At 42.8% G+C, this 575,324-nt stretch overlaps 9 protein-coding genes, 5 long non-coding RNA genes, 2 other non-coding genes and 1 pseudogene across 131 annotated transcripts; 9 read left to right on the forward strand and 8 right to left on the reverse strand.

Annotated features, from left to right (window-relative positions):
* The first annotated feature begins 9,164 nt into the window (after nucleotides 1-9,164).
* Nucleotides 9,165-327,356, forward strand: EIF4G3 (eukaryotic translation initiation factor 4 gamma 3). Of its 50 annotated transcripts, none has more exons than XM_070246634.1 (38): nucleotides 9,588-9,759; nucleotides 10,111-10,294; nucleotides 90,113-90,188; nucleotides 128,612-128,740; nucleotides 147,558-147,698; nucleotides 163,363-163,458; nucleotides 164,820-164,933; nucleotides 168,390-168,422; nucleotides 178,940-179,119; nucleotides 179,694-179,808; nucleotides 185,984-186,081; nucleotides 188,828-188,950; nucleotides 199,241-199,346; nucleotides 205,723-206,562; nucleotides 239,898-239,986; nucleotides 245,272-245,518; nucleotides 247,787-247,920; nucleotides 249,564-249,683; nucleotides 250,060-250,170; nucleotides 255,770-255,940; nucleotides 262,176-262,373; nucleotides 276,099-276,245; nucleotides 276,688-276,924; nucleotides 277,948-278,052; nucleotides 279,453-279,585; nucleotides 282,740-282,834; nucleotides 285,599-285,692; nucleotides 286,946-287,063; nucleotides 288,684-288,904; nucleotides 291,074-291,192; nucleotides 295,298-295,470; nucleotides 306,115-306,240; nucleotides 308,107-308,188; nucleotides 310,021-310,119; nucleotides 317,159-317,305; nucleotides 321,884-321,965; nucleotides 324,046-324,192; nucleotides 326,335-327,356. In XM_070246634.1, exons 6-38 carry the CDS (start codon nucleotides 163,429-163,431, stop codon nucleotides 326,514-326,516), a joined length of 5,016 nt encoding a protein of 1,671 aa, XP_070102735.1. In that variant the 5' UTR covers nucleotides 9,588-9,759; nucleotides 10,111-10,294; nucleotides 90,113-90,188; nucleotides 128,612-128,740; nucleotides 147,558-147,698; nucleotides 163,363-163,428; the 3' UTR covers nucleotides 326,517-327,356. The 50 variants fall into 50 exon arrangements, 49 of the variants coding, with proteins under 49 accessions (XP_070102787.1, XP_070102830.1, XP_070102790.1 ...); XM_070246659.1 differs by lacking the exon at nucleotides 250,060-250,170 and adding an exon at nucleotides 178,025-178,045 and having other exon boundaries at nucleotides 9,595-9,759; XM_070246647.1 differs by lacking the exons at nucleotides 147,558-147,698; nucleotides 250,060-250,170 and adding an exon at nucleotides 178,025-178,045 and having other exon boundaries at nucleotides 9,525-9,759; nucleotides 199,238-199,346.
* LOC100071759 (dihydrofolate reductase pseudogene) lies at nucleotides 42,498-43,087 on the reverse strand (annotated as a pseudogene).
* LOC111772633 (U6 spliceosomal RNA) lies at nucleotides 52,605-52,711 on the reverse strand. Its single transcript, XR_002806637.1, has one exon. It is a non-coding gene; the product is annotated as a U6 spliceosomal RNA (small nuclear RNA).
* Nucleotides 230,915-233,188, reverse strand: LOC138923215 (uncharacterized). Its single transcript, XR_011436533.1, has 3 exons — nucleotides 233,120-233,188; nucleotides 232,616-232,677; nucleotides 230,915-231,042 (listed from the first exon to the last, which is right to left on the reverse strand). It is a non-coding gene; the product is annotated as an uncharacterized lncRNA (long non-coding RNA).
* Nucleotides 327,357-339,867: 12,511 nt separating the features above from the next.
* HP1BP3 (heterochromatin protein 1 binding protein 3) lies at nucleotides 339,868-374,276 on the forward strand. Of its 40 annotated transcripts, none has more exons than XM_070260794.1 (14): nucleotides 340,203-341,030; nucleotides 341,343-341,481; nucleotides 345,151-345,346; nucleotides 345,783-345,882; nucleotides 348,549-348,702; nucleotides 349,988-350,147; nucleotides 352,530-352,673; nucleotides 354,503-354,583; nucleotides 355,436-355,590; nucleotides 364,037-364,127; nucleotides 368,349-368,508; nucleotides 370,368-370,479; nucleotides 371,904-372,017; nucleotides 372,472-374,276. In XM_070260794.1, exons 3-14 carry the CDS (start codon nucleotides 345,251-345,253, stop codon nucleotides 372,764-372,766), a joined length of 1,662 nt encoding a protein of 553 aa, XP_070116895.1. In that variant the 5' UTR covers nucleotides 340,203-341,030; nucleotides 341,343-341,481; nucleotides 345,151-345,250; the 3' UTR covers nucleotides 372,767-374,276. The 40 variants fall into 40 exon arrangements, 35 of the variants coding, with proteins under 35 accessions (XP_023491341.1, XP_070116899.1, XP_023491346.1 ...); XM_070260807.1 differs by having other exon boundaries at nucleotides 340,536-341,063; nucleotides 345,151-345,341; nucleotides 345,786-345,882; XM_070260804.1 differs by having other exon boundaries at nucleotides 340,544-341,030; nucleotides 345,151-345,341.
* Nucleotides 374,277-381,344: 7,068 nt separating this feature from the next.
* SH2D5 (SH2 domain containing 5) lies at nucleotides 381,345-394,390 on the forward strand. 19 transcript variants are annotated; one of them, XR_011432720.1, is made up of 11 exons: nucleotides 381,345-381,470; nucleotides 386,291-386,422; nucleotides 386,778-386,861; nucleotides 387,331-387,405; nucleotides 388,246-388,341; nucleotides 388,437-388,583; nucleotides 389,860-390,155; nucleotides 390,271-390,445; nucleotides 390,837-390,945; nucleotides 391,393-391,552; nucleotides 392,208-394,390. XR_011432720.1 is itself a non-coding variant. In XM_070251892.1 (11 exons), the coding sequence occupies exons 1-11, from the start codon at nucleotides 381,411-381,413 to the stop codon at nucleotides 392,409-392,411; spliced, it is 1,488 nt and encodes a 495-aa protein (XP_070107993.1). In that variant the 5' UTR covers nucleotides 381,345-381,410; the 3' UTR covers nucleotides 392,412-394,390. The 19 variants fall into 19 exon arrangements, 18 of the variants coding, with proteins under 18 accessions (XP_070107993.1, XP_070107984.1, XP_070107991.1 ...); XM_070251892.1 differs by having other exon boundaries at nucleotides 389,860-390,108; nucleotides 390,274-390,445; XM_070251883.1 differs by having other exon boundaries at nucleotides 381,352-381,470; nucleotides 389,860-390,108.
* A 1,263-nt stretch (nucleotides 394,391-395,653) lies between these two features.
* On the forward strand, nucleotides 395,654-442,199 carry KIF17 (kinesin family member 17). 8 transcript variants are annotated; one of them, XM_070252003.1, is made up of 15 exons: nucleotides 395,658-395,751; nucleotides 395,825-396,091; nucleotides 402,698-402,844; nucleotides 403,843-403,944; nucleotides 408,943-409,132; nucleotides 411,999-412,451; nucleotides 416,495-416,601; nucleotides 420,565-420,712; nucleotides 422,249-422,805; nucleotides 425,471-425,682; nucleotides 428,139-428,370; nucleotides 437,099-437,357; nucleotides 438,513-438,580; nucleotides 440,417-440,537; nucleotides 441,443-442,199. In XM_070252003.1, the coding sequence occupies exons 2-15, from the start codon at nucleotides 395,861-395,863 to the stop codon at nucleotides 441,619-441,621; spliced, it is 3,006 nt and encodes a 1,001-aa protein (XP_070108104.1). In that variant the 5' UTR covers nucleotides 395,658-395,751; nucleotides 395,825-395,860; the 3' UTR covers nucleotides 441,622-442,199. The 8 variants fall into 8 exon arrangements, with proteins under 8 accessions (XP_005607443.3, XP_023491354.2, XP_023491352.2 ...); XM_005607386.4 differs by having other exon boundaries at nucleotides 395,654-396,091; nucleotides 438,510-438,580; nucleotides 440,420-440,537; XM_023635584.2 differs by having other exon boundaries at nucleotides 395,655-396,091; nucleotides 438,510-438,580.
* Nucleotides 439,526-443,692, reverse strand: LOC102148467 (uncharacterized). Its single transcript, XR_002806290.2, has 3 exons — nucleotides 443,407-443,692; nucleotides 441,793-441,884; nucleotides 439,526-439,718 (listed from the first exon to the last, which is right to left on the reverse strand). It is a non-coding gene; the product is annotated as an uncharacterized lncRNA (long non-coding RNA).
* A 407-nt stretch (nucleotides 443,693-444,099) lies between these two features.
* DDOST (dolichyl-diphosphooligosaccharide--protein glycosyltransferase non-catalytic subunit) lies at nucleotides 444,100-452,229 on the forward strand. The gene is made up of 11 exons (XM_005607389.4): nucleotides 444,100-444,555; nucleotides 444,766-444,876; nucleotides 447,653-447,739; nucleotides 449,022-449,125; nucleotides 449,263-449,357; nucleotides 449,647-449,740; nucleotides 450,016-450,164; nucleotides 450,605-450,752; nucleotides 451,355-451,475; nucleotides 451,600-451,706; nucleotides 451,798-452,229. Exons 1-11 carry the CDS (start codon nucleotides 444,402-444,404, stop codon nucleotides 451,945-451,947), a joined length of 1,320 nt encoding a protein of 439 aa, XP_005607446.2. The 5' UTR covers nucleotides 444,100-444,401; the 3' UTR covers nucleotides 451,948-452,229.
* Nucleotides 452,230-453,483: 1,254 nt separating this feature from the next.
* PINK1 (PTEN induced kinase 1) lies at nucleotides 453,484-468,408 on the reverse strand. Of its 2 annotated transcripts, XM_014737247.3 has the most exons (8): nucleotides 467,898-468,408; nucleotides 462,446-462,733; nucleotides 460,877-460,977; nucleotides 457,710-457,892; nucleotides 457,009-457,172; nucleotides 455,929-456,056; nucleotides 455,338-455,574; nucleotides 453,484-454,187 (listed from the first exon to the last, which is right to left on the reverse strand). In XM_014737247.3, the coding sequence occupies exons 1-8, from the start codon at nucleotides 468,294-468,296 to the stop codon at nucleotides 453,930-453,932; spliced, it is 1,758 nt and encodes a 585-aa protein (XP_014592733.3). In that variant the 5' UTR covers nucleotides 468,297-468,408; the 3' UTR covers nucleotides 453,484-453,929. The 2 variants fall into 2 exon arrangements, with proteins under 2 accessions (XP_014592733.3, XP_023491356.2); XM_023635588.2 differs by lacking the exon at nucleotides 457,710-457,892 and having other exon boundaries at nucleotides 467,898-468,406.
* Nucleotides 459,681-459,819, reverse strand: MIR9060 (microRNA mir-9060). Its single transcript, NR_128083.1, has one exon. It is a non-coding gene; the product is annotated as a microRNA mir-9060 (primary transcript).
* Nucleotides 468,409-478,910: 10,502 nt separating the features above from the next.
* On the reverse strand, nucleotides 478,911-500,083 carry CDA (cytidine deaminase). Of its 2 annotated transcripts, XR_011432747.1 has the most exons (5): nucleotides 499,698-500,041; nucleotides 487,576-487,687; nucleotides 482,828-482,885; nucleotides 481,466-481,669; nucleotides 478,911-479,427 (listed from the first exon to the last, which is right to left on the reverse strand). XR_011432747.1 is itself a non-coding variant. In XM_001504335.6 (4 exons), exons 1-4 carry the CDS (start codon nucleotides 499,849-499,851, stop codon nucleotides 479,314-479,316), a joined length of 438 nt encoding a protein of 145 aa, XP_001504385.3. In that variant the 5' UTR covers nucleotides 499,852-500,083; the 3' UTR covers nucleotides 478,911-479,313. The 2 variants fall into 2 exon arrangements, 1 of the variants encoding a protein (XP_001504385.3); XM_001504335.6 differs by lacking the exon at nucleotides 481,466-481,669 and having other exon boundaries at nucleotides 499,698-500,083.
* Nucleotides 487,753-491,889, forward strand: LOC102148657 (uncharacterized). Its single transcript, XR_011432748.1, has 3 exons — nucleotides 487,753-488,010; nucleotides 488,803-489,873; nucleotides 490,376-491,889. It is a non-coding gene; the product is annotated as an uncharacterized lncRNA (long non-coding RNA).
* Nucleotides 500,084-512,068: 11,985 nt separating the features above from the next.
* On the forward strand, nucleotides 512,069-517,560 carry LOC138919991 (uncharacterized). The gene is made up of 2 exons (XR_011430575.1): nucleotides 512,069-512,350; nucleotides 516,157-517,560. It is a non-coding gene; the product is annotated as an uncharacterized lncRNA (long non-coding RNA).
* Nucleotides 517,561-524,350: 6,790 nt separating this feature from the next.
* Nucleotides 524,351-526,890, reverse strand: FAM43B (family with sequence similarity 43 member B). Its single transcript, XM_023635590.2, has one exon. It carries the CDS (start codon nucleotides 526,415-526,417, stop codon nucleotides 525,431-525,433), a length of 987 nt encoding a protein of 328 aa, XP_023491358.1. The 5' UTR covers nucleotides 526,418-526,890; the 3' UTR covers nucleotides 524,351-525,430.
* A 7,960-nt stretch (nucleotides 526,891-534,850) lies between these two features.
* Nucleotides 534,851-543,709, forward strand: LOC138920840 (uncharacterized). The gene is made up of 3 exons (XR_011432750.1): nucleotides 534,851-534,967; nucleotides 535,446-535,529; nucleotides 542,195-543,709. It is a non-coding gene; the product is annotated as an uncharacterized lncRNA (long non-coding RNA).
* Nucleotides 543,710-555,444: 11,735 nt separating this feature from the next.
* Nucleotides 555,445-563,209, forward strand: MUL1 (mitochondrial E3 ubiquitin protein ligase 1). Its single transcript, XM_001504339.5, has 4 exons — nucleotides 555,445-555,778; nucleotides 559,272-559,359; nucleotides 559,794-559,914; nucleotides 561,169-563,209. The coding sequence occupies exons 1-4, from the start codon at nucleotides 555,449-555,451 to the stop codon at nucleotides 561,896-561,898; spliced, it is 1,269 nt and encodes a 422-aa protein (XP_001504389.2). The 5' UTR covers nucleotides 555,445-555,448; the 3' UTR covers nucleotides 561,899-563,209.
* The last annotated feature ends 12,115 nt before the right edge of the window (nucleotides 563,210-575,324 follow it).

A 575,324-nucleotide genomic window follows, 5' to 3' on the forward strand; every position in this document is an offset into this window, starting at 1 on the left:
TTAGCCTGCATATGGGGGAGAACCAAGCATCTTCTTCAACTTCTCTATTCTAGTGGAAGAAAAGGCGTGCAAGAAGGGTGGGGGGAAAAAGCATGATTGCCAAATTTGGGAAACTGAAAAATGTTCATCTGCAGAATTAATTCTAAATTGCTGCTATTTTCATTCGCATGCTGGTGGGAAAGGCAGAGCATAGCAACGCGCCTCAGCCTCTTCCCAGGTGTCTGGAGTGCCAGCAGGCCAGGCCAAGCCAAGCGAGCAGGCTGGCTCCCATGGAGATCATCAGAGCCAGCCTGGTGCTTGGCACCAGCTGTGGGCATCTGGAAATCCAGCTTCCTCTTCTAGTCATTAGATAGGGGGGAATTCAGAATCCAAGATTTTCCCAGGGAAGCAAACTTGGCAGGATGATTAAATAGCATCAGGCTTGACAAGGGCCAGGGGAAGGCTGGGCCACCCAGGGTGGAAGAATGTGGTTTCCAGATTCAAGATGGGCTATGTGGGGGATTGTGTGAAGTCCCTTGGTTTAGAGAGTGCTGGAGGCCTGCGAGGCGGGTAATAGAGACCTTTCACAGCGCCAGGCCCAGGGGCAGCGCAGGCTGATCTCAGTAACAGGGCAGCTTAGCAGATTTGGTGCGTAGGGGGTTCTGCTAATAAGGCCTGGCGTCAGCGAGGTCAAAGGCTGCCTTGCCTCCAGGCCCAGCAGCCACCTCCTGAACGTGTTGGGTGATTAGCCAGACACGGGAGGAAGGAAGCCCCTGTTACGGTTCACCTCCCATGTGCAGGCAGTATCAGTGCTCAGAGCCCCATCGGGGTGTTATGAGGACTGAATGAGTTAATACACGTCAAGAGCTTTGCCCAGGGCCTGGCACATAGTGAGTGCTCAGTGAAAGTTAGTTATTGTTGTGTTTATCAGCCACGTCTACTAATGGTTGGTTTATGCCTGCCAGCTTATTTAATCCTCACGACAGCTCTAGGAAGTAGGAATTAACAGGTTAAAAAAAAAGTTTGGGGGACTGGTCCCATGGCCTAGTGGTCAAGTTTGTGAGCCCCGTTTTGGTGGCCCAGGGTTTCGCCAGTTCGGTTCCTGCGCGTGGACATGGCCCCACTCATGAGGCCACGCTGAGGCGGCGTCCCACATAGCACAACCAGAGGCACTCACAACTAGGACATACAGCTAGGTACTGGGGGGCTTTGGGGAGAAGGAGAAGAAGGAAAAAAAGAGATTGGCAACACACGTTAGCTCAGGTGCCAGTCTTTAAAAAAGTTTGTTTTTTACAGCTGGAAACTGAGGGACATTGGGTTTGTGTCCCTTGCTCAAAGGCACATAGTTAAAAGTGGCAAGAGCTGGAAAGAACTTCTACCACTCAATAAGAATAAAAACCAAACAACCCAATTCAAAAATGGGCAAAGGACTTGAATAGACATTTCTCTAAAGAGGGTATCAAATGGTCAATAAGCCACATGAAAAGATGCTCAACATCATCATCATTAGGGAAATACAAATCAAACCCACAAAGCAATTCCACTTCACGCCCTTAGGGTGGCTACTCCAAAAAAAGAAAGTAAGTAACAAGTCTTGGTGAGTATGTGGAGAAATCGAAACCCTTGTGTATCGCTGGTGAGGATGCAAAATGGTGCAGCCATTGTGGAAACATTATGGCAATTCTGTAAAAAATTAAGTGCAGAATTATCATATGATCCAGCAATTCCACTTCTAAGTACTTACCTCAAAGAATTGACAGCAGGAACTCGAGTAGACACCTGTACACCCACGTTCGCAGCATTGTTATTCACAATAGCCAAAAGGTGGAAACAACTCAAATGTCCACTAATATATGAATGAATAAACAAAATGTGGTATATCCATTCAATGGATTATTATTCAGCCTTGAAAAGGAATTACATTCTGATACATGCTACAAGATAGATGAGCCTTGAAAACATTATAAGTGAAATAAGCCAGAGACAAAAGGACAAGTAGTGTATGATTCCATTGATAGGAGGTGCCTAGAGTAGTAAAGTTCATAGAGACAGAAAGTAGAATGGAGGCTGCCGAGAGCCAGAGCGAGGGGAGAATGGGGACTTATTATTTAATGAGTACAGAGTTTCAGTCGGGATGTTGAAAAAGTTCTGGAGATGCACAGGGTAATAACTGTACAACAATGTGAATGCCACTGAATGTGAATGCCACTTAATGCCACTGAATTGTATACTTAAAAATGGTTAGGGGCCAGCCTGGTGGTGCAGTGGTTAAGTTCGCACATTCCACTTCTTGGTGGCCCGATGTTCGCCTCTGGTTTGGATCCTGGGCGTGGACATGGCACTGCTTGGCAAAAGCCATGCTGTGGTAGGCATCCCACGTATAAAATGGAGGAAGGTGGGCATGGACGTTAGCCCAGGGCCAGTCTTCCTCAGCAAAAAAGAGGAAGATTGGCAGTAGTTAGTTCAGGGCTAATCTGCCTCAAAAAAAAAAAAAGGTTAAAGTGGTGAATTTTATGTTGTATATACCTTACAACAACAAAAAAAATGCAAGAAAAAAAGTGGCAGAGTTGGGAACAGAACTCAGGTCTATTTGTCCCTAGGGTCCCCCCTCTGGATCCACTTTCCCCTTTCTAGGAAAACGCCCTCCACCTTTGTTCAAAACTGACCACCAGAGAAAAAAGCGGTGTCTTGATGATGATGGACACACACAGATGGAATTAATTCTATTTTCCAAATAAGGAATTTGCAAGTGATGGTCAGCTCGAAGGACAGGCTAATCCTGCCCCAGTTGGGTCAGAGAATGGAATGCTGAGGACTCAGGACATGGTAACTGTGCTCCGTCCTCTCCATTCTCCCTCCCACTCCTATGACCTGTGCACCCATAACATTCATCATTTTGTGTTCCGTCAGTCAACAAACATTCACTGGGCACTCCAATGTGTGTTTTTTCAAAACCACAGAGCAATTCTCAGACACCAGCTGGGTATCCTACAATTTAACTCAATTCTGACACTATCTACCTGGAGATAGCATCAGATCCCACAGATCGGAGGTTCCCAAGACCCCCTCCTTGGGTTTGATTAATTTGCTAGAGTGGCTCATTGAACTCAGAGAAACATTTTACTTACTAGATCACCAGTTTATTATAAAAGCATATAACTTAGAAACAGCCAAATGGAAGAGATGTGTGAGGCAAGGTCTGGGGAAGAGGAGTGGAGATTCTATATCTTCTCCCAGCAGGCCACTCTCTCAGTACCTCCACGTGTTCACCAACCTGGAAGCTCTCAAAATCCCATCCTTTTCTTTTTCTTTTTCTTTTTTTTTTTGGTGAGGAAGACTCACTCTGAGCTAACATCTGTGCCAATCTTCTTCTATTTTGTATGTGGGTCTCTGCCACAACATGGCTTGACAAGTGGTGTAGGTCCACCCCCAGGATTCGAACTTGCAAACCCAGGCTGCTGAAGTGGAGTGTGCCAGACTTAACCACTACACTGTGGGGCTAGTTCCCCCATCCTTTTGTTTTTTTTTATGGGGGCTTCATTAAATACATACTTGGGGTACGATTGATTAAATCACTCCTGGAGGTCAGGGCTGGGACTGAAAGTTCTAACCCTCTAATTAATCACACAGTTGGTTCTCCTGGCAACCAATATCCCCTCCTTAGGCGACCTAGGGGCTTTCCAAAAGTCACCTCATCAACATAAATGAAACCTTTATCGCTCTCATCACTTAGAAAATTCCAAGCATTTTAGGAGCTCTATGCCAGGAACAGGACTAAGACCAAATACACATTTCTTCTGTAAATCACAGGATTGGGCCAGCCCCGTGGCCGAGTGGTTAAGTTGGAGTGCTCTGCTTCAGTGGCCCGCAGTTTCACTGGTTTGGATCCTGGGCGTGGACCTGGCACCATTCATCAATCTTTTTAAAAAAGCACAGGATCACAAGCGTGTAATACCTCTCAGGCACTATTCTAGGACCTGGAGATACAGCAATGAACAAAACAGACAAAATTCTTACTCTCCTAGGGCTAACATTCTAAAGGGGAGGAATAGATCACAAACTCATGAATACGCAAATACGTCACTTGTCAGACAGTGATAAGTGCAATGAAGGAAATTAAAGTAGGCTAGGGTATGCTGGGGTCAGGGGTGGGTTGCTAATTTATATGGGGTGGTCAGGGAAGGCCTCTCTGATAAGGTGGCATTTGAGCAGAGACACGAAGAAAGTGAGGGAATGAGTAGTGCATATATCCCAAGGACAGGAAACAGAAAGTGCAAAGGCGCTGAGGTGGGAGTGTGCTCGGTATAAAGGAATATCAAGAAGGCCAGTGCACCAAAGAAAGAGAATAGTAAGAGAGAAGCTCAGAGAGGTAAAGGTGGGTGTGGGAGATGGAGATCATGTAAGGCCTTGTAGGTCATTGAACAGGCTCTGGCTTTTGCTCCAACTGAGAAGGAAAGATGGTGGAGAGCTCTGAGCACAGAAGTGACATAATCTTAACTTTTTAGTGTAATTAACTATGGGGATTGCTTGTAGGTCCAGTTACCAATCTCTTTTCCTCTCCAGGAGCCCAGCACAGTGCCTGGCACATAGCTGTCACTCAGTAAAAGCCTGTTAAATGAATTCTGAAGATTGGCTGTGACTCCAGAGGCCTGCAGGTGAGGAAAGGCCAATGCTTGAAGTGCGAAAAGACCAGGGGGGGTGGCATCCTACTTCTTATGAGGAGATGATATCAGAAAGTGAGAAACACCTTGTCCTAGCAGTGAAGAGAGGTCGTGAGTTTCAGTCCTGATTCTGCTGCTCACTTCCTGTATGACCTTGAGAAAGTCCTTTCTTTCTTTTTTTTCTGTTGAGGAAGATTTGCCCTGAGCTAACATCTGTGCCAATCTTCCTCTATTTTGTAGGTGGGTTGCTACCACAGCGTGGCCGCTGCCAAGTCGCATAGGTCCTTGTCTGGGAACCAAACCTGGGCCACTGAAGTGGAGGGCACCAAACTTAACCACTAGGCCACAGGGCTGGCCCCAAGAAAGTCCTTTCTTATATCTGGGCCTAATTCCTAAAACCAGGATACTGGGTAAAGGAATCCCTAAGGCATCTTCAGTCTTCACTAGACTCTATAAAATACTTAAAAAAATTGTGGTAAAATACAAATAACATAAAATTTACCATCGTAATCCCTCTTGCATGCTGGTGAAGCTGAACTATCTGCAGCCACAGTGGCTGGTGAGGGCTGGGGTCACCTCCAGGAGTAGCTGAGAAATGCAAGGCCATTACACACACTGGGCAAAAGGGCAGGATGACTTGGCTCCAGAAGTGAGAATGGCAGCAAGTCAGAGAAGCTGCCACTTCGCCCTGGAGGCAACGGGGAAGGAATTAAGCTTTGTTGAGGTGCCTACTATGCCCTAGGCCCTGGGGATGCTAAGACAAGCTCCTTTACGTCTTGCTTTAATCTTTTAGAGGCACACCTCTTGTCTTCATTTTGCAAATGGCCCAGAGAGGTTAGGAATCTTGCTTAAGGTTGATCAGCTAGTCTGTAAGGTTAGAACCCAGATCTGTCTTAAAGTCTCCTACCTTTGAAAGGAACTGCCACCCTCACATGCTACCCTACCACTGGGCCCTATGACGTTTGGAAGGGCCTGCTGGCACAGCTCTTTACTGAAGATTATTCGTGGCCGATTATGAACATGCTTGCAGTACAAAATACTGTATTTCTTTGCTCTTCCCATTGGAGACTTCTTCCATCCACGTCTACTTCAGATGATGGGTGCACTTCACTTTCTTCTTCCTTGGTCTTTCTTCTTTTCTTTCTTTATTTTTTTTGAGGAAGATTAGCCCTGAGCTAACTGCTGCCAATCCTCCTCTTTTTGCTGAGGAAGACTGGCCTTGAGCTAACGTCCATGCCCATCTTCCTCCACTTTATATGTGGGACGCCTACCACAGCATGGCTTGCCACGTGGTGCCATGTCTGCACCCGGGATATGAAGCGGTGAACCCCGGGCCACTGAGAAGCAGAATGTGTGCACTTAACCACTGTGTCAGCCCCCGTTTTTTTTCTTTTAAACTGTCTTGGCTTCCCATCTCTCTGTCTTCACTGCCTGGGGTCTAGATCTTGGGCGGCCAAGGTCCATCCTAGCTCTTCCTCATCAAGCCTTGGTGGACGTTCGCATGTCTCAGAGTGGAGCACCCAGTAATACACAAACCTCACCGCGGCTGCTCAAGACAGCTTCTGTTGGCATAACATGGCTTGCCTTTATGCTGAAGGGCCAGTCCCTGCCAGGAGGAAAAATGAAGGCGAGAAAGAACTCCACTTTGCAAGATCGTTTTTGAAAGTTTTCAATTAAGAAATTAAGGGGTCCCCTGAGCCCAGTCTCCAGTTTACTGAGAGAAACACAGCAGTGGCCCCACGTGAAAATAAGCAATGCAGCATCCCCCAGTCATGAGAAGCCTGAACCAAGCCTTCACCTGTCTGCTGGCTCTCGGAGCGCAGAGGGAGAGGAATAATTACTCCGGGGGGGAACGCAGGGTCCTCTGCGTGGTGGGAGGTCAGAGACAGCACCCCCCCGTGGGCTGGCGTTGCCTGCTCCAGGATGCTCTCCTCCGTCTCGCTCCCTGTGCAGTGAGGCCCAGCCTGGGCTCTGTGGCACCCAGGACTTCTCCTCTGGCAATTCACAATCATTCTGTCCTTCAGCTAGTTTCACATCCTATTTATTGAGTGCTAGATATCACGGATCTTTCAAAAGATTAAGTAATGTTCCTGTGTAAATGAATAGTAACAGCTAAAATGTATCCAACAAGTATCATGAGCCAGGGACTCGGCTAAGGCCTTTGTATTTGTTGTCTTATTTCTCATGATAGGAGGTAGAGTCTCCATTTTACAGATGAGAAAGCCAAGGCTTGCAGAGGTTAAGTGACTTCTCCAAGGTCACACAGCTAATACATGATAGGGCAGAGAATCAAACTCAGGTAATTCCTATGGCTCTACTCTCTAATTGCTCAACACTGAGAGTGCCCTGAGAGCTAAGCATCCACTGCCTTGGGAGTCTAGAGGAGGGTGTCTAACTCAGTGTGGGGAGTGAGGGAAGGCTGCTTGGAGGAGGTGAGGCCTGAGCCAAGCCTTGAAGCAGGAACAGGGATTAGCCAACTGACTAAGAGGGGAGAGGGTGGTTTGGGGTTATGGGTAGTCGGAGCAGTTTGTACACAGGCCCCAGGGCGAGAAGGAGCATGGCTTTGCTTGCAGTAGATTAAGGTGGCTGCAGCTCTGGACTTGAGGTGGGTGTGGCAGGAGGAAAGTGGAGCCAGATCCTGCAGGATCTTGAATTTAGACTGGATCCTGAAGGCAACAGGGGAGCCATGGAGGGCTCTCAGCCAGCAAGTTCACAAAGTCAGCTTTGCTTGTTGACAGTGCCTCTGACCACACAGTAGGGAAGTCGCTATGTTGAAGGCAACATGGCAGATCAGACCTGGAGTCAGATGCCTTGGGTTTGAAAGCCAGCATTTCCACTGACAAGTCACACAAGTTGCTTCTTCACATCTTAGAGCCTCAGTTTCTGCATTTGTAAATGGGATATAACAATACTTTGCAGAGTTGTTGAGGGGAGTAAGAATCAACGTAAGCAAAATGTTTAGGGGAGTTGTAGCCTGACACATAGTAGGTGTTCAATAAATATTAGTTGCCCTGTGTGAGAAGGGAGGTCTTGAGCTGGGCCATGCCTTTCCAAGAAAGGAGACAGCTCTACCTTTTCGACTTGGCTCCCTATAAGCCTCCCTGCATTGATTGCCTGGGGCCAGAATCTTAGCAGGGACTTGTACATTATTTTGCCCAAGGTCTTATCCGTTTTAGGAGAGATAATGCTCATAAAGTGCTTAGCAAAGACCAGGCACACAGTAATCGCCTGATGCTTGTAGCTATTATTAAGTCAGAAATGAAACTAACTCAGAAAAGAACAACAATTAAGCAATTATCAGTCTGTTATCACCCTTGTGTAAGTGAGAAGCCAAATTCTTTCCTGGGAGCAGATTTTGATTGGGATAAGGAAGTCTGAGATCTCCGGACAGAGAAGAAGAATCTGAGGAACTGAAGAACCACATGGGAATCTTTCCTGGAGCCAGTCATGCCTGGAGAAGAGCAAAAAATGCAACCCTAAGAAATCAAATCCAAGGTATTACAAATCCAAACGGTTTAGGATCCCAGAGTATGAACTAGCTCCTGTCCTCCAGCCTGGACACGGGGACGAGGCTTCCTTTTCAGCGCTAGGAACTGCGGACCCGTGGTGAGGCGTTGTGGTATCACCTTCTTCCAGATGCTCCTTTATCCCAGAGGGAGCCAGGGACCGTCAAGAATGAAGCACCCACTATGTGTAGAACTTTATGTGAATTAAAAAAAGGCAGGCAGCGTGAAGCAGTATGGCGGGAGTCAGAACCGGATTCTAATTTTGACGCTGCCAACTCCACACTCCACGTGACCTTGGGAAAGTCTCTGGTCCGTTTTGAGCCTCAATCTTCTCAGCTCTTCTGTTGCCTGATGGTATTGAGCCTCCCCAAGCCTCAGTTTCTTCACTGGTAAGATGGGTCCCACCTACTTCACAGGACTGTGTGAAATAGTGACCACGAAGTGCTCAGTGCCCGATGACCATTGTTGATGACCATTGTTACCGGGATGGCCACGCGATCTCTTCCTTTCCACTCAGTGCTCAGGGTGCCTAGGACAAAACCCCTGCTGGGGGCAGGGTGTGAGGGAGGGGCTGGGGTGGGCTTGGTCGGTCCAGCTGGGCAGAAAAAGCCGTTATCCACAAGTGTTACCCCAGCATAGGCGTAGGCCACTGGGGAGCTGACCACTGGCTGGTCAACGGGTGCTCCAGTCTTGGGGCGGACCTTGGAAGAACCGGTGCACAGAGCCCAGTCAAGGCCGATTAGATAAGGCGAGTTGGATCAGGTCCCCACGCAACGTGGGAGGCGGGAGGGGCAAGGTTCATCCAGACGGAGGGGGAATTCAGACCCAAGCTTGGCTCTGTCCTTTCCCGGCTGGGTGACCTTGGGCCAGTCACTTTCCTTCCCCCAGCCTCAGTGTGCTCCCGCCGTGGGCGCCTCATTCCACTTACCTCCTGAGGATAGGAGGGCGCGGTGTCGACACAATGGACGTGAGCTGCGTCGCCAGGGCCCGGCGAGCGCTCTTTATTATGCCAACAGGCGCACGCGGCGGGTTCCCGCCCGGCCGCTGCACGCTGCCTAAGCGGTTCCGTCCACCGTGCCCGAGGCTGCTCGCCTCACCGCCTCCCGCCCCTGCGGACAGGGCTCTGCGGACCGCAGGCTCCGGGGCGTCACCATTGTTCTTCCAGGCCGGGCGGCAAGGGAGGGCTCTCGCAGACCAGTCCTCGCCTTTGCTCTCTCCCTCCGCCCCGCGCCCCCGCCGCGGCGAGCCTGGGAGAACCCCCTCGCCGATCTTTCCCGAGGAAGCGAGTCAGCCCCGGAGCGCTCCCGAACGGCGGCCGAAGACGACCCCGAGTGTTTCCGAAGAATCCCGACCGCTCGCAGTCTCCGGAAAGAGCCGAAGAGGCTTCCCACCCTCGTCCACCCGAGCCACTCCGAAAAGGCCCGAAGTTTTCCGAGCGGCCGTCCTGCCGGACTGCTGGAGGCGGCCACAGCGCCATGTTGGATGCTCTGCTCGTTGAGTGAAGAAAATCCGCCGGCATCGCCTGAGCCCCGCTACCGAGAAGGGCGCCGCTTCCCCCGGGGAGGGGGATAAAGATCCCCCGCCGCCGGCCCATGAGGATATTGCCGTGAAAGGTCCGGTCTCTCCGCCTCCTGCCCCCGCCGGGTCCGGCCCCCCCCCCGGGGTCGCGTTGTCACGGAGACCGGCAGCCGGTGGTGCTGGCCCGCGGGGCGGCTGCTGCTGCCGGAGGCGGCGGCGGCGGCGGCGGCGGCGGCGGCGGGCGTGTGTGACCGGCCCCGGCCCCCTCCTCCTCCTCCTCCCAGCCTCCCCCCGGCCCCCCGCTCCCGCCGCCTCCCCGGGTCTGCCCCCATCCCGCCCCCCCGCTGCCCCCGGCCCCTGCACCCCGGCGCGCCCGGTCCCGCTCTGGGGGGGTTGGTGGCTTCGCTTTGCCATGAGTTTACCGCAGAAACCGGCTCTGAAATCAGGCTCAGCGGCTGCAGCAGGAACCGGACCCGGCACCGGAGCGGCGGCGGCGGCGGCAGCGGTCCCGCCTCCTCACCCGGCGGCAGCAGCAGCGGCAGCGGCGGCGGCGGCGGCGGCAGCGGCAGCGGCAGCGGCGGCCCCTCCTCACCCGAACATCAGGGCCCTCCAGACCCCGGCGCCCCAACAGTATCCTTTTCACCTTCCTGCCCGCCCGTCGGCCCCTCGCCGCAGTCCAGGGGGCTGTGGCCCCTCCGGGGACCCTCCTGCCGGCCGCCCCAGTCCAGCCAGGGAAGGGGCCGCTCCCCGAGCCGCCGCCCCGGGCTCGGCCGGAGCTTTTCGGGTGCCCGGCGGCAGCCCTGCGGGGACCCCGGGACCCTCTGCAGTACCGTGAAAGCCAGCTCCCCTCGGCGTCGCTTCTGCCGCCTCCCCCCTAGGGCTGGGGGTCCCTTCCCTCTTCTCGCTTCTCCTCCCCTAACTCCCCCTCCCCCCTTAAGGGCAGAATTTGCTGGTGCCTGGGACCCAGCCTGCGGCGAAGGCTTTTCTCTGATTGTTGTGAGGACGACACCCTCCTCCTCCTCCGCCTTCACCTCCCCCTGCAGCGGGGCACGGGGGGGCTTCCTTCCCTGGTGGTGGTTATTAATACATAATAAACTTGATGGGTAAATTTCCCGTTTGAAACTAATCGGCTCGTTTCGGAGGTAAGTGGGATTTTAAATCTACGGTGAGGATTTGCAGAAGGCACTCCCTCTGGCTGATGTTTTTTAGCGATTGGGAGAGTTGTGATGTGGTTTGTGGTGGAACGCGATCTGAGGAGGAAATGTTACACCGGACGCTTCCCTGTCTTTGACCTTTTTTAAAGGAAGAGGAAGTTAACTGACATTACCCATCACCCCCAAAAGTCTCGCTTCTTGGAAGGCTTGTGTTACGCCGAGTGTTTTTAAAGGGCTTTAATTTGCTCTTCCATAGGCCTTGTGTCTGGAGGTCCCAGCGCTTCTGGAGGCAAGTGTAGTATTGAATGTGTCTAATCTCATGTTATTTGCTCGATTGTAGAATTTTTTTGGACAGCTTTGATCGAAAACACTTGGTGCGAAGGTATTTTAAGTGAAAAACTAGCCGGGGAAGGTAGAACGTTGATTTCATGAATGCCACGGAGATTTAGAAAGGTGTTACCTACCTGAGAATAACATTTCATCATGTGCCACCCCCATCCGCTCTGTTTGTGTAAATCAATAAATCATCACTGGATGTTAGACGTGTTGTGTTTTTGTATTTGTGTCATCCTGTGTTTGACTTTTAGAGAGTAGGGTGTTTGAGCAAATAAGCTAACTGCTGTGAGGTCCGCAGATTATTTCACAGTCTAGTTTGATTCTCGTCTGTATCGATTACTTTGAGAAGGGAAAGATCTCTGAGTCATTTCAGGGCATCGTTTTGGTTTCTGTCAAGTATCATTTTCTCTGTTCTTTAAATATTATTAGTCCACATTTTTTCAACCCAGGCAGTGTGGCGCAGAGTGGAGATAAATTCCATTCCAGTGTGATGTGTGTACTGATTTCATAATGTTTTTATCCTGCCTGATTCTGTTCCATTAAGAATTGTTCACGGATGAGAATGCTTGGTGGTACCTTAGTGTTGTTTATGGAAAACCTGGTTAGTTTTGCTCAATATTCCTCATTGCTTTATTACGGGGGAAGAAGGTTGGCTGATTTCTCTACTTGAGGTAGGAGTTCAGTGTCGGAGTTCGTAAAGATATTTTCAGTTAATGCTTTATGAGTTTAAATTCCTTCCTAATTTCTGTCTTTTTTTTAATTTGATTGCCCATATTTGGTTAGGGCTGTAAGTTTCTATACTGTGCCACCAAGTATATTATTCATTACCTGCATCTTTGAGCTGTTTTGGCAATTAAACAAATGAAAGGAAGCCTATAGTATGTGTTGTTGAGGTACAAAGTAATAAGTAAGGAAGGCAGTGCTGAATATGACACTGCTTGGTGAATTTGGTGGCGATATTTGGACACACAGCTATGACTTAAGTTGTTTCACGTGTGCTTTTTCTCAATGCATTTCACAAAGGAAGGACTTATAAAAGCTCTGAGTTGGTTGCAACATAAAAGTAGTTACTAATACTGTAACAGTTATTAAAGGGGATAAATTTAAGATGTAATTTCCAATGGAGATTAAATTTTCCAATTAAATCTATTTGTAGTAATACAGCATACTCGGTTTTCTGTGGCTTTAAGTTTTTACTTTCCCTCATGTCATCGAAGCTAAAATTAATTTTCTTCTTGATGTATTTCACAACTCTGTTATCTTCTCTTTGCTTTACACACCGAAGGGTTACAATTGCCAAAATCTAAAAGCCTGTATAGTAAATGAAGTATAGGTTACAGATTTTGTTAGGACATATCAATGGTGAAATTGCTAGCATTGGTAATGGGGAATTGGTTAAAAATGGATTGACAGAGAGCAAATCTGCTTTTCTACCCTGAGGGTGTGTAGGAATTTGTATTTCTTTGATGAATGCGGTCATTGTGTGATAAGTTGATATGCGTTGAAGCATCGAGACTGGAGTGCAAAGCTGGAGTTGCTCTTTCTAAGCCTTGATTAAATCTCTGGTTCCTCAAAATATACAGGTGCAGTTCTGTTTCTATTGAATTAATAAATTCAGATAGTATTTTGAATTTGTAAAAATACTTGGAGATTCCCGTGACAAGGCGTCCTTCATTTGTACTTAGTGTTCAAGTGACAAATCAGAAATGAAGGGAAATGTTAGTGATAATGGATCTTCATATAAACTGGAAGCTGCTTGCGTAGGCATCAGTATTGCATGGCAGGCCCATAAGTCCATTTCAGGTAGAGGCCTTTGACTACAAGGAGGCAAGGGAGGGGGCCTGGTAGAGGGTGGGCAGGGATGGTGGGGGATGCAAGAAAGGGTAAACCCTGGTATGAAAAATGCCACTGGCGAGGGAGAAGTATGCTTAGAGCTTTCATAACATATTCCAATATGGACGGTTTATGAAATTGGCACTTCAGAATATTTGCCTTGAGATACGGTCACCCCACCTTCTCAGTTTGAGGTTCCAAGAAGCTCTGTTGAGAATCTTGAGTGATTCTTAACCTTTTCTGGGTAGCAAACAACTTTGACATTTTGATGAAAGCTTATAGACCCTCTCCACAGAAAACTGCCCATGCACAAAATCTTCCTTACATTTTCAGGGGTTTCTTGGCCTGCCATTAAAAGCCTAGTCCTTTAGCTGGAAATTGTTGACCCTTCAGATAATTAAGGATAAATGAGTTTTGAATTCAGGTGCCCAAATAGTTCTGACTTAAACAGAATAATTTTGCAGTCTGTTATGAATACACAGTGTTCTCTCTATTTATATGGAAAGACTTCAGGGTGTAATTTCCCTTAGGGCTGCTGACATTTCTAGGGAGTCTAGTTACTGTTTTGGGGCAGCCAGTTTAGTTAAAATCAGGGCAGTGGGCTTTTTGAAGGAACTGAATTTGATAAAAGGCCTGTGACAATCGGAAAATGACCTGTGCCCTCAGCTGTTTTGTCTTACCTATGACATGTATTAAAAACAAATATTCCCGTTGTTGTTTTCTTTTGTTACTGTGATTGTCCTTTTTCTGTTTTCCGTGTTGATTTTGAGTTTTTTTCTTTTTTACAGAATTTTTGTTTTTCCTTTTTCTCCCCAAAGCCCCCCTGGTACATAGTTGTGTATTTTAGTTGTGGGTCCTTCCAGTTGTGGCATGTGGGACGCCACCTTAGCATGGCCTGATGAGTGGTGCCATGTCTGCGCCCAGGATCCGAAGCGGTGAGACCCTGGGCCGCTGAAGCGGAGCGTGCAAATTTAACCACTCAGCCACAGGGCCGCCCCCCCTGATTTTCAGGGGTTTTTTTTTGAGGAAAATTAGCCCTGAGCTAACATCTGCCAGTCCTCTTCTTTTGCTGAGGAAGATTGGCCCTGAGCTAACATCCATGCCCATCTTCCTCTACTGTATATGTGGGATGCCTACCACAGCATGGCGTGCCAAGCGGTGCTATGTCCGCACCTGGGATCCGAACCGGCAAACCCCGGGCTGCCGAAGCAGAACGAGGACACTTAACCGCTGTGCCACCGGGCTGGCCCCTGATTTTCAGTTTTATAGAGTGAAGCCAGTCATGTTTGCTTTCTTCTTTTTTGCCTTTTTACCAAAGGTAAATCTGAATAATGCTGTTAATAGTATTCATTTATTGAGTACCTCCTGTTCTAGGAGCCATGTATTCATGATTTCATTTAATTCTCAAGAGAACTCTAATGAGGTAGGTACTGTCTCTGTGTTACAGATGAGTAAGCTAAAGTGCAGAGAAGTTAAGTAATCTTCCCAAGGTTGTCCATCTAGTAATTGGTGGTCTGCAGTTCAGACTGTGGTATGACTGACTCCAAAGCCTGTGAATGTCCTTTCTGCTATGCCACACTACTTCTTACCAAGTCTGCATGTGGGAGTGGGAGGAGGGCTGCTCTCATATTTGATAGCTAGGGGTAGGTCTGTGTATAGTCAAGGAGCTCTGTGGAGTAATCTAGAATGTAGTGATAGTGTACCTTATTCTAACTCGTAGCCACATACTGCTAGACAGGTATGTTATCTTTACCTTGTTGAGCCTTAAAGCAGAGGAATAGGCCTACCACATTTGATTCAGTGCATGTTTCTGCTTGTTCAGAAGTTAGCAAGGCCTCTAGCAAAATACCATTATAGCTAGCAAGTATAACTCGAGCTCATGTAGTGGCCAGCAGTTTCTGCTCGAAAGCGCCACCATCAACAAAGATGGATCTGTGCCCCTAGAGGGCAGATCCTCTTTTAGGAAGGAGAGAGGGAGACTGATGCAAGATGGAGGTAAAGAAGAAAGTAAGTTACTCAGATGCTGGATCACATTGGCACTTACCTCTGCTTCTGCTGTTCCCTGTCCTAGGCTTACAGGTCTTAAAGTGAGGTATTTTCGGTCAAACTCTGAGAATTTAAACCACCTAAAGACTGATATGTTGCTTTTCCACATTGAGGTTTCTGATAAGATTTTTTACAAAAAGATCTAAAAAATGTTTGAGGGGCCAGACCAGTGGCGCAGAGGTTAAGTTTGCACGTTCTGCTTTTTAGTGGCCCGGGGTTCTCCCGTTTGGATCCCGGGTGTGGACATGGCACCACTTGGCAAGCCATGCTGTCGTAGGCGTCCCACACATAAAGTAGAGGAAGATGGACACGGATGTGAGCTCAGGGCCAGTCTTCCTCAGCAAGAAGAGGAGGATTGGTGGCAGATATTAGCTCAGGGCTAATTTTCCTCCAAAAAAAAAAAAGAAGAGTTTGAAAACTGCGTTTGAAATCATAATAGGGTTATCACATTTTGGCCATTTATATTGGGACTTCAATATGAGTGGCAAATTTTAAAATTTATTTGTTCACTTATTTAGCACCAACTGTGTGCCAGACTTCAGTGTTAGATCAAGGGTTGAAAAGCTAAGATAAAATCTTTGCTCTCAAAGAACTTGGTCCGAACTGGCAAAAGGACAGAATACCATGAGCCAAGTATAGACTGTTCCTGACTTACCATGGTTTGACTTAAGATTTTTCGACTTTACAATAATGTGATGATAATATGCATTCAGGGGAAAATGTACCTCGAATTTTGAGTTTTGATCTTTTCCTGGGCTAGCACCCGAGGTGCGATACTTTTGTGATGCTGGGCAGTGGCAGCGAGCTGCAGCTCCCGGTCAGCCAGGCAACCCTGAGGGTGAACAACTGATACACTGAGAACCATCTGTACCCAGGCAGCCTTTATGGTATTCACTTTGAGTACAGTATTCAGTAAGTTACGTGAGATATGCATCACTTTATTATAAAATAGGTTTCGTGTTAGATGATTTTGCCTAACTGTGGGCTAATGTAAGTGTTTCACACACGTTTAAGGTAGACTAGGCTAAGCTGTGATGTTTGGTAGGTTAGCGGTATTAAAAGCATTTTTGTTGTAAGATATTTTCAATTTACAGTGGGTTTATTGGGACATAATGCCATCATAAGTTGAGGAAGATCTGTAAGATGATAACTCTGCTGTAGGAGCCTAGTCTGGGGGAGGGAGGAGTTAGGGCCTCCTAGGAGAAGTTGACATCTGAGCTAAATTAGAAGGATGAGTAAGAATCACCTTAGCTTTATATGGCTTTCTCCTTCTGCCAGCTGACTTTTCCCCATTTTACTAAATGGATTTCAGTCACATTTCAGTTTTTTAGCAGGAGTAGATTACTAGAGGAGATAGTAGAGAACTGGTAATCAAAACACAATTGCTGTAGGTTCAGAGTATCTTCTGCATCCTAATCTGAGGAATTAGACTATGAGAAGATACATGTCAGATCTGATATCTGTGTTTGGTTGTTCCTGGTCTCCTTCCCACTCATCTCATAACAGCCCCCTGCCCTTCTGACATTAGACTTTGCATTGGAAACAGTACCTTCTAGCCTTAAAATATAAGCAGGTTTAGTTTGGTGTATTGAGAAGTGTACCTGATTTGGAGAAAAAACAAAAATCTGGATTTGAGTTTGGCTCTTCCATTTAATAGATGTATCTTGGACTAGTCACGTAACTGCTCTGGGCATCAGTTTCCTGTTCTCTAAAATGAAGATGTTAGACTATTTTATTAAGTGACACTCTTGAATTATCAGGTCCTGTGATCCTGAGGATTATGGTTTGAGGTTTGTTTTGTTCTTGCAAGTAGATGGGAAGGATTTTACTAATGATTTCTTAGTCTGTATGATGGTCAGTGACATGTTTCTGTGGTGACTTATTGATAGTAGAAGCATGTTAACATGGATCAGAGGGAAGGCAACTTGCTCGTATAAGAAGCCTCTGGTTTTGGCTTATTAATGTTGGATTAGCCAAACAGACTGAAACGCCTCTGTGACTTTAGTAGTGAGGACTGTATAGTCTCTCATGGGATGGCTTGAGACTGTCCGATAGGCTTGCCTTGGTCAGATGCTGGCTCATTCTGAGTGACGATAAAGTTAGTGCATTATGAGGTGTGAGGGAAAGTAAGTTCTGGAATAAACGGTGATGAGACAATCTATTTTTATTTTAGGAATAATATTTTGAGCTAATATAATAGGAAACTAACTATGTTCTGATTATTAGCCAGGCACATGACTTCAAGCTATGTATAAATTGCAGCTGAGATTTATATTGATGAAATATTACAGGATCCCAAGCTACCTCTGAATTCTCAAATGTCTCCTAGTTCTTTGGCTTGCTGCCAACCAGGAGTTTTTCACTCTTCTGTAGCCTCAGCTGAAATTTGAGATAGTTTAAACTATTTTAAGTACATTTGAAATTTGTCAGTTTTTATGACCTTTGTTAACTAGTAGTTTTATACTTTTTCAAGCTCAGTGTGTAGTGTTCCCTGACACTTATGAGGCATTAAATTTTATCAATAGAATGTAAGCTCCATGAAGGCAGAGATTTTTGTGAGTTTTGTTTACTATTGAATTGCCGGCACCTAGAACAGTGCTTGGGAGATAGTAGGAAGTCTGTAAATATTTGTTGAATGAAATCTTGATTAAATTAGAGTCTGGGAATCAGTTTTAAGATAAGTTTTAAGGCTAATATAGATGGCATCACAACTCACTTTTAGCACTCAAGGCTGCCCTAAAACTGTTTTGCAGTGATATGTAATTGAATTGAAAATAGTTCCATAATTTCCTTTAAGATGGAATAGCACTGACCCAGTTTACAAAGCCACTTAAAGTGGCTGAGTTGCATTTGAAGTATAGATACTGAGGATTAGGGTTGGTATAAAGGCTAAAGATGAAAAACATTTATAGTTAAATGTTAGTATTAAAAAATTTGTGTTATGATAAGAGTGACACGTAACCAAATCAGGAAATTTAAAAAATACAGAAAAGTAAAAAATCATCCATAATGTTAGTACGTAGAGATAGCTGCTGTGAATGTTTTGGTGTATTTCTTTCCTGTCCTTTTTTCTATGGATTTTAATTTTGATGGACTTAAATTCTGTCCTCTTTTTTGTAAAGTAACTTAAGGTGAAATTACATATTAAGTTTTATATCTTGCTTATTTTGTTACCTAGCGATCTGCCCACAAAAACTACTTTTTAAATAGTTTTATTCCTCAATTTGGAATGAACTATTTTTGTTTCTCTGGAAAGAGTTTCTTGATCTTCTTTCACCTTTGACTTGTAGCTCAGAAGTGATGACTGCATGTTAGAAAGAGAAGAGCTCAAACCTTTTTCGATCAGTGAGACATTTTTCAGTTATTGTGCCTGTAATGTTTTGTATTATTTACAACATTAAACCCGGTGTAACTTCACAGATTCCCCCCTCGGAGTTGTGTACATTTTTTAAATTATCCGTTTGAATCTATCTTCATCCATATATTCAAGCATACTAAATTAAAAAAAAGACGACAGGCGGCCAGGGTGGTATTTGTTAATTATGAGTTGTATACACGTGTGATTTCTCCGTGATTCCTTCGCTTGATGTTCAGGAAGTGTTGGTATTATACAGAGTGATTGAAGGAAGAATGAAGAGACCATAAGGGATTCACGTGGGTTTAGGGAAACGGGTTTGAAGTATGGAAACAAACAGAATTTTGGATGACAAAGGGGAGGGAAACTAGGTGGAAGTAGAAAGTAAGTACAGCCAGTTTGGGGCCAGAGTACAGTGTTTTTACGTTGAGAATGGGAAGGACTGAACCTTGAAGATAGAATGGAGGAGTGTGAGAAAGAGTGAGTGAGATAAGTCCTGACTCTTTTTCTGGGTCCTTGAAAATAGCATATAAGAAACAATTTGAACTGAAAGATGACTTTAAAAAAAATTTGAAAGTTTAAGACTATATAGTCAGGATTTGGATGGGTAGAGGGGAGTGCGTTGTGGTGTGTGGGTGATCAGAATGAACAAAGATTTGGGCTTGAAATAAGCGTGGTGTTTGCTAGGTTGTATGGATCTTGGTTCATTGTGCCTGGAGTGGAGGATTCTTGTGGTAGAATACTCAAGATAATGGATCCAGATTCTAGAGGGCTTTGAGTGTAAGAGAAGGTTAGACTTCACTTGTGTGAAACCATTACTTTTTTTTTAAACAGCTTTATTATAATTTGCGTACCATACAAGCCACTCATTTAGAGTGTACAATTCAGGGGCTTTGAGTATATTCACAGAATTATGGAACCATCACCACAATCAATCTTAGAACATTTTCATCACTCCCTGAAGAAACCCATTAGACTCCGTTTCCCTCAATTTCTCTCTGCCCTAGGCAAGTACTAATCTACTTTCTGCCTCTATAAATTTGCCTAATCTGGACATTTCATATAAATGGAATAACATAATATGTGGTCTTTTGTGACTGGTTTCTCTCACTTTGCATAATGTTTTCAACATTCATGTTGAAACATGTAACATGTTTCAGTACTACTACTTTTTTTTTTGAGGAAGATTAGCCCTGAGCTAACTACTGCCAATCCTCCTTTTTTTGCTGAGGAAGACTGGCCCTGAGCTAACATCCATGCCCACCTTCCTCCATTTTATACATGGGTTGCCTACCACAGCATGGCTTTTGCCAAGCAGTGCCATGTCGGTGCCCGGGATCCAAACCGGCGGCGAACCCCAGGCCACCAAGAAGCGGAATGTGCAAACTTAACTGCTGCGCCATCGGGCCGGCCCCTCAGTACTATTTTTTTTTTTCTTAATTGTTGAATAATATTCCAAGGACCATATTTTCTTTATTCATTCCTCAGTTGAATAAAGTACTGGGTTGGTGGACATTTGGGTTGTTTCAAGTTTTGGCTGTCGTGAATAACGATTCTGTGAACGTTTTGTGTGGACGTATGTTTTCATTTATCTTGGGTGTATACCTGGGAGTACAGTTGCTAGGTTTTCTCAGGTAGCTCCATGTTTAACGTTTTGAGGAACTGCCAAACTGTTTTCCAAAGTGACCGCACCGTTTTACGTTCCTGCCGGCAATGTTTGAGGTTCCCTTGCTTGTTGTTATCTGCCTTTGATTATAGGCCATCCTGGTGGGTGTGAAGTAGTATCTCATTGTGGCTTTGATTTGCTTTTGCTTCATGGCTAATGATGTTGAGCATCTCTTCATGTGCTTATTGGCCATTCGTCTTTGGAGAAATGTCTGTTCACATCCTTTGCCCAGTTTTTAATTGGGTTGTCTTTTTATTATTGAGTTGTAAGAGTTCTTTGTATATTCTAGATACAAGTCCCTTAGCAGGTAAAGCATTTGCAGATGTTTTCTCCCATTCAGTGGGTTGTCTTTCACTTTGTTGATAGTTCCTTTGAAGCACAAAAGTTTTCAATTTTGATGAAGTTCAATTTATCGATTTTTCTTTTGTTACTTGTGCTTCTGTATTTTGTCTAAGAAGGCTTTGCCTAACCCAAGGTCACTGAGATTTACTCCTTTGTTTTGTTCTAAGAGTTTTATAATTTCAGCTCTTACATTTTGGTCTTTGATCTGTTTTGAGTTAATTTATGTGTGTGAGGTGAAGTAGGGGTCCAAGTTTATTCTTTAGCATCGCTGGGCATCCAGTTATTTCAGTACCATTTGTTGAAAAGACTATTCTTTCCGTATTGGATTGTCTTTGTACCTTGTCAAAAATCAACTGCATATCTTTTGTTTTTGTTTTTTGTTTGTTGGGAAACTGACATGATGAAGACAGTATTTTTGAAGATTTATTTGGTTGAGGTGTGCAAGTTGAAATAAGGACCAAGAAAGATTAGGAGAGTAGGAATGGCATCACAGAACTACATGTAAAGTGTATAATTCATTAAGCACTTGAGATTTAGTGAGGTGTGCTATTTATAAAATATGGTCTATTGAATGAATGAACTTTGACCATTCCACATTTTGTATATGCCTAGAAAACAGAAGAACTACGCAAAGGAGATTTTTCCTGCTTCTGTTATTAAGGTAAATTCTTATTAGGCAGTGATAGCTTTGTAAAACATAAAGCATGGGCATCAGGCTATTTTGCTGTCCTGTGAAGAACTGAAATTGTGAGTAAGTTACAGATTCTTGGGTTATTGTATTTCACATAGAATGTTAGTTCTGTCCTAAAACTTTTATATAATTTTCAAGTTAAATTTGATTTTTTGAATTTGTTAGATCATACCCTCAGGCTATTCTAGTGTATGTATTACTGTGAAGAAACAAAACTGGGGAAATATGGGTTCTTTTTGCTCTTCAGGAAAAGACCACATTAAAGAAGAGGAAATTTATAACCTTTCAGGTCTAATAAAAACAGAGTTTATTTGCTTTGGATGAAGATTTTCCACACACAAAAACATCTCTTCAGTGACTAGAAATATTGCAGTTTGGGAATGGGGTTGCTGATTTTTTAAGATTACATCTAGTTCTTAAGTTTTATAAATTATTATGCATATCTTTAGCTTAGTTCTTAACAAAATATGCAAAGGAAGTAGGTCTTAATTAACCTATGTAGAATTTTAATGACATCAAGTACCTGATTAATATTGTTGAGTCTTTGAGGCTAATGTATCATATTTACCTGATACTCTCAATATTAGGTTGTTGATCTTTTCAGAAATATTAGAATTTGGAACCAGTCCAGCTTTCTGAGGTAACTTTTGTTTCAAAAGCAGACAGCAGAGTACTTGACCTTAGCTTATTACCTTTTATGTTGTGACTAGGAGAGTGTACTTGAATGTGGTACATTTTAGGCAAGGCGGTGAAAGCTGAATGCTGCGCTGGAAAGTCAGTGATTTCATTCTTGACCTTCTTTTAAAAAGCATAATTGAGGGGCTGGCCCCGTGGCCGAGTGGTTAAGTTCCCGCGCTCCGCTGCAGACGGCCCAGTGTTTCGTTGGTTCGAATCCTGGGCGCGGACATGGCACTGCTCATCAGACCACGCTGAGGCAGCGTCCCACATGCCACAACTAGAAGAACCCACCACGAAGAATACACAACTATGTACCGGGGGGCTTTGGGGAGAAAAAGGAAAAAATAAAATCTTTAAAAAAAAATAAAAAAAAAATAAAAAGCATAATTGAAAATCCAAGCATATAAGTATGCATTAGCTTATTTTCCCTTTGCATAGTCTACTTTGGGGATCTCCTGGTTCAACTCTCTGGCCCCCTTCCCCAGGGGCGTTTGTTCCAGAGGCTGAGGGAGTTAAGGGTGGCTTGCTTAAACATCACGTTTATACCAACTCACACTGTTTTGAGATCTTTAATAACGCTGACCACTTTGACTTATTAGTAGGGTAAGCACTTTGACCTACTAGTAGGGTGACCAGAAGTCCCCTTTCTCCTATAATGGTCCTGGATTGGATGGTAAATTGTGTGGTCACTCTACCTAGTAACTGTTATATAGCTTAGAAAATTAGAAGTCTTTATGCTGTTTCTAAATATGTTACTAAAATGCTTTGTGAGGCAGCAAAACATTTTGTATCCCTTTGTCGAATAATTTGTATTTGATCTTGTAGTTACAAAAGTCTTTGACATTAGCATGTGAACTAAATAGGAGCAAGTATTGTCAGCCCTCTTAAGAAAAAGCCAACTGTATTTGAAATAATTTTAGACTTAGAGAAACCTTGCCAAAACAGTAGGAAGAGTTCCCTTATATCCCTCACCTTATTCCCCTAAAGATAGCATCTTCTATAACCGTAGTACAATTATCATGAACAAGAAATTGACATTGATACAGTATTATCAACTCAACTACAGAGCTTATTAGAATTTTCACCCATTTTTCCACTGTCCTTTTTCTGTTCCAGGATCCCACATTGCATTTAGTTACTATTTCTCTTTAGTGTCCTCTGGTATGTAATCATTCCTGAGTCCTTCCTTATCTTTCATGACCTTGATGCCTTTGAAAATTACTGATCAGTTATTTTATAGAATGTTTCTCAGTTTGAATTTGATGTTTTTCTCATCATCAAAGTAAGGTTATAAATTTTGAAAATGCATTCCTTAGCGCATTATTTCAAGAAGTTTATGGTGTTGAAATTGTAATGATTACGTTGGTTAAATTGGTGTCTGCAGGTCTTTCTACAGTAGAGTTACTGTCTTTCCCTTTGGGTTCATAAATATCTTGTGGGAGACTGTAAATAATATTTCTCCTCAAACTTTGGCCTACTAATTTTAGCAACTAGTAGATCTTATAGACATTTATTAAGTTTCTGGTTGCCTCATTGAGACTTTTTATTTCTCTCTTTCCTTCTACATTTTTTAATTGTAATTCTGCTGTAAGGAAGAGGTCTCTCTTCTCCATTTATTAATTTATTCTGTTATTTATTTATATCATCATGGACTCATGGATATGTATTTTATTCTATGAGTTAAAATCCAGTACTATTGGGGCCAGCCCTGTGGCCGAGTGGTTGGGTTTGCGCGCTCTGCTTCGGCGGCCCAGGGTTTCGCTGGTTCGCATCCTGGGTGCGGACCTGGCACCGCTCATCAGGCCACGCTGAGGTGGCGTCCCACACGCCACAACCAGAGGCACTCACAACTAGAATATATAACTATGTACTGGGGGCTTTGGGGAGAATTAATAAAAAAAAAAGATTGGCAACAGTTGTTAGCTCAGGTGCCTGTCTTTTAAAAAAAAAAATCCAGTACTATCGTTGTTTGTTTTATTGCTCACATCGCTCCAGCTTTGGCTATTGAGTTCCTTCACTTGGCTCCTGTGCTCTCTCAACAAACCACCACCTTTTTTCTCTTTTTTTTAAGCATTTCTTTACTTTGGCACCACAAGATGTTCTAGGTTCATCTTGTGTGTTCATTTCCCCAGTCCTGGGATCAACCATTTCTTCAAGAAATCCTGATTCTTTTTGTTGGAAAATGGTGTTAGTGACCAAGATCTAGGCCTACGCGTGCTCATTATTACTACAATGTCACTGCTTCTGGGCCCTTTCAGCAGACAGAGCTAGGAAATACATGTATGTATACTAACAGCACTTATATACACACACCTGTATTTCTCTATGTATCTGTATGTGTGTTAAAAACCATAAGTTTATATTGATAGGTCCGATTCCACTGGAATGCCACCCAGTTTGTTTTAACTTTCCCCTTTTTCTTATTTTAACTTTCTCCAACAGTGAGAAACCTGGCTCTCATTAGCTACAATCTGTTTACTTATTTAATTATAGTATACACATAAAATAGTTTGAGAATTGCTAACCCTATTCCTCTACTCTTGATTTCAATTATTTATTTATTTAATTAATTTTTTTTGAAAGATTTTATTTTTTCCTTTTTCTCCCCAAAGCCCCCCGGTACATAGTTGTGTATTCTTCGTTGTGGGTCCTTCTAGTTGTGGCATGTGGAATGCCGCCTCAGCGTGGTTTGATGAGCAGTGCCATGTCCGCGCCCAGGATTCGAACCAACGAAACACTGGGCCGCCTGCAGCGGAGCGCGCGAACTTAACCACTCGGCCACGGGGCCAGCCCCCTTTAATTATTTATTTTATAGATATGTGAAACATTACTATGGTTCTAAGAGTCAGTTATATAAAAAAAAATATACTCAGAGAAGTCTTACTCCCATCACTCCTACCCAGTTCCTATTTCCCCCTTCTTTCCCACCTAGGCCTGTAGGTAACTGATCTCTTTTTTTTTTTTTTTTTAAGATTTTATTTGTCCTCCCCAAAGGCCCCCAGTACATAGTTGTGTACTCTTAGTTGTGGGTCCTTCTAGTTGTGGCGTGGTAACTGATTTCTTTTATTTCTGTTTATCCTTTTTGTATTTCTTTTGCACAAATGAGTAGATTCCTGTACACTTTCTTTTATTTTTTTGGTGAGGAAGATTGGCCCTGAGCTAACATCCATTGCCAATCTTCCTCTTTTTGCTTGAGGAAGATTATCCCTGAGCTAACATCTGTGCTAGTCATCCTTTATTTTGTATGTGGGACACCGCCACAGCATGGCTTGATGAGCAGTGTGTAGGTCTGTGCCTGAGATCTGAACCTTTGAACCCTGGGCTGCTGAATCGAAGTGTGTGAATTTAACCCCTATGCCAATGTTCTGGAGCCATTTGTACTTTTAAAATAACAACCCCTTTCTTCAATTAACCACATATTTATCAAACACAGAGTCTAGGTACAAAAAGTAAGTCTACCAATGTGGACTTTTTAGTGAAATTGAAGGCTTTGGTCTGTTCATAGCAGCACCATGTGTGAAAATTAGTGTCAATGATGAGGACAACCTTATCCTTAAGGATAAACCTTACGGTTTGTGAGGAACCTTCAGTTGGCCACATAGCCTTCAGAAACATACTCCTGGTCACTCTTTCTAATTTTTCTCAGAATTTTTGGAGAGAAGATGTATTCCAGAATCATATTTATGAAAGTAGCATAGCTGCTATTCAGCTGAAGGTTCAGTTGAATGGAAAAGACAACTGGTAATGGTAAGGTTAGGATGCTCAAGGGAAAAGGAAAGAACTAATGGAATCTTGAGAAAAGAGTAAGAGAAGTAGAAAAGGGAAAAGAAATAGTGGTCATTGTTTTGATAACACAGGTTGAGCTAATAGTGCCTGGTGCTTAGTGGACACACAATAATTATTTATTAAATGACCAAAGGAGCATTTATTAATAACAGTATGTGCTCACTGAGGAAGGAGTTACAAAAGAAATCTGAAACATGGTCTCTGCCTCTTAGGCACTCTAGTCAAACAAAGAATTTAATGTGCTCTCTAAATGAAAGTAGGAGGTCAGAGCCTGAAAGGTCAGTGAGGACTGGAGGAATAGGAAGTAGGATTTGGGTAGTAAGGGGAAGATTATTTACAGTTGAGGGAAAATATATTTACAGTAGTTAGGAAATGGTACACGGTGTGTTTAGGGTAGTCAGAGGACCTGCTTGGCTATAATGGAAAGTAGTGAATGTGCAGTGTATGTGACAGTTTTGGAAACATTTGGGTATCTAGCTAAATAATCTGTATTTTTATCTTGTAACAAGCGGAAGTTTTTGAAGACCGAGGCCCTACTAACATGTTTGGTCATAGAGGAAGATGGAGATTTTGCTGGATGGATTGAGATAGACAGGAAGCGTGGAGACTATATACTAGCCCCATTGAAGGTTTTACTGGTGCACATCCTGTTTAGAGGGAAATGAAAAGGATGATCATATCATGAAAGCTATCAAGGGGAGAAAGAGCGAGATTTGAATATCCTTGGAAAGAAAGAAAAGAGTTAAAACTGACTTCAAGGCTTTGAGTTTGGAAAATGATGCTGTCATTGATGGAGTAAGAAAGATGTAGGATTTAATTTTATATCATGTTTTGAGAAAGTGGGCAGATAAATTCAGTTTAGGACATGTTGGATTTGAAATGAATGGAATGTCTTATTCATTTAACAAATGGCAATAACTAGACATGTGGAAATAGGGAGATGGAAGTCAGATGAGCAGAAAGGCCTGGAAAAACAAATCTGAAAATGTAAGCGTAACAGAGAGACTGAAGAGAAAAGCAGAAGTTCCTAGTCGTCCAGTGTCTGATGACTTGAGGAAGATGACGAAACTACACAAAAGAGGAAGAAGGTGCTGAGAGGAAAGAGGAAAGAGAACCAAGAAAGCACACAGTCTTTTTAAGCTTTCCAGATTAGTTTCCCACTGAGCGTTAGTTTGGGAAAGTGACATTTAATACTTGACAAGTAGCCTTTTGATTTAAACTTTGAACCATATCTCCTATTTAGTTCAGCTAGGAATTTGAAGTATTGGGTTAATTTGCTTTCAAAATGAAAAGGAAGGTTATTTAGGTGTAATGCCTAGGTGAGCCACTGGATATAAAATAGAAAGCGATTAGAGGGTGTTTTGCAGTTCAGTCTTTCATTGGAAATCACAGCTTTGAGAAATATATTTGGAGGGGCTTCTTCTTATGACAGAAGGATTCTTAAAGATGGAACACTTGGTTCTGAGAAGTGAAACTGAGTTGAAAATACTCAAAACCAGAACAAGAGAAGGTAATTCTGTTGAGTTTCAGGTGGTTTGGCCTCTCTGGCTCTCTCAAAAAAGATTAGGAATTCATACTTTCTCCTTTTTGTTTTCAGTTCCTTTCTTTGTGCTTTGAATAGTTAACAGTGTTGTGATTTTTTTTTTAATGCCTGTATTTGTTTTTCTTATTGTAAGCTCCTTCTCTTGTGTCTGAGCATGTATCACATTGGTAGTCTATGGAGAGACCTGGGTTATTGCAATCAGAGGCACATTCCTAGTGGCAAGAATGGGTTTTGAATGTTCTTTTAGGCACTTACATTAGTTCTGCTTTGAGAAAAGAGATTGTTTACTGTGCTTTAGGAATTGCTAGCTAAATCTGACGTTTCTTAACCCTTAACTAAGAAAAATGGGGTTTGCTGACAATAGGTTGTTTTACAGGCCTGTGAAACCCAACAGCATGTTCAGCAGTGTAAACAATGGCAGCTGTCTTTTGCTGGCTTCTCTGTTGTTCGAAGTGTAATGAAACTGCTTCTCACAAATGGCTTCACCTGCTGACTCATCTTCCAGCCCCTAAACAGCCGTAGTATCCAGCATTATTTAATGCTGGGATTGAGAATAAAAAGAACCAGTCTTAGAATGTGAGGGTTGGAAAGGTTCATGGAAATCCTTTATTCAGCCCCTTCTCTGAGGGCCTCAGCTGTCAAAAAGAAATGTCACCGTGGCACATATCATAGTTGAGAGTTAGAAGAATTAGTGATACTGCTATTCAGAGTGCCATTAGAATCTTCTGAACGAACGAGGACTTTTTTCTGTCTAGAAATCCTTGAGATGTACTTTTTAGCTTTCCTTCAAAAATAACACATTATTCTAAAAGTGGCTGTAAGTGACTGGTACAGGGGCAGCATACATTTAATACCTGCTGTATACTGCAGGAGGACTGTGGGAAGAAATAGAAGGAAAGAGTGGTGTTGTCCCTGAAATTTTTCCAGTCTAATTAGAAAACAGATATGGGAAAGGAGCGGAAAACATTTAGGAGTCACCGTATTAACGAGTGTGTAATCTGATTCACCTGAGACTGACATTGTGAAGAAGGCTTATATAAATTTATGTGAGCTCTTAGAGCAGTGGTTTAGATTTTTGATGCAAAAAAGTCTCTCGCTGAAATGAAAACTCCCCATAGATTTTAATTCTGTAGATAAGAAACTCCGCTCCAGGAAACTAATACATGTGTTCTAGAGACAACGCAGTTAAAACCGTTGAGTGAAAACGGCAGTTCTCAGATTGTTTGAATCTCAAGATTCCTTTATACTTTTAAAAATTATTGAGGACTTCAGAGAGCTTTTGTTATGTGGGCTGTATCTGTTGATATTTACAGTATTAAATATCAAAACAAAAAATTTAAAAATATTTATTTATTAAAAAATAACAATGAAACCCATTATATGTTAAGTTAAACAGTTTAAAAATGAAAAGTAACTGTTTTCCAAAACAAAAAATTAGTGAGAAGAGTGGCATTATTATCTATTTTTGCAAATCTTATTTTTAATTTTATTGAGGTCATAATGGTTTATAACACTGTGTAATTTCAGATGTACTTTGTTATTTATCAATTTCTGTATAGACTACATTGTGCTCACCCCCTGGTAGTTTCATTTTTATCTGTCACTGTATATATGTGCCCCTTTACCCCTTTTGCCCACCCCCAACTCCCTTCCTCTCTCGTAACCACTAATCTGTTCTCTTTATCCATGTGTGTGTTTGTCTTCCACATATGAGTGAAATCATGAGCTGTTTGTCTTTCTCAGTCTGGCTTATTTCGATTAACATACCCTCCAGGTCCACCCATGTTGCTGCAAATGGGATGACTTGTCATTTTATGGCTGGGAGCATTCCATTGTATATATACACCACATTTTCTTTATCCACTCATCAGTTGATGGGCACTTGGGTTGCTTCCAGTCTTGGCTATTGTGAACAATGCTGTAATGAATATAGGGGTGCATAAGTCTCTTTGAATTGTTGCTATCAAGTTTTTTGGATAGATACTCAGTAGTGGGGTAGCTGGATCGTATAGTACTTCTATTTTTAATTTTTTGAGAAATCTCCATACTGTTTCCCATAGTGGCTGCATAGTTTGCATTCCCACCAGCAGTGTCTGGCTTAGGAGAAGATAACTAGATTCTTAGATCTGCTTTTGCATTCATTCTCCTGCACATTGTTGTGTTTGAAGAAAATCTGGTTTCACTCACATATGTGGTAGGGAAAGGGCAGAGTATTTTACTGTCTTTCTCAGATAATTATGGATATTCTTTCTTACTAGAGCAAAACTTGACAGTTGGTAGTTTCTGAAAGGTTAGTTTCAATTTGGAACTTGAAATCACGTCCATGAACTTTTCATGCACTTAAGTCTATTGGTCTCTATTGCACTTTTTTTTTCATTGAGGTATTATTGACTTAGATTACTTTCAGATATACAACATAATGATTCCGTATTTGTATATACTGTGAAATGATCACCGCAATAAGTCTAGTTAACATTTGTCACCATACATAGTTACAGAGTTTTTTTGGGGGCTGGCCCCGTGGCCAAGTGGTTAAGTTTGTGCACTCTGCTTTGGTTGCCCAGGGTTTCTCCTGTTTCGATCCTGGGCGCAGACCTAGCACTGCTCATCAAGTGATGCTGAGGCGGCATCCCACATAGCAGAGCCATGAAGGACCTGCAACTAGGATATGTAACTATGCACTGGGGGCCTTTGGGAAGAAGAAGAAAAAGAAGATTGGCAACAGATGTTAGCTCAGGTGCCAATCTTTAAGAAGAAAATTTTTTTCTCTTGAGGAGAACTTTTAAGATCTACTTGTTTAGTAACTTTAAAATATGCAGTACAGTGTTTTTAACTATAGTCACCATGCTGTACATTACATCTCATGACTTTTTTTTTTTTTTAAGATTTTTTTTTTTTTTTCCTTTTTCTCCCCCAAAGCCCCCCGGTACATAGTTGTGCATTCTTCGTTGTGGGTTCTTCTAGTTGTGGCATGTGGGACGCCGCCTCAGCGTGGTCCGATGAGCAGTGCCATGTCCGCGCCCAGGATTCGAACCAACGAAACACTGGGCCGCCTGCAGCGGAGCGCGTGAACTTAACCACTCGGCCACGGGGCCAGCCCCATGACTTTTTTTTTTTTTGAGGAAGATTAGCCCTAAGCTAACATCTGCCACCAATCCTCCTCTTTTTGCTGAGGAAGACTGGCCCTGAGCTAACGTTCATGCCCATCTTCCTCTGCTTTATACATGGGACACCTACCACAGCATGGCTTGCCAAGCGATGCCATGTCTGCACTGGGGATCTGAACTGGCGAACCCCAGGCCGCCGAAGCGGAACGTGCACACTTAACCACTGCGCCACTGGGCCGGCCCCTCATGACTTAATAATAACTAGAAGTTTGTACCTTTTGACCCGTTTCACCCACTCCCCATGTATTGTACTTTGAATGGATCTTTTTTTTGTTTTTGAGGAAGATTAGCTCTGAACTAACTACTGCCAGTTCTCCTCTTTTTTTGCGGAGGAAGCCTGGCTCTGAGCTAACATCCGTGCCCATCTTCCTCTACTTTATATATGGGACGCCTACCACAGCATGGTGTGCCAAGTGGTGCCATGTCCAAACCAGTGAACCCTGGGCCGCCGAGAAGCAGAACGTGCGAACTTCACCGGTACACCACCAGGCCGGCCCCAGAATGGATCTTTTACCATTTTACCATGATTTTATAACATCACGTGTTGGTCATTTGGAAAATAATGGTTCACTAAATTATGCAGTTATTCAAATATTGATATATTTTATTATACAGTATTATAAAATCATATTAGTTAATATCACTACTGATTTCATAAGAAAAGTCTTTTGGGAAGCTCTTAAGTGCATGGTGGTAGATAACTGGCTCAACTGTGATTTGTGAAGGCTGGAAGGGTAAATGAAGTTGCATTAGATCCAGTCTTTAGGGGCTGGCCCTGTGGCCAAGTAATTAAGTTTGTGCGCTCCGTTTTGGCGGCCCAGGGTTTCGCCAGTTCAGATCCTGGGCGTGAACAGGCACCACTCATCAGGCCACGCTGAGGCAGCGTCCCACATGCCACAACTAGAAGGACCCACAACTAAAAATATACAACTATGTACTGGGGGCTTTGGGGAGAAAAAGGAAAAACAAAAATCTAAAAAAAATGAAATCAGTCTTTGGATTGGAGGGAAATGGATTTCATTTTCATCAAGAAGCTCCATGTTGAAGGCCCTGAAAAGGGGGCATTTTATTGTCCTGGTTCCTTTGCCTACACTTAGCAGGTTTGACTATTCCATCTAAGGGGTTCAGAACCAGAAATAGTTGGTCTTTTCAAATAGCTTTGTTAATCCAAAGGCGTTTCTGTGATGGACTGTGTAGGTGTGCTTTGGACTGTGGTTGCTCTTTGTGAGGGCTTGGTTCCTTGTCAGTTATGGATCTGGGAATGTTTAGAACCTCTTCCAAACCGTTTTCTTTTAAATTAATTAATTTTTTTGAAGAAGATTAGCCCTGAGCTAACATCTGCTGCCAGTCCTCCTCTTTTTGCAGAGAAAGACTGGCCCTGAGCTAATATCTGTGCCCATCTTCCTCTACTTTATATGTGGGGCGCCTATCACAGCATGGCTTACCAAGCAGTGCCATGTCCGTACCCAGGATCCAAACTGGTGAACCCTGGGCCGCCAAAGCAGAAATGTGGACTTAACCACTGCACCACTGGGCTGGGCCCCAAACATTTTAAAGATTTTATTTTTACTTTTTCTCCCCAAAGCTCCCCGGTACATAGTTGTATATTCTAGTTGTGGGTCCTTCTAGTTGTGGCATGTGGGATGCTGCCTCATCATGGCTTGAGCACCGGTGCCATGTCTGCGCCCAGGATCCAAACCAGCGAAAAGAAACCCTGGGCTGTGAAACAGAGTGCGTGAACTTCACCACTCGGCCACGGGGCCGGCCCCTCTTCCAAACCTTTTAATCTCCCCATCTTCCAATCTAAATATGAACTTTAAAAATGTTCTGTTGGGGCTGGCCTGGTGGTGTGCTGGTTAAGTTCAGCTTCGGTGGACTGAGGTTTGCAGATTCGGATCCCAGGCATGGACCTATGCACCACTCATCAAGCCATGCTGTGGTAGTGTCATGTACAAAAAAAATAGACGATTGGCACAGATGTTAGCTCAGGGACAATCTTTCTCACCAAAAAAAAAAAAAAAAAAACAAAAAAACTATTAAGAGTGCTGGACCCATTTTACCTCGTGCAATAGCTTTCACTTCTTCCCCAGGCTCTGCTACTGCCTTTCTTTGTTTGAACTTCAGTGTGTTTTACTAAACCAATATCTTGGGTAAGACAGACACTTAAAATAAATAAATCTCTTTTTCCAAGTGGGATGGATGAGACAGTTTTTCCTAGGATTTTACTTCTTGTGCCCCTAGGTGACGTAAGAGAAACTAGACTGTTATATTACATTTTGTTAATATTCTAAGGCAGTGTTTCAGCATATAAACATGGATTACTGTGAAATCAGCCCTTTTTTAAAAAAAACACCATCTACTTTTACAGAGTTGTACTTTGAAAGTTGTTCAGATAAAATTCTGATTGTTGGCATGTCATCATGTATAATGGCAAACTTGTGAAACGTGCTAAATGCCTAGTAATAGGGTTTTGGGCAAATTATGGCCTGTAAATGCATTGAAGTACTATATAACCTTTAAAAATGTTGTAAAACATTTATTGACATAAAAAAAGTCCACATTTATTCTGTGCAAGCTAGTTAAAAATAGCATGTATGGTCAAACTTTATTTTTAAAAATATATAGAAAACGGTTATGCAACAGTGTTCGTAGTTTTCTCTCTGGGTGCTGGTGAGATTGGGTGATTTTCATCTTCTTTCTATGCTACGTGATTTTTTGGTTACATTAACCATGTATTACTTTTATAATCAGAAAATAAAGCTGTTTCTATTTTGTAAAATGAAACTAAGCGAAAATGTGACTCCCTGCAAGTTCCTCATTCAGCAAAGACAAAAAATACTTTAAGAGAGTGGAGAGGATTTAAAGTACATTTGTAGATTTTCAGCAGGGAATCAAGAGAGAGAAATGGCATTTTGGGGCGTTAACTATTAGTTAAGTAAAAACGTAACTGATTATGAATTGTATTCCCCAAGCATTCTGATTAAATTAATCTTTGTTTTACCCATAACATCAGTACTGGTGCCAGTCTCCCCAAATTTGTTTTCATGACACCAAGAGAAATGATTTATAGTACTTTACAATATGCGTCATTAAAAAAAGCCTTATTTTTAACGATGTGGTCAGTTAGTGTAGCATTTTTTATGATGCCTGTTAGTAGTTACAGAGTTTCCTTTTTAAAGTCCTTTGCCATCTTGTCCTTGCTGTCCTGGCTTTCATCTGGGGCTGCAGCAGGGCTGAGCCAAAAAATGGCTGCTGCTGCAGCATGGGCGGGCATAGTATGGGACTTGACTGCTGTGGTTCCTGTGACGATGTAGGAGGACAAGCCTGAGGAGTGTGCCCTAGGTCAGGATTCTCTTAAAGGTTGTTGCCACGAGGATTGGGCTTTTCTTGTGTAAGAGTTACGCTATTGCAGATTCTGCTCTCAGGAGGGAATGCCACTGTGTATTGAGATTTACAGCCTTAGCAGGGAAACCAGCCATTCTCTGCAGGGGTAAGAAATTTTAGCATGTACTCTGATTCGCTGAGCAGGATTGCTCCCTGCTCAGTTTTCAGAAAGCGGCAAGGCTTACCTGTCTGTATCATTTGATAACAGAGATGTCTCCAGAACAACAGTGGTTTTTCTGGCTTGGTGGGTGAATTTACTAAATGGGTAGGATTTCCCTCAGGGACGGAAAGGTTTGGCTTATAGTGGAGGATTAAAAACATCTGCCTGTGTGTGTAGCTTATGTGAAGAGTACTGTGCCACATCAGAAGTAAGCCTAATTTGTTAGGGTGAGAGATGGGGAGTAGTTTGAGTGGAGAATTGAAGTTGCTGCTCAGGCCACTCCCTAGTGTGAATGCACTGCCATTTGGAGGGGGCGTTAGTGTCTGAGTTTCTGTCCTGCCTGTGATTTGAGATGATCATGATGTAGGAACAGTAGGATCTGCTGCTTAGCAACCAGTAAGATATGGTATATCTGGATGGGCAGTAACACACTGCTTCATTCATTTCTCTTTTAATATGATGAAGAGAAAAGGCTTTTCTGCTTAAAAAAAAAAAAGACTCCCTTTCCCAGAAAAGCCATTTGCGATTATTGTAAAAAAACACAGGAGAAAAGAAAAAAAACAATCACTTACAATTCCACCACCCATTGATAACTGTTGTTAGCATTTTGATATATTTCTTTGAAGGAATTTTTGTTTACATATATACATATTTATGTATACATGTGTTGGCGTAAACATACTTATGTACACATACTCATATTTGCATAGGTGCAAATCATGCTGTAAATAATTATTTTTTATTTTAACATATTGATATATTCTCATGTCAGTAAATATTTTGAGGGCTTCTTTAATGGTTTTATAATATTTCTGTGTATGGCTATACCACATTATACTTAAAACACAGCCTTTATTACTGGATTATTTAACAATTTTGCTATTAAAGAAATGCTGAGGGGCTGGCTCTGTGGCCGAGTGGTTAAGTTCGTGCGCTCCGCTTCGGTGGCCCAGGGTTTCACCGGTTCGGATCCTGGGCGTGGACATGGCACCGCTCATCAAGCCATGCTGAGGAGGCATCTCACATGCCACAACTAGAAGGCCCACAACTAAATATATACAACTATGTACCGGGGGTCTTTGGGGAGGAAAAGTAAAATCTTAAAAAAAAAATGCTCAGACTAATATCTTTGCGTATAATGTTTTTTAATATGTCATATGCTTCCTTAATAAAGTAAAAACTACTGGATAGCCGGTGTGAACATTAGTATCATAGATGCATATTGCTATACATACATACATAAAGATTCTATTTTTTCTTCTCCCCAAAGCCCCCCAGTACACAGCTGTATATTTTTAGTTGTGGGTCCTTCTAGTTGTGGCATGTGGGATGCCGCCTCAACATGGCCTGACGAGTGGTGCCATGTCCATGCCCAGGATCTGAACCGGCCAAACCCTGGCCTACTGAAGCGGAGTGCGCAAACCTAATCACTGAGCTATGGGGCCGGCCCCTTACCGGCATTAAATATTCTAGTTTTTCAATTTTGTTAATTTGATAGGTGAAAATCATATACAATTTTAATTTGCATTACTTTTATTACTTATAAGATGTAGTCCCCCCCATGTTTATTAGTTTTTATTTCCCATTTTGATAATTATCTGTTTATATCCTAGACCCATGTATTTATTGACGTCTTAGTTTAGGTTCAAAACTTAGCAGAATACATGTATCATAAAGAATACAGATTCACAATTTTGTGCTATCTGTATAAACTTATACCTCTATATTACATATTTAAATATGAAAAGCCCTCTTCACTTCCAGTCCCATCACTAGAGGCTATCACAGCTGACAGTTGAGCATGTCCATTCTTACAGATCTTTTTGTATGCATTTACAAGTTGCTAGAGAGACAGAAAGGGGAAGACGGGTACGGAGGGAGAAGGAGAGAGATGGAGGTTTTCCGAGGATGGACTTTGGAGCTGGTCTCTGGTTTGTATCCTAACTACTGGAAATGTGAAGTGTGATCTTGGGGGATTTAGAGTTCCGTAGATCATAGTCCTGGCTCTCATGGTTTAGTGGCTGTGTACCTTGGGAAAGTGATGTAACGTTTTTGTGCCCCAGTGTCCTCATATGTAGAAAGGGGTAATTATAAACTCTGGTGCCTTAGGCTATTGTGAGGATTAAATGAGTCAATACATATAATATGCTTAAAATAGTACATGGCACTTTATAAGTTTATATAGTAATATAGTAATAGTTATTACTATTATTGTTATTATATGGTTTTCTTTTTTTTTTGGTGAGAAAGATTGGCCTTGAGCTAACATCTGTTGCCAGTCTTCCTCTTTTTGCTTGAGGAAGATTGTCCCTCAGCTAACATCTGTGTCAGTCTTCTTCTAGTTTGTATGTGGTACACTGCCACAGCACGGCTTGAGGAGCAGTGTGTAGGTCTGCACCTGGCATCCAAACTTGTGATCCCTGGGCTGCTGAGACAGAGTGCGCAAACTTAACCACTATGCCAGTGGGCCAGTCCCTATATGTATGATTTTAGAAAGAGTATAAGTAGGATTATACTGCACATGCTTACTGACTGCTTTTTCATGTAAATCTTTGTCATGTTGATACATATAATGTAGACTATTCTGTAGTCTAGTTTTAGCATCATTTATTTAACTCCTGCTATTGATGGATATTTGTATAGTTTCTAGGGTTCTTTTTTTTGGTATTAAAATCTGTAGTGCATATCCTTGTATATATGTGTGAGTATTTTAATAGGATAGAGTCCTATAGAATTGCTGGATTGAAGGGTATGTAAATAAAAAAAATAAAAATCTGGCAATTATTTTTTTAATATCCAAGAACTTTTGTTTTCCCTCCTTTTTGGTCTTTTTGGGGGGGGGGGTAGCAATTGTATCTTATTTTATGACTTGAATCCTTCCAGAGGTGCTAATTAGAAGTTTTTAAAAATCTTTTTCTGTTCCCTGCACCCTCTCCCTCTGTCAGCGTTGGTTCTGTTTTCATTTCGGTTCTTTACTTTCTTAGCGTCTGTCCCTTGGTAGTTTCCATTCATATTTATGAATGAGGGATGAGGTGAATCAGTGGAGTTGGTTGGCAGATGGATTCCTTGCAGTTGGGTAACAGGCCTGAATTGAATGTTGTCTTCAGGTTTTGTGGGTGGGGCATGACATCAAGGACACATTACTGTATTTGTGCCTTTATTTTCTCTTGGAATAATTTTTTAAAGGAAAGTATTGCTAATAGAAGTAGAAATCATTTCTGTTAAGATAAATCATGTTTGGGCCGGCTCTGTGGCTGAGTGGTTGAGTTTGCGCACTCCGCTGCGGCGGCCCAGGGTTCAGATCCTGGGCGCGGACATGGCACCACTCGTCATACCACGTTGAGGCGGTGTCCCACATCCCACAACTAGAAGGACCTGCAACTAGGATATACAACTGTGTACGGGGGGGTTTGGGGAGATAAAGCAGAAAAAAAAAAAAAAAGATTGGCAACAGTAAAAACAAGAAAAAAAGATAAATCATGTTAAGTTTGCAATATGATCAGCTTTTTATATATTTGCATACTATCTATGTTTTGTGGAATTTCTCATGCCCAGTTTTTCCAAATATATTTCACTTATGATTTTGGACCTGTATCATGTTCTCACAAATAGATATTGTAAAGTGGAAATGGTAAAATTTCTAAAAATAACCATCTCTCTTGGGAATTTACTAGCTTTAGAAGAACTGAGGTTTATTTTTGCATTATCATTATTGCGTTGATAGTAGTAATAGTTTCTGGACTTTCTTGTTCAAGTGAAAAACTCCTTGTGACTATGAATTTTCCTCATATTCAAGACACTGGATGACACCTGTCATCCTCATCTAATAGATTATTTTAATGTATTATTTTAAAGATAAAATCACCTTTCTGATTTGTGTATGTAACTGTTAAAACCTTATGTTTTCCTTTCATATACTTTCAGAATTTTGTGACACTGGCTAGGTTTTGACATAGAGACCTGCATGTAATCAGATTTTAGCTATAGTACTGAAAACCAAATAATTGAATCATTTCAGTAAGACCTTATCATTCAAACTTGAACATTTATATTTCTCTCAAGTGACATCACAATATATATTTATAATTTTGTTTCAGACAAATTAAATTTGATAAAATATGAGGCATAAAATACTTACTGGATACTTTAACAGATGTTGGTCAGGAATACTTAAAAGAAAGAGCACAACTTGAGAGCTGAATAAACCTAGGTTCTGGTTCTGTCACTTGTAATCATGTGATCTTTGGCAGGTCTCTTAATCTATTTTTTTTTGGTGAGGAAGATTGGGCCTGAGCTAACATCTGTTACCAATCTTCCTCTTCTTTTTTTTCTTCCCCAAAGCCCCAGTACATAGTTGTATATCCTAGTTGCAAGTCCTTCTAGTTCTTCTGTGTGAGACACCACCACGGCATGGCTTGATGAGCGGTGTGTTGGTCCATGCCCAGGATCTGAACCAGTGAACCCCAGGCTCCTGAAGCAGCGTGTGGGAACTTAACCAGTATGCCGCTGCGCTGGCCCTAATCTAATGTTTTTGAGCCCCCTTCTTTCCTTATCTGTAAGAGGGGGCTGATGATACCTCACAAGTTGTTCTCTAGATTAAATGAGATCCTCTCTACAAAATACCAATTGTACTATCTGGCACATAGTTGATACTCAAAAAATAATGCTATTATTAGTGTAGCCAATAGAAAACAAAAATCAGGGGCTGGCCTGGTGGCGCAGCAGTTAAGTTTGCGTGCTCTGCTTTGGCGGCCCAGTGTTCGCTAGTTCAGATCCTGTGTTCGGACCTACTCATTGCTTCTCAAGCTACACTGTGGCAGGTGTCCCACATATAAAGTAGAGGAAGATGGGCATGGATGTTAGCTCAGGGCGAATCTTCCTCAGCAAAAAGAGGAGGATTGGTGGCAGATGTTAGCTCAGGGCCGATCTTCCTAAAAAAAAATGTTAAAAAAAAAAAAAACCAAAAATCATTTTCTGAAGACTTAAACTATTTAACAGATTACAATGCTTATCAGTACTTGTTTAAGCTCCTTTAGTGTTCTCCTGTGTTGATAGCTGTACCCAAGATTTGCAGTTTGAGAATCCTATATTTCAAGGCACAGGAAATAAAAGGATTGTGAGAAAGAAGCCTGGTCCAATACAAATGCCCCTTGATAGATATTTTGAAAAGCTGCAACCCACTCTTTGTCTTCTAATGGTTTGTTTATTTTAACCTGTTTTATTTCATCAAAATTCGTGCCCTGAGACAAGATATTTTGCTTTATACTGATTAGGCCCAAATGAATCTCAGTTTCGTTTTAAAATTTGTCTATCAAGTATACCAAGTAACCCAGTATACCAAGGTGCTTTTGTTTCTTGAGTGTCTTATGCTATTTCATTTATAAAAATGATTGAAGCAGATACTATAATTATTGTGAGGAGGGGTATTATCTCCAAAAGATAGCTCATAGACATTTGGAGCTCTGGAATACCAGAACCATCTCTCAAACAAGAACTTGCTTCATTTTGTTGTTTAGTTGCTATCTTAAAAATATTTTCTATGTTTAGTAAATGTTTGGTATAATCAGTTTTATTTATTTTATGCTAAAAGAGCAATAGGTGTCTTATTGTACATTACAGAAATACATTAGTAAGTGACATTCCTTGTAGTTTCATTTCTCCTCCGTTAACCATTTGATATCTTTCTCTAGATTATTTTATATGCCTGTTTTAACTAAAATTGGGTCACAGGATATATGCTGTTTTATAGTGTTTTTTTCCCTTAATACCTTGGAATAGTTTTGTGTGTCAGTAATACATATCTCTCCAAATTTTTTGAAAGGACTAGACTTCCTTAGTATGAATGTCCCTTAACTTATTTTTTCTTATATTAATACGTATTAAAAATTTTGAGTATTATACACAATATGCTTCTTTGTTTTGGATGGGGGGAAGATTAGCCCTGAGCTAACATCTGCTGCCAATCCTTCTCTTTTTGCTGAGAAAGACTGGCCCTGAGCTCACATCTGTGCCCTACTTCCTCTACTTATATGTGGAATGCCTACCACAGCATGGCTTGCCAGGCGGTGCCATGTCTGCACCCAGGATCCCAACCAGTGAACCCCAGGCCGCTGAAGGGGAACATGGGAACTTAACTGCTGCACCACTGGGCTGGCCCCCACAGTATGTTTCTTTCACTTAGCAATTTAAGGTATTTTTCTGTCAGTACTTCATTCTTTTTAACTATTGCAGAATGTTAAATTTTATAGGCATTGCTTAGTTGTTTCTTTATTGAGTGACATTTGGGCTGTTTCCATGTTTTTTTTTTTAAAGATTTTTTTATTTTTCCTTTTTCTTTCCAAAGTCCTCCGGTACATAGTTTTTTATTTTTAGTTGTGGGTCCTTCTAGTTGTGGCATGTGGACGCCTCAGCATGGCTTGATGAGTGGTGCCACGTTCATGCCCAGGATCTGAACCAGGAAACCCTGGGCTGCTGAAGCGGAGTGCGAGAACTCAACCACTCAGCCACAGGGCCGGTCTCTCATGTTTTTTTTAATTGACATCATAATAGTTTATAACATTGTGAAATTTTAGTGTACATTATTATTTGTCAGTCACCATGTAAGTGCCCCCCTTCATCCCATGTGCCCACCCCCCAAACCCCTTCCCCTTGGTAACCACTAAATTGTTCTCTTTGTCTGTGTGTTTGATCATCTTCCACATATGAGTGAAATCATACTGTGTTTGTCTTTCTCAGTCTGGCTTATTTTGCTTAATGTAATACCCTCTGGGTCCATCCATGTTGTTGCAAATGGGACAATTTTGTCTTTTTTTATGGCTGAGTAGTATTCCATTGTGTCTGTATACACCACATCTTCTTTATCTACTCATCAGTTGATGGGCACTTGGGTTGCTTCCATGTCTTGGCTATTGTGAATAATGCTGCAGTGAACATAGAGGTGCATAAATCTCTTTGAATTGTTACTTTCAGGTTATTTGTTTATCCCCCCGGTAGTGGGATAGCTGGGTCATATGGTATTTCTGTTTTTAATTTTTTGAGGAATCTCCATACTGTTTTCCCTGGTGGGTGCACCACTTTGCATTCCCACCAGCGGTGTATGAAGATCCTCTTTTCTCCACACCCTCTCCAACATTTGTTATTTTTTATTTTGGTGATTATAGCCATTCTAATGGGTGTAAGGTGATATCTAAGTGAATTGCATTTCCCTGATAATTAGTGATGTTTAACAGTTTTTCATGTGCCTATTGGCCTTCTGTATATCTTTGGAAAAATATCTGTTCATGACCTCTGGCCATGTTTGTTTTTTTGTTGTTCAGTTGTGTGAGTTCTTTACATATTATGGTGATTGATCCCTTGTTGGATATATGATTTGCAAATATTTTCTCCCAGTTGGTGGGTTGTCTTTTCGTTTTGATCCTGGTTTCCCTTGCCTTGTGGAAGCTCTTTCACCTGATGAAGTCCTGCTTGTTTATTTTTTCTTCTGTTTCCCTGTTTCCAAGTTTTAAAAAAATGGTTCAACAAGTATTCTTGAGTCCATGTCTCTGTTCAGAATTAATTTCCAGAAGTGAAACTTCTGAGTCCAAACCCAGAATATTTTGAACTTTAATTGATTTTGCTAACTTACTCTCTAAAAAGTTATTCCAGTTTACAGGGCAGAAACTGCTATTTCTTTGGATGCCTAATAATTTAAATCTTTGCTAACAGCATGGGTAAAACGTTTTCATTTTCCTTTTTTTAATTCTTTGAAGTTTAGTTTCTAACTTAGTAATTTTGTTTTCTCAATATCTATTCTCAATTCATTACCTCTTTGAAGTTTTAATTTTAGCTATATGCTTGTTAGTAGATTACTCCTTTTTGTAATGAGTCGCATTTTTTTTTTTTGAGAAAGATTAGCCTGAGCTAACATCTACTGCCAATCCTCCTCTTTTTGCTGAAGAAGATTGGCCCTGAGCTAACATCTGTACCCATCTTCCTCTACTTTGTATGTGGGACGCCTGCCACAGCCTGGCTTGACAAGCAATGCTTAGGTCCGCACCTGTTATCTGAACCGGCAGACCCTGGGCTGCTGAAGCGAAACGTGGGAACTTAACCACTGTCACCAGGCTGGCCCAGAAACAGTTTTTAAAGGTCTCAGACCTTCTCTCTTAACCATCAAAAAGGTAATCTCCTACCTGCCTCTTTACTATCCCTACGGAATATACTGGAGTTGTCAACTGACTGATTCCCTGTCTGGTGAACAGAACTTTTTTCAGAAATGCGATATGCATAGAGTAATTCATAGTCCCTATTTTGATCTAATTTTCTTTTAATATCTGAGTTATAGCTCTTCTGTTTCTAACCCGTTTCTGACCTTTGGACTCATCTGTCTGGCTCCTATCTCTACAGGCCACGCTTTCAACTCATGCTGCCAGGAGACTCTCCTGGATTTTCCTGGACTCTCTTGGGCTGTCTTGGTAGATATGCTGCCCTAGGCAAGTGCCAGGGACTTAGGGACTTAATCCTGACCGTTGATGGCCATTCAACTGTATAGCAAGAAATGTTTCACCAGTGGTATCCGATATGGCTGGTTAAGATTAGTGGGGGATAAAAACACATTGTTTAGAAAGAATTATCAATAGATTTAAAGTCACTAAATCTTTTTTTCTAATGTTACAATATATAATTTTTTGGAGGGAAGGGGAGAACAAAATAATCAGAAAACACCTTCACATTAATCATTCTTTTCATATACTTCAAATTTGTACTTAAGGCCTTTCTCCTCCTGGACATCAGAAAGAACACCTGGATATTCTGGGAGAAGTTTTTCTCCAAATCAGTTTCTGGAAAAAATGTGTCACTTTCAAATTCCTGCATGATACTTGTCACAAATAGTCTAAGATGGCCTGGCTTGTTCCTTGCTTCCTTATAAACAGAACTGCCTCCCACTATCCAAACCATGTCCATTTTATTTGTTAATTCTGGTTGTGCAGTAAGTGTTAGGGCATCATCCAAACTTTTGGGAAGAAAATGAGCTCCTTGTGGACGTTACTTGAGTTCTCTACTGAGAACTAAATTATTTCTGTCCTTTAAAGGTCGAATCTTTTCAGGAATGGAGAACGGGGTCTTCCTACCCATAATCACCAAATTCTGTTTACCTTCTAATGAAGAGGTTGTGGTCATTCTTTGGAACTACGAATTCAACTACTTGAATTCGTTCCTGAGTGTGGGCCGAGGCAGGTCGCCCTTCTTGCCCATGCCCATATTCTGGGACACGACGACAACTTAGTTTAGCGGACAAACCATGACAGTGGCAGCAAACATTTCCAAGCTCACTCGAAACACTCCTTAACTAACTTTTAATCAGTTCCTTCTAATCTATTGGTTATTTCCATTTTCTTCTATTATGAATGATGCTGCACTAAACATTCTTTATACAAATATTTTTTGAATTTGAATAGGTGTTTCTTGGGATAAATTATAGAAGTAGATTAAAAGATGAAGAGAAATATGTTAAAAATAGACCAAGGTTATGAACATTAAATGTTAGCTATTGTGTGGGTTTTAAATGGTTTGGTTCGTGGTTCCATTTAGAATTTTTCTTCTGTCTTACCTTTTACTTTATATTATTTTGCTTTATTAAACATGTTCTAATTAGCCACTTTAAATCCTTTTCATAACAAAGGGGGAGAAATAAATAGAATGCCATTAGTTATAAAATGAAGCCAGCATTTTTTTCTTAAACCACAATTTTCCTATTTGGCTAAGGAAATAATATATTTAAATATTGAATTATATAGCTAACTTAGTCTTTTTTTCCCTTTCTTGTTGGCTGAATAAGTTTTTCATGTTTCCTGTTTTCAGCAAACTTAATCAATTTAAAATTTTATTGCAAAAGAAGGGAGCCTTTTAAAAATATATGTAGATGGAGCTACTGATAAGAAAAGCTTTGAGTATATTTCAGGTGGTAGCTAGTGAATGCCTGACTTCACTCCTAAATTGAATAGAATTTAGTCCTTTGGAATAGAGTATGCAAATTTAGTAAGATTCATACTTGTTGAAATGGAGCTCATTGGAAAGAATCTGGTTGACTGACTTTGTGCCTCATGTGTACTGATTGTCTTAGTTCCTAACAAGTGTCTGATGCACAAATATAGGTGGAATTAAAGGATTTTGGAATTATTAGGGCAGATTACCAGATGTGAGTCATGCATTTCCCTGATCTTCTGTTAATAACTGTGAACTCCTTGAGGGCAAAACTTATCTTCTTTATCTATGATGACAATTAGCAAATCACTGATGATATGGTAATTTTCTTTAAAGTGTGTCTTTATTCCTGACATTTGTTGTTGTTGTGTACTGATAGTAAATATTGGAAATATTCATAGGAAAGTAATCTAGAGTCTGCATATTGCATTGTCTTAAAAGTTTATGTCATTACGTCGTAGCTTTTAAAGATAAATATTGTTTCGAAACCTTGTATTTACTGTAAGAAATTTAGACAACACAGGAACATACAAAATAGAAAGTGCACTGTAGCATCTTGGTAAGCGTAATCTTAATCTTTTTTTTCTTTTGGTATTAAAAAAAAGAAACCAAACTTACAACTGTGCATACAGAAAGGAATGTTTTTTCTTAAGTAGAAATGGGATTGTACTATTCAAACACACGCTGTTTTGCAGCTGTCCTTTTTCCTTGTGTGTCATAGACATCCTTCTATAACCTTATACAGAAAAAGCAGCAATTTGGTACGCGGTTAAGATCCCTGCTGTCAAAGTGGACTGTTGGGGATGAGTCTCACCTTTCCACTTACATAGTGTCATCTTGGGCAGACTACTTTGCTGCTTTGTACTTTGATTTTCTCTTGGAAAATGGGAATAATTGTTCCTAGGACTATTTGAGAGTCAATGTTAACAGGTAAAGTGCACATTTGGCACATAATATTTACCTTAATCATTGTAAGCAGTAATGATTATAATACAGCTATTCCTCATTTAAAAAAATGTGTATTCTATAATACGGAATAACACATCTACTAAACCATTCTCAAATTGATGGGCAGGTGATTGTACTTTAAAGTACCTTATTTTTACCCTGGATGATTTTAAAGTGTTGTTTGGTTTTTGTTTTAGTGATGCTAACTTTTTTCCTTAGTTCTTTAGCTGAAGAGCTTAAGTGAAGCATCAAAAGTTTCATAAAACAAGGAAGTAATTAACCATCTTTCAGGCCTAACCCTGAATATGGCTGCTTTTCTCAGATCCTATTTTGTGCAGTTTGTAAATTTTTCTCATTTTCAAATGGTAGTCTTCATGTCATCCATTGCTAAAAACTACTGTCTGTTATTTTTATCTTTTTATAACCTGCTGCATAAATAATTCTGCCTAGACTATCAGGACCTTGAATTTTAGTGAAAGGAAGAACATTTTATTGTTTCTCCTCTGCTGTTATTTTAGTTTGTTTCCATATTTGCAATTGGAAAATCAGTTTGATAACTATTTTGTCGTTGTGTTTGTTACCCATAGATGTCTAGAGAACATTATACTTTCCTCACAGAGACACATTGTGATACACTTCTGAGAGAAGCCAGTCTAAAACAGATTGAGAGAGTGTGTTTTAACAGTGTGAGAAACATTACATTTAGTCATTGAACAAAGTTAGTTAACATTTTCATTAGACTTGAGAGATCCAAGTAAATAATCTTTTGCTTTTTTAAATTGAAGAAAATGCTACCCTTAATTAGCATAAGTTTAAGAATGTGGTAAAACTAGGATAGTACTCAGTTTTGGCTGCTTAATGGAATTGGTTTTGCAATTAAAAAAATATACAGACATCTTCTGAATCAGATTTCAGAGTTAGGATTTCAGATGTGCAACTAAAGTTGAGACTCCTGGCCTAGAAAACTGGCATAGTCAATTGTGAGTTAATTAGGTCATGCATCTTATATAAGGGACGTTAAATTAGTGTGTGCGTAATTATTTGGACAGTGCTTTTTCTGAGAGCTCTGAGTACCAGCATGATGCTTGTTGTTGGATTTGGAGTCTATTGCTTGTTAAGATTCTTGAGTTACAGTGACGAAGAAATGAATGATTCCTTTACTTCTCAGTAAAAATGTCCTTTAAGTTTCTTTTCTAGATTAATACTAAAATAGGGTTTGGCACATGACTGGAGGAAGATGTTCTTTCCTTTTGAAATAGGTTGGTTCTGGGACCTGGTAAAGTTGAAGTGCAAACCAGGCCTTTTGTACCTAACATCCTCTTAGGACTTGGAATATTTTATTACCAGTATCTAATTAGTCAAATTGACAAACTAATAGGCACCAACAGCCTTTATCTGTTTTCTTTCCCGTTATGAAGTGAACTTTCTGTTTTTTAATTTTTCCTTTTCTCCCAAAGTCCCCCGGTACATAGTTGTGTATTTTTAGTTGTGGGTCCTTCTAGTTGTGGCATGTGGGATGCTGCCTCAGCGTGGTTTGATGAGTGGTGCCATGTCCACGCCCGGGATTCAAACTGGCGAAACCCTGGGCTGCCGAAGCAGTGTGTGCGAACTTCACCGCTCTGCCACGGGGCCAGCCCCTGAAGTGAACTTTCTTAATTCAGCAGAGTTTATTGCACGTAGGGCTTTGTGCAAGCCCTGAGCAAATGAGTAAGGTATAGTCCTGACCGTATTGTTATGATTGAGTATTATTAGGATTACCATAAGCCTGCCTACTGTTTTAAAAAAAACGTGTGCTACAGAAGTGAATGTGTTAACATATTATTTAGTGTATAATGGAGAGACCCCTTGATTTTAATCTGAATTCTTCCATTAACTAGTATGTTACCAGATCCTGAGCATTGAGGCACACAGAGGTGTCATGGGTGCAAGGTTCTGTCTTTTGAGCATGCCCTCTGTTGGTCAAGTGCACCTTGTGATCCAAGAGGACTCCTCCAGCTCTAGCCTATAAGTTTGCATTCCAGTTAGCAAGAAGGAGAAGGGAGAGGACAAAGAGCCACTTCTTCTCTTCAAGGGCGCTTGCCGGAAGATTCATATACTACTTTTACTTTTATTGAGGAAAGACAGGAGAAACAGAAATTGTGGGGCAACTAGCAGCCTCTGCCACAGGGAGTTTTTATGAGGATATGCCCAGCACAATGATGGACTCGTGGTGTGTGCTTAGTCAATGGTAATTTATAGTATTTTAAAATTCAGTTCTTTCAGTACTTATTATTTACCTGGTTCTTTGCTCCACTGTATACGCTCTGGAGCTTAAAGAGAGGGTGACAACTATACCTGTTAAGATAAACGGCCTCTTTCTAAATTTGCTTTCATCTTTTCGAACACAGAGATACTTGCATGAGACAGTTAAACAGCAATTCATTAAAACTGAAACAAAAGAAGTCTTGTTACATATTTGCTAGCTGTTGAAAAGGAAGATAGTGAATGAAGTAGGTTTCTTAAGATGTACTCTGGGCTAAATTCTTGTAGCAGCCCACACACCCACATGTAAAAGAATTTTCGGCAGTATGATTGAGTCATAACCCAAATAACAGAATTATATTTTAGTAGTATATTATATTCAACTTTAAGGTATTCAGTAATTCACCAGTAAAATCTTTGTTAGATGTGTCAAAGGATGGTAAAATCCCTAGTAATGAACTCAAAAAACTGTGGAAATGAACGTAGAGTGAATCTGAATCTTTTTTTTTTTTTTAAAGATGGCACCTGAGCTAACAATTGTTGCCAATCTTCCCTTTTTTTAAATTCAAAAAATTTTTTTTCTGCTTTTTCTCCCCAAATACCCCCAATACATACTTGTATATTTTAGTTGTGGCATGTGGGACACTGCCTCAACATGGCCTGATGAGCGGTGCCATGTCCGCGCCCAGGATCTGAACTGGTGAAACCCTGGGCCACCAAAGTGGAGCGCGAACCCAACCACTCAGCCACAGGGCTGGCTGTTTGAATTTTTATGTTAATATTTTTGAAATAGAGTTTTCCATTATTTAATATGGCTGAGTAGATATGAGTATTGGAATGAATTATAGAAATAAACATGATGGAAGATAAAAATATATATAGGAAAAGGAAATATTTTTATGGTGCTACCGTTAATTTGTTTCCTTTCCCTTTTTGTATTATCATAAAAGTTCTTGTATCATTTGACATAGTTCATTGAAAGAAGATTCAGCTCTGGATTTGGTATTTTTGTTTTCCTAGTGGAGCACATTTAAAAGCTTTCTTGTATCTTTAGATAGAAGAAGCTAGTTATATAAAATCTTAAAGGAGGGATTTCTGCCCTTTGAAAAACAAAATTCATCATTTACCTAGGAATTTGAGGCTGAGGACACCTCAAGCTATGCAAGTATTATGTCAAAGCAATATATTTGTCAGTCTTTCTGTGTTTTAATAATATCTTAGGATTGAATTTGCTTTTGCTCGTGGTGAAGTAATAATAAGGACTTAAAACTGTCCTTTTCATTCTATATTTTTATTTATAAGTCATGAAGATGAAAATCTCTTAAGAAGTAGGAACACTCCTCCATTGGTTTTCATTCAAGTAAACATTTTCAGGATAGCAGGAGTGATTTTATTTTTATTAGAGAAGCGAATTATTTTTCTCCCTGTAGTTTCACTTTCAATGTTTATGTTCTAACCTTGTCATTGGAATTATATTTCCATTGAAAACAATTAGTAAATATTTCTTCTTTCAGTTTTAGTTACCTATATTTGTGGCTTAATTGAAATCTATTCTTACTAGTAGAAATAAATAGATCCTGACTATGGGAATAACGTATGTGATTATGTTATGGAAAGAAAGAGTAAACTGCCGATGAAGCATTTAAGTAACGTATTAGGGTTTGTAAGGAAAAACTTAGCGTCTTTACACAAGACAAAGTTTTGGTGTCTAACTTTGGAGAGTTTCTTGACCTTTTCCTGGTGCTTATCATTCCCTTTTAAATGTAGACTATTTTGATATTTTGGATAATATGCCATAATTCTGTGAAAAACGTAAAACTTTCCTGGTTTTCTGTGCAGCTGTTTTTCTTTTCCCTTACCTGCTTGGTCTGTTCTTCTCTCTTGGGCTATTTTACTTCTCTGTGCTCAGTCTCTTCTGTAAACTTGATTAATTAGACTAAATTAACACCAAGTCCTTTTTGACCTTTTAATTTTGTTAGCCTATGATTAGAGCAGAAATAGTTCCATAAACTTTTCATCTTCTTAAAAATAGGCAGCAGCCCTTTTGTTATTAGGGCTTTCTTTTAGGCACAATAGGGAATTATGTGGGAGAAAACCTTAGCAATAAAGAATTATCAGAAAAGTTTGAGGGGACCGGCCCCATGGCCGAGTGGTTAAGTTCGCACTCCGCTGCAGCAGCCTAGGGTTTCGCTGGTTCGGATCCTGGGCGTGGACATGGCACTACTCATCAGGCAACGTTGAGGCGGCGTTCCACGTGCCACAACTAGAAACACCCACAACTAAAATATACCACTATGTACTGGGGGGATTTGGGGAGAAAAAGCAGAAAGAAGAAAAAAAAAGTTTGAAATATAGTTGATATTAGAGACAGTCTTGCAGAAGAACTCCTTTCCTTGGTATTGTTTATTGTTGGGATTGGTGCACATTTTAGCATTTTTCTTCCTACCTTTCCTCTCTCAGAATAATAATCCTGGTAGAAAAAGTATGAATTAGTAGGCTATTCAGGCGCCTCCAGAATCAGGGAACACCTCAGATGCTCAGTGTCCAGTAGAACTTCCTGTGATGATGAAAACAGTCTGTGTCTGCTCTGTTGAATGTGGCAGCCGCTAGCCATATGTGGTGATGAGCACTTGAAATGTGGTGAGTGTGATTGAGGAACTAAATTTTTAAATTTTAATTTTAATTAAATTTGTATTTAAATAGCTACACATGGCTAGTAGGTGCCATGTTGGACAGCATAGCTCCAGATTATTCATTCGACCAGCACATATTTTTTTGAGCACTCAGTGATATGCCCAGCATTGTGTTGGAGGCCGGAGATACTAGGATCTGGCAGTATAGTGAGGGAGAAAGACAGATAGTTAAAGAGATAAATGTAATGCAGTGTGATAGTTGCTGTATTAAAGAAAAGCACAGGGCTCTACAGGAGCATAGACACCGGTTCTTACCTAATCCAGGCTGGGGGGGATCACATTGGGGGTGCTCTTCTGTTAAAAGAAGTCTGGTGTCAAATATTCTCTTATATTGTACACGGGCAGTGAACTTGAGTCAATCCTTGTTCCAACATCACCAAGGTATATGGAACCACTTGGCTGTTACCTGTTATTTTTAAGTGTTTGGGGTCAGCACTAGTGTTTTTCTGCTTTAGCTGAACCTTGTATAGAAAGTGGTAGGTCTTCATTCATTTGTGATGCGATTAACTTTATTTCTCTTGTGAAAATCTGTAGAACAGAACTGTAAATCACCAAGGCTGCAGTTTGGCTAAAGTGGTTACTTTTAAGTGGGGGCAGTTTAGGACAGTTTCTACGGCCATGTCTTACCCTCAAATAACATTTTGTTTGTGTTATAAAGTCCTGGCAAGGAGACTGCCTTGGTTCTGTGATTCTTGACCATATATAGTGCGGAGATCCTTGGGGTAAAATGTCCAGGGCTTTGGGATTTTTACATATGAATATTGAGTAGAAGAGTAACAGTTCTTACAGCTTCTTTAGGACTGACCTTTAAGTTCTTCTAGATAGGAGGGAATGCCCAGTCAGTTCTTAGGGCTCCTTGATGTCAAGGTCCATTTATAGTCCCTTTGGTTTGATCTATTCAGAACCTTCTCAGCCATGTAAAAATCTCCTTGGCTTGGGAAAGGAAGGCCTTAGGAATTCTTTCTTTTGTGCAGAGTGAATTTGTGCAGTTTTTGCTCTTCACTCTGGTCCTCATTTTCCTTGAGGTCACTCTTGAGGAACTCAGGTCAGTGTGATTCATGTACCTAATGAATTCATTTTCACAGCTTCTCTTTAGACATTGAAGAGTAAGAACTTTGATTTTTAGCCCCAGGGGACAGATTCTTAAGTATGCGTTTTCAACTAATTTAAGTGGATTGCATTCTTCAGTAAATACCTTGTTTTTAGGATGTTTTGAAGTTTATTTCTCTGTAATGCTTATAAAAAAGAGCTTGGGTTTTGATGTTGTATGTTTTTTTTTTTTTTTTTTTAAACCTATGGGTGATTTTTTTTTTTAATTTTATTTTTTCCTTTCCCCCCCAAAGCCTGCCAAGCAGTGCATAGGTCCACACCCAGGATCTGAACTGGTGAACCCCGGGCTGCTGAAGTGGAATGTGCAAACTTAACTGCTGCGCCACTGGGCTGGCCCCAATCATAATAATTTTAAAAATCCCTGTCAGATAGTTCCAGCATCTGAGTCATCCCTGAGTCTACTTGTATTGATTGATTTTTTTCTCTTTTCTATAGGTGTTTTCTTTTTTGTGCATTTCTCATATTTTTGATTAAGTATTGAGCTTTGTCTGTAGAACAACAGTAGAGACTGAGGTAAATAGTATTTATGCTTGGAAATGGACACGCCCCTTCTTCTGTTGGGCCCTTAATGTGGAGTGTTGAGTTAAACTAGTCATGAGTTGAGCTAGTTTGGGATTTTATTGTTATCGTTACCTTCAGTGCACCACCTGCTTCAAATTCTTGTAGTGGTGTCTAATGTTACCCCCAGTAGTAGAATGCTGTTGCTTACTACTTGGTGTTAGGATTTTGGTGGAGGCAGTTATCCTGGCCCAGCCTCAGTCTTTTGCAGACCCTGTCCACCTGGGCCGCATAAATGGGGCTTTGTCATTGTTCTCTCTCCTCCTTTCTGTGTCAGCCCATGTTTGCCTTGTATTTGTGGTTGTTCATGGAAAGGTTTTCCTGCCCCTTGCTCAGCATTAGGAGACTTCTGCTTGGTGTATCAGTGTGGGATCCTAGGCCCAAGACAGTTTTCTACCCCTCTCTACGGGAATAGAGGGATTTGCTTATCTCTCTATCCTGGCAACAGTAGACGTTTTACAATGTCCTCGGAGAGAAAGGGTTTGTTGCTCCTTCTCCAGTGGCCTAAGACCTTTGCTTCCTGGAAAAAACACATCTGGGGAATCAGGTCGGGCTTTGTGCCTGCTCCCAGAAATGGGATCAGCAGTTGCTGATCACCTCCTGCACACACTCGTACCACTGAGTGGGACTCTGTGTTTTTTGCCATGATCCCAGTCTTTCTCATGAACACCCTATGGAGGCCTGTAGAAAAGAGCTTGCAAGTGAGTGCAGACTCCCATTGTGTCTGGGGCACCCAGTTGGGAAACTGGTATGCTAATCCACACTTAGCTTTTAGGCATTTATTAAATTCAGCAGATTTTCTTTTTCAAGTTGAATAAATTTGATGTGTAACATCTTGTAAGTTTAAGGTTTTTTTTTTTTTTTTTTTGAGGAAGATTAGCCCTCAGCTAACTACTGCCAGTCCTCCTCTTTTTGCTGAGGAAGCCTGACCCTGAGCTAACATCCGTGCCCTTCTTCCTCTGTTTTATATGTGGGACTCCTACCACAGCATGGCTGCCAAGCGATGCCATGTCCGCACCTGGGATCTGAACCAGTGAACCCCCGGCAGCCGAGAGGTGGAACGTGGGACCTTAACTGCTGTGCCACCGGGCCGGCCTCAAGTTTAAGGTGTTACAGTGTGTTACTTTGATACATTTATATATTGTATATGATTGCTGGTGTAGTGATGTTTATCACATTACATAATTGTGGTACAATATTGTGCATATTCATTATACTGTGTGTTAGATCTCTATGGCTTATTTACTACTCATTACAATTTTGTACCCTTAAACACCATCACTCTTAAAAAATATGGAAGATTCACAAATTTGTGTGTTGTCATTGCATAGTGGTCATGTTAATTTTCTCTGTATTGTTCCAACTTTAGTAAATGTGCTGCTGAAGCAAGCACTAGCAGATTTTCTTTATACTTACTGTATTATAATTGCCTCTTTCTCTTGTGATCTACTGTTTGTGTTCTGTCCTTTTTTGGAGAGCCTTGTCCCCGTTTTGGAATTCATGTCTTTGGTTTTCTTGCAACTTTGCAATCTCTGGTGAGCTTTAGAAAAGTTATGGTGTTTTAGATTATCTGGTGTTTTCTTCTTTTAGAGTGTATGCCATGTTCTTTGTAGCTTTCTATATTCTAAGCAGAAACAGAAATCATTTTAATAGTAATCTTTAGACTTAATGAATCTGTGCTAAACTTCTTCCAGGAAGGATTCAAGTGGTTTACAAGAATACTTGAATAAATACTAGGTGAAAAAACTAGATAAGGAAATCAAAACAAAGGGAAAATAAGGATAGGGATTAAAAACAAACAGGTAGAGCATGAGTATGTTATATAGAAATGAATTCCAAAGACACTGAATGGTTATTGGATGTGGGTTGCACATTTGGATCTGAACTTCATCATGACCAAAGTAAAGTTACATAATTCACAGTGCTCAAACTTTTAATATTAATTTATGTTCATGGGTACCTTTTAAGTGTAGGAAGAAATATTTTTTACTTTTACTGGCAGATCTTGTGGAGTGAATTATGTAACATCTAAGACATCTATTTTTAATATCAATACTTGCTTTCTTCATTGTATTCTTTCTTTAGTGTATTTCTACGTACTTTTCTCACATTCTCTGCTGGAGGAGCTGAGTAATTTCACGAATATTAGTGCCTGCTAGTGCAAGCTGTAGATGCTAGCTATAATGCAAATGGTTTATGAGATAGTTGCTGTTTGAATCTCAAGTCTTCAAGATATATTATTGCTAGTAAGCCTGGATGGCCTTATGCATAGGTAGGGTTAAGGCATTCATTCATTTGTTTGTTTATTCAGTGAACACATATGGCATATCTGCTATGTACCAGGCATTGTATTAAGAGCCAGGGACAGAGCAGTGAATAAACACAAGCCCTGTTTTCACAAAACCTATATTTTAACAGGGGTAGAAAGATGGTATCAAACATGTAAAGTCACATGGTAATAAGTGCTATACAGACAAATAATGCAGGATACAGAGAAGCTGGAGAGAGTTGTTATTTTACATAGGGTGGTCAAGGAAGTCTTTTTTTAAGGGGAGGTTTAAACAAAGAGATGAAGGAAGTGGAGTTTTAAGTTGTGGGATATCTAATATCTGTGGAGAGAGTGTCTCAGGCAGGAAAGTGGTAGGTGCAAGATCTCTGAGGTCGTCCCATGTACACATATTTGAGGTAGATAAAGGAGGCCATGTAGTTCAAGATGAGAAGTTAGGGGCAAGTTCATGTAGGCCCCTGTAGGAAATGGTCAGGAGTTTGGATTTTATTCTGAGATGGAAGGCCATTGGATGGTTTAGAGCAGAGAAATGATATTTATGTGACTTTTGTAAGAATTTCTCTAATTTTACATATACCTACCACCTAGATTCTGTAATTAACATCTTATTATATTGCTTTATCTGTCTCATTCTGTCTGTAGATACCAGGAAGACCCTGTTTTCTTTTAAAATAGTTGCTCAGTTTCCTAGACAATATTTAAATTTTACTTTTATAACATTTTTCTTTGAGCTTAAGGGATCTATTCATGTGGTAAAATAGGAATACTTCCAGAAATATCAAACTATTTTTGGTCATTTATTTATTAAGGTGTATATATATCTATTTTTTTAAATTGCTTTTTCTCCCCAAATCCCCCCAGTACATAGTTGTAAATTTTAGTTGTGGGTCCTTTTAGTTGTGGCATGTGCGATGCTGCCTCAACATGGCCTGTTGAGCAGTGCCATGTCCGTGCCCAGGATCCGAACCGGCGAAACCCCGGGCCACTGAAGTGGAGCTCACGAACTTAACTACTCGGCCACGGGACCCCTATTAAGGTATATTAATTGTGGTTGAGATTTAGTCTTTTGCTATTTTAAGTGATGCTAAAGATACTTGATGCCTATGAAGGAAGGAGGGGGAATGCCACTAAGTGGGGCAAAGTAGGTTAGAATACAGAAGTGAGAGTTCTGAGGGCAAACTCAACTACTTCATCAGTTGTCCTAGAGCCATTTCTGTTAATGTGTTAACTTTAATTCCTGACGCCTTTGTTTTTCCCTTATCTTGATGTAGTTTTTATTTATTTAAGTGCTCTTCAGCTTCAGAATCAATACTTTATACAAATACAGTGTAGTATTGTGGTTGAGTATGGACTATGGAACCAGAATGCTTAGATTTGAATCCCAGCCTTGGGATTTTTTTCTTTTTTTTTTGCCTTTTCTGTGCCTCAGTTACATCATCTTGAAATGATACAAAACATTGGAACTTTCCTCCTAGGTCTGTTGTAAATGCATTAATGTGCATAGAGCAGGGTCTGGCATAGTTAGTGCATAATAATGTTAGATATTCTATTATATGGAATTGTAACCATAAGATTTTCCTTTTAAGGGTCCTTTGTCATTGACAAAATGAGATCAGTGTTTGAACAGTTTCAATAGTGTTTAAACATTGTTTCTAGGACTTCTTTAGTAAATATAATTGGATTAGTTATTCAAGCATAAGTTATCTCTACATACCCAATATCAGACCAATTTCAAGGAGATGTTAGCGCTTAGAATTTTAATCATCACTAGTTTTATTTCAAAATAGAAAAATGAACCAGGCACGTCTTGATCTTCTGGAAGTTAGCACGCTCCATCAAAATCAATCAGCTGTTGACAAAGGTCGCTGTGAAACAAAAACAAATAATAGGCTAATGGAGCATCTTAATTAAAACTCCCGTTTTAGTTTTGTCATATTAATCTGACTTTTGCAAATTACTCAGATGTGTTAACGTGTTATATACTATTCTATGTTAATGTTAGAGCTTTGATACCATTAAATAAACTTTTAGTTAGAGCTGTAATTATCAGAAGTTTTTACTTTCCAAGAGCTCAGTTCTCCAGGCACGGACTGTCATGTTATCTTGTTTTATGCTAAGGTGACCACATTATTTATCATACTGTCTAATAGTGTCTCCTCTTTTAAAAGTCTGTTCTTTGTAGCTCTTAAGCTGCATATGGATAAGCCAGATTTGATCTTTTACATATTAGCATTGTAATGGGTACACAGTTATTGAGAACTCAGTGGCTTTAAATGGATATATAATTAAACTAAATTTCTTGCACCCCTTCATATTTGTAGCAGCTGATACTGCCTTGGTACATTTTTTGGTAATATGTGCCACTTTGGACATGGACGTGTGGAACTTGTTTCCTAACCTGGATGACTTGAAACAGTTAATTGATGTGGAGGTAATTTTAGATCTACTTGGTCTTAAAGGACAAGGCCAGAAAACACTGTAGTAACAGAAAATCATGACTGAAATATTATCCTCTTCTCTTTTTTTGCTTAGTGATTGAGAAAAGGAGCTCCTTAGTGCGTGTTTTCACAAAAATGAAGGTCTTTTAGTTTGACTAGTTTAAAATGGTTAGTCTTCATCTTATTCAAAGAATTATACTATTTAACAGTATACTTTGTTGGTAGGCCAAAATGAATGTCATTTTATGCTTCCTTTAAGAAAGACTGTACAGAAAAATTTGAACGCCAACATACTGAAATCTTAATCAATCTTGAGTATGACAGCTTGAGATGATTTAAAAATTCCGAAGAATCTGTTCCTACTGTAGGCAGTCAAGCCTTCCTCTCTGTATGTGCCTCAGTGAATTGGCCTTCTATAGAAGCAAAATAAAGCCTACCCTAGGGCCAGCCTGGTGGCACAGAGGTTAAGTTTGCATGTTCCGCTTCTTGGTGGCCTGGTGTTTGCCAGTTTGGATCCTGGGTGCAGACATGGCACTGCTTGGCAAAAGCCATGCTGTGGTAGGCGTCCCATGTATAAAATGGAGGAAGATGGGCATGGATGTTAGCTCAGGGCCAGTCTTCCTCAGCAAAAAGAGGAAGATTGGCAGTAGTTAGCTCAGGGCTGATCTTCCTCAAAAAAAAAAAAAAAACCTACCCTATAAATTTCCATAGTAGGGTATCACTTTTGCTGGCTTTCTGGTGTTTGAAGCCACTAGTGCTGATGTAACAAGCAATAGCACATCTTTTCTACAGGTTCTTGGAATGCAGTTTCACTGTGTGCTCGATGAAATTTATTGAAAGCTCTGTAATACACCTTGAGTTTGAGGATGAGATATATCATATTTGAATATTTAAGGAGGAGAATATATTTCCAATCCTTGAACTGATCCCTAGACCATGATAAAGCTAACTGTGTGTACCACAGCATTTCTATCTCCTAAATGCCTTCACTGTATTAGCGTTTAATGCATGCTCTTTGTCATCACTGAAATTATAGTATTTCTGTATTTTTCATGGGACCCTTGTGGCAGAAATTTGCTTGATCATAATCTAGGAAAGAAGTTTCTTTTGCAGATACATTTGTTTTCTGCAGTTGAAAATAAAAAACTGTCTGATGTAATGTGTCTCCCTCCCTGTTTTTACTTTAGTGCTAGTAAGTTTTAAGCCAAATTTTTGGCACAAATGCTCTGATCTACTTCAGTATAGGTACTGAAGGCATCAGTTCCTTCTTTTTTTTCCCTTAAGTGTCTTGTCTTGTGTGATTTAAGTCCACCACGTCTCAGAGTCTTTGTGGACTAGGGCAGATAAAGAGAATTGCAGCATGTCCTTTGAGACTAGATAGATGTCTTATAACCTTCAAATATTTTGATAATTTTACCATTAGGAGAGAAGGAGGAGGATTGTGAAGACATCTCAAAAGAGAAAAGCCTGACCATCAAATGGAACAGCAGTTTCTAGAGGATTTTATTTTTAATTGGGTTTGGGTTATATTACTCTCATATTTACATCCATATTTCCTACTGTGCCGTTTTGCCTTCATAGACATGATTTTGCCTTATAAATCTCTAGCCTCCAAAATCATCATGATTCAGTTCTTGTGTGAGTCTGAATTAGTAGTTATTTGAAACTCAGCATTGCTCCTGGTGTACATACAGTTACACATCATTCACATGTGTAGTGCAAACTGGCAGACTAAGCCCCCAGCTGATGTGTTAAATGCACTGGAAAGAAGTTTTTCACACATTTAAGTTGTGTTATTTTCTTGCGTGAAAGTGCTCGATATTATGGCGTGGACTGTAGTAATTGAATCACAGCTGAACTTGAATTAGCCCAAACTGAAAAATATCTATTGTCTGACATGGCAGGAAATTTCTTCTGTCTCTATGTGCTAATTGCTGAAAGTATTGAAACATTAGGTGTGTGAAAGCATATTAAATAATGAAATGTTTATTTAGAAAGCAGCATGTTTAAATTTGTAACTCATTTTCCACCTAATTTATGACATTCAAAAAAGATAATCCTCCTTTCACCTTGTATTTCATAACTGATAATAAATCAACAGGGAAATAAGTTACTTGCTTTCAGTTAGTTATTTAGTTTTTTTTTCCCCCAATATATGGGAGGATAGAAATTATTTGGCCTCTTAAAAATGTTTACATTTTGTTTTTATTTAGCAATTACAATTTATTCTTTGGTATAAAGAGTTTTCATATGAAATAATAGAAGAGATACTATGTTATGAGCTTATCTAAACTCCTTTATCCTTTCAAATTGAAATATAGCTTTGTGTAAGCTTCTCTCCAGTCTTTAAGTTCACTGTTTATAAATACATGAATTCATTACAGGGGGGAAATAGAGGATGGTGGCCACATGATTGGCTACTGGAACTGGAGCTCAGGTGACTTGGGTTGAATTTCTACTCAGACCCTCACTAGCTGTGTGACCTTGGGAAAGCCACCTAACCTGTGTTCCTCCGTTTCCTAATCTGTAAAATGGGTTTAATAATAGCACCTATTTCACAAAGTTGTTTTGAGTTTTAAATGACAAGTGCATGTATATGCTTAGCATGGAGCCCAGAGAGTGCTCAGTGGTGCCTGCTATTATTATTGTGTTGAATTTCATCATTCTTCCCCCAACGCCCTGCCAGTGTTGAGAGGCTCTTTTCTCCAGTGCAGCACCTCTCTCCTTATCTTCAGCATCTCCCTTCAGTCCAGTTGCAGATTGAGGTGGAGCAATTAGCCTTTGGTTTTTATAGCAAAAGCACATGTTCTTATTGAGCTTCAGATTTTAGAATGAAACTTTCCCCCACTTTTTTATGCTACTCACCTAATTCTTAGCTGGGGCGTTGAAGTAGGACTTTGAAGTGATGGAGTAGTTATCAGTGATCACTTAAGTATTAGGAATATCTAGAAGATCCCTGGGGTATCCAACTAGAACACTCCTATTGTTACTCATCTGTGTGACAGATTAAAGGATGGGCCCAATAATTTATAAATTCTACTTAGGTTACTGTGTCTTCTCTCTTATATATAGAGGAAGTGAAATAAGATTCTTTAAAGGTAAACAAAACTTAAATATATACATTATTTAGTTATGTATGTATAGTTGGTATATACAGTTGATCTTAGAAAAGGGAGGCTTGAAGGTAAGAGTAGTCATGAAATACTTTGTCAGAGAGGAAGGATTTACACTTGGTCTTGAGGAATGCTTAGGATTTAGTTGAGTATGGAGGAGCTAGGTGGTGAGGATGAGGCAAAGGTGTAGAAGAGAAAATATGATATATTTAGAGAGCACTGAAGGAATAACAGTGAAACACCCCCAAAGCTAACATTTATTGAGCGCTGTCTCTGTGCTAGCCACTGTGTAAGGGATTAACTCATTTAATCTTCACAGCAGCTCCATTTTGCATATGAGGGTTGGAAACTTGGCCAGGGTGGCCAACTTGTGGAGCCATAATGCTGCCTCCTAATTTTGTTATAATGGAAGAATTGTATTTGTGCATAGATGAAGTTTATCTGTTGCTGTGTAACAAACCACCCCAAAACAATTGTAAGTGAACGTCACAATAAATTTTCACATACTGAAATCACCAGTATCGAATATTGAAACCATAGCATATTACCAGTACCACAGAAGACCCGTAGGTTCCCTTCCAGTCAGTCTGTGCTCCTGCTGACCTACTTCTAACAACATAGATTATTTTTGTCAGTTTTTGAACTTTATATGTATGTAATCACATAGAATTTTCCTTTTTGTGTCTGGTTTCTTTTATTCAACATTGTGAGATTCATACCAGTTGTATGTAGTTGTAGTTCATTCTCATTGCTATACTGGTTTCTTTTTTTAAGAAAATTGATTTAATTGAAACTTAAAAAAAAAGTTTGAAAGTGTTTTAGCATAATAGAAATATAAATGGACAAACTTTTTTAGAGAAAGAGAGAGGCATTGAAAATGTTTATGTGTAAGGTTCTAAGCTTATATAATTAAAAACTAATTTATGGATGCTAAAGAATATACTATTTTAAAGGGCAAGTTATTTTTCTGAGCTTATTGTTGACATAATCTGAAATGTTAAAATTCCAGTCATATAATTATGGTCAATATCTATTCAAAATAAGTAAGTTGTCTTTTCCATTTTTCTCTTTAAAAACAAGCAATAAGGAATCTTATGAAGATGGAAGATGAACTTTTTGAAGTGGTACAGGTGGATAAGTAGGCTCAGTGATGATCTTGAGTTGAGGTGGGAAATCCTGGAGTGAGATTTAAATTAACTTTGTCCTAAGAGCCAGACGAAGAAGGACGACGTGGTCATTGTATATGCTGTAAGTCAGTGATTCTCAACTGGCTTGCTCTAGGTTGCACAGAACTGCCTATTTAAAAGTGGTTTGTAAAAAAATTTTTTTTTCTTTACCACAGATGTTTGTGGGTGGTGCCAAACTTTAGAGTAATGGAGTTGATGCCTTTGGTGATCTTTGCTAAGAAATGGGAAATGAAAGTAACCATGGATGGGATTTATTATTTTAAAAATGTATGTGGCTGGGAAATCAGTGGTAGAGAGCACAGCAAAGGAAAGGAAACTTCACAGTATCTCCTGCCCTCTGATTTCTACATAAGACGTTTTACATATTCTTGGAGCTTTTGGTTTCCTCTCTGTAGTTCTTCCTCTATTTCTCAGCAGTACGGATGATCTCACTGACTTAGCTGAGGAGAGCAAAGCAGTGGGAATGTAAGATGAGGAAATGTGTCCTCATTCCACTTCCTGTTTCTTTATGAAAATATTTCTATGTTTGTATCTTCACTCAGCTTCCTTTGGAAGTCTTCATTTCTGTTATAAATTCCCGGTCACCTTCTTTTGGTTCTGTTTCCATTCCCTTGCATATTTCTCAAGTTTCCTGCTCCCTTATTTACTGGCCTTCTCCCTCACATGCACATTCTTGACTTGGCTGCTGAATCCTTCCCTTGTGCCCGTAACTTGTTCAGAACTTTTCTGTGCTAAAGGTTCCTGTCTTGAACTGCTGTTATTTGAGCCGTTATTTCACTGGTTTTGTTTGTTTTGTTTTCCTTTTTTAACTACAAAATTGCTGATATTGGTCTCTTTGTTTCCAAGTTCCTCATCACTCATTCAAATACCTTAACTCTGTACCATTTGGCTGCTGCTCTGGTTTTTCTTTAGTTGTTCTTAACCTTGACTGCAACTTGGAATTATTTGGAAGGAGTTGAAAACCTGAATATCACTTCCACATTTAGTTCTGATTTAGTTCTAGAGTGCAGCCTGAGCCTTGAGGTTTTTATAAGCTCTTTAGGTGATTCTAATGTGTAGCCAAGGTTGAGAACCAATACCTTGATTGAAATCACTAGACATCAAATTTATTCCCTTATCAAGTCAGTTCTTAGAACCTGAATAAGTGTATTCCTGGGACTGGCCCCACGGGGAAGAACCCTTCTGTGTTTCTTGTGAGTCTCAGGTGAGAAGAGAATTAGTGATTTGAAGGTCTTTTGACCCCAGTGGTCCTTCTCTTGCATTCTTTGTATTCCACTGGGTAGCTGGCTAGATAAATGTCTGTTCTACTGACCCAGCTGTCCTACCAGCTGTGCAAGTCCCAGCGTCTTGGGCTGGAGGGAATAGGAAGCCCATTTTATTCTTGGGCACAAACTAAATTCTCTAGTATAGCTTTTATCAGTAGTAAAGCTGACGTTTTTATTCCTTGTCGACATCTCTTTCTTGTTTAGAACTTTGAAGGGACAGGAGTGTGATTACATTGGTTCTCTCAAATTCCAACGCATGCTACTACTTCATCCTTTTTATCCTCCCTGAGTTGAACGAGACAGAGTCACTAGAAGAACTTGGGACACTTACAGCCTAGGACAGGGCTTGTCTTACAGGGCTTACTGCTTGGAGTAGAGGAAACAAAAACATCCTGTGCGTGCACAGTGACCCTGTTTCAGATCCACTAATGTGAAAGAATGGCAGCAGCGTCCATTCTTTGTGCTAAGACGGATGTAGGGGCAAGAGAGCGTGATCCCCTGTATAGTTTCTCAGATTTGGTCTTTGGTTCATGTTTTCTTCCCTATACTTCTCCAAGATTTCATCTGTTGCTGAAACCTTAAACCTTATCTCTAACATGACAACAAATGCATACTGTTTGTTCACCTGGACGTTTGCCTGATTGCCTGCTTCATGTTTTCTCTTGGAACATTCCGCAACTACCTTAGACTCAACAGAGAGATAGTGTTCACACATAAGCATCAGCAAAACCTGGGTTATAATCTTGACTTTGCCATTGACTTACTTTGTGGCCTTGTTTGGTGACTTTCCCCATTTCACTTTTCTCATATGTGGAGGAGCGTGGTGGAATTAGAGTCCTTTCTAGTCCTGACATCCTGACTGTCTCATCTTGTGTGGACCTTGTGTGTATTTGCACTACCCATCCAGTCACAATATGCAGTCATAGAATATTCCAGGTACATTGTTGTCCCTGTGTTTGTGTTTCCCTTACTTAGAATGCCTCTTGGTCTTTCTCAGTCTTAGCCTTCCTCTGCAATCCATTTCAATCCTTTCTTGCTTGTGGGATGGTTCCTGATCATCCCAGTCCATAAATATTTGTTTTCTGAATTCTTATTGAGTCATTGACATCACTGATTGGCATTCCTTGAAAAACTTCTGGAATGGTTATTTGTTATATACATATATTATTTAACCACATCGTAAGCTCTTTGAAGGTCAGACTTTTAGTGGTTAATGTCCTGTACAGATGGGCATTTAGTATTTTCCTTTCACCTTTTGTATCCTAGTTGCCTATAACATGCTTTCCCATAATAGGCATTCACTATTAAGCCTTTACAGATTACTTTGTGGTCACCTTTGATAGTATTTAGAATAGATACTGTCACATTTCAACCTGAGATTGAGATTTGATAGCCTCTAAATGGAAAAACCTCTATTTTCCCCTCAAAATGTAATTAGTCTGAATATTTTGCTTGCAGATTACTTTGTGACTCTTTTTACATCATTTACTTACAAAAATATCTGCGCCCTCATTTTTAAAAAACTTTTGTGATTTTTAATTGTTTAGTATTTGAGTTTGTGAAGATTAAAGTCATAGGGTGAAAATGACATTTACTGAGATATTGACATACTGTTAACTGGTTTTATATAAGCTCCAGGAGGTGGGGACTTTGTGTTGTTAATCACTCATCTCCTTTTGCGAAGAATGATGTCTCGCATGAAGTAGGCTCTTTAATAGATGTTTGTTGAATGATTTCAATGAGTGCGTGAATGAATGTCTTATAGAACTGAGAGTATTTATGCTCTTTTTTGTAGCTCTTCATTGCTTTTGAGCTTTATATAAGCTGAAGAATGTCTTATTGTATCTGTTTCTCATTCCTTGATGTGGGAAGACCAAATGAGTATTGGATTTCAACCCACAGAACCCAAAATTTGGCTTTTGTCATCTTTTCTGATGGTGTGATGGATGGGGCTGAAGGTCAGATAGGGTAGGCTGGGATGGTGGTTCCAATGGGATTGTCAGTTAAAGGGGGTTGGCAACCAGCAAGATTGAAGGGATAGGGCCAAAATGGAGGTGGGAGGAGGTAATGTCATGGAACTAGGAAAGCCAGGAACGTATAGTAGAGTGGGCAGGTGACAGTTGGTCTGAAGGAGCTTTGATGAGATATGGATAACCTGCAGTGACGTTTTTTCTGGACTTTGTAACAGACTTGAAAGATCAGATCAGGATCTGTCGAAGGAGTAACATTTTTCTTTTTACAGTGGAGCCACAATTAGAGTACACACCAAGAAGGAAACATTAAGGAAGAGGAATATGTCTCTGTTTATTTTGACCCTAGTGTTAGAATTGTGTTTTAGAGTTCATCTCAACAGTTTTTCAAACTTTCAAGTTTTATTTTTGTCTTCTAGCTATACATAAACTCCCCTGAGAAACAAAATATTTCTTCTGTATGGTTTTTGTATCTTTTTTTAAAAGGGAGTTCCAGTCTTTGCCACATCTTGGATATCATTTGTATGAAAGGATGATTGTAGTTGATTCTTCTAGCATGGGTAGAAATTAATTTTCCTTCAATTTTGTAGGCTTTCTATGGTGCTCTTTGCCTTTAGGAAGTTCTTCCTTGACTGCTGCGTGCCACACAGTGTAGTCCTGAAGATGTACAAATAATGATCAATCACTTTTGAAAATCAGCATGGTGCTTTAGACTAATGATAAGCTGCATAGGACCAAAGGTAGCTCAGGCCATTATTAGGAAAATTCCATACTTTCTCAGTTTCATTAGTGGTACAGAGTTGAAATCAAACAGTTAATTCTTAGGACTGGAAGGAAATAAAATTAACTTGTTAATAGTGATTATCACTGGCTTGTGGTTGAATGATTTTTAATTTCTTCTTTTAGTCTTGTATTTTAAAAGTTTCAACAAGCGTATATATTTTGTAATGAAGTTATTTTTGAAATATAGTAATGAATACTAGCAAAATGCATGATTTAGTAAGTAAAAGGTAGTAATTTTATGTACACTACGTTAACTTTTTAAGAAAATGTGTACATAGGAGAAAAGACTGGAAGAAAATAGATAAAAATGCTAGGAGTGGCCTAGGGAAATAGAATTGTGGGTAGTTTTAAAATTTCCTATTTTACAAAGTATTGGTAATGTGAAAACTGACATTTTGGCTTACAATATGAAAATTGTGTCAGTGGTTTACTTGACAAAATTGACAACAATTCAAGAAGCTTAGTTAATTCTCACAATTTGTCACCATAGTGGATCCTTCCCATTTTCTCTCTGGTTATGAAACATAGATGATGCGTAGGGTAGGGGAGTAGGAGAAGGTAAGATTGATTGCTGCTGCTTCGTTGGGTTCTGGACAGATAAGCGTGCTATCTGTAAACAGCAGCAGGAGTAGGGAAGTGCTTTAGCTGTCAGTAGTAGAGTTGTGGTAGATTATGGCCGTGTTTGAGGGTGGGACGTTTCAGGAGGACATGATTAGCAGACAGTAAGACCTTTTGTCACTTAGTACAGTCTGGGTGTGAGTTACAGATGTGTGCGTCATCCCTGTAAAGATGGCAAGCTGAAGCACAGTAAGTGCTAATTGCATTCAGAGTTAAAGAATTTTGATACATGAACAGTGAGGGAAGGAACTCTTGCTCACAAACTGTTATTTTCATCAAAATCTTCATGCATCACTATTCCTCTTAATAGTGACAGCTTAAAGGTTGGAAGGCAATGAAATGGTTTGTAATGGCTAATATACACAGTGTGTTATAGTTAGGATCCATTGTAAAGGAAGGTGAAGGTTTCCCCTCCCAACTTGTTGGGTTGAAGTAAAAGTCGTTTCATAAGGCCAAATGAAAAAGTAGAAGTGTGCTCAGGTGGTATTTTTGATATTTTAATTTATGTCAAATATTGAGTCCAAAGCTAAGTTTTCACATTTCTTGAAAGCTAGCTGTATCATAGCATATGTGTGCATTCATAAATTGAGGAAATGGAATGTATGTTTATATGTATGTGTACATTTTTCAATTATATTAGGAACTCTGCTTTGTTGGTAATTTTTGTTTGAAATATTGTATAGGAATTGTTTACATTTATTATAATGTATGAAATCTCTCCTTTAAAATACTGGTACTACTACTACTAATATTAGTAATAATAATTGCTATTATTTGTTGAATATCTACCAGGTGCCAGGCTTGTTAAGAATACCATTTTACAAATTAGAAAACTAAGGTTGGTTGTGGATGTGGGATTCTGGCTCAAGCCTGCTTTTAAATTTATACTATTGCTTTTATACTGAGATGTATTTTGGGTCATATGAGTTGTTGAAATTCGTATTTATTAGCATAGTCTTCCCGCCCAATGTTGAATTTCAGATCTGTGAGGTCATATTTTCTGAAGACTGCATATGCAGTGCATTAGACTTTGGTTGTTGGATATTTTTGTCAGGACTTGGAGTTGGAGTGCTATTGTTAGTTTATGATTTGACCTAATTTTACTTATAAAGGAGTGATTACCGGATTGTAACAGATTTAATAAGATGTAACTGCAAGGAAATGGGGAAAATGAAGATGGGCTGCACTGAGAAATAGTTATAAAGATTAATAGATTATATAGCTCATCAAAAGTGACAGTGTCATTTATCTAGAATGTTGTATTTTAATTGGCTCCATTGTGTGAAAGTAAATGCTAAAAATTATTTTTGCAGATGGAATAGTAGACCAAATAGTTCTGTTAACACTTGGTACATTTATTTTCTCTATTTCATAACTTTTCTCTCATCTAACAATCTTCTTCATTTTGTTTTCATAATTGTGAATGACCCATATTTAGAAATTTCTTTCTCTTAAACCTATAGTGACCTGATATTTTAGATAATTTTGAAACAATCACAATGATTAATTTAGAAGCAATTTGTAAGAACTCTTAAAAATGATAGTGTATGTATATGTGTAGAAAACTTCTGGAAAGATGCATAGGAAACTTGACAATGGTTACCGTTAGGAGAAAAAGATTGGATGATGGAGGGTGCTTTCTACCTTATATCCTTCTATACTGGTACTTTCTTCTTTATATGGTCTGTACCATTTGAATTTTTTTTAAACAGTGATCAAATGATCTTAAAAAACTTAATTATAGTTGATAGGGCGTTTACAGACCTAAAGGCTGTGTTTATACCTGTGGTTTTCTTTTTCCTATTTTCAAGGTACATAATATTTTCTTGTTCCTTTTATTTGCCGAATAAACTTAGCTGCCATTCTTTGTTTTTACTATATCCCTTTATTCTCACTGAAATACCATTTTATTTCAGAAGTCAGTGTGGTTTCCAGAAAATTATTAGAGGCCCTTAGGGACTAGTAGATGATTTATTCATTTGCATATCATGACCCAGTAAAAATGAGGTTGCAAACTGTACATGAATTTGGCTTTTTATTCTCTACTGTCATTATACAGGAAATTTAGCCATGTGACCTTCAGCATGTGACTTAATTTCTCTGGGTCTTTTTTTCCCGTTCGTTTAGTTAGACATTCATTTTTATGAGATTATCTTCCAGGACGTTTCCAAATTTCAGTTTTACAGTTTCATACCCATTTCAACTCAAGACAGAATTCGGTAATTCTTAAAGTAGTATTAGAATTTCTAGTTCAAAACCTCCATAGCCTTGAGAATAAACTTTATTAAAATGCATTTGCAATCTGGTTTGTTTCATAAGTGAAATCTAACGTAGTGCTATATAGTCAGCTGTATGCGTATAAAATCTTAGTCATGAAGTGGGATTTTGAAATGAAAATTTTTAGTAATGAAGACATATTAACTTTATCTGTGTGTATTTCTTAAGCAAATTGACATTTCTATTTTTAATCTTAATACTGGAGAATGACCCTTTTCTTTGTTTAGAACCTCAAAGGAAATGGTGTCTTATGCCAACTGTAGCTTCACAGATCGTTATACAATGGGTTATCAATCAAATTTAATTAAACTATGACAGCTTCTTTCACTGACTTTCTTTCAGTTGGTTAAGTTATGACAGTGAGGAAAATGCTTATGATCCACACCCTGAGGGTTTACTGTTTTCAAAGCAAGTATAGTGCACTGAAATGTGAGGTCTCTATTGTGAGCCTGTGTTAAACATTGAACTGTTGGCTTCAATAGAGAACCCACCTCCTTTGGTTACTTGGTCTTTTGAAAAACATTGGAACAAAAAAATGAAATGTTTTTCTTAATTTAAACTTTGCTGATGTCTCCACAAGCAAATGGGACAGGATTATCATGGCTGGAGTCCAAATTAGAAGCCAAAATACTTTATTTCCTTTGTAGTTTTCTGAATGAACTAGATTGAAAGGGTCAATGTGAAATAAAAATGCAATTCCTGAAACTTTGTTTAATAGTAAAATGAGATGTCGTATAAGCAGGGAGTGTGAGTCCTTTTTGCTGGTCTGTGTTAATAGACAAAGACTGGGTAGCTGCATGCTTGGACAGCTTTTCTGTGTCCTTGCAATTTTCATCTTTATTGTAGCCAAGCAGCTGAGGAGATATCCCCATCCTCCCTCTTCTCCTGCCTGCCTCCCACCCCCCCTTTTTTAAAACTATATACTGGGATATTCAATGGCCTTGCATTGACCAGAAAGACAAAGAGTGCTTTCATACTCGGGGTTTAGCCACAGCCGGTGTGCTGGGCCTTTGTTAGGGCTTGCACTAGCCTTTTCTCTTTCAGCATCCCCAATCTCATTGTTCATATTTTGCAGCAGCAACAGTATCATTTTTAGAATTTTACTTCCTTACTTAAAAATAAGCAGTTGCAAAAGAAAAAGCCAATTTATTTTAATGAAAAATGCAAAGAAAAGCAAAGCTTAATTTCCTTTTGTGTTTTTTTTGGTAAAGAAAGTGCATTGCTGCAGTTAAGTTGCCATAGTACAAGACTTGATCTTGTTGAAATTATTCTGAAAAGTACAGTCAAAACGAACTTTATTTCCTTTTTGTATGGCTGTGTGTCATCTAGCTCATTGTTGGTACTTGATATTCATTCATGAAATAGAGACAAGAATCTTTTTCACCAGTGTTAGTTTTTAATGTTTTATTAGGTAATATGAGGTGGAGAATTTAGACAGTTACGTGGTTATTCAAAGAATGTCTTTTGCCTCAGTTAATAGGCAAAAGTAATAGTGTTGCCTTTGTCCTACATTTTGCTTGTATAGAAGTAAACCATCAAGATGAAATAAGCAAAAGTTATTTTAAAAAGCATGTTACATTTGGATATGTAAACTATCAGAGCTGGACTATATTTTACAATTTTATTTTTAATTCAATTTCTAATTTACTCAAGAATTCCCTGTTGTGATTTTTTTCTTTACACAGATGATTCATGTTTTAGAGAACTATTTTATGCATATAGAAAATTATAGAACAAACACTAGTGCACATACCACCCAGCTTTTTTGTATTTGTGTTCTTGAGAGATTTTTGGAGGATTTACTTGTTGACTGAAACATCATTATGTGGCACATGACTTTATACTAAATTTTTAGATGCTAAAGCTCGGTTGTCACATGTTCTAAGAAGCGAATATAATATGCAAAATGGTGAAAGCTTATTCACAGTTATGTTATATAAATATTTCTTTGAAATCTGAGGGAAATTTTCTCTTATTTTGTCACTGGTTCAGCTGCTCTTGGTGTATGTACCTCATTTTAACCTTTACATTAGAAAGAGGAATTGCTCTTAGAGATCTTAATGTTACCTATGGTTTATTGTATGCCTACCATATACCAAGCACTGGGTTAAATGCCTTAAAGAAATCCTCTAATTTAAACTGTATGTCAACTCTCTGAAGTAGGTACTATTATTGTCCGTATTTCCTGGTGAAGACACGTATGCTTAGAGGTGTTAAATGTAATTACCCCAGAAATCACACACGTACTAAGTGGAAGAACTGGAATGCTAAAATAAAATTTGTACTTTAGATCACTGATGTGAGTAAACTGTCTCTTGGGGCCGGCCCCGTGGCAGAGTGGTTAAGTTCACGTGCTCCACTTTGGCGGCCCAGGGTTTCTCCAGTTCGGATCCTGGGTGCGGACGTGGCACCGCTCATCAGGCCACGCTGAGGTGACGTCCCACATAGCACAATTAGAAGAACCTACAACTAAAAATATACAACTATGTACCAGGGTGCTTTGGGGAGAAAAAGGAAAAATAAAATCTTTAAGGAAAAAAAACCCTGTCCTTTGAGTTCAGTGTTTTTAGAACTGCTGTAACCTCTTTGATGCAGTCTGAAATTGTTTCAGTTAAGTTCTGGGCCTGAAGTTGAAGTTTATGCAAGTCCTTTGAAACCCAGGTGTTGGCTGGAGTTATTGGTTCAGTTTATAGATTAAAGGGCTTGTGTGGGATGTGTTTAATTCAACTCAGAGCTCTTGGACTGAGCTGATGCCACTGGCTTCGTCTGTCTCAGTTGCTGTGCCATTCCAGACAGAGATCTCATGAGGCTGGTCCTTAACTACTTAAACCTGAGGCTAGAGAAAAGGAAAAGAGGGTTGGGAGAAAGGAAGAACAAGAAGTCTTTGTTTTTCCAGTGATTTGAACTACACTGATGAGTGAGGGTCCTCTTGGAAGGGCCCAGAGTGTAAGATCCTAAGGAGGAGGTGAAGAAGTACATGAGCATGGTTGAGGCCCAGGTGGAGTGGCTCCGTGGGGAAATAGTAGAGAAGGCTACCATTGCTACATTTATTTTAGAATTGTGCTAAACATGGGCTAACAGAGTGTACTCCAACATACATACTAGTTTGTTCTTCTTTTCAGAAAGAACATTAATGAGTAATCATATTTCATTTCTCAGATGCACAGTAGTTCTCTTGTCAGTGAATGAAAAGCCCTTTAGATTTTTCTCATGACCTCATTTGATGACCATTTTTGCATTAATTTAGCATAACTACATTTATGGGGTTTTCTGGTGCCCTTACTCACTTGGAGCATTGTGCTTCTGGTCTGCTTACCTAGGTTTACTCTGCTCTAGGAATTTTATTCTGGATATTAGTGGCGTTGAGATTCTGCTCCTGGCATCAAGGGGCCCTGTGAGAGAGAGTATGGTTTTCTTAGAGTAGCATACTATTTAGGAGGCAGAGGTCAAAACTGTTTCAATAATTGCTCTAAGATATTTTTTGCCTTTTTTGCTTTATTGACATTTTTCCCTGATGGTGCAAAAATCCATGGTAGGTCAAACTGCTGGCACCTTAGCGTGAATCCAGGTGGATCAACTGTACTAGTGATGATGCTGTTCTTCACTAACAGGAATCCCCTAAAAAAGCACCAGTTTCACTTAAAACCTTTGATAAAACAATAAAACTTAATTCATTTTATTGACTCGAGTATACGCTTTTTTAATATTCTGTGTGATCGAATGGGAGGTATGCATAAAGCCCTTCCATCACATAATTGTCCGATAACGGTTTTAATGAAAACCACTTGTGTGACTTGCAGGCGGAACTAACAGTGCTTTTCGTGTAACACCATTTTTACTTGAAAGAATGATAAACTATAATTATTCAGACTTAGATATTTAGCAGATGTATTTTCAAAAATAAACAAGTCTGCCTGTCACTTCAAGGAAAACTGTTGCCAATAATAAAATTACAGGTTTCAAGTGAAAATTAGAATATTGGAAACTTGTTTCTGCCACTATGAATTTGACAGCTTCCCAATACGTAAGAGACTTTTCTGATGAGATAAGCGGTGATGTTAACAGATTTGATATTTAATATTATGCAATGAAATGTGTCCACATCTGGAAAATCTATATAACTTAATGCACCAATATTTTCCAGATGATCAGTTCATGATGTTACATACGTGTATGCATAGGTGAAAAGTATGCATAGGTGAAAGATACATTTCAAATGCAATATAGAACAATTGATTTTGATGTAACTGTATGTAAAGTTAATTGATATGGTTTCAGATTCCAGATTGTACCTAACCTTTGAAAATTACCACTTGTCACATTTTGGTGTAATAGCAGAAAAGAATATGCACAATTATCAGGAAAGGCTATTAACATACTCCTCCCTTTTTCAACCACACATCTCTGTGAGACCAGATTTTCTTCATAGACTTCAAAATAACATTTTGCAATAGATTGAACCTAGAAGCACATATAAGATTCCAGCTGGTCTTCTATTAAACTAGGAAGTTAGGAAGTAGAGGGATCAAGATTCAAAGTCAGGCCTTGCTTTTCCTAAAAGTCGTTGTTCTCTTTCCATTTTATCTTCTTCCTCCCAAGCAATAGGAGTAGATAAGGAAAAATAAGAGAATCAGCTTTATTTCTCTGCCCAGTTTTTTTCCCCCCGATTCCCTTTTCTTTGCACACCTGCGGAGTCTTTCCCTGCTGAACTTGGGTCATCTGAGTTGTTGGTGTCTCTCTTGACTGACCGATGTGTAGTGCCTGCAGCTGGGTAGGCTGACTGGAAGAGAGGCAGGGTATTAGCATTTAGGTACTTGGATTTGATGTTTGAAGCAATACCTGTTCTCTTTTGGGAGATGGTTGGGCTGACTTGAGTGCCCTGTCCTTTGTTCCAGTCTTCACATGAGAAATGATCCTTTTGGTCATTCAGGCCAAGATTTATTTTAACAGAATAATCTCTACCCTAAAAGCCTTTTTCTGGCAAAAAGAGAAGCAGGCAGCTTTGGATTCTAACTAGCTTTGGAACAAATTTGCTTGTATGAATTCTTCAAGTAGGAATTCTTACTAGTCTTTTGTCTAGTTGGAGAAAGGATGTTAACATAGGGAATAATGAGAAAGTGTCTGAACAGTGTTCTCGCATATAAGGTACCATTTATTGAACACCTATTATGTACTAAGTTCTTTATAAGGATTATTTATTTCACTTAATCCTTACAGTAGTTCTTTGAGGTATTACTTCCTTTCTCTTTTTGCAAATAATAGATAGGATAACTGAGGCTAAGTGAAAGGAAGCAAGTACATCTCTTAGAACAAAGTAGGGAAGCCAGGACTTTAATGCAGATAGTAGTTGGGAGTTGAAAGGATTTAGATTAGTGGAGGGAAGAAGAGAAAGCATTCCAGGCATTGGGAGTTACAAGATTAAACAGTGAAGACTGGTGTGTGTTATTTAGGAGAGGCTTCATTTTAGGGAGTGGGAAATAAAGTTTAAGTAGGAGAGATCCCAGGTAGTGGTGGTAATCAAATCACAGGATTTGGACTCGGAGATAAAAAACAGTTGGGCAGCCATGTCTTGTTCATTGGTGACCACTGTGTTGTTCAGAAAGATTGATCTGATGATAGTGTACTGTCTGAATTGAACAGGAAGAGACTCTAGTCAGGAAAATGCAGGCAGCTGCTGCAAGTAGTGAATGAGGATCTGAATTGAGGTAGTCGCCTTGGCCTTGGGAAGGGAAAGATGAGAATGGCTTCTAGAAAAAAGTGATAAAGAGAGGAAATTGAATGAATTTATAAGCTGAAGTTGTATACTAATAATTAGCTTGCGCATTAGTTAATGATTGCACTGCTGCTGCAGAGGTAGTATAGATTGACTCATTTTAGCTGGTAGGGTTTTTTTCTTGAATAAAAAAATGTTTTATGCAGTAGAGTTTATTGATATATAACATTGACTTTTAGATAGAATAATTATATGCATCTCTGCAGAGGTTATTGATAAGAATGTAACTGGTATGGCACTGTAACACAAAAATAGGAATATAACTGGTATGATACTGTAACAAAAAAAATTTATTCCTGTGATTTTCTTTTTTTTTCTTTTTGAGGAAGATTAACCTTGAGCTAACATCTGCTGCCAATCTTCCTCTTCTTGCTGAGGAAGACTGGCCCTGAGCTAACGTCTGTGCCCATCCTCCTCCATTTTATATGTGGGACGCCTACCATAGCATGGCTTGATAAGCAGTGTGTAGGTCTGTGCCTAGGTTCTGAACCGGTGAACCCTGGGCTGCTGAAGCGGAGTGTGTGAACTTAACTGCTGCGCCACTGGGCTGGCCCCTCAGGAATAAATTTTAACGGAGAACCAGGTTATAGAGTTTTAACTCTGGTTTTATTGTTTCCTAGTTATGTAACCTAGGACAAGCTGAATTTCAACATTTAGCTTTATATAATTAACATTTTTGAGGCCTATCATGTATTTAGAATTGTAATTAGAAATGTAAACAACTTTATTTTTTTAATAGATGGAGAAAACAGTATTTGTTTAATATTTAATATAAATACGCTATTTAGTGTAGTTAAATAGTTGCAGGCAGTAAATCTTGAGCCTCTAGATTGCTGTTTTCCTAAGATTTTTGTTGATATTTGATTAGCACAGCTAGAAAGTATCCAGAATCCTTAATTGACTCAGTCATACAGCTTAGAGGGAGGCCAGCTCTACGTTAGCCTGACTTGGAATTGTGTTGGTCCGGAACCTTGATGTAAACAGCAGGGGATGCTGAAAGAGATACAGAACAGGGAGGCAGACCAGGAGCAGCTTTTGTGAATTAAATATTCACATGTGCTGGGATTGTTTGATTTGAAGCCTTATGCAAGTTTAGAATTTCTCTGTACCTATCCATGCTTGAATGTTAAGTACCAAAATATACCAGAACTAATTTGAAGTTACTTTTTATTAAAATGTCACTTGATCTTTTATGCTAAAATCGACTATTTGTGGATAAAGAAAAATGACTCTCTTAAATTCAAGGAGTCAGAATTTGGATATTCATCCTGGATTTATGTGTAATTAACACTAGTCATTGAAAGCGTGTCAGATAACAAAGGAGCTCATTTGATTTGGGAACATTGTCATTAGATAAGAGCAGAGTATTGGTATGTTTTGTATTGTATTTCCAGTTGTTGTCTCCCTTGCTCTTTTTGTTATTTTTCAGTTTTCCAAATATTTGTACCTTTCTGATCTTAGTGCTCAAATTTATTTTAAAATCACTTTATTAGCCTACCATCTTTGAAAAATGACGTCTGATTGTTTCACAAATTTTTTTGGAAGACTCTTAAATTTAAACATGTGACACTGGATACATGGTGATTACATTGGCCTGGAATTTATGCAAGAAAGTCATCTTGGCTACACCCATTCTACATAAGAACATAAAATCTACTGAAAACCTTTCTATTAGTTTATTATAACATGCTTGCCTTTCAGAATTTTATGTTGAAAAGAAATGCTGCTGACTGTTTTAAGAAAGAAAACATCTTTCTGGGAATTGGGCGTGTCTAGAATGAGAAAGGAAAACATTGCCTGTAGTTATTTCCATACCTCAGAATCACCAAATAAAAGAACACTGACTTCACATGGGTCTATCTTGTAAGAGATTACGTTTAGAGTTGCAGTAAGTTTGTAGGATTTTGTTTCTTTGTCAGGACATTTTTATTGAATATTGAAAGTAGTTGATAATGATGTAATGACAACTTTGTATTCTCTTTGTTGGTATTATTTTAACAAAAATCTAAAGATAATCCATGTTTTTTGCTTTGTGATTAAAAACAGACTTATGTCATCTTATTTGTTCATTAAGTATGGCTGGGGGGGTTCTGTTCTCTTGGGTGGCTCTGAGTGCTGTGAGATGGACTTGTAGAATGCTTTGCAGCTCTTGCTGTGAATTTGCTAGTAGATGGAGTGATTATAAAATGTTTCAGTGTACTTTGATATTATTAAGAAATGATGACTACAGAAGGAAGGAAGGAAGAGAATTACATTTTCTGAGCAGTAGTGGTTGGTATTTTATATTGCCATGTATATTCATCAGATCATTTTCTTTCGGGGAAAAATTAGATTTACTTAAATTTTAAGTGGGCGTGGGACTTTGGAGATGAGTTTTGCTAATAAAAGTGTTGGTTTCCCCCATAAGTCTCCTTGATAGCTGACATGTTGGGAACAAGTATCTTCAGTAATCTGACTTCTGGCATGTGACATTTGGGTGAATTAATTTGGCTAATTACACTAGTTCAGATATAAATAAGAAAAGCAGTTTTCTCTGTCTGACTCTCTTCCATGTAAAGTACTTTAAGCTGAGAACTAAGTTGATCTGATAAGCTGCTCACTTTAGGGAGAACAGTTGTCGGAATTCACAAGTTTCATAGCAGAGAGAAATTCTTTGAAGAGGTGAATAAATGTTCTGTAAATGCTCACTGTGCAAAGTGGCAAAGATCAATCAGTATCTTTCAGAATTTTGTCAGTTAGGGAGCAGATTGCATTCTTTTCAGCTTCTCTCTTCATCTCTCACGATATTTGTCAGATGCTCCCAAAGATCTACTTTTCCTCACCGCATCTTTCATTCTGGCTTTTCTAAGCTCTGAAGAATGAAGTAGGAGAGTTCTTGGTGATGTTAGCGAATTGGTAGGAATCTGGGAGACCTGAAATGCCTTGTCATCTGAATAGTCCAGAGAAAGGAAAATCACGATCAGAAACAGATAGCAGGAACAGAAATATTGCCTACTACCTGCCAAGCATATCACAAGCTTTATTTTGGTAAATCTTTCCAGCATTCCCATAGAGTATAGATGAGGAAACAGATTTGAGGAGATTATTTTCCCCAAGATAATCTAGCTAGTAAATGAAGAAGTTGGGATTCAGATTCTGGTCTTTGAGAGCTCCAAAGTCCATGCCTTTCTTAGTATGTCACTTGTTTGTCAGGACATAGGGATGTGCAACACAGTCTAAAAGTAACCCAAATAGTTAATTTTGTCCCCAAATATATCTTGTGTTACATTTAATGACAGATTAAGGAGTTTATTGCCTATAAAGTTAAATTTTCATTACCTGACTTAGTGGGAGCCTGAAAGCTCTTGCCCTGAAGCTTTATTCTAGAAAGATAGTAAGATTGATTCGAAGTGCCAGCCTTAGGCAAAGCAGTTATATTTTATTCTTCCTGTATTTGTGTTTTATGCTTTTTCTAGTTTGAGAGAAAAAGTCAAATGTTTTGGCATAGATGGATGTAGACAGTAAGAAAGAAGCAAAAATGTATACTAGCTATGGTAGTGAATAATATTTTGTAAAAGTTACTCTAAAATCTGTGCTGGATTATATCATTTGGATCTTCAAATAAGGGTCCCGTACAGAGAATTGAGTGGATTTTTGAATGTGAATAGACCTGCTTCGTCATCAAATTATCATTTTAAGAAATTTAAAAATAGATATATATATAGGTTATTATTATGCTTGTGATACCTTTATGTTTTACTTCAAAGTTTCTACTTTAAAATTTGTTATGGTCTGAAATGGGCCATACACTTCCATTTCAGTGTTGTGTTAATTCTTAAAATTAGTATTATTTCCTGGAGGAGTTTTTACATGCAAATTCCCCCCTGCTCCTTATATTAAAAACTGGGAACTATAGGGGCCGCCCAATGGCGCAGTGGTTAAGGGCTTAAGCCCTTAAGGTTAAGGGGTTAAGGGTTAAGCAGCCCAGGGTTTGTAGGTTTGGATCCCGGGTGTGGACATGGCACTGCTTGGCAAGCCATGCTGTGGCAGGCATCCCACATATAAAGTAGAGGAAGATGGGCATGGATGTTTGCTCAGGGCCAGTCTTCCTCAGCAAAAAGAGGAGGATTGGCAGCAGATGTTAGCTCAGGGCTAATCTTCCTCAAAAAACAAAACAAAACAAAAAAACACCACACAGACAACTGGGAACTATATAACTGATATTTCTCTTTTCACTCTAGCCATCAGGAAGCTCAGAGCCAAATTAATGGCCTAAGTTTTGCAATATAGTGAGAGCTTTAGCCTGCTATAAGTCTTTGTCATATTTGCTTATTTACTTTCATTTAAATATTATATTATCTACATAAGTTTTTTTTAATAAGCTACCTCAAATCCGTGGTGGAATAAAGCAAGGCCTAAATAAATAATGGAAAAACAAACTCCACCATGACCAGAGCTGGAACAGAATAAGAGAATAAAAACCTTGCAGGTGTTTTTTTTTCTTTTAAAGATTGGCATCTGGACTAATGTCTGTTGACCATCTTTTTTTTCTTCTTCTCCCCAAAGCCCCCCAGTACATAGTTGTTTATTCTAGCTGTAGGACTCTTTGGTTGTGCTGCGTGGGACGCTGCCTCTCAGCATGGCTTAATGAGCGGTGCCATGTCCATGCCCAGGATCCGAACCTGCAAAAACCCTGAGCTGCTGAAGTCGAGTGTGCAAACTTAACCACTCAGCCATGGGGCCGGTCCCCACCCTTGCAGTTTTTTGGTTTTTTTTTTTTTTTTTTTTTGGAGGAAGATCAGCCTTGAGCTAACTGCTGGCCATCCTCCTCTTTTTGCTGAGGAAGACTGGCCCTGAGCTATCATCCATGCCCATCTTCCTCTACTTTATATGTGGGACGCCTACCACAGCATGGCCTGACAAGCAGTGCCGTGTCCGCACCCGAGATCCGAACCAGTGAACCCCAGGCTACTGAAGCAGAACGTGCGAACTTAACTGCTGTGCCACCGGCCCAGCCCCCACCCTTGCAGTTTTAAAAAAAAGATAAAAATTTGTTTCTTTAATATATTTATGAATTTACATTTGTACTTGTATTTAAGCTTTCATATTCATAAATTCATAATAAAATGAAATATTCGCCGTAATAAACTTTGGACTGTAATAGAGTAATAAAATTGACAGCCAGTTATATCAACCTTTTTCTGCTTCCTCCACTCTCCAGTAATCTCCAGTAATGACCAGTGAAATAAAGATAGAAGTAGTTATATGTATTTATATGGGTGTTAAACTAGATAATATGTATGTGTAAACTATGAAATCATTTTCTGAATAATAGAGTTGATTGTCCATCTGTTCTATATACCTAGGGTTATTTTAGACCTAAGTCATGGTTATTACCTAAGAGAGAGTTTCTTAAATAGCAGGTGGTCAGATTTTCTTTGTTCTTTCTCCTAGGATTGCATCTCTTTACATGATGCTCTATGTGATTAAATAATAGGAATGCCTGAGCCATGTTTTTATATTTGTGGGGAGAAGTAAAATTATTCTCGTGTTTTGTGACTTTTAATTAGAAGTTTTATACTCTTGGGATTTGGTGTTTGGCCTGGGTGGCGGCTTTGATTTGCCTTATTCATTTGCTCTTTTTATCTGCCTTTAAGGATTGTGTTAACTTTTTCTCTACATATCTATCTACCTACTTTAGGAGTCAAAGTGAACCTTGACACTTAAGACCTAAGTCTGAGAAACGCAAATAACTTGTAACTTTATGTAACTAAATAAAATTGAGCATAAGTCAGCTTTTATCCAATTCCCTTTCCTCTGCAGTAGGAAAATATTGATCAGTCCCCTCTTCCTTAAAAAAAAAAATCCTTATAATTTCTATGTATAGTTGTAATAATACTTACACTAGTGGTATCACTTGTTTCATTAATAAAACTTCATACATTTGAGAAACCCGATTAAGCGTGTAGCTCTCCTGTGGAGTACTCTGCTCTGGAGCCTCAGAACTCAGATTATCTCTTACCACCATGGTAGCTAACAGTAATTCAGATTTGCCGTATGCCAGACACTGTTAAATGCCTTAAATGTATTATTTCAATTCTAGGAGATAGTTTCCATTTATTCATATATGTATGTAGATTTTTAATGCTGAGGGGAGTCTTGAAGCACGTTGGCGGGAGTATAGCAGCCTGTTTGGTCTGAAACTTTTCATTCTCAGGGCTTTCTGGAGAGCTTGCAAGTTAGTTACCTTTGTCCTGGTGTGTCAGCAGCTGCAGTGTAAAGAGAGTGTTACGGATGCAATATTCACTTCCCTGATTAGTGATGTGGTCCTTGGCTACCCCCGCACAGCTGCCTCTTTTGGTTTTCTTCCTACCTCAGTGGCCACTTCTGGGCAAGGTCCTTATTGCTCCTTTGTCTCACTCAGGGCTGTGGTCATTTGCCTTTTTTCTTTTTCTTGAATTTAAATACTATTTTTATGTTGATGACTTTCAAGTTTTTGTGTCTATCGATCAGATTTTTAGCCTGAATTGCATACTTCTATATTCACTTTGTGTATTTACATCTCCTCCTGGATTTCCAGTAGGCATTTCAGACTTCTTCATTTCTTCTTCACCCCCACTTCAACTTGTTCCTTCCGGTTTTGGTAAATACTAGTATTGCTCTCTACCTAGCTGCTCAGGATAAAACATTTGTAAGCCATTCTTTGATTATTCCTTTCCTTCAGCCCTCTGCTCTTATGCTATAGCAAATCCGTTTGATTTTGCTGTTTAAACTCGGCCTTTTCTCTCCATTTATTGTAGTATCGCACTCTCTTCCAGGCCACAGTCATTTCTTTTTTAGACAACTGCTGTAGTCTCTGAATTAATCTTCTTTTATTTCCTCTCCTACCTTTCTCCAATTCATTTTTTGTAAATAGAGTAGTCTTTAAAGAATACTGTTCAATGTCGTACCCCCCCCTTTAATGTCTGCCATTGTTGTCCATTCATCTTAGATTTCATATTGTTTACCAATCCCCACACAGCTTTGAATGATGTAGCTCTGCTTAAGTTTCCAAACTGTGATTATCACTCCCTACATACTGCTCCCTTCGCTCTAGTCTCCTGATATTTGAACACAGCCCTTTACCACCTCTGACCTTTGTGTTTGATCCCTCCCTTCTGGGAATGCTTTTTCCCTTGCTCTTTGTAGGGTGGATTATTTGCATCCTTCAGATCTCAATTTAGATGTTATCTCTTCTGCCTTATCTGGTATGGTATTCACCTCTCATGCTATTCTGTTTATTTTCCTCATGCCATATTCATCATTTCAATTACCTGATTTGGTTACTGAGTTTTGGTCTGTCTGCCCCCAGTAGAAGGTAAGCACCTTTGTCTATCTTATTTACTACTTTGTAGCTACTCATAAAATGTTTGAAAAGAATGAATGAATGAGGTTACTAGTTTATAAGCCAACTCCTTGCATTTATCCTTTTAGTATCACTTTCCTGGCCATGTTTATATCATATCACTTCTAATTTGGGGGCCAGAAGAGGGAGTTAACAGGGAATGAATGTCTAGTGTCAGGCATTATGCAGAGAGTATTTGGTCCAATGACTTTGTTAATCCTCAGAGCAGTTTATGAATGTGTTACTGTTACCATTTTACAATTGAGGAAGCTGCTTAGAGGTTAACTATGACTACACACAGTGTACTAAGGGCTAAAGCTAGGAACGGAACCCAAGATTGTCTGACTCCACAGCCTCTGAAACACAAAATGTTAGGGAATTCTGTGGAGAAGCTGCTCATAGGCAGGGAAGTAGGATTTTGGTCTCTTAAAGGGGAGATGGGTCTTATTTCCTTTTTGTTTTCAGCCTTTCTCTATTGTAAGTCTGTCTTTAGAGTCACCATTCACTCATCCTCTAGATGAAATGAAATGAATCACATTCACCATTTTCTTGAGTTCTTTATAACTTTTCTATAGTCCTCTTAAAACAGGGTTTTAAAAAGTTGAGGCATAGTTAGTGAGCAGGGAGGATTCCACATTACTTTTTGGTTGCCTCCTTGAGGTAGAGGATTTACCACGTGGGGATGATGTGGGAGATTGTGTACCCCTTTCTTAGGGATGTATGCTGAAAATGGTTGCAGTACATGCAGGTCTAGATGATCACCATTGTCTGCATCAGCTTACCGCTGCACCATGTGGATGAAAAGACGATCCTCACTCTTTCCACCTCAAAAAGGGGTTACAAAATCAGAAAGAGCTAGATTTGTTGATAGAATCCCCAAACAATTTGTACAGATTAGTAATGCCAAACCTACAGGAATCAAGAAAATCTCCTCTAGCTCTTCTATAGTCAGAGTTCTTTTGTTATTTATTGTAGAATTTAATTTTTTTCATTGTGGTAACATATCCATAACCTAAAATTTACCATTTTAAACATTTTTAATTCATCTTCCCCAACTTGTCATGGTTCTTTGCTAAATTCTACTGCTGGAATTTCAGAAAGTTGCAGTTATGCTCTCATGTTCATAGTACATTTCTGAAATGCTCTGCCAATTCAGGTAAATATCAAGGCCTTGAAAATTTTCCAGAGCTCAGAGTTACACCCATAAAAACTTGTAGCCAGTAGTAGAATATCCAGCAAAGGTTGACTTATGTGAATGGCTAGCTCTTTCAGTTCTTTTTTTGAAGGATATGTTTTAAAATCTGTCAAATGTGTGTTCCCCACCTGTTGTTACCTGGATCTGTATCCAGAAGAATCTGGTATAGCAGCATATTTTATTATTTGGTTATTATCCAAGGTCATTTGAGTGATTCAGATGTAGGACACAAATGAAATTGCTAACTCCACTTTATCATTAATGAAATTTCTTCAAGGTGGGCGTTTTTTGAAGGAAAAGGGCTACTTTGTTGCCTTCTGCCTTTGGTTTATCATAATGGATTAATTGTAAAATCTGAATTGGATGTTAGTAAACACTATTAAATGTTAGTCTTTCTTAGAATTAAAAACGTTTGAGAACTAAAAACTAGGTTTGAAATTTGTGAGTATATCGTTCTTTCTTCATGTGTATATCATTTTGTCTCACAGAAAGTCTTACATTTTTGTTGTGGGTAGAAGTATTAACAGCATGGTCGGCAGCCATTTTCTTTGGCAATATAGTTCTTTTTTTTTTCTTTTTTAGATACTCTAAGCAGAGTATGTTTCTGCATAAACTTAAATGTGACTATCAATTTGCCGTATGTGCTGAGTTGTGTTCTGAGTTAGAGGAAAACCAGAGCCAGAAGAAGGGTTTTTCTTTTTTGTAAGTTTTATTTTTTATTTATTTTTTGTTTTGAGGAAGATCAGCCCTGAGCTAACCACTGCTAATCCTCCTCTTTTTGCTGAGGAAGACTGGTCCTGAGCTAACATCTGTGCCCATCTTCCTCTATTTTGTATGTGGGACGCCTACCACAGCATGGCTTGCCAAGCAGTGCCATGTCCGCACCCGGGATCCGAACCAGCGAACCCTGGGCCGCTGAAGCGGAACCTGCAAACTTAACCACTGCGCCACCGGGCCGGTCCCAGAAGAAAGGTTTTTCTGACTAAGCACTTTGAGACTAATGTTTCTGGATTTGTAAAAATGCATTATGATGGTTCCTAGTTGTTTACATTCAAATGGTGATTTCCAGAGACTTTTAGAGACTCCATGGGAAAGAAGGTATAGGTTTGCAGTTCCAAAATCCAAAGAGCTTGGAAAGCTCATTTTTTTCTGGTAAATTGGCAGAAACTCTGGACAGAAAGAAGTTTGAATATTCATAAGTTTTGTAGTAGAGATATTAATATGTTTAATTAAAGGGTGCTGCCTTATATCCTGCTGGGGGTGTTTTATAATATACAGAATAACGACTATATTAACTTTCTAACATTGGAAAAATTCTGAATTCCAATATATGGGATTTTGGACCTGAATTAACAGCCCAAAATTAAATTGAATTGAAACAAGATTAAAATTGGCTAGTTTTATTTCCCTGCGCTATCAGTGGGAAAAGATGAACAGAGCAATGGAGAAAATTTTGTTTTCCTCAGAACACTGGAATCTGTTTCTAACACATTCTGGTATAGGCTCCAAAGTTAAAGCATGAGTAGATATGTTGTAGCATTTAGGTTTGAGAATACAGTTTCTGTTTTGCTTTTGTCCATGCACAGTTACTGAAGTTGTGACCTCTGAGATTTCTGTAGTTGTTGGGTAGGGTCATTCAGGATGTTCTGCTTTGTGGAACATTTTACATGCTTGATGTCAACACTTGGTCACCTTAAACCCTAGTTCAGTCCTGTCTGTTTCATCTTTCATAATAACATGCATTGATCTTATCAGTGTAGTTTTATACTTGAGTTTGAGATGGGCTCTCTCTTTGGTGCCACCCGGGTAAGTAGAAGTTAGCTGAGGTTGACCAGCTGACGTCTCCATTCTAGAATTTGATCATACAGTCCCTAGTAGGACATCTAGCCCTTTTATGAAGCTTTTCCCAGTGTAGGAAAGGGTTAATTTTTTAAAAAAACTATTCTGATAAAATATACATACCATCAATTTCCTCATTTAAAGTGTTCAATGCCGTTGTTTTTTGTGCATTCATAGCTATGTGCCACCATTACCACAGTCAATTTTAGAACATTTTCATGACCTCCAAAAGTAACCCCATACCTCTTAGCTGTCAGCTCCCTCTCTCTCCATTCCGCCTAGTCCTAAGCAACCACTAGTCTTTCTGTTCTATTTCTTTCTGTTCAGCCTATTCTGAACATTTTGTAAAAATCAAATCGTATAATACGTGGTCTTATGTCACTGACTTCCTTCATGTAGCATGTTTTCGGTGTTTATCCATGTTGTAGCGTGTATTAGTACTTCATTTCTTTTTATTGCCGAATAAAATTCCATTGTATCCATATACCACGTTTTACATATGGTTCTATTCATCAGTTGATGGACAATTGAGTTGTTTCCACCTTTGGTTGTTATGAATAATGCTGCATATATATAAATACTCATGTACGGGTTTTGTGAGGACATATATTTTCATTTCTCTTGGGTATATACCTAAGAGTGAAATTGCTGGGTCATATGGTAACTCAATGTTTAAACTTTTGAGGAACTGTCAGACTGTTTTTCAAAGTGGCTGCACTATTTCACATTCCTGCCAGCGGCGTGTAAGGATTCCGATTTCTCCACATCCTTGCCAATACTCGCTTTTTGATTATCCATCCTAGTGCGTATGAAGTAGTATCTCATTGTGCTTTTGATTTGGCTTTTGACTAATTATATGGAGCATGTTTTCATGTGCACTTTTGGCCATTTGTATTTCTTCTTTGGAGAAATTTCTATTCAGATCCTTTGCCCATTTAAAGAATTGAGTTATTTTTGTTTTTATTATTGAGCTGTTAAGAGTTCTTTATATATTCTAGACACAAGTCTCTTATCAGACAGGATTGAAGCATATGCTCCCCACTCTGTGGGGTTGTCTTTTCAGTTTCTTGACGGTGTTACTTTTGTTGAAGTTCAGTTGATCTATTTTTTTCTTTTGTTACTTGTGCTTTTGGTGTCATATACTAACAATCCATTGCAAAATATGAGGTTGTGGATTTATCCCTATGTTTACTTCTAGATGTTTCTAGTTTTAGCCTCTACATTTCGGTTCTTGATCCATTTTGAGTTAGTTTTTGTATATGCTGTGAGGTAAGCATCCAACATTATTCTTTTGCACGTGTCTAGCCAGTTGTCCCAGCAGGAGAGGGTTAATTTTTAAATTCACTTTCTATAACTAGTCAGTTAATCAGTTTCTGTATGGAGCAGATCTCAAAAATAGAATTTTAGACTCTTAAAATGTTGTTTTAAAAGCATCCTGAATTAATCTGGATCATTTTTTTTTCTTCTCCCCAAAGACCCCCAGTACCTAGTTGTATATTCTAGTTGTAGTTCCTTCTAGTTATGCTATGTGGGACGCCACCTCAGCATGGCCTGATGAGTGGTGCCACGTGTGCGCCCAGGATCTGAACTGGTGAAACCCTGGGCCGCTGAAGCGGAGCGTGCAAACTTAACCAATTGGCCACAGGGCTGGCCCCTGGATAATTTTCTGTATAATAAACAGTGACATAGAATTTTCTTTTTTAAGAATTAAAAATTATGTAGACCATATTTTTTCAGTTTTGACTAGTGCATTTCCTTTTTAAAACTAGGTTAAATTTTCTTTTATCGGGGTTATTTTCAAAATATGCTGGTTTATTTAAATTGGATTTCTTTAATTTTTGAAAGACATATCCCTTAGGGGTCAGAACTAATGTTAAAGGGTATATAGCTATTTCCAAAGCACCTGTATTTGAAACAATGCTTTTGAGAAATCATGCGGAGTATCTTTGTGAAATAGGGTATAGTTTAGAAATTTTGCCCTTATTCTTATATGTTATATAGTACAAGTTTTCTTCCTTTTTCATTATCAAAACAAGCAAAGAAGGAGAAGGTGGAGAAAGCATAAATTGACTGATATTACCATATTGCTTTAAAACTTAAGTAAGAAATGATGCAGAAAAAGATCGTTTTCATTTATTTATTTTCATCTCCTGAAATCAGTTTGCTTGTGTCTTCTCTAAAGCAGTAGTTGTGCAATGGGATTTGTACCTTTGCTTTCCCTTTCATTGAGGCAATGATAACTTGAGACTATCACTATCACTTTATGCTGAGTATCAGGATAGCAGCTTTTCTTGTAGTGGAGTGGGGCAAAGTTTGGCAACATTCATTTGGGAGTTGTAAAGGAATGTTAGTTTTTCAGCAAACTGGAGGAAGAGTTCTGTTGATTTTCATTACTTGTTTTCTGATTTGTCAAAATCTACTTTTTGAGGAGATACTGATTATGAGTCAAACCCAGGGTCAGATACAATTGCCATAGATCAAGGAGCTTCATCCCAATGAGAGTTCATCATTCATGAAATTTCGGTAAACATCTACTTAAAAAATTATTGATCCCCTCTTACCTTCATGGTTTAAGTAGGAAACATTCAAATTATGATCTAATCTCCTGGTAGATTCTTGGATTTCTCTGATGAAATTTGGTCTCTGAAATTTTTTATCTGCTTAATTGACGTTTAATGTGGAGGGTATGTAGTGAGTACTTAAATAATCAATTTAGGGTCTATTGTGCTTTAATACTGTTTAGCTGTCACATTTTATTTATTTCTGAAAATTATCTTTTGTTAATTTTCTATTAGAAAAAGAAAGTGAGGAATTAGAAAGTTTTTGCATTTATATTTCTGCTTAGTCTTAATTGAATTATTACATACCATCTGTCTAATCTTGCTAATGATTTTGCTTTTATTTCGTAATGATATCATTTAAATCATAGCAATTTGAACCACAGAAGTGTCAAGTGGGTATGCTACTGTATTTACAAGACAAAACAGCGTGTTCTGGAGTACTGCACATGCATATTACACAGCTCGTTGAATGAATTAGAATTTTAAGTGGTACTATGAGAAGCTGTTTATTTGTTACCTAGAGCTCAAAGGGAAATAAGCGTCTAGTGATTTATGCTGAAGATACAGACCTTGGTGAAAGCTGGTACTAAGCTTAATGGCAGGCAGAATTAGAAGGAAGTAGGTGATAGTCTAAGAGCTTTTCATACATGTCATTTCTTTGAATTCACCTGTTTCTGGAGAAAATGTCTAGCAGTGCCTATCTCATACTGATTTATCCAAGCTTTTTTACTGGAAAGGAGGGCTAACCAGCCTGGTTGCAGATTACTAAAATATCAAGTTATTTATTTAATTGAGATATAATTCACATACCATAAAACTCACACTTTTCAAGTGTACACTTCAGTGGTTTTTGGAATATTTATGAAGATGTGCAACCATCACCTCTAGGAATTAAAGGAGAAAGTTGCTCCCTAAAGTAAGCTCCCTGATTTCATGTATTACCTGCCCAGCCTATAGTAGGGAGTGTTCATTTGCCATTGGGCGCATGATTCAGCTTGGGCCAAGAATTTGGGACTTTTTAAGGAAGTTTTAGAGTGACACTCCATTGACTGTTTTATGAGGTGAACTACTAATTTAGTTCTGTCCAGTAGATGGGGCAACCATATTTTTGATCAGGTTGTGATACAGTTTTTTTAACTGTGCTATAAAGTATTCTGCCCTTGGATGCATTAATGTAATAGGAAGAGCATGGTCTTCAGAATACAGAGAGACCTGGCCTGGCCACTTAACTTACAGCCTGTTAACTTGGGCAAATTGCTTCATCTTGCTGAGCCTCAGTTTACAGGAGATAGTATAAAATGGTTTGGTGAAGACAGCGTGATTAGGCTTGCAGTGCACTTTAGTTTCAGATCTCCTGACTTCTGTTTTCAGTTTCCTTTGTATAGAGCTATGTTTTTGTTTTGAAATAATTATTTTTTATCCAAAGGTTTTTTAAGAAACAGTTAATTTATCAGTCCATAATATTCTCTTGGTAATTTACAGAGAATGAAATAAATGAAATCAACATTCTTTGTCTGTGGCCAAGGAAAAAAAATGTTTGTTACTGGACTATTGGCCAAATATATGATTGTCTCTTTAGAAATCTTGTATTATAGTAATATTGTTAGGTAATAAAGTAACTAACCAAAATTAGGAGCCCTAACTTTCCCTTGTAAGGTTAAGTGATGTGGCTCAGCTTTTGGGGCATGGTACTGATAACTTATTTGAGAACTTAATCTTGCACAGTGAGAATCAGCCCTAGTTAGAAAAAGCAGTAACAGTTGACTTTGCAGAAGAAAGAATGGCCTCATATTTTCCACCACTCATGTGACCACAATGCATAACTATAATTAAAAGAAAGTTTTATTTCAGCCAAGGGTAATCTTCATTTGAAAGAAGTGACAAGCTAATATGAATGACTTTTGTCCTGTAACTTGTTAGGCGTATGTTTTCTGCATTGCAAACATCTATAATTTGTTTGGATGAAGCAGTTCCTTTATGAAATGTGTTTCTCAGTGCGGTGTTTTAAGTCAGTTCTTTGTGTGAAGGGGACAATGGCAACACATTGAAAGCCGTTGGTGTCTGAGGTTACTAGTTGAAGAACTGCCTAGAGACTGGTACAGTGTTACTAATTTTCAGTGAATAAAGCATAGGTTTTTTTGGTTTTGTTTTCCCTCTCCCACCTCAAGTAAACTGTTGCTACTTGAATATAAAGAATTTTACTTTTGGGGCCTGCCCTGTGACCAAGTGGTTAAGTTCTGTGCTCTGCTTCAGCGGCCCAGGGTTTTTCTGGTTTGGATCCTGGGCGTGGACCTGTAACAGCAAAAAGGGGCTTGTTCTGCTCGCCACAATCCAGTGCCAATCAACTGCAAACAAACCGGTGGTTGAGAAAGGCAAGTGTATACGATTAGCCAGCAGAACCAGAAGATGGTGGACTAGTGTCCCTACATTATCTCTTTCTTCTGTCCTTCGTGATGGGTGCCAATGCCGAGTTTTTCTTTCTGGAGGTTGTCATGTTCCTGGGGAACTCAGGGAACAAAGTTGTCTTATCACAGCTGGGAGATATACGGAAGCAAGAGTCATAGAACTAGCAGCTCATGTATTTTGTAAAAGCAAGAGGTGCCTAAGCATCTAGGTTATGTGCAGGCTAGAATGGATGCACATTTACTAGTGAGTCAGGGTCATGGTTACAATATGGCTTCTGTCCCTAAGATGGCTGCCCTCGTGTTAACTTAGGATCTAGCTGTTACAGACTTAGCGCTGCTCATCAGGCCAGGCTTGGGCAGCGTCCCACAGAGCAGAACCAGAAAGACCTGCACCTGGAATATGCAACTATGTACTGGGGGAGCTTTGGAGAGAAGGAAAAAAGGTTGGCAACAGATGTTAGCTCAGGTGGCAATCTTTAAAAAAAAAAAGAATTTTACTTTTAATGATTCAGACTTTTGCAACTTGTGGTTGTTTATATAAAATTATTATTTGCAGCTGTCACTTTGTCTTCCATACTGTTTCACTGAATTAGGAAGGAACCTGATGTAAGAGAGAGAAAATATTTGTTAGGTTGAAGGAAGGATTCTGTCTCATTTTGGGATTACTACATTTATAGCATTCTTTTTTGTTTTTTAAAGATTGGCACCTGAGCTAACAATTGTTGCCAATCTTTTTTTTTTCTTGCTTTTTCTCCCCAAATCCCCCATGTTCATAGTTGTATATTTTAGTTGTGAATGCCTCTGGTTGTGGCATGTGGGACACTGCCTCAGCGTGGCCTGATGAGGAGTGCCATGTCCATGCCCAGGCTCTGAATTGGCAAAACCCTGGGCCGCTAAAGCGAGCGCGCAAACTTAACCACTGGGCCACGGGGCCAGCCCCCTATAGCATTCTTTGAAAAATATGTTTAAATTGTGCAAATAATTTATACTTTTTGTAGAAAACGCACTTAATGCAGTTAAGTAATCCTACCATCCAGAGATAATTGCTGTTAATCTTTTGATGCCAGTCTTGTGGTTGTCATTCTTAAAGAGGTAAAATATCACCTTACCAGGTAGAGGAGCTTACATCTTTCAGTTTTCAGGCTGAATAAAATGATAGACTATTGTCTTTTAACAGAATGTCCTGACAACGTGCTGAAATATTTCAAACTAAATTATGCTGGAGAACCTGTTTTTAAAAATGAGGAGTTGGTGCGCGGATACAGGCAAAAGTAGCAGCTAAAATAGAAAAACAAGGAAACAATTGTATTCACCATTCCTGTGTAGTTAGCAGAACAGACTGGGCCTTTGTCGGTAGTTTCTACATTGATGAATTAGTCTTTACTTCCTGAATATCCTTCTTAAAATTCTTAGGCTTTTTCTCTAGAAAGTAAAGGTGGTCTATTCTCATGGGTGCAAAGTTTGGAGGTTTGTTGTGTAATTTTATTTGTTTTGAGTTTCCATGGAATGTTTATCATGGGAATCACTTTTGGAGAGGTTGATCTAATCACATTAGGAAATTGGAAATGCTTTGTTTTCCAGTTTCTGTGGAGAAGTGAGTTGGGTGACACTAGTTGGGTGACATAGCTTGGGTAGTGGACAGAATTTGGTGGTGGTAATTTTCTCTTACTGCTAAAGCAATCCATTTTTGAGTTCTCTTATCCTTAACTCGCTCTTCTAGAATTCCCAGAGGACCTGTGCAGCAGCCTCTTGAGGATCGAATCTTCACTCCTACTGTGTCGGCAGTGTACAGCACGGTGAGTACCTCGAGGTTGTTTGTCATATTGTCTCTCTGGTTTTGCTCATAAGCCTTTGATATTACAGGCATTGTTTGATCAGCACGTGATAGGTTTTTGGCAAAAAGTTCAATAAAATCCCGAATAAAGTTAGATGTATGTAATATGATAAGGTGAGTAGGCCTTTTCCCCATCATCTTAATTTAAGAAATGGAGATGAAAAAAACATAGTAAGATAGATAGGCTTCTACACCTGTCTTCTTTCTCCTCTTTCCATACATATGCCCCTCTGGCCTTGTATCATGATTTCTTTTAGGACACTGGGTTTTAATTTTTTTGGATATTTTTTCTTAAAATTTTATTTTAAAAAGTTATTGTACTTTTCCCCCTCTCTGATTACATACAAAAAATGCAGAAAGTTTGGAAAAGGGAATGTTGGTTTTAATGGGAGAAAATTTAATTTTTTATGTTAAATGATTGATTCAAATTCATAAATGAAGGGAAGTTTAAAAGTTAAGAGGATGAAGGTAAGAAAATTAGAAGCGGATCTCACTTTGTCTTACAGTGAGCTTAAGGGAATTTAGAGGAGTCAGACACATCTCTTTAATATTTCAGTTCATCATTACCGTTTATTCCTAGGAATAGACAGGGTGCTTTAGAGGAACTCACAGTGTGGTGAGAGGTGAGCAAAAAGATAATTGTAATCTAAAGTGATATGATAAAGCAATGATTCTTATCCTTTTGGAGTATTAATTACTTTTAGGACCTGAAAATAGTCACAATAGTTTCTCCTCAAAAAAGAGCATATACCTAGTGTTGACGTATAATTTCGGAATTTTACAGATGTCCATCAGGCCATTTGTAGGCCCCAGGTTAAGAACATTTGTTTGGAGATGTGAATGTGCTATTATATGGGAAAGGAAAAAATAGTTTCATTAGGAAGTGACACTAAGCTGGAAATACAGAAGTTCTCTAGGCAGGGAAGGGAAGAAAAGGCTAGGAAGTGAAGATTCAGAGGTATGGTTAATGAAATGGCCAGGAGTCAGTCCCATCTGGAATGTGTGCTAGGTTTTGTAGCAGAAGCAGAGACGAGATAGATGGGTTTTGGAGGTTTTAAGGTTGTCCTAAAGAGAGAGAACTTTATCATGCAGGTAATGGGTAGGAGGATTATTTTTCCTGGTTTGCCTGAAACAAGTCTGTTTACTCCTAGTGTAGGTCAACTAAACACCTGTCAATTACTTTTTGAGTCCCCTTTAACTCTTAAAATGTATCCAGTTAATTTATCTGGTCACCCTAGTAATTGGGAACCTTCAATTTACATTGAAAAATAACTTTTAACTTTTTTCTGGCACCAACTTCTAGGCCAGAGTTATGTTTTTCTTTTTTTGTTTTAATAGTACTGAGCTTAAGGGCAGCATAGTTTTTGTCAGGAATAACTCTTAAAATATAATTTTTTTCTAATTGTAACAGTTACCTTCATCATTGAATTACTATTTTCAAAATTAAGATAGGTAAAAGAAGAAAACGAAAATTTCTAGTAATCTTGAGTGATTTCTAGAGGCACCTGCTACAACCATTTTTTGGTATGGTTTTTGTCGTTTTTCTTTGTTGTAGGCTCTGTATAAGATACTTTATTCTAATTTGACACTTATAGTATTAGCACTTCTTATGTTACTCGAAAACATTTCTTAAATAGTAAATCGTATATTGTGTTGTTAAAAGAATTTAATATTCACTCAACATTTGACAGATATTTCTTAATCTTTTAATGTGTGTCAGATACTGTTGTAGGTGTTGGGAATATAGTAATAAGTAAGCCAGATACTCGGTCCTTATGGAGCTTACCTTTTTGTGAGATAGAAAGATAGTAAACAAATAATATATGTAATATAGTATGGGGTAGTAATAAATTCCTTGATGAAAATGAGGCATGATAAAGGGATAGAGAATGACTGGATGTCCTATTTTAGCTAGGGCTCTCAGGTAATTTCTATCTGAAAAAGTGGCATTTAAGTAGAAACCTAAGAAGTGAGGGAATGAGCCTGCAGATTTCTAGGGAAAGAGCATTTATGGTAGAAAAACAGCAGTGTGAAGGCTTAGAGATAGCAACATGCTTAATGTAGTCTTAGAATTGCAAGGAAGCCAGTGCAGCTGGAGTAGAGAGAGGTTGGAGACAGAATTCAGAAAAGTATCTGGAGCATCAGATTATGGGGGAAATCATAGACCATGGTAAAGATTTTGGATTTTAATGTAGATGTGATGGAAAGCCATTGGACACTTAAGAGCAGTAGATCTGAATTTCCCACTGCGGCCTCTATAGAGAGAGTAGATTGTGTTGAGGGCAGTTGGTTGTGGTAGTGAAGCGGAAGCAAGGAGACCAGTTAAGAGGTTACTGTAGTGATAACAGCAAAAGATGATGGTGGCTTGCCCTAAGGTGATAGCAGTAAAAGAGATGAGTGGTGGGATTTGGTATATATTTTGAGAGTAGAGTCAGTAGGATGTGATGATAGCTTGGATGTGGGATGTGAGAGAGAGAAGAGTAAAGGATGATATCATGGATCTTGGCTTGAGCGACTGAGTGAACATGGTACTATTTATGGAGATGAACACTGGGTGAAAACAGAGTTTTTGTTGAGAAAAATTAATACATGTAAACATTATTTTGGTGAAGAGTTAAGCATTAGGTTGTTTCCAGTTTTTCCTATTAGAAATAACTAATTTGAATTTAAAACCTTTTATGTCTTTTGTATTACTTTTGTAGAATAACTAGCTAGAAATGCAATTACTGAGTTAAACTGTAGGCATTTTATTAAGATGCCCTATAACTGAGGACATGTGACTTTGTGAACTTAGTAGTTTGGAGAGGAGATCATCAAAATCGTCTCCTCTGATGATCTCCTGGCAGCACAGTGCCTGCTACGCAGTTTACATGAAATGTTTTGAATCTAAGTTTTTCAATTTATTTTTGAGTTAGACCAAATTTGACTTGTACTATTTAAAGCTACTGCCAGGGCCTGACCCGGTGGTGCAGTGGTTAAGCGCGCACATTCCGCTTCAGCAGCCCAGGGTCTGCCAGTTCGGATCCCGGGTGTGGACATGGCACTGCTTGGCATGCCATGCTGTGGTAGGCATCCCACATATAAAGTAGAGGAAGATGGGCACGGATGTTAGTTCAGGGCCAGTCTTCCTTAGCAAAAAGAGGAGGATTGGCAGCGGATGTTAGCTCAGGGCTAATCTTCCTTTAAAAAAAAAAAAGCTGCTGCCATATATGTAGTCCTTCAGTCAATTAAAAAAGTAGGTGTGTCAGTGATATATCGTGCCTATTCTGGAAGGACAAAGGACTTTAGATAGTAATAAATTACCTAAAGCATGATAATTTCCAGTTTTTGATCAGTTGTTTCCGTTCTTAGTAATATAAGTCTCGGCCCCACTTTCACAATGTTGTGCACGTTAGCTGAATGAGCAGGACAGTGATTGACCAGGTGCTTGGACATTTTTAGTTCCCCTTTTTCTCAGCCCCAAGATTATGTATTGGTCATTATTCCTCTAGTGTCTAGGTCCATTAGCATAAATTCTGTGTCATAAAATAAAGGCTAATCCTCAGTTCACCTCTTCCTGCCTCAGCATATGGTGCCCATATGTCACTTTAATTGAATTGGTTGAATTCCTTGAAAGGCAGAGAGACTCTTGGCCAGTCTTTAAAAAATTGTGCAGTCAAAGATTTTACTTCTTTCTGTCTGGTATGTAGGCTTTCTGCCCTTATGTCACCTGTCTTAGATGGGTTCCCTGGTGATGATCAAAGCAATATCAGGAGGAGGGCTCACGTTTTATAACTCCTTCATGTTACATATTGAGCCTGGTTATTATCTATTTATTTATTTTAGCCTGGTTTATATAAATTTCTCCTTGCAACCTCTGTCGGGGATGAGAGGGATGCTTTTGTCATTATTCCTCATTAACCATAATTACATTAGAATGTTTGATCATAGAACAAAAAAAGAATAAAGCCAGTGGTTTTTAAACTCTATTAATAGCAGTATACATTATATAGCAGACAGAAAAGGCAAAACTAAAGAGACATGAGCTAATTTGAAATGTATTCATTGATAACTCTCTTATTGTTGTGCTTCTCAAACACAGAGTATGAAATTTTACCGTGTTGTATATTTTTGGCTTACATATTTTATTTAGAGAAGTTAGATTTTATTACTATTTTTAATATAATTATGGAGATAACCTTAATAAAAAATTTTCTGGAATAATGACTTTACTACAAGAAGCAGTAATTTATATTCTGGGGGAATGGAAGTGTTGTCTTATTAACTACTTATGAAAAATTTCTGTAAATAAATTATTTAATTTGAATAAATTACTCCTTATACCATAACATTTCATGATCCTTTTTTGCCAGCTAATACTTTATAAAGTCTTGCTTCTGTCATCCTATAGCTCTTTGTCATCTAACTAGAAAATCCTGCTTTTATGTCTTTTCCCAAGTTGCTGATAAGTATTGAGTAGGCCGATGTGTCAGTGGAGACCCCTGCACAGAGACAAAATTTAGCATGGGTTCATCAGCTCTCCTTAAGCAATGGTGTCCAGCCAGATGTAAATCTACTTAATTGTCCTATAATCCAGCAGAGAATAACAATCCATTTTTCCCCCAATGATAAATACACCAGTGGAACTGATGATTTGCTTTTTTCTACTTTATTTTTAAAAACAGTTTTTTGGGGGGCTGGCCCGGTGGTGCAGCAGTTAAGTGCGCATGTTCTGCTTCCGCGGCCCGAGGTTCGCCGGTTCGGATCCCGGGTGCAGACGTGGCACTGCTTGGCAAGCCATGCTGTGGCAGGCGTCCCATGTATACAGTAGAGGAAGATGAGCACCGGTGTTAGCTCAGGGCCAGTCTTCCTCAGCAAAAAGAGGAGGATTGGCAGCAGTTAGCTCAGGGCTAATCTTCCTCAAAAAAAACCAACAACAACAAAAACAGCTTTTTGAAGTATATTTGATATACAGTATATATAGTACCTATGATTTGAATAAAGTGTGTTATTTAAAGTGCATAATTTGGTAAATTTTAACATGTGTATATCCATGAAAATCTTCATCATAATCAAGAAAATTAACATGCACCATTCCCAAAAGTTTCCTCATGCTTCTTTGTAATCTTTCTTTTCAACCTTCCACCCACCATTGGTCTGCTTTCTGTCATTGGATTTATTTACATTTTCTAGACTTTTATATAAAAATCATAATAGGACAAGGAGTTGTTCAGTAGGTACTTTGTTTTCTTATTCTTTTTGTACTCAGGTTAATTGTTTTGAGATTAATGCTTGTTGCATTTATCAGTAGTTTGTTCTTAGAAGACAAAGTAAACGTTAGGCTTAAGATATAGAGCTGTTGTAATCACGTTTCGTATATTATTTTCTCCCCCTAACAATAGAGTTTGGTTTTCATTAAACAGTGTAAATCATAATGATTATACAATTTGGTAATTTTCTTTTTTCTTTTTTTTTTGATGAGGAAGATTGTCCCTGAGCTAACATCTGTTCCAGTCTTTGTCTATTTTGTATGTCGCTTGCCACGACAACATGGCATGATGAGTGGTGTAGGTCTGTGCTTGGGATCCAAACCCACAATCCCTGGGCCACTCGAACTTAACCACTGGCACCAGTGGGCTAGCCTCATGTAGGTTTCTTTTTTAATACAACATCATATTGTAAATAATTTCCCATGTTATTACTAACATTTATAAACATTATATTAACAGTTTAAGTAGCATGTCATTGAAGTAAGCCATAATTTACATAATAAGTAAATTTACAAGCGAGGTTTTGACTTAAAGATTGTCTCTTCTTCTTCTTCTTTTTTTTTTTAATGATTTTTGGTGAGGATAATTGGCCCTGAGCTAACGTCTGTTCGCCAATCTTCCTCCTTTTTTTGTTCTTTACCTCTCCAAAGTCCCGGTACATAGTTGTATATCCTTGTTGTAAGTCATTCTAGTTCTTCTGTGTGGGATGCCGCCACAGCATGGCTTGATGAGCGGTGTGTAGGTCCATGCCCAGGATCTGAACCAGTGAACCCCGGGCTGCTGAAGCGAAGTGTGTGAACTTAATCACTCGGCTGTGGGGCTTGCCCCAGATTCCCTCTTATTTATTTTCATTTTTTTTTTTTTAAGATTTTATTTTTCCTTTTTCTCTCCAAAGCCCCCTGGTACTTAGTTGTATACTTTTAGTTGTGGGTCCTTCTAGTTGTGGCATTTGGGATGCCACCCCAGCATGGCTCAATGAGCAGTCTCATGTCTGTGCCTAGGATCTGAACTGATGAAATGCTGGGCTGCTGAAGCAGAGCATGGGAACTTAACCACTCGGCCATGGGGCCAGCCCCTATGTTCAATTTTAAGTAAGTGTGATATATACATATACAGATATGAAATATATATTCATACATATATGTGTGTATATATATTTTTCTCTATTTAAATAGGATTACTTTAGGCTAAGATTCTCAACAGCAGCCTTACTAGGTTAAAATGCACACACTTTAAAGATACTTAATATTTTTTACATTGTACACTTATGGCAGCTTACATTGCTGCTAGCTGCATAGGAGTGTGTCCATTTCATTGTGTCTTGATAGTTTTAGGTCTTCCCATTTTCAAACATCTTTGCTGATTTGATAGGTCAAAGGTGCTGTTTCACAGTTCACAAAAGAGGAAACTAGTAGGTTAAGTGACTGTGGAACAATGTTTAACATTGATAAAATAATGATGTCATATTTTGTTTATTAAATTAGCAAAGGTTTAATTATGTACTCATTTCTCAGTTGTAGGAACATAATAATTAGGAATTTTTAGTACTTTTTTCTTAGCCTTTTAATTTTTTTTCCTGTTTAATATTTTTGAATTATTGGGTACAGGAAAAGAATGAAATTTTCCTGTTTGTTGTGGTAGAAAGGATTTGGTTGTAAGAAGATTTTAGTTTTAAAATTATTATTGTCACTTTTCTCCAGTAACATTGCTGAATGATATTTGACTATAGCTAGAAATCCAGATTTTTGTATTTGCCATTTAAATAAAAGAGAAAAATCGGATTTAGCTATTTTCTGTTTTTTTCTTGTGGCAAAATACATATAACATAAAATTTGCCATCTTAGTCATTTTTAAGTGCACAGTTAAGTGGCACTAAATACATTCATTTTGTTGTGCAGCCACCTTCACGATCCTCCCCCAGAACTCCTTTCATCTTAGAAAACTGAAACTCTGTACCTTTTAAACAACTCCTCATTTTCCCAAACCCTCGGTCCCTGGAATCCATCACTTTGTTTCATGTCTTCCTGTTTTTGACTACTGTAAGTACCTCATATATGTGGCATCATACAGTATTAGTCTTTTTGTGACTGGCTTATTTCACTTAGCATAATGTCCTCAGTGTTCATCCATGTTGTCATGTGTGTCAGAATTTCCTTTCTTTTTAAGGCCAAATAATATTCCACTGTGTGTCTACAGCAGATTTTGCTTATCCATTCTTCATCGATGGACCTTTTGGCTGCTTCCACATTTTAGTTACTGTGAATAATGCTGGTATGAACATGGGTGTACAGATATCTCTTTGAGATCCGGCTTTCTGTTATTTTGGGTGTATGCCCAGAAGTGGAATTGCTGGATCATATGGTAATTCTATTTTTAGTTTTTTGAGGAATCACCATTTTGTTTCACAGTGGCTGTACCATTTTACACTCCCACCAACAGTGCACAAATGTTCCACTTTCTCCACATCCTCTCCAAGACTTGTATTTTCTTTTTTTTTGGTAGTAGCCATTCTAATGGGTGTGAGGTGGTATTTTCATTGTAGTTTGGCTTTGCGTTTCTGTAATGATTAGTGGTGTTGAGCATCTTTTCCTGTGGTTCTTGGCATTCATGTATCTTCCTTGGAGAAATGTCTATTCACGTTCTTTGCCCAGTTTTGAATCGACTTGTTTATTTTCTTTTGTTATTGAGTTTTAGGAGTTCTCTATATATTTTGAATATGAATCCCTTATCAGATAGATGGTTTGCAAATATTTTCTCCCATTCTGTGGGTTGCCTTTTACTCTGTTGATAGTATCTTTTTTGATGCACAAAACTTTTTCATTTTCATAAGGTACAAGTTAATCTGTTTTTTCTTTTGTTACCAGTTCCTTTGGTATCAAACCCAAGAAATGGTTGCCAAATCCAGTGCCATGAAGGTTTCTCCTGTGTTATCTTATTAGAGTTTTATTGTTTTAGGTCTTATATTTAGGTCCTTGATCCATTTTAAGTTAATTTTTGTATATTTGTTAAGTAATTCTTTTGCGTGTGTACATCCGGTTTTCCTAGCACCATTTGTTGAAAAGACTGTCTTTTTCCCATTGAATGGTCTTGACACCCTAGTTGAAAATCATTTGACCATATATGCAAGTGTTTGGTTCTGGGCTTTCTGTCCTATCCTGTTGGTCCGTATGTCTGTCTTTATGCAAATACTGCACTGTTTTGATCAGCGTAGCTTTGTAGTAAGTTTTGACATCAGGAAGTGTGAGTGATTACTGTGCCCCAGGCACTGTGCTAAGTGCTGTACATACATTATACTGTTTAATCCTTACAGCAGTCTTCATTTACAAATAAGGAAATGGGGCTTAGAGAAGTTATGTAATTTGAATACAGGTCTATTTGACTTTACAGCTCATGTAAAGTACTACATTTTACTGTGTGGGAAGCTACCTTTTTGTTGAACTCTCAACAAATATGGTAAAAAGCAATATTCAACTTTTTTGGGATCAGGACTCGATTATCTGATGAAAGCTTACGGATCTACGTTGCAGAACAGTGAATGTAAAAGCAACATACAGCCTTCTACTGCAGTTAAGAGAGTCCAAAGATCCTTTGAACCTGTCTAAAGAATCCTCACTGATAAGATTTCTTGCTCTAGTCCAGACCCACTTTCCCTTGTGGGGCTGCTGTGTTGCACTCTGGTCCTAATTCTCGGTATAGAGAGATAGCTCAATTGTTACTTTATACATTGTGTGTTAAAAGGACAGATATCTTATTAACATTTTATCTACCCTTCCATCTTGAAGTACCTTCTTTTAGCATTATATATGTGTGGAGCTCACATATATCTTGGTTAGTAAAAATTGTGGGTCTTGGGGCCGGCCCCGTGGCCGAGTGGTTAAGTTTGCGTGCTCCGCTGTGGTGGCCCAGTGTTTCGCCGGTTCACATCCTGGGTGTGGACATGGCACCGCTCGTCAGGCCATGCTGAGGCAGCATCCCACATGTCATAACTAGAAGGACCCACAAGTAAGAATATACAACTATGTACCAGGGGCTTTGGGGACAAAAAGGAAAAGATAAAATCTTAAAAAATTGTGGATCTGCAAGTGGGATTTATACCAGGGACACAGGGATGGTTCAACATCCGCAAGTCAATCAACATGATACACTACATCAGCAAAATGAAAAACAAAAACCACATGATCATCTCAATAGATGCAGAGAAAGCATTTGACAAGATCCAACACCCATTTATGATAAAAACCCTCAATAAAATGGGTATAGAAGGAAAGTACCTCAACATAATAAAGGCCATATGTGACAGACCCACAGCCAACATCATACTCAATGGACAAAAACTGAAAGCCATCCCTCTGAGGACAGGAACAAGACAAGGGTGCCCACTTTCACCACTCCTATTCAACATAGTCCTGGAGGTGTTGGCCAGAGCAATTCGGCAGGAAAAAGAAATAAAAGGAATCCGAATAGATAATGAAGAAGTAAAACTCTCGCTGTTTGCAGACGACATGATCTTATATATAGAAAACCCCAAAGAATCCATAGAAAAACTATTAGAAATAATCAACAACTACAGCAAAGTAGCAGGGTATAAAATCAACATACATAAATCAGTAGCATTTCTATACACTAACAATGAACTAACAGAAAAAGAACTCAAGAACTCAATCCCATTCACAATCGCAACGAAAAGAATAAAATACCTTGGGATAAACTTAACCAAGGAAGTGAAGGATCTATACAATGAAAACTACAAGACTTTCTTGAAAGAAATTGACGACGACATAAAGAGATGGAAAGACATTCCATGCACATGGATTGGAAGAATAAACATAGTTAAAATGTCCATACTACCTAAAGCCATCTACAGATTCAATGCTATCCCAATCAGAATCCCAAGAACATTCTTCACAGAAATTGAACAAAGAATCCTAAAATTCATATGGGGCAACAAAAGACCGCGAATTGCTAAAGCAATCCTGAGCAAGAAAAACAAAGCCGGCGGAATCACAATCCCCGATTTCAAAACGTACTACAAAGCTACAGTGATCAAAACAGCATGGTACTGGTACAAAAACAGGTCCACAGATCAATGGAACAGAATTGAAAGCCCAGAGATAAAACCACACATCTATGGACAGCTAATCTTCGACAAAGGAGCAGAGGGCCTACAATGGAGAAAAGAAAGTCTCTTCAACAAATGGTGCTTGGAAAACTGGACACCCACATGCAAAAGATTGAAAATTGACCATTCTTTTTCACCACACACCAAAATAAACTCAAAATGGATCAAAGACCTAAAGGTTAGGCCTGAAACAATAAGTCTTCTAGAAGAGAATATAGGCAGTACACTCTTTGACATCAGTTTCAAAAGAATCTTTTCGGACACTATAACTCCTCAGTTGAGGGAAACAATAGAATAAACAAATGGGACTTCATCAGACTAAAGAGCTTCTTCAAGGCAAGGGAAAACAGGATTGAAACAAAAAAACAGCTCACTAATTGGGAAAAAATATTTACGAGCACTTATCTGACAAAGGGCTAATCTCCATAATATACAAAGAACTCACACGGCTTAACAACAAAAAAACAAACAACCCGATCAAAAAGTGGGCAGAGGACATGAACAGACATTTCTCAAAAGAAGATATGAATATAGCCAATAGACACATGAAAAGATGTTCATCATCGCTAATCATCAGGGAAATGCAAATCAAAACTACACTAAGATATCACCTTACACCTGTTAGATTGGCAAAAACATCCAAAACCAAGAGCGACAAATGTTGGAGAGGTTGTGGAGAAAAAGGAACCCCATACACTGTTGGTGGGAATGCAAACTGGTACAGCCACTATGGAAAACAGTGTGGAGATTTCTCAAAAAGTTAAAAATAGAAGTACCCTATGACCCAGCCATCCCGTTACTGGGTATCTATCCTAAGAACCTGAAATCAGAAATCCCAAGAGTCCCTTGCACCCCTCTGTTCATCGCAGCATTATTTACAATAGCCAAGACGTGGAACCAACCTACATGCCCAGAAACTGATGATTGGATAAAGAAGATATGGTATATATACACAATGGAATACTACTCAGCCATAAAAAAAGACAAAATTGGCCCATTCGCAGCAACGTGGATGGACCTCGAGGGTATAGTTAAGCGAAATAAGCCAGTCAGAGAAAGACGAACTCTATATGACTCCACTCATAGGTGGAAGTTAATATATTGACAAGGAGATCTGATTGGTGGTTACCAGGGAAAAGGGGGTGTGGGGGAGGGCACAAAAGGGGAAGTGGTGTACCCACAACATGACTAACAAAAATGTACAACTGAAATCTCACAAGGTTGTAATCTATCATAACATTAATAAAAAACAATAAAAATAAAATAGAGTAATTAGTGAAAAAAAATTGTGGATCTGTTTTTCTGCTTATCTTGGTATCTGCTCAATAATGACATTTATGAAAGTTGTGCTTCCTTGTTGGTAATATTTAATATGGATTTTCTTATTAAATGTTAAATCATATACCCAATTACAATATTGTTTAATATATATTTACTTCATTTTTGTCTTTTAAAAGGATTAGCCTTAAAGATATAAAGGATATTCTGTTGTTAAATGTGAACTATAAATGGCTTTTGAATTTCTCAGATAAGAAAATAGTGGAAACAATAATCAAGTCCTTTAATGTTAGAGAACTTTGAATATGTGTTTCTTTAAACTCTGGGATATTCCCTTCAGGGCCGTTTTTACAAAGTATTATATGTACCATTGTTGAAAACAAACCAGCTGATAGGGACCAATTTAAAATAAAATCAGTCATAGGAAATTGGACTGTCATAAGTAATTATGTGGTAAATGGAATTGTAATTATTTTAAGGAAAAAGAAACAACATTATTATTTCAAGATGTGGATTTATTATTGCTGGGGAGTTGGTGGCATGAATTGAGAGATCATTTTTTACTGTAAGCTTTGATAGACTTGGAAGCATTGAACTTCCATCTCATACAGTTCCCTTTTTATCTTTTAAAAGCACATTTCTGGCTGTCAAGGGAATCTTCCACGCAGGAGATTGTGAAGGATTAGCATCTCTGTCCCTTGTGTCCTTCTGTGGTTACTCAGTTGCTATACAGAATGCAGAATGTTCAATAGAAGAATGTTTAATTTCTTTAGCTGTTACCTTTGCCTATGTTGTTAATGTTTAGATTTGTAGTAGTGTATTCTTATTCTTTATTCAATAAGCATTTATTTAGTAACTTTTAGAAAAAATTCAGAACACTTAATTAGGATGATGTATGAAGTATTTATTTCAAACTTTTAAAGGCCAATTCAGAGTGCTTTCTTTTGGTGAAGATGTTTATAGAAAATGAAAGAGGTATAATAGTAAAATGTACGACTAAAGATTATTGCATGCTGACTGATAGTCAGCAGGGTTGGGTGGGAAGCTTTCTGGAAGAGGTCTTAATCTCATAAAAGTCTTTCTGAAAGTTGATCAAACATTTTATAAGAAGTGCTAATTATTCCCCAGAAGAAGCTAATAAATTACATCATAAAAAATGTTTGACCAAGACCGGTTTGGGGCAGATTTCTGTCTTCATTCCTTTCACGTGTTGGGCTGGCTAGGTTCTCTGGGAGAAAAAGTAGTAGGAGAGAAGAGGTTTCCCTTACTTTGTGTCTTTGTTTACACTTTGGCTGGAAAGACAAGATGTATTCACGAAAATTGGTGAGTAGTTAAACAAATTAGAGGAAAGAAATTATTTAACATTTCAGTGGAAGTGAAGAAAGCCCAAACCAAACTAACACCAAAGAAAAGCAAGCTCCTCAGAACTTCACGAAGCAGAGATTGTATCAGCACAGCAAACCCCATGTGCTTTCCCCTCAAGGGTTTTTTCCAAATGATAGCTTGTTTATCCATCAAACAATTTTTTGAGCATCTGCTTGCAAGGCATTGTGCATAGCATAAGAGATACAGTACTCTCTGCCCTGAAGATACCTAACGTCTAATGGGAAAGCTGAATGTGATCAGCGGTTTAAGTGCAGTGTGATAAATGCTGATAGAGGTAGGCAGAGAATGTCTTGTAATTCTTAGAAGTGTGGAGCAGCAGCATGAAACCCAGCCAGGGAGACAGGGTGTTGAGAAATTTATATCTTATGATGTGAGATTTGGGTTGAGTTTCTAAGGATAGGGAGAAAGTGTGCAGGTGAAAAAGGTATATTTGTGTGATTGGAGAACTAAAAATAAATATATCAGAATATTGGTATTGAGTTTTGAAGCCCTCCTAGGATGATGAGAAAGAGTGAATTGCAAAAGAGTAAAATTGCAGCTTCAGACTGGGTTGTTACTAGTAGCTAGAAGTTATAGCTAACCACATGACAGCAAATGTAGATACAGAAAATATACAGACTCTTTAAGGGCTCATTGACTTGATAAGACTTCATAAGTCCTAAGTATACTTTTGCGTAAAATTTGATGTTCATAATGATGAATTTGTGTGACCAAGAAAAAATTTAGATTAATTCAATGTAACAGTGCCAGAGATTTCCATCCAAAATAGTTACAAGAGAAAAAGAGGTTTTGTTAATTTAAACAGATTTATTTCTAGCTATCTGGAAAAATCTGGCATTTTAGAATGAATGACTTATTCCCCAGTGGTTCCCAGAAACTGAGGTTGTATCATAACCTAGAATAAGATATTTTTTAAATGTGATGGGAATGCAAGGTAAAGGAGAGAGCAGAAGAGGTTGGTTAAGTCAAGAAAGTGATTTTTACTTATATTGGGAAGAAAGCAAATTTTAGGGATGAAGATATTTATAAATGACAGTGTTCCTTTGTACCATCACACTCGGAAATCATATAGCATAGCCATATATACGTCCAGTAGTCTGTCTGCTAATTTGTGTTATAGCTTGGTGGACTAAGTAAAGCAGGCATAACATGCAGGTGCTGTGAATGTTAGTGAAAACTTGTCATGGTTGCATTTAGGTCAGTGGTTCTGAAACTTTAGGTACATCAGCATCACCTGGTGGGGCCCCCACAAGAGTTATGAAATCAGTGAGTCTGGGATGGGGCCTGTGAATTTGCATTTTCAGCAAGTTCACAGGTGATGCTGATGCAAATGGTACAGTGACCAGACTTTGGGAACCACGGCTTTAGGCTTAGTGTAGTTCCTGCCCTTTCATAAAACGAAAGTAAAAATAGGAATCATTTGAACCCAAAACTGTTTGACTTACATTTATTTGCGTAATACTAGGATTTTTAAATTATTGTTATTTTATTGACTTCATATTGGCTTATAAGATTGTATAATTTCAGGTGTACATTATTATATATAAGTTTCTGAATAGACTGCATCATGCTCACCACCAATAGTGTAGTTTTTGTCTGTCACCGTACTTATGTACCCCTTTACCCCATTTTGCCCTGCACCTTGCCCATCCTCTTCCCCTCTGGGAACCACTAATCTGTTCTCTTTGTCGATGTATTTTTTTTATCTTCAACATAATCATGCAGTGTTTGTCTTTCTCTGTCTGGCTTATTTTGCTTAACATAATACCCTCAAGGTCTATCCATGTTGTTGCAAATGGGACAATTTTGTCTTTTTTTAATGACTGAGTAGTAGTCCATTATATGTATATACTACATCTTCTTTTTTTTTTTTGAGGAAGATTAGCCCTGAGCTAACTACTGCCAATCCTCCTCTTTTTGCTGAGGGAGACCGGCCTGAGCTAACATCCATGCCCGTCTTCCTCTGCTTTATATGTGGGACGCCTACCACAGCATGGGTTTTGCCAAGTGGTGCCATGTCCGCACCCAGGATCCGAACTGGGAAACCCCACTCCACTGAGAATCAGAATGTGCAAACTTAACTGCTGCACCACCCGGCCCCGCTCCGTCATCTGGTCAGCCCCTACATCTTCTTTATCCATTCATCATTCGGGTACTTGGGTTGCTTCCATGTCTTGGGTATTGTGAATAGTGCTGCAATGAACTAGGGGTGGGTAGATCTCTTTGTGTTGTTGATTTCATGTTCTTTGCATAAATACCCAGTAGTGGGATAGCTGGATCGTATGGTATTTCTATTTTTAGTTTTTTTAGAAATCTCCATACTGTCTTCCATAGTGGCTGCACCTGTTTGCATTCCCACCAGCAGTGTATGACGGTTCCCTTTTCTCCACATCCTCTCCAACACTTACTATTTCTCGTCTTGTTAATTATAGCCATTCTGACAGGTGTGAAGTGATAGCTCGTTGTAGTTTTGATTTGAATTTCCCTAGTAATTAGTGATGTTGAACATCTTTTCATGTGCCTGTTGGTCATCTGTGTATATTCTTTGGAAAAGTGTCTGTTTGTATCCTCTGCCCACTTTTTGATCCGATTGTTTGTTTTTTTGCTGTTGAGTTGTAAGAGTTCTTTATTTTGGAAATTAGCCCCTTCTTGGGTATATGATTTGCAAGTATTTTCTCCGAGTTGTTGGGTTATCTTTTTGTTTTGTTCATGGTTTCTGTTGCCTTGCAGAAGCTTTTTAGTCTGATGTAGTCTCATTTGTTTATTTTTTCTTTTGTTTCGCTTGGCTGAGTAAACATGGTATTTGAAAAGATGCTGCTAAGACTGATGTCAGAGAGTGTACTGCGTATGTTTTCTTCTAGGAGTTTTTTGGTTTCAGGTGTTACGTTCAAGTCTTTAATCTTTCTTGAGTTGATTTTTGTGTATGGTGTAAGATAATGGTCTACTTTCATTCTTTTGTATGTGGCTGTCCAGTTTTCCCAACACCATTTATTTATTTATTTATTTATTTACTTTTAAGATTGGCACCTGAGCTAACAACTGTTGCCAGTCTTTTGTTAAGATTGGCACCTGAGCTAACAACTGTTGCCAATCTTTTTTTTCTATTTCTTTCTACTTTTTCTCCCCAAATACCCCCAGTACATAGTTGTATATATTTTAGTTGTGGGTCCTTCTAGTTGTGGCACGTGGGATGCCACCTCAATGTGGCCTGATGAGTGGTGCCATGTCCACGCCCAGGATCCGAACCAGCGAAACCCTAGGCTGCCGTAGCTGAGCACGTGAACTTAACCACTCGGCCATGGGGCCAGCTCCCCCAACACCATTTATTAAAGAGTCTTTCCTTTCTCCATTGTGTGATCTTGGCTCCATTGTCCAAGATTAGCTGTCCATAGATGTGTGGTTTTTATTTCTGGGCTTTCCGTTGATCTGTGTATGTCTTTTTGTGCTTGTACCTTGCTGTTTTGATTACTATAGCTTTATAGTATATTTTGAAGTCAAGAATTGTGATGCCTCCACGTTTGTTCTTTTTTCTCAGGATTGCTTTCTGTTTGGGGTCTTTCTTGTTCCATATACATTTTAGGATTCTTTGTTCTATTTCGGTGAAGAATGCCGTGGGGATTCTGATTGGGGTTGCAGTGAATCTATAGATTATTTTGGGTAATACGGACATGTTAACTATGTTTATTCTCCCAATCCATGAGCATGGCATATCTTTCCATTTCTTTATGTCTTCTTTGATTTCTTTAAGTAACGTCTTACAGTTTTCGGTGTATAGATCTTTCACCTCCATGGTTAAATTTATTCCTAAATATTTTATTGTTTTTGTTGCGATTGTAAGTGGGATTGTATTCTTGAGTTCTCTTGCTGCTAGGTCATTATTAATGTATAGAAATGCAGCTGATTTTTGTAAGTTGGTTTTGTACCCTGCAACTTTGCTGTAGTTGTTGATTATTTCTAGTATTTTTCTGGTGGATTCTTCAGAGTTTTCTACATGTAGAATCATGTCCTCTGCAAACAGCAAGAGTTTTACTTCTTCCTTTCCAATTTGGATCCCTTGTATTTCTTTTTCTTTTTTAAAGATTTTATTTTTTTCCTTTTTCTCCCCAAAGCCCCCCAGTACATAGTTGTATATTCTTCGTTGTGGGTCCTTCTAGTTGTGGCATGTGGTACGCTGCCTCAGTGTGGTTTGATGAGCAGTGCCATGTCCGTGCCCAGGATTCGAACCAACGAAACCCTGGGCCGCCTGCAGTGGAGCACGTGAATTTAACCACTTGGCCACGGGGCCACCCGCTCTTTTTCTTGCCTAATTTCTCTGACCAAAACCTCCAGTACTGTGTTGAAAAGGAGTAGGGAGAGTGGGCACCCTTCTTTCTCTGTTCCCAGAGGCATGGCTTTCAGTTTTTCACTGTTTAGTATGATGTTGGCTGTGGTTTTGTCATATATGGCTTTTATTATGTTGAGGTACTTTCCTTCTATACACATTTTATTGAGTTTTTATTATAAATTGATGTTGGATCTTGTCACATGCTTTCTCTGCATCTGTTGAGATGATCATGTGATTTTTATTCCTAATTTTGTTAATGTGGTGTATCACATTGATTGATTTGTGGATGTTGAACCATCCCTATGTCCCTTGTATAAATCCCACTTGATCATGGTGTATGATTCTTTTAATGTTTTGCTATATTTGATTTGCCAATATTTTGTTGAGGAATTTTGCATCTGTGTTCATCAGCAATGTTGGCCTGTAATTTTCCTTCTTTGTGTTGTCCTTGTCTGGTTTTGTTATCAGGGTGGTGTTGGCCTCAGAACGAGTTAGGAAGCATTCCATCTTCTTCAATTTTTTGGAGTAGCTAGAGTGGGATAGGTATTAAATCTTCTTTGAATATTCTTTGAATTTTTGAGAGAAGGTGTCTGGTCCTGGACTTTTGTGTTTTGGGAGGTTTTTAAATTTACTGTTTCAGTGTTTTTACTTGTGATTGATCTATTTAGATTCTCTATTTCTTCTTTATTATTTATTTATTTACTAGGTCTTTTTTTTTCCTGCTTTTTCTCCCCAAATACCCCCAGTACATAGTTGTATATTTTAGTTGTGGGTCCCTCTAGGTATGGCATGTGGGATGCCGCCTCAGCATGGCCTAATGAGCAGTGTGCCCTGTCCATGCCCAGGATCTGAACCGGTGAAACCCTGGGCCACCAAAGCTGAGTGCGTGAACTTAACCACTGGGCCATTGGGCTGGCCCCTCTATTTCTTTTCTTTTTTTTTTTTTTTTAAAGATTTTATTTTTCCTTTTTCTCCCAAAGCCCCTCGGTAAATAGTTGTGTATTTCTAGCTGTGGGTCCTTCTAGTTGTGTTATGTGGGATGCCGCCTCAGCATGGCTTAGATGAGCAGTGCCGTGTCTACACCCAGGATTCAGAGTGGTGAAATCCCAGGCCGCCAAAGCAGAGCACCCGAACCTAACCACTCAGCCATGGGGCCGACCCTGGCCCGTCTGTTTCTTCTTGATTCAGTTTGGGAGGTTGTTTGAGTCTGGAATGTATCCTATTTTTTCTAGCTTGTCCAATTTGTTGGCATATAGTTTTTCATAGTATTCTCTTATAATCCTTTGTATTTCTGTGATATCTGTTGTAATTTCTCCTCTTTCATTTTTAGTTTTATTTTATTTTTTTTTTGAGGATTAGCCCTGAGCTAAGTACTGCCAATCCTCCTCTTTTTGCTGAGGAACACTGTCCCTGATCTAACATCCATGCACATCTTTCTCTGCTTTATACCTGGGACGCCTACCACAGCATGGCTTGTCAAGCGGTGCCATGTCGGCACCTAGGATCTGAACCAGTGAAGCCCGGGCCGCTGAAGCGAAATGTGAGCACTTAACCGCTGCGCCACTGGGCCGGCCCGTTGTTTTTAATCTTATTTATTTGAGCCATCTCTCTTTTTTCTTAGTGAGTCTGGCTAAGAGTTTATTAGTTTTGTTTATCTTCTCAAAGAACCAGCTCTTAGTTTCATTTATCCTCTCTATTGTTTTTTTTAGCCCCTATTTCATTTATTTCTGCTCTCATTTTTATTTCCCTTCTGCTGACTTTAGACTTTGTTTTCTTTTTCTAGTTCTCTTAGGTGTAGATTAATATTACTTGTTTGAGATTTACCTTATTTGTTGAGCTGGGCCTGTATTGCTATGAATTTCCCTCTTAGCACCACTTTTACTGCATCTGTTAAGACTTGGTATGTTATCTTTTCATTTTCATTCGTCTCCAGGTGGTTTTTTTATTTCTGCTTTGATTTCTTCATCGATCTAGTGGTTGTTCAGTGGCATGTTATTTAGTCTCCACATATTTGTGGCTTTCCCAGCCTTTTTCTTGTAGTTTATTTCTAATTTCATAGCATTGTGTCAGAAAAGATGCTTGATATGATTTTGATTTTCTTAAATATATTGGGGCTTACCTTTTTTCCCAGCATATGGTCTGTCTTTAAGAATGTTCCAAGTGCACTTGAGAAGAATGTGTATTCTGGTGTTTTGGGATGGAATGTTCTATATAAATCTATTAAATCATCTTGATTAATATTTCTCTTAAGGCCATTGTTTCCTTGTTGACTTTCTGTCTGGATGACCTATCCATTTATGTAAAAGGGCTGTTGAGGTCCCCTACTATTACTGTGTTGCTGTCGATTTCTCCCTTTAGGTCTGTTGATAATTGCTGTATATACTTTGGTGCTCCTGTGTTAGGTGCATATATTTTCATGCATGTATGTCCACTTGGTGGAATGTCCCTTTTACCATTATATACTGCCCCTCTTTGTCTTTTTTATCTTGAAATCTGCTTTGTCTGATATAAGTATGGCAACACCTCCCTTCTTTTGTTTGCCATTTTCTGGGAGTATTGTCTTCCATCCCTTCACTCTGAGCCTATGTTTGCCTTTAGAGCTCACATGTGTTTCCTAGAGGCAGCGTATTGTTGGGTCTTGTTTTTTATTTATTTATTTATTTATTTATTTATTTATTTATTTTTGAGGAAGATTAGCCCTGAGCTTTTTTGCTGAGGAAGACTGGCCTTGAGCTAATATCCATGCCCATCTTCCTTTACTTTATATGTGGGATGCCTACCACAGCATGGCATGCCAAGCAATGCCATGTCCGCACCCGGGATCTGGACTGTTGAACCCTGGGCCACTGAGAAGCAGAACGTGCGAACTTAAGTGCTGCGCCACGGGGCTGGCCCCTGGGTCTTGTTTTTTAATCCATCCACCCACTCTGTGTCTTTTGATTGGAGAATTCAGTCCATTCCCATTTAGAGTGATGATTGATATATGTGGGCTTAATACTACCATTTTGTTTCTTGTTTTCCAGTTGTTCTATATTTTCATTGTTTCTTTTCCCTTGTATTTTTGACTCATTTCAGTTTCATGGTTTTCTCTGATGGTTTTCTCAGTTTCCTCTTTATTTATGATTTCTGTCTCTGCTCTGATTTTTTGTTTAGTGATTACCATAAGGTTAGCATAAAAGATCTCATAGATGGGACAGTCCGTTTTTTGATAGCCTCTTATCTCCTTTAGCCTAAGCAGGTTTGGTCCCTTTTTTCTTCCCCTTCTGACTTACTGTTGTTACAAATTGTTGTTTTCTGTATTGTGAGTTTGTGATTAAATGTTTATAGTTATTTTTGATGTTTTTATTCCCTTTGTCTTTTATGTTATAATTGTTTACTAATCTTTTCTGATATAGAGCTACAATTTTCTGATTCTGTTTCTCTCCTTGACAAGGTTTATTAAAGCTTTGCTTTTTAGTTTCGCATGGGAGGGCTCCTTTCAACATTACTTGTGTGGCAGGCCTGGTGGCAGTGAGCTCCCTCAGCTTCTGTTTATCTGGGAAAGCTTATTTCTCCATCGTATCTGAAGGGTAGTTTCACTGGATAGAGTATTCTTGGGTGAAAGTTTTTGTTTGTCAACATTTTGAAGATATTCCAATCTCTCCTAGCCTGTAGAGTTTCTGCTGAGAAACCTGCTTAAAGCCTGATAGGGGTTCCTTTGTAGGTACTGTGCCTTGCTGCCCGTAATATTTTTTCTTTGTCATTGATTCTTGCCAGTATTAATATTAAATGTGTTGGAGGAGATCTTTTTGCATTATGTAATCAGTAGTTCTGTTGGCTTCATGTACTTGTATGGCCAGTGTCTTACTCAGGTTTGGGAATCTCTCATCTGTTATTTCTTATCTTCTTTTTGGGGGCTTTGGGGAGGAAGATTGGACCTGAGCTAACATCTGTTGCTAATCTTCCTGTTTTTTTTTGCTCCCCAAAGCTCCCCAATACATAGTTGTGTATCCTAGTTCCAGGTTCTTGTAGTTGTAGTATGTGGGACACCATCTCAGCATGGCTTGATGAGTGTTGCCAGGTCTGCACCCAGGATCCGAACCAGCAAACCCTGGATTGCCAAGTGTAGCACGCAAACTTAACCACTTGGCAACAGGGCTGGCCCCTATTATTTCTTTGAACATGCCCTCTGCTCCTCTCTACCACTCTTTTCCCTATCGAATGCATATAATTCTTATGTTGCTTTTCCTAATTGTCTGATATTTCTTGAAGAACTTCTTCCTTTTTAAAAAAATCTTAGTTCTCTGTCCTCCTCCACCTAAAGCATTTCTGTATTGTTATTTTCTAAATCACTAATTTTTCCCTCCTTAATGTCAGCTTTATTTTTTATGGATTCTAGGTTGTTTTTTATCTCGTTAATTGTGTTCTCCATATTCAGAATTTCTTCGGTTTTTTTTCAGAGTTTCAGTGTCTTTGTTGAAGTATTCCTTCTGTTCATTAATTTTATTCCTCAGCTCATTGAACTGTCTTTCCGAGTTTTGGAGCTCAGGATTGGTTTCTGGAGACTTTTCATTTTCCTTCTGCTCTAAAATGTTAGTTTGATTCTTCATGGTATTTGATGAATTGATCCTTTGCCAGTACGTTTGTGGTGTTATCATGTTGTGGATTCCACCTGCCACTGCTGAGGAGAGGGGACGAGCTCTGTTTCCTGATCCTGCTCCGTCTGCTGAAAGTTGTGCTGGTAGGGCTTCTCTGTGTTTGTGTGCTGGCCACAGCAGCTTGGCAGGTCAAACACACACGTGGGACCTTTGTGCTCTGCCCATGGGTTGCTCTAGTGCAGGACTACTGTGCTGGCAGGGCACCAGCTGAGCTGGTGCACTAGGCCGGAGGGGAGGGCTGCTTTCTTTCACACACGGGGTGGCTCTGTGTTGGTGACTGTCTTGTCTGAGCTACTGTGTTTGGTGGGGGCTGGCGCTCTTTTGTGGGGTTGGGCTGTTCCACTCTTGGGGAGCATTCCCATAGGTGGGGCTTTTGTGGCATGGTTGGTGTTCCTGTGGTTTGGGGTACCACTCTGAAAGCGTTCGTGTCCAGGCCAGGCTGCCCCTGTCTCCTCTTACAGTTGTGCCAGCCACTGTGTGAGGACCCGTGACCTGGATCGCTGCTGCTGGGGATAGGGGTGGGGGGTGTTGTTCACCTAGTTCCACTGCTTCCTGGGGATCCAGTCCCCCCCATGTTCAGATGTGTGGCTACATAGATCTCTCACACATCATATTGTATTGTGTAGCAAATCCTCTGTTGGTTGATGAATGTCCATTTAGTTGTAACTTCGAGGGGAGAGACAAAGGGAACAACTCACTTCCCCATGATGCTGATATCACTCTCCTAATACTGGGTTTTAACCTAACAGTTGAAATATTTGTAAGCAGTTAAATGTTATAATGGCTACCATTTTTTGAACACTTTTTATAATCCAGGCATTAATGATGCATTTTATCTCATGTAGTGTGTTCAGTGAATCTGCAGCATAGTGCTTATTTTTCCCTTTTACAGCAGAAGAAACTGAATTTAAGTGATTCGCTTATGCATTTTCTGTGTTATGGAGTCAGAATTTAAACCCAGGTCTCTGACTGAAAAACCTGTGCTCTTTTGTTAATGCTGTGTGTCCTACTTATAACTCCAGTTACTTCACCCTGTGCTTGTGTTTCTTATTTCAAGCTTTTTGTCCATAAAGTGATGATCTTTGACTCATCCTCAGTATGGGAGCAGTTGTCTCATGTGACTTGGACCTATGCAAGAGAAACTTAATATTCTGGCTTTGATAATTTAATTGAACTTATGCTTCTTTATAGTTGAATACCAAGTTCAAAGTACTAATAACCTTGAACGTGAAAACAGAATTCACTTACCTTGATCAGTTAGATAAATGGTTTTTTAGTAACTGAATGGGGGAAAAAAGTAAACTATAGGTTTAAAAGAAATCAACCTGTAAAATGGGAAATGACTAATACTATTGTAGTTGTTACATGTATACCAATAATTTCCCAACTCATATACAAACTTGTCCATGGTGGAAAGCTAAAAGCTTTGACAGCAGGCTTTTGAACATATAAAAGAGAACTTGAATGTCTCCATTAGAAGCCATCACCCCTCAGTATGTTAGTTGTCATTTGTTCCTCTTCTGAGAACAGGGACAGCAGTGGCTTACAAAGTATGTGGTCCTTGAAAAAGTAAGGAGTTAATCTCTTTTCCTTTTTTTTTTTTTTTCTCATGAGGAAGATTAGCCCTGAGGTAACATCCACTGCCAATCCTCCTGTTTTTGCTTAGGAAGATTGGCCCTGAGTCTACATTTGTGCCTGTCCTTTTCTTGCTTTCTTTTTTTTTTTAAATTTTATTTTTTTCCTCAAACCCCCCCGGTACATAGTTGTGTATTCTTCATTGTGGGTCCTTCTAGTTGTGGCATGTGGGACGCTGCCTCAGCGTGGTTTGATGAGCAGTGCTATGTCCGTCCCCAGGATTCGAACCAACGAAACACTGGGCCACCTGCAGCATAGCACGCGAACTTAACCACTCGGCCACGGGGCCAGCCCCTGTGCCTGTCTTTTTCTATTTTATATGTGGGATGCCTACCACAGCATGGCTTGATAAGCGGTGTGTAAGTCTGCACCTGGGATCCAAACCTGCGAACTCCATGCTGCTGAAGCGGGGTCTGCGAACTTAACCACTATGCCACTGGCCCAGCCCCAGGAGTTAATTTCTTATGCTCCTGTAGAATGTGATTAGTTTTTATGTGTTAAGGTAGTTTTACTAAATGATTGGACTTAGTAGACTAGGTGCTCCCTTCCCCAAGGCAGTCATCCCTGATTGATTAAGGTTTTACTACTGAATCAGGAAAGGACCTTGGAATCTTAAGACAGTTCTTTGTGTTTCTATTAGCAATGACAGAAATAAAAATTTCTTGACTCTCTTGGTCTGCTCCCTAAACTGTCAGGCATACCTGGCCATCTGAGTTGTTCCTGGTGTTTATGAATTGATATTCTAAATCAATTTTACTGCCAAATAGCCATATTATAAATAGCGAGATTTGGTGGAATTACCAATATAGTCTAATATTCATACTGAAATGTGTGAGTGGCCACTTCTCTGCAAGTGTTGTCATAAGTGCTCATCTTGTCCTGTCCCTGTCCATGAGGACTGCAAGGAGTCAAACACATAATTTGGATCACAGGGTGATTGCTCTGAGTGGCTGCAGGGGCAGGGTCACAGGGTGATTGCGCTGAGTGGCTGCAGGGGCCGAGAGGGTGGCATATCTTCCCCTGCTACATCTTTGGCTTAAGTAGGATTTGAGAGGCCAGTCTGGAAACCTAACTGCCTAGTTCCAAATAGCAGATTGCTATAAAATTAATGTGTGCCTGCCAGAGAAAAATGAAACTCAGAAAAGTATAACAGGAAAAAAATGGCCCATGATCTTGCTATCAGAAGGATCATGCCCCTCAGTTTGATATGTGTCTTGCAGTTGTTTTGTTCTTCATTAAAAAAAAATACATTTGAAATCAGTGTACCACAATTTCATATCCTTCTTTCTTTACTTAAAATTATAAGCAACTTCTCATTAAAAAAATGTTTTCCTAAATATGTTTTAAAGGTGTAGTTACCCATTTCCCAAGGGGTTATATATTTTTTACTGTTATTAATGTAATGTTCAAACAGCTGACTCATAGCTTTAATTTTTTCTTACTAAATAATACCAATTAATACAAAACATCAGAAAATAAAATTAGGACACTATGAATATCAACTATTATCTTATTTCCTTGAGAAGCACCTATATGTAGAGAGAGTTATTTTAGATGCTTTTTATCTTTATAGACATATGTAAAATATACACATATGACTTTGTTATACACATAACTTTTTATAGAAACTTTTGTTCATACTTGTAGTACTGCTTCTAAGTTGCATTTTTGTCTTAGCATATCATGCGTATCTTTTCATGTGGTATAGAATTATACATCATTTTAGTGGCACGACTTGTGTCATTAAATATAAAACTACAGCTTCATAAGGTTTTTTACAATGTTGGGAAGAAAGCACTTTTATAGGTGATGTTTGTAAATAAGTGTTCCTTTTGTACTCTGATTTATATAGCTAGTCGTCTATTGTTGGACATCTGGGTTATTTCTGTATTCTTGCTTTTGTAAATAATACTGTGATGAACATCCTTGCATATTGACCTTGGTAATTTCTTTATGATGATGCTTAAGTAGCTGATTAACATTTATCCACATATTTAATAAAAACAGAGCAATGGAATACATATGGTTTTAAAAAAGCAAATAATACAGAAGGATTTATAATGAAAAGAAACAACCCCTTGCCTAGTCTTCACCCTCCAGTCCAGCCTTACAGAGGCAGCTGCTTTTAAGTATTTTGCTTTTAGTTCCTTTGGCATTTTTTCTGTATCTCTAAATAATACGGTTTTTCTTCCATTGTTTGCTTTGTCATTATCCATTGAATCCTTGCTTGGTCAGTATTCTTAGTTTTCTAACAACTAACTAATAAGCAAATTTTTAGAACATACAGTTTGGATATTTGGTGAAAATTGTATTCTAAAGTGAAACAGAACGTTGTTATTTTGTTTCTAAATCCTGTTCATTGTTAACTCTTGCTTTTTGATCTCTTACTCTTTTTTGTCTGATCTTTTTCTGATATCACCTGTAAGAGAATTTATATTGTCAAGTCTTATGTTGAAAGAGAATGATAATCTCCATGAAATTTTAATTTTAAGAAGATTCGCCCTAAGCTAACATGTATTACCAATCTTCCCCTATTTGCTTGAGGAAGAATGTCACTGAGCTAACGTCTGTGCTAATCTTCTTCTATTTGTGTGATGTCCCCACAGTGTGACTTGATATGCAGTGTGTAGGTGTGCACCGGGATCTGAACGCACAAACCCCAGGCTGGCAAAGTGGAGCGTGCGAACCCAATCGCTATGCCGCCGGCCCGTCTATGAATATTTTTTGTGAGATTCTCAGCAGCTCCCATGTGGCCTCTGAATTAAACAGACTAGATCTTAGGGAAACCATCTCTGTATGTAATCTAAATATATAGAGTTTTAGATGTGGTGTCAGTTTTGTGTCTCTGGATTTTCTCCTTTGTATTCTCTTAACTTGAATTATATTAAGAATACAGAGAATCTAGTTCTAAAGAGTGTGATCATCCCTTTTGGAACCAGTGATCATTTTTTTAAGCAAACTTTATCACAGGATATAAGAATTTATTTTATTATACAGTCTTCGAATTAGTCCTTTTTTCACTAGCCAGTGATTGAGTGTTACATGTTCATTTTATTTAATTTGTTTTTGATGGTTGTTTCATGATCAGCTCTTAGTTCTGCTGTACTTTTTGCTGTTTTGTTTTTATAGGCATATCAACAAAGCAGATATAAGTGAATTAAAGAACGCTGTTACCTCATGTATATCCCTCAGCTGATAAAATCCCTTTGCTGTTACACCTAAGCTAAACTGAACCAAAACTCATTTAGTTCTTCTTAATTTAATATTTTTGTATTCTAAAAATAATCATTGATCTTGCACATATGTAATACAAACTTGTGTACTCCATGCTTACAGGTAGCCTAGACACCATATTAAATTGTATATCTAAAATATAATTTGTGTGTTTTTATACAGGTCTTCATGAACCTAATGTATAATTTGTGGGTAGAAATACTAGTAGCTTCCAATGTTTGTGTATCAAGCACCATTTTAGGTACTCTCCAGAAGTTATCTTTAATATTCATTACAGCTCTGTAAGATTTTCTTACTTTACAAGATAGGAAAGTGAAACTCTTGAGTCATTTGCCCATGGTAACACAGTTATTAAAGGATAGAGCTGAAATTAGGTATGGTCGTGTCTTCTTCTATGTTATTTTCAGTGCTTCAGCTTCCACCATTGGGAGAGGAATAGAAACAACCAGTATGATAATAACTAAGACATATTGATCATACAATTTGCTATTGTGTCAGCAAAGCCAGTGACTTGAAGTTCAGGTTAGGTGAGTAGGATAAAATACTTCTAGGTGTGCTATATCTTTTGCTGCATTCAGATGTGAATATTCATAGGTTTCCTATTGATTACTTTAGTTGTTGTGATGTGTTGCAGGTAGAAACCATAAGTCATCTCTTAAGCCCTTGATTGAAGTTATTGTTAATCCTCAAATTGGTTCTTTTAAAGTAGCTTGTTTTCTCAGCTCTAGCTTCCTTCTGTCTGTCTTTCTCCTTCTCTCTCCTTTTTGAGATAAAATTTAAGTATCATATAACTCACCCATTTATAACGTACAATTCAGTGGATTTTAGCATATTCAGAGTTGCACGGCCATCACCACAGTTAATTTTAGGACATTTTCATTACCCGAAAAAGAAGCCCCGTGTCCCTTATTAGCCCATCGCTCCCCAGCACCCCTGGCCCTAGGCAAACACTGGTGTACTTTCTGTCTCTAATTGCTTTACCTTTTCTGGACATTTCATATAAATGGAGTCATACAATATCTGGTCCTTTGTGATGATTTATTTGTCTTAGAATAGTTTTTATTGTTGAATAATATTTATTGTATGGTTATAGCATGTTTTATTTATCACTTTATCGGTTGATAGACATTTGAGTTATTTCCACTTTGTAGCTATTATGGATAATGCTTCTATGTACATGCATATACAAATTTTTTTGTGGACGTTCTATTGTCTCTCTTATCCTTACAAAATATAAACGAGGTAAGATTGCATCCCTCTTTAAAAATTTTAGTGGCTTTTCTTTGCTGAGAGCCAAAAATTAAAATATTAGCAAGGAATATGTAGTTTTTCACAGTCTGGCTATAATCAGACTACAGTTGTTCCGGCCTCATTGCTTTCCACTTAACTCTTCCTCCCCAACCCTTTCCAAAGAGAGCCCCTTAACCTGTTTGCAGAACATATTTGACCTTCTTACCTCTGTACCCATTAATTTTCTTTTCAAAATACTCTCTCTAATCCTGGGTCTGAACTGAAGCTTTTTACTTCTCAAGGTACAACTCACATGCCACCAAACCTTTCCAGAGTCTCAGACCTAGTTATGTCTGGCTTTCAGCAATACTTTAAATATATGTCCTGTAGCATTTATCACATGATTTGTTTCTTTATTTTCCTGTGATTTCCTTTCTCTTGGAGCTCCTTAAGGGAAGGGTCTGTTTTATCTATATAGCTTAATACAGTGTGCCTGACACAGCATTGATGCTTGGTCAGTGTTGACTATATCACAGAGGAGGTGAAATTAGGAATCATACCAAATTGGTTTTTCTGTTATCACTCTGTGATCTTTCCTGTCTTTATATTCTGTGCTAACATCAGCAGACCCATTATTAAAAAAAAAAATCTTAGTCATATGTCAATTATACCTCAATTAAAGAAAAAAAGAATTAACCAACCTAAAAAGAATCTGTTGTTGTGTCATCTTCTGTGGTGCTACTAGGACCATATTGATCCTAGGACTGCTGAAATTAGATGGATTTTCCTTCAGTCACTTTTTGCTGTTCCAGTTCTGACTTTGACTTAATTTTAGTTTAGGACATAACTGATTTATTCTATGACAATCTTCTTTTTTCTTTTAGAATTGTAAGCAGAGAAATAAACCATATTAATTCCATAAAGAGAGTGAGCATAGCCTTGAGTATGCAGTAACTAACATTGACCAAATTGATCCAGAAATAAATTTTAGCTTTGGTTTTCCCTGCCCCCCACCAATTTATAAATTTCAGCCTTTTTCATGTTTTCATTTGCTAGTTTTGATAATTAGCTTAGAGACTACCTGGAACTTTGATAATGAACCTTCCTCTAAATTTATCCTTTCTAGTCCTGACTCCTCTTCCAACCTTAGATTCATATATTCAACTGGCTATTATCAATTTCATTTGGTTGTCTAATAGGCATCTAAAACTTTACTTTTGATTAACCCTTACCTAAATCTGTTCTCCCTCTAATCCTCTCTATCACACAGTAATACCTCCAGCCACCTAATCTTTCAAGCCGTAAACTTAAAAACCATCTCTAATTTCCATAACAGTTTTCATTTTTAAATATACTATATAATTTAATTATTATATGTTTTATCCTTATCTTATTTTCTTTGGCTAGAATGCAAATTCCATGAAGGGCAAGGATTTTTGTTTTTTTGCTGAGGTAGGTTAGCCCTGGGCTAACATCTGTACCAATCTTTCTCTGTTTTTCATGTGGGACAACAGCTTGGCTTGATGAGCAGTGTGGAGGTCCACGCCCAGGATCCAAACCTGTGAACCTGGGCCACCAAAGTGGAGTGCATGGAACTTAACCACTACCCCCTGAGGCTGACCTTGAAGGGCAGGAATTTTAATCTCTTATTCACTCATGCATCCTGTGCACCTGTAGCAATGTGTAGCAGAAAATTCGTTCTCAATAAATGTATGTGGAACCACTCAGTCCTCATGCCTTTCTGTCCCTTCTCTTCAGTCAAATCAATACAGCTTGTGTTGGCTTGGCCTCTAACATAGAACCCAAGTTGCTCCACTTCTTTTCATCTTCATTAACTACTGTTCTAAGCCACCATTAGTTTTGCCTGGCTTATTGTGATAGGTTTTAACTAATCTGTTTCCATTCTTGCATTTTTCAGTTCTTTCTTGCAGAACAGCCAAAATGATCTTTGGAAAACATCACTCTGATCATGCTCCTGCTTAAAACTTCCAATAGCTTTCCGCTTCACTTTACCATGCCTACAAGCCATTAAGTAACACTCCCTCTGCTGCTGTCTGTTTTTAGCCTCCTGATGTACCATCTCCCCGCCACCCCCGCCCCCCTGCAGCACTTTGGTCACTCCTATTCCTTGACCTTGTCAGGACCTCAGGGTCTTACAGCTGTTGTTTTCTCTGCCGTGTAAGGTTTTTTCCCTAGTTTTTGGCCTAACTACAAAACATATCTCCACAAACTTAACAGCTTAAAATAGCACACATTTATTATCTTACAGTTTCTGTGGGTCTGGGCAGTGGTTAGCAGGGTGCTCTACTCAGGACCATGCTGCCCTTAAGGTATTATCAAGGGGTATAATCTCATGTAAGGCTTGGGGTTCATTCCATGCTCATTGGGATTGTTGGAAGAATTCATTTCCTTGTGGTTGTAGGACTGAAGTCGCTGTTTTCTTGTTGGCTAGAGGTTGCTTTCAGCTCCTGGAGGCCATGTTTAGGTCCTTGCTATGGTGCCCTCTCACAACATGGAAGTCTGCTTAGTCTTCAAGAACAGTGGGAGAGCATCTCTCTGATTTTTCATTGTGTTTTAAAGAGTTTACCTCGTAAGTTCAGATCCACCCAGGATAATCTGTCTCTTGATGAACTCCAAGTCAACTGTTTAATTACCCAATCACAGGAGTGATATCCCGTCATATTCATTGGTCCTACTCATTCTTTTTGTTTTTGAAATTGATTTTCTTTCTTTCCTTTTTTGTTTTTTTTAAAGATTGGCACCTGAGCTAACAACTGTTGCCAATCTTCTTTTTTTTCCTTTCTGCTTTTTTTCTCCCTAAATCCCCCCAGTACATGGTTGTACCTTTTAGTTGTGGGTCCTTCTAGTTGTGGCACGTGGGATGCCACCTCAGTGTGGCCTGATGAGTGGTGCCATGTCCACGCCCAGGATCCGAACCGGTGAATCCCTGAGCTGCCACAGTGGAGCATGCGAACGTAACCACTGGGCCACAGGGCTGCCCCGGTCCTACTCATTCTTAATGGGAAGGAATTATACATGGTGTGTACACCTGATACAGAAATATTGACAGTCATCTTAGAATTCTGATTACAGCAGTTTGCCCTCTGGTCCCGAAGGATTCACATATGGTACACTCTTTGTTACTAACATATTTGAAGGACAGGAGTTTTTTTTCTGTTTTTATTTTTTGGAAGATTAGCCCTGAGCTAACATCTGCTGCCAATCCCCCTCTTTTTGCTGAGGAAGACTGGCCCTGAGCTAACGTTCGTGCCCATCTTCCTCTACTTTATATGTGGGACGCCTACCACAGCATGGCTTGCCAAGTGGTGCCATGTCCGCACCTGGGATCTGAACCCGAGAACCCCGGGCCACTGAAGTGGAACGTGCACGCTTAACTGCTACACCACTGGGCCAGCCCCAGTTTTTTTTCTGGTTTTTATATCATGTTGCTAGCATTGTTATTGATCCATGATAGGCACTCAAAATGTTGATGATTTATAAAACAGTTAAAATTTTTCTTTCTCTTCTTTCTATTGCCAATTAGTAAATAAGAAAAGAAACTGCTCAGAATTGAACCCAGTGCTAAGAGTCTATGGTAGAACTGTCCGTGATAGCATTTGTTTGCTTGAGTATTTAAGTATTACTCCAATTATATGAAATTGCCTTTTTTTTTTTTAACAAAAAACACTTGAATATCTGGATTTCATGTGATTCAACCTAGTGTAGATAAGAGTAGAGCAAAGAGGAAAGTCATTTACTTTCTTTCTTTTTCTTAGTGGTGGCTAGGGATTGGCAGTGATAATGTCAGAGTATTTGAAAAATGTCATGATACTAAATTTTCTAGTATTTACTGTAGTGCTCCTTTTTAGTAGAGTAGTCCAGCTTTTATTTATTTCCCAATATCTGTGAGAAATAAATATCTGTAGATATTGGGAAATGAATGGTCAGAAGTAAGAATGAGGATGATACAAAAAGCTAGTCAAGGGTGACAACTTTGCTTACCCATTCAGCTGCTAGAGGATTATAGAGTATTGAAATTATCCATGTAAGAAAACCTTTGGAATCTTTCCAATCTACCCCAAATTGAACTTATTCATTTTCATGTGGGAGTTGCAGCTGGTGGAATGTTTTTAGATGATTTCACTGAATAAACTTTATCTTGGAATAAAAAAGTAAGGGATAGCTTCTCAGACATAAATCATGTGCCTTTTTTACCTTTATGTAACTCATTTTTTGTTGAAAACATTAATATTACTTGATAGGAATCCTGGAGTTTTCCTTTGTAATCCTTTTAGTAAAGATTTAGTTACTTTCTGTTTTTAAGTACTGTTTTAATTGCATATATTGGATATATGCACTAAATGAAAATGTTATACTTTATATATGTGTGTGTATGATATTTAACAATATATCTGTATTCAGTTGAAGCCTATTTGTCTAGAATCCAGTCACAAGTCTGTGTATAAGTACCTCCTTAAAAGAGAGAGTTTATATTTGATGATGATTGTGGGGTACCCCTAGAGCTAGATTCACACAGTGGCTGCCTGTGTACTTACTCTGTAGATTTGCTTTCTTTGGCTTGTGCACTGCTTTGGAAGTCAGGAAGATTTCATGTAAAAATCCATATTTTTGGTTTCTCTGGAAAACTTGCAAGACGTAGATAGCACTACTTTTCTGGAGGTTTTGAATAATGGCAGCACTTGGCTACAGCTGAGCCCTTGGACATCTCCTGCCCCCTCGGGAGGTGGGCTCCTGTTCACTTCTCCACAGTCCCTACTCCCTGTTGCTTACATCGGGCCAGTTTTTCCCGCATATTCCCTGTGTGGTATTTTTGTTGCTTTGGAGTCATGAAAGAATGATCATGTTCAGGAAACGTTAATGTTTTCTATGTTTTTATTGTTATTATTTGAAAATTGTAGTTTATGTATGATAGCTCTTTTTTTTTTTTAAAGATTTTATTTTTCCTTTTTCTCCCAAGGCCCCCCAGTACATAGTTGTGTATTTTTAGTTGTGTGTCCTTCTAGTTGTGGCATGTGGGATGCCACCTCAGCATGGCCTGATGAGCTGTGCCATGTCCGTGCTCAGGATCCGAGCCAGCGAAACCCTGGGTCACTGAAGCGGAGTGCGTGAACTTAACCACTTGGCCATGGGGCTGGCTTCCTATGTATGATAGCTCTTAATTGGTCAGAATATTTTATCAAATAAGATAATTCAGTGCTAAATAAATAAACTTTATACCTACTGACCAGTCTTAGTTTGCATGATCTTTATGGTTTACTTTTAAATTTCCAAAAGATCCTCCAAGTTGTATAGGTTGCCAGCCACCAAATATGATTGATTTTATAGGAGATTATTTTTAGGTAGAAATCTTGGGTGAAAATTCACTAGCTAGTTGAAATTTTCACTAAGTCAAAATTTTAGAGGTTTTCTCTCTTGTGGCAGTATTTATTTTTGTTTCATAGTCTTTCTACTTTGTAGAATAACAGTGTAACTAATACCAGTGTAACTAGTGTTTTTACCCCAAGTTTGCTTATTTTTGTCTCCAATCTTTTTAGGGAGTGGAAGATGATTTTTATTTTGTTTGTAGTCTTACCATCCATTTATGCACTTTAAAACTAATATAGTCATGTTTTGCCTGTTTTGGAACTTTTTTGGAATCATGCTGTGTGTATTCTCCTGTGTTATCTTTCACTCAGTATCATTTATGCGAGTCATCTGAGTTGTGGTGTGTTGCGTTAGTTTTTCATTTGATTTCTTTGTAGGAAAATATTTCATTATTGATCCATTCTCCTGTTAATGAAGAATTGTGTTATTTCCAATTTCTGGTTACTAAGAACAATACAAGTATGAACATTTTTGTCCATGTACCTTGGTGCCCATTTTCCTGTTTCTTTTTTTTTTTTAAGATTGGCACCTGAGCTAACAGTTGTTGCCAATCTTTCTTTTTCTTTTCTGCTTTTTCTCCCCAAATCCCCCCGTACATAGTTGTATATCTTAGTTGCGGGTCCGTCTAGTTGTGGCATGTGGGACGCTGCCTCAACGTGGCCTGACGAGTGGTGCCATGTCCATGACCAGGATCCAACCAGCGAAACCCCAGGCCGCTGAAGCAGAGCGTGCAAACTGAACCACTTGGCCACAGGGCTGGGCCCCCCATTTTCCTGTTTCTCGTAGATGTATCCCAAGGAATAGAAGAGCCGGGTCATAGGGTGTGTCTGTTTTCAAGGCTACTTACTAGCAAATTCTTTCCCAAAGTGGTTGTACCGATTTACATTTCCACCAGTAGGTAAATGAAAATACTACAAGCTCTACATTATTGCCAATGAGAAAACATAATATCTATAAAAAATAAAGTTTCTTGGGCATATTACCTTTTAAACTTAAATATAACAGACACACACACACGCTACACTCCAAGAAATAGTTGGTTAATTTTGCTTAGGATTAACATTTATATAAGAGACAAATACCATTTTAGCTTTGGAGTTGGTTAAGTTGTTGCCATAGTTACCTATTTTATACCTCTGCTTCCTGCCTCCATAATTGAGATGGTAGTGATATCTTTGAGATAATGGGAAAACGTGTTTTTTTCTTTATATGAAAACTTCTTGCCACTGCCTTCAAAGGGCGTGGATTACAACAGTATGATCTAAAATGGGAGAAACTTTAGCCAGATATTAGAAGATTCAATAATCATTAGTTTAGGAATATTTTGAAAGACGTATTCAAAGTTTTGTGTAACTTTGATTTTTATCCCCAACAACTTCATTAGCCCTTGTGCCCTTTCCTTGGGATAGGGTTGTGTTAACTACTTACAGTTTGTATAATTTCTAATTGAAGATGATATACTTCCTTCCCTGGCAAAAGATATTAAGCTGTGTTATACACTAAAAGCAAACATGTAGTTTGTGATGCAGTGTGACACTATAATAGACATTTTTTTAAATTAAATAGAGCACAGTGAAGGTCAGAGATTTATTGTATTTAGTGGATTGTTTCTAGAAAGAATTTTTTAGAATGACATTCTCCTAGCTTTTCTATTACTTTGATACAAATTTGTTTTCTTTGGCTTGTTTTTATTAGTAGAAACCCTCAGATTTGGGAGGGAATGCGCTACTAGACTATATAACACCACAGGATCCCTGCAGTGGGGCATAGCTGGTAGGAACAACAGAGGGTGCACACCTCTGGGATATTTGCCTGGGAACGTTGTTTTTCTTTGCTGCTTCCTTTACAGAAATTTTTAATGTAGCAATAGCGTAGTAGTTTTGGCTTTGGCAAAATAACCTTCTCTCTTTCTCACAAACATTTGTTTTTTACGGAGTGATAACAGTATTTTTAAAATGTGCACTCAAGCAGTTTTGAGAGAAAAATGAACCAAGTAAACACTGATCTGCATCTGAAGTCATTGACGAATTCTTTTGGTCTTTGTCAGATATAGAAGAATCTCTTTACAGTTCTAGAGAGTGTATTTTTTTCTTTTTTATTCCCGATTATTTTACATATTCATTTCTGTCGATAGCACTCCACATCTGTATATGTCTGATGTCTTTAGTCCAATTATGTTACTTTATTTTTCCATTATTTGCTGTTTCTACTTTTTTTGCTGTCATGTATAGTGCTGTTGGATATATCTTCAAGTTACTAATTTTTGAGGTAAGAGTATTTCTTTAGGATATGTATCCCAAAATGGAATCATTTTTGGGTATGGGTTTAAGGCAATTGTAACTCATTTCTCTATAGTTCTGGGGACCTGGTGAATCCATTCACGGTATCTACCTATGTCGTGTTTCCTTCGATCCCTGCCATTACTGGCTTGAAGTTTTAAAAATTTTACTTTTGTTATTAATAACATGGGTATAGTAATATTTTGATATTTATTCTTGTTCGGTAGCAGTTTGTTTTACGTTTTTTCATACTATGGTTTATTGTCCTGGGTGCATTTAATCTTTGGTCGTTTTATCAGAATGAATCAGAGAATTGCCCCAACGTGGATTTTACATAGCTAACTTCTTTGCTTTCACTTTATTTCATTGTGCAAATTTCTTATCTAATGTTAAAAATTTGTATCCATTTTGATGTTTTACTGCAGCAAAATATCAAAATAATTTATTCTGAAACGTGAAATAAGAGTATAAATTTATAAAGCCTTATTGGTGAGAATTTTGCTTGTAAAAACTCTTCATTTCTGGTTATTAGTTTTCTAAAGTAGGTGTTTAGCAATTTAATTTTTATCCTTTGCAAAATTTTCCTGATGAGACTTAATAAATGCTGTAACATTTCATGGTAAACCTCATGCTCTTATAAATGTAATTTTCACTCAAAATTGGAAACAGTTTTTTGTGAAAAGCATGAAGCTATTAAAAAAGCAATAGAAATTAAATACAATTAATTTAAGTCTTAAACTTTGGTCACATTTTAGCATCATTCATTCTCTTTTAGCCTGTAAACTTTTGACTTTGGTTAGTTCTCCATGGTTCCATTTTATTTCAGCATTGGGGTCAGGTAGCCAAGCCTGTAGGTGTTTATGTCTTTTAGATGGACATAAGGGATTTGAAGCTTAGGGTACCAAGGAGTAGACTTTCTTCAGAGCTTCTGACTGATTGAGGGAATTCCAGGAGAATCTAATGTCATTTGGAGACCACTTTTCTTAATACTTGGGCAGAGACTTTGACTGTGATAGAATTCAGAGGATCTCAGAACTTAGATGGGGCCTGGCCAGTGGCGTAGTGGTTAAGTTTGTTGTGTGCTCCTCTTCGGCGGCTTGGGGTTTGCTGGTTCACATCCTGGGCGTGGACTTACACACTGCTCATCAAACCATGCTGTGGTGGCATCCCACATGGAGAAACTAGAATGACTTGCAACAAGTATATACAACTATGTACTATGGGGAGGGGGAAAAAAAAGAGGAAGATTGGCAACAGATCTTAGCTCAGGCCCAGTCTTCCTCACCAAAAAAAAAAAAAGAGAGAACCCCACCCTAAGGAGAATGGATTCTTTAATATTAGATGACTGCAGAATTGACCCCCCATTAATAGAGGTTTGCAGACTGACAGTACTGGTCTGGGATAGACTGTGATAGAGAGCTGCTGGCTAGGGTTGATTGCTGGACTCTAGAAAGGGGCCTAAGTGATGTGGTTTCATATCTGTCAAAGGCTGATGGGCAGTGTATTGCCAGCAGAAGGTGGGGAAATGTAATTTTTGTTTACACAAAAATATGCTCATTATTTTTCTGTTGTACAAGTTCATTACTTGAACTATATTGGAAAATAAAAATGAGGAAAAGAAGGAAATACCTGTAATGCTCCTTACAGATCTTTTTTTGTTTGTTTTTAATTTTTTTTAAAGATTGGCACCTGAGCTAACATCTGTTGGCAATCTTCTTCTTTTTTCTCTTCTTCTCCCCAAAGACCCCCAGTACATAGTTGTATATTCCAGTTGTGAGTGCCTCTGGTTGCGCCATGTGGGCCGCCGCCTCAGCATGGCCTGATGAGTGGTGCCGGGTCTGTGCCCAGGATCTGAGCTGGCAAAACCCTGGACCGCCGGAGTGGACCACACGAACTTAACCACTCAGCCATGGGGCCGGCACCCTTACAGATCTTTTTAATATGATATATTATATTTGTATGTGTATATGCATGTTCTATGTATGGGCACACATATATAGACGGGTATGCATATAGAAATATATATACATATGTGCATGTATATGTATATTTAGATGTACTTTTTTAAAAACTAAAATGAGATTATACTCTATAAGTAACTTGCTCTGTTTCTGGTTCAGGTTTATTGAGATATAATTTACATACTGTAAAATTTACCTTTTTTAGTGTATAATTCTGTGAGTTTTGACAAACACATCAAGACATGTCATCTCCCCCACTGCAGTCAAGATGCAGGACAGTTATGTCGTCCTCCAACATCTCCTTGTGCTTGTTGTATAGTCATCCTCTTCCCTTTGCAATCATTTATCTCTTTTTTGTTCCTTTTACAAAATGTCATGTAAATGGCATTGTACAGTATGTAGTTTCAAGTCTGACTTTCATCTAGCATATGTTTTTCTTTATGGGTTTTGGTTTTAGATTATGCTTCAATAATCTTTTACCAAATTGATGAAATGTTCATTTTTTTCTAAGAATTTCATTACTTCATTCTTGAAAATATAAGCCTTTAGTCTGGCACTTATTATAAATGGTGAGATGGAGAATCCAATTTTTAAAAATTAGCTAGTTGAGCTATATTAAGATTGAGTTATTAATATAATACTCTTATTAAATATTGATTTCCTCACAGGTAACACAAGTAGCAAGACAGCCGGGACCCCCGACCCCTTCCCCTTATTCAGCACATGAAATAAACAAGGGGCATCCAAATCTTGCGGCAACGCCCCCGGGACATGCATCGTCCCCTGGACTCTCTCAAGTAAGAAAAACTCATTTTTCAAAAGAAATTTCTATGTAAAAGCAGCATTTCTGTTTTTCTAAAGCTAACTTTTAAGCAGTAACATACAACGTTGCTTGACGATTAATTTCTGTTTTGTCTTTGCATATTTTTAGACACATGTCCCATAATATTGGCTACTAACAATTTGATACATTTCATTATGGAGTCATTCAAAATGAACTTCCAGTGATATTTAGTTTTCCTTTTTGTTGTTTTAGAAAATAGATAATGATTCTAAAGTCCATTAAAAACCCCACTCGGGGCCTGCCACGTGGCCGAGTGGTTAAGTTCCTCCACTCCACTTCAGTGGCCCAAGGTTTCGCCAGTTCGGATCCTGGGCGAGGACATGGCACAGCTCATCAAGCCATGTTGAGGCGGCGTCCCACATGCCACAATTAGAAGGACCCACAACTAAAAATATGCAACCATGTACCGGGAGGCTTTGGGGAGAAAAAGGAAAAAAAAAAACCCCACAAAGCACTTACTTGCTCTTTAATGCATAATCTGCTAGTCTCCCTCTCCCTTTTTGGTAGAGTGTTGGTGGTTATCTTCTACTTTTGTAAAAATTGTGGGTGTCTTTCCTTCTTAAGTAATTTTAGTGGGCTTTTTTGTTTGTTGGTTTGGTTTTTGACTCCTAAATAGATTAGTGGAATTTGTTAGGCTTAAAATTTTGTTGAACTGTTAAAGAGTAGTGAACTCCTTAGTGTATTTCTAATTAACAGGCACAACAGACATTGAAACAATCTTTTAAGAAGGTGTCACTATAGGTCTTCTGTATTTTAAGCCATTTCCCAAGATACCGCCAGCTTGCACTAGTCCACTATCACATGCTTATTTGAGTTTCCTTGTGATTAAGAGAGGGCTAGAGTTATGAAGTCTCTTATTGGAATGTGGAGAGAGTCAAGCCAATAACCTTCACCCATGCTGTTTGAGATTGTCAGTATTTACACATAAGAACTGCTCCTTTTACTAGTGAAGATTGATTTTATAACTGTTTTCAATTTTGGCTTCCATATTTTATGCCTTTTAGAGCTTGAGTAATAAGAATGATAAGGAGTTACTTACTAAAAATGCTAAAAGCTAGTGATTATATTAGGGGCTGATTGATAGTTTAGCCTACAGAATGTTTGGAGAAGGATTGTAAAACTTGCCAAACCATGATTGAAATAGCCCTATTAAGGAATATGTAAATTAATTTGGACTTAGTGCTATGCTTAAACTTGGTCTAAATCATTCCTATTTAAGTTTGAGTTTTAAAACTAAAACATGTCAAAATCATTTCTTAATTGTTTAAAATGAAGTTCTTGTGTTGGTTTTCATGGCACTGAACAGAATCATCCAAGCTATTAATAAGGTATATTGATCTGACTCTAATCAGGAGAGAAAAACTGTTTAGTAATTTGAATAGGGGAAGTTTAATGTAAAGGATTATTAAGTATAACGGGATTGGAGTAATGAAGGATTGCCTAATAAGGAAGAGAACTCTAAAGAATATAAAAATAGCAAATATGAGGAGTAGCTGCTTCTCCTGTCTTTGAGCTAGGGTACCCATGGAAGAGTCGTCTTCTCCAGGGCTATCAGAGAATGCATGGCCGTGGCTCACCTAATGGTAGAGAAGTCATGTAGTGTCATACCAGTGGAACATGCTAGAAGTCCTTCCTGTGGAACTTGCTGGAAATTCGCTCTATGAGACAGTGTGGAAAGCTGGCTTCTCTCGCATCGATCTCCTTTAGCAAAGAGCTGTTGCAGTTCACAGTGGCTAGAGGCTCCTCACAGCATCTGTTTACCATAGACATCTCAAATAACCTTGGATCTGCTGGATCCTAGGTCCCATGTGATAGAGCAGCTTGCTCTGCAACCTGAACTTGCTTCAGAGCCTTCTTTTGTTCTGTTCCTCACTCACTTTCTTTCCAAACTCAAATTTGGAAACCTCCTAGGTGGCTCTGTAGGTTGGTTGAGGTGTAGGACACTCAAATGTAGTCTGTGTTGCCTGCAAAATCCAAAAAAGGCGTACGAAACCTTGTGCCTCCTTATTTCATGGTAGTTAGTGTTAAGTAAGAGACTGCTCTGCCCACCCTGGGCACAGATCCAGATCTTATTGGACAGGGCATGCTGTGGCTTGCTGAGGGGTAGAGAGTTGCTGTGGTGTCACATCAGTGGAACATACTGGAAATCTACCTTCTGCAACTTGCCAGAATTGTGCCTTCACAGGGAAGTTTCTTAGAGGAGGCATTCTGCTGCAGAATTGCCTGCAAGGGCACCAGGGGCTTCTCTTGGCCACTGGGTACTGCTGGCTGCTGTGCTTTGCAGCAGAAACCTGGCACTGAAGAAGCTATGCAGTGTTTGGCAGCAGAACGCGGAAGAAGCCAGATTCTATAGGAGCTACCTCTACTGCAGTGCAAGCCCAGAGGAGCCAAGAAGCGAAACCCTTTCCTCCTGCACTGTCTGCACAGTGCCCTCCACTGACGAAGCTTAACGTTGTGCCAGCTGAAATGGAAAAACATTTAAAGAGCCCAGATCCATTTTCACTGTACAGGCAAACAAGGCGAATTTTGAGTTGAAAGACAGGCAACCTATAACTGGCACATAAGGGAGAAAACTTAGTTTTCCATTTCAAATTTATACTGTTTCAAATTGTGATTTGACCCAAGAGGTTGTCCCAAAGCACTTAAGTTTTCTGAAAGACAAGGCTGCTTGCAAATGCGTAGTTTGTATTGAAGGAAGGCTGAAAGGATGATCTCGCAGTCGTCTCAGTTGTTGAGCCCACAAATGCCTTTCTGTATGTCATTTTATTAGTTGCCTTTTGATGTCAGGGTACATGAATCCCGGGATGAAGTGTCACCAAATATTTGCTTTTCTTTGTGGTCTCTTTTGCTACCATTTTGTCTGATCTGATGGATGAACCCAGTACGTCACACCTGGTTCACTGCTCCATTTCCCCCCCCCTGCATTTCCCACAGAGGCAGGCTTGTATGGATTCATTTGTCTCCTAACCACATCTTAACGTCTGTTGATAGAGTGAGGAAGTTTTTCTAAATTGACATACCTGGGAAAATGAGGAGTTTTATGGGAAACTCAGTCTCCTTAGGTTAAACACTTGATACATTTGTGGATCATAATGGAAAGCAGAGCTTTGTTTTGTTTTGTTTTTTTTTGAGGATTTGCACCTGGGCTAACAACTGTTGCCAATCTTTTTTTTTTTTTTCCTGCTTTAATTCCCAAACCGCGCCCCCCCCCCCCCCAGGTGCATAGTTGTATATCTTAGTTGCAGGTCCTTCTAGTTGTGGGATGTGGGATGCCGCCTCAACGTGGCCTGATGAGCGGTGCCATGTCCGTGCCCAGGCTCCGAACCCTGGGCCCCCGCAGCGGAGCGCACGAACTTAACCACTCGGCCTCAGAGCCGGCCCCGCAGAGCTTTCAAAATAGAGGAAAAAGGCTTGGAATCAAATAGACTTAGGTTCTGGGGCGTGGTCTGTCACTTTCTGGTTACGTGATGTTGGGGAAATTATTTAATATCTCTAGAACTTGGTTTCCTCGTTTGCTATATGGGGGAGAATTAGAATTCTACCACCTTTTAAGGAGGGTTGTTATGAAGGTTATATAAAATCCTGCCTCAGAATAGGACATGCTAGATGCTTTCAGTATGTGCCATTTATTATTTTCATGCCTGTCAGACTTGGTTCTCCTCAGGATTTGTGTGTGTGTGTGTAACTCATCTAATTTAGCAACCTGTCTGGTATTGATGTGAAACTCTGAAGCTCTCCCCAGGAGTTTGAGCTGTTGTCCAGGTTTTGCTTATTGTAGGTTTTTGCTTTTCCCTTGTATGAGGATGAAAATAGCGGCCAGCCTTGCTCATTTTCTTTTGGCAGTAGTGTGGTTTATTCTTTTGCACTATTAGACTCAAATAAACTGAAGATAAGATTAAAGAAACCTTTTTATCAACAGCCCTTTTTGATGTGACAGTTTCCCTTTCTTCTGTGAATCAGATCTTTTTGTCCCAAGTAGCTACCTGTGTCTGTGATTTGACACTAAATGAATCTATTAGGTTCTAAGTGAAAGCAGCTAAGCTGAAGAAAAGTGAATTTTCATAGCTTTGAAACATAGAAGAGGGAAAATGTAGAAAATTGCTCCCAGTTTCTTCCTTACATCATCAGTGGCAGCCTCTTCACTTCTTTCCCTTCAAGATAGGATTTTATACACATGTGTAACACGATCATACACGTGTGCACATGGCAAATTTTAAGGCTTTGTGTACGTTTTCCTTTGTTACATGTCTTCTAGATCTTTCTGCCCTCTCCCTTCTGGAAGTTTTGTTTAGTCAAAGTAAAAAACTTTTTACTATTAACGCCATTAGAGATTAATCGTTAAAATGACATTTCCAAACTATGGTAAATTTGTGAGAGAGAGAGTCTTTTTAGGTGTGGATTCTTGTCAGTTGCTTTGAAATGACAGCATTTGTACAGTCTCTAAACCCAGAATGTCCTTACTCTGGAAAAGGTAAAGAATTTGGAATTTAAAAGTATCTTTTCTGGCAGATTTTGTTAGCGCTTACGAGCAAGTTCCTTACCTGCTACACAAGAGGGGCCAAATAACGGGAATGCCAGGCTTATAGCAGGGCAAGCGTTTTTATTTCGGATGATATCAGCCGGGAGATGAGAGTGAGCCCTCAAATTTGTTTCATTTTGCCTCGTCTCCCCAAAAGATGGGAGGCGAGGGGTTTTAAGGGTTTGTGAGGAATGTGGCTTGTAGGGGGCGGGCAGTGGCCTTGGTGGTTCAGCCTTGGGAGGCTGCTTGCAGGGAGGAGGAGGAGGTGATAAGGAATCCAAGTGGGCGACCTTGGCTGTTGGTCTCCATGGATAGTGGATTCTGGAGCTTGGGAGCCAGGGAGTAAGCAGGGAATGAAAGTTTTGGTTTTAACTCCATATATGCTGGGTTTAGTGTACGGGAACTGATAATCAGGGCTGACATGAATTTCAAAGTAGAGAAAGGCACTTTCCTGGGAGTCAAGAGACCTGGGTTACAGTCCCAACCCTGCCTGTAACTATTTCAAGTTTGACCCAGTGGAAGTTCCTATTAATGCTCAGTTTTCCTCTTTATAGGCAAGAGCCTTGTATTAGATGAGATTTGAATTCCGTTTAAGATCTGCATGGGTTTTGGAAACTACTTCAGAGTAGCCAGTTGTTATTATGGAAATTTTTTGAATTCTCAATTTCAGATTTAAAATTAAGCAAACTTTGCATTGTTTCATTTTGTATTTTTTTAAATACCAGAAGTTTGTTACTGGAATTATCTTAAATTACTTATGTTAAGCAAAACGAAAATGTTTCCTCCTTACTGCTTAATTGCTGGTACATTTGCTTTAACTTAGTTAATTTTCAAAATGAGGAGACCAAACTGGCACTGATTACCAGGTTCAATATCTGGACCTTTTCTTTTTTCTCTTGGTGTCAATGTCTAGACTCCTAAAATATGTTCACAGTGATCAGTGAGAAGACATGATCAGAATAGTACCAAAGAAGTGGAGTAATAGTTTTCTGCATGCTGCTCCTGGAAATCTCGTTTTGTTTCTCTTTTTTCTGAGAGATCAACTGAGTCATGTTATGTAGTGGACTGAGATGGTGATGGAATATGATCCTCCATGTAGATTCTTTATTGTCTGCGGAAATACTGAGCAGAGGAGTTCTTCACGGAGGAATAGTGATTGATCATGACATTTATTGTGACACTATAACTTTTGATAGTAAAGGATGAGTTTCAAACGACTCATGATACCTACTTTTCACTTTATCCAACACCCAGACTTCATTTTGCTTTCAGAGGTCTTGTTTTACTAGAGAAAAATTCTCTGTTGCCTCTCAGTTGTTGGTTGACCAATTGTTTCAGGCTTTGTAAACTGCTTTCTTTATTCATATGATAAATAGTGATTTTATCTACTGCATGCAAGTTTTTATACTTTTTTAATTATTTTTTACTTTTGGCTTTCATGAAGAAAGTAAATTAAGTTTGACAACTCTGACAATCAGCTTTGCTAAACCAGGCTAAAGTAGAGGAAACTTTGAAAGTTTTTCACATTTCATTGTTGACATAGATGAGTATAGAATTTTCTTAAAAAAAGAAAGCAAAGCAAAATTTATCATTTTTATACTCCCTTTCTCCCCCAGGGAACGCCTTGTGGCTGTATAAGCAGGCTTTGAGGTGATGTTTGGAATGTGTGGATGTCTGAGTGATATTTGGAAGCTGCGTTCGTGCATGGCACATGGGGGTTTGATGTGGGCTCGGAAACTTGAAGTACTGACTGTGTTGAGTTGGTCCTGGTGGTCCCAAATCCTCTCTTTTGTTTTGTTTTTTTCCAGTTCATAATATACATACATACTTAAAAATTTTCACCTTGTTGAAAATTTCTTACAGATACTGTCATGAAACACTTTATAAATTAACATGCCTTTGCAAATATCATTAGTATAAAAGTAAGTCATAAAGGCCTATAAAATACCTAGATCATTTATGTCTGTAGTTTCATCCAATATATGCTAAATAATTGTGGTAAGCTCTTTCCTCTAATTGTTAAGATTTATTTTAATGTAGTCATATTTGATTAGAGAATTTCAGCTCTTGTTATTTTTTGTTTTTATTAACAAAAACAGTCACAACCATATTTATAAAGTAGGACTTCACTAAATGTTTTCCTGTTAGGTGAATTTCATCTTTTATACAGTCTTATAACTTACCATGAAAAATGACTAAAGTAATTTTTATATGCTTGAGTATGCCTTCCTTTCCATTGCATGTAGCTAGAAAAAAATCCCATTGATTTTCTTTCAGAATTTCTGTGGTTACTTTTTAACTGTTGCTGCAAGAATGATAGTTAAGTGCAATTATTGTTCAGACTTTCCTCACCTTAAACCCCAGGTTTTAGATTCCGTTTGGCGAATCTAGAAGACTAGAACTCACATTTTGAAATATCTAAGTATGAAGAGTGAGGGTTTTAAAAATCAATCCTACGTTAATTCAACAGTGTTTCAGAAAGCCAAAGAATTTTGTAAGAACCAATTAGGAAGAAATGATTGTGATTTCTCAAATTTCTTTTGTTGTATTTGATACACGCTCAGTATTTTGTTGATGATGTTTTTCATTTTCATCTAAACTCAGAGGGAAAAGGGTTTAGGATTTTCTCCCTCTTAGATTTGAAGAGTTGTTTCCTCTGGACACATCCTGGGAAGCTCTTCTTGATTTCTCTGGCTACCGCTCGTGATGTAATAAAGAAAATGAAAAGCAGAGAACACACACACCATGTAGCTTTCTGGTGATTTTAAATTCTGTCAGTGAATAGTGAAGGAGAGGTTGAGTTATATCTAAAGCTCGTAGCATATTTAAAGCAAGTAAAATCAATTAACTATAAACAATGAATATTATAGAGTGACATATAGAATTACTGTTTTGAAGATAAAATGTTATAATTTACTTACCAAACCAAACTTTTGTTCTCAATGCATATATTTATTTACTGTTCCTTTTTCTCAAATGTTTAGTCACACTGATAGTTAGGTAACAGGAAGAGCTAAATCTGATTCTAAACTTTTCATTGATTGATAGACTTGTTTTTTTTCTTTGTGAGGAATGATAAACTCTCAAACTATCTGAATTCTCTCTCTTTTGTATGATCTTTTCTGTCTGCCCAGTATTTTGTTCCATAGGTACCTAAGTAGGTGATATGTAGAAGAAAGAAATCATGCTGCCAGTATTTTGTTACACTTCACGGGCAAAATAAATCTTCTTTTTTAAGTTCCCTACCAGTGGTCCTCCATGTTCGGGTACTACACTGTATTCGTCAAGACTGTTTATTACTTCAAATCTTATTGTTCTTCATCACCACTAAAATTGCTCATCTTCTTTTACAGTTCAGTTCCAAAATTTTGACCTGTCTGTTTAGTACGGCTGACAACATGACATCCTAATTAGTTTAGCAGTGCAGCTGTTAAAAGTTTTGTCAGGGAAAAAAAGAAACCATACTAAATATTTCAAATAGAGGGGATTTAATATATGAATTTGTTATAGTAACTGATTGATTATCAAGGGGATGCTGAGGTAATCCAGAGATTAATAACTGCAGGAAGCAGCTAACATCCTTAGAGCTGAGAGAATGAGAGAGAAAATGGTGGTGGTGTCAGAACCTAGGAGCTTGGAGGAAGGGTCCTTTAGGACTCACACTTCTGAGAAATGAGTTACTGCAGGTTGGTTTTGGATGTCAGAAACTCAGTAGGTAAGAGAGTGAGCTGAGGCTGGTACTTTGAATATCAAGTGTGTATGCCTGTCTGCTTCTGGCATCTCTAAATGGCTTTGAGAGGCTGGGGATCTGAGTGCAGCTGGTGTTTGGAGCCATACTGACAGGAGGCGAAAGCACCCTCCCACTTACAGGGTGAGTTAGAGCTGAAAGACAGTATGTAAGTAACTGGCATAAACCATGGCAAGAGGATGTATAATTTCCTTATTAGTAAAGAATAAGATGGGACCAGTAAACCCCAATGAATTATTTCTTTTTCTTTTGGTGAGGACAATTGGCTCTGAGCGAACATCTGTGCCAGTCTTCCTCTATTTTATATGTGGGATGCTACCACAGCATGGCTTAATGAGTGATGGATAGGCCCGCACCTGGGATCCAAACCTTCAAACCCTGGGTTGCTGAAGTGGAGCGAGAACTTAACCACTATGCCACTGGGCCGGCCCCAACCCCAATAAATTCAACAAAACATGGAAAAAAGGGGGTAATACAAAGTAAATATGATGAAATAGAAGGACTGTGGAGCATGTTGGTAACTGTAATATGAAGTTAAATTCTCCTATTAAATAGTGACTCAAATTGGTCAAAAGCCAAAATCTAGGTATGTGAGTTTAAATATGACATGGAAAGATTGAAAACAAAAGTGTGGAAACCTTAACAGAAAAATCCTGATAAAAAGAAAGCAGGTATAAATAGCCTTTAGACGTCAACGTAGAATTCAAGGCAAAAAGCCATATGGGAGAGAGAAAGAATTCCTACCATAAAAGATTTAATTTCTAGAAGTTCTAATAGCATAAACTCTATTTACTTAATAATTGGGTTGGGATATATCTATAAAGTAAATGTAAAAGAAATTGAAATTGGGGCCAGCCTCGATGGCCTAGTGGTTAAAGTTTAGTGCATGCTGCTTTGGCAGCCTGGGTTTGGTTCCTGAGTGTGGAACCACACCACTAGTCTCTTAGCGGCCATGCTGTGGCAGCAGCTCACATAAAAAGGAATAGAAAGATTGGCAACAGATGTTAGCTTAGGGTGTATCTTCCTCAGCCAAAAAAAAAAAAAGAGAGAGCGGAAAAAGAAATTGACCTATTCATAATTAGTGTGGGAGACTGACTTCTCAGAGAAATGGATAGATCAGTAACTTATCATATAGTTGAGGGTTTTGCAAACTTTGGCCAAGGGCCAAATCTGGCCCCCCTCCTGTTTTTGATAAGTAAAGTTTTAGTGGAATACAGCCATACTAATTTAGTTGTGAATTCTGCTTTTGTGCTACAAGTGCAGAGTTGATTAGTTACTAAGATTGTATGACCCGCAAAGCCTAAAATATTTACTATCTGGACTTTTACAGAAAAAAATTGCCTACCCCTGACATAGATGAGCAAACTTTAAGTATAGAGACCAGATAATAACTATTTTGGGTTTTATGGACCAGATGATCTTTTGCATGTTCTTCTTCTTCCTTTTTAACCCTTTAAATTTGTAAATTTGTAAAACCCTTTCTCAGCTACTCTTATAAAAGTACATTCCAAAGGCCATAGTTTGCCAACCCCTGATATAGATAATGACAGGAATAGTAAACTTACTTTATATAAGTATATATATTAGCACAAGAATATATATGAAAGAGATTTTGTACACATTCAACCAAGATAAAAATAATTGAGGATGTCAATGATTTGAACATCATAATTATCAAACTTTAAAAATACAGAGAGAGGGGGCTGGCCTGGTGGCACATCGGTTAAGTTCGCACGTTCTGTTTCAGCGGCCCAGGGTCTGCCAGTTTGGATCCTGGGTGCGGACATGGCACTGCTTGGCAAGACATGCTGTGGCAGGCGTCCCATGCAGGAAGTAGAAGAAGATGGGCACGGATGTTAGCTCAGGGCCAGTCTTCCTCAACAAAAAGAGGAAGATATGCAGCAGTTAGCTCAGGGCTAATCTTCCTCCAAAGGAAAAAAAAACAGAACTTTTTACTGATTCAACTAAAATAAAAAGTGTAAAAGGCTATGGACAGCTTGAATGAAATAATAATTATAAATAATAATAAATTCTTTTCAATTTTTTTCATTCAGCTAAGACTTATCTCTTTTTTTTTGCCCCCAGATACTCAAGGAGCGTTTACAAAATTCAGTCATATGTTAGGCTACAGAGAAAAATGTTAAATTCCAATCATACATTCTTTTCTGAATGTACTTCTACAGAATAAGAGCTTAACAACAAAAGAATAACAAAATGCAAATTATGTTTAAGCTGAAACTCTACAGAACGTAGTTTTTAAAACTTAGGAGAATTATAATTTAGTTGAACATAATTTTACAGTCTTATAATGTAAGAGTAAAAAAACAATAACAAAATCTATTTGGAAATTTAAAAGATTCTTGACTTGATAAAATCAAAACAGAAAATGTTATCTTTAGAAATGAATGACAAATAGCACTTTGGATCAAATTTGTGCGTTGTGAATAAAGTGTTACTGAGAGGAAAATGTGTAGTGTTAAAGTCATATATCAGAAGATAAGAAAAGTTGAAAATAAATGAACCAGTGATGTGAATGGAGGACTGTTACGTTGTAATTTAAGGATTGCAGATTTCCTTTAATTCATGCCCCTAATCAGTGTACTTCTTATTCTGATGATGTTGATTGTAAAACACTAGCTGTAAGTTGCTACAGTGATTTATCTAATACCAGGAATGAAGAGCTTTTATATCATAACTAACTCTCGTTATAATGCTTCCAGCTTTGAACTGGCCAACTCGTGTCTACTGTCATTCAGAATATGCTGCTTTTGATAATAGCAAACTTGATGATGGCGTCAGAATATTCATATGCGTGTGTGTTTGGGTGTAAAACATTTCCGTGTCACTAATGATTAGTGATGTTGGACATCTTTTCATGTGCTTATTGGTCATTTATATATATTCTTTGGAGAGATGTTCAAATCCTTTGCCCATTTTCTAATTGGATTTTTGTTGTTGTTGTTGAGTTGTAGGAGTTTTTTATATATTCTGGATTTCAATTCCTTATCAGATAGATGATTTGCAGATATTTTCTCCCATCTCTTTAGTTGCCTTTCACTCTGTTGATAGTGTCCTTTGCACAAAAGTGTTTAATTTCGATGAAATCTTGTCTGTTTTTTGTCTCATTGCCTGTGCCTTCGGTGTCGTATATAAGAAACGATTGCCAAATCAGCAGTTATTTCTTTACACCAAATGCAGTATAGACTAAATATTGTGTTTCTTCTTAGCTTTTTAAATTTTACACACATGAAGATTTTCTCCTTTTAGAAAACAATAGCAGGTTTAGAGAAAAGCGTCTTGGGTTACCACCAAGAGGATAGGCGTGTTTAGAAGGAGTGACAGAAATACTAGTATATGAGCAACAGCTGCCGTGTTCAAAAAAATCTGAAAAATTCCAAGGACAGTTATGGATTCATAGAGTATATCAAGGTTCACGTTGGGAGTTAGAGAAGTTGGATACAGAAGTGATGACTCAGAAGCCAGCTGGCTTATTTACATAACCATTTGGCAACATTTAAGAAGGGAGGGAAATAGCAAAAGAACTGGAGGCTGGCCAACAGGCAAAGAAACTAAGTGTCAAGGACCTAGAAGGCACTACTGTACAAGCTCATACTCTTTAGTTTTGAGAGTGATTGTTTTTTAACTTCGGCAGCAATGAAATTAGGAAGTATAAAACCAAAGGAGGAAAAAGCTGAAGTGTGTATTAGAAAATGGGATTATAAAACTCTGTACAACTTAATAGAAAAGAGGAAAACTCAGAAAGCTGAATGCATCAAAAAGACATCCTTCACCAAATCTTTGTGTTCTGCTTAGTTTGAGCTACTCCAAAAACGTTCAGCAATAGGATTTCTTGAAGAATGGCTGTCCCTAGAGGGTCTTTGTAAAAGACACTCTCATACTAGAAGCTATTGCTTTAACAGGGTCTGAAAGTAGACCTAATGCTGGAGGAATCAGATGGACAGATTCTCCTCAAAAATAGCAACTTCTGAGCAGAGACGGGACAGTGGTAGAGGGAAATCTCACTGTGGAAGCACGTGGAAATAATTTTAACTAAAAGCTGCCCTTCTTAATATAACTTAAATGGTAACAGTATGAACTGTTTATTGTGCCCTCCTATTATCAGATTACTATATTTGAGGATAATATCTTGATGATAAATTACTTTATAGGCTAGAGTTTTCAGAGCATTTCTCAATTACTTCCTTGTATTTATTTCATCATTACAGTAATCCTATAAGATAGATAGGACTATCCCCATTTTGTAAATCGGGAAGGTTGAGTGTGAAAAGTGAAATGATTTGCTTGGGGTACCTTAGGTAGCACCATTGGACCCTGAGGACGAGTCCAAATCCCCAGTTCCCAACTGCTTGCATTCTTTCTTGCTTTCTCATAATTCACCATAGTGCTTTATTTCAGGTTCATTTTAGACAAACTAGGCTTTCATAAATAATTCTGGGACAACAACCACCACTTACTGTTTTTATGAAACAGCAAATAGTATGTTTTGATTTTTTTTTTTTGAAGAAGATTAGCCCTGAGCTAACATCTGCTGCCAAAACTCCTCTTTTTGCTGAGGAAGACTGGCCCTGAGCTAACATCTGTGCCCGTCTTCCTCTACTTTATATGTGGGATGCCTACCACAGCATGTCTTGCCAAGCAGTGCCATGTCCACATCCAGGATCCAAACCGGCGAACCCCTAGCTGCCGAAGCGGAATGTGGGAACTTAACTGCTGCACCACCGGGCTGGCCCCTGTTTTGATTTTTAAACAATCGACCTGAAACAACTTTGGGGAAGATAAATTTGAAAAATTGGGGCTTTAGAAAAATTCAACCACACAGTATTTATACTTTTGGGTTTTAAATGTAGAGCCACATGACTAAATCTGGAATTCAAGAAGCTGGTGGAGGAAGAGATGGTCTTAACAGGGGAGCAGTAGGACCTAGGGTGAAGATTGTGTCCAGTGTGGCAAATGAATGAAATGGCAACTCTGGCCAGGGATGTTTTGGATGAGAAATAGGAGAAGAAACTGTCAAGAAACTGAAGACTAAATAAAAGCAGGAGGAATGGAGGGAGGAGAGTAGTTGAGATGATAGTGGTGGTTATCAGCAGAAGAACAGGAGGTGTGATGAATAGCAGACCCTGACGTTGCCTGATGTTGGAAGCAGAGAGCCAGGAGTGCACAGATTATGGAATACCTTTGGTGCCTGAGAATTCAGTGAACCAGGCAGTAAATTCTCCTCATAGACAGACCAGTGCTTTTCGCTCAACAGATTTGGGGGAACTGGTACTGGGATTGGAGAGGGAACTGGGTTATTATACTGTGTAGGGAAAAACAGAGCTTTGAGTAACATATTACAGTCGTGGGAACATGAGTAGCCTGTCAGGTATATTGAGTCCCAGGTATATTGTGAAAGCCGTCCTATTATACGTGTCCATCACTGTCTAGTAAAAGACAAAAACCCATAGCATTTTAGATATTGAATTAAGTATAAAGAATATAAAAATGGTAGTAAATTCAGTACAGTGTTTGCCTGCTGCGTGTAATGTCACTACTCAGAAATGAGAAGGAGATCACTGGTTCTCATTCTTGGCTGCCACTGGAGTCTTCAGATGGGTGGATCCCATTCTCCAAAGATGCGCATTTAATTCCTTGGGATGGGGCCCAGGTAATTCTAATATTGAGAACCAAGCTGTGGAATAGGGAATACTCACTGCCTAAATGAGACTTCCTAGACCTTTGTTGTGAGCGGTTTTCAGTGAAAGGAGCAGAAAGCACCCCCATTTCTAGACCACATACGGATGTACTGAATTGGGCCAGTTCTCAGTTTAGGAGAAGCGGCTTTGATGATTGAGAAGCCATTTCTATCTCGTGTCTACAGGAGACTGTGTTAGGCCCTTTGCTGTCTGCCCGCAGCTTGGGTTTGCCTTCTGAATAGGATTGTTTTTGCCTGTTAACTTACGGATAATATACTGTGCATCACAGTCTGTACTCAAATAGTTTTTACAGTGTTGATAATGTATACCAATTTATTTTGATGATAGAATCAAATTGTATCCTGACAGATGTTGTATAATTGACCCTTCTCGTACTAGCAGAGTAAGAACACGTTGGTTGCAGGTACTTTTGGCTTCAATACAATCAAATCTTCCTGGATTTAAAGCTACAGGATGGTGGTTTTCAAATTTTTTAAAACAGCAAGACTTTCATTCTCCCATATAACTAGTACAGTGCCTGAATCATAAGTAAGTCTTTAAATCTTTGATGGATGAAAATAGCTCTAAATGGCATTTTCCAAAAGTGTCAGTTTGTGGCTGTTTGCAGTACTTTATTTGGCTAAACAGAGAAGTTTTTTTTCTGACTGATACTGTTAAGTTTTTTGTATAATTCAGTAAAAGTGTATTTTACAAGTTCAAGCTTAACTGAAAAAGAGCCAAATATTCTGTTACATCCTTAGAGAGCTTGTTCTGAGAAAGGCTTGTTTTGAGGAAGGGTCTGAATCTTTTCTTAATATTCCAGCTGTTCTGTTGTCATGAATTAAATAAGTAAGGTTGAATTCCTTAGCTGGATAAGTCTTTCGTCAGCATACCATGGTAGGGATTTAGGTTTTTTAAAACCGGTTCACTACTATATTGAATATAGAATTTAGTACCTTTTCTGAGCAGTTGATCTCTTTTCTGGCCTGAATATTCCCAGAATATAATCCACAAGCGAGCTTTTATATAGAGTTGTGTGGTGGTTAGGTACAAATAAATACTGTCTCTGAGGAACTGACTTCACATGTTAAGATATTTAAATAAATGTGATATCAGAGATTAAGTTTCAGCATTTTTTGTACTAAATATTTCAGTTTACAGAGTATGATGTGAAATCGGTGTGTCAAAATTGTCTCATTCTAGAATTGCGTTTACTGTGGTAAATATTTCTAGAGTTGGGTTGATAGAGTGGCATGGCAAGCACAGCCGTTGAGATGGGTGATGAATGATATTAAAGTGCACTTTGCGTAGGGTAATGCTTGTTAAATATCTGTTTTTCAAGTAACAGAGTAAGAGTAATTAATTGGATGATTCTAATGCAGAATAAAATACATATTATGACTTAATGAATGGTTGAATTGCCTAAAACATTTATTTTAAAATGTCCAAAAGCCACAATTAAGTAAGAGCAGTATTTGTGTTAGATAACATTTAAAATACAGCCCTTTTAATTTGTTAGCAGTCATGTCTCTGGTGTTGAAAAGAGATTCCATTCAGAGATTAATAACCTCTCTACTGGAGTACTTCTTGAAGAGGCCTTGAGTACAGCCCAACAATTGAACTGGGATAAAGTCCCAGAACGATTTTCTCTCTATCGATCTAATTTAAAGAAAAGATTGATCGTACAGTCTTCTCCTATTTTTTTTTTTTTTTAAAGATTTTATTTTTTTATTTTTTCTTTTTTCTCCCCAAAGCCCCCTGGTACATAGTTGTATATTCTTCGTTGTGGGTCCTTCTAGTTGTGGCATGTGGGACGCTGCCTCAGCGTGGTTTGATGAGCAGTGCCATGTCCTCGCCCAGGATTCAAACCAACGAAACACTGGGCCGCCTGCAGCGGAGCGTGCGAACTTAACCACTCAGCCACGGGGCCAGTCTTCTCCTATTTTTTATGAGGCAAAGAGCTTCACCTCCACATCCAAACTATAAACCATGGAAAAGAATTCTCAGTTTGCTGCAGTATAAAGCCAGCATTGTAGAAAGTGGAGTTTCTTTTAAAAAATAAAGAGCTGCTTTTGAATCCCAGTTCTACCACTTGTTAATTACAAGATCGTGGTTAAGTCAAGCCTCCTTCTAGTGGGAAGCTTTACCATTTTTAAATGGAAATAACAATACCTACAGCACAGGATAGTGTGAGGATTAAATGAAATAGCGGATGCAAAGGCCCTGGCAAATGCTAGATGCTTGGTAAATATTCGTTGCATTTCCTGTGTTACAATATCTTTAGAGTATTTAACTTTTTTAAGTTCAGAATTAATTTTAAGGAGTGAATTCTTTGTCTACTCTGGCTTGACATTTCAATATCATGTTTGTGGGACTTTTTCTAAATTCTTTAATATCATTTCATAACTCTATTCATCATCACTGAAAACCAGACCTTGCTATATGGGTATTTATATCATTAAATATTATTGCCTAATGCTGTTAAAAGATTTTATTTGTTTGTCACTGTATTTATTATGTCTGATTTTTGTCCCCTGTAAAATTGTTTGAGAAAAATCTCACAGTGCAGGCAAAGTTGATATGTAGAGTGGTTTAGAAATTCCAGGGTAACTAGTTAGAAAGCCACAGTAATGACCTTGATGTTATCTAGAAGCCAGTGAGGTTCATCTGTGAACTTTGCAGAAAATCATTCAGCAGTGTTAACTGTCAAGCAAACATAATACTTGAAAAGGAAAAATTCTGTCTAATAGGCACATCTGTTATTCGCTTCTTTGAGAAGCAGTCCTCATTGCATTATGCTGTATTTGGAAAAATCCATGTGCTAACACAGGTTATTAATTTACAGTTTGTGTATGCTGTCTTTTATTTCCTGAAGGATATTATAATCTCTTACGGATTCTTCTCTACTATCTTCTCACTCCTCTTTTTGCCATGTGTTCATTGCTCTGTAGAATCCTGGGCAAAAGAAATGACAGGTGAAATATGATCCATTGGTAAATTTCTTAGTAACTTTTCTTTTCTTTTTTTTTTTTTTGGTGAGGAACATTGGCCCTGAGCTAACATCTGTTGCCAGTCTTCCTCTTTCTGCTTGAGGAAGATAGCCCTGAGCTAACATCCGTGCCAGTCTTCCTGTATTTTGTATGTGATGCCACCACAGCGTGACTTGAGGAGTGCAGGTCTGTCCCTGGGATTCAAACCTGTGAACCCCAGGCCGCCAAAGTGGATTGTGTGAACTTAACTACTACGCCAGCAGACTGGCCTCTAGTAACTCTTTTAATAGAATTCAAGATTAAATATTTGAAAATTGTACCTGAAAGGGCGACTTGACATTTCTGTAAAGTTTATTTTTCCCTGTCTTATTGTAAATCAGTATCGTAAAACATTTGTTTTAACAGGTGAAATATTGTTTCCTAATTAAATCAAATAAAACAAGAATAGTTTTGCTTCAGGACAGGAATAGGAGGAGTGGGGTGGAGGAGAGGAGATGCACTTATCTATTAGGATTTGGGTAGATTAGTTGTATTTTGTTTTGGCTGAAGCTTGATTCAGATTTACCCCAAGTCATCTGTTTGAGCCGTGCTTTGGATTAGATAGATTTTGATTGATAGTGTACATTTTTTAAATTTATTAGATGAGCCGTGTCATCAGGAATTAATAATTCTGCTAACGATTAACTAGTAATAAGACAAGCATAATGAGAATCTGTCTGGAGAGGCAGTGTTTTTCATATTTTGTGTCTATCATCTTGCTTGATGTTTACGAGAATGAAAAATTATAAGAAATTGAATGTTCTGCAAGAAAATGCCTATTGTGTATTCCCAGTGTTATGGCTGACAGAAGAAGTTAGAAATGACTTAAATAAATACAGGAGTACATATAGATTTGTTGTGGTAAATAGGGTTTATGTGGTTTGATTTCTCTTCAAACCTATTTTTAAAGCCATTTTATTGAATATACTTCCTTTTTATTGTTTTTACTGTTATAAACCATTTCTTTGAATAAAAAGATTTTCTTAGAAGACCATTCTTCCCAAAAATATTTGAGTGCCAGATATTTGTAGAGTACATACTGTGTGCTCGGCACAAGTGGGTTTATTTGGAAAAGGCCACCTCACAAAGTTTAAGCAAGATAGTTATTTTCCTTATTAACCACCAACTCTGTATTTAAGCCGTTTATTTCTCAAAGATTAAATACTCCAAAGTTTATATAACTATGTATTCTTAAGCTCCAGAAGATTAGTCCTAGAATCAGGAAACTTGCCTTCTGCTATTTATTTGCTTATCTGCATATATTTTTATTTCATAATAGTTATAGTGTTCATAGGATCTCTGCTACTGCCCTGTAAGTGGACCTTCTGGGAAGTTCCAGGTACCAGGTTTCTTCCTTAGCTCGCTTTCCTTGGTCTCTCTCACCTTCCCTCTGTCTCTTTACTCTGGAAATTTAGGTAAGGTTACTTTCCTAGAAATCCTTTCAAGTGCACGCTATTAGTTTTCTTACATTGTTTCCATCTTGGGAGGCAGGCTCAACATTATTCTGGCCTTTTACTATTCTCTCTAGGTCCTTGCCCCATCACTGTTGTACAGCAAACGCATACATTGCTCTCCTTTTTGCTATCATTCCTGATTTTCCTGGGCAAATTTCTCCATTCTTTGAGGATTTTAGCATTTGGCTTATAATTTGCTGCTCTGTTTTACTGTGTGTCATCTACTTACCATGAGGACTTCTGGCATTCATTTTTGCCCCATCCAACCATTGCCTGTGGGCTTCTGGATTCACCCTCCTTTCTTCCCTTTTTTTACTTCCCCAGAGCAACTATATATGGACATATATCCAGCAATCCACATGGACACAGTCTAGACCTGCACAGCCCAATACTATAGCCGCTAGAGCCACCTGTGGCTTTTGAGCACTTGAAACAGCTAGTGCAAATTGAGATGTACTATAAAGGGTAAGATATACGAGATGTCTTGGTTTTTATATTGACTGCAAGTTGAAATTTTTGGTATATTGGATTAAAATTAATTAAAATTAATTTTACCTGCTTATTTGTACTTTTTCTAAGTACTTTTTCTTCTTCTATTGAAGAGCACTGGTCTAGACCTGGTGTCTACCTAGAACTGTTCTGTTCTTGAGTTCTTGAAGTCTAAAATTTCTGACCACAGCGTCCTGCTTCTACCTTTCCCGTTTACTCCTATTGTATCTGTTTTACAGCCTGCAAACCTCTAATTCTGTAATCCCTTTCTCTTCTCAATATGACAAGCCCCTTCCTGCCTTCACATTCCTCTTGTTTAGCCTTGATCCTATCATTGATTATTAATTGCTAGCTCCTTTTCTTTCCTCAATTTCTGTATTTTGCCAATTCCTATCCCTGAGTCAATCTAACATAGCAGGTGTTTTGTCTACCATGCCTCCCAGGATGGAGGGTTCTGCTGTAGAAATTTAAATACCTGTGTTGATGGACTTTATTAAAAATGTGTGATTTCTTAGTATAGCCAGACTAAGTTATGCTAAGCTGTAATTTAGCTGTTTGGTAATCCTACTAATTATCACTAACTGACTTCCAGTTATATCCTGCACTGAGCGTTCATCTGCACCAGGTTGGCCCCAGCAGCCCGGCAGGCTACAGCTCCTCAAGTTATGCATTGTGGTAGCCCTGCTTTACCATTGCTAATCCTGCTTACTTTTTTTTTTAAGCACCTATTGTTTTAAAAATCATGAAATACATAATCTTATAAAAGGGTATATTATAACATGTTCAGTTTGAAAGAAGAATAATAAAACAACTGAGCACCACTCACCTTAAAAAATCAATCACCAGTATCTTTGAAGCCTTCTTGTGCCCCTCTCCTTTATCGGAGCTCCTTTCTTTCTCCCTTCAGGTGATCATTGTCTTGAGTTTTGTGTTAATTGATATTTTGTTTCACTACTTGTGTTTGTTTCCGTATACTTTCATTGGTGTCAGCAGGTTGAGCTTCACTCTTTGAATCAACTATTATAAATGTGACCTTGGGCAAGTTACTTTATTTCCTGTGAACCTGTTTTCTCATTTTTAAAATGATTTACTTCATAGATGGTTTGTATTAAAAGTAGATATCTGCAGTAAGCCGACTCTTGGGAATGGGAGTTTGCATCCCCCTTTCAGAAACTCCATCTTTCTGTTTTAAAGATTCATTTTCTTTTGCCTGTCTCAAGAGTGTTTATTTCAGATAATATGCTGTTTTTATTCTCGTTCGTGGCAAAGATTGTTGGTTTTATGCTACTGATTCCTAGAACGCTCTCTGTAGTTGACTCTGTTCTGTACGTGTCCGATTGCTCTCTACACTTTTGTACCTGGGAGTTTCTTTGACGGTTAAAACTTGACATGATACAATTGAATTCTTCACTTTTTCATCCAAAGCAGAGAAAACAGCTAATGCAAAGACTTTAAGAGAAAATAAACTTGGTACGTTGAGGGAAATAAGTAAGGCCAATGTGGTTGGAGAGTACTGGGATAGGAGGTGAGGTCCGAGAGGTGGCCTGGGGCCCAATCATTTTTGGCTCTATATGCATTCTTAGCTACCCCGTCCTCAAACCTTGGAGCATTAGCTTCCTAACCCTTATATCTAGTTGCTCAGAAAGTCCTGCTATTTCAGCATACTAATTAGCTCTCAAATCTGCCTTCTTTGTGGTGGACCAGCAGACCCTTCTCATCATGTTCCTAGACTGTTGGCAGTAGTGCCCTAACTACTGGTATCCCTGACACAGATCTCTTCTCCAGGATTCCATATTGTAATAGTTATTTTTACTAAACAAATCCAATGATGTTGCTGCCTTGTTCAGCATTTCCTGGGGTTCCGCTCAAGGTAAAGTCCTTACTTATCCTGACACATCTTTTTAGTCCAGCCCTAATCTAATTCTGTGGGCTCACCCACCCCTGTGCTCTGGCATTACTGACCTATTCAGGGTTCAGCGGACATGGCCTACTTTTTTTCCAGGTCTTGTGCTTCTGTTTTACTCTTTGTTTTGCCTACACATGGTGCCCCTCTCCTCTTATGGCTGATTGCCAGCTTGTCCATCCATCCCTTTTTGAACTGTTAACTGTGGAGGCTCTCTGGAAATCTCCTTCTCCCAGAAAGAATTAATCAGTTTCTGCTTTACTTATTGAAATGTTTTTCATGGTCCTTGCAGCACTTTCTACATTCTATTAGAGCTGAGTTAAGTAAATTGTAAATCACTTGGGCACAGGAACCATGTCCTTTCCTAACTTTAATTCCAGGACCTCTGGTTGATGTTGGGGAAAAAAAATTAAATGATTGCATTTTAAATAATGTATGATTTGAGGGTTTATTTCATTCCAGTTTAAGTAAAAAGTTTTTGTGTGCCTAATGTTTTCGTTGATGATACCACTTACTAATTAGCATCCTCAAAGGAAGGAAAATCTAAAGCAATTTGCTTTGAGGCCTTGTTATTCATAGTAGAAGTCAAGAACACAGACCCTGTCATTCAGGGATACTTTAGAAAGAAAACCTAGGAGATGTATTGGTCATGTCCATAAAAAGCATAAGTTGTATGGACAGTGCAGTGATAACTGCCTTTGCCTCCAGGTCAACTGGAGAGACGTGTTTTTCTCCAAAGTAGACCTGGCCTAATTGAGATGAAGTTTGCCAGCCTAATTAGCCTCCTGGTTTTCCTTGTCTTTGTTTTTGTATTGTCAGCAGCACTTGGTGTGTTGGTTGGGATGAGGGTAGAACCACGTGATGCCTAAAATGAGCTTTATCATAAACTGGTTGGTGTTATTGAGGGAAAGCTTTCAGGGAACTGTAACTTATTAGTGGGACTGGGAGAAGAAGCCAAGTGTTGTGGTGAGACAGAAATTTCCACTGAGTTACTGGGAGCAGGAAGACCATTGGTGGGTGACTCAGCTGTTTTCTAAACCTGTCTCATGTGATTGAGTGTGCATAATGTCTGTTTATTCTCGGCAGAGTAAGTACTAGGGGAATCACATTACACAGCAGGCATAATGTTTATTTAACCAGCCCAGTGATGATCTAAAAATAGCTTGTAGGGGATTTTTGTTTTCTTTCTACATTTAGCATCATAAGATAGAAAAATGATAATGGAGACCCATCCATGACAGCTTTCCCTTATAGATGACTTTGAATATATAGTTGGCCCATACTATTTCATATCTTTCAATGTAGAGAGATGAAAGCTTTGATATTTAAATAAAAGGTTAGGAAAAGAAGATAGCCTTCTAATTATCCAGAAGTAATTTAGCACAGTTACATTTTAGCTCATATTCTGGACAGATAAGACATTTTGGCTGCTTCAAGGGCCATCATTGAGGTATTTACGTGTTAAATTTTTACATAGGAACTTCTTTTCCCTTTTTGTGAGGTTATAGCAAATGCTTTTTTGAAATGAAAATGTTAGTGCTGTATATTTGCTGAACTTAATGTTAATATTAGATTATGATAGTAATAGTTTTACCCTGATTTTCTTGATTTACTCAACTTATACTCAAGGATTGCACTACCATGTACTGTAATTGACTCTTTCAGTGTGTCAAAATGTGATGATGATTATCATCCCTGTGTACCTATTTATATACTTGGCTCTGAAAGAGAAAGCACTTGGAAGCCTGAGTGTATCGGGTGATCATAATCTGCTCATTTGCCCAGGAAGCACTGAGTCACTATGATTTATTCTTTTTGACATTTGAGCGTTCTTGCTATTCGAGGTGTGGCATCTGCAGCATATGAACTTGAGTCTGAGATTGTTTCAAAAGGGAAAGGGAAACTGGATTCATTAAGAAGAAATAAATGCCAGTGTTCTATTTACATCAGTGTTTAACTTTTAAAAGTGGAGGGGCCGGCCCCGTGGCCGAGTGGTTAAGTTCGCGCACTCGGCTTTGGCAGCCCGGGGTTTCGCCAGTTTGGATCCTGAGCGCAACCATAGCACCACTCATCAGGCCACGTTGGGGCCGCATCCCACATGCCACAACTCGAAGGACCCACAACTAAAATGTACAACGACGTACTGGGGGGATTTGGGGAGAAAAAGCAGAAAAAAAAATTGGCAACAGTTGTTCACTCAGGTGCCAACTTTAAAAAAAAAAAAAGTGGGGATACTTGATTAGTCCAGTAGTCTGTAGAATTACATTATTTACAGTGCTTGATCCTATATATAAAATAGGAAATATATACTTGTTTTGTGTTGATGAAAAATGAGTTGTGCATTAAACAGTGTACGATATTAATTTGTTTTATTCTAAAAAGTATTAAGCAAATATGAGGCAATTTAAGTTTTTGTTTTCAATATTAGAGTTAGAATATTTTCTGGGATTTGTGTTTTATCATCTTTTTAGTTGGTGTAGTCATTAGGCATTTAATGTACCTGGAATGGTATATTAAAGTGCGTATTTTCTAGTTCACTGTGTATAAATAAGATCTGACTTGAACTCCATTTGAAAGTAATTCTAACAATTGCACTGGCTTTATTTGATCCCATACTTGCCCTTATCCCAAAGGATGAATAACAAGTTGGTCATTTCTCAGTGTTAAAGTTATCTGGGCCCCAAAAACCTAAGGTTCAGCCGTGGTACTTGGGCATGTTCCAAAGAACAAATAAGAAAATGATTTCAGGTGAACTCAGCTGTATTCTACAGAAGAGAAATTCTTATCAGATTGGCAGTTGCAATAGATATCCCACTGAACCCGAAATGACATGCAGAGGCAATGTTTTCTTCTGTAGTAGAGGAATTATTTCCATTTCCTCTAGTCATTTGTAGTGTTTCTGGAAGATGTTGAGGGTGAGGTGGGGTGGGAGGGTTTGTTTTTGATTTCTAAAAACACCTCTTGCTTTGTGAGGTAGGAAAATAATGTATTCTTTCTAGGTCCGATGCTCCTTGTTAATCTCCTTCCTTGGAAATAAAAGATGAGAACTTGGTTTTCCCTTCACTGAAATACATAAAAGGTGTTGTGTTTTGTGCAAACTGCTAAATGATGATTTTTAAATCTGTATTAGATGATTTTGTATAGCTAGCTACCATTTATGATTTTCAAATGGCTTACAGTGCAACATCGTTATCAGTTTTACTCAGGTCTACTTTATCAAGTACAGATTAAAATTCAAGAAGATATAAGCAAGTATGTATAAGTATATATCTCCAAATATGTATTAGTCTGGCAACTAATTGATGAAATTGAATAAATGCTGTTGAAACAAACTTGTTTGTGATCAGACTTTGTGAGAGAGTAATGTTATTGATACCTAAAAATTTTTTAAATTGTGTCAAAAACCGTAAAGTTTACTGTCTCAACCTTTTTTTTTTTTTTCTTTCGGTTTTGGTTTTTTGGTGTTTTTTTGGAGGAAGATTAGCCCTGAGCTAACATCTGCCACCAATCCTCCTCTTTTTGCTGAGGAAGACTGGCCCCGAGCTAACATCTGTGCCCATCTTCCTCTACTTTATATGTAGGACGCCTGCCACAACATGGCTTGGCAAGCCGTGCCGTGTCTGTACCCGGGATCCGAACCGGTGAATCCTGGGCTGCCAAAACAGAATGTGCGCACTTAACTGCTGCGCCACTGGGCCAGCCCCTATTACAATCTGTTTTAAACTGATAACAACTTAACTTCAGTTGCTTACAAATACTTTACTCCTTTATACCTCTGCCTCCTCCTGCTCTATGTTATTGGTGTCACAACTTACATCTTTATATATTGTATATCCATTAATGTAGATTTGTCATTATTTTTATGCTTTGTCTTTTAAATCTTATGAAATAATAAAAAGTCGAGTTATGAGGCAAAATTACAATAGTGCAGATTTTTATATTTGCCCACGTACTTATCTTTACCAGAAAACTTTACATTTTTATATGGCTTCCAGATACTGGTAGTATCCTTTTGTTTCCACTTTAAGGAGTCCCTTTAATATTTCTTTTTTTTGAGGAAGACTGGCCTGAGCTAGCATCCCTGCACATCTTCCTCTACTTTATGCATGGGACGCCTACCACAGCATGGCTTTTTTTGCCAAGCCGTGCCATGTCCGCACCTGGGATCTGAACTGGTGAACCCCGGGCCACCCAAGCGGAATGTGCGAACTTAACCCTTGTGCCATGGGACCGGCCCCCTTTAATATTTCTTATAGAGCAGGTCTTGTAATGAACTCCCTTAGCTTTTGTTTATCTGGAACTTTCTCCCTCATTTTTGAAGGACAAGTTTTTGTGTATAGAATTCTCATTAGACAGATTCTTTCTTTCAACAGTTTGATGGTAGTATGTCTCACTTGAGTTCATTGAGCTTCTTGTATTTGTGTGTCGCTGTCTTCCCTCAGATTTGGGACGTTTTCAGCCATTATTTTTTCAGCTTAGTTCTTTGCCCCCTTCTGCTTTCTGTTCTTCCATAATGCATATATTGTTCTTTTGATGGGGTCCCTTATGTTCCTTGGGCTCTGTTCAGTTTTCCTCATTCATCTTTCTGTTTTTCTTCGGAGATTTGATCATGTCCCAGGTCTTCTCTTTAAGGCACTGGTTCTTCTTCTGCCTGTGTGAGTCTCCTGTGCAGTCCCTCTAGTGAATTTTAAAAATTCAGTTACGTTTTGCCTCCAGAATTTGTTTGATTCTTCTTTTTACAATTTCTCTTTGTTGATTCTGTCATTTTGTTCATCTGTTGTTTTTCTCATTTCCTTTAGGTCTCTGTTAATGTTTTCCTTTCGTTTATTGAGGATATTCCTGACAATTAAAGAAAAGTCTTTATCACGTATCTTGAAAGTCCATGTTTCTTTAAGGTTGGTCTCTAGAGATTTGTTTCTTTGAATGGGCTATGTTTCCCTGTTATTAGTATGCCTTGTAAGCTTATGTTGATAATTGAGCACTTGAAAGAAGAGCCACACCTTCCAGTATTTGCGGACTGACTCCTTGCTGGGGAAGGCCATCAGTCATCAGTGCAGTATGAAGGCTTAAGGTCTTCTCAGGCATTTTCTGGGCATACATGTTCCCTGGGCCTGTGACTTCCACTGTGTACATGGCTGCTTTTAAATGTTGTTATTTCTGTAAGAGTCTTAACCCTGGTCTTAAAGTCTTAAATGTTCTATTGTAATCCTCTGCCTGTGATCTCTTGCCCTAGGTGCCTGCAGGTTTGAAGTCAACCTGCAGCTCTCGTGTAGCTCAGGAGATGCCGCTGCTTTGAGCGTACTCCAACCTGATATCCAAAGTATGCTCCTGTTTCCATCAGTGCTCTGAGTCAGGGGAGAAAGAAATCAATCCCTCAGGCAGGCTTCCCCCTGCCCTGTCACCCCCTGCCCTTGACAAACCAGAATGTTGCAAACAAATTCCACTCTTTTCCTTCTGTCTTGAGGGAGGAAGTTGGAATTTGGGTGCTTCCTCCAGAACATGCCATGCCAAGGAGTTGGGGCAAGGGCAGGCAAAAACACCCCTACATTTTCTCTCCTTTTGAATGTGGCTGTGTAGAGCTCAGGAAGACAGTTTTCACAAGATTAAAGATGCCTGGAAGCAGTATGAATGGGAAATTATTTTAGGTTCATGGTAAAACGTAATACCTGGGAAAATTTGGGAGATTGAAAACAAACAGTCCCGTAGGAATGGAAAGTGGTGTTTTGAGGAAAAATTTAAGGATAGGGAAACAAAGTAAATGTTTAATATTTTAATAGCAAGAGGTAAAGGAGGATCACTTTTAACGAGTGTTAATTTAGGTCAATATTCTCCAACTTTTTGATCAAGACCTCTTGTATTCTCTTAAATAAAAACGCTTTTGGGTTCTCAATATATTGTTGTTGTTGTTGTATCTGTTAATGTTTGGTATACTGGCGTACCTTGGAGATACTGCGGGTTTGGTTCCCGACCACCATAGTAAAACGAATATCACAATAAAGTGAGTCACAGGAACTTTTTGGTTTCCCAGTACATATGAAAGTTATGTTTACACTATAATGTAGTCTCTTAAGTGTGCAGTAGCATTGTATCTACAAAAACAATGTACATGTCTTAATTAAAAAATACGTTACTGTGTAGAAGTGCTGGCATCTGAGCCTTCAGTGACTGAGAATCTTTTTGCTGGTGGAATCTTAGTAAGAAAATGTAGTATCTGCAAAGCACGATAAAACAAGGTATGCCTGCATTAGAAATTAAAACTGAGGGTTTAAAAAATATTAATTCATTTTAAAATAAAAACAAACTTCATTTTTTGTAAACATTAATATGTTTTATGAAAAGGTATTTTCCAAAACAGAGTTTATAAGAAGAGTTGTATTGTTTACAGTTTTGCAAATCTCTTTAGTATCTGGCTTATTAATAAGAAGTTAGCTGGAATCTCTTATCTGCTTCTGCACTCAACCCGTTACAGTATGGTATTTCAGTTGGAGTATATGAAGAGAATACAGTCCTACACAGGTATGTAATTGGGAAGTGGAGGCACATTTTATTCAAGCCTTTTCGGAAACTTGTGGCTGTTCTTTGATAGTACACCAAATTCAAGAAGTTCTAGTTTCTTAAACGTTAGTTGCAGTGTGGAATCTGAATCCATATAAGTGAACTTTTGGTACTCTGTTGCATTAAAATCTGCTGGTCTGTCTGGCACTTGAATTAATTCTCTGTCATGTATGATTTTGTAACATCATGCATCGATCATTTGAAAAGTGCTGCTTCACTGAGTTGTGCAGATCTTCCACATACTTTGTATTTTACAATATAAAAAATCAATCTCATCACAAAAGTCTATATATTGGGAAGGTGCCAAGCTCATTGTGACAGATACCCATTTTCGAAAAGTCCAATTTTCATTTGAAAGCTTGAATTTATCATTGGTAACAAATACTTTCAATTTTCTTTGACGTGACAGGCTCACTTTGTTCATTTTCAGTAAAATGACTGCCATGTACCAGAGTCTGTATATGCATAGTTTGTTATTTATTCTTTCAAGTGAAATGGTGTTGTATGTGAAAAAGCACCTAGTTTAGCCTTTCACTCAAAGTCATTTAAATGCTTTTTCTCAATACAACCATCTTACCCCAGTGAGCTGCAAAAGTGCTTTATTTCTCTTCTCTCATTTGGTCATACAATACATTAAAAGGACATTTGCTAACGCTTCCTTACTATGTGATTCCCTATTTCTAATATTCTTCGTATGACCAAATTATAAAGATGAAGAGTAGTTTAGTGCTTACCAGAGTTAGGTGCGTGAGAGCTGGAGAGAGGAGGGAAGAAGGAAAGAAGGTGCCCGTGACTCTTACAGGGTTCTATGAGGGATCCTTGTGAAGAAGCTTTTCTATACTGTGACTGTAGTGCTTCTGATACAAATCTATACATGTGATAAAATTACCTAGAACTAAATACACACACAAATGTGTGTGCATATAAAACTGGTGAAATCTGAAAAATGTTGATGGATTATATCAATGTTATTTTTCTGATTTTGACATTGTATTATAGTTATGTAAGATGTTATCATTAGGGGAAACTGGATGAAGAGCATCTGGAATCTTTCCGTATTATTTTTTAAACTCCATGTGAATCTATAATTATCTTGGAATAAAAATTAATAACTTTTATTGTCACATAAATGACGTTCTAAGTACTGGCTCTTTTTCATTTTCTTTTTTGTATTTTAAGTGAGCGCTTGGTAAGAATGTGGGAGTGAAGAGTACAAAGGCTACCAGTATTAAGACACAAGAAGTTTGACAAACCACCTTGCTTTTCTATCGTTAGTGCAAGTGTCAAGACAAATAATAGCATTAATATTATGAAAATAGGGGCCAGCCCAGTGGCACAGCAGTTAAGTTCACATGTTCCGCTTCTTGGCAGCCCGAGGTTCGCTAGTTCGGATCCCGAGTGCGGACATGGCACCACTTGGCAAAAAGCCATGCTGTGGTAGGCGTCCCACATGTAAAGTAGAGGAAGATGGGCATGGATGTTAGCTCAGGGCCAGTCTTCCTCAGCAAAAAGAGGAGGATTGGCAGTAGTTAGCTCATGGCTAATCTTCCTAAAAACAAAATAAATATTATGAAAATATTTTACCTCGCAGACCCTCTAATAAGTTCTCAGGGATGCCCAGGACTCTGTGGTCCACATTAGAGAATTGGTGGCATAAAGCTTCAGTCTTTATTTAACTGAGGAAAACAAGGAATGTGCTTGAGACTGCCTGTCGAATTCAGTGATAGGCCTCTGTTTCTCTCTCCAGTGTTTGATATTGTACTCTTGTTTGTTGGATGTTATTGTACTTTTGTAAAAGTACAATTACAGATATTTGTAATGATATAAAAGGTAGACATGAGAAGAGTAAAACTTTGGAATTAGCAGCTTTCTACACCTGTGCTGTGCAGTATGGTAGCAACCAGCCATATCTGGTTATTTAAATTTAAATTCTAAGTGATTAAAATGTGTATAAAGAAAATTTAAATGGAATTAGTGGTTATAGAGTTTCAGTTTTGAAAGATGAAAAAGATCTTTTGTACAGTGTGCATATAGTTAACACTACTGTACATTTAAAAATGATTAAGATGGTAAATTTGTTTTCTACTACAATAAAAATTTTTTAACTTAATAAGCTTATTTAAATGTAATAAAAATCATTTTTTCAGTTGCATTAGTTACTTTTCAAGTATTTAATAGCTCCATGTGGCTAATGGCTACCATATTGGGCAGTGCAGATATAGAACATTTATAATCATTGTGGAAATTTCTGTTTACACTCATTGTGTAACACTCTGGAAGACAGTTCTCAAGAGCTTGAAAGTGCATGGAAGCATTGTGGATGCTGGCATGGTCAAATTGCTGGTCTAGACTTTAAGGTATTATCTTTGCTTCTCTGGTCATTTTTAATTGACAAACATTTATTTGTCTGGTAGAAGAGTTTCTCACTATGTATCCTATAATAGTTAGTAATAAGGATGAAGGAACACATATATGCATATGTATACACACATAAACTTATAAAGAAAAATTTTAAAACAAAATTAAGAACTTTTATAAATTATTAGTAATAGTCTACCTAAAAAAATTATTGGTAGAGCTGTAGGTAGTGTTTTCGTTCAAATTTTAAAGGCCTTCCCAGCTCTCAAATAGAAACAGATTTGTCTTGAGCACCTTTACGCCTTCGTATTTTACATGCCAAGACGTTTAATCAGTCTGGGATTTTTTTGCATACCGTAAGTAGAGGATATATATTCTCCTTTTCCCCTAAATGATTATCTAGTCATCCCAACACAATTTGTTAAGTAATTCTGGTAGTTTTGTAATGGTTTGAAATATTACTGGTATATTCTGTATATAACTGTGCTTATTTCAGTATTCTCTGTCAATACCGTTCATTAGGTATCATTAAATGTTTCTCTGTATCTTTTTTAAGGACTGCAAAGGATGATACTCGAAGGCTGAATAAATACTTCTTACATCCATATTTATCTCTTTATTGATTAAATTGTGAACTTCTCTAAGGTTAGAAAACCAGCAACCATGTATCCTTGGCCTCATTTATACACATAGCCCACAACATAGTGTCTTCTTTGTGTTAGATTTCTATAAATATCGTTGATCTAATTTTCATTGTGATTTATGAGATGACATTTCACCTGTGTTCCAGAAATATTTGGAACTTTGCAAACTGCAGACCTCTGACTGGATTTTCTGGTTTGCTTTGCTTTTTTCTGTCACATGAAGGGGAAGCTGAAGGACAGAGAACCTTCATTCATTATGTTTTTATTATAAAACTAATTTATTATAAATTTATTGCTATACAAGTAATCAATTCTTTTGATCCTTAAAAAAGGCAAAACAAGTAATACAGAAGCATATGAAATAAAACCTGCAAGTTGTGTCCTCTACTTACCCTTCCAATTCCCATTCCTCTGAAGTAGCTGCTGTTGAGTTTGCTATGTATCTTCCTAAGACATCTTATCTTTATCTGTTTGTGAGTATACTATATGCATATATCAGAAAAACTGCACAAGTAGGTCGCTTTTATACTTAATTCTATTATTTGCTTTTGCTTTAGTACTACAGATACCTTTCTATAACAGTGTATGTAGAGTTACCTCGTTCTTTTTACGATTACAAGATAGTCTCCCATTGATTTGTTATAGCATCCTTTCACCTCTGCTCTATAAATGAAAATTCAGAATGTTTCCTTTTTTTCTTTTTGCCATTATAAATATATGTGTAGGGTAAATTCCTTGAAATGGAATTGTGGAGTCAAAGGGATAAGCTTATTTAAAATTTGGTTAGTATTACCCAATAGCTCTTTGAAAGCAGTTGTGGCAACTTCATTTTTCAGTCAGATTTATATGTGTATGCACACACATGCACAATATTTAATTTAGTCTTTATGGCAGTATTTATTTAAAGTGAAGGAAGAGTCTTAAAACAGAAGAAATAGTATTTCATGTGAGTTATATGTGAGTTACTTAGAATAGTGCCTGAAACATAGTAAGAGGTATATAAGTGTTTTCCGTTATAATTATTTTTGTTGGCTGAAGTCCATTGTATTATATTGTGAAAATTGAAAATCCTTGTTAATTTCTTCACGTTATCTGTATTTTGAAAGTCATCACATCTGGACCTAAGATCCTGTGTTCCTGTGTTCTATCTTATAATGGAATTCACTCTCAGATTTCTATCTGTGATTGTCCAAGTTAGCGTTTTTAAAATAGTTATTAGGGACTTAAAAGTTATGTATGTAGCACTAGGTCTAGTTTGATTGGCTTGTCTTCACTGGCATTCTGTTAACAGTTTGTCAGTTAACGTTTTTCGCTGTGTTTTTTTGTTGCTGTTGTGTTCTTATCTCCTCACTTATTAAAAAGGGATCAGTGACTCAAGAGAGTTCATTGAAACATAAAAGTAATGATGAAAATGAGAATGAAAGTCTATGACTCTTGTAAATGTGAACAATGAACTGGATTGCAGTTTAAGTATAAAATATTCATGTATATGTCTTTGGAGAAGTAAATCTTTGTGATAACTTTGAAGGTATCTGAAAAGGGAAAATTCAAACAAAACTTATGACAATATCGAAATGATGCTGTAGTTATCTATCCCTAGTTCTCTCTGCATTTGATCTTATGAAATATGTTCATAGAATGTTCCCATTCAAGCTTTTGCAGTATTTTTCAACAAAGCATAGTAGTATAGTAAACAAGTCATTCCAGAATAACTTAATTGGTAAACTTGGTTAACCATGTCATTAATGCAGAGAAGAGATGAGAAGCATAGAGACATCTTTGACAGTTGCACTCCTTGGAGCAACAACAGGTACAAAGTCACATCATTCCTAAGAAATTTCTAAAACCAGCCCAAAGAATGGAAAAAGGCTCTGAGAGAAGGCTGAGTGAACCATTGGCAAAATGCCTTTATCAGTGCCCCTATTAAAATCCCATATTAGTAATGACATAGTGGCGTACATTGTGAAAAAGGAATCATTTCCATGTGTTGCTGTCGTCAACTATTATGCTTTGCATGTGGATGAAATTGCTTGTATACAGAGTATGAATCAGCTCTTGGCATACATACAATACAAGAAGAAGTAGTAGTTGATTATTTTTTGTCTGTTTAAAATAGTAATTCCAAGCTAAAGGAAAGTAAATTCTGTTTTGTTAATAATCATTTTAAGAGCGATGTAGAGTCTCAGTATTGACAGAGTACCGGCTGTATGTGTGGCCAGAAACCGTGTTATTACTGATTGAAAGAACTTGTGCAATGCTAATTCCCATACCACTTTTCAGTTAGTTGTGTGTTGCCTTACATGGCTCCAGTGTTGAAGATATTAGTGGAAATTTTGAATAAGGTCAAATATGACCATCATGCATATATTCAGCATGTTCTGTCAAAAATATGGGCTACTCTTCCTTTCTGTAGTACACTAACTATGAGAGGGCAAAGCTCCTTACCTGACTTTTGAAATGTAGAAAGAGATAGCATTTCTCTGTGCTTTTATAAGTGGGATACCTCAATGTTGTATTTAGTATCTTGACAGCCAGAAGCTTATGCTTCAACATACCACCAACTAAATATTGAGAATAGTGTCAAGATTTCCTAAGACCAAAGAGCGTGACTTTCTTAACACTTGATGACTTCCTTTAATTTGATAAAGAATGAAATTTTACAACTATATCCAGATGTTGTAGTGGAACTTGATGAAATATTTTCGAGTTTGAATGTAGCCAAAGTTGATAAGAAATCCATTCACCACTCTTTCTTAAGTTGAATTAGTCACTTACAACCATCCAGAGTTTGAGTGTGATACAAACACATAAACTTAGTGTCTGAAACAGTGCTCCGCATAATCTTTGATGAGAAAGCTCTAAGTAACTTTGGGGTCATAGTTGATCCAGTTATCACCTATTTGATAGGTGCAAGATACTTGCTCCCATGTTTTTCAGTTTATGGCCAGATTTAGTAGAACAAGAGTGAAAAAGGAAATTAGCTTGATGTGGAATGTTAATGTCAGTTATAGAGAGGGCTAAAAGTTTACTATGTTGAAAGATTGTAAAATATCTTCTCTTAATTTGAACCTCTTATTTTTTTAATTAATTTTGTTTTGTTGTCATTATTTGAAAGTTATGATGACTCTTTTCAGACATTTGTTTTAAATTGTCATCTCAGCTGAACTTGTGTTAAATGGGTAACAGATGCCAAAAGTTCCAGAAAGTTTTTTTTAAGCAAAGTTATAATACTTTCTAGATATATCATTTACTTAGTTACCTTGGGTAAGACACTTAAGTTTTCTGACCCTTGATTTCCTGACTGGTAAAATTGGCACTGTGGTAACTAAAGGGACAGTAAATGGCTTTACCTCATTTAATCTTAGCAACTGCCTTGTGAGGTAGGTGTGTTATTTCCTTTTTACATTCATGGGAAAGATAAATTACTTGCCCAAGTTAACGAACACAGTAAGTGGCAGTTGTTACGATTTGAATCCAAGTCTTGTGATTTTGTGTCCATTGCTCTTGCTAGCATTTCATTTTAAACATGTTACAAGTATTTTCTTTTCTCAAATCACTAGCACGTAGTATAATGGTCTGTAGCATTTAACATGGATTCATAATGGAAAGCTTATATTCTTATTTTCAGAAAATATATGATAAGCTAGTATATATTATATTACCTCTTATTCCAGACTTTTATATAAAGTTCTTGTTGGTTGTAGATTTTTTGGGGGCTGTGTAAAAAGATTAAGGTGTAGCCAGTGAAAGAGAACATCAATAATATAGCACCTGTTAACCAAGTGAACTGCTAATTTGGCTCTGGAATGTCTTCCTCAGCGGCAGCGCGCCAAAGCAGGCACAGGTTCTCTCAGCCAGGTTTGATTTTGTTAGTGGCGTGGGCTGTCCATTTCAGTAACAAATGAATTGACAGTGAGTGCTCTTTGTACTCATGGTGTTAAATAATCGCACCTAGATAATGGCTTGCAGATGTCTCATTATCAGGAGCTTAAGGCAACCTCTAAGAAAATCCTTCACTGATTCTGAATTGGTGGATAATGTGATAATAGATAAGTTTACAAAGCAGAGCTGTAAACCACATTAATAAACAGATTTAGAAACTTTTTTTTAACACTTTGGATTTGAGTTGCCATGCCATATTTATTCAAAATATGATATTGTTCTTGCCATTCTTTGACAGACCCCTTATCCCTCTGGACAGAATGCAGGTCCAACCACGTTGGTATACCCTCAAGCCCCTCAGACAATGAATTCACAACCTCAAACCCGTTCTCCGGTAAGTAAGCAGAAGCTTGTTCTAGATAATATTCTCCACCTAAGTTTGTGTTTATAGTAGCTTGGGTTCCTTTGGCTAATACTTTTACTTGATTTTGTAAATTTGTTCCAAGGACAATTTATTATTTTTGTTTAGCAGTGAGTTTTCAGACCTTTCGTATAGGAATAGTTTTAAATTATTAAGACAAAGAAGAAATGGAGCTTTTATCTTCTTTTACTTTTCTGTGGCATGACTTTTAAAAAAATTATGGCTGCATTCAAGTTCACTTCATTTCAGCTCTTAATTTGTTACTTCTGTTCAAAATTCAGAAGAATAAAGCACAATGATTTTAAAGTTAAATTTCATCAATTAGGTTCTCAAATTCCAGTGGTTTGGTAAGTAAGATTTCTAAACTGGTGTCACTAGATCAGTGTTAACCATTTGACAGTGTGAACATATACATGACATACACCAATGGTGTATTCATTTCTTCAGATGGTAAATGAATTGTTATACAAACGCAAATACTATCATCCTCTTTACTCATCCTTTACGTGGACTGCAATAAGTATTCTAAAGACTGAGAATTTATTTAAGGTTCATCCTTCTGTTTCACACAAGTGTACAGTGGCTTCAGCTGTCCATTCCTAGAATGTCGTTTTCTGCCCTGCATGATTAGTTTTTGCTAGAAGGTGCTTCTGTAACATCTCACATCCCTACTTGTACCTCAGCTCTCTGTTTTCCTCAGAATACAGGGATCTTCTTTTGATTGCCCACTCCTCCTTTTTTGTCTATGGACAGGAATGTTTCATTGAATTAACTACTGTTCATTTGGTTTTATGCATGAATTTAGAAATGTTGAAATGTATGAAAGAATTGCTCAAAGAACTAGGAGAGCATAGACTGCACCAAAACGTAATCTCTTTCTTACCCTCTTCCTATCTTCCTTTTCCCTATTGCCCTGTTCTGCAATACCTGTTCTTAGATCCTGGTTCCCCCCGGGGGTGGAGGAACCATTCTAAAGAGGTGGGACTTTGGTCCTAGTTGCCTGTTTGCTTGTCTCTTTTTTTGCTGAAATGGTCAACAAGATGTCTGTTGCAAGTTTTGTTCTGAGAGTGGTTTGGGGATGTGGACACTTGACTACTTGGAGTGGGCCTGAGATCTCACCAGATTAATTTAGATAGGCCCTGGTTCTAATTAAACATGGAACGTTATGGTAAGCTCTTATTGCAAAGATTTCTATGGCCCTCTTTACCCCACCCCCACCCCACCTCCGCCCACCTCCTTTATAATTATTTTAAAAAAAGAATTAAATTTTCGTGGTTAGAACTGGCGCAAAACCTGACTGAAGAGCTGCATCTCTAAACCAGTTTTTTTGACAGCCCAGCAGAACAGTGCCAATACATTGCACAGACAACTGGAAGAGGAGGAAGGTTTTGGAACAGACTCCCGTTTACAGGTCCTTGGCTGGAAGAGGCTGGATAAAATACTGCATTGTAAGCAATATGACAAACTGTACTTCTTGCAGGCAGTGGTGCCTCTGGCACTCATTTTTTTTGACCACATCCATTTATTGGCTGATGAACAGAAATGCATTGATTGCTTTCACCTAGCATGGCAGTTTCTGCCAGGCATAGTGGGGAAAAGAAAAACAAATTGGGTGGGTCTTCTCTTGAGAATTAGACAGGAGTAATTTGGGGTTTAGATTGTTCTTTATTTTAAACTTGAAGAGGGATATCCCTTTCAGATAAATTTGATTTTAAAAGATAAATTTCAAAGGCTTCTTTTTCCCTCTTTCCATTTTGTAATTAAATATCAAGGGGGAAATTCTCTGTAGTTTCAGCCATTTTTCTGTGGTCATAAACTCTTCAGATACTATCCTCTATGCAATTTTTGCCATCCGCTCTGCTAGTGACCATTACCACCCCCATTACTAAAAACCACACATATAACATTCCATTACATACCCCAAAACAAGTGCAAGACTAGCAAATCCCAGACTACTCTTGCTTGTTGTTTTGGGTCCAGTTTTCTTTATTTCATTTGTGTTGGTGCTGGGAGGGTGAAGTTGGGATATGAAATTTGGCAGGATTGCATTTTGTTTTTACATCCCAAGTTGCCATAGTCTAGTCTCATCCATCCCACAGCTGTCCCAACTGGTGAGGAGAGGTAAGCTGTTGCACTAAGGAAAAGACCCTTCCCGTGGCTCTGTAGAGCAGCTAAAGCTTACTCCATTCTATTTCTGCATTAATGGGCCATTGGCAATTGCACAGTTTAGGCTTTTCTGTTCTTCCCTGGACAGCTGCCTTTGCAATCCAACTGGCTTCAGGTGGCCCCCCTCCCTCGTTGAGGGTATCTTTGTGCCTATATTTCTATTTGATGCTTAGTATCTTAGTTAAATTCATGTTGTTGAAACTCTTGTTTAAAAGTAAGAAAATACTGATGAAGCTACCTATCCGTTCCATTTTCTGGTTGTACTGGAACTCTTTAAACAGTAGTTTATTTTTAAATGGCCTCCAAAATAGTGAAGCTATCGAATGCTTAAATGGGAGAGGGGGACAGTTTGGCTTTTGCAATAACCTGTAACCATTGGTTATCTTTGTAATTTGTGGTGCTAAGTGCCAAAGTTACAGCATTGTTATGTTGGCCATGCCTGGTTACCAGAAGAGTGAGTGGGTGGGTGGGTGGCGTTAACATTGGATCCAAGTTCACAGAAGGTTGCTTTCCTTAATATGTACAATCCTCACCATCTTAAAGACCCCTCTTAACAAAAAAAGGGAAAAAAAAAAGAAACAAAAGTTTCTATCTTTAATGAGCCAGCAGCGACTACAGTTTGTTCTGTTGCTTACAGTTACCCGTAGGACTAAGACTGTTGTCATTCCAAATGGAAAACTCAATAGCCAATGGTGACTAGTGCAAAATAGACTAGGGTACTTTCCTACTAACTTAAATTGTGTTTTTTAAAAAAATATATGTATAATGTTATAAGGTCCTCTTGCTCATAGAAAGTTCTCTTTTGACTGGAACATTCCAAATATATAAAGTTTCAACTTTTATTTTAGAGCCTTAGAAATGGAACCTTTCTGTGGAACAGTGATAAGACAGGTACTGCTGTACTCAGGTTAATTTTCCAATGTGGCCCCTCTCTCCCATTTTCTTCAAAAATGTCATGAAGAAACATCTCACTTCCACCCCCTACTTTCATACCACATGGGTGGTATTCCCTATTCTTGAAACTTGATGTCCATAGTAGAGGTATGATCTGTTATCTTTTCATAATTGGAAAACTGAGAATATAACACCTCAGTTTCTTCGAAGAGGAGATGTTCTGCAAGAAGTGTAGCTGCCGTTACCATCATTCTGAAAGACTGTTTGACACTGGTTAACAAATGCAGTGGCTGACCTCATGCACTCTAATCACATAGGTCATTGAGAGCTCTTTAAGTTATGCTGAATAACTTCAAAATATGTTAAGGCACTTTTCATTACTTGAACAGTAGGTGACATTTTAGCTTCTAGGGTGAATTCTTGATGGAACTGTCTTCAGTCATCTGCTACATTGTGGTGTGCCTCCTCTGCAAGTTTTTGAAAAATTTTTATATGAAATAATGGCTGTTGGGGAAATAATTCCAAATCTCTTGAAAATACTATTGCAGGTAATTTAAATTCTGAGGACAAGGCATTGTTTCTTAGTTAATCTTCAGTCTAACTCACCTGTAGTGACGAGCTGATGGAAGGCTCTATAGGAAAGAAAACAACTGAAGATAAATATTTTCACTCCTTAAATGTATTAAATAAAAGCCCAGAATGGTTTGCATTCAAAACTACTTTCTAAATATTTTCTTTTCACTGTTAAAGAGGGTGGTTAACATTTCGATGGTTAATGTACCAATAGCCAGTACGTGATACTACGTGCCCACATATTTTTCTTTGTCTAATGAAATCACATTGGAAGCCCTATTTTGCTCTGATGAAGAGTTATTTGATTTTATAGGTTTAGTATGTAAAATTTTATGAGTGAAAAAGCTTTTTCTTCCATTCTGAGTTAGGGAAATTAAGAGTTGGAATATGTATTATCCACTTTCAAGTACTCTGTGATTCAGCTGAGGAATTATGGTGTTTTTTTTGCTTTTATTCTCAGTATCAGATAGCAGTAGGTACATATGTACAGTATTGTACTGTTGTGTATAAAGAGTAATTGAGAAATTTGACTTAACTCTTTTTTTCTTGAGCTTATAACAGTAACACTTTGATTAATAATGTTAGAGAGTGATGTTCTTTACCAGCTGTTTGCTTTGATATGTCTGTTATTAAACTTGACTAGTTAATTGCATTTAAACATATATAATTATATATTTAAGTATGTTATTTTTATATATGTATAAACATATACGTATATGATTCTTTAACTGTAAGAAATAAAGGAAGATACTGAAACTTCCATTTCATGTGTGAGATACCCCATTTAACTTAAGTAAATTTGAAATCAGTCCTGTTACATTCTTTATTTCCTCTTGGATATTATAATTATCTCTTGGCCGTTTCTTGTAATGTAAAAGCATTTATCATTCTCTCCAGCTCTATCAGTTGCATAAGCATACTTTTCATGTTTGTCTTAAATATAACCACTTAGCGTTTCAAATTTTCTTTTGCTTTATTTTAGAGTTTTTAAAAAAGAAAAATTCTGCCAGAGAAGCACCCTTATGTGCCTAACAGCTTAGCTGTTTCTCTCCTAGCTGATAAAGGGCAAACTATTCCTGGTAGTGGTGTTAACCTGTTGAATCTTAGTACCTGTCTGTCACTGTCCTGCAGCAAAGCTTTGACTGTTTGTGTTTTTTTTTTTCTTGTGGGTTTTTTTCTTTTGGCATATTGTGTGACATTTTGGTTTTTGTTGTGGTGTTTCTGACTCTTTGTGCCTTTCCTTTTGTGTTTGTTTTCCCTCCTTTTCTCAGTTTGCAGCGGGGCCTCGACCTGCCCATCATCAGGTACTGTACTCTTGCCCCTTCACTATCACCCTTAACTAATAGGTGGGGGCCGTAGTAGCTGCTGACTCTTAGAATGCTGCCAGTCCCTAGAACCACTCCAACTGCTCAGTCTGAAGTAATTCAGTTCTTTTGGTCCTACTCTGATTTCACAGCATTTTGTTATTAACAAAGCCATTTGCTTTTCTTTACGGCACAACTTAAAAGTAGGTCTTCTTCCTTCCCCAAAAGTAATTGCTCTGAGTTAAGAGAACCTTGGAAAATGTTAAATATGTTAAACTCTCTCAGGTTTTGTAGATATCTGTATTAAGTTTAAATTTAACAGAATGGAACAGGCAACATTCTAAGGGTTTTCTGTTAACATTCCAATGTAAGTTGTATTGATATATCAAATAGCATTAGTATTTCTAAAACCGCTTAATCTCAGTTACTAACTTAGACCTAATAACAAATTGATTAACAATAATATACATTCATTTGCTGCATACAATTATCTTTATTCTTAGGATATATAGGAAAAGATTCCTTATTTAATTTTAATATTTTTATCCTATTGTTTTTTTTTTTAAATGAAATGTTATATAAGTTACAATTGTAAAGCTGTATATCCTGACACCAGTTTATTTAGCACAAATATACTGGAGGAGGTGGTTTGAGATAAAGAAGATGACTTGCAGGGTTTTTTCCCTCAAAGAGGTTTTTATGGAGTGTTCTGAAACATTTCCTCCTGCTGTGGTAGAAAGAGTCTAGGCTTTACAGTCTGACGGATCTGGGTTCATATTACCAGCTCTACTGTGTAGCCAGCTGAGTTAAGCAGATCTTTTTCTGAGCCTCAGTTTCCTTGTAAGTAATATGTGGATAAATACCCTCTACATTAGAGAATAATGTACTTAAGTCATCTGACGGAAAATAAGCAGTCAATAAGTGGTAGCTGTTTTTTTTTTTTTAAAGATTGGCACCTGAGCTAACAACTGTTGCCAATCTTCTTTTTCTTTTTTCTGCTTTTTCTCCCCAAGTCCCCCCAGTACATAGTTGTGTATTTTAGTTGTGGGTCCTTCTAGTTGTGGCATGTGGAACTCCGCCTCAGGGTGGCCTTACGAGCAGTGCCATGTTGGTGCCCAGGATCTGAACCAGCGAAACCCTGGGCCGCCGAAGCGGAGCATGAACTTAACCACTCGGCACGGGGCCAGGCCCTCTATTTTTAATATTGTATGCAGCATAGTATGGTTTGATAAAATGGGAGCAATGTTAGCAGTATTTACCTGTGGTATCATATTTAGAGTTCTTAGTACTGAGTAAATGGGTGTTGTTTAATTGAGGGCTATCATGGCTTAATAGTGGTTTAATCCAAGGCTCTATTTCTCAAAGTGTAGTCTTTCCAACGTAGACGATGTGACAGCCACGCAGCTTCTGTGCTGTTAAAAGTGCTTTGCAGAAGAACTCAGATGGTTATATGAAGTGGATGGCAATTCTTTAGATTTGATAAAGAAAGAAACTCAGGGAAATTTTTCACTATCAAGAAGTAGTATCATGAAGTACTTTAGGAGCTTGGACTTCTGTCAGCTAAAAGTAGGTTTGGCTCCTCCTTATTAACTGAGTGTTCTTGGGTAAGTTATTTACTGCTCTCATCCTCAGTTTTCTCATTTGTAAAATGGAGACAGTGTTAATACCCATCTCAGGACTGATGTGAACAGTAAATGAGATAATGCAAATAAAATGATGAGCACAGTGTTTGACGTATACTAAAAATCTAGGAGATAAGATACTAATAATTCAAAAACAAAAAGATAACTCCTTAGGTAAAAAGATTGATTATAACTTTTTAAAAAAAATTAATCAACGGCCCTAGAGGGAAGGCTTAAATTTTAGCCACGTACTCCTGACAGAGAAACCTGGGAGATTTCTGCTGAAGAAACAGAGTAAAAGAAACTATTGATTCAGAAAAGAGATTTCTGAGATTCTTGATAGCAGTGGTCCTCAAATAGGGACTTGATATTTAGGCATTTATAGTCAGCTTTGGGAAAATCTGTTTTCTAAATTTTCTTCTGAGCCTAAAGGCTTGGTTGCATTTCATCTTTCCTTAATTCCAACAACCAAGGAAATCTTTAAGGAATCTTTATGAGAAAAGGTTCATTTCAGTCCTGCCCATTTTTCCTGTGTAATGATTTGACTCATTCGTAGGATTGGTCCTTCATTTAGCTGTAGGATGATGCTTGTGAGATTACAGTATGTTTCAACCATTAAAAAAAGAGAACTATGTATGTATATATATTTATTATTTATTCATAGCAGGAAAAATAATTACCTTCTGGCACTAGTTCTTGAAGATGGGTTCTTGAGATATGGCATTGTTTTGGATACGAAAACTTCAGTATCTGTCTGCTTTTTACTTGGGCATTCTTCCTTTCTAAAACCAGTTAGAATTTCTTCATTATACCACAGAGAATTGAGTAAGTAAGGAAATATATAACCTTGACTCAGGCAGCAGCAGTAGTTACCTGGAGTAGTAGAGGAGCGGAGGAGCATGGGGTTCAGGTGGCCCTGCTGAGCAGAAGGTACCTGACCAGTGCTGTCATGTAGTGTAGGGTAAATTGTTGGGAAGAGTTTGCTATTGTGTATCCATGGATGTAGGGGCCAGTTTGGTTTGTTGCACTATGGAATTGGTTGACGTTTTTGGTGAGATAACCAGTTTAGGAAAAACTGTCTTATAAATTGCAATGTATTTAGTAACCTTTGGGCTCTGAATGCCAGTAGAATTACCCCAGAGACAATTAAAGAACAAAACAAAGCAAAAAATACCTTCATCCATTTCCAAATACCCTCTCTAGAGGTGATAGGTTTTCCCGTTTGAGGATCGCTGACTGAAGTTTGTATTTAATAGGATCTCCTCCTCAGATCTAAAGTCAGGTGGAGACCTAAGCCTGACAGATTCACAGAGAAGGAGATGCTCATAATAGAAAACACAACAGAGACTTGTGTAATGAAAGCAATACAGTGAAAAACAAATGTCGAGTGGTATATAGGGAATACCTTTTTAAAGGAAAAACATCCATATCCAGGGATATTTTTGGTTTGTTGTGCTTAAGATTTAAGTTGAATTGAAAATAAAAGTGATTTTTTCATGTATGGCTGTTTGCTTTGGCTGGAAAGAATAAAATATTAACTGTTTAGGTAAGCTATTTGGAGGTAATTCCTTGTGAAAAGAAAATACCATCATCCAGTTTGGTAGTCTAGAACCCTTTTTTTTTCTTCTTTGTAAAAATCTGAATTGAAACAAATAGAAAGATTTTGGATAGTAAAATTTGAAGTTTAATAGAACCAAGAAACTGCTATATGATGTGTTTCTTAGAACTGCTTTTGGATCTTTATGTGTGGCCAGTTAGGGGTGTTTTTGAGTCCCTTGGGTCAGGAATACCATGCTCCAATTAGGATTACGTCAGCCACGTTTTCTTCCTGGTACCGTCAGCTTTTGGCTTTTGCTGTAGATAAATAAGGATATTCTATTCTTTTTGCATTTTATAACCTAAAGACAACTTTAGATTAGAATAAGAGTTTTCTTCAAAGGTAAAAAGAAGTCATAAGTAATTTTATATGCAAAACACCGTTGGCTTTAGAAATATGTCAACTGTTTTTACTCTGATGTCTGAAAATCGCAAGGTAATTAGAAACTGAAAGAACAGAACATACACTCAGAATTAAAACAGGTCACTTGGTATAATGTAGTTTCTGGCTTGTATTATGAATTTCATGTCTTTGGTCGTTGAAATTTGTGTAGTTGTAGTTTAAAGTTACTTATGTTCCTGTATTTATTTTGCTTTTGGGTTTCACAAGAGAGATCAAGTGTTGGTTATATACTATGGCTGAGTAATCTTTGCCTGAGAAAGACCAGGGAATTGGTATTGAAAAGTGTTCATAAAACTAAAAGATTTTGCAGTGTGTTGATATATGATTTTAGCTTACATATGCTGAATAATATGCCATATTCAAAGCGATTGGATTTAGTGTAAACAAATAATAAGCTTCATAAACCTTAACAGTATTTGGCATCAAGGAATATGTTACCTGGTAACAAGCATTGAAACTGTACATGTTTTTCTGTTGTAGTTTGGTTCTTTTTGCAAAAAGATTAAAAAGAAAAAAAAGAAACAAGTAGCTTATGTTGATTTTTTTTTTTTTCATTATTATCACTGAGGGTTTTTGTACTCAAAGTTGTGCTGTTACCTTTGAAATCCTAGTTCCTGGTAGAGAAATATTTGTATTGCTCTAGGCAGTTTCTTAGATTTGGAAAATAAGATAAATGAGTGCTTAGAGCTTACCTCTGGGGCCAGACCTGGCATGTCAGAGTTTAATGGATATTAATAGGGAATGAGATCAAGCATCTATGCAGTCTTGTAACCAGAACTCTTGGATTTTTCAGGGCTTGATATAAGTCAGTGATGGGCAGTTATCTGGTGCCTTTTTCACAAGGAGTTGTAGGGTTGCAGCAGAGACAGTGAAGAAAATATAGGTTGAGAGTTAGCATCACTGGGATTCAGTCTTAGCTGTCCTACAAATTGACCTTGGGTCTGTTTTCTTACCTGTGAAATGGATAAAATATGTTCATAAATGATATAATATTGAAGTATTGTAATAATAGCACCTATGTCCTAAGGGTGTTGTGAAGATTAAAGTACCTGCCTGGCACAGTGCCTGGCACATAATGAGTCCTTGTCAGTTTCTTTTAGCGGAAAGACAGCCTGCCTTTCCCCTTTTCCCAGGCTATTTTTATCTCTGAATGAAGTGTTCTATAAGCATGTTAATTTCCCAACTCTGCATTATGATCTGACAGAACACTTTCTTGTTCCTGGCAGAATCCTTAAGGATTTCTTTCCTACATCTGACATAATCCTCTAGGGCAGCGCTGTCTAATAGAACTTTCTCTGGTGATGAAAATATTCTGTATCTGGGCTGTTCACTATAGTAGCCACTCACTAGCCACAAGTAGCTGTTGAGCACTTGAAATGTGCAATGCAGCTGAAGAACTGAGTTTTTCATTAAATTTTAATTTAAGTAACCAAATATGGCTAGTGGCTACCATATTGGACAGCTCAGCTCTAGGCCTTACATCTCCTAATTCCTGTGAAACCTAAATTATGTGATATTGGCCATGTGCAGGAAAATACAGAATTTAGAATGTGCTAACCTTCATTATAAATTGTTGTAAGTCAGCAGAATATCTGATGGATGCTTGAGTGATATCCCATTATGTGGACTCTTTACTGCTTGTCCCTTGGTAATTTGTCAGAAAATCATAGCACTATCATTTTTCTCAAGAGTACTTTAGAATTTTTAAAGATGTTAACCTGAAGAATTCTTAATTGCAAATCTTACTGGTTATGCCTCCTGTAGATTGAACTATATTCTGCAAAAAGCTAGGGCTTTCAGAAGCATGTTTTCGATATGGTTTTTATTCCTTTGCAAATTAATTAAGTACTTAGTGGATTTTTTCCATATGGGAAGAACTAATGTGATTGAATAGGATTTTTCTAGTTCCTGAAAATGAATAGGTGTTTTTCAAAGAATTTCTGATTGTTATATAGTTTTTTAGAGATATCTTTGTCTTTTGATGATTTTAGAGCGCAGTCTTGAGAAATGACTTAGTATAATTACCAGCATCTTTGAAAAACATTTATTACTAATGTTATTGGCCAGGAAACTTTGGGTAATGGTATAATTACTACATCTTTAGAAGAATTTTGCAAGAAGTGACGTTTTCCTTCTAGCTTCTAGAGTGTTTCTGTGAAAGTCAGCAATCGTGAGTACCCGAAATTCAGCCTCTGTTTTAAATGTATCCTAGCCCTTTGGAGTTGCCGAAAGTACCACTTCAAATGAAGGCTGTCACCTTCCTCTGCCGTTCTCCTGGCATACTAGTGGACCATTGAAAGATAAAAGACTTAAAACAGATTGAAACCAAGCTTGGCGATGATACTTAGGTTGTGCATGGTTCCTCTCTTCTCTGCCTAGTCTTTTTCAGCATTTTTATTAGTGACTTGGATTAATGACCATGCTTGTCAAACTTGCTGATGGTCCTGTAGTTTTGATATTGCATGATATATTCAGAATCCAAAAAAATCTGTACAGTCTGAAGTGATGGGTTGAAATTAGCCAGATATATTTTCAAAGGAACAAAATACAAGAGTCCCTGTAAGAACTTCAAAACACAACTATAAGAGTACACACAGGAGTGAAGAACTTACTTATTACTAGGTTATGTATAAAAAAGATTTAAGGGTTTTAAATGATTGTAACTGAGTGCCAATCAGTAGTAAAATGTGGTTAACAAAAGAGCCCCTGTGATTCTTCATTTCATTAATGGAAACAGAGTTGGCTTGAGAGATATATCGTTCTTTCATTCATCAGCAGATATTTATTGGGTGAGGACCAGGTACATTCTGGGCAGACCCCACTTGGATATTTGTGTTTGGTTCTCTATTTATGAGACTTTGAACATTGGGAGCAGACAGAGAGATAAAAGTAACCTGGGCGGGGAGTCCAAAATCTTGATTGGAGGGACAAGGGATAGAGGGTGGTGAGTGGCTTGGAACAAAAAATAGTGGTGTGAAAGTTGGCAGCGATGGCAGTTTGAGATAACTTAGAGGTTTGTCACTTATGGAGAAGAAAGATTTGACTTCGATGTGATTTTAAAGATAGGCGTTGGACCAGAGAGTAGATGATGTAGAGAGAAAAAATTGGAACCAGTAGAAGGAAAGACTTTTGCAGTGTCAGAACTCCATTGAACAATGAAATGGAACTGTGTCCTGAGGTGCTAAAGTTTCGTAACCCCAAGGTCGTGTCTTATAAGAGATTCAAACTTTAGGTATGTGGTTAGACTAAATTGTCTGTACTGTCCTTGCATCCAGCGGGATTTGAGTCTTTGTCACTAAGTGGAGAGGAAAAAGGGCTTTAGAAGCATTGCAAGCAGTTTTGGAAAACCCATTCACACATTTAAAAAAATAATCTGTGGTTTGCTGCATGCCCACCCCATGGAATCTTAATTTCCTGATACCTTTTCTAGTCCTGTAGATACTATTAGAATCTCTCGTGTGTGTGTGTGTCAGAGAGAGAGACAGAGAGACAGAGAGAGAGCGAGTGAGTCTGCTTTTTAAGTGGAAAAACAAAAGCTCCAGATAGCCTGTCCTTATAAAAATCTCAGTGCAATAAAGTTGAGTAAAAGTCAGTCTGTTAAATGTTCTCAAGGATATAAAAGCATATGAACAAGTTTCAGTTACTTTAAGGGAGATAAAGAGTCTTATAGATAGAAGAAATTTGTTTTCCTGAATGGTAAATATGAATTCTGTGAAGTAACTGATGGAGCATTTTTCTTACTAGGATGTGCCACTCATTAGTGTAGTTGGATAAAGGTCCTGCCACATCCCTTCAGCCTTTGAAAAGATTTCTTCTGACTGAAAACACTTGTTTGAAAATATGAGGGGTGTTCCATTTCATGAGAGGTAGTGTGTGTAACAGTTAAAAATACAGACCTAGAACCTGATTGTTTTTAAATTATAGTTGGGAGACCTTCAGCCAGTTAGTTAATCTTCATGTCCCTCAATTTCCCCCTATATCTAAAAGAGGTGTTGATGATAGTATCTGCCTTAGATGTTTGTTGTGAGGATAAGTTAATATATATGTATAGTTCAGAATGGTACCTGGTAGCTAGTAAGTGCTATATAAATCTTCACTGTTGTTATTTAATGTGCCTGTGAATTTATTTTTCTACTTAGCTTCAAAGCTGAAATCTTAGTTTATAAAAAATTATTGTATGTCCACAAAACCAGAAATTTAGTGTTACTGACTGAGCTGTATGTTAATATTAGGACTATCATTAGAAACACTTGTTTGTTTCTCTTTCAAAACCACTGAAAAAAACAGTCTTATACTATTCAGAAGCCTCCTTGAATAAGATGTAACCTCAGTTATTCTAGATAGGCTGGTTAAAAATCCCAGCAGAGCAGTTGGAAAATAGTGGTAAGAAAAGTACTCACATATAGCAAACTGTTAAAATTGTGGAAAAACTTTGCCCATATCTGTTTTTCTTGCTCTGCTTAAATTAATGGATTAGTTTCCCCTGTTCTCCCCCCCCGCCCATAACAGCATGTCTCTTTCAGGCGATAAATACTTTGACAAATTTGATGGTAATATAACCACATACAGCGAATCATCACCTGTATCTATTTGATACTCTCTTTGTCTTGGCTGCCCTCTAGAGTTGGTGGAAAAGGGTCTTAGAGGATTAATCTTTTTATCTGCTGTGTCTGACATCTAGTAATACTCAGTAAGTTGAGCAGATGAATATCTCTCTTTTCCTTGAGGCCTATAACAGTTTTGTGGCTCCCAGTATATTAAACAAGTTATAAAAATGCTTAAATTCATGCCTGAAATATGTTTACAACTCACATACATTCATAAATAATAGGTTCTATCGCCTATGTAATTAAGAAAAGTGAAGTCTACTATGGAAAGTTTACTAGTTTAGTATTCCTGGTTGCAGCCGACAGAAATTCTTGTGTCTGTCACCAAAACTGTGTCAGTGCAGATAACTAGAAGACTGTTGCTGTCATTGTGGCCCAGCCCAGGTTCCTGTGTTATCAACTTCGCCTCTTGTGCTTTCTTGTCATCTCCATCAACTACTCTCTGTGGCCTCCCCCATCTGGTTCTCTCATTTACTACATTCTCCCACTATACCTTACTGTCTATTGCTTTTCTCTCCTTAACTTCTTCAGGGCTTTCTTTGCCCTGGGGTATGAAGGCTGAATGGGATGAGCCTTGGGCACTGGATCCTGATTCTTCTAGTTCAGCACAAGGTGAAAAGTTACTTCTACCACCTGTGGGTAGCTTCATGCTTAAGAGTAGGACAGGATAAGACCAGAGTGGGCCCAAAGATCAAACTCAACCTTACCTTTATTTGGACCAAGAGCAACACTCATGTCTGGAATTGTGAGGCAACTCAGGAGATTCTGGAGCTAGATGACATTTTTAGACTATTATTATATTTCCCCATTTTAAAGCTGTAAGTGGTCTCATATGCTTGGTTAGTTGAAAAGAGCAAGTTTCTGTCATGAAGAGTCTGTTATATATTGAAAAGTTTAGTTATTTTTTAGGACTTTTGCAAACTTTAAAATAACAAAGGGCACTTTTATTATTGTCTTACCTCCATTCAAGAGGGAGAGTGGATCGTGGAGAAGCTACATAACTAATGCCAAATCACATAATAGGCGTCCATGAAAGCCGAGAATAGGAATCAGTAGTCCCAAGTGTACGTGTGCCATTAAGCAGACATTTCCTGTCATGCTGTTAGAACTTGTGGCTACTATTAGAATATTTTTGCCACTGAATTAATTTTTTTAGTTATATGTGATGTGATTCTTCAATTCCATGTGTCCTTGAATTCTCAAGTGGAGAATTGTCATTCTGATTTTCTAATCTTCCTTCTTCTCCTATTGTTACTAAATAGAAAGATGTTTATGTTGAGCTGCATGCTATGTCCTGCCCCTTCCTACTGATCTATAAGCTTTTCCATTGGCTTTCTTTCTGTTTCCTGCTGCTTTCTTGCTTCATAATTGAAGGGAGGATTCAGACCCATCCAGGTAACAAACTATTAGTTCTGCATGGCCTCTTTATTACTCTATCCTTTTATTATTATTACAGTGAGATTAATTGTTTGCTGATGAATACATGCATTCACATGAAAATTTACCATTGGTGTATTGTTTCAAGGCTAAAGCCTACAGTGAGAAGCCTAAACAATCAGAGGTACTCATTGCCGTTTGAGAGATTTGAGCTCTGCTCTTTCCAGACCGTTCTTAAGCCTGTCTAGAGTCTCCAGTTTCATTGCAAACTATTTGAGAAAGCAAAATTGGGTTTGACTTAGTCTGAGGTTGCCACTTTTTTGAAAAGGAAGACTTTTCCCATAATGTGACAGTTGACATGTGACAGCCCTACAGATAGTTTTAATTTAACTTGACCCTGATATACTGAGATGAAAATTATGTCTAGAGAGAGTTCCTGTTCTTCTACATATTTTATAAATGACTTGAATGGTAGTTTTTTAGGGGATTACTTTTAATAAGTTGATAAGCCACCTATTCTTTATGAATCAGTGCTTTCATATAATAGAACAACTTTTAGGGAGACATCAGCTACCCCCTTTGTTGTATTTTATCACACATTTTCAAGTTAATAATTATGGTACAGAAGTTTTAGTTTAAATTTGCTGACTTCATTTTAAAAGTGAGACTGCCCTACTATTTTCACATGTGACGCAACATTGATGAAAACTTGACCCAGTGTGCCTAGTGTGGAGTATTTTTTCTGAACCCAGCCATAGGCAGTTTAGTCTTTTTTCATGTATATTGTATTTCTAATTCAAGTTGATAAGATTTTTATTAGTGGAAAAAAGAGGAAAGCTCAAGATAGCAAAATTTATATACTCTTTGTAAAAAAAAATTTTATGTATGTATATTTTTTTCTCCTCTCCCCAGTTTTTCCAGAGGCCTCAGATACAGCCTCCTAGAGCTACCATCCCGAACAGCAGTCCTTCCATCCGTCCTGGTGCACAGACACCCACTGCAGTGTATCAGGCCAATCAGCACATCATGATGGTTAACCATCTGCCCATGCCATACCCAGTGCCCCAGGGTCCTCAGTACTGCATACCACAGGTAAAGTATCTCTCAGGCCCATGTGGTCCAGCAATAGGGTGAGGATTAACCTAGATTCTCAGTCTCAGAGGGAGCAGGAAGGGTGGTTGATGACATTGGATTTTAGTGATGTGTGAACTTTTTTGTTGGTTATAAGTCTAGTTAGCCATTTTGTCATTTTCCATAATACTGAAAGGAGATATTTCTCTATGTCTTTGCTTAAAATTTTCTAAGATGATAGAGAAATTGTTTTTATCGTCTAGCTTTCTTCCCATCCGTTCCCTGCAACTACCTGCCCTAAAATAGACTCAGTAATTATGCTGTTCTTGTGATATCATTCAGTGTTGTTGAAAGCTGCCAGCCTGAAATAAGTTTACAGTGAGCTGATGTCTGCCTGTGCACTGATTTGCTGTTGGCTTATCTAAGTCACTCCTTTCTTTTCATCCTCATTGCATCTTGATGGCAAGCAAGCATTTTCAGTGTGTTTAATCGAGTGTCTTCACGTCATTTAAATGATTCTCTTATACACACCTTTTTTTCCCATAGTGAGCTACCTTCATATTATTTATAAATGCCTATCATTTCTCTCTTCTAGTACCGTCATAGTGGCCCTCCTTATGTTGGACCCCCACAACAGTATCCGGTTCAACCACCGGGGCCAGGTCCTTTTTACCCTGGACCAGGACCTGGGGATTTCCCCAATGCTTATGGTAAGTATGAAAAATTGAGCTATTTCTCCTAGTTTGTTGTGTTTATTCCATTTTGTTTGTTTGGCAGATCAATTTAGGCAAAGAGATTTGGTGGTGTGTAAAGGATTTTTAAATAAAATGTTGCAAATAGTTCTGACATGAAAGCTACTTTTTAAGAGAGTGGCTTACAGGGAAAGAGTATTATAGAGAGACATTTAGTTATTGACACCTTCTGAAGGAGCTGGTAATTATCTTGCAAAGAGCCCATGTCTCAAGGTGCTGATACCTGCTACTAACTCATCATTACTTAGATGTTTACTGGGTTTTTGCTGGTGGCATAAGTATACCTTATTTCCCTTCTGTGATTTCTTTTTCTCTAAGCATTTACCAAAACATTTGTTATGTTTTCCCACCAGAATCTAATATTGGTGAAGGCAGGGACTTTTATTTCTTTTGCTCACTGCTAGGACAAAGGTAGGCAGGCACTGGGAGAATATACATCTGATGAGTGAATGTAATTCAGGATACCCATGATTACTTTTCTGCAAAATTGTGATAAGATCTATGTCTTGGGAGGTTTTGAGGATGAGTTAAATGAAAATGCCTTGAAAAATTACTAGTCTTTTTAACATAGAGAAACAAGCACCATGCTTATACTTGGTATGTGAACCAATACTAAACTAAGGAGTAATACAAATTATTCACTTTATTCAATAAATTTCTACCACATACTACACTTGTTTTGTTCCATAGAAAGTGAATTATAAAGGATGCAATCAGCAGATACTAGAAAAATTAAGCTTTAAGATTCAGTAAACATTGATCTTTTCCATTACCAGCAAGGACATATTAAAATTTTAGCTTGTTCTTTTAAGATGGTAATCTATTAAATCTATGTATCCACTAACCAGTTTCCTAATATTGGGATTTAGTAGCTTGATTAAGAACCTTTACAGAAGAATTTATTGGTATTAGAGTAGCCCAAGAAAGTTTCTGTTAGGTTTAGAGGTGAAACAGACAAAGCAAGCGTTACCTGGCTTTCCTTCTGTTAGAAAAGGGAAAGCCTCTCTATTACCTTGGTAAGTCTTGCTTATGAAACTGCTTCAAATATATGTGTTTATTTAATGTCGCTTTATTAAGTTATATTTTTACTAAGAAATATTTGATATTTTCAGATCTGTGTGTGTTACATATATGTGAGTTTCAAAGTAAAGTAATAGGTGCACATTAACCAGCTTTGGTGTAGAATATTGCCAGTACTGTTGAAGTGTTCCTTGTGTACCCCTTGAGAACTTAGCCTGAAGTCACAGATTTTACACAATTCTAGTACCTTTGTGTTGGGTCTTATTCTGAAAGCTTAAATCCACTTAAAGTTATTTTTAAGTGTCATATTGACTTGCTATTATCTAGAATTTATTGAATAGAAAAACTGTAAGATGAGATTCTGTCAGTGTAAACATGCTAAAATTAACAGTATTTCTCTTTCAATCCAATGTTGCAAAGGGAATGCGATTATATTTTCTAATTTACAAAATCATTTTGAAAGGTATCTCACTGAATTCTAGTCTACTTTTTATTTATAGTTTACATAAATGACTTTTTGACTCAGAAAATGTCATCATTAAAGCTCATGTTATCAGTCTGCCAGCCCTCTTCATAGCTCTTAGTGCTCCTGCTGCCGTATATATGGAAACAACATAGATGAATTTACTAGTACGGAAATATTTTGCTGACTTTTATATATATTATATAACATTTTGGCTTTATTTCTATTATAGATGATATTCTTTTTTTATTGAAGTCACATTGGTTTATAACATTATATAAATTTCAGGTGTGCATCATTTTATTTCGATTTCTGTATAGACTACATGATGTTCACCACTAATAGTCTAGTTGCCATCCTATATTTGTTCATTTTTATAAAAAAGCAGTATATTGAGGTACAGTTGTATCTCAGATATTGTTGATGTTTGTTTCCTTTGATAAATTTTCTTTCTTCCCCAGGAAATTTTTATGCAGATTAAATTGCCATTGAGTAAACAGTTTATCACTTAGATTAAAACGCTGTTTCCCTAATTTCCTTAAGATTAGACAAATGATCTTAAAGTAATTTTTCGTTATGAAAGTAACCAAGTTAGTGATGAAAAATACAAATATTATAGAATGTATAAAGTTGAAATAGCCAATTTTTCTCCCTCCCACTCCCTAGAGAAATAATGATTTAACAGATTGGTACATATTTTCCATTTATATCTAAACAATTTTTAACACAAATGGGCACATACTATTTGTAATGTTCTAAAATTTCTTGTTTTTTCTTTTCCTATCTCACAATCTATTTATGGACATCTTTCCATTTCATTACCTTTTGAATTTCAAACTACACAGTATTCCATTTTAGGAATGAATCATGATTTCTCAATCCAGTCCTGTACGGAAAGAAGTTTAGATTATTGTCATTATTTGGGCAGATATTTTCAGAATCCTTTCAGGATCTTATAGCACATATGTTTGATGTTTATGTTTGATGTTTTACCAATGAGAAGAAATCTAAATATTGACTAGAGCAATGGTTCCCAGATCTTTCAATATCATGGCAAGTAAAGTAAATATAAAGTAAAATAAAAGAAGGGACACACAGTAGTATTACATTTTAAATTTTGCCAATAAGACTTTTAAAGAAAACTGCTCTCTACTGTCAGTATCATTTCATATAGGAAGACTGTTTTAAGAACAAAGAAGTAGGACTGAAATATTTCAAAATAGGAACAGTCCTTTCCAAAAATGTCAAGTTTGCAAACCTATAGTTGTGTGTGTGTGTGTGTATTTCCTGGTTATTATTGTATAAATTTTGCCATGTATCAGTGACACCTTTTGTACAGACTGGGGTTTGAGGACCCATTGATCTAAAACAGGGGTCAGCAAACTTTTCCATAATGGGCCAGATAATAAATATCTTAGGCTTTGCAGGCCACATTGTCTCTGTTTCAACTCTTTAACTCTGCCATTGTAGTGGGAAAGCAGCTATAGACAATAGATAAACTACTGTATGTGGGTGTTTTCTGAAAAATACTTGATTTACAAAATAAATGGCATTGAGCTGGATTTGGCTCGTGGGCTTTAGTTGGGCCACCCTTGATCTAGACGAACCTACCTCATTCCATGCGTAAGAGGAGACATAACTTGCCTCATTGATAAATGGTATGCAAAAGTTATTTGCCTTTTTTTTTTTTTTTTTTTTGGTGAGGAAGATTGGCCCTGAACTGCCACCTGTTGCCAGTCTTCCTCTTTTTGCTTGAGGAAGATTGTTGCTAAGCTAACATCCTTGCCAGTCTTCCTCTAATTTGTGTGTGGGATGCCATCACAGCATGGCTTGATGAGCAATGTGTTCATCCGTGCCTGGAATCTGAACCCGTGAACCCTGGGCTGCCAAGATGGAGCACACAAACTTCACCACTACACCACCAGGCCAGCACCTGTTATTCACATTTTTAATAAAGTAAAATAAATGTTTTAAAATTTGCCTGACTATATAAGAAGTTAAAGTAGTTTTAAAAGAAAACTGTTGTTTGATAGGGCAGAATGCCTGCTCTCCTGGGGTCACAGTTGACTTAATGTTTTACTAATTGTGTTTAACCCCACTATATTGAGATTGTCCTTTTCTGCCAGGTTTATTAAGGTGGTATTTATTGTATTTGTGTTATATGCCAGCCTCTACCCTAGTGATATTCACTCAAAACGTTTCATTAGAAGAATCTAATTTTTGTTTTTTAAAGGATGGTTCACCTTTTGGATCTTATTTCACTTAGCTTAAAAAATATGGCAGAGTGAACAGATTATATTGCTTATCTAGCAGCATTTGAAACCAATTTTAGAGGTTGTTTTCTGAGTTTTGGAAGTAGTGACATAAAAAGATAGTATAGAATCACTCATTTGACCTCTGCTTTGAGATTGGTTTACCCATTACTGTAGGATGGCTAAGGTTTGTCTTTTTATGTTGAACTTATTGAAATCCTAGTCATGCCCCATGTTTAGGCCTTTTCCAAATCTGATTCTCCAAAACTGATTGACAGCTGCCGAGTTCTGGTACTACAAATTGTACTGCTTCCAAGATACTCCACTGGAAGATTGTGGTGGGCATGGTGATGATGTTGAACAGTGATAATAGAACCAACTTTATTTGACTGTTTACTAAAGGACCAAGGCTTTTACCTGTGTTAACTACCTTCGTACACATTTCTCTTCTTTTTACTGTGATTCAATTATCCATGCTCCCACCAAGGGCCAGTCTTCCACTTAGGCACCAGATCCCATTGTGTACCCATTTAAGGCTGTTACTCCAACCGTTCTCTTCTCTCTTTCCTGCAGTATCACTTTTTTTCTCCCTTAGCTGAATTAGTCCCATCAACATACAGGCCTACTGTTTTATTCCCGTCTTTAAAAAAAAAGGGGGTTTTGACTTCATATTCTTGTCCAGCTATAGCCCATTTTTCTGCTTCCCTTTATAGTAAAACTTCTAAGAAAAAAAGTTATCTGTACTCTCTGTCTCCATTTTCTTTCATCTCATTCACTGTTGAATCTTTGCTGAATCTTAGTTGACCTCTCAGCACCTTTTGACGTAGTTAAGCACTCTCCCCATTCTTGAACAGTTTTCTTCGCTTCAACCACTACCTTGGTTTTATTTTTCATCTCTTATGCTGTGTTTTTTTTATATCTGTGACCTTTAAACAAACATAAGAGTGCCCCAAAATTGAATTCTTGGGCTTCTTTTTTATTTGTACTCATTTCCTGAGTTATCTAGTCTTATGGTTTAAATGTTGTCCATATTTTACTAATTCCGAAACAGATACCTATTCTCTGACTCCAGACTTGTATCTTTTCCTGCCTAGTTGGTATTTCCATTTGAAAGTCTAAGAATCTCAAACTTTACATGTGCAAAATTGAACTCCAATTTTTCTACCCTAAACTCCACTCTTCCTCTAGTTTTCCTCATCTCAGTAAGTAAACAGATAGCACAGTAAATAACACCTTCATTCTTCCACTTGCTCAGACAAAAAACCTTGAGAGTTTTCCTTGACACTTTTTTCGCTCACACCCACATCCAATCCATCAGCAAATCTGTGGGTTCTACCTTCAAAATGTCCAGTATTTGACTGCTGCTCTCCACTTCTAAGTATTCTGGTTTAATAGTAATTATAATAATGGTCAAAGTTTTGAAAATTACAAAGGATTTGTTGAGAGTACAAGGGGTAGGTAGAAGATGATTTCAGGCAAAAGGGTAGTATAGTCAAAGGCGTGAACAATGTGGAAGAGATTGGTGTACTCAAGGGATAGGAGTAAGAAAAGGTTATAGCTAGAGCAAAGGTGTAGAGTTTGCGAGTGGTAGAAAATGTGGTTAGAAACCTAGAACCTGGATTCTTAGTGTCTGGACTTTATCTTTAGGCTGCTTGTTCTCAGCCTTTTTTCTACCCCCAAAGTAGGACAGATGCCAAGCCTTAATGGTGGCTCCCTATGGCAGTTGTTCTCTGTAAGTAGAGAGATTAGACCACCCGCAAACCCCAAGATGATCAGATAGATTCTCCTGCCCCTGGCCAAACCCACACACAAAACTCTTACACAAGCCCTTGTTTGAGAATCATTCACTGCTGCAGATAATGGGCCCCCACAATAGATTTTTTTAAAGCAGTTCTATAGTATGATTATAGTCAGGTGCCGCATAACAATGTTTTGATCAACAATGGACCACATATATGACGGTGATCCCATAAGGTTAGTACCACGTAGCCTAAGTGTGTCGTAGGTTATACCATTTACGTTTGTGTAGGTGCACTCTATGATGTTCACACAATGACGAAATCACCTACCACGTTTCTCAGAATGTGTCCCTGTTCTTAGGCATTGCATGATTGTAGTGTTTTGAAAAGGTAACGCTAGTGGCAGCCTGCAGGAGTCGCTTATTTAGTTGTTTCCATATTGGATCTTAAAGAAAAGGTAGATATTTATGAGTATTTGAGAATCCTTCCTTGACCAGTAGCTGGAGAGGAGCTAGTAGAAAGAGATGAATAAGAAGAATGCTTCTTTTTGTTTGTTACTTTTTTTAAACTGATTGCCCAGAGACATAGTGCCATTTGTAGTTTTATAGTGGTTGACGAAATAACTGAATGCTTTTTTTCATTCTTTTCTAATTCTTTAGGAACGCCTTTTTACCCAAGTCAGCCAGTGTATCAGTCAGCACCTATTATAGTGCCTACGCAGCAGCAGCCCCCTCCAGCCAAGAGAGAGAAAAAAACAGTAAGAGATCTGTATTTTTCTTATTTTAACATTTAATGTCCATTCATTTGTCAAATATGTTTACCCACAGCTGTAATCATTATTCATCTCAGTCCACAAATGACTGCCGTTTTTTGTTCCTCCCTTACATTCTCACCAGTAGGCCTGGAGGATTTGTATGGGTATATGGCTAGAAGCTGCAAGCAACATTTGCATACTATCACTTTTCAACATGCACTGAGCTAAGTATGCTAAATGACAGCATGCCCTCCAGCTTTAGGACGGGGAGGGTTTAGTCTGCTAAGATCTTACTAAGTAGGAGAAATTTGAGCTCAGTCTGTAGCATCCTGATTGTCCTTTAGCTCTAGTCCTAATCAGCTCTACCTCCAAATATGAACTGACAGGGGAGAGAAATAGCACAAGAGAAAATGAGCACCGTATTAAGGATAACAAAAATCTTTCCTGTGGAATAGATTCATTTTAAGAAACAGAAAGCAGAATTGAGAAAATATAGTCTAATTGGTTTCAGTCAGTTACAGGGGCTTTGCCTCTGTATAGTAAGGCAGGCCCAAGAGAATTAGAGTGCAGTAATACAGAATTTACATCACAGAACTTTTGTAGTAGAATGGCTTGCAATCTTTTATCCATCAGAACACAAACAATGGGTGATGTTTATGAGAGTCTCCCTCGTTCAGACAGGTAAGATAGGTGGGAGTGACGTCATAGCAAGACTCTTGAAAGTGCTCTCATTTAATAAAGATTAACAAGATTCAAAACTTTGGTTCTTTATTATCAGAAATAAATTACTTGTGCACGTCATAATAATCAGGACATGCCAGTGTATCGTGACACTAGAGTTGAGAAATTATGCTTTGAAAATGTTGAAACAGCATGGCAGATGTTGGACTTGAAGAACACTCTCAGAATGCAGAAAAATTAATAAAGAAGATAATGAAAATGGAAGACAGTAATAATAGATGTTACTGAAGAAGAAAGTGGAACAAATGAATTAGAAGCAATACTTAAAGCGAGTAGAAATGAGTTTCTATACCTGAACAAATAGCTGATGTTAGAACTGTTACTGAAGAACTACAGTTGTCCCTCGGTATCATGGGGGGTTGGTTCCAGGACCCCGGCAGATACCAAAATCCGAGGATGCTCAAGTCCTTTATACTATAAAATGTCATAGTATTTGCATATAGCCTACACACATGTACTTTAAATCATCTCTGGATTACTTCTAATACCTAATACAATATAAAGGCTACATAAATAGTTATACTTCACTGTTTAAGGAATAACGACAAGGAAAAAAAAGTCTGTACATCTTCAGTACAGATGCAACCATTGTAGGCCTGTCGATCCGCACTTGGTTGAATTCGTGTTCGCAGAACCTGTGGATACAGAAGGCTGACTGTAATCCAAAAAAAGCTTCCAGATTCACATGATTTTATTAGTGAATTCCTTGAGATTTTTAAGAAGCTAGGGCTACCTCGATTAAGCTCTGGAGGTAATGAGAAGCAGAGGGCCCTTTATGTCTCAGCACTGTCCCAGGATGGAAGACCTAGAGTCAGGTACTTCATCTCCATTATAGCACCATCTCCACTGACATCTATGAGCATAGGTAACTTTTAAAAAAATTAAAAGAAGAAAACCATACACGTTCTGCATCTTGCATCCTTTCACTTACAAATACGTGTTTTTTTTTTTCTTTTAAGCTTCAGTGCGTAGTTGTGCATCCTAGTTGTTAGTTGAGTTCTTTGTGTGAGCCACTGCCACAGTATGGTAACTGACAGATGGGTGGTCTGGTTCCATGACCGGGAAATGAATCTGAGCTGCAGCAGTGAGACTGCCGAAACCTTAACCACTAGACTACCAGGGCTGGTTCTTACCAGTGCATCTTGATGATCATTCCATATCAGTAAATGTAGATCTTATTCTTTCTACTGGCTGTTTGGTATTTAATTGTAAGGATCTCACTTTTTGGTTGGTTGCTTGGTTTGTTTGTTTTGAGGAACACTAACCCTCCTCTTTTTGCTGAGGAAGACTGACCCTGAGCTAACATCCATGCCCATCTTCCTCCACTTTATACGTGGGACGCCTTCCACAGCATTTCTTTTGCCAAGCGGTGCCATGTCCGCACCCGGGATCCGAACTGGCAAACCACGGGCTGCCAAGAAGCGGAACCTGTGAACTTAACCACTGTGCCACCGGGCCGGCCCTATTTTAAATTATTATGTTCTTGATTGGCCTTTGGTATGTTTCTGTGTCTTTGCTGGAACAAACAATATTGCAATGAGCATTCTTATGTACATATATAAAGTTGTCTGCAACATAAATTACTAAGTCCTAGGATATGTCTTTCATTTTGTTAGAGAATCATGTAAGACCTTTAAAACTTTATAGAGTAACTTCCATATTTTAAAACTGTTTTATAAATCTTGTCTTATATTAGGCATTGTAAATAAAATCAGTCAGTTTGGCAGTGCTTACAAGACAAGTGTTAATACTTTACCTTTCTGACCTAGAAATTTAGCCAACTAGGTCTTGTTTTAGCTTGTTATTCTAATTAGTTCATGTCAGAGCTAATGGCCTAAATTTCTTTGAATGACCCCACGTGTTTCTGTGATTGAAATAAAGTCTGATGTGGTACTCAACTTTGATATTTGACAGGTTTCCTAGTTTGCAACTTTAATATGTCGTATGCCTGTAACTCTACTACATAGACACCCATCTGTGAATATGCCATCTTATTGTAACTTTATAGATAAGAATTCGGGATCCAAACCAGGGAGGTAAAGACATAACAGAGGAGATTATGTCTGGAGGTGGCAGCAGAAATCCTACTCCACCCATAGGGAGACCCACATCCACACCTACTCCTCCTCAGGTAAGACAGTGAGCCATGGTGGATGGTGGTGTGTATTTGTTCACTAACCTCTACTGAACTCTTCTTTTTTCTATAGCCACTTTCTGTGCTTTCCATTTCCATCAGTTGTCTCATAGCTTCAAATATCTAAATGATATTTAAACAGACATGTTTCTCTTTACAAGTTATTATAACTTTCAAATTTTTATTGGTGGTATTTTTGTGTATTGTCTTTACCTTCAGAGTATAGCTGCTGCCACTCTTCCTAGTGACCTACTACATGATACCAAAAGGAGCTGCAATCCTGCAGAAACCTATCATTAAATGAGTATCTTATGTTTTCAGTACAGAGCCTTAGGAATTAAGTGCTGCACTATGTGTTAATGCAAACAGTAAGGTTAAGAAGTTGAACATTTTACTGAACAATGTTGTTTGAGATAATTGCCTGTGTTAGTCAAAGCATACCTAGCTGTATTTAAGATATACCCATTACCTTTTAGGACTACATTAATGAGCTTCTTGAGTGAAAGGGGTGTCGTCTTTAATTATTTACAAGGATTATTAGTAAATTCTGTCAGTTAAGCACCTTTTTGTTCTTGTTGCAGAATGTGGTTATCATGGTCTTGTTAGAGTTTACATTCTTGCTTTTAGAAATCGAGACATTTCAGGAGGAGCTGGAGTTTAGTAAATTACAGTAGAGAATGGAATCCCCCAACTTGGACCAGATTTTGATTTCATCACTGGGTCACTGTAAATTTTGGTAAACCTTTCAGAGGAGAAGAGTGATTTTTCAAATCTTCAAAATATCTAAAGCGAGAGCCCAGCATATAAAACAGATAAACCCAAATTTATTAAGGAATAGGGGGCTGCTTCCTTTCCCCTCTTGTGGCTGGATGGTGAGATATTCCTCAGAGACTCATTTTTACAGACGAGTGATATGGATGATCAAATATAAGGCATTTCAGAATGATAGATGATTGACTGGATTTTAGTAGTATAGTTTAAAAAAAGTTCTTGAAAATTGAGATCACAATAGATGGCTGAGTTTAGAACCCCTTGAAAATCTGTAAGTTTTGAGTAAGCCTAAAACTTGGGCCTTTGTGTAATGATGTTGATGATAGTTTCTTCCATCATCTAGACAGGTATAATATGTGATCATCTAGATAATGTGAATTGTAGTGTCAGATTAGTGATCCTTAATAGAACTTTTCACCATTCCCACTATTGCCCCAGGAATATTCCGAGTCTGGAATGTTGAAGAAGATTTTATATTTAAGCTCATCCCTGGAAGTGAACATGGGTCAAGCATCACTTACACATTTAAATTATCTACTTATGTGCTGTGTTAGGGAGGGGTGTACTAGAGCCCCAAATTTGGGATTGGTTGATCAGTGCAGTTAAATTTTGGTCTTTATTTTCCCACTTTAATTAAGATACTGTTACTGTCAAGCCATATAATTGACAATCTTCTGTTGATTTGTGTTTAAATTCTCAGTTTGAATACGCGTTAGTTTATCTTTTTGCCTTTTAATTCCCTGTGGAGTTGGTTTGTTTTTCTTTAATCTTACCAAGCTTCATCCTACCCTCTTCTGGTTATCCCTCTGTCCTTCACCACAGAAATCCTATTGCTCTTTATCTTTCCCCAGGGATCACAGGACTAAATACAAGTATATATGTTTGAGTGGTCATAAAGCACGTTAAATGTACATTTTAGTTGATAAAGACCATCAGTCATTAATTATAATGTTGATAGTTCTTTTTGAGGTGTAATATCGTCATGAAGCATTAGTTTGTTTTATTAGGTGGTTTGCATTTAAATCCACACTTACCAATCTGTTGTTTTTCCGAATGCGTGAAATTCATAGAATGAACAAATAGCTTTTTAACAGAGACATACATACTAGAAATACTTCATTTTTCTCTTAAGAAAAGCAACAGCACAAGCATCATGATGGCAATTGAACTTGGCTTCATTGTCCCGAAATTTATACAGTATTGCACGTAGAATAGGAGAGGACATCCCTGATGAAGGGAGGCAGTCATTACTGCCAGATTGTCATATCACGTAAGAATATTGACCCAGTGTTTCAAAAGAAGCTAGAAATCTCTATTTATATAAAAAAGCTGCCAGTTTTAAATGTTGGCAACTAATTCAAGTAACAAATAGCACTATACCAGCCAAAGAAAACTCATTAGGTTTAGCCTAAAGGCTGCTAGCTTGCAACTTGAGCCTGATTCTAGATAGATCCTGAACCACATCCTAGTTAGTAAGACTACAGAGGAGACAACCGTCTGCATCAGAATTGATGACTGAATAAACACTGTATTGCTTTTGGCCTTGTGGAATACCTGCTTTCAGCCACAATTGCGTATGCTGTGAACAGCAAAACATTTGCCTATCATTGAGCTTGTCCCAGTTTCTTTAAGGGAGACAGAGGACACTTACTCCTTTATAATTGGTACTCCTGTGAGGTGTATGCAGAGAATTATGAAGATGCAGAGGTGACCAAGTGACAGAGTTGCAGCACAGACTCAGATGAGTTGGATCACAGAAACCTATTAGTGGTGGTACAGGTGAGATAGTATAGGAGAGAGGTGTAAAGCTTTGGCTTAAAATCAGACATACTAGGTTTCAAGTCCCCAGTTCCACTACTTAATTTTGTAACTTTAGCCAAATTACTTAATCTTCTAGAGACTTAGCTTCCACATTTAAAAAAAAGTGAGGAAAATAAAACCTGTCATATAGTTATAAGGATTAAATGAGAAAAATACTTAAATTGCTTAAGCTCAGGGCATAATGATCATTCAATAAATGTTATCTGTTGTTAGTGTTACAATTACTTTTATTTCAGGAGGCACAGAGAATGACTAGAAGAGTCTGGGAAGGCTTCACAGCAGAGTTGCCATTTGATCTGAGTTCCCAGACTGGTATTCACAAAATCGAAAGAGAGAGAAAGGTAATTCAGGCAGAAGGGCAGCATGTGCAAAATGGCATATGGAGATGGGAAATTGGATGAAGGGAGACTATTGTCATTTCAGGTGATAAATTAGGAAGTCAGTTGAAGGAGAGGAAGCCAGTTAGAGAAATATTCAGCAATTGGTTACTAAGTAAGTAGGGATTAGAGTGACCGTTTAATCTATCATCTAAATTGGGGCAGTTTTAGAAATGAATAGGAGTGCTGTTAATACTTTTGCTGGGACAAAAGGCATGAACCAGTACTGTCCATGTAAACAGGGATGCATGGTTCTAGATGTAAGAGAGAGGGAAGAGTCAGCTTCAAGCTTAGATACCTGGATTTATAGTAAAACATAACGTGGGGATGTTTGAAAAGAGAGATAATGAGTTTGATTTTGGCAAGCAATCAAGCTAAGAAGAGTTGAGAGACTGCCTTGGGTGAGGAGAGTGTGAGGAGGATGGAGAGGAGAAATAGGTTTTCGCTACTGCTGTTTTTACCCTAAAGAGAAGATTGAATTTGAAATTCTTACTGCCTAAATTTTAAAATTATCTATGAATAACTCCTGGAGATTTTATATTTCAAATGTAAAGAAAATATATCTATGTGTATATGTGTGCCCATTCAGATAATCACAGTATGCATATAGAGGTGCTTGGATGGACATCACAGAGTACCAGAACACTTGCGTTGGTCTTCACTCTATCACTTAGAATTATACTGTTAGGTCAGAATGTTAAGCCCTTAAACCCCTCTTTTTTCATCTGTAGATTGTACGAAGTAATCTCAGAGTTCCCTTTTAGTTCTTAAATTTTATTTAAGTGGGAAAGAAAGGGAAATTTTTGTTACTTTCCCTCAGCATCAAAATCTGTCAGCTATATCTCTGTTGTTGATCGAAATAAAGCACAGGAACATTTACATGTTAAGAAATGTGCTAGCTGCCTGAAGTCATTATGGGACCCTGTAGGGTAAAAATAAATACATGCTGTTGTATACGCAAAGCTTCCAAAGTTCTCTACTTCCAAACTGATAGGGTGGTGTATCACTTAATTTTTTAAATATATGCCTTTCTTCCTCTCCCTACTCCCTTTTGTTCTTTTCTGTGTTTTAAGAATTACTCATATAGTGAAGCCCAGTTTTAATGGGAGACAGTGCTGTGCCACAGGGTGTAGGGGCAGAGAGAAAGTTGGAAATTATTGATTCCTGGCACATCTTAGGAAAGATATAGCCTCTCTTGTCATTTGGGAAAATTGTCAAAGTCAGCAGGTTCTTCAATCTTTTGAAGAGCTTCTTATAAACTTGATACTTGGAAACCTTAAATTCAGACTATTTGTTAATTGGTTCATTTTATAGTTTTAGCAATAATAGTTAACTAACATTAGGTTCTGAAGCTTAGATAATAATATTCATATTAAAAGTATTATGTACATGAAGTAGCTAAGTTCCTGTGTAATGTTTGAAAGGGATACCTATATCATGTAAACAAATCTTAACTTTTACAATATCATTTTGTCATCTCAAAGGCACTGATGAATTAATACCATTGTCTACCTTGAAGCGTATAGGCATGTAGGTTTTGTTTTAGTGATGTCTGTAATAAAGATAATGGTTGTTGAGTTAAGTCACATTGTTCTTCATCTTTAATAAAATAATTTCTCATTAGTAATGTCCTTTGACTTAAAAATGGTTCTTTTCAATAATGTAGAAAGCCTTGTAGACTTTTAACAGTTATCTAAGGTGGAGTGGATTCTCTCAGAGGTTTTAAGTGAGATGTCATGGTGAACAGAGACCCTTGCTGGCAAGGGTTAAGCTGTTCCATTGTTTAAAATGAATTTGGGGGCCGGCCTGGTGGCGCAGCAGTTAAGTGCGCACGTTCCACTTCTTGGTGGCCCGGGATTCGCTGGTTCAGACCCCGGGTGCGGACATGGCACCGCTCAGCAAGCCATGCTGTGGTAGGACTCCCACATATAAAATAGAGGAAGATGAGCACGGATGTTAGCTCAGAGCCAGGCTTCCTCAGCAAAAAGAGGAGGACTGGCAGTAGTTAGCTCAGGGCTAATCTTCCTCAAAAAAAAAAAAAAAAAAGAATTTGTACACAGACAGCCAGAGGGTCCTTCTTAGAGCTGTAGAGTGGGATTTTTTATTTCATTAGGTCTGTCTCCAACAGTGTTTTGTAAAAATGTCCTGAATTTGTAATAAAACCTAGATTCTTCAGGTTCGGTGCCTGTAGGAATTTCCTAAAGCAAGAGAACAGAATTTGACTTCAGGCCACTTTTGAGATGCCATATCTTCTTTTGGAAGCCAGTAGAACAAGTATGTTTTAAGTTGTTTTGGCATCCCAGTAAAGATCCACTTAGAAGATATTAATAACATTAAATTTTATTTTATTTTAAATGATTCTTCATTTTTACTTGAACTATGTGTTTTCGTAATTCTTCACCAAATTTTCTGAAAGCCTTTGCTGTCATAGGGGTATGATTTTACCCTAGATACTCTCAGTTTGAATCCTAATTATAAGGAAAGTGTCACTTGAGCTTTTTGCACGTGTAGCAAAATTCGTATCCCTTACCATCTCCTCCAGTCAGACACAAGAACAGTGATAGTGCAATTTGTAATCAGCTAGCAACGACGATGTTTACAGTTGCAGGGATCACAAGAAGTGTTGTCAGAGATCACAAGAAACTGTCAGGTTCAGTCATTTATCTCTTAGTGAAAATGTATTTTCAAAATTAAAATGACTTTAATTTTGTGTGTGAAAATTATAAATTTCATTGGAAAAGAGTAGTAAGGGAAAAAATTGTAAGCCTGAATTTTACTGCTGAGAATTAACTGTTAACTTCTTCGTGAATATCCTTCTAGACATTGTTTAGTGCATATATACATATGTATATCCACACATATAATTTAATATATTTGAGTTTATTCGTGCCATTTTATAACTACTATTTTTTTGGTGATCATGCAGAAATGTTCATTTTTGACTATAGGTATTATTGTAGTATTTAATGGCTACCTGGTGTTTCTTTGTTTGTATGTACCTCAGTTTCTTTAAATTCACAGGTTTTCCTATTCTTTCTTGTTTGTCACTAATATTAACAATGTTATGATGAACAGCTTTGTGTCCTTATTTTTGTATTATGGTGGTGTTACCTATCCTCCAGAAATGTACCAGTTAATCTCTCACCAGCAGTATAAGAGAGTCCCCCTTTCCTTATATTACTGCTTATTTGATAGATTAAAAAATCGTCTCGTTTAATTTTTATTTATTGATTTGTAGAGTTAAGAATTTTGATGTTCACTGGTTATTTCTTTGTGTCTGAATTACCTATTCCTGTCTTTTGTATACATTTCTCTTGGGGCGATGATTTTTTCTGATTTATAAGCACTCTTCACATGTTAAAGAAAATTTCCTTTGACATATGTAAGATTTCTTTCTAGTTTTCTATCATATACAAGTTTTAAAATTCTTACATTCACAGGTTACTGTATTTTCCTAAATAATTTATGATGTAGGGCTTGTACTTTGAAAGATTTTTACCACCTAAGATAATAAAACTATTCATATATTTTCTTCTAGTTTGATTATTTTACCTTTATTTTCAATTGATATGGAACTTATTTTGATGTATATAATAAGATTTGCATCCAGCTTCTTTTTTTTTTAACCAAATGACTTGTCTCTTGTTTCAGTATTATTTATTGAATAGTTCATCATTGCCTCCTTGTTTTGAGATATTGTTTTAATTATTTACTGAATTATCGTATATACCTGGGTCTGTTTCTGGATTTTTATATTCCATTGATCTGTTTCAATGCCATTTCTGTTCTGTCTTAAATACTGTAGAGAGAATTCCATTCATATTATTACTGGTTTTTGGAGTTTTTCTTGTTGTTTCATTTCCCCCCTCTCTCCCCCCATTGCAACCTTCAAATCATTTTAAGGCCTATCCAGTTCAGCCTGGCAGCTTTTATCTTGAGTGTCTGGGTTTACCTCATTATTCCTGACACCTTGGCAACCTTTCCTTGCCTTCAAAAAAGAGGTTCTCTCTTTTTCAGATGTTTGTTTTATAAGGTTGGTGTTTAAAAAAAAGTTTTCATCAATCTGATTTCCTTTAGCCTGGGCATACCTTCTCTAGTTTGTTACATTGTTCGTTTTTATTATTTTACACTCTTTGGCGTCACACATTTAGGTCACCTTTTGGTTTATATAAAGGCATTTGAGTTTGTGAACCCCCTGTTACTGTGTCTTCAGGTGTTTGATGTACTCCCTCCCTTGTCTTCTTTTTTCCAGCGACTTATACCACAGTCTACCCTAGTTGCTCACATGATACTTAAGCATCCTGTCATATACAAGATTAAAAAAGAAGTCAAGGAAGGTGGCCCCTTTCTGGATAGAAACAACGTGGGCTTTGTAAAGAGAAATATATTTTAAATTGTACAGAGGAGTATTTAGGGACGATTCCAGATTTGTTGCCTTTTTTACCTATTGGTAAACATTCTGTTTAAAAAAATGAATTCCTCTGATATTTAGGCCCAAACCTACTATTGTTCCTTGAGGTCAGTACTTCAAATTTAATATATAAATCTTGAACAGAGGAGATTCTCAGGTAGAATGTATAAAGGAAATTCGTTTCTTAGATACTGTCAGGTATCCAATATCCTGTCATACTTTAAACTCCCTTATCACTGTAGTTGAAAAGTGAGAAAGCTTTTGTTTTCTACTGCCAATCAAAGCATTGATTTTGAAAAATTTGGGGGGGAGGCAATTTAGCATTGACATAAACTATGAACTGCTGCAACAATGTGAAGTTGCCAGATCAACCCTAAGCTTTTAACTCTGACTTCCTGAGCATCTTTATTGAACTGTTTTATATTTTGATACTAATTGCCCTTCCAGAATGATTTTTATAAATTTTCATTCCCACCCATAGTGAAAGTAACTGAAGCACCATGATTTTGAAATCCCTTAAATATACTCTCAGCAGTGGAGATCATGTACCTATGTTCTCCAGCTCCCCAAAGGCTTCATTTCCTTATAGGGATCAGAATGCATACAGCATTGGAGGTAATGTTTTGAGTCACAATATTCAGTATGTTTCCTGATTTTTCTCACTTACCAATTAGATAAAATAAGCTATAATTATTTGTGCTTTGGAAAGATAAGGAACTCCTTTGTAACAGGCTATTTATAGTTATTTCATTGGGAGAAAAGAGATTAGAGGTTAAACTAAAATTAGAGATTATCCTAAATGAAAATTAATCAAACAAGATCAAAGTATTAAATTATATTGTATTTTAATATATTATCATTTTCTTGGTAGCATCAGAAGGTTAGAGAATGTTAAAGCTGAAAGGGACTGTAGGATCTTTAGTTTCTTTTCGTTTTACAGCTGAGGAAACAGTACTTTCTTAGCATTTTGTGGCTGTTTAACTATGTACTAGATATTTGGAACTATGATTTAACCGACATGTTATCTCACTCCTTTCTTATAAATGTTTGTACGTAAAATCTTTCTAGGTTTTTGTTGCTTTGAAATTGTCTGTGAGTTGTGTCTTTAATGTGATTGAACGTATTTTTAGATTGAAAAAACTCTCTGATCTATACAGATTTATAGGTATCAATAGCCTTTTACTGTCTTAAACATCTCACCTTATCTCTGGATGTCATTTTGGTGACCTACTTCTAGCAATCACCCATTTCCATTGTTAGTAATTTCCCAGGGAGTTGGAATAGTTAATATTTTCTTCCTTTCAGGTAAATGACACAATTTATAGATCTTTCTTTCCTGGGATATGCAGATGACTGTTGAATAAATGCTAAGTGGCATAGAATCTTTCCTTTGTTCTAGAGCGGTTTTCAACTGTAAAATTGAACTGAGTCCATATTTTCATTTATAGCTATGGAGCCTTCCTAATTTTTAAATTTCAATAATATAATTCTTTTCTAATGTAACTAAAGATTCAGAGTAGAGTAATGATGGCAGTACTATTCATTTATTTGGCCATGAATCAAAGTGAAAACAGTAACTCTTCATTTTTTATATATGACAATATAATTTTAGTAGTCTTCGTTTAGAAGTAATTGTGGAATATGAGCACTTTGATGGTGTAATAAATAGGTTAAATAATAGTATTTCTCCCATTCCTGTTATTCTGTACAATCCATATATAGTCAACTGTAAATTGCATGTTGTACATTCTGAAGAGAATCATTAGTTAAATGACATAAGATAAGTGATATGTCTCTAAACTGATATATTTCATTTTATATTCCCATTTTATGGGGGACTTATTGACTTAAAAATATCTTTTATTAACTCTCACTTTTAGGTGGCCCTACCCACCCAAAATTGTACATACCTAATTTCCCCCTCCCCTCCAAAAGTAAAGAAAAGAAAATCAGAATTGTGCGGGGAGCTCTGCTGTGATGGGGCTGATAGAATTCAGAATAGAAGATTATAGCTATCAAAAAATTGACCTTACATCTCCGAGGAGAGACACTGCTTTGTTTTGTGTAGCCCTCAAATCCAGAACAATTACCTGGGTGGACTTTGATCTAGAATGAGTATTCTTGTCCTTTTTTGTGTAATTTTTGTTCCCTTTACATTAAACAGTTGCTGAAATCGCTTCAACCTACTCTGCTGAGTTTTGATGGACATTGGTGATTCCAAAATTCTGGCTAAGTGAAAATGAGTTTCCTCTTAGCTCTGAAAGGCCAGATATTTTACTTAGATTTCTGACTCTGAAAAGATGCCATCCTTGACTCAGAACCTAAAGACATTTTAAGGTGAAAGTGCCTTTAGAGACTTTCCAAGTTGCATTTCACCTATGTGATTATGTGTACAAATTCTAGAATCACCCTTCAGTATTGTTTTCTTGAATCAGTAACTGGTTTTAAAACCCATCGTGTTTTGTTTGTCCTGCTTTTGGCAGATGAACTACTTTGCTAGGTAGTTTATAAGTGAAGTTGACCAAATCCTTTTGGTCTTTGGGAGAATGTTAAATTCCCTCTCAGGTATGACATCTATTGTTAGGTGGGAAGTCTGTTTGTCCTTGGAAAGAACATAGAGAATGTTTTGTGCTAATGATTGTTGTGCTGTTGTCTCTTGCTGTGGTTAATAGTAATCATCTCTTTTCCTTCCCTTTCCCTGCTGCCTCTTTCCTTTCCTTTCCTGTCTTCTTGTGTACTTTTTGGATTTATTAAACTGGCCTATATATTTTTTCCTTGCTTTCCCTTTTTTTTAATTTTGTGATCTCCTGCCCCACTCTGTCTTCCCCACTTGCTTGGGTTCCATGTTGCTAGTTTTTATGTTCGCACGCTCATTATCACCCTTTTTTGTACTTCAAATCCCAGCAGCTGCCCAGCCAGGTCCCCGAGCACAGCCCTGTCGTTTATGGGACTGTGGAGAGCGCTCATCTTGCTGCCAGCACCCCTGTCACTGCAGCTAGCGACCAGAAGCAAGGTTTGTGTATGACTGTTTTCCTCCCTCTTTAGTGTCTTTTTAAATTAATTACCTTGTCCTTAGTGTTTAAGAGTAAAATATCTGAGGATTCTTTAGATACCCACTTTTAAACAAAGGTTTGAGATGGGAAATCGGTGTTCTGCCTCTAGGAAAATAAAAAAGGGTGATTAGTAAAAGGTTTTTGTACATTTTATTAGTGTCTCATTGTCAACATATATTTATAGGTAAAAACTTAGCTTCCTTAAACAGTTTTTGCAACAAGGTTGGGTGAATAAATCAAAGTATATATTGTTTTGCAAGAGCACCACAGTTTTATTTATATATTCAACATGCTCCTGTGTACCTTGCTATTTTTAAAAACAAAAAATGTTTCTTCTTACAAGTTTGGCTTCTGTTGCCTCAGGTGGAGAGAGTACTGAGTTCTTGGTAAGTCAGTATGCTGTGTATCTTTGATTTCTTCGCTTACAGAACGGAATAAAGAAGACCTGCGCCACAGGGTTGTTGTGGGGACATGCCTAGCCTATAAAAAGGGCTTAGTAAATTATAGCCATTATTATTGATGCAGGAATCTTACTAAGGTCTCTACTCCTATTGACCGTGAACATAAAGTGCCAAATGTTTGTTGAAATAAATACACGTTGCCTTTTGGATTATATATAGAAAACTTTAAGGGAAATCTCATGCCAGAAAGTAGGATATCACAGGCTCTCTCTCTTTTCTGCCTAGTTGGATGTAGGTTTACCTTAGCTAAAGTTGGGAGACAGTTCTCACCAGGCACAGGAGGAAGCAAATGACTTTGAGCATGCTTTTATAATGTTTCTGACTTCATTCTAAGAATAAATGGAAATTGTGTGTTTTCTGTTTTCTTGAATCATTCATTCCTTTGAACTCCTTAATGTTCTATAGCTGGTTGTTAGTAAATTTACTTTCTAAAAATTATTCTTTAAAGAGAGTTTGGGAATTGGTGCATAAAATGGAGATATTTAATATTGTTGGTTTTTTACTAGATGCAACTTAATCACACTTACAGACTTCTGATGTATGATTTCAATGTTTTTTTACAGAATGCCAGGATAATATGGTGGTTTTCCCCCTTGAGTATTGAGGAGCCTAGGAAACTTGAACAGAGACAAGTCCTATATTGTATTTGTTTTATAAAATAGTTTTGGGCCAAAAGATAGGTAACAAACCCTAACCTGGCATGCTTATAAAACTTGCGCTGTCAGACACTTATTTCAGCTTTGTTTACGGTTAGAGAATCATGCACGCTTAACAGTAAATTTTTTAGTATTAAAGTCATTCACCTTGTAGGAGTGCAGTTTGTAGGCATTGTGGAAGACCACTTCCTGCCTCCAACGAGAAAGCAGTTTGTTTTTGTTTTTGGTGGGGTTTTTTGTGTGTGGTCGTTTGTGGGGTTTTTTTTTTTTTTTTTGAGGAAGATTAGCCCTGAGCTAACATCTGCTGCCAATCCTCCTCTTTTCGCTGAGGAAGACTGGCCCTGAGCTAACATCCATGCCCGTCTTCCTCTACTTTATACGTGGGATGCCTACCACAGCATGGCATGCCAGGTGGTGCCATGTCCGCACCTGGGATCTGAACCAGGGTACCCTGGGCCGCCAAAGCAGAACATGTGAACTTAACTGCTGCACCACTGGGCCGGCCCCGAGAAAGCAGTTTTGAGTAAAAATTTAGAATATTTTCAATCTGAGTGCAAAATTATTTTCAAGGTATTCCATTTAAAACTTTATGTCATTCCTTTTGCACAGTTGTAATCCTTTTACTAATTAGAATTATGCTAAGCGTATTGAATACTTATCATTCAGAGAGGCCTTAAATTATATCCTCTATGCAGACTTTGTAGCTGGACCACGATGTAAAGAAGTCATAATATACCTTGTTGATGATAACTCTGACCTGATAAGATTTTTAGATTATGAGACCTCTGTGTTGTGTTATATTTAGGCCTTGATTTCCAGAATTCTTGGCTTCTTCTCAGTCCTTTACACCTAGTGGAAATTTGAATTATAAAATCAACATTTCAAATTTGATATATGACATAGATATGAGTAAAATGGAAAATGTTTCAGGTTACCTTGATGAAAAGAAAGACTTGCATTTTAAGTGTATTTTATAGAGCTTATAAGTAACTCTTTGGGACTACTGCTGTTTTCCTCATAGTACCAACTATTCTCCAGAAAACTCAGTAAGGTAATTTTCTATTTCTAATTCTACCCATAGCTTGCCAGTAAATATATAGAATAGTTTTCAGGGTAGTATTTTTTTAACCACATGTATATAAATTCAAATAATTTTAGAAAGGTCTCACCATTTTTCAGAGTTTTTTTAAAAGAAATTTTAAAATTTCCTTCATAACTATAGATTCCTTTTGAAATTAAAGTAGGATGTTAAAATGCACTATTTTCAAAGATTGCTCTGCTACTCCCAGAATCAATAGATTCTGCATTCTGCACTCAGATTGGTTTTTCTCTTTCAATGGGAGGATCATTTCTGAGGATTTGCACTAGGTAACAGAATCCCATGTTAGCCCCAAAGTCTCCCTCCAGCTTGATTCACCTAAATACTTCTTTTTCCATAAGCCTTTTTTTCTGAATTAGAAGAATATGGTATTTGAAATCATTTTCAGGTTCCAGCATTGCTAATTATATGACCTTTGACCTAGGATCTCTAAAATCTCTAGTTTCCCCATCTGTAGAATATGAACATAATAGTTTCTACCCCAGTGATGGTTGTAAGTATTAAAGGACCTATGTATGCATAGTATTTCACCCAGTTCCTGGCACATAATAAGTGCTTAATAAATGTTAACTGCCATTATTAAGCTTCTGGTTTTCTCAGAATTTTTGATGTGAACAGCTGGAATGGTTACATGAAGACCAAGTTTCTAGACAAATATTCCATTTCCCATTTGTTTGGTACTTTATAAAGAGACAGAGAAGACCTCCACTTTGTTTATAGAGAGAAAGATGGTTGAATGAATTGAAATCTTTGGTGTTGATGATGTATAGACACAGCTTAAATGGTTATTGTTTGATGTTCTTTGAGAAAGTTCGTTCAGCCCAGTGTACTGAAGATACGGTATGGATAATTCAAATAAGTTATTTGTGCCCTGGTCTTCAGGCCTTTTGAAAGCACTTGGTGTAGAATAGGTATTCTGTTGTAATTCAACCATTTATAGCAGTGTAGCTCTGCTGGGGCTCTCTTGGCATTTAGGACAGGACTGTTCTCTGTCAAATGAGACTATCCTTCAGATTTCAGGATGCTTAATCTCTGCCCATTAAGCACCTTCTGAGTCACATGAGGCTCAAGGCAAGAGAAAGCCACCCATCTAGCTGGTAGATGCCACCACCATATGAGAAAAGGGAACAGTTTTTTTCCTTCTTCTTTGCAATGTGATACTTATTAGAGAAACCATAGATAAAGCAGAAAGAAAAAACTATCTCATTTCATTATCCAGAGCCATTGTTAATAAACTGTGTGTAATTCCAGACTTTCCCATGTGCATATCTTAGTATTTTTTCAAGTTACGAAACTAGGTTTATGCTCTACATACAGTGTTTTGCCCTGCTTTTTGTCTTTTTTGGGGTTTTTTTTTTTTTTTTGAGGAAGATCAGCCCTGAGCTACCATCTGCCACCAATCTTCCTCTTTTTGCTGAGGAAGACTGGCCCTGAGTTAACATCCGTGCCCATCTTCCTCTGCTTTATATGTGAGATGCCTACCACAGCATGGCTTGCTGAGTGGTGCCATGTCCGCACCTGGGATCCGAACTGGCGAACCATGAGCCGCCGAAGTGGAACGTGCGAACTTAACTGCTGCGCCACCAGGCCAGCCCCGTGCCCTGCTTTTTAAAAAACATATCTTTTATTATAAATAGCTTTCCAAATCATTAAATACTCTTTTAAAAGCCTATTTTAAATGATTGCACAATATACCATTAGATGCCCAGGCCACCATTTCTTTAACAAGTCCCCCATTGTTAGACATTTAGTCTATTTCTCTTTTTCTTTTCTATTATAGTGTTGCCTTATATATTCCAGACCTCTGTCTTTGCTCACTCTTGCATGATTATTCCCTTAGAAAAAATTCTTAAAGATGGAATTTCCACAAATTCCTAAAGATAGCCAAATGGTATATTTAATGCAATATATTAGGTTTCAAACTATATCATGTCTCTGCAAAGTATACTCTTAATAGTGAAAGTTCTTAGATAAAAATCAATGTTCTTTATTCAGATCTACTCTATTATACTTTCCAGCTTCCTGTATTAAAGCTTTAATGAATGAATTTAAGGACTTTTATTTCAGAATGAAGGGCTCTGAAAATAATTAACTTTTTTTGTTTCTGATTTTCTTCATTAATGTTTGATTTTTCTCAAGAGTATATTGTTTCAGTCTTAGGTCTGCTTTTGTTTGATTTTTTTAATATCAGAAATTTTATTTCCCCAAATTAATAATTGAATCAACATACTCATTAGACTGTTAATGTGAGAATTATCATTTTCTCTTGTTTAATTTACTACATCTAGGTTCCATTCACTGGTCATAAAGGGTGTTATTCTGATGTGCTTTCACGGTAGTATCATGTAATCTGGGTGACCCATGTAGCAGTTACTCCAGTGAGTTGGAAATTATTTTCATTTGATATTTATTTTAATAAATACATATTTATTATATATGTCTCTCATTATAATACATACAATAGACTTTTCTGTGAAATATTTGTGTCTCTTGTCCTGGCAATTTCGTCTGAGGGATTTGGCAGTGAGAGCCTCTATTGATCTTATTTCTTCACTACAGTAAATAGACAGAGTTCAGTTTACGAAGTCCTGGCCTCTATGCCCATATTAAAGTGAATTTTAAGGCCAGTAAAAGTAGTTACAGTGAATGAATTAGCCTTTAACAGCTTAATGCTAATATTTACCATCTATTTCTCTGATTTACAGATCATATTTTCTTTGACAGACTTAACTGCAATTTATTGTAAAGACTCATTTTCACTGATTCATAAAGATTTCTGGCAGAGAAAGTAAAGTCCCTTTCTGTTTAGATTGTCTTTTAGTAGTGCTTAAAATTTTTGTTTACATCTGATAAACAAACTCACGAGTATCTGTTTTTCCAATGGAGCCTGTTTTTCGTGCTCAGGAAGCACAAGTCTGGCAACCAGTGTAAGTCTCCTGTGCTTCATCCTCCCAGGGATGAGTCACGTATCAGTTTACCTGGAATTCTAAAATAGGGAAATTTTCATGAATTAGAGTTCCTTGTACTTTTAAGGTACCTTTATTATGATTATCAATTTATCTCTCACTCTTGCTTTCATTCTTTTTTTTGTCTATACAGACACACATTTACATTCTCAGATATTTCAGAAATATATGTTATGTTCTTATTTTCTTGGACTTGATTTTCTGAATATAAAGAATATTTTTTACAATTGAATATACAAGATAAATTTCCTATTTCTTTTTTTCTTCCCTTTTTCTCCCCAAAGCCCCCCTGGTACATAGTTGTGTATTCTTTGTTGTGGGTCCTTCTAGTTGTGGCATGTGGGACGCTGCCTCAGCGTGGTTTGATGAGCCGTCCTATGTCGGCACCGAGGATTCGAACCAACGAAACACTGGGCCGCCTGCAGCAGAACGCGCGAACTTAACCACTCGGCCACGGGGCCAGCCCCAAATTTCCATTTTTACACCTTCATATTACTTCTGGTTATATAGCTCTTTTGAAAAATGAAAGTTAAGTTAATTTCTAAATGAATTTTTATCTTTAAGAACTTGATTTCACTAATAGTAAATTTCATTGATAATAAATGACACCATGATACTTTCTCTTAAAACATAGCTTTTTATACAAATAAAAATTCTTTATAAAAATTCCCTCAAATGCAGAAATATAGAGAATAAAAAATACCAGTTTATAATAATTTAATCTCAAGTTATTTGCCCTTGAACTGTCCTGCCACTATGGTGTATTTTTGGTAGAAAAATTTTCTACAGGGAACAAGATACAGTAGAGATGAATGAAGGTCTCTGTACCTTAAAGAAAAGCCCCACTGTCATCTCAAGAATGGTTTAACTTTAGTTTTGATGAACTTTTTCTGTTGTATTCTTGACGTAATCATTTAGTGAGTTGATTCCTTCTCTTACTCCAAAATAAACTTTATATGTATTGGAGATCAAGTATAGTGGGTGTAATTAGAAAAGACAATATGATCATGCTTTTCAAGTGGCAGAATAATATTTTGGTCTCTCTTCTGCTGCCCATCATTTATGGTAAGAGATAAAAGAATTAGCTTAAAATATACAATATAATCTCTGATGCAAGAATTACTCTTAAAACTCTTTTATTTTTTTTTTCCTAGAAGAGAAGCCAAAACCAGATCCAGTGTTAAAGTCTCCTTCCCCAGTGCTTAGGCTAGTTCTTAGTGGAGAGAAGAAAGAACAAGCAGGCCAGACATCTGAAACTACTGCAGTGGAATCCATACCAGAGCTTCCTCTGCCTCCATCACCTACCACTGTTTCTCCACTTGCTCGAAGTACAATTGCTTCCCCAACCTCTGCTGCTCTTAGTAGTCAGCCAATACTCACCACTGCTATAGATGATAGATGTGAACTCTCTTCCTCAAAAGAAGACACAATTCCTGTACCCAGCCCCGCATCTTGCACAGAAACATCAGATCCTTCACCAACAGACATAATTGATGATGATATATGCAAGAAATCTTGTAGTGTAGCACCTAATGATAGTCCACTGATTGTTAGTACTAACCTAATTAATGAAATGAATGGAGTTAGTGAGAAACTACCAGCCACGGAGAGCATTGTGGAAATAGTAAAACAGGAGGTATTACCATTGACTCTTGAACTGGAGATTCTGCAAAGTCCCCCAGAAGAAATGAAAGTGGAGTGTGTCCCAGCTCCCATCACCCGTTCCACAGTTCCTTCCTTTTCTCCATCTCCTCCAACTCCTCCAGTTTCTCCTCCTCTCACGCCAGTCATTATTGCTGCTGCCACCACTAATGTTAATACTGCTAGTGCTCCCACCGCAGTCCAGAGAGTCTTAGAAGAGGACGAGAACATAAGAACTTGCCTTAGTGAAGATGCACCAGAGATTCAGAATAAAATAGAGGTAGAAGCAGATGAACAAATGGAAGAGATTGTGGATTCTCAAAACTTAAGTTCAAGAAAGAGCCCTGTCCCAGGTAAGCTGTTCTGCCATTAATTATCTTATGCTTGCTGAACATGAAAAAGAAGCAGTATTTGAGTTATTTTTTAGTTGACTACCTTCCTTGACTTCTTGAAACATCAAATGAATGCTGAAATTCCCAGTCTGATTTCTTCAATGGTGTGTTTTAGTGCAGCCTGCAAAAGAGTTACTCCATTGTCTAAAAATGCAAATGAAATTTCACATATGCAAAATGCCTCCAAGGTATATGTCAGTGTACAAGTGTCTTTTGTTTTTATTTTTTTTTTGCCTCGTTCATATGAATCTGTTCTTCGGTGATTAATTTTGTTGCTTTGGGGCTGGAAACCAGTTAAACCTAGCATGGTCAATGGTCCTTGATCCTGTCTTCGCAGAATTTTAAAACCCAGTCAATCCTAAACTTAAAGGAACTCCTCTGTACCAGACCTCTTCTTTAATCTTGGATTTAGGAAAGTAGCAATGAGAATGTCAAAGGTTTATAACTAGTTCTGAAAAATGAAAGTGCACTTTCTGATTAACTCACAGATAAGTTTAATGCTCTTCCACTTTATTTTTTAAATTTTCGTTTTTCCTGTAATATTAATTTTATCATTAGTATTATCAAAGTATTCTTCCCAATTCAAAATTATTTCTTATTAATGTAGCATCACCTAGGATCTTAGAAACTAACCATTGAGTTTTTATAATTTTTTCAAAAGTTATGTAAGGCCTATCAACTATTCTAGAGTCTACAACCCATAAAAATGTGACTTTTAACAAGTCGGCATGGCCCATCTCCTGCAACATTGCCCTACGCAATATAATTTGCTCTCAGTATACCTGTTAGGTTGAATTACGCCATTTGACAAATGACTCCTCCCCCAGAAGTTGGTCTAAATATGCAGTGGGGAGGCTTTAGTCACCATCTCCAATATTTACTATCTACTTTGAGCTGTCTGAATGGGAAGCTTGAGAAATCAACTACCTGATTCCTACTTTAAGATATGACTTTCCCATTCAACTCAGTTCTTGGGACAGTTTCCTCTTGCACGTCCATGGAAAGTGTCTGGTTCCTTGGGTCGGTAGAATATCCAGTTCAACATGGTGAGCCAGAGCAGAAAAGCACACAATGCACGGCAGTTGGGACAGAGAGAAATTTATCATACATGTTTGTAAATCACCTGTTTCCTCAACAGACTGGCCTCCGTTGGCATTAGTATTCATAGTGCCGTTAATTTTAGGAACCTTCTTCCTTGGTGGGATGATGACCTGGGGCTTTTTTTTTTAATGTTATGATAGATTACAACCTTGTGAGATTTCAGTTGTACATTTTTGTTAGTCATGTTGTGGGTATACCACTTCCCCCTTTGTGCCCTCCCCCCACCCCCCCTTTTCCCTGGTAACCACCGATCTGATCTCCTTATCAATATACTAACTTCCACCTATGAGTGGAGTCATATAGAGTTCGTCTTTCTCTGATTGGCTATTTCGCTTAACGTAATACCCTCGAGGTCGATCCACGTTGTTGTGAATGGGCAAATTTTGTCTTTTTTTATGACTGAGTAGTATTCCATTGTGTATATATACCACATCTTCTTTATCCAGTCATCAGTTTCTGGGCATGTAGGCTGGTTCCACGTCTTGGCTATTGTAAATAATGCTGCGATGAACATAGGGGTGCAAGGGACTCTTGAGAATTCTGATATCAGGTTCTTAGGATAGATACCCAGTCATGGGATGGCTGGGTCATAGGGTATCTCTCGCTGGCTTATTTCACTTAACATAATTCTCTCAAGGTCCATCCATGTTATTGCAAATGGAATGATTTTGTTCTGTTTTGCAGCTGAGTAGTATTCCATTGTATATATGTACCACATCTTCTTTATCCATTCGTCTGTTGATGGGCACTTAGGTTGCTTCCACGTCTTGGCTATTGTAAACAGTGCTGCAATAAACATTGGGGTGCACAGGACTTTTGGGATTGCTGACTTCAGGCTCTTTGGATAAATACCCAGTAGTGGGATGGCTGGATCGTATGGTAGTTCTATTTTTAATTTTTTGAGGAATCTCCATACTGTTTTCCATAGTGGCTGCACCAGTTTGCATTCCCACCAGCAGTATATGAGGGTTCCTTTTTCTCCGCAACCTCTCCAACGTTTGTTGCTATTAGTTTAGATATTTTTGTCATTCTAACGGGTGTAAGGTGATATCTTAGTGTAGTTTTGATTTGCATTTCCCTGATGATCAGCGATGAGGAGCATCTTTTCATGTGCCTATTGGCCATCCGTATATCTTCTTTGCAGAAATGTCTGTTCATGTCTCCAGCCCATTTTTTTGATTGAGTTGTTTGATGTTTTGTGGTTGAGTTGCGAGAGTTCTTTATATATTAAGGATATTAAGCTTTTGTCAGATATATGACTTGCAAATATTTTTTCCCAGTTAGTGGGTTGTTTTTTTGTTTCAATCCTGTTTTCATTTGCCTTGAAGAAGCTCTTTAATCTGATGAAGTCCCATTTGTTTATTCTTTCTATTGTTTCCCTTCTCTGAGAAGGCATGGTGTCCGAAAAGATCTTTTTAATGCTGATGTCAAAGAGTGTACTGACTGCGTTTTCTTCCAGAAACCTTATGGTTTCAGGTCTCACCTTTAGGTCTTTAATCCATTTTGAGTTTATTTTGGTGAATGGTGAAAAAGAATGGTCGATTTTCATTCTTTTACATGTGGCTTTCCAGTTTTCCCAGCACCATTTGTTGAAAAGACTTTCTTCTCTCCATTGTATGCCCTCAGCTCCTTTGTCAAAGATAAGCTGTCCATAGATGTGTGGTTTTATTTCTGGGCCTTCAATTCTGTTCCATTGATCTGTGCACCTGTTTTTGTACCAGTACCATGCTGTTTTGATTACTGTAGCTTTGTAGTATGTTTTGAAGTCAGGGATTGTGACGCCTCCCGTTTTGTTCTTTTTTCTCAGGATTGCTTTAGAAATTTGGGGTCTTTTGTTGCCCCATATGAATTTGAGGATTCTTTGTTCTAATTCTGTAAAGAATGTCTTTGGGATTCTGATTGGGATGGCGTTGAATCTGTAGATTGCTTTAGGTAGAATGGACATTTTAACTATGTTTATTCTTCCAATCCATGTACATGGAATGTCTTTCCATCTCCTTATGTCATCATCCAATTCTCTCAGAAAGGCCTTGTAATTTTCATTGTATAGGTCCTTCATTTCCTCAGTTAAATTTACCCCAAGGTATTTTATTCTTTTTGTTGCAATTGTGAATTGTATTGTATTCTTGAGTTCTTTTTCTGTTGGTTCATTACTGGAGTATAGAAATGCTACTGATTTATGCAAATTGATTTTATACCCTGCAACTTTGCTGTAGTTGTTGATTACTTCTAAGAGTTTTCCAATCGATTCTTTGGGGTTTTCTATATATAAGATCATGTCGTCTGCAAACAGCGAGAGTTTCACTTCTTCCCTCCCTATTTGGATTCCTTTTATTCCTTTTTCTTGCCTGATCGCTCTGGCCAGGACCTCCAGTACTATGTTAAATAAGAGTGGTGATAGAGGGCATCCTTGTCTTGTTCCTGTTTTCAGGGGGATGGGGTTCAGTTTTTGCCCATTGAGTATGATGTTGGCTGTGGGTTTCTCATATATGGCCTTTATCATGTTGAGGTAGTTTCCTTCTATGCCCATTTTGTTGCTAGTTTTTATCATAAATGGCTGTTGGATCTTGTCAAATGCCTTCTCTGCATCTGTTGAGATGATCATGTGGTTTTTATTCCTCAGTTTGTTGATGTGGTGTATCATGCTGATTGATTTGCGGATGATGAACCATCCCTGTGTCCCTGGTATGAATCCCACCTGATCATGATGTATGACTCTTTTGATGAATTGCTGAATTCTGGTTACCAAAATTTTGTTTAGAATTTTTGCATCTATGTTCATCAGTGATATTGGCCTGTAGTTCTCTTTTTTCGTGGTGTCCTTGTCAGGTTTTGGTATCAGCGTGATGTTGGCCTCATAGAATGTGTTAGGAAGTGTTCCAGCTTCCCTAATTTTTTGGAATAGCTTGAAAAGGATAGGTATTAAATCCTCTCTGAAAGTTTGGTAGAATTCCCCAGGAAAGCCATCTGGTCCTGGGGTTTTATTCTTTGGGATGTTTTTGATTGCTGTTTCAATCTCTTTCCTTGTGATTGGTCTGTTCAAATTGTCTGCCTCTTCTTGAGTGAGCTTTGGGAGATTGTAGGAGTCCAAGAATTTATCCATTTCCTCTAGGTTATCCATTTTGTTGGCATATAGTTTTTTGTAGTATTCTCTTATAATCTGTTGTATTTCTGCAGAGTCTGTTGTTATTTCTCCTTGCTCATTTCTGATTTTGTTTATTTGAGCTTTCTCCCTTTTTTTCTTTGTAAGTCTGGCTAGTGCTTTGTCAATTTTATTTATCTTCTCAAAAAACCGGCTCTTTGTCTCATTGATCCTTTCTACTGCCTTTTTTGTTTCAATAGTATTTATTTCTGCTCTGATTTTTATTATTTCTCTCCTTCTGCTGACTTTGGGCTTCATTTGTTCTTTTTTCTCTAGTTCAGTTAGGTGTGCTTTAAGGTTGCTTATTTGGGATTTTTCTTGTTTGTTAAGATGTGCCTGTATTGCGATGCATTTTCCTCTTAATACAGCTTTTGCTGTAACCCATATGAGTTGGTATGGCATGCTATCATTTTCATTTGTTTCCAGGTTATTTTTTGATTTCTTCTTTAATTTCTTCAATGATCCGTTGCTTGTTCAGTAGTGTGTTGTTTAGTCTCCACATCTTTGTGCCTTTCTCAGTTTTTTTCTTGTAATTAATTTCTAGCCTTATAGCACTATGATCTGAGAAGATGCTTGTTATTATTTCAATTTTTTTAAATTTGTAGAGGCTTGCCTTGTTTCCCAACATATGGTCTATACTAGAGAATGTTCCATGTGCACTTGAGAAGAATGTGTATTCGGCTCCTTCAGGGTGGAGTGATCTATATGTGTCTATTAAGTCCAATTGTTTTAGTTTTTCATTCAGCTCCACTATTTCCTTGTTGATTTTCTGTCTGGATGATCTGTCCATTGATGTGAGTGGGGTGTTGAGGTCCCCTACTATTATTGTGTTGTTTTTAACATCTTCCTTTGGGTCTGTTAATAGTTGCTTTATGAATCTTGGTGCTCCTGTGTTGGGTGCATAGATATTTATAAGCATTATTTCTTCTTGATGAAGTGTCCCTTTGATCATTATATATTGCCCCTCTGTGTCTCTCTTTACCTGTCTTACTTTGAAATCCACTTGGTCTGATATGAGAATTGCAACACCTGCCTTTTTTTCCTTGCTATTTGCTTGAAGTATTGCCCTCCACCCCTTCACCCTGAGTTTGTCTTTGTCCTTGGGGCTGAGGTGTGTTTCCTGGAGGCAACAAATTGTTGGATCGTGTTCTTTAATCCATTTTGCCACTCTGTGTCTTTTTATTGGAGAGTTCAATCCGTTCACATTGAGAGTGATTATTGATGCATGTGGACTTAATGCTGTCAATCTGTCACTCATTATCTTGTTTTCCTGCGTTTCTTTTCCTGTGTGCTTTAGATTACCCATTTAATACTGCAGTTTCTCTTGCTGGGTTTCTTAGATTTTTCCTTATCTATGATTTGTGACTCTGTTCTGTACTTTATTTTAGTGTCTACCTTGAAGTTTGTATTTAGAATCTCGTGTATAATATAGTCTGTTCTCTGGTGGTGTCTTACTTACTCGACCAATACTGATTTAGACCCTTTGCTCTTCCCCTCCTAAATAATTATTTTCATTTGTTATTCCAACTCGTGTGATGAATTTGTAGTTAGAGTGCTAAGCTCGTCCTTGTTTTGATAGTTTCCTTATTTTTACCCTAATGCTATAGTTGAATATTTGCTATCCTGTTCTGGTTCTATCCATCGGTCTCCCTAGTCTGTGGATTGTGTCCCCTTTCTCCCTTTTTTCTTTTTTTCAAGTATGAGAGCCTTCTTGAGGATTTCTTGTAATGGAGGGCTTTTAGTTACAAATTCCCTTAACTTTTGTTTGTCTGGAAAAGATTTAATTTCTCCCTCATATCTGAAGGAAATTCTTGCTGGATAGAGTATTCTTGGCTGAAGGTTTTTATCCTTTAAAGGTTTGAATATATCACTCCATTCTCTCCTAGCTTGTAGGCTTTCTGTAGAGAAATCCGCTGACAGTCTGATAGGGGCTCCTTTATAGGTTATTCTCTTTTTTTTTTTTTCTTACTTCCCTGAGTATTCTTTCCTTATCATTCCTATTTGCCAACTTTACTATTATGTGCCTTGCGGTGGGTCTTTTTACATTGACAAATCTAGGAGAGCTAAAATCCTCCTCTACACACCTTTCTCCGTTGATCCCTAGATTTGGGAAGTTCTCTTCAATAATTTCGTTAAGCACACTTTCTGCTCCATTTTCCTTTTCCATATTCTCGGGAATTCCTATGATCCTTATGTTCTTACTCCTCATTGAATCCATTATCTCTTGGAGATTTTCCTCATTTTTTTTAATTCTTAGTTCTCTGTCTTCCTCTGTCTGGTGCCATTCAGCCTGTCTATCTTCGATTACGCTAATTTTCTCCTCTGTGTTGTCTACACGGGCATTCAGGGAATCCGTATTCTGTTTTATCTGGTCCATTGTGTTTTTCATCTCAAGTAATTCTCTTTGATTCTTCTTTGTGATTTCAATCTCTTTTGTGAAGTAACTCCAGAACTCAGCTTGTTTCTCTGTCTTTCTCCCTACCTCATTGAGTTTTTTGATTATAGCTGCTCTGAATTCATTATCAGTTAGTTTACCTAATTCCAAGTCCTCAGGACTTAATTCTGTGTTTTTATTGTTTTCCTTCTGTTCTGGGGCTTTTATAAATTGCTGGATGGTAAAGGAGCGGTTTTTTCTCATGGTGGTAGAATTCAGTTGCAGTTACAGCCTGTCGCCACTAGATGGGGGTCGAGAGTGGCATGTTAGCTCTCCGCCTTGGTGCAAGATGGCTGGGCCCACTGGCTTTGATGGGGGGGAGGGCCTGTTACACGCGCCGGTCTGGGTTCAGATCAGTTCTGTTCTCTGGTCTCCCAAGGCCCTTGATTTATAGGGTCCCCGCGGACGGAACCTTTCCCCCCGTCAGCAGGTCTCCACTGAATCAGCGGCAGGAGTCCTGGATGATCCCCCAGTTGCACGGCCGACCTGGGGCTTTTTTTTGTCAGTCATTCTTTGAAAAAACAATCTTAGTTTTGGTGTGGCTATAGGTGAATGCACTGTAAAGAACACTTGTTTGTTTGAGAACACTAATTTCTTTGACCCTTCATTGTTTCCTTTCATTTACCCACCTGTGAGTTGTCATTTCAACAACTAGTGATGCAGTAATTCCAAAAACAGGAGCTGCTATTAAAGGTAAATGTTTAAAAAAATCAAAACAAATAACAGAAGAAAAACAAAGCAATCATAAGAAATACAAGTCAAAGATGCAAACCATACCTCAGAGCTGAAATAAGTGTAAAGTAAGGCCCTGTACCCAAGTATACTTCCACTCATCCCGGGCATTCCTCCTCCTTTTCAGCAGTTTGTCACATAGGTGACCTGATATTGTGAGACAGGGCCCAGAGATAAGTGGGATAGCTAGAAAAGAAGGAGCTGTCTTTTGCATGATTAGGGATGAGGTAGAGGTTGGTGATGTCGGGAAGTAAAGTGTCTTGGCATTTTTGTGGTTTCATGATATTTTTAACCTATAAATGTATTTTAAAGGAACTTAAAGTTCTGGAATTTCCCTTTTTATTTTACACTCTTCAAAATGCAAAGTAAGTGAACCTCAAGAACCCATGTAACTCTCACATTTTTTAAATTATAAGGCTACCAGAAACTTTCCTGACTCTCTCATTTCTGTATAAGTATTTTTAATGTTATTGCCACAAAAGTTAACAATGAAAATTTAAATTATCAGCATTTTTTTTTTAGATATATCTATGTGAAGTTGTCATGTTCTTAATGACTACAATCTTATTTGCACTTTGTTACTTACTATACCTTGTTTAATTTGAGGGGTTATTAAATCATAACAATTTGGTTTGGGTATCAGTCTTTTGTTGTTGACTTTTGAAAAGTTCTTACTGTCTCTTCCTGTGGATGAAACACTTTAAAGATGGCTTCAGAAACCATTTGCTCCTGACAGGTGTGATGCATAAAAATACACAGAACTGTTCTAGATCATACTTCTGACTGGAGCAAAATGTAGCATTTCTGGATGCTTAAATGTTGAAGAACAAGCCTTATAAACTGAGAATTGTGTGTGTTTGTCTGCAGTGTACTCTGAAAAGCTTCAGAGATTGGCCACACTTTTTACTTGAATCATTACTTGATTAGTATAATCACTTTAATAATTAAATGTGCAAAAATCTGTATTAGTTGATGATTTCTTGAAGTCTTGGGAATTTTTATTCTGGTTTTTGTATACTTGGTATGGAAGAGAAGAGAATTTTAGAATTTGCGGAAAAACATCATCCACAAATTCATTTTGTACAATTTCCTGAATGCATATACTGTGTAACATGAACTTTTCCCCTTTTTACAATAGTAGTGATTTTTCTTTTTCTTTTTTTATCTCTTTGTTATAAAACTATTTGAAATTCTTTGGGTGGAAGGAGGTTTCTAATCTTTCTATTTTGTCTTCAGGCTCTTGCTCAAAGTACATTGTTTCTTTGTATATTCTATAAATCTGTTTTATGAACTCATCTTCAGCTCAACTTTCCTGGATATAGACTGAGGGCAAGTCCTCCCAAAGCAGGTTTGTACTTACTGTATCTACCACATGTCCTGGGGAAAGCATTAGCTGGAACTTAATTGAGTCTAATCTTCTAAACCTACTTTTATACCCTAAACAAAATGTGGAGGCGTTCCTTGTGGATAGTAATTTTCAGGATGACAGCAGTCCCTGTCCACCCAGCTGAAACCAAACCTCCTTCCTTTTCATCGCTCTGTGTTGGTTCACTGGTTTATTTTGTTCAGTTTTATTGTTTCGCTACCTTTTCACTAAGGCTGTCACTCTGTTAGGGGTCTCAGGGCTTTTTTGTGAGAATCTCAGTTCTAAATCCTCACTTTGCAGGGCTCCAAGATCTATCTCCCACAAGGGTGTTAAAATGTAAACTCCTTGGGTGTAGAGACTAGCACAGCATCCCGCAGCCCCAGTAGTGTAGTAGCTACAGGAGTCGCAGCAACTGATCTTGTTGACGTGGCTTCCAGGAGTTTCCCTTATATCCTGGTAAGCTCAGCTAAGGTGGAGGGATGGTTTTCAAATTCTTGGGTTGCAAGATGAGAGATTTATTTCTCAAATGGAGATCTGATTGTAAGTTTTGGCAGACGCTAATAAAATACTGATGCATACAGCCAATCAAATTGCTCTTTTCTCTTTTGGTTTTGATTTACTTCTGTATAAAAGGAGCATACGTTAAAAGTAAGCGTCAAACCAGAGAAATAAAAGTCTTTCAGTTTGGTTAGGCTAACCTGAGAAAACACTCATTTGAAAACCATAGTCTGAAGGTCAGCAGCAGCGATAGGGAATTTGAAATTCTTATCTTTGCTCAACTTACACTCCTAAGAAGTACTTGAAATATCCCTGGAAGATTTAGTTGCTGGGACCAAGAATAGGTTACCAGCGGTTTGAGCGTCCCACAAGCCTAATCCCCCTCTAATGTGCACCCCTACAATTTAACTTCTTATACTTCTCTAGAGAAATATGTTCTGGAGCCTTGGGAACAGCACTTCTTATATGTTCCTGGTTCCATGTCATTTATCAAAACCAGCAGAGCAATCCTTAAAGCAAGGACTCAGCTCTCTTTTTCAGAGGTTTGAGTCTGAATGATCCTTGGGAATAAGTAAATTAAAATTATGGGTTTTCTCCACCTTTTTGTAAAAAATATTTTCAACAAGGCTGTCTAAAGAGTACATTTCTGCCGTGTCATTCCTACTTTCATGTTATCTTCCTCAGTGAAATCTTAATCATATTCTGGAGATTCCTGGTGCTGGGTCCAATTCTGTCTTTCATATGCTGCAGAATGAGCCCAGACACCTGATGGTGGAGTTTGCTAACAGGCTTAGATGCCGAGTCTTCTGGCAATCACCTTGCACAGTTGCTCCTTGCCTCTTCATATGGTATACGCTTCCTCACTATTTATAGTAGTTGCTTTCTTTGCAACATGAGCCTTGAAATTTCATTCATTGGATATTAATTTAACTTAGTCATACGTATTTTCATGGACAGACATAGATTCTTCATTCACAGTTTAGCGCGCTTTTTCCCGTCTCTGGTAATTAATCTGCCTCCCAAGGAAACCTGCTTCTAGACAGGGCAATCCCGACAGCTTAGGGGAATGCTGTTCCTTCTCAGGCGAGAGAAAGCTGTCTTCAGGAAAACCCAGCCTTGCTCAAAGCTTTCCCCCTCTCTGATGTCCGTCTTCACTGTGCACACAGTAGTCTGGAGACCTGTTTCCAATATCTTTAACAAGACAATTTTCCCAACTACTGCAGAAAAGTGTCCAAAATGCATTTCCTTCAGTATATGTCTTTTCTCCATTGTCTGTCTTTCTTTCTTTCTTTTTTTTTTTAGGACGATTGGCTCTGAGCTAACGTTCATGCCCATCTTCCTCTACTTTTATATGTGGGATGCCTATCACAGAATGGTGTGCCAAGCGGTGCCATGTCCACACCCTTCCCTGGCATACCATTATTCCTATTTTGCTGTTTTGCTGGTAACAAAAATAAGCGATTGAGTAACAAATTGGGTTTCTCAGGGTCACAGGAAGAGTTACAACCCAAACCTTCATTTACCTCCCGTTTCTATTATTCTTTCTAACATGCTTTCCACATTGATCTAAAGTTCAATTTCTATTGAATTTCTAGAAAATTCTTTTAATATTTTAATAATTTAGGGATTATACCCTTGTGCAGTTTCAAAGAGAGATGTGAAAGCCCACCCCCTTGAAGCACAATGGTTAATGAAAGTCTGCTATGAGTCAGTCATTGTTCTGGCCACTTGAGATTCATGAATGAAGAAGCCAAAGATCCTACCGTAGTCGTACGTTAGAAAGTTTAAATTGGATAGAAATAACCAAGCAGGGTAAGGAATGCTGGAGGGGCAGCAGGTTGTAGTATTTAAATAACATGATCAGAGTTGTGGGCCTTAACAGAAGATGAGATTTGAGCAAAGATGCAGAAGGATGATTATCTGAGATATCCTCTTACCAAAATCTGTGATTTTTTTCCTATCCCTTTTTCCTTTTGAGAAACAGCGCTATACCCCATCTTCTCTGTTCTTCAGTTCCGATAGGCAGAGCACTGCTGGGTCATACCACTGTGAATGCAAGTGGCTCTACAGGTTTGCGCTCTCCACCCCCAACCATTCCTTTTATGACCTTCCTCTTCTAAAATCCTGTCCTCAGCCCAACCCTCCTCACCCTCAGCAGATGACCTTGTGTCTCTTTATTTAGAAAATCGAGTGCATTGAATATACCTTTTTCAGCCTTCTGTTGGAGCTGCAAACCTGTCTCTATCTGAAGTTTGATTGATCTCTATTAGTTGTCCCTTGCAATCTCACATGTACTCACTGCCTCTCCACGGACTTCTTTCTCATTATCAATATGCTGAAGTCTCTCTCATACCAAAACGTTCTCTCAGTCCTCCCTGTCCATTTACCTGCCATTTAAACTTGTTGCTCTTCGTTTCACCCAAACTACTCAGGAGTAGTCTACCATTTCCTCTTGCACCCTGTTCACTATTCAACTAGTATAATCTGATTTATGCTTCCAACGTGCTAGTTGACCTTCCCTCAGCAGGATCTCCACTGGATGTGAGTTTTTCTTATTGGTCTTTTTTACTGCATTTAACACTACTGATTGCTCTCTCCTTTTTTTCTTTGTTAGATTTCTAGGGTATAGTTTACATGCAGTAAAATTCACTCTTTTTAACATTCATTTCTGTGAATTCTGACAGTCATGTAATCACCACCATAGTCAAATTATAGAACAGTTCCATCACCCAAAAAAATTCCCTCATATTTGGATCATGTTCTAATTCTGTTACTGTTCAACACATTTTTCATTGGTGATTTCATCTACTCTAACAGTAGATGGCTTTCAGTGGGATATGCTAATGTCTTCCCAATTTTTATCTCCATCCCAACTTCTCTTCTGAGCTTCAATCTTAGATTTCCAATTGCCTGCCAAAAATCCCCACTGGAAAATCCCAGAGTCATCTCAGATACATCATGTCTAATACCAAAATAACCACCTGTTCCTCTACGCCAGTTCCTTTATCTCAGTTAGTGGCACTTGCTTTAATTAAGCTAAAATCCTGAGCCCGCTGTTGAAGGACTTCTCCCTTGAGTCACTCTTCTTTCAAATACAGTCATTTAACAAGGTTCTCTGAGTTTACCTGATATGGTGGTTGAATCTGTCCCCTCCTCTTCATTTTCTTCTACTGCTACCTTAGATCTGCACTTTGGTGTGGATGCTTCTCATTTCCCTGGCTCCAGTTTTGCCCACCTTCAAGTTCATTCTCCACCAACCAGTCATCTCTTTAAAATATAGATCTGACCTTGTCACTCCTCTTTCATATTTCTGCTTAGACCTTTAGAGTATTGGGTGGCAGTGGGGGGCATTCACCTTCTAGATAAATTCTAAGAGTCTCGCTTTTTACTATAAGATCTTCTTATATTTAGTTATAGCAGCAATCTTCTGAGTATATATACATAGGGTCTGAATGTAACTTTTCATGTATTTGGTTAATCTAAACACTAGCAGTAAAGTGTAGTAATCAAGATCAAGGCAAAAGAGTCAGACACTCCTGAGTCTTAGCCTTTCCCCTTGTCTGTCTCTTTGACTTTGGGTGAGTTTCGTAACCTCTCTGAGTCTTTTTTCTCATCCAAAAAATGAAGATAATGATAGTATTTGCTTCATAAAGTTACAATGAAGATGAAATGTGGTTTATGTAAAGTACTTAGCACAGTGACACACAGGAAGCACTCTATAAATGTTAAATATTATTAATACTTCTATTTTTCAACTAATATTAAGGGCCCAAATATTCCCTACAAACTGTACTAATATACACGGAATAAATGGGTATTGTGATCTCTGCCCTTAGGAATTTATGTTCCACAGAAGAGAAGCTCAATATCCTCCAAAAAGCTCTTAGTTACATCCTGGGCATGAGATGGTAGAAAATCCCTTAGAGTAGTCCCCATGCATGTATAACTTTGAGTAAAGGCATTTGTACCTCTTATGTCATTTAATCTTCACAGGGGTCAAACACATCTCAAGGAGACCTGTGCCATCATTTGAAAGAGAGAAGGTCTGCCTAGAACAGTGAATTTTAAGGAGAGTCTGTACCATTGAAAACCTTAACGTGTCCATTAAAGTACAGGCTAGTAATAACATTATTAACTTCCTGTTAATAGGTCAGGAGTAGAAAATTAGGAAGAAAGGCAAGGAGAAAACCGAAAGGAATGGAGAAAAAATGAATAAGACAGCCAAAAAAGTGGAAACAACCCAAATGTCCACCAACTGATGAATGGATAAAGAAAATGTGTGTGTAAAATATGGAATATTATTCAGCCATGGAAAGGAATGAAGTACTGATACGTGCTACAACATGGATGAACTTTGGAAACATCCTAAGTGAAAAAGTCACAAAAGAACACATGGTGTATCATTCCATTTCTGTGAAATGTCCAGGACAGGCAAAGCCTTTGCGATAGAAGGTAGATTAGTGGTCTAGGGGCTGGGGAAGAGAGGGTAGAGAATGAGTGCCAATGAGTATAGGATTTCTTTTGAGGGTGATGAAAATATTCTAAAGTTAGTGGTGATGGTTGCTCAACTCTGTGAATATGCTATAATTCACTGAATTGTAACTGAATTTAAAGCGGTATAAACCACTTTAAAAAGATGACTTTTATAGTATGTGAATTATGTCTCAATAAACTGTTATTTTAAAAAAATAAATAGGACTGCAAGTGGTTGTGCTACCAGCATCTATATAAGAATCTATCAGAGGCATCAGCCTGAGAACTTAATGCTAAAAATCCTACAGATGGAAATTAATCAGGTTAGAGAAGTTATAGTTTAGAAATTTAGGAAGTAGGTTTCAACAAAAACACCACAATCCACAGTACCAGACAGAGGACTGTCGGGGTACAACCAAAAACCACATTGTCTTTTCATGTATTTTATGCCTGAACTATGTATTATTTTTATTCTTTCTTAGTATTTTACTAGATACATCTTACCTGAACTTGAGAGGGTGTTCTCAGCTAGATAGTACATGCACCACTATAGTAAACATTCTAGGGGCATTGTTTGATGTCACAAATAGGGAGCACCTGGCTGGGCTGGGAAAGCAAGGTCGTTATTTGTGGTTGAAACACATAAGGCATCCGTGTTTTAGAAGTAATGCTTCTGCATTTCCTTTGTATGTAACTTAGTTCTTGTATCTTTTTGCCTCAGTTGGGCCACCCTTTCTAAGTCCTGCTACACCTTCTACTCAGGATCCTTTCAGGGCTTTCTTGTCCTTCCAGCTGTCCATCCCATTCCTTTATCTATCCATCTGTTCGACGCCCTTTCCTTTATAGTTCATGTCATAGACTCTCATTACCTCAGCTACTACAGTTCTCTCTGCTTTGAGGCTTCTCTTGAGAAGCATTTTCAGAACGTATTTCCCAGAAAAGATCTTCCAGAGAAAATACTGTTTCTGGATGTGTGTGGCCAAGAGATACAGAGGCAGAGGTGTTTCAGAAGTGTAAGATCTAGGCTCTCAGGTTAGCTGTCAAGACCCTCTGTTAGTCATTATCTCTCACCAGCTTTACTTTTTTTCTTTTTTGCCAGTTCTCTACACCTGTTTGATAGGTGCTGATTCCTACCTTGTTGCCTTGATGTTATCTTATTAATCTAGATCATATTAAAGAATCTGCTCAAAATTTAAATCTTTCAGTGCCTGTCTTCATAAAATTTTCTGTTATGATAATTCCTTGGCTCTTAACACTTGAATATAATTATCTCGATTCAGAATACTTAGAGGGCTTTATAAATATTGATATGTATACATTTTCTGTCTCTAGCTCTGATATACCTTCTTTAAGATTAATAAACCTCTGATTTATTATCTCCACAGAGCTTGTATTAAACATTTGTTTACTCATTCAAGCAAATGAATAGGTTTTTGTTAGTGTCGGTTTGTTCTTGATTTTTTTTCTTTTATGATATCCTGCTAACAGGTATGTTTAAAGTAAGCCATACTACCCTAGTCGTAAAAATTTCTTGAATTTAATATTAATAGCTATCATTGATTAAGTGCTTACTCTTTATCAGGCATTGTTGTGTTATCTTCTTTAACTCTCATAACAGCGCTAATGTTTTGTTTTACAGAAGAGGCAACAGAGGCACAGAGGAGATAATACTTGCTGAAGGTTATATAGTTAGTGAGTGGTAGAGCCATCATTCACACTCAGCTCCACAGCCACAGCATATAACCACTTCTCTGCGTAGTGCCTCTGGTGTTAAACTGAGTATCTTGTAAATGAATCGTAAACTTCAACAATCAAAATTTAAAATCATTTAAAATAATTCTTGCAAAGTAAGATATTTTATATTGGGCATGAGTATAATATTCACTTAACAGTTGAACAGGTTGATGATAACAGAGATTCAAAGTCAAATATACTCACCTTAAATAGCTAATAAGGGACAGCAAAAGCACAGAAGGTGTCATCCCCAGTCCATTAGTTAATACCTCTCCCCCAAGTTCCTACTGATTCAGAATCCGTGCATGTAACCTAGGCTGCACCTTAGTACCTAGTGCACCATTTAAAAAGTAAAAATAGAAGTCATTGTTTATGTGACAGTGTTCAGTATTCGGTGAGATACTTGATAACATCTGAAAACTGTTAGAGTTTTATAACACAATACCATCATTAATAGTTGTCAGTCTTTCAACAATTACTCAGGAGTCCCAGAGCCGTCATAATTTAAATTAGTAATTATTAGTTGTTATTTTTAACATAGAATTCAAACAAGATTTGAGTGATATTTGAAATATTTAGATCAGTATATCTGACTGTATAGGGAGACGCTCCTTTTGAAATGTGATACCGCACATATTAAAATATTTCACAGGGGCCAGCCCCGTGGCCTAATGGTTAAGTTTGCATGCTCCACTTTGGCGGGCTGGGGTTTGTGGGTTTGGATCCCAGGCATGGACCTATACACTGCTCATCAAGCCATGCTGTGGTGGCATCCCACATACAAAATAGAGGAAGATTGGCACAGGTTTTAGCTCAGGGCCAATCTTCCTTACCAAAAAAAAATATGTATATCATAAATTTCACAAATCACATTATTAAATCATATTATAACCCTAAGCATAGCTTTCATATACATGTTATACATGGGGTCGAATTTTAAAGCCATGTCAAGGTGCAAAATATATTTATAGTATGAAAAAAGTGAAATGGCAGTATGCACATTCACACCTATAGTACACATGTGCATATTTGATTGCATATACACCAGTATTTTAGGTGAGTATAAGTAAGAAATAGTTAGTAATGGTTTCCTCTGGAGAAAGAGACCAGGGAACAAGATGAGAAGGAGAAGACTTTTTCATTTTTTCTTCATTTGTTCTGATTTTTTTTTTTGGCCCATGAATATGAATTTCTTTTGTCATAATTATGACCAAAAACAAGTTTTATTATAAATTTTGCAGCTAAGTTTTTTGAGTCTAATTTAAATGAGAATTATCTTATATGAAACATGGATTGTCAAATTTGAAAATGTAGTTACCAGTCTATTTTTTTTTTAATTTTTTTTTTTCCTTTTTCTCCCCAAAGCTCCCCGGTACATAGTTGTATATTCTTCGTTGTGGGGCCTTCTAGTTGTGGCATGTGGGACACTGCCTCAGCGTGGTTTGATGAGTAGTGCCATGTCCACACCCAGGATTCGAACCAACGAAACACTGGGCCGCCTGCAGCGGAGCGCGCAAACTTAACCACTCGGCCACGGGGCCAGCCCCTAGTCTATTTTTGATAATTCCTGATATTCTTCAAGACCCTATAATGCCTCATTTGTTATTAACATTAATTACCATTGTTCAGTAATATGAATGAAAGGAATGGAAGTATTTCTCAGAAGTTTGTTTTCTGTGTAAATTCCTGATACCATTTGTATCAGGTCAATTTTCCATAAAAGTAGAATGCTTAAAAATTTCGTTTGTTTGGAGGCCGGCCCCATGGCTGAGTGGTTAAATTAATGTGCTCTGTTTCGGCGGTGCGAGGTTGGCCGGTTCGGATCCTGGGTATGGACCTACACACCACTCATCAAGCCATGCTGTGGCAGCATCCCACATAGAAGAAGTAGAATGACATGCAACTAGGATATATAACTATGTACTGGGCCTATGGGGAGGAAAAAAATTTCACTTGTTTGGTATTAAAACTTAGTACTATTCAATTCAACAAACATTTGAGCAACTGTAGTTGGAATAGATAGATGCTGGTGTTTTTTTCTTCACATTTCAATAATAGACTATAGCTCTCCTCTCAAATTCAAATTTATTTTTAGATGAATTGTAACTTAAAATATTTTTGACTACATGTTTTGATCCATATTTTGGGACTTAGGGAAGAATATTCAAATTAAGAGCTATCATGAGGGGCTGGCTCCGTGGCCGAGTGGTTAAGTTCGTGCGCTCCGCTGCAGGCGGCCCAGTGTTTCGTTGGTTCGAATCCTGGGCGCGGACATGGCACTGCTCATCAAACCACGCTGAGGCAGCGTCCCACATGCCACAACTAGAAGGACCCACAACAAAGAGTATACAACTATGTACCGGGGGGCTTTGGGGAGAAAAAGGAAAAAAAGAAAAAGAACTATCATGGAAAACCAAGAAACATGGGTAGCCTAAAGATGGAGCTTTATAATGTGCCAAGAGAGAATTTGATATATCCATACTTAATTATTTTTGGTAGAAAGTCCAGAATTAAATTGATTAATTGATTGGTTTCATTTGTTAAGGCAATATTAATTTGTACCTACTATCTAGCAGGCTTTCTTCTGACCTCTGGGACTCAGAGATGACTTTTCACTGGGAACTTGATCATCTACTAGAGAGACAGACGTATAAATATAGGGATGAGTAAGACAAAGACATGAACAGAGAAGTGATAAGATTTGTTAGGGGCCAGCCCAGTGACGCAGGGGTTAAGTTCCCACGTTCTGCTTTGGCGGCCCAGGGTTCACCGCTTTGGCTCCCAGGTGCGGACATGGCACCGCTTGGCACGCCATGCTGTGGTAGGCATCCCACATATAAAGTAGAGGAAGGTGGGCGTGGATGTTAGCTCAGGGCCAGTCTTCCTCAGCAAAAAGATGAGGATTGGCAGCAGTTAGCTCAGGGCTGCTCTTCCTCAAAAAAAAGTGTGTTTTATTACTCATAGCAGTTCCTGCAGATTAAGGTTCTAGTAGACTTCTCTGCAGTTTGCAAAGCACTGGCAGTGTGGATTCACTGATGATTGAAAGGGTTTGGTTTATTTTCCTTCTTTTTTTTTTTTTGAGGAAGATTAGCCCTAAGCTAACATCCGCTGCCAATCCTCCTCTTTTTGCTAAAGAAGACTGGCTCTGAGCTAACATCCGTGCCCATCTTCCTCTACTTTATATGTGGGACACCTGCCACAGCATGGCTTGATAAGCGGTGCATAGGTCTGTGCCCAGGATCCAAACCAGCAAACCCTAGGCCACCAGAGCAGAGCACGCAAACTTAACTGCTGTGCCACTGGGCTGGCCCCGGTTTTTTGTTTCTTTTTTTAAATCAGGGTTTATGTATTCAAGGCCACGAGCTGTAGTGTTATATTTAGAGATGAAAAGAATTGAGTAGAGAGATTACCAGTGTTCTAGTCCATTCTCTAATTAAATTGTATATTTTGTGCTGTAGTGATTGACATTTTTTCATCTGTACTAGATTTATTTTGATTATGGTAGAAGTGGCACAAAGCATTTATTAAAATGCAAAAAGTGTCTAAGATACTAGAAAGAATAGTAAAATATAATACAGAGGCCTATAAAATATGCCAATGGTCTCTTTGGAATCATCTTTATTCTCACTACTGATAGAATTGCAAATGGACTGTCCTCTGCTGAGGTTTTTTTTGAGGAAGATTAGCACTGAGCTAACTACTGCCAGTCCTCCTCTTTTTGCTGAGGAAGACTGGCCCTGTGCCCATCTTCTTCTACTTTATATGTGGGATGCCTACCACAGTATGGCTTGCCAAGCAGTGCCATGTCTGCACCCGGGATCCGAACTGGCGAACCCCGGGCCACAGAAGTGGAATGTTCGAACTTAACCGCTGCGCCACGGGGCTGGCCCCTGCTGAGTTTTTTGGAACAAACCTATTTAGGGCCATTTTGCCATTTTATTTTCCTAGTGACTTGACATACTATGCCGTAGGGGTAACAGACAAACATCATTTTTCACGCTACCCTCCTTGCTTAACCCCACATTCTCTCGTACAAAAACAAAAGACATCTTAACCAAAATGAAAATGAAGTTGGAATTCAGATGAGAAAGTACAGGAACAGAGCAGAGTTGAAAGAAAGGTTATGTTGAAAAGATGAGTGCTTTGGAGTTGATTATGTTTTAATTCTACCTCCAACCTTTTCTATCCCTGGGATTGGAGCAATTTAGTTAACTTCCCTGCATTTCCGTTTCCTCATTTCTGAAATGAAAGTAATGTAATAGTACCTACCTAACTGAAAGAGACTGAGCCACTGCTTGTTGTTATTGTGGTGAGACATTAACCTCGGATTTAGTTTTGATTGCAAAGCATTTATTCATTAACACGTTTTCAGTGCGTATCTTGTGGGTCAGGTACTGTACTAGATGCTAGATACACAAAGTAGACCAATAAGATAGAGTCCGTATCTTCAAAGAGCTCAAACTCTAGTAATGCATTCTTAACTTGTATCCACGTCTTTGATTGGGTCAAATAGCAAAGGCACATTTAAGAGGGTTGGTGGCAAAATTTTTAGCACTGGTAAGGCAGCAAATGGTCCTGCTGTTGACCAGAAAGTAGAAGCTAAATTTCTAACTTCGATATGCCTCAGAAACTGGAGAAGCACATTGAGTCCAGTTTAAAATCTTTGCATTTCAAAGTGGCACATTGATAAGTATTTGAGACATTATCAAAAAAGAAGACTTTTCCTTGCTTTAATTTCAAATTAGTTAAAATGCATGTTTTCTTTGATGGTCTTTTTGTTGGTGTTGTCTGTAAAGATGTTCATTAGAGAAAATTCTTGGTGGTTGTTTTGTGCCATCAAGTTGGCTCTGACTCTTGGCGACTGTGTGAATGAGTGATGTCCACAGTGTCCTATCCTCAGTAGCCCTCCTCAGCTTCAGGAAAATTGTGCCTATGGCTTCCTTTATGGAGTCAATCCATCTCATATTTGGTCTCCCTGTTTTCCTGCTGTCTTCTACTTTTTCCAGCATTATTGTCAGTAATTGTCAATTGTTGAAAATTCATTATAAAATTATGATAAATAAAATTTTGAATTTTGTCTTGGCAAAAAGGAAATCAACAGAGAACAGTATTTAAAAGGTTAACCTGTCTGTGCAGTACAATCTAATAGAAGATTGAGTAAAGTATAAAAATAAATTCACAGAAAAGAAAGAACAAATAGCCAATAAAAATAGAAAAAGATGCTCACCCTCATTAGTGAGTCTGAGAATACTGCTTTTTAACTATTAGTTTGGGAAATATAGTATCAAGTACCTGTGAGAATGGAGGAAATCCAACACTCATGTATTTGTGATAGGAGTGTAAATTACTTTAACCAGTCTGGAACTAAATCTGGTGGTATCAGATACGTGTGCGTGTGTGTGTGTGTGTGCATGTGTACTTTTTTTGACCAGTTTTGGAAATAAAAGTACCAGTAGATAAGGATTTAAAAGTGGTTTCTGTGTCAAAAGAAACAGCAAAAAATGTAAAGTATTTCAAGAGGACTGGTACATATATACTATGACACATTGTACAACTGAGACATGAATGAGATAGATCCATGTGATAACCTGGAGATTTTCATAATAAATTAAGGGAAAATAAAGCATTTTGCAAAATAACTTATATAGTATGGCTCCATTTTTCTATTTAAAGCAAACCTGTATATTTGTGATTGTTTTGTTAATGAGTAAAGATTCTACTGAGTAACTTTGAAAATCTAATTGGCTTTATTCATGAATTGGGCAGCATTCCACCTAATAAATAGAAAGGCTCTCCGAGGAGTTGTGCATAATGGAAGGGTTTTATAGGCAGAAACTGGGCAGCATGAGAAAGTTATTAGCAAAAGAAAAGAAATTATTGTTTCAGGTAAAGTCCCCTTTCTTTGGGGAAGGGCAACAGGGGTCCTGTCAGGCAGGTGACCTCACTAGTGTCGATCAGGAATTTCTAGACTGATTGGTTTAATGTCACATTCCTGAGAGGGGTTGAAACTTCAATCAGGTCTTGGTTTGCCCTCCTGGAGGCAAGTGACTCCATCTTGGGCCTGTTGTTTCTTTTTTAACAATTTGTCGGAGCCATAATGGTATGGGAGATTGTATACCTACTGAAGACTGTTAACGTCGTTCACCTCCGGCAACTGGAATTGGCTAGCTGAGGGGGAGACAGATTTATTTGTTTCAATAGATACTTTTGTCATTTAAAAAAAGAAAACTAAAAGAGAAAAAGCAATGAAAGTTAGGAGGAAGGAAGACAAGCCCTTGGAATCCAATTATTTGGATGTAGAGATACATGTTTCTTTTCACAAATGGAAAAATACAATGTATATTATTTTAAAGCCTTTAAAAACACTATCGTGTTTTAGCAGGTTCACAATAGATATGTGGATACGCTTATGTTTTAATTACCTTAGAAACCACCCAGACCACTTTAGCACCTTTATTGAGATGTAATTGACATAAAGTTTACATATATAAAACATTTGGTTAGTCATGACACTTATGTACATTCATGAACCATTGGTACCATCATGACCATATTTACCACCCCAAAAAGTTTCCTCGTGTGTTTATAAATCCCTCCATCCTGCACTACCCTTCCCACAGTTCTCATCACACACTGGTCTGCTTTCTGTCACTCTAGGTTAGTTTGCACTTTGTAGAGTGTTACGTAAATGAAATCAGAAAGTGTAAACTGTTTTGTCTGGCTTCTTTCACTCAGCAGGTTTATCCATATTGTTGCATATGTTAGTAGCTCATTTTTTAAAATTGCTGATGCACTATGGATATACCACAATTTGTTCACCTGTTAGGGGCAGTTGGGTTGTTTTCAGTTTGAGGTTGTCACAGATAAGCTTGCTGTGAACATTCATGTTCAGATCTTTGTATAGACATAGGCTGTCATTTCTCTTGAGTAAATACCTAGGAGTGGAATGCCTGGGTTACATGTAAGTGTACGTTTAAATTTTTTAAAAACTGCAAACTGTTTTCCAAGTACTTCTATCATTTTATGTCCCCGGCAGCAATGCATGAGAATTTCACAGGCTGTCCTATTTCTGGTGAATTTCCTTTGCACATTCTCCAAAAATACATTGTGCATGTTATATGTGGGTCTATTTCTGGATTCTCAATTTTTTCCTCTTGATTTAATTGTCTTTCTTGATGCCAATACCACACTGTCATGGTTACTGAGGCTTTGTAATAACTCTGGAAATCAGATAGTGTGATTGAGTCCTCCAACTTTGTTCTTTTTTTCCAAAATCGTTTGGCTATTCTCAGTCCTTTATTTCCAGTGTTAATTTTAGGATCGGTTTTTTCTACAAAAAAAGCCTGTTGGAATTTGATTGGATTTGTGTTGAATTTGTAGATAGCATTGACATCTTACAATATTGAGTGTTCTGACCCGTAAGCATGGTATATTTTGACATTTATTTATATCTTCTTTAATTCTGTCAGCAATGTTTTAAAGTTTTTAATTACCAGACTTTTGTAATTTTGTCAAATTCATATCTTTTTTTTTTAAAGATTGGCATCTGAGCTACCAAGTGTTGCTAATCTTCTTTCTTCTTCTTTTTTTTTTTCTTCTTTTTCTCCCCAAGTCCCCCTAGTACATAGTTGTATATTTTAGTGGTGGGCCCTTCTAGTTGTGGCATGTGGGACGCCTCCTCAGCATGGCCTGATGAGTGGTGCCGTGTCTGTGCCCAGGATCCCAACCAGCGAAACTGTGGGCTGCCGCAGCGGAGCGCACGAACTTAACCACTCGGCCGTGGGGCTGGCCCCTCAAATTCACATCTTCTGATGCTATTGTAAATGGTCTTTTTAGTTCAATATTTGTTTTTTCATTACTGGTATATGGAAATACAATAGACTTTTTTTTTGGTCTCTCATTGTGCAACATTGGTAAAATTTACATACTGGTTTTATTAGTATTTTTTATAGAGATTCGTTTGGATTTTCTATGTAAATACTCATGTCATTTCTGAGAAAAGACAGTTTTACTTCATTTCTAACTAGATGCACCTTTTGCTTCTTTTTCTTGACTTAATACACATGCTAGACCCTCCAGAGCAAGGTGACTGGAGGTGTTGAAAGCAAACATTCTCGTCTTATTCCTGATCTAAGTGAGAAAGCGTTCAATCTTTCACCGTTAAGTATCATGTTAGCTGTAGTTTTTTGAATTATCTGGTTGAAAAAATTCTTTTTTATTCCTAATTTGCTGAGAGATTTGTCATTTCAATAAGAATACATATTGGATTTTATCAAATACTTTTCCTGTATTTCTTGAGACAATAGGGCTTTCTTCTTTTGTTTATTATGCACTTGTTTGATGTTACTTGATATTTGAATATTAAGCCAACTTTGCCTTTCTGGGATAAAAGTTGGTTGTGAGATATTTTTCTTTTTATATGTTGTTGAATTTGATTTGCTAAAATTTTATTTAGGTTTTTTTACATCTAAGTTCATGAGGGATATTGGTCTGTAGTTTTCTGATAATTTTTATGTTTGGCTCTCTGAGAAATGCTGACCTCACAGAATGAATTGATAAGTGATCCCTCCTCTACAGTGTTCTGGAAAATTTTGTGTAGAATTGATACTGTTTCTTCCTCCAATATTTGGTAGAATTGACTAGTGAAACCATGAAAAAAATATGACCCATAATGAGGAAAAAATAAATCAAACTGATTCATAACTGACAAACTTTAGAATTAGCAAACAAAATCATTAGTTATTAAGTACAATTATTATATCTATATTTCACACATTTAAAAAGTAGTGAATGGAATTGACATAATAAGGAAACTCTGGCTAGAACCAGTAGACGGAGAGTAAGTGAGGCTGTAGAAGACTTGAACAGCATGGTCGGCCGACTAACTAAACGCTCCAACAGCAGACACAGGCACAGTGGCACACTCGCCGAGCCAGACCGTGTAGGACAATTCCTAATAAACTGCAGAGGATTCAAGTCACAGTGATTAAATTGGAAATCAGTAAGAAAAACAGCTCTGGAAAATCCCCCAAACACTTGGAAACTAAATAACACAGTTCTGAATAACTGCAGGGTCAAAGAAGAAATCAAAAGGGAAATTACAAAGTATTTCAAACTGAATGAAAATTAAAACCCAAGTCAAAATTTGTGGGATCCTCCTTGTATTCATTTCCTATTGCTCCTGTAACAAATCACCACAAATTTAGTGACTGTAAACAACACAAATTTATCATCTTACAGTTTTGGAGGTAACAAGTCCAAAATCGGTTTCACTGGACTAAAATCGAGATATCAACAGGTCTTTGATTCTTCTGGAAGCTTTAAACATCTTTTAGAGGCTACCTACACTCCTCAGCTCAGGGCCCTTTCCTCCATCTTCAAAGCTAGCAGCGTAGTATCTTCAGATCTCTCTGGTTCTCTTACTTCCCTCCCACTTGTAAGGACCCTTTTGATCACATTGGATCCACTGGGTTGATCCAAGATAATAGTTTCCCCGTCTCAAGATCCCTTAAGTTAATCACATCTGCAAAGTCGTTTTTGCCACGTAAGGTAACGTATCCCGAGTCCAGAGATTGGGATATGGATATCTTTGGTGGTGCATTATTCTGCCTACCACACTGCTAAGGCAGTAGTTAGGTGGCAGTTTACACCACTACTGCCTATATTAGAAAAGAAAAATAATGTCAAATTATTGACCTCAGATTCCACCTGAGGAAACCATTAAAAGAACAAATTATATGAGGTAAATAAGGTCCAAGATCTAACGTGAAACGTGGTGACTATTGCTGATAACAGTATTTTGTGTAATTGAAATTTGCTAAGAGAATAGAACTTAAGTGTTCTCACCAAGGGGAAAAAAAGACAAATATGCAAGGTGATGGATGTGTTAACTATATGGGGAATCCTTTCACAATGTGCATATATCAAATCACCACAGTGTACACTTTAAATATTTTACAATTTTATATGTAAATTATACCTCAATAAAGCTGAAATTTAAAAAATAGCAAATTAAACCCAAAGGAAATAATAAAGATAATAGGGGAAATAAGTGAAATAGAAAACAGGAAAACAAATCAATAAAACTGAAAGGTAGTTATTGAGAACATCAATATAATTAATAAACCTATGATTTGACTCTTACTTTGATGATGTTTAGTGTTAAAGCTTGAAGTGAAAAATTTTAAATTGTGTTATAGATGTATATTTTTGATAGAATTTAACTCTAGACTCCTTTTGTCGTACTTACTCTTCTGGTTCCAGCGCTAGACCCTGGGGAGATTAGCTTATACTAGTCAAGCTTCTGTGAAGCAGTCATAGAGCAGAAAGCCTATTTTTAACATAAAATGGGAAGGATAATTACCAAATCATCAGTACATTTCAAATAGTATCCAATGCTGGAAAAACACCGAGAGACTTACTCTCTGGTGTTTCTTTTGGTTGACATCTCTCAATGATCCCTCGTTCTTACGTATTTTATCACCATTATTCTTTTCCAGTTCATTTACATTTACAAAACTTACCCTTTTCTCACCTGGGTTTCTGCTTTGCTCTGCCCCAGTTTCTTAGATAAATCATCACATTTTCTTACATTTTCTGTGGAAGAAAGAAAAGGACAAGATAGAATCCCCTGCCTCAAGAAACTCTAAACAAGATTCTTAAGTATGATGTAAACAGAATGATTTAGTGTCAATTTTAGGATTTCAAAGCTGGGAGAAAAGTAAAATGTGAAAAAATGACAGGAAAGCAAAGAGATCAGAACTGAGTGTTAAGAGTGGGAACTCTTACTGAAGCTTCCATTATTGGAACATTCTACTCTTTATGTACAGCTCTGTGACAGTGCATTTGTGCCTTTACCCTACCAGTAGTGGAGTACCTGTTCTTAGGTCTTCAGAGCCTCTTAGTTTTGTGTCACTTCAGTCCCGAGACCCAGACTCTGGACACATTCATCTCAAGTCTTGGAGCTAAGGAGTTCGTCTTATATTCCAAAAGGATAGAGAGCTTCAAGGGAGACTTTTTATGATTCAGAGTCTCTTACCTGGGTGTTACGTGGCCACAAGATCTTCAGCTGGTCTGCTTATTTCAGGCACTTCAGACCATCCCATTCCTGTCACCAGATTGTTGGGAAAAAAATAAAAATCTCCTGTCAACTCAGAAAATCCTTTCCATAAACGTAGGAAAAAAATAGTTTTATTATTGAATAAGCGTTAAGACTGAAGTGAGCATCAAAGGCAACCTGGTAATGAGATTCTAGACAGAAGGAGATCTCACTTTTTGATAAAGCCAGTCAGATATAATCCATTACTTACTTGTTCTCAAGGTAATGATAATTTGTCATCATGTAGCCGAACTGTGCCCAGCACCATTGCTGTTACATCTTATTCATCCTAAATTCTTCTGGTATTTGAGGTGTCCATCAGTTAGTCAGTTGCCTTTATCCACAGGAAAAATTAAACTTTTCGTATATTTATGACAAGTAAGTAGTTACAGGACCCAGTTGCCTAGGTGAAACTCCCCTGGTGACCGGCAGGGGCATGGCTCTCAGACCCTTAAGAAAACCACTTGGGAGTTGTAAAGCTGGGAAGAGGTTTTAAAAATATGTGCACATATATCAAAGGGATAGAGGAAAGATTTACAATTAAAAGTTTTCTTTACGCAGAGATCTAAGAAAAGGGAGCATGGAAAAGCCCCCCTCCTTTCTGGCACCAGAAAACATTAGATTTTTTTTTTTTAATTTTTTTTTGGAGGAAGATTAACCCTGAGCTAACTGCTGCCAGTCCTCCTCTTATCGCTGAGGAAGACTGGCTCTGAGCTAACATCCGTGCCCATCTTCCTCCACTTTCTTTTTTATATATGGGACGCCTACCACAGCATGGCGTGCCAAGCGGTGCCGTGTCCACACCTGGGATCCAAACCAGCGAACTGCTGCACCACCGGTCTGTCCCCAGGATTTTTTTTTTTTAACCCTTACAGTTTGCTTGGACACCTCCCTCACTAGTCAAAGAGTAAGTAGTAAAGAAGAAATGATCTAGTAAAGAGAAGCAAGAGTAAGTTTGCCAACATGCTATCTTTAGAGAAAGTTGCTTTTAGATTTATATTGCATAGCTAGTGGAACACATTGAGATTAAAAGGTTACCTGTCATATGTAATCACCTCTTTTACATTCTTTCAACATATTTGGAATGATGATGTTTCTACTTCTTAGTACAAAACTAATGCTCTTGAAAAGTCCCATGAGTTCTCCACTTCCTCCAGAGATCAAAAAGCATACGCAAGGGCTGGCCCTGTGGTCGAGTGGTTAAAGTTCCACGTGCTCCACTTCGGTGGCCCAGGTTTGCGGGTTCTGATCCCGGGTGCAGACCTACTCTACTCGTCAGCCATTCATGGAGGCTTCCCGCATACAAGGTGGGAGAAGGTTGGCACAGATGTTAGCTCAGGGCTAATCTTCTTCAAGCAAAAAAAGAGGAGGATTGGCAAAGGATGTTAGCTCAGGGCGAATCTTCCTCACCAAAAAAAAAAAAGCATATGCAAAATTATAACATTCCCCTAAGTTTAACATGTTAAATTATAACATTATAATTATAACATTATTAGTAAAATTAACACATTTAAAAGAATTTGTTCTAATATTATTTTTATAAAGAGCAGTCTGTCCTAAAATCTGGAATGAATCACCTCCACTTCAGACATACAAAATAAAACAAGATTGAAACGATGAATGAGGTTTTTCCCAATTTTAAATTATTGTTGTAAACATTGAGGGATAGAGATAAGTCATCCGTTGTTCAATTATATGGTCTATGTGTTACATTAAACTTGTCTTCGTTTTCTTCCGGTCTTTACATAAATATTTCACATGGTTATAAATGTAATGTGCATATAATTTTTTATTTTGCCTTTTTTTTTTTAACCTTAACCTAAACTCTTTTTTAAAATCTTAGCCTAATCTCACTAGCCTAAGCCAAATCTTTGCTACTAGAAGTAGCTCATAAAAATCTTTGCTGTGGGGGCAGGCCCCGTGGCCGAGTGGTTGAGTTCACGTGCTCTCCTTCCGTGGCCCAGGGTCTCGCCGGTTCGGATCCTGGGCGCGAACATGGCACTGCTCATCAGGCCATGCTGAGGCAGTGTCCCACATGCCACGGCTGGAGGGGCCCAAAGCTAAGAATGCACAACTATGTACTGGGGGGCTTTGGGGAGAGAGAAGTAAAATAAAATCTTAAAAAAAAAAATCTTTGTTGTGACTTAGTCGTGGTTAGTAGATGTGAAACTTCAACAATTCCATTTTCATGTGGACTTTCTAAAGACTAGTCAACAAGTTTTTCTCTCTTCCTGTTTACTCTTGATTGAAATGACTTAATTTTTTTAAACAATATACTTCTAGCCCTTTTATAGTTTTCTTCTGCCTATTATAGCTTTTTTAACTTTAATTATCTTATGATTTGCTTGCTTTCCAATTATCCTTTTCAAATACTCGTCTAAGAATTTTTTACCACTTTAATCAAAATTGAGCGGATTGAATATACAGGGGTTTTGACCAAATTCATTTGTTAGGACAGTTCCTATGGAAAGAACAAAACTGAAAGTTTAAATTCTTGTTTGCAATTCAGTTAAACAAAAAGATTATAAAATAGATATACTGTATGCATATAATTATGTTTTTTAAATGTCAGGAAGAAAATAGACCAAAATGTTCACAATATCTCAGAGATAAGACCTTTTTTTTCAACTCTATGAGTCTGTCTGTGCTTTAAAAGCGTTCTTCACTGGGTATATCTTACTTTTTATGATTAGAAAAAAATACATTATAAATATTTTTCATAAAACCGCCTGCATGTTGGAGAGTATGTAAATAAGCTAACCATTCCCACCCTTCTGTACTAAATTTTTACCCTCCAGGCTCCTTTCCCCATTTTTTGGAATTTCTCTGTCTTAAAGTGAATGACAGTCTCTGTATATGTAGGAAATGTGACTGACAGGACTAAAAGAAGAAAGAGAATAATCTAGATATAGGAATATCATTATGTGAGTAATAGCAGTAATGTGTGTCATTTTTGTACTTACTATGTAACATTTCTGACATTTCTCAGAGTCAGGATTTGAGACTAGAAACCATGACTTAATTACTTGGAGTTTCTCTAAGAGCTGATACACTTGCAAAGAAAAAGAGAGTATATGTTCTAGATTATGTTTTTACACAGAGTAGTTTCTCAGGATGCATTGTATCCCTGTCTCTTAACTACTCTTTTCTTTATTTTTGAGGAAGATTGGCCCTGAGCCAACATCATCTGTTGCCAATCTTCCTCTTTTTTTTCTTTTTCCTTTTTCTCCCCAAAGCCCCTGTGCATAGTTGTATATCCTGGTTGTACATCATTCTAGCTCTTCTATGTGGGACGCCACCTCAGCATGGCTTGACGAGCAGTGCTTGGTCCGTGCCCAGAATCTGAGCTGGGGAGCCCCGGGCTGCCGAATCGGAGGGCGCGAACTTAACAACTATGCCACTGGGCCGGCCCCTCTTAACTACTCTTGGTTCTTCTCTCTCTGTAGCATTTTATATAATAGGTTTTCTCAGTGTTCTAACTACCTTGGGCTTCAGGGAAGAGTATTTTTGCAAACTTACGTGGGTTTAATAAAACCCAATAAGTTTATGAATCTTCTATGTTACCCCCTTTTCTCCAAGTCCAGCAGTTATCTCCTAGATTGCACAGGGATAGGTTGTCAGCTCTTAATTTGCAAGAGTGACAGCTTTGACTCCAATAGAGCCTATTTAGAAAGTACATGAAAAACAAGGGACTCTTCCCCTCACGGGGATGACTTGTCAGGCAGCTTGCAGATGGCTAAAAAATGTAACTGCATCATACCTTCTATCTGAAAATGGAGTCATTGCCAGTTATAAGTTTTGATGTGGCACAATTATCTGGAGTCCATATTGCCTTCATGGGGTGCAAGTTGAAAATGCATGCGTTTCTAGCTTGATATAGTCCTTGACATAAATTCTAATGCTCTGTCAGAGAATCTTCCTAAAACCCAATGACTAAACTTGTCTGTGTCACCAATAATTTCCTGAATTTATACCTTAATTATTTCCTTAATTATCTTCCTCTGAAGAAAAATAGGATTTTTCTGCCAATAATGTAAGAATTTGCAAAAACCTTGAAATCATAGTATTGCCTTTTTGTTTGCTTTTACCATTTTCTATTTTAAAGTAGTAGAAATTAAATGGGCCTGTAAGAGTTTAGTTCTTATGCAGGGAGGATGTGGGCTGCTTTAGGCATCTCTGAAAATTAAGATGATTCTGAGTCTCACACAGACACTGTCACTCATCCTGTGGTGCGTTAATGCAACACGAGGAGGAAAGAGTCTATGTCATTGTGTTAGGAATGTCAGTAATACCTCTTTTACACAGAGCTGCTATCATTTGTTCAGTCAACAAATTTGAGTGCCCACCCTGTGCAAGGAAGTTTGCTTGGCACTATGGATGATGCCTTAAAGATATTTTAAGTAGCAGAATGACCTAGTCAAGTCAGTCATTTAGAAAGGCTGTCATTCAGTCAGCATTGTAGATGACATGTTAAAGTAAGAATTGGAGGCAGTGAGTTAAGAGACTGTGTCAGAGTTAAATCAGTGCAGTAGTAAGGGCCTAATCTAAGATGAGGCCTTGGAATGGACTAGAAAGGAAAGAACAAATCTGAGGCAGTCTTAAATTTACTTCCCCTTTTCGAGCTAATTCACTGTTGTCTTTTAAATTAGGAAGTCAGCCTCTCTGTCTCTTTCTGTGTTTCTCCCTCCTTCCTTCACTCCCTACCTCTTCTCCCCACTCTAGCGCACTCAAAATTTTACTGCAACTCCCCATCAATAAAGATAGGAGAGGGATGTGTATCTCAGCCTCACTGGGCACACTAGGTGTGTGTGTGTCTGTGTTCAGGTTTTAAGAGGAGTGTCTCTTAAAGAGGTATGTGCTTTCTCTCACTCCTTTTTGTGGATTACTGCTTTAAATCAAAACTTTAAATTACCACTTGAACAGAGTGAATAAGAATTCCTGCTGTGTAAGTAGCTGTTTTTTTAAAAAGCGTGTTAAATATGTTGTTTCCAGTGGAAAAAAGTTTTGTTTACTGTTTTTGGGTTGGGTACATTTGATGTAGTCCTGAAAAGGAAAGTTTATCTGTATCTTTGGTTTTTGTTGTTTAGAGGAAACTACTCCTGAGTTTATATCTGATCCCAAAGTATCCTCCAGAAAGTGGTCTTCCCTCTTCCATGAATAGAATTTAGATCTGAGTTCGTGCATATTGAAATAAAATTTAAAATACAATGTACAGGTTCCCCAACCTCTATAACTCGTAAAAAGGATTCTGTTATGGAAGCAGAATTAATCACAAGCATTTTGGAGAGATGCACATAAAACAGACTGGTTATATAAAACCAGAAGATCCATAAAAAATGAAGAGACCACCACATACATATATAGATAAATACACATATTCAGTGTAACACTGTGAGGCAGTAGCAAATTTAAACCTACCCGCAGTTAAAATAATCTGAGTTCCATACTTTGAGAAAATGGGCTATTTTGAGGAGGCCACAAAGGAAGAAGAACAGCTGGTCAGTAAGGTTTTCTTGTTCCCGATGGTCCCTGAGGGGAAGGATGAAGAAAAGTTTGCTATGAGATGTGTGTAACAAAGGAGATTTACAGTGTCTTTTTGTGATGATGCAGTGATTTTGAGAAGAGTGTGAAATGTCTCCTTTTCCTTGTTCCCAAAACATTGTGACTGTTCATATTCTACTGTCTTCCAAAAAAGATTCCAGGCTTTCTTGGAGAGGTGGGTTGGTTTAGTCTCAGTGCATCATCTTGTCTTTCTTCAGGGAATCAGATTAGATGGTATGCTTCAGCTTCAGTTTATTCACTTTTGATAATGTCTGTATTTATCAAGTGACCTTCCTTTCACTCTTCTTTCTACTCGTCTGCCTGTAAGACCTCACTTATATTTGTTGACTCATGTATTTCCTTTTAATATATTCTATCTGTTATGTGATGTTTAAATTGTACATCCAAGTGTTGAATGATTTTTTGAAATTAGTAAACCAAATGAATTTTAAAAAATTCTTTGTAAGCTTAATTTTCCATCTAGAACTTCTGATACAATAGAATAATTTAGTAAAAATTACTGTTTTCTTTCTTACTTTTCATCCCAGCAGTATGAAAGGTGAGGCCAAAAGTATTGATCTGAAATGAGAAATGAATGTTGTAGAAGTGCTGCCTAGCTAGTGAAACTTAAAGTGTCCTTTTATTATCTAGAAAGCTCTGAAAAAACAATCTGGAATTTTAATATCTTTCTTGGTTAAGGGAACCTTAGATATCGTCATCTAATCTCACTCTTACTCTTTATAGTTGAATGTAGTTGAATATCTAGTATAATTGAATAAGCCTGAGAAGTGTGACTTGCTTAAGATCACATAATTGATTAACGATAGAAGCAGACCCAACTCAAGAATTGGCTAGTGGGCCAGTTTCTTATATAGATCCTCGGCACATACTGAATTATGTGCCTGGCTGTGTCCTAACCAGGAAATAGGAGGAACCCAGGCCACTGGTTAGAAGAGTGTATGAGCTGATGTGAACAGTTTGTGCCTAAGACGTCTGCCATTGCAATATCTGGGCCACAACTACACAGTTGCTCACTTTGTCATCCATCTGTCTATCTCCTCAGTATGGATGAAGCCCTCTTTTGTTCTCCTAAATTTGAATACAGGTATCATTTAGACCTAATATTTCCAAACATGGCTTCCCAGTGGTAAGTAATGGGCCTGATCTTGTATTGCAGCTCAGACAGCTATAACTGCACCAAAGATGTGGAAGAAACCAAAAGATCGGACGCGAACCACTGAAGAGGTGTTAGAAGCAGAATCGGAGGTAAGGGGAGAGCAGTAAATCTCTTTAGCTCATCTTCAAAGCAGTGGTGCCATTTACTAAGACAAGTGTGGGTTTATACCTCTTTCTTGAGATACTGTTTTCTGAGCAAAACTTGATATATATCAAGCTCAGAGTCTGATTTTTTTTTTTTTTTTTTGAGGAAGATTATCCCTGAGCTAACATCTGCTGCCAATCCTCTTCTTTTTGCTGAGGAAGACTGTCCCTGAGCTAACGTCTGTGCCCATCTTCCTCCACTATTTTATATGTGGGACTCCTGCCACAGCATGGCTTGCCAGGCGGTGCGTAGGTATGCGCCTGGGATCCAAACCAGCAAACCCCGGGCTGCTGAAGCGGAACGTACAAACTTAACTGCTGCACCAGCAGGCCAGCCCCCAGAGTCTGATTTTTTTAATATCCTCATTTACAGAATTTAAAAGATTTTTAATAGCATGTTCAATTTCATTGGATTTTTAAGTTATTGTTTAATTTTTGTTTAACCCCTCTGTCCACTGAATTGAATTTTTCCTGTTAACCAGATGGAAAAACTAACCTGGTAAAGAAAAATGGAGGCAGTTTTTTAAAATTCCCATTAGCAATGGTGGTAGAAATCATTGGATACATTTTAGGGAAATGCATTTTGAATCTGTCATCTTTTAACTACATTCCAGTAACATAACTGTTTGCATACGATTTGTCTATTTGAACTAAGCCACGACAGATTCTGCTGTAGGTTATAGCATGCCAGGTCCAGGAGATGCTGTAAGGAAGAAACAAGGTCAGATTTAGTCTAAAGGAGTTCTCTAACAATTTTATAGTCTGCAATCTCAATATCCATAGTGTTAAGTACTGAAGCCTGTAAATGAAGAGTAATATAAACAATCTGTATATTGCTTTTTTAAACTCATCTACTTTATTAAAATTTTTATTCAATGTTTAAAATGATAACATTAAAATGTAGAAATTATTTTAAATTAGCTTTAAATGAATTTACTTTATAAGACTTTTCTATCTAGGTACAATTCTTGCCCTCTTCCAGCAGCTCGCAGTACGCCTTTGTTGCTTCTCCATGTCCTGTCATTGCTCTTAGATGCTGCTCCTTTGATGTCACAGTTAGTCCCATAGCAACCACTAAAATGTTGCCTGAGTGTGATTTCATCGTGATTATCAGGGGGTAAGAATTGGCAGTAAATTGTAGAGGTGCAAATAGTTACCGCATTCCTCTTGCAGCTGAACAAGAAAATGTTGCTCCTACAGAGAATAAAATACCTTCCAGAGGCAGGGGAATTACATACATTCCTGGTATGGCTGTAAGAGCTTCATAAACTGGTTTCTCTTTAGATTCAGCTGTTTTTTATTCATTTTCTTTTATTAGACTTAATATTCCTTTGCCCTGTGGCTAGATTCCAAGCATTGTTGAATATTAAATGGGTAGGCCATTGCTCCTGTGCCTTCAAATATTCATCCTATTATTTAGATTAGAGGTTGGCAAACTTTTCCTGTAACAGTCCAGATAGTAAATAGTTCAGGCTTTGTGGACTCTGTGATCCCTGTCACAGTTTCTCAACTCTGCTGCTGTAGCCCAAAAGCAGCCATAGGCAATGTGTAAATAAATGAGTGTGGCTATATTCCAGTAAAACTTAATTGATGAACATTAAAATTAGAATTTCGGAGGCCAGCCCAGTGGTGCAACAGTTAAGTTCGAATGTTCTGCTTTGGTGGCCTAGGGTTTGCTGGTTCAGATCCTGAGTGTGGACATGGCGCCACTTGGCAAGCCATGCTGTGGCAGGCATCCCACATATAAAGTAGAGGAAGATGGGCACAGGTGTTAGCTCAGGGCCAGTCTTCCTCGGCAAAAAGAGAGGGATTGGCAGCAGATGTTAGCTCAGGGATAATCTTCCTCAAAAAAAAAAAATTAAAAAAACAGGGCAGATTGGCAACAGATGTTAGCTCAAGGCAAATATTCCTCAGCCGAAAAAAAAAAAAAAGAATTTCATATAATATTCACGTGTCATAAAATACTCTTCTTTGGAATTTGTTTTCAGCCATGACAAATGTAAAAACTCTCCTTTCCTTGCACATGCAAGAAAGCAGATGATGAGTCACGTTTGACCCTTGAGCCATAGTTTGCTAAAATCTTCTTTAGATTGTTATTCTTCATACATGAGAGCTGTTTTGACTCATTTTCAACAAATCACTTTTTTTAACCTTACAGTTTAAAAGTATAATAAATAGGTTTTTGGTCATTTGCACACAGACTTTTTTCCAGAAGTTAGTCCCTTGTCTTTCCTAAAGTTGAGCATTTGTTAGAGTAGTTTAGTAAATATTGGTTGTCATTGTCTTCATTTTCACTAATTATCAACCTCTCCTTTTCTATTTTTCTCAGTCTTTGAAAGAATGTGTTTTAGGTATCAGTATATTTTAGGTTGCATATTGGGTTGTTAGATCATTGTGACTATTTTATAAAATTCTGTAAATTTTAGCCTAGAAAGATAACATGAAGGATGGGTAATCTTAAAGTTGCCAGTTGAAGCATCTTAAAATTTGTTTAAAAATTTTAGGATATTTCATCAATCATTGCATACATAGTTGTCAGTCTGATTTTCTAGTGCTTTAAAAACTAACGCAGTAAGCAGGCAGTTTTGTCAACTAAATTCTTCTTTTAATAAGTTCCCATAAAAGGTTCACCTTTGACAGTCCAGCCAAGAAGGTGCTTTCTTTCTTCAAACTAGTTTTCCAAGTAACTGATTTAGGACCTGTTAGACACTTACAAACTGGTTGAATAGAGCTTCATCCTGCTGAAAGAAAAATAATCATCATAAATATTTATTGGAGCTATTTTTGTGTATTCCCTTAAAAAATATCCCTTCTAACAGTGTGCCTCAGACACACCAGTGATCTGTGTTCTCTGAAGTATAGTTTGTCATTCATGGAACAAGTTTCTTTGTACTTCTTTTTCTAGTTAGAAATTGACTTTCCAAATAATGCATCCTCTCTTTCTATCCAGTGGATTGTCTGTTATTGATTTTAGGTACATAGAAGAGGACCCAATATATATTTTCCTCTAAAATAGCATTTTTTCAAATTTTATAAGATGTAAAATAAGAATTCTATATAATTGTATAAGTACTATTTTTAGACTTACGTGTCAAATTATTAAAGATCTTCTTGATGAACCTGTACTTAATTATAAGGTAGCATTGCAAATGTTAACAAAAGTGGTGTCTTAATACTATCTTTTAATAAGATGATATTAAAAGTGTTTTAAATAAACTTACCATTTTGGTATCATATGCTGAACACAGACATTCTTATTTTGAGTGACATGTTTTCCTGTTTTTTGAGAAGATCAGTGTAGGTCTTCATGTATATTTACACACAGTGAAACTCACACATTGAGTTAATTTAGACTATAGTAGAGTATAGAATAAGAAAAAGTGTGGCTGCTAATTCATGATTCAAACTTGGTGGATCTATTTTTTCTCAAAAGATACTTTACCAGGGCTGGCCCCGAGCCCAAGTGGTTAAGTTCGCACACTCCACTTCCGTAGCCCAGGGTTTCAGTGGTTTGAATTCTGGGTCGGGAAATGGCACTGCTCATCAGGCCATGCTGAGGCGGCGTCCCACGTACCACAGCTAGAAGGACCCACAACTAAAATATATACAATTGTGTACTGGGGACTTTGGGGAGAAAAAGGAAAAATAAAATCTTTTTGTTTTTTTTTTAAGATTATAGAAACAAGGCATAAAAACCATCTGTTTCTGTTGATAACATTTTAAAATGTAGTGTCTTTTCCCCATGGTCTGATGTATGGTAAAAGAAAATTTACTAATATTGTATCTATTGTAATATTTCACTTATGTAACAGAGGATTTGTAACTCTTTAATTTTTTTTGCTGAGAAAGATTAGCCCTGAGCTAACATCTGTTGCCAGTTTTCCTCCATGTTATATGTGGGTTGCTGCCACAACTTGGCTGACAAGTGGTGTAGGTCTGTGCCCAGGATCCAAATCTGTGAACCCAGGCCACCAAGTGGAGCACACCAAACTTCACCACCACACCACGGGGCTGGTCCCTCTTTAACTTTTTTTTAAAAAATTTCATAAATCAATTTGAGTAACTACTTCCTCATGTATATGACATTCTTTTATATAATCCTTTATTGAACCAATTCAACAGAGCCTCTAATTTTGGCTTTCTTAGCATGAATTTGTCAGTTGGAATGCCTTTTCCCTCTGAGTTCTTCCAAAGGATTGTTTTCAGAATGCTTACCTTTCATGAAAAAGTAGGACGCTTAAAGTTAATGGAGAACTTTGCCTGAAGGAGTATTGATGGTTCATATGGCCCTTAGGAAATCCATTTTTGGGGGCTGGTCCCGTGGCCGAGTGGTAAGGTTCGTGCGCTCTGCTGCAGGCAGCCCAGTGTTTCGTTGTTCGAATCCTGGGCGCGGACATGGCACTGCTCATCAGACCATGCTGAGGCAGCGTCCCACATGCCACAACTGGAAGGACCCACAATGAATATATGACTCTGTACCAGGGGGCTTTGGGGAGAAAAGGGACAAAAAGTAAAATCTTGAACAAAAAAAAAAAAGAAATCCATTTTTGTTTGATATCTGAAACTGAGATGGTCAGAAATAATCTGGTGAAAAACTTCAATTCTATTTTCCCTTTTAAAAATAGGCTGGATACACCAAAACCCAGATTTCTCTCTATGAGAATATATTCCAAGCATTTTTCCATATGTGATTTGAATAGGGTCACAGCCTCAGAGAATTCCAAAAACCAAGAAATAAAATAGACTTTAACTCACAATTGGCCTCCTTATAAAATGAGAGATGTTAAGCTTTGTGAGATGTACTTTATTCATTGAACTCTCCGTTTTGTAGCCAGAGGACAGCACAAAAAATACCCTTTAGTTTCTTTTTATATTTGCTGAGCTTTAGTGGCAAGGGTTGGAGTGCTTGATTTAGATTTCTGACTAGGACTCTTTCATGTCCATCAAGTTCCAAGGATTAACAGTTCTTTCCATTCTAACCTTTGGTACATTTAGATTTCATTAGTCATGTTAAAGCATTTCGGTAGCCATTTGAGTTGTCTGCTTTATCCCAGATGAAATGAGAAAAGAGTTTTAAATACATTTACTATTCTAGTACCACATACGGAACACAGACATCCTTATCTTGAGTGGCATGTTTTCCTATGCTTTTTGAGGGGGTAGGTGTAGGTCTTCATGTATATTTACACACAGTGAAAAAAATATAACCTCTGTGTTCACTTATGCTTTAGCCTAAAGCTGAAGAGGAGCTTTCAGGTGACAAAGTACTTGACTCTGAACAGGATAAAATGAGCCAAGGGTTTCATCCTGAAAGAGATCCCTCTGACCTGAAAAAAGTAAAAGCCTTGGAAGAGAATGGAGAAGAAGCTGAGCCTGTACGTAATGGTGCCGAGAGTGTTTCTGAGGGTGAAGGAATAGATGCTAATTCAGGCTCCACTGATAGTTCTGGTGATGGGGTCCCGTTCCCATTTAAACCAGGTAAGTTTATCCCTGACTTCCTGTGTACGTCTTTCCTTCTCCCCTTCACTCTACTGCAGCTACTTAGAGAAATGCTGCCTCCTCATAGAGAAGTATTGGACGGAATGAAGAGGCTCATCACAATGTAATAGTCATGGGGTAGATCAGCAGGCATAAGGTAGTGCCGAGCAAATCCAGAGAGTTCTGGGTTGGCGGCAGTGATATCTGATGCTGGTATTCTTCTTCTGGCATTGGAAGAGCAGCTGCCAAAGGGAATCAGTGCTAGGCTGGTGGAATTCAGTGGGAGAAATTTAATGTTGTTCACTTTCATTGAAAGGGATATTTCAGATATGACCATGTCCCTTGGGAAGATGGTGTACTCGTCATTTCACAAGCCTTGAATTCAGTTTGTTGACAGAAATCACTGTAGAACTGAACTCCGATAATCAGTCAGAAGCAGTGTGGCTGAGTTATTGAGGGCCTGCAATATGGGAAGTGCCCTGTGAAGTACGTGATGAACCCCAGAGGCTCTTTCCTATTTAGACACCATCAACTGCATTAAACCTCTGTCCCAATACTGTTGTGATTTTGAGATTTATGAAGATGTATGGACATGTGGGGAAAGGTAGTTCCTTTGATAGGAAATTTGGGATAGGTAAAAAGTTTTTCTTAGTCTGCCAAATCTTAAGTGACTTCTGCATGAGGTAGGTAGGATTTGAATGTAAAATATCAGACCTTAAAAATAATCTAGATCAGTGTTTTTCAGACTGCTGGTTTTAACCCATTTAATATATTGTGAAATTAATTTGGTGAGTTACAACTAACATTTTTTAAAAAGGAGAATAGAGGAAAACATGTCAGTGCATTACATGTAGTAAGGATAAGTATTGTTTTAAGAAACTTTTGTTTCATTTATCTATGTTTTTTCTGAGTCATGAAGTCATTATATTTCTTACTGTGAGTTGTAGTCAAAAATGAAAGCCACTGATTGATACTACCTTAATATACTGATCTTTTCACAGTAAAGTGCTGCTGATGGGCTTTATGAAGTTGTAAGGTTGTGCTGTTGTAAATTTTTTTTTAACCTTTGGACTCAATATAATAAAATTAATTCTAAACATCTAAGCTTATATCAGATTGTCAAGCACTTATGACTGCCACCTGTCCTTCTTAAGGGAATTGAGACACTTTTGTCATTTTTAGGACTGTGTAAATTATATTTTTATCCTTCAGTTTGACAAGGAAAACGTATACAACTATAGGCCCCATCTATATTGATCCGAACTGTCTTTTACCCCTGTAATAACACTAGCAGTCACTGGAAAAAAGTTTAAAGTTTAGATCCCAATAAGTTATCTACCTTTTAGTAAAGATAATAAAGTAATAAGGATTTGGTGAAAATATCAGCAAAATTGTCACAGACCATCAGTGAGTCTTTGACCTACACATTAAGGACCACTAATACAAAGAAGGATCCAGTGTGCTATTGTGAAGTGAGCTGGGGCCCGATTTTGATGAGAGTTTTGTTAATTAAAAGAAAAAAATTGACTTGCTTTTATTATCCAATAAAAATTTCAAGAAATTCTCCAACTTTGTGTAATGAGAGTAGGATTGTGAGTAATGATAACTTAACAATAGCAATGTAAGTACTGTGGCAGAAAGCTAATTTAAAATTCATATTAAAAATATTAGCCAAGAACGTGTTTAGTGTCAGGGTTTTTAGAGAAAGATTTGTGCATTGACAGTTTAGTTGGCACAGCAGTCAAGTACATTATTTTCTTCAGATTAAACTGTAGTCAGAAAAAAATTCTGTATCGAGCTGCTTAGATTTTTTAGAATCTTAAATCAGTTGTTTTTGTCTTTTGTGTCCTTTTACCTTTTTTCTCCTCCAAAATATCACTTCCAAGTCAACAATCAAAGTATCCTTCTTTCCCATGAAACCAAGAGTATTATCAAATTCCTTATTTCTGAGGTATTTAAAGGCTTGCTAGTTTATTTAATGAGGATTGCTACGTATCCCTAGGCAAACCTGCATAATCTGTTTGAAGTTGTTCCTATAGCAGCTTACTTCAGATTACTTTACTATCCAGAGGTATCCAGAAGGCATAAAAGAAGAAATGACAGTTTAAAATCTTTACATGACATTTTCTGACTGTAGCTCACTGTTTCCTTTGTGTTTTTGTTTATTTATGATGAGATAAAGTAAATGTTGGAAACTGGTTTGTACTCCTACTAAATATACATGCAATGACCTTATAGACAGTTGTCTGCCTACATCCCTCTTTCTAGAATCCTGGAAGCCTGCTGATACTGAAGGCAAGAAGCAGTATGACAGGGAGTTTTTGCTGGATTTCCAGTTCATGCCAGCCTGTATACAGAAACCAGAGGGCCTGCCTCCCATCAGTGATGTGGTTCTTGACAAGGTAAACCATGCAATCAGAGAAAGCTTTGTCTTTTTGGTGAGAACTTGGTTTTAATTATCAGTACAAATATGTGAAGTATGAACTACTTTTAGGAATGTTAGACCAAATGGCATTTGAATTAAGATATGTAATGTTTAAGAATCAGAGTTTTCCTAAACACTGTTGGATTTGGGATTTATTATAGATTATAGTAATCTTGAGGTTTGGCCCATATTTGAGTGATGCAGTTTTAAAATGTATTAATTGTCTGCTTATTATGGCTATTTCCTAATGATGTGGTGAAAATTGTGTGTCTGTTGGGCTAATAGGGCTAAAGTGATACAGAGGTCTGTCCCCACTATTCTAAAATTTCTGTATGGAATTAGAAAGGCATTGAAGACAAGTCAGAAACCTAGAAAGGTATTTCGCAGATCAAACTGAAGTGGGAGTCAAACATAATTCAAATAATGTCTATCTCAAAATTTCCCTAATAGATACTTATAGTGATTAGTCTTCAATCCTGTGCAAATAGATAGGCACATTTTCTCTTTACGTCAGATTGTAATGGTGCATGTGGAAAATTAGTAGAGTCAGTGTTTATTTTGTTTGTTTATTAAATTAAAAAGAGTAAAGTCAGATATATATCAACTTGAGTAATTTCATGCAAATCAATGATGGACCAGTGCTGGTGACTTAGCTTGAAGTATTTTTGTTTTGAAGAGGAACCATCAATCTCTAATTAAAGTGTAGAGGTAACTCTCTTACAGAATGAGATCCACCTCTGATGGAGATTTCCAGAAGTTGCTTATCCAGCCCTTATTTATATTATTTTACTCTCTTAGAGCAACAGGTCTCCTTATTTCTCTTTATATCTAAGTCTTCTCTCTTAGGTGCTTATGTGGGGACAGTTGAGTGATTGGTGGTGCTAATTTGAGGCTACTTCAGTACTTCAGAGGGCAAGTGTTAACATTCACTGAATTAGATTCTCCTCTTAGAAAATACTCCTTTTTATCTTCCTACCTTATCTGTTTCTGACTTTCTGTTTCTGGTCAATCATGAGTTTCTCTCTCACTGAGCTGCTTAGCTTTGCTGAGTCTGTAGTCATATTGTATGCCTATGCAAAACCAGATCTCTCTCATTAACAAGGCAGATAAAGTGAGGTTTTAAGTGTCATCACACATGAAACATATCTCCTTTTGAGACTTATTTTCCACTCAAAATACATACTTTACTAACCATAAGTCAACAGTAACAAAACCAAAATGAGCAACAGCAGAATTCTGATAGGCAAGTGTTCCATGTCCTGGTGAATATCCTGGAGAAAAATCTCAACATTTGGCCCCAGTTCATAGGATCTCAAAATAGTTTATCTTGTGCCGTTCTAATGGTCCTGAGTGTCTAGTGAGTCAGTCCACTGATTGTATCTAGCCTCCCCTTGGGAATTTTAGGCCTAATCAGTCCCAGGGCACCAGAAAGCCACTGTTGACCTAAGGGCTCTAAGGTTGGCCCGGGAGAACTTAGCATGGTTCAAATTGGATTTCAGCTGGTGCGAGAAGCCAGTGCTTACCATTTCAGCTGACATAACTTTTCAGTCTGAGTTTTCATCTTTGTTGCACTGAATGTTCTGGAACTTGTGTTAAGCTTTTGTTTGCTTCTTCATGCAGATCAACCAACCCAAATTGCCAATGCGAACTCTGGATCCTCGGATTTTGCCTCGAGGACCAGATTTTACGCCAGCCTTTGCAGATTTTGGAAGGCAAACCCCTGGTGGAAGAGGTGTACCTGTAAGTGCAAGTTCCCTACAACCCAGTTAGTTAGAAACTGTCACAGCCTTCGTGACATCTTGTCTAAAGTCAAGAGAGTAGCTTTTATTCATTGATTCTTCTAACCGAGAAGAAGAAGGGGCGAAGACTGTCCTTGCCATCCTAAGATTAAAGCAAATAAAGGGCACACCTGAGTCGATTTACCTGAAAGAAACTGGTCTGCATTACTTTGGTCTTGATTTTTTTTTCATATTTTTTCAGTTGGAATGACCTGCAAATGGGTTAAAAATAGAGTGAACCTTGGATAGGATTCCTATTTTGTTTTGAGGTGTCCTGATATACTGGAAATCTCTGATGACATTCAGCTGATGGTCATCTCTTGTCTTTGTTTCTACAGATTTGCAAAGTGCAGAGCAGGCATGGCTTGCCAGTGCTGGAACAGAGTAAAGCCCCAACTTGCCCTCCAGTGGCGATGTCGCACCTACCCCTGAAGAGCCTGCCTCCAGGGGTGCGCTGAGTCCTTTTTTTAAAGAAAAACAATAGTTTATGGTGTTATAATATTTCCTGCTTTGCTCTCCTCACTAACTGTAGGTTGTGAAGTCAAAATATGAGCAAATGACGTGTATTAAAGAGTACAGCATTGGTAGACTGCAGGTTGCCTTTACCAGCCCAGTGGCAGGCTCCTCAGCGGGAGAAGTGGCATCAGCAGTGGAGTTGTGCTGGGGCGCTGCGCCATGCAAGATTGCTCAGCTCTGCCTGTTCCATGCTTTGTAGACCTGCAGAAAGCGTGGGGGGAAGTTGCCAGTGGCAGTGAATACCACTCTATTTCCCAAGTTGGAATGACATAGAGAGCACGATCTAAAGCTCTGGAGGAGCTCAAGGTTTGATGTACATTTGCAGATCACTCTGTTAAGACTACTTTATTTTATGTTTGTAAAAATATTTTTATATGAGGTGACACTTTTTATTTCCCTATCACCTTTTTATTTCTAGAAAGGTAGCTTTTGAAACCTGTTTTGAAATAACACTATACCATCTGAAAACAAATGTCACTTTGTAGATACTTGAATTATTTGATTGTTGGCTGCAGCCAAACACTGATTGAAAATACTTGAATGCCTAGAGAGCCAGCCCCGGTGGCCTAGTGGTTAAGTTAGGCACGCTCCACTTCGGCGGCCCAGGTTCGCTTCCCAGGCTCATACCTGCACCACTCATCTGTCAGTGGCCATACTGAGACGGTGGCTCACATACAAAAAATTGAGGAAGATTGGCAACAAATGTTAGCTCAGAGTGTATCTTCCTCAGCAAAAAAAGGAAAGGAAAAAAGAAAATACTTGAATGCCTAGAGTGTGTTGGAGGCTTTTTAAAACCTAGAAAAAATCTTAATTTGAAGCATATTATTTATTAAGCATCTGTGCATGTAATATTCTGTTTTCACACAGGTTTGAAATTTAGCCTTTATCTGTTTTCTCTAAATACTAAATTAAAGTTTTTCTAAAGTTTGAATTACGTCATCAGAAAGTCTGAGGAAGCAGCTTTCTAGAAACCATTTTATACCTCATTTTTCAGCATTATTTCCCTTTTTGGTGGTTTAAATTAAATTTCTGTTAGCATTTGTTTTTGGTTTAGTTTTGGTTTATATCTTTGTTTTGCCAAACATTTGAGATAATGTTGATGCCATTTTGATTATTCTCTGGTTAACAGCATCTGTGGTTGTCAGATTGCTCAATTTTGTTCATATGTCACTCACAGAAAATATGAATTGCCACGTCTACTCTTGTAGTGTATACTGTCACTCTTCATTACCAGCTTGCTATTGTCTAATAATTAGGTATAGCAAAAAGGAAATATTGTGAATTAAAAATAAGCTATATCTCTTTTAAAATATTGAAATTAGAAAATGAATTTTAAAAGTAACTATCACAATGTATGTTTGCCCAATAATCTATATGTCTACATATATCAGATAATTGGTGTGTTCAAAGTAATGTGACTGGAAATGAGCTGTTATCAAAAAATTGTAGTGTCTCCAAAAAGATCAGCTTCAATTATTTAATTCACTCTCTTTAAGTAGCTCTGTTATGTGCCACAAGCTAATTTTTAAGTGAAATTGTGACCTATCAGAGTAATATTGATATGTTAAACCTTAACGCAAATAATTATTCTTCCAGCTTCTCCCATAGTTAACAAACATTCTCCACTTAATTTATCCAGCTTTCCTTAGTATATTGCTGTAGGTACAGATGGGAAATTTATAGGACATATATATCTGACATATAAAGGAACAATCAGAAATGCTGTTTGGAAAAAAGCGGCAGTCCTGCTCTTTATAGTTTCTCGTTCCATACGTTTAATCATTTTTGCCAGCTTCCAAATTCATTTATAAATAATTACCACCCGAAGATATTAAGATCTAAGTATGCTTCATAGTATGGCTTAACTAGCGATGACTCCTAATATAAGCTTTCCTGCAACAGACTTGTTAAAAAATATTTTCAATACATAGCAATTGTTTTAACATGTCATATGCAGCTCCATACAATTTTCAAACATAAAGGTCCTTTGATGACAGTAAAGTGCGTATCTGTTGTAAGCACTCAAGCAGTATCATCTCTCCAGTTTTTAAAAGTCGAATTACTTGGCACTTGTGGTGTAATATTAATAGTAATCTTTTGGCAGACATCATAGAAAGTTCCCCCAAAGAAATGTATGAGAAGAGGGGCTGTGGGCCTAGACTAGTAGCTTGCCGTTCATATTCATTTCAACGGACTCTGAGATCAGCTGAGCTGCTGGAAGGATCCTAGGAGTAGAGAGAGCTGTCCTGAGCTCCTGTCATTCTTCCCTCTCTCCTTAAAGGAGCACTTGGTTGTCTCTCTTTAAAAATTGCTAAGATGAATTTTGGTCTTGTTTTCTTTGGTTATTCAGGTAAGCAGAAAAGTTTGAGGTTGTCTCAATGAAATAGGAGCAATGTATATTAAATTTTATAACAGAGATGGGTATAATTTCTTATTTAATACATTTGAGAAAAGTATATGACAGTGAGTAAAAAATTTAAACTTCCAGCTCACCTGAAAAAAATTGCCACTCACTGGTTAATCAACCCCAAATTTTGATACTTCATTTTAGTTGTGACGTTTGTGGACCTAAGCACATCACACCTTAAAGCTCTTCTAGCCCTCCATCAGAATGGTCTGTCCTTCAAGCAGGAGACCAGGCTGCCTTTCTGTGTTTATACTCTACAACTCTTAGCACAACATCCTGGATTTTGTTTGTGTTTAGTACGTCATTCATTATATACGGTGCAACTTTTGAAGGATAACATAAATTTGACGATTTGTATTAAATGTTTCACACACACAAAAAGGACATGAAATGTTTAAAGGTAATCACACTAATCTACATATCACTTTTTAAAAAGTTCCTTTTCTTCTTTGATATTGGTGATGATACCTTACGTAGTTTTAAGGTCCTTTTATATGGCTTGTATCCCATGGTCCTCATAGCAACTTTTGTAGGTAGAACAAGCATTTAATGTATGAGAAACTTGCTCACGGTACCTTTGCTCGTAAGCAGCAGATTTGGACACAGTTCCTTTGCCTCTGACTGCCTCTCTTCTCCTGCACCACAGTGCTTGCAGGCATTGATGCTCCAGACGGGGAATACATTCCCAGAGTTTGCACATGAGAATGCTAGAGATTAATTCATTATGTTACGAATTTTTAAGAATAGTAAATCTGTTGAGGACTGAAAATACTTGGATAAATATTTGTGAGCATTATCTTAGTTATATCCAGAGATGCAAACATAATTTTTAAATTTGTCTGGGGAGTTTGCAAATGGGTTATAATTTCAACTTTTTTATCCTGATCTAACATCTTATCAGTTATCTTTTCAAAACTTTTTTCCTTTGCAACATTGTTGTAACCTTTGTAGTAATATTTCTCACATTTCTATGCTGCTCATTTGAAATTCACACATATTTATCTTGGCGCAGGTAAAAAGATGTGGCGTAAATCATATTTACTTTCTAAATTCAAATTTCAAGGCATATTCATTAGTTTTTGCAGTATTTTTTGGAAATGGATATTTTCTGACTTTGCTCAAATATGGTTAAAATTGTATCCTTAAATTATACATACTATGGCTCTTACATGATTTTGACGTAATTGCTTTTCGTTGCACTATCAACCTTTGTTCTTGACAAATTTTTATGTGCAAATGCATGGATTAAGTTAAATGTCTTAGAATATATTTATTTGAACTTTATCCAAGCATTGAAAAAGATACTAACCCATATGAATCAACACTAGAATGTAACCTGAATTATAAAAACCAGACAATACTTGGTTTACTGCATTTTCTGAACAGAATTATTTTGTCTGGGCTACCATATCAAAATTTCAATTATAAATATAGTAGTACTGTTTGGTTTAGCAACTGTTTCCTGTTGGTACTTTTCCAGTCTGATGATCCTCTTTAGTTCTCTTTCACTGATACCATGCCTAGTACCTCTGGATTTATCCGACCTCAGTTTTTTTAATGTTTACCAAATAGTCTGAGATTATATCACCACTACTGAGTCCTTAGCTGTATATATTTGACAAGATTCGTGTTTATTGCCCAGAAATTCTAACCTTTGAGCCTGATATATCCTTGATACTGCCATTTCTAACTAGGGGAAATAGTGAAGTGTAAGAGAATAATCTGAGAATGAGTAATCTATAAAGGCTTTTAAACTTATCAGCTTAGGCCTCAGACCATGTCTCTCTTGCAACCTGTCTTTTTATATAAAGCATGACATTTAAGTTTCTGCTTCTGTCTCTAAGGCTTTATATGAGTTCCAAAGGGCAGTGTTAGGGTATTAAGTGAGATGATTCTGTTCTATATGTCTTGTGTGAAGCTGGGTTTTTTCCTACCCTCTTGAAATCTCATGGCAATATTTACTCAGCATTTACAGAATGATATATCACAAAAAGTACAGGCTGTCAATATGCAACAGTTCTGGAAAGAGCAGAACTGTCAACCCAAATATTTAACCTTCAAAAATTATTTCCAGGCATTTAAGGTAGCCACTATTATGAATATTTTAATACACAGAATGCAACTTTTACCTTACACCATTATCTCTTGCAGTAATAGTTCTTCATTTGATGACCAGTGTGACATGCCAACATGCATTGGTTTTTTTTTTACTTGCTGAGCAAGGTTCACCCTGAGCTTAACATCTGTTGCCATCTTCCTCTTTTTGCTTGAGGAAGATTTGCCCTGAGCTATCATCTGTGCCAGTCTTCCTCTATTTTTTATGTGGCTCACCGCCACAGCATGGCTGCCGGTGAGTGGTGTAGGTGAGTGCCCAGGAAACGAACCCGGGCTGCAGAAGCAGAGCACACTGAACTGAACCACTAGGCCACAGGGCTGGCTTCCACAACATACATTGGTTTTAACAGAATGAGTATAGTGGGACTCTAGCAGGAACAAAGAGCTGGCAAAGAGAGGAAGACGTTTTTTTCAGGGAGAAGTTTAGTTGAATCTCATTGACGATATGAGAAAGACTTATTTTAGGTATTTCTGGCCCAGCAAATTTAGAGGGATCCATTAAGATCTCCAGTAAGGCTGGGTGTTTATGCCACAGAAAATTTTTGTGATAAGGTTGTATTTGCATTTCACACTGGAAGTTTAGAAACCCAGTTTTTGAAGCAGATTTGTAATTCTGATGATTACTGCCTATGAATTTTTGTATTCATTCAAGTGACCACTCTAAAGTCACACAGCTAGTAAAAAAAAAAAAACTTCACTTAAGGGTAGTCTTTTTTGTTAGGAACAACAGCTTTATTAAACATAATTTTCCATCACTTTATTTATCTCATTTAGGACTTGAGGTCAAAAATTGAAGTGGTAGAGAACATTACATTGATTGTATTCTAAGTCGTCACTGCCTCCTGACCCCCGCCCCCCAGAAAAAGAGTTCACATCTAAATTGAGTGACTAATAGCCATCTTTGTGTCTTGAGTGTTTGGTGTGATCATCAGGCTTGACATGGCAGCAAAGCAGAGAGAGTAGATTGTAAGTACTCTGTGTAGATATAATAAAGAATATTCTTGTCCTAGTTGTTGAATGTTGGACCACGGAGATCTCAACCCAGCCAGAGAAGAGAGCCCAGGAAGATCATCACAGTCCCTGTAAAAGAAGACGTGCACCTGAAAAAGGCAGAGAATGCCTGGAAGCCCAGCCAGAAACGAGACATCCAAGCTGAGGATCCCGAAAACATTAAAACCCAGGTGAGAACAGAAGCACATTCTGACATTGTTTTGGAAATATAATGATATTATTTTAATTTGTCATTTTGTCCTATTAATATATGTAGAGATCTTTGTTTTAAGATTTTTTGTGATTATTTTCCTATTAAAAGCATTATTCTAAAAGCCATCATGGATGCCAATAAACCTACTAGTTTCTCTTGAAATTGCTTTCTGTGTGCTTTTCAAAACAGACACTATGTCTAGAGGGTTCATATTGTCAAAGACTTCTATCCTTTAGGCTTAGATCAAAATTTGCTTTTCTTAAAAATGTGTTTTTAGATTCTCGGTGATTAGCCAGTTATTGTCTATTAGTACGTTGCTTTATGTCTCCTTGTCAGGCCTCCATTTCTAATAAGTTAGAATGTAGAAATCCATCTTGTTTTAGTGTCTTTGGGAGTAACAATGAATTCTTTGCATGTTTCTGTGCATATCCTGCCCTCAGAACTCCTTCTGGTAAATTGAATGAATTCCTTTAATCTACACAAAATTATTTTTTATGTCAAATTATGTAAAATCTTTATTCATCTTTTGCTGTACACACAATGCCAGTTCTTATCCCTGGGTTACCTCTCGTATCTCCTTTGGATATTTTTGCTTCTAGGCACCAAAACTAGAGTCTCTTCCTGAACTTTGCATCTGTCCCAGAGCCAGGCATCACAGATCACATAACAACTTTTCAGTGTCTGATTCCTTATATATCTTTCCCTTCACCACGAAGAGTTTAGTATAGCAGTCAAAAACTCCAGCTCTGGAGACACAGGCAAGTTGTGTTAGGCAGGTTCTTAATCTCAACTGTAAAATGAAGATACTAATATTACCTACCTCATAGGGCCATTTTGAAGATTAAATGGTTCCTAGAGTCCGGTTAGGTGTCAGTGTGATGGTGTTGCTGGCACTGGAGATGTGCCTTGTATATCTTGATTTTGATTCAGCACCAACACAGAACCTCATACATAATAGATACTCAGTAAATACTTGTTAAATGAATAAACTAACAAACAAAGTTGTTAATACAAAGTCAGGACCAAGATGAAGTAATCCATCACAAAGCCGTGCTGTCCAACCTTAACTGACTGCTTGCTTTTATTATTCTTTTTAGTGATTTCCCCAAACATCTGTCCCTAAGTGCATCCTTCTCCAGATTCACTGAAATCAAGTACCTAATCTTCCCTTCATTTCTTCTCAGTATATCTGAACCTTAATAAAAAAAAGCAAACCTTTGACATCCCTTCCTCTAATCCCCCTGAGAAATGCTTATATATCTGAGAATGGGCCTAAATGACTTGCAAAGATAGTTAAAAGTCCTGCTGGATCTTTATTGTTGAAGATGAAGATGTCTTGTTTTAGTATTTAAGGCACTCGTATTGATGCCTTATTTCATTAGATTCTTACAACACCCTTAAAGGAGGGAGTAGCTACTGTCTCTTTTTTCCTCATGAGGAAACTGAAGCTTTCAGAGATCGAGTTACCCACAGTGTTGTGGTTACTGAATAGTCCATTTGTTGTGACTTGTAATCTTCCTCTCTTTCTTCTGTAACAGAGTTGTCCCCATTAATGATTTATTTGTATTTCAGAAACATAGCAATAATTATATTGACTTCAACTATCATTAATTAGCTGTTTTCTTTCATGACTACCTAAAGCAAATCCAGTAGAGAATTAATAGATTTCTTTTTCAGGGCCGGTACAACCTTCATTTTCTTAATAATTTGTCTTCTAAATTCCGAGCCCCCTTGCTTCATTGCCTCTTTTTGGTGTCTTTGTTCTTCTCTGTATAGGTCTACTCCATGTTGACTTGTTGCTCCTGCTAATTGTTGTTCTGTCTCTTTCCTTTTTGTCAGAACAATGGTTTTATTGTTGCCTCCACTTCCAGAATACTCTTCCACTCTTGTTCCTACTGTTGTGTTAAAACAACATTATGGGGGCTGGCCAGGTGGCACAGCGATTAAGTTCGGGTGCTCTGCTTCAGCAGCCTGGGGTTCACTGGTTTGGATCCCGAACGCGGACCTATGCTGTGGCAAGTGTCCCACATATAAAGTAGAGGAAGATGGGCACAGACCTTAGCTCAGGGCCAGTCTTCCTCAGCAAAAAGAGGAGGATTGTTGGTGGATGTTAGCTCAGGGCTAATCTTCCTCAAAGAAAAAAAAAAAAAATATATATATATATATATATATATATAAACAAAAACATTATGAATGACCACCAATGACCTTATTCTTCCTATATCATAAGATTTCATCTTCTCCTTGAAGCAGTTCTAGAAAATCATTGCCTTGTGACATGTCTAGACTCTTAGACGTACATACACTACTGTGGTGGTTCCAATTCTAGGGTCCCCTGCTTCATCTCTCTTTTTCTCTTGATACAACATTCTTAACAGCTGCTGCCTGACTCATCTACCTGAAGCGTTGATTTTTGTCTCTCCACCCTAGCTTTTAACTTGTCATTTAAGACCTCGTTGTTTCTCACAGCCAGTGCACACTGGTCCTCTGATCTTTCCTTGTTGTTCTCGAGTCTCAAAATATAAAATCCTCAGTAACAATTCTTTCTTAAAATGTTTTCCTCTTCCTAAAATGTCTTCTCCCCTTTCTTTTCACTTAGCCAGCTTTTTTTGTCCTTTGTATTCTGGCCCAGTTTTCAATTCCTCTTTAAGGCATCCATCTCTTGACTAATGCAGTGCCTTTGAGCTCTCTTGTACCTAACCTACTCCCTTCTTTGGCTTCCAATCCACCTCATGCTTGCTGTGTCACTCCACTTGTAACTGTCTTGTCTCTGTGGCTAAATTTCAGTGGTATAGAAGGCAGTACCTGTTCCTTGTGTTTCATTTGTACCAAAGACAGAATTTGTTGGGCATCAAGTAGATAGTCAGTTATGGTGAATAAATGATTTTCAATAAATTTTTTGTTGTAGTGTTTTGATACTGGAGATTTTTTATTATTGAGCATAATTGCCACATAACATATTAGTCTGAGGTGTACAACGATTCGATATTTGTATATTTTACAAACTGATCACCACAGTTAGTCTAGTTAACATCCATCGTCATACATAGGTACAAAACTTATTGTTTCTTATAATGAGAACTTTTAAGATCTGCTTGCTTAGTAACTTTCAAATATCTAATACAGTATCATTAACTATAGTCACCATGTGCATTACTTCAATAAATTACCTCTTCATTATCCTGTTTTCCTGAGAGTAAAAATTATCTTCTGAAATATCTGAAGATATTTGAAGGGTTTTTTTCCTTGATGTTAAAGCAGTTTAAAATTTTAGACCTAAACTCTACTATCTCAGCTGATAGAATTTAAAGAAGTGCAGTGACTCTCCCCTTCCCTAATAAACTTTGAATGTTTTTCTTTATAAAAAGAATACTGATTCATTGCTGAAAAACTTCACAATATAATTTTCAAAAATTTACTGTCTCCTGCTTAGTGAAAACTCTTAACATATTGGCACATATCTAAAAGTCCTTATATTCAGATACTAATTTTTATAGAAATCAAATCATTTTATAGGCCTTTTCAGTTATATCATAGTTTCATGGATCTTTGCAACTTAATAATTTTACTAAGGGATTATTTACATTTAGTAAAATGTACTTTTTTGTATACAGTTCCACAGTTGTTGACAAATACACAGTCATTTAACTACCACCACAATCAAGATGGAGAACATTTCCCTCAGCCTCCCGAAATTTCCTTGTTCTGCTTTGTGTTCATCCTCTCCCTCCGTGCCCATCTCTAGCAATCACTGATCTTTTTGTCCCTATAGTATTGCTTTTTCCAGAATATCATATAAATGGAATCATTTTGAATATTGCTTTTTTCACTTAGCATGTACATTTGAGATTCATCCATAATATTACATACATGATTAGTTTATTGTGTTTTTTTTTTAATTACCCAGTAGTATTCCATTGTTGGAGTATACCACAAATTCTTTATTCATTCACAGGATTAGTAGTTTCTAGGTTTGGGCAATTATGAATAAAATCCCTATAAACATTCACATATAGGATTTGTGTGAACATAAGTTTTTATTTCTTTTGGGTAAATTCCTAGCTGTGAGATTGGTGAGTTGTAAATACAGGTTTAACTTTATTAGAAAACGCCAAACTGTTTTCCAAAATGATGTACCATTTTGTATTTCCACTGGCAAGGCATGAGAGTTGCAATTATTCCACATCTTCATCACACTTGTTATTTCCTGCTTTGTAAATTTTAGCCATTCCTAATGGATGTGTGGTAGTATCTCAGTGTAGTTTTCATTTGCATTTCCCAAATGACTTAATGTATTGAATAAGCACATCTTTTTGTGTGCTTATTTGCCATTCATGTATCTTCTTTGGTAAAATTTATGTTCATATGTTTCATTGAGTGGTGTGTTTTCTTATCATTGAGTTTTGAAAGTTTTTTGCATATTCTGGATACAAATTTTTTATGAAATGTGTGTTTTGCAAAAATGTTCTTCTAGTCTGGTTTGTCTTTTTATTCTCTTAATAGTGTCTTTTATAGAGCAGAAGCTTTTAGTTTTGGTGATGCTCAGTTTATCAATTTTGTCATTTATATGTTGTGCTTTTGCTGTTATTTCTAAAAAAATTTTGTATAACCCAAGAATACAAAGCTTTTTTCCTATGTTGTCTTCTACAGCTTATAGTTGTAGATTTTACGTTTTGGTCTGTGATCCAGTTTTACTTAATTTCTGTATTATGTGCAAGTTATGATGAAGTTGACTTTTTTTTTGTTTTGCTTATGAATATCCAGTTGTTACAGCACCATTTGTTGAAGACTCTCCTTTCTCCATTGAGTTTCCTTTGTGCCTTTGTTGAAAATCACTTCATCGTACATATGTGAATTTATTTCTAGACTTTCTCTTGTGTTCCAGTGATATCTGTCTGTCCTCTGCCCAATGCCACACTGTCTTTGTATAACAGCCTTTTATAGTAAGTGTTGAAATCAAGTTGTATGAGTCCTCTTTGATATTTTTCAAAATGGTTTAGGCTATTCTAGTTTTTTTATTTTTCCATATAAATCGTAGAATCAGCTTCTTGATTTGGACAAAAAAAATCCTACTATGATTTTTATTTTGATTGTGTTAAATCTGTAGATCAAGTTAGAGAAAACTGACACCTTAACAATTATGAGTCTTCTAATACTTAACATGATATAGATCTCCATTCATTTAGTCCTCATTGATTTCTTTCATCAGTAATTTATAGTTTGCATCATACAGCTCCTGTGGATAGGTTGTTAGAACCTTAGGTGAGTATTTCATGGTTTTTGGTGCCATTGTAAATGGTACTTTTCAAAAATGTAATTTATGTAGTTGTTCATTGTTAACACATAGAAATAAAATTGATATTTGTCTATTGTCTTGTGTTCTGCAGTCTTGCTAGGTTGATTTATTAGTTCAGGTATATCTCTTTTTGTGGATTCCTTAGGATTTTCTATGTAGACAGTCATATCATTTGTGACTGAAGAGTTTTATTTCTTCGTTTGCAATCTGTATGGATTATAGTTCTTTTTCTTTGCTTTATTGCACTGACCAGGACCTCCATTGTAATTTTGAATAGGAGTGGTGAGCATGGACATTTTTGGCTTGTTCCCAGTCTTGATGGGAAAGCATTCATTCTTTAACCATTAAGTATGGTTATAGATGCCATTTTCTTGTAGTGGAAGTTCTGTTCTGTTCCTAATTTGATAAGAGTTCCTACACCATCATCTGAAAAATTCCTGCCAGGTATTCTCTACCATGATTTATATTGTACAATATCTTAGACAAATTCCTATTTTAAGACATTTATTTGCTATTTGGAGCTATTGATGGAAGTTATTGTGGCTGAAATATTTTATACCTATGCTTATATATGAATTAATTTCTAAAAGTATAATTGCTGATTCCAAGGGCAGTCACAGTTTTAAAGCTCTGAATGCACATTGCCAAATTGCCCTTAGAAATGTACCAGATGATACTGCCACCAGTGAAGTATGACTATACCTAGTTCCTAGAATTCTCAGAAGGAGTGAATAAGAGGTGGTATAAGTGTTTACTATTTTTAAAATAGATGGGTTCAATTATTTCTCTGACTAGTTCACAATTTTTGTTAATTTGGGAAATTTGACTTACGAATTACAAAAATATTAATCCTTACAAAAAACATCAAATTGTCACAGTCACTATATTGCTGTTTTCTTTTTTGTGGCTCTTCTAGGAACTTTTTAGAAAAGTTCGAAGTATCTTAAATAAATTGACACCACAGATGTTCAACCAACTGATGAAGCAAGTGTCAGGACTCACTGTTGACACAGAGGAGCGGCTGAAAGGAGTCATTGACCTGGTCTTTGAGAAGGCTATTGATGAACCCAGTTTCTCTGTGGCTTACGCAAACATGTGTCGATGTCTAGTAACGGTAAGAAGACAGGAAGGAGTAAAACCAGAAATCTCCAAGAGGTATATTCTCCCCTCACTACACATTCTTCCCAGAAGTGTTATTGGGGCAACGTAAAGGGGAGAATATATTTTTAGCACTTATTAATGTAATATCCTCATTGTATAAAAAGAATCTTGCTTTATTAAAATGTATACTCACCTCTGGAGGTGATGTGGAGATTAGACTGAAATAGGCATGCTATGGTCCCATCCAATGTGAGAAAGATTGAATAAGGTTTAAATTAGTAATCTGAAGTTATTGTCATGGGTAACCAATTTTCCTTGGGGTGTCATGTTACAGAAATAAAGTGAATGCATGTATACACATTTAATTAAATTCAAAATTGAAAGACATATTGGTTCTAATTCTAGCTTCTGAAAATGATACAATAGTTGTGGTCATAAGGGTTCACAACTAATAATTTCATCTCTTAGAAACTATTAGATCTCTTTCTCTTGACATTGTCCACAGACGTTTAATCTCCATAGCCTGTCAAATCTAGGGCAAGACAGAATGGGAAACCAAAGAGCTTCTGGTTAGTGTTCCTTGTCCTGTATTCTGCAGTCATAAAACTGCCATGTACCATACGTGTTTTCTCTGCCTGTTACAGTTACCAAGGTATTTGTGTCAGAAATGTGTGTCGTCTAACATTTGAGTTTTTTCTTAATTATCACAACTCATTGTCATGCCTCCCTACAAAATACAAAATTCTATCATTCTATCAATATTTTTGGGTACCTATGTAAAAGGTAGGTAAGTCTATTGGGACTTGGAAAAATTTTATCTTCTGTCTTTTAAGGAACTCAAATTCATATTGAAAAATATTAACAAGAAAAAAATCGCTTATAAGGTACGCTGTGATACAGCAGTGTGTTGGTGCCTGCATGGATAGGTTAGAGTTGCAAATCAAGTCGGAGGAAAAAGAAATCACTGTGTTGGTGAGACAGTGACAAACTCTTACCATCCAGGTAGTTTGAGTGGGGTCTGGGAAGATGGGGAGTACAAGTATAGAGAAGGAAGAACATATTCCAGGCAGGATCAAGTCTGAGGCAGCAAGCATGGCATAATGGTTATAAACACTGGCTTTGGAGTCTCACAGTTCTAGGTGTAAAATTTAAACTTTAATATTAAATGAGATTGTTTGTGTAAAGTTCCCAGCTCAGTATTTGGCCCATAGTAAAGTCCTAAATAATTCAATAACTATATTAGTGGTGGAAAAGATGGCAAAGATTTTGAAACGCTGACTACAGAATGAGGATGATGGTAGTAACAGAAACCATCTATTCAGCACTTACTAGATTGCACTATGGGTAGATGCTTTACATAGTGTATTATTTTTAATGGTTATTATAACCCTGAAAGCTAAGTAGTATTAGCCTCACATTATTAAATCAGAAACTGAGACTTTAAAAAAGATAAATAACTTGCTCAAGGTCACATAACTAGTAAGTGGCTGTGCTGGAATCCAAATCTAGGATTATTTAACTCAGTCACTTGCCATATTGACTTCTAATGTGCCAGTTACCTGGAAGCAAACTGATTCTGCATCTCATGCCCCTCAGTTTCATCGTGGTAACCGTGACATCCTGTAGTCGCTCGTTAGAAGTAGGACTAGACCCCAGATCTTCTGGCTGGCACCACAGTTCTCTTTACCAGTTTTGATCCTTTAGGCAGTGAAGGGTTGTTAATGTTTCTTAATAGAAGAGTATCCTTGCTGAAAATGACTTTTGCAAAGGCCTGGTAATAATATAAGTTGGATTGGAATAGGAAGAAATTATAGATAAGCCATCCACTTAGATGACTTTTGCTATGATCTACCCTTTTTTAAGTAAGATGTTTTAAACTTTGTTGGATTATTTTTAAATTACAAAATAACAACCTATTGGAATAAGTCCAGCAATATAGAGGTATACAAAGAAGTTAATACTCTTCAGTTACAGCCCTAGCCAGTTAAGCCTCCCTTCCCTCCAAGGCAGTCAGTTTGAATGGTTTGCAAGTATCCTTCCATAATTTTGTTTATATTTATGAAATCATATAAAAACATATATATATAAAGAGGATGTTTTTCACTTTAATTGAATTATAGCATCTGCATTGTTTTGTAGTTTGCATTGTTATTATTTAATATGTTTTGGGCATCCCCCTAGGTCATTACAGATAGATTTTACTCATCCTTTTTTTAGTAGTTACATAATATCCCATAATATGTATATACCATAATTTTTTCAGCCATTTCTCTGCCTCTCCCACTCTCGTATCATCCTCTCCCTCCCCCCCATCCCCTGGTGGTTTCTGGGTTTGGGTTTTTTTTACAACCGCAAGCAGTGCTGCACTAAACATCTAAGTATATTTATCCTTACCTGCTGGAGCTTTTACTTCTTTGGCATAAATTTCCCCAAAGTTATATCATAAAGTAAAGCATATGTTTTTAAACTTTTTCTTAGTTGAAGTGTAACAGACATACATGCTGTTTGGGAAAATAAAAATTCCTCATTTATAGTTTTGTCAAGTTTAATGATGTAAATATTCTTCATTGCTGATTTTAAACTACCGGCAGTTTGACAGTTGACTCACAAAGTTCCTATTTAACAGTTGGCTGTTATGAATCAGTGTGAGCCAGCTTTATCATGCATACAGAAAAGAATATAAATCATTAATGTACAGCTCACTGTATATCAGCAGAGTGCACACCTCCCAACCTGGTCAGTATATAGAACTGTACCCTTCCCTCTTTCGTAAAGGTAACCCCTGTCCTGACTTCCAACACCTAATCTACTTTTGAGATACTGAGGGCCTGAAATAAAACGATGGCAATGGGAATAAAGTCATAGGTGCCTAATACAAACCAAATACAAAAATCAAACAAAAACAAGAGTAATGAAACTAGATGTGAAAAGCTAATCTTTCAAGGGAAAATTGAGGAGATTATCTTCATGAAATTTAAGTAGGGAAAAATTTCTTCAGCAAGATTCAAAATGGACATAAAGAAGAAGAAGATCACATTTAACTGTTAAAATTTACAATCCTTGGTGCATCAGATGATGCCAGAAATAAAAAGATAAAGCCACAGCCTGGGAGAATCTCTTTGGAATACATATAACTGACAAAATATTAGAATTCAGAATTAGGCAGAAGCAGCAAATTATATTTTTTTTAAAAAGCGCCCAATTAAAAAATGAGCAATTCATAGAAATGAAAATCTGTTGGCTGATAAACTTAAGACAAGTTTATCTCAGTGATAACTGAGTTTTATCACTAAAGAATAACTCAGTGTTATTTATTATTTGGGAAATAACAAGATAAACCACAATCCTATACAAGTCATGTCCATTAGAGTGAAAAAAAAAATGAAACCATTTTAAAATGTCAATAAAGATAAATACAGTCACTTTAGAGAGTAATTGGACAATAATGTTGAAAATGATCATATACTACTCCCAAGCAATTTTACTTCTTGCTGAATACCTCAGAGAAATTCCCAGATGTGCACCAGTAATCATATATAAAAACGTTTGTGTATTGGCTTTAATAGTGCACAGTAGGAAACAATTGAAACAAGCCTAAGTAAGACAATTAAGAGTATACCACAATTATTTGTTCAGTGGATTTGAATAGTGATGTATATGCATAGCAGTTAGAATTAATGAAGTAATACTAAATGTATTAGCATGGATCAACCTAAAAAATAGTACTTGAATAATAGTATGACACCATTTAAGGAAGTTTTGTAATATGCAAAATAAAACTATTCATTAAATATGTAAAAATGAAGTGACACAAATTGAGAATACTAAACATCAAATTCAAGGTGAGAGAGAAGGAAGTGATATTGAGGAAAAGTACGCAAGGACAAGTATTAGGACCCTGCTATTGACAGGTTAGGTAGTTCAGGCCCCAATTAGAAAAGCTGGTCACAACATTAAGAAATCTTGAAGGCATCAGAAAACTAAAAGACAATAAAGAATTACTAAGACTCAGATCCTAAAAAAGGTGGAAATTCAAAGAAAAGTGACACATTTGGTAAAACTTCTGCCTAGAAGAGGCAACTAAAAGTCTTAAACAACTTGTTTTTCATAGACATGTTGGACTGGAGGGACAAAATTCGGACCAGGGCCTCCGAGAGGAGTGGGGGAAGGGCTCTAGTGAATCCTCCTCTCCGGCAGGCTGGGGTCCCAAAGGACTGCATGCTTGGACAAGGGTGAACCAGAAAGTGACCTGCTCTCACAGGGACTGTACCTTAATATCACACCATCTCAATCCTTGAATTTGAATTATAGTGACTTCAGAGTTAGTAATCCCTTTAGAGACTATCATACTAGTCTTCAAATTATTTCTATGAACAATTTTTCAAATAAAATGTCGAGCACACAGTTAGAAATAATTAGGTAGAAAAGGGAAGAAAGACAGCATGAATGAGAACCAGCAACAAATGTAGCCCAGGGCCTCCACATCTTGGCTTTATCAGGAGCAGATGTTAAATGACTATACTTATTGTGTTCAAAGTGATAAAGATAGATGGAAATTTCGACAGAGAACAACAAAGTATGAAAAGAACCAAATAGGAATTCCAGAACTAAATATTATAGTAAAAGTAAGAGCTTAATGTGGGTGGGTTTAATAGAAGATCAGACACAGCTAGAGAAAAGACTGAGGAACTGGAAGATAGGTCTGTAGAGCTCAGAATGAAGCACAGAGACCAAAGATGAAAAGTACAAAAGGGAGAGTAAGAAATAGGGAGAACTCAATAGGACCAAACCGCTTTAATAGGAGTCCTAAGAGGAGAGAGGATAGAGTGAAAAAAAGCAATAGTTGAAGAGCGTGGCTGAGAAATTTTTTACAACTACTGAGATGTTAAGGTCACAGATTCAAAAAAATCTACAAATTCCCAACATGAATTTAAAAAAAAAAAAAGGTAAAAATGAAGGAAAGCTTTTAGACTAGTCATAATAAAGCTACTTAGAAGAAAAGATAAAAAAAGTAGCCAGATGGGAAAAATCAGACGTTAAAAGAACAATAATTTGTCTACGGTTTTCTTAATCAGGACACAAAAGTCACAACAGACAAAAAGAAAAGATTGATAAATTGGACTACATTAAAATTAGTATTTTTCATCAAAAGATATTAAGAGAGTAAAAATGCAAGCTAAATATTAGGAAAAGATAGTTGCAACATAAAAACCCAATAAAGAGTTTATATAGGGGCCGGCCTGGTGGTGCATCGGTTAAGTGTGCACGTTCCACTTCAGCGGCTTGGGGTTCACCAGTTCGGATCCCGGGTGTGGACATGGCACTGCTTGGCAAGCCATGCTGTGGTAGGCGTCCCACGTGTGAAGTGGAGGAAGATGGGCATGGATGTTAGCTCAGGGCCAGTCTTCCTCAGCAAAAAGAGGAGGATTGGCAGCAGATGTTAGCTCAGGGCTAATCTTCCTCAAAAAAAAAAGAGTTTATATATCAGATTTTTAAAAACCTAAGAGAAATCAATATGAAAATAACTCAGTTTTTTTTCAACAGACTTAGACACTTTACCAAAGAGGTTATCTGAATGACTGATAAATATGAAAAAGTTAATCAACTAGATACAAAACCGTTTAGTGATACCAGATTACTATAGTTACCAGATATTGGCTAATATGTGAAGCAACAAGAACTCTCAAACACTGCCAGTAGGAATATAAATTGTTAACAGCCACTTTGGAAAAGAGCTCAGCATAATTTACAAAAGCTGAAGTTACTTTTCTGCTATAATCGACATTTCCATTCTTAGGTATATACCCAGCCTATAAATGTACATTTCTTATGTGCCAAGAAACGTATACAAAAATGTTAGTAGCATTTTCATAATTGATAAAAATTTGAAATGGTGTCCTTCTGTAATAGAATGGATACATTGTTGCATGTTTATAGTAAGACAGTGAACTCGAACTACAGCTGTGTACACACATGGACGAATCTCACAAGAATAAACTTCAGCAAAAAAAACCAGACCCAAAGGAATATATGCCATGTGATTTATTTGTTTAAAGTTCAGGGGCCGGCCCAGTGGTGCAGCGGTTAAGTTCGCACGTTTTCCACTTCTCAGCAGCCTGGGGTTTGCCAGTTCAGATCCCAGGTGCAGACATGGCACCGCTTGGCAAAAAGCTATGCTGTGGTAGGCGTCCCACATATAGAGTAGAGGAAGATGGGCACGAATGTTAGCTCAGGGCCAGTCTTTCTCAGCAAAAAGAGGAGGATTGGCAGTAGTTAGCTCACAGCTAATCTTCCTCAAAAAAATAAAAAATAAAAAAAGTTCAAAAAGGAAATAAGAATAAACTGTATTATTTGGGGATGCATGTCTGTAAAACAAAGAAAAGCAAAAAACTGATTGTTGTAAAAATATGGGATAATGGGGTTAACGTTAGGGGCTGGAAGTGCTGGTGCTTTGGAAGGAGAATTCACGTGGGGCTCTGGGAGGATATCAGTACTTGTTTTCTTGGCTTAGTGCTATATCAGGTGGTATTTATGTGAGGTTGTTTTATCATAAATAGTTAAGCTGAGCCTTAAAAAATTAAAAACGAAAAAGCAAGCAACAGAGTGAAAAATAAGAAAATACCCTGGGTTCTTCAGCTTTAATGTTTAGCTTCTTAAAAAGTAAAAGATCTGAAGCAAATATAGCAAAATATTAAGATTTAACAAAGTTGGGTGATGAATATATGAATCTGTGCTGTATTATTTTATACTCTATAAGAAAAGAAATGGAGTTTAGCCAATTTTCTTTCAAGATGACATGTCCATCGGCCAGTGTTGCCCCAAATTCAAATGTTAGTATATGTTTCACAAATGACAGCGTAAGCAGATTTCTTTCCTTCAAGTGTCTGTTTACTATGCTAATGTTTCTTGTGAAATTGCAAAGGAAGAATCTGCTCTGTGCAGCATTTTCCAACCCTTCTTGACCACTGGCACTGTTTTTGTTTTTGTTTTTAAGGTAATTATTAGTTTGAGAAATGATACCTCCCAATGGAATCAGACAAATTGAAGACAGTGAATAAAACGTTTACTGGGGGAGGTGCTCTTTTCCTGTGCTTCGTACTCATTAAGTTATTTAAGTAACTTCATTGTTATTATCAATATGTTTTACTGAGACACCCACAGGTTAAATTACAAAGACTTTGGCCTGACTCATAATCATAAGAAATGTGTAGAACTATAGCACTTGCATGGATTATCAGTGTTGGTCATTTGAAACAATGGAATCTTTTACAGTTAACCACACAGAGTCATACAGTATAATCGTAAGTAGTGGTAGTAAATGTAAGAAATAGTGGAAATCATAGCAATGTTTTTTGAGATATGTTCTAAGATGGTTACATCTAACCCCAGTGCTCAGAACCATTCTATTATCTCTATTTCACGACTTTGTCTGAAAGTTGGGACATTACCTAAATAGAGATTTTATACTTACATAGATTTCAAAAATTAAATGAAGAACCTTCGCTCAAACAGATGCTTAGGTCAGCGGTTCTCACCCAGGGGTAGTTTTGTTCCCCAGGGGACATTGGGCAATATCTAGAGACAGTTTTGATTATGGCTACTGGCAACTTAGTGGGTAAAGGCCTAGGATGCTACTAAATATCCTACAGTGCACAAGACAGCCCCTGACAACAAAGAATTTTCCAGCTCAAAATGTCAGTGGTGTCAAGATTGAGAAACCCTGGCCTAGATTATGGGGATTTTAAGATTTAAGAGAATACTTGTTCTTACTGTTCAGAGCAGTTTTTACGCTTTTTTCCTGCCTTGGTGTCATTCACATGGATTGCACACCTCCATTTAAAATCTCTTTCATTACTTTGTGGCAATTATCTAGGTGATGGCTAGAGAATACAATTATATTGTGTGTGGGTTTTCCATGACATCTTAAAGGATAGGCTTTTACGAAGGGAATTCTTTAGCTTTACAGATGAAATTGATGTAATAGTTTTGGCTTTCCCAAGTTGCTCTGTAAATGCCATATTTATTATGCATACGCACACACACTTACACATACACACAGCTGCCTGCCTCTACCAAGTGAAACCTCTGGCTGAAAAGGCTTAAGGGCATCGTGAGAGACAGTAAGCTATGCCTCTGGAGTATGCTGCTGCGTCTGCCAGCTCAGCTAAGATGACTGAAGAGGCCTGCAGGGCCTCCTCACAAACTGCACAGCATGCAGCTAGAGTCACTGCTTCTGTTAGGAGGGCCGTGAATCGAGAGGCAAATGGAGAACAGTGGACAGGAGAAAATGTTATCCTGTCTCTAAATCTGTACTTAAGTTTTAAATTCCATTATTCGTAATTTAAAATTGCTGTGCTTTTGTTTGAATCATAATTTAAATGAAAACCCTCATCTCAGAACCCCTTTAGAAGGTAAGCTCCTAAGAGCAGGGGCTTTTTATGTTTTGCTTTTTTTTTTCCTCCAGTGCTAAATTCCTACTGCCCAAAATGGTTCCTGGCACATAATAGACCCTCAGACATGTGTTGTGAGTGAGTGGGTAAATGCATGAATGAAAGGATAACAACCTGAGATTATTTTCTGCCCTAAGACTGCATTTTTGTTACTTTAGATCTTTGCTGTGGCAGGCGTGCATACTTTAGCTATGAAGAGTGGCACTAAGGCCAGGTTTTTGAGCATTCTATGTCCTCTTCTGCCAGATCCAAAACTTTAGTGTTACCACTTTTTAAGTGCGTTAAAGCAAGATGTGAAAATATTGACAGGACTGAGTATAGGAAGAGACACTAGGAAAACAAGGGAGACACAGTTAAATCTCATCAGATATAAAGCTGGAATTAAAGACGTGAAAAGTCAGCCTTAGGCAACAGCAAGTGGCTGGAGTCAACTGGAGGAGGAGGGATGTGCAACTTGTCTGATGAAAGAGGAAAAAATCTTTGAAGAAAAGATTCGTGAGAAATGATTTACACTTTCATAACTTGACCACCCCGTTTTGAATCTTGTGGATGTCCCTCAGCACTGCATACCTCTTCCCATGTCTCTAATAGGGATGTATTTTGATAGATGTGTTCATAGTACGTACAGACAGAGTATGTTATGTTCAGTTTTAGCAGGTGATTTACTAAGGTCAGGACATAACCACTGATAGAGGAAAGTATGTCACTGTGGACCCCTGAATTACAGTTTGACAATTGATTTGTCGCTGTTCACCTCACATTTTAGAGTTAGCATGGAGGTGCCACTGGATTGTACTAGTCATTCCAAATACTTTACCTTGGACTAGAACATGCTTCTGGAGCAAAATGGCTTTGGACCATGGGTTACCACTAGCATCTTTATCTTCTGAGACAGCATTGAAAATCCTGAGCATGCTAAGCAAGGCCAGGGCTTGTCCTTCCATTTTTTAGTCTCCTATTTGACTACCATAACTGACACACAATTGAGAGCCCTTAATGATTCTCTGGGAGTTTGATCCTTTTAGGGATAAGAAGTATCTACCCTCAACACCAAGAAATGTATCAGCAATACAGGTTCTGTTGCTTGAAGAAAATGGCAACCTGATGCTGACAACATTTTTATGTAAGATTGCTGGCTGACCGGTACGTGGACAAGTCTCATCACAATATGACATAGTACACTGTTAGTTTACAGTGTAACATAATGTCACAGTGTTAGTTTATTACTGTGTAAAAATGAAAAGGTAGGTGTTCTCTAGTGTATCTAGTTTACCAAACAGCCTTATTAAACTCTTCCCCCTGACTCCCTTGCTCCTCAAGAAAAAGAAACCATCTCCCAGACAAGCCATTTGACACATACATATCTTAGTTTGATCAACTACTGTTAATGAAAATTTTAGTTGTCTAAAGAGACCTTTTTCACTGCTATATGTCGCCTTTCATTTTTGTTACTATCTGTGGTCACATTTGCAAGCATTTACCTTGTCCAGTGTTGTGGACTGAATGTTTCTGGCCCCCCAAAATTCACGTGTTTAAGCCCTAACTCAGTGTGATGTAATAAGAGGTGGCACCTTTGGGAGGGAGGGAGGTGTAGACGAAGTCATAAGTGTGGAGCCCCCATGATGGTATTATTGCCTGTATAAGAAGAGGGAGAGAGGCTAGAGCTTCCTCTCTCCGTCACATGAGATACAGGAAAAGGCAGCTGTCTGCACCCAGAAAGAGGGCCCTTACTGAGAACTGAATCTGCCAGCACCTTGATCTTGGGCTTCCAGCCTCCAGGACTGGAGAAGGGAATGTCTGTTGTTTGAGCCACCAATCTGGGGCACTTTGTTAGAGCGGCCCAAGCAGACTAAGATAGTCTTCGTGTTCTCTTGTGACTGAGCGGTTTCACTGGGCCTCCTGACCAGTCAGCGTCCAGCAGACAATACGTGCTGACTTAATAATGTTAGAATCCTTTTGAATTTATCATCTCTTAAGAACAAAAATATTACCGTGTATCAGCATTCTCAGAGGGTATGTTCTCACTGGCCTGTTTTCATTTTTCCACAACCCTGTTAACCACCCCAGAGGATCTTAAGATCATGTTCCGAAACAAGTCGTTAGGGAATTCTGTAGCTAGGCATTCATTCGTTTAGACATATATATACTTGCAGATCTGTGGCTATTCTGTTGATTGTTCAGCTTTAATACTTCCGTGTGAATATATCTAAAAAGCTTACACACAGTCACATGTTCATTATGGCCTATATATGTGAAACGTCCTGTACCATCATTTTGGGATAGCAGATGCTCATTTTTCTTGCCTTTTGTGGTTCTCTCCCTAATTGCTTTGTGAGCTAACTTTGCTTACATACTTTCTTTGATGTTTGTGTTATAGGTTACTTTTGATTTTTAATCATAAACATGTCAAATACAGCTCCAAGTGTTTAAATATAGCTACATTAGTTTATTGAACTCTTAATTATGTGCCAGCTATTTGCTTTACTTAGACTGTCTCATTTAATCCTTCCAACAGTCCTAAGAGATAGATGTTATCATTCCCATTGTAGAAGGAAACAGGTTTGGTGAAGCTAAGTAACTTGACCAAAGTCACAGAGCAGAGCGGGGATCGTGACTATCTCCAAAGCTCCTGTTTCAGCAGCTACTTTATAATGTCCCTCAAGCTACAGTCGTTGGAATGTCTTCTTTTGCACTTGAAGTGACTGAGGCTCAAGGAGGTGACCTGCTCAAATATATATAGTTGATTAGTTATAGAGCTGGCATTCAGATTCTGATTTTGTGACTCATGATTCCAGTGATCTTTGAATTTCAGCGTTCTGAATTTCCCAGTTAGAGTCTGTGACTTATGAAGTGCTTCCACCAAACCTATTTCATTGGATGGTTAAAGCTGCACTCTAGGTTGAACCACAGGTATTGTGCCTCCCTTGTTTTGGATGATGTACCTGAAACTTGGATTAGAAGAATTGCCTTTGTTTAAAAGGCAAGTAAGCAAGATTGGCCCTGGGCTAACATCTATTGCCGGTCCTCCTCTTTTTGCTTGAGGAAATGGTCCCTGAGCTGACAGCCGTGACAGTCTTCCTCTACTTTGTGCATGGGATGCCGCCACAGCATGGCTTGATGTGCGATGTGTAGGTCTGTGCCTAGGATCTGAACCTGCCAACCCTGGGCTGCCGAAGCAAAGCATGCAAGCTTAATCACTACACCACTGGGCTGGCCCCACAAATCTTTTGATCCTTAACCCAGCCCTTTCAACATAGCCTTCTCTACATAAAAGGTATAAAAGGCATAGTTTTTTTACATCCTTTGTGTAGGAAAATTCTCACTTGCCTTATGTCATTTCTACTTGTTCCTATAAACCAAAATGATCACAGATGGTATTTATTTAATCTTTCCGACTCATTTTAATTCTAGTCCCTCTCACCATAAGACAGTGGCTTGCATTTTCATATTGTCCACATTTTTCCCATTGTTTCCACAGTAAATCTGTAATTCAGGAAACATCTCTTTAGGGCTGATAGATTGTGGCCCAGGCAGTTTTTATCAGATCAGTCAGTTATGTCCTTAGTGTTGACATAGATGATGCTGATGACTATGACAAGAAGCTAGATAGGACCTTTTGACTGGTTTAGTTGTGTTCTTATAAAGTAGCAAATTAAATATAATCGCTGATTTTTAGAACCTTTAGTTTGTTCTGGAACCTAATGTCATGTTGGTGCTCTATTCTACACCACCTTACTCATGGATTTGTTTCTTGGTTCACTTGGTAGTGCATTGTTTGCATTCTGGGTCCTCTGTAGTAGAAAATAGAGTCTACTTTTAGGTTTTTCTTTGGGAAACCTTTGCTTTCATGTAGCATCTCATTTGAAGGCTGATTAAACGCCTAACCTCTGGTGCGATTTTAGATAGGCCTGACTATGAAATGATTTATAATTGCTTGCATTTGTACAACCTGAATTTGGCAATAAGAATATGTTAGCTTTGCTGTAGTTGTCTGAAGAAGTATTTGCTGTTCTTCTCTTCCTAAGTTAATGTTTCCTGCTGAAAAGAAAGCGTAATGGAACACTTGGTCCCTTGGTTGGTTAGAACTCGTTAAATGGTCTTTTGTATGTCATAGGGAATATGTTGGAGAGTGTGCCATCAGTTCTGCACAGATATACTATAGCATCATAGTCCTCAGTTCTCAAGAAGTTTCTCTAGCCATTCAGCCTTGATCAGCAGCTCTCCAATTCCATTCTGGTTGATAACATTAAGTCTTTTGTGAGTATAAATACAATACATCCCATTTTTTACCAAGTTTCTTCCACTAAACCTAGGGCAAAGACCGTGCATGCATTTCAGAACTTTAGGAGTGACTTTGTGATTCCAGAAAAACTATTTTACCATGTTATGCAATAGCTGTTCAAAATGGTGCTCAGGGGGTTTCATCTGTAAAATAGAGTATTTTAGTCAATCACTGCTCCAGTCCACTTTCTTTACGTTCTAAACACATTCGTAAGACTGTTTGGTTAGAAGTAACCTTGAATATAGGAGCTATTGTAGTTAATAGAAAACAATTATTATTGGATTTGAATGGAAACCTTGTAAGCATCTTGCTTCCAAGTGGCCCCTCCCCTGTACTTTGGGTCTGTCTGTATATCAAAAAAATGTTTCTAAGGTGACCATTTGTTAGACTGAACTTTTGTAGAGCTAGTATTTTCTTGTGGCACATAAGAATTAATAAACATACTATATTGATAGTCAAGGTATGTACTAGCATTACTTATTATGATATTCCCCTGAGGAAAAGATATCTCAAAAATCCTCAAATATGTCCCCCCTTCTCACTTTTTCTAGAATAAGGATTTTACCTCTAGCAGTTTTCCTATGATCATGAAATTCTCCCATTTTTTGTCATTTCTATTTGTTCCTTTAAACCAAAGTACCTACAATGGTAGTAAGAAAAACAAAGGTAATAATCCTACAGAGTTTAAAAAAAAAGATCTAGATAAGTGCAGGATCACACTTGTAATAATATTACATGGATTTCAAAGTCAGCTAGAGGTACAACCAGCCATAAAAGATACAGTACATTTATATGAGAGGAATGTGTATCTTTTCTGTATAAAATTTAAGACGTCTTACCATTGAAACATGAAATGCCTGAAGCTAAATTATATATCTCTTGTAGAATGCTTACCTGTGGTTCAGTCAGCATTACTTTGTATAATAAAGAAAATAGGTATTTTAAGAAAAGCCTTAAATGTTTTTAAGTAATCTTGCTGCTTTTGCATTTTCCTATCTGGATGTAGCTGAAAGTACCCATGGCAGACAAGCCTGGTAACACAGTGAATTTCCGGAAGCTGCTACTGAACCGTTGCCAGAAGGAGTTTGAAAAAGATAAAGCAGATGATGATGTCTTTGAGAAGAAGCAGAAAGAACTCGAGGCTGCCAGTGCTGTAAGTCTTTTCACAGAAAGCTAATGCTGTGCACTTCGAGTGTTATCAAACAGAATTTTCATGAAGCCGGCTACATCTCCTCCCTACTACTTCAATAGGTGCCTATGGTCTTTCTTCCGTGTGGAGATACTATATTGATGTTTAGAGGAATGCTTTATTCCTTTTAGTGCCACATGTTAGAGCAAATCAACTTTCTGAGATAGGGATTCAGAACCTAGACTTCAGAGAGATCGCTGAGTTCCAGAAATCTCCTGAAATGGATGGAAACTTTTGAGTGTAGTGCACTTTTCTGAGGAGTAGGTTTCTAGTTGCTATGAGATTCTCAGAGGATATTCCTGACCCCCTAGAAATAGTAAGGACCATGAATCTAAGTGTTTGTTCTTAGCATCTATTGTGCAATACAATTTTCATCAAGATTCTATTATTCTTCCTTACACAACAGCCAGAGGAGAGGACAAGGCTCCATGATGAACTAGAGGAAGCTAAGGACAGAGCCCGGCGGAGGTCCATTGGTAACATCAAGTTTATTGGAGAGCTGTTTAAACTCAAGATGCTGACTGAGGCCATCATGCACGACTGTGTGGTGAAGCTGCTCAAGAACCATGATGAAGAGTCCCTAGAGTGTCTGTGTCGCCTACTCACCACCATTGGCAAAGACCTGGACTTTGAGAAGGCAAAGGTAAAAATCCAAAACCTCAGAAACTTCCAGAAGGGGCTCTTTGTCAGTTGCAAAGGAACCAGGACTGTCAACATAAGCACTTCATCTTGTCCCAGCAGTGTAGGCTGTTTACTTTTTTTCTTTTGTCCTTCTCCTTGTCAATGTTTGGCCATCATACTCCTTACCACATTTCCATTAAAGTCACAAGTGAAGAGGGTTCCAAATTATATCAAAGCCAGTTCCTGAATTGTTGAGATTATTCATTTTTCTGCATGACCATTTCAGAGGTCGTTTGTTAAGGGCAGAAATTGAGGGCAGAAATACGGAGAGAAAAGCTACTATAGGCCAGGATTGAGAGTCATACAGACATGACTAAGACCCAGTAGCTTTCTTAAGTTTATGCTCTAATTAATAACACAGCTATCTAACCCTAATATAAGAAATCATTAAAAATATTATAATTCATCATTACGTGGTGCTCTCCAAATAAAAGCCAGGGAAATTAGAAATGATTCTAGGAAATAATGTCAGAAATGTTTCTTAACATCTGAATCAGCTACAGTTATGTTTGGCTGTGACAGAAAACCCGAAATATCAGTGGTTTATGCAAGATTGAGGTTTATTTCTCACTCGTGTAAGTAAGGAAGTCTGAGACTGGTCTGCTGGCTCAGAGATAATCAAAAAATCCAGTTCATCCAGCTTATCATTGTGTCATTCCTAAGGTATAGTTCTTGTCCTTAATGTTCTTAGCAGAGAAGGTTGGAAATGGGCAAAGGACACAGGCACCTCTCTCTTAAGGAAGTTTCCAGGGGGCTGCAGTATGACGTTTCCTTTTATATTCTGTTGACCTGTGATTAGTCACATGACCATGGCCAGCTGCCTGGAATATGTAGCCTTCATTTTGGGTGTCATATGCTCAAGTAAAAATTCTACCATGTTACCTTTTGGCTATAAGTTGTATTCCTAGGCCATTTAAAAATTCTATATGATAAAATTACATTTAAATTCCTCAGCCAGGAATGCTAATGATTTTGTCTTTTGCAGCCCCGTATGGACCAGTATTTTAATCAGATGGAGAAAATTGTGAAAGAGAGAAAAACTTCATCTAGGATTCGATTCATGCTTCAGGATGTGATAGACCTAAGGCTGGTGAGTAAACAATAATAAGCCTACCTCTTCAGTCTCTGTTGAGGAAGTGGGTTGGGGAGGCTGTCCTAGTATTTGCATGTGTAAAAACTTAATGCTTTTGCTACATGACTCTCAGAACTTGAATTGACAAACTGTAATGAGGGAGCTATGTGGAAGGACAAAAGGCGTATATATACCTACCTGTTACATGTTTCTTCTCTTTAATTATCAAACCACATTGCAGTTTTAAAATCAGCCATTCTGAATTCAAACCGTAGTTAATTAAATTTAGTCTTAGGATGCTAAATAATTAGGAAGCCTCATCTTCAAAATGAATACGTTTAACTTCCCTGAGCCTTACATTTTTAGTCTCTAAAATGGCATGTTGCCTACCTTGCAGATGTGTTATAAAAATTGAGTGAGGTAATTATGTAAGGTGCCCAGCTCATAGGAGATGTTGATGTTTTCTTTATTGTTTTTCTTGTATACCCTCCTGTTCTGCTTTTTTTCCCCTCATTTCTCGTACTAGGTGCAGTTTTTACCATTACTACCTCTTTTTCTCTTCTTATTTTAATTCCTGCTGGGAATATACTGCAGCCAGCTCTAAACTAGAGAAAGTGAATACTGGTCCCACCTGTTCCCTGCCTGCATGTAGACCAGTAGCATTGATGATGGTTCTTTATCTTGCTAAGCCCAGAGGTGACCTCAGGATCCTTATTACCAAAGCCACTACCACTTGATTAGAATTTTTATGCTGATTTTAACCTATGTGCCATCCTTGCCTCTAGCTAATATGAATAAACAGAAAAAACTTCTCCACCCATGCCTTCAACACCTTGGACTTACATCAGATGTTGGGACTGTAGCTGGAAATTGAAGGAAAGGGAGAAGTATAATTATGAGGAGACGACTTGTTTTGTCCTTAGCAGAAAGGATAACCAAAGGGCAGAGTGATGTGGCACTTTGAATAGAACACCAGAACCGTGATATGGAAGGAAGAAAAATTCTAGTCATCCTTGATTTACAACCCCCAGGGAGTGTGATATGAACTGAGTAGCAATACCCCAATTAAGGAAAGGCCAAAACATCCTAATTTTTCTTGATTTCTCTTCTGTCTTCTTTCAAATATACAAAATAATTTTTAAAAAATACATTTGGACCAATCTTTCACTCTTTTTAATCCATTGGGTTTTGGAATGCTCAATGTAGAATAGTTCAGGGTTTAATGAGAAGAATTAATTCTTTAGCTCTAATCCCCTAACTGCACATATTGCCATCTGTAAGACAGATGAAAAACTGCCATGGTACCAGATTTTATATGTATTTTTACACTTTTCCAGCAGTGGAAAGTATAAAATAGATTTTCAAAGTTTTGTTATTTTTAGTTATGTGGCTGATAACTTTATTTTCTCATTTTATAGTGTAATTGGGTATCTCGAAGAGCAGATCAAGGGCCTAAAACTATTGAACAGATTCACAAAGAGGCTAAAATAGAAGAACAAGAAGAGCAAAGGAAGGTCCAGCAGCTCATGACCAAGGAGAAGAGGAGGCCAGGTGAGGGTGGAGTCGCCTGGGCGGTAGCGTGCTTGGGAGTTTGAGCGACAGACGTTTAAGAATTCTATGTTTAGATGTGAAGTGAGATGAGAAAAAATAACCCAAGGATTAGAGTGGTGGTTGGTAAGGGAAGCAGTTTCACCCAGAGACTGGTTATTGAGTCAGAGCAGAGAAGGCAGGAAGCAAACATGATTTCTTTGACTACTTCGAAGTCAGTAATCAGCAAGACTTTACTGAGCATCTTCTGTATACTCAGTCAGTATTGGTAAGGGATATAAAAAGGAGTAGAAGATACTCTAGAAAATACTTTTCCTCTAAAAGCTTACAGTTTATCTGGGAAGGCAAAACTAATAGAGGGAACATTTGTTAAGCAAATGGAAATATTATCGATGATGAAGTGTATTCTCTATTAAGGTTGTTAAAATTCAGAGAAGAAGAGAGCGAGAGAGAGCCGGAAGAAATCTTTATTTGAGGAAGGGACACTTGAACTGAATCTTGGTGGATGGTAGATATTTGGAAGGGAAGAAAGAATTTTAGTCATGAAATTAAAATAAACATAAATTGTAAAGAGAAATAAACAAGCCTGATTGGAGCAAACTTTAAGTACTTTAAGGAGGAATGGAAAAATGTTTAGAAGAGTGGAGCCAGATTAAACTTTGATTTGATTTGGACATTAAGGAGCCATTGGAAATTTTTGAGCAAAGGAGTAATGTCAGGCCAGAGGTATGTAAATAAAATAAGTCTATTGCTGTTCACATGATGAATCAAAGGGGTACACTGAACTCAGGAATGTTACTGTTGCTGAAATCATACATGGAAGGAAGTGAGACTTGGTAGCAATAAAAATAAAAGGGAAGAAACAAGGAAAAAAGCAAAGATGAAATACAAGGCATTTTACACCTTAGAAAATAGAAAGTCCATTGGCTAAGTTTAGGAACATTGGAAGAGGAAACCTTTTTCAGAAGGGAAATGATCATTTTTCTGTTAAGCCTCTTTATTTTGAGGTGACAATAGGGCATCCAAATGAGAATGCTCATTTGTCCCCTGTGCAGTTAAATGATTAGGGTAGTGACTGGGTCCCATAGAATAGTGATTGAGAGCATAGACTTGGGAGCCAAACTGTCTGCGTTTGAATTTCAGCTCTCCTGCATCGTAGCTTTATGACCTTGTACAAGTCAGTCTGTAAAAGGGATCTAATTACAGTACCTAGGATTTATGTGAGGATGAAATGAGGTAATATCTGTAAAGTGTTCAGCATAGCAACTGGCACATAGTAAATACTCAATAACCATTAGCTGTTGTTCATCACAGACACAGTAGAGCTCAGTGAAGTTAGGAGAGATGAATCCTCCAGGGAAGAAAATGTGCTTTTAAGTTTCGTGGGACACCACACTTAACTTCCTCATCCTTGTCCCTAGCCCCAATGCCTTTCGGGTATTGACTTTTATTTACTATTGAACTAGACTGAGAGGGAAAAGATAAGAAAGCCTAATCCGTGGAGGATGTCCGCATATGACTAAAGGAATAACTCTTGGAAAAGAACAAGTGGAGAAGAGATGCTAGGATATGTGTCAGAGAAACAGGGAAGAACCAAGTCTTCTCATTATTATGAAAAACATTACTTTTCAGTAATATCAGATAGCACAGAGAAAATCAAAAAGTATGTGAGGATCAGAAAATCTTTTGGATAGACTATTTGGTGGTCTTTTATTCATTCAACAAATGTTTATTGAGTTCCTGTCGCTTAACAGGAGGGAGTCCCTTCCTTCATGCAGCTTCCATCTTACCGAGAAAAAGACAATAAACAAATACTTAAATATACAACTTTTTCAGCTATGTTTCTTCTATTAAAAAAAAAATAAAGCGGAGAGGGAGGGAGTGGGGAGTGCAGGGCTTGGTTGGGGGGACATTACAATTTTAAATAGGAAGATTGGGAGCTATTAAAGTTGGTGTTTGAACAAAGCCCTGAAGCAAGTGAGGGAATGAAGTCCTGCAGCTCTGGGCTAAGAGGGTTTTCAGCCAAGGGCATAGTAAGTACAGAAGCCCTGGAGCAGCGCTTTCAAGGAACAGCAAGGAGGCCGGTGTGACTGGACTAGAGGGCCTGGGGAGAGTAGTAGAAGGTCGAGTCTGAGAGACGGGGCCAGATTCTTTAGAGCTTGTAGGCCATTTATAAGGAATCTTTCTTTTTCTCTGAGTGAGATAAAGAGGTAATAAGTGTTTTGAGCAGAGAAGTGATAGGACCTGACTTACGCTTTACTAGAGTCACACTGGCTGCCATGATAAAAACACATAAGGGTGGAAGGAAAGCCATTGAGGAGGATTCTGTCTTTATTTTTTAAATTTTATTTACTTATGTTTTTTGGTGAGGAAGATTGGCCCTGAGCTAACATCTGTGCCAATCTTCCTCTATTTTGTATGTAGGATGCCGCTACAGTATGGCTTCATGAGCAGTGTGTAGGTCCGTGCCCAGGATCCAAGTCCCTGAACCCTGGGCCACCAAAATGGAACGCGTGAGCTTAACCACTGTGCCACTGGGCCGGCCCCAATGAGGAGGTTTTTATACTAATGGAGGAAATATTTCTGGCTTAAACCAAATTGATGTGGTGGTGGTAGTAGTTAGAAGGGGCTAGCTGCTGAATATGTTGTAAAGGTTGAACTGACAAGCTTTGCTGACAAATTGGGTGTGAAGTGTGAGAAAGAAGGAGTCCAGGTTTTCTGCCTGCGCAGCTGACTGAAAGGTTGGAGAATTAGGTTTTGGGGGAATGATCCGATTATATTGTGTCATTTGATAGCATTAAGTGAAATAAACTTTGGAATAAATAATTTCCGTTTGATTTCTCCCAAAGTGTTCTAATCATTAACTCTGTAACACTAGATTTGGCCCTCCTTTGTCTAGGACTAAATCTCTGTTCATTTATATCAGCTGGTTTCTTCTAGGTCAGTAATGTTTCATGCAAGATCCTATATAGAGTACTTCTGCTTGACATTTTCTTCTTGTGGGTATTAAAGACACTGCCAGCAATGCTTTACTAATATCTTTTGTCATTTTCCTTGGTTTTGATTGGAGCTGCTAAGTTGAAAATACTGCTCACTCTTTCACTATCAAACTGACTTGAGACAGACGAGAGACTGCCTCACTCTCTCCTCCCTGCAGGCGTCCAGAGAGTGGATGAAGGTGGGTGGAACACTGTACAAGGGGCCAAGAATAGTCGGGTACTGGACCCCTCAAAATTCCTGAAGATCACTAAGGTGAGTGTGACATTTGAAATACAACTTACGCCTCAAAATGTGACTCTCGGAATTACTTCTTGCTCATATAAAATAGCCCTACTGCAGATTTTATGGGGTGGTTCTTTTTTAATGTAGATGCTTTTTTACAAGATAGTATTGATCAGTGTATTCTTACCTACTTGTCCTGGCAGTAGTCCTTTTTATTTCTATGAGGATTTACTAAGGAGGAATTAACTAGGTTAAATTCTTAAAGTCACGAGATGCTTAATAGAAGAGTGAGATTTCGGAAGCCATGGTCAATTGCATGCTGTTCAGTGTATCCTTAGCTCTGAGGAAGAAGCAACCACCTGTTTTAAGTCTAATCATGAAAAGAATTAATGGTTTGCCATACCCAAGGCCAAAAAGAAATCCAAGAGGGCCTACCAGAAATAATTCTGTGATAAAGATTTAGGGCCGGCCTGGTGGTGCAGCAGTTAGCACAGGTTCTGCTTCTCGGAGGCCCAGGATTCACTGGTTCGGATCCCGGGTGCGGACATGGCACCGCTTGGCACGCCATGCTGTGGCGGGTGTCCCACATAGAAAGTAGAGGAAGATGGGCATGGATGTTAGCTCAGGGTCAGGTTTCCTCAGCAAAAAGAGGAGGATTGGTAGTAGTTAGCTCAAAATCTTCCTCAAAAAAAAAAAAGATTTAATATAGTCTCCTTTTCCTCTCTCTTGAGAATCTATGGGCAGTAAGAGGAAAGAATTTTCTCCTGGCCGGTGTTTTTAGCAGTAGTAGTTGATGATCACTGTGAGTAGGGGGAAGAATCTTGGAGAAAGTAGAGAAAGTGGAGTTACATTTTGTAAAAGTGGAAACTTCTACAGCCCAGTGGGTTTTGCAAATCATTTGCAAGTCTAATGTGATCCTTACTTGTAATACACTTTCCATAGTTCTGAAAATTGACAACTTGCCAGTAGGATACTAAGGGCAGTCTAAAGCTAATGTGAAAATCTCAAATGAAAGAAGATAACTGACAAAAAGAATAAGACTGAGAAAATTAGAAGATGGGTACGTTATTTGCATCTTTATGGTTTTTACATTTTTAAATTTTTATTTGTTTATTTTGAGGAAGATTAGCCCTGAGCTAACATCCACTACCAATCCTCCTCTTTTTGCTGAGGAAGACTGGCCCTGAGCTAACATCCGTGCCCATCTTCCTCTACTTTATATGTGGGACACCTGCCACAGCATGACGTGCCAAGTGGTGCCATGTCTGCACCCAGGATCCGAACTGGTGAACCCCGGACCGCCAGAGCACAACGCGCACACTTAACCACTACGCCACTGGGCTGGCCCCTGCATCTTTATGGTTTTGTCAAAGCATTGCTCAAGATAGAACATTCCCTTTCTGGATCTTTCTTGACGCTAATTAGCTAGGATCACCCTCTCTAAGGTTCTGATGCGTTCTTCTAGCTGTTTACATTGCAGGGCAGGACTCCACTGCTGTGTACAACTTGATCCCATCCTCTCCCATTTTCAGTGAGAGGCAGTTGTAACCAAAACCTTGTATTTAAAGAATTCCTCCAGTATCAGCCCCAATATCTTTGAAAATCGTCTCAATACTTAATAATAACATTTTTCTGTGTTTTTAAATACTATTTCTGTACATGGACACTATAAAGAAGAAGAGTGCTGGTATTAAACCTACAACATTATTTTCTTAATATTTTGAAAAATATGTGTTTGCATATTCAGATAGTTATACTATAGGTACTCTACATAAGTGTACCAGAAAAAGTTTAAAACCGTTACACAAATTCACTATCGACTAGGATAGATTTGTGTGAAAGTAAGTCATGTAGCAAGGCATCACTGTCAGAATACAGAAATACCTTTGTTACAAAGAACTGCATTGTAGCTTATATGTTGTATGTGTTTTATGATAGTTTCTATTGCATTGTAATTCTACTCATTCGTACTAAACTTCTGCTTTGAGGGTTAAACCTGAGAGAGATCAGGCACCTTAGCTCCCCATCTAATTTTCCATTCTCTCTCTTTTTTTTTTTTTTTGAGGAAGATTAGCCCTGCACTAACTACTATCAATCTAGCTCTTTTTGCTGAGGAAGACCGGCCCTGAGCTAACATCCATGCCCATCTTCCTCTCCTTTATGTGTGGGACACCTACCACAGCATGGCTTGCCAAGCGGTGCCATGTCTGTGCCTGGGATCCAAACCGGCAAAGCCCAGGCCACCAAAGCAGAACCTGTGAACTTAACTGCTGCGCCTCCGGGCCGGCCTCCGTTCTCTTTTTCTAATTCCGCTGTACTGAGTGCTGCCATTTTCCCTCTTCACCCCCAGCCCCAGCCTATATTAGGCTTTGCTAAAATGTGGGATCTGTGTGTCTTTTGACCTATTTTCTGACAATCATGTGAAGAAAGAGTTAATTTTGTAGTATTTGTGTATTCATTCTTTTTTTTTTTTTACATCAGGGAGCATTATTGTACAGGAGGAGTCATTACAAACTGCTTACATTTAGCAAACCGGCACGTCCTCTTGAAGGACCGGAATACATTCTCCAGACCAGTAGTTTCGAACTGTGTTTTGTAGAAGCTTGATTCCAAGGAAGTGCTTCAGGGGCCACAGAAATCCCACTTTAATGTGAACAACTCCAATTTATGTTTTTTAAATTGGCATTCCAAGCAAAGTTTTGTTGCTAAAATTGGTTTTACTGCACTGGAAAAGAAAGATAAACTATTCTTTAGAATATTTCCTGTAATTGACTTGTGGTTGCTTATGTTACAGCCCACAATTGATGAGAAAATTCAGCTGGTACCGAAAGCGCAGCTGGGCAGCTGGGGCAAAGGCAGCAGTGGTGGAGCAAAGGCCAGCGAGACTGGTGAGTACGGAGCGCCCCTCTCGGGGGCTGGGACGCGTTCTCTCAGCACTCTCCTTCCCGCACATCTCCACAGCCATTTCATAACGATTTGGGGGAAAGGTCTGTAGACTAGTTGTGCCCAAACTTATCTGAGTCCCTTTCTGACTAACAGAAATTGAGGGTTTCCTCCTAAGAAGGATTCTTAAGTATTTTTTAAAAGTTTTTTAGTTCAGTTGGACTTTTTAAGACTTTGCTCTGTTAGGTTCCGTTGTTGTTGTTCACAAATTCAATATAATTAGAGAAATAACTGGGACCCCCAAATTAAAAGGGCTACTCATTTTGCTCAGAAAAAGAATATTAATACCTAGAAGCATTTAATTTCAGGGAGTTGTAAAAGAATAAACAATTAGATTGAAATGCTTTTCAAAAATCTTTATCAAAAGTAAGATTTCGAGGTGCCAGCCTGGTGGTATAGCGGTTAAGTTTGCATGTCCCGCTTCAGCAGCCTGGGGTTTGCCAGTTCGGATCCCGGGTGTGGACTATGCACCGCTTGTCAGGCCATGCTGTGGCAGGCATCCCACATATAAAGTAGAGGAAGATGGGCATGGATGTTAGCTCAGGGCCAGTCTTCCTCAGCAAAAAGAGGAGGACTGGCAGCACATGTTTGCTCAGGGCTAATTTTCCTGAAAAAAAAACCCCACAAAGGTCAGATTTTGAGAGATTTGACCTTAGGATTGAAATGTTCGGACCATCACAGACATCTTCAAAGCTGAAGAAGCCCAATGGAATGAATAAAAAGTTTGCTGTTAACCTCCTTCCCATATTTCCCTTCCACTGAATAATTTTGGCCTTTTTTTCTTTAAATTTTAAAAAATTTCATTATTCATTTAAACCCACATGCATAATTTTACATAAATGAGATCATAGCATTTCAATTAGCTTTTTTTTAAGTGAAATATTTTGCTTTGTTTTTGCTTGCCTCCCTCCTTCCCCTGTTTATCACTCCCACCCCCATGCCCTACCAAGGATAATTTATGTTTTTGAAGGAGGAAATAGTTGTAATGAACAAAGGTTTCTAAATTCTTTTTTGCATACAAATTTCCTCTAACCCTTTACTTCTAAGAGTATGGTCTGTGGACCCCAGGGGATTGGCATCACCTTGTTAAGCTTGTTAGACATGTCGAGTCTCAGGCCCCGCCCCAAGGAGGCAGATGAATTAGAAGCTATATCTTAGTCATGTGATTTGTATTTTTTTCTCAATCTTCAACACCTAGATGCATTACGGTCAAGTGCTTCCAGTTTAAACAGATTCTCTGCTTTACAACCTCCAGCACCCTCAGGGTCTGCATCATCCACGCCTTTAGAGTTCGATTCCCGACGGACCTTAACCAGGTTAGAAGCTTACTCTCCATGTGAATTCAAGACTAACCGGCTTGTCAGTCAGTCTCTCTATCAGTCTGTCTCTCTGTCTTTCTCTTTCTTTTTCTCTGTCTTTCTCTTTCTTTTTCTCTCTCTCTCTCTGTCTCCATCTCTCCTCCCTCTCTCTCTCTCTCTCCTTCTGTCTCTCTCTCTCTCTCCCCCCCTACACACACACACACACAGAAAGATTATGATGATAATCCCTATGGATGGATTCTTTTCATCCCTAAGGTTGATTTACTTTTACTTTTCCTCCTTTAATATTCACATTCTGTAATTTCCAAAATAAGAACGTAATTGGTTCGTAGATTTGGGGTGTGGTCAAAGGAAAGGGCAGATTATCCGGCACGTATCTAATAGTTTGCTTCTTAAGAAAACCAGGCCCACGCAGAGAGCCCTGGAGCTTGTGTAGGGCTCTCCAAGCTAATGCCTCAGGATGCTCCAGATTCTCCTAGCAGTCTCAAGCACGTGAATTAAAGGGCATGACAGTCCACCCACACACTTTTCTGTCACACTGTTTTTCAAGTTGTATTTGAGGTTTTTATTTTTTAGTACTCTTTGTATTCTACTATCTTCCTGTTTTCGTTTTTGTAGGATTGATACAGCCAAGTGTTCCGTTGGCTGGTTTATGGAGAGTGGATGAGAGCGTGTAATATAGTGACAGAGAACAAAAGTTTTGATATAAGCACTTTCAAAACTGAAGTTTCTTTAAGCTCTCAAACTTTTGGTTTTTATACTATGGCAATCAGTTTGGCAAGGGAGACTTTCTAAACTATGTTACTATTCCCTTGGCTTCTGAAACAAAATGTACTTAACGCAAGTCAACTTCTTAATTATGACTTGGATTATCATTGAGCATCTGTTGTGTTATTGAGGTGTTTGTGGCTCTTTACCCTGCCAGACATTTCCCCCAGTGACTCTGCTTTGTGAGTACTTGTGTATGTTGTTTCATAGTGGTTCGGTTGTTATCATGCCTCTGAGTCTTTCCTCTTCTCTCCCTTTTAATTTGCTGCTTCTGATCTGCCATGAGCCAAGGAACTTTTTGCTGGTTAGAGTTATCTAAAAGAAGACTAAGTAGGGAGATATGGGAAGATTCTCTCTTAAAATGAGTGAAGTATGTGACTGGCTATTCAAAAACTATTTCTGCTACTTGATTATCAAATATTTTCCATATATTTGAAATTTCTGAATAACTAAAGTATCATTGTATAATTCTAAGGTAGTGATACCATGCTCTCTTGGTATTCTGTTGACCTTTTACTCATTTAGCTTATACATTCATCACTGTCTTCTTATTCTTATGAGATTTTTAAAAACTAACATAAGGAGTCGCCATTGGCTTTTTAAAATTGTAAGTAGTATCCCTTTGACATTTAAGAAAAACTTAAAGCATATCTTAATATTCCCTTTAAAGCACTGATTTTACTTGTTTACGTAAATAATTACACTTTGAAATATCATTTGTGCCTCACACATCTAAAGTTATCTGTGAAAAATTATTCTTCTTACTTTTAGAAAGTTTTACTGTTGTTTTATAACTTGAATACATGGGGATGGGTGGTCTTTCCTTTGAAAAGTGTTTTGTCTTTTAAGTCGTGGAAGCATGGGCAGGGAGAAGAATGACAAGCCCCTTCCGTCTGCAACAACTCGTCCAAACACTTTCATGAGGGGCAGCAGTAGTAAAGACCTGTTAGACAATCAGTCTCAGGAAGAGCAACGGAGAGAGATGCTAGAGACTGTGAAACAGCTCACAGGAGGCATGGATGTGGAAAGGAGCAGCACTGAGGCTGACCGAAGCAAAACCAGGGAGTCAGGTGAGTGACTTGATATGAACAGGTACAGATGAAGATTTGGGCCTTAAATTTAGAAGGGAAGATACAAAGGAGACTTTGTGTCTGAGTAGATTTCAGAATCTATACATGATAACACACACACCAGTGCCTTAGAAGTTAAAGGTAGGGCCGGCCCTGTGACCAAGTGGTTAAGTTTGCACACTCCCCTTCGGCTGCCCAGGGTTTCGCCAGTTCGGATCCTGGGCAGGGACATGGCACTACTCAGTAGGCCATGTTGAGGCAGCATCCCACATACCACAACCAGAAGGACCCACAACTAAAATAGCAACTCTATACTGGGGGGATTTGGGGAGAAAAAGCAGGGGGAAAAAAGTTAAAGGGTATCTTCATAGTTTTGTAACATATTCTCATTACCCAGATATCCCTTTGTTCAGCAAATTGGTGAATTTTCTTTTTCTCTATTAAATGTGATGATGATGAGGTCCTCTTGCTGTATATTAAGCAATCTGAATTTCTTACAAGTTCCCTGAATAACACCCCACTGTGCATTAGAGTGCCTGTGCATTGTAGAACCCCTCAAATGCGTGAAAATTCTGACATTTTTAGCATGTATATGCTTAGAGGACCAACTCAGATAATGGTCTTAAAATTACCACATGTATTTAACCTATCTCTGTTTCAGTTTTCTCATCTGTTATATTGGGATAATATACTTACCCTGTAGGGTTATTATGAAGACTAAATGAGATGTTAATACGTGTAAATATTTTGAACATTACCCAATAAATACAAAGTTTTCGAAAGGAATTAGATGTCATGATGATGATCATGACAGCAATGAAAAATATTGAAAGATAATTTTCAGCATTTTAAAAATATTGATCCTGAAGTAGTATTTGTTGTTTATAACATTTTTATAGCTTTCAGATTTGTTTCACTCTTTAAATTGTGTCTCCTACCTATGGTCTCTAAATGGATTTCAGAGGCAAATTGAAATGTCTTCTCCCAACAAACAGGTCTCAGATTTTTAGCTTTAGGGACATATGGCTCTCTTTTCTGTGCTAGATCCTTTGGGAACATAACAGGATAGGACAAGAAAGTACCTTGTGTTTAGTGACTAATGTAGCACAGCTGCCCTATGCATGTTTTCTGTGTGGGTCGTTTGTTCATTCACCACATGTACGCAGAGCGTGTAGTGACCTCTGGGCCCTTGATTCCTGCTGTCGGCCTTCAGCCTGCTGGGTCAGGAAGACCTTTGTCAAATAATTCCACTAAAGAGTATATATATATATATATATATATATATATATAAAGTGCAGACTGAGGAAGATGATATGAAGGAAGGGAACATAGTTCTGAGATAGTGCTTAACAAACAAACTATATGGAATTGACACAGAGGGATGTCAGGGAGGTTTCCTCAGGTCTAAAGGACCAGTAGGAGTTAAACAGGTTTGCGAGGAGGGACGGGTATGGAGCAGAGAAAAAGAGCATTCCAGACAGGAGGAGCACCATGAGCAAAGTAGTAATAGATGGAACCATGGCATGTTTGAGCAACTGCCAAAGACCACTGTGGGTAGAGCTCTGCACGATTGTGCAGGCCTCATGTGATCTTGATCATCGAAGCCATGGAGAGGAATCCAAAAACAGAAAGGAACGAGAAAACTCTTAATTATAAAAGTTTGTCGGGACTGGCCCCATGGTGGAGTCGTTAAGTTTGCCTACTCTGCTTCGGTGACCCAAGGTTTCGCCAGTTTGGATCCTGGGCACAGACATGGCACCACTCATTAGGCCATGCTGAGGTGGCGTCCCACATAGCACAACCAGAGGCACTCACAACTAAAATCTACAACTAAGTACTGGGGGGCTTTGGGGAGAAGAAGAAGAAGAAGAAGAAAAAGCAAAAGAAGATTGCCAACAAATGTTAGCTCAGGTACCATCTTCAAAAAAAAAGTTTATACTAGCCCTATATCCTTTTAATTGTTATGGATTATAAGTTACTTAGTGCCTATCTATTCTAAAATAAATGTTTCTGTATTCTGCTTTTAGGTATCTTTGTCAAATTTGTATTTATTTTAATACCTTTACTGAAAAAACAGTGTAACAACATGTAAATATTGTCAACCATAAATCCACCATTTTAATGATAATTTTTGCCATTTTTACTTTCTCACTTTTTTAACCTCACTAGTAGCAAAATCAGAAATTCCAGCAACATCAGCCTCTGACAAGCCTACATTGTCAGAAGAGGAGATGGAGAGGAAGTCCAAATCTATCATTGATGAATTTCTACACATTAATGATTTTAAGGTAAATGAAATTTTTAGAAACAACAGCAGCACCCGGAAAGCCCTGTCACAGAGAGACATAGTATCTTGGTTCTGGTCTAAAGCAGTCGTCGTTGTCGACTGATAGGACTTGGAGTGAGTAATCCAAGTCCCACACACTTCAGTTTGCACAACTCTTATGCATTTCTGCCAAGTACTCTCTTTGGTATTGATACTATGGTGCACAAGATCAAGTGGCGGGAAGACAGAATGGGTACCAATCAGTCCCCACTATGGGATAGTCAGATTGATATTAATGAAGAAAACAACACATTATCATCATGAGGCCTTCCTGCTCCCTATATATTACCTGTCATAATCTTTACAGTCATTTTATTGTCATTTTCATATAACCTTAAAGTATGACAGGCATTACTTTTTCTTTATTTCATAAGTGAAAAACTGAGGCACAAAGGAATAAACAACATGCCAGGGTCAGACGGCCTGAGTGAAACATTTCAAGATGTGGCTTTGAATTTGCTTTAACCCTAACCCCCTTCTTGAGCTTCGTTTTAAGATGGTAGTGAATAAGATAGACATACTGCCTGGCTTCATGAGCCCTATAATCTAGTGGCAGAGATAGTCCATAAACAGATAATTCCACGAATAGTTATTTAAATTGTAGTTGTAATACATGCTAGTAGACCTCTGGGGTCTTAGAAGGATCATGTAATAAGATCTAGTTTAGGGATCTGGAGTCAGCAAGGCTTATATTTTAAAGTATTTGTCAGATATATTAACTACTTTTTGCTATGGCATTATGTTATTAAAAATTCTTTCACGCTTACTTGTTCTCTTGACAATCTAGTCATTATTTGCTTTCTATACATAAAAGTCACCTTGGTTAACTATAGCCAGCCCACCCTTCTAAAACCCTCAAGCCTCTGAAATTGTCCAAAATTCAGAAGAAGTTTTGATTATGAGTGAGTTGGAGAAGAGTACTTTGCAGAAGCCCTTGGAAATGCCACAAAAATAAAAGAACATTAACTGGAAAGAGCCAAAGAATATGCTTCATATATTATGATTTATTAGATTCCTGGAAAATAAGGAGTATTCTTGTAAACTGGCAGCACAGCTTTTTTTCTTTCGTGGAAGTAGGGAAATGTGAAAGACAAGAAAATGGAAAAGCTAAGAAAGATGAAAAACGAGACAATAAGGAAGCAAGCAGTGGAGATTGGCTTTAGAAATAATTTGAAGGATGTACAAAGTCAGTAAGCAACAAATACTTTGAAAGGGGAAAAGTATGACCCTGTGATGAATTGGAAGTGGGAGAAAAAGAGCTTAGTAACATTTAAGTACAACAAGAGGACTCTTTGAAGAGTCATTAGTGCTAGCCCAGACCTGCGGTATGGAAGACAGAGTTGGTTATGACTCAGGAATTTCATTGTGCAGTGTACAAGGAAGCTTGCTGCAAAGTGGCGATAAGAACCAGGTAATGATGTCAGACATAGTGAGGGCTTACTGTGTGCTAGGTGCTATTCTATATGTTTTATATATATTAGTTCACTTCATCCTCATAACACCTTCCTGACATTAATATTATTAGAATAGCCATTTTTACAGATAAGGAAACTAAGATGCAAAGATGTAAGGTAACGTGCTGTAGGTCATGCTGCTGCTAAGTGGCAGACTCAGGGTTCAAATCCAGGCTTCTAGCTTTAGAGCATAAGCTATTTTATTGCCTTTAGGGTATTAGTGTGTCATGCTAAAGGATTACCTAAGGAAGAGTGTTTTTCTGACATCTTAATAGGTGCTATTTTTCTTAACAATAATGCAGATTAATATTTTTGAACCTTAGCTTTATGTTTGGCAATGTGCCAAGTGCTTTTATATACGTTTTTAATGCAATCCTCACAATAACCCTATGATAGGAAGTCAAGGCTGAGAAATTAGGTTACACTTGTAAACTCATGCTGTAGTAAGTAAATGGCAGAACCGGGATCCAAACCTACATTTGTCTAAATCCATAGCCTGTGTGTTTAGCCTCTGTGATATATATTTATTGAGTACCAAAAACGTGCCAGCCACATTTTAGGGAATACTGCCTGGATATACTGTCATATATGTAGTAAACACAATAGTCTGCCTTTATGAGTCTTTTATGGACCTTACATTCTAGTGGGAAAGCTCCCCGAAAGACAGGTAATAAATAAACAACAACTGCAAAAAGAAAAATAATGTTTCAGTGCATAGAAATTAAATTAGGTGATGTGATAGCCAGTGATTGGGCAGTCACAGAGACTATAGGAGGTGTCATTTCAGCTGAGAGTACAAAGACAAGAAGAATAAAAAACCATGAGAAAATCAGGGAGAAGGGCAAGACTATGAACTGCTGTGACATTAGAAGTACCAGGATAGAGTTAATTGGCATTATATGCAGATTCAGTGAATAAATTCCCATTAGAAAACACTTAGTCACTTCAGGTTAAATACTCAGGGTTGAATACTTGCATTCATTTCCACTCCCTCCTGAAAAGGTGTTATGATGATAATGCTGGGCTTAAAAGCAGGTAATAATCCACAAGGATAGAGAGCATACATACAAGACAGCAGCAACAGTCCGAAAGTTAGAAATTAGAAAGATGAGTGGTAATTTATTTAGCAGACAATGAATGCCTGTAAGGTGCAGATGTAGCTAGAAACAGAAGGATTGATTGGTTAAAAGTGTATATGCGAAACAGTTTTATATAACAGCTGTCCCAAATGTTTCAAAAATGCCAATGTCATAAAAAGACAGAGAGAGAAAGGATGATCTAGATTAGAGTCTAAAGAGATATCATGACATGTAGTGTCGCGTTTTCAGCTGGATCCTAGAACAAGAACAGCAAAAAGCTGTATTGGACATTTGGGAACAATTGTGGGTATTCAAATATGTACTATGTATCAGATAATATGTTCATTGACATTCTTATATGAGAGTTAAATTTCTTAGATGTACAGAAAGAAAACGAACAATTGATGATTCTAAATTGAAGTGAAGGCGTATACGTTGTATTACTCTTTAATTTCTCTGTAGGTGGAAATTTTTTCAGATAAAAAGTTGACATGGGCAAGGTATTGAGTGGAGTAGCAGAGGGGAAATAAAGCCATGTTGAGACATCTGGATGTGTGTGCCTTACTCCCTTCTTCATTCAGGAGGTTGCCCTTCTCACGTGCATCTTCCCCCTCAGAACAGCTACTCTCTTCAGAGGTTGAACCAAAGGATTTTGTACTTAGAAAAAGTTGAGATAGCTGAGGGTAGGGAGGCACACTGCTGTGTTGGTGACTCAGCGACCCAGGCTGCCAGGCTTTTACCCTCCAGACCAAAGATGCGGACCTAGCCAGATCATCCCATGGTAAGGACCAGTTCACAAGCCCCACACTTCAAGAACTTCCTAAAAGGTTTTTAGTATAGTCACACACCGCCTAATGACATTTCTGTCAATGATAGACCACATATGCGATAGTGGTCCCATAAGATTAGTACCATTTATCCTAGGTGTGTAATAGGCTATACCTTCTAGGTTTGCATAAGTACACTCTTATGATGTTCGCACAATGACGAAATCTCCTAAGGATGCATTTCTCAGAACATACCTCCATCGTTACGTGACGCATGCCTGTCTTTAAGCTAACCGTATTAACTTTCCTATGAAGGAAGACCTTATCTATTGAAGATTTTGCAAATATTAACATACCCAAACAGAATTACCTCATTTGCCACATTAAGGCCTTTGAATCATGACATTGAATTTCTGTTTCATAATATACCCTTTTCAGTTCTTTAAATGCTCATAAGATAGTTAAACATTATGTATAAAAATATATTTTTTTACTCTGGTCCTTTGAGTGATCTTTAATGTAATTGTTAACCTAAACACATTAGCCTTATAAAAATATACATTTCTTTTGTTTTTAAATATGACTAATATTGCCCATGTCGGCCTGCATTTTACTGAGCTATATTAATGCTTAAAAAAATAAGAAAACTGTCTTGTTCATAGAGCTTTCTACTGAGTTTTTCATAAGTAAGAGATTTTAAACTTATTTTAACACTATGGTAATGCTATTCATATTTTGGAGTAAGCTTTTATTTGCTATTTGAACAGGAAGCCATGCAGTGTGTGGAAGAGCTGAATGCCCAGGGCCTGCTACATGTGTTTGTGAGAATGGGAGTGGAATCCACCCTGGAAAGGAGCCAGATCACCAGGGATCACATGGGCCAATTACTGTATCAGCTGGTGCAGTCAGAAAAACTCAGCAAACAGGACTTTTTCAAAGGGTCGGTATCCTCCTCAAGAGTGGTATTCAGTTACTAGGCTCTTCAGTAGTAAAGTTTAAAAGTACCTATCTTTTTAAGTATTTAGCTTTTTTCATAGACTAGAATTGGGTCCGCTATAATATGTTGATGTGTAATATATTGATAATGTGTTGGTTGATACGATGGTGTTTTGTAGATTGTGCTAGGGCATGAAAATTATCTTCTGGTGTTCTGTATCTTACTGTTAGACCTGTGTTATCATGTAAGTAGGGTAGCAGACACCCCTTAACTGCACGGATACTCTGAGGCCCTCACAAGCCTATTTACATGCAAGCACCTGCATATTCTTTAAGGAAAAAGCTTTTCTTTATGAAAAAAATTCCGGAAAATTGACTTAAACTTAAAAGCCTTATCCTTTCAATAAACCATAGTTATTTTGGCCAGGAAATGCTTGTCTGTCCACTTTAGCCCCATAGAAGGATATGTAACTCCAAGTTCTTAATGATTTAGCCTGTTTCAAGTTGGTTTCATTGTGATTCCTGTTGATGCCTGGTTTGATGAAATCTGGCTGTCACTGATGTTGTGTTCTCATACAATAAGGTTCTGATATCTTTGTGATACACCATCATCACAAGTGCATGGATCAGGTTCGTTGTGTTTTAGCCACAGAACCTTACCCAGGCTTAGCTTCTAAAACCAATGTTTAAGGTGAAGATTGTGTAGAGTAGAAAATTTGTCTTTGGAGCCATGTTGTGCAAATATAAGCATAGAATCATACCCAGCACTGACAGGTGCCCACTCTAAGGGAACAGGAACTCCTGAGGGCCAAACATCAGATTCCCATCTCCCATCTTATACTCACTCGAAGTATATGCTCATTGAGTGGAATGGCAGTAATAATTCTGCGCTTAAGTTATTTTTCCCCTTATAAGTCTTTTTTGCCAAGCCCATATTGTAGTCTTGTAAATTAAATGTGCATGTGATGAAATGTACTGTATATCTTTCAGATATGGTCAACCTCTTAGAATCGTGTAACCATTAAATACCAAGATTGAATGTACTTAGGAATAATTACTGATTTGATTTTGTGAGGAATGATGACATTGTCTTCAAGGTCTTGGAATGTGTATACTTGCCCCTAGGATCCTTAAATAGTTGTCTTTCAGCAGTAAATTAGTTTTCTCTCAATTCAGTGACTAACTAGACTAAGGCCGTCTGAACCCAGTTAACTTCATAAGAAACTGGCGAAAATTGCTGTGATTGTCGGCCTTTAAGGCCAAGGTGGTTTCCCAGTTTTAGAAGAGAAATCTGTGGTTCACTTCAGTAACCAGCCAGTGAGAGCAAATGAGGGTATCTACACTCTCACAAATTGAGCTCTGCCCCTAGCCAACTGGAAACTACAATTTCAAGCCCTTAGAAACTACAGTTGCAGTAACTATTATAGTAATATATAAATATTTGCTTTTCACCCAGATATTATGATACATTCACGAGAAAATTTTGAAAATGAGAATGCTAGATTACTATTTACCATTATCTGTCTTTCTTCAAACTATACGCAGAAGTTGATTAGATCTCTGTCCTTACATAACGTTGTGGGGGAGCATCTAAGGTCATCTTCCTTGGATAATGCCAACTTCTGCCTAGCTTCCTAAGCCGGCGTGACTCTGGGAAACATAGAAAGTAGAAGGCCTCCGAATTTACTGGGCGCTGACCACTTAACTGTTCATCTGCCGTTTCTCCTACAGTTCCTTTCAAGGCATGCACCGCTACTAAATAGTAAGGTAGACTAGACAGAAGTTTCAAATAAGCTTTTTGTGTCAGACTGTTTATAAATAAAGCTTAGATCTTTTGGAATTTTCCTTACAAAATGCTATATAACTCTGAACATAATAGGTGCCACATATAAAACATCTCCACAAAGGCAACACCAAGCCATCCTCTTGGAATTTTCAGGACTTGCATCTAAATACTTTATGACATAAAGTAGATGGGTAGGTAGGTAGATGCATTATTGTGTTGGTAGATGCATTTCAAACTGTGTTGATACAGTCATTTTATCTCATGGCTTCAGAAGACTTCTTGTTTAAAACTGTCTACTAAAGGAAGTTGAGTGCAGTTCACTGTTAGCCACGCGATTGGAATCACTTTCACAGTGTAGTAAACAAATGCATCCAGGATGGTAAACATTGGAGTTGACGGTAGACACAAAATATGTGCTCTTCACGAAGCTTGATATGGTAATATTTCACTCTGTGAGATGTTTGTTGGAAAGGAAGTTCTTATCTCCTCCTTGACTATTTTTTTTGCCGCTTAGGGCATTTCTACCTTGATAAAAAGATGCTATTCAGGGCTTAAACAGACATGCATACTAAGTTTCAAATGCAAAATTGCAGAGGTGCTAGGTAACAGTGAAGACCATATGTGCTCACATAGGTAAGATCTACTCTAAATAGATTTTCTTGTAGGAATGCTTTGAAGATAATACTGGAGTATAAGAAGGCTTTTCACCTTCTTTTTACGTGTAGTTAGATTCTTATGATCAGTCATAATAATACTTAACCAATCTGATTTTGAGATATCTTCACTATCTCTTCCATGTTTATCCAAAGCAGGGTTTACATTTTTATTAAGTTATCATAATGCAAATTGTGGAAGATGCTGCTAACAATACTGTTGCCAATTATGTTATATTGTCTTGCCCTTTTAGTAGATTTCTGATCAGAACTTTACTGAATTTTTAAAAATTTTACATGCCACAACTAGAAGGACCTGTAACTAAGATATACAACTATGTACCGGGGGGATTTGGGGAATATACAGCAGGGGGAAAAAAACAAAAGGAAAAATTTTTCTAACTTTTAACCATGTACTCCTTTCTTTAAATTTTAGACAGGAAGCTAGCAGAGAAAATAAAGTAGAGCCTCTGTAGTTGAAATAGGAGGAGGAATGCCTGAAGTCCTGCCTGTGGGCCCCATCAAAGTGCAGTCCAGTGGCGTGATGGTCACTTCTGACCAAGAAGCAAGGATATATTGCAGCCCTGATTCATTCATTCAGCCAGCAGAAAATGTGTATTATGCAAAGCATTGTTATAGGCTCTGTAGTAGTCCAAAGACGTAAAGATAATTACCTAGGAACACACCCAGGATTTTTCTTTCAAAATCATACAAAAGGGTTGGAGCAAAATGGTGGGGTGAGCTGACCCAGGATTCTCTCCCCTCCAAACTACAACAAAGGATTGGAAAAACTGAATTTCAGAGACTAAATCTAATGCCAACACATTAGAGACCTCCGATACCAATAAGGCGGAGATCATAAACCCTACTTACGGCCTCGGAGGAGCTGGAACGGTAGGAGAGAACATCGCTCCCTCCCCTAGAGTCTGTGATCCCTGCGGCAGGGGTCGGGAAGGAGTGGGGGAGGGGCCGCGCGACCGGGGATCATCCAGGACTCCTGCCGCTGATTCAGTGGAGACCTGCTGTCGGGGGGGAAAGCTTCTGTCTGCGGGGACCCTATAAATCAAGGGCCTTGGGAGACTAGAGAACAGAACTGATCTGAATCCAGACTGGCACGGGAGAATAGTGCCCCTCCCTCCCAGCAAAGCCAGTGGGCGCAGCCATCTTGCCCCAAGGGGGAGAGCTCATAACACGTGGCTCTTGACCCCCATCTAGTGGCGAATGGCTGTAACTGCAACCGAATTCTACCACCATAGGAAAAAAACCGCTCCTCTACCATCCAGCAATTTATAAAAGCCCCAGACCAGAAGGAAAACAATAAAAACATAGAATTAAGTCCTGAGGACTTGGAATTAGGTAAACTAAGTGATAATGAGTTCAGAGCAGCTATAATCAAAAAACTCAATGAGGTAGAGAGGAAGATAGAGAAACAGGCTGAGTTCTGGAGTTATTTCACAAAAGAGATTGAAATCATAAAGAAGAATCAAACAGAATTACTAGAAATGAAAAAAACAATGGGCCAGATAAAACAGAATACGGATTCCCTGAATGCCCGTGTAGACAATATAGAGGAACAAATTAGCATAATCGAAGATAGGCTGAATAGCACCAGACAGAGGAAAAAAGAGAACTAAGAATTAAAAAAAATGAGGAAAATCTCTGAGAGACAGTGGATTCAATGAGGAGTAAGAACATAAGGATCATAGGAATTCCCGAGAATATGGAAAAGGAAAATGGAGTAGAAAGTGTGCTTAACGAAATTATTGAAGAGAACTTCCCAAATCTAGGGATTGACGGAGAAATGTGTGTAGAGGAAGGTTTCGGATCTCCTAGATTTGTCAGTGTAAAAAGACCTACTGCAAGGCACATAGAAGTAAAATTGGCAAAAAGGAAAGATAAGGAAAGAATACTCAGGGAAGTAAGAAAAAAAAAGAGAATAACCTATAAAGGAGCCCCTATCAGACTGTCAGCGGATTTCTCTACAGAAACCTTACAAGCTGGGGGAGAATGGAGTGTCATATTCAAAGCTTTAAAAGATAAAAATCTTCAGCCAAGAATACTCTATCCACCAAGAATTTCCTTCAGATATGAGGGAGAAATTAAATCTTTTCCAGACAAACAAAAGTTAAGGGAATTTGTAACTAAAACCCCTCCACTACAAGAAATCCTCAAGAAGGCTCTCATACCTGAAAAAAGAAAAAAGGGAGAAAGGGGACACAATCCACAGACTAGGGAGACCGATGGATAGAACCAGAACAGGACAGCAAATATTCAACTATAGCATTAGGGTAAAGGGAAGGAAGCTACCAAAGAAAGGACGATCTTAGCACTCTAACTACAAATGCATCACACGAGTTGGAATAACAAATGAAAATAATTATTTAGGAGCGGAAGAGCAAAGGGTCTAAATCAGTATTGGTCGAGTAAGTAAGACACCACCAGAGAACAGACTATATTATACACGAGATTCTAAATACAAACTTCAAGGTAGACACTAAAATAAAGTACAGAACAGAGTCACAAATCATAGATAAGGAAAAATCTAAGAAACCCAGCATAAGAAATTGCAGTATTAAATGGGTAGTCTAAAGCACACAGGAAAAGAAACACAGGAAAACAAGATAATGAGCAACAGATTGACAGTATTAAGTCCACATGCATCAATAATCACTCTCAATGTGAACGGATTGAACTCTCCAATAAAAAGACACAGAGTGGCAAAATGGATTAAAGAACACGATCCAACAATTTGTTGCCTCCAGGAAACACACCTCAGCCCCAAGGACAAACACAGACTCAGGGTGAAGGGGTGGAGGGCAATACTTCAAGCTAATAGCAAGGGAAAAAAGGCAAGTGTTGCATTTCTTATATCAGACCAAGTGGATTTCAAAATAAGACAGGTAAAGAGAGACACAGAGGGGCAATATATAATGATCAAAGGGACACTTCATCAAGAAGAAATAATGCTTATAAATATCTATGCACCCAACACAGGAGCACCAAGATTCATAAAGCAACTATTAACAGACCCAAAGGAAGATGTTAAAAACAACACAATAATAGTAGGGGACCTCAACACCCCACTCACATCAATGGACAGATCATCCAGACAGAAAATCAACAAGGAAATAGTGGAGCTGAATGAAAAACTAAAACAATTGGACTTAATAGACATATATGGATCACTTCACCCTAAAAGAGCTGAATACACATTCTTCTCAAGTGCACATGGAACATTCTCAAGGAGAGACCATATGTTGGGAAACAAGGCAAGCCTCTACAAATTTAAAAAAATTGAAATAATAACAAGCATCTCAGATCATAGTGCTATAAGGCTAGAAATTAATTACAAGAAAAAAACTGAGAAAGGCACAAAGATGTGGAGACTAAACATCACACTACTGAACAAGCAATGGATCATTGAAGAAATTAAAGAAGAAATCAAAAAATACCTGGAAACAAATAAAATGATAGCATGCCATACCAACTCATATGGGATACAGCAAAAGCTGTATTAAGAGGAAAATGCATCGCAATACAGGCACATCTTAACAAACAAGAAAAATCCCAAATAAGCAACCTTACAGCACACCTAACTGAACTAGAGAAAAAAGAATAAATAAAGCCCAAAGTCAGCCGAAGGAGAGAAATAATAAAAGTCAGAGCAGAAATAAATTCTATTGAAATGAAAAAGGCGGTAGAAAGGATCAGTGAAACAAAGAGCTGGTTCTTTGAGAAGATAAATAAAATTGACAAACCTCTAGCCAGACTTAGAAAGAAAAAAGGGAGAAAGCTCAAATAAACAAAATCAGAAATGAGCGAGGAGAAATAACAACAGACTCTGCAGAAATACAAGGAATTATAAGAGAATACTACAAAACACTATATGCCAACAGAATGGATAACCTAGAGGAAATGGATAAATTCCTGGACTCCTACAATCTCCCAAAGCTCACTCAAGAAGAGGCAGACAATTTGAACAGACCAATCACAAGGAAGGAGATTGAAACAGCAATCAAAAACATACCGAAGAATAAAACCCCAGGACCAGATGGCTTTCCTGGGAAATTCTACCAAACTTTCAGAGAGGATTTAATACCTATCCTTTTCAAGCTATTCCAAAAAATTAGGGAAGATGGAACACTTCCTAACACATTCTATGAGGCCAACATCACACTAGTACCAAAACCAGACAAGGACACCACAAAAAAAGAGAACTACAGGCCAATATCACTGATGAACATAGATGCAAAAATTCTAAACAAAATTTTGGCAACCAGGATTCAGCAATTCATTAAAGGATCATACATCATGATCAGGTGGGATTCATACCAGGGACACAGGGATGGTTCAACATCCGCAAATCAATCAGTGTGATACACCACATCAACAAACTGAGGAATAAAAACCACATGATCATCTCAATAGATGCAGAGAAGGCATTTGACAAGATCCAACAGCCATTTATGATAAAAACTCTCAACAAAATGGGCATAGAAGGAAATTACCTCAACATAATAAAGGCCATATACGACAAACCCATAGCCAACATCATACTCAATGGGCAAAAACTGAACCCCATCCCCCTGAAAACAGGAACGAGACAAGGATGCCCTCTGTCACCACTCTTATTTAACATAGTACTGGAGGTCCTGGCCAGAGCAATCAGGCAAGAAAAAGGAATAAAAGGAATCCAAATAGGGAGGGAAGAAGTGAAACTCTCGCTGTTTGCAGACGACATGATCTTATATATAGAAAAACCCAAAGAATCCATTAGAAAACTCTTAGAAGTAATCAACAACTACAGCAAAGTTGCAGGGTATAAAATCAATTTGCGTAAATCAGTAGCATTTCTCTACTCCAATAATGAACTAACAGAAAAAGAACTCAAGAACACAATACCATTCACAATCGCAACAAAATGAATAAAATACCTTGGGGTAAATTTAAGGAAGTGAAGGACCTTTATAATGAAAATTACAAGGCCTTTCTGAGAGAATTGGATGACGACATAAGGAGATGCAAGGACATTCCATGTACATGGATTGGAAGAATAAACATAGTTAAAATGTCCGTTCTACCTAAAGCAATCTACAGATTCAACGCCATCCCAATCAGAATCCCAAAGACATTCTTTACAGAATTAGAACAAAGAATCCTCAAATTCATATGGGGCAACAAAAGACCCCAAATTTCTAAAGCAATCCTGAGAAAAAAGAACAAAACGGGAGGCATCACAATCCCTGACTTCAAAACATACTACAAAGCTACAGTAATCAAAACAGTATGGGACTGGTACAGAAACAGGTGCAGAGATCAATGGAACAGAATTGAAAGCCCAGAAATAAAACCACACATCTATGGACAGCTTATCTTTGACAAAGGAGCTGAGGGCATACAATGGAGGAAAGAAAGTCTTTTCAACAAATGGTGCTGGGAAAACTGGAAAGCCACATGTAAAAGAATGAAAATCGACCATTCTTTTTCACCATTCACCAAAATAAACTCAAAATGGATCAAAGACCTAAAGGTGAGACCTGAAACCATAAGGCTTCTGGAAGAAAACGTAGGCAGTACACTCTTTGACATCAGTATTAAAAGGATCTTTTCGGGCACCATGCCTTCTCAGAGAAGGGAAACAATAGAAAGAATAAACAAATGGGACTTCATCAGACTAAAGAGCTTCTTCAAGGCAAATGAAAACAGGATTGAAACAAAAAAACAACCCACTAACTGGGAAAAAATATTTGCAAGTCATGTATCTGACAAAGGCTTAATATCCATAATATATAAAGAACTCTCACAACTCAACAACAAAACATCAAACAACCCAATCAAAAAACGGGCTGGAGACATGAACAGACATTTCTCCAAAGAAGATATACTGATGGCCAATAGGCACATGAAAAGATGCTCCTCATCGCTGATCATCAGAGAAATGCAAATCAAAACTACACTATGATATCACCTTACACCCATTAGAATGACAAAAACATCTAAAACTGATAGTAACAAATGTTGGAGAGGTTGTGGACAAAAAGGAACCTTCATACACTGCTGGTGGGAAAGCAAACTGGTGCAGCCACTTTGGAAAACAGTATGGAGATTCCTCAAAAAATTAAAAATAGAACTACCATACAATCCAGCCATCCCACTACTGGGTATTTATCCAAAGAACTTGAAGTCAGCAATTCCAAAAGTCCTGTGCACCCCAGTGTTCACTGCAGCATTATTTACAATAGCCAAGACGTGGAAGCAACCTAAGTGCCCATCAACAGTTGAATGGATAAAGTAGATGTTGTACATATATACAAAATCATACAAAAGGATTTAGGAACTAAATCCTAAAAAGAAATAAGTCTCTTGCAGGCTTGTTCTACACAAATCTTATGTTCAGCCAAATATTTTTTTTATCAGCAGTATGAATTTAACCAATGATTGTCAACTATCCCGTGGTGAACTGACTAATCAAGAAGTAGAAAACAAAGGCAAGAATATGGGTACCTTTTAGTTGTAATAGGACGTGAAAATAACAGTAGATATACTGCTGAAAGACCAGGAAGGCTGTAGTTGTCTCATGAGCTCGTTAAACAGCTTAATTGTGTGCTGCTATCCCATGGAACATGAATTGGCATTGTAGGGTCATCAACCAGAAATTCCGGAGTCCATCCAGGTTATATTCCATCAGTGGCACATTAGCTGAGCTAAAAGATATACATAATGAGACAAGAGTCAAGTGTCTGTTGTATAGCAAATAGATGTCAAATAAATTGCAAATTGTGAGGTCAGAAAGTTGGCATTAAGGATTCAGGAAGCCCAGAGTTGAATAATGTGACTGAGCTGAAAACTGTTTTGGAATGGCACCTTCAGAAGGGTGACCCTGCCTTGTAGTTGTACCTTGTTTTAAGTGAAAAATTTTAATAACGTGGGCTTCTGAGGCAGGTAAAAAGAGTGACATACTCTGAGTAGAAACTGGAACTGCGGTGAAAAAGCACACATTTTATGTATTCAGAGATCTGAAAGGATGTGAAGACAAATACTGCGTGCCCATGGTCCCTTCATTCATTCATCCCTTTCCTTACTATTTTGTGGATTTCCTTGTAATTATGTATATGTCTTATATAGTTAAATTTACTTTTGCTTTTGTACCTTTTAATTTGCTGTATATTAACTAATTAATGGTCTCAAATTATCTTTTTAAAGTTCTAAATTAATAGGTATGATTTTCAGCCTAAATAAGACCATGCTGCTATTTTGCATTTGACTTTCCTAAGTTTAAATCCCATTATTTTACGTCACATTGAGAAATATTTCATCCCATGAAAGTCTGAAACCCTTAGCTGTTCTTTTTTTTAAGATTTTATTTTTCCTTTTTCTCCCCAAAGCACCCCGGTACATAGTTGTGTGTTTTTAGTTGTGGGTCCTTCTCATTGTGGCATGTGGGATGCCGCCTCAACGTGGCATGACGAGCTGTGCCATGTCCGCTCCCAGGATTCGAAGTGGCGAAACCCTGGGCCGCCGCAGCAGAGCACACGAACTTTAACCATTCAGCCACCGGGCCGGCCCCTTCCATTAGCTTTTCTTTAGAGGTACAGAGTTTGTAACATGTCCCAATGATCATGTTATTAGTAATGTTGTCAGACTCTTTTATATCCATCCAGTTTTCCCCCCCATTGTAAGTTCCTCAAGGACAAGAATTTTTGTTTTTTCATCTCTTTGCATCTGGTCTGCATTACATAAAGTTTTTAATCAGTGCCTCTGACTGACTCAGAGGATACAATCGTCAACTGTGGTGAGCTCTTTATGGTGTGGGGTTAAATTGAGTAGCTCCTCCCCCAGAACTTCACGGGGCTGCCTAGTTTTCATCATTTAAGCCTTTCAAATGTCACCTCCATACAGAAGGATTTGCTGACACCCCCCCCCCCCCCCCCGACCCTGTCCTGGGATATCCTGATAGCACAGTTCAAGTTCTTCAGAATATTAGGCCCAACTGCAAGTATGCTTTTGTCTGTGCTCTTCTTCCTCCCCACGCTAATACAGGCTCTTTGAGAGCAGGAATCTGTTTACCAGTTAGTTTATGCCTAGAAAAGTGCTTAACATAGCAAGCACTTAATAGGTATTTCTTGACTGACTGATTTTTTGGTCTCTTTAATTATTCTTAACTTTTGAATTACATTTGCATGTGAGTTTTTTTCCTGTTCTCTTTCAGTTTTTCAGAAACATTGGAATTGGCAGATGACATGGCCATTGATATTCCCCATATTTGGTTGTACCTTGCTGAACTGGTGACCCCCATGTTAAAAGAAGGTGGAATATCCATGAGAGAACTTATCATGTAAGTTGTACTTGTTTATTTTGATGTATATCAAGTTTAAGTCATGCAAAACTCATCAGCTGGCTGTCTAGCATAGTGCTGTTTCCTTGGTGTCTCTGGAGACCCTTGAATGCAGCTTATGACTCTTTAAGATTTCTAATTTCAGAATAAAAATGTTCCATTATACTAGATCTACACTGGAGAGGCGATGGGGATTTGATCACCCTGTAGTCCAGTGAGGGTAGCAGGGAGTGCAGATAGAGCTTTAGAGTAATGTAACTGGAAGGTAATTACTCCTGGAAGCTTAATGTTAATCTGACTTTTATATCTTTCATTGTTCCAATGCTGTTAGAAGTGCTATTTCCACATAATAGCTTGTCAGATGTGACAACTGCATAGTACATGCTTGGATTGTAATAAAAGGAACTGAGATCTCAGGCATTCCTAGATTTGGACATGAGTGGGCAATTGCTACATTGTACAGACTAGTATTTCCCAAATGCTTCTTCAAAACATTATTTCCTTAAAAACTATTCATATAGTCAAATGCAAATCAAAACTACACTGAGATATCACCTTACACCCATTAGAATGACAAAAACATCTAAAACTGATAGTAACAAATGTTGGAGAGGTTGTGGACAAAAAGGAACCTTCATACACTGCTGGTGGGAATGCAAACTGGTGCAGCCACTTTGGAAAACAGTATGGAGATTCCTCAAAAAATTAAAAATAGAACTACCATACAATCCAGCCATCCCACTACTGGGTATTTATCCAAAGAGCGTGAAGTCAGCAATCCCAAAAGTCCTATGCACCCCAGTGTTCATTGCAGCATTATTTACAATAGCCAAGACGTGGAAGCAACCTAAGTGCCCATCAGCAGACGAATGGATAAAGAAGATGTGTTACATATATACAATGGACTACTACTCAGCTGCAAAACAGAACAAAATCATTCCATTTGCAATAACAGGGATGGACCTTGAGGGAATTATGTTAAGTGAAATAAGCCAGCTAGAGAAGGATAATCTGTGTATGACTCCACTCATATGAGGAATTTAAAATTATGGACTAAGAACAGTTTAGGGGACACCAGGGGAAAGGTGGGGTGGGGGGTGGGCACAAAGGGTGAAGTGGTGCACCTACAACACGAATGACAAACATTAATGTACAACTGAAATTTCACAAGATTGTAACCTATCATTAACTCAATAAAAAAAAAGCTATTCATATAGTCAAACTCTGCATACTGTTATGTCCCCTTTGCTTTGAGATTCACAAAGGGTATTATAGCACCTTAAAGAGTATGAGAATCCTGTAGTAAATCAAAGCAACAAATAAGAACTATTTAGCTTTGTTTAATTCCGCATTGTCTCACTTAATTGACTGTAGAATCCTTTTTTAGGGAATAATTATTGATATCCTGTAGAACACAGTTTGGGAAATACTGATTTAGACTAGACTATGAAAAAATTGGTCCCTTTCTGTTTCTTCCATATTCTAAAGAAAAACTTCCTTTCTTAAGAACACTTCATAACTAAACTTCACAAGTCCCTGTTACTTAAGGGAGCTTGAAGTGGAGTTTACATAAATAGATTATTGAGACTGATCTGTGCATTGCTTCTGTCACTGAAGCAGTTAAAGAAAAAGGCAAAAATCAGTAATTCTAAAGGCCCTTTCCAACTTCCCCATGACGCATAAAGTGGACCTGAAGTCTCTGAACTACTTCTGCTGACAGTTGCTTAGATCGTGCACTGGAGCTTTGGCTTGCCCAATGTTATTTAGGTTGCACAGTGTCTGTTCTTTTGACACACATTGTTTGCCTACTGTTCTAGAACAGGGAATTTATTCAAGGTATTTAATCACTGCTCTTATCTTTTACAGAGAATTTAGCAAACCTTTACTTCCTGTTGGAAGAGCTGGTATCTTGCTTTCTGAAATATTGCACCTTCTGTGCAAACAAATGGTAAGTGTTAAATTGAATGTCAGACTCAACAGCAAATATTAGGAAAGGCAGTGATTTTGATCTTGAGTTATCTGTGAAAAGGTTAGGTATCACTGTGCAAGTAATGGTTTCCTTTTATTATTTGAAAAAAGAGTGAGGTCTCTGTTTCAATATAGTTTCTTCCAGAGGTATATTTGTCCTTTTGTTTACTAGGAATTTGGGAAAGAATTATCTAATCTCAACTAGATTTGGTATAATTCTAAAAAATCTCAAGATATGTTTTATTTGCAGCTAGTAATTTTCTCTTCTCTTGAAACAAAATGACTACATTATTTATACTTTTTAATAGATTTCAATGAAAACTCGCCTGCTTTCAGAGAAAGATAGGGTTCATAAAATGATTAGTTTTATTATTTTTGAATCATGACTAGGTAATCTCATTAGAAATAGGTGGTAAAAATGATTCTGCAGGATTGTAAATTTGTATCTTAAATTTATTTTAGTTTAATAAATGCTGCATAATTTTATGCAAAGCTCTATGACCCCATCTCAGTCTGCAAAGATTACTAAACCTTTGAAGAATTTGTGGACTCCAGAGGGAGACAGCCAAGTCTAAACCAGCAGTTTCCAAAGAGCGCGTCAGTGTGATGCTAGAGGTCTGAGAGGTTTGGGAAAGTGGTGTAGCATCACAGACGAGCATCACCTGGATGAGAGACGTCAGAACGACACAACTCGTGAAAATGTTGGAGTGATTTCTGACTTACTCAAACCAGAGCCAGTTTTCATTGTTTTATAGGCATTGATTAAAAAAAATTTTCAACATTTCATTTCTCCCTCTGAATCTGCAGAAGTTCTTCTGTATCACATTTGTGTAACAGTTAGTCACAGATAGGTGTTCTAAATAGCCTGGTCTCTAGTTCTAGCTGATTATCTATTTGTTGTGAATACTCTTTGCTTGATGGCACTGAAGTTTTTATTGAACTCTAATTTTTAGATCCAAAATTCCCTCCTCCACTTCTTCCTACTTAACTTTAGTCCTTATTTAAAACTCAAATTCTTTTTGTTTGTAGAAACAGAAAGCAAATTCTCACACTTCTCCTAAGTAAACGCAAATTATCATAGAGCATAAACTCTGCAATAAGACAGCCTGGGTTTAAATCCTGTTTCTACCAAGTTAGCAGCTATGTGTTGGGCAAGTTTCTCTATGAAGTAATGAATACATGTTCCTTAGATGACAGCCGCAGCCTCAAAATCTGACGTTTTCCTTTATCACTGAGACTTTTTTGAGGCAGTGCACTTGCACCTCCTCACCGGTTTCGAAGCTGACAACAGCTCTTCTCTGTTGTTTCTTGGGCTCAGACTTGCACTTGGTACTCTTGAAATACTTCCCATTCCTGGGTCAGGAGCAACACCTTCCTTAGTCATTCTCATGTTAGGCAGCATGATTATGATCCACTATGAAGAGGAATTCCAGTGAAGCTTGTTGAATGGCTTTAATAGCAGATGCATATAGCACTATCTAGGAAAAGAGACAGTGTTAAATTTATAAACTCTGTGCATTGGATTTTTTTAGGTGATTGTGTTCATAAATCTCAAGCACCAGCTTGCAAATCCTCAGTTTAGTCATCTGGGAATGAAATTATTGAATCTTAAATAGCTATACTTCGATCATTCACTGTTATATTTACATACATTCAGACATCTCAGTTTGAAAGATAAACGTCCTAAGAAATTAACTTCATATCAGCAAGGAAAAGTTTTGACTTTTCAGTCTTTACAGTCCCACACTCTTCTCTTCAAGCAAGCCTTCTTCTATTGTGAAAGTAAATGGACTGGCCTTGTCTCTGTTTTAGAGCCATAAGAAAGTGGGAGCCGTATGGAGGGAGGCTGACCTCAGCTGGAAGGACTTTTTACCAGAAGGGGAAGATGTACATAGTTTTCTCTTGGAGCAGGTGAGTAAGAACAAGGTGTGCGCCTGCCTTTTTGGTAGTGGTTGATCTGTTTCATAGAGGAACTGAAGGTAGTTTCATTGATATTCCAATCATTAAAATTAGACCAAGATAGGAATCATGGTCAAGCTGTCCTTTAAGTCCATGTGTTTAAGACCACTCCAACTGTGCATTCATTAGATGATAGATAAAAATTAAAATTTAAAGGACTTAGCCTTACTTAGAAAACATGCTACATGTCTTCATGAAGCAGAAATGATACTGATAAATAAAGCAGGGGTAATAGGGTTAAAGCTGCAAGTCTTATGAGCTCTGGGTCTGAAAGCAGGCAGAGATAGCCAGAAGTTATTTCTGTTGGGTAATAGGGACTAGAATGCCTCTTACCGATATAAGATTAGATACAGGCTTACTGCGTGAAAACAAGTGATAACTCCATAGATAAATAAGTTCAAGAGAAGTAGACAGTCTTAGAGCCAGAACCTTAGCTAGACTCCTACTGACTTGGTGACTTGATCTAGAAATCCACAAAAAGGCAGAAGACCCCATGGTCAATATAATCAGTTCCTAAACAAAGAATTCTAGGGGACCAGATAGAGGCAACCATAAAAGTATTAAACTAGGAGGAGTGACAGAGAAAGAAAACAAAAATCTTCCTCTGAAAATGATCCTGCAAGTCAGAATCCTAAAACCTATGAGGAAAATCAAAGGTAAGACAGCCAACAAAATCAGTAATAGGGAGAAAAAAAATTACTCTTAGGTAAAAAGAAAATAAAGCAATCTGAAAATGAATTTAAAGTAAGTATATTGTGCTGTATAATGACATTGTATTAGGTTACTATGGACTTTAGCTTCCTTTTGGTTATAGTTTAGATAGACAGGAACACTAGCATTCTTGCCACAATTAAAACCTAGGTGAACCATAATTTATCTTGCATTTCTGTGCTCATAGAAAGTGGAAGAAATTTCCAAGGAACAAAAAGAACAAGGGGAGGAAAAGCCAGAGATGAAACTTGAGCTCTGAGCAGTAAGTGCATGTGAAAGGGCTGTTGCCCAATGCCATATAAGTGCTGCCAGAGATCTTGGAAGAAGTTGAAAAGGTCCCAGTTCAGCATTATCCTGGTTTCAAGAAGTAGCAGGCCAAATGCTCTTTGGGGGAAACATCTTCAACTTAAGTCCTCTTATTTCCTACAAATTAACATTGTGTAAATATATGAGTTAACAGAGTTCATGTAACATATTGTGAAGCAGGTAACCCTGAGTGAGAGTAAACAGACAATAAATACTAGATTTAGACCCCCAAAGACTTGAGATAATGAAATTATCACTCAGAATTTAAAATTACACTGTATAAAAAAGGGGGAATCACGAAAATAAGTAAACAAGAATAGACCAGTCAAAATGACTGGGCAGATTTGAAAAAAAAAAAAGAAAGAAACAACTGGGTAGAAGTCTAAGAGATCTAAGGAGATTTAGAGGACAGAATGAGAAAATCTAACATGTTTAATTGGAGTCCCAGAAAGGAAAATACAGTGAATGGGGAAAAGACTGTATTTGAAGAGACTGTAGCTGAGACTTTTTCAAAACTGATAAAATCTATGACTCTGTATAGAAAGCACATGTATACCACACAGTATAATTACATTTAGTGAAACTGCATAATATTAAAGACCAAGAAAAGATTTTAAAGTAACTGGAAAGAAGCAGCGCATTACCTACAAAGGAAAAATAGACTTTGCAATAGCAACAATGAAAGCCAGAAGGTGGAATAATCTCAAAGAGCAGAGAAAATGTCAGTTAATCTAAATTGTCTAACTAAACTAACCTTTTAGAATAAGGGCAACACATATTTAGAAACTTAACACACTTCTAAATAACCCATGAGTCAAACAAGAAATCATAAAGCTAGTAAGAAATATTTTGAACTGAACGTAAATGAAAACACAACATATCAGAATCTGCAGGATGCAACTAAAGCAGTACTTAGAGTGAAATTTTTAGCACTGAACATCTGTATCTAGAAAAGAAGTAAGGTCACAAATCGGTGGCCTTACCTTTGACCTTACGAAATTAGGAAAAGAAGAGCAAACAAAAATCAAAGTAAATAGAAAAAAGGAAATTATGAAGATCAGAGCAGAAATCATTGAAATAGAAAAATCAGTGAAGTCAAAAGCTAGTTCCTTTTTTTTCCTTCTTTTTTTGCTGAGGAAGATTCACCCTGAGCTAACATCTGTTGCCAATCTTCCTCTTTTTGTATGTCAGCCACCACCACAGCATGGCCACTGACAGACAAGTGGTATGGGTCTGTGCCCGGGAGCCGAACCTGGGCCGCAAAAGTAGAGTGCGCTCAGCTTAACCACTAGACAACCAGGGCTGGCCATAAACTGGTTCTTTGAGAACATAAAAGTGATAGACCTCTAGCCAGACTAAAAAAATGAAAAAGAGAAGGCACAAACTACCAATAAAAAGAATGAGAGAGATACCATTGTACACATTTTATGTGTACAGATTCTACACTTAATAATGGGAATAGAATTTTATGAATAATCTTTATGCCAAGAAATACATCAGCTTAGTTGAAATGAAAAAATATCTTGAAAGATAGAAACTACTAGAGCTGACTGAAGAATAATAGATAACCTGAATATCTATTAAAGAAATTGAAGTATTTAAAAACATGCCCAGAAAGAAAACTCCAGGCCCCAATGGTTTCACTGATTAATTCTACCAAATATTTAAGGAAGAAATAATACCAATTCTGCAAAGAATTATACACCAATTCTTCCAGAAAATTGAAGAGGAGAGACTACTTCCCAACTCATTATGAGGCCACCATTACTTTGGTAACAAAACCAGACAATGACATTTCAAGAAAAGAAAACTATAGACCAATATTCCTAATTAACATAGAGTAAAATTTCTCAACAAAATTGTTGCAAATCAAATCCAGCAATGTATAAAAAGGATAATACATCATAACCAAGTAGAGTTTATCACAGGAACGTACAGTTAGTTTAACATTCAAAAGTCAATGTATGGATGTAGGGCAGATGACAGAGTAAGAAACTCCAGAATTAGTCCCTCCACTGAAACAACCATTGAGCTCACAAGATCTGTTAGAATCACTTATTCTGGAACTGTGGAGTCTAGTTGAACATATGCACTACCAGCGCCAGGGGAATGCTGGAGGAAAGAGAGTCTGGTAAATTTCAGTGATTTTTGGCATTTTGCCTGGAAGCTACCAGATCCCAGCCCTGTGGCAGACAGCTGGGGTCTGGTATGTCCTTTTCTGGTGCAGCTTTCGGGTGCCAGGTTGAGCAATAAAGACCCTGTTTTTCAAAGACTGGTGTGTCTTTTAATCTGCCTGGCAGTTCACTGAGGGTCCAGTGCAAGACCTAGCCTTTGTTTCAACACCTTAGGCTGAAGCAGCTTCCTGGATAGTGTCTGTCAAAGAATATAAAGAAACACAACACATTTGTGTCTTCCCCAGTCCCCTTTCATTTTCTCGTTGGATCCAGGCATTCACTGAAATCTCTGGAAGGTCACTGACTGACTGCAGAGATAATGGATCAGAGACTTCAGTGACAACACATGAGAAGGAGTGTAACCCTTGTCTAAAAGTGTCTAAACAAACAGTTGACTACGACATCAGTAATCCCTGGGGAAGGGAGAGAATCTGATGTCCAGAGTTACCACATTACAATAGTCAAAATGTCTAGTTCTCAACAAAAAAATTATAAAGCATACAAAGAAGCAAGAAAATGGCTCATTCATAGGAAAAAAACTGACAGCATCCCTGAGAAAGCCCAAACATTGGACATACCAAAGACTTTAACTGTCTTAAATGTGCTTCAGTTGCTGATAGAAACCGTTGACAAAGAACTAAAAGAAATCAGGAGAATGATGTATGAATGAGTCAGGAATATCAATAAAGAGATAGAAAGTATAAAAAGGAACTAAATAGGAATTCTGAAACTGAAAAGTTACAATAGCTGAAATGAAAAATTAGAGGGGTTCGACTACACACTTGAGCAGTCAGAAGAAAGAATGAGTGGACTTGAAAATAAGGAATTGAAATTGTTCAGCCAGTCAGGAGTCACTGGTTTGGCTCTAATTTATGGCCATGAAAATTTATCTTTAATTATTGCAACAGAGAGGCTTTTTTATTTATTGTTTTGTTAACGAAATTTCTGGTATTGTTATATGGAACTATGAGTATCATTGAATTCTTTAAGCTAGGCCCTGCAATTGAAAAAAAACAACCTTAAAATTGTAGTAATACATATGAAAAATTAATCCATTAAACATATAAAGAGGCTTTACAAGAAGAAATTATTCAGTTTGAGGAGCAGAAAGAAAAAAGAATCAAGATGAAGGAACAGAGCCTAAGGACCTAGGGGACATCAGCAAGTGTACCAGCATACACATTATGGAGTCCCAGAAGGAAAAGAAACGTGCCCCAAAAAAAGGTATTTGAAGAAATAATGGCCGAAAACTTCCCAAATTTTCAACAAACTCTAAGGGTAAACTCAAAGAGATCTACACCAACATATATTATAATGAAATTGATGGAAGAGAGAAACAAAGGAAAGATCTTTTTTTTTTTTTTTTTGGAGGAAGATTAGCCCTGAGCTAACTACTGCCAGTCCTCCTCTTTTTGCTGAGGAAGCCTGGCCCAGAGCTAACATCGCTGCCCATCTTCCTCTACTTTATATGTGGGACGCCTGCCACAGCATGGCGTGCCAAGCCAGTGCTGTGTCCACACCCGGGATCCGAACCAGCGAACCCCAGGCTGCCGAGAAGCAGAACGTGCACACTTAACCGCTGCGCCACTGGGCTGGCCCCAGGAAAAATCTTGAAAGCAGCAATAAAGAAGTGAGTCATCACATACTAAGAATCCTCAGCAAGGTTAACAGCCAATTTCTCATCAGAAACCATGGAGATCAAAAGACACTGGGATGATATATTTAAAGTGCTGAAATTTAAAAACTGTCAACCAAGAATTCTTCGTCTGGCAAAATTTTCTTCAAAAATCAAGTAGAAATTAAGACCTTCCTAGATTTAAAAACTAGGTGAGTTTGTTCACCAGTAGACCTCCCCTACAAGAAGTGCACAGGTGAGTTCTTCAGGCTGAAACAAAAGGACACTGGACAGTAACTCAAAGCCATAGGAAAAAATAAAGATCACTGATAAAGGTAACTACATGGGTAAATATAAAAGCAAGTATTGTTGTGATTTTGGTTTGTAGCTCCTCTTTTTGTTTCCTATGTGATTTAAAAGGAAAATCTGTAAAACAATTATAAATTTGTTAATGGATGCACAATGTATAAAGATGTAATTAATGAAAGTAGCATACAGATGGTTTCTTATAGAATCCCCATGACCCAGGAATTCCACTTCTGGGTATGTGTCCAAGAGAAATTAAAACACATGGCACCCTAGTTTAAAGTCAAATAAAGCTGCTTTCAGAGTCCAGTTTTCTACCACTTAATGTCACTTTAAGCAAATTACTTGATTTCTCTAAGCCTCGGATTCCTCACCCTATGAAATGCTAATAATACCTACCTTGTAGAATTTTTATGGGGATTCAGTGAGATAATATGTAAGAAACACTGAGCCCAGAGAGGTACTCAATCACTTATGGATGTTGTTGTTATTAATAAAAGTGTTTAAAGACAATTAGAAAAATGAGGTTTCAGAAAACTTCTGTATCCTAACTTTCAGCTTTCTTTTAAAATAATTAGTTTAATGCTCTTTTTCTGGGAACTGGTACAGTCTACAGGAGGTCGTGATGAACTGATGCAGAAATTGGCATCCCAGCCTCTAGGCTCCAGGGAGATGAGACAGCTGACACAGAAACACAGGGCTTCTGAGAAAGAAATGTTCCTCTGCAAACGCTACATTCACCACTGACTCCCTTTGGCAGTGGAAAGCCTTTCATTTTCAAATGTTTTTATGTCATAGTGTATTAATGAGCAGTGTACTTCATGTTTGATTTTGTTGTTTTCGTTAAGTGCTCTCAGACTTTATTTCTGTAGCTTTGTGTTAGGTCAAAGAGGTATTCAATTGTGTACCTGTTCTAACACCTAGGAGTATTAGAATAAATTTGAAGAATGTTTCAATGTTATGAAAAATTGATTGCCTGTTCTTAAAAGAACTTACAACAATCATCTTTTGCTTTTGGGTGTATACTGAAGTGTGGAGCATGGAGTATTTAAATTATCCAGATTGAGTCAGAAAACTGCCATACCAAATCATGTTTCTAAAACTGTATAGGAAAATATTATTTAGAAGTGCTATGTAAGTGGTAACGACAATTAAAATGATAGGATGAAACTTTGTTTTCACAAAATTCAAGGTAATTTTTTCTTTGTGGGTCTGGGGAGGGTATAGGGATATATCACAATCTTATTAGAGAAAAGCTTAAGTTAATAATCTTTAATACTTTAATTTTTATGGTTTTTGCATAGTGAAACTACCTACATACCTTACTGCCTTAAACCCTGGAAAATTACCAATAATTTTTTTATTGATTTTTTTTAAACTATCCATCGAAGAGTTGAACAACTATGGCATGATTTCTCACACTTTGATTCAGAACGGTCAGGAGGTGTTTTGAGGACTTAAAACTAAAACTAGAGTTTTGACAGCTGCTCTCTTGCCATACTGATGTTAAACCATAGGCTGCAGAAGGGGAGCTAAATTGTACCCTTGCTCATACTTGCACGCTGCCTCAGAGCTGTGTCACAGCTAAGAGTGAGATTGAAGCTCAGAATGCTTTGGAGGTAAGCGTAACCAGATATAATTTTAGGGAGTTTGTTCGGTTGCTTGTTTTTAAGGAGCATCAGATAGACAGTATAAAAAGTTGGAGAAGTATTCAGAAAGATAATGGAGTGAGAGTCTTTCAGAACTATGAATATAAAATGGCTTCTGCTGATCATTTTGATCCCATGTAAAATAGAAGAGATAACTCATGGTTTTGTTTTCCTCTCAAGGTGTTAATAATACTGAATTATATTAATATGTTTGACATTTTGTGTTTCAGAAGTTGGACTTTATAGAGTCTGATAGTTCCTGTTCCTCCGAAGCACTTTCAAAGAAAGAACTCTCTGCTGAAGAGCTATATAAGCGACTTGAGAAACTCATTATTGAGGACAAAGCGAATGATGAACAAATCTTTGACTGGGTAGAGGTATAAAGACTACGTCACCTTCCCTGAAAACTCTGCAAGAAAGATTCTCGGGGGATCCCCTTAACTCACATATTTCCGTTTCACTTCATAGGAGTTTTTAACTTTCACGAAGTCAGTTTTTGTTCTTTCTTGTTTGTATGTTTGAAACTCTTCTAGAAGTGTCATAGTTTCGGGTCTTACATTCAAGTCTTGAATGCATTTTGAGTTTATTTTTGTGCATGGTGTAAGGGAATGGTCTACTTTCATTCTTTTGCATGTGGCTGTCCAGTGTTTGGAACTCTAAGGCTATTTTTCTGTTTTTATAAGATTCATAGTATTTTATAAAGTCAACTAAAAATAGTCAGAACATAAGCCATTTTTCTGAGTTTCTCATTAGTTTAGGATCTACCCTACGTTTTATCATTCACAAATTTACAGTTCTTCCTAAATGTTCTCACATTTTAAAATACTATCCTGGGGCAAGCCCAGTGGTATAGTGGTTAAGTTCATACACTCTGCTTCGACAGCCTGGGGTTTGCAGTTTCAGATCCCCAAGTGCAGACCTACACACCGCTCATCAAGCCACGTTGTGATGGCACCCCACATACAAAATAGAGGAAGACTGGCACAGATGTTAGCACAGGGACAATCTTCCTCAAGCAAAAAGAGGAAGATTGGCAACAGATGTTAGCTCACAGCCAATCTTCCTCACCAAGAAAAAAGTATCCTGGATAAAAGTAATAAACAATATATAATTATTATGAAATAAGTTGGTTTACATAACAACACTCCTTTCTGAAAATTTTATAACTTATTTGTGTTGTGGAGTTTGTTGATCATGTCTCTTTTTAATGTGTTAATGTATTCCTTTAGTAATTATTACTTATGGAAGTGTGTTTTATTTGTGCACAGTTTCCATGGGATCATATAATAATCCAAATTGAAAGAAAGCCATGGAGGGCTAATCTAGTCCTCTCCCTCTTGTATAAATCCTCTTGTGTAGTCCTTGTAATGAGCTGTTGTTTCTTTAACCACTTCCAAGCTTTGAGAAATAATGAAGGTTCTGATAATTTAATTTTTTACCTATTTTTCCCCCAGGTCTATACAGGATAATAAGTCCATCATCTCACCTAGTTGGAATCTTTTATTTAATAATAATCGTCTATCATTATATCTCTGTCTCCCTCTCTAGGTTCTTTTGTTCTTTCTTGAAGTCTTGATATCCAAACCCTTGTCTGGTTACTCTTATCCAAACATACCTGGATTTTCAACATCCCTCTCAAAGTGACATGCGCAAACTGAGCATGATCACCAGATGTTGTCGAACAGGAGGGAGTTATGCAGTGCTGTTGCATCTGTTGTTTTGGTCTCTGCTCCTGGCAGGCTTGCCACGCTGAACTCAAATTGCTCTTTCAGTCATTCTTTTATGTTCTACAGTTTAGCCATCTCTCCCATCCTGAACTGAAGCATTTGGTCTTTGAACCAAAATGGGGTTTTAATAATTTATTTCTGTTTATGTTCATCTTCTTAAATTAGACACATTTTTTAGTTTGTTAGGACATTTTAGATTCTGACGTGGTCATAAAATTTGCTTGCCACCTTTTTCACCTTGTATTTCATTAATAAGCCAACTTTGTCCTCATCCAAGTTATGGGTAAAATGTGTGAATAGAGTAAGGCCAAGAACAAAGGAGTATACTTTCAGGGACCAGACTGACCCCTGTCCCCATGGACATTTCCAGCTGTTAACCTGTTTATTATTTCGCATCATTCTACTGTCTAGTTCACCTTTTCATCTTGCCCACAAGGGGATATCTATCATTAGATAATTTGTCAAATGCCTTGCTGAAGTCCAGACAATATATGCCTATCTCCATTCGAGCTACCATATAGTAAAATCAGAAAAGGAAAGGAGGTTAGTTTGGCATGACTTGTTTTCCATGTACTTATTTGTTACTCTTACTATAACCATCTCTTTTCTCTCTAATACTTTTAACCATTCATGTGATAGTTTGTTATAGAATTTAGCACAGAGTCAGCACCAGACTTTCTCATGTGTTATTGACATCATATACCTTCTTTTCTGTTTTAGAAGTTGGGTCAAGGTTTGCATATTTAGCATCATTCCCTTTCTTCATGATTCTTCATAGAGCACCATCATTTCAGCAATTTAGTCTTTTATTTTCTCATGTATTACAAAATGGTGGTGTTTTTACCTCTTCTTCCATGTTGGGCTTCTCTTGTGTTTTTTGTGAGGAAGATTGGCCCTGAGCTAACATCTGTTGCCAATCTTCCTCTTTTTGCTTGAGGAAGATTGTCGCTGAGCTGTCATCTGTGCCAGTCTTCCTCTATTTTATGTGGGATGCTGCCACAGCATGGCTTAACAAGCAGTGTTAGGTCTGAGCCCCGGATCCAAACCTGTGAACTCTGGCCTGCCAAAGTGGAACAAGTGAACTTAACCACTATCCCACTGGGCTGGCTTCTTCTTTTTTTTTTTCTGTGTTAATACTTATTCTGCCTACTCTAGACAAACAATTATTCTCCTTAAAGAGAAGACAAAAGATGTATTTTCCTGAATGTACATTATACCTAATAAAGATGACTTTTTAAAAAGGAGAGAGGGGCTGACCTGGTGGTGCAGTGGTTAAGTTCACGTACTCTGCCTCGGTGGCCTGGGGTTTGCGTGTTTGGATCCCAGGCATGGAGCTATGCATCTCTCATCATGCCATGCTGTGGCAGCATCCCACATACAAAATGGAGGAAGATTGCCACAGATGTTAGTTCAGTGACAATCTTCCTCACCAAAAACAAAAAAAAAAGAAGAAAAAGACAAAATCATAATAGTAGCTGAGCTCACAATACATATAGACATTTGTTGCTCTGTATCTGATACTGGTATTATGTAAATCTGATTTTATTTATCTATCCCAATTAGCAGACCCATCTTCCATCTTGTTCTTGCCCATTTTTGTTAACATCTTTGCTTAATCTATACTTTAGTATTCTTGACACTTTTCTTTAGGTCTTTTCTACTCTGGGATATTAGAATTACAGTATTTGGCTTTATTAGGTAGAAGAAATATGCAGTTTGTTAAAACAAAAGAAACAGTCAAATGGTTTGGAAGTGGTATTATCTAATTACATTTAGCTAGTATGTTTATTTTTCTCAGACTCTGCTTGAAATCTAATCCTTTGGGGATTTCAAATGATAGTCAGTGCTTGAAATAGCTCTGTCAACCTGTTTATAAAGTATTATTTAGCCAAAAATTAATGGTATGTTTTTATTCTCTCATTTATTCCTCAAAAATAATTGTTCAGACTTTGCAGAAGTAATTTCTGGGGCTAGACCAGCCTGGCTTCAGCCTAAAGTATTTTTTAAAGAGGGATAAACCAGCAACTGTGTATAACACGTAAAGCATCATGACATCTTCCATGTGTGGCTCTTGCCCCACCCCATCCCACCCGTAGCTGTCAGCAGTGGCACCACATGGTTCTTTTCTGTGGGAGAAGATTGGTCATGAAACGTCTTAGTGTATCGCAGTTCTCCATGTTCAGCTCTGCCAGTCTCCTGCAGAGCGGCCACCTCACTTGTTAACCACTGCTGACTCTGCTCTCAAGGAGCTGCCAGTTCCTCCCAGGGATGTTCGAGGTTAGGTGGCAACAAAGATGGATGTCAGTTCTAGAATTCATAAACATTAAACTGATCTCTATATAGCTTTGAAATTCTTAGCTTTCTAATACAGAAGTTATAATGACATCTTTAATTTTTTCCTGGCCAGTCATTTTAAGGCTGATCCTGTCAGTGGAAAATACCTTGCTGTGCTATTAAAGGAAACAGAGACAGGCATTAATTCTGTTTACAGGCTAAGGGACATAAACTTGGAAAAGTGTTTGAAATACCTGCCTAGAAAATGTCTCCTTTCATTCTTCTTTTTCTTCTGCTACTCATCTGGGTTAGCACCATGTTTTATAGCAAGAAGATAAGATCTTAAGAGAGATAAACTAAAAAATAAATTTGGGGCCCATTTACTCAATATATCTCTAAATACTTTCTTTTGTCATCCTTAGAAAAGAGTAACAGTTTTCTCACCACTGCCTGAAGGGTTGGTTTGAGGCAACGCTTGAGATTAATCTCTAATGCACATTGGAACTAAGATGAGAAAGCAGTGTTTGCACATTTAAAAGTAGTTACACACTACTGAGAAAAGTAGTCCTTAAAGTACACCATGGTTGTGACACAGTTGTTCTGTCAAATGTATAGATTTGGATAGATCGTCTTAATATGAGTTATTTATTGAAGAAAAAATATTTTAAATGGTTTCACTTCCAAATGTACGAAAGTACACAGCACTGCATAATTGAAGGGACAAAGAATAGGCAGCAGTAAGCTCCCTGGACACCAAATACGGCTCCTTAGAGCGCTTTCAGGCAGAACTGACAGCAGCCCAAGTGTTTGCCAACAAATCAGAAGATTAACTTTTGCAAGGAGGTTGAGTGTGATCCTGTCTGCCCTTAGTGCCAGATGAGGCCCCGTTCAGAGGAAACAATTTCTCCCTTGTGCAAGGGTACCTTTAAGTGTTCCATTTACTTTTGATTTCAGGCTAATCTAGATGAAAGCCAGATGAGTTCACCTACATTCCTTAGAGCTTTAATGACAGCCGTTTGTAAAGCAGCTATTATAGGTAAGTAACGTTTCTGAAGGCAGCTCTTAACATCTGAAATCCCCAGCATGTCAACTACTGATGATAGGGTCTGAGTTTATATTGTCTTCAAAACTTGCCCTATATAGCTCGGTTTCTGTGCAAATGGGTGCCATTTCTGTCTGCAGTGCCTGGCTATCTGAAGCAGGGGGTTAGATGGCTACTCTGCCTGCAGAGAGTCCAGATCTGAGCAGCTGCTGCACACCTGTGTTCTTCACTCAGCAGAAAGTTGGTGCATGCTCCTCGGGTTGTTTTCTACTCTGTAGCATGTGGCTTTTCCTTTACTTTTCAGCTCCAACATTTAAAGCCTCCTTCTCCCATTCAAGAGTTACAATGAATGGGTTGAATATTCTTAACCTAATATCAATGAAGGGTCGGTCTCAACAGAAAAACCATTTTATATAAATACATAGATGAGAAAAGAAAATACCAGTTGTTTCTCCTGCTTTATCTTGACTTTATATAAAATGGTTTCATTGAATGTTTGTGAATTACATAGATGGATAATATTAGCATCGTAGAAACGCTAAATATTCCAAGCTGCATAGAGTATTTAACAGTATTTAATAAGCCCATCCACTTAGCCTCAGATAGAAATCCACATTTCTCTCACTGAAAAGGAAAAAATAATCCATCAGTTCAAAAGCTGTTTAGAATTTCTTGTCTGTCTTTCTTATTTTAGAAGATAGCTTCAGAAGTGTAATTTAAGATTTTCAGTCAGATGAATGTTGTTTCAATGTTAATTCTTTAATGAGGAAAATAAGCTGTGTAGAAAGTCGTCATAAAAAGCTTGTAAATCATTTCCAGTACCTATGGAATCGTAAGACTTTGGTGTTTTAAAATCTGAATTGGAAAGTATAAAAGCTGCTTTTAAAAACAAGGTTGTAGGGGCCAGCCCCGTGGCTGAGTGCTTAAGTTCCCATGCTCTGCGTTTGAGGCCCAGGGTTTCACCGGTTCAGATCCTGGGTGCGGACATGGCACCACTCATCAGGCCATGTCGAGGTGGTGTCACACATGCCACCACTAGAAGGACCCATAACTAAAATATGCAACTAAAGGGGCTGGCCGGGTGGCGCAGCGCAGCGGTTAAGTGCACACGTTCCGCATTGGCAGCCCGGGGTTCGCCAGTTCGAATCCTGGGTGCGGACATGGCACTGTTTGGCAAGCCATGCTGTGGTAGGGGTCCCACATATAAAGTAGAGGAACACGGGCATGGATGTGAGCTCAGGGCCAGTCTTCCTCAGCAGAACAAGGAAGATTGGCAGCCAATGTTAGCTCAGGGCTAACCTTCCTCAAAAAAATAAATAAAATAAATAAAATAAAATGTGCAACTATGTACTGGGGGAATTTGGGGAAAAAAAGCATAAAAGAAAGAAAGAAAGAAAGAAAGAAAGAAGATTGGCAACACTTGTTAGCTCAGGTGCCAGTCTTTAAAAAAAAAAGATTGTATACAAAAACTGATATATAATAGTGTACACCTGAAGTTTACACAATATTATAAGCCAATAAAAAGAAAAAACTATTGTGTTCCAGTGCTAAGTTACAGAGGAAGTAAAACCTATGCTTCTTGGCCCTGAAGGTGCTTTCCTCAGCCCCTTTTTATTGTGCCTTTTCCCCAAAAGGCCTAGACTAGATGTGATCTTTGCCACTGTCACAGTTAGTCCTCATTGTACTAATAATCAAATTATGGTTCTACTTCTTTAACCCTTCTGACAAGATATGCATGAACTGTCGCTTCAATTTCCTTTATAATATTCATTTTGTAGTTTGGGATGTCATAAAACCGCTATCCCTGTTTCATTATGATTAAAGATAAAGAATCGGGTGCACTATTCTTGAGGGAACCCGGCTCTGCAAATACATCCGTCCTCCATGTTTTTGTATAATTTCAGAGAGAATGTCCCATTAAAAATTTCAGGACATTTTGGATTTCAGAATCTTCGCCTTGAACCCCCTTCCTCTTTTCCTTACAGAGTCATGTGTGTCTTATCAACTCAGAAAATTAAAATAGCTCTGTGTGTTAACACCTCAATGTAATGCTTAGTTCTTCTGCCGCCTCTAGCTGACTGTTCTGCCTTTCGAGTGGACACTGCGGTTATCAAGCAGAGAGTGCCCATCTTACTCAAGTACCTAGACTCAGATACAGAGAAGGAACTGCAAGCACTTTATGCACTACAAGCATCAATAGTAAAACTTGATCAACCTGCCAGTAAGTTTACCTCTCGTTACAGTTAACCTAACCAGTGGGTGACATTTATCTAGGCCAGGACTTCAGAGCTGGTTTGCTGGGTTTGAACGTAATAGTAGAATAATGGATACTAAAGGAATCACTAGTGACAAAAATTCAGATAACCAAACACTTTCATAAACCTGAGTGTTTTCTGTACATGACTTTTATGAGAAGGAGACGAGAAAACTAGCTTATATTAGAGATTTAATCCTCATTTTAGGGCAGGTCTATCTAATAAAGCTCTCTGCAATGATGGAAAGATAGCTCTGTTTTGCAGTATGGTAACCATGAGCCACATGTGTCAGTTGAACACTTGAGTGTGGCTATTGTGACTAAGAAGTGAATTTTGAATTTATTTTAAATTTAAATAGTCCCATGTGGATAGTGGCTACCCTGTTAGACAGTGCAGGTCTCGGGCATCTCAGTGTTAGCATATGTGCAGTACAATCTTTCACCTGCTTTGACACAGGTCTTAATAATGGAAGAAGATGATACTCTTCAGAATCCGCAGACACTCAGCAAAGATAGTAAGGCATTTTAGACTAGTTTTCAGTTAAGGGTTAAGATTAATTCTTGACTAACCAAACAGATAAGGTAACCTGAACACCCAAGTCTTAGTGATTACTAGTAAATTAACTGAATTGTATTAACTCTTGAAAATTCAGTGAAACTTGTGAAAAAGGATAGTACATGGCTATTTTAGACATAGCACCGAAGTAGTTCTTTGACGCTTGTTTAGATTGTGGCTTTTTCAAAGTTTTCCTTCTTTCCTAGTGCTGATGAATCCCACTGGGAGATAAAGGAAAAGATTGAAACAAATAGTCCTCAGGGTATAACTGAAGAGACATCTAAGTCTGAATCAGAGAATTAATCTGACTTTGTTTTTTCTCTCTCAAGACTTTTGACAGGTCATTTACATCATGGCTTCCTTTTTTCTCCTCTAGGATAAGGACACTAACTTTTTAAGAAATGGTTAAGTAGTAAGGTGAAATTGATGCTGTGTGCTCAGCAAGTCAAATTAAAGTATCTCCCTAATTAATCAGCTTCAGTAATCTCTGGAAAGATGTTTAATTCTAGATTTACTACCAACAGAATCCTAGCCACTTGCTTCTGTTTTTCCACATAGACCAATCAGGGTTTAGAGAATGAAAAGTGGTTTCGATATTAGCTTGACTAATAAAATTACAAAGATAAATCTAAAGAAAAATTTTAATATCATTCATTCTAAACCTATTATTTATTAGCAATTATTGCTTATTCCACTGCCTCCCTCCATTAATATGATCAGTGAGCTGACTGGAAGTGAATTTTAAGAGCCCATAAAGAAGGAATTGAAAAAAGAGAATATAATATTTCTATGAACTTTCTCTCTTTTTTGAACAATAATGTTAAGGTCAGTTTCTGTTGTGAGAACAAAACAGAGAATTAAAATTACCCAGATCATCTGGGCATTGAAAACAATAAAAAATGACTATCATGGGGCTGGCCTGGTGGCGCAGTGGTTAAGTGCCCATGTTCCCCTTCGGCGGCCCAGGGTTCACCAGTTCGGATCCTGGGTGCGGACATGGGCATGGATGTTAGCTCAGGGCCAGTCTTCCTCAAAAAAAAAAAGACTATCATTTCACTGGATAAAATCCAGATGAAATAATTTTTACTCCTGTTTTTCATATAAATTATTGCTCTTTTCATTTTGAAAATACATTAGAAGAGAGGAAAGTACATCCTGCTTCTCCTGAAATTTTAAAAAATAATATATTTTTGTTGTAAAATTTCAAACAATGGAGAAATGTATAAAGAAGAAGATTAAAAATTACTCTTCAATTTTGAAAGTGTTTAGGTTGAGAACTACATAATATCAAACATCTCAGCAGTATCAGAAAATAGTTTAAATTGAACAAAATAATAGAAATAAAAAATAATTTCGAGTGCTTAAATCTTCTTTTCCTGTTCTTTAGACAAATTGTTTTAATATTATACTCTCGAGAGGGAGTATAGTGAATTGTCATGGATGCTCTTCTCTAAGGAAATTAATGTGCATTCATTCATTGCTTAGAAATAACAATCTTTCCTGCACAACAGTTTTGCCCCCTAAAACTGATGGCTAACTTTCACCCCTTGTAGATTTGCTCCGGATGTTTTTTGATTGCCTGTATGACGAGGAAGTGATCTCCGAGGATGCCTTCTACAAATGGGAAAGCAGCAAGGACCCCGCAGAGCAGAATGGGAAGGGTGTGGCCCTGAAATCTGTCACAGCATTCTTCACCTGGCTGCGGGAAGCTGAAGAGGAGTCTGAGGATAACTAAAACTTCAAATACACAAAACGAAACAAAAGAAACAATTTAAGTATTTTTTTAAAAAGTTTCACGTCTTCGCCAATCACAGTGCAGCAAGGCCAATTCTCGCAGAAACCCCCACGTGTGCACGAGTGGGAGAGGGGAAAGAGAAAAAAAGGTGATCATGGAGGAAAAAGGTACTGGAAAAAAGTAAACTTCAAACCTGAGGGCGGGAGCACTAAAACCAAAATACATGTATTATTTATAGAAAATATTTTCTGTTTTAATCTTTTCTTTTTAAACGAGGACTCATACTTTAAAGAAAAAAACATCTGTTTAGAAAAAAAGTTGAGAACTTTTAATTTATTTTAAGGACTGCAAATGCCAGTGTAATTTTTTAATTTGCAGTTTCTGTAAACAACTTGTATAATAGAAAAGCAGAGAAATAAATTTCCCTCCCCTTCAGATGCACCTCACGTTTGTTTTAAAGCATAGTAGTTAGTCCAGATTTAAGAAGGTTAGGGGTGAACAAGGTAAGAAAGATTTTTTTTTTTTGGCATCAAATCTTTCTGCCTGCCTCTCAGCTTGCTTCAGAAAATAAAAAAATCACAATAGTAATCAAAACATACATAACCTTGGAACAGAAGGAAATGCTGTGGACCAGAGAACTCCAAGAATTGTTTAAAAAAAAAGTGCTACCCTGGGAAAAGTACTCTTAATACTTTTGAAATCTTTAGAGCAACTTTAAGGCTTGTAAATACATAGAACAAATATTTAAAAAAACAAAAAGAAATTGACTCAATACTATTTCTTTTCACTTTCAAAATATAAAGAACAAAATAAAGACAAACATTGCAAGTTTAAAAGAAAGTAAAGTGACTTCTCCTTTTGGCAGCTTCTGCATGTGCGCCCATTACTGGGAGGTGCTGTCTGGCTATTTGTTGTCTAGTCCAAATCGCTCCTGAAGAGAGAGAGTGAGTGAGTGAGTGAGTGAGTGTGTGTGTGTGTGTGTGTGTGTGTCTACAGGTGGAAAAGGCAAGCTCCTTGGTGGGTAAGGAGGCACTTGTGCTTGGGTGGGAGAGCCCCTCTGAAAGTCCAGAGGAAGCTTCTTTCCAACACCAACTAGAAATGCATTCCGGGTGGGAGTGAACCTAAGGGCAATTTTTTAAATAATAAGTGTTCACTGGATGCATTAGGACTAGGGACACTAATTCACTTTGAGACTACCACTACCATTGATTTTAAAATCATCAATACCCTCCAATGCTTAAGAAACCCAAAGATATCTTCTAAAGAATGAAAGAAAACAAGGTGAAATTACGCTTTTAAAAAACTGGGCGTGGAGTTTAAAACCAAACCATTACCATGTGTGAAAATGACATTGTTCCCCAACTTCAACTTCACTTAAGCCATTTTGGTAAGTATAAAACCAGCTGTGGTTTGGGCCTCAGTTCCTCCTACAGATACTGGAGTGCTGTGCTTTGTTTTGTTTTGTTTTTTCTTTTATGAAGTTACAGTCTCTACAGATGGTTTTCCATTTCAGTTGTTTGTAGGCCATCACCCTACAAAATGTATTTATGAAGAAAGCCAGGCTGCTCCTAAATAAACAGTCTTTGTATTTGTACCTGGATAACCAAAGAGTTCTTCTGGCTTCCATCTCTGAAGAAATGTCCACATTAAGAGACTTGGCAAGACTTGTGAAGCACAAGAACAATATTTTCCATAGCAGTAAAAAGTTATTCTTCAGAGTCTAGTTGAATGGAATACAGAATCCTACTCCATGAACCCACAGAGCCCATTCCGCAGTGCTGGAAAGCTCTTCTCAAAGAACTTAAGTCCTGCAAGTGTTGTGACAGGCATTTGACAGCATCTGTCATAAAAGATGGGGCCTGAAAAGCTGTTTTGGGGTCTGGCTGCAGGCTCTGCCTGGGATCCCTTACTTGGAAGAAGCAGCATGATTCTATAATATACTGATTTTTAACAGCTGCTAGAAAGAAAGTGCAGAGGATTCAGCTCTAGGAATCTCCTGAGTGATGCAGGTTTTTAGATGTTGGCAGCACTCAAAGGGGGCAAAGGGTGGGGCGTTTGGGGAAAACAGAGGGGTGGCTGCCTCTTGGAAATCAGTGGCTGCTGTTTGCAGAGGTCTGGCCAGGAAGGAGTTTCAGGTAGTAGAGATGGCCTATTCATCAGTATTTTAGATGTGGACAAGTATAAGGAATGGGGAAAAGAGAAGAATATTTTTGAAAAAAATTCAAGGGTTGAAAAAAGCTTCAGATATAAACATCTGTAGTACAATAACAGAAATAATGTTTGAAATCCTACATATAACGTGAAGTATGCTAAAGAGCCTACAAAGTAACCTTTGGATATCTAGTTGCCTTGTACACAATGTTTGATAGGATTAGAAGGATCACCTGATGGCAAAGTATGAGCAAAGTGGGATAATTGATCCCTACTAATATCAACTGACCTGCAAAACATTGTCATGATTCTTACCCTCTTCATAGTCTTCTTACTAGAAAGTGGGGTTTGGTTGTTTTTGGTTTAAAGTGGCAGAGGACATGGCCAGCACTGACATGCCTACACTCCTTCAAGCTGTTGTAAAAGCTCTTTCACCCATTTGAAATTTGGGAACAAATATTTACTGAGCAATTACTCTGTACTAAATGCAGGGAACATAAGAGTGAACAAAATGGTTTCTGCGCTCTTGGAGCTCATATTCCTCATGAAAAAGATGGCTAGAGATTCACATGCTGCATCAGCATCCTATCCCACTGAGAAATGCCTGCCCATCATTACCCTGGCAGATCTTTGATTTGGTTTTTCTTATTTTTGTATTTCAAAATGCATTCTAGATTTTTTGCAACAGTTAAATCCGAAGACAGTTATATCTTTTCTAGGACCACTCTCCAAACAAATGATCATTCTGGGGTTTTTGACTTATCTTTTGTTTCAGATGGCTCCATTCAAGTCAAAAGAATTCCAAGGTAGAAAAAATAGTCTTAGACTATTGGATCTAATTGTGTTTTCATTACTCGTTTTGTTCTTTAAAAAAAAAATAATGTGTAGGAATCCAGTTTTTCCATTTTGACCATGCCATTGTCGCTTATACACTCCTCTGTTCCCCATTCTTTAGAGAGGAACATTTTGCGTTGCTTTCTTTTTGTTTGCATTGCTTTTTTCTTATTGAGATACAATTCACATACTACAAACTTCATCCTTTTAGAGTGTACAATTCAGTGCTTTTTAGTATATTCACAGTTGCCCAACCATCAATACTATCTAATTTCAGAACATTTTCATCATGCCAAAAAGAAACCCCATACCCTTGAGCTGTCCCTTCTCATTCTCCACTCTCCTCAGCCCCTGGGAACCACTAATCTACTATTTGTTTCTATGAATTTGCCTGTTGTCGACATTTCATGTAAATGAAATCATTTGTTGCGTTTGCTTTTTGTTTTTGTTTCCAGTCCAACATTTAGCGAATGATCAAACCTCAGAGGTGTTTGCAAGAACAGGGACCTGACAGCAGGGGTTAGATCCTGATTTTTCCCTGTCTTCAATTTCTTTTTGTTCTTTAAGTGTCACATCTTTTGATATAACTTGGCAGTGTGTGTACAGCCATCAGCTAATTCTGAACAATAATTGTTTTACAATTGTTAACCAATTAATTACCTCCAAACAATGCTGAGAATTTCCTTTTGTCACCCTGTGGACTTGATGTGTATGACCTGGGGTGCCCCATATCTAGCACTGGCAACTAGGGTCTGGGCATTTTGACCTCTCATTTATTGCTACTTGAGTTGGGATTGAAATTCCTACATGAATTAGAGGCTATTACAGTGTAACCTAGAAAAGTTAAGATGTAGTTTGACTTGGAGTCTAAGGTTTTATTTGTCCTCTTCATTGAGGCACATTTGGACATAGTGACTATTAATTAAATAGCTTGAGGCTGCTTGCTAGTCTTGAGAGTAAAATTGCTCAGTAAGGAATAAAAATGCCTTGAGACAGAAGCTCTACCACTGGTTAGCCCCAGTTCATTAGTCTTACAGAAGATCACCTTTCCTGTTCAGCAAGGTTGAACTACTAGTTTTCATATCCTCTAGTAGTTTAGAGAGAGATACACTATGTGCTCTCTAGCTTCTTCAGATATCACATATATCCCTCAGGGGGAGAAATGATAGTCTGTTAGTGTTGGGACTACCAAAAAGAGAGAGAGACATCATTTTATATTACCAAATTATGAAGTGATTTACATATCAAAGAAATACACTACAGAAAATCACGTCCCAAGTTTTTTTAATAAATGCTTTATTTTGAAATAATTTTAGACTTAAAGAAAATTTTCAAATTTAATAGAGTTCCCTATACCTCTCACCCAGTTCTCCCTATTATTATTAAAATCTTACATTACCATAGGACATTTGTCAAAACTAAGAAACCAACACTGGTACGTTGCTATTAACTAACCCCCAGACTTTATTTGGGTTTTACTAATGTCCTTTTTCTAGTCCAGGATGCTGTCCAGGATACCACATTGCATTTAGCCGTCATGTATCCTTAGTGTTCCCTTGCCTTTGACAGTTTTTTAATCTTTCCTTGTTTGTGATGACTTTGACAGTTTTGAGGAGTACTGGTCAGGTATTTTGTAGAATGTCTCTCAATTTGGGCTGTGTGGTGTTTTTCTCATGATTAGACTAGGGTTATGGGTTTGGGGTAAAAATACTATATAAGTGAATTGCCCTTCTCGTCCCATCATATCGGGGCATACATAATACCCACATGACATCACTGGTGATGTTTAACCCTGACTACATGGTTAAGGTGGTATTTACCAGGTGTCCATTCTAAAGTTACTTTACTTTTCCCGCTTTCTTACTCTAGTCTATTTGGAAGCTAGTCACCAAGTCCAGCCCACATAAGGGGAGGGAGGTGGGAGTAGGAGAGAACTGAGCTCCACTTCCTTCTTGGAGTGAGGAGTATCTACTTAAATTATTTGTAATTCTCCTACAAGGAAGATTTGTCTTCTTTTATTTGTTTCTTTATTCAGTCCTGTATGATATATATTTACGTCAATACAGATTCATGTATATTTATTTTATACTTAAAATCCAGTACCACATTATTTTGTTGCTCAGACTGTTCCAGTTTGGGCCATTGGGAGCTCTTTCAAGTTGGCTCATGTGTCCCTTTGACGTTCCCTCATCTTTTTGTTTTAGAGCACTTACTTTGCAACAGTACCAGATTCCACAGGCATATCTTGTATTTTCCCTGCCCTAGCCCTAGAATCAGCCATTTCTTCAAGGAACCCTGGGTTCTTACAGGAGAAGGGTATTTAGAAACCAAGATCTGGGCACTGGGTGAGCTCATTACTACTGGAGTGTCTCTGCTTTTAGGTCTGCCAGCATTTTAAACTCCTATTAGTGAAGGTGAAATCTTGCCAGGTGAGTAAGACACTATGACTTTTAGAAATATTGCTTTGCTTTTTATATGATAACTCTGGTACCCAAAAGACTCAACCTTTATAGATACTCCAGTCATGCTTTTGCTTATCCTACATAGCAAGAAAAAGAGACTGGAACTATTTCTCTCTCTCTTTCCTATGATGATGATTTAACTTTCTCTGAGCAATATTCATGAAGTCCACTAAGGTACCGTACAGTACAGTATTAAAATGTTACCTGGGTGACTAACTCAGTTAACTAATAGCAGTGGAAATTGTTAAATACCAGAAGTGAACTGGCAATGGAAGTACTGCACATGAAAACTTGTGAGAATCAGCCAAAGTAATACTTTGAGGGAAATGTAAAGTCTTAAATGCATTTATGTAGGAAACATGAAAGAATTAAAATAAACAAATTAGGCCAACAGGAACCAACTGGAGAAAAAAAATTACTGGATGGCTATGAAGGCAGAAGTTTTATGCTGTAGTGGAAAAGAGGTCTTGACTGGAGTTGGCAGACCTGTGTTGTAATGCTGATGCTACTGTTCACTTGTCATTTGACCATTCTCATTTGTATGGGCCTCCCTGTCCTCTCTAAAAAGGGTTCACTTGGGCCAACCATACAAGCATGTCCAAAATCACTTTAAATACCGCTTACCAAGCTTAACAAAGAAGGAAGTCTTGGTGATAATGGGATATTAAACTTTTCAAAGAAGTAAGAAGATCAAGATTTTCTGGAATTTTCAAAACAAACTAACATCCAGCAGTTGAACTTATACTACCAGTGATTTCCTTTCTGGCTCTTCTGACATATTTACCTCTTGAAAAATATACATCCTCTGGCCTGAAGTCCTAGGAAACTATCTTTGCCAAAGCTCAAATATCTGTTACCCTGATTTTCCTAGAACACAGAATGATGGTGCTTGGCATCGCTACGTTAGAATCACCTAGAGAGTTTTTAAAAATACAAATTCTGGGACCCTCGCCCAGACCAGTTATTTCAGAATCTCTGGGGATGAGAGCTGGGGATTTTTTTTTAAGTTCTCTAGGTAATCCTAATAAGAGCCAGGGTTGAGACCACTGTGGAATGGTGAAAATAACCCAATTTACCTAACAGTTGAGAGAACAGTTTCTATTTTCAGATATTTAAAAAATAGATTTTAATTACAAGGTGTTGGACACACAAATATGGATTACAAATGGCCCATGTTTTGAAAATACAGTGTTGTGAGAGCATATAATTGGGACCGTGTGTAAACTGAGGGATTAGGGAATGCTTCCCCGAGTAAGAAAATTTTAAACTGAGTAAAGAATTAAATAGTTAAGGGAGTGGGTTCAAGTAGAAGGGATCATGAGTACAGAGGCTCGTGGTGGGGAGGGCATGATGTATTTGAAGAATGAAGAAAGAGTGGCTGAGTATGGTGAGAGTTGATTCTCACATGCAAAAGTGGAATTTAAACAGGTCCTATGACAAATTAATCCAGACAAACTTTTTCTGGACAAATGGGTGAAAATAACTTTTTGTAAGATGCTTTATACTCTCAATTTAGTAGAATTCACTAGAGACCAACTGTAGTTCATACTTTTTAAAAATAAGTTATCACTTAGCAAGAGGAATGGCAGTACTTTAATCTTTTCCAGTCCCCAAAGTTAGCCACACGGTTAGTGGACTGGAATAACTTCAGGCTCTCTGGAGTGAGCGAGCAGTTTACATATGAGATGAGCGTCATTTTGGGCCCCAGACCAGCAGCGTCAGTGTCACCTGTGAGCTTATTAGAACTGCAGATTCACGGACCCCAGCCTACTAAGTCAGAACCTGAAGGAATAGGAGGAGTCCCAGAACTTGCAACAAGCTCTTCAGGAGATTCTCAGGCACTTTGAAGTTTGAGAACCATGGCCTAGGAGTTCTTCACATCCCTGCCACCATTTACAAAGCGCTCTGCCAAAAGCTAACTTAAAAACAAGTACTGTTTTAAAATGTTTAGGCTTTTATTTTCTCGTCTATAATACAAAAACAATGTCTTTCCTACATCACACTATCAAGGAGATAATACATGTTAGAAACTTCACAAGCTGTAATTGGCCGTGCATTGCAGGGTGTCATGTAATTCGGTCTTCACACTATGATATACATAAGGTAGTACTGCTTCCTTTCAACAGGTAGGGAACTAAGTGCCACAGAAGGCATGTAACTAGCAAGTGTCAGAACTGAGACTTGCACTTGGTTTTCTAGGAGGCACTGATTTTATTCCACACTGGGGAAAATGGAATAGTGGATATACTTTGGAGCACTGGAATTGGAAAAATAGGGGTTTTAGTATAACCCTGCATGGGTTGCTTAAACCTCAGTTTCCTCATCTATAAAATAAGGATAAACACATAGGGTGGTGGTGAGGACTAATTAAGGGAGATCTGATAAAGCACCTAGCATTTTGTCCAGAATTCCTGGTGCACATCCTGCCTGTGCCAATATTCTCCACATTCTACAACCTTAGTCATATTCAGCCCCATAGAATTAAACACCACTATCTTCACAACTATATGAGATCATAGTTTGCCTATCCACATTTCTTTACAATTCTTAGTATAGTTCAAATTTCTTTTATTCTGTTTTCCCTGTCATTCACTGTGAAGTCTCATACTTATTCTTTGACTGCTGACAGACCTGAGGAGTAGAAGCTTTTAGCTTCCACTTTTGCTAGCATTCATTAAGGCATTGCAAAATCCTTTTTTGCACAAGGATGTTTAGTGTCGTTTGCAAGTTACACATTGCCCTACTTGGAAAGAAAGAAAAAATTGACCAGTTTTTGCCACAAAACCGTAATGAACTCCTAAAAATACAGCTACTTAAAAATGCATTTTCTGACACATCAAGCTCTGGCCTTGTTCCTAACGTAGGACATGCTAACTACTTTGGGTTAAGAGACAGCTGGGGCCGGCCCCGTGGCCTAGTGGTTAAGTTCGCGCGCTCCGCTGCAGTGGCCCAGGGTTTCGCTGGTTCTGATCCTGGGCGTGGACATAGCACTGCTCGTCAGGCCACATTGAGGCGGCGTCCCATATGCCACAACTAGAAGGACCTGCAACTAAGATATACAACTATGTACCGGGGGGGATTTGGGGAGATAAAGCAGGAGAAAAAAAAAAAAAAGCTGTACCAAACAAACTTGCCAGTTGGTTGGACTAAATTTCAGTTTTTTCTTAAGTATCATAGTGTCAAACAAATAGAAAAGAGACACAAATTTATGTTAAATTTGAACATCATCTAGGGCCTTTTTAGTCAAAATATTTTATCTGTTAGGAAGAGCAGGAGCATCACTGATAAATCAAAATGTGAATTTAAAAGTTTGAACTCACAATCTTGAGTCTTGATATGTGTGGTTCTCAAGAACTATGCTATTCTCTCTAAACTTTGGGTTGAAACTTTATAGCATTGCTGCAAGTATCTTAAAAATACTCAAAGTAACGTTTTCTGGTTTTGCCTTTTTAAAGATTCCATTTCCTCATCAGCATGCAGTTTCCCTTTGTTTTATAAAAGGAAAGGCTCCTTTCCATCACCATCTTCTTGGAATTTCATTTTTTTAAAAACAAATGGATCCAATTTCATAATTCTGATTTTTAAAATTATCTTGTTTCCAAACATAGATTTTGACTCATGTTTTCCTTTCAATTACTAGGTTTTGAGGAAAAATCTTTCCCTTTAAACTTTCTCAAACTTCCACATAACCACAAATAAAAGATGTTTTACAGTGACCAACTCATTTTACTGAGATTTTCCTGGTTTAAAAACTGAAAGTCCAGCCTCCCACTAATTCTCAACCTTCCCACACTAGGTAATCCAGGAGAGTTGGTCACCCTAGGTGTCATTGATCTGACTCTCACTTAGCCTGCAGGCATCTTACTGCAAATAAGATTTGCCCATGGGGCTGGCCCAGTGGTGCAGTGGTTAAGTGTGCACGTTCGGCTTTGGTGGCCTGGGGTTCACAGGTTCGGATCCCGGGTGCGGACATGGCACCGCTCATCAAGCCATGCTGTGGCAGCCATCCCACATATAAAGTAGAGGAAGATGGGCACGGATGTTAGCTCAGGGCTAGTCTTCCTCAGCAAAAAGGAGGAAGATTGGCAGATGTTAGCTCAGGGTGGATCGTCCTTATAAAAAAAAAAAAAGAAAAAAAAAAAGATTTGACCATAAGCCACAAAGTAGGAGTGGAGGGAGAAGCATACTACTATTGGCAAATTTGCTTCATATTACACAGTCAAAACAAAAATGGATATGTTTTGCTTTTTAGTAAATCTGGCAAATAGAACGTCTTTAGTCTGTCTAAAACACAGTTGTCTTGCCTCTGGTGTTTAAAAAGGGCAAAAGACAGTTCAACATGTAAAATTCCCAGTACCTGACATGAAAACAGGCTTGAAAGCAAATCCTGTTGTTTTCCCTAGAGATGGCAGGACTGAGCACCTTAATTACCTAGGTTCTAAATTCTATTACCCACTGAAAGACACCTGTGATAACATTCCCAAATATTTTAATTCCCTTAAGGACTGAATTGTAACTCCATCCAATATGTCAGATGCTTCGAACTAAAGGACAACTGTTGTTTAAACCTCTTCTCCTCAGAATGATAGTAAACTCTTGGCACTAACATTTTTGAGACCCCCCTCAAGTAGATAAAAATGTCGACTCCAATTGAACACCAAAAGGCTAATGACATCTAGGACAGAGGCAAAATTAATGGATTGCAACCAGCATTTTAAAAATAATTAGAATAGAACATATGAGGGTAAATATTATTTTGTAAAATGTACTTGGTTTTTATATACTAGTCCACAATCTTTTATCCAAAACCAATGGGACTAGACATGTTTCACATTCAGAATTTTTCAGTTTAGAAAAAGTTTTACAGTTCGACGACTGCTGGGCTGAATGGAGTTAAAATTATTGCCACTAGTGAGTAGAAGAAAATGCAGCGTTGGCAGAAGAGGATCCAGGATGTTGTTCATCTAAACCCGGGTCTTGGCCTCAGGTACGAGAGAAAACCATTAAGGGAGTGGTGGTGGAGGAGTAATATGAAATCTTTTCATCAGCCTCCATTTTTTGCCTAATAGTGTAATTTGTTAATTCTCTTACCATCTCTTTACAAGCTGCAGCTAAATTGAGAGCCATTTCCGTTCTCTCTGGCTGGAAACCAGAAAAGTCAAGTGACCCCCAACCCTGCCAGGACCATACATTCTTAAGGGATCCAAGCCCTGGCTTGGCTTTCTGTTACTTCTGCATGAAATCACAATCTCTCAGCCTTGATTTGTGGGAAGAATAAAGATCAACCTTGCTAGGAACAGAAAATTTCTCTCCCCACCAGGCAATCAAGAATTATTCTTCAAACCTCCCCTTGTTAACACAAGGTGGAATATGAGTAAAATAGGTAGATGTATCTTTCAGTGCTCAACCCCATGACTGCAAAGTCATAGCTCTGGTCTGGAACATTCTTGGAATCTGCAGTTGCTTCAACTTCCTCTATTTTTATGCCTTAATCTCTAAAGTCATATATTTTGCTTTTCTATACAAAACAAGACCTTTTAGCCTAACAGACTTAAGTATCACACAGCTTTAAATTTGAGGAATAGCAAAAAACAATCTATTGCATTGATAACAGTCTGGAACGTCTGTGAAGCTTGCTGTATGCTAAAGTTTCAACAGGGACTTGGCTTCTGAAAAAGCGTTTTGTTGAAAACTAGAGATGATGCAGTTGCATTGTGGGGAATTCTTAACACTTGGTTTTCTAGTTCACAAAACCCTACATTTCCCCATGTTTCTGGGACTCTCAAGTCACTCCTGTTACCTGGGCAGAATTGTGAAATCATCGCAGACTGCAGCACATTTACTCTTTTTCTCTCTCCCAGAAGCTCCTCTGCTAGGCGGACACCCAGAGTTCTTACTTTTCTGATCCCTGATTGTTGAAGGGAAAGCTTTAGATTCTGAAGTTTGGTTAAAACAATGAATTGTATGTTAGCTCTCCTTGGTGTTAGCACTTTAAAAGTGCTATAGAAGAGAGTGAGGCTTAAACCAAAGGAATTTCTGAAAGATGGAACTTCAGGGACTTTGATATCAGTGTGAGAGGTTTCTTCGAGCAAGGGGTCTTACTGGTACTCTGATGGTAACTTTCATACACTCCGTAAGAGCTGACGTGCTCCTTAACTTGCCAAGGTGTATGTTCCCTCCAGTGCCGTAGGTCAAACAGCCTAATGGCTTAAGTAAAGTGTACAAAAATGATGTAACTCTGTTTAACAAACAAAATTGAATAATATTTTTCCTAGTGTAGCCAAATGAGATAAACGATAAAACCATACCCCGACGAAGACTGAACTGAGAGGTAGCTAAGCGTAAAACTCAAAACTGACCGTTACCTTTAGCAGAGGCAAAATGCCCCCACCAACAGACACATGCAATACAAATTTCAAATTCCTCTGTAAGTAGAAAACTTACAGCTTCAGACTTCAGCAAGTGGTAGCTTTTAGCACGTGGTTGTGTGTGTGCGCGTGCCCACTCTCGAGGAAGAATTTTGTTTCAGGGTTTTCTCTTGGGTGTACATGTTATAAACCACAGAATAAGTTGTGTGGTGGTGGTTTGGGAGTTTTTTAAGCAAAATCTGTGTAGGAGGAGAAATCTAGTTTGCTCTTACCTGGGTCAGCTTCTTGCATAAGAGGGGGCTAAAGACATTTTAGGGGAAAAAAAGAAAGGTAGGATGTTTTAAGCATATGAATACTTAAAAATGAAATAGGGTTTTTTAAAGAGGGAAACGTGATAGAAATGTTAAGAACAAAAGGAGTGAGGAGGAAGAAATGGCAAAAAATGACCAAAACCCCTTGTGAACAGGTTGAATATGACACCAGACTGCCAGGGAATTGGTAATGCGATCAGGACATGAGCGATAACGCTCATCTCATAAGGAATTTTTGGTGGTGGTGGTGAAATTTTTATACAGCTGACTTTGGAATTGATGGAGTCGATGGCTATGGCTAGGAAAGCTGGTGAGACAGTTAAAATGCTAATGGCAGAGCTGAGGACTGGGCTAGCAAGTGCATAAATAGTTTCATAATTAATCGTTAGAATGATTGGCACATGCATTTGAGCATTGGTCACACTGCTGTGAGCCTCAGGGCAATTCTAATGTTTACCGTTTCCATATATTCATTACCCGCACTCTCTCTAGCTCTACAAAACACCTGCTACTTTAAATACATCGAATTTTTCCAACCTGGCTTTGAAAAGTTACGCTTTTCAATAGTTTGTAAATTGCATAAGTATGTGGATACCAACGTAGTATGACAATTCAAAGGGAATTCCCTCTTTTCTTTTCTAATCCCAGGATTTTATTTTGAGAACCCTCCCTGCCTATGCGGATTACGGAGCTAGGGAAGACCGTTGCACAGATTAGAAAAGTAACTTTTCCAGTTCCCTCTCTGAGTCACTATTCTGCCCTGTACTGTCTGGATACTTAATAGGAACGAATGTGAGGTACTGAATTTTCCGCTATGTGGTTTTTCAATCCTTCCACGGTCCTCAAAGAAGGGTAGTTTGTTCTTGCGCTGTCGCTGAACTGAGAAGCGGGAAGCGCCAGCCCTTTTAAAGGCAGACGGATCGCCAAAGCACTTAAGACCCCGGATAAGACCAGGTACTGAACTAGACAGTAGAGAAACGGCACGGAGTGAAAGGAGCGCCCTTCCGAGGAGACCGAGACCGCACCGCCCAGGCCACCGGGCGCCCCCAGGCCAGCGCCCGGTGAAGAGCGCGGGCGCACAGACCCCGCCCGGACGTGCTCCGCGCCGCAGCACCCTCTCGCGGCCCCGCGCGCCCGGCCGGGGAGGCTCCGCGCGCTCCCTCCGCTCCCGCGGGCTGGGGGCGCGGCCGGCGCGGGGGCGGGGCCGGCGCGGGGGCGCGCGCTCGGGGCCGCGGGCAGGGGGGCGGGGCGGCAGAGCTCGGCGGCTGGGCCTGGAGGACAGCGGCGGCGGAGGCGACGAGCGGCGGCGGGAGCGGCGCCCAGAGGCCGTGCGGGACGCGGGCGCCAGGAAGGGGGGAGCGCAGAGGTAACGCAGGACGGAACGAGCGCGCGGGGAGTGGGCGCGGGTCCACTGGACCCCGGAGGCGCCTGGTGGAGGCCGCTCGCCCGGGGCGCCGACGCCGCTCCCCGAGAGGAGGGGGCGGGGCGCTCGGGTCCCCGGAGGTGGTGCCTTTTGTCCGCCTTCCCCGGCCGCTCCGCCCCTCCCATCCCCTCCCCCCTGCGACCTAGCCCCCTGCCCCTGTTGTTGACGCCTCCTCCGGGGCCCTGTGGCGCGCGCGCTCCCGCCCTTGTTTTGTTTGGACGGGGGGAGGTGGGGGAGCTCTTCCCTGGTCGAGGGCCCTGCGCGCCAGCGCGCCTGCGCCCGCGTCCCCCCGCCGCGCTCCGATTGGCTGAGGGCTTGCGCATGCTCCCGAGGCCGTCGGTGGGCCCCGCCGCCGCCCCCGGCCCCCCTCCCCCCACTCCCTCAGCGGTTTTCCGAGCCGGTTCGAAAGATGCCGGCGGCGGTGACTGGCTGCGGCGGGCCCGCCCCCCGGGCTCTCCGCCCCCGCCGCCGCCATTACGGAGCTCCCAGTGGTGAGTGCGCGGAGCGCCGGTGCTCCGGGGCCGCCGCCGCTTGTGTCGCGCGGGCGCTGCCGGGTGGCGGCGTCGGCCGGGACCGCGTGCCTGCGCGGCGTGAGCCCTGAGCTGTCAGCCGCGCGGAGCCCGCCCGCGGGTCGGGTGTCTGTCCGCCGCCGCCGGGCCCGGTTCTCGCCCGCTGCCTTCCTCTCGGCTCCGCTGCTGCTCGCGCGCCGCCGCGGCCGCTCCCCGCCGCTTTGTGTGCCGTGCCTGCTCCCGTCCTCCGGCGCGGGCCCGGCCCTCCTCGTCCCGTCCCTTCTTGCTAGAGCCTGTGGCTCGCGCGGCGGCCGCGGCCCGGGCGGACTTGCGCGCGGGAGCGTTTGTGGCGATGGAGGCGGGCGTGGTGAGGTGAGCGCTGCGGCCCTGAGCCGGCTGGACCGCTGTCTGCGGCCGAGGACGAGTCCCTGTGGTTTGCGCGGAGGACTGGACAAGGTGATCGGGCCGCTCCCTCCGCGTGGTCCCTCGGTGTGTCCCGCTTCCTGACTATCTGCTGCCGTGGGAAGTGCGGGTGGGATCAGAAGTGCGTTCGGGAATCCGCTTGGGACTTGATGAGCCCGCTGTCCTCAGTGTGGAGTCAGGCGGGACTCGCTTTATTTTGGAATGTACTTCAGTTTTGTTTAATCTGGCGTAAGCATAAAACTATTATGAGCTTTAAAATTTTTTATTGCTCCTTTCAAAAGTTTAGTGTAACGTGTTTGAAAGTAGGAGCCGCATTTTAAAGGGCTTTTTTGGCTTCGTTTTCAGGCTGGGACGATTGAGGGCGGGAAGTTGGTGGGGGGCGGTATCCTGAACTCTTCGGATGCGGGTGAAAGTCCCAACTGTGGAGCCAATTGGATTGTGGTTATCTTGTGAGGAGGGACCAGTTAGTGCCCAAAGGCGCTAAGTAAGTACACGCTGATTTACTGAAATGTGTAAGTGAAAAAAAAAAAGTGAGCAGCGGCCAAATTACAGGCGTGCTTTTTGTGACGTTACCCATTAAGTCTAAACGTGGTGAAAGACTTTAGATTGGGAACAATTTGTTGTCAGTGCATACATAGCTAATGACATTATAATGTATAATGTACTGCATACATTTTATAGTAAAATATGAAATAATAATACTTTCCCTAAAATGCGTATTTTCAAGGCTGTCAGTAAACTGAAATACATTGTTTATCCTGCTTATTTTTCTTTTGCTTTCTCTTAATGTAGAGAAAGTAAATTAAAACTCTGAAATTCTGGACTTTCTGCTTTTACAACCTTTTCTTTACTGCCTGCATTAAAGCTATTTAGCATTTCCCTTGACAAAAGCCGATCTTTGTATTGTTAATCTAACATTAAATTAAAGAGACAGAAAGACTTGTCACCGCAAGAGGACCACATAAACCAAAGGTAAACACAGATTGGTTTTGGCACTTGTAAGAACCCAGATGGAAAACTTACTCAGTACGTTTCATCTGTTCATTTTTTTATTTAACAAATATTTGTCGCGCACTTATTCTGTGTCTGGTAGGTTGTTAGGCACCAGGTTTCCAGCCGTGAACCAGCTAGATAAGCTCTCTGCCAGGGAACAAGCTGGGCAGCCTCAAAGTCTGATCATTCAGAAGTGCAGCAACAAAAGTTAAATTAGTAGGTACATGGTGATGTTGAGGCGGTATGAATTAACCGTCCATATTCAGACGTCCCCGATTTAGGATTTTTCAACTTTATGATGGTGAGTTCCAGCATGGGAGTTCAATCTGTTGTTGAATTGCACAATTCTGGGATGAGATCAGCTCTGGACCTCAAAGATTTACTGAAAGAGGACTGTGTCTACTTTGTAATGTCTACTTTTTCTTTTCTTTTCTTTTTTTTTTTTTTACTTTTGAAATAAACACACACTTAATCATCTTGTGAAATGACAGTGTGTGTGTAAAGGTTTCTACTGCTTTAAAAAAATCTTTGATAACTTGATTTTGCTCAGCCTCTTAGTGCATAAACCTTGTGATGGGTTTATTGAGACATGAGCTCATTGTAAGTTGAGGAAGATCTTAGTCTTGTTAGCTTTGTAATAACAGTGAACTTATTAAATAACTCGTTAACCAACCTATTATAAAGAAAGTATTATAGGCTGAAGCTTCAAGTTCCATGACCTTTACTAAGGAAGTTCAGAACTGGGGCAAACATTTCTAAATATTTATCCCAAATAACTTTGGGTTTTATTTTTTAAGTGTTCGTCACATATACTGGGTATAGAAATAAGTACTATCAGATGTCATTGTTCATTCAGCTTTTTTTCCCCAGTATTTATCCAGCCCCCACCATGTGTTGGGTACTGTTCTAGGTGCTGGGAATACAGTAATGCGTTAAAGTCCCAGCCCTGGTAGTGCTTACATTCCATTGGGAGAGACACATAATAAACAAGTAAACAGACATATATTGAATTGCGGGTGGTGTTAAATGCTATAAAGAAACCTAAAGAAGAATAAGAGGGATAGGAGGGCTTTCTGAGGGTGTAACATTGAGCAGAAACCTGATTGAAGTGTCTAGGAAAAGAGTGTTCCAGCTTAAGAGAACAGCAAGTGCAAACGCTCTGAGGCAGGGATGAGCGGAGCGCAGTCCAAGGGCCTAAAGGAGGTCTGTGTGTTTGCAGTTAGGAGACTAGAGTGATGGGTAGGGTAGTAGGAGGTGAGATTAGTGAAATAAGGGGGCTGGTAGTTGTGAGGTTTTCAGCAGGAGAATAGAGATTTTTTTGATGTTTTTTTGGTGGATGCAGCCAGGAAGATTGGCAAACCACCTTACTTCTCACACTGCTTTTCTGTGCTTATTTCTAGGTTGGAATAACCTGGGCATACTTCCAGCTTAATTTAATTATCATTCTTGTCTTTAGGTAAAGGATGTGTGATGTGTTTATAGACCACATACCTGTTGTTGCCCTGATTTTAGTCCATTTTATCACTTAGGCATTAAGAGTAGCTTGCTGTACCCCCCTCCCTTTTTTAATCTATTTGATTTGATTTTGAGTAATTAGTGAATATAGAGTTGACTGGAAAGGTTTTGACACTTTCTTCAGTATTTTGTTTACAGGGAAAATAGTTTTTAAAGATACCCAGTGAACAGAGACTCTTGAAGGTTTTGTTGACTTCACAGTAGCATTTTCAACCCATATAGTGTTATCATGGGTTAGGAAGGAGGAATTCATTAGCAGTATCACTTTGCCAAGAATAACCTGATTGTCGTGTTTTATTTTCCTGTAGTGTTCACGTGTAAAAATATCAGCAAAATTTGTTTAGTTTTTTCTATTATCAAGGAAAGTATATTACGATGTAAGTGCTAGTTGGATTAATGAGTAGGTTTATATATTGAAATTGTTCTAAGATAGACTTGGAGGTTTCACCAACCTAAATAATGCCCTTAAACTCAACTTGGCCCCCTTTCGCAGATCAAAAAACAACCATTTTTATTTTTGTATTTTTTAGTTACTTGAAGTGAATTGCTATATGGACATTTTAAGTAGTTTTTGTAACAGTTGATATTTTTTAAGTATTCGTGGATATTCCTATTTTAGTCTTGATAGTAAGTTTTAGTGTATCATACTATCTTGGATTCTTTCAGCTTCCTTTCTTTGCAGCCGATTAACAATTCGGAAGTCTGGCATTGCTCTTGGTGTCCCCATAAAAAGATTTTCCCTATAAATATGAAAGCATTCTCTATGTTTGGCTTTTTGGATTTATCCCAGTTGTTGTAGCTTGGGACTATTACTGGACAAATCAAAAACTCTTACATTCCAAAACAGGGTTGGAACTTAAAGTAGAAGTTGACTAGTCTGCCATTCCCCAACTCTTTGTTAATGTTCGTAAGCACAGAGATCTAAACATTTAACTGATCATTTTTTTATATTGAGGGATTTTTATTATAAAATGTCACTGAGTCCCAGATGAGACTGGGAGAGGGGGCAAGGAGTGTTGATGATGAGGTAAATTTGAGTGACTACGTGGGTTTTATCTTTGAATAATTTTGTTCTTCTGTGCTAGTTTAGCTTATATTAAAAATATGACAAGGTCTTAGAAACATGTTTCTGTTCTAGATGATGGTCTAAGTTTGCTTCTCTGGATCTGGAGCCTCTTAGAATGTCGTCTTCTTCAGCAGTATTTTTGCCCTTGTATTACTTCTCTAATGGAGATGTAGTTAAGATTACAGGTAGTTTTCCTGACCGCTTTGAGTACAGTAACAGCAAAACCTTTTCTCTTTAGTTAACTGATCTTTGAGTAAACATTTGACTAAAGTGTTCTTTAGTCTCCTTATTCTATCTGATGTTAGTTTCCTTCAAAGCTTTCTTGTCCTTGTTGCCTTTGTTCATGTGGAAGGTGCAACAGCTGCTGTGGCTTGCGCATTTGTCTTAGTCGCTGCTTTACGTAGTCTGTATTTTGATAGTGATTTTATCTTTCTGTATGATAACTGCCCAAGTCATCTGTCACTTAACTATAAATTTCATAGTTAAATATTTTTTCCCTTTGGATGTATATTAAATTTAGACATTTTAGTTTAGTTTTGTTTCTGTTAATCTTCACACCAGGTCTTTTCTGTGCTTTAGGTTGACTCTTCACCACACTGAAACCATTAGGAAAAATCCTTGTGGTTAACAGCAGAGGCTTCAGAGTGTAACCTGTACTCGGGCCTAGAAATTATTTTAAATGGCGACTGATACATCTCAAGGTGAACTCGTCCGTCCTAAGGCACTCCCACTTATAGTAGGAGCTCAGCTGATCCACGCGGACAAGTTAGGTGAGGTAGGGGCTGACACATTCTTGAAGCTCACTCTCGGATCAGTCCCTGACTTCAGGCCCTGCTGGGTTCTTCTTGGTACATGTTCCTTCCCCTGCTTTGGGGAGTCTGGGCTGTGAATCTGAAAAAATCAAATAGATACAAATTTCTTTTTATCGTCCCTTTCCCCTCGAGTTCCTGAGAAAACCTCCAACCTTCTGAATTTATTCCAAATCAGATATAGTTGTTTCCATTTGAAATTCTAGCTAAAATAAAATATTTTGAGAAATACTTCTTAAAAATCATATTTCACTTTAAAAAAATTTGTTGAAAGTAATTTGCATCAGATCCTGGACTCGACTTGAAGAATTCTCCTACATCTTCTGACACCCACTTAGGCCCCTTGAGAAAGAAAAGAGAGTTTTTTTATGCATGTGTGATTATGGCCATCTCTTTTCTTAGAAGGTAGAAGATAGCACCATGCCGATTCGTCGAGCTGTGAATTCTACCCGGGAAACTCCTCCCAAAAGCAAGGTTGCTGAAGGGGAGGAAGAAAAGCCAGGTAAAGTAAAGCAGTGGACAACTTAAAAAGGCAAAAGTTTCTACTCCCCTTTGGAGAGTCCCATAAATTCCCTTGAACTTAATTGTTCTTTTTTCATGGCTAAGTATTTTGGGGGAACATTTAAAGAGAGAAGTGGTACCTGTTGGTATGTCATTTCCAGACATGTGGGCAAAGTAAGAATTTCGCCTCGTCTGTAAAGATTTTTGGAAGGTGAAAATCTCGTGTTCTTGGAATTAAAAACAGAAAAATGGTTGGAGAGAGCAGGAACGGTTGAAGAGTAGCTTCTGGGCATACAGTGTCATGGGGATGAAGACTCTGGAAGAATGGAGGACTTGGGCCTTCAGGATGGACAGTGGAAGACTCACCCAGAAATCATCAGAAGGCCTTAAGGGAGCAAATGGGCGATCAAAACATTGATTTGTAACTGTGGTGTTGGTGGAGAGAAGATTGGCCAGACAGAGGTGGGAAATAATGAACTGAGGGATGTAGAAGCATCTTCCTGGAGTACTCCTTTACGGCATCCTAACCACCTCTTCTCCTTTTCCCTGCTTTTTTTTTTTTTTTTCTCGTGACCTTTTTCTTTCTTTCCTTATCCTTTTCCCCTTTCTCCCTTGCCTTTTAACTCAGGTTTACCAGAGATGGGCACATGGTGCTGTCCCTGTCATGGCTGTTAGAACCAAATATTTGCTGACCAGCGTAGATTAGGAATAAATATATGCCCCCTTGTTGCCTTTATCCCTTGGTGCACCAAGGATATACTCTTTTCTAGCCTAGTCTGGATTTTTTCTCAAAATCCTCGAAGGAAGACCAGAAGCAATTTGGATATCCTAGCCTAAGGCAGTTAGGAGACATGGGAATCAGCATATTAAAAAAAAATAGGTGCTGGTGGGTTGAAGATTGGTTATTTTGTGCAGCAATGAGATAAGCCACTTGGTGGCTCATCTTGATCTACATTTGTTTAACAGCCTGTTGAATTTGCTAAATCACTGATAACATCAGTTTTCAGAATATATGCCTGAGGGTTCAGATGTAAGGTATTAGAAAAGTCAACCAAGAATTTGTAAAGAACCAGTAAGTCACTTTACAAGATGTATGTTTGTTTAATCTTCTCTCTATCCCATTACAGTATTTTGTAGACAGAAAAATTTCGACTTCACTCATATTTTAAATTTTATACATCCTACATTTCACACAGAGGCAGACACAGTAGTTTAATGAGTTGGAAACAGTGTCTTATTTATAATACATACTCAATATCTGTGAGTGACTGAATCTTTATTAAGCCATCAACTATTAAGCAATTATTCTTGAGAAGGGAAGTAATGTGAAATTAAATTTATAGTTCTATTAATACAGTAAAACCCAGTAAACAGTTATTAGCTTTTCATCCTTTTTAGAATAAAGCAATGAATAAACAAACATATGACCAATGGTGAGTTCTTACCCACACAGCCTCTTAGCTCAGATCTTTGGGGCAAGGGACAGTAAAAGATACATTATGATAAAAAAATACATCTTGCAGTTATTATCTGTGTCGCCAGATACTATTGTTATAATGAAGTTCTGTCCTTAATATTTTGCAAAGCAGTTCTAGAAGCAGCAGAGCAGGGCAAAGAAGGATGAGAATCACCCACATAGTACAAGTACAGGCTTCCCCTAAAGCATTTTATATAATCTTCATAATAACTCTAATGAGGTAAGGTTAGTGAGACTTTGAGACATCAAAGAACTCGTCCTAAGATATCAAGCTAGAAAGTTATAAAGACTGAACTTGAATCCAGACGTCTCTGACTCTAAAACCTTGATTTTGGCTGGACGTATGTGGGAGGAGTTTTGACTTACATGCAAGTCTGGTTGAAGAGCATAATCCAGGATGAGATTTACAAATGATAATTGACCATTCTGAAATTTATGGCTTAGAATTTTAATTTGTTGAGAAACTAGACATTCCTGTAGAAGTGTCTTTATGTAGTTCCGTTATAAGGAGAAAGTGGTATTTTAAAAATTCTCTTATTTATGTGAAGGCCACAAAGAAGTCTTCATCATTATTTAAATTAGTTCACATAATTTAAATGACCAAACTCTTCAAACATATACTTTTATTTTTTGCCACTGGGGTGCTTTTCTTTCAAGTCCCTGCTTAACCATTTCCTGGGGTTCTGTGTTTTATAGTAGCTGCTTAAAGAGACATACTGAGAACAGACACAGACAAGCAACTGCAGACCTAATACGCCTCCCCTTCTCATATTTCTAGTCTTGTCCCACTCGTTTCACTTGGAAAGCACATGTTAATTGTTTATTACTTATTCCCTTACTAGGATTTGTTAAATTATGAAATGGCTAATTTATTAATTATGAGTCTCAACATTAATATTACAGAGTAGAACAATCAAGAGATTTGATTTGGGGTAAAATGAGTTTCCCTTTCTATGTAATTTCCAGTCCATCTCCTTGTCTTACAGAATGGTCTGGATAAACAACCCCTTGAATAGGCAACTTAAGTGACATAAAGAATGAGAAAAAACCACACTTGCTGTTTGTTCATTTTAGCATCCATCTGTTAATTGAGACATTTGGCTTATCTGTTTAATAAGATGAACTTTTACCCTTTTATTGACTCAGGCTTTGTTATATCTACTTGATGCACTTCTCACCTGATCTTTTAGAACCAGATGTAAGTTCAGAGGAATCTGTCTCCACTGTAGAAGAACAAGAGAATGAAACTCCACCTGCTACGTCCAGTGAGACAGAGCAGCCAAAGGGGGAGCCTGAGAATGAAGAGAAGGAAGAAAATAAGTCTTCTGAGGAAACCAAAAAGAAGTAAGGAGTTATGCCTTCTTGCTATTTGTAATTGAAGACTGTGTAAAAGAACTGTGGATCAGATTGTTTGAAGTGTTATAACATTGGTTTACACAAGATATTTGCTATTTGGAAGAACTTTTTAGAATTATGGTTTGAAATGTGTTTAGTATGTAGTTGTATGGTCTGTTAGAGTTTGTAATAGTTATCAGAACAATGGTTTGAATGATAAAAAGTTCATTTCTTGTGACTTTGGAATGTGTTTTTGTGCTTAGAATTTATTGTGGGAGTGTCTGATATTTTAAGCATTGACAGAATTTCAATAAGAAATGAAACATGACTATAAAAATCTCACCTGGGAGACACTTCACCATTTTATTCCCCCCTCTGGGCCAGGAATGAGTTATTTTTATATGCTTATGTTAATTGATATCGAGCCATTGCTAGAGTGACATAAAACTCTGTAACATGTTTGATGAAGTATTCAGTTGGAGGGTGACTATGAGAATCTGAAAGCAGAATTTGCTGTTGATAAGCTATTCAATGTGGTGGTGTTTTTTAGTTTAAAATTTTTTTTGCAAGATGGCTGGTAGCATTCATTCTAGTTGGTCAGAACGTTAGGAATTACTTTTTGAATAAAAGAATAACAGTGGTATATATACCTTCTAGGTTTAATCCTTGTTTTCGTAGGTTTAAGTAAGGTCTGTGGAATTTTTAGCAGCTATCCTGTATTTTAGGTGCATGGAGTGCTGTTATTACTTAGAATAAAATTTGTCTAATGCTTTATGGGTCACAAAATTGTTTCAGTAAACATAATCCCATAATTCTTGCAACAGCCTTGTGAAGTATTTGGTATTATATTACTATTTTACAGCTGAGGAGACTGAGACTCAGCTCACTTGCTAAGATGGTATAGCTAGTAAGTGTTGGAGCTAAAACTCAAATCCAGGTTTTCTGACTTCAGAGCTCGAGTTCTTTCCACTATACTAAATTGCATCTGTTGTAGTTGTTACTAGATACACTTTCAAATTCTCATTTCTTTTATGTACTGGCCCTTCCTATCAGTGCTAATTTATATGACTCCTCTCCCCTACGCCTAAGAGAAAACTCCTTTTTGGTTCATTTATAGTACCCAAATTTTCAAAAATGTTTGATTTTGTAAAATTTTGCTTATTTTACATATCATCTTAGTGTGGAAATAAAACGTTAATTTTTACCCCCTTTTCCCCCAGTCTTTTCCTCTTTCTGACTTTATACCTCTTTCTAGAGAGTTTATCTTGCATAATAACAATTCTTTGTTTTAAAGTGAGAAAGATCAGTCTAAAGAAAAGGAGAAGAAAGTGAAAAAAACAATACCTTCCTGGGCTACCCTTTCTGCCAGCCAGCTAGCCAGGGCCCAGAAACAAACACCGATGGCTTCCTCCCCACGTCCCAAGATGGATGCAATCCTAACTGAGGCCATTAAGGCAAGTTTTTATTTCAAGCAATTCATCTTAGATTTATTCTGTTCATCTTTTGCGTATTTGAAAATGACATACTCCTGTTCAGACATGAGAAATCTTGCTTTGCTTCCTAAAAGAGATTTAAGTAGAAGAAAGCCATTGTGAAGTTCGTGCTTTTTAATATGATCATATTTGATGAGCATTGTTAATTTTTTTAAATTTAAATTTACTATAGCAAATATTTTTAACTTATCTTTAGGTTTTTTTTCTTTTTTACTCACTTTAATTGGTTAAGCACAGTTTTTATTTGAAGGCTGAACACATTAATTCATTCAACAGACATTTAAGGACTAACTTCTCTGTGTCAGGTACTCCTACTAGTGATATAGCATAGAAAAAGACAGACAATGTCCTTGCCCTTGTGAAATCTAATTGTGACTCGAGGTAACTAAAAGCATTGAGAATTTTTCTTTTTAAAAGATGTATTATCTTTAGGTCCTTTTTCAAAGCTGGGCATCTAATATTAGTAGTGGTTATCATTCACACTTGAACTATAAGAAACCCTCTGAGAAACCTTACTGCCCTGTTTCACCACCTAGCCATTCCAAATACTTGGAAAAATTATCCTCCTTGCAGAGCATTATGACTTTGCCATAATCTGTTCACGTTTTGTATTGTATTATGTGATCATCAGATAATAGTTTCGTTTTAATTTTTAAGATTATCTTCCAATTTGACCTTGTCTTTTTTGTGTAAATTTTTCTGGTGAATTTTGCCCTATTTATTTCACATCAGATAATAAAAGGAGTTAAAATAGAGGCCATAGGCTCCCTCATTTCAGAGACCCTGTCGCTAGGATCTGAGTCAGAATTGGAGAGAGAGGGATACAGATCAATTTAACCAAGGATGATGTACAGGAAGGAACAGGAACAGCCTGATGGTCATTCTCAGAATTTGAGAAGACAGCACTGACATATAAACTTTAAGAGTTTGCCTTCAGACCTTTCCCTGCACTCCTTCAAGAGTGCTCTCAACTCATTAAGAAAACTTCTCTTGGTCTAGATAGCTTGGCTATGGTGAGATCTCTCCGAGTAGCCTTTCTTCAAGGATTTCACTTCATGACCACTCAGCCCAGGTTTGGAGGAGCAGGGTTTCAGTGAGGGTGGAGGAAGGACTAAAATTTTAAAAGAGTAAAACAAAAAATTAAAACAGTATGATCAGGCCTAAAGAATAATTTGAATATTATTGTGCATAAGTACAAATGGGATATATATCTCTCTCTCAGATGTATTCCAAGCAGTGTAACAAATCATGATTTCAGACCACTGATACCATTTTCTGAATCAAACAGGAATCCTGATGTCTGCTTCTGTCTCATTGTCAGGTTGGTGGAGCAAGCAATTGTTTTAGCATTAGAGAGTTCTTTTCTGCTTGATTTTCTTTGCTTTGTATTTTCTTGTAAGATCGGGAGTAAACTTCAGTAGGTTGTAATAGGCCAGAGACATTTACTTGAAGTAGATGACCCATATTAATGTAACTTATTTGTATTGTACAGTCATTTTTGGTCCATCTTTCTGAGTTATTTTTCTTTGTTGTCAAAGTATGTAACATTCAACTAGTCTTTATCCAGTGAGAATGAGTAAGTGCTACATTCAGTTTATAGACAATAGCAACAAAATTGGTGGACTAGCCCATTACATAAGTAACAGATGTTACTCAAGTGTGCTTCAAAATGTAAAGCGTTCAAAAAAATTTGCTGCGTTTGTGACATAATGACCTACTTAAGTCTTCTATAAGGATGAGTCAAATGGAATACAGATAAATAGGGTGGAAATAGGAGGGCACCTTAAATTCCAAGCGAATGCCCTCATTGTTACTGAAAAGTGCCCTTAAGACTCTGCCATCTATAAACCCTTTTTTGTGCCATTTATTCAGATTATCTTAGCTCTCTACTGGCGTTCACACAAAGCCTACAGAGAAATATTGTTCCCAGTGTGCCAAAGCTCATTTGATAAAATGGGCCAGGTCTGTGGTCCTACAGACAATAGAAATGTTCTGCTTTCCTCATTTTAATGCTGAAGATCTGTCTTCCACTTATAGAAGAGGATTAAAATGGAAAGAGGTTCTTCATTAACACACAGAATGTTGTTCACATGTACCTTTTCTTTGGCTGTTTTGAACAATTTAAAATTATTATTGCAGAAATATTGTAATTCTGTATTTCTCCACAGCCATGATAAACTAAAGTTACCTGAAATACTATTCATTCTTCCCTGCCATTTTTTTCCTCCATTACCAAGTTCACTTCCAAAATAATTTTTTGGAAACATATGTGCCAGATTTTCTCTCTAATGAAAAACAACTAGTTTAAAGTAATGTGTATGGTTTGGTAAATCTGTTTTCTAGGCATGCTTCCAGAAGAGTGGTGCATCAGTGGTTGCTATTCGAAAATATATCATCCATAAGTACCCTTCTCTGGAGCTGGAGAGAAGGGGCTACCTCCTTAAACAAGCACTAAAAAGAGAATTAAACAGAGGTGTCATCAAACAGGTATTAAACAGTTGTTGCTAATAAGATCATTTCAACATGTATTAGCTGTAAGTCCATGTCTAGTAACATTTAGGCTTTTGGTGTCTTTTTTGTTAAAAATGTTAACATGATGATGAAATGTTTAAGCTTAACCTAGTTTTTATTTGAGACTAAGTTTCAAAATCACTGGTGCCACTTACCTTTAATAAGTTAACTGTTCTAGAGAGTGTAAGGAATAGGATAGATAGTGTAATTTTTTTCTAGCTGCTTGTGCTTTTAATTGGATTTTCTTTAGGGGCTGCTTGAGCTTGAGATCATGTGGTGCTGAAGATGAGAAATAGGGTTAAGGAATCCTGTTCTTGCAACTGCAAAAAAGATAATTGCTCTTGTCTTAGGTTTTTAGTTTTAATGCCTGACTTACATGGCTAGACTTGTTACCGTTATAAATTAGCTTTTTAAATAGGTTCACCTTAATTTATTAGTAGCTAAAACCATAATAGTTTGTTAGGAGCGTCAGAGAAGCCTGAGTAAATTGAGACTAGTACTAAAACCAATATTGATTTGAGGCGTAAGTCCTTGTTACTTTGCATAATACATCAAAACATTGCTTAGAATCGTAAAAATCTAAAGCTAGAATGGGCTTTATCTTATCTAAATCCTCTTCAGATGTCCAGAGGGATGAAGTAACTACCAAGGTCCCATGGTAGTGGCAAAGATGATTCTAAGGGCCTAGTTCACTGCATTCCCAGAGTCCTGTTGCCTTTCTTCCATACCTTTCTGCACAGCTTGATAAATACAGAATCTGGTACCATTCAGGCATTTAAACTGTCTTTAGGAGCTTTCAACAGGTACTTAATTCCATATCAAGTGTCTTTTGTGTGCCAGGTGCTTAGGAGTCAGTCAGTCCATCAGTGAGTAAAGTAGAGATTGCTGCTGTGTGGAGCTTACATTGTAGCTTTCTCACAATGCTGTAAAACTGATATTTAAATGGTCTTTAAAATAATCGTTGATTATATTATCTAACCAATATAATTAGAACCGAAAGACCTGTCCTGTATTATAGTGTATGTCAGCAGAGTTTATGAACTGGTTTCATCTTTTTCTTTATGGAAATACAGTTGGTGACTTATTCTTGACTCATAGACTGACCCTCCGTTTGGTTGTTAACAGTTTATAGGCTGAGAGCATTTCAGCTTGATTGCTACATTTAGAGCAGTGTAGGTAAAGCTAAGGTGTGGAGGACTTGGGTTAATGGTGAATCAACTTTAAAGTTCAATGAAACTGCTTTGTAAACTGGAAATATGTGATAAGACTTATACGTACTATATGTGCAATGTCTTAAAATTATTAGATAAGCTTTCTCATATGCAGTAATAATCTGTAATGGGAAAACTGGGAAACAGTGTGGCCTAAGATCAGCTAGACTCTAAACTTTGTTAAAGAGCTGTCTTCCTTTCAAGATAGTGAGAGATTTTCTCATTTTCCACAAGAGATTGTATCTCTTCCTTCCATGGGACTTTTTTTTGTTGAAAGCTTGTAGTAGACTGTCTAACCTAGTATCATAATAGCATTCTTCCCCAGTTTTTTAGGTGAGGAAATAAAACCTCAGAGGGTTCACAGGGTTGTCCAATATTGAGTAGCTGGATAGTACTATAAATAGGATTTGATCCTGAGTCTTTTGACTCATCCATTATTCTTTTTCCTCTGAAGAGTTCAGCAGCACTTTACATTAGTTCTTGTATCACCATGCTGTGTAATTTGTGTAGTCTGATATAAAGCTACTAATATGAATACCAAAATATTCCAAAATAAAAATATTGGTTACTGCAACTAAAATTAATTTACTTTAGGTAAAAGGAAAAGGTGCTTCTGGGAGTTTTATTGTGGTCCAAAAATCAAGAAAAACGCCTCAGAAATCCAGAAACAGAAAGGTAAGAAGTCTGTACCACAGTTTGATTGAGCAGTGTAATACTACCACTAAAAATAGCAACGTTGAGTGTTCACTGTGTGCCGTGCACTATGCAGAGTGCAGCTTTCTGCTAAGGCCTCGAGAGGCTCTAAGTAACATGCTCAGTATCGCCCAGCTCGTACGTAGAACAGACTGCACATCCAAGCACACCAGCCCCAGAGCCCATGCTCCTAACTGTCCTGCACTGAGTGATGGGCAGCGGTGTGATTGTATCTTTGAAACAAGAAAAGGCAAACAGGGACACTTTTACCCAATATTAGACCCCAAAACTATCCCCAGAGCCAGTTTTTCTTCTCCTTTTTGTAAATACTAACACTCACCCTCCCTGAGACACATAATTTGATCTCTGGAAAGTATTTGTACGATAATAAAGCAGAAGGTCTAGTATTTCCTCTGTGTCAGACGTTGAAATGAAGAATATTCCTCTCCATCTTTGTTTTTACAACTCTAAAGATTTTTGTACTTTTTTCATAAAACTTTCACTTTCAAAAGGAACTTTTATGCAGTATGATCCTTTTCATTCTTTGTTTCTGAAGGCTAAGAATGAATTAAGACCTTTAAATAAAATCTATTATTCCTTTTTATTTTTATATATATTTTTAACTCCCTCAATCTGAAATTGTCTCAAAGAAATTGCCACATAAGTGGCACCAGTGTGATATGATTTGTTTGAATGTGGGGAAAAAGTGATAGTTTTCTGTTGGTTAGTTGATTTGGCAATCAACTAAGGAAAGCCCTTAAGTTGAATATAGGAGCATTGGAACAGAAAGCTCCATATTCTATAATGATGATAATTTTTGATATTACATTTCAGAACAGGAGCTCTGCGGTGGATCCAGAACCACAAGTAAAATTGGAGGATATCCTCCCACTGGCCTTTACTCGCCTTTGTGAACCTAAGGAAGCTTCCTACAGTCTCATCAGGAAATATGTGTCTCAGTATTACCCTAAACTTAGAGTGGACATCAGGTATGAGACTTTGGCCTGGACCTTAAAGCACAGAAGTCTGTGTTGTTCCTGCAGCCCCCTTTTTCATGAGAAAGGAGAAAGATTAAATATTCAAGAAAGATTACTTTTAGCTGGGCTAAGAATAAAAACCTTTTTACTAGATTGTATTTTTTTGTTCCATTGCGTTTTCCTTTTCATATCTCCATGTATAGTTTCTTTTTGAAACCCAAACCTGACTTTTATAAGACCCTGGTAGAGTAACTTTTCATGATGTCAGCTTCTGTAATATTCAGTGTTAAACTCTTTGTCCTCTTAGCTGCTCATTATCTTTTTAATTTTTATCTTTCCTAATTTTTTTATTATAGTAAAATGCACACAAGCCTAAAATTTTCCACCTTAACCATTTTTAAGTGTACAGTGTTCATTGGTATTAAATACATTTATAATATGCTACCATCACCACCATCCCCACCATCCATCTCCAAAACTATTTTCCATCTTGTAAAACTGCAATTTCCTACCCATTAAATAAGAACTCTGCATTTCCCCTTTTTCCCCAGCCTCTGGCAACCACTATTCTACTTTCTGTCTTTGATTTTGACTACTCCAAGTACCTCATATAAGTGGCATTATACATTATTTGTCTTTTTGTGACTGGCTTATTTCACTTGGCATAATGTCCTCAAGATTCATTCATTTTGTCCCATGTGTCAGAATTTCCTTCCTTTTTAAGGCTGAATAATATTCCATTGTTTGTACATATTATATTTTGCTTATCCATTCATCTGTCAGTGGACACTTAGGTTGCTTTTGCATTTTAGTTACTGTGAGTATTACTGCTAGGAACATTGGTGTGCTAATATCTCTTTGAGACCCTGCTTTCAGTTCTTTGGAGTATATACCCAGAAGTGGAATTGCTGCATGATATGATAATTCTATTTTTAAAATTTTGAGGAACCACCATACCATTTTCCACAGTGGCTATACCATTTCACATTGCCACCAACGGTGCACAGTTATTTCTTCATATACTTGCCAATACTTGCTATTTTCTGGGTTTTTTTGATAGTAGCCATCTTAATGGGTATGAAATGGTTGGTACTCGTTTTCTATTTAGAGTTATAGCTGAGAACATAAGAGAATGTAGGCTTCTGTTACACCTCTACATAGAAATAGCATAATAACTTCAATTAAACATAGAATGAAAAATTCTACAGGGATTTTGATAGTAGTTCATTTGTAAAACTTGACACTTAAAACCATCTAGACCGATTATTTAGATTGTCACATGTGTTTGTTGTGGAGTCATGTAGACATATTTGTTTAAATTTGTAATTCACAGAGTTTGTGTTTTAGATGTGTGTTTGAGTTCTTTGTTATCATGACTTTTAGAAAATCGTGTTTAATCCAGGGTCCTTGCTGCAGAAGATTTCTGTATTGAATGCATGTTGTCTTGATATAGTTTAATACCAGTATTTACTTAGATTACTGAGGCATACAGTTAGCACTGGTGAAGTTTTCAGCCCAGAAGCCGCATTTTCAGAAAAGAACTTAGTCATCTTCAGAGTGCCCAGTTAAAGTTAATGTGAAATAGTGCTAAAGAAAAGGGAATCATAGAAGCATAAAATTGGAAATTAATATCCTGACATTTTCCTGCTTCTTATGTCCTGCGTCTGACCCACAGATACAACCGTGGGTCAGAAATGCATTGTATGATGCGTTTAAATAGGGAAACACATTTCACTTTTGTATCTCTCTTTACTCTTTCTTTGGTGACTGGAGACCGTATCCTCCCCCAGCTTTTTTCTTTCCTTATGTTTCTGCTTACGTAAGACGGGTTGCTGATAGTTGTATAACTTTGCTCCATGTCTAGTCTTTGAGAACGTTTCCTGTCATCATCTTATGTTGAAACAAAATTTGCCTGGTACCAGATGGGTTGTCAACCCAAAGATGCTAATGAACCTGAAAACCTTTTCCTCTGACCTTATTAATGGTAACTTTTTCCTTTGAGACGCTTTTTCCATTGGCTTCTGTGAAACCGTGTTGATTTTCTCTACTTCTGACTGCAGTGGAGGCCCTGCATTTACATTTATACATTTAACATGAAAATTCAGCCATACTTAAACTTGGTCAAACAAAAGGGCAAGAAAAATATGTCTTTAAGTATGAGTTATCTATATTGGTTGTCTGTAATTTCTCCCCTCCTACTTTCTCTTAAACCTGCTTTTGTCACACTTTACCCCCAGCGTTTTACCTGAATTACTTCTTCCTATCAGTGTCACTGGTGACCTTCATGTTACAGATTTCATTGGTCAGTTTATAATCCTTAACTTGCTGGTCTCTCACTGGTGTTGGAAACAGTCAGTGACTCTCTCCTGCTTGAAACACTCTTTACTTCCTTTCCAGGACACCATACCTTCCTGATTTTTCTCCAACTTTACCCATACTTTCTTAATCCCCTAAGGATTGCTGATTTCCCATTTCGTAACTCCTTAATGTAAGAATGCCCCACGGAGGGCTGGCCTGGTGGTGCAGCAGTTAAGTGCGTGTGTTCTGCTTTGGTGGCCCAGGGTTCACCGGTTCGGATCACCGGTTCGGATCCCCAGTGCGGACATGGCACCGCTTGGCAAGCCATGCTGTGGTAGGCGTCCCACATATAAAGTGGAGAAAGATGGCCATGGATGTTAGCTCAAGGCCAGTCTTCCTCAGCAAAAAGAGGAGGATTGGCAGCCGATGTTAGCTCAGGGCTAATCTTGCTCAAAAAAAAAGAAAGAATGCCCCAGGCTTATTAGACCTTAGGCCTCTTGTCTTTTCTGTCCACATTCACTTGGTAATTCTTTCCACTTTCAAAGCTTTGAATACCACCTGTACACTACTAATTTACAGATATGTAAATCTGGCCCACACCTCCCTCCTAATTCCACATTGATGTATATAGGAGCCTATTGGACATCACCACTTGTATGGCTAACTTGACATGTCCCAAACTGAACTCTTGATCCACCACTCCCCTCTTCTGCACCTTCAAGGTCTTCTCCATCTCAGTTAATGACAACATCATCTTCCCAGTTGCTGAAACCGAAAACCTTGGGTTTGTGCTGGGCTCTTCTCTTTATCCCACAGCTACATCTAATTGCTAAGCAATTACCGTGGCTCTGTCTTTTAAAATATATCCATAAACAGACCTCTTCTCATTACCTCCACTATCACCACTTTCTTTGAAGCCGCCATCATCTCTCATCTGTATTAGAGCAGTAACCTCTTAACTGCTTCTCTCATGCTCCCTCCTCTTCAGTCTGTTCTTAACATGGCAGTGAGAGCGAGACTTTCAAAACTGTAAGTTAGATGTTACCACCGTGCTCCTCAGACCTTCCAGTGGCTTCCCAACCTCCTCTTGGTTATAGCTGGAACCTTTAAATGGCCTGCAGAACATTACACTTCCATTGCATCTCTGACCTGATCTACTGCTCTTCCTCCCTCACTGGCCTCAGAGCCTTCTTGCTTGCTCTTCCCTTTGCCTGAGTGGTTTTCCCCATTAATTGGTTTTGCTCACTCCTTCACTTCCTTCAAGTTTTTACTCTTAATGTGGTCACCACAGGCCTGCCTTAACTGCCTTAATATTTTTTCAACATTTCATTTTGGAAATTTTCAAACATATACATAAATGTAGGGATTATAACCATCATACTAATGTTATTTCTAACAAAATTAGTAATTCCTTAACATTACCCAATACTCAGGCCATGTTCACATGTGCCCAATTGTCTTCAAAATGACTTTTTACAGTTGTTTTGAGTCAGTATCCAACATGGCCCACATGTTGCATTTGATTGACATGACCAACTAAATTATCTTTGCAACCTTTTTCTTCTCTCCCAGCATTCAGAATTCTGTATTTCTGCCTTTTCTTCACAGTGCTCATCACATTCTAGCATACTACATATTTTATTTGCTTTTTTTTTTTTTTTTAACAATTTTTTTTTATTTTTTCCTTTTTCTCCCCAAAGCCCCCTGGTACATAGTTGTGTATTCTTCGTTGTGGGTTCTTCTAGTTGTGGCATGTGGGATGCTGCCTCAGCTTGGTCTGATGAGCAGTGCCTTGTCCGCGCCCAGGATTCGAACTAACGAAACACTGGGCCGCCTGCAGCGGAGCGCACGAACTTAACCACTCGGCCACGGGGCCAGCCCCTGCTTTTTTTTTTTTTAAACTTCAGTTATTTTTTTTTTTTTAAGATTTTTAAATTTTTTTCCTCAAAGCCCCCCAGTACATAGTTGTATATTCTTGGTTGTGGGTCCTTCTAGTTGTGGCATGTGGGACGCTGCCTCAGCGTGGTTTGATGAGCAGTGCCATGTCCGCGCCCAGGATTCGAACCAACGAAACACTGGGCCGCCTGCAGCGGAGCGTGCGAACTTAACCACTCGGCCACGGGGCCAGCCCCTTATTTGCTTTTTTTTTTTTTTTTTTTTTAAAGATTTTATTTTTCCTTTTTCTCCCCGAAGCCCCCCAGTACATAGTTGTATATTCTTTGTTGTGGGTCCTTCTAGTTGTGGCATGTGGGACGCTGCCTCAGCGTGGTTTGATGAGCAGAGTCATGTCCGCGCCCAGGATTCGAACCAACGAAACACTGGGCTGCCTGCAGCAGAGCGCGCGAACTTAACCGCTCGGCCACGGGGCCAGCCCCCCTTATTTGCTTTTTAAACAAATAACTTGTCCATTAAAATTTCAGATTTCTGAAGGCCAGGATTTTTATCTGTATTATTCACTTCTGTTTCCCCTGAGCCTAGCAGACGGTAGTTGCTCGATAAATATTAGTTGAATGAGTGAATATGGGCACTTCATGTGGCCATTCCCAAGGAGCATATGCCCTGGAGCATGTGAGATGAGACGTGAATGTCTCCTCCCATGTCCTGGAGTCTGTAGAGCACTGTGGTTAAGAGCACAGACTGTAGAACCAGTCCCCTTAGGTTTGAACCCTGATTCTGTCATTTCCAGCTTTGTGTCTCTGAATAAGTTATCTTTATGTCTCAGTTTCCTCATTGATTAACTCATAGAATTCTTAGGAGGCTTAAATCTCTTAGTACATGTTAAGCACTTAGAACAGTGCCTGGCATGTAGTAAGTACTCAGTGTTAGTATTATTAGTCACTCTCAGTTCCAACATAATTCTTATGGTGTGAGCATCACACTGTGCTAAATATGATTCTGATGTTTAAAGATGTTTTTTATATAACATGTATGTCACTATCTTAATGTGATAACTGATTTTTTGCAACCCTAGAGGAAAAACTGGACATGTTGGGTTTACATAGAGACTTTGGGTTGGTCTCTAAGAAGGTGCCTTTAGAAACTTTTGAGGGTAATTCTGTCCAATGGCATTAGAAATCAGATTTTAAGATCTAATCCTTACATATGGTGTAACTTCTTTATACTCTCTTTGATTTTTCTCTTTCTAACCCACGCCAAAAATGAACATAAGCCAAGATTCAATTTTATGCCCTATACGTTTCTCTAAACGTATTAATTTCTTTGGAGACCCCTTAGATTCTTAATGGTTTCAACCATTAAGTAGTAATTTTGAGTCTCTTTATCTTAATTCATCTGTGCATTTCTAACAGACTGATGTAATTCTCTTATTTAGATCCCTGCTGCTCAGAACTGTTGCTGCTGTCAGTTGCAACGTGCTCTCCACCCCTTACCTTCAGCTCTCTCTGTACAGGGCTTTCGTTTTTATATTTCAGTGGAGATTGCCTTTCTCCACAGTTGAAAAACATGGCTACCAACAATCACCCATTATTCCCTGCTTTCTAATTAAACTCGTCTAATCATCTTACTTTTTAAAAAAAGTGCTGTAACAATAAACAGTCCCTCGAATTTGTATAGGGCTTTATAAACCACTTTTGTTTACATTGTTTCCCATAATTCTCAAAATAGACTTAAAAATAGATATTCCTAGCCCAGTTTTGCTGGTAAAAATCTTACCCAGGGTTACCTGGCTATTCACTGGTGAGCCAGAACTTTATTTCATCTTTCAGTTATACACCTCTTACTTTTTCCACTGTTTAGCATTGTCTTATATTGGAAAGTGCAGGCATAGCATAGTGTGTAAGAATGCAGAATCTGGAGTCAGACTGCCCACATTTGTAGCCAGTTTCTTCCACTGCCTGTGACCTTGGAGAAATGATTAACGGTTGGCACCATAGCCAGTAAAAAATAGTGTGATACGGACTATAGAATTTTTCCAGAAAAGAGAGCTGTGCCTGTGAATTAGCAGAGGGGTAAAGAGATGGGGCCTGAGTAGGTCCAGAAGAATGTAGAATTTAGATGGGATGATAGACTTAGATGGGATGATAGAGTGGGGAAGGCATTCTCAAAGGAGCTGCACGAGAAAATTTCAGAGGCAGGAGTTGGCATTCTTTTTTGGGTACTAAAAGAAGCAGAAGCCTGGGTCTGACTGGTGGGACCATGTTATGGAAGGCTTTGAAGCTGGGTTGATGCATTAAGACCTGATACCTGGTTAGTTGAGTAACATAATAAAGGGGGCCTTTGTAGGTGTATTAACCTCATAGTGGAGTGCACTATGAAAATAGAAAGTAGTGCAGTACCCAGAAGGCAGGGCATGGTGGCTTTGACTAAGGTTTGGCAGTGATTAGAGAGAAGAGGCCAGTCTGAGAAACTTTGAAGCAGTTGGTAAATATGGTTTTACCTGAAGATAGAAGTGAGTGAATGAGATTTCTAAAAGCCCAGGACAAGGTATATGCTAGTGTAATGGTTGGTATTGCTGAGAAAACAAAAATATTAAGGTGACCGGTTTAAGTGATCCTTATGCCTGGAGCATTTGAACCTTGGTTAAGAAGATTCTTCTCAGACCGGTTATTTAATTTGATAAAGAAAAGAGTCTGAGATTTCAGTGTTTTACTTAAGCTCTGTGATCCCCCATTGGAAATCAGCCTTTAACTTATGGAGGAACTAATAGAAAAATTGTTTGACAGTTAAGTCACTGCCTCACTTATGTTCCCAAGGCTCTGTGCACGTGCTTCAACCCTGACCCTTATCACTCTCTATTATGCATTTATCATCTCGTAAATTCCTTGAGTTTAGTGACCAGATCTATGTGTTTATTCCTCCATAGCCATAATAAATACTTAGTAAATATTTGTGGGATAAATGAGTGAGTATATGTGTGTCTGGGTCATGACATAAGTCATGTTTGTCCTGAATGGAATAGCACTGGCTTAGAAATACTTTCATTGGGAGTTTTGGAGGAGGGCAGGGCTGGGGGGAGGAGTTTCTTCATTTGGAGTGTCAGGCATGTACACGATTTGATAGTATAGTTCCTGCTCTTTAGCATCCTGTTAGCACATGAGATTCCCCTCTACTCTTCTCCTCTTCCCCAAGCATATGGATGATGGAATTAATAACTTGTGTCAACTCAGCCTGTAATGCTTAGTGGTTAGATAAGATTCAGAATTTCTTCTCCACAGAAAAATGTCGAAGCTCAGTGAAGCATCTTGAATGATAATAGTTGGGCTCTCATTGGGCTGTCTCATTGATTTTTTTCTGTCTATGTAGCAACTAGTTTCAAATGAGTTTCATGATACTCTGCTTTATTGGGTGCTATTCTAGTAATTTTTTCTTGAGAGGTGTGGCAAAACACATCACCAAAGTTTTGGCTTATGATGAGTCCTTTCTTAGACGTCCTATTGTTAGCCTGGATACATAGCTTTACATTTGACTCCATCTTGTTCTCTGTCACAGTCCCCATAAAGCTGTAATTCAGCTTGATTGGTTCTCCCTGCACTTGAGGTTCCCCAGCCACCATACAGACTACTGCCCCTTGACAGAGCAGCTCTTGCTTCAACATTTTGGTATTATGTTTTTAATGATACAGTTTCTTCTTGCATGCCATTTGGTTTTGATAACCTAGTTTTTATGTTTTTTTTTTAACTACAGCCCTCTTAAGACAGAGGTACTATGTTAAAAACAACGTATTTTCTTTCCAAGGGAATTGTATCTTATTAGGCTGACTTTAGATACTGGTTTGCAAAAAATGACTCCATTGTTTTTGGTTAATGTGTACATACTTTTAAAAAATCCAGGAGTTTTACCTCAGAATTCCAGAGTTGGATGGGTCTTGAAAGATGCCCATTCTTTGCTTGATTACACAGTTTGGTTGCCGTTGTGGTCTGGTGATAAGTGATTGGTTTTTGGAGTGTCCTGGCAATTTGGAAATTGGTTCTGTATCATACATGGTTCTGTATGTACAGGTAATGGCTTGGCTTCTTTGCTTGAAGAAAAAAGAATGCCACTTAAGAGTGCTAACAATTTACTACTTGATTGTCCATTTTAACAAAGTACTCCATATAACAGGAGTCAGAACTTTATTTAGTTCAGGGAATAGCCCTGGATCTGTTTCTTCAGATCACTCTTGCATTGATATATTCATTGCTATTTTTTGTTTTATTTGCAGGCCTCAGCTGTTGAAGAACGCTCTGCAGAGAGCAGTAGAGAGAGGCCAGTTAGAACAAATAACTGGCAAAGGTGCTTCTGGAACATTCCAGGTTAGAGGCCAAAAAGGCTTGGTTATATAGAGAAGTGGTTTTCAAAAGTTTTCGTTTCAGGGCCTCCTTTACTCTAATGATTTATTGAGGATCCCAAGAGCTTTTGTTTATGTGGATATACCTATCAATATTTATCATAGTAGAAATTAAAACTGAGAAAACTTTAAATATTTATTAGTTCATTTAAAAATAACCCATTACACATTAACATAACATTTTTTGTGAAAACTATAGTTTCCAAAACAAATTTTAATGAGAATTTTTAAAAAATTTTAATGAGAAATTTTAACATCTAGCCTAATAGACGACAGCTCGTATCTGTTTTACTTTGGGTTAGATCTATGAAGAAGGTTCAGCTCACACAGAAATATAGTTAGAAAAGGATGGAGTGTTTTAAGATAATTTTCAAATAGTTGTGTATATTATATTCTTTGCTACTATACCAAAACTCAACAAATGATATTTTTAATAGCTTTATTGAGCTATGATTTATATACCATAAGATACACTCATTTTAAGTTAGAACTTATAATTCAATGATTTTTAGTAAATTTATAGAGTTGTACAGTCATCACAACAATCCAATTTTAAAACATTTCCATCCCCTGAAAAAAATCTTTTGTGCCCATTTGCAGTCATTCCCCATTCCCATCCCCAGCCAACCTACTAATGAACCTTCTTTCTGTATGGAGTTGCCTTTTCTACGTATTTTATATAGATAGAATCATGCAACATGTGGTCTTCTGTGTCTGACTTTTTTCACTTAGCATAGTATTTTTTTAGTTTTATCCATGTTGCAGCACGAATCAGCACTTTCATTTCTTTTTATTGCCAAATAGTATTCCATTGTATGGATCTGACACATTTTATTTATCCATTTACAAGTTGATGAACATTTGAGTTATTTCTACTTTTTAGCTATTATGATTAATATTGCTTATGAGCATTTATTCCAAATCTTTGTGCAGATAAAATGTTTTCATTTCACTTGGGTATATAACTAGGAGTGTGGACTTGCTGGACTATATGGTAAATTTGTTTTAAGAAACTGCCAAAGTGTGTGTCATTTTACATTTCCACCATCAATATATAAGGGTTCTAGTTTCTGCATATCTCTGTCAACACTTGACATTGTCTCTTTGGTTATAACCATACTGGTGGATACAAAGTGGCATCTTGTTGTGGTTTTGGTTGGTATTTCCCTGATGACTACTGATGTTGACCATCTTTTCATGTGCTTAGTGGACGTTTGTTTATCTTCTCTGGTAAAATGTCAATTCACATCCTTTGCCCATTTTTGAAATTGGGTTGTCATCTTATTGATTTATAAGAGTTACATAACTAAATACAACTTCCTCATTAGATACATGATTTGTAAATATTTTCTCCTATTCTGTGGCCTGAGCTTTCACTTAATGGTATCTTTTGAAGTGCAAAAGTGTTTAACTTTTTTGTTTGGCTGAGGAAGATTAGCCCTGAGCTAACAACTGTTGCCAGTCTTCCTCTTTTTTTTTTTTTGCTTGAGGAATATTAGCCCTGAGCTAAGATCTGTGCCAGTCTTCCTCCACTTTCTATGTGGGTTGCTGCCGCAGCATGGTTGACAAGTGGTGTAGGTCCGTGCCCAGGATCTGAACCCATGAACGTGGGCCACTGAAGCAGAGCCCGCCAAACTTAACCACCATGCCACGGGGCCCGCCCCAAGTGTTTAATTTTGATGAAGTCTAGTTTATCAGTTCTTTTTAATTGCTTATGCTGTTGCTGTTACATCAAATAAATCATCACCTAACTTAAGGTCACGAAGATTTACTCGTATGTTTCCTTGCAAGAGTTTTATAGTTTTAGCTCTTAAATTTAGGTCCATGATCAATTTTGAGTTAAGTTTTGTTTTATGGTAAGAGGTAAGGGTGTAAATTTGTATTTTTGCATGTGGCTATTCAGTTCTCCTAGTACCATTTATTGAAAAGACTATCCTTTCCCCATTGATTTGCCTTGGCACCTTTATCAAAAATCAAAAAGTTGACCATAAATTTAAGGGTTTCTGGACTCTCAGTTCTGTTCATTGATCTATATGTGAATCCTTATGCCAGTACCACACTGTGTTGATGACTGTAGCTTTGTAGTGAGTTTTCAAATTGGGAAATATAAGTCTTCGGTCTCTTCATTTATTTAGATCTTAACTTCTTTTGGTAATGTTTTGTAGTTTCTAGTGTATAAGTCTTATATTTCTTTTGTTAAATTTATTCCTAGGTATTTCCATGGTATGGTGAATGGAATTTTCTTATTTTCCTTTTCAGATTGTTCATTGCTAGGCTATAGAAATAAAATTGATTTGTCTGTTGATCTTGTATCCTGTGACCTTGCTGAACTCATTTACTAGTTCTAGTAGGTTTTTTGTGGGCTTCTTAGGATCTTTTGTGGATTCCCTAGGATTTTCTACATACTGGATCATGTCATCTGCAAATAAAGAGCATTTTACTTCTTCCTTTCCAATCAGGATGTCTCCCCCCCCCCCCCCCCCGGCTTGATTCCACTAGATAGGCACTCTAATACAGCCATGAGAGCAGACATCTTTGTCTATTCAGTCTTTCTATTACTAGCTTGTTGAGAGTTTTTATTATGAATGGCTGTTGGATTTGTCAAATACTTTTTTTTAGTCTCTTGAGATGATCATGTGGTTTTTCTCCTTTATTGTGTTAATATAGTATATTACATTACTTGATTTTGTGGTAATTCCTTAAAGTTTATTTGCCATGTAGAACCTGAAACCATGTCAGTGAACAACTTCTACTCTGTTACCTTAAAATCCTTTTGGTTTGTCTTAAACTTCGAGTAGATCTTTTAATCATGTGTAAATTTGTCACATGGTCATTTGGAAGTTATGGGTTCACTGAATTATGCAGAGTTTTTAAATGTTGACACATTTTGTCAAAAACAGTAACAAAAATCACATTCATTAATATCACCCACTGATCTCATCAGAACAATATTTAAGTACTAGGGTTATCAAACTCACAATAGTAGATACAAGTTTTCTCAATTTAAATTTTCTCTTAAAAAGTTGAATTTTATCATTGACAACTAATACTGTTACTTGTTTTCCTTGAAGTGACAGGCTCACTTTATTCGTTTTCAAGACAATGTCTATCAGATACCCAAGTCTGAATAACCATAGTTTGTTAGTTGTTCCATCAAATAAAAAGGATATTCCATGAAAAATGCAGCTAGTTCAGCTTCACAGCTCAATCAGTGGGGTGCTTTTCCTTGAGACCACCATCATACCTCCATGTGCAGCCAACATACTTTATGCATTCTTCCTGTTTATCCCATATAATAAAATATGAAAAAGACGTGCACTGGTGTTGAGAGTTAATAAAATAATTTTTAATACTTCATCAAGGATATTTTTAAGTGAAACTGGCTTTTTTTTTTTTTAAACCACAAGTGCATAGCAGTAAAGAATATAGTAACTAGTGGTATATTTTTGTTTCTCTGCCTTGATTTGTGATAAGGTAGCACCAGTTTTATCCATCATTGCTTTTTCACCATCAGTGCAAGTGTCACCACAGTGAAAAAGGCACATCGCATCTTAGTATTACTATGAAAATAGTTTTGACCTTGCAGGTCCTCTGCAAGGGTCTCAGGAACCCCAAGGGGTTTGTGGACCGCTCTGAAAATCACTATTGTAGACCATACCTGAGTTTGTCCTTTCACCCTTTTTGCTTATTAGTGCTAACCTTTGTTCCCCAGCCTTTTGTCCATAAAATATGCTATGTAATTTTCTGTTGTATGATACCTTAAATATTTATCAAACTTTTCCTTTGCTGTTTGCCTACTTACTATTTTTATAACTACTTTATTTTTTAGATTCAGGAAAAAGGAAGTATTCTCAAATAAAAGTGTCTTAGTTTATTGGGGGCATAAAAAGTTAATCTGCTTATTGGGGTAGACTTGTTGGTCTCTTTGGGTTAGGTTAGCTATTGATATTTTAGGTTGGATGGAGGGGTAGATGGAAGGAGAAAATATCCATAGGAGGGCTGGGACTCCTCAGTTAGGGTGAATACCTGATGAGTGGGAAGAGAAAGTCCCTAACCTGACAATTTATTGTAAAACATATCTGTGCTAATGCAGGAACTCCGACCCACCTGGTGCAGAGGAGTCTTGTCTTGACCTGCTTTGGGAGAGTGTTGTCTTGATGCTTTTCTCTTCCTCCTTGGAAAACAGCTGAAGAAATCAGGGGAGAAACCCCTGCTTGGTGGAAGCCTGATGGAATATGCAATCTTGTCTGCCATTGCTGCCATGAATGAGCCGAAGACCTGCTCCACCACTGCTCTGAAGAAGTATGTCCTGGAGAACCACCCAGGGACCAATTCCAACTATCAAAGTAAGACTTAAGAGTTGTATGCATTTAACCAGGATTAGGGGTACCATCTTGTGAAAAATCACTACAGATGGTGTTACTAATTACAAAGCATTAACTACTGTCAGGGAAAACCAAGAGGGGGAACCACAACTTTTCAAATTTAATTTATGATTTACAGAAAGGAAAATAATCAAGCCTTCTCTTTAATTTACAATATCTGCTGAAGATCAGAATTTGATTTTACTTTGCTGTAAAGATTTTTCTGGTATTTTTATTGTAATTTAGGTAAATCTCTAGGTTTAAAATGCCTCTCAAGTTTAGTATCTTTTTGCCCACTTCTGTGTGTTTACCAAAACATCTAATTGCACCTTAAAACCAAGCCAGTGTTTTTAAATACTTACTACTTAGGTTATTTCTCATTGATTTAGGCCCTATAACAGAAAATACTTTTTTCCAGTAAAGTGTATTTACCCTTCAGGTGGTGATTTGAGATCACAAACCTTGCCTTGGCAGCATTATCATATATGGATTAGTGAGACTGTATTTTCTCAGTGAACTACTAGAATAGTCACAGTGGTGTAGGGTGAGGAATATGGAAATGAAGTAACTAACAGAAAATGCAAACTAGAATATATTGTTTTAAATAAAAAGGTGATTTTGAAGTCTTAATGTTGATTTTTTTTTTTTTTTGGAGGAAGGTTAGCCCTGCGCTAACATCCATGCCCATCCTCCTCTACTTTATATGTGGGATGCCTACCATAGCATGGCATGCCAAGCAGTGCCATGTCCGCACCCGGGATCCAAACTGGTGAACCCTGGGCCACCAAAGCAGAACATGCGCACTTAACCGCTGCGCCACCCGGCTGGCCCCAATATTGACTTTTAATATATGTAAGATGTATTTTTTTAACATTATGAAGGAATACTTTCTGATTGTTTTTTAATCTTTCCTTACTTAAGATACATTCTGTGTTGGGGCTGGCCTTGTGGCATAGTGGTTAAATTCGTGCCCTCCCTCCGCTTCAGTGGCCCAGGGTTTGTAGGTTCAGATCCTGGGCTTGGACCTAGCACCTCTCATCAAGCCATGCTATGTAGTGGCATCCCACATAAAATAGAGGAAGATTGGCACAGAAGATTGTCAGCTCAGCGACAATCTTCCTCAAGCAAAAAGAGGAAGATTGGCAACAGATGTTAGGTCAGGGCCAATCTTCCTCACAGACACAACAGGGTACTGTGTTAATTGTGCATGTTGACCCTTATAGACTATTTTATGATTTTCTCTTTTGGCCAAGTGTTCTAAGAACATGAATTTCATTATTAACTTTGTCAGTTGCAGTAATATTGCAGCTATATTTTGGATATTGAATCACCATAAAATATATTTTTGATGTGTCTCTTTATGAAAGACGAGAATTGGTGAGACCTTTTGGAGCCATGATATCATTCTGTTACTGTTTGCTGATTCATGAGAAATTAGTTCTGTTTATCTTTATACATACTCTCCTAGATGATTGGTACTCAATAGATGTTTGGATGGATGGAAATAAGGACAGATTTAGTCTTAAGTCAGGTATTAGCCATTTTTGTGCAACTTGTAAGGCAAGTCACTAACCACTCTGGGTTCCTATTTCCCTTTCTGTAAAATGAGGAATTTGACCCAATGGTCTCTGAAGTCTGTTGCCATTATATTTCAACTCTTGCCAAATTATGGACACTTAATGAATGTTTAGTGAATTAGTTAATCCCTTTGGCCACGAAAGTTTCACTTAGCACATGTCAATTACTGTATGTGATAGGACATTAAATTGATGTATAACTGTGGTTGAGAGAGTCATCAAATTTAAATAACTAAATTTCTTAATTCCTGAATTTTTGTTCAGTGCATTTGCTGAAGAAAACCTTGCAGAAATGCGAAAAGAATGGGTGGATGGAACAGATCTCTGGTAAAGGATTCAGTGGCACCTTCCAGCTCTGTTTTCCCTATTACCCCAGGTAAGTACCTAGCCCATAATATGAAGTACTGTATGTTTAAAATACTATTCTAGGTTACAGGCTTGGATTAACTTATTTTATCCTTATTACTATTACACTGAACTGTATGTATTTGAAAATAAAGACTACTTAAGGCAGTATTGTTGTAGAGCAAAAGGTTTTGATGTAAGAACAGGGAAATTTTGGCTATCCTTCTGAAGCTGCTTGTTAGCCAGCACTTCCTAAAATCAAGACTTCTTTGAGATCCTTGGCCAGTAATTTGAGGTTCATTCGTTTTTTATTAAATAAATGATAATGACAAGAAGATAATTAGAGGATTATATATATGTTTTAATTGTCCAGCACTGATCAGGGAGAATATTCCAAGAATCCTAATCTGCCTTCTTCATACTGTAGAGACAGGGAGATTTATTTGAAAACCTATCTCTTAGACATCACCTTATTTATTCATTGAACCAAAGAATCCATTGAGCCCCTTCTTTGAGCCGAGCATTGTTCCCTGTACCCTGCTATAGCCTCCTTGTACTTTCATTTCTAGTGAAGCGCCATGACATGTACTACTAAACCCAATTTTAGCAGGAGTACAATGTGTCCTTTTTATATTGTTCTTTGTGCACAAACAAATGTTATTTGGCTGAATGCATATTATTTGAATTTTTCAAACATTAAACTTTAGGAGCCAGCCCCATGGCATAGTGGTTAAGTTCAGCACACTTCACTTCAGTGGCCCGGGTTTGTGGGTTCAGATCCCTGTCACAGACCTACACCACTTGTCAGCCATGCTGTGGTGGCAACCCACATAGAAAGTGGAGGAAGATTGACACAGATGTTAGCTCAGGGCTAATCTTCCTCAGCAAAAAAATAAATAATAGATTTAATTCTTAAAGTTATACACAAAAAATGTTACAATGCAAGGACTTATTAATCAACAGGATCAAGATTTCTCCCATTAAGGGCAAAGAAAAATTAGCAGATCCTTGCTGAATTTCTCTAAAACTTTGAAGAGATTTGGGCTTTATAATACTATGAGGTCTTTTGCCAGTATCATCAGGGCAAAAAATGTATACTGCTATGCAGACTGTTCACTGCCTTACAGACTGTTCCCTGCTGGTATATTCAGTGGCCAATGCAGTGCTGGACACGCAGCAGGAGCTTAAATAATTGTTCACTAAATAAATGAGTAAGAATTAATTTTGTTAACTGGAGGGAGGCAGGGAACGAGGTATGGTCTGGGGTAGATTTGTCACAGCGTTGTATGTGTGTTCAAAATAGGTTAAATTGTATCCTGATATTTGTAACCTAACTTGACATTTTGGAGGAGGGTAGGAGGAAGTGAGTGATGTCCAGGGAAGAAAATTTAGGTTCTCATTCTTTTCCTTGTTCTGTATAGGACTTCTCTTTTACCTGATTTTTTTTCCCCACAGCCCAGGAGTTCTATTTCCAAAGAAAGAGCCAGATGATTCTAAAGATGAGGATGAAGATGAAGATGACTCATCAGAAGAAGACTCTGAGGATGAAGAGCCACCGCCTAAGAGAAGGTGTGGATGTGTGAGCCCTTCTGTCTTAGAGCTGAAATGGCACCTAGGGGAGGCTGTGAGCACTCCAGCCACTCAGGATGCTTCTCAAGCACTCTGTAACATTTGAACTTGTCTTCTCCTTGAGAATTCAGGGACTGAAGCACTGTGAGTAGGTAATTTACTCTTTGGTCAAACCTGTATACATATCAGTAATTTTGGATATTCAAAGAAAAATAATTCCCTGTTTTCCTAGGAAAAACATCATGGGATTATGTGTAGACTTCCATGAATTGGTTGAATTTTTATACAATTTTACTTAAGCCTCTAGTTTCTAAAAAAATAATAAATCACATTCCTCTTCTTAACACAGGTGACTTATACCTATGCTCTATTTTTTTGGCAAAATATCTGGTCATCCTGGCAAAGTGAATCTCTCAAGTACTAAGTGACAGCCTTTGCTTTTTGCTTCTCACAGGTTGCAGAAGAAAACCCCAGCCAAGTCATCAGGGAGGACTGCGCCAGTGAAGCAGAGAGGGTCCAAGCCTGCACCTAAAGTCCCAGCTGCCCAGCGAGGGAAAGCTAGGCCCCTACCCAAGAAAGCCCCTCCTAAGGCCAAAACTCCCACCAAGAAAGCCAGACCCTCACCCTCTATCATCAAGAAACCTAGTGGTAGCTCTTCAAAGAAACCTGCGGCCAGTGTGAGAAAGGAAGTGAAATTGCCTGGCAAGGGCAAATCCACCATGAAGAAATCTTTCAAAGCAAAAAAGTAAATTTTATAGGAAAAAGGGTATCATGATGAAATTCAAAATCTTATTTTCTAAGGTCAGTTTGCATTTGTTTTAGTTTTGATGCTTTGAAAATTACATTTTTTTCCTCCTCTGTGAACATTGTGGGGAGGGAATATAAATAAACCAATTTAGGCATTTGTTAGCTTTAGGTGCTGTTCTTGGTGCCTGCCCCTTCCCGCAGTCATTTTAATTTCTGTGATGATTCTGGACTTTCCTGCACTGTGTAATCTATACTTGTCCTTTTTTCTCCCTCCACCCCAACCTTCTTTCTTTTTTTATGGTCAACTTTGGCTTTTTTTTTTGGTTTGTTTTTTTTCCCTTCCAGTTTTGTCTAAATAGTTGCAAAGATTTTTATGTTTGCAGAAAGCATCAAGAACAGGATGCTGGTCAGGTGCTGGAAGTACAAGGAGGCAGTATAGCACTGACTGAATTGCAAAGCCTCCTGCCTGAAGACTTCAGTTATAGCTGTAATAATTCATCTTATTTATAAAATCACTCCACTAACCCTTTCTCTCCAACTATAAATACCGAGATGACTTAGCTTTGGGAATAAGCCAAAAACATTATGCTCTCATTAGATTCTGAAGATGCACGACTCCTTTGGGCCGCTTTTCGTATTGATCAATTTCCAGGTGTTTTTTGCTGGCCCAGGGCATTGGATTCCCTTAACAGCAAGCACAAGTTCTCTCCACCACTTGGTTTTTGACTGAAGGAGAAATAGAGAAATATATTAAATTTGTGGTTTCTGGTGTCACCTGTGTTACCGAAAGTAAAAACATATGAAATCTTCTTGATCAAATGTTTAAATATATTTTTTAATATTTGGAGCATGAATTGTCACTTCCTGTATGCCTTTTTTATAAGGAAATGTTGGAGAGTTAAATCATTGCTAATGTAGAAATGTTAAGTGGAAAAACATACAATTTGCTAAAATAAACTAGATTCCAGATTCATCTCTGGGTTTTTTTCCCCTCCTTTCTTTCCACAGCACTTTTGATATCAAACAAGTGGCTTCCTTTTTGAGATATTTAAAAAAAGAAAAGAAAAAAAGCAAATGAAGCCCAACTACCTAACCCTTTCTTATTTGTATTTGTTTTAGTATTGTGAGGTTGTGTTAAATAGTAGTAGCTTTCTACTTGAGAAATACTGGTTTCTGGTTATCATTTATCCTCCCTGTGGCACTTGACATTTTAATTGTCTTAAACCTTTTGGTGTACATCCTCTGGCCCCTTAAGTGCTGCCAGAAGCAGAAGATATCTGTCTCATTCATTCCACTTGCACTGTCTCCTGGGATCTTGTCTGCAGCCCGACGTGTGGCTGGGAAATGGACTCGAGAAGATTGGCTTCAATTAGATCCATAATCATGTGTGATCCCATCATGAGTTCATTGGAATTTGTGTTGCATGTAAGGCAATCTTTCCTGTTGTAAATCTTCCTTTTTTTATGTACATATATTTTGAAAAATATGAATAAACATGAAATTTTAAAAGCTGCTGAACTGTAGCTTATATTTAAGAGTTTCTAGTATATCCTTAGAAGTAAGGTGTTGCCCTCATTTCGAGTCTTTTCTACTCCTTGCAGTAGCCTCCCTCCCTCCATGTTAAATACAAGCTTCAGTTTGTTTGCTTTTGAATAATATAGATGGTAAATGATGTTTCTAGATATACTGAACCTGATTATTTAATCAATAGGTTTAAAGAAAATCATTTTGTATTTTTATTAAGGCCCTTGTTTTCCAGATCATAGATTCTAGTTTTTCATGTTTAATATTTAGATATGTCCTTGGACTGCAAAACAAATTCAGCACTGCAGAAGGGTGGATTAACCCTAGAGACCTAATTCTAGAAAGTAATTCTCATTTCTCTGATGCTGTTTGGAAGGTGTAATTCTTAATAGCATGGGCGTTAGGTACCTGTGCTAAGAATTCTCTACTTTTCTGGGAAAGAAAGTTGGAGGATTTTGGTTGGCTTCTTTGTTTAAGATTTTCTGAACAGTCACCTGGTAGTTATAGTGTACATCAGGCATCCCAACACAGCTTGAGAAGTTTAGATCATTTAAGATCCGTTCCGACTCTGACATTGTGTCAACTTCGCAAAGTTCCAGTAAGGACAGGACTGTCCTTGCTGTGGCATCACATAAAGGGAAACGACGGGAGGGCCATTGCACTTGGCCAGTGAGAATCCCCAGCTAAGAAAGACTTGCACTTTAATTACTTTGAGATAAAGGGATGTTTGTTTTTACCTTCCAGGCATTCTAAAGGAGAGCAGAACACACAATTTTTACTTTCATGTTACAGAAAGGAAAACAGCAAATCCAAGAGATAATCCCAGCAATTTCCAGCGTGGATCAGTGCTTCAGTGTTAGTGACTTAGTGAGCTCAGTTACGGTGTTTCTTTCATATACTCTTAAACCATCTACGAAGTACCTTTGACACATGAATCTCAGAAAGTGCTGGGAGAGAGATTGTTGGCTTCTTAACCTACAAAATGAGAAAGAAATTCCATTGCAGAGAAACGTGGAGACCTTTCCTTAGTATGACAGAAGCAGTCAACACACCTAGAACCTGAGCCGAACTGTGCACACAGACTGAATTAAAGGAAGCCTGGTCCAGCATACACCTTAGAAAACAGATGCGTGTTCCAGTCATTGGGCAGTGGGTATAAGTAACAGGAGAATTACATGAAAACAAGACCTAGGTAATATATCAATACCTTGGACATTTTTTCCCTGATTTTTCTTGGAAAATTTTGTCAGCTTAGTCTAGGTTTGCTAACCTATTCTTATACCTAATTTAAAGAACCTATGGATTTATTCTTGCTCAGGCTGAGATACTGTTATCCTGATACGCCAGGAGAAAGAGCTTAAACCAGCATATTCATAAACTGCTGTATTTAGCCAACTAAGAGAAACTTTCAAAATTTAGGCTTATAGTTAAGGATTATAATGTTGCATGCATCTTTGGAACCTGAAAATTCATATTAATTACTTTTCTTTTTGGGTTATGCAGAAATCCTAATTTTATGCATGAAAGAAGGGAAATTCTATTCTTAACTGGGAAAACACTATTATTAAACTATCCCCAGAGGTCCCTCATTGACGTTGTTTCCCAGTCACTTGCGTTTTTGTGGTAGAATAGATGGTCACAGTTCTGCTGACGACGCCGAAGAAGCAAAGCCGCTGAAGCTCCTAGCATAGGGACTACTGGACCTAGATGCTTAGAAGCCATTAGAGGTGCTGAACAGGACCCCTCCGCTGCAGTGCGTTTCCTTTTTTTTTTTTGGAGGAAGATTAGCCCTGAGCTAACATCTGCTGCCAATCCTCTTTTTGCTGAGGAAGACTGGCCCTGAGCTAACATCCGTGCCCATCTTCCTCCACTTTATATGTGGGACGCCTACACAGCATGGCATGCCAAGCGGCGCCATGTCCGCACCTGGGATCTGAACCAGCAAACGCCAGGCTGCCAAAGCAGAATGTGTGAACTTAACTGCTGCGCCACCGGGCTGGCCCCAAGGATTTTCCTTTTTTAAGAAACAAATCTCTACCATCTTTATTACTATATTCTTTCCTTCTATCATTTTCCAGAAGATTCTTAATTTCAATGGGGTTTTTTTTCTATTGGAGGAATTGTCTGCCTTTGATTATTTAAATTTATTAGGTTAGTTTTAACCTTTCCTAATTTGCTTTGTCAACAAGTGGTATGTCAAAGGAGGCTTCAGAAGGTACCTTCCCAAGACGTTGCAAATCTCTCTCTTGATATTGCATATAAATGTATAAACAGTATTTGCTATTAAATCTTTGCTTAGCGAAGAGACCATTCTCTAGGATGCCTTGAATATGTTTGATAAAGTGTACTTAGAAGTGTGACTTGTTACCTAAATAATAATAGAGACAATAATAGCTAACTGATTTTTATCTACATGTCAGGGTCTATATGTGTATTATCTCGTTTAATCTTAGCAACCCTGTGAGATGGTCATTCTTTATTATCTCCATTTTATAGAAGGGGAAACAGGCACAGAGTGAGGTTCAGAAATTTGCCCCCTGGTCATAGTAAGTGGCAAAGCCAGAATGAAACCCAGGCACTCCGAACACAGAGCCATCTCTAGCTGCTCTGCTCGATTGTCTCCCCTTGGCAATCTTTCAAACTTCTGAATTCTCCCGTTATCCTACAGCCCAGTGACACCCATGTTCTATTTACAGAAAAGAAAAGGCTTATTTAGTAGAGTGCAGAGGATTTGGAAATGAGATGAAATTAGTAAGGTTGCTAATAGCAGTCAGTGTGGCTTTTGATTTAAGAATTTTGGTAAGAACTATTAAAATTAGATCTTTGATTACTGGGAAATGTTATCTAGGCTGCCCTAAGGGCTTTTTTTAGGGCACTGTACAGGTACTTGATCATTCTCAAATCGTAGCCATGGGACATTTTCTGGTTTCTTCACAATTTATAGTCGAATTCTTTCAGCTCACAGGATGCTGAAACTTGGGAAGCTTTTCCTCCAGCAGCCACAGCTTCTACCAGAACTTTTGTGTTGCTGAGGAAGCAGCTTTCTTGCTCTTTATAAACTGTGAACTTGGACTCCATGAGGCTTACCAAGAGGAATTCCGGAGTGGGGATTGTCTGACGGCGGAATTTTTTGGACATGATATCTGCTTAGTACCCATGAGCTGGAATGCTAGAAATCCTTGCTGCTTTACTCACGATCCTGAAAGACACCTCACTCGTCTGCTCCCCTGCTTTGCTTGCCCAATACCAGCAGATAGGCTTTTTCCTGAAACCCGAGAGTTAACACAGCAGCCTTGCTCATCCGTTTTACTGTTGGAGAAGTTCTGCTCTGATGAAATTCTTCTCATGTCAAACTGAAATCCTTTATATTACTTCTTTGTGTAACTTAAATTTGCTGGTGCAGTAGAATGAAATTTTCATCAATTCCAACTTGAGACTGACTCCTGGCTAGAGTACATCACTCAGCCCAGTGTCCTGACATCTGTAGCTGTGGTCCTGCATAGTGGTCCTTGGGGACTGTGTCACTCACCAGCTGTGTGACCTTGGCCAAGCCACTTAGTCTCCCTGAGCCTTGATTTCCTCATCTGTAAGATAAGACGGTTTAAATCCATAATTTTTTTTTTTTTTAGACTAACTACCCAGAGGCAATGAGATTATCAGGCATCAAAGAAAGATTGAACCATGTGCACTACACTAAGGTTACTAAGTCATTTTAGAATTTTAGGAAAGACTGATTTTTTTTTTTTTTTGAGCCAGAATATCCAGTTTCACAGGAGTTCAGTTTTGTGGTTTAAACTGCCATTCATCGTAGTTTCCTATTGCTAAGCACTTTAATCGCACTCTGAAACCCTCACAAATATATTCTCAGAGATCTGTGAAATTATCCCCAATTTTCAGAAGTAAGTAAATTTAGTTAATTTTCCCCAAATTGAACATGCAGTAAGTGGTAACATTAGCCATGAACCCAGGCCTGGTAGACTTGGGGACAATCACCTTTCCTCCACGCCTTCCTTTGTGGTTTTGTACACAGATAGCTGAGGCAGCAAAACGTCCAGCAACAAGTTACAAGAGGGTTGTACCGGTTAAAAGATGAGCAAGAAAAAACGTATACAGCTTTGAGTTTGCCATGCAAGGAGCAGGAGAAAAGAGAAGTCAGGTGGGCAAGGAATGTGAGTACCTTCTAAGTGGGGGTCACCAGAGACCTAGGCTGCCATCAGCTGCCACCTGGCCAAACCTGGCACCTTAGCTGGCTGTGGATGGGGAGTAGGGTTACAGAGAAAAGGACAGCCACAGTGGATGGCGGTCTCCCTGTGTCTTCACATCCCCTCCCTCCACGTGTCTGTGTCCAAAGTTCCTTTCTTATAAGGCCATCAGTCTTACTGGATTAGCACCCACCCTGATGACTGCCTTTGAATTTAATTCTCTCTTCACAGACCCTGTCTCCAGACGCCGTCACGTTCTGGGGCGCTAGGGGTTAGGACTTCAACTGTTAATGGAGACGGGGGCAGAATTCAGCCTAGAACACGTCTTAGAATTTTATCAAAATTTCTGTTCTAGGCCACATTTTGGGGGGTGCAATATTGGGGATAAGTTGCAAGGACACCCGTGCGGACATACCTGAGAGGACAGAAGAATGGTGCTTAAGGCGGAAAGTATCAACGTGGGAAGATGCTACTGAGGAAACATGGAAGCATGTGCTATACAGAGCAGACGCGTTTGAGCTGCTGTGCTGAGCCTATTCCAAGCTCACCATCTTGGCTCCAGTGTTCAGTCCTATTGTTGGAGATCAGCTTTGAAATGATGCGCTGTTACTTCCCACTCACATTCGTCAGCTGGCAACTCCAGGACCAGATTCTGGGATTATAAAGAAAAGGAGAGTGTGTGATAGCAAGCTCACACTTGTGTAGTTTAGTAATTGTCATTGACTCATCAGGAAATACCATGCGTGTTCAGGAATCATGACCCCACCACCCGAGTTTGCCTTTTTTGTCATTCCTTCCCCTGCTTACTATAGGTAACTTCTGTGGGCTTCCTGAAAAAGTGAGTCAATAATCCCATGGTTGAAGTCCTACCCTGGGATGTGTCGTCATGAGGGTGGGATGAGATACCTGAGGCAGGGAAGGATGCAGTGATGGCTGTTTTATGCCGCGGTCCTGAGTGGAGCTGGGTTGGCTTGCCCAGGACGTGGCTGACACCCACTGGAGTTTCTTCCCTTTGGTGCGAACCTCTGAGCTTGGAGGTCTAATGTACCATTAGGCAGTCTACGTGCGTGGTAGAGGCTTGGAGCGCCTGTGCTTTGAGTTGAATTAGATCAACAAATTTGGTAACCTGACGAATAGCTCAGATAGGCAGTTAATTACTTTAATGCATGAATAAAAATGAAGGAGTGAACTTCAAATGTGTAAATGCATTTGGTTTTGAAACATTGTATTCCTGAGTGGGGCTGAAGACCAATAACGGGATCCTTAGTGTTTGTGGAGTCAGGAGTCACTGTCACATACATCTTTCACACATTTCTCTTTCTGGATCTGGTTTTGTGGTGGCTCGTGTGTTTTGTTGTAATCTCCAGCCCCAGGACCTAGCGCAGTGCCGGCCACTCAGATCTTGACCCTCTGTCCCCTTCTGAGAAAGATTTAGAGGGCAGAATTCTCCCCTTGGTTTTAACTATTTCACCATCCGAATTTAACTCCTTGGTCTATTTTCATTTTGAGCTGAAACAAATTCCTGTCACTATTTTAAAAATGGTACGCATCAGAATTAATTGCGTCAGAAGCTTGTTAGAGCCAGTAGTTAACACAGTTGTGGCTTGTGTTGTTTCCTCTGAGTAGTCTCAAAGTGGGGACTGTGAATCTAGTAACTGGCAAGTCCTCTATTTAAAATGTACATGCTGGGGCCGGCCCCGTGGCGAGTGGTTAAGTTCGCGCACTGCGCTGCAGTGGCCCAGGGTTTCGCCAGTTCGGATCCTGGGCGCGGACATGGCACCGCTTATCAGGCCATGGTGAGGCAGTGTCCCACATGCCACAACTAGAAGGACCCACAACTAAAAAATATACAACTATGTACTGGGGGGGTTTGGGGGAGAAAATGCAGGAAAAAAAAAAAAGATTGGCAACAGTTGTTAGCTCAGGTGCCAGTCTTTAAAAAGAAGAAAAAAATGTACACACTTTTTTGGAAGGCTAGCAAGAATTAACCCTTTATCCTTTGTGTACTCTGAGTTTCATAAATTGGGATTTTTGGAAAGCAGGACCAACTTGTAAACTGTCTCCATCCTCATCACTGGACTCAGGCTGTCACATGGCCTCAGTGAAGTGTTTCCCGGAGCACTTGGCACGTGGAACCCAATCAACACTTGCCGTTCAATCATACAGGAAAGAAACTCAAGAAGAAAAGCAAAGTTTAACTCCAGCTAATATTTACTGAGCACTGCACTTCCTATGGGTCAGGTACTGTGCCAAGTACTTAGTCCACACTGGCTCATTGGAATCTTGACATCCCTGTGAGTCAGGTGTTAGTAACACAGATGAGGCACTGGAGGATTAAAGGGATTAAGGTGTTTGTCCAAGGCCCCACATGTGGTAAGAGGAAGTGCCCAAATGGCCACCCTTTACTCCTCATGCTGCCTCTGGAAGGCCTTCCAGATGCTCTCGGGAGACAAAGGGAACGAATGCCCAGTGGGCCTGCATGGCTCACACCTGCCCCCTCCTGGGGCCCTGAGGCCCCCAGACCCAGTCAGGGTGTTCCCTCCTGGGGTGCAGCCCTTGTCTCCCTCCAGGACCTGAGCCCCGTGTCCTAGCCTGTCTGAGGGGTAGCACATAGGCGGGCTCTGGTGTTTCCTCTCTGCAGATTTCAGGTTTAGTACACTCTAAAGGTTGGGCTGAATCGTGCTTGCGATATATTTTTTGGCACCTGCAGGTGTTGGCCTGATAGGAACAAAAGTGCCCTCCAGCTGAGAGCTGTGGCTGGTTTCGCTCCCCAGTTTCCCCCCATCTAAGTGGATTTCCCCGAAGGACAGGGTCAAGGCTCCTGCGCAATGATAACGTTCATGCCAAGACTTCTCAGAGCGGGCCCTGAGCTACGCAGGCTCAGTTAATCCTCCTACGAGAAGGGCCCGGAGGGAGGAGGATGAAGACGGGGATGCGCGACACCCCCACGCCCAGCCCTCTGAGGATGACGGAAGGAAGGGTGAGACTGACCCGCTTCCCCCAGAGGCCAGGTCCTGAGCGCATTCATTCACTCGTCAAGACAACCACCACGGAATGCCTCCTACGAGCCGCGCTCTGTCCCGCGCACCGGGGACGGAGGCTTCTCCTGATCAGTGCCGCCTGCACTCTACAAAGAGGAGTGGGATGACCAGCAAGAGTCGCGAGGGATCTGCAGGGGGTGGAGGAGTCACTGGTGGTCAGGGAAGGCTTCTCTGAGGAGGAGCTGCTGGAGCCAGGCCAGGGGGCGGGAGGGGAGGGACTCTCCAGGAGGAGGGAACTGGCAGCGAGGCCCGGGCACCCAGCACCCCCAGCCCGGGAAGATGCTTCCTAGGCGGCGAGGATGGCCCCTTCGCTCTCTAAGGCGGAGCGCCGGGGCTCGAGCCGGCGGAGGCGGAGCCAGAGCCCCTCGCGGCCGCTGATTGGGCGGTGCGGCCGAGCGGAGCCGCTCCGGGGGCGTCGATTGGTGGGCGAAGGCGGGCACCGCAGCCAGGGGACCGCGGGCGCGGGTTCCCGCGGCCACGTGGGGGGCGAGCGGGGCGGGGGGCGCGGGGGCGCGGGGGCGGCGGGGGGCGGGGCGGGGCGGGCGCCGGGCCGGCCGGGGGCGGAGACGCGCGGGGCTGCGCGGGGATCGCCGAGCCGAGCTGCAGCGACGCCACTCGAGACGCGGCTGGCGCGGTGAGTGAGCGCTGGGGAGCCGGGCCGGGGCTGGGGCTGGGGGGTCGGCGGGAGCGGGGCTCGGTCCCCAGGCGCGGAGAGGAGGGAGGGGATCTGGTGGGGAGGAGCACCTCCGTCCGCTCGCTCCGTCGCTGTCCATCACCTTCGCCATCACCGTCTGTCACCTCTGCCATCACCTCCACCGCCCCTCCGCCAGCGTCCTTCCTCGCTCGCCCCTCGGTGGGTCCTGGGAGGTTCTCTGCCCCGGGCCGGGGGCTGTCACTGAAAGCCTGGACGCTCCCCAGGCTCCAGTAATAGCGGGACTAATGACCCACGCGGTGGAGCGCTGCGTGCCGCCCGGGCGCCGGCCTGGTCCGCGGGTTCGGCGACACTTCATCCTGCAAACGGTGCTTTCCGCTCAGTGTCGTGTGTTTGGAGAGGCCGTCCTCGACCACCCTGTGCTGGATAGCATCCCCCAGCACGCACACACATACACATACATCTCATACCCTCCTCACCCTGCTGTACTTTCCTCCAGATCACTTAAGCCCCCTGAAATGCTGTTGGCTTCCCGTACCGTCCCCCCAGCCCAGCCTGGGCACTCGGTGAGGGCAGGGACTGTGTTTTCTTCACCTGGCACGTAGTCGGCGCCCGCAAATATTCTCAGAAGGAACGGATAGAGGCACAGCCCGGAGGGAGCTGCTGATATTACCCCACTTTACAGCTGAGGAAATGGAGCCTGTGAGGTTAGGTGACTTGGCCAGGTCGCATCAGCCAACCTTGCCTGCACCCCACAGTCCGACCCCACAATCCACAGTCTGAACCCCAGGCTGCAGGGTTCGGTCTCCTCCCACCCTGTGGCACCGAGCAGGTGGGAGGGGGGAGCACCAGGTGGTAGGTTGGGGCAGGGGACTCTTGTGTGTGGCTGAGCCAAAGGCAGTGGGGGTGAGGCAAGTGAGCAGAGTGGCTCTGGAAGCCCCGGGCCACCTGGCCGGGAGGCAGTCAGAGAGAGAAAGCGGCTGTTTTGCTGATCAGATCAGCCCCTGGCAGCTGGGGTGTTCTGGGCGGCTGGATAGGCTGGGACCCACCAAACCTCAAAGGTGGACGCCCTGCTGACTTGGGAGAGCGGGGTCTGAGCAGAAGGGCCCTGCCGTGGCCTAGGGGAAGAGACCCAGCTTTGCTTCCCAGCTACCCCCTTGTGCTCTGTGACCTTGGGCAAGTGACTTCAGCCCCCCAGTCACCCTTTGCAAAGCCCAGGCTGAGTGGTCTCCCACGATGCTGTGAATGTGGGCCCTCCTTATGACACAACCCAGCTAGGGTGCTGTGCAGCCAAGGGCCCGTCCTTGACCCTCAAGGCGAGTCAACCCATCCAGTCCCCTGTCTCTAAGGAGGGCCACCTGGAAAACCTCAGAGGAGCAAGAGAAGAGCCCCAGCCTCATCCAGATGTGTCCACTTAGGAAGGTGCTGGCGCAGCCAGGCTCCTGTGCAAAACCTTGGAAAAGCAGGTCTGGTCCAAAGAGAGAAATGGACATTTGTGCCTGGAACGGGTCAGCAGGTCTGTTGCCGGGGTGAGAGTGAGCCTGGTGCCCTCCCTGCGCCCCTGGGCAGCCCCCAACTTGAGGCCCCCCTCCGACTTGGGAGGGAGGTACGGGAAGGAGGAAACTTCTCCTTTGCCGGGCATGGGGAAGGATCAGGTGAGGGTGGGTGAGGGGGCCACTAGAGGGCCTGTGTCCTGGCCTCCCCACCCCACAGCCGAGACACTGGGGTGTCCTCCTGGAGAGCTGCAGCTCTGAGTCCGGAGGGAGGAGGCTGTCGAGCCCTCGGCACGGCCGTCCGGGCGAGTGTGCGAGCGAGTGTGTGCATGTGTGATGACCCACGTGGCTCCTTCGCATCCCACACTCTGGGTGTCTGAGGGGCTGTGTCAGCAGCACAGGCCAGATGCGAAATGTGCTCCCTCTCTCGCCCTCCTCCCATCCTCCCTCTCGCTCTCCTTTTGTCTTCTCCTCACCGCCCTTGGTTCCCACTTCTCTTGCTGCCTTTTCATCCTCTATTCTTTCCCCCTCTCCCTCTCGCCTGCCCGTTTAGTTTTTGGTCTTTGCATCCTCTGTTCCCCACCGCCTGCGAGTACCGGGCAGCGCAGCCTGTGATGTGAGTGTGAAGCAAAGGCCGATTCCCTGGAAGCCCAGCTGCATACCTGGAGCCGGGGCCACGTGGCTTTTGTGCCAGTTGCACATCTAACCTTGCTTTATTTAAACATAAAATGAATGATAGGTGATGGACACGATGTGAAGAGTGATCAGGACCGAGGAGCAGAGGGGTGTGAGAGCCCAGAAAAGCAGGAGGGCAGAGGGTGCAGGAGGGAGGAGCCAGGAGGGCGCCAGGGGACGGGGCAGCCTTTATTTTCAGGCTCTTCCCGTGCTGAGCGGTAGATTGCTGCTGGCGACTTCCCCCGGCCGGAGCCTGGGCTGAAGGTCGTGGGCAGCCAGAGGCAGGGGCCAGTCCGGGGCTCTTTGCACAGAGAGTGTCAGTTCCAAAGCACATAAACCGTCCTTCTCCAAGGGCTCCTAAAGCTGGGGGGAGCACCCCCGGAACGCACCCATTTCCTGCCTAGCAACCTGTCTGATACCAGCCTTCTGGCAGGAATCATGGCCCCCAGGCCTCCCCTCCTGCCCTGCTGGACTGGGCGCTCTCCTCTCAGGCGTGGCCTGGTGCAAGGAGGGCACTGAAAGTGTCCCGACCTCGCCGTCCCCCCAGCTCCCTCCTGAACAGCAGGCTTTGGGGTCCCCTCTGCCCCGTGAGACCGTATTTGTTGAGCATCAGCTGGGAGCCTAGCTGACATCGTGCTGCTCCTCCATTCCGTTCTCACCAAATCCTCACATTATCCCAGGTTTGGGATCAGGAAGTGGAGGCTCAGAGAAGTGAAGTGGCTCGCCCAAAGTCACACAGGATTTGGACCCAGATCTCTCTGATCCCAAGTGCAATGATTACAAGTAGCCAGGGGAGACAGAACCCGCCAGGATGCGGGACGGGGGTGGGGGTCTAAGTTGGCCCCAGGGAAGACTGAGGGATCTGCGTCCTTGGGGACTTGGGCAGAGGCATTCAGCCAGTCCTCTTTGTGATGCATCCACTCCACATCCACTGAGCACCAGCTGTGGTCCGGAGCTCTGGGAGGAAGGGCTCTCCCTGCCCTTGAGGACAGTCTGTGAGGGAGCTTCCTCCTCTCCTCCACCAGTGGAACTGGGAGACGGGCCCGGGAAAGACCAGAACCTGGGCTGGGTGGGGGCACAGGACTCCTCAGCCCCCAGGCAGTTGTCCACCCTCCCTCCCTCCTGACTCAGCATCAGTGAGCGTCTGGTTGCAGCTGGGGGCTTCGGGCAGGGGCGGAAGCCAGGCTGAGCCGAATGAGCCAGGGGCCTGCGAAACAGTTCTAGCCATCCAGTTCATGGGCCGACCCCCCCCCCCCCCCCGCCACGGGACTAGAGAGCTCCTGCCCTGGAACCTGCGATGGCTCCCCACTGCCCACAGGCAGAGCCTCAATTCCCTGGTGTGACATTTAAGGCTGATCTCAGCCTGGCTCCAGCCTGCTGCTCTGGCTGCTTTTTCTCCTCTGTGCCTTTGCAGACTCTGTTCTTGTTGCTGTCACACCCTTCCTCTTGGGCAGTACCTTCCCAGGCTGCCCCCCACCCCCTGGCGCTTTGTGTAAGCTGGACACGTGTCCATACCCTCGACTTCCAGCCCAGGGCAGGCCCAGAGCACAGAGGACCCAGGGCGTGGACTGCCACACCACCTCCTTCAGTCCTCTCCCCAGACCTCAGTCCTCAGTGACGCCCTCCTGGCTGCTGTCACCCCCCTAACCCCGCGTTCCACATCCTCGTCTCCGCTTTATCACCATCCAGCATATTCCATAGCTTATCATTTAGTGTAGTGTCTTTCTCCCCGACAAGAATGTTGGCTCCGTGAGCGTAGGCAGGGCGTTTGTCATTTTATTCAGGGCTGGGTGTCCCCGTGTCCCCAGTGCCCAGGACATTGCCTGGCACACAGCAAGCGCTCAGTAAGAATTTGTCGGATGAGGGGGCGCACCGGCCTCTGATGGGGAGCACTGTGGCTCCACTGCCTGGAACCCACTTTGCCCCCTCCCCTTTGCAGCCTTCTCCCCCACTGGGGAACTTGAAGCTGAGCACCCTGGGGGCCATGCAGAAGGCTGGGGCAGGGGGCCGGAGGGCCTCCGACTGTGGCCCTGCCCCTCACCGGCCCAGGTGCATCACCAGGTTTGCACAGGTGGGTGGGGCTGCCTCGTGGGATGTGCTCTGGTGGGTGGTGACAGTGGCAGCCCTGGGGGTGGGGAGGAGCTGTGTGTCAAGGATCTATTTCCTGTCTTCCCTCCCTGCCCCAGCCTCTGGAATGTGTATGTGTGCACAGCCGAGGAGATGGGGCCTCAGAGGGGCTGAGTGGCTTGACCAAGGTCACCTCCTGGGAAAGTAGCAGAGCCTGGACTTCGAGTCCAGTGCTCTGTCACTGTCCACACTGACCTGACAGAGCAGAGTGTGTGTTTGAGGGGGAATTTGGAGGCCGGAGATCAGGAGCCAAGGGCCTGACTCCCCTGCCACCCTCCCTCCCCCACCCCACCCCCAAGCAGTATGTGGGGTCCTTCCCCGTGGACGACCTGGACACCCAGGAGAGCGTGTGGCTGGTGCAACAGCAGCTCTGGGCACTGAAGGTAGCGGGGCTGGGGAGCTGGGAGGGGACTTCCCTGGTGGGGATCGCAGCCTTGCTTGCAATGTCGGGCTGGGAATGGCCCCTGAGACCATCTGATCCATCCCACCCCCAGTCACAGAGATGGAGCAAGTGAGGCCCAGGGAGGGGCAGGACCAAAGCTGTTCTGAGAGGTGGGCCCAGTCAGGACCACACCTAGGTTGCTGGAACCATGTCCCTTATGCCCAGGGACCCCTTCCCTTGGGCAGTCGTGACCTGTGCCCGCAAGTAGAAGCCACAGGTGTGAGATGCGGGGGATGGCCAGCTATGGCTCTGGCTGGGAGGTGGTCTGCCATCCCCACTTCCCCGGCTCCTGGGGGTCCACTGTCCTGGCAGGCAGGGTGGGCTTAGCTGACCAGCCTGTGGTGACTGGTACTGAGGCTGGGCAGGGCCCGGGAGGTAATGCCTGCGCCCACCAACTCTCTCCCTCCCAGGACTGTCCCCGCCGCCGGGCCGTCATCCTGAAATTCAGCCTTCAGGGCCTCAAGATCTACAGCGGGGAGGGTGAGGTAGGAGCCTGTGTGGGTGCCGGCGAGGCCTGGATGGGACAGGTGTCCTGCTCCTTCTGGATGCACTCGCCTCTCCCCGGGCCCTGCGCTGCCCCTTGAGCCACCCCAGCTTCCCAGCCCGCTCTGGACCTTTGGGCATTCTCTCTCCAAGGGCTCCCCCCAGGGCAAGCTCAGGACCATCCAGCCCCGTGAGGTCTTGCAGGTCCCAGCCTCTTTGTCGGCCTGCGCAGCGGTGGCCTGAGGGCTGTGGCCAGCCCCTTATGACTGTGGAATGGGGGCCAGACGCAGGCTGGGGGCCGGTTGGGAGCCCCCGCTTGGATGCCCCTCCTCCTCCTCCTGGGGCAAGTCAGTGTTTGTTGACCACTAACTGTACGACTCTGTACTCTGTACTGTGTACAACTCACACTGCACAACTCTGGGCCGTGGCGCGAAGGTGTCCCAGAGCTGTGCATCACAGGGGCTCCGGGGTCGGGTCCTGTGCCCCTTGCATGAGGCTCACGAAGCCCCACCAACAGCCCTATCAGAGGGGTTCGGTCCCCACTTGACATTTATCATGAGAGGGCTCAGAGGGCTGTGCTCACCTGCCCAAGCCACCCGAGAGTGAGTGGCAGAGCCGGGACTCGAACCTGGGTCATCTGACTCCAGAGACCAGGCGTGCCCCCCAGGGCCTGCTGCTGCCCCTTTCCCTGCGACTGAGCAGGCCGTGAATGCGCTGCCCCTAGTGCCATAACATGGCGTGACCATCCCAACCAGCAGCTCGGCAGCGGCGGGGAGCAAGGGATCCAAGCCCCGAGGCTTCGGGGAGAAGGGGGGTTCTGATTTGAAGTGGGGTTTGGGCAGACCTGGAAGGAGGGAAGAGTTCTTCACCCCAGGAGCTGGGTGGGCCCTAAGCTGGGCACGCAGGCTGGAGAGCAGACCCAGGAGGCCTGCCAGCAGGTGTGTGGGGCCCGCAGGGCTGGCACGGACTGGGGTGGCAGCTGCAGGCCAGGTGGCGGGTCTGATGGAGGCCATCCTGCCCGCTGCCTGCCCAGGTGCTCCTGATGGCGCACGCCCTGAGGCGCATACTCTACTCCACCTGGTGCCCAGCTGACTGCCAGTTTGCCTTCATGGCCCGAAACCCCCGGAGCCCGGCCAGCAAGCTCTTCTGCCACCTCTTTGTGGGCAGCCAGCCTGGAGAGGTATCTGGGACCCAGGGCAGGGGGACTGCCACGTTGGCTGGAGTGGGGGGTGTGCTGTGCATCAGCGTGGGTTCCAGGGCCCGAGGCCTGGGAGGGCTCAGCCACATCGGCCAGAGCCGCCTCCAACCATGCACCCCTCACCACACGGGCTCCTTCTGTGGCTCTGCCCACTGAGCACTCCACCACAGCAAATCAGTGGGCTCAGCATTCCCCAGGGCTGGAAGGTAGGGACCAGGCCATGCGTTTAGAAATTGGAGGCTCATCCTGCCAGGCCTCTGCTCACACTGTTCTACCTGGAATCCCCTTCCTTTTCTCATCTTGACAGATCCCAGCTTGCCCTTCAAGGCTCAGCCTGCATGTCTGTGAGGCCCCCCTTGAGTCTTTTAGACCCCCCCTCCTTCTGCGGTCCTGTGACGTAAACCACACTCTATCATCGGTCTGTCCCTAATTACGATCACTGGCGTTCTTTGAGAGCAGAGGCTGGCTCCAGGTCTCGAACTGTTCTGGTGCTTGGTCCTGTGGGGCAAGCGGGTAGGCAGGTAGATCCTGGAAGTCAAAGCCAGGATGACGCTGTGAACAACGGAGCGTTGGCAGCCAATCTGGCAAGCAGAGGCTGGGTTTCATTCCGTCCAGCAAGCATTTGCCGTCACCCCGGTACATTGAGCCCTGTGCTGGCTGCTGGAGTGACAGGTGGCTGAGATGTGGCCCTGGATCTTCTGGAATTCACGGTCCCAGCGTATTGGGGCTGGATGATGTGTGTGGCGGGTGGAATGTGCTGGGCCTCTGCTGGGGGTTTTCTGTGCTCCATTTCACTGAAGGAGCACAGGGGGCTGAGGATGAGGAAACTGAGGCACAGAGGTGCCAGGCTCTACCCAGGGTCACATGGCAGCTCCTAACTGACAGAGCCAGGATTGGATCCCCGGTTCTCTGCGTCCAGGGCCTGGGCTCTTAGCCACTCCTCTGAGAGGGCACTGCCCAGTGCGCAGGGAGCGGGCGGTAAACCGAGGGGTGGGAGAGCATTTAGCCCGTGGATTCCCAGCTCCAAGCGTGGTCCTGGAATAAAGGAGACGCTCAGTATTTGTTAAATGAATAAAGGAAGCTGGTATGGGAGGCTGCATGGTGGTGAGCTTTTGAGGGATAAGTCGGCGTTTTCCTGGCCAGAATGGGGAAGAGCACCCCAAGCTGGGGGGCTGCATGCACCGACCATGAGTCGGTTGATGCCTGAAGGTTCCCCAGGAAGATTCGCCTGACTGAGCCCAGCCCGCCCCCTCCCCAGGTCCAGATCCTGCACCTGCTGCTCTGCCGCTCCTTCCAGCTCGCTTACCTCTTGCAGCACCCTGAGGATCGGGCGCAGCCTGAGCCCTGCCTGGGGCCTTCAGGGGACGCGCCCCTGAAGCCACTGTCCAGCCCTGGGGGCTCCCCTGGCCTTGTGCGGGAACCCTTCGGCCGTGATCAGCTGTCACAGAATGTTCATGCACTGGTCTCCTTCCGGCGGCTGCCAGCAGAGGGGCCCGTGGGCAGTGGGGTACGCAGCCCCCCAGCCAGGGAGCGGGCAGTGAACAAGGGAACTGGGTGAGGGTTTGGGGGTCCTGTGGGGGGTGCTGGATTTTAGGGGAGGGGGCGCTGCCTGACCTGACCCGGCTGAGCCTGAGTCTGCCTGCCCTGTGGGCCCCTCTTGGTGCCCTAGAAGGAGCTGGCAGAGTTGGAAGGGCGTGGGGGTGCCCGCCACACCCGCCTGGGGAACCCCTACTGCTCCCCGACGCTGGTGCGCAAGAAGGCCATTCGCAGCAAAGTGCTGCGCTCCGGGGCCTACCGCGGCTGCACCTATGAGAGCCAGCTGCAGCTGTCGGCGCGGGAGGCCTGTGAGTACCCGGATGCCCTGCCCCATGCATGCCTGCGTGAGTGTCTGTCTGCACCTGTGTGAGTCAGACAGGGTGGCCTGGCGTCCCTTTCTGCACGGCTGTGCCTGTGTCTCCCAGCAGATGCCTGTGTGTGGATGTGCATCCAGGGCTGTGTGCCTGGGGCTGGCACAGGTGCCATGTGCCTTAACTGGGCGGTGGGTGTGCATGGGGTGTGCCTGTGTGTGGAGGTGTATTTTGAGGGGCTGGATGTGTGCCTCCCGGGCTGGGGGTGGTGGCTTGGTGAAGAGACAAGCATGGGGTGATGGGGCCTGTGGGGGTGAGGCGGGCTGAGCAGGGGGCTGGCCTCTCTCTGACCCCTCCATAGTGGAGGGGTCATCGGTGGTCTCCACAGTTCCTGCCGCATGGGAGGCGTGGCCCCGGGGTCCTGGTGGCCCCTCGTGCCTGGTGGAGAGCGATGGCAGCCTGACGGAGAACATCTGGGCCTTTGCTGGCATCTCCAGGTAGGAGGGGCCTGGCGGGTGCCCAGCCGCTTGGGGTGGACAGAGAAATAGGCCGTGGGCTCCCCCAGGGCCCTGACACGGGCACAAGGGCGCAGTGCTCCTGACCTCGGCGACCCCAGGCCAGGGACTTCACTGCCCTGGCCTCAGTTTTCTACAGAGGTTCAAACCTGTAATCCAGGTAGATCCCTGCGCACCTGGCCTGTCGCAGGGGACGCCTGGCTAGATGTCAGCTCTTTCAAGCTCTCTCCTGATTGGGTCTTGGTCTTGTGAACAATTAAGGACCCTTAGAAACCTTTCAGAAAGGAAGTCTCAGAGCTTTCCTCGTCCAAGGCGTCTCCGGACAGGCGCCTGTTTCCCGTGCTGTGGGCTGTGTGCCCTTGCCCAGGGGAGACGGGAGGCTGCGTGCGCCCAGGGCTCCTGCCTTCATCCCCTCCCCTCCGCTCCCAGGCCCAGTGCCCTCGCCCTGCTGCGGAGAGACGTGCTGGGGGCCTTCCTGCTGTGGCCCGATCCGGGCGCCAGCGGCCAGTGGTGCCTGTCGGTGCGGACGCAGTGCGGCGTGGTGCCCCACCAGGTCTTCCGGAACCACGTGGGCCGCTTCTGCGTGGAGGTGGGTGCGGGCAGCCGGCGCCCTGCCGCGCCCCTTCTCACCGCGCGCTCCCGAGCCCGCCTCCCCGTCCCTGTCGGCTCCGGCCCCGCCCTTCATTTGACTCTCCATCCAGCTCCTTGTCCTTGGCCCTGCCGCCCCGCCTCCCCGCCCCCCGGCCACACCTCTACCCGCGGGCTCCGCCCTAGGGCCGCTCGCCTCAGGGCGCTTTCGGAGGGGTGTGTCTAGTAGAGTCTGGGGCTGGGGTCATGCCTCACGTTTCTGTAGGAATCCCGGCTTTTAAAAGTCTGCCTTTCCCACACCCTAACGCATCCTTTAGCAGAGGAGGAAACTGAGTCAGAGAGGGTAGGGCTTGCCCCAGCTCGTACAGCCCCTGAGTCTCAGGTGTGGAGTGGCGGCCCGATGGCAGGTGTCCAGGGAGGGCGGCCAGGGCTTCTTACATGTGCGCCCTTCCTTGGCTGCCGAGCGTCTCAGTCCTGACCCCGCTGGGAGGGGAGAAGGGAGGAGATGGTGGGTGACCGTGCTGTGAGCAGGATGGGGACCTCTCAGCTCAGATTCCCTCCTCTCCAAGGTGGGGCTGGACCCGTGGGCCGGGGTGGTGGTACCCCGGTGCGCCGTGGGGAAGGGGACGCGGGAGCTGAAGGCCCTTCCCCCCCAGCACCTGCCGGCGGAGTTCCCCAGCCTGGAGGCCTTGGTGGAGCACCACGCGGGCACCGAGCGCAGCCTCTTCTGTGCCCTGGACATGGGCCGCCTGAACCCCAGCTACGAGGAGCAGGACTGCGGGCCCGAGGGCAGGCCTCCCCGGACACTCCGGCCCCTGGGCCATGCCAAGTCGGAGGCAGAACTGCAGGGCCTGGGCTAAGAGGCTGGGCCCCACGCCAATGGCCCTGCCTCTCCCTGGCTGCCGGGCCTCAGCAGGCCACTCTGTCCTTCCACCCCGCTGGTCACCTGTTCCATCCAGTCACTCTGCCCCTTGGACCAGTCTTCCATCACTACACCACCCGTGGGGGGGAGCCCTGAGATTGGGGATTGCCAATGGCTTCTCGCAGGGCCTGGGACCCGTTGGGGTTGCCGGAGGGGCAGCTGGAGCTCCAGGCTTCTGTGAACTTGCTGGGTGACTCTGGATGCTTGTCATCTCTGGGCTTCACTTGGCTCCTAGGAGGGGAGCTCTCTGAGGTGGGCCAGCAGGTACGTTCACGATGGAGGTGCAGCCGGGGCCAGGCCTGGGGCCCTGCCTAGGAGTCCTCAGAGAGCTCCCGACTCGTTTGGGAGAGGTGTTTGGGGAGCCCGGAGCAAGTGCTCACTTTGGGCAGAGGCCTGGGGGGAGCCTCCCTCTCCCCAGGAGCAAGCAGAGATGACACAGCGGGGCTTGTGGCCACATCCGGGCAGACAGACAGAGCCCAGCCTTTCTGGTGTCTTTTGGGGGTAAAGGAGTCTTCCTGTGAGTTCTGAGGGACCAGGGTTCGGAGGCCGCAGAAAGGGCAGGGTGGACGGAGAGCCATGCCACCCAAAGCCCACGTGCAGGTGGCCACTGTGTGCAGGTGGACGTGGAGCAGCAGACAGAGCGCAGAATCTCATGCGTTGCTTGGGAAGGCGGGTTTGTCTCCACTCAGAACCACAGGGTTGTGATCCCTGCTTGCTCGGAGCGCATGTCCTGGTGCCATCCCCGTCCCCACGCCCCTGAGACCCACCAGGATGCATACGCACCCAGGCTCCTTTCCTTGCCCGTTTGAATGGGAGGGGCCAGCAGTGAGCTGCAGGGAGGCCCTGCCCCCTCGTCCTGCAGGCCAGTCTGCGTTTAGTGGCTGTCTGGGAAGCCCCCCGGCGGTGGCATTTTCCTTAATATGGCACTGGCCATGGCTGTCAGGGGCCACTTCACTAGGCCAGCCCCATTGCGGATGGCGTCAGAGCAAACCTTCCAAAGACAGAACTGATGGAGGCCCTGCCAGAAGGGGCTTGACTTCAGTGGGCAGTGGGGGGCCTGGGGGTCTGGGAAGACAATTCTCATCTAATGCAGTGGCCCTGCAGTGACCGAGAGATCAGGCGTCCCCCTTTATAGGTAAAGTTGACAGGCAGACTTGAATCTACCGACTAGAGCTGGGGAGCAAGTTCACTGAACGGACTCCTCTTCCTGAGGCTCAGGCCTCCTGGCGCATCTGGGGCTGCCCCTCCCCATCCGTGCGTGGGCTGTGCCTGTTCGGCGCCTTGAAAGTCAGACTTCTGGCTCCTGGAAGGAAGAGGGCAGCCCCACAGAAGAGAAAGAAGGTGGATCCTGGGGAGTGGGGGCCCCCTGCCCAGGAAGTGGCCTTGGCTAGGGACCTTGTCACTCTCGTCTCAGGGGTAGGAGGAAGCAGTCCCCTGGGGGTCTTTTCCCTGGGCCCTCAGCCCTGATTTTATACTGAATGTGAGTGGGAGCCAGGACTCATTTTATGGCCATTTCTACTAAAACCCGTCTCCTCCCTGGGCACAGCCCTGGTCCCTGGGGGAGGCCGCCAGGAGAGGGGTTTGTTGATGTGGGACCAGGAGCACAGGTCTGGAGACGCCCTGGGAACCGGCCCAGGCGGAGGCCGGAGCTCACCGTATGAGGGATGTGTTTTGTTGCACAAATGACCCATGTGGATGGGGCGTCAGGAATGTTCCCAAAGCACTTTAACATTCCTTCACACAGCACTTACTGATCACGTGGTACAAATAGGACGAGGTTTTTGACCCATGTGTGCAAACGCCTCAGTGTCTTAATTACAGATCACCGCTTCCTCTTTGTTCCAACCAGCACCACCCGGGGAGCGCAGCTCTCCTTACTGTGTGTACTTGAAACAAATAAAATGTGTGTCTTCCGATTGTCTGGGCAGACTTTGTCTCTGAAAGGGAGGTCCTGGTCCAGCTGGCCTGCTTTGTTTTTGTTTGCCAAACATTCCTGGTGCCCATGGCGAACCAGACGGAGGTCCTGTCCTCAGGGGCTCAGGAAGTCCAGAAGGAATCAGATAGGTAGATTTATTCAAAGCCTGTCCCTCCTGCTGAAAACCTTCAGTGGGTATTTCCTATGGGAAAACAACTCAAGTCCTTATGTTCTGGCAACTCAGGCTTTCCTTCTGCTTCTGCAACAGGCTACAGGACCTTTGCATAGCCTGGACAGGTCTCCTTGGCCTCCTCCCCTCCCTTTGCTTGGTTGACTCCTCAAGCCTACTGTCTCAGTTCCTGTCGCTCTCAGGAAGCCTGCCCTGACCGCTGGACCCGCCCCCCCCCCCCCGCCCCACCGCCCAGGTCTGGGTGGTATCATTGGTCTATGTTCTATAGAACTAGTTCTTTAGTTTGCAATTACTGTTTCATTGATTGGATTTTTGTCTGTGGGATATTTGTTTCCAAGGTCAGTCTGCCCCCCAGAGACTATGGGCTCCCGGAGGGCAGGGATTGGGGTGTCTCCCAGGGCCTGTCATAGTGCTGGAACATAGCTGTCAGTTTCTGCGCAGAGGGGGCCCAGAAGAGGCGTGACAGCTGCTATTGTGGCTGGAGGGGCTTGTGCTGAGCCGGGAGAGAGAGGCCAGGAGCCTCTCCAGCCAAAAGCCTTTGGCTTTCGAAGTTTTTTTGTTTTGTTTTGTTTTGTTAATCTTGAGTCTTAGAAAAAACGAGGGGTGGCATTAGAAGGAAGCTGTGTTCTGTCCTGGGGGCTGTGACAGGCTCTGGAGCAGCCTTCCCCTGAGGCAGTACAGGGGTGTGGATAAAGGGCAGCAAGGTCCTTGTTGCCTTTCTCGGTAGGTCTCTAACCCCCTCGTGAGGCCCATCCTCTTGTAGCCATCTCCGAGGTGGAGTCAAGCCCGGCCTCCTTGTCTTAGCTGGGCAACCTCGGGAAAGTTGCTTAACCTCTCTGAACCGGCGTGAGGATTAGAGAAGAGAAAGGATGTGGAGCGCCTGGCACGGAGCAGGCAGACGCTCCTGCGAAACCAGCGCGTAGCCTCCCCGCGGGCAGCCCGCGCGCGCCGGCCTCCAGCCAGGGGATGGATGCTCCCCGCGGCGGGAGCGACCACCGCGCCGACGTCCCCAGGACCGCGGCTGTGACGCCACGGGGGTTGCCCAGCAACCGCGAACGCCGCGGCGCGTGCGTGCGGCGGCGGCGGCCGGGCCCTGGGGGCGCGGGTCCTGCGGCGGCGCCTGCAGCGCGGATCCCTCCTTCCCCGCCCGGGCAGGGCCTCAGGGACGGGCGAGCCCGCGCGCGGGGACAGGCGGCGGCCCCGGCCCGGGTCCTGCGACTCCCCGCCGCTCCCCCCTCCTCCCGAGGCCCCCGGCCGGGGTCGCGCGTCCCCGCCGCGCGCCATGGCCTCGGAGGCGGTGAAGGTGGTGGTGCGCTGCCGCCCCATGAACCAGCGGGAGCGGGAGCTGAGCTGCCAGCCCGTGGTGACGGTGGACGCGGCGCGCGGCCAGTGCTTCATCCAGAACCCGGGCGCCGCCGACGAGCCCCCCAAGCAGTTCACCTTCGACGGCGCCTACTCCATGGACCACTTCACCGAGCAGATCTACAACGAGATCGCCTACCCGCTGGTGGAGGTGAGGGCGCACGCCAGGCCGGCCCCGGGCCAGGGCTTGGGGCCACCGGAAGGGACGGCACTGCCCCTCGCCGGGCGCGGAGGCCCTTCGAGGGGTGCAGGTGGACACCTGCAGGTTGATCTGAAGACTTTCGTCCAGGCAGGAGCCAGCTGGAGCCCGCCCGCAGTGTCGCCTCCGGGTGTGCGCTGTCGCCAGTGCCAAGGCCGGTCCTCAGCCCCATCCCTTCCAGCCCGTTTCCCACGAGGACTCCAGCCCCCAGACCACTTGCCCTCCAGCCTCGGCCGAGAGCCTCAGGATTTCTCTGACAGCTCGGCCTCTTCCCCAGCCTCCTCCTCCCAGGCCACCCCTCTGCTTTCCCTCCCTCCCGCCTCTCCCTCCTCCTCCGTCGGGTTTCCCGCCGCTACCAGCCCGTGTGGGGAGAAGACGTGGCTGGCTCCCCGCGTCTGCAGAGAGAAGGCCTGGCCTCTGTCTGGGAGGAGCGGCAAACCTTTACCTTTGGTGTAAGGTGCCATCGTCTTCCTCCTCAGCGCGGAGGGACAAGGAGCCAACAGCTGTTTCTCACTCTGTAGGGCTTTTGCTTTCTAGAGCGCTGTCACACTAGGTCGCTCCTTGGGGCTTCACAGCAGGGACGGCACTCAGGTTTCACAAATGGGGAGACTGAGGCCCAGAGAGAGGAAACGGGCCAAGCTCCCACAGTGAGTTTCTGGCAGAGGTGGGGCTGGAGCTGCGCCCCGGGTCTCCTGGCCAAGGGCTCCCGTTCTACCATCTCCCCAACTGTTCAGCGAATAGCTCATTAAGTGAGATGTCACAGGTTTTTCGAGGAAAAAAGGAAAAGTTTGGGAAATGCTGCATACGCCCTCCCTCGCTTGAAGCTGCACAGGGATGCCTGAGGCTCTGGCCAGCTCACGTCCCCGAGATCACCTCCTTTGGCTGTCCCATCTCTTCTGCCAAGAGTCAGTCAGAGCCCTTGAGAGGGCTGAAGTGTTCTGAAGCCCAGAGCTCCCCAGTGGCCGGGGCCTGACCAGAGATGACGCCCAGGGCATGAGGGTAGCTCCCCCCGGGGGATGGTCCCAGCGTCTGGGGTTGGCCAGGCTGTCCTTCTGCCATCCCGCATTCCCAGGCTGGAAGGGACCTGAGGGATCATCTGTTCACACCTCCCTGCACCGCTCCCCACCCCCGCCCCCCGGCCCCTGGGGTCCTTAAATGGCCAGCCAGTGGCAGGAGCTCACTCTTCCCAAAGCAGCCCGTTCCACCTTTGCTTCTTGGCTCCAAGAAGACCGTTCTGCACGGTGAGTCAGGGTCAGCCTCCCTGAAGCTTTCGGCCGCCACCTGGGCTCTGTCCCTGGGGCCCCACAGAGCCCCTCTGCTCCCTCCCGCAGGGTCGGCCCCTCAGAGAGTTGAAGATCCCGGTGTGGCCTGCCTCCTTGGCCTTGCCTCCTTTGGGCCTCAGCCTTGCTTGTTGCCGGGGGCACTCAGTTCCCTCTTCAACCCGGAAGTAATCCAGGAGAGGCCTCCCTTGTCAGGGTCCCCAGGAAGCCCAGCCCAGAGGAGGAGACACTGAGGACACAGTGACTACATCAGAGCTCTGCTCCAGCTCTCCTGTCTGTCCCAGGTTCCCCCAGCACTTGGGACTCTGTCAGCCGCCTGGACAGCCCACGGCGCCTCAAACTCAGCGTGACATACCTTCTTTCTCATTCGTTCATTCAGCTAACAAACAGCCTCTCCATCCCAGGCCCCATCCCAGGCTTGGGGAGCGCTGCCCTCCGCGAGCTCATGGTCAGGTGGAGGAGCAGCTGAGCTGATAGCTCTGATCCAGGGTGATGAGCGGGAGGAGAAGCCCTGGGGACTTCAGCAGCATAGGGAAGGCTAGCACACCTGGGCTTGGAGGGGATGGGAAGAGAGGGCAGGCAGGGAGGGCTTCCTGGAAGTGGTGAGGTCTAAGCTGAGGCCTGAAGGATGAAAGGAGTTGGCCAGGCAAGAAGGTGGAGGAAAGGGCCTTCCAGGTGGAGACCAGCTCATAGCATTTGATCTTCACCAGGCTCTGTGGTGGTGTGACCTGGAGTCATCACTCCTGATGGGGAAGCTGAGGTCTGGAGTGTCTCGGAACGAGTTAAGGGCAGATTCCCAAAATGTGTGTAAAGTTGTTTTTCCTCAACTCCAGAACAGGACTGTCCTATAGAACTTCCGGCAGTGATGGACAGGTTCTGTATCTGGGCTGTCCAGGTAGGTGCCACTGGCCGTATGTGGCAAGTGAGCACTTGAAATGAGGTTGTTGCCACGGAGGAGCTGAATTGCAATTGTTACATTTCAGTAACCGCCTGTGGCCGGTGGCTCCCATGTTGGACCGCACAGCTCGAGAGCAATGCTTTCTAATACAAATATAACATGAGCCACATACATAATTTGAAGTTTTGTAGTAGCCACATTTTAAAAAGCGAAAGGAAACAAGGGAGCTTAATTTTCTTTATTTTTTTATTTTTTTTTTTTTCTTAGGAAGATTAGCCTTGAGCTAGCTGCTGCCAATCCTCCTCTTTTTGCTGAGGAAGACTGGCCCTGAGCTAACATCTGTGCCCATTTTCCTCTACTTTATACGTGGGACGCCTGCCACAGCATGGCTTCATGAGCAGTGCTAGGTCCACACCCGGGATTCAAACCTGTGAACCCCGGGCCACTGAAGCAGAACGTGCGCACTTAACCACTGCGCCACCGGGCCAGCCCCGGGAACTTAATTTTAATCCTACATTTAATTTAACCCAATACTTCCAAAATATTATCATTTCAATAAAACATAACAATAATAGATATTATCATTATATAATAACTATTAGTGAGCTATTTTACATTCTTCATATGAAGTCTGAAATCTGGTATCTATTTTACACTCGGCATGAATCTTCAGATGCTAAAGTGGTAACGGTTAAAATGAAATGAAACACAAAAAATAAAATTGTGTTTAGTGGAAAAATATTTTATATCACTTCAGTTTTTAAGTATAAATCAATTAAAATAAGATAAAATAAATTCAGTTCCTCAGCCGCACCAGGCACATTTCTTTTTTTTTTTTTTAATTGAGTTGATAGGTTACAATCTTGTGAAATTTCAGTTGTACGTTAACGTTTGTCATTCGTGTTGTAGGTGCACCACTTCACCCTTTGTGCCCACCCCCCACCCCACCTTTCCCCTGGTGTCCACTAAACTGTTCTTAGTCCATAATTTTAAATTCCTCATATGAGTGGAGTCATACACAGATTATCCTTCTCTCGCTGGCTTATTTCACTTAACATAATTCCCTCAAGGTCCATCCCTGTTATTGCAAATGGAATGATTTTGTTCTGTTTTGCAGCTGAGTAGTATTCCATTGTATATATGTACCACATCTTCTTTATCCATTTGTCTGTTGATGGGCACTTAGGTTGCTTCCACGTCTTGGCTGTTGTAAACAGTGCTGCAGTAAACATTGGGGTGCATAGGACTTTTGGGATTGCTGACTTCAGGCTCTTTGGATAAATACCCAGTAGTGGGATGGCTGGATCGTATGGTAGTTCTATTTTTAATTTTTTGAGGAATCTCCATACTGTTTTCCATAGTGGCTGCACCAGTTGGCATTCCCACCAGCAGTGTATGAGGGTTCCTTTTTCTCCGCAACCTCTCCAACATTTGTTGCTATTAGTTTTAGATATTTTTGTCATTCTAACGGGTGTAAGGTGATATCTTAGTGTAGTTTTGATTTGCATTTCCCTGATGATCAGCGATGATGAGCATCTTTTCATGTGTCTATTGGCCATCAGTATATCTTCTTTGGAGAAATGTCTGTTCATGTCTCCAGCCCGTTTTTTGATTGGGTTGTTTGATGTTTTGTGATTGAGTTGCGAGAGTTCTTTATATATTAAGGATATTAAGCCTTTGTCAGATATATGACTTGCAAATATTTTTTCCCAGTTAGTGGGTTGTTTTTTTGTTTCAATCCTGTTTTCATTTGCCTTGAAGAAGCTCTTTAATCTGATGAAGTCCCATTTGTTTATTCTTTCTATTGTTTCCCTTCTCTGAGAAGGCATGGTGTCCGAAAAGATCCTTTTAATACTGATGTCAAAGAGTGTACTGCCTACGTTTTCTTCCAGAAGCCTTATGGTTTCAGGTCTCACCTTTAGGTCTTTGATCCATTTTGAGTTTATTTTGGTGAATGGTGAAAAAGAATGGTCAATTTTCATTCTTTTACATGTGGCTTTCCAGTTTTCCCAGCACCATTTGTTGAAAAGACTTTCTTTCCTCCATTGTATGCCCTCAGCTCCTTTGTCAAAGATAAGCTGTCCATAGATGTGTGGTTTTATTTCTGGGCTTTCAATTCTGTTCCATTGATCTGTGCACCTGTTTTTGTACCAGTACCATGCTGTTTTGATTACTGTAGCTTTGTAGTATGTTTTGAAGTCAGGGATTGTGATGCCTCCCGTTTTGTTCTTTTTTCTCAGGATTGCTTTAGAAATTCGGGGTCTTTTGTTGCCCCATATGAATTTGAGGATTCTTTGTTCTAATTCTGTAAAGAATGTCATTGGGATTCTGATTGGGATGGCGTTGAATCTGTAGATTGCTTTAGGTAGAACAGACATTTTAACTATGTTTATTCTTCCAATCCATGTACATGGAATGTCCTTGCATCTCCTTATGTTGTCATCCAATTCTCTCAGAAAGGCCTTGTAATTTTCATTACATAGGTCCTTCACTTCCTTAGTTAAATTTACCCCAAGGTATTTTATTCATTTTGTTGCGATTGTGAATGGTATTGTGTTTTTGAGTTCTTTTTCTGTTAGTTCGTTGTTGGAATATAGAAATGCTACTGAGTTATGCAAATTGATTTTGTACCCTGCAACTTTGCTCTAGTTGTTGATTACTTCTAAGAGTTTTCCAATGGATTCTTTGGATTTTTCTATATATAAGATCATGTCGTCTGCAAACAGCGAGAGTTTCACTTCTTCCCTCCCTATTTGGATTCCTTTTATTCCTTTTTCTTGCCTGATTGCTCTGGCCAGGACCTCCAGTACTATGTTAAATAAGAGTGGTGATAGAGGGCATCCTTGTCTCGTTCCTGTTTTCAGGGGGATGGGGTTCAGTTTTTGCCCATTGAGTATGATGTTGGCTATGGGTTTGTCATATATGGCCTTTATTATGTTGAGGTAGTTTCCTTCTATGCCCATTTTGTTCAGAGTTTTTATCATAAATGACCAGGCACCTTTCTACTGCAGCTAGGGGCTGCCCTCCTGGACGGTACAGCTGTATTAATTTTAGTATAGAACCCCTTCTCCAGGTCTGGGTGACATTGGTGCTCCTGGAGCGGCACCGTGATGTTCCTGGGCTTCATGTACCCCTGCTGTGGAGGCTATGGGTTGGGTGATCGGTCTGCCACTGCCCCTGCCCAATGACGGGGCCCATCCCTGTGTGTGGCCCCCGCCCTCTGATGAGCTGCAGGAAGCCACACAGTGGTCAGGGTTTCCTTGGACAGGGGACAGGTGCTCGTCCAGTTCTGCCCATAAAAATGAGACCTGTCCCTCAGAGGAGCTGTGGTCTCCTTCCCCAGCAGTCCCTGGGGAGCCTGAGCCCCCTGTTGGTCTGCAGGATGGGTCTTTGCAGTGGAACTGGGCGTAGATGCCGTGTGGGCCCTCGGGGCCTGGGAGCAGTTCTCTGGGCCCACGTTCTGATACAGGATTCCTCCTCCCCCATACTAAGTTCTAGAATTTGTGAGTTCCTGAGCTGTGTGAGGGCAGGGACTGGGGTGTCCGCCTTGTTCATTGCTCTGTCCCAGCCGAGCACAGTGTGGGCACCGAGAAGAGTCAGTATGTGTGGAATGAGCGCATCGGTGCATGAAGAATGACTCAGTTTGCCTCCTGTCTTCCTTCCAGCCTCATCTTCCATCCCCCTGTCCCAGCTCCCCCTGCTCATAGCCCCTCACCTCTCTGCGTCAAGCTGTCCCCTCAGCCTGGAACGCCTTCCTCTTCCTGTCACCTGTCAAAATCCAAGCCACCCTTTCTACTCCCCCGGTTCTACTCCCACCTGCCAGGAAGCTTCGCCTGGTTCTTCGCACACTGTTCTCTTTTCCCCTGTTTGCACTCCCTCTCGTTGCCTGTTACCTGACCTTCTCTCATTCGCCTTCTATGAGAATCCACATCCCGGGCACATTGAATGAGTACGTCTCTTTGCCAGCACTTCATGTGCTAATGCAGGTAATTCTTGGGTAGACCTCAACAGCCTTAGAGGAGCTGCTTTTCTAATCCTTTATTACAGATGGGGAAACTGAGGCTCCATGAGCCTAGGTAACACCAGTTCATTGGCACACGCTCAGTAAGAGCAGAGACTGCATATGAACCCAGGTGGCCAGGCCCCACAGCACAAGCTCTTAACCACACCCGGGGACAGTGGCCTACCCACCAGGCAGTGAGCTCCTTGAGGACAGAGCTGTGCCTTATTCATCTCTACACAGCCCAGTACCATTGTGGTGGGAGACCCAGGGAGGTGCCCTGAGTCTGTGAGTTAGGAGGCAGCCCCACAGACCTGGGCCTGGCCCTCAGCCTGGCTGGGCTCGGCCAGCTGAGACAGGGGTCTTGTCCTGCCACGCAGGGCGTCACTGAGGGCTACAATGGCACCATCTTTGCCTATGGCCAGACGGGCAGCGGGAAGTCCTTCACCATGCAGGGCCTGCCGGACCCGCCTTCCCAGAGAGGGGTCATCCCCAGGGCCTTCGAGCACATTTTCGAGAGCGTCCAGGTATGGGTCTCGTGGAGGGAGGGGGCAGGGCTGGTGCTCTGGGCTGGCGGCTCCCCGAGCGTTGCCACAAATGGCCCCAGAGCACCTCTGACCCGTGGCATCGACTGTAGGATGCAATCAGAGCCAGCCTTGACTTGGCATGGGGGAGCAGAGGCTGGCTCTGATTTCTGAAAAGGTGATGGGAGAAGAACTCAAAACTGAGAAATTCTACCTACTGGTTCCATGTTTTTCTCCTGCCATTTTTTGATTTTAACATTTCATTTAGCATTTCACATGGATACGATGACCCAGAGCGTTGGCCCTGAGAAGCGGTTGTAACAATCATACTTCTGTTTCTATTAAGCAGTTGCAAAGCCCTTTGCATAATTATCCCACTGAACCCCCGCCCTGACCCAGGAGGCGGCTATTATCCCCATTTTCGAGATAGAGAAGCCAAGAGTTGGAGCCCTTATGGGCCAGGCCAGGACTGGTTATCCCGGTGTTCAGGCTGCAGGGGAGAATTGCCCTGGTGACATTCGTGGCAATGTGCAGAGATCCCTGCATCTGGGAAAGGGCAGAGCGGGTCTAGGGCCCTGGTCAGCTGCAGAGCCCCCTGTACCCGCTCCCGGGACTCATTTTGGTGACCCCCAGGAGTATCTGGCAACAGGCAGAGCTGCCAGGCATCAGCCCAGGGCCAGAGCTTGGGTCGGGCCTTAACTGTGGCCTCAGTTTCTCTACCTGAATAATGGGGAGGCCTCTCCCGTTTCCTTTGCCGTGAGGTTTATAGAGAGAGCATTAGACCAAAGCAGTATGAGAACTAGTGAGAAGCAGCTGTGAGAAGCCCGAGGGCCCGCAGAGCTGCAAGGAGGGGAGAGCTTGCCAGGCAGACGGGGCTGGGGACGCCTCTCCCCTTGACGTCCCCCCTCCTGCCATGATGTCGTGGCTGCAGAGGCTCAGGTCGCAGGGGCACGTCTGGCGGCAGGCACTGTGTCTTTGCTCTCTCTGTCCGCTCCCTGCAGTGCGCGGAGAATACCAAGTTCCTGGTCCGGGCCTCCTACCTGGAGATCTACAACGAAGACATCCGTGACCTGCTGGGGGCTGACACCAAGCAGAAGCTGGAGGTAGGTGCAGACCTGGCGAGGGCAGGTCGGGGGGAGGTTGGCATCAGGTGGGGTCCCCTCAGAAAAGCCGGGGAGGTATCTGGAGAGCCAGGTGCTGGCTCAGACCGGAGTGGGGACTTTTGAACTTGATTCTGGAGTATTCTCGGAGTCCAGGTTGCAGGGGAGGGGTTAATGGGCCGACCCTCCACCATACGAGGTGGGGCTGGACCTTGCCTGGGGTAATGCCACCTGTGTCTGTTGTAATAGATGTTTTGTGATAGATTTCATTTGAAAAATAGGTTTCACTTCTAAAAAATTATTTTGAAAACCTTCAGGCTAAAAGGAAGGTAATAGTGATTGTCACTTATCAAGCACTTACTCTTTCTTTCCTGAATGCTTTAGGCACGTTATCCCATTTGACACTCCCGTAACCTTGTTAGGTAGATATGGTCCCAGTTTGCCGATGTGGGAAGGGAGGCTTAGAGAGGTTAATTCATTTGCTCAAGTGGCCAAACCTGATTTGAACCCAGGTCTGTGTCTGACTTTAAGGCCCTGAATCTCAAAAATCATATTTTACTCTGCTTGGCAATAAATGGGTTCAGATTCTGGGATGTTGTTCCCATTGGAAAGAGGTCAGGTGTGGGGGCGCCCAAGGACCAATCGTATGACTTCATAAGGCCGTTGTGAGGACTGAAGAGAGTAAGGAGGGTGAGCTGCTTGGCAGAGTGCTGGCGCGTAGTAGGTATTCGATGCGTGAGCTATTTCATGCGATTGGGATTCTGAGAAAGGACAGTGGGTGTGACTGGGGCTTGCAAAGTGGAGTCCTCGGGAGAAGGAGTCAAGGCCTGATGGGGAGCTCACCACAGAAACAGGTAGGGCTGGCTCAGTCAGCCACTGAGCGCTGATAATTACATTTTGTAAATTGTCCTCAGTTTCCTAAAAGGCCAGAATCAGAATGAAAGAATATCATTTCCAAGCAGGGTGAAGCAGAATTGGATGCTTTGAAGGTTCTGTCAAGATAGGCAGAACTTGGCTGACCCTTTGGGGAGCCCAGTGAGGTCAAGTGACCTGCCAGGACTGGACACCAGTTGGTGGCAAGGCTGGACCCAGGTCCAGACCCTTGGGCCTTCATTTAGTGTGAGGTCTTGGTTATGTCTCCTGCTTGGGACTCTTTAAATGCTGGGTGGGCCTGGTCAGGTCCAAGGAGGGGAGCACAGTGGGGAGGAGGCTGACCCAGATCTGTGGCCAGAATGCTCATGGCTGCCCCCCCAGCTCTGGTGCTTCTTGTCTGACCAAGCAACCAATGGACCCCCACGAGGCCCACAGCCAGCGTCGGGGGTCAGCCTACCTCCGTCAGGTCGGCGGGCCCAAGTCGGAGGAGTATCAATGATTAATGAGCATCGACCCAGAGGGTGCTATGGAGAGGCCCCTTTTATGGGTGAGGAAACTAGGCTGGGGAAGAGGAGGTGACTTGCCTGAGGTCCCCCGGCTAAGAAGCCACAGAGTCAGGGTTGGACGTTTTCCATGCTTAAATCTCCCCAGGACACGTGCCTTGACAGCTACGGGGAGGGGGGCAGGGCCACCTAAAGGGGCTGCTGCTGATGCCTCTCGAGCCCCCTGACCCTCAGTGACCTCTCGATGGACGGGATGTTGGAACCACCTGATTCCCACCCACCCCCACCCATGTGGGGGCAGGACTGTTTCTTTGCTCAGCTCCAAAGCCTTCTACTTGCCCCCTGATCCCCACTTTCCTGGCTTCATTTGAGGGGTATGTGACCATTCTATGGCCCAGCTGAACAAATCAGACCTCAGGGAGCAGCTGTCTTGAAAAATCTTGTTTGCACTGGTCATATTGTGGAAAAGTCCTTAAAAATTTGAGCCAGAAAGACCCTTAGCTTCCAGTCCAACCCTTTCCAGGTACAGATGAGGAAACTGAGTCCCAGAGAGGGGAAGAGTCTTGGCTGAGGTCACACAGCAAGTTACCAGTAATGGTGTTGGTGCCAGAACTGTAGGATCTGAGTGATTGGGTGCTTTCCTCCCAGGATTTTGGGGGGTCAGCAGTTATAGGAAACCCCTGGGCAATAAGAAGCCAGTAATGGGGCTCCAGTCAAGGGAGGCACAGCCTTCAGTTGTTGATTCATTCAACGAAGACTTACTGCGATGACCTGGAGGGCGCCAGGTGCCAGGCCACACGCTGCCGCAGGTCCTCACAGGTGTGAAAGCCCTCCCTCCCTCCCTCCCCATCCCCATCCAGACCAGGACCCGCACCCAGCCCTCCTCCTGGGCTCCTCCCAAACACAGCAGAGCTTTGCCGTTTCTAGGCAGGAACCTCCAGCCGCCCACCTGGCATCCTTCTCTTGTCTTCTCTATCCTGGAGCTGCAGCAGCTGAGTCATAGCTCAGCCCCCAGACAGGGAAATGGGGAGAGGAGGAAGGCGCAGGGCCCTGCTGCCACGTGTCAGCCCTGAAAGACCAGCCTGCAGGATCCGGGCCCCTGCCAACCCACACGGGCAGCAGGGGCCGTCCTCCCCGTCTTCAGCACTCTGGACCCTAGAATGGCCTCCAGTACCCAGGCCCTGAGGGGCCAAGGGCTGGCAGCTGCATGCACTTGCCCCAGCTGGGCCAGAGGCCTCAGGCTGCCAGTGACAGCTTGCTCAGTGACAGTCCCCATGAGCACGCTGGACTCTTGACCTGCTGCCTCGTGGAGGGGGTGCAGATGAGTTCTCGTAGAAACCTCACAACCGCCTTAGCAGGAAGTGCTGTTCTTCTCCTCTATTACAGATGAGGAAACTGAGGCTCAGTGTGCCTAGGTAAGACCAGCCCACGGGCACACAATCAGGAAAGGGTGGAGACCGGATTTGAACCCCAGTGGCCAGGCCCCACAGCAAAAGCTCTTAACCTGTGCTTAACACAGGGCCTGATAATTCTGGTAATTAGGGGTTATTATATTAGCTAGAGCCAGCAAGAGATTCTGGGAAGAAGATTACACCCCCTCCCCCCAACCATCACGTACCACCATCATGGAACCCAACCCGGTACTGCGCAGTCGAGGTGGGGCCATTGGCGGCTCTCCACTTGGTTCCCGCAGACACTGTATGGGCAGCGTGTCAGGATCCCCATCCTCCATGGGGGCGTTTCCTGGCCCTGGAGCATCCTGCCTGCCCTGGCCATATGCCAGATGGTTGCCATGGCAACCTGGCTCTGGCCTGCGCTGCCCAGTGGAGCAGTTACCGAGGAACGAGGAACGCAGCCGCAGCTGGCAGCTGTCACTCAGCGCCTCCTGGGCATGGGTGGTGGGTGGGGGCGGGAGGAGCAGGGGAGGGGCAGAGGGAGTCCAGGGTGGAGGGGGATCATAAGGCGGGGGGGCAAGCCTTCCTGGGCCTAAAAATAGGGAGAGTGGGCGACCCCTCAGCGAGAGCTTGCCTCCCTGCCCCCTTTCCTGCTCCTGAGGTGGCTCAGGTGACACAGAGCAGCCTCACCCTCCCTGTGACGTGGGTTCACTGAGCCCCCTCCAAGAACCCACAGAACTTTTTTTAGATCCCTTCTCCTCTTAATCCTCATAATAGTCTTGCAGAAGTAGGATTTGTTATCCTCATTTTCCAGTTGAGGAAACCGAGGCCGAGAGAGACAAGGTGACTTCCCCAGCCACAGTGACAGAGCCGGGTTCTAACCCCGGCCAGCCTGGCTGACCAAACAGGAAACCGCGTTCTTCTGAGGCCGAGAGCGGTCATCCGCTCAGCCACTCACCTGGGCCTGCTTTGCGCCGGGTGGGCTTCTAGGTCCTGGGGCTGTGGCAGCGATCGGAACGGGCAGCCCTCCAGGCACGCAGGTGGGCCGCGCAGCATCCACGCTGCCTGCGAGCCACTCTGTGTCGAGGTCCCGCGCTCGCTCGTGTCCTTTGTGCTCCATCCTCACAGCCACCTCCTAAGTCAAGGTCAGCCCTTTGTCATTCAAGCTGCAGTTACTGCTGGTGCTCCAGCCTCCCCCAAGCTCTGCCTCTGGAGTTCCCACTGCCTGTGACCCCTTGCTGCCCTGCTACGAATAGCTGTGTCACTTCAGCAAGTCACTTAACCTCTCTGTGCCTCAGTTGCTTAGCCCTTCCATGAAGCCCAGACCTTCCGGCTGGGTCTGGCTATTGCTCTGGTTCAGCAGACAGGGCACGCCTGTGCTTGCCCCCACTGCCCCCATCACTGTGCAGCAGGGGCCCAGCCCACCTGGGACCCTGAAGCTGCCCGGAGCAAAGCCTCTGAGCCTTCTGGGGCTCAGACCAGCAGACAGACGACTTTTGTCCTGATTCATTCTGCTCTTGCCAGAGTGGTTTTATTTCTTCTCACACTTGAAAAATATTGCGTTTCACAGCTCTGTGTCAGCAACAAAACAGTTTGGCTGCCTGGAGAGCAGGCAGGGAGCAATCAGATTAATTTACTCACCTCTGTTGCGTGGAGGGCTGGGGGCCATTTGAGCTGTGGGCCAATGGGAGTTCCGGGCAGCAAATGGCCCTTTGCCCACCATGATCCAAGGATCTGGGCATATTCCCGTTGCCCTGGAGCTGTGACAGAGAGGTGAGCAGGAGCTGAGCAGGAGCTGTGTCTACGGGGCAGAGGAGAAGCACCTGGAGCCCTTGCGTGAAGCTGGAGCTCCCAGACGAAACCACCTTCACCATCACAGCACCAACAACAGCAATGAGGAGAGTGGCGGGCATTTCTGGGGCACTTCCCATGTGCCAGGCTCCATGCCAAGCACTGTATTAATTCACTGAATCCTCACCACCTCCCTAGGAGATAGATATCTCATACCCATTTTACAGATGTGGACACTGAGGCTCAGAGAGTTGTTAAGTCACTGGCCCAAGTTCCCACAGTGAGTAAAAGGCCGAGGTGGGTTTGAGGCTGGAACAAACCCCTTGCCTGTTATAGGGTATTTGAGGTGCCAACCCGCACTGCAGGAGGGCGAAGCTGGTCTGAACTGGGCCCTTCCCTCAGGTTCCTCGGGATCCCTGACCCAGCCCTCCTGCCCACAGCTGAAGGAGCACCCGGAGAAGGGAGTGTACGTGAAGGGGCTCTCCATGCACACGGTGCACAGCGTGGCGCAGTGCGAGCGCATCATGGAGACGGGCTGGAGGAACCGCTCGGTGGGCTACACCCTGATGAACAAGGACTCCTCGCGCTCCCACTCCATCTTCACCATCAGCATCGAGATCTACGCTGTGGGTATGTGGGGCCGGGGGCGGGGGAGGGGCCGGACAACCTGAGCCGGCTTCCCGCTCCTGGTAGCCAAGACTCTCTAGCAGCCTCGGCTCTCGGAGCCTCGAGGGCTGGCTCCATCTGAAACTCGGGAGAGATGCTCGAACTGCCTGGAGGAACCATAAAAGGACCCTCCCCGTGCTAGGACCCATGTTTTCAGGATAAACAGCGCCATCAACAACAACAATCATAGTGACTGCTGCCACTGAGCGCTTACTATGTGCTGTGCAATTTACGTGCATTAGCTCATTTACTCCTTGCAACAACCCCGTGAGGCGGCTGCTAATATCATGCCCAGTTTGCAGATGAGGAAATCGGGGTCACACAGCTAGGAAGTCTCAGAGCTGGGCCTCTCTCCCAGGTGGTCTGTCCCCAGAGTGTGTACCACCCGAATCTTTTGGATTCTCTTATTTCTCTGTCCTGCTGTCTCCTCTTTGGTCATCTCGCTGTCCCTTCTTTCTGGAAGAGTTACTGAGAAGGGAAGAGGAAGGAAAGAAACTCCTATATACTTCAGGCCACCTATAGACGCTCTGCTAAGCACTTTACACACCTCATTCCGTTTAAACCCCACAACAGCCCTAGAGACAGCATTATAATTCTCATTAGCAGATGAGGAAACTGAGGCTCTGAGAGAGTGATTTGCTTGTTCAAGGTCCCACAACTGCCAAGTGGTGGAGCTGGGATTTGAACCCAGGTCTCTCTGACATCTGGGTTTTTCCCGCTAACACTGCAGCTGCTTCCAAGCTGGTGGTCCGTCACGAATAGAACTCCTGAGAACAGTGGAGCAGGAAGCAGCCTCGTCCAACTAGGAGCATAATTCTGGAGAGATCCCTGACCCGGGGTCAGGGCCTAGGTTGATGGAACCTCCCACCACACTGCCCGGCACCCGCCGTGCTTGCTGGGTGTCAGTCTCCCCTTCGGTCGCTGATATGGGGAGGGCGGGGCCAGGGTGCATCCTCATGTGATGAGGCTGTGGGGCGACGGGGCGTGGGACTAGGGCCGGTGAGAACAGATCAGGAGAGAGGAGGGGACAGTGGCTTGTGGGATGCCTCTTGGTCTTTGCAGAAGGGTTTGAAGGATGGGGCAGGCTGCTTGGAAACAGGCTTTTAAAAAATTTAAAAGATATGATTTTCATTATAAAATAATATAAGTTCAATAAAGATATTTAGGAATTAGATAAAAGTAGGGAAAATTGCTCATGAGCGTAACTAACTGTTAACGTTTAAGCATAATTCCTTTGGGTCCTTTGTTTCCTATGAAGATGTTACACGCAGCTGAAATCTCACGCTCCAGGCAGTCCCTGCCTGCGTCTCCTTTCCCAGGCCATCACTGAGCATCTTCCCACCTCATCTTTGCCACATCTTCATGCCCGTGGAGGTGGCTGAAGGACAGTGCCTTACTTGCCCTTTTCCGACCGGTCCTCTGGGAGGTGTTCATGTTGTTTCCGGTTCTCCCAGAACCATCTTGTAAATAATGCTGTGATGGACATCTTTGTGCACAAAGCTTTTTCTGTTTTTAGAGCCCCCGCCTCAGACCAGATTCCCTGGAGTCGGCCTCCTGGAGCAAAGGGTCCACACTTGTTTAAGGCTCCTGGTCCATTCCACAAAGAGCTTTCCAGAAGGGCCCTTTCAAGTCCCTCCTTCCTTTTCCTTTTTTTAAAAGCCCAAAGCATCAAGCCCCTTGTCTGTCCAAGTCTCTGCTGGTACCAGGAAAACTTTTCATTTCTTTACTTCAGGCTGCTGTGCTCGTGGGCAAAACTAGGCCAGTTCTAGTTTCCACTGGTGGGAAACCAAGGACCCCTCCCCTCCCCCTGCCTCCCCCCCCCATCTCACTTGGAACATTCTCAGTGTTGTCCAGTGATGATAAGCACTGTTGATGGTACTAAGAGCAGCAGGCTGTCATCTAGTGAGCGCTCGCTGAGTGCCAGCTCCGTCCTGGGCTGTCACACAGGCTCTCAGTGTCACCTTGCGACCGCCTGCAGGGCAGGGCTGTCATTCCCATTTTACCGAGAAAGGCTGAGGCTGAGAGTCATGTGAAGTTCTTTCCCCGAGTTTCCCAGCTGCTAAAGGATAGAATTGGCTGCCCCAGGTCTGTGTCTTCAAAACCGGTGCTTCTGAGCCCCTGCTAAGCTGGTATCTGGCTCCTGTCACCCTCGACTCTCGGGGTCTGCCCTGTGAGCACAGCCTGCAGAACTGGGCTTGTTCTCAGGGGAAACGGACACCTGCTCTGTGCCAGGCCCTGGGTCGACTCTGTAAAAATGTGCTGTCAGTTTACTTTACTCTTCTCAACAGCCAACCCTAGTGGAGAGCTATCATTCGTATCATTTTGTTGATATGAGAATTGTGGATCAGAGAGGTGCATGGCTCTGCCAAGGTCACACAGCAAGTAGGAGGCAGGACTGGGATGGGAACCAGGTCTAAGGGTCTCCAAAGCTGACGTTTTTGCATTAAAAGGTACAATACCCTGGTGACCCAGTCACATCCCTCCATCCCCCACCTTTGGCCCCACAGGAAATCTATAGGGGCTGTTGTGATAGTCATAAGAAATCCTGCTGCACTCAGAGAATAGCCTGTACCTCTCAGTCCCTTCTCCTTGGAGTCAGACAGCCCTGGGTTCTGATCTTGGTTCCACCACTTAACAGCTGTGTGACCTTTCTGGGCCTCAGTTTCCTCGTCTGTAATATGGGCACAGTAATAGCACCTCCCGCACGGGGCTCCCGTGCAGCTGAACTGAGGCCTTTGATAGGTGGGAGCAGTCAGTGCCTGGTGGCTAACTGCCTTCAGGACCGTGGGGCTCGCCTAAAGGCCCTTGCCCTCTGCCTGTCTGCCGGCAGATGAGCGGGGCAAGGACCACCTCCGGGCGGGCAAGCTGAACCTGGTGGACCTGGCGGGCAGCGAGCGGCAGTCCAAGACGGGCGCCACGGGGGAGCGGCTCAAGGAGGCCACCAAGATCAACTTGTCGCTGTCGGCACTGGGCAACGTCATCTCGGCCCTGGTGGACGGGCGCTGCAGGCACATCCCCTACCGGGACTCGAAGCTGACGCGGCTGCTGCAGGACTCGCTGGGCGGCAACACCAAGACACTGATGATGGCCTGCCTGTCGCCCGCTGACAACAACTACGACGAGACGCTCAGCACGCTGCGCTACGCCAACCGAGCCAAGAACATCAAGAACAAGCCGCGCATCAACGAGGACCCCAAGGACGCCCTCCTGCGCGAGTACCAGGAGGAGATCAAGAAGCTCAAGGCCATTCTGGCCCAGCAGATGAGCCCGGGCGACCTGTCAGGTGGGCTCATGGAGAGGAAGTGGCAGGGAGGGGCAGGGACAGGGAGATGGGCTCCCCTTGGTCTTCCTCCCACCAGCTCCCACCTGAGAGACGTGGAAGCACACCCTCCCTCCTCTTGACTTCACGTGAGCTCTTGAATGGTCAGAGGGAGCCCAGGGAGTGTCTGCCCGCCAATGCCCAGGAAGAGGCCGGTCTGTCTGGCGTGGCCCATCCACTGCAGCCTGTCGCCCACTCCCCGCCTCCCGGCTGTACTGCTGTTGTCCCACCTGTCTGCCTGCTCTCTCTGTGGCAGCATCATGATGCTGTGCTGCTTAGCAGCAGGGTGACTCACTCCCCCACGTCCCACCCCCACTCCCAGCTAGGCACCTTGTGATTGCAGCTCCCATGCCCAGGGAGGTAGAAATCCGTACCTGGAGCATAGGCCTGCAGGGTCCTTGCACCTGAGGGACTCCACGGTTTTCTTTGCCTGAGAATCCGTTGGGGAAGGGAGCATAAAAGAGTCCATCTGTCCATTCATCCACCTCCCCACTTACCCTCCTCTCTATCCATCCATTCTACACCACGCTCATTCATCTACCCATTCCTCTACTCATCCACCCATCCATCTACCCATTTACCCATCTATCCACCCCTTTACCCATCCATCCACCCATTTACCCATCCATCAACCATCCACCCGTTTACTCATCTATCCACCTATTTACCCATCCATCCACCTACACTTCCATTTACCTACCCACCCTTCCACCCACTCCATTATTTATACATCTACCCACTCACCCATCCACCCACTCACCCATCATTTAATCCACCCATCCATTCACCCATTCTGTCCGCCACCCCTATCCATCCTACCATCCACACATCTACCCATTTATTCACTCCATCCTGTTATCCATCCTTTTATCTGTCTTTCTACTCACCCACCCATCCACTCATCCAAAGTTCACGAAGCACCCCCTCTGTGTGTGGACCTGTGCTGGGACTGGGGCACAGAGATGAGCCAGATCCAGGCTCTGCCTCATGGGTACCTCGTCTCCTGGGGGAGAAGGGCACTCCAGGAGACCATTGTGTGCATCTAAGGCAGAAAGCAGTGTGTGGCCGGTCTATCTGGGGGTGGACTGTGGTCAGTCAGAGGGGCTTCACGGGGAGGGGGCGATTGAACAGAGTCTTGGCAGGTGAGAAGTGTCCCTGTTAGGATGAGAGTGGCCAATGTGTGCAAAGATGCATACAATTGTAGGGTGTGTTTGGGGAACCATGGATTCTTCTGATGGCTGCCTGGTGGGTAGGGTGGTGGGCCTTGAATCCCATGATGGGGGGGTTCCACTTTGGCAATCTACCTTCCTCCTCTTTCCCTACTTCCCCCCCCGACCCGACTCTCCCCCAAGATTGGCAAGGGGAAGCTGGATGGAAGAATGGCGAGAGGTACCAGGAAGGAGTTGGGGGGCTCTGCCATTGGTCCCCAGACCGTGCAGCGAATGTTCGTGCAGCCTTCCAGCACTTGTCATGGCAGCCTTGCTGGGTAGGGCTGTCTGTGTCCCCTCCTCCTGCATTAGGAGCAGGCAGCTCAGCGGCTGAAGTGACTGGTGCAGGGCCGAGAGCCGAGAGCTGAGCAGCAGTAGCCCATTCACGTCCGGGCTCCTTGGGCAAGCCACTCCACCCCTCTGAGCCTCAGTGTCCTCATCTGTAAATGGAGAGAACACCGCCACCCGCATTGTTACTGTCGTGAGGCAGTTGGGAGGGTGCGTGGGATGATGGTGTGTGGGCTTTGCACGGAGCCTGGCGCTGAGGCTCATTAGACAGCATGCGATGCTTTCACTTTATAGTTGGGCCTGAAACCGAGCTGCATGTGTCTGACTCCACATTCCATGCACGCGAAGTACCGCACGGTACTTCCTATTAGCTGCAGCCCCCTCGGCCCCAGTGCTCCCTCGGGTCACTGGCTTTCTCTCTCTTCTCTGGTCTTTTAGCAAGACTTGACACATCTGGCGGTTTTCACTGGCCCCAGATGCTCTCCTTCTGCTCTCTCTTGCCCGCAGGCCGGGTAGGCCCTGTGCCTGCATCCCACTGAAGCTGCCCTCATCATGGATGCCCTCCTGATTGTTAAAGCCGGTGATGGGTCCTCAGGCAGGCCTCACCATGTCCTCTTAGCATCAGTTGACTCAGCTGATCCCCTCCCTTCTCCTTGAAACCCTTGCTTCCTGGTCCTCCTCCCGCCTCCCCGGTCGCCCCCTCTCCTTCTCCCTGCGTGAATCCCCCCTCTTCCCTCACCTCCTAACACCGGGCTATCCCACAGTTGGCCCTCTATCCTCTTCCCTCTCTGTGCTCGCCTCTAAGCTGGTTTCTTCTGGTCTCGTGCTTTAAATACCATCTCTGCTCATGACTCTCACATGGGACCTCCAGCCTGGCCATGTCATTTCTGTCCAGTTCTTAATTTCTAAAGGTGACTGAGTAGTGACACAGAGAAAGAAAAGTTGAATGTTACTCACGGTTGGCCTAGAAACGAGGGTGGTGGTGTGCCACACGGGGCCACAGGGCCAGCACCGGTGTCCATCAGAAGACAGAGAGGAGGCGGGGGGACCCTGAGCCAGAGCCCTTATTGGGGTGGGAGAGGCGAGGCCGGGCAGGAGAAGCAGCCTAGGATCAGCTCACTGGACTGAGTCTGGCAGGTTTGGGCGGATGGGCCTGGGCCCGGGTGATTTAGCGGGGGGAATACTGGCTTGGCGTGTGCCAGTCAGACAGAGGAGGGGCTGGGGTGTGGACTCAGGACTGGCTGGCTCATAAGTGAAAGGTGGGCTCACTGACGAGTTGTTTACTCTCTAGGAATTAGCTGGCCCTGGGAGGGGTGGTCTCTCCCTGGCCAGCAAGTCCCCCAAGATGTCAAAACTTCGTAACGTATAGGGAAAAAAACTACAATTAATATACCATGTCCTCTGAATTCTGGACTTGAATATCCAGCCGTGTAAAATAATTTCAAACTCAATATGTCCAACACTGAGCTCTTGATCCTCCCCGAACCTGCTGCTCCTGTGGCTGTCCCTGCCCAGTTGATGGCAACTCTCTCCTCCAGGTGTTCAAGCCCGAGGCCTTGGGGTCATCCTTGGCTTCTTGCTTTCACTCAAACCCATGTCCAATCCAGCAGGGGCTCCTGTTGTCTCTACCTTTAAAACACCACCAGAATCTGTTCACGGTTGTCCCCCGGCCTGAGCCGCTAACATCTCTCGCCTGAATTACTGCAGAGGCCCCAACAGGTCTCCTGGTATCTGCCCTTGTCCCCCTAAGTACCTTCTCCACACAGCCAGGGAGATCCCATTCAAACAAGTCCTTTCATGGCCCTGCCAAGCCCTCTACTGGCCCGATTTGAACCAGGGTGGGAGCCGAAGCCCTCGCTGGGGCCTGCAAGGTCCCAGAGTCTGGCCCCATCCCCTCTCCGGCCTCCTCTTTGCCCATACTCTCCCCCACTCACTCCTCTCCAGCCACACTGGCCTCCTGGCTGCTCCCAGGATCGTCCAGGCTCCTGCCTGCCCCAGGATCTTTGCACTCACTGCTCTCTTCTTTATGTCTCCAGGATCTCTGACCACCTCTCTCCCTTCCTTCCTTGAGATCACTGCTTTCGTCTTACTTCGTCTCAAAGGTCTTCTTGGACCACACTATGTAAATTGCAGCTCTTCTCCTCAGTTCTGACTGCTGAGCACCCTTGCTGCTTTCTTTCTCTTCTTAGAACGTATCACCTGTAACGTGTTATGCATCTTGCTCATTTATTTCCTTTGCCTTTCTCCCCCAATTGAAAATGAACGTGGCCGTGGAGTCCTGTCTATTTTGTTCAATGCCACATCCCCAGTACCTAGAACGTGTAGATGCTCCATAAGTGTTTGTTGAATGAGCGGGTAAATGAGCGTTTTACTGGAGACGTGCTTGAGATAAGTTTGATACTTTGAAGTCTTTTTGAATGAGTGTGTAGTTGTCTTTTTATGGATTTGTGTTTGGTTCCTGCAAATCGTGTGCACCTTGGTCACAGCCCCTCATTTTTGTTTTTCTCCCAGCCCTGCTGTCCAATCAGGTGCCCCTGAACCCTGACCAGACTGAGAAGCTGTTGCCCCCTCCTGTGATCCAACACGACACGGAGGCTGAAAAGCAGCTGATCCGGGAGGTGAGACCCCGAGCAGGTGGGGGGACGGGCAGGCAGGTGGGGCCCCGCAGGAGACCATCCATTTCACCCCACCATTGCCTTGGGGTTGGTACTACAATCTCCCTTTTGGAGCTCAGAAAGCTGGGGCTCAGAGAAGTGCCATGTCTTGCCCAAGGTCACACAGCTAAGGAGAGTCTGAGCTAGGATTTGAACTCGGGTTCCTGGCTCCAGAGTGCAGTCCGTCCCACATCAGTGCTCTCCGGGGGAGAACAGGGAGGGGCTGGGGATCTCTCCTCAGGACTGCAGGAAGGGGTGGCTGGGATGGGTGGAAGCAGAGAAGGCATTCCTGGCCATGGGGATGGCCTGTGCAAAGGCAGGGAGCTCTGAGTGGAAGGAGTCTCCCCCTTAGCAGGTGCCAACAAGCCGGGAGCTGAGAACAGGGCGGCTTGGTGGGCAGTGGGAGCCCCCAGGGGCCCATTTGACCAGTGGATAAGTGGGGTGTTGGCCTCCCACATGTGTGCCTCCCAGCATCTCTGCGAATCAGTGGGGCAGGTAACACACTGATTTCCAGACTCAGAGCTGGTCCCCAGAGGGGCCTGTACACAGCCAGTCACGGCGGAGCCTCCTGGCCCCGAGTCAGGCTCCATCCCAACTCCAGGTTCTGCTGGTTTCCGGAGGTTCCTGCCACTTGAGGGCTGCATCCTGGGACCCCACATGTGGTGGAGTTTGACATTCGACAGTCCCTTGGGGCACTGGCTTTTTCCTGGTAGAGGACCTCATGCCAGGCAGGGCCAGCTCTGCAGGACTGGGGCCCGGATGTGTCTGCAGCCTGGCCTCTGCCACTCAGCTGTGACCTCAGATGCCATCAGCCTTGGGGCTCCCGGAAGCCCCAGTCAGACTATAGGGGCCTGGGGCCCTGCCCCGGGGGGCCACACTGGGTAAGGCCTGGGGGTCTCAGTCCTGTGGCTGGAGGGCTGGGAGAAATCGGCCAGAGTCCCCAAGAGCTGCCCCACGACGGGCACAGGCTGTCACTGTTCTGGGAGAGGCTCAGGTGAACCCCATCCCGGCCCTTGTGAAGGTTCTTGGGGCTCAGCTGCCCACTCTGCTTCCCCCTTGCTGGTCTGGAGCGCCTGGGGCAAGGTCAGGTGTCAGGTTGTCTCTGGGGCCCTGGGCCCAGCTCCTGGTGATGTGTTGGGAGGAGGGGGCGTTTGGGGACAGCCGAGCCCACAGGAATGAGAGAAGTCCCATTTTGGGAGTTCAGAGAGGGTTTGGGGATCATGTAGCAACAGGTGGACGCCGGTCACAAAGCGGGAGGGACGGGGCGGGTTGGCGGGGGTGCTGGGATGGAAGCTTCCTCGTGGGGAGCCTGGGTGCACGCAGGGGCCCTGGCTGCCCTATAAGCGAGGCGCCTCCGCCCCCTAGTGGTCACGAGGGCGGAGAGCCCCTGTGCCAGCCTGGCTGCTCTCAGGAGCTGGTGGCTGGAGGGTCCTCCTGCCCTGGGTGGGGGGGTGGCCTGCCTCCTTCTCCTGGGGCCGCCTCAGGGCGCTGCCACCGGAGGCCGCGCCACCAGCTTCCGTTTTCTGACCCTGGATCTTCTCCTGTGAGCCACACTTGGAGGCAGAGCTGAGGGTGGCTGCCCTCTCTCCCTCCTCCCCATTTCTTCTTTCACTTGTGACTCATAGTCGTTGAGACCTACTATGTGCCTGGAACTGTGCTTTCCTTTCCTCTCCGTTCCAGAACCAGTCAGGGCGCTCAGGATAAGGGGGTGGCCCCCGTGTGTGGTGGAGAGGGCGCTGGGCCAGGAGTCGGTTCAGCCGAGAGCTGGAGATGTGGCTCTGGGCCTCAGACTCCCGGCTGTACCCGGGGCATTTGGACTAGAAGATTCTTCTACTCCGTCCAGCTTTCACATTCTGCAAGCCAGGTTCTTGCGGGCTCTGTGCTGGGGCAGGCTGTGTAAGCCCTCTGGGCCTGTGTCTTCGTCCCTAGAATGGGGTAACAGCAGCCTTCCTGCTACGGTGAGAGGGCGATGAGAGGGGGTGTCTGCTCATCGCTGAGTGTGTGACAACTACCAAGTGGCAGTCGGGGTCGGGGTTTGTGCTCCAGGCCCAATTCAGTCATCAAGCATTTTCTGAGCACCTGCTAGGCGCTGGGCGCTGTAGCTGGAGGCGTGTGTGGCGCCAAGGAGGAGTTTTATTGCTTTTAATGTTGGAAGTCATTGGGCACATATTGTAGACTGCCGGGAACAATCTGGTACAGGGGACAGGTCCGTGGTCTAGGAGGGAGAGGGGGATGGAAGAGCAAAGTCCTCGAGGGGGCGGCTTGGCTTCCCATGGTTCGTCCACTGTCACAAGAGGACACAGGTGGACAGGAAGATGTGGGGCCGGGAAGGTGGGGAGTCCTTGTCTGATGGCCTCAGTGTTCTCTGTGAAGCACCTGACAGGAAATGAGGGGGAGTGGAGGGTTGTGGAGAGAGGGAGGGTGGAAGGACTGGGGAGGGGTGCTGAGCCACGTGGAGGCCCGCCTGAGACCCGAGGTCGCACATTTACTGGTGAGACTGGAAGTTGGTGCTGCCGTGTGTGTGTGCGTGTGCATGTGTGTGCGTGTGCATGTGTGCATTTCCAGTCAGGTCTTGCTGGGGTGTGAGTGCGGATGAATTGCGCTGGGAGGAGCGATGGAGGCAGGGCTGGGCCCTGGGATCCCAGCTGGGCACGGAAGGAAGGGGGCTGGGGGGCATGAGCCAGCAGACGGGGTGTGCGCTGGGGGGTCTCTGGGAGGCCCTCAGAGAGCCGCTAGGTCCTGGGAGGCGGGAGCCTGTCTGGGCCTCAGCAGCGTCGCCGGTGCTGTCCTGGGACTTGGGGGCTTGCTGTGCCACGGCATGCGCAGTCACGCTCAGGAGCCTCCGCGCCCTCTCTCCCTCCCTGGAGCAGGGCCTGCTCTCTGAGCTGGTTTCCTCCTTCCGGGAGGGGTCTGGGGAGGTGTGGTGGTGGCCGTGTGTGCAGGGCTCTCCCACCCCAGCCCGGTCCCACGCTTCTGGCTGCGGCCGCTGCAGGCCCCTCCGTCAGGTGTGGCTCCAAAGGACAGAGGGTCACAGACTGTCGTTCAGAAGTGCCCGGCTGTCATCCAGGAGATGGGGTCAGGTGCCCGCTCAGGCTCGGCAGTTGGGCTCCCCTGCTTACTGCTACGGTGGCTGCTCCCTGGGGACCCCTGGGGCTGGGCTGGAGGCCAGAGGAATGGTGGGGCTGAGAGGGATAGGCCACATGACAGACAGCAGTGGGGTCTTCTGAGAGGGCAGTCAGGGAAGGCCTCTCTGGGGGAGGGCCTGAAGAGAAGAGCTTGCCAGGGAACCAGGGCCAAGGCCCTGAGGCAGGGGGGATGCGCGCATGTCTAGGAGTGGAAAGTGACCGGCGTGCCCAAATATGGCAAAAGTGAGGTGTGGTCAAGGGGTGGGCCGGCCAGATGCCTGGGGACTCAGGTTGAGTTGACGAGCTTAGGTTTTATCCTTGAACATGGGATGCCATTGAAACATGGTGTGATGGACACGCTGCCGCCGCAAGGAGGAAGGTTTGGGGCAGGAGTGGAGGTGGGGGACCAGGGGAAGCCCATTTGGACACGAGCTGATGGTGATGGCAGAGATGGAGAGAGAAGCAGATGAATAAAAATAAATGTCCTTGTTGATGGGTTGAGGACCATTTGGTTAAAACGTATTCGTTAATGCAGAACGGTGTTCGTGGTATGTTGCTGTGTGGAAAAAACAGACCACAGACAAATATGTGTATTATTAACCCATTAAAAATGCGTAGAGGAGAGTTCCGACGGGTCTTCACCGGCCAGAAATTATCCCAGTGTGGTGTAGGTAATTTTAATTCTGTTCTTTTGGCTTATTTGTATTTTCTGGATTGTTTGAATGACCAAAAAGGAGCCCTGAAGGTCGTGTTCTGTACTGGTGGTAAAGTGCTGCCCCTGGGCGTCCCCTGCCGTCCCCAGGAGTACGAGGAGCGCCTGGCCCGGCTGCGGGCCGACTACGAGGCAGAGCAGGAGTCCAGGGCCCGGCTGGAGGAGGACATCACTGCCATGCGCAACTCCTACAACGTGAAGCTGTCCACGCTGGAGGAGAACCTGCGCAAGGAGACAGGTGGGCGCTGCGCCCCGGCCGTCGGGAGGGAGGCCAGCCTGCTCTCCTCCTGCTTTTACTAATGGAGGTTTATGGAGCATTTTCTACGAACCAGGCTCCGTTCTATTTAATCCTCACAACAGCCAGCCAAGGAGGTCCCACAATTACCCTTATTTCATAGATGAGGAAACTGAGGCACAGAGAGGGTAAGTAACTTGCCCAGTGTCAGACAGCTGGTGACGTGGAGCCAGAATTTGAGCCCAGGCAGTCTGACCCCAGAGCCAGTGTTCTTGCCCGCAATACCACATCGTGATGCTTTGGCCACAGGCTGGGCCCCAGCCCGAGGCTGACTTAGAGCTGTTCATACATCATCCCTGTTTGACAGCTGAGTCCCTTCTCTGAGTTTCTGCGTTGTCTACAGTCTCCTCTCCCTTTTGAGTCCATCTCTTACCAAAGCAACCACATTCTGTAATCAGCGTTCAATCATTAGCAAGATCTTTAACCTTCCTGGGAGTTTTTGTCTTCTTTTAACATTCTAGAATGTCCCACTCCACCGTTCTCATTCAAATACCCTGCTGCGAGGCAGCCCGGACACCTAGTACTCACCCAGATGTTGTAACGGCCATCGTGTCGCGGCAGTGGTATCGGTCACATCATTGGCACCATTTATTGGGCGTTACTGTGTGCCAGGCACGGGCCAGGTGTTCCCCCGGAACTGCCTCCGTGCGCCAGGACTCGCTGCAGCCTCCCGTCACCAGTGTGCACTCGGAGGCTGGGCGAGGTCCAGGCCGCTGGGCTAGAGGGTGGATGTCCTCTTCCAGCAAGGGGAGCGTCGGGACTTCTCGGGGGAGCACAGGACACAAGTGACAAAGCAGTGGGTGGGATGCCGAGGAGGCGGTCTAACGCCCATGAGCGGGGAGCCCTAAGGAGGCCTGTGTGATCAGAGTCCTGTCCCAGCTGGGAGGAAGCGGCCACTCTTGGTGTAGACCCGGAGGAAGAGGGGAGGGCAGGTTCCAGCATTTTCTGTCTTTCTCAGTGTCCCCTCCAGTCCAGTCTGAGTATGAGGCCTCCGAGTGGTTTTATTTGGTCTCTCTAACATTCATGTGCAGTGTTCGTTTAACTCTCATGGATCTAGCTCATGCCATGGGCAAGAGCCCTGAGCTGGACACCCCAGCGGGGGCCCCTAGGGTTCTTGCATGTGAAATCTAATCAGGAGCTCAGCCTTGGAGGCCGTAAGACCCACACGGCAGTCAGCTTCTCTGCTGAGAGCAGGCCCCAGGCAAGCTGGTAAGAGCCTAGCACCTAAGACCTGGGAGGTCAGAGAAAGGAGACATCACAGTGCTGATCAGGGAAGGCTTCCTGGAAGAGGCAGAAGGAGACAGCTTTGAGTTCTGATGGGGGAGAGGGCAGTGGAGCAGAGATGGGAAGCCAGTATCTGGGGGTGCAGGGGGGGCTCTTCAGCTGGTCTCTTGGAGACAGTGGGCTTGGGGCCCCCTTCCAGGGAAGGGTCCTCTCATTCGAACCTGTAAAAAGCTGAAGGAAGTTCTCCACTTGCAGAGGCCGTTCTGAAGGCGGAAGTCCTCTACAAGGCTGAGGTCATGTCCAGGGCTGAGTTTGCCAACAGGTCTGAGAACTCGCCCACGTTCCAGTACGAGGTGGCCGTGAAACCCGAGGTCTCCTCCATGGCCGACACGCTGCCCCGGGACGATGTCTCCAGGACCCAGGGTTCCTCCAGGTTGGAGGGACTGCCCAAGGTGGAGGCCTCCCAGTCGGAGATTTCTTTTGGGTCTGATGAGTCTTCCACATTCCAAGAAACCTCCATGTCTGAGGCCTTCCCAGGGCCCGAGGAGCCCTCCGACCTGGAGTTTGCTCTGCCCGACGTGGAGGCCAAGGTCAAGTACTTCTTGGCTGAGGATCTCAGCCAGGAGGCCATGGAGCCTCTGCTGGAGGGGGAGCCATTCCTCCAGGAAGCCGAGTCACAGCTGATGCCCCCGGAGCTGTTATCAGGCCTGCACGACCCGTTTGCTGAGGTGGAAGCCAAGCTGGCCCGGCTCTCCTCCACGGTGGCTAGGACGGACGTGCCCCAGGCGGACGTACCCAAGGTCCCCATGCAGGTAGCTGATGTCATGCAGGATGCCATGCAAAAATTCAGCAGGCAGAGCTGGGCTGGGGGCACGGAGGTCATTGCGCATGTGCAGACGGCTAACCTCTGCCCCTCCGGCACTGCCTGCACCGTCTCCGTGGTGGCTCTGGCTTGGTTGCCGGCTGGGGGTCACTGATATTCAGAGGTCTGGGAAAGAGAAGGTCTGTCCAAAGCTCGGTGAATCAACAGGAAAGCAGAGATGGAGATACAAGGCTCTGCCAGGCGGGCACCTGTACTGCCGCCGTGCGTGCGGAGATGGCTGAGTTGCCATGGTTACACTGAGCATCCAGGCCCCAAAGAGCTGGAGGTCTTGGTCCAGCCTCACACTCTCGTAGGCTCAGAGCAGCGAGCTGGGCTAGGGGTCTGCGGGAGTCCAGTTCCCTTTCAGGGACCACCCAGGGGTCCTGGGAGGCTGCTCTTCCTCCCTCCTGCCCCTCTGTCCAACATCTTCCCCCTTTACAACCCTTTTTGTTTTAAATGTTTTCCTCTTTTCTCCCCTTTGTCCTTTTTCCTTTCCTCTCGTGTGTGTTTGCGCACACACGCGTGTGTGTGTAAAGAGCACAGGGCTTTCAGTCCGACAGACCTGGGTTCAGATCCCGGCTCTGCTCCTCACTCAGCTGTGTGACCATGGGCACTCACCTCTCTGGGCCTGTTTCCTCATCTGTTAGATGGGGGTGCCCATGCACTTCACACGGGGTCATGCAGGTTGCGCTCCTGGGACATAGCCGGTGCTCAGAGCACGCCCTGTCTCCCCTCTCTCGCCTGTTTCTCTCCCTCCTCCCCTCACCCCTGCTTCCCACCCCTCCTCTCCACAGTGACAGGCAGGAGGAGGAAGTAGGGTTGGTGAGCAGTGTGGGGAGCTGAAGGGGCGGTCGGGGCAGGGGAGCAGAGGATGATTCTGGCCCAACCATCCCTCTCCCTCCCCCACCCCGTTCTCCTGTAAGCACTCCTACCTGCCAGACTTGCTGGAGCCCGGTGACCTCTGGTCTGAAGCCGCAGCGGCCCACGACCTCCAGCCCAGGGCTGTGAGTGCCCCTGCGCCAGGCCCTCTGTGCACTGGGAGGAGTTCCAGGGGCTGGCTCTTCCTGTGACATTCCTGCTCGTCTCCTCCCTCTCTGGGCCTCAGTTTCCTCATCCGAGAAGCAGGGACAGCAACCCCAGCCCTCCCCCAGCTTATCAGAGGCGGCCCACTACAAAGCCGTGGACCCACAGGAGGAGTGTCGTGCCTCCTGTTACTGGTGTTAGTAGGAGGCCGCTCTATGGACAGTGATTGTCAGACTTTCCTCAGTCTTGGAACCCTCGTCTAAAGCATAGAGGCCCAGTGTGTGCCCTGGGTGAGGCCGCAGGGAGCTGCTGGGGGCCCCTGGGGCACTGCTAGGGAACCCCCGTGGGGGTGCGGGGTGATTTTGAACACTGCTGCTCTCAGACTCTTTTCTGCTTAAGAAAGCACGACAGGGGGCCGGCCCGGTGGCGCAGTGGTTAAGTTCATGTGCTCAGCTTTGGTGGCCTGGCGTTCACAGGTTCAGAACTCTGGGCACGGATCTAGCACTGCTTGTCAAGCCACGATGTGGCGGTGTCCCACATAAAATAGAGGAACATGGGCACGGACGTTAGCTGAGCAACAGTCTTCCCTCAAGCAAAAAAGAGGAAGATTGGCAATGGATGTTGGCTCAGGGCCAATATTCCTCGTTAGCTCAGGGCCAGTCTTCCTCACATACACACACACACACACAAACCACACAACAAGCCACAGGGAGGGAGAGGAAAGCCTTAAATCCACCCCCATTTGTGGAGAGAGAAAACCACGTGCCAGCCTCTGGACCCCATCAGTAGGTAGGAGCCAGCACCTGCTCAGCTCCCCTGGCTGTACGGTGACACTGAGATGGGACCTGAGCAGGAAGAAGGGGCCGGGGGAGAGCATCAGGCAGGGGGACAGCACCAAGGTCCTGTGCTGGAAAGATCTTGACTTTCTCCGCAACGGATAATGTGGCAGGAGAAGCGGCAGGGTGGATGGGTGGGGGCAGGGGAGGGCTGGGGAGGCAGGGAGCAGGCGCAGAGGGCGCCGCCTGCGGTGGAGGAAACTTGTGAATGAAGTGGGAATGGCGAAGGATTCTAATCAGGAAAGGGCTGTGATCAGTTGACATTTTTTTTTTTTTTATAATTTTCTTTCTTTTGGCTTCTTCTTTTTTTTTTTTTTAAAGATTTTATTTTTTCCTTTTTCTCCCCAAAGCCCCCCAGTACATAGTTGTATATTCTTCGTTGTGGGTCCTTCTAGCTGTAGCATGTGGGATGCTGCCTCAGCGTGGTATGATGAGCAGTGCCATGTCCGTGCCCAGGATTCGAAGCAACGAAACACTGGGCCGCCTGCAGCGGAGCACACGGACTTAACCACTCGGCCACGGGGCCAGCCCCATCAGTTGACATTTTAAGAGAGTCACCCTGGCTGCCATGTGGAGCCTAGTGGTGGGGGCGGGAAAGGGAGCTGGGAGACCGTTTTGGGGGGTGTTGGTGGAAGTGGCGGCAGTAAGAACTGGACAGGGTGCACTTTTGTATAACCGGGTGTCTCCGAGCCAGAGGTGACCCGTCCCAGACTGCGAGGGATGCCCGCCTCCAGCTTGGTTTCTCTTTGTGCTCAGGAGGTTGACCTGGACCTGGACATGGCCAAGGAGGTGGTGTTGGCAGCAGAGCCTGGCATGGAGGCCGAGGCTGAGGCCCAGGTGGCCTTGGAGGCTCCGCCTCAGGCCCCACTGGCCATGACAAGTGTGAGAAGGGACAGTGTGGGTGTGGAGGTGGCAGTGCTGACTGACGACCTGCTGCCCATTGTGGACCAGCAGCAGGTGCTCGCCCGGTAAGCACCGCAGCTTGGGGCTGGGGGGACCCCACATTGGGGCGGGACGGAGCTCTACCCTGGGGGTGGGGGTCCCCATAGATTATTCCCGAGCCCTGCCCAGCTCTCCTCCTGCTGTGGCTGGGGAGGCCCTGATGCTCTCCAGGAGCAGTGGGGCAGGGAGGTGCTGGAGTCAGCCAGGCGGGCAGGGCTCTGCTCTGGATGCTGCGCAGGAGCCCCCAGATCCCCAGGCGCCTGCTGGGGAGCAGCCGCTCTAGGAGGAGGTGAAGGCGCTCTTGGCCACCTGGCTTTCCAGGGTCTGCCTTCAGGTCGTGGGAATCCCAGGGCAGAGTGATGCAGGCTTTCCTCAGGGCCCAGCCCAGCCTCCAGGGCCCTCCCAGAGAAACGACATGCTCCCCCTGGGGACAAGCCACCCCAAACTCCCTCTGAAGCCGCCTGGGGAGCTGGGCTTCCCTCACTGGCTGTGCCGCTTTGTGCAAGTTACTTAACATTTCTGAGCCTTGGTTCTCACTCGTGTAAATGAGGGCAGTGTCAGGCCCATCTCTGTGACAGAGTCCGCCCCACGTCCACAGTTCAAACAGTAACTCAGCAGCCACTGCCTGCTGGGCACCAGGATGCAAGGACAAATGAGATGCCACCCTGGCCTTCGAGGTGCTCCCTGGCCCGGGGGGAGGCAGATACCCAAGGCCCAGGTTCTGCCTCAGTTAGAAGGGAGAGGGCTGTGCAGTCAGCTGCTTGGGTTCCCATCCGCCTCCACCACTGCCTAGCTCTACCACCTGGGGCCGACATTAAACCTCTCCCTGCCTTAGCTTCTCATCTACAAAATGGGTATAATCAGAGTTCCAGCTTGAGAAGCTTGTTGTGAGGGTCACATGGGACAGGGCCTGCAGAAGTGGCAGCCCAGCCCCAGGCACCCAGAAAACGCTCAGCATCTTCGCGGCAGTTTTCACGATGTGGTCTGGAGTGTAGTCAGGGAAGGCTTCCCAGAGGAGGGGACACCTGAATGAGGTTTGCACGACAGATGCCTCAGGGATGGCATTCGAGGAACAGGCCACAGCCAAGATGACACACAGGCACAGAGGGGGATGTCAGCCTGGGTGTTTGGAGAAGTCTGAGCAGCGGGTTAAAGCTGAGTGAGTTAGGGGTGCAGTGCAGGGGGCGATGAGATAGAGAGACCTGTGTGCCCCTGGGGGCTCGGGCTTCATCCTGATGGGGACCCTAGAAGGACTTTACAGAGAACAGTGACTTGGACATGGCTCCCCTCTGCCCTGCTGCCGTCTGGCTTAGAGCTGAGCCTGAAGCTGAGTCTGGGCCCAGCTGCTCAGTGCACAGTTCCATTCTTCCCGTGAGCGTGGCCTGTCCCCAGTTCTGAATCCTGGGTATGCCTTTAGTTACAAGCCCCTTACACCCCTTTGGAAAGAGGCAGAGTCTAAAACACTTTTAGGGCTTTGTCAGACAGTGAGGAGTTCCACACAAGCCTTTCTTTGTAGTTGTTTACAACTTGTACTTTAAAGAACAAAACTCGAAACATTTGTAAGCATTTTGGATATAAATATTTTAAAAAATGTATTATGCACGTCCCTGCCTGGTTAAACATTGTGGACTGAAATTTTTTTTTTTTGCATTTTTTATTGACATGTAATTGACATATAACATTGTCTTAGTCTCAGGTGTACAACATAATGATTCGATATTTGTATCCATTGTGAAATGATCACAATGAGTCTAGTTAACATCCACTACCACGCATAGTTAGAAAAATCTTTTTCTTTTTTTTCTTGTGATGAGGACTTTTAAGATCTATTCTTTTAGCAACTTTCAAGTATGCAGTACACTCTTGTTAACTCTAGCCACCATGCTGTGCGTTACGGCCCCAGGACTTATTGATCTTATAACTGGGAGTTTGTACCTTGTGACCCCTTTCACCCATTTCACCCATCCTCCACCTCTGGCAACCATCAGCCTGTTCTCTGTATCCATGAGCTCGGTTTTTTTGTTTTTTTGTTTGTTTGTTTTAGATTCCGCATAGAGGTCATACGGTACTTGCCTTTCTCTGTCTGACTTACTCACTTAGCCTAATGCCTTCAAGTGCACTGAATGTGATGAACATTTTTCACAGCCCAGGGGTATCCTAAGGCTGCAGGTCGCCTGGGAGCACAGACACCTGCTCTGCACTGGGCAGCGAGTCGGGGTGGCTTAGCTCTGGGTCCACGGGGAGCTTCTTGCCCTTCCTGTTGGGCACAGCCGTCGCCGTGGTTGAGTGCACAGGCTTGGAGTTAGGTAGACCTGGCAGGAGTCCTGGTTCTGACCCTGAGCCAGCGGCTTCACCTCTCGGAGCCTCGCTTTTGGTCTCTGTGAAGTGAGGTTGTTGGAAGGATTTGATGAGATCATGCTGGACAGCAGGTGCTCAATGACAGCAGACATTGTCCTGCTTGCTTTGTCCTCCACGCGGGCAGTTTGCAGCTGTTGGAGCAGCAGGTGGTTGGAGGGGAGCAGGCCAAGAACAAGGACCTGAAAGAGAAGCACAAGCGGCGGAAGCGGTACGCTGATGAGCGCAAGAAGCAGCTGGTGGCGGCGCTGCAGAACTCGGATGAGGACAGCGGGGACTGGGTGCTCCTCCATGTCTACGACTCCATCCAGGAGGAGGTGAGGGCCAAGAGCAAGCTGCTGGAGAAGATGCAGAGGAAGGTGAGAGCCTCGACTCAGACACCCGGTCCCCAGCCTCGCCTCCCCCCAACCCCGACCTGGGCGGCCACTGGCGGGCGTTCATCCACTCGCTCTCTTTTTTTTAATTGAGGTCATATTGGTTTAGAACATTGTGTAAATTTCAGGGATACGTTGTTATATTTCAGCTTCTGTGTAGACTGCATCATGTTCACCACCAATAGTCTAGTTTTTATCCGCATCCGTTCTTTACTCAAGCATTTATTCAGTGCCTACTGTGTGCACACCCTGTTCTGGAAGCAGTCACAGTGACAGATGTGTCTCCGCTGTCTTGGAGCTTATGTTCTAGCGGGAGTGTGTGTGTGTAAGAAATAACAGAGAAACAAGCCAGAAAGTGTGAGAGAGTGATAGTGCTGTGAAGAGAATATGGGGCGGGCAGGACTTTCTTCTTCCTTTTTCACTTTCATTGAAGTATAAATGCACAAATCACAAATGCGCAACATAATTCATTTCCACAAAGCAAACGCACCCATGACCCCAGCACCCAGAGGGAGAGACTGAAGGTTAACCGAACCCCAGGAGTTCCTGGGGCCACCTTCGATGGGGTGATGGGAAGTTCTGGTGAGGCCGTGACTTCAAAGGTGGAACCTGAAAGATGAGAAGGGGCAGCTCGTGATGCCCTGAGGGAGGAGAATTCTGGGCCCAGAGAGGGGCCAGGGCCGGTGCTGGCAACGAGGTTAGTGGTTCCAGCAGCAGAAAGGAGGCAGACGTGGCTGAGCCTTGCGAGTGAGGACAAGTAGAGGGTATGAGACTCTGCCGTCTGTGACAGTCACATATGCTTCCTTCAGAGCATCCTCTGCATGCTATGGGCCTCAGTGTCCTCCTTTGTCACCTGCAGGGTTCCCCGCTCCTCGTCCCCATCCAACACTGGCAGCCAAAGGTTCTTGCCAAAGATAAAGCTCATGCTTTTTTCCTCTTGAAATTTCTGTAGTTTTTAATTTTCTTGGCTCTTTTCATGTCTTTTAAAATACCTCTCGTTATGTTTTCGGTTGAATTTGCTCTTGCATGGACATCTTGTCATTTGGCCTACGTATCTAAGTCTTTAAAAAATTCTTTCCTGCGTTCGGTTAATGTCCCATTCCACATCTTCTTTGTGTGTGTCCATTTCCATTTTAAGGGTTTGGATTTCTGATTTGAAACTTTCGCATCTGCGAATACTTGTTTCGGGAAGTCTTATTCCCGGGGGTGTTGGGTTACTGTTTTCATCCGTTCGGTTCTGTGCTTGTGCTTTGGGAGGAATTTTCTCCGCTGAAATGCTTTGATCCTCCTTTTCTGTTTCTCACAGCAGCTGTGATGAGACACATCTGCTCTCTCCTGTTTGTTTCCTGACGTGTGGTTTTTCTGTGCTCTCAGTAACAGCCGAAAGCAGAGGTGCCGGTTTGTTTAGGCAGTGGCACGCTCTTCTGTTCAGATGGTGAATGCAGTTTTCAGCTGAGATCTTCGTTAGTTTCCTATTGCTGCGTAAAACAACACGTTATTACTTCCCAGCTCTGTAGGTCCAAGTCTGGGTATGGGGCGGCTGGTGGCTCTGCTTAGAATCCCACGAGGCTGAAATCCAGGCGTCGGCTGGGCTGCGTTTTTTCCCAGAGGTTCTAGGGGAGAATGCATTTCCAGGTTGTTGACAGAATGCAATCCTGTGTGGTTGTAGGACTGAGGTTCCCACCTCCTTGCTGGCTGTCAGCCCTAGTCATCCTGCATTTCCTGCCTCCTGTTCCCCTTCAAAGACGACTGGGACAGTTGGGTCCCATGCTTCAGATCTCTCGCTCTACTCCTGCCTCATTTCTCTGAAGCATCTCTTCTGCTGCCTGTCTCTCTGCCTCCCTCTTCCGCAAGGCCCATGTGATTACCGTGGGCCCAGGGGATAATCTCCTTGTTTTAAAGTCATTCGATTGACAACTTTAATTCCATTTACAAAGTCCTTTTTGCCATGTAAGGTAACATATTCACAGGCATAACACCAGGAGACAAAAATCTTGCCTTCCAAAAGCTTTTTTTTTTTTTGGTGGGAGAAGTCAGTGTGTCTTTTGTGTGGTTTTCTCTTGTTTGGACTTTTCATTTCCATCTCAAGGGCGCCTCCTGCTTCTCAATGCTCTCGAAAAGTCCTCCAGGAGCGCTGCCTTACAGAGACTAGTTCCTGGGTCCTGCACGCATCCCCGTCTCTTCCATCGGTTTCCAAGTAGCAGAGCAGTTTTCAGGGTTCCCGCTCAGAGTGGGACACTCTCTTTTGGGGAGTGATTTTATCTGCCTTCCATCAGCTTGCCCTCACCACCCATGCTCTCCCAGGTGCCTCCACTCATTTTACCCCCGTGGTGGGGGGATTGGGAGCCATCTGCTGGATTTACAGGGAATTTGAAGTTTCTAGTGCTCTCTGTCTCCCAGTCAGTAGGCCGGGCTGAGGATGGTTTTATTTTCTCTCCTTGTACTGTCTATTTTTTTGGAGGCTCTCTCTGGAGAGATTCAGATTTAGGTGGCTGCCATTGTCTTCAGGTACCCAGAACTCGGTGTGTATTTTCTTTAATATAAGCAAATATGTGTGTGTGTATGTATACATCCCCCCACCACATCCGTGTCCCCCCACTTCTTGGATGAAAGTAGCTATAATACACACTTCTCTCCACCGAGCTTTTTTTCACATAACAGTTTATCCTGAAGGTCGCTCCACAGCAGTATCTAGAAATAGTCCTCGTTCCTTTTTGCTGCTGCATGGTCCTCCTGTGAGGCTGTATCACTGTCATTGTCAGTCTGCTCTCGATGGACATTTGGGTTGTTGCCAATCTTTTGCTACAATAAGGAGCACTGGTGTGAGTAGGCTGTGCAACTACTTTTGTGGTTTTGGTGGGTTGCGCTGGACTCAATTCCTCCAGAGGGTTTGCTGGGACAAAGAGTAAACACATATGTGATTTTGCTAGGTTTTGCCAACTTCCCCTCCAGGGGGGAGTGTATCCTTTCGCATCTCCACTAGCACGCTGTGTGTTTTCTTTCAGGCTCATCAACAGAATATAGTGAAAACACTGAATTTTTGCCATTCTGATGGATGATCCGTGGGATCTCAGTGTAGCTTTTTTTTTTACATTTTTAAAATTGAGGTATAATTAACATATAACATGATATTAGTGTCAGATGTACAACATAATCATTCAATATTTGTATATATTGCAAAATGATCATCACAATAAATCTTGGTAACATCCATCACCACACATAGTCATGATGCTTTTTTTCTTGTGATGAGAACCTCTCTTAGTAACTTTCACAGGTGCCACACAGTATTATTATTATTATTATTATTTTTAAAGATTTTATTTTTTTTTCCTTTTTCTCCCCAAAGCCCCCCGGTACATAGTTGTATATTCTTCGTTGTGGGTCCTTCCAGTTGTGGCATGTGGGACGCTGCCTCAGCGTGGTCTGATGAGCAGTGCCATGTCCGCGCCCAGGATTCGAACCAACGAAACACTGGGCCGCCTGCAGCGGAGCGCGCGAACTTAACCACTCGGCCACCGGGTCAGCCCCGCCACACAGTGTTATTAACTGGAGTCACCATGCTGTATGTTACATCCTAGGACTCATTTATTTTATAACCCCGTGTAGTTTTAATTTGCATTTTTCTTACTTGGAGTAAGGCTGGGCATTTTTTCACCTGTTTTAGCAACATTTACAGGCTTTTTTCTCTGAACTGTGTTTGCACCTGTTGCCCGTTTTCCTAGAGGGTCGTGGTTCTGTTTCTTCTCTACTTGTAGCAGCTCATTATAGCAAGAGTATTATAATTTATATTAGGAAAACTGACTCCTGATCTGTGATATAAGTTGGAAATATTTTTTCCAGTTTGTCATTCACCTTTTTACCATGCTTTATGGTATTTTTGCCATACAAAAATTAAAAAAATTTTATTTTGTCAAATTGATCAACTTTTTAAGTATTGCATATAGATTTTGAGTCATAGTTGGGAAAGTTCACTCGTATTTTCTTCTAAAACTTTTTAACATTTAAATCTCTGACCCATTTGGGATTTATCCTGGTGCGTGTGTGAGGAGCTGATCCAATATTATCTTTTGTACATGACTCTCCATGTTTTCCAGCACCATTTTTCAAAAAGTCCATTTATTTTCCACTGACTTCAGATGGATGCTGCTTTTATTGTATCCTAAATTTCTATATGCGTTTGGATGTATTTCTGGATTTTCCATTCATTTCTCTTGCTCTGTCTATTCATGTGCCAGTGCCAGCCACTTTATTTAAAATTCGGAGGTTTTATAATATGTTTTACAATCTCATAGGACTAATCCTCTCAGTGATTTTTTTTCCCAGGTTTTTTCTGGATATTGTTTTTTGTTTGTTTTTTGCCAAATGAACTGTGTAAATAATTGGGTTAGCTCAAAAGAAAAAGAGAAATAAAGAAAGAAAAAATTGATAGAATTTCTGGGGGAGGGCTGGCCCAGTGGCTCAGTGGTTAAGTGCGCACGTTCCACTTCTCGGCGGCCCAGGGTTCGCTGGTTTGGATCCCAGGTGTGGACATGGCACCGCTTGGCACGCCATGCTGTGGTAGGCATCCCACATATAAAGTAGAGGAAGATGGGCACGGATGTTAGCTCAAGGCCAGGCTTCCTCGGCAAAAAGAGGAGGACTGGCAGTGGTTGGCTCAGGGCTAATCTTCCTCAAAAAAAAAAAAAAAAAAAAGAAGTTCTAGGGGAATCATGTTATATTTATAAATTAGCTTGGGAGTATTGATGTCTTTATGAGGTTGGATTTTCCTCTTCGGGAACATACATGGTATATCTTTCTATTATTAGTTCAAATCAATTTTTGTGTCACTTAGGAGTGTTTTATAAATTTCCTCATATAGGTTTTGGACATATCTTGTTAATTTCACACCAAGGTATTTTATCTATTTGCTTTCCTCTATGGGGTATCCTCTTCCATTATATCTTCTATCTAGATTTTGTTTGTAAAATGAAGCCTATTGGTTTTAAAAAATCATTGTGAAATAGAAGAGAACACTTTTTAAATTCATTCTACTGGGCCAATGTCACCTGGTACCAAAATCAGACAAAGACGTCACAAAAATACTACAGACTAATATTTCTTATGAATATAGACACAAAATGCTCTACAAAGTACTAGCAAACCAAATCTAACAACAGATAAAAACGATTATACACCATGTCGGACTGAGATTTATCCCAGGAATGCAAGGTTGGTTTAGCATCTGAAAATCAATTAATGTAATACATGATATCAATAGATTAAGGGACAAAAACCACATGATTATCTCAATAGATGCAGAAAAAGCATTTGACAAAATTCAAAATCTGTCATGTTAAAAACATTCAACATATTAAGGATGGAAGGGAACTTCTTCAACTCGATAGAGGGCATCCATGAAAAATTCACAGCTAACATCGTGCTCAGTGGTGGAACACTGAATGTTTCCCCCTGAGATGAGAAACAAGAAAAGGATGCCCGCTCTCACCACTTCTACTCAATGTTGGACTGGAGGTTCTGGCAAGGGCATTTAAGCAAGCAAGTGAAATAAAAGGCATCTAGATTGGAAAGGAATAGGCAAAACTGTCTCTAGTTGCAGATGACATGATCTTTATATATAGAAAATCCTGAGGCATCCACTAAAAAAGCTACTGGAATCAATGAACAAGTTCAGCAAGTTTGCAAGATACAAGATCAATAAGCAATAAGAAATTGTATTTCTATACAATAGACAATCTGCAAATAAAATTAAGAAGATAATTCTATTTATAATATATCAAAAAGAATAAAATACTTAGGAATAAGTTGAACAAAAGAAGTGTAAAAGTTATATTCCAAAAACTATAAAACATTGTCGAAAGAAATTAAGAATAAATAAATGGAAAGACATCCTGTCCTCAAGGATTGGAACAGTTAATATCAATAAGATGACAGTACTCTTCAAACTGATCTACAGCTTCAAGGCAATCATCATCAGAGTCCAGGCTGATTTCTTTGCAGAAATTGACAAGCTGATCCTAAAGTTCATATGGAAATGCAAGGGACCCGGAATAGCCAAAACAATGTTGAAAAGAAAAAAGTTGGAGGACTCACACTTCTCAATTTCAAAACTTACTACAAAGTTACAGTAATCAAGACTCTGTAGTGCTCGTGTAAAGACAGACGTATAGGTCAATGGAATGGAGCTGAGAGTCCAGAAATAAACCTTCACATTTACAGTCAATTGATTTTCAAGAAGGGTGCCAAGATGATTCAATGGAGAAAAGACAGTCTTTTCAAGAAATTGTGCTGGGACAACTAGCTACCCACGTGCCAAAGAATGATGCTGGACCCCAGCCTCACACCGTATACAAAAACTAACTGAAAATGGATCAAAAACCTAAACGTAAGAGCTAAAATCATAAAACTCTTAGAGGAAAACAAAGGCGTAAATCTTTGTTATCTTGAATTAGGCAATGCTTTCTTAAGTATGATGCTAAAAGAACAAACAACAACAACAGAATAGATAAGTTGGACTTAATCAAAATTAACACTTTTGTGTTTCAAAGGAAACTATCAAGAAAGCGAAAAGAGAGCCCACAGAAGGAAATAATGTATCTGTAATTCATATCTCATGATAAGGTGTTTGTATCTACAATACATAAAGAACTCTTACAACTCAAGAATCAAAAGACAAATAACCCAATTTAAACATGGGCAAAGGATCTAAACAGACATTTTTCCAAAGAAGGTATACAATTGGCCAATAAGCACATGAAAAGATGCTCAACATCATTAGCCACCAGGAAAATGCAAGTCAAAACCACGATGAATGACCATCTCACACCCAGGGATGGCTGTAATAAAAGACAGATGATAACAAGTGTTGGTGAGGATGTGGAGAAACTGGAGCCCTCAAACGCTGCTGGTGGGAATGAAAACTGGCACAGTTGCTTTGGAAGATAGTCTGGCATTTCCTCAGTTGGTTAAACGTAGTGTCACCACATGACCCAGCAGTTATACTCAAGAGAAATGAAAATATGTCCACACAAAACTTGTACACTAATGTTCATAGCAGTCTTATTCATTATAGCCCCAAAATGGAAACAATCAAGAAGGGAAAAATAAAATGTGGTCTATGCACACAATGGAACGTTATTCGGCAGTGAAAAGGAATGAAGTACTGATACGCGCCACGACGCAGAGGAACCTTGAAGACGCTGTGTTAAGTAAAAGAAGCCAGACACAAAAGACCACATGCTGTATGACTGCATTTATATGAAATGTCCAGAATAAGCAAATCTATAGAGACGGGAAGTAGATTGGTGGTTGCCTTGGGCGGGGGGTTGGGGAGAAATGGGGAATAACTACTAATGGGTATGGGGTTTCTTTTTGACTGATGAAATGTTCTGAAATAGATGTGATGCTTGCACAACTCTGAATATACTAAAAAGCAGTGAATTGTGCACTTTACATGGGTGAATTGTATAACGTGAATTATATCTCAATAAAGCTGTTATAAAAATCATTGTGATTCCAGATGTACCATATATAAAGATTATCACCATGAGCACCATGTATCTACTATCCAGCTTAAGAAATGGCCCATTATGGGGCTGGCCCAGTGGTGCAGTGGTTAAGTTCCCACGTTCTGCTTTGGTGGCCTGGGGTTCGCCGGTTCGGATCCCAGGTGCGGACATGGCACCGCTTGGCAAAAGCCATGCTGTGGCAGGCGTCCCACGTATAAAGTAGAGGAAGATGGGCACAGATCTTAGCTCAGGGCCAGTCTTCCTCAGCAAAAAGAGGAGGATTGGCAGGAGATGTCAGCTCAGGGCTGATCTTCCTCAAAAAAAAAAACAAAAAGAAATGGGCATTATGAATTTAGTTAAAGCCCCTGTGTACCCTCCCTCCCTGATGGCTCCTGCCCACCTGTGTCCCCCCAGGTCTCCTCTCTTCTCAGTTGGTTCCATGTGGTTATCATTCCCATGAATGTAAAACCTCCTCCTTTACTAATCAAACTGCACCTGCTCTCTGAGGACACGGACTGTGCGCCCAGGAGTCTGGAGCCTCAGGGAGAGCATGGTCGCAGTTGGAGGTGGGAGACCCCTGTGCTGAGGAGGGAGTGGAGGGCAGTCCGGCAGACCTGGGTAGGCGATCAGAAAAACCTGGAATCCATGTCAAATCAAGGTGGGTCTGACACTTAGTCCAGTGTTCGTTGCATCCTAACAGGGCTGTGCGGTGGGGGAGTGAGAACTGTGGACTCTGAGAGTCTGTGCCTATTGCTCCCCGTAGAAAAAGAATTCATACAATTCTCTGAGATCTTTTGGGACTGTGGTGACCATAGTGTTGTGTCTGGAGCCTTCTGAAAGGCGCCTGAATACACCGTAGGAATGTGGGATAGTGACTGAGGGCTGGCGGCGGGAGTGATGATCCATTTCTTTGCCTGCTTCCTGCAGGGCTGTGGACGCTGTAGGTGCTCATTTAAATGCTGGGTGGCGTGGTGGGAGGGTGAGTGAGTGGATGGAAGGAGGAACGGGTGGGTGGCAGGCAAGGTGAATGAATAGATGGAAGGATGACTGGACAGATGGTGGAGATAAGAATGGATGGATGAGTGGATCAACAAACGGACGGTGAGTGGCTGGCTGGAGGGGCAGTTAGTGGATGCAGAGGTTGGGTAGAAGGTGAAATGTCTGGCTGGCCCTCCGACTCACTGCTTGTCATCCTTTGCTTCCAGCTTCGGGCAGCAGAGGTGGAGATCAAAGATCTGCAGTCGGAGTTTGAGCTGGAGAAGATCGATTACTTGGCCACCATCCGGCGGCAGGAACGTGACTCTATGCTCTGCCAGCAGCTCCTGGAGCAGGTGCAGCCCCTGATTCGCCGGGACTGTAACTACAGCAACCTGGAGAAGATAAGGCGCGAGTCCTGCTGGGATGAGGATAATGGCTTCTGGAAGATCCCCGAGCCCATCATCATAAAAACCAGCCTCCCAGTAGGTCAGGAGCCTTGCTGTCCACTCGGCACTCCCCGCCCTCCTCCACAGTTCCCCCTCCTGCGACTGACAGGGAGCCATGTGCCCCTCCCCGCTGGCTGTGGGCGCAGCAGACATGACCCTGGGTATCCAAAATGTTGGGCACCTGAGAGAATGGTGTGTTCTAGAGTCAGACAGATGGGGGTTGGAATTCTGGTTCCACCACTCTGTGTGTGACCTCTTTGGGACTCAGTGTCCTCACCTGTGACATGGGGATTAACAGTAGCACCTTCCTTAAAGATCGCTGGGTGGCTTAAAACGTGTTAATACACATCAAACTCTTAGAGCCTTCCCTGGCACATTTTAAGGGGTGGCACATTTTATCCTTCTCTCCATCATCACTGTCATTATTTCATCCTACAACAACCCTGTGAAAGACATGGATTACCTCTCTTACACACGAGGAAGCTGAATCTCAGAGAGTATAGGTGACTTACCCAGAGTCACAATCATAGCCGTAAGTTGTAGGACCAAGGATAGAATCCAGCTGTTCAGAGTTTTTCATGCCTGGTTCAACTTCGGCTTTTGCCATTGACCTCCTATGTGACCTTATGAAGGTCACTGTCCCTCTCTGGGCTCTGGTCCCCTGATCTTCACAAAGAAGGGGCTAGGTAAGATGATTTTGAGGGCCCCTGCGTCTCCACTGTGGTGGATCTTTCTCCAGCCACGGAGCTGGCTTTGCCCATTCAGGGAGCAGCAGGCTCTTACATCCCGCAGGGCCCCCATCAGTCCTCTCCCTGGTCCGAGAGTGTTCGTCCAGGTCCTACATCTCTGATGTTTACGGATGGCCGCTGACGCCATCCCTGCTGAAACGCCAGCCAGCTCCGTTTCCCCAAGACTACGGGCAACAGCAGTTTCTTTTCTTTCTCCCGCCCCCACCAGCCTGCTGTCTTGCCTGGAAGCAGGGGAATGGCTTCTTTGGCACCTGAGCCCTCCTGCTGTCTGCTTCCTAACGTCATCCTCGGCCTGGGCTTGGAAGCCTGAGCCAAGCCTGAGCTAGGCCTGACCCCGATCCCTGAGGATAGTGTGGCAACCTCCCTGCGCTCCCCCCACCCCGTCCTGGTCCCTCTGGTCCTCACGCCTGGTAGCAGTGACTGCAGCTTCTGTTTTCTCGTAGCAGTTTCAACAGGGCCACAGATCAAACCAGCCCGCAAAACCTCTGCAGCGGACACGGGCGAACCCGGCACGGTAAGGCCTCGGGAGAGCGAGTGAGGGGTGGGGAGCTGGCGGGGCTTTGCCCCAAGCTGCAGCAGGTCAGCATTACTGTAGGGAACTGGACTTGTGCTTTCGTCCCACCGAAGGACAAAGCAGGGCGCTGAGCCCGGACCCTCTCCCTATGCCTGCCTGGCACCTAGACCCTCAGCCGCTCTGGCCCTCACGCAGAGGCGCTTACGGTCCTAACCAGAGGGAAACCAGATGCTTCCAGCCAGCCCATCCTACTAGAGAAGGATGGAAGCGTCAATCTCAGAGGCCAAGCAGTGCATCTGGTCCCCTGGGCCCCAGCTGGTATCCTTGGACCAAAGGATCCTCAAAGGAGCCATGAAACATTCACTGGGATTCTAAAGTCACTTTATTTTCATATCTCCCATATTTTGTATTACAACTGAAATACATATCCTCAAAGCAGAAGTCAGCAAACTTTTCTGTAAAGGACCAGATAGTAAATATTGTAGGCTTTATGGGCCATATGGTCTCTGTCACAACTACTCAACTCTGCCATCGTAGCACATAAACAGCCATTGACAATGCAAAAATGAATGAGCATGGCTATGTTCCAATAAAACTTTATGTACAAAAACAGTCTGGGGGCCAGGTTTGGCCCATAGGCTGTAATTTGCTCCTGCCTTAAACCATTACAGATATTTCAGAAAATCCCTACAGAACATACCTTTGTAGTCACGATAAGGCCACTCATAGGTTAATGAATTCCAGCCAGGCATCTCTGCCTGAACAACTCAGGGTGGCTGCAAGGAGTGTCTCACGCTGGTCTAAAGCTCTGATTGGCTGCTTCTGATAACTTAACTTTGTATAAAAGGGAAAGCTGTTCCTGAAAAAACCATTCTTAACCTGGGACCACAAAGGGGTTATATGAGTCAGAATACATTTAGTTCCAAGTGATAGATACCCAAGCAATCATAAGCAAAATAGGGAATTTATTGGTTGATGTTAAGTGTTCCAGTTTCAGGCATGGCTGGATCTAGGGGCTCAAACAGTCAGAGTTCTGTGTTTCTTCATCTCTTGGTTCCGCTTCCCTTGGAACGCTAGCTTCAGACTCAAGCAGGATTTCTCCACATGTCTGGAAAGATGGTTACTGGCAGCTGGTGATCTGATAAGAAGAAAAAACCAGTCTCTTAAAGCAGCCTTAAACCAACACTTGTGGAAGGATTCTAATAAGCTCTCCCTGGTCATGGGCCTACTCTTGGACCAATGTCTATGTCCAGAAGATGTAGTTCTGTGATTGGTCCAGTCTGGGTCACATGTCCAGCTGTGTAGCCAGGGGGTGGGCAGGCAAGAGTGGCAGTGTTTAGAGCACTGTGAATGATCACCCCACCAGGACCACGTCCAGTGGGAGAAGGATAGTCCCTGAAGGAAGAGATTGAGGCTGAAGAAAATAATAGTCCTTGGTGATAAAGAGGTTGGGACTCCGGTTCTAAGGGTCTTGAATGTGCCCCTGAGCTGAGTTCTGCGTTACCTGTTCCGTGAACATGTGATGGGTGTGGGGTGCGGAGTATCGCCCCCGCCCCTGATGGAGCTGGCAGGATACCCTGTTTTGAGCTTTGCAGGAGGCAACAAGGCACTTCCCGTCCCCAGGAACGGGTGGGGAGTGGGCTTGGCTGGAGACTGTGACTCTCTTGCCGTGAGCTGCCTGGACCCCACCCTGGCGTCTGGGGTCTGTAGAGGGGAACACCAAAGGGGACAGCCCCCACCCCACCCGGCTTGCAGAGGCTGCTGAGCCCTGGGTAAGGGCCTGGATAAGAATTGCACAAACAAAAGGTCTTAACCCCTGAGGGTTTGGAATCTCAGCAGAAGGAAGACCGCTACAAGCTGATGCTCAGCCGGAGCGACAGTGAAAATATTGCCAGTAACTACTTCCGGTCGAAGCGGGCCAGCCAGATCCTCAGCACGGATCCCATGAAGAGCCTCAGTGAGTCCCCTGCGCACCCCTGTCCTCCAGCCCCTCCCCCAGAGCCATCCCCGCCCTCGACCAACTGGGAGGGGCCTGAGGGGGCGATTTGCAGTCAGACAGGCCTGGGTTGAAAACCCGTTCCCTCTCTGAGCCTCAGTTTCCTCAGCTGTAAACTGAGGGGGATGTGCCGACTTCTCAGGAGTAGGTGAGAGGAGGTGGGGAACGGCCCAGCCCAGGGGCTGGCACCCGGCAGGTGCTCAATACACAGTGTCCGCTTTCCTCTACCCCTTCGGCTCCTGGGGGAGAGGTGCTGTGGGATTCATGTCTCCGCTGACACACAGTAGGCCCTCAGCATGCAGCTCAGGGCCCTGGCCACAAAGGCAAAACACTGTTAAAGCAAGAATCAAAAAGCACTTCATTCTTCTGTTTTTAAAACTAAAATCAAAGACCACAGAGCTGCCAATAAACTATCAATGAAAAGCAAATCTCAGTTCTACACTGAGGTTATTTAAGAGGCAGAGTAAGTGGAGTTGAAGAACAAGGAGGGAAAGAAACATCGGTTGAGTCTCTGGCATCATGCCCATGCTGCAGATGAGGAAACCGAGGCTCAGAGAGGAGCAGCTCCCCAGCGTTACCCTGCTAGGAAGGGGTGGAGCTGGGCTTCGAACCCAGGCATGTCTGGCTTGAGATCCCAGGCTGCCTCAGTCTGAGGCTTTGAAACTCCACACTCCCAGCCCAGACCCTTGGATGCAGACGTAGTTCTCTCACCCAGAGCAGCTTCTCAGAGCTTCGGCTCCCAGCTGTGGGACCAGGGCCTCTGGCTGGGCGGGGGGTGGGCCAGACTCTCCACCCGCCCACAGAGCATTTTCTCCCCATCCCCGGCACTCCTGGCTGACCAGCCCCTCTGCCCCTCTTCTCCACAGCACATCACAGCTCACCGCCAGGCCTCAGCTCTCCACTCAGCAACAACTCTGCCACCTCGCCCACGCAGGCCCCTGAAATGCCCCAGCCCCGGCCCTTCCGCCTGGAGTCCCTTGACATCCCCTTCAGCAAGGCCAAGCGTAAGAAAAGCAAAAACAGCTTTGGCAGTGAGCCCCTGTGAGCACAGCTGCCTGCTGCTGCCCTGCCTTTATGTTTCCGTGAGACTGCCAGGCCCTCCCAGGGCAGCCCCAGCCAGGCCTCCTCCCACCAGCCCCCCACAGTGACCAGGAGGCCTGAGGGGGCCCTTGCGCTGGGAAGACACATTCCGTTCCCTGTTACCCAGAGAGCCTACCTCTGCCCGGGGCGTGAGCCCTCTGCAGGCTGGACCATCCTTGGAGAGGCTGTGCTGGCTCTCCATGTCCCAGTAGTGTTCTGTCTGCTCACCTGCCACAGAGCCCACCGTTTGTGCCCACCAGTGTTGTCCTGTGCCTCTTTGGGCTCAGAACCTCAGCTCTGCCTCAAGGCCTTCACCAGCCCCGACGGAGTGGGCAGCAAATTCCACATGGATCAAGCTCAATATCTTGGCGACTGAAAATCGTGCCTCCACCCATGGGCCCCACTTCCTGGGGGAAGCCCTGGGGATGGGCACAGGAGGAGTCGTGGAGCAGCTGTTCCTGTGCTGCCCACCCCCAGCTGGTCTGTGGCCCAGAGGAGGCCACTCCAGTTCAGCTGCCCCAATAAACTGCCTTTTACTGATGAGTTCCCCTCCCTGATCCTCTGACAGCATCGCTGGGGCCCCTCCCTGCCACTGCTGCCTGGCTTTCACAGGAAAGCTCTTTCTGGAGCATGGGTTCTTACCTGCCTGAGGCCTTTAAAACCAGCGGGCCCCAGGGTTTCTGCAACTCCCTGAATCATGAGTCTAAGTGCATTTTTCTGGGGAGAGCATCTGAACTGTCATTAGATTCCCAAAGGATCTGTGACCCAGGAAAGCAGAGCCCTTGTTTTGGAAAATAGAGGCCACATCTTGCTGAGGCTCAGAGAAGGCCCAAGTTTCACAGCCCTCAGGGATGCTGCTGGAACTGGGCGTCCTGACACGGTCAGAAAGGAATCCAGGCCACCCCGGCTACCTAGGACATTCTCCTGCCTTTGCCCATTGTATCCCAGGCCTGCCCTGAGGGAGGGGCCCACAACCTGAGGGAGAAGCCTGGGTCTTTGGTGCTGTCCTGAGCCGTATCTCACTCTGAGCCTCACCAGTGAAATGAGGACAGCACCCACCTCACAGGGTCATCGTGAAGGTGAAATGAGATAGTACGTAAAGTTCCCGGGTGTCCCGTGTCGGTGCCCCTCATTCCTCCTGCTCCCTGTTTGTATTAGTTACTGTGGTGGATCCCAAAGCTATGTGCCTGGGCCCAGGAGCTCCCACTCTGGAGAAGCCGGGGCAGAGGGTGCTGAGGTCACATTAGGGGTCACTCTCACCTCAGGCTGGCTGCACTGCAGACTTTGAGTGAAAGGAAGCGAGATCAAGTCTTTAAGGGGAACAAAGCGCCCTTGCGAAGGGAGCAGCTTCGCGTGGGGCTACCATAAAGGATGGAGATCACGGGAGGCTTAAGGTGGGAATGTGGGGAGGGGCTCCTGGTACAGGGGGCTGCACGGGCAGAAGGCAGGAGGTGGGGAAGCTCAGGGCATGTTAAAGCTTGGAGGAGACTCGTTCCCTGGGAGCCCTGAGTTAGGCACCGAGGGGGATGAGGCGGCCAAGATGAATTTAGACGGAGACCTGAGAGTGAAGAGCCCTTGGGTGTCCCTGAGCTGTGACAGAGGCTTAACTTGTGGTGGAGCCAGTGGGGATGGAGAGGAGGGAGAGTGACTTAGAGATGCAGAAGGAGGTTTGGACTTTTGCTCCCACATCCCTGGCTTGGTGGACAAGTGTAAAAGGTCAGAGGGCAGCTACCTTCTCTCTCCACATTACCTTCATTTGCCCCAGGATTGTGGTTGGGTCCCAGAGAACAGTGGAAGCCTTGGAACTCTTGTGGTAGCTTTTACTTCCACCCGTGGTGGGTCTGAGGCCGCTCTAAGGTGAGCCAGGTGGCCCCAGCATGAACTTAAACAGGGTGGGAGCCAGCATTACTGAGTAGATGCCCAGCTAGCCCTGCGCCAGTCCTCCCGAGAGCGCGGGCTGTTCCAGAGGCACACAGGGAAGGGGGAGAGCGGGGCCTCGCTATTATTTCTACTTCTAGCCTAGGACAGGCGCCTGGAGAGCAGTGAAATGCCTGGAGAGAGCCGGAGGCTGGAACGAACCCGGCTAGAGCTGTCTAATCGCCAGGCCAGTCGCCGCCCATCCACGCTGCCTCCAGCGTGGGCCACCAGACTGGGCAAGACAGGCCGGTGCCGAGGCCCCTGGGCCCGGGAGGGGGAGGGGACTCAAAGGGCCCCTGTCCTTGATCTTATTTCTCCAACCCCTTCCTCCCTGGAGACGGTGGAGGTGGGGCCCGGTTCCTAGTCGCGAGTCTGTCCTGGACCAGCGAGGACCCTGCCAGTGAGGACCGAGGAGGTGGCCCAGGGTGGCCACCGCGGCGCTAGACCCCGCCCGGGACACGGCCGGGGTCGGCCTGAAAGGCGGGCTCAGGGCTCCGGGCGGGAACGGCCTGGGCGGAGCCAAAGGGCACTCGGCCTTACTGATTGGCCGCGGCTGCAGAGCTGTCTCTCTAGGATTGAGCCTTTTCCTTCGGGGAGGCGGAGCCTCGCGCCCCTTCCGCCAATAAGGTTCAGAGGCTCCGCCTCCAACCGGGGCACTTCCGGTGGTGCTCCCGGCTCTTTACCGTCCGAGCGGCGGCTCCCGACGCCCGGCCTTGGCGTACCCGGATCACTTCCGGGTGGTGCTCCCCGATCACGAGCCGCGATTGGGCGACCGTAGATTGGCACTTCCGGTGTCCAGGTGCTTGGTTCTTTGGTAGGAGGAGGAAGATGGAGCACGGCACCGCGACCCGTGCTTGGTCCCTCTTGTGGCTGCTGCTGCCCCTGGTTGGCCCGGTCTGCGCCAGCGGTCTCCGCACCTTAGTGCTGCTGGACAACCTCAACCTGCGGGAGACGCATTCGCTCTTCTTCCGGAGTCTGAAGGGTGAGACCGGGGTCCAAGGGGCGGCGGGTGAGAGTTTGGGGTTGGGAAAGTCCTCGAGCCCGAGGGCATCGGCCACCCTCCCTCCCACTCGGTTTCCACGAGCGGGCCGCCCGGGACTGGCCTGCCGCGTGGGGGGCGGTCGTGATCTGTGCGGCGGTGCCTTCCCTTTGCCTCCCGTCTGCCTCAGCTCCCTGTTTCCCTCTCGTCCAGACCGGGGCTTTGAGCTCACCTTCAAGACCGCAGATGACCCCAGCCTGTCCCTCATTAAGTACGGGGAGTTCCTCTATGACAATCTCATCATCTTCTCCCCTTCGGTAGAAGGTAAGCGCTGCGCGTCGCCCCCAGAACCGGGACTGATCGATCGCTGTCTTCTGGATCTTGGATATTTCCTGGGTCACGGGATGGGTCGCTAGCCCTGGGCGCTGCTGTTCCCGGAGAAGAGGAAAATGTTAACTTCTAACCTGGGCGTCTCCTTCCTAAATGACACAGCCGAGGATTGTGGGGTCAGGTGTTGCCACGACCATGGAGCTGCGGGCCCTGCTGCTCTGAGAAGGGAGTTTTCCCTGTAAAGGGCCTGTAGGAAACGTGGAGAGCTCCCCTGGTTGGGTTGGCTTGTGGAAGTAGCATGCTATAAAGAAGCATGGTGGTAGTTGATTGTAAAAATTCAGATGGATTCAAAGTTCTCAGGCTTAAAAAGAACCTTAACGATAATTTAGCCTAATCTTCTGTTTGAGGCTGGATGGATATGTCCAGGGCCTGGTAGAGGGCTAGTTGTTGAACAGAAGGAATATCGTCACTAGTTTGTCCAGTTGATACCAATATTCCTGTGACAGAGACCTTACTATCTTACGAGGCAGTCCACTCAGCTCTTGGACAACTCTGTTAGCAAGTTTTTATATTAAACTGAAATTTGTCTTCTACTTCCTACTTTTTTGGGGTGGGGGTAGATGGGGAAAGGATTTTTTATACTCCCTGGCGCCTTAGGAAATAAGTTTAATGCTCATTTTGCTTACAGGCATAGCCTTTGCGTAAGCATAGCCTATTCAGGTGTTTCTTCTCCAGACTAAATATCCTCAGTTCTTTGGCCATTTCTCTTTTGCCCTGCTTTTTTGGTGAGCATCCTAGTCGTCCTCTTCTTTATTGACATCAGTTTCTTTTTCTCAGGGACTCAAGTTGTCCCTGTCTGGGCTGAGACAGGACTGCCGTCTCTCCCTTCAGTTGAAGCTTAGGAAGGCTTTCACTTTCTTGGCAGCTGATGTAAAGTTCTAGCCAGATTCTGTTGCCTGCTGAAGGCTTTGAGCCCCAGGCTTCCTCTTAAAAGAGGAGATGAGCAAGTGTTAGGACCAGCATCAAACCAAAACTTTCTCTTTGCTAGAGAAAGGTTGAAAAATAATTGGAAAAGGAATAACCCTCTCTCTGAGATTCAGTGTTCTGTGAAGCCCTGTCCCACATCACTGTTGCCACCTTTTCTGCCCCTAGCGGAAGGGGTCCCATACTTGGGGAAATGCTGCTACAGGAGAGCCTCTTGGGCACTCCTTGGGAGAAGGCTTGTGTCTGCTGGGAGGGCTCAGAGTAAGGTTTGGCGCCTGCTCCGAGGGCCCCTCTGTGGTACTGTGACCACCATTAGCCTTCTCACGTGTGAGAACACCGGCCTGGCTTCCTTCTCTGTGTATCAGCAGGTTCTTTGCTCTCTCTGGAATCAGGCAGCTCCCAGCTCGCATGCAGTAATGGCTATAGGAGAAGGATGCTGAGCATATCCTTTGTACCCAGAAAAAACAGGATCCTTGTTTCATAGGCCTCGCCTTTCACAGTCGGGCCTCCTAACCCACCATCAGCCTGCTTCCACCCTTGCCCGCTGTGTCCGTTCACCAGAATCATCCTTTCAGAATCTAAATCCGATCATGCTGTTCTCCTGCTCGGAAGCCTCCAGTGCTCCTCCCCACGGCTGTCACCCTCCCGGGGCCTACAGAGCCCTGCGTCAACTGCCCTCCCTCCCTGCTTCTCCCTGGCCTGCTGTTCCGTTCGTTACTCACCTTGTCACTCTGTCCAGCTGAGCCACACTGGGCACCTTGCTGGTAACATGCTCACTGCCTTGGGGACCTTGCACCTGTCATTCTCGATGCCTGGAGTGCCCCATGCTGCCTGGCTCACTCTCACACCTTTTCCAATGCCACTTGCCCGAGCTCTTCCCTGACCAGCCTGTATGTAACGGCTCCCCCTCACTCCACTGTCCCCTTTATTTTTCTTCTCAGCACACAAGGAATAATTTTCATTGAATGAATGAGTGAATTACTGAGCACTCCCTGCATTACGTTATGTGGAGCGTCAGGGGACCCTGTGGGGAAGGCTTGAGCTTCTGACAGCCCCACTCACTGCTGGTTTTGGATGCTTGTGGCAGTCGCCTGACCGAATCAATTGACCAAAAAGGGTATGATCTCACAGTTACAAATGTAGGAAATTAGTGAGCCTTTTTGGTGATCACTTTAATAAAAGCAGTATTCAGAGTGGTTCTGTCACGGCTATCGTGGATATAACTGTAGGATTAACGGGGAAAAACTACTCAGGTTAGGCAAATGAGTGCTGGAGTAAGTGACAGCGCCATCCTCAGATTCACACGTGCTCTTTCTCAGACACTTTAGGCGGAAGTGAGGCTGACGGGCTCTGCAAACAGTGTTAGGTGACCCTGAAAGTGGCTCTAGTGATGTCAGAGATACTGATGTGAAAGGTGCAGGTGACGAGTTTGGATGAAGTTGTTTCATGAAATGTGAGGGGAAAATGCAGCATTTCCAAACGAATGTTTTATATGTGACTTGTAATATGTGTGACTAACTTAACTATAATCAGTAAGTGTTGACTATTTCGTTTGTACTTCTAAAACTTTATAAATTCGAGCCATTGTTTTTAGATCTCCACACTGGGAGAATGGGAGAATTGCCCCAGTCAGGGCATGCATGGTAAACGTCCGTCTGTGTGGGCCTCCAGAGGGCACGCTTCCGTGATGGATTGTGGCTGGCCTGCGGTTCACCTTCACCGGCCCAAATGTCAGAGGAACAGTGAGAGGAACCTTCTGGGTCACTGAGTCTGGTGCTTCTTTCAGATTTTGGAGGCAACATCAATGTGGAGACCATCAGTACCTTCATCGACGGTGGAGGCAGTGTCTTGGTCGCTGCCAGCTCAGACATTGGTAAGGCTGACCTGGGAAGTTCTGGTACTTTCCACCATTTCTCCAGAGAGTTTGGAGAGCTTTGCAAATGGAAGCTGCCAAGTTGGCATCATGGGGTGGGCTGTGGCCGGGGTCGTGAGGGAACTACAGAGCCATTCCGTCCCTCCTGTACCTTTCTGTGACCAGAGCCAGTAAGGTGCAGAGCCTTTTAAGGGCTTGGGACACTGTTTGGTTTTTCCCATTTTTTTGTTTTGTTTTCTGGTGGCTCTTCTCTTACAGAAAGAAGGCAAATGGGGAGGCTAACTGGGCAGAGCTCAAAGTGTTTGACAGTTTTCTTTGTTTCCTATTTTGGACATTTTCAAAGATACTTAGAAGTAGGGAGAGTGCAGTATCCTGAACCCGGTACTTACCCCTCAGCTGCAACAGTTAACACCGGGCCAGTCTTGCTTTGTTCTTTTCAGTATTGACAGATTTTTTTTTTTTCCTTTTTTTCCCAAAGGCCCCCTGGACATAGTTGTGTATTTTTAGTTGTGGGTCCTTCTAGCTGTGGCATGTGGGATGTTGCCTCAGCATGGCCTGACGAGCAGTGCCATGTCCACGCTCAGGATTTGAACCGGTAAAACCCTGGGCTGCCGCAGCGGAGCACGCGAACTTAACCACTCGGCCATGGGGCCGGCCCCCAGTATTGACAGATTTTTTTTTTTTTTTTTTAAGATTTTATTTTTTTCCTTTTTCTCCCCAAAGCCCCCCGGTACATAGTTGTATATTCTTTGTTGTGGGTCCTTCTAGTTGTGGCATGTGGGACGCTGCCTCAGCATGGTTTGATGAGCAGTGCCATGTCCGCGCCCAGGATTCGAACCAATGAAACACTGGGCCGCCTACAGCGGAGCGCGCGAACTTAACCACTCGGCCACGGGGCCAGCCCCCAGTATTGACAGATTTTTGAAATCACACTGGGTGGGTCTCTTGCTGGGGTGACGATGAGGAAGAGGGCAGCCTTGTAAGGCCAGGCTCATGCAGGTTGTTTGCTTGAGGTATTACTTCACTTCAGAGGGGTTTTTGTGTCTTTGTGGAGGGAGAGGCCCCGTTGTGTTTTGTTTTGTCAATTCAGATTCTGACCCCTGCGGGCAGGATACCGTGCTGTTGTCCAGGGGTCCAGCTCGGGCTCAGCCTGGCCTGGTAAAGCTGCAGGGCCCTGCAGATGACTGTTGGAGAGTGAGTCCTGGGGATGCTAGGACAGTGGACACTGCTTGGCCCACAGCCCACCGGTCAGGGCTCAGCCAGGCATCTCTTGGGTCTGCAGGTGACCCTCTTCGAGAGCTCGGCAGTGAGTGTGGGATCGAGTTTGATGAGGAGAAAACAGCCGTCATTGATCATCACAACTATGACATCTCAGACCTTGGCCAGGTAATCAGGCCTGTCGTCTTCCAGGTGTCAGGCCCTTAGAGCTAAGCGCAGCCTAGAAACCAGGAGGGAGTCGGGAGGGGCTCCCTGGCTTGGGGGCCCCTTGTCCTCACCACCTGTCTTTCCCTCTGCTCTTGCAGCATACGCTCATCGTGGCTGACACCGAGAACCTGCTGAAGGCCCCGACCATTGTTGGGAAATCATCTCTAAACCCCATCCTCTTTCGAGGTGTCGGGTGAGTGAGCAGGGAGAGGCCAGCAGAAATGTCGGGCCACAGGGGATCACTGTTTTGTCAGGAAACCAACCCAAACTTGTCATTATTTGGGGACATTCCTTCCCCCACAGGGTGTGGATGAGATTAATTTATGACTTTGAGGCAGACTTCATAGTTACATCCAGAGGAGAGCTAACTGGTTATTAAGAAAGCAGGATTCACTCCTGTGAAGAAATGGGCCTTGGGGACCCCAGGGCCTGTGGGCTCAGTTCTTAGGATCAGTGTTGGGCGTTCTTTCCTCCTCCTACAGGATGGTGGCTGATCCTGACAATCCTTTGGTATTGGACATCCTGACGGGCTCTTCAACCTCATACTCCTTCTTCCCAGATAAACCTATCACCCAGGTGAGGGGCCTTTGCAGCCTCGAGGCCTCCAGCTCCTGGGCCCAGCCACGTGCTTTCTTCTTTGAAGATGAGAACTAAGCAGGAAAGCACACTTTGCTGAGACTGTGAAATGAGAAGATGGTGGAGCGGGAAGTGGGCAGAAGCAGTGGGGTCTCAGGTTCCGCCCTCAGATGGGGCCTAGGTTGTTCAGGTCTGGCCTGCTGTCCTCTTGCCCCAGAGGCCGAGCTTGTCCTTTCCCCTGGCTCTCCTGGATGACAGCCTTCTGTTGTTCCCAGTATCCCCATGCAGTGGGGAAGAATACCCTCCTCATTGCTGGGCTCCAGGCCAGGAACAATGCCCGGGTCATCTTCAGCGGCTCCCTCGACTTCTTCAGTGATGCCTTCTTCAACTCGGCAGTGCAGAAGGCCACGCCCGGCTCCCAGAGGTACATGCCAGGAGCTTAGGGCCATGAGGTCTGGGTGGCAGCGTGTGTGCGGATGGGGAGGACTCAGGTGAGGAGGAAGGAGCCTTTGAGCTACACGTGTCAGAGGCTAAGTATCTTCAGGTGCTTTAAAATTATTTGACGACTTGACTTTGTTGCTGTATTGCTGGTGTTGGCAGTCCAAACTTTTTTAGTAATGACATGTCTGGAGACGCTTAGAAAATTGTGTATTTATTATACACGTGACACCAAAGCAACACCACCTCACATCTTCTCATTTTTTCCTGTGTTCCCTTTAACCGGATCCCTAGGTACGTATGGCCCACAGGCAGGAGTTCGCTTAGTGCCGTTTATCCTGGTGGGTAGTGACGAGTCTCGCTTATGAGGCCCCCCTGGAAAGAAGTTGGTGCTGGTGCTCTAGCCTCTCCTCTTCCCTTCCGCAGGTATTCCCAGACAGGCAACTATGAGCTGGCTGTGGCCCTCTCCCACTGGGTGTTCAAGGAGGAGGGTGTCCTCCGGGTGGGGCCTGTGTCCCATCATCGGGTGGGCGAGACAGCCCCACCCAATGCCTACACTGTCACTGACCTAGTGGTAAGAGCTTCTTGAGTGAGAGGGCCCTGAGGGTTGGCCAAGTTGATGCAGCTCAAAGGCCGTTATTGAACACTTCTGTGTTGGGCCTAAAGAGGCCTAAATAAGGAGGAATAAGTTAACTTCTACCCTGAAGAAAGTCCATTTAGGTGCAGAGAGCCTGCGTGTAAACCAACATCGTAATGGGAGGCCTTTTCAAGAGGTGTGGTTTTGCTGTGGGAGAGCAGAAGCGGGAGGGGCTTCGCTGAGTCATCCTGCTGGGAGCGGGTCTGGAGGATGAATCTGTCAGTCAGGAGAAGCAGGGAAAGGCAGGATGGCAGTGAATATGGAAGCAGGGTGCCGGAGAGTGACCAGCACATTCCAGGAGAGGAGTGCGGTTTGGGTGCAGACTTGGATGGTCCTGTGAAGAGGTGTGGATCCGAGTCAGCGGGATTAACCGCTGGGTGGTATCCTCAGTTGCTGTCCAGGGCTGGGTGGTGGTGGCTCACCCAGGGTTTCAGAACTGGGAGTTCCTGCTAGATTCATGGGTAGGGATTCGGTGCACTGAGGGTGATGGCACCCCTCCAGTCACTGGCCACCCCTGGCTGACCAGCCTTTTATTTCAGGAGTACAGCATTGTGATTGAGCAGCTCTCAAATGGCAGATGGGTCCCCTTTGATGGTGATGATATTCAGCTGGAGTTCGTCCGCATTGATCCTTTCGTGAGGACCTTCTTGAAGAAGAAAGGTAAATGTAATTCTTGCACGAGAAAGCTACAGGGAGACAGTCCCTGCCTCTGGCTTGCTCTCGGGGGGGTAACAGAGAAACATTGGGCCACCCCTTCTGGTTATTTGTCTTGGATCTTCCCCAGGTGGCAAATACAGCGTCCAGTTCAAGCTGCCTGACGTGTATGGTGTGTTCCAGTTTAAAGTGGATTACAACCGGCTAGGCTACACACACTTATACTCTTCCACTCAGGTAAGCACAACTTGTCATCCCTGTTTTCAGCCGGCCTGTGCCCTGCCTGAGCCTCTGAGTGGCCAGGACCTGTCACTCTGCCCTGTTGCAGGTGTCAGTGAGGCCACTCCAGCACACGCAGTATGAGCGCTTCATCCCCTCGGCCTATCCGTACTACGCCAGCGCCTTCTCCATGATGCTGGGCCTCTTCATCTTCAGCATCGTCTTCTTGCACATGAAGGAGAAGGAGAAGTCCGACTGAGGCGCAGAGCCCCGGGACTCCTTACAGCCTGGAGACAGAGGCTTTTTAATAGGATGAGTTTTTCCCTTTATGGTGGGATTTTTTTTTTTTTTTTTTTTTTTAAAGCCGTGGGACAATGGCACAGCCTTACCTCAGTGGGAGATGGGGCATTGTGTACCAAGGGGTGGGGGTTTGGAAATGAATTTTATGTAAGCTTTTCCACCTTGAATGCTAAGTCGTATTTTTCATATGTGCGGTCACTCTCATTTCTAAAATAAAGAGAAACATTGCCCTTACACTTCATCTGGCCCCCGCTGTGCTTTGCTGATGGCGGGATGCTGTTTGGTAGCGACTGGATACAAAATAGTGAGTGGCCTCTTAATTGTGCTGAAGACTGGACTGTATTTTCTTTCTTTATGAAATAGTAAGAGCTTCCTTGCTTCTCAAGGGCTAAAATAAGGTTGGTAATACACTGAGGCTGGCGAGGATTCACTGAAGTGGGAAATCCAGGGCCCCAGCATTGGACTTTGCCACAGATTGTAGAATTGCTCCTTTGAAAAGAACCTTAAGCCTATGCTCACCTTGCTTAAGCAATAGTTGCGGTCCTGAAGAGCACGTATAGAATTATATGTGAAATCCCCTCCCCAATGTTGATCTCTGCCCACAAGAGTTTCTTGTCTTTGTGGTATAAGACTCACTCTTAAAGCCAAATATTCAGTTCAAGGCACATACGCATTCTGCAGTTGTAAATTTGCATTTAATTCTTCACGCTTCCTAAAAGAAATGCTGGTAAAAAGGTAAATTAGCAAGTTTAAAATACTACGCTGTTAATTTCCATTTCCTCAGTCATTTTAGCTCTGCTAGACTCAATTTGGTAGCTGGAGGAGCTCTGTGGAAATGCTTCCACACACCCCCAGAGCTGGTCCAGACTGCACCCCCCAGTGCAGGGCTCCCTGCTTCTCGGGCCTCGCTTGGTTGTTTCTTCGTTCTGATACCCCACACGTTGACCAACATAAAGCAAAGGTTTGCTTTGGCTCAGGTTACATGCAGACTGATGTCATGGCTGCCACGGTCCATTCCTGGAGCTAGGGGCAAATGTCACAGTCACACTCTGCCACTAACAGCTACTGCCTAGCCCTGGGTCCTCTCTCACGTGGAGCACAAGTCTCCCCGCCTCAGCCCAGCCTCATCTGAGACCAGCCTGGCCACCAACTTTTTGGAGGGCTGTGAGGACAGAGTACGAGCTTAGGGCTGGGCATTAGTCAGCAGTTCCACCCGAGTGTCTTCTCACCTGGGACAGAGAATGCGTCCCTTTGGATTCGTCCGCAGAGCTCTTAGCACGTTACTGTTAGCGCTGACGCGCCAAGGGGCCTCCTGTTGGTCAGCATGGTTTTTAGAGTGAGGCCCTTTGAATTCACATAGACCAGGGTTTGGCAAACTCTGGCCTGTGGGCCAGTCCGGCTTGCTGCCTGTTTTTGTATGGCCTGTAAGCTAAAAATGGTTTTTACACTTTTAAATGGTTGAAAAAATTAGAAGAATACTTAGTGACACATGAAGTTCACATTTCAGCATCCATAAATAAAGCTTTATTGGCGCACCGCCGTGCTCGCTGGTTTACATATTTAAGGCGGCTTCTGTGCTCCGATGACACAGTTGCGTAGCTGTGACAGCCTGAAGTATTTACTACCTGGCCTTCTACAAACGAGTTTGCCAGCTCCTAGTTAGATCAGCTTCTTCACTTCACAGGTAAGGGGACTTTAGTCCACACAGGTTATCTGTTCATCCAAAATCGCACAGCTAGAGTTAGTAGCTAAAGACCGTGCACTCCGACTCCAATTTTCCCCTCCACTTGCCGCGCCTGAGGCCATGGCGGGTTGCTCAGCCCTCCCTGCGCCACTTGCCTCCTGACGCCCGCCCTCACCCAGGAGCCCCCGCCCTCAGCATTCACAGACCATGAGACACAGATGCTAAGTTCTTCAGTAGTTCACCAGCTGCATCGGCCCTCACGGGGCTGCCCTCCAGGAGGAGAGCAGGAGGGCCGCCTGGCACAGCGCTTCATACTCCAGGTTGGCCAGAAACAACACCTTCATTTTGGTTTCCACACAACTCTTCTCGGTAAGCCTGTCGGCCAACAAAGCGGCAGCTGACTGTTGGAGGAGCCAGCCAATCATCTTGTCTGGTTTCAGATTCTTCAGGGCTAGAGTATGCTCCCCCCAGAGGCTTAAATGAAGCACGTTAGCAGCTACTCGGGCAGACGGTCTCTGCAATGGGAAGGGAAGCTGAAGCTGAGAATGTCTGTGACAGAGTATTCGGCCCACAACCCACTTTGTTGATCTTCGTTTCAGGGTCTTCCCTTCTCTGACCCCAACCAAATTCTTCTCCACCCTTCTCTCTCCTCCTTCACTCACCTGACCCCTACTGGCTGCTCTCTCCCCCTGCTCCAGGCTGTCCATGGGTACAGACTGGCCTGGGGGCAGTTTGCAGGTTGGAATAGCCTCCCCATCAGACTGCCTCCTGGGTATGAGCACTGTCTGGAGGGAGGCGTTGTCTCTCATCACTTAACTGGTAGCAGACAGCATCTGCTGTGACCCTGACAGCATGCCGTGCACGGGGAGAGGCAGGTGATGGAACAGTAGTTTGAACCCTGGTCTGTCTATGCTCTTTCACTAGGTGTGCCACCTGAGCCGGACCTGCTACTCTGATTATGGCTTCCAATGTGTTGGCCTTTATATTCCTTTATAGTAATGTCAAAATGTCCAGATCTGGGGCTGGCCTCATGGCCGAGTGGTTAAGTTTGTGTGCTCTGCTTTGGCAGCCCAGACTTTGCTGGTTTGGATCCTGGGTGTAGACATGGCACTGCTCATCATGCCATGCTGTGGCTGCATCCCACAAAGAAAAACTAGAATGACTTACAACTAGGTACTGGGACTTTGGGGAGAAAAACAAAAAACGAGGAAGATTGGCAACAGATGTTAGCTCAGGGCCAATCTTCCTAGGCAAAAAGCAAAAAAAAAGAAAAAGGGCTCACCTAGCTGGCAGTCACCTTAAAAAAAAAAGTCTAGATCTGCTCTCAGGAGATGCCCTCTCATTTATCTGTCTCATTAGATCTCAGCTGTTTTCATACACTACATCTCCATTAAACATTTCTTAAAAATGCATATTTTCCCTTCTGGGTAACTTAAGCAACTAAAGCCAAGAAGAGTTGAGTTGCTGGAATTCTGACTAATTTGGTGGCTAGCTTCCCTCCTCCTATTCATACTAAAATCTGTTTTGTGTTCTCCTGTCCTTGCCCTTTACCTTTGTAAGACAGAGGAGCTGTTACTCTAATGCTTGCCGAAACCTGATCTTTACTTGAACATGGACTCGGGTTTCCATCCACACGATCCCTGGGAAACCTGGGGACAGCCTCACCTTGCTGGCCTCACGCTGGAGCAGGGACCTCACCAGCTGTCTCACGTCTCGAGGCACCGACTCGGGCAGTGGAGGCAGCTGAGCTTCTTGGTAACTGCGGCTTTCAAGGTGGGCCCTGCCCTGGCTGTAAAAGGGGTTGGGGAGCCCGAAGATCTCGTAGGCGAGCGCTCCCACTGCCCAGGCATCAGCCTTGCTGTAGTCGATCACCGCCCTGGGGCCAGGACAGGCCGTGGACACCTGTCGGCAAGCAGTGGGTGAGCTGTCCTGCTGCTGGCATTTCTAACCTCTTCATGCTCCTGCACAGCTCCTGATTCATGGGCGAATCAGAGCCCCGGCCCCCGGAACCCAGAACTGGAGTGGGCTGTGGCTCAGAATTTGCTTAGGCTGCCTACTTCGTGCTGACAACACGCACACCTCCCAGGAGCATTAGGGAGATCCAGATTAAAGCAAAGTGGCAGGGAAGGGACTTATGCCAAATTTGGGTCAGAAAAGATGGAGGTGTTGAGTAAAAATGAGGTATCAAGTCTCGTCCTCTCAGCGGAAACATGGGGAAGAGTCTGCTGACGGCGCTGCCGCGCTCGCGGGACTCACCTCAGGAGCCATCAGGCAGCCGTTTCCGCCCCGATCTACGTAGCAGCTGGTGAAAGGCAACCGCAGGCCGATGCGCTCATCAGCCAGGCAGCAACCAAAATCTGTGATCACCAACCAGGGGCAGCCATCTGGGGAAGGGACAGGAGCTGTAAGCAACTGAGCCTCTCCCGTTCCCTCTGCGAGGCCCTCCTGTGTCCCTGCTAAAGCCACCATCAAGACATGGTGAGATGCACTCACTGGGACTCCTGGGCCCAGGAGCGCAGGCCAGCAAGGCCTGGACAGGTGCCCACTCGCCAGAGAGCTGAATGGGGTCAGCTACCCCAATATGGGCCTGCCTCTGGGAAATCAAAGCCCCTAAGCCAGGAACTGGATAAAAGCTTGGCTTAATCCAAATAATTTTCTAGTAATCAGAGCTGTCCCAAGACCGAAGGAGCTGCTCACCATTTACTCACCAGATGGTGCTAGGCTCTAATGCCCTCTAAGGGCCCTCACACCCTAAGTCTTTGATTTGAACTTAACCCCCAAATGCAAACCAAGAAACAGGTGCACTAGGAAGGTATACAAGTATTCATACAGACTTCCTTTAAAAAGCCAGTTCTTCTAGTAATTTATCTTGTAGTTCTAAATCTACCAGATGTATGAATCTCCTTTACAATATCCCAGGCAAGTGGCCATCCAGCTTCTACTTGAGTCCTTCCAATGATGGGGAACTCATTATTCCCAGAGGCAGCTGGGCCTACACTTGGTCAGCTTTCACCGTTTGAAAATTCTTCCTTATATCGAGCTAAAGTCTACCTCTTTTACTCTATTGGAGAAAACTTCCACCCCTCAAGTTTTTGCTCTGTCAGTGGGCAAGAAAAATGAACTTGGGAACTGTGAACCATGGCCCCACAAACCCCAAAGAGAGAAGGAAAGCCTCCATTTCGAAGGAGAGATTGCTTTTCCCTGTGTGCGGAGCTAAATTAAGACACAACAACTTAGAATAGAGCATAGAAACCAAAAAGACTTGAAGGGCCCTATACGTCCCAAGGCCTAAGCCTACTGCTCCTGGCCAGCTCGGAGGGCGTGGCAGGTGCCTACCTGCGTCCAGCTCCACGAGAATGTTGTCGGACTTTAAGTCTCTGTGCGCGACGCCCTGTTGCACCAGATGGTCCACGCCTTCCAGGAGCTGCAAGGCCATCACCGTGGCGAGGCGGGGGCTTGGGGTATTCACGCGAAGGTACTGGCGCAGGGTACAGGGGTAGCTGGTGGACAGGGGGACAGGGTCCTGGCTGTCACGCATCAGTGGGCCCTGGCGCCTTATTTACTACTAGGGTGATGGCCTTTCCTCTTCTTCCTGGAGCTTTTTGGTTTCTTTTTTCCCCAAGTATCCTTGCTGTTCCCACCCACTATCCTGAAATTAGGAAGTAAGAGCCGGAGCTTCATGTGTTGAAAGTAATGGTACAGATGTTCATTTCCTTAAAACCCCCATTATGACAATATTAGAGGGTGCAGAGGCTGTGGAAGGAGAACTGTTTTTATGTTAAAGACAAGCAAGCTATAGAGAAGGGGCAAGAGTCAAATGTCCTAAAAGCACCAGGTGAAAAGGATGTTCTGAAGACGATGAGATTGCGTCTTCATGAAAGATCATCCTAAAGGGAAGCAGCTCTCCAGGCGGACGTGCATGGCCTCATCTCCCGGAGGCTGAGCCCTTCCTCCCTGCAACCCCGCCCGGCTCCCGTGCGCAGAGGCAGGGACCAGCTCCCACTTGCTCCAGGTCCTGCCAAACGCCTGCCACTTACTTCTTCATAACAAGGAAGAGCGTCCGCCCGTGGCCCAGGCCTCCGGGGTGAAGACGAGGGGGCAGCACATCGGGGTAGTCGACCAGGGCCCCTGGCAGCAGTGGGACAGGGGAGGTGAAGGCGCGGACGACCCGGATGATATTGGGGTGAGGGGCCAGTTGCTTGGGACCTCCCTTGGATGTTCTATTTAAGCCAAGAGGGACAAACGTATAAGGACAGTATTAGATACAACAGCTAGAAAGGTAATAATCTAAGGCCACAATAAATGCTGACATTCATTTATTCACCCGTTTATTTATCAGATATTCACTGAAGATCTGTGTGTGCCAGGTGCAGAGCCTGGTGTTAGAGGGAAAAAAACCCCATAAAGATGACATCTCATTTGATGACCCCACCCATCCATCCACCCCATGTGGCAGAACACAGAGGTTAAGAGATCTTGGAATTAGACTGCCAGGGTTTGAATTCCAGGTCTGCCACTGTAAGTCCTTGGCCAAGTCACTTAACTTCTCTGGGCTTGGTCCCAAATGCAAAGGGGAGTTAGGGTGGTAACAGACTCATAAAGTTGCTGATGTTGTAAAGCAGCTAGAATCCCTGTGACTCCAGGTTCCAGCATAACGCTTGGCATGGAGTGTGAGCTCAATGAGCCTTTGTTGAATGAATGAATGGTACAGGCATAGTTCGTAGCAGATCTGTCACTGGCCTGCCCTGAGTACCCCTCCTCCTCCAGGAGCCTCCACCCACAGCCCTGCTGAGGCACAGTGGCCATATTTTGGACTGTGACTCTGCCTGCAGTGTATCAGCCCCGCCCCTCAACCAAATCTGACTGGACTAAGGGTGGGCACCTGACTCCAGGGCAACGAGCCTGCAGCCACATCTGAGATTCAAATGGTTGGCAGGGAAAGGGGAGGGGGCCAGTTAGATTCCCTCTTTGAGGGGTGCAAATGCTGAAACATGGCAGTAATGTGGCTGTCAGCCGTGGAGCTGAAGGTGAAAGGATGCCACGAGATGAATGGGGCCATGGAAAGCCAAAGAGGTGTGCAAGCCAAAGGCACCAGGAACAGAAGAGCCATAGGGTCAGAAATAAAGATGCTGGTGGCAGAGAGAAGAGAATGGGGCAGAAGCCCAGAGACATCAAGGCAATGCCAAGGGGGCAAGACACCCGGCCCTGTCCTCAGAGCCACCCCGGTTCCCGAGCTTTGTCGATCCAGTCCACATGCTGCCGCCTTCTGCTCCTTCTCGAGTCCACCCAAGTGGGCCCCCGTTCTATGCAATCCAAGAAGTCAAAGCACTCTTCCTGCCTTGGGCCACTGGGGCTCACAGGAGAATCAGGACCACAGCTCGAGGCTGTCGGTGCCACAAGGGGAAAGCTCTGCCCAGGAGTCACGGGAGCCCAGAGGGAGAGTGTGGCTGTGCTGGGGAGATGTGTGCACGTGGGTGTGTTTAAAATGAGACCTGGAGCAGGACAGGAGGCTGTGGGAAGGGCAGCCCAAGTACAGCTAGCTGCATGCACAGAAGATAGTCATGGAGGAGCCTGGTGCGCTCGGGGGAGGGCAGTAGGAATTCAGCCTGGTGGAGCATAGGGTGTAAATGGGACAGGATCGGAAATCGGGTGGAAGAAGAAATGAGAGGAGCAGATAACAAAGGGCGGAGCCTGAGGTCCCTAGGTGAGCAAAGGCTGGGTGGAAATACACTGAGAGTGCTCTCGGGGAGGAGTGTTTCTCCTGAGACAGAGTTCCATGTCATCAGTTTTTTTAGGTCATAGATCTCTGCCATATTCATCTGATCATTCAAGAGACATTTATTAAGCTGTGGGGGTCTGTAGTAAACAAACCATAACAGCCCTGCCCTCAGAGAGCTTAGAGTACAGCTGGAGAGACAATGAGTAAATAGACGAAGAGATCTAAAATTTAAGGTCAGACGGTGATAAACGCTGTGAAACACCTAAAGCAGGGTAAAGGGCTGGAGAAGGACAGGGACGATTTCAGTCAGGAGGTCTGGGCAGGCCTCTGCAGCAGACATCAGCGTGCTCACAGCTATACGACAGCACCATGTCAGCAGGCTGAAGCCAATGCCACAGAAGGAGCCAGCTGACGATGATTTTAGCCCCCTCAAAATTATTCAGCTGTCATTCAGCCATCCACTTTTCCCTACAAAGGGATAAGGAGAAAGGATGACAGTGCTAAGCCACCAAGCACCTGCCTGTGTTGGCCTGCACACACCCTCAGTCATTCTGGAGCCTTCCAAGCCATGGCAGGGGTTTTCCACAGATATCTCCTTGAGTCCCTATTTCTGCCTTCCTGCTGCTGACAGAGCTAGATCTATAAACCAACCCTCCAGCAAATCACCAAAAACGCAGCAGGCCCACCGCTTCCTGGTGGTCTGCAAATCCTAGTGAGCACACGTGTCTCCTTTGTCATGAGCTCAAGCATTAATCTTGACCACCTGGACCCGGGGGCTTTACAAAGCTGCCGAGGGCAGGCTCCGTCCACCCCCTCGTCCCCCTGCAGAGAAGGCCTCTTGTCCTACTTCTTTGCCTAGGTGACGCCTACTCACCTTTCAAAAGGCAGCACAAACTGTCCCTTCAAGAGGCCTTTCGGAATGGCCCCCACCCCTGCAACGCACACGCCACCTCTGGGCTCCCTCAGCACCTGAGCGTACACTAACCCAGCACTCAACACCCCACACTCTGCTCCTGACTTGTCCTCCTCCGGCGGACGGAGAACTCTTGCGGAACAGGCCACGTTAGTGTTTTTTGTTTGTTTGACTCTCTTGGCGCCGTCAGGTGCACTGCAGCTGTCTGGAATGAGCGTTACCTCCGCTCTGGACAGTCAGTCTGTGCGGAGAGGTGGGGCTCCACCGGGCCATTACTTAGGAGGAACCAGAGACTGGATCAACTTTCCAACATTCTGAACTGGGCGTTCCTGGGTGGCCCTCTCTCCCTGCTGCGGTGGGAATCAGCCTTCTGCAACTACAGTTGGAGCCAGACGATCTGCAGTCTTTCTCAGGTTAATTTACCCACCAACTGAAACTCCACTAACGACATCACTCAGTATTTACTATCTACTGCATGTCATGTCAGATGCTGCGGCGAGTGCTGAGCACACTGATAATGGTTTTGCTCCCAAAGAACTCACAGCCAGTCTGGTGGACAGATGGGCGCTTACCTGTAAGTGACTGCTCCATACTCCCCGGCCAAGGCCACTCGACTAGCTGGGACTAGCTCCTGGCTCATTGTGCTGAAGATGGCTTCGCTGGAAGAGCCCGCCTGGAACACATCCACAATGAATCCAGGGTTACACAGCCTCGAGTGGAATGGCAAGTCCAAGCCCTCTTGTAATCTGGACCAGGACAGCTACTGCCTGGAACTGGCTTTGACCTTCAAGATAAGATAACCTCTCTAAAGTGGCAAGCCAAGACCAATTTCTCCAGGGAGAGAGAGGGCACAGGTGCCATCCATGGCAGCTCAGAGGATGCTTCCCACATCTCAAACGCTTGGTAGCTCAGGTGCCCAGGGCAGGAAGAGCTGTCAAGATGATTAGAACATGGAAGCCTTCTTCCTGCCACAGATGCCTCCGGTCACCACCAGGCTTGGAACTGACCACTGGACCGCCAAGACTCATCCTTGCAGGCTCCCTTCAGCAGACAGGCCAGAGCCTGACAAGCCCACCCTGGATAAGCTGTGCTGAATCACAACCAGCCCTCCCCATCCCCCAGGAACAAACGAACAAAGAAAAAAACCGAAGAGGAGGAAAAGCACCTTGTTTTCCTCATTTCATTATGAATGGCTCTCAGGACCTGTGAAACCTGTGAAGTATCGAGAAGCTCCTATAAGAATCAAGTCTTTTAGCTCTTTTGAATGCCACAGCTGTCACACCCCAACCAGTGGAAGTTTTGATGCTCAGACTAGATGTTTCATGGGCAAAGTGTTTGGCTACTTGTTGGCTATTAACCCAGTTTGGAAGTGCAACAGTCTAATAACCTTCATTCCCAAAATCAAAACAAGAAACTGCATTCTTCAGTGTCCAACATGAGCTGCTGTGGCATTTTCCACCTTAACCTTGGATAGATGCTCTGGGCAGGAGAAAGAATGTCAGGTCTTGAATTTTTGAAACCCACCTGCATAATGGCAAGGGAAAGAAATTACTCTAAATAGACAGAGATCTTTGTTTCTTTTGGGAGGGGAGGGAATACTCAGTTTCCCAAAGCCTCGAGTCCTCCAAGAGTTGAGAGCATGGAGGTGACACACAAGCCTCTGATCTGGAAGTGAGGAGGCTGGGAGAGTTTAGAGGAAAGGCATGGCCTCTCCTCTCCAGTGAGGCAGGTCAAGGGAAAGAGAGGGGAGGGTGGTAATTGCAGACCTGAAATTAACTAACTTGATCAGCGCTGACAGATTAGAAACCAGTGGTTTGGGCTCTTGCTGCTCAAAGTGTGGTTCACAGGCCAGCAGCGGGGCCTCCCCTGGGGGCTTATTAGAAAGGCAGACTCTCAGGGACCCCCAGACTAGCAGATGAGCATGTGCCTCGTAACCTGATCCCCAGGTGAACAGTGGACATATTACAATTTGAGACACGCTACTTCAGACTCTTGTGTGACAGGGTGAGGCAGCCTAACTATATGGGCCCCTGCAGTGGGGAGACTCTGCCTGTCTACTTCCTGGGAAAGGGTGCCATCAGGTCCACCAAGATTGGCATTCTGAGAAATGCTTACGTGACAGATGAAAGGCCCCTCCTTACCGAGATGTTCCACATCATCTTGATGGCTAAGGGAAAGGCAGGGGCCCGTGGCGCTCGCTCCTCCTCTTCTCCTCGTGGAGTGATATCTGGGCCTCTCCCTGGAAGAAGCCCGGTGCTCTTTGCCACCTCCAGGTTCTGGGGCAACACAGGCACGGTGGCTTCATACACGGCAGCACTGCAGCCCTTGCCAATGGACTGCCCTATCAGATACTCCTCCAGCCGGAAGCCCTGCCAGCGTCTAGTGTCCAACGGGTCAGGTAGCAGCTTGTTTTTCTGGGTAAAAATTGCCTGTGAAGAAAAAAGCATGCACCATGTGCCAGAGAGCCTAGGCAGGCTCAAGCAAAGGGAAATGGGAGGGAGAGGTATTGCGAGGCAGGTCTTCACTGACAAGATCCAGAGCTGATAAAAACACAACCAAATTGGGTTTTACTGCTCATCCTGGACTCAGGCCATACTGCCTTTCTCTCTCATTATTCAGAATAACTTTTCTCAAACTCTGTGGCTTCATTGCAATTACAGAGACAGCCTAACACAGAACATGGTAAATTAGTTAAGAGATCAGAACTTGCAAATTCTGCAGCTGATACACCACTCCTGTACTGCCTGTCAAGCTCCCAGCACAGTCTTGGATGTTTCTGATTATGGAGACGGCTCTCTCTGCAAAGACCTTGACAGGCAGCTACTGGAAGGTTACCAGGCGCTGTGGATGGGCAGGAGCACATGGTCAACAGCCACTTCTCCACTGTGAGTGGTCTGCAGGCAAGGGGGTGAAATCAGGAGGATCCCCGGAGCTGAGTCATCACGTCCTGTCTTTCTGTCTCTACCACTTAGTTTAATCCGGTGGGCCCACTCTGTTTTCAGAAAGGAACAAGAGTGCAAGAGTCCTGATGGAAAAAGACGGAAATGCAGGTGGGGGTGTAGGGATGCACTGGGTAAGAGCCCATTTCCCCCAAATCAGGGTCCTTCGCTACTTCAGGCAGGTGACATCCCTTCTTCAGGTGCCCAGGCTCCACCTTCTCCCTCAAATCCTGTCTGATCTGCTGATCCCTTCCTCTCCATGGTTAGTCACCCACCTCCAGACTTTCCCACTCTCTCCTTCACCTGCTTCTGAGCCAGATGAAACCACATTGCTTCCATGTGTCACTCCTCTGTTCAAAAACCTAACCAGAGCCAGCCCTGATGGCTTAGTGATTAAAGTTTGGTGCTCACCGCTTCAGTGGCCTGAGTTTGCTCCCTGGTTGCAGAACCACACCACCCATCTGTCAGTTGCCATGCTGTGACAGTGGCTCACAGAGAAGAACTAGAAAGACTTACAACTAGCATATACAATGATGTACTGGGGCTTTGGGGAGGAAAAAAAAAAGAGGAAGATTGGCAACAGATGATAGCTCAAGGTGAATCTTTCCCTGCAAAAAACTCCCCCCAAACCCAAACCTAACCAGGAGGTTATTCAGTACCTGCTCTGGTACTTCCTTCATGGCAAACTGTTTGGCCAGGCTGGTCTGTGCACTGCCCGTACTCATCTTTCATCCGTCTCTCTTGGAAACTTGGCTCACACGACTCCCTCCACCTCTCTTTCTCCGTGTTGCTCTGCCTGGCTCATCCCCACTCATCCATCAAGTCCCAGCTCGAGCTCCCCCTTCCTCTATAACCAGCCCTGACCACCCAGCCCACAGCCACCTCACCTTCTGGAGGATTCCTAAAGCACTTAGTATCTGTAAGCTCAGGCACCTTGCACAATAACTTTTAACTTAAAAAAAAATGAAAGTCTATCTCGATTTGCCAACTAGTTACTGAACTCCATGGAGGAGAAGAAGTATTTTGTAGAGCAATCCTTTATCAGCCATGGCTTTGAGAATGAGATATATTTAACTTTTTATTTTGAAATAACTATAGACTCATAGGCAGTTGCAAAAAAAATAGTACAAAGTGTCATGTGTACCCTTCACTGTTTCCCCTAGTGGTGACATCTTATATGGCAGTAGTACAATATCAAACCCAGGAAAGTGGCATTGGTACACTACCGTTAACTAGACTACAGACCTTACTCAGTTGTCACCATTTCTTTTAAAATGCATTCACACACTCGTGTGTGTGTGTGAGCGTGTAGCTCTATGCAATTTTACCCCGTGTGCAGATTTGCATAATCACCACCACGATTAGGATGCAGACGTGTTCCATCACTGCAAAAGAACTCCTTTGTGTTCCCTCTTTGTATTTGTTCCGCCCCCACCTGTCCCCTGGCAGTCACGGACCTGTTCTCCATTTCTATGTTATATAAATGGAATCTCACAGTATGTAACCTTTGGGACTCCTTTCACTAAGCATAATGCCCTTGACATTGGTTTAGATTGTGACCTGTAGCAATAATGGAGTCCCATTATTGCTTAGTATTCCACTGTATGGATGCGGCAGAGTTTGTTTAACGATTCACCTGCTGAAGGATATTTGGGTTGTTTTTAATATTTTGCTATTATGAGTGATGGTTCTATGAACACTCATGACAGGCTTTAAAAAATATTTTTAAGAATTGTGGTAAAATATACATAAAATTGACCATTTTAACCATTTTTAAGTGTTCAGTTCGGTGGCATTAAGTACATTCACACTGTTATGCAACCATCACCACCATCCATCTCCAGAACTTTTTTCAGCTTGTAAAACTGAAATTCTCTACCCGTTAAACAATAACTCCCCATGCCTTCTCCCTCCAGTTCCTGGTAGCCATCATTCTACTTTCTGTCTCTGTGAATTTGACTACTGTAAGTAGCTCATGTGAGTGGAATCGTACAGTGATTGCCTGGTTGTGACTGGTTTATTTCACTGAGCATAATGTCCTCAAGTTTCATCCATGTTGTAAGCATGTGCCAGAATTTCCTTCCTCTTTTTTCCTCTTTTTTTGGTGAGGAAGATTTATCCTGAGCTAACATCTGTTGCCAATCTTCCCTTTTTTGCCTGAGGAAGACTGTTGCTGAGCTAACATCTGTGCCAATCTTCCTCAATTTTTTGTGAGATCCACCACAGCATGGCTTGATGAATGGTGTGCAGGTCCACGCCTGGGATCCAAACCCATGAACCCTGGGCTGCTGAAATGGAGTGCACAAACTTAACCACTTTGCCAGCGGGCTGGCCCCTTTCCTTCCTTTTTAAGGCTGAATAATATTCCGTTGTCTGTATATACCACATTTTGATTATCCATTCATTCATTGATGGACACGTGGGTTGTTTCTACCTTTTGACTATTATGAATAATGCTGCTATGAACATGGGAGTACAAGTATCTGTTCAAGTCCCTGCTTTCAATTCTCTTGAGTTTACACCCAGAAGTGGGATTGCTGGATCATATGATAATTCTATTTTAATTTTGGGGGGTGCTGACTACTGTTTTCCATAGCAGCTACTTGTGTACAGGTTTTTTTATGAACATAAGTTTTCACTTCTCTGGGTAAATGCCCAAGACTGCAATGGCTGGGTGATATGGTAAATGCATGTTTGGTTTTGTAAAGAAACTGCCAACCATTTTCCAGAGCGGCTGTACCATTTTATATTCTCACCATCAGTCCAGTTTCTCTGCATCCTCTGCATCATTACCATCTTTTATTTTAGCTGTTCTAATAAGTATGCAGAGACATCATATTGTGTTTTTAATTTGCATTTCCCTAACGGTTAGTGATGCTGAACATCTTTTCCTATGCTTATTTGGCATCTGTATCTCCTCTTGGTGAAATATATATTTATGTCTTCTGCCTGTTTTACACCTGGGTTTTTTCCACACACCTCCATCTAAAGGGCGCAGCCACTATTCTACTCCAGTCTGACACCTCATGGAATTTTAGCTCTAGAGTTGCCAGATCTGGTGATTTTTTTTCAAAAGAAGTCAAACACCTGAATTTTTAAAATAAATTGGGAACTAATTAAAAATTTAAGGCACAGGAGAGTGCAGTGTGAGAAAAGGACGTGTGGACAGTAAGCTGAGGAGGATCACACTCCTCGGTTAAAAAACGCCTCCATAATTTTAAGCAGGATTTGTCAAGTTTCTCACTCTTGGCTTCTGTCTGCAAAAGACAAGGACAGTGGCTGGGGACTAGGCCAAATGTCACCTGTCATGCCAACCTGGCCAGAGCTCAAATATGAGACACTGGTGATGAGTAACAAGAGCTGGGCTGGAAACCAGGACACATGGGAGACGCTGCTTGGTCCTTAACTGGCTGTGCCCTTGGGCAAGTCACCCCATCTTCCACGGCCTCAGCCCTAAGCTGTCAAACGCAGGCGCCTTACCAACTCAGTGAGTGGTTCCAAACCCCGGGAGGAAGACTGACCTCCCCGGAAGAGGAGGGAATTCTGCAGCAGCCTGGAACAGCGACACTTGCTCTTCCCAGCCTCCAGCCTGCCCGCCTGCCCTGCAGATTCTGGACTTTCCAGCCTCCATAACTGCAGAGCAAATTCCTTAAAATAAATCTCTCTTTCTACAAACACATCCCATTGGTTCTGTTTCTCTGGAGAAGCCTAACTAATACAGATTTTGGTTGAGTAGTAACAGAGGTCTCTGAGCTATTTTAAGCATTTAAAAGCCTAAGAACGCCTATGTACCTAGTCACCCCTGATAACTCTGCAGAGGTTAACTAAAACGTGTCATGTCTGATGTTTATGCCTGCTGCTCAGGGTTTTTACTGGGGCTTCAGCTATGTCACTAATCTGCTAAACTGTGGAGGCAGCCTGTCAAGGCCACAAGCTTTGGAGAGTCAGACTTTGGGCACCGCCCTTTATTAGATGTGTGACTTCGAGCAAGGTACTTCACCTCTCTGAGTACGTTTCCTCTCATCCATAAATTGGGGATGACAACTACCTTAGTGACAGAAGTGTTATGACTTAGTTGTCATTAAATTTTAGAAAATTTACACAAAGCCGTTAGCCCTGGTGCAACAGGAGCTACAATTAGCAGCCCTGTCTTCCAAAACATTATGCTGTTTGAGGAAGGGAAAACAGTAAAACAAATGTGAGGTGCTGGCCCCACATCAGGAGATCAGTTACAACGAAAATGAGCCTTAATCGGTGATTTCCAAGGAATTTCTGGCTCCGACAAAGGTAAATCTTGACCCAGAGCCCCAATCAAGCAAATGCCTCCCAGGCCCGCCCCATCAGCTCAGGACCCCGCCCACACCCTAGCCCCGCCCCTGATCAGCGTTGGACTCCGCCCACACCCTAGCCCCGCCCCTGATCAGCGTTGGACTCCACCCACACCCTTGCCCCGCCCCATCAGCTCAGGACCCCGCCCACACCCTAGCCCCGCCCCATCAGCTCAGGACCCGCCCACGTCCTAGCCCCGCCCCTTGTTAGTGTAGGACACGTCCACACCTTAGCCCCGCCCCTTATCAGTTCAGGACCCCGCCCCGCCCTAGCCCCACCCCCTCACCTGCGTAGGATCCCCGCCCCGCCCGCGGCTGGCGCTCACCTGGATGTCCTCACAGGCCGAGGCCGCCCGCCGGCCCTCCGCCTGCTTCTCCTCGATGAGGCCCAGGCCCAGCCCGAAGGCCAGAAAGACGGCCCGGCCGCAGGGGCCCGCGCCGCCCCGGGCCCGTACCACGAACTGCCTCTGGAGCCGCGCCGCCAGCCCGGCCACCGACTGGCGGAAGAAGCGGTAGCGGTCGGGGAGCCCAAGCCCGAGTCTGCGCGGCTCCGCGCCGGGTCCCGCGTTCTGGCCTGGGGGGCGCTCTCCGCGGCCCCAGCCAGCCGCGGGGCCCGGCCGCTCGGGCCGTCCCCAGCCGTAGGCCGGGCCAGGCTTGGCCGTGAAGCGCAGCAGCAGCGCTCGACCCAGCTGCAGGCCCCGGCCCAGCGCCTGTCGCACCGCCATGGTAGCGCCGGCCCGGTGTCGCCGCCGCCGCCGCGGGCGTCCGGGGCGCCTGTCACAACAAACTTCGGAGCGGCGCCTCTGCGCAGGCGCGGACGCCGGTGGGCGGGGCCGCCTCTGCGGCGGTTCCCCGGCCGGGCGCGCGAGGGCGCTGTGCGCGCACCTGAGCGGCGGGTAGTCTTGCCCTTTGCGCTTTGGACCCGGGCAGGGGGTTGCATGTCAGGGAGATCCTGAGTGCGAACATTGCTGGGCCTGGGCAAAATCGAGAAATTAAGAAGGGAAACTGATATTTATCGTTACTCCTCCCTTGTGTCAAACTCTTTACATCTGTTAATTTAATGTTCCCACCAACGAGATAGGAATGCCGTTTTTATAGATAAGAAAACATAGAAAGGACAGTGACTGTCTGAGGTCACATGCAGTAAGTGTCAGAGCTCAAAGTTCATGTTGCCCTGATTGTTGAGTCCTTGCCTCCCCCAGTGCCCTTAGGCTCCCCTCTACAAGCCCACAGGCCCTGCTTACTTCTTAGGACCCCGAGAGGAATCTCCCCGAAAGGCTGCATTTGTCAGATGGGAGAGCTGAGACCTTAAGACGTGGAGCGACCTGCCCACCACAGTCACACAGCTCATTAGCGTCAGAGCCCTGTCACCCAAAGCTGCTGTTAGGAATGACTGATAAAAGGGATTCGTACTGACCGATTTCTTTTTCCTTTCTTTTTCTTGCCTTTTTTTAAAATAGGAATTTTCAAGCATACACAAAAATAGAATAGTATAGTGAAGCCCATGTACCCATTATCCAACTTCAACAATTATCAATAAATGACCCTTATTTCATTCACCCACACCTTCCTACTACCTGCCCCCCTCATTACTTTAAAGCAAAGCCCAGACATCATATTATTTCATTTATAAATACTTCAGTATCTATCTCTAAGAGAGATGAGTGATAAAAAATGTATACAATGTTATCACCTCTAAAAAGATTAAAATTAACTCCATAATTCATTTACCATTCAGTTGATATTCAGATTTCCCTGATTTTTTGTTTCATTTTACACTTATTCAACTGGGGATTCAAAGTCTCCATGATTTATTTGGTCAGCGGGTTATTCTTTAGCAAGGGACTAAGCCATCCCTGGGCTAAGGAGGTATATTATGTGACGCTGCCATTTAAAAAAGTTCCTGTAGTCATGGCTACCTCTACTCATTACTCCCAAGGCTGTTTGTGGGTGAGAGGCCCTTCAAGATGTGTAAAATGTTTTTGTAGGTGTGGCCATGTATCTCTGTGTGTCACTGGGTGAGCCTCAGGGCAAGGAGACATTTGTCTGGCCTGAGACCCACCTCAGCATTGCTTGAGTAGAAAGGGCACAGCCTAACCTGTTTATTTCAGAGCTCATTTGCGTCCTTCAGCACAGCCCTGGTTCCATGCTGTGGAGGAGTAAGAATAGGAGGCTAGCGTCTAAAATAAGGCAATCGCAAAAGGATACATCTTTGAATTGGTGAATTTAAACATATTGAAACTAATAAATATCTATTAAGTGGGTGATGAAGATTATTTTAGACTGGTTACTTTTAAAAACTGCAGATGGGAAGGAGGCTCTGAGGAGTACAATTTACTTACCCTTTGTTAAGAGATATTTACATTGTAAAGGAAATCTCCATCTGTAAAGCTGTCTCCCTCTCTGTACCAGGAAGAAGGGGGGATGACCTTATCTCTGGAAACTCTTAATCAATGCCAAAGGCAAGGACTTAAATCTGTATCTTGTTTACTGTACTTGTGTGGTAATCTCCCATGATCGACTCCCCTTCCACCCCCAACATCCTCCTTTGTCTTTAGCTAAAAATAATATTTAAGGTGGTGGCTTCAGCCATTTACTTAATCCGGTTTGATTCTTATCTGAAAATTACAGGACCACTCAATAACCAGACCCCACCTGCACTGATACCATTTTAACAACTTTTTTTTAACATATTCTTTCCTTTGTCTTGTAAAGAGATAACTCACGTACCTATGCCTTAAATTTAGCCCTACCCTCAACCCATTTTTGCAGCAGCTCTTACTGCCCATGGGTCCTAGCCCCATACTGGCAGCAGCTCTTTACTGCCCATGGGTTCTGTCCCCATGCTATTCCACACTATTCTCTGAATAAAAGAGCACTTCTGCCAGACCTTGAGAGTCCAGGAAATCTTTCTTTCGACTCCTCAGCTCTCTGACCCCGCATCATGGGGACCTGGTAATTTCACTCCTAGGTATAGACCCATAGAAATGCATACATAATTTCCCCAAGAATGTTTACAGCAGCATTATTCCACATAGTGTAAAAGTGGAAATGAAGCTGGGTACCTGATGATTACTGTAAATATTTAATAGGGTTACCTTTTGACCTTGTTATGAAAAGAAGTTAATCTTGTCAATTTGCTGTTTTCTTGTTTAACCTGAGAGGTGACTCAAGGGTTGCAAGGATTTATGAGCTTGTTTTACAGAAAGAGAATGCCTTCAAGGATTATGAGACAACCAGCTCCCAGCTGCCCTTGTTGCCCAGAAGTTAGATTGCCTGGGGTGGGGGGTGGGGGGTCTTACTGGGAGTGAAAGAAACAAGGATTACCCCTTTGTTTCTCCCAAACTCCTCCTGCCACACCCCTCAGCTCTATAAAACCCCTCTGCCTTCTTCTTTTGTTAAGGCAGATTTGAGAGAACCCATGCTCCTGCCTTCTCATCTCGGCCAATTCGAATAAATCTTTCTCCATGTCCGAGCACCCCTGTCTGGGTGTTTTGCAGGGGCACATGAATTTGAGGTTAAGAGGTTCAGTATCAGAAAGAACTCAAATGGCCATCTACAGTAGACTGGATAAATTGTGATATATTCCCCCAATGGAATACAGATCAGCCATAAGAGTGTCTACAACTATATGCAACAACATGGAGATATTCCGTCTAAATGAAGTTCAAAGGCAGACAAAACTAATCTACAGTGTTAGAGGTCAGGAGAGTGGTTGCCCTTGGAAGGTAGCTACTACAAGGGGACTTGAAGAGGCTTCGGGGTGCTGGTGACATTCTGTTTCTTGATCCGAGGGTGTTCATGTGATGAAAATTCATCTAGATGTACACTTTAATTTGTGCAATTTTCTGTGTGTAATGTGTCAATAAATATTTTACATAAAAAGCTTTTTAACATAATGAAAGCTTTTTTCCAAAGTTCAGTCTAACTCATTCAGGGTCTCAAATTTTTAAAAAAATGAATAGAACATTAAAGTTCATGATGTTTTCTCAATTGTCTCTCAACTTAGTGGTTTCAAACACCAAATACATTTGAATAATGAGCTCATTCTTTCATCATAAACCTTGAGGGGAGCTTTCCTCTGCAGCAGCGCACGTCTCAGTCGCCTACTTCTGAAACATTGAGGATGGGACTTTCCATTGAGTGGGGCCAGCCAACATTAGGGAGTGCCTACACTTTGGTTCTTTTCATGATGGTGTGGTGGGAAAGGCAGGCGCCAAGAGAGAGACATATCTCTTTCTTCCTTCTTAAATACGAAGTTGAGGAACATGTAGGTGGTAGTCGTTGCTAGAGGGGGTCTTCCATCATCTGAAGAGTTCTGGCTCCCCAGGCTTGCTTGGTCGTGGGGTGGACCCCTGGCCAGGGAAAGGTGGCCATCTGTTTCCGTGATGTGTGTGTGTGTGTCCTGATCTCTCTGATGAGAAATTGCAGGGCCCTTGTGATCCCCAGTCATTTATTTGGGAGAGATGTAAATAGATGAATTTCTTTCCAATTTATTTATAAAGGCACTTGGAGAACAGATATTGTCTTTCATTTTTTTGATTGATCTCAGAGAATTTTAAGTTACAATTTAAAATGCTCCGTTGAAATTGTCCTGTCGAGAAAGTTGGGGAAGAGAAGGTTTGAGAAACTCACACTCCAGGGACCACAGTTCACCTGAAAGGTTTCATTTCAAGGTTAAATCTATACCCATCTGCTGTGTGTCATTATCATTACGACTCTTCTCTTTAATGTTCACTGAAAAGGAACAAGAGATTCTCTGAGATATTTAGTGTTTTAATGACTAAAAGGATTTTCTTTACTCTCCTAAGACTGTAACCTTTTACCATGAGGCTTGTGACGACCACACAGCTTGTAAGATGTCTTCACTAAAGGGACATTGTATTGGTTGTTTTGAGATAAAAGATGCATCTGTTATCAGCCTCTGGACTTGTGCCCTTAAGCTTCAAGTGACCTGTGATGCTTGACCCACCCAGATTTCATTCTGGAAGCGAAATCTCCAGACTGATGTTAATTAACCCTCCACTGTAGGCTGTGTAGTTTCTTGTTCAACAGAGATCGCTGGACTGGTTCACTTCTCCTTCTGTAGGAAAATCTAAGTTGCTTCTGACAGGTCTGAGCCAAGCACAGCTTGATTCTTCAGCAGATGTCCAAATGGAAGGGGCGAGCATGTGGATTTCTACACAGAGAAGCTTCTAGCAGGGATGGCTGGGGTTCCATGTTCTCCATTCTCAGGGCAGAAATACAGCCTTACCGTGGTGGGGCTGTCTTTCTTGGGGATCATGGCCCTGATTCCATTTGTCCCCATCTGTTCCCCTGAGAAGGAAAAGTCATTCTGTGGTGGCACCAAGTCTCAGGTCTCAGGGAATCGTCCTGAGGTGCTCCCATAGCATCTTTTGTCTCTCTTTAGTAGTATCCTAAGAAGTCGGGGATGTGGTATATGGTTTTCTGCTGCAAAATCTGTTGACATTGCAACTTTAATATTCTGTATGAGAGTCTGATTCATTCAGGGAACATTTACTAAACATCAGCTATGTACTGGGCAAGCTGTGATATGCTCAGCCACAAGAGGAGAATGGAGAGGGGCTATTGAGAGGCGGCAGGACTCTGGTATCCACTCTGCTCTGAGGGCATCCTGGGTCTTCATTGTACCCTTTTCCCTCCAGGTGGCAAGACTGCGTGGTTTTGGTAAAGTACATAATATTCCTAAGAAGCATCATTTAACCTTCCCCCAGAGGACATGGGGAAAAAAAAAAAACTGATGCTAATGTGAAAATGGAAAAAGACAAGCCTTTAAAAAAAAAAAGAGGACTGTTGAGGGCTGTTTGCCCTTCCCTTCTGGATGGCATCCTTTGGCACCATTTCAGCACTCTTTCTCTCCTCCTGGCAGGAGACAGACAAATTTTCCCAGGGCAGCAACATCCTTTATCCACGGACCATTTCAGAAATGCTAGCTCTAAATTGCCAGCAGAGGTGGAAGGAGTTTTGCTAAAACTGTTGACGGAGCAAAGCTGCTGCCAGATCAAAATCCGGCTACTTGAAACTCCCAGGCTGCAGGTTTTGGAGGGTAGAATCGGGCAACCGTGGGCAGAATAAGATTTCACTGGGAAGAAGTGTCTCTGTTATGCCGGGGCAAGGTGCATGAAAATGTGATGATGGTGGATTAGGAAGATGTTGCATTGTTGACAAGTTCGGACAATAAATTTACTGCCCCGCAACGATCATTCAAAGTAAAAATATGGCTGCATCACCTGCTGCTTCAAGTCCTTCCCAGGCTCTTTGCCCTTGCCCGTTGCCCTCAGGATAAAGCCCAATTTCTTTTTCTGGCACAGAAGGTCCTTCACTGTTTGGCCCCACCATCTTTCTTGCTGTCACCCTGCCCTGCTCTTTATGGTCCAGCAATACTGAATTACTTGACTTGTCCCAAGAATCATGCTTATCCCTCTGTCTTGCTTTACCTCTTTGAAACAATCCTCGTTAATGCTTGAGGTCATCTCCTCCAGGAAGCCTTCTTTGACCTTTCCTAGACTGGGCTAGATGTCCCTTCTCTCTACCCTTCTAAACTGTGAGTTCTCCAAGGACAGAGGTTGTGATTTTTAAACCTCATATCCCCCAGCACCCAGCATGGAGCCAGCTGAGTCCCCAGCCCTCGTGTGAGAGCCATCTGGGAACAGAAGCCCTCAGTAGGCAGGCTCACTCCCAAGGGGGAGGAGAGAGGAAGGGGCGGGCTATCCTTTCAGACTCCCCAGTCACGTGACTCGCCCCTCCTTCCCAGGAGTGAGGAAGGGCATGGGGAGGAGTCGGAAGGAAGCAAAAGGAATGTCAAGTAGCTTACCCCCGACCCCCAACAGAATCAACTACTGCATTTGCTCTCTAGAATTTACACAACATTATTGCGAAATGAATTTTCTTTCTATGGCTTCTTTCTTGTTATTCTCTTTCTGTTTTTTAAATTAAAAAGTCCTTTACGGGCTGGCCCGGTGGTGTGGTAGTTAAGTTTGTGCCCTCTGCTTCAGCGGCCCAGGGTTTGCCAGTTCGGATCCCAGGCGTGGACCTATGCACCGCTTATCAAGCCATGCTGTGGCAGGTGTCCCACATATAAAGCAGAGGAAGATGGGCACAGATGTTAGCTCAAGGCTAATCTTACTCAAAAACAATATAAAAGGTCCTTTAAATAGAAGTAATATGTATACACGGTTTAAAAAAACACTAACAGTTTCTATAGGTAGGCTATCCTGAAAAGCAACAATCTCTTGTTCCAACTTGCAGAGGCAGAGATGTTTTACTCTTTCAGCTATTTCTTCTACAGTTTCCTGTAGGTCTCTAGTATCTCTTGATTTGGCAGACTGAGCTATTTAAGGCACAAAGCTGAGCATGTCAACTTCCTGTCTGAAACTGATGGCTTCCCTTTGGAGTAAGATCAACTCTTTATCAGGGCTAACTGGCCTGCTTCTTCTGGCACTCCAGCCACCCTTACCTACCTTTTTCTTTTTTTTAAGGATTGGCCCTGAGCCAACATCTGTTGCCAATCTTTCTCTTTTTTTTCTCTCTTCTCCCCAAAGCCCCCCAGGACGTGGTTGTATATTTTATTTTATTTTATTTTTCAGGTTTTTTTTTTTTAAAAGATTGACACCTGAGCTAACAACTGTTGTCAATCTTTTTTTTTCTCCCCCAATCCTCCCAGTACATAGTTGTATATTTTTTAGTTGTGGGTCCTTCTAGTTGTGGCATGTGGGATGCCGCCTCAGCATGGCCTGATGAGCAGTGCCATGTCTGCGCCCAGGATCCCAACTGGAGAAACCCCGGGGCACTGAAGTGGAGTGCGCAAACTTAACCACTCGGCCATGGGGCTGGCCCCCACCCTTACCTACTTTTATGTTTTCTTTTCCTCGTTCATGTGCATTTGCAACTTTTATATCTTTAGAGTCCCCGTCCCCTGGCAGCCATGGCTTTGTGTCCCCTTGACTGTGGCTGGAACTTAGTGGCTTGGTTCTAACAAACAGAATGTGGCAAAAGTGATGGGATGTGACCTTTGTGCTTATGTTACAAAAAGACTCTGGCTTCCGATTTGCTCTTTCTCTTGCTCTCTTGCTTGCTTCTTCTGAGGAAGCTAGCTGCTGTGTTGTAAACTGCCCTGCGGAGAGGCCCACGGAGCAAGGAACTGAATAGCAACAGCCACAGCCCACAAGGCACCGAATCGTGCCAACAGCCTTTGGAGTGGATCCTTCCTCAGCTGAGCTTTCGGATGACACTGCAGACTCGGCTGACACCTTAACTGCAGCCTCGTATGAGACCTTGAACCCAATGACGCAGCTCAGCCCAAATTCCTGACCTGCAGAAACTGTGAGATACTAAATTTTCGTTGTCCAGAGCTGCTAAATGCTGGCATAATTTGTTACACAGCAATGGATAACGAATGCAATCATTATGTCGTATTTTTTTCGGTTCGGTCATAGAGTTTTTAATATCCTCTCCCTTAACTTCCCCTTCTCATACCTTTCAAAAACTATGTTAACAGACTGGGTGTTCCTTCCATGCCTGTTTCTGTGCTCATATAATCATATGCAAAATATTACATGCATGTGAGCCTTATGAGGCCATTCCATTATTTATTCTTGAACAGTGTTTTCTGGCTTCCTGTCCGACCCAGGCACCCAGAGCATTCTTTGAGTCTGTCAGTTAGAGTTCTGCCCTCCTCTCCGCCAAAAGGAAATCCCAAAGAATGTCATAGTTTACATAAGCAATTAGCAGCAGCTGGCGAGAGCAGCACAAATATACATGCTTCTATTCATTTCCATGAGAATCTGGAACTGGGCTTTAGGGTCCTAAAAAACACAGACATACTGAACAATAGAGCGTGTGCTGCTCTGAAATCACAGGCCCTCAGAACAGGGGGACTGCAAAATGAAAATGCTTTTCTTTTAAACAAATGCCCCAGCCCCTCTCCAGCCAAATGGGTGTTGTTCTTCCAAGAGGACATTGTTCAAATAATTTCTGGAATCTTCCTTTGTGAATTGGCTTCCCCTGTATTTCCACGAAGTGTAGGCACACTGGGCTTAGTCTGTTGGTCAGTCTGCCTTCTTTGGCCCTCCCCAAGCCCCATTGCTTAACCGGATGACCCTTCTTGTGCTCAGACTGGAACATGCCCTCCTCAGGGCTGTCTTGCCCATTCTTAGGCTGCTACTCCCAGAGTGCTTTCTTCACTTAGGTGACGCTTGGAATGAAGTACTTATTTCATGAGATTATGGGGATCTCACTTCCCACCGGGAGACTGAGAGCCCCGTGAGAGCAGGGATTTCGTCTGTCATAGTCACTGCTGTGTCCCCAGGATCTGGCCCCAGCCCTGGAACACAGTAGCACTCAAGAAGTAACTGTTAAATGATTGAAAAGCTTGGCTAAAAAGACCGTTGCCTGTTTGCAAAAATCAAATCCATCCTCAAAGGACCAAAATTTGTCACTCTTAATAAAAGTCGCAGCTGACATTTATCAAGAGCTTGCTGAGGGTCCAACCCTGGGCTTAATATCACATTGTTTCATTCACTGTGCACAACGCTATGCGCGGGTACTATCATCCCTGTTTACAGAGGAGGAAGTTGGGTCTCAAAGCAATGAAATAACTTGCCCAGAGCCACACGGTTTGGGGCTGGCAACTCCAAAGATCAAACCTGTCACCATTATGCTATACCATTCTTTTCTTATTAAATTTTAAAAATGCTTTGGAAATTTAAAAAATACAGAAAGAAAAAAAATCACTAATTTATATTCCCATCAAGCAGAATTTTAACTGATGTTACTATCTTGGCATATTTTCTTCCAGCTTTCTCTCTTTTTTGTTTTTTCCAGCCACTTTGTTGAGAACATTAAGGAGAGCATATGGAAGGCCCCCTAGTCATCACTAAAGACAGGCAGGCTGGAGTCTGCATCATGCAGCGACGTTGGAATTACGATCCTGTCTCCCAAGATGGCGGCAAGCGGGGCTGGGTGTGTTGGGAACGAGCCAGTCTTACCAGACAGTGACACCTGCAGGTGCTCTGGATCTGAGCGGAAAGGGCTCCCACGGAAGGGGCGACTTACCTGTCCACTTCCTTGCTTGCCTCGCAAAGAGAAAACCTACACTCTATTCTTGCCACTGAGGCTGGCACCAAGGCCACCTCCTCTAGGGAGGACAGCCAGATCTATCAGCCGCCTTCAGAGGGCCAGCCCGGCTCCCACCCTCATTCAGTCGTCACTTTCCTAATTGTGTGTATGTACGTGTGCATGTGTGTGTGTGTGTGTGTGTGTGAGAGAGAGAGAGAGAGAGAGACAGAATGTTTGATAACCAATGCACCAATGAATTAGTTCCCTCCCTGGCCCTCCTCACACCCAAGAAGGGGTCCCCCACCGTGCCCACCCTGCACTTGGTAACTGCCTGGATCACAGTGTGTATTTCTGTGCATTAGACCTGTTTACACCTCTCTCTTCCTGTCTGACTGCGAGTTCCTCAAGGACAGAGCCTGTTTCTTATATGTCTTGCTCTCTGCAGTATTTGGCATATAAAAGACACTCAGTAAATAAAGGCAGCTAGACATCAGCTGTGAGAGACTGGAAAAAACACTTGGAGTCAGACAGATCTGGTTCAAATTCCAGCTCTGCCACATATTAGCTGTGCCACTTTGGGCAAGTGACTTAACTTCTCTGAACTTCCACTTGCTCATTGGCAAAGTGAGAGCAATATACTTTGAGCTTACAAGTGAGGACTAACTGGGTTCATATACATTAAACACATTAGCACAGCGCATGGCTAAGAGAATGCACTGTGTCCACACGGTACTGGGAGTCCTGAGACCTGGATTCTGGTCTAAGCTTTGCTGTAGTCCTAGAGCAAGTCACTCAACCTCTCTGAAGCCCAGTGCCTTCAGCTGTAAGGCACTTCACCAGGTCATTGAGCACTTTAAATAAAAAATAATCCACATGAAAGTACCTGACACACAGTAGGTCCTCAGAGAAACATTTGTTGTGCTGTCTAGACAAATTCATGCCTCCTCCTTTATGCTTTGGAATCTCAGAGACAGCCATGGGGGTGGACGGCATCCAGTGCTCAGGTCTATACTGAACCCAAAACAGACTGTAGAATGGCCAGTGGCAGTTAGGCCCAACCCAGCAGGGCCTCCCATCTGGAGAACGCAGGGGCAAGAAGCCTAAAAACTCAGCTTTCTACCCCAAAGGATATACAGTTCCAAGATGCCCATTTCCTCCCCCAGCAGTGAGTGTCCAAGTCTTTCTGTGAAGACAGATCACCCTGTACTTCCTAAGAGCTGCGAGCAATGACAGAGACACGGAACAAAACACACTCTCCCGAATCAGGATGTTCTGTGACGATTATAATTAGGAAAGTCGCTCAGAACAGGGTAGAACCTTGGGATGGCTGGTGGGGAGGCAGTCCAGACTAGGCTGGAACTTTAAAGAGGGCTCTCGAGAAGGAAAGGAAAGCATGGGGTGCTCTTGTCCTGGGGAGGACAAGGTGGGTTGCAAGGCGGGTGGCCCAGGCAGGAGAGAAACCCTTTATCACTTCAGTGGAAGACCGTGTTTCTTGAGTGTAATTCGGAAAAGCCATCTCTGCCCAGCCCCTGTAGGGTTGGAGCCCATTTGACAGATGTCCCCAGGTCCGTGAGAACATCTTCATGGAGTTTTCCAGGTGGCTGCCCCCTTAAGCACAGGTGGGAACCCAGGCTCTCCCAGGAGGTGGATGTTCTCCAACTGTCGCTATATCTTCTGCAGGTCCTGGGGCCCAAAGGAGGCGGGCAGCAGCTCCTGGACTGTCTTGACAACATACGTGCCATCCAGCTTGGTCATGTAGACATCCCAGTTGGTGCCAAACTGGAAAAGAGGCAAAGCCAGCATGAGGGAGGCAGTGTTGCCGAGGGGTTAGGACTGACCTGGGTTTGAGCCTGGCTCTCCCTCTTACGGTCTAACGTTCCTCTCTGTGCCTCCGTTTTCTCATCTGTGAAATGGGAATGACAATACCCATACTGTGCTCATAGAGCTTGAGAGACGAGCCAATGAAAGAATGTGTGTTAAGCAGTTAGAGTGCTTGGCATATTGTTAATGGGCAATAAACGCTCCGATCTGTGATTAAGGACTCACCAGGGCTTTATAAGAACAATATTCAACTTCTGGGGCCAGACCTCCTCCTGTTATGAAGGAAAACAATATCCACTTCCTTCACAGTATCACATTTACTCCTCACAACCAGAAGCTGCACGCCCGCCTCGGCACACACGAGATACCGCACACGCCTGATGTCAATATCTACTCTCTGAGGTCGGTGCTATTCTTATCCCCATTTTACTGATGAGAAAACTGAGGCTTAGCAGGGCAAAGTCTGCAAAGCAGTCCCTGGCCCCCAAGCCTCATTTCTTACTATTTGCTTTTTTTTTTTCTTTTTTCCAGTTTTGCCTCTCTTTCCTTCAGCTTTTTCACTTGCCTTCTCTCGTTTGCCACCATCTAATCTGTTTGGAGAAAATAGCAGTGAGCAGCTGAACCTCGGGGACCAGGGAGGGGGCGTCCTGATGTGGATTCCTCACATGGCCTGAGACAGGCCCTGGAGCTGGGCAGCCATTTCTGCCCCTCTGAAGTGACCCGAAGTCCATATTGTGAATTCAGTGCCTTCGTGGTGACACTTTTCATCTGATTTGGGAAATGAGTTCTGCTAACTGTGTCTGGTTTGCAGTCCTGGCAAGAAGCGGGAGGAAGATGGAGATGTCTGCCATGTTCGACAGATGCTTTGAAACCTAAGGGCACAAAAGCAAAACTGATACAACCCTCTCTTCCCTGAATTTACACAACTCCAAAAGCAGAAGCCCGCGTGGAACCAGCAGCTCCTGTTCTGCAAAGTGTCATTATGTCTCCTCTGAGGCTGAAAATAATCTGTCCCATTTACAGAACCATAGAGGCAGGGAGGCAGCCGTGAGGAGGCAGCTTTGCAGTCGGCCTGAACTGACCATGAATGCCAGCTCGTCACCGACTGGCTGTGTGTCCTTCAGCAGGTCATTTCACTTCTCTGAGAAATGAGGACAATGACACATCCTTTTCTCATAGGCTGGAGGTGGGGATTAAATGAGACGATGTATTTAGAGGGGCTAATGATGTCGCATCAGAGCCCTGGGTCCTGTGGGATTCTCCAAGCTGGTGGCTTTAACCTTTCGAGACTATGGAGGACAGAGACCTCTTTGAGAGTCCACAAAAGCTGCTGAGAATGTCATTCTCAGCATTTTCACATTCTCCTTCCCCAAATGTACACACACACGTCAAAAACTTCCTCTGGGCCCAGATTAAGAACTCATGCTGGGATCCACCCTTCTGTTTTTAGAGTTGAAAAACTGAGGCTTTCCATCAAGATGACCTTTGAATAAAGTGCATCGGATCCCTTGAGTCCTTTCCTTCTTTTTCTTTAGGAAGATTAGCCCTGAGCTAACCTCCACCACCAATCCTCCTCTTTTTGCTGAGGAAGACCGGCCCTGAGCTAACATCCGTGCCCATCTTCCTCTACTTTATATGTGGGATGCCTGCCACAGGGTGACTTGCCAAGCGGTGCCACGTCTGCACCCAGGATCCAGGCGGCGAACCCTGGGCCACCGAAGCGGAACGTGCGCACTTAACTGCTGCACCACTGGGCCAGCCCCTTGACTCCTTTCTTAAAAACACACAGTGGCTTCCCTTTACTCCTTTTTTTCCCCAACTTTTTTTTTAACGTGCTAAAATACACATAAGATTTACCATTTTAATGGGTACAACTCAGTTCCCTTTATTCTTAGAATAAAATATACCCTCTGGCCCGTGACCTCCAAGGCCGTGTGCCATGGCGTCCCTGCCCACCCTCTGACTTCATGTCCTGTTGCTTTTCCCCCTCACTCACCGTGTTCGAGCCTCTCTGGCCTTCTTGCAACTCATCAAACCCACCAGGTGTACGGGCATTAAACGTCCTGGCTCTTCCGCCCGCACGTCTTCTCTAGGCCTTTGTCTGCCTCATCTTTGCTCGTTGTTTATATCTCTACTCAAACGTCATCTTCAAATAAAGGCCTTTCCTGGCCATCTAAAGCAGGAGTTGGCAAACCTTTCTCTGTAAAGGACCAGATAGTAAATATTTTAGGCCTTATGGGCCATGTGGTCTGCTGTTGTAGGGCCAAAGCAGCCACAGACAAAACCTGAACAAGTGGATGTGGCCCTGTGCCAATAAAACTTTATTTACAACGTGGAAATTAATAAAAGAAACCTTAACTAAATTGGAGTGGGGAAGGGGGAGCCGTAGCGGGGCTCTCATGCTCTGTTGGATATTGTCAATTACACCAAAAAGGAAGAGGCACACACTGGCATCTTGCACCGGAAGTAAAACTCTGTCCTACGGAAGGAAGATTTCTCTCCCGACCTGGGAACAGCTCAGCCAATGCGAAAAGCCGAGGCTCAGCCAATGAGAAAAGCCGAGGCTCAGCCAATGCGAAAAGCCGAGGCTCAGCCAATGAGAAAAGCCGAGGCTCAGCCAATGAGAAAAGCCGAGGCTCAGCCAATGAGAAAAGTCGAGGCTCAGCCAATGAGAAGCCGTTGCAGCCCTCGACTGTCGCCTTCCGCCAGTGGACTTTCGTTAAGGACAGCCCCTCCCTCCGCCCCCTTTTGCCCTTGAAAGGCCGCTCCCTTATTTGCTGGATTTGCCTGTGGTTTGCCGTAGCATGTACATCTTGAATTACAATTCTTTTGGCTATTCCCACATAAACTCATCCTGAGATAAAATAACAGGCAAATTTGCTTTTTGAGTTGACAACAAGAAGCAGAAGGCTGGCGCCCTCGTTTGCTGACCTCCCACCCTGATCTAGAATATCACCTGCCGCCCCTTCTGTCACTCTTGACTGCTTTTTCTGCGTTCTTTTTCCATAGCCCTCATCACTCTCAGAAACTCTACTGTTGATTTCTTTTGCTCCTCGTTTATCGTCAGTCTCCTGCACCAGACGGTGACTCTGTGAGGACGGGGCCTGGCCTGTCTTTTCACCGTGGCTCGCAGCGCAAGCTCCATGTCTAGCACAGACTAGACACTCAGTAAGTGTTTGTCGAAGGAAAGAATAATTTCCAATGATTCATGCAAGCTTGGGGAGGCCTTAGAAGCCGGCCAACGTAGCAATTAGGACAGTGGCTGTGTCTCCCAGCTGGCGGCCTGGCCGTGCTCCCGTAGGCTGGGAAAGCAGGGAGGCATCCCTTTACATTCCAGAAAGAAAGAGAAGCTGCTTACCTCTCTCATGACTTGTCTGCAGGCCCCGCACGGGGAGATAAAGTCATCTTGCAGGTCACTGGGGAAGTAGAGAATCAGACATGGATCAGTGTCTCCTGAGGCACGACCACAAATGCTGAGATTCAGGCCCCGAGTCCTGCCCTGCTCCAGATGAGGTCAAACCCCATCGGGCAGCTCCTGAGTCACAGACGCGCCGTGTCCTCGAGGTGGAGAAGAAGCATGTGCTGGCCTCCCACACTTCCAAGAAGCAAGGCCATGGGCAGGAGCATTAGTGCATTCCGTAAACGTTAGTGATCGCTTACAGTCACCCACACCCCAGGGACACAAAGGTTAAGGAGAATTTGTGTCTCGCCTTAAAGAGATTGTTCAGCCCAGTGGGCAACATGGAAAACTGGATGTTATCATTTTAAACACAATGCAATAGGAATGCAGGGTGAGAGGGAGACAGCCCCTGCCCACAGAGTGAGGAGAATGTTTTGTGGAGGAGGTGGCATGTGGCTCAGTCCTTGGAGGAAGTGTAGCGTTCATAAGCCACCATTAGTGAGCAACTATTATGCTCCAAGCTCTGTGCCAGGCACTCGATATACATTATTTCATTTCATTCCCAGTACAGCCTGAGGGTCAGAATGACCAGGAAAGAGGTTCAGTGAGATGAAGTAACAGAGGTGCTCTTCTGAAGCCCCAAGTTTTTCTGTGTTGCAGGAAACGGAGATAGTATGTGCAAAGGCCCTGAGGCATGAAAGAATGAGGCATATGTGAAACAAAGAGAAAAGTGGGCTCCTTGCATTGGAGAAAGTCTGGAGAAGACAAGCTTATAGTGGAGGGGTAATCCTTTGTTTTTGAGAATTCAGGCACCTCCGGGCAGTCCTCCAGCTCTGAGCAGGGTGGAGGACGGTGATTAAAGAAAGTAGATTTAACTGTCAGAGCCTCCAAGCCTGCTGGGGCACCAGAGGTTAAGCCAGCAGCTGCCATCGTCCTTGCTCTTCTAGACCCACAGCTCTGTGATACCTCTGGAAAAACAGCATTTAAAGTTCGCTTCTTCGTCAGCTCCTCCTCTTGCCAATTTGACCAAGTCATTTTAACCCATGCAAGGCCCATTTCTTTGCCTATAATATGTGGGCAATAATGTCATCTACGTTGTTGTTGAAAGATAAAATGAGATAAGGTATACGAAAGGCTTCATAAATTTTAGAATGCTGTATGCATATTGTTATGGCCCATGCTAATTACTGGGCACTTACTCCTTTCCATAGATAAGCTCTGTCAGAATTTTAGTACCTTATCAAATACTGTTTTATTATATACTATGTGTTCTGTGTACTAGTTTATAATTCATTTGTCTTATTATATATTAATACTTATCACATTGTTTATTCTTTTTTTTTTTCTCTTTTTTTGAGGAAGATTAGCCCTGAGCTAACATCTGCTGCCAATCCTCCTCTTTTTGCTGAGGAAGACTGGCTCTGAGCCAACAACCGTGCCTATCTTCCTCTTTTTTATGTGGGATGCCTGCCACAGCACAGCTTGACAAGTGGTGCATAGGTCTGCACCTGGGATCCGAACCGGCGAACCCTGGGCCACCGAAGTGGAATGTGCAAACTTAACTGCTGTGCCACCAAGCCAGCCCCATATCACATTGTTTAATATGTGCCTAGAATATGCCAGGCATCCTGCAAAGCCCTTTATATACATGATCTCATTAATTACCACATATTTATTGAGCATGTACTATATGCCCAGCACTGTGGGTGCTGGGGATGCAGCAGTGAACGGACAGATGAAATTCATTGCATGCAGGAGTTTTTGACTATGGAGGGGAGCCGGACAGCCGACCGGCCGACTGACCAGCCGTGCATGAAGTGGGGCTAGAGGTAGATGCCGTGAGTGTAATAGAGCAGCTGAGGGCAGAGGGCTGGGGTGCTGTTTTATTTAATCCTCATGATAACTCCCTTTTGTAGGTGGGGGGGGGGGGGGTCCAGTCAAAGAACGGTTCTGCTCCATGGAAAGGTGGGGTCCTTTCTGAGCACACTGCCAGCTTCAGAACAAAAATCCATGGGGATATGAGAAGGTGGGGACCCCTGCCCTGGATGTCTACTGAAGCTAATTAACCCTTGTGAGGACCAGGTGACAGGTGGTACAGCCAGAGCCTCTCATAAGCTCTTTGGAGGTTGGACTCTATGTTATTTTTACTTCATTTCACCCATGTTGACCGAGAGCCTGCTCAGTGCTAGGCAGGCAGGGAGAAAGAGCAACAAAGACCAAGCAGAGAATCCCTGCCTTCAGGGCCCTTACTGGCTGGAGGGGGAGATAAAATCTGCATGTAAATGCCATAACACAGGTAGACTGTAGGAAGCACCATGGGAGAGGTGCTCTGAGTGAAATTCAGCCTCCTTTCCCTGGCCTGTAAGGCCTTGTATGATCTGGCCCTTGCCAAGATCACCACTTCCTTTCCCAGTCTTGTGAGATGCATGGCTAACTGCCCAATGTATAGCTCCTTGGACAAGATGACCTGCTGCATTAGGGTTTTCAAGTTGGAGGGGGTGGGCAGTGAACATACACTCCACTGGGAAGTTGGATTTGGCCTAGGGTTCAACCACCAAAAGTTACAAGATGGTGCATGCAAGCAGCGTAGCTCTGGAAACTGGGAGGCAGCCGATAGTAATAATGGCTTACACTTACATGGCACTTCCCTGTGCCAGGCACTATGCTGAGGACCTTAGGTGCATTAATTAATTTCATCCCCTAACAACCCTATAAGGCAGAGGAATGTAGGTGCTCTTGTCATCCACGTGTTACGGATCATGAAAGGTGACGTGACCTGCCCAACGTCACAGAGCTGGTGAGTGGCAGAACAGGATCTGAACCCAGGATGTGCGGCCTCTGCCTTCGGTAGTTTTGCAGTTTGCAGAAGTGATAACGATAACTTATAACAAGAGTTTTAATTATTGCATTCTCTGTGCCAGGAGCCTTACAGAAATAATTTCCCGAGTCCTCGCAACAGCCCAGTGGGGAAGTATTGCTCTCCTCCACTTCACAGATGAAAAGCCAGGCTCAGAGAGGAGCAGCAACGTGCTTCCTAGTGAAGCCCAGCGGAGGTCCGCAGGGGAGCAGGATTTGAAACCAGGTCTCACTAAGCCCGGAGCCAGGGCTATACCCATGACTTTTGTGTAAATAAGGACATTTGCTAATCATTGCTAGCAATATCTGGTCATGTTTAAAAGTAGATAATGACCAAGAGAAACCACCTTTCATTTGGAACATTCTAAACAGAGCAAGGCTACCGTGCCATCATCCTTTCTTTGACTTTGGCCTGTTTTTCCCCAGAATATCATTATTTTCTTGGATCAGCTTTGCAATTGAGTTATTCTTCCCCAACTTTCTTTTAATAAAGTGTAATTCACATCCTGATGTCTGCTCGTCCGCACAGAATGTTCCCAGCACGGCCTCATCTATTTCTCCCAAAGCTGAAGGGACGCCAGGCCTGACCTTGGCCACAGGGAGGGCTCTCGGAAGCCGGGGCCCTTCTCCCTAAGTGGACCTTGGCTCCAGTTACTCAGGACAAAACCTTCAATAACCTGGTCCCCCTCAGGGCCAGACCGAGGCAGAGATTAGGATCTTATAAAAGAGATGGAAGCTCGTTTCTGTCACACGGCTCCCATCAATCTCCGCAGCTTGCATTTCTGCCAGAAAGGTCATGCAGCTCCACTGCAAGGAAGAGAGAACTCACTGCACCCAGGCGTCCCCAAAGACCAAGATTGGGTGGGCCATGCCATCTCTCTCCGGGTGCGTTCAACATTTCCCATGTCGTTTCCCCTGCACCATTAACGTGCTAAGACAACTCTCTGAGACAAGGCACAGGTACACGCAAGAGCAATTCACCATTAGATCAGGAGTGTGATGGGGTCCGAGTCAAAGAGCCCTTCGCATGCTTGAATCCTGAAGCCACTGAGTCTGAGTCCAGAGCCAATGAGAACTCAAGGAGCATCCTTTGAGGGTAGCACGCGGGGACTTGCATGGTGATGTTTGGGGCACAGAGAGCGTGTTGCTCAGTGCTCTGGTTCAGCTGGAACCTGGGTGGGATTAGATGAGTTGGAACCATAACCAGAGTTTACCTGGCTGTCACTGTGCCAGCTTGTCTTTGTGTTCTGGTTCTTGGCACTAGAGGCGATTGACACCCAGGGCAGGAGTCAGCTGGCACAATGAAGGGGCCCAGCGTCAGCTCAAGGAGAGCGGGGAATGGCGTTTGAGTTCCCGGCACAGCATGGTGCAATGGAATGAGCCTGGAGTGAGACTCTAAGGATCTGGTTTTGTCCTGGCTCTGCCACCAACTCCTGGGAGTGTTGCTCAGCCTCTCTGGGCCTCAGTTTCTTCAGCTGTAAAACGGGGCGCGGGGAGTCCCTACCAGGTGATTCTTAGGTCCCTGCAGCTGTGGGTTTCTATGCTGCTTTTCTGTTGTCTCTCATGGGGTTTCTGTTGCACTTTGTGCCGTTATCAGAACAAAAACACACCTGCCTTGTCTTCAAGTTGCCTTGGTTATTTCCCTGTTCTTCGGCTCGCCGAGGGCAGAGTCTATTTCTTGTCTATCTCCTTATCCTCAGCACTCAGCCCTGCGTCCTATAAGGTGTCTGGCACTTAGGAAGTGCGGCATAAGCATATTTTAGGTGAATGAATGGACGAATGATAGGTGCGTGGTGGATGTTGGCTGGACAGATGAATGGATATTGCTGCGACCCGCCTGTCCCACTCACCTGGCGATAGCAATTGCCTTGAAGTCTTTGTACCCTTCTGAGACGGCCTTTTGGATGGCAGTCCGTTCAGCACAGATGCCCAGAGGGTAGCAGGCGTTTTCTATGTTGCACCCTGAGAAGAAAGGAGCGCCTAGTGAGCGGAAGCCCTTCCTGTTGCACAGGTTGAGCAAGAGGCTTGCCCCATTCCAGGGCAGGGAGGGACCTGTTGCCCTGAATGGGGTGGGGAGAAGGAGAAGGCAATTTGACCCAGGGCGGGAGGCTCTGTGACCCACTGGGGCAGGGACCCTGCCCAAGAAATGCCCTCTCTCCTCACTTACCCAAGGCCTCCATCTCGAAGCACAGCCTGGGAGCAGGGGCAGCGTAACAGGGCGTATGAACCCGGCCTCATCTCCCCAGGGGAGGTCAAGGTCAAGAGAGATGCCGAAGCTTAAGAAGGTAAGCCGGACCCCCACCCCTGAATCTAAGAGACAGAAGCCACAGGGTGGGTTGCCTGCTGGTGGCAGTGGTGGCGGGAGGGGCTCCTGATTCAAAGATTGGGCCTAGGCAAAATTGTTGGTGCTGGTTATCAGCTATCAGAGATCAACCAGGGTTCTATGTGACGTGTGTTTCAAAACAAACTGTCAAAACCATCAAACTAACCCAAGAAAAACACCCAAGCTTTGCAAAAGGTGTCTGTGATTGCACAAGACTTAAGGCAACCCCAGGCTTCTCGTGAGAGGTAGGCTGTGAAGGTGGCACAGCCTGCAGTCAGGAAGTCCTCCCCAGTGTCCCTCTCAGGGGTAACCCTGGGGGACAGAGGGCAAGGCCTGCTCCCAGGAGATAAAACGTTGGCATAGCCAGGTTGACTGACTAAGAAACTCCCCATATGCAGGGAGGGAAGGCCATGGACAAATGGCTCCAGGAGCTGGGCCTTCCCCTGGCCATCAGGATATGTTATATGGTCTGTATCACCCTTCGCAGCTTGCCTTTCTCCCTGAGGCAGAGACAGTAATTGTTCCCCGGTATTCATTTTCTCCTCCTTCCTTTAAGTAATACAAGTGACCCCCCCCTTCCAATATGGCAGATCACATGACCACTCAGCCAGAGACTATATTTCCCAGACTCCCTCACTGCATAGCGTGGCCATGTGACTAAGTTTGGCCAATATGTGGTCCAAAGAGATTTCTGGATCACATTTTTTGTAAAAAGATTGCTCACTCTTTACTTCCTTTCCTTGCCCCTCCACAGGCTGCGATGGGGTGACAGCTTTGACCATGTGGTTTGTGGTCATGGGGATGGAGGAACAATGAGACAGAAGAAACTTGGTGTCCTGGTCAACTCATGGCGCAGAGTTGAGCTGCCTTTTGCCCTGGACCCACGGCCTATTCTGAATTGTTACGTGAGAGAAAAAGAATTCTGCCATGTTTGGGTCATTTTACTTGGGGATTTTTGTTACAGCAGCTTAATCTATATCTGACTAATACAGAGACTGAAGGTGGGATGCGGGTTTACCATAAAAGTCTACAACATGTGGCCTTGGCCTATCAATTAGGTAACGTAGAAGAAAATACAGACACGGCAGGTGGAAAGCTGAGGGCCCCTGCCACTCCATCAGATTGGTGAAGGCCCACCCTGCAATAACCCGGAAGGCAGACCACGTCACCGATCATTAGGATTTTTCTACCTGGCAATGGCAATGGGAGTCAGCTCTGTGGCAAAGTTCTGATTAAGAATGTCATCTTCCCACCCAGCCTTTTGTTTCTGGTACCTCAAGGTAGCTAGTGTTTAAATGAGGCAGCAGGGCTGGGCTGGGCAGGAAAGCCAGTTAGTGAAAAAGGAGAGTTGGTAGCTTGAGAACCGTGTCCAGCAAGGATCTCTGGGTGTGGCACTCCTGTCTGAAAGGGATTGGAAGCAAAGAGACCGGAAAGTTTCCAAGTTTATGGTATTTTGGAGAGCCAAAGAAGCCAAAAGTCTGGCCTGCAAAATCCTGTGATTTTTCCATCCCTAAATAAAGCTCTAGACCCCCATAACTCCACCAACGGAAGTGAGCTGAGAGAGCTGTATAGCCCCAAAGAGGGCGTTCTCTCCAACCCCCACTCAGATGTGGGCCTGAGGATGATAATGGTCAAGGAAGAAGCTCCCAGAGGGCCAAGCCAGGGGCCTCAGCGGACAGTGGACAAGGAGGTTACCCCCAGAGCAGAAAAGAGAGGCAGAGTGTCCGCCAGAGCAGGGAGTCTGCAGCCTTCTTGCCCGGCGAGGGTGATAACTGCGTGGACGAGTGGTCGCCGTGTGCTCTCTGTTCTCCCCTTTTCCTAACAGGTGATTTGATGACTGTTATCCCTTCTGGCTTCATGTCGTGTATTGCAGGAGTGGGTGTGAAGTGGCGGGCAGACGATTACTTTTTAGTGTTCTGGCCACTAAAACAGCAGGGCCACATCTGGACCCAAGGAAGGGGACTGTGCACCACCATGAGATCCTACTCTTGGAGCTGGAGCAGTGACTGGGTGGGACTTTGGGTGGCCTCCCTTGAGGGGGTGGGAAGTGGGTCCTATGTGTGGAAGAAGGATGTGCACAGATATTTACAGGCCACAGGGGGCCTGTGGCAAAGACCATTCCCAGTGTTCCCTCTCCCAACAGAATCCACTGCACTTTGGCTGGGCACATGGCTACCCAGCTGGAGATACAGTTCCCAGCCTCCCTGGAGGCGTGTAGTCCCGCAGTTTTGGCCAATGGGATGTGGACAGAAGTGATGGGTGCAACTTCTACATGACATCTTTCTGGGGACGTGGCTTGCCCCCCGCTTCATCTTTCCCTTTCCCAGAGGCTGGAACATGGATGTGATGACGTGTGCCAGTTTTGAACAGGGGGATGAGGACACCACTCTGTGGATGGCAGGACATCAAGACAGAAGGAAGCTGATCTCCTGAACCACCTTGCAGAGCTGAGGGGAGCAGAAGAGTCCGCATGCCCAGACTCCAGCCCTGCCCTGCTCTGTTAGAGGAGAGACCCGAGTGAGCAGGGGTCTTGTTCGAGTCGCGGCATTTGCGTTTGTTTCCTCAACTTAGTCTGTTCCTCACCTGTTACACACCCTTTTTCTAAGTCTGAGCTTTCATTGCGATTATGCAGTATTTTGTTCCTCCTGTATTTATCAAATTTGGAAAGTGTTTGGTCATTCTCTACTCATATATTTTTGTCCCCTATTTTTCTGCTCCTTCCTTATTCACATCGACGTGTGAGGAGGAGGGGTTAAATTAATCACAAATTAATCCTTTAACCCCCTACCCATTGTCACGGTTCTCAGGATCACGGGCACTCCTGTCCCACTGATGGAGGAGAATGGATGTCCCTGGACAGCTGGGTACCTTCGCTGCAAGTCTCCTGCTGGGGTACCGGGGGGTGTTCACTAACAGGCTGTGTGGGGTTAGGTGGGGACAGATTTGGAATTACACTTTTGGGAAGAAGGGCGGGTGTGTATCCTGGGCACCAAAGAGCAGACTATACTGAGCATTTATTGTTTTGATAATTTAGCACTTTTTCCTCCTTTTTTTTCCTGGGGAATGAGTCTTACCTCATTCCTCAGTGCATAGTTCAAGTGGGAGTGGCCACCCTTTCTCACATGACCTTCTTATTGGTCTAAGGATGAGCACCTGACCCACGCTGGGTCAATCAGAGTTCTTCTCCACGCAGGAAATACAGTTCCTCTGTGAGACTAAGAGTGTGGACCTGGGTCCTGCTGGTGGCCTAGTTTCCATTCGTTATGGAGGAGATCATTAGGAGACAATGAAATGGACATTCAGAAGAACGGATGAGAGATGAGATGAGAGATGGCCAGAAAAGTCCGGCCTGGTGCCAGTTGTCCCTGAGGCCCAGCCACACTCCAGCTCTTCCTATAGTTAGTTATATGAACCAATACACTCTGCTTTTGTCTAAAATAGTTCACTTGCATTTCTATCACTTGCAACCATAAAGAAATCTGTCAATACAGTTGGGATGCAGGACAGGGAGTGATCAAGGAGTGGTTAACTTTTATTGCCCACCTGCTTTGGCCAAGCATTTGTCCATATCCACATGTGAGTTACAGTGGCCAGGACAGCTGGCCCCTTATTGCTCAGCCTCTCTGCTGGGTCAATGAAAGTTAAGTGAATAAATGAATACATCTCTCTTGCTCCCCAGCTAGACTCCCCGGACAGGTTCCTGATGGCCACCTGAAAAGACTTCCTTTAAACCCATCCTTGCCTGCCCGTCCACATCTGCCCTTCCCACCTTTGCTGACTTTGACCTCACTGCATTTGACTTCTGCCTCTCCCAGATTTTTATTTAATTAAATTAAATTAATAATTTTGTGTGTGTGTGTGAGGAAGATCGGCCCTGAGCTAACATCTGTGCCAACCTTCCTTTACCTTATGTGGGACACCACCACAGCATGGCTTGATGAGCGGTGCTAGGTCCACACCCGGGGTCTGAACTTGCGAACCCCAGGCCACCAAAGCAGAGCGTGCAAACCCAACCACTATGCCACCCGGCTGGCCCCTTATTTTTTTTTAATTGGTTCATTGTCTCTCCCAGATTAAGATTCCTGCCAGGCTTGCTCCCCACTCTCCATCTAGCAATCCTCCCAGCCCTGCCTTGTCCCTGACTCGTGGGCACTTCCCCTATTCAATGTGATTCATACAAATCTTGGGTTTTATGGAGTAGCTGCTGAAGCAAATTGCCAAATTGCAGAAGGCCCAGTCTGTCAGGACGGTTGCCCGTGTCTGCGTGTGAAGTGCGGAATGGCCTCATACAGAGAAACCTTCCTTTCCTGTGGGCAAGATTTCAACAGGCCGGTTAGAAAGAGAGAGGCGTTGTTTCAGAAGGCAGCACGCTTACAAGCCCCGCTGCTCAGAGAGGCCTTCGTAGGAAGAGCCCCGAGGTTCTACCCTGCGACCCTTTGTCCCACTGGCTCTGAGAATTTGGGGAAGGGACTGAACCTTCTGGAGGCTCAGTGTCCTCATCCGTGAGCTGACAATGGCAGTGCCCTCCACAGAGGCCTCCCGTGAGGATGAGTTGAGATGGCACGTGTAAAGCAGTCAGTACAAAGCCTGCTAAGTGCTCTGATTAATTGCCTGAAAGTCAGGGTTCTGGTGGCGGTAGGCCTGGGTGACTGAGCTTCTGCTCCGTCTAGACAAGGCATGACAGTGGCCCTATTTCTGTCCTTCAGGCACTTGGACATCCTTTCCAGGATTACAAGCTTTTACATAATATAGTGCCAACCTGCCTACCTCTTGGACCTCATCTCATTTTGCTCTCCAGGCCTATTAGCCTTGCAGCTGTTCCCAAGGATGGCTAGGACGCTTCTGCCACAGGATCTTTGCACTGGCTGTTCCCACTGCTTGGAACTCTTTACTCTCTATATGCACATAGCTGGCTCTACTCAGGTCTCTGCTCAAATGTCACCTCCTCAGAGAAGCCTTCTGTGATTGCGCTATCTAAAATTGCCTCCTCCCACCACTGCCTCCAACCCTCTCAATCCATTTATCCTGCTTTAATTTTCTTCATAGCACTTAACACCTTCCTAAATATATGTCTTTATTATCTAATTCCTCCATTGTAGTGTAAACTTCCTGAGGGCAGGGACTTTGTCTATGCTGTACATTGCAGCATGCCCAGGGCCTAGAACAGTGGGGCCAACGAGCCTCCCAGTTACTTATTATCAAATGATGAAATTTCCCACTTCAGTGCTAGAGCTCTGAGATGCAAGGGAATAACTGTATTTGGGGCGTCTCGCAAGTTCAAGCGTAATTTCCGTCTTGCTTTAAAAACAGGGAAAAAAGAGGAAGGAAGTCCTTGGCCATGAACTGCAATCTGAAAGGCCAAACAATTTGTTTTGCTTCCCTAAGCCTGGAAAACAGGCTGTCGTCTATCTAGACAAACCAATTCCATTCCTGGTGTTGCTTTCACTTCCTCCAAAACACACACGAGACGGGCTGGGATGGTGCCAAGTGAGGAATCCATAATTAGAAGATTGGACCAAATAATACTATGATGATGGTGCTAGTATTACTAATTGCTTTCTTTTATTCTTTTTTGAGGAAGATTAGCCCTGAGCTAACATCTGCTGCCAATTCTCCTCTTTTTCCTGAGGAAGACTGGCCCTTAGCTAACATCTGTGCCCATCTTCCTCTACTTTATACGTGGGACACCTACCACAGCATGGCGTGCCAAGCGGTGCCATGTCCGCACCTGGGATCTGAACCGGTGAACCCGAGGCCGCCGAAGCGGAACGTGCGCACTTCACTTCTGCACTGCTAGGCCAGCCGCTATTCTTTTCTCTAATTGCTTTCCTTTTACTGCCAGGCACTCTGTGGAACACTTTCTCTGCACTATGTCATTAATCCCATTAACGACACTGTAAGGCAGCTCCTGCTATAACCCCATTCTGCAGAGGGTAAGAGCTGAGGCTGGTGGCGGGGAGCCAGGACTCACATCCTGGCCTGTCGGATACAAGGACTGCCCTTTTTCTTTCTGGCATTTCGGTGAGGCCATGTTTTGAGGTGGTTTGGTGCTTAAGCCAGGGTTGGGGTCAGATGTCATCTAGACATCAGCAAGGAAAAAGTTCACAAAGAGGCAGTTCGGACCCTGTCACCCAGAGTAGAGAGCAGGGCAGGAGAACATGGCACGCGGCCTGTGCCCACTCTCTCTTCTGAGGGATCTTAGTAAGATTAGAGCAGCAGTTCTCACACTCAAGCATGTGGGCATCAGAATCCTCTGGAGGGCTTCTTAAAATGGATATCTGAGCCTTACGCCTGGAGTTTCTGCTTCAGTGGGTCTGGGTTGGAGCCCAAGAATTCACATTTCTAACAAATTCCCAGGAGGTGCTGAGGCTGGGGGTCTGGGACCACATTTGAGAATCAAAGGACTAGAGAAACGTCATGTCCACGTGCTTGAGGACTACACTCTCTCCGTGTTCCTGCCCCCCGCCCACTGCCAATGCAACGCAGTTTCACGTATGCATTATCCTAACTCAGCTGTCGACTCAGAGGTGTTAGTGAAGCTCATCCTTGTAATGAGCCACTGTTGAGTGACAATGGAGTGCACCAATGGATGAACCCCAGGTGTGGCAGGTGGGCAGGGCTGCAAGGAGAGGAAGCTGGTCTGGGGAGCCTGCTTTGACTCACTTGGAAGTGCTGTGGGTGGGGCTGAGGGGCCTGTAGTAAGTCAACCGCTGTGCAGAGAGGGTAATATAAAGCACCAAAGAGTGACGTGGAGGAGAAAGGGAGCCCAGGGAGGAATCAGGAGGGCGGGGGCTGATCTGGGGAAGATGAGTGAAGGGCCAGATTGAAGGCTTAGCCAAGGCAAGCTGGATTCAGCAATTAGCCAGGATATCCTTGTCTTTTTTTTTTTTTTAAGGAAGATTACTCCTCAGCTAACATCTGCTGCCAGTCCTCCTCTTTTTTTTGCTGAGGAAGACTGGCCCTTAGCTAACATCTGTGCCCATCTTTCTCTACTTTATATGTGGGATGCCTGCCACAGCATGGCTTGATAAGCTGTGTGGGTCCATGCCTAGGATCTGAACCTGCAAACCCCAGTTGCTGGAGTGGAGTGCATGAACTTCATTGCTACGCCACTGGGCTGGGCCCCTCAAGTGTCTTTGTAAATGTTGTTTGTTCCTCCCAGAATTCATTACAGCTGATCCAGTAAAGTGCTTTTTTCCCTAGATGGCGATGGCATGTATAAAATGCCGTAGTCCTTCTAGAGAGAGGGAGGGAGAGATGGACCAAGGCCACGAGCTGAGGAGAGAAACTCTCATCCCTTGTGTGGAGCCAGCAAAGAGCGGTCCTCCGTGATTCTCCTCCACCATCTCTCATCGGCTTTCCACAGACCCTGGCTGAGGGCTGCCACCTGGGAGGCCCTGGGCTGGCTCCGTTTCCCCTGCCCAGTCCCGCTTCTGTCCCATCTTAAGGCTTCTCTTTGTGTCCTCACCTCACCCAGCTCCTCCTCTCTCCGTGGCTCTCCCGACAGCAGTCACAGAAGGTAGTTGTTGTAGCTATGAACTACCATTCTGGTGGCCCATCTGCGAGGGCCACAAGGCCTGGGCAGGGTTGGGGGTAATAGAGGGAAAATGATCGTTATTATGAGATCGTGACAGAAAGGCTGTCCTTGCAGCCAGACCTGCTTTTGAATTGGATGGAACACCAGCTGCCTCTGAGTGGGGAAATTCCACGAGGGGCTGGTCTTTTGTGCAGCTGGAGAAAGTCGCAGGACTGGGCAGACCTGTCCCACTATAAGCTGTAAACTCACAGCGTCTAAATACCGCTGTGCCCTCGCTGCTTCCTAATGTCTCTGGATCACCCCCTGATGCCCTATCTGGTTTCCTCCGTGGTTCGAGGTCCCCTCCCCTCCAAGCCCTGCCATACTGCCGTCTGTCCTCGCTTTCCATCTCAGTGAGGAGATCCGGAGATTCTGGGGCCCTTCCTCCGTTGGTTCCCCTCTCCTCATCACGACTCTCTGCCCCATCCACATATCCACCTTGTGGCAGAAAGAGTGTGGCATTTGGAATCAGATCAAACTGAATCTCGGATAGCTCATTTATAAAACGTGGGGCGTTTGGCAATGGTTTTGGTCTGCTTGGCACCTCCACAGTCCTTGTGGGTACAGACCCCCATCAAGGAGGATATGCGAATCAGCAGGTCCCATCACAGTACTCCCTCACAACTGTGATTGGCCCGGGGATGAGCACATGCAATCGAGCCCTTCCTGGAATTTTTCCATCTCGAGCCTGCACTTATGTTCCCTGATGCCTGGAGAAAGTCCACCTGCAGGGTAAGAGAAAGAAACCAGCACCCAGAAGGATAAGGAAGGGCGTGGTGACATCTGAGTTCCTGGATCCAGCTGTTTCTGAGACAACATCTACCCTTGCCCATTACGGTTCCGGGTGGTTTCTCTCATTTACAACTGAAAGTGCTCTGACTAATGCATGTGACACTCATCGTCCTCCCTCACATAGTGGCTGTCACATTACGAGAGATCTTCCATACGAAGGGCTTAGTGAGCGCTCAATCCATGGTGTCTATTAATATTGCTCTTGGTTCCTGTCCGTCATGTCCCCAGTATCAGCCAGCTCTGCTTTCAGTGTCCCACCTCGGTCAGTGCCTCGTCACTCCCTGGCTGCTCTGGTTGGAAATCCTGGGACAATATTCCTTTCTTCTGTTTCTAATACTGCCCATCCCAGGCCCGGTCCATTTGTCCCACACGATATCTCTGAGACCTTTCCTTCCTCTTCATTCTACCTGCTACTGTCCTAGTCCGAGCGATTCATTCACACGTTCACTGAACCTTACCTGAGGACGCAGTATAGGCCAGGCAAGGTGCCGGCACCGTGGACAGGTCAGTGAACAAGACAGACATCGTCCCCCTGACACTCTCTTTGCCTCTGCCCTCCTTGAGTACTAACAGATGAATTGTCCTCGAACACCACTCTTGTGTTACTCTTCTTCTTAATAACATTCCTTGGCTGCCTACTTCCTACCTCATCAGATCTCGGTGTCTCTGCTCAGCCTTCAAAAGCCCTCCGCAATCTGCCTCCCAGTCATCATCATCATCCCTTTAAGAGGAGAAGTAGAAGCAGCCATCATCTGTGACATTCTTATTGTGGGCCAGAACCTGTGCTAATCTGTTTACAGGCATCAGCTCCTTTAAAGCCCCACAGCCAGGGATGAGAGTCAACATATGCACTGATGGAGGTGGCGCGGCTCCAGCAATCAGGCAGGACCCTGGCCGCCACGCCAGGCCAGGCGAGCCCGCTCCGATCACAGCCGCCCTGAAAAGCCGGCTTAGTGATCCTCCCATTACATCCGTGTAAGCTGACACTCAGAAGGGTGAAGGGTCTTGCTAGGGTCACACAGCCGATAAACAGCAGCACCAGGATTCAAACCTAGGAGCCTCTAACTCCAGAGCCTTCGCCCCATCCCATAGGGCCTCCCTAAAGCCCTACTGCACAGCCCTTTCTATGGGGACACAGGTTCTTCCCTGCGACTTAAATAGGCTACCCTCCTGCTCACTTCATTCATTCACTCCCACAGTCATCAGGTGAGGCTCCCACTTTGAGCCATGGCCTGCGTAAGAGGAAGGGACCTCCTCGAAGGCAGGGACTACATCATTTCTGTTCACTGTGATATCCCCAGCACCTGGTACGTTACCCAGCACGTAACTGGTGCTCGGTGAATACTTGTTGAATGAATGAATCAGTGCAAGGATGGAGGGGGCCCCTCCCTGTATACCATCTGAAGGGGATGTGGAGGCGTTGGAAAGAAGCAATAGCTGATTCCGTGTGCATGGTCCTGGAGCCATGGGGTAGGGTGGGTGGCAATGTTGTTTGTGGTAGTGGTTAATGTTTAATACCCATCTGAGCCACCAGGCCAGGCCTGAATTTCCACATGGGACACAGAGATTCTTTATTCCCCTCAGAGTAGCAGACTTTGGAGTCAGAGGAGCTCAGGGTTCACATTCCAGCTCTGTGGGCTTACGGGTTAATCTCCCGGAGCCTGTTTCCTTCTCTGCAAGGTGGGGATATAGCGACCACCTTGCAGGCTTGTAAGGGTTAGACGGGTAACATTAGGCATGTTCCTTCCATGTGTTAGCACTCGCTCAAGGTTACTTCTCCAGCTCAAAGCTGTTTAAGACTCAGGTGACTCATGAAATTGGACAGAACCTCAAAAGACAAAGAGATAACACGAACATCAAGGAGAACCCAGAAGGGGCACTATCAAAGGGGAGGCAGGGGCCCCAGTGGCCTCACAGCTGAGCAGCAGCGGGGGTGAGTGGCTCACACCTGTCCCAGGGTGCTGGGGGTGACCAGTTAGATGCACATGTGGGAGTCTCTGCTCCTTTAACTACCTGCTGCCAAGCGGAAGGAGAAGGCTAGGCACCGGGACCGGGCACTCCCATCCAACCCTTTGTGCCAATTCTCATCTGCCCTGGGGTGGTCGTGGGAAGGAGAGGGGTGGGGAGGGGCATGGCTTACCAGCCACCTCCACACCATGTTCCCCACCATCCTGAAAGAGAATCCCCCTTAACTTAGCAAAAATAAGTGTGAACTTTTGCTCAAGTGAGCTTTTCTATTAAACCAACAAAACAAGGGCAGGCCCAGTGGCATAGCGGTTAAGTTCGCATGCTTGCTTTGGGCGCCCAGGGTTCACCAGTTCAAATCCTGGGCGTGGATCTGCACACTGCTCAAAAGCCATGCTGACGTGGCGTCCCACATAGAAGAACTAGAAGGACCTACAACTAGAATATACAACTATGTACTGGGGCTGCGGGGAGAAAAAGAAAAAGAGGAAGGTTGGTAACAGATGTTAGCTCAGGGCCAACCTTCCTCACCAAAAAGCATATAAAAAACCCCACAAACCAACAAAACAAAGGAAAGTTGCTTAGGAACAGATTCATGCTGACTCAGATTCCTGTCTCCACCTCGCCAGGCCAGCACTCATTGCTGGTCACCAAACCCATCCTGGCTCTTTCCTCCAAGACTCTCTGCAAGGCCGGCACCCTATCAACAAGCTGCCTGACCTGGATTCCTGGCTTTCTCCCCCAGCCATCTGCCAGCATGGTGGGTGATGGGAAAAAGCAGGGTTTTGGGGACCCCAGCCATGGGTTCCACCACCAGTGTCCCCGTGTGACCTTGAGCAGGTTGTGTCACCTCTTTGGGCCTCAGTTTCTGCATTGAAAAATGGGCGTAACACCTGGGTCGGTGGGTCAGAGGGGTGGACTTGCTGACAGAACTTGTGGGGGCCTTAGCAGGGTCCGGACACAAGAGGGCTCAGAGAGAATTAACCCTCTTCCCCCCAGGACACGAGGACTGCTGATGCCTCCCGTTCCGGCCTCTCCCTCCAGCTCCCTTCCTCATCCCACCTCCGGCTTCCCAGTCCTCCAAGAATCAAAAGCCCTTGGATTTAAGCAGCAGATGGGTTTTTGGGGCTCCTTGAGACCTTCAAGCCCCCATGTCGGACAGCAAGCAGAGCAGGGGCGAGAGGCAGCATTGCCCTCTCAGAGCTGCCCTCTTCTTGGCCTGTGCCTCCCACGCGTCCTTCTTGCTTGTCTGCTTGTCCTCCTCTGACTTCCCCATCCAGGCTGCCGGGGATGGGTCCCCAGGCGCCCGCCCTTACCCGAGAAGATCCTCCCGTCCAGGGTGAGGAGGGCGGCCCCCACAGGGAAGTGACTGTAGGGGCAGTAGGCTGACTTCTTGGCCTCCTGGCAGGAGAGCAGCAGCTGCTGGACCTGCTCGGGCTCCAGGGCGCAGGCGGCACGTTCCTGGGCCATGTCAGTTCCAGCCGGTGGAGGAGAGGAAACAAGAGCTTGCTGTCTGGCGAGGCTGGGCCCCACTAAGACTAAGACGGCAGCTCCTCCCCCCGGGTGTGTCCCTGCGGCAGGGCCAGACCAGGGAGAGGAGCCTCCAGCAGTTTGGAGCCAGAGGGGATGATGTGTAGGGCTGAGCTGGTGTGTGTCCCCGTGTGGAAGGATGTGTCTTTCACACTCTCCCTTAGGAACGGTTCTCACTGCTGACTCACTGATGGGTGAGAGGGTGAGGGGATGGGTGCCACCATGTAGGAGGTGACTGCGGACACATATTCCTCAGGGAAGACGCTGTTGGGTGGATCGGCATGAGGTCTAGAAAGTCCAAGGGTTGAAAACTCTCAGTTTGTTGAATGACTTTTTCTCTCCTTTGCTGAATGAAGGGATGAGGCTGAAAGGGCAGGGCTGGGGCAGCCACATTCCCAAGACAGGGAACGTGAGGGCAGCAGTAAGATTGGGGAGCTTCCTTATTTCACCCCTTCCCCTTCCAACTCCTCCCTGTCTCAACACGGAATTCAATAATTATCTCAGCCGGAGGGAACCTCAGACATCCTCTTCCTGGGCCTTCTCGTTGCTTTGTTGGCAGAATGAACATTGGGTTGGTGGGAAAGGAAGTGGGTTTGCATCCTGGCTCCACCACGTTCCACATGTGTGATGGATGGCAAGTTACTTGACCTCTCTGAGCCAGTTCCCTCGTCTCCACGGTGAGGGTAGTGTTAACCTCTGTTCTCTGTCCTGGGATCATGGAAGAGCTTGAGTGTTGGAGTTTAGTCGACCTAGTTTGAATTCTAGTTCTGCCATTTATCAGCCATACGACATTGGGGAGGTCATACCACCCCCTAAGCCTCAGTTCCCTCATCTGTAAAGTGGTGCCCTGACAGCGCTTCACAGAGCTGTTGTGAGGATCGAATGAGATAACGTGTGTACAGCGAGGGTGGTTGGAGGACCCTGTGACATCATGGTGTGAGCTCCCTTTGTGGCTCCATGCAGATTGGGTTATTGTCATTAAGAGACTCGGCCAAGATCACCTAGGAAGGCAGAACACCAGTTAGAGTGTCCAGAGGTGTCCCAGCGTCCCCAGACCCCCGGCGAGCAGGAGTAAATCAGCAGCTTCTCCGAGGGCGTGGACGGAAGGCGAGGAAGGGAACGGGGAACAGCAGGCGAGGGGCAGAAAATGAGGCAGCGTCTCCAGGTCCTGCACGCTGACATCTCTGTGCTGTGCAGCCCAGCATCCCTGTATCCTGCAGCCTGGCTCCTCTGTGTCCTGGGTCTGCAGCTCCCAGCCACGTAGAGACTCAGCTGGGCCACTGGAGAGTTGGCACTTTGCCTCATTTCCTCCTCCCCCCCCCTTCCTTCCCCACTTCTGAGTCCCCCCACACCCTTTCCGCACATCCAGCCCTCAGAGAAGCAGCTGGTTCCCTCTCGTCACTATTGCATTTTCCTGCTGGATCTATACCTTTGGCATCCAGAGAGGTTTCCTGGATCTGAGGCAGGGCTGGCAGAGAATCCGTGGGGAATGCTCTCCTGTCTCCTCTATTCCGGCACTGCCCAGACACCCCAAAGGCCCTTCCCCCCAGGGAAGAAATCAAAGGATGTCCTGGGACCATGGGGACCCACTCAAAATGGGAATACTTCTATAGCTTTTGGTGGCCAAGTATAATTACAACTGGGAGAAGAGTTATGGTGCCCTGCTGGCCTGCCAGGCCTGTTCCTGTCCCCTGCCTTGTCTTGACTCACCCCAGCTCAACCCAGTTCTTCCCAGGCCCAGGGCTCAACTTCTTGGCTGCACACTTCCAGGAGAACTTGGATGACTTCCAGGCTAATTATGACAGACCTGGGCACCTTCAAAACTCTGTTCCTGCACATGGTCATAAATGGGGACGGTGCCCGTTGCAAACCCAGCTGCATGGAGCTTGGGAGCCAACAGTAGCTCTAGATTTCCTTATAGAAGGGGCCATCTTATAGCAGGTGGCCATCTGGATGGAAGGGGAGAGTGGGCCTTCAGACTTTCTTAGAGCTAAATTATAGATCAATAATATTAACAGCATTTTCTAAACATGCTTTAATCTCTACTTTACATAAAATCAAGAGAAATTAATTGCCTGAAGAATTAACTCAAAGAATAGGAATATGCAAGGAGGGTATTCTGAGTGGTGGCGGAGATTGTCAAGGCCCCAAAGCCCTCCCCACCCCACCCCCAGGCCTTCCCTCTGTGAAGAGAACCACCCAGAGTCCCCGTGTTAGAGCTCAGATACCACTCGCTCACTTAGTCATTCAATGAATAGTTAGTCATAATAGTATCCAACACTTGCTTAGCTCTTTCCACGTGCCAGGCCGTGTGCGAAATGCAGGACTTGAATTATTTCATGTGATCCTCACCCCAAGGTAGATACTGGCCATTTTACTGCCCGCGTTTTACTGATGACGACACTGAACTCGTGGCGATCAGAAGTGCCTCTCAGACTCGGGTTTGTTTGCCTCCGTCGGAATCATGGGCTCTTGTCCCTCCCAGAATGCATGGGCAGCTGGTGTGGTGGACTGGCGAGGAGTGCAGGCCTTGGCATCAGGCCAATCAGTTTAAATCCTCCTTCTGCCTCTTATTACCAGCTGGGTACCTAGGCAAGTTAGCTCGTCACTCTGTGCCCCTCTTTCCTCATTTATACAATGGGACAACTCCAGGACCCAGCTATGGTGGCTTACGGTGACCAGAGTCTTATTCTGCACAGGAAGGTTTCTCATTTATTTTATTTTGGCTCCTTTAGGGCAAACCTCTTGATGGGCTGCCAGTCCCTGTGCTTCCACTCCCTGGTGGGCATAGCCAATTGACACAGGATGGCCAGTCACAGACCTCATCTTTCTGCTGGAAATGTTGGTTTCTCTCACTGTGGTGGCTAAGCTTAGAGGATGTGACTATTGCTGATGGCTAGCTTGCCCTCTGGGTAGAGTGAGCCTGCTTGCAAAGTGAAGCCAGGTTGAGAGAAGCAGAGCTGAGAGATGGAGGGAAGGAATCCTGATTTCTCTCTGGGTATCTGGATCCAGCCATGCCTGAGGCATGCTTCTAGACTTTCCTTTTATTGAGCCAATAAATTCACTTCTTGCTTAAACTTTTCTGTTTTGTATCTGTCAGCCCTATGGCATCTAGACTAACATACTACTTCCTAGGATCGTTGTCAAAATTGAGTGAGATATTGTATGTAAAGCTCTTAACACGGTGACTGGCACATAGTAAGCCCTCAACAAGTATTAGCTCCTATTATAATGAAAACTGTGTGCCAGGCCCTGTGTGGGGCACTAGAGAAACAGGGGTGAATGAGACTTGATACCTGCCTTTGAGGAGTCCATACTCTAGTGAAGGAGACAGACAAGTCAATGGACAGGTAGAAAACACTGTAACACGTGATTAGGTACTGGGTCCTGTGACAGCACTGAATAATTAATTGTCTAGGAGGAGCGATGGGTAGGTGGGCTGGAGAAAGCTTCCCAGAGGACAGGAGGCTAAGAGAAGTCTTAAATGATGGGTGGATGTTCAGAGTGGACAATGTGGGTGTTATGGTTTGAATCATGGCTCAAAGATGATCCCTCAAAGATGGTTCTTGGGAATCAGCCCCTAAAGGTACCTTGAAGTCCTAACCTCCAGTGCTCAGAATCTGACCTGATTTGGAAATAGGATCATTGCCAATATAATTTGACAAGATGAGGCCATACTGGAGTATGGTGGGCTCCTAATCTGATGTGACTGGTGTGCTCATAAGAAGATGGTCGTGCGACGACACAGAGACACAGGGAAAGTGCCATGTGTAGACGGAGGCAGAGACTGGAGCAATGCATCTACAAGCCAAGGAATGCCAAGGATTGCTGGCCATCGCCAGAGAGGGAGGTAGGAGGGAGACGTGGAACAGGTTTTCCCCTACAGACTTGAAAGGAACCAACCCTGCTGACACCTTTATTTTGGATTTCCAGCCCCTAGAACTGTGAAAGAAGAAATTTCTGTTGTCTTAAGCCATCCAGTTTGCAGTACTTTGTTCTGGCAGTCCTAGGAAACTGATACAGTGCCTCACCTACCCCCTCAGCCTCCCCAGAGGTCTCCTCCAGCGTTAGTGGATAGATCCTGGACGTGCCCATCGCTTCCCCACTTACGCATACCCTGGGAGTGTGCTCAGCCTCTGCGTGGGGTAGACCAGAAATGTCGAGGAGGTCACACTGCCCAGAGGGATTAGGATCCACGGTATATCAAGAATTCTTAAAATCAGTAAGAAAACGACAAGCATCTCAGTAGAATAGCAGGCAAAAGACTTGAATAGGTATTTTACAGAAGGAATGGGGGTGGAAAGAACTTCTCTACGAATTTTCAAGTCTTCAAACTTGGCCACATAAAAATTAAGCAGTTTTGTTCAGTTAAGGACTTCAAAGACGAAGCTGGCAGAAGGTTGAAAAGTTGAAAAAAAAAACACCCCTTCATTGACTAGAACAATAACAAACGAATAGCATAGCGATTATGTAAGCAACTTACGGCAAGTTACCAAGAAACAGACAGGAAACTCTATAAAGAGGTGGACAAAGCATATGAACAGGCAGTTTATAGAAGGGGAAACCCACATGTCAGGAAGGACTTGCTCAATTTCCTTACAGTCACAGAAATGAAAATAAAACAAGTCACTTTATACCCAGCAGAATGGCAAAAAGAAAAAAAGTAGGAGGACGCTAAGTGTAGGCAAAGGTGACGGGAGACGGGCCCTCATGTGCTGCTGCTGGGGTTTCAGACTAGTATAGTCTTCTGGAGTGCAATCTAGCAGGATTTGGGTGAAATTATGTGTGTGTTTACCTTGAGATTTAGTGATCCAAGCCCTGGGTAAACAGAGGCACTCTCACAAGTATCCATAAGGGGATTTGTATGAAGATGTTTTCCGAAAAATTTTAAAGTTCCACTTTTGACTTTTAAGTCTTTTCTTCACCTGAAATTAATTTTTATTAGTTCTGGTGTGAGGTAGGGGTCCAATTTAATTTTTTTCCATATGGATATCCAAGGATCCTAGCACCACTCATTGAATACTCCTTCCTCTGCCCAGAGATCCACAATGCCAGCTATGTCAAATTTCAAATTTGTATATATGAGTGGGAATCATTTTGGACTCTCTATTATGTTCCATTGGTAATTTTTTCATTCCTACACCCATACCGTACCTGTATTTACTATTATAACTCTAAAGTATTGATTTCTGGAGGCCAAATATCTCCACCTTTTTTTTGAGGTGGGGGGTCTTTGCTCTTATATATAAATTTTAAAATCCGTTTTTCAGTATCCTCTAAAAACTCTCTTATCTAGCCTCTGTAGGAACTTGTTTAAGTTTGGAATAATCTATTCCTTGATGTTTTGGAAGAATCTTCCTATAAAACCAACCTGAGCCTGGTGTTTTCCTTAAGGAAAAACTTTATTTTGATTTCTTTAAATATTGTAGAGCTGTTCAGGTTCTTTATTGTTTCTTGAGTCAGTTTAAGTAAACTAGTTGTGTTGGTTTTTATTTTAAAAATTTGTCCTTTTCAGGGCTGGCCCTGTGGCTGAGTGGTTAAGTTCGCACACTCCGCTGCAGGTGGCCCAGTGTTTCGTTGGTTCGAATCCTGGGCGCGGATATGGCACTGCTCATCAAACCACGCTGAGGCAGTGTCCCACATGCCACAACTAGAAGGACCCACAACAAAGAATATACAACTATGTACCGGGGGGCTTTGGGGAAAATAAGGGAAAAATAAAATCTTTAAAAAAAAAAATTTGTCCTTTTCATCTAAATTTTCAAAATTGGTGGCATAAAGTTATATATAGTATTCTGTTATTATCTTTGAAATCTGTGATATATCAGTCTTTATCTGTGACTTAGCACATGGTTGATCTTTGTGACTGTTCCATAGGTACTAGAAAATTTGTGTATTTCAGGTTTGTCGAGGATAAAGTTCCATATGATGTATGGGACTTATCAATCATGCTCTTCAAAAAACTATACCTTTCTTATTTGTGTCTAATTGACTTAGTTTCTGGGAGGTTTTAAAATCTCTAACTACAACTATTCATTTTATATATTTTCCATGGATTTGTATCAGTTGTTGCTTTATATTTTTTTGAAGCTATATTGTTTGGTGCATATCTATTTGTGATTATTATATCCTTTTGATTTATTGTTTATTTTATTCATATGTAACGTCCCTTTTTGTTTCTCATGATTTTAAAAAAAATCTTATCTCTTTTTTTCTGATATTAATGTTAATATCTTGGAAATCCCCTTTAGTTTAGGAGTTCTTAACCTTTATTGTTCCATAGACCCCTTTGGCAGCCTGGTGAGGCCTATGAAGCCTTTTCAAAATATGTTTTTAAATGCATGGAATTACAAAGCAAACCAATTGTGTTGAAATAGTTATCAGAATAGTTAAAATAGTTGTGATATTATATTATATATACTTTTGTTAATGCATTAAATAACAAGATCTAACAGTAGGCCTAATAACAACTGTGATTTTGAAATTGTGATAGGAGTAAAAGAGATTTTGGGATACTGCAATAAAGTGATGTGAAAATATTTGTGAGTTTTATTGGCAACAAGGTCACAGGTACTGATAATATTTCTGTGATTTGCTGTCTACGTATATAAGTGATAGGAATGCTAAATTTGAGTTAGAGGTTAGAGAAAATAAAGGTGTACTTTCCCCCTCCAAGTTCATGGAGTCCCTGAATTCTATCCAATGACTCAGCGGGGGTCCACGGACCCTGAGACAGGAACCCTTGCCTTGCTTTCAATCTTTTAGTCCTTTGTTGTAAGCGCGTCTGCTATAAATGACATATTATTAGCTTAAAAAAAAGTCTTCTGAAAGTCTCTGTCTTTTGATGAGATACTTCAATCCATTTATACTTATTGTAATTATTGCTATATTTTAGATTTTTCCCTTTCATATTATTTACTATATATATCAGTTACAATTCAGTTTGGCTTATATTATAGAAAACTCCAAATAATAGTGATTTAAATAAGATATAATTTTATCTCTCTTTTAGTCTAGGACTCTACAGTCATCAGAGCCTCAGTTTCTGCCTTCTTAGTTGTAGCTTCTATATTCAAGTTCATCTTATGATCCAGGAGCTTTAGCCTTTGCAAACGCGTTCCAAGCAGCAGGAAGGAAGGATGGTGGGAGGATAAAAAGGGTACACCTCCACTTACAATTCATTAGCCAGAACTTAGTTGTGTGGGCTCACCTAGTAGCAAAGGAAGCTGGGAATATCTTTCTTTTGGCTGGGTACATTGATGACCTGAATAACATCAGAGTTATTTTACTAAAGAAGAAGAGGACGGTGGATATTGAATGGCTATTAGCAGTCTCTGCTTTAGTCTCCTCACCACAGCTCAGTGCCCAACTGTCAACAGCCGTGGCTCTGTATTTTCAATATGGTACCTGATCTGGAGAGGACCAGCCTGCCCTCTGGTGGCAGGTTGGTTACACTGGATTCCTTTCATTATAGAGGCAGCATAGATTTGCCCTCATTTATTCTAGCTTTGGGTTTGCATTCTTTGCTGGCCATGCTTCTGCCAGCAACAATATTAGTGGATTTACTGAATGTCTAATTTGCAAATAGCATTGTAGTAGTCCAGAGCACAGTAGTCCAGATAGCATCGATTCTGACCAGAGACCTCATTTTTCAGCAAAAGAAGTATAGAAATTGGCAGGTGAGTATGAGATTCACTGGTCTTGTCACATACTCTTATCACCAGAATCATCTGGCTTTATGGGTTGGTGACATGGTCTGCTGGGGCTCGGTTAGTGTCAGCTAGAAGACAGCCTTGTATGAATCTGAAGTGCTGGCCTAAAGTTAGCATATGTTCTGAATCAGCAACCAATGCGAGATGATCTTACTCTCTTTTCCAGATTCCATAGATCTAGAAATCTTGGGCTGGATAACTTACAAAATTTTTGCTACCCTTCCCCTAATTCTGCCAGTTTAGAGGTCTTAGTCTGCAAAGGAAGAGTGTGTCTACCAGGGCACACCACAGAGGTCCTACTGATTTGGAAATTGAGACCCACATCTGGCCATTTCAGGCTCCTCATGCCCTGGATGAACAGGGAATATAAAGGCATGCAGGTGGTTCTGTGTTGACTGGAGCGAATGATCCCGGTTGTCAAGGGAGAAATACTGTGGCTGCCACACATTGGGAAAGGGGAGAAGTGTGTCTCTGGATTTCATGAAATCCTCTGGGGTGCCTTCTCTTTCCATGGCCAGTGGTAAAAGTTAATGGAAGATGGCAGCTACCCAGTATGATCAGGACAACCATGGGCTCAGCTTCCTCCTGAATGAAGCTTGAGTGATGAAGACAAAGGGAAAATGGACAGGACAGTAGAGGAAGGATGTTATAAATGCCTCATGACCTATGGCAGAAATACAAATTATAATACTTATCCATAAATTCTTTCTTCCTTTCTATGTCATACATATATTTATTGATAATGCTAATTGTCCCTCTTTCCTCCTCTACCATTTTGTAAAGGGTGGTTTGTTGGTGGTAAACTTTACAATTCAGTGCATAGATTATAGAATATCAAGATGGGATTGTGACTAGAGAAGACGTGACTATCACCCAGGCTCCCTGGAGTGGGAGCTGGGATGCAGGAACTGCTGGGGCTTTGGATTTTTTTCTGAGGAAAGGATAAGGATGCGCTTGTGTTTTTTTTTGTTTTTTTTTGTTTTTTTTATTTTTTCCTTTTTTTTCTCCCCAAAGCCCCCCGGTACATAGTTGTATATTCTTCGTTGTGGGTCCTTCTAGTTGTGGCACGTGGGACGCTGCCTCAGCGTGGTTTGATGAGCAGTGCCATGTCCGCGCCCAGGATTCGAACCAATGAAACCCTGGGCCGCCTGCAGCGGAGCGCGCGAACTTAACCACTCGGCCACGGGGCCAGCCCCAAGGATGCGCTTGTTTGACTGAGATACATTTGCATTAGGTTGAATGGTAGCATGTTGTGGTCATTTTATGGAAGCTTAAGAATGGGAAGTAGAGTGGAAATGGATGCTGAGGAACTATGGAGTGGACTGTGGCAGATACTGAAGATCGACTCTGCTCAGCACCCCTCCAAACCTCCTTCCATAATGGCTTCTTCTACCATAGAGGCTAGAAGGCTAGAGAAGACATTTCCCGGCTCTCTTGCAGCTAGGATTTCCATATGTCATGTGGCCTCCGCCAGGAAGATGCAAGTCAACCAGAAATGGAAGGTAGAATTGAGCCCTGAGAGGAGGTGGCCACTGGGCTCTTCTGAATATATCGGCAGGTGTGTGGGGGTATTTCAGTTCTTTTGAGGCTGCTGTGGTGGAAATCCTAGTGCCAGGTCAGTTCCCGCCTTCTTGGTGCTGACAGGCATGTCAGCTACTTCCTACCTTGGCAGTTTTCCTGAGCAACTTGAGCAGCAAGGTTCTTGAGCGAGCAGTGGTGGCAGGAGCTCCCCTGCCAGGCTAGTTTTGCAATGAGATTCGAGAGTTATTCCTGGAGTAGAGTCTGCTTCACAGCGCTTCTAATGAGTCTAAAACCAATCTGATCACCTTAGTTAATCTGTTTCTTTTAAATCTACTGGGTGAACTCTGTCATTTGCAATGGAACCCTGATCAATACTTCATATTTTATTTTTACTTCTTTTTCTCCTCTCTTTTTCTGACTTTCATTAAATCCATACTTTTTTTCCTGCCAGTTTGAAAGTTACTATAAACTTTTTCTTTGCCAGTGGTTATCCATAATTATTACGATTCATTTATGTTAATTTCTCTTGTCCATTTCTAAAGCTTATCAACATTGATATTTTCCTTCCCAGCAAGACAACACCTTGGCATATTCTCACTTCCTTCTGTCCACTGCCACTCTACTACCAAGTTGGTTTTCGGTGGCACTCCCAGGGCAAGGTCTGAGAAAGATTTCTAACGCATATGTTTAACTCTAAAAAATTATAATGAAGAACAAAACATCCCCCAATTTTTCATATAAGAATGTTAACACATTGGAGAGGAGCAAGCTGGTTTATTGGGGTACAGTTAGCTCGTTTTTCTATAGACCTTGGAATCCAATTTCTCCTGCCTTCTTTGTGTATACACTCAATAATTCAACACACATTTATTAACGACTATGTGCCCAGCACTGTCCTAGGCTCTTGAGATGCATCAGCGAACAGACAAAGATCCCTGCCCTCATGGAGCTTACCTTCTAGCAGGGGAGAAAGGTAATAAACACGATCATAATATGTGTGTATGTTATATAGTACGTGAGAAGGTGATAAGTACTATGGCAGGGTGGGAGGAGCAGACAATGCCCTAGGTGGGAGAGGCGGGTCGTGGTAGTGAATCAGGTGGTCGTCCAGGTGAGCCTTATTGAGAAGCAAAACCTTGAAGCAGGTGAGGGCATGGACAGGTATCTCACAGATGTCTAGGGAAGGGAGTTCCTGGCAGAGGGAACAGCCACAGTGAGGGCCCTAAAGCCTGGTGCATCTTAACTTCTTTTAAATACGTCATTGATAAGCATCTTTTTTCCCCTTTGAATTTCTCAAATTTCTGCTTATATAAAATTATGCAAGCAAGCATATGCTATTGCACCACTGTTTAGCATGCTTAGTTAAATGCCAGGCAAATCTCGGCCACTACATGTTAAAGTGTGTGCCTACCACCAGAGCGGGCTGGATATTGTCCATTGGCACTTGATATCCATTCTGACCCCTCCTATGGTCTGCCCTCTACTGCAGAGGCTAAATGACTAGCAACTACTTTTTCAGGACTCCCTTGTAGCTAGGGTCTGGATGAGATGCAGTTTCTGCCATTGAGATTCGCCCACATGCCATGTGGAAGCCTCATGTGGGACTCAGCTATCTCCCTGTGACATCAGTAGTTGGTGAGCAAGTTCTGAGCAGTGTGACCGTGTAGCTGGACTCTGTGTTCCAGCGTCCAGTCACCAGCTTCATGGGTGCAGGACAGTTGGGCAGGAGCAGTGGAGGTAGTAGTGACCTCGGCAGCTACTGCAGTGTGACCTTGAAACCAAGGAGGCCCCGGACTTCCACTATTCCAGCCCTCCTGATGATTTTGTAAGCCTCACTTCCCTGTATTAAATTCCCTCCTGTGAGAAATACCTAGATAGGTTTCTATTTAGTAACTTCCACATAATACAATTTTGCAACAACTGGTGACCTTTTGTCTAATGTGCATTTTACTGCTTGTGGTACATTTTGGATAGCTCCAAAATGTCTTTACTAGGAATGTGAGCAGCTTTTAGATGATTCATTCATCCTTAAAACTAAATGTGTCTATTATGCCTCTTTAAAATTTCTGAATCAGAATTAGAGAGTATTCTGATATTGCAGGTGAACTGTTCATAAACAGTTACTTTTGTAGCTACTTATCGAGGAGAGTGAGGATTTTCTTGTTATTGCCCATTCATGCAAAGCTGTTATAAATTGAAATATCAGCTGTGACCTCGAACTCCAGATTTTTAAAAATTACAACCGCCTCATCGTTCTCAGTGATTGACTTTAGAATAAATTTATAATTTTGAACCAAAAAAGACACATGCACTAAAAAGGACTGCTCTTTTCTGTTTGATGAGATGAAGAATTTTATTTGGAAAAAGAGTTCTCTGCTAAAACATCTGGGGCCAAGTACGACCTTGATCATTCTTAACTTCTCTCTGAGCCTCATTTTCCTCGTCTGTACAATGGGGATGACAATAGCACCTCCCTCACAGGGGGGTTGTGAGGTTTACGTGAAATAGTGCATATGAGGCACTTAGCCCAAGTCCTAACGCATGGTGAGCATTCAATAAACGTTAACTGCTATTACTATGGTTGTTGATGTTATAATTGTTATAAACCTTGGGACTTTGGGGACCTGCTTGGCTGAGCCACATCCTCCTCTCCCGTCTACTGCTTCCTTGAGTCACTATCCTTCCTAGCTCAGGGCCCCCATGCTCTAAATACCCCAGGGGAAGCTCCCAGGTCAGTGCTTCCCGTTCTCAGAGCCCAGGAACAGGGGATTGGGGGTGGGCTGGTGGGGGAGGGACAAATTCTTCTGGAATTTTCTGCAGAGTGGCCTACTCAGGATAGCACAGGCACCTACAGATTAATTTTTAACATGGCCCAGGGGAGTCCAAAGGGCTGAGTTCCCACCTCTGAGATCATGAGATCCCATGCCCTTCCCGGGGTTCCTGGGTGGGTCGAGGCTGGCTTGTGGGGGAGGCAGCAGGGGAGCAGGACCCAAAAATGCTCCCTCTGTCGTTACCCTCCATGCATCTCTGACCAAGGTGAGCTACGAAGTATCTCTGCAGGGTTCCAGTCTCTTCACAGGTCATGGCTACAAGGACACAGGGTGAGGAGGTAGCAGGACTCTGTCTGCCTGGGGAGGGGACAGCAGGAAAAGCCCCAGAGAGGAGGGGACACTGCAGCTGGATGTTGAAGCATGAGAAGTTCACTGGTGAGTTGGGCAGGGAAGGGCATTCCAAGAAGACAGAATAGCTTGAACAATGGCTCAGAGATGTTGTCCACCCTCTCACCACACTTTATTTCCCTACAGGTATAAGGAGTAGTAAATCTTTTGTGTGTGTGTGTGTGTGAGGAAGATCGACCCTGAGCTAACATCTGCTGCCAGTCTTCCTCTTTTTGCTTAAGATTGTCGCTGAGCTAACACCTATGCCAGCCCTTCTCTATTTTGTACGTGGGACGCTGCCACGGCATGGTTGATGAGCAGTGTGTAGGTCTGTGCCCAAGACCCAAACCCATGAATCCTGGGCCGCCGAAGCAGAGCACACGAACTTAACCACTACACCACCGGGCTGGCCCTTGTGGTAAATCTTTAAAATGTCACGAGTTTGTGGGCTTGTTCTGGGGCCTGCAAAGGAGGATGCTGGGGAGAGCAGCAGAACCAAGATTTGACCCAAGATTTTTATGACCCTAAATGCCATTAAGGAGAGGACGGCAGGTTCAGAACACATGACAGAAACAGGCAGCTGCATTTTCTTCCTGTGCTTGGGCAGCTCAGTTGAGGCTGGGCCATTCCCATAGCAAGCCCTGGTTCTTTACAGAGAGGGGCCTTCTGCTCTCCCTCGGGAGGGCTCTGGGGCTAGATTGGGGGGCTTCAGAGGGCCCCTTTGCCACACCAGCTATGGGGTCAGGTATGCAGACTAGGACACATGCCCCCCTGCCCCAGCCTCCATGCTCAGGGAGACCACATTTTCCTGGTTCTTCCTGCTTCTCTGCCATCTCCATCCTTAGCTCCTGCCTTCTCTGCTCAGCCACCAAGCACGGTGGTCTCTTTGCCTCTGTCTACCTTCGCTGCTCTCCTCTCCCAGGTGATTTCATCTAGAATAATTATGGCTTGAAATGCCATTTAGAATCATCACCCTGAAGCTTATGTGCCAGTTCCTGGAGACAGTCTCGCATATCCCGCTGCCCACGTGGTCTCTCCATCTGGAGGTCTGTTCGCATCTTAAGCTGAGGAGATCTAAAACCGAACCTCTGCTTCTCTCCTCACTCAACCCCCAACCTGTCCCCACCTCAGTTAAAGGTATGACCAGTCACCCAGTTACTCAGGCCAGAAACCTAGAAGGGACCCTCTGTGCCCGGTGTTCCCTCATGCCCCTATTCGCTCTATCAGCTCTGGCTCTGCCTTTTGAATGCAGCCACCCCACCCTGTCATCACCACTACATTCCAAGGCACCACTGGTCCCCAGCTGGACCTCTAACTGGTTCTCCTCCTTCCTCTCTTACTTCCTCTCCCAATTCCACTCTTTAAAAAGTGGCCTGAGTGAGCTTTTGAAAACACAGATATTCCGGAAGTTTCCACTACTTAGAATAGAGCCCAAAGTCTTCACCATGGTTAAGCTGCCCAGCCCACCTCTCTGGCCTCATGCCCTGGTGGTCTCCCATCCCCCACCAGCCTCATCAGACATGACAAGGTTGTTCGCATCACGGGATCTTTGCACGGCCGCTCTCTCTTCCTGGATGTCTCTTCCCTGGGGTCTTCAAGTGCCATCTCCTTTGGGAGCCTGTCCTGACTGCCTCCCTCCATCACTCTGTCACTTTCTTTCAGAGCACTTACTGCTATCTGATGACATTAGTTATGGGTTTGCTGTCTGTCTGTCTGGAACGACATAGATGTCTATCTTGGATCCTGGGCATAGACCAATGCCTGGCCCACAGGAGAGGTTCGAGAAAACAAATGTGCAAGGGAGGGAAGAAGCCACTAACGTACAGTTCGGGGCAAACCCTGGGGCCCCAGCAAAGACCCAAGAGGCCATCATTGGTTACCAATCTTGGTTACTTAACCTTGTAACCCAACCTCCCTGTTGCGGCCATCTGGTCTCTGTCTGAAAGTGCCTTCTTCCCCTATTCAAGAGAAGGCAGGCTAAAGTCCACTGAGGGCAGCCTTTAAGTCCCAGTGTGCGGCCACCAGGTAGACTTAGGGCGACTTCAGAGATTTCTCCAGTGTCAATTCACTCTATGCGAATAGCTAGAGAGGTCAACAGAGAGGGTTCCCAAAACCTAGAAACTTGGCTCCAAATAATATGATAATAATAATAACTACTTCTTACTGAGCTATTATTTTGTGCTAAACAAGATTTTAATTGCTTCCCTTGCATTTTCTCATTCAATCCTCAGAAACACCCCTTGAGGTGGTTGTATCGATTATTGCTGTATTACAAACCACCTTAAAACTGAGTGCTTTAAAAGAACAACCATTTTATTTGCTCATGATTCTGTAGGCCAGCAACTTGGACTGCGCTCACCTGGGTGGTTCTTTCGCTGCTCTTGCCTGGGGTCGCTCATGTGCAATCATCCAGGAGCACACTAGGGCTGAACGGTCTAAGGTGGCCTCACTCATGTGTCTGGTGGCTGGCGCTGACTGTTGATGGGGCCACGTGTCTGCAGCGAGCCAGCCTGGGCTCCTTCCTCATCATGGCACAAAGCCTCAGTGAGCAGGAGTTTTCAAGCTTTTGCTTGAGTCATGCTTACTGACGTCCCATTACCAAAGGATGTCACATGGCCGTGCCCAGGGTCAGTGAGAGTTGGGACTAAACAAGAGAGTGGGTGCAGGGAGAGATAATTCATCGGAGGCCCTTACTGAACAATCTACTACAGAGGTTAGTACCTTATTATCCATGTTTTACAAGCGAGGAAACCGAGGATCAGAAAGGGTGAGAAACATGCTCTAGGCCACACAGGGCAAAGATTGTTGTGTGTTTTGTTCTCCATCGTCTCCTCAGCACCTAGGACAGTGCCCGGCATGCAGTAGGCACTCAATATTTATCAAAAGAAAGTTGGGTGGATGTGGGGTATGGACCCCTGGCCTGCAGCCCAATCCCTAGGGGATGGTCAGCGCTAGGTAGATGGTCAGTCTCTCCTCTGCCTGCTGGGAAGCCCACGGCAGGCAAGGGTTGGGCATGGCTGAGAAAGGAGGCTGTGCCTGAGCCTTCCAGGGCCACAGTCGGTAAACCCACCCTGCTGGAGGCCAGCAGCCCTCTTCCCTGTCCCAAATCCAGGATGCCTGATCCCCTTCAGCATGAGGCCCCTGATTCCATTCCAGCGAAGGGGCTTTTTCCTCTGGACAAGAGGCCATCGTGTTCATGTCATGTAGATCCTGTGCTGTCCTCACGCACAGGGAAGCCTACACCAGTCCATTTCCCCACCCAGAACCTGATTTTTTTTTTCACGTAAAACGTAGAAGGGATCCTGGTCCCACTTATCCAATTTTGGGGGACAAACACGATTCTTAGGTAGCAACTTTGGAGCGCCCGAGCTGTAGGGCTGTCCAGCTTCTGTAGCCTTCTTGTGCCTCATTTTCAAGAGGAGGAGACATAGCCCAGAGAGGTAAAGAGATTTGGCCAAGGTTGCCAGGGTTCTGGTGATGGAGAACTCCCGGACAGTGCCCCACATCACACTCCCAGAGGAGGAGGTCTCTAGGTCCTCCTCCCCCGTTGTCGCCTCCCTGGGCAGGCACTGGGAATGCCTGTGGGCAGGAGAACGGGCAGTCAGGATACAAGGAGCTGCAGCTCGGGGTGAGGAGGGGAGATGCAGAGGGACCACTCCAGTCTCCAGCTGGAAATACACATCGGGGGGCGAGGGGGTCAGGGACCAAGCAGAGAGGAAAGTGGAGGCAGCAGAGAGAGGTGGTGACCTGAAGGTTTGGGAGAGGATTCAGAGAGGGGTTCTGGTCCTGGCTTTGAAGCTGAAGCAAGAACATTATCCTGACTTGTCGCCTTTTAATCCTTTTTGTCCTTGCAGGAGCCCCACCTCCTCTCCAACCTCCTCAGAAGCTGGCGGCCAGCACTGTCCAGGAGCCAGGGCCACCAGCCTCTGTAGCCCGGATGTAGTAGAGACACCTCTTGGTGTGGAAGGAGCATCACTGGCCCAGCTGTCAGGAGACTTGTCTCTATCAAGTCAAATCTTTCCTAAGCACCTACTCTGTGCCAGGGACCATCTTCAGCAGCCCAGGCGGCTGCCTCATGGAGCTTCTGTTCTAATGTGGAGATGCTAATGAACAAGTAAACAAACACTTGACCAAGGTCACTTCGTATGATGACAAGCACTGTGAAGACAGCGAGAGGGTAATGGGAGAGACAATGGCTGCACAGGTCAATATTAGTTTGAGTTGTGGGGAGGGTGGAAACAAGCAGAGCCTCTCTGAAGAGGTGACATTTGAATTGAGATTTGAACTGAGCGTGTGAGAAGGAGGTAGCCATGTAAAAATCCGAGGGAAGTGTGGTCCCTGCACTGGCAATGGCAAGTGCAAAGGCCCTGAGGCAGAACTGAGCTTGGGGTGTTTGGGCAAATCTGACTGGTGAGAGGGACAGTGGGAGGAGTACAAAAAGGAGCCCCTTCCTTTTGTCACTAACTCTCTGTGGGCTCTGAGTACATCCCATCTCCTTACTTGACCCCTAAATTTTGGGTATCTTTGAGTTTAAATACATCTTTCTTGGACCTATTTCTATTTTTACTTTAATAGCTTTTGTACAGAGGATGGACATTGGTCTGAGAGTCAGAAGACCTAAATTACGGCCCCAGATTTTCCAGTAGCAAGTTGTGTGACCTTGGACAAATCTCCTTTCTCATCTGTAAACCAGAGGGTTGGACCACAAGTTCTAAGGGCCCTTCCAGCTGAGATATCCCAGCGCCAGGAACTGGTGTAAACTCCTCTTGGTCCTGCTGCTCTTCAGCCCACACGGGGATCCCCTCAGCCCACATCTGCTCCTTCTTCCAGGAGGCATGGTCTGGAGATCTGCATACAGCAGGCATTTATTAGATGCTTTTAAAAACAGGAGACAACCCAAACATACATTCACAGGGGATGGTTAAACACATCTGCAGCTATTAAAAGAAGAATGAGTTAGACTTCAATCCACTGAGCTGGAGGGAAGCGCATGATTCAAGTGAGAACAAAGCCCGTTGCAGAATGTGTTAGAGAGTGACTCCATTTTTGTGAAAACCAGATGACAAAATCTCTGTGTGTATGTGTGTGAGTTTGTTGATGTTCACAGGAAGGAGGCAGGTGGTGACATTAGTTAGCTAGGAGTGTGTGTGCCGAGGGTGCAGGGACGGGGAAACAGAGAGGGACTAGGGGAGAGTACTAATTTTTCTTATATCTTTGTGGTTTCACTCGTTTCAAATAAAAACATATTCCTTTCATAATCTTGGAAGGATTTAATGCATCTCTAAGGAGTCAAACAGCGAGAAGATACATTCGTGCAGACGTCTCCTGGCCACTGACAATACGTGCTGCCCCGTGGGCAGTGCATAACCCGATGGTCAGTCATCCCCGTGTGCGCTGCCCCTAAAGACAACAGGGGGCTTCCCGGGCCCATCTTGCTGTCTGGGCCTGGTTAGCAATGGAATCTGGGGAGAGGTGATGACGTGAAGCAAGTCCCTGCGTCTTCTGTGCTTTGGAGACGGAGGGCGGTAGAGAGGAAGAGGAGCGGGCAGTGTCCACTTTCATCCTCTCAGAATGTCCCTCTCTGCTCCCTGCACCCACGCCCCTGTTTCAAAGGCTGCTGAACGATCACATGAGAGGCCAGCTTCAGCGGCAGGAGACACCCTGGAGCTGTCCGGGGCCTGTGGGAGACGAGATCACAGGTACGATTACGACGCGAGGAGCAGATGCTCCAGCCTGCTCTTTCCCGTTCCTGCTTTAAAGCTTCCGAGGCAGCTCGGGCTGCAGGGGTCTCCCCGGGCCTCCCCGACCATCCCTCTGACCGCAGACGGGGCTGTAGCACCCATCCTTCACGTCCACCCTGGGGGGCAGTGTGTGTGTTTGGAGAGCAGCTTATTGTTTGAGCTCCACAAGCTGTCCCCCGGTCGTGCCCTTCTTCCCTTCAGGAAATCCCTGCAGATGTCTGTTTTAAACATCCCTCGCTGCAGTCTGTGCTCACTTCCTCTGCACTGGGCCCCTTCCTCCACATAACAGCCCTTCAGCCCGGACGCTGTCGAGCTGCCTCACTCCAGCTTTCTTGTCTTAGAGCCAATAAGGAAGCGCCCTGCCCCTGGCTCTTGCCTGGTACTTGATACTTTTCACAGTCTTCTCTCATTCCATCCCATTTGAATGGCCCCTTAGAATAATCCTCTGAGGCAGAAATGTCTGGGAGTATTGCCTCCACATTACAGAGAAAATGGAGATTCAGAGCACTTCATTGACTCGCCCAGGTCGCACAGTGAATAAAAGGCAGTTCCAGGCCTTTGACTCCGAGGTCAGCCTGCTCAGCCCACGCTCCATCTCAGAAGTGCCCCCTCCCCATCGAAGGTCCCCTAAGAGATTGGTTTAGTAGGCCAAACTCACATCTGGGGAGCCCACTTCCCATCGCAGCTGAGGGGACCAGGTGGATTCGTGATCTGGGCTGACCACCTTGAGCCTGGGCTGCCCCGATCACTCTCATGGTCCAGCCCTGGAACCAAGGCCAGGGGCTTGGGTTAGACTGACCTGAAGAGGCGTGTGGAGTCGGGATCAGAGCCACACGCCAATCGAAGGCACAGAAGGACAGGAGCTACGAACAGGAAAGGAGACTGGGAAGGTGTGTGAGGAGCAGCCAGGACGGAAGACCAGGTGGACCCAGAGAGGGAAGGGGCCTGGGGACCTCTGGATCCCAGGAATTAGCTGAATGTCCTACAGTTGGGTGATGTGACAGACTTGAAGCCTTTCAATGATCCCCCTTTTCCAGAGCTGGGGACTTGATGAGAACAGTGATAGCAGGGCCAGGGCTCTCACAGACGCAAGGGATAGAAGGCCCAACTCACACTGGCCCAAGCAAAAAGGACCACTTACAGGCTCAAGGAACTGAAAACTCCAGGGGCAGACCTGGGCAGGCCTGGTGGGATCCAGGGCTCAAGCAATATCATGGGACCTGGTCTTACTTTCTCCATGTCCTGTTCTGCTTTTCACTGTGTTGACCTCTCAGGCTCTCTCTCCTCATGATGGCAAGATGGCTGCAAGCAACACCAGACATACTCCCCATCTCTCAGCAACTCTAGCAGAAAGTGAGTGTTTCTCTTCACAACAGTTTCAACAAAAGTCCCAGAACTAAGTTCCACTGGCTCTGATCAAGTCACATGCCCATCCTGAAACCTTTCTGCATGGCTAAGGAGATGGGATAGTCTGATTGATCAGGCCTGGATCACGTGGGCTCCAGAGGAGGACCCCAGGGACCAAGAATGGGACATAGTGGTTTCACCAGGAACATCAGGGCAGTGGGTCACAAGAAGAGTGTGTTAGTCGAGGTAAGCCATGTGCTGCAACAAACAACCCCAGCATGTCAGTGGCTAACACAATAAAATTTTATTTCCTGCTTCCATTGATGGCAGGGGTGGGGCTCTACTTCCTGTGGTCATTCAAGGACCCAGGCTGGTGGAGGCTCTGTCATCCTCAACCTGTTGCTTCCAGAACACCCTGGGTGATGACCTCCAGGACATAGGCAGGAAAATAAAGCAAAGTTATATTTTGTACAGCCCAGCCCTGGGAGTGACACTCAGCAATTCTATTGGCCAGAACTCAGTCACATGACCACAACTCAGTGCCAGGGAGAATCAGAGAGTTTAGTTGTATGCCGAGGAAGGCAAGGAAGCAGTCTCCACTATAAATGGGGAACAGGTGGATGCGGGGCAGGGAAAAACGAGATCTTCCTGAGCTTTCCATTTCCTTTAGCCTCTTTGTCAAGGGCTCCCAGCAGGCAGCACTGCTGGGCCTCTCAGCTGAGGTCTCCTGTCTGGTGGCTTGCACTCCAGTTTCAACGCCTTGCCTGCCCAACCTCCTTCCCACTCTGAAGGTGAGTGGTGATACAGTTCATTATTCTGGATCAGTTGACAAACTCGTGTGTGCTCTGTGGATAGGCAGGCAGTGGAGCAGAGAGAGACAGAGGACAGTTCTGGCTCAGGGACTTGCCATGTCGGTCCCCTCAATCCTTTCCAGCTGTCCTATACTGGGGATTGGCTGGTCCCTAAGCCAGCAGCATCTTCCTCTTGTTCATAACCTGTAGCTAAGGGCAAACAGGGATGGGGGGAAGCTGACCAGTCACAAAAGAATGGCATCCCAGCTTTCCGTAAGACCTTGGCTTGGAAGGCTGGGTGCTAACATTGCCGCCGGCAGCAGTCAATCACTTATTCATTCATGCATACACGTGTGCACGCATGCATTCACCTCTGAATGCTTATTGCGTGCCTGGTATTGTGCTAGGTGCTAAGGTGAAAAGGATATACAAAAAGCAGAAGATACTGGATCTGACTTAGTGTTAAGCTGATTAGGCTTTTTTTGGTTGAACAACTAGAGATGAAAATAAGACAAGCTGTGGTTGAATCTTCCACCATGATTTAGAGATCACTGGGACTTCAGGCAGGTAGCACCCCGGGGCATGAACAAGCAACACATTTAGTGTCTCAGAGACCAGACACCTGATCTGCTCATCCCAGAGCTGTCAGGCAGAGAGCGCCAGCCGAAATAATAATAATAAACATAAGAGCAGCAGCTACCACTTACTGGGCGCACGGTGCACTGTGCTAAGTCAATCACCCAATGCAGCGCCTTACTTCATTCTCCCACCAATCACAGAGGATCCAGACTCACCTGACCCTGTTTTTACAGATGGAAAACAAGGCTCCAAAAGCCTTCGGAAATCTGCCCCAAGTTACACAGCCATCAAGCAGCAGTGCTGGGACCGGCAAGTCTGTCTGATGCCCAAGCCCAGGTTCCGCCAGCTGTGTGTTAAATTAGAGACCACAGCTGTGTGGATGGTCCTCCCGCCACCCAGCCAGCGTGCCTGGAGGGCAGCTGGTCACCACCAGGAGCTGCCCTGTATTGTGACTGGCAGCATCGTGCTGTACCTGGACTAGTCTAGAGGGTGAGAAGTCCCTGGCCTGGCGTTTTGGAGCTCGGAGCAGACCCCATGGACACAGGCTTCGGTTTCCTCCCCTGGCTGATTTTCTCCCCAAGAATAGCCATCTGTCTGAACAGGGCGTCTGAGGATAGCTCTCCTTCAGCATCTCGAGGCAGAAGCTTGGCAGAGGGAATGCTTCTCCACCCACTTGGTTTCCTATCCCATGATGGCTCTTCCATCTGGCTCATTCATTCATGTATTCATTCAACAAATTATTATTGAGCAGCGACGCTCTGCCCTACAAGTCAAGGTGCTGAAGGGGGCGGGGAACTGGAGGTGGATCAGCACGAGAGAAAAGACACTTACATAAAAACAGTACTCCCAGGTGTAACACAGTGAGGACCATGAGGAAAGCACTGGCTATGTCCTATGTGACTTTGAGAGGAGGGATCACCCCCAGATTTGGCAGGAGTGGAGGCAGGGTATGCATTAAGGAAAGTTTCAAAGAGGTGGAATTTGAGGTGGGTCTTGAGGAGCGGGTAGGATGTGAAAATGTGTAGCCAAAGGGAAGGACATTCTAGGCCATGAGAATAGCATGGGTACAAGCCTAGAGGTGGGAGCACATGGCAATGTTGGGGGAACGGGAGCAGGTGCGTGTGGAAGAGGGGAATGGGAGCCAGGACGCCATTGGTGGGTGGGCCAGCTGACCTCATCCTTGAGCTATGTGCTGTGGCACAAGTCACATCAGTCACAGCCCAGCCCCTCTGGAGGAGGATCAGGAGAGCCGGAAGCAAGGCCCCAGAGGTCCTGGGAAGAGTCTCAGCTCCTGAGTGGCTGGTCTAGCTGAGACACACTTCCCACATTGGCCTTGGCTGCCGGTTGTCCTCGAAAAGCCCTCCAGTGCCATGTGTACACACGCCAACGTGACTGCTCCATCCTAGTCAGCCCAGTGGACCTTAGACACATACAGCATCAGGGCTGGAAGGCAAGTTTAGAGGGCATGTCACCCAGTGACTTAAAAAAGAAAAATCTGTAGGATCCCATTATTCAAATGTGATCCCAGAACCCCCAAAGAGAAAACAGATGAGCTGCTCCAGTTAAAGCAAGCGGTGGGGGGGGGGGGCTCCCCATTGCATCTCCTCATCACTCCCTGCGGCAGCTCCTGGGGCACCCCCGGGGAATCTAGGACTTGGAAGGACCTGGTTTGAAAACCACTGGTCCCGCCTCCCCCCATCTTCATTTTACAGGTGGGGAATCTGAACCCAGGAGCCGAGACACAGGGACACAAGACCACTTGACCCGCGGTTCAGGGCTCCTTTCCATCCCTTGCCCAAGATCAGGGAGAGGGATGGAGGTGGGTGTGGTTTCCCAGGACCCTCCCTCCCTTGGGGAGCAATGCTGCCTGGGGCCTGGTGGCTGGAGGTGCCTCAAACCCCCGCCTCTGGGGCCTGGCAGCTGTTGGCACTGTGCTGGCTCACCTGTGGCTTATCTCATCTTCAACCGACCGGAGGAGAGAAGTTGGATCAGGTCCTTCCTCCACCACATACACTGAAAATGGAGATGTGGCCAGTAAAATGACTTATAATCATTGCTACCAGAGAGAGTGGAGTGGGGGGGAAGGCACACAAAAGTCTAAAGAGGAGGGCCCCGTGGGTAAACTGGCTGTTCTTCACATGTGCTGGGCATTTTATTATTCACCAAAGCATTTTCACTGCCATGATTCTATTTAATTCTTACAATCAACCTGAGAGGTAGCTATGATCCCTATTTTACTCTTGATAAATGCGAGGCTCAGAGATGCTGAGTGAGTTGCCCAACATCACACAGCAGGTAAGGAAGTAGAGATAGTCCTCTCACACTGGTCTTCTAACTTCAGGTATAGAGAGCACAGCCTGAGTGAGGGAAAGAAGGAGGCAGCTGTGTGTGTGTGTGCGTGTGTGTGTGTCTGTGTCTGTGTCTGTGTCTGTTTTGGGAGGCTGCCAGAGAAAAGTGGAGGAACAGGGACCGAGTCTGGGAGCATGCCTGTGAATTATTATACAGCAACTGTTCCTTTAAATATAAGAATCTCACTCGAGAACGTAAAAGCCACGCAGGAGGGACTCCTGGACCCCGGGCCTAGCTCAGTGCCTGTCCCAAGGCAGGAGCCTAGGCAATATCTGCTGCGTGACTCTGATCAAAGAGGGTGTGCTCGTGACCTTGCTGCTGGCTCGGGCTGTCTCAAACACCAGACGCTGCCTTGCAGCCCATCCCCCTCTCCCAGGTCTGACATCTTCCCATTTCCTCTTCTCTTTCTGCACATGAGACAAACACCAGCAAAAACCCTGGCATGCAGAAGAGAGAAGCAATGGACATGCAGGGCATCCTTGCCCAGTGGGTCCTTGACCCCCCTCCCCAGCCTCCCCTCCAAACAGGTGGAGTCAACCCCAGCTTTCCCCTTCACAATCCCCTGACCCTGCCTGGGTTCCGCCAGTGTGAAGTGGCAGTGGTACCCTCTGTTCCAGCAGCTCCAGGAAACAGAACAATCCTGATCGCTGGCAATTGCAGAGGCCACTCTTCTGGGCTCTGGATAACTCTGGGATCAGTGCCCAGCTCAGCACAGGGATAAAGAAGATTACATTGTCACAAAGGTCTGCACGGATTTCTCCAGCTCCTCTGAAAGAAAAGTGGGTTGCCCACCTCTCTCTTTACAACCTGCCTCCTTTCTCATCCCCGAGCAGACACGGTGTACACTGCATGCTTTGACATGCACGTGAACCTTCTCAAAGATACGTGGCTGACGAGAAGCCCCCAGCCCAGTGCCTGCTCCCTGCCAAATGTCCCAGAGACACGTGCAACTGAGTGCCCAGGCGGACAGACATTTTGGGAGGCCGAGACAGACAGCTGACATCCTTCCAAGACTTGGCACATGTGATTTTCAGACAAGGCACCTGCTACCGTCTCCTCCCCTGACATGAAGGGAACAGCTTCCTGGCAGCAGCCCTGCCCCACCCCCCATCCTGAGAGTAGGCTCCAGCTGCTACAGGGGGCTACTTCCTGGGGTCTTCTCCTGCCCTTTAGGATTCTGATGATGTATTTCACCCTCAGTAGGTTTGGCATCAAATACAACAAAGGAGTGGTGACAAGGCTGAAAAAGCAGGTCCACTTTATTTACAATGATCAGTTGGCAACACAGATCTTCGGGCTTTTCGTGGCCTTGTGGAGAGAGACTTGGGCAGGGACCCAGTCCCTCTGCTGGGTTACCACACCCTCCTTCCTGCTATGAGAATCTAGCTGCTGTAAGGACCCTTCTGCTCTGACAAGCCTTGACTTGGGGGCACCCTTCCTGGGTCCACTTTCTGGGTAGTCAGTGTCCTCAAGTGCCTGCCATGGGTTGGTTCTCTTACCTCCTTAGGAGGCCCCGTCTTGGTCCTGGTTGTGGGGCACCTAGTGGGGAACCATACACATCTGTCTGCAGAGATGGGGTGGGTGAGGAGTCCTGTGGGCGTACCCGGTGCCAGGGCACAGACTTGGGCAGTTGCTTGGTGCAGAGAGCTGTTAACCTGGCCTAACCTGTTGTTTGGGTGGGTAGGACCATCCTAGCCCTCTCCAGAGCAGAGCAGTGAAGTCCCAGAAGTCCTCCAAGGGGTAGAGAGGCCAGACACAGGGCCTGAGAATTCTTCCTTGGGTATATGGTGGCTGCAGACTCAATTCCCACCTTGTGCCTGGCCTCCAGTCTCCACTATTCTTCCCCTACAAGAATGCCTCCCCAGGGTTGGTCTCATCCCAGGGAGGAAGGCTAGACTGGTCAAGGGCAGAGAGCCACTGCCGCCACCTGGCCAAGGCCCAAGGTTACCCTCCTGGATTTCTGGAAACTTCTCCCTCCTTCTCTTGAGAGATTGCTTTGGGAGGGAGGGGATAGTCTATGGGCAGACAGGCTTGGTGTAACGTGTAGGGGGCAATTCCGCAACGGAGGGAGCCCAGAAACTCCGGATGGGGGAGAGGTGAACGCCGAATACTGCTGCTCCCCGACTACTCGTCCCCCAATAATCAAGGGCATATCAGGCGTCACCCTGAGCCAGGATGAGGCGCGAGGCGGGCAACAACGGAGACCACAAGGGAGGCAAGGACTGGAGGGTCAGGGGGAGAGCAGAAGGGGGCAGGGCCCGGGTTAGAGGCTGTAAATCAGGCCGGCGGGGTCTGGGGCCGCGAGTCCTGCCCCTCGGCTCTCAGCGCGCCTGGCCCGCCCGCTCCCTGGGGCCGGCCTTCCAGCGGCGGGGCTGCGCGGGCGGCGGGGGCGCCGGGGCGCCCCGCAGGCTGCACGTCCTCAGCTCCCGGGCCAGGCTGAGCACCTCGGGCCGCTCGAGCTGGGGGGCTGCTTCCTCGCGCTCCTCCACGTCCTCGTCCTCCTCCTCGTCCTCCTCCTGGATGCTGCTGAGGCGCGGCGCCCCACGGCCGCGTTCGGAGGCCGGTGGCCGGTACGCGCACTTGGCGTTGAGCAGCCGGCGCAGCGGGGCGCGGGGCACTGAGGCGGCGGCGCCCCCGGCACGGAGGTGCTGCTGGCGCACGTGGCGCGCGTCGCTCTGGCGCTGCAGGCGCTTGAAGTCGCTGAAGGCCGCCAGCGCGGTCTGGCGGAGCAGACGGGCCAGGGCGCGCGCCTTGTGCGCCCGCGCCAGCAGCACGGCGTGGCAGCGCAGCACCACGGCCTTGTGGCGCGCCTGGTGGCGGTAGACCCAGGCGAAGACGCGCGGGTGGCGCCCGTCCGCGGTGCAGTAGGTGATGCGCGGCAGCAGGTAGGCGTGCGCCGGCCTGCGGCCCCCCGAGCCCCCCGAGGCGCTGCGCTCACACGGCTGCATGCGGATGCCGTGCGGCCCCAGCGTCAGCTTCATCTTGGTGCCCCCGCCCGGCCCGCAGCGCGCCCAGATCTTGCCCACGGCGTCGTCGGTGCAGCCGTCGCCCTTGGCGTGCAGGGTGACGGCGTTGCCCAGGTACCACACGGTGTAGGTCGGGTCCTCCTTGTTGAGCTCCACTTTCTGGCGCCGGCTGCGGAACACGCGGCCCAGGCGCTCCAGCGGCCAGTCGGGCAGCAGGTCCGGGCAGGAGCGCAGGAAGCTGGAGAGCAGCGACGTGTAGGTGAGCCCCGGACTCAAGCTCTTCGCCTTGCACTTGGCCTCGTCCTCCACCAGCACGAATTTGTTACGTCTCCAGGGCAGCATCGCGGCTGCAGCGGCGACGGCGGCCAGAGGGGCTGGGGGCGCGCGGAGCTCACGGGCGTCCTGCCGGGAGGCCGGGGGAGGGGAGGGCGCGCAGAGGTCCGCGGCCCCGCGGTGGCGAGAAGCTGTGCGGCGCCAGAGACAGTCGGTGCCCGGAGATGCCCAGTGCCAGGCAAGGCTAGCTTCGCAGATGCCCGGTGCCCAGCCGGGCTGGCAGCCGAGATGCCCGGGCGGCGGCCGAGCGTCCGGGAACAGCTTCCCCCGGGAGTCGCTCCAGCCGTCCGGGAAGCAAGGAGAGGCAGGGGCTGGGCGTGGTGGAGGCGCCCCCCAGGCCCAAACAGGGGGGATCTCGCGGTCCCCGCCGCCCAAATTGCGGCGGTAGGGAGGTCACCGGAGCTGGGGCTGGCGACTGGCTGCTCGGGTGGGTAGACCGAGAGGGCGATTGCGGTGGGGACTCCTTCAGGCGTCGCGGCTCCACCTCCCCGGGCTGCCTACATCACCGGGCGGAACCGCTAGCTCTCTTGTCCCCTCCCCTCGCCCTCCTCTCTCTCCTCCCCCCGCGCAGGCCAGCGCTGCTTCTCGCCGGGGACCCAGCACAGGCGCGGTAGAACGGGTTTAATCATTATTATTGGAGGGGTGGGGGTGAAGGGAGCGGTTAAGGGGTAGGAATCTGCTGGAATGTCCAGGAAAGCACCAGGGGGCTTTGCCAATGCAAATTTCTCAGGTCTCACTAGTGGTCTCCAAGCTCCCCTTGGCGTATTCGGGACCCCCCTCACTTCTTTCTAGGATTCCGGCTGCCCCCCACCCACAGCATGTCTCTACCCCCATCTCTGAGGGTGATTTTGGGTGGGTTCCTTATGGGGCCGGCCTGGCGCACTTTGCCTTCTGTCTGCACAGCAGAAAGCCAGCTGAGGTGGCCGAGCAGGGCAGTGGAAAAGTACTGTCGCTTGGTGAAGCTTTCTTCCAGGTTCTTCCAAGGTCGTGGGCCAGGCCGCTGCGCCTGAGCTGGGAGACCAGTCACTGCTTCAGCAGCTGGTAGCGCCTCTGCCTGGACTGGAGCAGGGAGGGCACTCTTGGAGGGTGGGGGAACCTTCCAGAGCAGTCCTGGGTCTGTGGGAATTGCAGATAAAAAGCTCCTTCTGGCCAAAGGGCAGCCTCTTGGCTCTCTGAGGATTAACTAGATAAGGCTCCTGTTTGTGAACTCCTCTTCTGTTCCCCAACACCTGGTGTTTTGCTTTCATTATCTCATTTAATCCTCAGGACAGCCCAGACTCAGTTAAGGGACTTGCCCAAGGTCACAGGGCTGGTAGGAGGTGGATCTAAGGTTCCACTTGGGCTTTCTTAACCCGTGAACCGGCGGCCCTCACCCTTCTGTGAGTCCACCATATGCTGCATATGGATGGGGCATTTTCCATCTCCCCCTGGGACCCTCCAGTGGGGACTCTTACTAGGGAGGGGTTCTAGTGAACTGGGAAAGACACAGTTGTCCCTGGGTGTGGGGACACATCTCCCTCTTTCAGGATTTGTTAAGCCACAAGCTCTAGAATCTGGGTCTGCTCTGATGGGGACCCAGGAGTCTTACTGCCCCTGGGTCTCACAGGGCCCACGCCCAAGCTTTCCTTGGCTTCAGAAGGGTCATCTGGGGAGTCCTCCAGGTCAGGAATGAGCCCAGAGGCTTGGGCCCAGCCAGGCCAGACCAAGTGACCTCCAAGAGTGTGGGTGGTGGGAAGATGGTGTGCTCCACAGGTCGGGCAACATTCAGGGTCAGCGGGCACGAGCAGTGAGTGGCTGGGCTCAGAATCCTCGGGGAAATCAAAGTGAAAAAAAACCCACAACAAGGCTGCATCACGGAATGCTCCTAAAATGACATGCCAGTGAAGGACAGGAAATTACCTAGAATTGCAGAATCTTAGCTTTGGAGGGGGCCTCGCAGATTATCTTGTTCACTGCGGCTTCATTGTATTTTATTTTCAATATGGAAATATCTTCATTGCCTTTTGCTGATTATAAAAGCAATATGTGCGTGTGGTAGAAAATCATAGAAGGACATGGAGGTCTGCCACTGTTCCCGCCCCAAGGATGTGGCTTCATTTCCCCACGAGAGAACAGGCTCTGAGAAGCACAATGATCATTTTCATGGCACCAGACTTGCCCCTGGGGCCGAAGGAGATGTTCACTCAACCAACTCCCTTTATAGAAGGGACTGCAGGTGGTTTTGACCTGAGGGGCAGCTCATCGAAAACTCCTACCGTCTCCTGCCTTGGGTCTCTGAGGTCCCCCCTTTGGAGCTTGCCGCCCTGAGGTTCCCCTCCTCCCAGATGGCTGGAGCCTGGTGGGAGTGGCCAGCAGCAGAGTCGCCATTTGCAAGGCTCAGATACCTCCATGCTTTTGTCCAAGGTGCGGCCTCCTGAGGTTGCTGGAGTTAACATGTAAAGACACAGGACGCCCAGTTAAATTTGAGTTGCAGATAAACAACAATTTGTAGTATAAGTATGTCCCAAGCATTGCATGCATTTCATCTGGTAACTAAGCCTCCTGCTTCCCGGAGAACAAGAAGAGATCCAGGAGCCGTGGGGAGGTGTGTGTTTCTCCCTAGGCTTGCTCACCTGCTCCTGGTTCTGTTCTGTCCTCAGTGCTTTGGGAAAATCCCCTCTAGGGGCTCACCCAGGACTGTGTGAGATCCTGTGCAATAGTCTGTTTTTATCTGAAGTCCCCTAGACTTCAAAGCAGCATTTGACACTGTTAACGCCTTTGTTACCTTGTTAACCATTCACCTTGGCCTCCTTGCCTGGGATTCCTGTCCTCCCTCCCACCCCCAGGACCGCTCCTCCCGGCAGGCTCCTCCCTACGCCCCCAGGCTTGGTCTCCGGCCTTCTGCTCTTCTTTCCCCAAACTTGTTCCTTTAGAGGGCTCAGCTGCCCTCAGAGCTTCCACCGTCCTTTCTGTTCAGATGCAAGCCAGCCCTGTCCTATTAATCCAGGCAGAGTTCAAGGCTGTCTTCCCCCTTCACCCTTCCTTCCCTTCACTCCGGGCTTTGCGTCAGTCATCGCTGCTCCATAGACTGGCAAGCAGTTGGATTTTTTTCTCTTTTCAATTTAATTTTTATCTACCATATTTATACTTGTATTAGTTTAAACAGTCAAATAGCTGGCTTATATTTAAAAAATGTCAGTCCCCTGCTCCACGCTTCCCTAAGTCTCAGTTCTCACTTCCAAAGACGACCACTGTTTTGCACATTTTAGGTGGCACTTCTGTCATGTGCCTCTATTTTTAAGTAACACTTCTAATTCAGATTTTCTGGTTTTTCAAACATTATCTATGGCCACCCTGCTGTGGAAGATGAAGGTTCGGTGCCACTCTATCTACCCCCACCACACACATTTTCCTTCCTCCCTGTCTCCCAGTTTAGTTAGAACATTTTGTTGTCATTGTTATGTCGGTATGCCGTGTTTAATTCTTATGATTATGCAAATGTGATTCAAAGCTGGGCCTTGAGGTGGGCTTTGATTCCGTTTCCCTTCTTGGACAACTGTGTTGCTTTTCCAGAAGCATGCAATTGCCTCATTTAAAAACCCACAAAACTCCCTTACGCATCTATCATTAATTTACCCCCCAACTATGCCACCTGGTTGAACACACCAGGTGGTCTTTCAGGTCTCTGCGTTCTTAGAGACCCCCTCCTGGAGGCAGCCTCCCTGGGCTCCAGTCTGCACTGGGTGCCCTACAGACCCTTAGAGCCCTACTACCATCTGAGAATTTCTTGCGCCTCTTGTCTCTTGTGGGATCCTGTTTCCTGAATCTCTTGCCTTTTATTTTCCCCTTGGTTTCTTTCCTTGTTGTGGCAGATCACACATTCCAGTAGCTTTGATTGATAGCTCTGCTGGGTGTAGAATACTACGGTGGAAATAAGTTCCCCTCGGAATTTTCAGGACATGATCCATTGTCGCTGTCGAAAAGTCAAATGACATTCTGATACCTGATCCTGTGTGTGTGACCTAATTTTTCTCTGGCAGTTTTGAAGATTTTCCAGAGGTCTAAAGTTTCACAAGGATGTGCATTTACTATGGGCACTTGGTGGGCCTTTTAATCTAGAGATCGATCTCTTTTAATCTGGAAATCAATTTAGGGGAAATTTCTTTGTGCTCATTTTCTCCATTCTCTTTTCTGTTTTTGACTTTTCCTTCCAGATCTATTTTTAGTTGGATATTGGACCTCTTGGATCGATCTTCTAGTTTTTCAAAATGTTCTTTCCAATTTTCCATTTTTAAAAATGTTTGCTCTATTTTCTGGGACATTACTTCAACTTTATCTTCCAACTTTTCTATTAGATTTTTTTTTTTAGTCTCTTCTCATAATTTTTCACTTCTAAGATAATTTTTTGTTCTTTTTTATAACATCCTATTCTTGTTCATGGGCATAATATCATCTCCTATATCTCTAAGATTGTTAATTGTAGTTGCTTTAAAAATTTTTTTATTTTTAATTGTGGTAAAATACACATAAAATTTACCATCTTAACTATTTTTAAGGGTGCAGTTCAGTATCATTAAGTATATTCACGTTGTTGGGTACCGGTCACCACCATCCGTCTCTAGAACTTTTTCGTCTTGCAAAACTGAAACTCTATACCCATTAAACACCACCTCCCCATTCCCCCTCTCCCAGCCACTGGCAACCCCCATTCTACTTTCTGTCTCTATGGTTATGACTACTCTAGATACCTCATGTGAGTGTAATCATACAGTATTTGTCCTCTTGTGACTGGCTGGTTTCACTTAGCATAATGTCCTCAAGGTTCATTCGTGTTGTCATATGTCAGAATTTCTTTCTTTTTCAAGGCTGAATAATATTCCGTTGTATGGATATACTACCTTTTGTTTATCTATTCATCCACTGATGGATACTTGGCTTGCTTCCAGCTTTCGACTATGGTGAATAATGCTGCTACGAACATGGGAGTATATCTCTTCTAGACCCTGCTTCCAGTTCTTTTGGATATATAACCAGAAGTGGAGTTACTGAATCATATGGTAATTCCATTATTACTTTTTGAGGAACCACTATCCTGTTTCCATAGCTGCTGCACCATTTGACATTGCACAAGGGTCCCAATTTCTCTAAATCCTTTACCAACACTTGTTATTTTCTGATTTTTTTTTTTTCAGTAGTAGCCATCTTAATGGGCGTGAGGTGATATCTCATTGCGGTTTCGATTTGCATTTCCCTAATTAGTGATGGCGAGTATTTTTTCATATACTTGTTGGCATTTGTATATCTTCTTTGGAGAAATGTCTATTCAGGTCTTTTGCTCATTTTTAAGTTGGGTTATTTTGTTGTTGTTGAGTTGTAGGAGTTCTTTATATATTCTGGATATTAATCCCTTATCAGATGTATGATTTGCAAATATTTTGTCCTGTTCCTTAGGTTGTCTTTTTATTCTGTTGATTATGTCCTTCGATTCACGGATGTTTTTAATTTTTATATAGCCCAGTTTGTCTATTTTTACTTTTGTTGCCTGTGTTTTTGGTGTCACATCCAATCATTGCCAAATCCAACATCATGAAGCTTTTCTCCTATGCTTTCTTCTAAGACTTTATAGTTTTAGGTCTTTGATCCATTTTTGAGTTAATTTTGGTGTATGGCGTAGTGTAAGGGTCCAATTTCATTCTTTTGCATGTGGATATCCAGTTTTCCCAATGCCATTTGTTGAAAAGACTGTCTTTCCCCATTGAATGGTGTTGACACCCTTATTGAAAATCATTTAACCATATATGCAAGCAATTATCTCTGGGATTTCCATTCCATTGGTTTATATGTCTGTATTTATGCCAATACCACACTGTTTTGATTACTGTAACTTTGTAATAAGTTTTGAGAGCAGGAGGTGTGAGACCTCCAACTTTGTTCTTCTTTTTCAAGATTGTTTCGGATATTCTGGGTCCCTTGAGATTTAATGTGAATTTTAGGATGAATTTTTCTATTTCTGCAAAAAATGCCATTGGGATTTTGATAGGGATTGCATTGAATCTGTAGATTGCTTTGGATGGTATTAATATCTTAACAATATTAACTCTTCGAATCCATGAACACAGATGTCTTGCCGTTTATTTGTGTCTTCTTTAATTTCTTTCAGCAACATTTTGTAGTTTTCAGTGCACAAGTCTTTCACCTTCTTGGTGAATTTTATTCTTTTTGATGCTATTGTAAATGGAATTGCTTTCTTAATTTCCTTTTCAGATTGTTCATCGTTAGTGTATAGAAATGCAATCGATTTTTACGTGTTGGTTCTGCATGCTGTAACTTTGCTGAATTTGTTTATTCTAAAAGTTTTTTTGTGTAGAATCTTTAGGATTTTCTAATTATAGTAGTTTTAAAAGCCTTCTTCAGTTTCATGCATTGCTCTGCTTCTTGAGTTCCTTTTTCCTGTTTTTTATTTTTTTTCTTATAATTAACTTAAAAAAATGTAAATCCATGACTCTCGTGTTTACAGCTTTCCTCTCACATCTGGTGATCGTTGTTGTCTAGTTCTATCTGAGAGGCCCCAAAGCAGGCTGGAAGCTCTGTGTACGGGGAGTGGAGGGGGATGAACAGGACGAGTCATGTATGGGCCTCATTATCTCAAGACAAACCATTTTGTAAGGAAACCCTGACACAGACCCTCTCTTTGATCAAACTTTAGTCAGGGTCCCCTGAACCCTTTTCTCAACTAGGCTTTATCCTTGCCAGTGCTGCATCGCCCAGTTTTAGCAAGAGTTTTGTCAAGTCAGTTTAGACCAAACCCCTAACCCTCGATGTCTGATCAAACGCCTCACCCCCCACCCCCCGCTGATGTCTCATTACATCCGAGTGACCTGCCTTCAGCAAGAACCCTGTCAGGTCAGTTTAGCCAGAATCCCCTCTCCTTCCTGATGCTTCCCCTTAGTAATTTCCCACTCACTGATGCCCACCCTGCTCCTTGGCTATAAATCCCCACTTGTCCCTACTGGATTCAGAACTGAGCCCCGTTCTGTACTGAGGTCTCTTTTCTCCACTGCAATCATTCCTCGTTAAAATCTGCTCTTCCCACTTTCCTGCCCAGCTCTGGTTTTTCTTTAACAATTCTCAGATGTCTGTCGGCCTTTTCTTTTGGGCTGGCCAGTGTCACCAGAGAGAACTCCTACAGCCTTCTGCCCGTAGGGGAGGGGGTGTACACATCAGTCTGACAGCATCCCGGGGCTGGAGTGGAGGCGGGGGCCTCCTGTCTCCTGTCTCACTGACCGGTATGCAGGCTGCCCAGCAATCTGTGTTCAGCGTGGGGCCTTCCTCACCCTCGGCTGTGCCTGGGGTCCTCAGTCCAGAGGCGCTTTGTCTCAGTCCCTCCAGAGAGTAAAGCTCCAGTCTTCTGGTGCAGGGGTGGAAGGGAATCTCCATGCTGCTCAGGAGAGGAGAGGGTGCCTGGGGCTCTCGCGGCAGGCTTTCACTGGATCCTCGGGGTTCATGGGTGGCCTGCACCCTTAATGCCAGAGATGTCTGGTGCTTGGACTTCCTGGGTGTTCAGGCTCCTTGGCACCATGTGGCTGGATTCTTGTTGGGTTTCCGCCTTTTCCACTCTCCTGAGTTTATTACTCTTGTCCATGTGCCTTCTATCCTTCAAAATATTGTTAACACCTCTCAGCTGCTGTCATCGCCTCTCTCTTTTTCCTTGTCAGTTTATGCCACTTTTATTCCTTTCTTGTCATTTTGGTGAGGCTTAGGGAAGGAACGGGGAGTTTATCTCAATTTTCCATGTCTAACGGAAGTCTCTCCTCAGTAGTTTTCTGATGACTCATAATTGTGCTCAAGATTCTTGTATCATATTCACTTGTTCTCATTATCATTTGTTCCTGGGAACATAAAAATCCCTCAAAGCATAATAATTGATTACTTAATCCATATTTACATGCATCCATTTGGTAATTTTTTCTGCCAAATGAGGAAGTTGGACTAATTGCCACGGTGCCTTCTGGTTTGGATATTCTCCCATCTTAGGAATCATTTTATTAAGTGGGTGCTGAGTCAAAACTAGACACCGTGGGGACACGTCGAGATCTGTAAGACCTTCCTGCGGTCCAGCCTCCAAGATGGCTCCCCGTGATCGTCACCTCCTGGTGTCATGCCTGTGTGTAGTGCCCTCCTACACTGTGGAGCGCTGACCTATGTAATGAAGAAGACATTGTGGAAACAACACTGTGTGACGTCTGAGGATAGGACATGAAGGACGTTGTGGCTTCTGCCTTGTTCTCTTGGATCACTTGCTGTGGTGGAAACCATATATCATGTCATGAGGACACACAGTCAGCCCTATGGGGAAGTCCACGTGGCAAGGATCTGAGGCCTCCTGCCAACAGCCAGCACCAATTCACCATCCATGTGAGGGAGCCACGTTGCAAGTGGACCTGCCAGGCCCGGTCAAGCCTTCAGATGACTACGGCCCCAGCTTACATTGAGACTGCGGCCTTGAGAGCAACCTTAGGAGAGACCTTGAGCCAGAATCGTGTAGCTAAGCTGCTGCCGAATTCCTGACCCACAGAAACTGTGAGAATAAATGTTCACTGTTGTTATAAGTCACTAGGCTTTGGGAGAATTTGTTTTTTAGCAAAAAACAACTAAGACCATCCCTAATCTGTCACACTGGCCCCAAAAGCTCTGTATGATTGCACCCCCACCCCAACTTCCCTCTGAGACCCTCTCTGCATATGTCTCTTTGCCTCAGCCATGCTATGCCAGCCTCCTTCCAATCCCTTAACTACTGAGTACCTTCTTGCCTCAGGTCCTTTCCACGTGCTGTTCCTTCTTAGCCCTACCCTTCCTTGCCCCACCTCCTCCTCTTCTAGGCTGTTCATCTTTCAAATCGGTGCTTAAATGTCTCTGCTCTGGGGAGGTAGTTCCCTGACCTGGCCCCACTTCCTTGTTTCTGTCCTTCAAAGGACCCTTCAAAACATTGATCAGAATTTTCATCAATTCGTTACTTGTGTGCTCATTTATTTAATGCCTGTCTCTCTCTACTTCTAAGACTTCAAGCACCAAGGGCAGGAGATGCATCAATCTTTTACACTGCTAACTCCACGGTGCCCTGGACAGCATCTGGAACATAGAGGTACGCAAGAGATATTTACAGAACACCTGAATGAGATGGGCTCTGCCATCTGACTCAGTTTTCATCCTCTCCTCTTTAAGAAAAACAGCTTAGAGCAAATCCCTAATTGATGGCGGGTCGGTATATTATTCTTAAAGGACAGCACATCCACTTTTATTAAAAAAAAAAAAGTCTCGCTTCTGACAGTGACTCATTTTGTGACCTTGGACTGCTTGCTTTTCATCTCTGAGAAAGGTAGATAATGTTTCTCTTGAAGGCTGGGGACTGTTTCATTTAGAGAGGTTTTGGCAAGGTTTTCAATGCCCTTTAAGTATAATTTTCTTAATATCCAGTTGGTTGTAAGTGATTATATAAGTGATGCATAGAAATGAGCTATGACAGCACAACCAGAGACATTCACAACTAGAATCTACAACTATGTACTGGGGGGCTTTAGGGAGAAGAATAAAAAAAAAAAGAAATGAGCTATGACTTACCATGTGGATGTGTCTCAGTTATAGGTACGTGTGTATGTGTGTGTGCACGTGTGTGTGTATGCGTTTTGGGGGCAGATTGGTATACATTTGTGTGTGCATATTTTTTTAAAGAAGAGTCTATGTTTGCTCTAGAATGCTCATGAACACCCAAAATCTGCTGCATATTTGTTTGAAGCTGTGTTCATTTCTAATTCATTTGACTCTATTCATTTCTAAAAATAGCAAACCAATATTTGCTTAAAGCTTACTATATGTCAGGCATCATGCAAAACCTTTTTCTTTATCATAACCAATCCGCACAATTACCTTTGCAAGGTAGGGACTATTAATTCCCATTTACAGATGAGGGAACTGAGATGAGGTTCAGAGAGGTTAAATAACTTCCCTAGGGTCACACAGCTAATAACTGGGAGAGCAATAACTAAAATCTATTTGGCATGCTCTTCACCTTTGGAAAAATTGTGCTTGTGTATTTGTGACTAAAAATTAAAGAAAAAGAGGAACGTGACAAAAATTACTATTCATTCTGAAGGATTTCAAGCATAAAGAAGCCTTCAGAATAGCATTAGTCTACAATCAGATGCCCAAGTATTGAGTGGTAATGAATGTAGGAGATGAGCAAAGGTGATGGATGAAAACGTTCCTTTCAGTGCACCTGTATTCGTGAGATAAGCTCTTGGTGCATCCATCAAATTATAGTCTAGTTCAAAGCAAAATCGTGTTTGCATAACAAACAGAACAGTCTAGAGAAAGGCCAGTATTTGGATGCAGCTGGATCCCAGGAATGCAGACGAGAGGAGCCACCTGCAGCCCACCAGGCCCTGAGCCAGAGCAGGCGGGCTCACAAACAGGGCCAGAGGAGGGGATTTCGAGGTTGGCTCCGTTTTGTACTGAAACTGATCTCAACACGAGTCCCTCCGCTCGACCCCCTAATCTAGCCACGTGTGGTCGCTCTTCATTCACTCAATCAGCCGTTCAGCGAATGATTTCTGAGCACTTGTTATGCGGCAGGTGCAGGGTACGCAGCAGAGCAAGGCATGTGTGGTTTCTCTCCTCTGGAGCTCACAGTCTTTTTGGGGAGAGTGGTATGTGTCAGGGAATATACATTAAACAAACTGTTATGCAAATAACTATTGACTTTTGTGGCAAGAAGAACAGAGTGTTGTGAAAGGGGCCCCTAATTTAGTCAAGGGGATCAAGGGCAACCTGCCTGGGGAAGTCATTTCATCTGAAACCTAGAGGTGAAGCCAGGGGAGAGACCATTTTTTTAAAAAAAGGAACGACTGTATTAGTTATACCTGTGTACCAGATCATCCCGATACTTGGCAGTTTAGAAACAACAAAATCGTTTCATTATCTCTCATGGTTTCTGTGGGTCAGAACTTTGGGAGCAGCTCAGTTGGGTAGTTCTCGGGGTCTCTCATGAGGTTTCAGTCAGGGGTCGGCTGGGCCTACGGTCATCTGAAGGGTCGACTGGGGCTGGAGGGTCCACTTGGACATGGCTCACCCACGTGCCTGGCGAGATGGTGCTGGCTGTTGGCTGGGGCCTCAGTTTCTCCTCATGGGACTGCTTGAGTGTCCTCATGGCCTGGTGGCCAATTTCTCCCAGAGGGAACGAGCCAAGAGGCCAAAATGGAAGCTGCGGGGCCTTTTCTGATTAGTCTCAGAAGTCACAGAGTGTTTCTCTGCTATATTCTGTTGGTCACACAAGGCCAGGCGGCGCTGACCCAGGGTGGGAGGGGCCTACAGCCGGGTGTGAGTGCTGGGAGACTGGGTCATCGGGAGGCATTTTGGAGGCTGGTTAAGAAGATCAATAGAAGTGAAATGACGGCACTCCCAAGCACTGTGTTCCAGCAGCCCTCTCGCTGGATGGCTGGTTCCTGTCCCATACCCCTCAAACGGCTGGACCTGCAGTGGGGCTGATGTCCTTGTTGCTCCCTATTCTTGCTCACAAATCAAAATCCCTTTTCCCTCCCTGAGATCTCCCACGTTACGGGACCACGCCACCCACTGCTCCTCTCCCAGCCCTGGACGCCTTCTTTCCTAAAGATCTTAACTCCTCGCTCGCTGTTCTCGCCTGTACCCTCCTGCTTAATTCTTGGTGATTTCAATATCTGCAAAAATGATCCTTCACCATTCTGGCCTCCTACTTCCTTCTGAGGATCCTGTCTTCCACCCCGTCTCAGCACTCATTCCCACTGTCACCTTGACCTTGCCATTATCAATAGCTGCAACCCCTTCATAGGGACAATTTAAAGCATCCCACAGTGTGAGAATCTGCCTTCTAGTGTTCCATCTCCAACAATTCTTTGGCCCCACCTGGTGCTCCAACTCATGGGTCTTACTACCTTTTCATCCTCCTCATAGCTCATTTCCCTCCTCACTCAGCTTAAATCTTGCGACTTCCTTGCACATCCCTGTGTTAGTTTCCTGTGGCCGCTATGATGAATGGCTACAGACGGAATGGCTTAAAACAGCACAGATTTATTCTCCTATAGTTCTAGAGGTCAGAAGTCTGAAATGGGTCTCTTTGGGCTCACATCCAGCTGTCGGCGGGTTGGCATTCCTTCTGGAGGCTGTCGGGAAGAGTCTGTTTCTTTGTCTTCTCCAGCTCCTGGAGGCCACCCGTGTTCTTTGGCTCATTGCCTTTCCTCCATCTTCAAGTCAGCAACGTTGGGCTGAGTCTTTCTCATGCTGCCCTTTCTCTGGTTCTCTCGTTTCTGCCTTCCTCTTGCGCTTATAAGGACCCTTGGGATTATATTGGGCCTATCTGGATGGTACAGGCTAATCTCCCCATTTCGTGGTCAGCTGATAAGCAACCTTAATTCTAATTCCCGTTTGCCATGTAATCTAAGATATTCAGAGATTCGGATGTGGACATCCTGAGGGGGGCATTATTTTCCCTCCCACAAGCCCCTCTAGTGCTCTCTCCTTCCTCCAGGTTATTTACTAACCTGAGCAAAACCCCAAATCTCATTTATCCAGCTGTCTACCCATCCAGCTAAGCCTGGCTGGAGAAAAACAGAAACCACAGCTCGCTCTACGTTCACAACCATGGTCACAAGCAAGCCCTTAGACTGCCAGGCAATTCTCCTGTTTCCCTAGGAGTCCATTCACTCTCCCTCTGATGATTTCACACCTCCTCCTCTCTCACAAATCCCCACGCCTCCTTCCTTGTCCTTAGTTCTCAGCTGAGGCTCTTGCTTCCTACTTCCTCGAGAAAATTGGAGCAATAAGAAGAGGACTTCCTCAGACTCTGAGACCGCATCCGCCCGCCCACCTGCATCTGTGCTCACTCACTGCCTCCCGCTCGCTGCTGTGGATCAGCCGCCTAAAACCAGCTCTCCGCTGAAGCCTGGAGCCCATCCTGCTCCCATCCTCACGGTTGTCACTCCAGAGGTCCCTGCACTTTCTTCCATGTTATCAATTTCCCCCGCTCCCCTCTTTTGGATCATTTTTCCATCAGCATACAAACATGCTATGTTTCTTCCATCATACAAAAACAAAATAAAACCCTCTCTTGGGGGCCAGCCCCATAGCTGAGTGGTTGAGTTCGCTCTCTGCTTTGGTGGCCCAGGGTTTCGCCGGCTTGGATCCTGGGTGCAGAGCCAGCACCGCTCACCAAGCCATGCTGAGGTGGCATCCCACATAGCACAACCAGGAGGACCTACAAGTGGAATATACAACTATGTACAGTAACTATGTACCGGGGGCTTTGGGAAGAAGGGGAAAAAAAGGAAGATTGCCAACAGATGTTAGCTCAGGTGCCAATCTTAAAAAAAAAAACAACTCTCTCTTGATCTGACATCCTCTCTCCAGCCAATGCCTGTTTCTCTGCTTTTCTTTATAGCAAAACTTGAAAAAGTGCTTTCTGCTTCTTGGGTCCCGTTCCTTCTCTCTCACTCTCTTGGATCTGCTTACATCCGGCCTTGGCTTCCACTGCGCTTCTCAAGGTCACTGATGACTTCCAAGCTGCTAAATCCGGTGGTGGATTCTCGGTGCTCACCTTACTAAGCTCTCAGTAGCATTTGTTACAGCTGACCACCCCTTCCTCCTAAACACGCTGCCTTCATGTCCTCACTTGGTCCTCCTCTCTCAATGGCCACTCCATTTCAAGCTCCTTTGCTGAGTTCTTCTTTCCTCCTTGACCTTGCGATGTCGGAGTGCCCACGCTCTCTTGGTGATCTCATCCAGGCTCTTACCTTGAAATACCATCTTATAAGCTAACGAGCTCCAAATTCTATCTGTAGACTGCACCTCTCCTCTGAACTCCAGCTCTTTCCTACCGTCCACTAGGAGGTCAAATAGACTTCTCAAAATTAAAATGACCGAAACCAATGATGGCCGTGCCAGCCTCCCAGTTACTCAGGCCAATTTTAGCATCAATCATGACTCCTCTTTTCCCCCTCATATCCTTAACCAATCTGAACCAATTCATAGCAGCTCTACCTTCAAGTATATACAGGATCTGACCCCTTCTCACGCCCCCTGCTCCCCGCCGGGTCCAGCCACGTTCATCCCTCTCCTGGAGTGGCGCAGCAGCCTCCTCACGGCTCTCCTCCTCTGCCCTGGCCCCGCGCAGTCTGTTCGCGACGCAGGGATCCTTTTAGAAGAGAAATCCAACCGTGTTCCTCTTCTACTCTAAACCCTTTGGTGGCTCGTGTCACAGTCTGTCTGGGCTGCTGTAATAAAATACCATACATGAGGTGGCTTATAAATAACAGAAATTTATTTCTCACAGTCTGGAGGCTGGGAAGTCCAAGATCAAGGCACGGGCAGATTCAGCGTCTGCTGAGGGGCTGCTTCCTGGTTCATAGACGGTCATCTTCTCACTGTGTCCTCATGTGGTGGGAGGGGTCAGGGAGCTCTCTGGGTCTGTTTTATAAGAGCACGAATCCCATTCACAAGGGTCCCACCCTCATGACCTAATCACCTCCCAAAGGCCCCACCTCCTAATACCGTCACCTTGGGGATTAAGTTTGAATACAGGAATTTTGGGTGACAAACATCCAGTCCATAACACTCCCCGTGGCCTACTAGGTCTCAGATGAGCGCTCCCTTGGCCTGGCTGACCTCGTCCTGTATTGTTTTCCCCCTCGATGCGATCACTCCACCCTGGCTTCCTTGCTGTTCCTCTAACAGCTCAGGCCCTCTCCCACCCAAGAGTCTTCACACTGGCTGGCGCTTTGGCCAGGAATGTTCTTCAGACACCCACAGAGCCCCTCGCCCCTTCCTTCATGTCTCTGCTCAGATGCCACCTTCTAAGAGCAGCTCGCTGACCACCCCATTTAACCTGTGACCTCCCCACCCTTGTACCAGGGCTCTCTGCCCTCATTCTCTGCTGTATTTTTCTCCATTGTCACTTGTCACCATCTGTATTAGTTTCCTATTGTCACTGTAACAAATGACCACAAACAGTGGCTTAAAACAACACAGATTTAGTATCTTGCAATTCTGGAGGTCAGAAGTCTGAAATAGGTCCACAGGGCTGCGTTCCTTTTCAGGCTCCAGGGGATAATCTGTTTCCTGGCCTTTTCCACCTTCTAGGGTCTGCCTAAATCCTAGGCTCATGGCCCCTTCCTCCATCTTTAAAGCCAGCAGCTAGCATCTTCTCTCTCTGATCTCCTCCCTCCCTCTTATAAAGACCCTTGTGATTACCTTGGGCCCACCTGGATAATCCAGGATAACACCCTCATCTCAAGATCCTTAACTTAATCACATTGGCAAAACCCCTTTTGCCACGTAAGGTGATGTAGTCACATAATGCACGAGGATTAGGACGTGGGCATGTTTGGCGGGGGGAGAGCATTATTCACCTACCACGCCTTCCGATAAACCATATTTTACTTCTTTCTTTATCGTCTGTCTTCTTGAGGGCAGGATTTAGACTCCTCAAGGAGGATTTTTGTCTGCATCCCCAGTGCCCAGTGACTACCCATGGTTAATAGTAGATGCTCAATAAATTTTTTTGGCATGAACATCTGTTGTTTTGGCTATGGCTGTGTTTGCCTGTCCTTGAGATTTGTGCCATCAGCAACAGCAACTGCTGTTTGAAAGCACCTGTCACGTCTGTGGCAGGCAGTGTCTGCAGTGCCTGGGGTGGCTTTGGGGAGGGCATTGGGCAGCCCCCCACCCCCCGCAGGCTGATGGGAGCTGCAACCCCCTTCACTAACCGTTTTTTTTTTTTAGGTCGCTTCAGTGCAATTCGATTTAATTCTTTGATGTTTATCGAGTTCCTCCGAGATGGAAGGCTCGGTCCCACCCCGTCACTCCGGGAGATGTCTAGAAAGAGGCTTGTCTCCCTCAGATTTGAGCCAGAGATTCATCTTCAGTCTTGCAAATGGTATTTTGTTCCCATGGCAACCGAACTTCTGAAAAAACGATGTCAAGTAACATGCGAATCTCAGTGCTCATGGCAACCGCCATTCTGCATATTTTGGGGAGAAAATGTCTTGCCTTCTTCCTGCCTGTGAGTGGAGGAGGGGGACGGTGAGCTTCGCAGCACCAGGGGTCCTGCCAGAATTGATGAGACATTGGGGTTCTTGGCAGTCACAGGGTCAGAGGCTGGACCCCTCCCCCAACATGAAAGCTGCTCTTTTCTACAAGGTCACGTAACCAGTGCCTTCCCCCCAATGCTTGGATGGAGATCTATCTTCTGCCCCTCCCTTCTTTGATGCTGCTCAGATCCTTCGGGACTTGCTTGGGTTCTACCAGGAACATACGTGGGAACACACACACGCGCACGCGCGCTCCTGTGGGCTGAGGATCTGACAGGTGTAGGCATCACCATTCACCCATTCTTCCATGTGTTTGCTCATTGATTCATTCATGAATGCCCTTGGTAAACATCCACTAAGAACCTACTGTGTGCCAGGCCCTGTGCTGGGGCCTCAGAGGCAAATAGGACACAATTCAGAACACGATCCTCGCTCTCCAGCCCAGGATCTTACAGAGGAGATAAGTAAACACAAATTACCCTGCAGCTTGAAAGAAAGAGGCCTGCACAAGGCCCGGGAAGGAAGGGAGAGATTAATTGGCAGAGATGTAGGTGGGGGGTGGAAATCAGAGGGCCCAGCCTTGTTTTAGGTTCTTTTACAGAAAAGATTGGCCAAACTATATTCATTCAAGGAAGAGTTCAGAAAAGGTCTCTAACGAGTTTCTCAAAGGCATTTTTGATTACTCCATTGCCTCAAGTGAAGATGCACATTTTCCCCATTATATTGTCTCTGAAATCAGGATGTGTCTTACTGAGACAGGAACCAGCCTAACGAGACAGGGCCATAGGCAAGGCCCCTGGCCTTACAAGATAAGGCCCCTAACGAATCAGCAAGCTAGGAGAATCAGAAAGAAGCCACCAAGATCCACATGCCACAGCCTCTGGACGCTCCTGGGCTCACGCATTCGCCCTAGCACCCAGGAGTCCACTGAAGGTGACTCTAGCCCCATTACCATACTAAAGATCACACCTGGGGTGGAGAGCTGGCACGCCAATGATACACGTAGCCCCATGCTACGTGACAGCGCAGGCTCAGCACAACCCCACCTCTACACGCCTTGGCAAGGCCCTCCTCCCCAGCCTTTGCCTAAGAAAAGCCTCACAATCCCGCTCCCGAACGAGCTGGTCACCTGTCCCTTTCCTTTCCACACCGGCTCCCTTGTGCCTCTCCTGTGCACGAGCCAATAAACTTTTACTTTCTCCTCCCATTTGTTGTCTCTCTTGATTTCTATCCTGGGGGACAAGAAGAACCCAATGTGCCGGTAACGTTATGATCAATATATGTGTTCAATGAAGTGTTTCTTTTTATTCTCAATTAAATTGATGGTGTGTCTTAGAATCAAGGAAACACGAGATTTCCCTTTTTTCATTCCCAATATTCATTAGTAGCTAAGCCTGGGACCTCAGAGAAACCTCTCGGCCTTGGCTTCCTGCTCACATTTCCTCCCTGGGGAGTGCAGCCTGTCCCGTTGGGGACAGGGTATGGCTCGAGCTAGAAGGATTTCAAGGGGCTTCTCTGCACTGAGTGGCAGCTTAGTTAGTGTTTAAGAGCATGGGGGTTATGGAACCAGACTGCTTGGGTTCACTTCAATCCAGGCTCCATCACTTCCCAGCTGTGTGGCCCTCTCTGAGCCTCAGCATCCTCATCTGTAAAATCATAATATTACATACCGTTTGGGCTGGTTGTCCTTCAATTCATCCATTCAACAAATATTTATTGAGCATTTACTGAAACCGGTAAACAGTTAAACGTTGATGATTAGGTAGCTAGTAACTAAAGTTTTTTTGCAATTATTAAACTTTGCAATTACTACAGCTTTTAGTTGTCCCCCCATCCATTGTTAACTGTGCTGTGGAGGCAATATGCTCTCGGACTCCTACTAGGTTCCTACAGATAACATCTCCCTGGTGCCTGGGTCACCATGGTAATGGGTATTTGAGCTGTTTTTCAGGAAGTAGGACTCCCTTGTCCATTTCATGCTGATTGAGACCACCAACACAGATGCCGGATAAATGACCTTTTGATGTCAAGAGGCTAAAAACTCCACCCTCAGATCATGCTATCACTGCCATTTTGTGAACATGGGTCCTGTGAAGAGCCATGGAGTCTGACCACACTTGCGCAGGTCATCCGTTACCTCACCTCGCCTCACCTCCAGTCGCCTATCTCCACACTGGCCCCTCTCCCATAAATATCCCGGAGCCCCCATTCTCCAGGAGGCGGATCTGAGACTTCTTCTCCTGCTTCCTTGATTGGCTGCCTTGTGGTTAAAACCCTCTCTTTGCTGCAGTCTTGTCATCTCAGTGTTCGGCTTTCCAGGCGACGGGCAGAAAGGAACCTGGATCAGTAACATTACTGTGTGTCAGGCACTACTGAAGAGCTGGGGTGTGGAAGTGGACAAAACTTCTGCCCTTGTGAGCTTACATTCCACGGCAGACTAATGACGAACATGCAAAGTATTCCAGTATAGTACATTAGTGGGTAATGAGCGCTCTGGAGAGAAATAAAGCAGGGAAGTGGGTAGGAACAGCGAGCACAGGGCAGTTAGGATTGCTGCTGAGATTACGTTCAGTTGGGAGTAAGAAAAAAGCCAAAATAACTGTGGCTTAAAAAAGATGAAAGTTCTCTTCTCTTTTTTTTTTTTTGTGTGTGTGTAGGACGTCCAGGGTGGCTTCATAGGCACTGGGGCCCCAGGCCCTGTGTATCTTGTTGCTCTGCCATCCTCAACTGGCTTCTACCTCATGATCCAAGATGGTGACTGGAGCTCCAGCTATCTTGGTTGCATTCCAGCCAAAAAGAAGAAAGAAGAGAGTACAGGAGGATGTTCCTCTTTCCCTTTAAGAATAATCCCTAGAAGTTTAATGTGGCACTTCCCTTTCCTCCCCTTTGTCTAGAATATGGACATGATTATAAGGAGAGCTCTGCAAGGAGGGCTGGGAAATGTAGTTTTTATATGCCCAGCTAAAAATTAGAGGTTTTATTAGCAGGAAAGGATGAATGGAACAAACATCGGGGCACAGTTAGCTGTCTCTGCCACAGGTTATCACAAGGATTTGATTAGATAATACATGCAAAGGATTTGGCATAGAATAAGCACTCAATAAATATTAGCTGTATTTCGACACAAAGTTTTCTCGGTGTATGTGTTCTTGGGAGCTATTTGTACATGGTAAACATTGAGCAGATGGGGAAATGAGGGCTCAAGGGTCTTAAGTCACTGACCTGTGGCCACAGAACTGGAAGGTGGCGGATTCTGGATGGTGGGCATTGAATGGGTCTGCTTGGAAAGGAGCAGAGGCTCATGTGGGGCTGAGGGTGTGTCAGGGATGACTCTGAGGGGTCCTCGAGATTCTGGGGACCATGCCCCACATGTGGCCGTAGTGGGCGGGGCATGGAGGGTGTGCTCCGTGAGTGCTGGCCACTGGCTCCAGGCCTAGGCTGCAGGCTGCAGCCCTCTCCAGTACGTGGGTCTTGCTAGCTCTTCTCCAGGCCTGAGAGGCGACGGCCACACGATTTGGTGGCTTTTCAGAGCAGTTTCTCTTACTCTCACACGCCTCTGCTTAAAAACTCCTGCTGCTTCCTGAACAGAGCCCAGCACTCCACAGTTCCTGCACTTCGTAGGCTTTTGATACAAATTTATTCAAATAATTATTAAATAGCCTGGCTCTAATTTATCTTTTCAGCCTCTTTCCCCTCTAACTCTTCCTGCCTCAGGGTAGAATTTATTCTTCTGTAACTCAATTTGGTGCATTGTTTAGAAACCTCAGATTATCAAACTGTGTTATTTAAAAATAATTGTTTTAATAGAAAAACAAGAGCTAGAGTATTTCAGACTTAAAATACTAAGAGTTGTCTTTGTCTGCCCATCAGACCCTGCCCTCTCCTGGTCTCAGCCTCCAGCTGCCAGACCACAGGGGTGAGTACATGGCCCAGATTGGGCAGCCATATTATCCCACCCCTTGGCCACAGTGGCATGGAAACGTGACCCAGGACAACCAATGTGAGGTCTTCCCTGAGATTTTTCCTGAATGGAACTATCAGGAAACTCTCCTGGTTTTCTCCTGCCCAGTTCTTGCAAGATGAAGAGCTTAACCTGGTGCTGTTTGCAGCTGTGATCTAATTATAAGGAGAAAGACTAATGTGGTAGGAGAGACTGGAGCAACCAGGCAGAGAAAAGCAGATGAGAGGAGGAAGGAGGAAGAAGAAGAGAATGAATAAATGCTGGTGCATTTGAGCCCTGGATCCACGTGTCTTAGAGGCCAGCTTTACCACTGTGCCCTTCCTAGTTAGAATATTGTTTCTTAATAATTTTTCCTTTTCGGCCTAAGCTCGTTTGAGTTGGGTCAGGGCTGGGACTAGAGCAAGGCAGACTTGCTTACATGAACCTGAGAGTGAGTGTCTCCTGAAATTTGTACCCTAGACTCCTCACTGGCCTCATCTTAGTCTTGGCCAGTCTTCGAGTTAGTTTATCTCTAGTTAATCTTAGTCTGGTCTTCAAGTTGAGTTTCAATGACTTGTAACTGAATGAATTCTTGGCTAATAAAAACTGTACTTGTATTTTGTGATTGCAAGTTAAAAACATTGTATTATTTGATCAAATTGGCCAAATACATCTAAACGTTAATGAGCATATCCTGAAGGACACAGACAACTGGATCAAAGCCAGTGGGTTTCTAGGCTAAGAAAGTAAACCGTAGCCCATTTCACAACTGTCAACAACTGGCTTGGCTGTAACACAAGCTATTAATTGGGGAACATGGTTGTGTTGGTTATAACTGGGTCAGATGACATTTGTAACCTTCTCAGTGTTCCCATCACTCTGACTTGTCTTGTGGCTGGTGGAATGGACACTGAGAATTCATTCCCCCTTCTTCACGTAACAGAGCTTAGAGCTGTGCTTGTTGCCTAGAAGACATTTGATAAATATTTGTTGGATTGAACTGAACTGCACTCTAATCTCTGACCATCCCTCACCTCATGCACATCTAATAGTGGGTATGTCACTCTTTCAGGCTAGTCATTGTTTTCCCTCCCCTGGCTTCAGTGATGGATATGTGACCCAAGGCAGCTGATGAGGCTCAAACCCCAGGACTTTTGTTGAAACTATTGGGAAAGAAAAGTCCTCTTTCATTGGAGTTGCAAAGCTATGAGGACATGGGTCTTGGGCTCCCAGTGGCCATTTTATGACCTGGGGAATGACTGCCTAAGAATGGAACTAACAGAGGAGTGAGAGAGCGAAAGATGATCCTGATGACATGATTTGAGTCCTTGGACCCAGCCAACCTTGAACTTTTCAGTTATTTGAACTAACACATTCCATTTTTTGCTTAAGTGTGTTAGAGTTGGGCTTCTGCACTTGTCACTGAAAGAGCCCTCATTAATGCAGTTATGTTTTTTTTCATCTGTGTGATGTTAGGATGCTCTTGGTGGTGGGGCTTACCAATGGCAAATTCACTGGGACTATACAATAAATTATCTCATTGACAAGAAGTTCAGGGGTGGAGCACCTTCAGGCACAGTTTGATCAAAGCTTTAGCTCCACTTCTCTATGATTCTCTTAGCTTTGCCCTTCTCCATATATTGGTCTTGGTGGCAGCAAGATGGCTTCAACAGTTGCATCACATCCAGATACGTGGGTCAGAAGCAGAACTGGGACCATCCCTTTCAGTCTGTGCTTCTTAAGAGGAGACTTCCAGAAGGCCCTCAGCAGACCTTCCCTCCCAGCTCATTGGCTAAAACTGGGTCACGTGCTCATTCCTAAGCCAATCCCTGGCAAGGGGAACGGGAGCAGCATGATTGGCTGGGCTTAGGACAAGGTCCGCCCCCTGCAGCACATGGTCCCACAGTGGGTCCTACTTTGATCACTTCCCCTCCAGTATCTACAGTCTGTTTTTCTCCAGGTCCCAGTCCATCTGCCTCACATACAGACAACTTCCTCGCATCTTAGGAAAAGCTCTTCCTTTGACTTGGCACCCTTCTGGCCACCACACTGTTTCTCCACGTCCTTCCGTCAGAGTTCGGTGGGCTCAGGGGTGGCAAAACTCGAAGGAAGCTGCTGAGGTGTGCAGAAGGCTCTATATTCACCTTTTCCTCATGATTGACAAAGGCTCAGGACGGCAGAACCAGGGCCCAGGAGGTGACATGCCAGAGGTGCAGACGGCCGGCTCCTTATGAGGTAGTGAGTTCTCCATCAAGGGAACTGCTCCAGTGAGGGCTGGATGACACCCCCCCCCCCCCCCCGAGTCAATGTAGAAGGGCTCCTCCTATTGGGAGTGAGTTTGGACTGGGTTTGTTCATTCATTCAACACACATTTATTGAGTACCTACTATATACCATTTACTGGGCTAAACACTGAGAAGGCAGCAGTTCACAAGACAGATAAAGCTCCTGGGCTCATTCAGCTTAGAGTTAAGCAGGGGAGATGGACCGTAAGTGAATACTTATCCACACAAATATAGAATTACAAGTGTGGTAGGATGACCCCCAAAGTCCCTTCGGATCACAGATTTATGATTCTGTAGGTAAAATGCTTAGCCCAGTGCCTGCCACGTGGCAGGTGTTCAGTAAATGACATTACTGTTGTTAGTCCCTAACCAGAGAAGCCTGCGGTAATGTTCCTCTCCTCTGAACTTCTATATTATGCATGTCTGTGTATTACTCATTTATCATTCAGCCACAATTTCATTTTATCATTAAACTTTTAATTTGTCTATCTTGTGACTATAGTAAATATTTTTTTCAGAAACTATTAACCTACCAAATGACACTGAACAGATTCAATCGGTTAAAAAACAAGAGTTGGTCAAATTCATCAACTTCCTGGCCTGTATTTTGCAAGCCAAGAACACAAATACTAATTAAAGGAAGAATTCCTAACGTGCCTAGGGCAGTTTCCCGCATATCCGTCATCTTCCTGGGCCGATGGTGTCCTGTGCAGAAAGCAGGCCTATCGCCCCCTTTTTCCAGCTGAGGAAACAGAGGTGCACAATAGTGAAATGGTTTGCCCAGTACCCCGGGAGGAGAATGTTTCTTTCTCCAATTTCCGATAGAATCCCAGCTGGAAGACACCTGGGGAGTCACCTACTTCTGTTTTCCCATTTTGCAGATGAGAAACTGAGACTCAAGAAGGTGATGGGACTTGCCAGAGATCACACGGCTAGTAAATGGCAGAACCGATCTAGGACTCGGGACACCTGACTCCCAAGCCGCCCTAATTCACCCTGTGTCTGTAGACAGGGTTTCCTGCAGGAGTTCCTGGACTTCCCAGGTGAGGCTGGAGGTAAAGGTAGTTACAGGTGACATTCACAAGGCCAGCTGACAAATAGCAAGGCTGAGGCTTAACTGGGCTCCTGGATACAGCCCAGCGCGGGCCACAGTTAGCCCAGCACTGCCCTTAAATCTCCAGGCCCACGCCATGGCTGCCTCTCCGTCCCCTCGGCCCCAGGCCCTTGTCCCTTCCTCCTTTGCCTTCTGCATCCTGTGCTCCTGGTGCCCTCTTGTGGCTAAAAGTATCCACTGCAGCACTGACCACACCTGTTCCCAGGGAAAATTCCAGAGACCATAGAATTCCCAGATTGAAGGGTCCTCAGAGATTATTTTACAAATAATTTCCATTTTTTCCCCAGTGGTAAACTGACATGAGTCAGGATTAGAACCCAGTAATCCTGGCTTCCAGATAAGTTGCCCAAATGGGCTGTCATTGACTAAATTTTTGAATAGGAGTAGGGTGCGTGGTTCAGGGTAAAGGATGACCCCAGTCAATTACGAAGCTGATTTAGGGCCGAGAATATGGACTAAATGAAAGTTGGTATAGTTCAGCGCTTAAGCACAGCTCTGGAGACAGATGAAGTTGGCTAAACCCTGCAGCTTCACCTCATGAGAGCCTCAGTTTCCTCATCTGTAAAATGGGGATTAAAATGGTACCTAACTGTCTTGTGGGGAGATATGAGGATGGCATGAGGTGGAGTGTGGACAGCAGAGTGCCTGGCACATCAGACACAAAAATGAACTCAGAAGGGATCATAGACCTAAATGTAAAACCATCAAACTTTGAGGAGAAAACTAAGGAGAAAATCTTTGTGACTTTAGGTAAGACAAAGATTTCTTAGATGCAACACCAAAGGCATGATCCATGAAAGAAAAAAATGGATAAACTGGACTTCATAAAAATTAAGAACTTCTGCTCTTCAAAAGAAAATTTGAGAGAAGTCAAGCCACGATACTGAAGAAAATATTTGCAAATCACACATTTGATAAAGGACTTGTATCCAAAATATAAAGAACTCTCAATAATTAGAAAACAGAAAAGTCCAATAAAAAGTGGGAGAAATATTTGAGCAGATACTTCACTCACAAAGATATGTGGGTGGCAAATAAGCACATAAAGGATGTTTGACATCATTAGTCATTAGAGAAATGCAAATTAAAATCACAATGAGATGCCATTACACACCCATTAAATGTTTAAAATCAAAAGGTCATTTGATCATACCAAATGTTGGTGTGGGTGAGGAGGATCTGGAACCCTCATACGCTGCTGGTGGGAATGTAAATACGGTACAACCATTTGGGGGAACTGTTTGGCAGCTTCTTAATAAGTTAACCATACTCCCGCCATATGACGCAGCCATTCCCTTCCTGGGAATTTACGCAAGAGAAATGAAAGCATAGACCATACAAAGACTTGAATACGCATGTTCAAAGCTGCTTTATTTGTAATAGTTAAAAACTGGAAACAATCCAGATGTACATCAACAGGCCAATGAATAAACAAATCGTGGTGTATTCATACAATAGAATACTATTCAGCAATAAAAAAGGAATGAACTATTATTGATACATGTGACAACATGGATGAATCTCAAAATAATTATTCTGAGTGAAAGAAGCAGAGAAAGGAGATTATATGCTCTATGATTCCATTTATATAAACTTTTATTTATTTATTTTTAAACTTTATTTATTTTTTGATTTTTTAAAAAAATTTTTCCTTTTTTTCCCCAACCCCCTCCGGGTACATAGTTGTATATTTTAGTTGTGGATCCTTCTAGTTGTGGCATGTGGGACGCCGCCTCAGCATGGCCTGGTGAGCGGTGCCATGTCTGCACCCAGGATTCGAACCGGTGAAACCCTGGGCCGCTGAAGTGGAGTGCACAAACTTAACCACTCGGCCACGGGGCTGGCCTCTATATAAACTTTTAGAAAATGCAAACTAATTTACAGTGACAGAAAGCAGATCAGTGGCCAAGGGATGAGAGGGCAGGAGAAAGGGATTACAAAGGGTTACTAGGAAACTTTTTGGGGTGATGGCTCGGTTCACTATCTTGATTGTGGCAATGGCTTCATGGGTGTATACATCTATCAAAACTTATCAAATTGTACACTTTAAATATGTGCAGTGTATTGTATGTCACAAAGCTGTTAAAAACAGGAAATTATAGTGCCTGGTCCATAACGCACTGTCTTGGGGAGTTTCAAGTGACAGAGTGGTCAGTCCCACTCAGAGGCTGGCCTCCTCCTGTAGTCTGCGGTGCTGATGAGGCCAAGACCCACCATGCCATCCTCACAGACCATTTTGTTTCCCACGAGATCTCCCATCCTTGTCTGCTGCTGGAACCTTTGGCCAGTCGATGGTAAGTAGGTCCTACCAGTCCAAAGGAGACTGAGAGAGAAAGTGAACCCACTGGGTGTGACCCCTCCCCCTGGTGCAACCTCTTTTGGGAACTCCTCGAAGCCAAAATCCTTCTATGAACTTCTGATAGCAGCATCCTCAGGGATGGACAGTGGATCAACTCGCTGACCTCTAGACAACGTGGTCCCTTCCTCTTCATCAGACCTTTCACAAACTGCCTTGAACCGTAACATTTCAGGTGCTTGCCCCACCTTCTCTGTTGGATTGTAACCTAACACATTTCCTTTTTGCCAGGGCTGTTGGGAAGCTCACAGTCAAGGCTGGTGCCCAGTTGTAGTGATTAACTCATCCCAGGTGCCTAGCACCAGGTACTTTCCTGCTCCGTTTAGCTGGTTTTTGTTGTTAATTGAAACCAACGGCATAAGTCTGGAACTCAGTGCTTCCAGGGGTGATGTTGTCCTTAGTGACCCCACCTCTCCCAGGTTTGCTCCCCCTGGATTCTCTGCCTGGTGCCTCAGGAACTTACCTCACTTTCTCAGAGTCAGAGGCTCATCTTTAACTTGTGGTTCAGTGAGGACAGCTGATCTGAGCTGGAACGGTCTCCTCCAGACATCTGGCTGCAGCTGAAATCGGCCGTCTCTCATCCTTCCTGACAAGGTCCAGATGATGTAAATTTCAAACTGTCCCGGGAGAACTGTGCTCAGCGTGGCGAAGGAAGGATTTCAGCCTTGGCCAAAAAGAAAAAAAAAAAAAAAAAAAAAAGGCAGGGTTATTTAAACCAAACTGTTTCATTTAAGTGTGTTAGTCTTTTAATGAGCTCCCAAGGAACCCATAAAAGGGGTTGGAGAATAAAACCAGAGGGCCCCACATAGTCAGAACCCATAAATAAGGACCCTCAGCAGTGGAGACACCCCACTGGTTTTCCATTTAATGGCCCCCTTTTTGTTCTTTCTCCTGCTGTGATCTAAGGATACAAGAATTTTGATGATAAAAAACCAGGTTAGCTCATGCTCTGCCAGTTCTCAAACAGCTTCGCCAGATCTCATGCCCGAAATGATGAAGTTTCAATTTTGGGTTTGGCATTTAAGGACCTACAGGATCTGATTCCAAGCTTCCTTTTCAATGACTTGCTCCCTGCTCTCTGTTGCGCATCCTGCGCTCAGGCTCTACCAGCCAACCCTCGGTAGCTTTGCAATTTGGCTCATCTTGTTCCTTCTGCACGGAAAGTCTGTCCCACTCCCATCCTGCCACTCTACCCTCCATCCAGTTTACAGAACTCAAATTCCTTACCTAACGAGGAGTGTAAGCTGCACCCCTCTGCTGCATGCTGGGAGGCACTTTGTTGCCCTAAGTTCATTGGCCCTGGGATAATAGGTAACTGCCTGTGTCTGCTTCTCCACAAGACCCTAAACAGCCAGAGGGCAGAGCCTGGCTGTGGACAGTTGCAGCTCCTAGTGCCTGGCCAGAGCCCTGGATGCAGGAGGCCCTTGTAATCCTTGGTTGTGGAGTGCCTGCCATGTTCTTCTTCCTCTTTTTTTAATTCAAGTTTTATTAATTCAAAATATGCCATACATTCACACTCAAAAAACACAAAAGAGTGAAAAGTCATTCTGTTCTCTAGCTGCCCACTTCCCTTCTTTGGAAACAACCAACATCAGCAGCTTTTTATGAATCTTTCTGGAAGTATACAGACATATATATTCTTCTCCTTTTTAAAAAAATAAATGGGGTCGTACTCAGTTCTGCAGCTTGCCCTTTCACTTTGTTATGCTCACATACACATATTTTTAAAGTTTGACCAATTGATTATTGATAACATTTAGGTTGTTTTCATTCTTTTGTTATTAAAAACAATGCTGCAAGGAATAATCTTGTATATCTGTCACATTCATGTGTATGAGTATTTACGTAGGAAGAATTTCTAGAAGTGGAATGGCTAGGTCAATGAGTGTGGGCACTTTTAATCTTGATCAGCTTTGCCTAATTGTTCCCCATGAAGAATGTCCAATTTTACACCCCCAAGTAACGTACTATAGGAACCTCTGTCCCCACACCTTTGCTAATACTCTGTGTTATCAAACTTTGACAAGTTCCATTAAAAAAATTAAAGTTAGATCTCATTTCAAGTGTGTGTGTGTGTAACAAATTCATGATCACCCCTTGGTTTGACAATCATTGAAGTTATCTGGGGGTGTTAACAATCTGAAGATTCTAACCCTGCGTTCACAGAGAGTATTCTTGTTTCACTCCAAGCATAATTAAGGAATGGGGGAGAAAAATGTCACGGAAAGCTGCTCTAATAAAGAGAGTTTACTTTTGTGGAGCAGGTTACAATTTTGCTTCGTTTTTGCTGGGAAGGATTCGCCCTGAGCTAACATCTGTTACCCATCTTCCTCTCACTCTTTTTTTCCTCCCCAAAGCCCCAGTACCTAGTTGTATATTCTAGTGGTAGGTCCTTCTAGTTCTTCTGTGTGAGCCACCACCACAGCATGGCTACTGACAGGCAGGTGGTGTGGTTGCACGCCTGGGAACTGAAACCAGGCCACCTAGTTTGGCCAATGGATGTAGTGGCCAATGGATACATTCCTGTATTTTCAATTTAAAGCATAACAAGTAGGAGACACTAGATGAACACATGCTTTGCAGGTTGATGTTTTGGATAAAATTTTGAGTATCTCTTGATTATTTTAGGAAGGAGATCACTACAGAGTCAGAAAACAGTCTCTGAAATCTGCTCTATAGTCGTGTTGTGAGGACTAAATGGGATGATACTTGTGAAACTTTTTGTCAAAGTATCTAACACATAGTAATCACTGAATAACTGTCGCTATAGTTAATAAACACTATGTTGTTATATGTGGGGATGGCAGATTAAGGGGCTACTTGGGTGATATAACCTGCCTTCTTGGAGGTAAGGACTCTGGAGTCCAGTAAATTCTTCTCTAGCACTCATTAGCTGTGTGACTAGCCTCTTTGGCCTCAGTTTTCTCATCTGTAAAGTGGAAAAATAAAATCCAAGTCTCAGGGTTTGCCAGAAGCTTAAATGGGGTGATACTCATAAATACATGCTCACTACACATTCATTCTCTTCTCTCCTTCCAATCTGATGGAGGAGACATGGAAGAACCCATCACATAACGCAAAACCCTCAGGAAACCAGAGGAACCGAGATGAGGGCGACGAGGGAGAGTTACTTATGGCCACTGGGGAAAAAGTGATGGAGCGAGGAGCGATCGCGCAGCTTCCCCAAGCCACGCCCCCTACTCGACTCTGGAAACCCGGCCCCTTGGAAGCGGGGAAGCCCAGCGATCACCATGGCAACAGCGCTTTCCGGTCTGCCCTGCCCACCCCACTTCCGGTTCCGGCGTCATGCGTCATCTCCAGGCGACGGACGGCGGGTTTCCGGGAAAGGGGTTCCGGGAGGGGACGCCCGCTGGGTGCGGTCCCGGGCGGAGGGAGGTGGAGGGCGAGGGTCGCGGGGTTTGACCTCGGCGTCACGACCTGCTCCTGGGCACGGCGCAGCCATGGAGGGCGGAGGGCGGCCGTCGCTGGGCCAGGTCATCCTCCTGGGCACCAGCTCTGTCGTCACCGCCATCCTGTACTCCGTGTACCGGCAGAAGGCCCAGGTCGCCCAGGAGCTCAAGGTCAGTGCTGGAGCCGGCCTGGCATCTGCGGGGTCATCGCTACCCGGGGTAACCGGGAGCCCGCGATTCGTCCTGGGTCGCGCCACCGTCGGAAAGCATCCAGTAGGGAAACAGACTCTGAGAGGGCGTCGCCCGGCCAGTCGATGGAGGAGTGGGGATCCTAATTGGGGTCTCGAGAAAACTGCTTCCCTGCCCCTTTTCTTCGAAGTTCCTCTCCCTCCTCACAACGAAGCTTGACTTCACTACCTTATTCGACAAGTATTTATTGAACACCTGCTGTGCTCCAGGCTGTGAGGACATCGCATGGGTAGAACAGACAGAAGTCCCTGCCCTCAGGGAGCTTCCATTCTCCTACAGCCAGGCAGACAATAAACCAGTACATCAGATGGTGTGGTGGATGGGGATCAGTCCTGCAGAGGAATGCAGGGAAGAGAGGAGGTGGAATGCTGGAGAAAGGGACGTTTGCTGTTTTGAATAAGGTGACATTTGAGCGGAGCCCGGGGGGGTGAGGAGGACCGCGCAGATGTCTGGGGAAGAGCGGTTCAGACAGAGGGAACAGCAAGAGCCGAAACCCTAGACTTTACCCGTTTAGTAACCATCTTGCTCCTTGCTTCTGCAGACTCTTCCTTTTTATATTATAGTTATTTTTAAAATAACACTCTCTTGAGCTGCACTTTGCAACTTACGCATTTCCTTCTTGTTATTTTTTTCTTCACGATAACTTTTTGAGGTGGATAAAATGGCAGTTACCTCCAGATTGCAAGTCAGGAAATGGAGACTCAGAGGAAAGTTCTTACGGCTAGGCAGGTTGGAACTTAAACTTAGATCTTCTGATTGCGGGTGTGGGTTTTTTTCTGATTGACCACATAGCTTTGTTGTGGGTGTCTGACCAGCCAGTGAGAGATGGACCTCTTTAGGTCAGAGACAGTCTTGTTTATCCTCCTCCCTTCCTTCTAGGTTCTAACTCAGTGCTTGACAAGTGGTAAATGCTCAATAAGTGTTTGTGGATTCCTTTTGGCTGAAATTTCACAATGCAACAGTTAGGGCTCAATTTGACATTTATATGAAAGAAAGATTCCTCAACCTGACTAACTTCATTATCATCAGATTGTTTTCAGTAAGAGCTTAGAAACAAATGTGTGCGATCCTGCCGTGAGAGGAGCTTTGGAATCTGTCTGGAATGATCCAGGTTACCGAGCAGTTGAATTTGTGGTGCGAATGGCATCCTAGTGAGATTCCAGCTGCCCTGTTGTTTGCCTAATGGAATAAGCGAGTTACCCCTGAATTGATTGGCTTTGAGTGTCACTGATATGTCACTTTCTGCTTCTGAAAGTCAGAAATCAATTTGGCAGCAAATCGGCTGAATGTGTGAACTCCCCAGGACCCATCTTTGGGTGACCTTAAAAACCTTGCCTATGAGTTCATAAATGAGGATGAAATAGCCCCTTCCTGGAAAAAGAGTTGGGACTCCTAATATTTTAGATTCTGTTTTTTGTTTTTTTTTTAAAGATTGGCATGTGGGCTAACAACTGTTGCCAATTTTTTTTTCTTTCTGCTTTATCTCCCCCCCCACCCCACCCCGTACACAGTTGTATATCTTAGTTGCAGGTCCTTCTTGTTGTGGGATGTGGGACGCCGCCTCAATGTGGCCTGATGAGCGGTGCCATGTCAGCGCCCAGGATCCGAACCCTGGGCCGCTGCAGCGGAGTGCACGAACTTAACCTCTCGGCCACAGAGCCGGCCGCTAGATTCTGTTTTCTTGATCAGGTTATGAAACTTCCAGCATGAGGTTTGTGTGTTATCCTTGTGTATCTTTCATAGTGATAGGAATGCATGTTTATTGCATACCTACTATGTGCCAGCCCTTGGGCTGGATTCTTTCACACTTTAAGGTTCATTTAATCCACATGAAAATCCTGTGAGATTGTTTTCCCCATCTTTTACAGTTTTGGAAACTGAGACTCAGATAACAAGTTGCTCAAAGTCGTAGTAGATGCGTTGAAGCTCGATTCAAACCCAGGTCTTTCTGACCATATTCCCCTTCCTTCCCTTTTTAAAAATTGTAACTGGCTTTCTTGTGGTGGATACTTTACTAGCTGTGTGACTTTGGGCAAATCACTTCACCTCTCTGAGCCTCAGTTCCCTTATCTGTAATTGGGGATAATAATGTCTACTGTATGAGCAGTAAATGGGTTTGTGCATTTAAAGTGCTTAGCATAGTTCCTGGTACATAGTGTATGTAAGTGCTTATTTCTTCACTAATTTACTCACCAGATACGTGCTGAGTGCCTGCTGTGTCGGGCACTGTCCTCAGCACTGTGGGGACAGCAGTGAACAAGACGAACAGGGTCCTCGCCCTCCTGGAGCTCAGCAGTGCGGTGGAGGGAGCGGATAAGAAAGCAGGAAATGAACTGTTAGTCGTTGTTGCTGTTAGTTTCATCCTCGCGGTGTGGGTGGTTACTGAACTTTTGTTGACCTTGGTTCCGTATCTACTGTGTAGCAGTAGCTTAAACTTAGAGTGACCTTGACATGTATCCAGTCCCTCATCACTCTTTAGAGCTGACTGACCAGGCTTAAGCTTTGTTGATGGGAATGCCCCGAAAGCAGGGGCGGGCTTTCCTTCCTCCCTGAATTCCTGGCGCCCAGCACAGTCCTGGCTCATGAACTAGGAAATAAATGGTCCTTGATTTTATTAATTTTTGCTTATTTTTGATGCAGGACTAACAGGCTTGGTTGGTTGCCAAGCAGAGCAGTTTGGACACTGAATTGAAGGGATGGGAGATCTGGGGATTCTTAGGGGAAGATGGCAGCAGAAATAACCTCGCTCACCTGATTCTGAGAGGGAAGAAAGACAGACTGAAAAGTAGAAGAAAAGCGTTTGGCAGCAGGTCACAGAGCCTTGCCCTGTAACGCAAAGGCATATGTTACTGTGTTACATAGTGTATGATGCAGCACATGAATTGATAAAGGCGTGGTGGCGATAATTCCTGCCCTCGCCTGGGCCCCTGCCGGGTAGGCGCTAGTTTAGGTACTTTCCACATAAGCCCTTGGATGCACGGTTCTGTGTTGGCAGAAGAGATTCACTTATGTTCAGCCTAACCACCCAGCTCCTTGCTTCTGTGGACTCTCCCTTTTTATATTATAGTTATTTTTAAAATAAAACTCTCTTTCTGCAAATTGATTAGTACCTTTTATATTTTCATTAAAAAAAGTTAAAATGCAAAGGAGTGTATGTTTCGGTTAACCAGAGGAAGAATGTACGCGTGGCGCCGCCATTCTGCAGCCGGCGGAGAGCAAGGCGCTGCCCCTGCCTGTTTATGTGTCAGCTTCTGGGACCCAGCTTCGGAATCCGACTCCCCTTAGTCTCCTTCCTGCGTGATTTCCTCATTCTCTCAACGTGAAAAAAGCCAATAGTCTTTTCCTTTTTTGCCCTTCAAGTTTGATGGAGCGTATCGGTATTCAACAGGCAATTGAATATGTTGTTTGTGTTTAGGGAGCCAGAAGAATCCACTTGGGTGAAGACTTGAAGAGTATCCTTTCGGAAGCTCCAGGAAAATGTGTGCCTTATGCCGTTATTGAAGGTATGTTTGTGTATTGGTAAAATGAAAAATAACTGCCTTCTTCCAAAAGTTTGATAAGGATCGTCTTGGCTGATGTTAGGGGCCTTTTGTAGCCTTCGGACAGTGGCCCAGAACTTGGACTTTGGGGTCAGAAAGACCTGGGCTATTGCTGTGTGATCTTGGGGAAATTACCTGACCTTTCTGAACCTCCATTGCCCGTCTCTAAAATAATTCCAACCTACAGGGTTGTTGTAAAGCTTAAATGTTGTGATCCATGTAAGGTGCTTACATGGTGTCCACAAGACATAAGTTATGGTGTCCACAAGACATAAGTTATGGTGATAACGTTTCCATTGTTTTAATTAATTAAGCTAACTCAAATTAAAAGCAAAATTTAAATTACCTTAAAGGAAACATTAGAACAATTCTTCAGAAATAAATTTATTTCTATTTAGGAGTTGTTCGATCTGTTAAAGAAACACTGAACAGCCAGTTTGTAGACAATTGCAAGGGGGTAATTCAGCGGCTGACACTGCAGGAGCACAAGATGGTGTGGAATCGAACAACGCACCTTTGGTACGTATCCTTTCTCCACTGGGCTAAAACCTTACAGTGGGGCGGTTCCAATGCTGGTGTCCTGGGTGCTCTTTCCCAGTCTGCGGCTTCTCCTGAGGCAGGGCGTAGACCAGCCTCTTAATGCTGATAATATGCTTGTGTGTGGTCTGAGGACCTCTTACGTCAGAATCACCCAGGCATCCCGTTCAACTGCAGCTTCCTGGGCTCCATTCCAGACTTACCAAATCAGAATTTCCAGGATGGGGGGCCCAGAATCTGTTGACATGCACACTCCAGTTTGAGAGCTGCTGATTTCTGGCATGAATTAATGATTTCGGTAGTTGTTAAAATAATTTTGTGCCGTTACTTGGAGTCCCTTTTTCCAGCTGATCTTTGTGGGGTTTTGTTTTGGATTTTTATTTCGTTTTATTTTTTATTGTGGTGAGAACACTTAACATGAGGTCTACCCTTTTAACAAATTTCTAAGTGCAGTAACACAGTCCTGTTAACTATAGGTACAAAGTTATCCAGCAGATCTCTAGAATTTATTCATCTTGTATAGCTGAAAATTTATCCCCATTGACCAGCAGCTTCCCACTTTCATCTCCCCCCAGCCTCTGGCAACCATGATTCTATTCTCTGTTTCTCTGAGTTTGACTGTTCTGTTGTAGATACCTCATGTAAGTGGAATCACGTAATGTTTGTCCTGTCACTGGCTTAGTTCACTCAGCATAACGTCCTCCAGGTTCATCCATGTGGTTGCGTATGGCAGGATTTCCTTCTCTTGAAGGCTGGCTAATGTTCTGTTGTGTGTCTATACCACGTTTTCTTTGTCCATTTATCCGTCAGTGGGCATTTAGATTGTTTCCGAGTCTTGGTTATTGGAGTAATGCTGCGGTGAACACAGGAGTGTAGATATCTCTTCGAAATCCTGTTTCAATTCTTGTGGATGTATACCCAGAAGTGGGATTGCTGGATCGTATGGTAGTTCTATTTTTAATTTTTTGAGGAATTGGATATTTCTTTTAAGTGGCAAAGGGAAATAAGTGGGAGAAGTGATCTGTGACAGCATTTGTTGCGCACTGATGCTGTCTGAGAACCTAGAAACTGGAGCTTCCCTCTTGTGAGGCACTTGGGTAATAGTGATTTCTCTTGTGTTCTTCCACTTACGTTGGACTTCCTCCTGTCCTCCTGGCATTGAGGAGATCTCCATCACTGCCTGGTGTGAGGTGTTTGCTGTCCTCTGTTTTATCTTGAGTTCTCTTCCTGTTGTAGGAATGACTGTTCAAAGATCATTCACCAGAGGACCAACTCGGTGCCCTTTGAGCTGGTGCCCCACGAGGACGGTGTGGACGTGGCCGTGCGAGTGCTGAAGCCGCTGGACGCGCTGGATCTGGGCCTGGAGACCGTGTATGAGAAGTACCACCCCTTGGTCCAGTCTTTCACTGATGTCATTGGCCATTACATCAGCGGTGAGCGGCCCAAGGGTATCCAGGAGACTGAGGAGATGCTGAAGGTTGGGGCCGCCCTCACAGGCGTCGGCGAGCTGGTCCTGGACAACAACGCCGTGCGCCTGCAGCCCCCCAAGCAGGGCATGCAGTACTACCTGAGCAGCCAGGACTTCGACAGCCTGCTGCAGGGGCAGGAGTCGAGTGCCAGGCTCTGGAAGGTCCTGACGCTGGTGTTTGGCTTTGCCGCATGTGCTGCCCTCTTCTTCATCCTCTGGAAGCAGTATCTGCAGCGGCAGGAGCGGCTGCGCCTGAAGCAGATGGAGGAAGAGTTCCGGGAGCACGAGGCGCAGCTGCTGAGCAGAGCCAAGCCTGAGGACAGGGAGAGTCTCAAGAGCGCCTGCGTCGTGTGTCTGAGCAACTTCAAGGCCTGCGTCTTCCTGGAGTGTGGGCACGTCTGTTCCTGCGCCGAGTGCTACCGCGCCCTGCCGGAGCCCAAGAGGTGCCCCATCTGCAGGCAGCAGATCACCCGCGTGGTCCCCTTGTACAGTAGCTAACGGTCTGCCACCCCTCAGCTAGGATGGAAGGCCCCCCCGCCCCCATCCCTCTGCAGGGATCTTAATCTCGAGGCCTTTCGAAGAGCAGTGGTGGGGCTGCGTTACCTCCAGGCAGGACTGTGATTGAGGGGGGCGGCAGGGAACCGTCCAATCTCACAGCTCGGACAACAGGATGTTGCCTCTCCAGCCTGGGAGGGGCCGCTTTCCAGCACAGCATGAGAATCAAAGCCCCACCCTGGGGTGGGCGTGGCCACCTGGCATCCCTTCCTGGGAACCAGCTAAGTGTGTGTGACTGAGAACATCTCATTGCTTAAGCGCCAAAGCCAATGATCTTCAGCTCTTCTGTTCCTGTGTCTTCTGGTTCTTTCTGGTGAATTGTTGATTCCTGTGGACTGGAGCCTTGAATGACTCAGCTGGAGGGGAGGCAGGGTTGGGCTCTGAGTGTGGTGTGTGCCTCGCAGAGCTGCCTCTGAGGAGACTGTCATGGTCTCTCTTCCTTTTGCCTATGCCCCAGGAAAACGTTGTCCGGCTCAACATGTCACTCGTACCCCTTTCCCCTCACCTGCTTGCCTCCTAAATGCATACGTATGTATGTCAGGACAAAAACAAGTGGACTCCAGCATCTGCCTTCTATCTGAAAGGGTGGAACTCTGGTCAGCAGAAGGAAGAATGGTCACTTGAAGGGGCAGTTGGAATGGTGGTCATTCAGCGGTCCCCAGCAGCGGTGAAGACTGGGCAGCTTGGCTGCAGCCCTCCTGGTGTCCCCACTGACCTAAAGGGAGGGCCCCTAGGCATGCCTCTGGCCCTGATTTGGAACTCCCGAGGCCTGAGGGCTGAGGGATGGCTCTGCTTTCCCCTGCCTGAGGTGAGCAGAAAGGCCTCACCACCCGAAGGAAGCAATAAGGACCATAAGGACGCTGCTGCCCAGCCTCCTGGCTTTCTCAGCTTCTCACTAAGGAAAAGTAGCCAGCCAGCATCCTGAGCACGGAGTGTTCCAGGCTCCCTCCCCCTCCTCTGAAAGTTAACATCCCATGGGTGTGGTCATGTTGCCCCTTCTCAAGTTACTGTCCCCCCTCCCCCCATCCCCCCCTCTTGAGTTTGTGAGCAGAAGAGAAGTGGGGGATCCTCTTTCAGCACCTCTGAACAGTCAAAGGTCGTGGACGTAGCTCTTTCTTATTTCCCTTCCCTGGCTTTGACTGTTCATTCCCCGGTCCTCCTTTGTGCGGGGGAGGTGGGGGTGCTCTCAGGGGGCTGACACCAGCTCTATGCAGTGTCCGGCATGGACAGCACCAATTAAACTGGTGGAACCAAGTCTTAGCCTGCTGCTTTGTCACCCGGTGTTCAATGGCTAGGCCGAGGCATCCCCGGGATGGAGTTGACTCCCACCATGACAGAACGAGCTGAGGTCCTTGAGGCCTCTGTGTGTGTCCTCAGAGGGGTGGTTGGGGCTGCCCCAGATGGTGTGCAGCTTGGCGATGCCGAGGTCTGGGGGAGGAGTCTCCGGCCAGCCCAAGAGAGGGCCATCCCGGAGACGTGCCCATAGATCACGCCTGGCCTCACTAAGATGTCGTCTCAGCATCTTTGAAGAAGTCTGTCCTGACGTCCTGACCAGAGGGCCAGGGAGAGAGTGGGGTGGGGGTGGGGTGTTGGGGGCAGCAGGGAGGGAACTAACATTTAGCTTGGTACTATATGCTCTTCAAACGTTAATTCAAGGTGAGTGGGTTCTCACAAAACCCCTGCAGGCTCTCGTGGTATCTGCATTTTACAGATGAGGATCAGCCCAGAGAGGGAGTTCTCAGGGCTGAGGGCACACTGCTAGCAAATGGTGGCTCTGAATTTCATCTCCAGGCTGTTAGCAAAGCTCCAGATCCTCTTGCTCGCCAGCAGTGGGGCAGACTAATTCCCTCAGTGCTCACAGGAACACCCCCCAAGATGCTTGTTCCCCAAGTTCGCAGAGGAACAGGCCGAAGTTGTGGTGAGAACACACTTGCTAATACTGAGTCCTGTCCGGGGAGGCGTTCAGACCCTAGTTTGACACAGAGGTGCCTTGGGGGTGGGGCAGGATGAGGGTGGTTGATGGGCCTGACCTCTGAGCACCTTGAAGGCATCTGCCCTTTTTCGTTGTCCCTCGGCAGTTACTGTGTAAGAGTCCAGGTGTTAGTGGGAGAGGAGCGAACTGCCCGTGGGGGTGTATGTGATAATCTATCAGAGTTCGGCCCTTGCCGTCGATTTCAGGAGCAAATTGGATCAAAGTGATTGGAAAGAAGGGAAGGCCGCCTGCCCTACCCTGGCCCAACTCGGATCCCGGGCAGACTTTAATTCTGAGTTACCACCATGGGAGACAGGAGCAGCACGCTGTCCTGTCCCTGCCTCAGGAAGTGGCAGCTGCTTGGGAACGAGGACGTGCAGCTTCCCGGATTCTGGATTTGACGTCCAGGCTCGGTCCTAGACTGGCTGGGGCTGAGACTCACGTTCTTGTTCACCTGTGGCAGGCCCCACCTTCCTTTTTAGAGCCTCATCTCCGGGAGGGTTGAATGGGGACCAAGTCTGGGAGTGGGGGCGACAGGGAGATGAGGAAGTATGAAGTCAGTTCTGAACTGACCTTGGGATTTCTGTGAATTTTGATGCTTTGCTAAGAACCCCCTTGTGCTCAGTCGCTTTAATCCTAGGCCGCGTTAGGCATCACCATCTTGCATAACTGCTCCTGGTGTTTTGAATGTCTGTGCGCGGCATTTTGTGTGCATTACTGCTTGTGGTCCTACAAAGTGGATATTGTTCCCCCCCACTTTACAGGGGAGGACAGTAGGCTCAGCGGGGTTACATTTTGCCTACAGCCACGCGTCATCATGAGCCAGGCACCTAAGTTCTTTACAAGTGTCATTTCTAAGACTTACGGCAAACCATCACGGGAGGCCCATTCACCCCTCCTTACAGCTTATGTGATTGCTCAAGGCCACAGAGCTCTGACTGTAAAGCCTACACCCTTTGCCATTTATCGCATTAAGCCTGAGAGGCTAAGACGGGAGGTGGTCCGAGAGGCAACTGAGTATTATCAAGACACCCAGCACCTGAGATCTGCGGTCCCACCCTGGTTTCCCAGACGGCAGGGGGACGCTTTCAGGTTCCCCAGCTCATCCCGGTGGAGCAGGAGCTGGAAGGCAGGTCTTGGGAATCCTAATTCACTCAGAATTATGATGGAAAATTCAAAAAGCAAACAACCACAACGTGACAAAGTAGGCCAATCGGTGACACCCTTCCCGACCCTGGTCCTGGGCCGTGGGAACTCCAGTTGGGGTTGAATCTGATGCTGGTGATCCCACAGTGCCTCTGGAATGCTCAGAGGAGGAGCCTGTCAAGTCGGTATCACTGATGGGCATTTATCCATCTAACAGCCATTTGCTAAATGTCTATTCTGTGCCTGGAGAGGGAGAAGTGAATAAGACACGGTCCCTGCCCTCAGAGGGCCGGGACGTCTTCTAACGGATCCTAATTGTTTGAAAAGGAATAAACCTTCTTGGGGAGGTGTGGTGACTCTCGGTTGCTGGGAATATTTGTGGTTCCCAGAATATAGGAGCCGGGAGGGGCCTTTGAGATCAGCCTGCAGATTCCCTGACCATTCGAAATAGTTGATCCAAGGGCAGTGTATCATTGCTGAAGGGGAGCCAAGCAGAGAACACATACCCCACAGAGCCTGAAATGACCTATTTCAAACACCTGCCTGACCACGTCCCCCCTCTGCTTGAGGCTCTTCCCTGGGCTCCCCGTCATCCCCAGCCTCAGGCCCTGGCTCCTCTATGGCTTCTGAAGGCCTGTGTGACCCAGCCCCGGCCCCTCTCCAGGCCTCTCTGCATCCCTCCAGGTCTCCCGCTTGTGGTTCCAGCAACACGGAGCTGTTGAGTTTCCTTAAACATGTCCTGCTGTTCCCTGCCTCACAGCCTTTGTCCATGCCAAGTCCCACCTCTGGAATTCTGGTCCTTTCTTCACCTTGCTAACATCTCCTCACACTTTAAAACCCAACTTTAGGGGCAGGCCCAGCGGCACAGCGGCTACGTTCACACGTTCCGCTTAAGGGCCCAGGGTTCACTGGTTCGGATCCCGGGTGAGGATGTATGCACTGCTTGTCGAGCCATGCTGTGGCAGGCGTCCCACGTATAAAGTAGAGGAAGATGGGCATGGATGTTAGCTCAGGGCCAGGCTTCCTCAGCAAAAAGAGGAGAATTGGCGGCAGGTGTTAGCTCAGGGCTAATCTTCCTCAAAAACAAACAACAACTCAGCTTTAGATGTCTCTTCCAGAATACCTTCCCTCACCTTCCATACCTAGGCCAGCTTAGGTGCCCATCCTCTGAGATTCCACAACCTGCCTATTCCTGCTCTTCGCCATATTGCCCGTGTCTTGGGCAGGAACTGTATCTTATTTCTTTTCCTTCTCCAGGACAAGTTTCAGGTCATCCCATACACTAATTAGAGCTGACATTAGGGCTGCTCTTTCCTAGGTGCCCACTAAGTGCTGTGCGTGATTGATGGCATTTAATCCTCACCATGAGGTATGTGTTTGTATTGTTCTTACCTTAAAGAAAAGGAAACCGAGAGCCAGAGAGGTTGGATGTCTTGCCCAAGCACAAGAGAGAGACAGGATTTAAGCCCAGTCAGTCTGACTGCAGAGCCTAAACTCTTAATCACTGAAGATACGTGGAATGAATGAGTAAACTAGCAAATGAAATAGTCGATGTGGGGCCAGCAATCCTGGAAGGCTGCCTGGACGAGTTGGTTTTTGGACCAGAGATGAGGGCCATAACTTGGTTGTAAAGAGTGAGGGAAGAGCCTCTGTTAGGGAGCCAAGATGGATGAATTGTGTAGGAGAAACATCACGTCCAGTGACCTGTCCAGAGCTTTGAGGACTCCACACAGGAAAGTCAGGGCAATGTCATCGCAGGGTCGTAAATGGTCTGGACTGGGAGCCCAAAAGCTGACTTTCTCTCCGGTCCTGGCTCCACTGCTGTGTGCCATTGGATTAGAAGCTCCAAGGCTTCATCCCACTCTGCCATTTTGCATCTCTATGACAGCGAGTGGAGGAGGGACCCTGGAGCGCAGTTTTGAGGCCCTCCTCGGGGCTGCTGGTCGGAGAGATGAGATGTGGACCCTCCTCGGGCTAGCTGCCCGCCACAGCCTCTGGACTGCATCTCAGAAAGCTGGGGAGATCAGCACATTTTCTCTCTAATTAGATAGTGTTAGCTTATCAATTTTGAATGAGATAAGTTTCCATTGATGATGTCCTGAATTGCTCCCCGGAGTGCTCATTAGTCACTTCCCCTGCAGCTGCCTTATTGTTTTCCAGCCGAGGGACCTGGCATTTCCCTTCCCCAGGAATGGGACACATGAGGCCGAGCCAGCGACACTGGCATTGGTCAGAGGGGCTGAGCAGGCCTGGGAGAGGGCCTGCCTGGTGAAATGACATGGCCCTCTGCTCTTGACCTTCATGCTTTGTCTCTGGCAGAGCCAATGTCTCACAGTAGGCACCCCAAATCCAGATTCCTCCGGGACTGGGCCACGACTCTGGAGGGCCACAGCTGAGCTCAACAAGCATTTATTAAGTACCTGGTGTGCCAGGCACCTTGTATCTGTAACCCGAATGTTCTCTAGCCTGGGGGAGGAGGTACAAATGAGGTCATATAAATATTAATGTCCAACTTGGCATCACTGCAGGCTTCGCATCCCCTCATAGTCTTTCCTGGTTATTTAAGGTGCTTCACAGGGTGGGGCTTCAGACATACTTGCAATATGTTGACACCGTCTTCGTTTCTTCCTACCCTTCCCCACCCTGGGACCCATGATGGGATCCCTCCTAATACTGCAATCTCTACTCTTACCGCCAGGTGGCGCTGTGCCCCCATGGTTGAGGCAGCCTGGAGGCCTCGGAAGAGAAACTAGGGTTGTGCTTCCAAAGGCCTGTGCAATTTCTCTTCCCTGTGGGGCGGGGAACAGGCCTGGGAGGCCTCAGGGCAGAGTCTGAGGACTACCTGAGTCTGCTGATCCCAGGAGCAGCTGGGCACAGCCTGGAGGGGCAGACGCAGGAATTTTCTCTCCAGTTCCTTCCTTTCTCTGCCCAACTCACCAGGAAGCTGGGTGCAGATGTGAAAGTTTTGAAAAACCCAGAAAATTCAGGGGGTGACCTATCCCACATTTCTCCCCCTATAATTTTCCAAGCATTCACATCTTTAAATATACTAACCATGATTTCTTTCAACAAAAACTAGATATGCATAATGCGTCACATGTTCTTAAAATACCCCGATGACTTCACATTGGTAAAGGGATGCTGAAAAAAATTGGATGGCATGGATTTTGATTTTCTCCCCAGAAGATTTTTCTCAGTGGAGAAATCCTGCTTCTCCCAGCCTGGCCTGCTTTCCTGGCTCTCATCTCCTTCGGTCCGTCCTTGCCTTTCGCTCTCCCTCCTATGCGTCAGGCTCCTGTGGCCCTCTGTCTTCCCACTTCCCCTTCTCTGTGGCCTCTTGTAGGAAACAGAACTGTCAACTTCTCTACTTGGGGGTTCTGCCTCTTGTCTGCCCTGTTTGCCTCTTGCCTTTGAGCGTGTATAAGAGTTTCTTCCTTCGCATGCGCCTCTGTCTTCCTCTCCGAGGTTATTCTGTCTGCTGCCGTGGGTCTCTCTCCTCACATCTTTCTCACCTGTGCCTGGCATCTACCCTCCCAGACCGGATTCCCCTCTCCCCCCTCCCCTGCTCAGCCCAGGGCCTGGCAGGGCAGGGTGGGAGGGCCCCTGTGACTGTGCAGTGGCTGCTCCTTGGGTTACATGGAAGTTCCTTTCCCAGGAAGAAAAGGCCCTCTGTCCACCCTTGCAGGCCCTGGAAGGCTCTGGGTGCTGGGACTCCCTGTGAGGAGCTGTCCCTTGCTCTTATGTCAGTTAGCACCTTGTCTGAGCCCCACAGTCTCCCTTTGAGGCTGACCAACGCCCCCCCCCCCATCATAGCCGAGAGGAATTCTGGCTCAGAGTGAAGTGATTGCCTCCAGGGCACACAGGGAGGAGCGGGTGGAGCTGGGGTTGAACTCAGGTCTTCTGATTTACCGTCATTTCTCTCGCTGGTCACCAGTTCCTGTGGACAGAGCTCTGTGCTGATGGTTGAGAGCCTGGGGTCTCGGTCCTGGTTCTCTCTCCAGTTGGGCAGCTCCTCTTCCTCGTCTGGGACTCCCCTTTCCCCACCGTACAACGGGAAGGGACCCCTTCTCTGCCCTGCCCACCGTACAGGGTTACCACAGACGTTGCACCCATGGCATGCAAAAGTGCTTGAATAACAGCCCGTGGGAACCAAGGGTCCAGAACTGTGCGCAGTCCCCTCGGTGGGAACCTGGGCTCAAAAGTCGATGGCCACATCCTCCGCTCAGGGTTGAGGCCCCACCGTCTGACCTCAGGTTTAGAGGAGACTCAGGTGAGGGCCTCTGGGCTTAGGGTGTAAAAGGCCTTCTCTTGTCACGGGACACTGGCGGGGAATGTCATTTATAGGACTCAGTCCTGCGTTCTTCATGTGAGGCGGCTTTGGGGTTCAGAGATCCCCTGAAAGTTGTGGACACCATCTCCTGCGTCTGGGGAAGAAAATCCATCTCTTTCATTGGATTCCCAAAGGGGTCCTCTGCCTATGAAAGTGTGGGACTCCTTTATCTACACCCCCTCAGTTTCTGTGGGCAGGCGAGGTACGGACACTAGAAGAGGCTTGTCTCTGGTCTCCTGTTGCCCAGGTGTCCTCAGCGAGGCAGCGTCACCCAGCAGGTGAGAGCTTGGCCTTGAGCCAGACCTGCGGCCCCCTCCTGGGCAGTGCAGCTTTGGGCTCACCCTTCGACCTCTCTGGCCTCAGAGCCCTGCGGAAGGTAGAAGGTAGAGATGACAGTCACGGCCGCCTGCTGAGGTGGTTGTGAGCGTGGGATGATACAGCGATGGGCGTGATCCTGAGGCATGGCGAGCTCTTCATGGTGATTCAGGGGTAAGAGTTCAGGGTCAGAGGGTGGTGGCTGCCCTTTCTGAACTTGGGGGGTTCGGCTCCTCTTTGGTCGCCTTTAGTAGTCATGGTCTGGCTCAGCTCATTGCTCTGGTGAGGTCAGGGGCTTGTCCGTCAGGGGCCTTCAGGCCTCTTGGGAGCCCCGGATGGGAGAAACCCGACAGGCCAGGTGAAGGACTCAGAGCCCAGGCTTTGGAGCCGGGCGATTCCAACCCCCTGAGCCTCTGCCCTTTGTCCCTGGCGCTAACGTCCTCCCGCCCTTGTCTGCCCCAGGGTCTGGGGGATGCGGAAGAGCACCAGGGTGCCAGGCCTGTCTGCCATCCTCTCCTCCTTCCTAGCCCAAGAGGGGTGATTATTTTCCAGGGAGGCACAGAGCCCCAGCACCCTCCACCTGCTCATGTCTCTTGGGAGTTCCCAGGACCCCTCCCTCCGTCCTCGTCTGAGGATGCAGAGTGACTGGAGGTGGGGAGAGCGCAGCCAGGACACCACTTATCCCCCTTTTCTGTCCTGGCGAGATTTGCTCCTCCACTCCTCCCAGCTGTCCTCGCTATTGCTTAAGTTTTCCTGAAGAGCCGGTGGAACTCTCACTTTGGGGGTTGTCGGTACAAGAAAAACTTTAAAAACAGTACCCTCTGATCTTTTTATTGTGTTTTAAAGAAACACAGCAAACATCATTGTCGACAAAGCCTTTCTATTTTCTGACCAATTGTGCTGTGCTGGAGCTCCCCACCCCGCCCCGGTTCCGAGTGTGCAGTTGTGCCGGGGTCTGAGTGGAGACAGGAGCAGGAGGCCTGGGTTCCAGCATGCCCGTCTGGGCCCAGTGTCCCCAGCTGTAATGGGAGGAGGGGGGACAAGATGAACTCCCCGGGGATTCACCCAGCCGGAGCTCTGTGCATTCTTTGGAGACTCTCTGGGGAGTATGAGGAGCCCGAAGGGTGGGGTCCTGAGCCCCCGTCTCCCCAGCAGCTTGTCCTTTCTCTATTTTTATTTATTGAGTTTTCTTGTAAGATTTTATTTGAAGAAAAGGTCTTGGTGATTAAACAAATAAACAATGAGAAGCTACTACTCCTTGAGTTGTACTGGGAGAAGGACTGTGTCTGCTGCGAAAGCCCTCAACAGATGTTTGCTGGACGGATGACAGGTGCATTTGTTCTTCTCTTGCTGTTCCTCGATTCTAGGTCTGAACCCCCTCCAGTCAGTGCACACGCTTTCCTCTCACTGTGCGTTTGTGCGCATGTGCATGTTGTGGGAGGCGGGGGCAGAGACCCTGCCTTGCAAGGCCGCTGGGGAATTGCCTGCACCCAGGTTCCAGTCACTGAGTTGAGATGGATGGGGGTCACGTGGGTTTTTATCCAGCCTTGGCTCAGAGTGGTGGTCCCCTGCTGAGAGGCCACTTAGCCTCTCTAGAGGTGACCAGCTGGCCGTTGATATGGCACCGGATCCTGGCCTTCCCTTCTGACCATCTAGGGTCTCAGCCAGCTCTGGCAAGGCTCAGTGGTCCCAGCGCCCCCCCTTTATGGGGTCCTGGGCCTGAGCAGCCAGCAGATGTCCCGCGCCCGGGGGTGAGGCATCCAACAGCCACATTGTTCTCTAAGTCTTGCCATCACTCTCTGATGCTGCTGCCCATGCCTCAGTTTCCCCATCTGGATAGGAGAGAGGGGAAAGGGAACAAAGGGGGCGAATGTGTGCCACACGTCTATTTTATGCTGAGCACTGCTGGGGCTGACTTCCCTTTTTCCGTCCACCAACATCAGTGTTGGGCTGGGTGCACAGCAGGGGCTTGCAAATGCTTATTTTTAACCCTAGAATGTCTGTGGGGCTGGTCCAGTCCTGTGGTTCTCAGTTCTGCAGAGTCCCAGGGTTCCGTGAAGGAGCTTTCAGGTGAGGTTTGAGGGGGAAGGCCCCCACCGTTGCCTTAAGTGGGTTTTATCTACATCAGATTTGGAAGAACTGGCTGATTTTGCAGCTGAAAAAAAGGATGTGATTTTCTGCAAGTTTCCCATTTTATGATGTAGAGCCAGAGGCCTGGAGGAGAGAATCAGCTTATTCAAGGCCACAAAGAGAGTCAATAACCAATTAACTACACTTATTGAGGACTTACTGTGTGCCAGGAATATGATGTATGATCTCCTTCCCCAGAACAAACCACTAGTAGGAATAATTATTATCCCCATTTGACATATGAGGAAACTGGCACAATGAGGTGAAATGATCATGGAGTTAGGCAATGACCGAGCAGGGCTTTAACTTGGCTGCCCCAGTGAAGGCTGCCCTCTTTGCCCTGGGCTACTGCACCAGACTGTGTACTGCCAGGTTTCCTTGCTGAGTGGTGGGGAGGCGGGGCAGCCCCCACTCCTGCCTGACTTGGTCCATCCCTCCATCTGGACCTGGCATCTTTAACACAGCCCTGGGCATCTGGCTCAGAGCCAGCTTCGGCTTTGTGGAGGAAGGCAGGAATGGGGTCCCGGAGTATGTGTCTCCCAGGTCTGGAGCTCCGGGTTACAGGAATGCCCCACTGAAGGCTGGAGAAAATGGAGGATTGAGTGAGGCCTTTGTGACGGAGACAGCTTGGAGGTGGAGGAAGGCCATCCTGACTCACACTTCCCCTTGCAGAACTTCTCTGTGACCTTGGAGACATCACTCAACCTTCAGGTACCTGATGTGCAAAATGGGCCTGACTGTCCCAGTCCTGCGCTTCCGAAGGCTAATGGAAGGCTCTGAGGGGATGGTCATGGAGATGCTTTTCTGACTGTGAAGTGCCTGGGAGGGGCGTGTGGTTCCGTAAGGGGGTGGCTACTGAGTTCAGAATGTGGGACGCTGCCACCTTTAACCTTCTTTGGAACAAGGCAAGGTAAACGTAGAAAGAGATGGGGTGGAAACAGACGGGTTGCTCTCACTGTGTGTGTGCTGTGTGTGCAGGAATTCGTCAGCCCTCTCTGTGCCTCTCTGCTTACCTTCTGTACAGTGGGACTGTGGCAGGTGCTCAACGTGTAAATTGCTTCATAACTCAGGAGCAAGGAAGGAGCCAGGAGATTACGAGATGAGGAGGGTGGTCCCAGCCCTGCATGCTGTCACCACTGTGGGTGTCCCCCACAGGGACCTGAAATCAGCTGGGAAGAGTGGCTTCTCTTGGCGCCATTACCAGCCTGTGACCTTGGCAAGTCACTCAGCCTCTTTCCTCTAACATCAGTTAAACAGGGGTAGGACGTCTCCTCTTTCTACCTCCAAAGGTATTTATTTTGAGAAGCAAAGCCCATAACGGATGTGAAAATGCTTTGGGGGAGAAAACAGAAAGCATGATACAAATGTAAGCTTCTTGTTGTAACTTTATCATGCTGCTTGTTATGCTTTTGTTTTCTCTTCCAGCACTTGGCCTGGTGGTAACCTCAAAGCAGACACTCGGTAAAGCCTTAATGAACGGAGATGGGTGGCATGCGGACTGGAGCAGAGGGCAGCCGGAGACCTGTTGCTTCTGCCACGGACAAGCTGCGGGATCTCTGGGCTTTAGTTTCCCCATTTGTAAAGGAGGAAGCTGGACGGGGTCATCTCTAAGGATCCTCCCAGCTCTGCCGGCTCTGAAATGGGAATGGATGAGGTGCTTCTGTTCTTTCTTACTCATTAAGTCATTTCTCAAATGTTTAGTGCACATCCACTCTCAGCCAGGCACCAGGAGCCTGATTCCATTTTGTTTTCATAAAAGTCCTGTGAGGCGCATAGGCAGCTAGCTAGCCACATGCCCCGTTTTACAGCTGAGATTATGGGCATTCAGAGAGGGGACACGACTTGCGCCAAGTCACACAGCTAGCAGACAGGGCTGGGAGTCAAACCCAGGCCTGAATCCAAAGGTCATGCCCATTGCGTTCTGCCCCATTGCCTCCGTCTCCCGATCCTCAGCCCCTCTCCAAGAGGTGTCTGGCTTCTGAAGGCCAGAGGACCCTTTTACACAGCTTGGGGAGGGGGCTGGGCTGGCTTCTCCCAGGGAGCCCCTCTACCAGATGTTACATCACTAAAAAACCTCACCCGTTTCCCTCCAGCCCGCCAACACCCAGAGTTCTAGGTTTAAGGGGAGAGGGAAGCTGAGGCCATTTTCACTATGGATGGGACCCCTTGCAGGGCAGCAGGTCAAGCCGGTTGAGATCTCAGCAGGGGACCTAGATGTTTCCCAGCCCTGCCATCAGCAAGCAGGTTGCATGACCTTAGGATGTTTGCCCCTTTCTGCGGTCAGGCTGGCTCCGCTGACTGAAGGCGGTCTCCAGGGGGAGAGCAGGTGCTGTTGGCTCTGGGTGAGGATAACGAGCCCTCCTCACGCACCTTGCCCCCTCAGAGTTACCATCTGCTTGGCAGATGCGCCTCCCAGGCCTCTGGGGCTGCCCCAGTCTCGCTGCCGGAGCCGGGAGCGCGCTCCTCGGCTCAGAAGCTACAGTCTCTCCCCAGGGCTCACGGCTGTTACTGGAAGGGAGGTCCCCGAGGGCAGAGGGCTGCAGGCCCGGGATGTCCCCGGCGGACGCAGCGGACGCCAAGAGCCAGGCATCCCGGGCGAGCCCGGCGTAATGAGGCGCTCCCCTCTCCTCCGGGAGGCGGGGCTGCCCTTTCCTCCCCCCTCCGCCTCCGCTCCGAGGCCCCGTGGGAGCCCGAGTCCACAGCCGCGGTGGGGAGCGGGGCCTTCCAGGGCGAACGAACGGAGTGGGGGAGGGAGCGTGTGGGGCCCAGGGGGCCGGGCCCCGAGAGTCTGAAGTGAGGCGCAAGGGTGGGGGGGAAGGGGCTCCCCGGCTTGTGGCTGGCGGGGGAGGCCGTGTCTGCAGGTCGCCCTGGTACCCTCCGACCTTTTGTCCCAGCATCTGGCCCCCAGCGAGACCGGCATCCGTCTCTCCTTCTCGGCGGGTCCGCTGCCCCTCCGCTCCCGGAACCCCCACTCCCCCAGCTCCCCGCGGGGGCCAGAGCAGGCGGCGGGGCGGGCGCGGAGCCGCAGCGCACCGGCTCGGGGCCGGGTAAACACCCCGCGGGAGGGGGCGCGGGGGGCGGAGGCGCCCGGAGGCCGCGGGGCCGGGGCGGGGCTCGCGGGGGCCCCTCCGCGCGGGCGGGACGGCGGGGGCAGGGGGCGGGGGCAGGAAGCGAGCCCGGCCCGGGCCGGCCGGCGCGGCCCCGTGACGTCGCTCGGCTTCCAGGGATCTCTCCCCGAGGCCCCGGGTCCCCTCCTCCCCGCCCTCCTCCCGCCCTCCTCCCCGTGCCTCGCCTCCGCGCCGCGGCCGGCATTTCTCGCTCGCAGCTCGCTCGCGGGCTGGCTCCTCTGTCCCAGCCTCCTTCTCCTCCCTCTCTCGCTCTCATCCTTCCCTCTCCGACCCCCTTTCTCTCCCTCCCGTTCCTTTCCCTTCTCCTCTGCTCTCGCCCCTCTGCCTCTCCGATCCCGATCTAGTCGT

This window comes from Equus caballus, chromosome 2, assembly GCF_041296265.1.
Source record: "Equus caballus isolate H_3958 breed thoroughbred chromosome 2, TB-T2T, whole genome shotgun sequence".
NCBI lineage: Eukaryota > Metazoa > Chordata > Mammalia > Perissodactyla > Equidae > Equus > Equus caballus.

What these genes read in the sequence shown, in the direction of transcription:
- MUL1 (XM_001504339.5), top strand. Translation starts at nt 555,449, where the DNA reads ATGGCAACAGCGCTTTCCGGTCTGCCCTGCCCACCCCACTTCCGGTTC. An exon ending in AGGTCGCCCAGGAGCTCAAG is followed by an intron (nt 555,779 to 559,271) that starts GTCAGTGCTGGA and finishes GTTTGTGTTTAG; the next exon opens with GGAGCCAGAAGAATCCACTT. An exon ending in AATCGAACAACGCACCTTTG is followed by an intron (nt 559,915 to 561,168) that starts GTACGTATCCTT and finishes TTCCTGTTGTAG; the next exon opens with GAATGACTGTTCAAAGATCA.
- PINK1 (XM_014737247.3), bottom strand. Translation starts at nt 468,296, where the DNA reads ATGGCGGTGCGACAGGCGCTGGGCCGGGGCCTGCAGCTGGGTCGAGCG. An exon ending in CGGCCTGTGAGGACATCCAG is followed by an intron (nt 462,734 to 467,897) that starts GTGAGCGCCAGC and finishes TTTTCTTCACAG; the next exon opens with GCAATTTTTACCCAGAAAAA. An exon ending in TCTCGTGGAGCTGGACGCAG is followed by an intron (nt 456,057 to 457,008) that starts GTAGGCACCTGC and finishes TCCCTTCCCCAG; the next exon opens with ATGGCTGCCCCTGGTTGGTG.
- HP1BP3 (XM_023635573.2), top strand. Translation starts at nt 345,251, where the DNA reads ATGGCGACTGATACATCTCAAGGTGAACTCGTCCGTCCTAAGGCACTC. An exon ending in AGGGGAGGAAGAAAAGCCAG is followed by an intron (nt 345,883 to 348,548) that starts GTAAAGTAAAGC and finishes CTGATCTTTTAG; the next exon opens with AACCAGATGTAAGTTCAGAG. An exon ending in TCTGAGGAAACCAAAAAGAA is followed by an intron (nt 348,703 to 349,987) that starts GTAAGGAGTTAT and finishes TTTGTTTTAAAG; the next exon opens with TGAGAAAGATCAGTCTAAAG.
- EIF4G3 (XM_023627207.2), top strand. Translation starts at nt 163,429, where the DNA reads ATGAATTCACAACCTCAAACCCGTTCTCCG. An exon ending in CTCAGTACTGCATACCACAG is followed by an intron (nt 179,120 to 179,693) that starts GTAAAGTATCTC and finishes TCTCTCTTCTAG; the next exon opens with TACCGTCATAGTGGCCCTCC. An exon ending in CCGAAAACATTAAAACCCAG is followed by an intron (nt 255,941 to 262,175) that starts GTGAGAACAGAA and finishes TGGCTCTTCTAG; the next exon opens with GAACTTTTTAGAAAAGTTCG.
- FAM43B (XM_023635590.2), bottom strand. Translation starts at nt 526,417, where the DNA reads ATGCTGCCCTGGAGACGTAACAAATTCGTGCTGGTGGAGGACGAGGCC.
- SH2D5 (XM_070251883.1), top strand. Translation starts at nt 381,411, where the DNA reads ATGAAGACGGGGATGCGCGACACCCCCACGCCCAGCCCTCTGAGGATG. An exon ending in GCATCACCAGGTTTGCACAG is followed by an intron (nt 386,423 to 386,777) that starts GTGGGTGGGGCT and finishes CCCACCCCCAAG; the next exon opens with CAGTATGTGGGGTCCTTCCC. An exon ending in TCTACAGCGGGGAGGGTGAG is followed by an intron (nt 387,406 to 388,245) that starts GTAGGAGCCTGT and finishes GGGTTTGGGCAG; the next exon opens with ACCTGGAAGGAGGGAAGAGT.
- DDOST (XM_005607389.4), top strand. Translation starts at nt 444,402, where the DNA reads ATGGAGCACGGCACCGCGACCCGTGCTTGGTCCCTCTTGTGGCTGCTG. An exon ending in CAGATAAACCTATCACCCAG is followed by an intron (nt 449,741 to 450,015) that starts GTGAGGGGCCTT and finishes TGTTGTTCCCAG; the next exon opens with TATCCCCATGCAGTGGGGAA. An exon ending in ACTTATACTCTTCCACTCAG is followed by an intron (nt 451,707 to 451,797) that starts GTAAGCACAACT and finishes GCCCTGTTGCAG; the next exon opens with GTGTCAGTGAGGCCACTCCA.
- KIF17 (XM_023635584.2), top strand. Translation starts at nt 395,861, where the DNA reads ATGGCCTCGGAGGCGGTGAAGGTGGTGGTGCGCTGCCGCCCCATGAAC. An exon ending in GAGCCCGGGCGACCTGTCAG is followed by an intron (nt 412,452 to 416,494) that starts GTGGGCTCATGG and finishes TTTTTCTCCCAG; the next exon opens with CCCTGCTGTCCAATCAGGTG. An exon ending in TACCCAAGGTCCCCATGCAG is followed by an intron (nt 422,806 to 425,470) that starts GTAGCTGATGTC and finishes CTTTGTGCTCAG; the next exon opens with GAGGTTGACCTGGACCTGGA.
- CDA (XM_001504335.6), bottom strand. Translation starts at nt 499,851, where the DNA reads ATGGCCCAGGAACGTGCCGCCTGCGCCCTGGAGCCCGAGCAGGTCCAG. An exon ending in AAGGCAATTGCTATCGCCAG is followed by an intron (nt 482,886 to 487,575) that starts GTGAGTGGGACA and finishes CTACTTCCCCAG; the next exon opens with TGACCTGCAAGATGACTTTA. An exon ending in GCAGACAAGTCATGAGAGAG is followed by an intron (nt 479,428 to 482,827) that starts GTAAGCAGCTTC and finishes CCTCTTTTCCAG; the next exon opens with TTTGGCACCAACTGGGATGT.